Source organism: Ambystoma mexicanum, chromosome 2p, assembly GCF_040938575.1.
Source record: "Ambystoma mexicanum isolate Mex_15411 chromosome 2p, UKY_AmexF1_1, whole genome shotgun sequence".
Classification (NCBI taxonomy): Eukaryota; Metazoa; Chordata; class Amphibia; order Caudata; family Ambystomatidae; genus Ambystoma; species Ambystoma mexicanum.
Genome location: NC_090923.1, coordinates 1177688561 through 1178265276, shown reverse-complemented (window position 1 = coordinate 1178265276; position 576716 = coordinate 1177688561). Strand labels below are relative to the sequence as shown.

The 576716-nt window shown below is 46.3% G+C and overlaps 1 protein-coding gene and 1 long non-coding RNA gene across 3 annotated transcripts; both read left to right on the top strand.

The window, feature by feature from the left end:
* The first annotated feature begins 98744 nt into the window (after positions 1-98744).
* Positions 98745-361248, top strand: HAUS7 (HAUS augmin like complex subunit 7). The gene is made up of 10 exons (XM_069645349.1): positions 98745-98941; positions 121179-121294; positions 131147-131214; positions 206689-206750; positions 259568-259665; positions 287298-287456; positions 316739-316835; positions 352423-352635; positions 357812-357923; positions 359142-361248. Exons 1-10 carry the CDS (start codon positions 98870-98872, stop codon positions 359201-359203), a joined length of 1059 nt encoding a protein of 352 aa, XP_069501450.1. The 5' UTR covers positions 98745-98869; the 3' UTR covers positions 359204-361248.
* An 87785-nt stretch (positions 361249-449033) lies between these two features.
* On the top strand, positions 449034-547514 carry LOC138567293 (uncharacterized). Of its 2 annotated transcripts, XR_011302156.1 has the most exons (6): positions 449034-449186; positions 449656-449782; positions 529409-529558; positions 542315-542409; positions 546250-546538; positions 546815-547514. It is a non-coding gene; the product is annotated as an uncharacterized lncRNA (long non-coding RNA). The 2 variants fall into 2 exon arrangements; XR_011302155.1 differs by having other exon boundaries at positions 546250-547514.
* The last annotated feature ends 29202 nt before the right edge of the window (positions 547515-576716 follow it).

Genomic DNA, 576716 nt, shown 5'->3' with positions numbered 1-576716 from the left:
CCGTCGAATTTCTCATGGTTGTGCAGCTCCTCTAGATGTCAAAAGAAGAAGAAGGCTGATAACGGTAGTTGTAGAAATGTCGGCTCCCACCGGCAAACACTGAAAACACCACTTGTGCACCACTTCCGCTCCGTTTACATGGAGGAAGGTGCCTTTGTTGGTGTTTCAGGACGGCCCACAGCAGGCCACAGCAGCTCCTCCTTCCTGCTGCTTAAGGGGCCAGCAGCTCTTACAGGACGCACAGTGCTTTCTCCAACAGGCAAGTCTGTAACACTGGAAACACCACTTGCGCACCACTTTTGCTTTTGTTGTTGTTTGAGGACGGCCCACAGCAGGCCACAACAGCTCCTCCTTCCCGCTGCTTAAGGGACCAGCAGCTCTTACAGGACGCATGGTGCTTTCTCCAACAGGCAAGTCCGTAACACCGAAAACACCACTTGTGCACCACTTCCACTCCGCTTATGTGGATGAGGTGCTTTTGTTGGTGTTTGAGGACGGCCCACAATAGGCCACAGCAGCTCCTCCTTCCCACTGCTTAAGGGGTCAGCAGGTCTTGCAGGACGCACCGTGCTTTCTCCAATAGGCAAGTCTATAAGAACGAAAACACTGCTTGCGCACCACTTCCGCTTCCGAAAACATTACCCCTAAGAGAAAAAAGAAAGGGGCTTACAATATAATCATAGAATCGGGTTCCTAGAAACTGTATACAAGCTGCTTTAGTTGTCAACGTAAGGTTTCCACAGCTTGATATAGTTCTAGTCACCTGAGTTGATCTTAAACAATGTCCCAAATTAAGGCTCTGGTCACCTCTATCTGTTTTTTTCAATCATTTTCTTCCGATGCAGGTGTCCTCTGGGGTGCCAAGGCTTCAGGCTGTTGCTGGGCTGCTAATGATGTCCTCTGTGGTGATCAGGTCTTGGAAAACCACCACAGGTTGCTGCTGGTGTATTCTGTGGTGTGCAGACCTCTGGACTAGTATTGACTAGCTGCTGTAGGACTTTGTTGTGGTGCGCATGCAGTTGGCTGCAGCAACATATTAAAACATACCATGTTACACTTTTTTAAATTCTTTGTCCTTTCACTATGCAAATACTATAGGGTTCCAATACAATGCTCCCCAACATTACAAAAACATCATCATTGATGCTTTTGAAACGCTTAGCCTTGACAGGGGCAGGAGGTAGAGACCTGCCTCAATTTTCAGGGGGCAGCAGGAAAATGTTGCTATTTTCCTCTTTTTTTCTTACCTTCTTTGACCCCCTTGTTAAATGCCAGATACTGATTTAGCGAGGTAACACCAACAATCTCCCCGAATTACAGTAGAACCTCTGCAACAGTAAGTATTTTTTGAGCAACCCCATGGCTTGTCAGTTCATAGCTAGGGTGCTCAGGCCAGGGTGTCATTGACGTCTGACGGCATGCAAAAGGTTTGGGTCAATGACATGGGCCACAAACTCACACCTGCTGCACGTGGCTCCCAAATTGCTAACCAGTAAATCTTCTGGTGAAATGCATGGGTGAGATGGGTGTGCCTGTGATGCATCATGGGATGGGGAGCCCAGAATGTGCTAGGAACAGTGAAGGATATGCACGTGCCGAAAAGGGTCAGATTGGTGCAGGGGAGTATCCGGCATGACTGGGACAACTTTGAAGAACAGAGCTTTCCATAGTACACTCCCCAAAGTGTCATTAAAGAAGGGGTAGAGACCTATTCATTGGGCTTCTGTGCTCCACTATAAACAGAGTAAAGTCTGAACCTGATGCAAGGACTAAGCTTCACTTTGCATCACAAGGAATGCCATTATGGCAATATAAAAAAAACATGTAATCAACTTGTGACAGTCCTACCAGATTTCAATTGTGTGCCTGGCGCCAGGGTACCATGTTTGCACTCCCCCTAGTCATTGGCTAGTGATAATTGACCCTCGGAGAGTAGTACACAATGTGATGTGCGTATGTTGTGTTAGAATTGAGGTGGCAAGTGACATTTTTATGTCATTTTTTACGTCTATGACCTATTGAAGCCTATGCAGATTTAATGACTGGCTAGTAACGTACAAGTTGAGCTTTCGTACCCTGCCTGCCACGATGTAAGTATACTGCCAGTGGCGCCAATGCAAGTATATATAGCATTGGCGACAGAGGGCAGCCCTGTCTGGTGCTTCTGCATATACTCCAAGCCATCAATATATAGTTGCCTGTTCATAACCTAGACGCAGCTAAATCAACTTTACCCAACTAGAGAACCCAGCCCGAAGCCCTCTAGGGTAGCATATTTACACTGCCAATACACAGAATCAAAGGCCTTGATGGCATCTAAGGAAACCACTGCATAGGGGGCATCGTGTGTCTGGGACCTGTCGATGACCTATTGAAGCCTATGCAGATTTAATGACATGCTCCTATTTGGTACAAAGACTGTCAGGTCGCACTGTATCATGGACCCAATAACGTCTTTAAATCGTCCTACCAATAGTGCTGTTAGGATCTTAGCGTCCTGATGTAGCATTGATACAGGTCTGTATGCATCGCACAGATGGGGCGGTTTCCCAGTTTTAAGGATCGGCACTATCGTAGATTTGCACATACTAGTGGGCAGGGAACCAGTTTCACCTGTGATGGCAGCCCGTCTCTGCCCGGAGTCTTACCAGAAATCAGTGACATTAGGGCACTCTGCAGTTCCTCCTCAGTTATGGGTGCCCCTAGTGCTGCTGCTTGCTCCATTGTAACCCTAGGCAGATTAATGAATGTGTGACAACGCGTAATGAACCTCAGTAATATCCAACCTGCTACTTACACTATAAAGCCCCTGATAGTAGTTACTAAAAAAATCATTAATGGCTGACTGGGATCTCCAAGCATCTCGACATTCATCGCAGAATTTGGTAATTGTGTGTCTAGCGGTCTCGCTTTTGTGTAAACACGCTAGCATTCGACCAGTCTTGTTCCCCTCTCCATGCATCCTGGAGATATATACACCATAATCAAATTTCCGAAGGCGTTCCCAGGATTGCATGCATCTGATGCGCACGGGCAACAGGACCTCTTCGTTCGATCCCTCTGCAGTATCTCTGCCTTCAATGTCTTGTATATTGTCCTCCAGCCAATTTAACTCAGAAGTCAAAGTTTTCCTGATGCCTCCTGTGAGAAACCAAAGGGTGTCTCATTTGCTAGTCCTCGGAGATCTGTCTTAGGTGGCCAGGGCGCGGTCATCGCCTTTGGATCCAGACCCTGGCAGTGGACCAGAGCGGGAAGATCACCTGGGTGAGGGATCTTCAGGGAGTGGGGGTGGGGCAACTGATGGTAAGATGCGGTATCCCCCTTTCCCGTGCCCATACTCCATCCTATTTTATAGGATTCTCTGACGTTCCAACCCCCCTCCCCCATCCTTTCTACATAAACACTGGGCTGAGGAACAGGAAGACTGAGAGTAAAAAGACGAACACTTGCATATCTCATTGGACATTTCCCGTTGATAAGGCCAGCAAAGTCAGGCATTTGACCGTAATCACATAAATCTGATACCCATTAGCTCCCCCAGATGGATAAAAAGCGGTACATTGAGACACACTCTGAGCAAGGTGAGAGACGAGAAGGAGTGGATCTTCTGGGGCGAAGGCGAACCCACTGGAGCAGGACGACCTATCAAGGGACCAGAGAGAAGGGTAGGAAAACCCTGAAGATCCGTGCAGGAGGTTGGTGTCCCTTGGAAACCATGAAGAATATGCAGAGAAAGTCAAATCCCAGGAAGAAGCCTGCATTGTGTTTCAAGAACGCCAGCGACCCTCCCGGGTGAACAACACAGTTGGAGAGGTGAGGCCAAGTCTGTGGTATCAACCTTGACTCGTGAATCAAAGCCTCAGAGACAAGAAAAGAATTCACAACCCTGTGAGTTAGCGAAAGACATGAAAAGTCAGTTTGTGTCAGGGAAAGATTGAATCCGCAATAGTGTACCTCACAATTGAAGGTTGCACGCATGCTGATGAGATGCCAAAGAAAGCGAAACCAGTAGTAAACTTTAAAATTACAGAAAACTGTGATACAGAGTAGCGGAGTGGTCCGGTGAAAGGAAGTAGCCCACTGAAAAGTCTCCGCAAAATGTTTGTTGTCTTGTTATGAATCGGCAAAGGAACAAACTCTAGAATGCGCAATGGTCAAGATTAATCCTGTCAAAAGGGGAAGGTAAAAGGTGATTTCTTTAAGAGAAAGATCTCTTTTACCTTTGCTGATTGTGTTATGGAACTAACAAGAGCAAGAGACACCTGGGCAAATAACATAAGGGAGAGCTGAAGTGAAAGTTGAAGTGCTTCTGCGGAGGTCTATGGAACAAACCTTGCACACTCGAAAGTCTTTGACATCAGTGAAAGGTCCGAGCCTGACTGAGGGAGACCAGAGACATGAAATTAGTTAGGGGAAGGGAACCCCTAACGAATGTGAATGAAGCTTGGGGAAGGGAACCCCTCCTAGTGTTGTGATTGCGAGGTCCGAGCCCGGCTGAGGGAGATCTACATGGAATCAGGTACTTTATGTTGAGAGGTCCGAGTCCGACAGAGGGAGACCTGCGTGAACTGTTCATGCCTTGCGGGGACTGAGCCCAACAGAGGGAGATCTACGTGAACTTTTGTTGAACTGTGAAAGAACATTTGGAAAACTGGAATGAGTGACTTTAACGTGGAAGGCCATGCGGGCCTCAACCTATGTTATGAACTGCTTTTTTTTTATATCCTGAGCCAGAGTGTGTCATCCTGTTTACGGGGGCTGCTTTACTCCGGGCTGTCCAATGTGGGGAGGAGAGCTGACTCAGCCACCTTGATCCTGTATGTTATAGCACGGACTTTCCTTTGCCTACACATTCCCCTTTACACACTTTCTGTATAAGGGATAGAGCAGGTATTAGTATTTGTTAGTATAGGCAATTTTGATTTGACACAGACTGACTAGGACTGTGTTTTCTTTATAATTTTATGGTAGAGACTACTCCCATCATAGCTATAGGGCAAATTCAGAGTTTTTCCAAACCCCAAAAATATAAAAAAAGGTTTTGCAACTTGTAGCTTGTGTCAGTGTCATACTTGTGACACGATGCCTCCCTTACTTATGGTGTCAGCAGTAGGCTACGACTCAATTGAGACAAATTGGGGATCCTATAATTCCAAAAACTTAGCCACAGAGCCTCAGACCCCTGTACCGTCACAAAAGAATCCATAGATATCATATATTTAGCAGCAGAGAGGCCACTATCCCTCATGGGAAAAAAAGGGATGATTCCCACTGGCTTAGTTCTAATACCTCCTGTAGGTTGTTATATAAGACTGCCCCCAAAGTCTGGGTTAACCTGGAAATTTGGTCTGGCTATCCTAGCAGGCGTTATAGATCCAGATTTTCGGGGAGACATAAAAGTTATTTTACAGAACCATGGTGAGACCCCGTTTGAAATATGTCCTGGGGACAACATTGCACAGGCAATTCTTGAGAAAGCTCTATTTCCCTGTTTTGAGGGAGAAACTGAAACAGTGGAAACTGAGAGAGGTAACTTAGGCTTTGGAGAGGCCGATGATACACGTACCACCGGAGCAAAAGGGGAAGATGAACCTACCATCCTTCCCGACTTGGCCTTCGCCCAGCAAAATGATCCAGTACTCGCAGAGGCTTTCTTGCAAGTGAATCCTTCTCTGACAGAGAAGAACAAGAAAAGGGAAGTCCCTTTTTCTTCCTGAAACACGGATTACTGTATAGAAGGAAACCTTCCAGGGAAGGCCTAAGTAATACTCAATTAGTAATACCCAAAACCCATTGTAAAATCGTCTTAGAGATTGCACACTCGCACTTGACAGGGGACACTTGGGACAATCTAAAACCCAAGCTCACATCAGTGGGAAATTTTATTGGCCGGGCATCCATGCTGACATAAAGAACTTCATTCAGACATGTGGGATATGCCAAAAAACAGCTCACATATTCCCCTACATGTCCCTCTAAACCCACTATTGATAATAGAAGTTCCTTTCTCTAGAATCAGGATGGACATTATTGGACCGTTGGAAACTTCTAAACTAGGCAATACATATGCTTTCGTAATCCTTGATTATGCTACCCGGTACCCAGAAGCCTTCTCCATGTGTCACAACACAACCCAGCAAATTTTAAAACACCTGCTACCATTCTTTTCTAGGGTTGGTTTCCCCAAGGAAATTCTAACGGATCAGGGATCCAATTTCATGAGTAAGCTCATGGGTGAAGGTAAGGAATTACTACGCATTACCAGCTTAAGAACCACAGTTTACCACCCCCAAATGGATGGATTGGTGGAGAGAATTAATAAGACCCTCAAAATGATTCTGAGAAAGTTAGTAGACGAGGATGGTAAAGATTGGGATTTTATGATACCTTGGGCCTTGTTTGCAGTGAGAAAGACCCCCCAGGCATCCACCAGTTTCTCCCCTTTTGAGTTACTCTACGGCGGAGAATCAAGAGATGTCTTAGACATGATCAGGGAGACCTGCGAAGAAAGAGAAGAGGCACCAATACCCCTTTCACAGACAGCTACCCGATTGCACGAGCACATGTAACTCGTCCGAAGTCTAGTCCACACTCATATGGAGAAAGCTCAACACCAACCAAAAATTACCTATGACAAGAAGGTAAATCTAAGGTCATTTTCAGTAGGTCATAAAGTGTAACTGTCAGGATTCGGGGCTGGCAAAGACGGGGAGTGTTTAAACATGCCTCTTAAACTGGATAGGACTGGTAACTACAATCCCCAACATCCTCTCGGTCTGCGTGTAGTTCAACACGCGCGCGCTTAGCCAGCTGTCTGGGATTAAGGACAGCATATTAACTGGCAACGGCAGCAGGCAGGTGTGGCTTATTGTGATTCAGCGGTGGAGGCAGGCAGGCCGCGTGCGGAAAGGAGCGATGAAAATCAGAACTTCATGAACTGCAGACGGCCGCATTTCGGAAGGAGCAGGAGAGTGCAGATAAGGATCACAGCTCTACGGTCATTGTCTGGGAAGTCCCGTGGGGCTCCCCAGACCAAAGATAAGTACGGGGAAAGGCACGGTCATTACTTACATTGTTGGGAGTGATTTACAGCAGGTCGCATTTTGTCTGGGACGTCCCAAGGGGCTCCCAGGCTTAAGATAAGTAACGGCGAATGCTCTTGAATGTTGTGCTGGGAAATTCCAGGGTGTATCGAGCAATAGTTAATCTGCATCAATCATGGGTGCCTATGCACAATGAAATAGTCATGGACAAAAGGCTCCATATGATACATGGGAATTACGTTAACCAAGTCAACTAATCTTCACTGGTCTAGTAAACTAGTGGAGGGGGACATCATTATGTTATATGTTGCTTTGCTGCCCGAAGGGCCATGTGTCTTGTCTAATCAGTATGGGAAGTTTTCCAATGTTTGTTTTCATCCTGTTGCTTTTGCTTGCTTATGTGTTTTCTTGTGAACCAGCCAGGGTTAGTACACGTATTAAGGTGTGCTAGTTAGGAAGGAAGTAGGTGTTAGTTGTGGACAGTGTTACATGCTAGACAGCGTAGGGTTCTTTCCTGGTGCTTCCCCTGCCCCATACAAAGTAGGAGTTCCTTACCCTTTTTCCGGTGTTCCTAAACCCCCCATCCTATCCACAACCTCTCCCTAACCCCTCTTCCGCCCATTGGCTGCCACATGGCAACCTGTTTTATATATCAGGCATCTGTGCCAACCACGGTGGGAGGGTCGAGTTCATTCGGCTTCCGTGGTACGGGGGAGAGTGTCGATCTCTCCTCCTTTCCATTCAAGTGTGATTGTGACATAATAAACCACCCCCATATTGGGATACTCACAACCACCCAAGCCAAATGGACACAACACCTCCACCTTTAGCCGACGTTCTAAAGGCATTACAAGATATCCAAATGGAATTAGCACATGCTCGGCAGGAATCTACTACTCTGAAAGCCCAGGTACAAGGCTTGGTAGCACAAGGTACACCGTTAGAGGGTCCTAATACATCCAATACTGGGGGCACCTGCACTAGCAGAAATCCCACTGTCATTGTGCAACATCCTTGTAGCGTACCCCTGGCAGCACCAGAACGTTTTTCAGGGGATCCTAGAAAATATATGATCTTTCTTACCCAATGTAGACTTCATTTTTTGTGCAAGCCTGCGGCATTTGAAACTATCCAAGCCAGAACTGCCTTTGTAATATCATATTTGACAGGCGATGCCGCAGCATGGGCAATGCCTCTGGTAAAGAAAGATGATCTTTTGTTATATAATTGGGATAATTTCTTATCAGAATTTGGCAGACTGTTTGATAGATGGGAAGTCTCACTGGCACAAGACAAAGAGTTGTTAGGTTTAAGACAGGGGTCCCGAGATTTGGTAACATATGTGACACAGTTTAATAGATTAGTGATTGAAACAGAATGTCCAGTGGCAAAACAGACGGTATTGTTTTACCAAGGGTTACGGGAAGAACTGAAAGATGCAATTGCGCAAGTAGAGCCGCAACCAAGTACCTGTACGGCCATGATAGATCTGGCTCTTAGGCTGGATCATCGGATGAATGAGAGAAAAGGAGATAAAAAGAAATCAGAAGCTGTGCCGTTTGTGAGATTAGATAGGAGTAGGGTAGGAAGGAGTAGTGAGGTAGAACCAATGCAAATTGGTAGTGTAAGAGGACCATTATCAGAGGCAGTAAAGGAACAGCGGAAGCTTAACAAGTTGTGTCTGTACTATGGAAAGGCAGGCCATTTTATACGCACTTGTCCTAATACTCCACAGAGGCAGATAGGAGAGAAACGGAGCACAAAGAGGCGGGAAAAGAGTTGGGCCGACCTTAGGGGGAACTCAGGTGACAGGCCCGAAGGAATTAAAGTTCCCCAAATTGGTGGCAAATACAGTTGGGAGTAAGACATCTCACTTGTACATATTAGTGACATTATGTTGGGCAATATCCAAGCAGACAGTACTGGCTATGATAGACTCAGGAGACACAGGTAATTTTGTAGACGTTACATTGGCCAAGCATTTGGGTCTCCCGTTACAAGACAAACAAAGAGTGGAAGGGGTGCAGTCAGTGGATGGATCTCCTTTAGTGTCAGGACCTATAAGACAACAAACACAAAAGTTGCGGATGACATTTTCATCTGGTCATAGTGAAGACATTACTTTTGATTTGATAGCCGCACCACAGTTTGGTTTGATTTTGGGAATGCCTTGGTTAGTGCAACACAATCCAAGGATTGATTGGGAAAAGCAGACAGTAGAGTTTGATGAACAGAGGTGTAAAGAACACATGGTACCAGAAGTGGGACCCACTGCTTGGTTGGTTAAACAGGAAAGCCGGGAGCAATGGGTGGGTGCCGTGGAATCAGGAATCCCCCCGCAATAATGAGAGTTCACCAAGGTATTTGACAAAGGTGGGGCAGAACAACTACCTCCCCATCGACCTTATGATTGTGTCATTGAACTGGAGGCTGGGGCAAAGCTGCCTTGCAGTAGAATCTATGCCCTTACAGAGACGGAAAATAAACATTTAAGAGAGTATCTGGATGAAATGTTAGAGAAGGGGTTCATTAGACATTCCACGTCCCCAGTCTCTTCTCCTTTGTTTTTTGTCCCAAAAAAAGAGGGAACATTATGCACCTGTATTGACTATCACACATTAAATAAGTTAACCATTAAGAATAGGTTTCCATTGCCTCTAATTTCAGTATTACTGGAAGAGGTGCGGGCAGCAAAAATATACACTAAATTGGATTTAAGAGGAGCATACCACTTGATAAGAGTAAAGGAGGGGGGTGAGTGGAAAACGGCATTTCGGACAAAGTTTGGATTATTCAAATACTTGGTTATGCCGTTTGGATTATGCAATGCTCCTGCGGCATTTCAATTCTTTATGCAAGAAGTTTTGAGGGACTTCATTTATGTATTTGTTATAGTGTGCATTGATGATATTTTGATTTATTCAGTTTCACTGGAACAGCATGTTCAACATGTGAGGGAAGTGCTTCAGAGGCTGCAGGAGTAACAGCTTTGTGTCAAACTGGAGAAATGTGCTTTTCACACTAGACAAGTGGAGTTTCTGGGTCTTATACTAACTCCAGAGGGGGTAGTGATGGATGCCAAGAAAGTACAGGCTGTGACAGATTGGCCATCGCCACAATGCATCAATGATATACAATCATTTCTAGGATTTGACAATTTCTATCAGAGTTTTATTAGTAATTTCTCAGCACTAGTAATGCCGATTACTCGACTCCTCAAAAAAGCAACACCATTCATTTGGTGTTCCGAAGCAGAAAGGGCTTTTTGGGAATTAAAGATCGCTTTTACTACTGCATCTGTGTTGAAACACCCATACACAAATGAAGCTTTTCAAGTGGAGACAGATGCTAGTAATCTGGCGATAGGGGCTATTTTGTCACAGAAGAATAAGGAGGGGTATGGCACCCGGTGGCCTTCTATTCTAGAAAACGATCACAGTGTGAACAGAATTAGTCTATAACAGAAAAGGAGTTGCTGGCTATTCGATCAGCCTTTTCAGAATGGAGGCATTACCTATTGGGGGCGAAGCATCAGGTGGTGGTGGTAACGAATCACAAGAACTTGCAATACTTTAAGACTTCTCATAAACTTAGTCCCAGGCAATTACGCTGGTCGCAATACTTTAATGAATTAAATTTTGTGGTAACATTCAGACCAGGAAAGAATAATGGCAAGGCAGACGCATTATCTAGGCAGCAAAATTTGGAGAGTGTGGGGAGTGAAATAAGAGCCATTATTCCTCCAGAAAAAGTTATTGGAACTACTACAAAAAATCTAATTGATGAGGTCAAGAAGGCTCTTCCACCCCGGCAAATCCATAAGTGGCAGGACAGTCATCGGGCAAGGAAGGTGCAGCAGTGGTTGCCGTACCATCAAGATCGATTGTTTTTACCTACTAAGGAAATACAGGGAAAAGCCCTATATTGGTGTCATAATTCTCCATTAGCAGGACACGCTGGTCAAAGGAAAATGCAAACCATGTTGGAAAAATACTTTTGGTAGCCTACTTTGAGGCAGGATGTGGGCAAATATCTATTACAATGTGAGAATTGCATGCGAAACAAAGCAGATCATGTACAAAAGAGAGGGTTACTACAACCGTTACCCACACCTGAAAAAGTATGGACACACATTTCAATGGATTTTATTACAGACCTCCCACCCGATAATCAGTTTGACACCATCTGGGTAGTGGTGGATTTTCTGTCCAAGCAAACTCATTTCATTCCTCGTGAAGGAATACCTGGAGCCGGCAAGTTAGCAGAGTTGTTCCTTCAACATGTGGTTAGACTACATGGGTTGCCCAAGAGTATTGTCTCGGACAGAGGACCACAGTTTACATCAAAGTTTTGGCGCACTTTCTATCGCATGTTGGGAATCAACTGTGCCTTATCTACCAGTTATCAACCTCAAACTGATGGTCAGACAGAAAGAGTAAATCAGACACTCGAACAATACTTGCAGGGATATTTAGGAGATGGTCGAGAGTCTTGGGTGCAGGCATTATGGTTGGCAGAGTTTACCTATAACAACACGCTGCACACTTCCTTGGGTATGTCCCCAAATGAATGTTTGTATGGGCATGAGCAAAACATGATACCAGAATATTTACCTGAAGTAGAGAATGTACCAGTATTACAAGGCCGTAAATAGTTGCTTCTTAAGATCAGACAGAAAGCGCGCACGCATTTGGAACAGGGTAAGGAGATATATAAAAAACACGCTGACAAACACAGACAGGAGAGTCCTAGCTATAAGGCAGGAGACAGAGTTTGGTTATCAACCAGAAATCTATCTATAGTAGGATCTTGTACATTTATGCCTAGATTTATTGGACCTTATGAAATTGTTACATGTTTGTCATCTACAGCTATGAAATTGCGTTTTCCCAAAGGTTCTACCTATACACCTGGTGTTCCATGTGTCTTTGCTTAAACCCGCAGCTCCAGGAACAACAACAAAAAAACCTCCAGCCATAGTGAGAGAAGGGCAAAACGGAATACGAAGTAAAGCGCATTGTGGATTCCAGAAGAAGATCTCAACAATTGTGGTATTTGATCCAGTGGGAAGGTTACGGGCCTGAGGATTGTTCTTGGGAACCAGCACGAGATTACCATGCTCCCAGGTTGGTTAAACAATTTAATTTACGCCATCCGGGTAAACCGGGTCCTGGGAGGAGCCCTGGAAGGGGAGGTAATGTCAGGATTCGGAACTGGCAAAGACGGGAAGTGTTAAAACATGCCTCTTAAGCTGGATAGGACTGGTAACTACAATCCCCAACATCCTCTGGGTCTGCGTGTAGTTCAACACGCGAGCGCTTGGCCAGCTGTCTGGGATTAAGGACAGCATATTAACTGGCCACGGCAGCAGGCAGGTGTGGCTTATTGTGATTCAGCGGTGGAGCCAGGCAGGCCGCGTGTGGAAAGGAGCGATGAAAATCAGAACTTCATGAACTGCAGACGGCTGCATTTCGGAAGGAGCAGGAGAGTGCAGATAAGGATCACAGCTCTACGGTCATTGTCTGGGAAGTCCTGTGGGGCTCCCCAGACCAAAGATAAGTACGGGGAAAGGCACAGTCATTGCTTACATTGTCGGGAGTGATTTACAGCAGGTCGCATTTTGTCTGGGAAGTCCCAAGGGGCTCCCAGACTTAAGATAAGTAACGGCAAATGCTCTTGAATGTTGTGCTGGGAAATTCCAGGGTGTATCGAGCAATAGTTAATCTGCATCAATCATGGGTGCCTATGTACAATGAAATAGTCACGGACAAAAGACTCTATATGATACATGGGAATTACATTAACCAAGTCAACTAATCTTCACTGGTGCAGTAAACTAGTGGAGGGGGACATCATTATGTTATATGTTGCTTTGCTGCCCGAAGGGCCATGTGTCTTGTCTAATCAGTATGGGAAGTTTTCCTAATGTTTGTATTCATCCTGTTGCTTTTGCTTGCTTATGTGTTTTCTTCTGAACCAGCCAGGGTTAGTACACGTATTAAGGTGTGCTAGTTAGGAAGGAAGTAGGTGTTAGTTGTGGACAGTGTTACATGCTAGACAGCGTAGGGTTCTTTCCTGGTGCTTCCCCTGTCCCATCCAAAGTAGGAGTTCCTTACCCTTTTTCCGGTGTTCCTAAACCCCCCATTCTATCCACAACCTCTCCCTAACCCCTCTTCCCCCCATTGGCTGCCACGTGGCGACCTGTTTTATATATCAGGCGTCTGTGCCAACCACGGTGGGAGGGTCGAGTTCATTCGGCTTCCGTGGTTCGGAGGAGAGTGTCGATCTCTCCTCCTTTCCATTCAAGTGTGACTGTGACAGTTAGTCCTTTTACCTACCTCTAAAAATAAACTTGTTTCAAAGTGGCACAGGCCCTATGAGGTACTATAGCAAATAGGAACCTAAACCTACAAAATTGCCCAACCCAAAAGAAGGCAGAAGGCCCACCTTTACCACGTAGAAAGAAAATCCTTCCGCTACTACCTCATCTATACTATCTTGTTTGGTACTCGAGGAGATTGACAACTTAGAATGTATTTCCCAAGAACTACCTAAAGATTAACAAAGGAATTTGAACGGCCTTATTACTGCATACCCAATGTATTTTGTGAGAAACCAGGGAGAGTACATGGTACGCACCGCTATATCAGAACTCCAAAGGGGAAAGTGGTCCATTTGAAGCCATACAGACTCCCAGAAGCACGAAAGCAGGTAGTGACTGACAAGGTAAAACAAATGTTAAAGCAAATATCATTGAGCCCTCCTGTCATAAGTTCGCCCCGGGTTCACCTGTTTGCACTTGGAGTTGATTTCTGGCAAGGGCTGTGTGTTTTCTTCTTCTCTGCCTTTCTTTCTTGGATTCAGAAGTCTATCTGAAGTGTGAGGTCCAATAGAGCCTGGAAGGAACTTGGGCGAGCTACCCTAGCCAGCTCATTTTGACTTCTTCATTTAAGCCTCAGCGAAACAGGGTGAAACAAGCTTCTGTACTCCAATCTGCTTCTTTGGCCAATTGTTTAAATCGAGGAACATAGGTTAGCATGTCCTGGCTACCTTATTAAAATTCCAGGAGTTTTTTCTGGGCTGAATGAACCTAATCTGGGCGATCAAACATTGTTTTAAAGGCAGTGATGAATCCATTATAATCATTCAGGAGTGGATCTTCGGCAGACACCAAAGGTGTGGCCCAAGCAAGGGTGTTTCCTGAGAGGTGAGCAATAACAAAACCTACTTTAGCCCAAGGGGTAGAAAAATAATAGGGCTTGAAGGTAAAATGGACCAAACAGGAATCAAGGAAGGGGCGCAGAGTCTTGGGGTTCCCGTCATACTTCTCAACCACGCCACCTGTAGGAACACTTTCCTGTAGGGCTGAATCTCTGAACAGGACTAACTGTTTTAGGGCTGCGTTCTCTTCCTTGAGGTTTTGAACCTCAGTGGATAATTCCTGCATTCCACGCACGAGATCCTGTATAGTAGCCCCCATTCTGGGATCAATGTCAGTCTGTAGGCGTCTCAAACTGTCATACGTTTGCCCCGGGCTCACCTGTTTCCACTTGGAGTTTTTCTTCTTAGTCGTGGGAGGCTGGTCCTTTTTCTTGGTGCGAGTGTCTCTGAGATAAGGGCGCGTGTCTCCAGATGCCACCCTGCCAGCCAGGGCTGGATTGACAGGCACCGGAGGGTACCATCCATTTAGAAGTCTGAACGGTGTCAGTCCCGGAGGAAATCCTGGAAGGACCAGGGACGAATTACCAGGAAGGAGGAGTCCAAGAAGCGTGCTAACAGTGCGCAAGGAGCCAGGAAGAGAGAAGGGGAAAGGGGCAGCAAGCAGGAAGGGGACAGGAAGGAGAAAGGCTGCCTAAACAAGGGTATGGAATACAAGGAAACAACAAGGCGCTGAGCTTAGAGTTGAGCGTTGGACGCACCGCAGAGTTTGAGTCCGGTGCTTATCTGCCGTAACGAAGGCAGGATCCCGGAAACTCGACCGCTGGTGCGGCTGGAAAGACATGGTTACCATGTTGGAAGGAAAAATGGACGCCGCAAGATGGTGTTGTGTTGACCACTATCTCCAGAAGGGGCAAGCACCATCGAGTCATGACACCTCCTCAAGCCCATGGTCCTCCTCTATTGTGTTGGTGATTAAACCTGATCACTCTTGGACGTTTTGCATAAATTTTAGGCAAGTCAATCCCATCTCCGTCTTCGATGCCTATCCTATGCCATGTATCGATGTTTTGATAGAAAGCCCCATTCTTATCAACCCTAGATTTAACCAAAGGATATTGGCAGGTCCCTGTGCAGAGATCTGATAAGGGAAAAAACAGCTTTCTCATTGGCAATAGGCTATTCCAATTCAAAGTCCTTCCTTTTGGGTTACATGGGGCCCCAGTGACTTTCCAATGACTCATGGACAGGATATTACAGCCTTATTATGATTTCTGTGGGGCCTATATTCACGACATAGTCATTTATAGTAAAACCTGGGAAGACCATCTTTTCCATCTTTCCACTATTATGAAAACCCTCTGAGAAACCGGCTTAACTGCCAACCCAACAAAACGTAAGCTGGCTCAGTGACCAGTGAAATACCTAGGCTTCTTTGTAGGGAATGGTAGTGTACAGCCCCAGCAAGAAAAAGTGAAAGCCGTCCTAGATGCTCCCACACCCAAGACCAAGAGAGATCTTAGGGCATTCCTAGGTTTGATCGGATATTATCACAGGTTTATCCCAAATTCTTCAGAAAGAACAGCCAGACTGACAGATATGCGGAACCCCTGAAAAGGTGCAGAGGTGTCTTGGTTAGGCGCATATGAGTTCACAATACAAATCTCTCTATTCTCCACTAAATCCCGTACAATCATCAATGTGCCCGGATCATCAGCTTCCACCTTGACCAATTTAAACGGTACCGAACCAGCCACCTACACCATAACACCTCTAGCATATTTTGAATACTGTGAGCCATAATTCCCCCCCTGCGCCCCTAATTTGGAAACCATTTTTGTAATATTGTCTCCCGTCAAGTGCGTTTACTGTAGTAGGGCTATAGAAATCCGTTTTCTTCGTAAATAGGAGGCAATCCGGAGTCACATCAAGATGGAGGACATTCCACGGACATTCAAAGACACTATCCTAAGCGTTGTCATCACCCTATGTCAAGAGGGAAACAGAGATCGGTCTTCCAACCTGGCTCCCCCTGCTTCACCGAGATTGACAGCGTCCGGCCTTTACCTTGCCCTGTCAATGCGTCCATACCTATACCTATCTGTCACACTGGGGCCCTCATTCCGAGGTTGGTGGTAGTCATGGCGCTATTTGCGCCATGACTTCCACCAATAACGGTACCGTGTCCAGCTTGGTGAAATGGGGACTTACCAGTCTAGTCAGACCTTTGGCGGGACCGGTAAATCCCCATTCACCAAACCATTCCCCATTTTCATTTGAGCCCCAATAGGGCTCAATGGGAATGGGGAGGGTGCAAATAACGGGCCGGTGTATGCCAAGCCCGTTATTTGCGCCCTGGTCCCTTAACGGGTCCCGTCCATAACACCTGGTCAGACCAGGCGTTAAGGAAGGGACTCGCTAAGGGACCTCGGAGTATGGCGGTAAGGGATTACCGCACCGTTCTCCTTACCGGTGCCCGGTATCCCTTACCGCCCTACTCGGAATGAGGGCCTTTGCCTGGAATCTCACCTGTTTATCTTATGAAGTCTTGGTCTGGGGTTTTTTCTTCTTCCGGACAGCTCGGGTTTTGTAAAGACACGGTCGCGTGTCCTCCGTCGCCAGCGTGCAGGTGAATTCCGACCGTGGTGAGTATGCGTTCAACTCCAGGAAGGATGAGGAAGAATTTGTAGAGACTCGGGAGGAGGGAAGCCAGGAAGGAACCAGGACATGTACTAAAGGCGGTAAAAGAGTAAGTGCTACGGGCGGCAAGGCCCGGGGAGGAGGAGCACTAGTAAATAAGCGAAGGGAGTACCTGGAAGGGAGAAGGTGCTGTTAAGCACAAGGGGAAAGGTACGACCACACTTGCCGAAGTTCGGAAAGTTAGCGTTGAGACGCGCAGCGCTGCGGGGGCGTGTCTCTTTTCAAGGAACTGGAGAACTCCTGGAAACACTAGAGCGGTAGCGGTGCGCTAGCATCGGCCATGTTGGACTCACTTTGGAAGGAATGTAGCAGTGTATTATGGACCACTTAGTCCAAAAGGGACTGAAACGTTGTATCATGACACTATCTTCAACTTCACCCCTCTCTCATCCCTCACCCATATCCACTGCTACTGCCCATATACAGTCATCCTCACCACAACATTGCCCAAAACCAACCAAGGTCAACCCAAACCAAAGCAAACCAGAACAACCATTAGAAACAGGTGGCTCAATGGCATAATTCCGTTCAAGCTGTCCCGGCCCCAGAAACAGCGATGCTACAGGGGTGCACGGGTATAGGGGAGGCTGTCCTAGCAGGTTCCCACAATGGCACATTCGCCCCAGGGTCATGGGCTGCTTGAGTCATATCTGAACGTATCAAGTTAAAAAAATGAGTCCTCATGGACGGCTCCAATACAGCAGCGAACATCCATAATGTGTTAGCATATGATCATGGGTTCGGTTAAAGTGCCAGTTTCAGGTGTGGTCTGTGCCAGTCTGGACAACAACCCCCTGAGTCATTCAACTGCCCTTGGCTCCACTCAGTTCTTCTCCGGCCTATACCCCATGCCACATTCATCCATCCACTGATTGGCCTCATTACGGTGTTCAAGGAATAATGATTTACCATTATATAGCACCTTAAGCTTTGCTGGGTATATTAGCATATATTTGAGCCCCAGCCTCCGGAGCCTCTCTTTAGTTGGGGCAAACAGCTCTTCTTCTGCACCAGTGGGGTATAATCTGGATATATAGCTAAGTGCAACGATCCTCACGTGATTGTGCCTCCATCTCTGGAGAATTTAAGTATAGCCTCTCGGTCCTGGAGGTTAAGCATACGTGCGATGACTGGGCAGGGGGGCACCTGGAGGTGAGTGATGGGCCAGTGATCTGTGTGCTCTCTCAATGGTGGAGCCATGGATATGCTCCTTGTTCATGGTTCCTAGCCAGGGGTCAATGCAGGTGAGTGCAGCGCACTCCACGCAGGACCTCGACTCGGCGTGAGGCTGCACACTCAGTGGTAACAGTATCACAGGCGAGTGTGCCGTTACCAAAGCGGCCGTGAGTCACAGCAATGGGCCAAGGTGTCCGTGCACCTGTAGGTTTAGCCCCCAGCAGGGCTCCGGTGTAGCCGCTCCCGGTATGGAGTCCTCCCAGCAGGACCGTCGAGCACTCATTCCCAGGCAATTTGAGTTTCTGCAGCACGGAGCATCTGTTTTTGACAACCACTGAGGAGAGTGCAACCACAACGGACACCGCCGGGAAGCGAGCGGGTAAAGCAAACCACTAACCCACCAGGGATACATTTTTATGGACCAAAGCCCTAATAAATCCCACGAAACCAACATGGGTTTACAAATAAATAAAGGCCTTTAAAATGGCCTAATGGAAACCTCCAGTAACCCACCACGGAATCTACATTAATTATAAATAAAAGCCTCCATACCAGCAATAATGACGCACTATGCCACCAGGGATATTTGGGGGGATAGGGGTTCCCCAAGGACCAGTACATGGTCCAGGTTGAAATGCTGCAACAATACCTAGAGAAATGGGGCAGGGCTTACAAGCCCTCATCAGCCCTTACCAAGTCTTTCCCCTGACACACCCCCTGGAGCAAGGTAGGTGATTGCGCTAAGTCCGAACTGTTTTCGTTGACAGATATCACTGTTTCACAAATTTACGGCACTCCATTTCAAATATAGAAAACTGGCCGGTTGTCATAGTCATCGGGCCAAGAACGCAAACATTAAAGGGCCACATACACAGGGGCCCCGGATGGACACAGTCCTGGCGCCTTTGGCGCCAGGCTCATGAATAACAATAAGCAAGAACATTTATTTGGGACAAGAATGCTTTTATTTTGGACATAACACCTCATTTGGGTGCAAGGTGCATTTAACATGGTAACTTCCATCACTAAAGCAGCCCCACGTGTACTCTTGGGTGTGGCTGCTGCTGCTATTGGGTTGCCTTGCACATGCTGCCTCTCTAGGAGCGGCAGGGTGTGGCAGGCAAGCCAGGCCTAGTAGCCATGCCCAGGATCGCAGCTATATAAGCTGCTCCGATCCCTGAGGCAGACGCTTTGCGTTATTCTGCACTTCCATGCAGCATAACGCTCACCACCGCCTGGGATTAAACTTACCTTCGGAAATCCTGCTTCCAACTTTCATACTTACCAACTGGGGAACCTGCTCTCACCTGTGCATGTCTTCGTTGATCCTGACATTCTTCTCCAAATCTTCCGGAACACTGACATCTTCTTCTTGATACTGCAGTTCATCTTCAAGCCTTCCGGAACGCTGACATCTTCATCCTAGCACCGCAGCTCATCTTCAAATCTTCTGGGACGCTGAAATCTTCATCTTGGCAATGCAACACGAAGCGCTTCGTCAGTGACAGCAGCACCTGCAAGTTAAAACGAAAGGCAAGGTTAGACACTTAAAAGAAGACATTCAGTTTAAGGTTGCGCTACCACCGAACCTCGCACTTTGCCTTAAACCATCACTCACCTGTTTCAACCATCTTCTTCCTGGTCGCGTTCCACACCCCCACAGCTGCTTTTGAATCGCATTTCCATCTATCGGGAAGAAAACAGAAGAGAAAATGTTATTCAGGAATTAACAGCAATATTGAGAGCAATAATACCAAGACAGAAAACGAGAAGAAGCAAAGAGAAAACGGAAAGGGAAAGCGACAAGAGGAAAAGCATATTCGCAGCTGGACTGGACTATTACTTACCAGGGATCAGTGAAGGAACCAGATCCCATCAACAAGCGCCCCTGCCAGAAGTAGCAGGATGGAGAGCTTACCATCAATAATTAACAGGAGCATTGTCACCAATTGCCGCCGCTCACAGCTTATCTGTAGAGGGAAAGACCGGATGGGAGTGATCTAACTCCTGCGAGGGCTGCAACAGTGCCCCAACACCTCCGCAGAGACCAGGTGAGCGTAACAGAACACAAAACCTCTATGACTCTCTGCCTGGGCATTATGGAAACTTCAGAGACAGACCAGTTGGCCCAATTACTAGGGGAATTACGGGCTGAAGTACATGCTTCAAGGCAGGAAACCAGTGCATTAAGGAGGGATCTTATTGTAACTCGAGAAAGAACCGACGACTTGGCATGACAGGTGCTACAGGCACAAGAAGGGCAGGTTCCCTTGCCGGGGATAGCCCATACTTCTACGCCACAGCAATCAACACCGGTTCAGGTGGTCCTTCCAGGAGCAGTGCCTTTAGCCCGGCCTGAATGCTTCATCAGCGATCCAAACAAGTTTGCCATATTCATGAACCAATGTCGCCTTCATTTCTTATGCAGACCAGGAGCCTTTCCTAACGATCAAGCAAAAGTTGCATTCGTACTCCCATATCTAGGAGGCAACGCGGCGGACTGGTCAATACCATTGGTCATTCAAGATGATCCTTTGCTTCGGAACTTTGGGGATTTTCAGCATGAGATGGAGAAATTGTTTGCTCGACATACTCAAGGACAAGCTCTGGACAACAAATTGTTGTCCCACAGACAGGGGAATCAAGATCTATTAATCTACATTGCAACCTTCAATAATCTCATAGCCCAGACCAACTGGCCAGAAGAAAAGAGAACTACGCTCTTTTATTGTGGGTGACGTGGAGAACTTGAGGATGTGTTGGCTCAAGTTGTGAACCCACCTGAGGGGTGTGCGGACTACATAGACCTGACAGTGCAACTCGATCATAGGTTGCAGAATAGGAAAATGGATCTACCCAGAACAGAGGGAAGGTCAGTTTATGTGCAACCTCGCGAGAACCAGACCAAACACACGAACAGTCGGAACCAATGAAAATCGGTGGTTTACGAAGTCCTCTGACCAAGTTGGAAAAAGAGAAAAGAAGGCTCTGCTTATATTGTGGTAAAGCAGGTCACTTCCTCCGTGAATGCCCGGTAAAACCACCCAAGAACATAGTTGGAGCAAAGGACAAAAACAACGAAGAAGAAGTACAGGACTCGGGAAACTCCAATGCCCGGCAAGCGTAGGGTCCACTTGTCGAGCGAGAAAAAGAAATCCGTGCAGACCTCACATCGAGTCCTTCTGGAACTTTTGGTGAATCACAAGCAACCATCAAAGATACATGCCTTGGAGGCGTACATTGACAGTGGAGCTCTGGGTAACTACATTGACCAAGATCTGGCTATTCAAAAAGGCCTTCCTCTCCAACAAAAGCAGAAATTGGAAAACGTCACTGCAGTGGATGGTTCTCAGCTATCATCCGGCCCGGTGACACAATACACTGAGAAAGTCAAGCTTCTGTTGCAGGACGGGCATCAAGAGGACATTACCTTCGATCTCATCGGTGCTCCTCAGTTCCAGATGATATTGGGAATGCCTTGGCTGGTGACCCATAATCCTAGGATCGACTGGCGAAAATGAGTTCTGATCTTTCCTCAAGATTGTGCCGACACCTGTTACAACAAAGATGTCGTCAACCTGAAACCAAAGAAAGGAATCATGCTGGGCCTCACTGGCTCTTTATCACTTGAGTACCTGGATTACCTGGATGTCTTCAAAAAAGAGCACGCCAACATGTTGCCCCTGCACAGACCCTACGATTGCCAAATAGACCTCGTACCCAGCGCCCAGATTCCCTGCAGCCGGATTTACGCTCTAACAGAGCTGGGAAACCAACATCTTAGAATTTACCTGGACCAGTATCTGGCAAACGGTTTTATCCGTCCATCCAAGTCCCCTGCTTCATCGCCCCTCTTCTTCGTGCCTAAAAAGGAGGGGGACTTATGAACCTGTATTGACTAAAGAGCAATCAATCAGATCACAGTAAAAAACTGATACCCCTTAACACTTATACCATAACTCCTGGATCAGGTGAAACATGCTCAGATTTACACAACGCTGGATTTACGAGGGGTCTACCATCCTGTGACAGTCAAAAAAGGAGACGAGTGGAAGACAGCCTTTCGCACGAAATATGGCCTCTTCGAATACCAGGTCATGCCCTTCGGGTTATGTAACACCCCCGCAGCATTCCAATTCTTTATGAATGACATGCTCTGTGAACTATTGGACGTTTGCGCACTTGTCTACATAGATGACACTCTCTTCTACTCAAATTCCAAGGAAGAACATGTTGGTCATGTCCGGGCAGTTCTAGAGAAGCTTCAACAACACCAGTTGTATGCCAAGCTGGAAAAATGTTTCTTTCATGTGACCGAGGTCGAATTTCTCGATTTCATGCTCACACCACAGAGCGTACATATGGACACGCGAAAGGTGGATGCAATCCTCCAATGGCCTTCACCAACATCCACAAAAGGAGTACAAAGTGAGCTCGGATATGCTCATTTCTATCACCGATTTATACCTGGGTTCTCACAAATCATACACCCAATTACTTCCCTGCTGAGAAAGAACAAGAAATTCCATTCCATTGGTCCACAGAAGCTGAAGAAGCCTTTCGGAAGCTGAAACCAGCATTTACCACAGCACCAGTTCTTTGACAACCGCAAACAGACCTGCCATACGTGGTTGAAACAGATGCTTGAAACTGAGCAAAAGGAGTGGTATTGTCCCAGTGGGACCCGGAAACAGGACACTTACATCCTGTCGCATTCTGGTCCCACAAGTTCTCTGCTCCCGAACTGAACTACGCAATCACGGATAAGGAATTACTGTCGATTAAAGCAGCATTCAAAGCATGGAGACATTGGGCCTCATTCCGAGTATGGCGGTAAGGGATAGCGGCCACCGGTAACGAGACCGGTGGCGGTGATCCCTTACCGCCATACTCCGAGTTCCCTTTGCGCCCTCGCCCTTAACGCCTGCTTTGAGCAGGTGTTAAAGTCGAGGGCGCAAAGGGGCCTCCAAGCCAATAACGGTGACCGTAATGAACGGTCACCGTTATTTGCATCTTCCCCATTCCCATTGAGCCCTATGGGGGCTCATTTGGGAATGGGGAAGAGCCTTGGTGAATGGGGAATTACCGCCCCGCCAACCTTGGAATGGGGCGGTAATTCCGCCATCCACCAAGGCGCTGCCGGTCCGGGTACGGCGTAAACCAAGGCGTTAATAGCGCCATTGGTTAGCGCCGTACTCGGAATGAGGCCCATTATCTTCTTGGGGCAAGACACACGGTCACCGTCATCACGGACCACTGGAACTTACAAAACTTGAAGACCGCCAAAGCACAATGGTTGCGTCAACTTCATTGGGCTCTCTTTTTCGCAGAATACAACGTTATTATCACCTATAGACATGGAGTATGGAATGGAAAGGCAGATGCACTATCAAGCATGAGTGGAGAAAAATGGGCTTTTACAACATCAGATCCTGTGGCCATCTTTCCCGAAGAACGAATCCAAACCAAGATCGCCACCACCACGTGTGTAGATGACTTAAAAATGAGTTTGCAATCCCAGATGAATCAGTCAACACAACAGGAATGGCTTTTAAAGGGAGACCAGTGCACCATCAAAAACAATCTACCATATTTTCAAGGACGCTTATATATCCAGGACAAGAAAGTGCAAAATCAAATCATCACAAACTATCATGATTTATTAGTGGAAGGACATCCAGGAATAGCCAAAACTCAGGCTAAGATAAAGCAAAACTACTAGTGGCCAACTTGGAGAAAAGACATTGCCCATTTTATTGCAACCTGTGGTGTCTGCGCACAACACAAGTCTCAGAAACAAATCCCTGTTGGCTTACTACATCCCTTGATGGTACCACCAGCACCTTGGCATACTCTGTCAATGGACTTTATCACGGATCTTCCTCCCTGCAATGGTTACAACACCATCTTAGTCATTGTGGATTTATTCTCCAAAATGGCCCGTTTCATCCCTCTGAAGGGACTCCCAATTGCATCGACTCTCGCTACTGTGTTTTTAGAACAAATTGTCCGATTGCATGGATTTCCATCAATATTAATATCGGATCGTGGAACTCAATTTGTTTCCGCCTTTTGGAGACGGTGTTGTACAATGGCCAAAACTGACCTCCAGTTGTCCACAAGCCATAACCCCCAAATGGATGGGCAACCCGAACAAACTAATCAGACGGTACAGCAGTATTTTACGGTGTATGTTACAGCACTCTGAGGACACCTGGAAAAACATACTCTGGGTAGCCGAGTATGCATACAACAACTCTGTTCACACGAATACTAGGAAAACTCCATTCTATACTGTGCACAGAAGACATCCGCGGACATCAGTATTTGATCCACCTGATACTTTGGAAATGCCAGCAACTAAAACCTTGCATAAAACCATCACTCAGGTTCTTGAGGAAGCAACAGAATATTTGACTAACGCCAAAGAAAGACAAAAACTGTTTGCTGATCGGCACCGAAAAGAAGCTCCCGATTACCAGATTGGGGATAAAGTCTGGTTAGCATCCAGATACATACCGTTGAAAGGACCAAGGGCCTTCATCCCCAGATATTTGGGCCCCTATACTATCAAAGCATAATCAATCCTGACGCCATGAAATTAGAGTTACCATCGCACATGAAGATTCACCCAGTATTTCATGTCTCTCTCCTCAAATCAATGAAACCAAATAATTGGATTAGCCCTGCACCAGAGCCCGAATTACTCGATGGGGAACCGGAGTATGAAGTTAAATCCATCCTGGATTCCAAGGTGGTTCGGTCCAAATTGTAGTACCTTATAGACTGGAAAGGTTATGGACCTCAAGACTGAACATGGTAACCCAATGAACACGTCCATGCTCCATATTTAATCAGGCAGATCCACTGCAATAATCACACCAAACCAGGACCGGGAGGAGGACCACCCTTGAGAGGGGCCTTGAGGGGGAGTGCTGTGATGGTCATTGGGCCAAGAACGAAAAACATTATAGGGCCAGGCTCATAAATAACAATAAGCAAGAACATTTATTTGGTACAAGAATGCTTTTATTTTGGACGTAACATCACTAAAGCAGCCCCACGTGTACTCTTGGGTGTGGCTGCTGCGGCTATTGGGTTGCCTTCCACGTGCTGACTCTCTAGGAGGGGCAAGGTGTGGCAGGCACGCCAGGCCTAGTGGGCATGCCCACGATCACAGCTATATAAACTGCTCTGATCCCTGAGGCAGACGCTTAGCGTTATTCTGCACTTCCACGCAGAGTAACGCTCACCGCCGCCTGGGATTAAATTTACCTTCGGAAATCCTGCTTCCAGCTTTCATACTTATCAACTGGGGAACCTGCTCTCACCTGTGCGCGTCTTCGTTGATCCTGACATTCTTCTCCAAATCTTCCGGAACGCTGACATCTTCTGCTTGATACCGCAGTTCATCTTCAAGCCTTCCGGAACTCTGACATCTTAATCCTGGCACCGCAGCTCATCTTCATATCTTCTGGGATGCTGAAATCTTCGGGGTTGCTGACACGATCCGCTTTGTCAGCAACAGTAGCACCTGCAAGTTAAAACAAAAGGCAAGGTTAGACACTTAAAAGACATTAAAAGACATTCAGTTTAAGGTCACGCTACCACCGAACCTCGCGCTTTGCCTTATACCATCACTCACCTGTTGTCGAACATTGCGTTTTCAACCATCTTCTTCCTGGCCGCATTCAGCGCCCCCACAGCTGCTTTTGAGCTGCATTTCCATCTATTGGGAAGAAAACAGAAGAGAAAACGTTATTCAGGAATTAACAGCAATATTGAGAGCAATAAGAAATGAGAAGAGACAAAGAGAAAACGGAAAGGGAAAGAGACAAGAGGAGAAGCATAGTCGCAGCTGGACTCGACTATTACTTACCAGGGATCAGTGAAGGAACTAGATCCCATCGACAAGCACCCCTGCCAGACGTTGCAGGATGGAGAGCTTACCATCCATAATTAACAGGAGCATTGTCGCCAATTGCCACCGCTCACAGCTTATCCGCAGAGGGAAAGACCGGATGGGGGCGATCTAATTCCTGGGAGGGCGACAACCATGTCCCAACACCTTCGCAGAGATCAGGTGAGCATAACACTGGGTTATGTATACTACTTGCGGTGTACTGTGTACTGCTGCTGTGGCTACGATCTGCTGGTCCCACTGTTGACCAGTGGCTTCAAGCTATCACTTGGGCCTCAGACACTGAGGAGCATTGGGCCGCCATGCAAACTCTCATGCAAACCTACATGCCTATGGTCCCTCTGCGCTCCTATCTACTAGAGCTGAACGAAGAGACTATTAGCGATGATTAATGCACCTGGCTGTCCAGAATGTAACAAATACCTGTGCAGCCCTAGGGCACCCCATTACTTGCAAACTGCATATGTTGAAATCATACATGCTACCGGTGCAAGCGCACATGTGCCTTCATTACTCAAGAGCAACTTGCTCTGTTCACCTATGTTCCTACTGTAATGTCAAGCAATAACATTTTTTTTAAAAAAGAAGAGAACGTCACAGAAACCAGAGAAGGTGAGACCGAAAGGAGTGTGGAGGCTGTTGGAGAGAGGGGGTCTGTGGAGTGTTTGTGTGTGAAGTGTGACCAATCCAGGGAATTTGTCCCTTTTCTTCGGGGCTATGGAGGTGAGCGCACTCCGCAACACTCTCCCTAGGGGTCAAGCAAAGGGGGATCTCACCAGGAGAGACTCTCCCTTTGGGGACAAGGACTCCTGTTCCTGTGAGCAACTCCCTACACCATTCCTCTTAATGGCATATAGGGAACTGTCAGATACAAAGACTTGGATAAAGACAAAACCACACTATGGGACTACAAGCAAGAAAGAGGATATCTCTCTTTAAGGGGAAATCTTCATTTAACTGAGACGAGCGAGATGGATGGGAGGAATACGCAACAGAGGGGCCGAGCAGAGAGAGAGCGTAATCAGTAGAAGCCCCCTGACAGTGTCACAGCTGCGAGTGGTTTAGTCAAGGGCGAGCCTAGGAGCCATGGCTTTCAGAAGTATTCCAAACGCGAGACAGAAACACTAGAGGCCCAGTGTTTACATGCACAGTAGAACAGAGGAGACGCACAGCCAAATCCTGGTGGTGGGCAGTGTACCTATCCAATGACACCGACACCACCACATTGAAGAAACAGAAAAGTATCTGGTAGCCTGCATCTAAACCAGGTAGCTGAGAAGGAGAAGACTGAGAGCGGGATGCCGGCAGAGTTCAAGAGGAAGCGAACCAGAGACAAGGAGGAGAACTTGAGAGAGCGCTGGTCCTAGGGACATTCCCCTACCAACCCAGAGGTAATGGGGAGGATGGGAGAACCTGGGGGCCACTGGGGAATCATTATACATCAGGACAAACTTGTCCCAGTGAAACTGATGAGATATGAAATAGAAAGGCCACAAAATGGAATTATACAAATGTGAGACAGAGAATCCTGAGTAACACTATAAGAGACAAATAAGCATTGGGTACAAATACCCTGGGAAGAGGGTAAATTATCCCATAAAACAAGTGCAGAGTGGAATAAATCAGAAAGGGAAACATATAAATACAAAGTGAAGGCCACTAGAGCCTATACAAGAGAACGGCCAAGTCAGCTACCTCAGGAGAAGAAGAATATTAATTACCAAGAAACTCTTTCCAATTTAAGAAAGTATATGTCACAGGAGTCCAAAAGGCATAGCTGCCTTGATTAAAGGATAAAAGAGAATAAGGGATCATTTGAACACTGACACAGGGAAAAGAGAGTAAACCAAAAACTCTACTGAAGAAATTACAAAATCAGGTACAGAAGGTGACAAAAGACTATCTAAAAATATCCTATTAAAAGAATTTTAGTGTGAAGAAGAAGCTCTTTGAGAAGAGGCAGTCAGGAGAAAATGAAGTCATTCTCCTGACTTCATTTCCTTTGGCTAGAATAGTGGTAGGGTCAGATAGAATTCGTTTTTTTGGACAGCAGACTTTTTTTTTGTTTAGAGAGTCGCTGATGACGGAGGAGTAGCTTAGGTATTTATATAGGCAGGGAACACCCTGATAGCATTGGGGATAGATGGGCATTATTCTTATTGTTTAATAAAACATTCTCTGGAAATGCCAACATTGTGTCCGCATCGGGGAATAGTTCCACGTGAGAGCACTTTTGGTGGGTAAAACAAGGGGGTAATAGAGGAAAAAGAGGGCTGTTCTTTGAATTAAGGGGTTTTGGTAAGGGTAAAGTAGGCATGCATGTGTGTAGTTAGACGAGGTTAGGTGGATTGAAAGGGTGAGTGTTTTGGAGGAGTGAATGAACTTTTTCATGTTGTAAGACTTTTGTATATATTTGTTACCTAGTTTGTTATTTCAGAGGTGTGAGGTGATATCCCCACCAGCACGTCCATTGTGGGGTTTGCCCCGAAACCCTTCAGTTTGCTTGTCTGGTTGGCTGAAGCCCTCACCTAGGGGGGGAAGTGGCATCTTATAGTAAATCCACCCATAGATACTTTTCTGGAGTATACCCTTGGCACCCTTCATTCTGTATTGACTGTTCGGACAGAGCCCTCACCTCGCTTTTCTTGGTTAGTCGAAGTAGTGAAGGGAATCTTCCAGTAGTCAGACAGCATTGTCAATAATACTGTACTAGTGGTGAAGAGTGAGAAACAGTGGTGTCGAAGAAGTAAGGAGGACTTGGGCCGGCATTGCGTTTTTTTATTATATGCTGTTTTTTATGTAACAGTGAGAAATATAATTAAAGTGAGTAGCTAAGTGAGATGATCATTGTGAAAGCGAGCAAGGTGATTGTGGGGAGATTAAGAAACTGGGAAGGGGAAAAAATGGGTTCCTTGTGTTGAAATTGTGTGCTGCGAGTTCGGCTTCCATGTTTTAAGTCATTGGGGGTCATTCCGAGGTTGGAGGTAAGGAATTACCGGCACCGGTAAGGGTGCCGATGCCGGTAATCCCTTACCTCCGTATTCCGAGGTTCCTTTGCGGGTCCTTCCTTACCTCCTGCTTTTAGCAGAAGTTAAGTACGGGACCCACAAAGGTACTTCGGAGGTAATTACAGTACCGTAATTTACGGTGCCGTAATTACCTCTTTCCCCATTCCCATTGAGCCCTATGGGGCAGAAATGGGAATGGGGAAGGGCAAAAGGTGAATGGGGAATTATCGGTCCCTCCAACCCTGGAATGGACCGGTAATTACTCCATTCACCATGCCGGATTTGGGACGGTTTCGGAGGCAACCATGGAGCTAATTACTCTATGGTTAGCTCCAAACCCGGAATGAGGCCCATTGGTTTTAAAGTGAAATTGTTAAATGTTGGACTAGGATTGGAGTATGGAGACTTCACTGAATCACTACTGGAAGGTGCTTCCTGGCTATGAGGTAAAGATTTTGTAGTACCATTGAGAATGGATGCAGGAAACTAAGGGTAAAATGCTCATGTTTAGGCCTAACTAGGGGACCTATGATATAGGAGTATTGGAAAACATGTATACTTAATCACCAAGCACAAGGTTTCAAAGCTAGAGAATCATTTAAATACCTCTGAGTTATGGAGTATGTTTGAGAAGGTCAGAAAGGTCCATAATGTAAACATCTCAGAGGAAGTGCCAAAAAAGGAGGATGCTGGAATTCCTTCTGCACAACCTCATATGGCTGCTATCCTTTATTGCCTACAGAAGGGCACACGGGCCCTGAGTTCGAACCTCAGTTGTTTCCAGCGGCCACTCCAACGGTTGTCAGATGGACACAGGTAACACCTTCATCAGCTATGATTCCTAACAGATGGAATAGGGAGGAAAGTGGAAGGGTAACTCCTTCAATGGTTAGGGCCGCAGAAAGATCGAGAATGTTAGGCGGAAAGCGAATAATTGCCCTGATTGCTAGGTTAGCAGACGGATTAAGGGTGGAGGAGCGAGAGAGAGTGAGACCGGCAACCGAAAGACTAAATGAAGGGATGAGAATTGGTGGAAAAGGGGACACTGTGTCTTCTACCGCTAGGACAGAAGATGGGCTGCGAATGGCAGGGGAAAGGCAGGAGCAGGAAAAATTGGAAGAAGCATTGAGGCTAGCATAGGAAGAGGTAGTACTGTTATGACATCAGAGGAGTGAAGAGGGGGAAGAAGTAAATAGGCAGGTAAAGGACATAGAGGAAGGACGGTGGAGGCATGGACAAGTTCTTGTTACATTGGATTGGTCAGTTATAATATGTTTATTGTGAGTTAGTTCAAAATTAGAACTTTACAAAAATGTAATCATATAAAATACAGAATACAAAATACTAATATGTAAAAGTTGAATAAGATTAGATAAATGAACATAAGGAAAACACACCCAATGCAGCTCAACATTTCCCATAAACATCAAAGGGAAGGAATCAAATTCACAGCTTTCCAACTTTCCAAAATATTTCGGGGCTGTCTAAATTCATCAGTTCATCAATTCGTCAATCAATTCATATTGGTGTAACCCAGCATAGCCTTGAATCTTAGGTCACCAAAAAGGAATGGCCCCTTAATCAAGCAGCAGAGATTTAACATACAACCACACCCGAAATAAAGCGATTTGCATGGCAATGGTGCCTGTGTTTAAGCAATAAACCCAAAAGGAGTTTGCAATGATTTCCTCATATCTATGTACATGGCTACCCAAATTGCACGTATAAAGTGGCCCCAGGTTGGCACACTGTATGAGTACATGTCTGACCGATTCCAATTTGCCTGTTACGCCGCAGATGCGGCAATGCCCATCTTCAATGGCTAGTTTTAAGCGGAATCCCGTAACTGACAAAACCGGCAGTGTGGCGCTGCCCCGTGACGGGACGCACACGCGGTGGCGTGACGTTGAACGCCGCCGCAGGCGGTATAAATAAACGGGGCGTTCCCAGCCGCGGCAGAGCGACCGGGAAGCCTGAACTGTAAGGACGTGTGTCGTGTGTGGTCCTTACCGGGTGGGGGCTTACGGGACCACATGGGGGCCAGGACACACCCCCAACAGTGGTGACGAGTGGATGCGGATGCCCGGGCCCGGCGGTAAAAGAATTCAGAAAATGTTTCTCCCTGAAACGGAAAGCACAGACATTTCCTTTCATGCCGTGGCTGCGGATCACACACGCGGCTGGCGGCCATTTTGTGTGAAGGGCCGTGGAACTTCACCAAGATCCGGTTTGGATGGTGAAGGTGATCCAGGTCTAATTTTCGGACATATTCCTTGCAGGCAGTCCAACCTGCAAGCCCATGCCCGTTTTTTGGATTTTTCTCCAGATTTGGGCCTCCTACGTCGAGTGAAAGCAAGGAGAAGGGCTAAAATGGCTGGGCCTGTTTAGCCCAGTTCTTTTTCTTCGCTTAATTTTTGGAAATCCTACACCCCTGGGTGTTTGCTGCAGCGAAGGGGCACGGTGCTTCATCCCCTTCATCATCAGGCTGCTGTGGCCTCTTCTTCACCCTCTTCATCATCAGGGTGGATTACTGCAGTGGTGGATCCTCAAGTTGGCAAGTTTTTCTTCTGCTTCTTCAGTTCTGGTGGCAGTTTTAGGAGTGCTGAGGACAAGAGTACACCATCCCCTCCCCAGATTGGACTGTTATTTTGCCTGTGGGGGGTGTCTAGACTTTGTGGTGGTGGTGGGTGATTGAGTTGCGGTCCCCAGATTCTAAGGTGGGGGTGCCTGCGCGCTCAAACCCATGAGTGACTCTGGCGGTCAAGGCGGTGGGACTCCTGCAGCCGCACAGCTTCCCCAGGACGGTGGTCAGGCGGCAGCTCAACAGCACGTCCTTCAGGCTCCGGTGCTTCCAGTGCAACACCCAGTGGCGGCTCCACAGCTACCCGCTCAAGTCCAAGTAGGTGGTCAAGCTCCTGTGCCTCAGGGGCCACCGGTGGTACAGCCAGTTGCTCAGCAAGAACTTCCCATCATGGCCCAAGCACGTGCCCATGCAGCCCTGCAGCCCATCCCCGAATTTGACGCATCGGGCCCACCATCCAGCATGGGGCCCAGGTGGAGGAGGTGGGTTGGGCGCCTCGATATGTACTTCAGGGATGCCCAGGCCGCCCAGGTAACGGATGATGACAGCAGGGTGGCAACTATGCTGTACTCCGCGGGGCCTTCGGTCCAGGAGATTTTTTTATTGCTTCCTGCAGGGGATGGCTCTTACAACGCGGCCAAGGTGGCACTCCTGGCCCATTTTCTGCCCCTTGCCAATGTGGACTATGAAAGATTTGTCATGCTATCGGCCAAGCAAAAGGACGATGAAACACTGGACACCTTCTATGGTCGCCTACGTCGCCTCTCCCTGGGCTGTGCATCGGGAGACGCGGAGGACATGATGCGCACGATGCTGATTCAGGCGTGCTCCTCGGGCAAACTCAGGAGGCAGGTCCTGAGAGAGCCAGGTATCACTCTACCCCGCATCCTGGAACTAGGCCGGTGCCATGAGGTGGCGGAGGCTCGGGCAGCCAAGATGGAGGCGGGGTCCCGCTCAATAAAGTCGGAGGAGATGTGTGCCATGTGGCGTGGTGCCAGAGGAGTGAGAAGGCCTGGTGTGGGACCCCGTGACAGAGCAGGGAGAGCGGGGGAATCGTGCCAGAAGTGCGGGTACGACCTCCCCCACCCGACAGAGTGTCCGGCGGCTGGAAGGACATGTGGTAGGTGCGGCCTGCCTGACCATTTTTCGAGAGTGTGCAAGGCAGCCCTGTCCGTGATGGTGCCGAGAGGCCCAGCTCGGACGTGGGTCCTGCGCCAAAATCGCCCACCAAATGTGGCCCAGGTGGACCAGGGCGGGGAGGATGCCCAGGTGGACGAGGCTGAGGAGGAAGAGGAAGAAAACGTTTTCTTTGTTTCCAGCGTGGAGATCCTGAAGGGGAAGGCCAGGAGGCAACCGAGGTGTGTGGTGGAGGTCAATCACTCGCCGGTCCCGGTGCTGGTGGACACGGGTGCATCGGTCAATGTGATGGCCCGGGGACACTATGATGCCCTCGACTCGCCCCCAAAGCTACTCACGCCGAGAGCCCGCATATTTGCGTTTGGAGGACTGGAACCAATACCGCTGGACGGTGCCTTCGTGGCGAAGGTGGAGTATGAGGGCTCACAGATCAAAGCCCGATTCTATGTGACACCCGTAAGCAATAACACTCTGCTGAGCTGTGCCGCCGCCGAGGCTCTTGGAATTGTCACTTTCGCATACTCAGTATACCTCGAGGACATCAAAGATCTGCTCGACAAGTATGCCACCCTCTTCAATGGCATTGGAAGGATGGCCGGTGACCCGGTGAGGTTGCACATCGACGACTCTGTGCAGCCCATCGCCCTGAAACACCGCAGCGTACCGTTTCATCTGAGGGAGCAGGTTGATAAGGAGCTGGACAACCTAGCGAATCTCGACATCATCGAGAAGGTGGAGGGCCCGACCCCCTGGGTGTCCCCGATTGTTGTGGCTAGGAAGCCCAAACAACCTGACTCTGTCCAGATCTGTGTAGATATGAGACTGCCCAACAAGGCCATCAAGAGGGAGCGGCATCTCACCCCCACCATCGATGACATTATTGCGGAAGTACAAGGGGCTCCAAACTAGACCTCCGAGCGGGCTATCATCAGGTTGTCCTCCATCCCGAGTCCAGGTATATCACCACATTCACCACTCACCGAGGACTATACTGGTATAAGAGACTGAGCTTCGTGGTGTCATCGGCTGCAGAGGTTTTTCAGAACATCATTCGGGGCGCCCTCACAGATCTGGAGGGTGTCCTAAACATCAGCGATGACATTTTAGTATTCGCAAGGACTGAGGTGGACCATCTGAGAAAGCTGGGGAAGACCTTTGAGAGACTGCAAGCGCTAGGCCTCACCCTTCACAGGGACAAATGTGAGTTCCTGCGCCCTTCCATCGAGTTCTTCGGTTTTGTCTTCAAGGAGGAGGGGGTGTCGCCAGTCCCGAGGAAAGTCCAGGATATCAAGAAGGCACAGCCCCCCGAGTCAGTGTCTGACGTGCGGAGCTTCCTCGGCATGGTGACCTACTGTGGGCGTTTCATCCAAAATCTCGCCTCTAGGTCTGAACCACTCCGGGCTCTCATGAAGAAGGAGTCAGCCTGGCACTGGGGCCCGCTCGAGCAAGCGGCCTTTGAGGACATCAAGAGCGCCCTGACAGCTGAGGACACCATGGCGTTCTTCGACCCGGCGCTGACATCAGAGATCATTGTGGACGCCAGTCCATTTGGCCTGGGTGCCGTGCTAACCCAGGTGGATCGGGACGGGATAATCCGGCCTTTGGCCTACGCCAGCAAAGCGCTCTCTGAAACTGAACAAAGATACTCACAGATTGAGCATGAGGTGCTGGCGGTCCTCTGGGGCTGCAGGCATTTTCGGCTCTATGTCTTGGGGCATCCAGTGACGGTGGTGACGGACCACAAGCCCCTGCTTCCCATTCTGGCAGGGTAATCCTCGACACCACTGGTCTGAATCGATAGGTGGATGCTCGCACTCCTCGAGTATGGGGTCACCCTGGTGTATCGGCCGGGGGCCAATAATGCGGCGGACTATCTCTCCAGACATCCGGGAGTGCGTGGGGGAGATGAGTATGACACCTGTGCAGCGGAGGCCGATGATCATGTCCGAATGGTGGTGGAGGCGGCCACGCCGAACGCAATGCCCCTGTCAGAACTGGAGGCGGCAGCTGCCGAGGATGAGTGCTTCCGGATCCTAAAGCACTCCATGCAACAGGGCTCCTGGAAGTCTGTCCTGGAAGCGTTGGCGGGGCGGACCCAGGAGGCCAAGACAGGCCTTGAGCAACTATGGAAGGTCAAGGAGGAATTGTCCTTCTCAGCGTCGGGCCTGCTGCTCCGAGGTGACCGGATAGTGGTCCCCCAGTCCAAGGTGAAGGACGTGATCACCTTGGCCCACCATGGGCACCAGGGCGCTGCAAAGACCAAGGCCAGGCTGTGGCTGAAGGTCTGGTTCCCTGAACTGGAGCGAAGGGTGGATGATTTCGTGGCGGTCTGTGTATGGTGCCAGGCGGCGTCTCCTCTGCAGTGAGAACCGGCCATCGAAGCAATGCCCCGAGACACGCGACCCTGGGAGGTCGTCCATGCAGACTTTGGGTCAACGTCCATAGGCACCCATTTCCTTGTAATCGTCGACGAATATTCACGGTATCCGGAGGTGGAGTTCGTTGAGTCGGTGGCCTCCGAGCACGTGGTCGTGGCCGTGGAGAAAGTGTTTGCGGCCCATGGGTTCCCCCACACCCTGTGCTCAGACAATTGATCACCATTTCCGAGTGAGCGGTTCTCCGAACTCATGGAGAGCTGTGGGGTCCAGCATAGGAAGGTGTCTCCGTTGTGGCCCAGGGCAAATGGAGATGCTGAAAGACTGATGCGGACGCTGAACAAGACATTCAGGATCGTCCAGGGACAAGGACAGCCACTCCAATGAGCCCTATACCAGTTCCTGCGGGTGTACCGCACCACCCCACATGCATCCACAGGGGTGGCTCCAGCTGAGGTCCTGTTCAAGCGCTGCCCCAGGGGTCTGCTACCCGAGGTCGGGGAGAAGGAGCCCGGGGTGATTGACAATAAACAAGTCGAGGTTGACCGGCGGGTGAGGATTGAACAGGAGAACCTGCGAAGGGGTCTCCAGCACCAGCGGCTCGAGCCGGGGGACGAAGTCCTCATCCGTAATCGACACCCCCATGGAAAGCTCTTGCTCCCCTATGAGCGGGAGCCATTGGATGTTGTGGCTGTAAAGGGGTCCATGGTGACGGCCTCTGACCGAAGATCTGCTGTCACCCGGAATGTCAGCTTCTTCAAGAAACTGGGTGATCCAAGAACTGAACCGGCGCGGGAGCCGTATGTAGTGGAAATACCGGAAGATGGAGGAGTTTCCTCCAGCACACCTGGGTCCCCTGTCCGGGGGACGTCGGCCGAAGGACTTCCTGTGCTGGAGGTAAGCAGGAGGTACCCCCAGAGGGGTGGGCGAGGGAAACCCGCTTACCTCAGTGATTACGTGCTGGGAGAGTTGGTTGGTCAACCTGAGTGAGGGGATCCGGGTGGCTGACATTAAAGGGGTGTTAAGCAAGTGGGGTGTGAAATGTGCTAGTTAATTGTTTTAGTGGTTTGCCGTGTATATTAAAAGCATTTGTGTGTCCTCCCAAAAAAGGAGGAGTGTGGCGCTGCCCCGTGACGGGACGCGCACGCGGCGGTGTGACGTTGCACGCAACCGCGTGCTGTATAAATAAACGGGGCATTCCCTGCCGCGGCAGAGCGACCGGGAAGCCCGAACTGTAAGGACGTGTGTCGTGTGTGGTCCTTACAGGGTGGGGGTTTACGGGACCGCATGGGGGCCAGGACACACCCCCAACAGGCAGGGCAGTTGGTTTGTGCGTAATTTCAACAGAAAATGTCTTACATCTGGGGCGGGACATGAAAGCAGGTGTGGTTGAGTTTTTCATACACCTTTAATATTGAGAGATGGATGTAATTCCTGCGTCAATCCCATTTATTAAATTTCTTCTCAAAAGATTTTTTCAAATGGATATATGACCTATTTCTGTTGTGCTCAAAGGTCCAGCCAATCTCTGTGAAGAGCATTTCATTCAGGGACTTATAATTCAAGCCCCTTAATACCCTCACTGTATCGTAATTCTGCCAGAAGCTTGCAGACTGGGTCAGAGCGAGATTTTAGATAAAAGCATCCGCTAACCCGGAGTGGCATGCCCCTAAGCGATGTTAATCCCAGCTCTAGCCGGAGATATTCCAATGAGCTAGAAGGCCCCAAGCCCAATACTGAACGCCAGTAGTGTCCTTCTAGTCTATTTAGCCAGGTTAGATCTTGAATGCCTAATGCCTCAAGACCATACAGGATGGCTGGAACAAAACATTGCTTATACAGCTTGATGATCCCTAGCATGCTGTATCCTGCTTATCCTCTGGCAAACTTGCACACTTGCTGAGAAAGATACTTTGCTGGCTTCATTTTATGGATTATTATCAGACCATAATCAGCCCAGTCATCAAACTCAAGGCCTAGATAGGAATAGGACAAGCAATAGTCTATGGTGCCAATTAAGGTGTCCATCTTAGTCCTATTAACCTTATTTCTGGAGACCAAGATTACGCTTGTTTTCTCCAGGTTGATGACCCAGTTGGGAGGCATACTTGGCCAGCTCATTGAGCATGTTCTTCATGCCAGTGATGGTCTAATCAAATAGGGCTAAATGATCACCATTTAACATGCCCACCACTGGTAGGTCTCCTATCTTCGGAGGGCAGTTAGATTTAGCAGAAAAACAAGGAAGAAGGTCGGCAATATATAGGTTATACAATATAGGGGCAGCCATGCATCCTTGCTTGACACCCATATTTATATGTATGGGATTAGAGACCTCCTCCCCATTGTCCATTCTTACTCTAGCAAAGTTGTTGCTATGCAAGAGAACTAGAATATGTATTAGCCAAGTCGGACACTTCAAATCTCTAAGCTTTGCCCATATTGTTTCCCTATTGACCCGGTCAAAGGCACTTCTGAAATCAACAAAATGAATGTATAACGTAGCATCCCTTCTTCTACGCGTGGTCTGGATAAGTTGATCTAAGACTCTGATGTTATGATAAGTGCCTGAGCCAGGTCGAAAACCAGTCTGCGCAAGGTTAAGGATCTTTTTAGTGGTTACCCAGCATTGTAATTCCCTCAATACTAGTGACGCAAAGATCTTTCCATTTACGTCTGACATGGACAGAAGGCAGTAACATTAGTCCGGTCCCCCTTTTTGTGCACCGGAATAAGAACCGATCGCTGCCATGAAGACGGAATAGCGCATACTCTAAAGACTTGTGAAAAGAGGATCAACAAAACCTGGTACCAATTAGTTGGGTCTTTCTTTAACACTATGTTTGCCAGGCCATTCGGTCCTGGTGCATTAGTTGATTTAAGTTTCAATATCGCTTCCATCAAAATCCTGCAGATCAAAGGTAAAGGCCAAAGCTCATGAAAGTGCTCTACCATAGGAGATGGCTTATTAATATGAAATAGATAATTGTTGGATTTAGTCAATTTTTAGCTCCAATCAATAGGCCACCAGCAGGCTGACCACGCTCACTCTTTTTGGCTTGGGTTTGGAGTATTACATACCCATCTAATTCCAACTCAAAGGTGACCCAGGTCTCCTGGATGGTAAACATTTCATAGGCTGTAAGCGAGTCCCGAGACCCACCCTAGCAAAGCCAATGTTTAAAACCCCTGGTATTCCATTTTAGGGTAAAGTTATTTCACTCTATCAGTCTCTTTTGAGAAATCATTCTCGTCAACCATCCCCATCCTTGGTCATCATTGAACTTTACTGATGCCTGAGAGCTCTTTTTGAGGTTTTGGGGCAGCTCGACAGCAGTTGCACTCAGAGAAACCCATAGGCCTCACCTCTACGGGCAGCAGAACATCCAATAGATAACTCAGATAAACCAGGGAAGACTGGTGTTGACACATGAGTGCCGCTGTCTTGGGAAGGCAACAGCGTATCTGCGTTGTTTTTTGCCGTAGGTTACGCAGGGATTCAATAAAGTCAAAGGGCCTCATTACACGTAGTGCAGTAAGGGTTTACCGGTACCGGTAAGGGCACCGGTACCGGTAAACCCTTACCGCCTTACTACGAGGTCCCTTTGCGGGTTGGTACTTTAATGCCTGCTTTTTAGCAGGCATTAAAAACCAACCCGCAAAGGTACCAAGGTGCTAATCACGGTACCGCAATTTGCGGCACCGTAATTACCGCCTTCTCCATTCCCATAGAGAAGGAATTTTACTGAACAATGCCATGAGCATGGAGCAATTAAATTGGCGGCAGACTTTGGATGTATCCAATGGGGTTATTGTATGTTTTTTCTCATACAAAGGAGCAGTAGGAACTTTCCTGGGGCTTTTGTCTCAGCTCCGATCTAGTGAGCCTGAATGTGATATATTAACTTCCTCATGCCCGTTAGAGTTATTTTAATGGGGGTCGATGTTCACATAATTAGATGAGGTTTGCTCCTCTTGCAAAGTTTGTTCTTTTCCAGGTGCCTCGACTACAAACCAGCTTGTTAAAGTTCCCACAGTCTGTGCAGAACTTCTCTTGCGCCGTGCAACTCTCTTTCGTTGTTTCTTTGAGGTGATGTTGTTGCCAGGGCGCAATGTAGAATTTAGCGGTTGGGTATCCGCCAGTGGGTTCTGTTTGCTAGGTATAAGTATGCGTTTTGACTGTTTAATAGCTTTTGCTTGTAGTTTTTTTGCAAGTCTGGGTTGTTTCCTGGAGGGGTAAAGCATTGAGGAGTTTGCCTCTGTGTCACTGATGTTTGACAGTTCGCTGTCGGGTCTCAAAGCCTCATCAGGGATCACAATCGGGCAGAGGGGCGAGGGTTTAGGGTTTTGCAGATCATCATTTTGAATTGCTTCCTCGCGAGGATCTATAGCAAGTGGCCCTTCAGCAGCTTTATGATCAATTAACAGGTTGTGCTTTGCTGCTATAGTCAGCCGCTGGGCTTTAAGATCTTCGTGCATTGTTCTGCAGAGTTTTAATAGGATCTTTACAGCGAAGTGTAACACTCTGTTGCTCTTCATAGTTCCAGAGGTTTCGTGGGTGCTATAGTCATCATGCTCTGAGGCTGAATGCACTGTTGCAGATTCATAAAGTAAATTAAGACTAGCATATATTCTTTGATTAATTGTGGTGGCTGCCTGCGGCAAGGGAGCAGGTAAAGAAGAAGCTGAAAAGGGGGCCAGGAAAGCTGGACGATTGCAGCTTTCCAGATCGATTTGATGCAATTTCATCCAACTCCAGATTGGTGCCATGACCAATTTCAGCTGTGAAAGGAATAGGCCCCACCAGAGGAACAGAGGGACCGGTTTCACCTATATCCAGGTCAACCGGAATGGTTTCCTGTAGGGCATAACAGAGGTGGAGTAGCGAGCCGTTATCAAAGTCTAGAGCGTGAGAGCTGTTGTTACCCTCTAAGGAGTTGTTTGAAGCCGCTACTGTTGACAAAGCCACCGGGGGACCGGGCAACTTCATGGGGAAATATGCATCCATTGGGCCTTTCTGGGCAGGTTGCGCCCCCGCTCACAATCCCTCCATTAATCTCCTGCATTAATTTCCCTTTGTTTAGAAGACTCTGATGTAGCAGTGCACACTCCAGTGTGTTTTTCTGAACGTAGCCCATAGGGCTTTTTGGTGCGGCATGCCGCAGCCTTAGTGCAATTCTGGACTTTGCCAGGCATAGCTGCACACTCTGAAAAGCATGTCAAAGGTAAAGAGGTAAACAAAAATGAATGAAGAGGCACACTGGGTAGGCACTAGCTATTTCCAGCACAAAGCGCACGTTAGTGCAAGAGGGAGAGAACAGTTCAAAGGATGACTTCCCACAATCACTGTCACTCCCACGAAAGAGAAGATAGGATGGCGCACCAAGCAGTCACTGGCAGATTTGCTGTGAAAAAAGTATGTTGGAGTTAGGGGGCGGACGGTTTAAAGGATGTTTTCCCACAGTCACCATCACTCCCACAAATTGATCTGTACCCCAACAACTGCTGCTGTCTCAGTGATTAACAAGACAGCTCCACAGTAGCCTGCCCCTGTCTAAGCTTCTGCTAAATAAGGTTCGTAAATGAAGAGCTGCTGTTTAGATAGATGTGAAGATTTTCATGCTGGAGCATGTACAAACACCCGCCTCAAACTCAGAAAAGGCGCAGCCAATTTGAACAATTAGAGCGAATACGTCTTTAAGAAGAGATTAAAGAGTCTTTCCCAAATACAGGAGTTCCAGCCATGTGTCAATAGATGTTGGCTCACCCCATGAAGAAACGGATGACAGCCTTTGTTGCGCAAAAACCTCTGTGTACGTACAATGAATCTCGGCTGTTTCCGAAGTCACGGGAGCCACAGGAACACGGAACACTGCAATATTCTCCGCAATACACTCCACTATGGAGCACGTTTTTAAAGGAGGCACTTCCTCTGCACAGTGAAAATAGAGGAAGACTTCCTCTGGTCCATAGAAGCACAGCAGCAATGAGGTGATCCCAGGTACAGCAGAACACTCAGCAATACACTCAGCAATACGCTCTGCTATTGAGCAGGTTTTTAAAGGAGGCACGTCCTCTGCATGGTTATCAAGGCAGTCAATGTGGACCTTGAGGATAGAAGTGTCACTAAAGGTACAGGATTTAAGCAGGAGTGAACAGGAACTGGCACCCTCCAGTAGTGCCCAGTATGTTTTCGTGCCCATAGAAATGGCAGAGGATGTGGTGACAGGAGCAGGAGACGAGGATGAATGGGAATCAGATGTTGTGCAGGGAGAACAGGGTGTAGTAGCCCCACCACCCGCTCTAGCAGAAGTGACAGAGATCACACCATGGGGTGTCAGGACTACAGAGCGGCAGGGGAAAGATATGGAGAGCCCCAATAAAGGCAAGTGTGACTCAATTTCCATTGCTCCAGAAGGGTCAAGGAAAGGCATATTTCCCAGTGGTCACACATGGATCGGAATAATTTGATGAAGACACTGCCTTCGCTCACAGTAGCGGTGGGGAAGTGGATTTATGCATTAGAGAAACACATTGTCAGTGTCATATTGGCCATAAGGGACATGAAAAGCTTATTCATGACTTTGATGGGGGAACGGTCAGATGAGCTTTGGAGGCGAGCTGGGTATCCAGGAGTTCAGTTGAATACAAAAAACCCACGATGAAGTAGAATTTAATAATTATAGGGCACAGCAATGGGGGGCCCTATGCGTCATGTATCCCTATACTCCCAATATAAATTCTATTTTGGCCAAGACAATGAAGTTAGATGACGATCCTGCTGCACATATCCCATTAATTCAGGAGATGTGGAGGGCATAGATGGGAGAAACGTGGGATACGAATGTGGCAATTGTTTTTTTCCTGCATCCTAAAGAAGGGACTTCCCAAAGAACTCCAGTGTTGCCTAAATGAAGTAGTAGGAATGGAGGGCATGGGTTGGCCAGAACTGCAGGCACATATTGTGCATTTCTGTAAAAGGAGGCAAGAGAAGGAAAAAGGAGAGCATGGATCAGACAGAAATGGCAGAGGCCAAGTTTGATCAGAAAAAGCTAGTGAAGATCTGTTTGGAAGGAAAAGTGATTACCAGCCCAACTGAGGGACAGCAGGGACAATTGGGACAACAGGGACATATTCATTTAAGTATGGGGCAAGATTGGATGGACGGGTATGCTCTCATTAAATGCAAATTAGAGTTCTGAGGGGTAGGGGAGGATTTTCACAAGGAGGTGGGCCATTAGATGGGTTCGGAGGAATGGGGCCCCAGTTTAATGGCCAATGGGAAATAACTATGCTAGGCTGTATGGGATCCAGTGTTGGTCATGTGGAAGGATGGTACACGTGGCACGAGATTGTCAGAGCAGGCCACAGTATTTCAACGTAAAAGCACAGCAAATGCAACCCCTGACCATGCCATATGCCCCAGGTTCTGTCCAATCGCAGCAAGTACGGGTTGAACAAAACCCGGTACACGGGGCTGCACAGACCTATGCATTTCAACTGACCATACAAGCACAAGCACTGGTACAAGCATGGGAGAAAAATACTTTACCCCAAGGAACAGTCACTCACTGCACTGGGGCAAGTGTTTTCAGAGAGAATCCTTTCCCACTCCTGTTGCTAATATGTACTTGGATTAGGAAAGCCCACAGGGTTCTCTGATAGGTCCAGTCATGTCTGTTACTGCTGATCTAGAAGAGGAACCCCAGATAGGTATACAGGTAGGCAACCGAACATGTTAATTTATGGTCGATACACAGGCTACAAAATCTTGTATCGAGGAAGGTGAGTTCCCCTTGTCAGGCAAAACAATGGACACACAGGGATTCTATGGGACTATCCTGCCAACTCCTTACACAGAGGACCTATGTATTAAGGTAGGTACACAAAATGTATATTTTTCCTTGTTGTATTGCACAGATACCCCAGCAAAGCTCTTGGGCAGAGAACTCCTCAATCGACTCCATATGTCGATTGCTTTCACGGAGGAAGATATAGTATGTTTGACTCCAGGGTTGTATCCGCTAAGCAAAGCAGTGCGTTTGCATGCATACTGTAGTGATAGCGCAATAAAGTGGGGTACCAGGAAATTTAGCTTTGTTTCTTCATGTAGTAATGGTTGTGTTTAGTTGGGTCCCGGGAATCAGAGCTCAGACATGGCAGATGGCGATTGAATTTTTGTTTCGGCCTGCTGATTCGCAGGAGGTAATACCAGGTACTATTGTCACGGTTCTCTTAGGAGCCATAGCTATCATCAAGAAGGACATGGTGTTTATCCCAGAAACTTATGAGTAAGGTGGAGAGTGGCACACAGTTCTGTGCATCAATCCATTCTTATCGCTAAGGGACGTGTCTGACCAGCAATTGCTCAAAGATGCTGAAGACACAGGCGATATAGAGCAAAGGGAAGTACCACAGACCATGTTCATTGTTTGAAATACATCTCCATATTGGAAGGAGGATTTGGAGAAGGTGCTAGACCATTATGGACCAGCAATCCCCATGATGCGGGGCTGTTAAAGAGTGTTGGAGCAGTGCAGATAAAATTGAAACCTGATGCAATACTACCATGGGTTAAGCCGTACCCCATGTCTTGAGAGGTTAACAAAAGGATTTATGAGACCATTATGGCATTGTTGAAGCAAGGCATAATGCAATCTTCAGTGTCTCCATGCAACACAGCTATCTACCCTGTGAAGAAAGCGAAGGGGTCCATTTGGAGGATGGTCCAGGATTTGCTCCCTCTGAATAACATTGAAGTTCCCGGTGGTACTCAATCCTGATACCATTCTCTGTAATATTCCTACTGGGTCGACCCACTTCACATTGACTGATTCAAAGAATACATTTTTCTTTGTGCCCTTACACTCCTATTCTCAGTACCTCACAGTGTTTATGTATCATGGTCAGAGAGTCGAGCACACAAGGTTGCCCCAGGGGTATTGTGAATCTCTGAGTGGTTTGGTTTTAATAGGGTGGTTCAAATGGATTTGGGGAATTTACAAGTGTACAGTACAGTAATCCAGTATGTGGATGATTTATTAGTCTGCAGCACTTCAGAAGAGCAGTGTCGAGGAGATTCAATAATTTTCCTTACCCTGCTTGCAGAGAAGGGGTACAAAGTGGGCAAAGAAAAATTGCAATACTGCCAGACAGAGGTAGTATATTTGGGGCAAGTGATATCACCCGCAGGAAGGAAGGTAATGCCAGAGAGAGCCATCGCAGTTCATAATAAGCACCAACCATTGACAATGAACCAAATGCAGGGGTTTTTGGGACTCTTAACTATTGTAGATCATGGACCTTTGACTACTTTAGTTACACAAGGCCCTTACTAGAGGGGCTTAAGGGAGCACAGTAAGTGAAGACTAAGATAGAATGGTTTGAAGATCTGGTGACCTGCTTTTGGGAACTCAAGGCTGCGATCAGCAATGCTCCGGTCTTGGCAACCCTGAATTACAAAATAACATTTGATCTATTTTCTCACTCAAATGGACAAGTGATGTCAGCGGTCCTGCCCCAGCAAACATAACTAGGCCATAAACCTTTAGCGTACTATAGCGGACTCCTAGACCCAGTAATGCAAAGACAGTTTCCTTGTGAACAGGCTTTAGGCGCAGCAGTGTTTGCAATTCAAAAGTCTGGTGACATTGTATGTGGAGCATGCAGTCTTTGAGATCTTGGAAAAATCCAAGTTGACTTTGACGGCCCAGAGAGTATCAGGGTATGAGGTTATCTTATCAAATGCTTCCATGCATCCAATATTGTATCACCTAGTCAATCCTGCAACATTTGTAGCTGAGCCAGTGAAACCTAACGACATTGTCCATGATTGTGCGGCTTATGGGGAAGAAGAGGAAGAGAAGACAAATGTTAAGGAGGATGACTTAGAGGGAGGTGAGGTACTCTTTGTTGATGGGTTCTCGACAATTAATCAGGACACTGGTGAGAGGCCTATGGGCGCGGCCATTGTGGGCCTTGTGGATGGGGAATACCAGGTCAGGATGAAGAAACGATTACCTTCGCATTATGCCGTGCAAGCGGCAGAACTAGTGGCACTCATAGAGGCGCAGGAAATGAGTAAGAGGAAGGCAGTCACTCTTTATTCTAACTCTGCATATGTAACCTCCACTGTACATTCAGGTTTGTCAACGTGGCAGAGAAGAGAGTTTAGGAGATCTGACTGGACCCCTGTCTAGCATGCTGCGCTGTTATCCAGACTAATCAAAGCGCTAACACAGTCTGCAGAGGTAGAAATTGTAAAATGCGCCGCACATACTAACCGTACTAACCCAATAGCGCTTGGAAATGATGCCACAGACAGAGCGGCGAAAGAAGTTGCATATTTGCAATTTACAGATTCCCAGAAAATGGAAACAGTGTATTTGCCATTTACAGATTCCCAGAAAATGGAAACCATGTCCCAGAAAGTACAGTTGCCAGTCCCGCACACTGCGGTCCCTTTGCTTCAAATTATGGAAATACAGAAGAGAGCACTGTAATGAATCGGATGCGATTATCACAAGAACCCTGAACCTGGCCGGGACCCTTCTCATGTGGCCAGGGAGCGGCAGAAGCTTCCTGATCCAGACCCTGGGGTGGTGTCCTGCGGGAAGATCACATGAGAGGGGACTCAAGTCAGGATAAATGGGTAAACTCTCTAACTAAACCCTAAACAAAACAGTTTTGATGGCCTGTTGTAAAGTTGAGACATTTGATATAAAAAGAAATAAGAACATTGGGACTTCATGTCCCACAATGCCCTAAGTACTGGGACAAGGAAGAGGGAAGCAGAGGCACCAAACTGCAATGTGCACTCTAGTGGTTCTGATGACCCACACCTGAGTGGGACTTTTAAATATTTAAGGGCCCCTCAGGTGCAGGCCATGAGTTTCCAGCTGCAGTTGCAGCAGCAGAAGCATTGCAATGAAGATGCCAGAGATGCTGCTAGTTCTAAAACGCAGTATGGTCATTAGAGGGTCTTCGGTGCTAGAAACCTGAATTGCAGAGGTCGCACAGTGGGAAGCGGGATCCTGACAGGTTTTCCAGTAAAAGAGGGAAACTCTCTTTATTGTGAGCTTGGTCCCGGTGGCTGGAGAGCACCGGATTGCAGGAGGAGCCAGACAGGTTCCTTTCCCAAGCGGTGTGGGCAGCCGAGACGAGACCGAAGTGGTCAAACATTCAGGAAAGCACAGAAGAAGCGGCGGCAGCAGTTCAAGCAGACTTGTGTGGAGAAACCATTGAGTTGTCCTTTGTTGGGTAACCCCGGTACGCTCTGTTCTTGCACGATGCCCGCTAGAGCATATTCTGAATATCGAACTAATGCAAAGAAGTCACTTGAGCAATATACTCACTTTAAAAGGAAACCACAAAGGGAACGTTACAATTATTATTGCCAATACAATGAGGGGGCAATATTGAAACCAGATAAAGACCCACATTGCCAAGGTAAAGAGGGGGCAATACTGAAGGAATCTCATAACCACCATTGTCAAAGTAAAGAGGGGGCAATACTTCAGGAAACCAATAGCCAGCATTGGCAAAACAAGAGAACAATATTGCAGAGAGTTTTAACCATCACTCCCAGAGTGAGGACGAAGCAGTAGTTAAGCCTTGCACAAGTATTGCCAAAGCCAAAGAATGGAAAATGTTATGTTATGTTAAAGGTTCTTGTAACATGCACAGTTGCCACTTTCTTGGTGCTCTGATGGATCTGTAAAGCAAGAGGTATGGGGTGGGATAAGTTAGTAGGACCGAGCGGGGAAAAAGAGCACGGGAGCTGTGATGTGCTGTTGGCATCTTAAGTTTGGTTTACACCTTTCGCTGAGCATAGGTGTGTTTTTTCGGTTGGTAGCCGCCATGTGCTGTTGGGCGAGGCTATGTGTGGTTGGTTTTGTTGTTGCGGTGTAGCGAAGCGCGTGCAGCGTGTTGTGCTGTAGAGGTATGGTTGTGTTTATTTCAGAATTTGAGAGGTGTATGCATGGGTGATTTAGTAGGGTTGGTTAGTGGCAATATCTTATCTTACCCTCTCTGTTTTAACTGGCTGCAGTACTTATTCCTGTCGTACATTCTGGTGTGCTACATTTACCAATGCTATGTTGTGTGCAGAGGTGTGGGTCCTCAACAAGACTATTCAGTGGCTGCACCCTCTCTACCCGCAGTGTTCAGACCAATTGCTGCACACATCTCTTCCTCCCTAGAACACCCCGGTGTGCAGCAACCAGCATTCCCATTGCCCCATGGTCCATTAGCTCTGAGTTTGACACCTCTCACTCCCCTTTTTCATCTAATGTCTTCTCTCTGTGGTCCAATTAAGTCGGACCCATCCCTCTCCCCTGTTTCTGGTTTGACCCCCTAAGGGGGAGGGTAAATCTGGGTCTCTTCTCATTCACGCACCTCTTTACTTCCCTGTACTTCACTCCGGTCTGGGCTATTCCCCAATCCTTTTCAGTTGTGTATTCATTTCATGGGTCGTGGGTGTTGTTCATTCGTGTTCGTCCCGTTCTGCGTTGAAGAGCCAGGTTTTTAGAAGTGTTAGGAATTTTAGATGGTCCTACATGGTTCGTATTTCTCTGGGGAGAGAGTACAAAGGTTTTATGGCTAAGCAATAGAATGCTGATCAGCCAAATTATTTCCTCGTGTACGGTTTAGGTTCTAGGCAGATGTCATCGCTGGATCTGAGTGTTCTAGTCGGCTGTTAGATGGTGGTTTTCTTTTGTATGAATTCCGCTCCTAGGCCATGGATTAGTCTGTGTGTTATGAATATTCATCTTTAACGCTGGGGTGATGTGGTCCCTTCGTGAGAGTTTGAGGAGAGGTGTGGCAGCTGCGTTCTGTATATGTTGCAGTTACTTCAGTAAATAATCCATCATTGAGAGGTATATGCTGTTGGCGTAGACTATCCTGAACATGATGAGGGAGATGATGGCCAGTGTTTTGTGTGTAAAGGAAAGGAATGGTAGAATCATTTTGATTGTGTGTAGATGGAAGAAGCATTTCTTGAGTATCGCATTAACTTGCAGTTCTAGGGTTAGCTTGTTGTCCATTAGGGTTCCAAGGTTTTTGACAACTTTGGATGGTGTGAGTGCTGTTCCCAGTCCTGTGGGCTATGGCATGTACTGGCTACTTCCCTGGTTGTTGGATGGGAATCATGATTTCCGTCTTGCCCGGGTTGATTTTGAGGTTGTTAGTGCTCATCCATTAGTAGAGTTCTTTGAGACAGTCTATAAGCGTTGTGTTCTCCTCTTGTTCATTGACGATTTTGTAAATGATTTGGGTGTCATCTGCGTTGTTGTAGCAAGTGAAGCCATGTCATTTGATGAGGTTGATAAGTGGTGTCAGATAGATGATGAAGAGGAGCGGGTATAGCGAGGATCCTTGTGGTACTACACAGGTGGTGTTCCGCCGTGAGGATTTGAATGGTTTTAGCCGTACTGTTTCTGTTCTTTCAGACAAGAAAGATAAAGAGACATTGTGATAAAGAGACATTGGGCCTCCTTACACAGAAGGCGGTAACCATGGCGCTATTAGCACCATGGTTGCCGCCGGTAATTTACCGACCCCGCCATGGTGAATGGCGGAATTACCGCCCCATTCCAAGGTTGGCTGGGCCGTAATTCCCCATTCACCATTGGCCCTTCCCCATTCCCATTTGAGCCCCCATAGGGCTCAATGGGAATGGGGAAGGCGGTAATTACGGTACCGCAAATTGCAGTACCGTAATTGCCTCCAAGGTCCCTTTGCACATCCCATCCTTAACGGCTGGTAAATCCAGTCGTTAAGGTAGGGACCAGCAAAGGGACCTCATAGTAGGGCGGTAAGGGATTACCGGCACCGGTGCCCTTACCGGTGCCGGTAATCCCTTACCGCCATCCATGTAATGAGGCCCATTGTCAACAGCTGTTTGATGTGGAGTGGAACAGACCACACCAATGTGTATTGTGTCTTCACAGAAGAAGTTGTGAATCTTAAATGTTGTTGAAAGTCAGGTACTTTTCTACAAGTGTGTAGAAAGCCTTACCACAAAGTACTGGTAGCGGTGTTAGGCATTTTTGTCCTGGCAGGGGAGTATACCAGGGTTGTGATTGATAGGTGCAGGAAGAAGACATTAAAGTACTGTATTGTGATTGAAGGCTGTGAATGAAAGAATGTGGAAAGGCCACTATTATGTCTGATGGACTGTGGTAAAAGTCATCCTGACAAGGATGTTGTTGTGAATCAAGAACAATTGATGAGCTGCTTTTTTTCCAAGAAGGAGAAGTACTACTGGGATACTGGTTACCAGTTTAAAGATAAATGTTTTTCTTTGCATCTTGTGAACTTTGTCAAATACCAAGTGGAAGACATTTGGAGCAAGAAGAACTTGGTAACTTTGCTATACCAAAAAGAGATACTTTCTTATTTTTAACTTTAATAGGAAATCCTGTTTTTGAACCCGAGGAAGAGGTCCGACCCTGAGAACAAAGACACAAAGTTATCAAGTTCCTGTTGAGTATAACTGTTATTTTGTTTTACTTGAATTGCCACATTCTACCTTTATGGGTTTAATGTATGTAGAAGTGTGGAGAAGAGTGTTTTCCTTTAGTCATATTTTGATAGTCAGGGAATTCCTCTTTAGGTTAGGGATAGTGAGGTGCTTGTCACACCCTTTGAGTTAATAAAATGGCTACTTGTGAAAAACCTTTATCAAGTTGTCTGCCTCACATTTCTGACCCCACACAGCACCTAAGGATGAAAAGGAGCTCTGGGAAAAGACGGGATGTGCCCCCTCGCCCACCGATTTGCTGTGGAGACAGGAGTTTGCTGGAAAGGGAGTAATGCCTGTAGAGTTGCTTCTTGTTGCTCTAGAGCAACTACACTATCCGTTGGACATTTCTCGGCAACACATCACACCAGAGGTCCAGAAGGAATGGTTCATACCAAGCTTCCAAGAACAGGTAAGTAGATTTGTAGGCAATTGTATAGTTGGATATGATGTATGATAAGTCATTTATAATGTGCCTGTACACACGTGTTTCTAGGCGCAACAAAACAAGGAAGACAGTGGGGGGACAAGACAAATGATCTTACGAGGCCTTGTGTTATTCAGATCATGCAAGTGTGACAAAGCAAAGTGCAGGGGGAAGGGAGAAGGGGAGGTGTCAGGGGGAGGGAAGGAGGAAGTGCAATCAGGGCAGCAAAGCTCTGAGTAAGTGCAGCCAGGGCAGCACAGCTCTAGGTATGTGCAAGGAGGCAGGGGACTGTAGAGGTTACAGTTACAGCCCCTAAGTGCGTGTAAGGCATACATGCCAACCCTCCCGAATTAGGCGGGAGACTTTCGATTTTTCTGTGAAAAATACTGCTATTTTTTACGTTCTCCCACCTAAAATAATTCTTTCCCCAATGCATTCCTATGGGAAAATTGTTGTCTCCCGATTTCTGTTAAGAAATATCCCTCCCAGTTGCAATGGAATGTTGGCATGTATGGTAAGGCCCGGAGGCAGTGCAGGAGAAACTGGTACCCAGTGAGACTCTCAGGGTGACTAGGCTACACACACCACTATCAACTGAATGCACAGCATCAGATGCTCATAAATCAGCAGAGGTTCTTGGTGAGGAGTTTAGGGAATACCTTAGGGCTCTAACCAAAAAGTGTCACACTTATATCTTCACAGGTTGTGTCTTCTCATCAACAGTCTAAAGGAGAAAGTGGCAAAGAATCTGACGATCTACATCAGCCACAGTTGCTCCCCTTGGACCTGGTATTCATCTGCACCTTTGTTCAAAACTGAAACGAGCAGCATTTCCATGGGCCGCAATATGTGATTTTCGCAACTTCATCTGCTGTGAAGGTGGAGGGTAGCAGGAGCTGCGGCCACATTAGTGACTTGTGGAGGGGTACCGGTACAGGGGCAGGCTCAAAGTTAAGTATGCCATAAGCATTCACAGTTTGTTCCAGTAGAAAAGGGGGTTGCGAACAAAAAACAGTAACTTATTTTTAAGAATAAAGGGAACATTTGGATTTAAAGTGAATATTAGGATGGTTGATTATATGTTTTTCTATTTTTTCTTGTTATTGTGTTCAGGTGTGTGAGACAATATGGGTGTGAATGTTTTCAACTTATCTAGTATTATAGAATCTGATGTGATACTATTGAGGTCACAAAGAAGTGTTGACTCCAACTTTATGAGCAATGATGATGATGTAAATTAAAATTTGATAGTAGATGCACATGGTTTTGCAGCAGATGACGCATGGTACAGCCACATGAGAGTGGGTAGAGAGAGATCTGTAGGATTTTGCTACATCTGCTCTCTTATCCCCTCTGCTTCTGCCATCCTATGATGTTTATCCCAGATTAAATAGAGTTAACAGAGGCACTTTGCCTAGGGCACCTAGCTCTGTGCTAGGTTAGAGAGCAGTTTCAAGAGCAATCAGTCAGAGCATCTATCTTACCTGTTGATGAAGAATGTTCGACCACAGATTGTAACGAGCAGAAGAATGTGCGTTATATGCAAAGAGTCCAGTGGAATTTAAAAGGGTCCATCATAATGAACAACCATTGGAAGCAAGCAGTGAAGAGTTGCAGAGCTGGAGGGATGAGGGGTTTCTCATAAAAAACAATGTGGAAATGTATCAGAGAAGTATCTAAAATATCTGACAAGGATCCAGAGAAACCTGTTAAGATTCAGTTGCTGACACATTTTTCGCTGTGTTTAAGGGTGATGGCACCGACAAATGGGAACGGCAGCGGCACCTTTCGCATCGCTGATCTGGCTGGGGCTACAGCTGCACTTCTTGATGTGTTTTGGTCTTGTGGACAATACATGCAGAGACAATTGCCTCCAACCTGGCGAGGTGTGTGAAGTCTCAGTATGCTACATGTGCCTGTCCTTGTTATCCCTAAGGAACATTTGGTACTCACCCGCCCAATGCTCAAAGCCACATCTGTGCCCCCTTTGTCCCCTGTGCTCTTTGCATCCCCTGGGTCATCGTATATGGACAAACCAATGACTTTGCTTGATTGTGAAGAAGAGGAACCATTGCAATGGACCAAGCAGTCCAATTATTTTTTGGCGGCATCTTCAGAAGGTCTGATGGACATTCCTGAGCAGTATCGACATTTCAGCCAGACTTAGATGTATGTCTCCTTTCTCTTGGCCCTGGGTTTTCAAGCCATCGAAAATGAAAAGTGGCTCCAGGTAACCCGATACAAACTCTTGTTTGTAAATTCCTCTCAATCAGATTTTAGTGCAGTCAGAGAAGAAATATGGGCCCTGGGGCTCATCGCCTTGCAGAATAGGTACATTCTTGACCCCCTAACAACTCTAGTGTGCCAGAAATTTGTGCACACATACTGTACATTTGTGCCTCCTAATGATTCGGAAAACGGAACTCTAACTCAGACAGTTGCTGCTCTCCACAAGCTTAGGGTGGTTATGGAGAATGAAGGAGGAATCAAAAATCACCATTGGTTGGACTCTCTTTTTTCTTGCGTACCATCTTGGATGAGCCTAGCTGTCAATATCTTAATGCCAATTTTTTTCTTTTTTCTTATTATCTTTTTTTCCTGTCAAATGCTCTTAGGGTGCTGTTCTGCCCAGGTACCGAAAGCAGCTGTCATGATGACTGTGACCCTGTCCAAAGCGAGAACCACAACCACTTCATATCACATGGGTACTCAGACTGAAGCTGGTCTGTGTCCTCCACCAAATTGGGATGACTGTGTAGAATAGCGGGTAGATTGCGGAAATGGTGGGGGGGACGAGTTGGGCTTTTTCAGCTGAGGAGTATGCCCATAGTGGGACAGCTGGGAGAGATGGCTGTAGGGCTTTATTTCCCAGAGAAGATGGTTTAAAAGAACAAGAAATGGCGCTAATAGTGTGTCCGTGCAGTCATTAGTCCGTTAATAGAGGACTATTATGACTTTGCGGGCACGAGCTTTGCGCCATGCCGGTAACGGCATTACCGCCATGCCGTTAAGGCACGAAAAATGCCCTTAGTGGCATCATGCACAGCGCAGATAGCACTACCGGCATGAACCAATGCGGCATTAGCGGTGACCGCTATTAGTGGTCACCGCTAATAACGGTCACCGTAATTAAGCAGAACCGGAAATAGCGTCATCACACAGGAATGGGAAGGAGCACGGTGGCCATCTTTAAAAACACAATCCATTGCCACCCTCAGCACACAGGACCTGTGGGACTCTGCTGTTTGTCAGAAAACCTTCTCCAAACACACAACAATGCCCAAGGCCCTTAAGAAGGGAGCTGACCGTCTGCGCAAGGAGAGATTCAACGAGGATGAGTTGGAGATGCTAGCCGGGACACTGCAGGAGCATGCTGGGATTGTCTTTGCCAACATCCTGAAGAGGGAGGCCATCTTAAAAGAAATTGAGATCTGGGCACTAGTTGCACAGAAAGTTAGTGCTGTTGGAAACACCCCACGCACCACCAAAGACTGCCGTAAGCGCTGGGACGACTTGCGACTCAGAGTGAGAAACATACTCTCTGTCAACAGAAGCCAGGCAACGGCAACAGGAGGAGGTCCCAGCTCACCCATAAAGCTGATCCCATGGGAGGACATCTGCGCCAGCATGATCGGAATGGAGGGGTTAGAAGGTGTCAGTGAGATGGAGTGTGGCGCCACAACATCGGCCGATGGAGGTGAGTGTCCTAACAAAACACTGTAATGCAGAGTCTGAAGAAAGTCAACCAATATGTCAGTCCAAAGAGGCAAGCCATGGTCCAACACACACACACTCCCAGCAATGTAGGTGGACGCATTACAGACACATGCAGATGCCTGCAGCAAGGCAATGCCGTACCTGACACATACTGCACAAAGATGTACATGCCATAAGTCACACAGCATACAGGCCCCAACAAATATGCATGTCTGATAGCATAGCTCTTAGCCAACATGAGTGACCCCGATGTATGCCTGCATAACCCACCCATGTATCAAACAACGTGCTCATTCAAACTCAAATGCTGTTACCCTCAATTGTGTGGATGATCAATTGTCCAAATGTATGTATGATGCCTATCAAAACATCACTCATGCCGTCCCTCTCTTCGATCGCCACAGGCTCGGACCATGACAGCGATGGGCAGGACGCTACCCCGCGAAGACCACACTCCAGAAGAGGTCCCGGGATCACGCCAACCGCCCTTCAGCCTCGAAGGGACAACCCAGGGGCCGCCGTGCACCACCAGGCAGGACACCCCAGGTTGCCAGTACACCGGTGCCTCCAAGGGCCATAGGGGCCGAAGCACCAACACCCATTGCCCAGCCTGAGGAATCAGCCGAGGCACCACACTCTGAGGAGTCTAGTTTGGCTGGGGAGGTGGCAGCCACAGCACCCCAGGCTGTGGAGGACCCACAGGAAGGGGTATGTGTGCCCATTGAGGACGATGCATCAGATCCGCTCCACACGCCCAGTCCACCGGCATCCCCCCAAATATCATCCCTTGAAACAGACCACGTCACCACCCCGGAGCAGTCTGGTCAGGAGCAAATGGATGGGCACTTCAGTCCTATAGGGCCGAGTATTGAGGCTGAGCAGGACAGCCAGGAACCATCAACCTCCACATGTGCACCTGCAGGGCCGCAGCATGCAGAACAGCTGACTGCCCTTGTGCGGCAGTTCATTGAGGACAACAAACTGGCTAGGCATGAGTGGCGGGAGAACATTGCCTCTCTGAGCAGGTCCATCTACAAGAACACCACCTCCATGGGCAAAATATTTGCCGAAAACACCAGCCGCCTCTGCAAGGAGGTCTCGGTCCTCCGCCAGGTACTAGGCCGCATAGCCGATGCAATGGAGATAGGGCGTATGGCTACCCAATTCGAGCAGGCGGCCTCATCGTCATCATCTAGCTCGACCCAGATGAGCCCGCTGCGCAGGTCAGCACGCACCCTGCGCCGGCAAGACATGCTGCCACCTGGTCCAGGGAGTGCGAATTGACAGTCTGGGCAGCCTTATGTAGGCATTGGAGTCTTGATGGGACATGTGTGGGGGAGTTGTGAGGGTAGGGGGAGAGGGGTGAGGGTGTGTGGGGAGTTGTGGGGGGAGGGGAGGTGGGTGAGGGTGTGTGAGGGAGTTGTGGGGGGAGGTGGTGAGGGTGTGTGGGGGTGTGGTGGGGGGAGGGGGAGGGGAGAAGGGGAGGGTGGTGGAGGGTTTTTGCACTATCGTTATCATTGTTATATTTAATACACCCGTTGTGTCAAAAGCAAGACCTGAGTGGACATTCATCATTGCGCATGTGTCATTTATTCATATACAGTGCATAGTGTGCATGCACCCACACACCCAGTGGTCTCGGTCAGAATATCATGTCACCTTCTGCAGCCATGTCTGTCAGCAATATTGTGCAATCACTGACTGACGCACAGCACGTCCTTCTTGTGCATCGGCACCGCAATGATGTGCAGCCACTTCTTCTTCATCCCCTTCATCATCACCAGGTGGTAGCGGTTCAATGTCAGGGGGGGCACGTTGCGTTGGATAAACATGTTGGGCAGCATCACACATGCCATGATGGTCTTGGCCATCTTCTCATGCCTGTAGAGGAGTGCCCCACCTGGCGGCCTAAGGCAGCAAAACCATGCCTTGAACAGGCCAAAGGTCTGGTCAATGACCACAAGGGTAAGGGTGTGGGATTGATTGTAGTCCTCCTCATGCCTGTCATGTATGTTTCGGACAGGGGTGATGAGCCACGGCATCAAGGGATAGCCACTGTCACCTGCATGGGAGGCATTAAAAGCTATATGTCAGTCGATTGATGAGGGACAGCTGTACTAGTTACACATGTTGGCAGATTGTCGTTGGTCACATGCATATGTCACTGGTTGTATGGACGCCATTTTTAGGCCCTCAATGTGTCCAGTGCCATGGAATAATGGTGTGGGTTGCATCTTCAAGATGATACACGGTGTGCTCTGCCATATTGTAGCTCATGCATTGTGTACGAATACAGCTGTGTTTGTGTAAATTTAGTGATGTGTTGTGTTCTGTAGGATTTTCTGATGGGGAGCGTTGGCAGTAGGCTCTGCAATGTTAGGCATTCTGCGCTGATTTTTGACATGGTGGCATGCAGCATTCCTGTGGTTGATCCAGGATATCGGGCACAACAGTGTGTGATGATCTTGCTTGCGTCGACTTCCATCTGCATAGTTTGCGATTGCGGTAAACCACCTCCATGGCATGAAGGCCACCTTTTGTTTCAAGAATCTCCTGGGGAGCCCGTGGTAGGGATATGTATTCCGTTGTGTGTTTGAGGAGGGCATCCAGCACTTGATTCAGGATGCAAGGGAATGAGGGTGGTGATATGCCATACATGTACCACACTGTTTGCTGGTAGGTGGCTGTGGAAAGGAAGTGGAGCACTGACACTACCTTCAGTAGAGGGGGGATGTCGGTGCGTGTTTCAATGAGGCTGACAATCGTGTAACATGTCCACAATGGTGTTTTATGGTGTCCCGGTCCAGACGGTGCAGGGTCTGGTTGTGCTGTGGGGTTCAGTTGGAGGGACTGGCTCTGATGTTTGGGATTGGGGGCTGCATGCGTGGTTACGCTGGCTGCACTAGTGGGGCATGCTGGGCCTGTCTCACCCTCCTTCTCCTGCTGCGTCTCCTGTGTGGTGCCTGCTGTTGGTGTTGGGTTGTTGCTGGTGTTGCAATGCATGCATGTCCTCCAGCTGAAGAGTTGATGCTACTATTGGATTGTTCTTGGTGTGGAAAGGGGTGTGGTGTGTGGGTGTGCTCCTTTTGGTCAGGCCCAGACTCCATTGCCTCTACCTGTGCTGATGGTGTGCACCTGTGGCAGTTGGGAATACTGCACATGGCATTTTCCTGTTGGTCAGAGATGCCGGTATTTACGGCATGCCAGAGACCACTTTTTACGCCTTCATGATGCCGGTATTTGCATGTCCGCTTCACTTGTGATCTCCTCCAGTTTACGGCATGCTGCTTTTGCCGGTATGATGGCCCGCGTGCCCGCAGCCATGCTGCTATTAGAGGCACCGTTATTTACGATGCCGCTAATAGCGGCTTAGCTGGTCGGAATAGCCCGGAGCAGTAAGCGATGCCGGTAATCCTTTACCGGCATCGTTTATCCCTTACCTCCAAACTCGGAATGACCCCCTTTGTGTTTAAGTCGATACATTTTAGATTTGCATGCAGCAAGATAAATGTCTAAACTGCAGATGCAAATATAAACAATGTAGGTATGGTAGCACTTAACAATTGTGCAAATGTGCAAATGCTAACACCACCGCCAGTGCCTGCCCCCACACTCCAGGCCATATGGGATCCTCTGGACCAGATGGGACCAGAAATGGCCAAGATAGCTCAGAAAAACTTGGGGCATGCCGATTCCATGCGTGACTGCATCCAGGGGTCCTCAAGGCAGTTGTCGCATTCAATCAACCGTCTATGCAGGAGCAGTCACCTGTAATGCAAGCCTGTGTCTCACCAGTCAGAGGTTCCAGGAGCTGGCTGAACAAATGTCCTCATAAAATGAGACCATGGCCAGAGCCATGCATGTGAGCCTAGAACATCTACGGGGGAGCATGCAGGGGAGCTCATAGTCCGCTACCCCTACTGACGGGTCAACGCAGAGCAACCCACCCAGGCGCTCACAAGGGCGTACCGCAAATGCTGACAGGCCAACTAATGCGAGTGGTAGTTGTAGTTGGGGGTGAGGGATAGGGGGTTTGCTGTTGGAGGTGGAGGGTGGTTGTTTTTTGGTGTGGGGTGGTTGTTGTTGGAGGAGGTCAGGGTGGTTGTAGTAGGGGATGTTGTTGCCTTATTGCCAGTATTAAACACACTTGAATCTTCTTCATGTTGGTAGTATCAATGTAATGCAATTTAGACAGATGCATTCAATGCAAGTATGGGTGTCGTGTCTCTGGTGTCAAAAATAATTTTCTATGAGCTCATGGGGGAACATTCGTCCTTCCCTTTCTTCCCCACGTAGGGCCTGGGGTGCCCGGTCCACTACTCCAGCCTCTTCCTCATCAGAGCTAGGAGGGGTCATTGTCCTCATCTACAGGCATTGCCACATTTATGCGTATACACATGTTGTACAGCATGGCGCAGACCACTATGGTCTTCCCTACTTTTTCGGGGCTGTACATCAGTGCACCACCTGTGTGATGTAGGAACCTGAACCGGGATTTCAGAAGACCAAATTTCCTCTCAATTCAAGATCGTGTTCTCCTCTGTGCATCATTATAGGCCATCTCCTGCGGTGTGGCAGGTTTTTGCACGGGTGTCATTGGCCATGGCAACTGCGGGTATCCAGCATCACCTGAAAGACTTGAATGGACTGTGTGAGACACGGCGGTTTGTTGACCGTGGTACAAGTGCATGTCTTGGTGGATGGGCACATGGCACCTTGTGTGCATAGGGGTTGTTGGGGCATGGTCATTGTGGAAGTTACCAGTCATGTGTAGTCTGTCAATGTTGTGACATTGGCAATGGACTGGTCAGTTATGGTGTGGCACTAGGCCATGTGGGGTACATGGATATGCCTACATGGCTTGTGCGTTGACTTGATTACGTGGTGCTGCCTAGCATGGCTGGATGTCCTGATTCATCACGTGTGTCGAGTCTGTGTCCAAGTGTGGATCAGTCCGGGTGCCTTGCTTATTCTGGGTGTCATTGTTGTTGCATCATGGTACTTGTGGTTCATTCACTTCACTACAACTGATGTGCCCCATGTGCATGTGAGTGCTTTTGCCAGTCAGGTCTGAGTGCTACTTACCCAGAAGCCAGGTGTGCTGTCCTCGTTGCCTCTCCATGTAGGCAGGCAAGGATCTGTTGCGCAGAAAAATTGAATCATGTGCCGCATCAGGATATCGGGCACAACAGTGACTGATGTTGAAATCGGCATCACAGGTCAGCTGCACGTTCATGGAGTGATATTGTTTCCAGGTGTGATATGTCAGTTGCATGGGGTGGTACCAATGCCACATGGGTGCAGTCCAATGCCGCTATTGTGTTGGGCAAATGTGCGATGCTGTAGAACCCTGCTTTTGCTGCATGCACCTGTGCCTGGGTGATGGACATGGAGATGTGCTGGGGTGCGTGCATCATTGGGGCATCCATGACTTAGTCCAGCACCTTAGAAAATGTGGGCTGAGGCATGCCATGCAGTGCCCCTACTGTGTGCTGGAAGGCACCTACGTAGCAGAAATGTAGGACGGACACAAGCTCCAGTTTGTGGGGATGGCTATTCTGATGGAAATGGCACTCTGCAGTTGGGCCTGTGTCAGGGTGAGCAGGTCTGCCGTGGTTGGACGGTCCAGTCTCTATGAGGTGACTAGTTGCCTGTCCGTCAGTATCCATGGGGATGCTCGCACACGTGGGATTGGCAACCTGCGCTGCAGGCGTCTCCTACGACCTGGTTGTGCCTGTCTCATTCCCTGCTGTGGTCCGGCATGCTGCTGTGCTCAATGTAGAGTAGCAGGTTGTGGAGCCCATAATTTACGCCTGCTTGTGGCTGCATGTTGCTAGGATGTGTGTTGGGGTGGGCCTTTTATACTCCACCTGGGTCTTGATTTGTGACATCTGTTTGCATTTACCTCTACCTTTTTGGTGGTGGTAATTGTGATGTGTTTTTTGCGGCATTACCTCTGATTTTCTGGAGGTAATTCCACAGTTTTTTTAAACTTGTAATATGAGGTAATTGGTTTTCGTTATTTTGGAGGTAATTTCTAACACATAATTACCTCAGGCTTGTATTCTGCAAATTATTGTCGGAGTTACTGCTGGAGGTGATTCTGCCCGTGGTAACTCTGCATGTAGTGTTACCGCCAAATATTCTGGAAGTCATAATTTGGCACAATGGTAAAGTTGGCCTGCCAACTCTACCACTTACCACCTAACTCGTAATGAGCCCCATAGATCACTACTTAATAGAATGGATGCGCCATGATAAACATTTGCTTTTTCAACCAATAAACTTTGAATTTAAAATTTAATGCCCACCTGTGCAGCTGGAAGAGATGTTATTTATTATTTTATGACATTCTTATTTAACTTTTCTTTATGTAGCATTCAATAAGTTAACTTCCTAAAATCATAGAAACTGATTCACAAATACGTAGTAACTCAGATTTACTCCTGGATAGACTGACAATGAGGCTGCTAGGAGTGGTGGCTGAGTCAAATGGGCTGCAAGGTAGTGTAAGGAAGGCATTGCATCAAAGTAAGATGCACACATGTGGTCACAGCTTAAGGGTGTTTATTAAACTGTAAAAATGGGTGAGATAAACGCCTATTCTAAACCTAAATCTAAGATGAGATCAAGCTACGACCATCAAATAATAATAATACAGTCCTTGTGGATTCTAGTCAAATAAAAGGGCGTATACTAAAATAAACTATTGCCAAACCTTACCGTTATACTACAAAAAAGTGTGGGATAATGTTCATATGAAATGAAAGAAGTGTTCACAAAATGATTAGTCAGGCTGTTATGGCTGGGGTCTCCCTTCCCCACGTTTTTAGCACAGAACAGGGTGGGACTCTTGAGCACTGCACACTCCTGGGCCTTTCCGGCACAAATGTACAGTTCCTTTTCCAATATCAGGGCCTTCTGTGCTCATGTTTCTTTCATGCAAAGTCTCTTACTTCAGAGGGCCTGATGTATCATACACAACAACAAAAGTTTGTTTGGTTAATCTTTACGGTGGGTGATTACTCCTCTCCCTTGGATCCCTCTCAGCTGGGCTCCGATCGCTCTCTCACAATAGCCTGCCTCAGTCGGGCTCAGACAAACCATTCACTGTGGACATCCCTCAGTCGGGTTCACGCTTGTCGACAAAATGTTCTTGGGCATATCACTATTCACCCCAATTCGTAGGCATCCCTCAGTTGGGTTCATATTTGCCAGTAAATCTAAATATCACCACTTTGTAAAATTTGTGAATCTTAACGTCTTTTTAAACAATTGTGCAGCTTACTCTCTTCCTTTACTATTTCTCAAAAAAAAAAAACACTCGCCGATTGAAACCAAGACTTCCGAAGAGCGATTACATCTTACTGGGTTTTTTGGTTTTTGCCATGATAGATGTTAGTTTTCACAAAATCACATGGCATTCCCCTCTTCCAGGCACAAACGCCTCCTTCCCAGTTCCTTTAGTCTCGCGCACACTTTCACCACACGTCAAAGACTTTCGACTGTATAAGGGGTTTGACTTGACCCTTCTATGACCACTTTGGCACCTTAAGTCAGCCTCCCCTAGGCCTCCTGGTTTTGGAGTTTTGTTAACAAAACAGTTCTTAGTTCATTACTTTCTCTTTCCTTACAAGAGGGGTATCTGTCAGATCCTGGTTCATCCTGGTGCAGAGGCAGCACAAACGCCTCCCTCGCCGTTAGGTCTCGGCTCCCGGGAGAGGATAACACAGGCCACCTTGACCCTTCGGGGAAAGAGGGTTAGGGTCCGAGGAGTAGATAGGTAGAGGAAGTTAGGTACACCGGAAAGAGGTTTAGGGAAGTGTAGTGGATGGGTTTGGGGAGTTTAGGTTCACATGCTCCTTGGCTCCTGCTCCTGGTTCAGCGGTACTCCGCCCTTGTACTCTTCTCATTCACACAATATGCCCCATGGTCTGTAGGGGGCCTTTGTGCTGGAGCCCCTAAACCAGGACACTGTACATCCTCTGCTACAGCTGCTATGTACTATGCACTACCTTACATTGCTTCATGCAAGGTTTCCAAACGTGACCCTTCCTACTGCTTAACAACTCTGCATTGCCTTCATGCAGTAATACAACGAATATCACATTACCCCATGCAATACCCAAGGTGCACAATCCTTAAAACACTTAGCTTCGTTTTCTGTCCCAGCCAACGTCCTTTCACGTCCCTGTGGTACTGACTTCCCTCGGTGGCACCTCCGGTGTCGAGCTCCGCTGAAAGAAGGAACAATAATGTCAATAAAAGAGCACGTTCACTTGCGTGGTTCTGACTTAGGTTAGTTTTTTCTGAACTGTGGATTCATGCAACAAGCACGTTCAAAGAACACACGCGACAGATATCGGTTCCACTCCCATGCGGGTTAACGAGTATGCGCCAAGGTTCCACACACATGCGGGGTTAATTCGGGAGAGCCTAGCTTCCCCCTGTCATGCTTTCCGCGGGTCCGGAATGCAGATGGCTTCCGGGGGTCAGTTTCTAGCACCGGCCCTTCAAGTTATGTCAGCGGGCTGCGCGCGTCACTGTAAGCGGCACTTATCTTGATCTGTACGCGGGGCTGGGGTTTCTACTGCGGCGGGCGGGAGCCCCGTGAAGGCGTGCCACTGGAGCTCTGTTGCCACACGTCCATCCTCCACGCTGGTCGGAATTGCAAGCCCCGTTCCTTGGGCACGGCTCGCGCATGCGCGTTGGTGCGGGTGCGGCTGGGGGCCTGGTATCTTCCTTCCAGCAGGCTCGTGTTGCACACGGCCTGCTGGGAAATGTAGTATCCAGGCTGTTCTCCGTCCCAGGGCTTCAGTCCTGTGAAAGGGATGGAGAACACGCCTGGAATGCCTGGTTGTTGGCTGTCTGCACTCTGCTAGGGCAGCTACTACCCTGGTTGTCCTGCCCACTACCCTCCTTGACCCTGCTCCAACCTGAACCCTGACAGTGTCAGTTTGAGACATTCGAATGGACGCCCACCTGGGGCTGACCACTCTATTTCTGGTACCAAGTTCATTTCACAAAAAAAACGGTGTCTATTATCTTCTTTCTTATGATGTTGCCACTGCAACCTTGAGCCTAACACAGTCCGGTTCAGTATCAGTTTCCTCCAACTCACCGCCTGTGCTGAACTCGTTGGTTCTTCTTCTGCCTCGGGAGTCAAGAACGTCACCACAGCGTCAAGCGATTCTCCCCGCTCTATAAGCGCAGGCGGCCCGCTTGTACCATGGACATCTGTCACACCACTCGCCAGCCGCGATTCTCCATCTTACAATTCCTCTTGCGGAGGCCTCGCGAGTCTGGGTTGAAAAGGGTTAGGGCGATTCCCTCCTGGTCATCCTCTCAGCTCCCACCCCCTTTCTCCTCCGTTTAAACTGCCATCCCGAAATGGCTGCTTCCTCATGCGTTCGGCCGTGCTCCAACTGTGCTCTCATGCTCTGCCTTTTATCCCTGTGTGGAAGGAAAGAGGTAGTCAGGTGTGTATAGTTTTTTTTTTAATTTCTTTTTATTGGTTTTACAACAAGAGGAAAAGTGCAGGTGTGTATAGTTATCGGCAATTGCCTGACTCTGCCTGACCCTTGTGTTCGGACATGTCAGGTAAATGGCTCTGGTGTTAGTCTGTTTTTGCTCACGCAGTGAGAAAGTGTTTGTGTCGGCAAAAGGGTAGCGTTTCTAAATACCATAAGGAAGGGGATACCATGTCTCACGCTTCGATGTCCCACTTCCACTCCCCAAAGACCCTCCATCCAGGTGATCCTCCTCCACTGGGTCCGAAGCTCTCTATGCGATTACATGTGATTACCATGTGATGTAGGGAGGCAGTTGAAGGACAGTACTGTCACACACTTCCACACATCTCCATTCAGATCTACATGCATCTGCAGTCATACTAGCACGTATGCATCAACTTACAGTCCAGCTCGCTCAGTCACGCATGCACACATACCTTCAATAGACCTTACCCGTAGCGCCCATCCTAGAGTCCTTATCCTTGCTGGCATTTGCACCAAGCAAGGCCCTGGAGGTTGGCTGCCCACAAAAAACAGATCCCTCCTGAGCACCGCTATGATCATTTCACTGCGCATGCGCGGTGGCCAGGCTCCCGGGTTCCATGCATGCGCTGTGTATGCCAACCGCAGGGGTCTCCACTGCAACTCTGTGCTGCCGACCTTGTTTTCATTGAGGGAGGGGTATTTAAAGCCCTCTATCCCTTGACTGAGCGCATCTTAATGTGCTCAGCCAGTTCCCTGCCTGCAGTGTCCCGACTTCTCCTTTGTGAATTCAGCCTTACGTTTTGCCCTTTCCCTTTGCCTTGATTAGTCTCCCTTTTGCATCTATTCCTGCCTGGCCTCCTCCTATTTTCTCCTCTCCTGCCACCCTGCTAGCACTTGGATCTTGCCCCTTCCATGTCCTGGATCCTTCCCTGCTTCCTGTTGGTACTAGCTACTTTCCACATCCTCTTTGTTGCATGTCTGCTGCCGCTTAAGTTGGATTCCTGCTACCACCTTTCAGAGCCTCCATCTCCATCATATGGTAAGAACATTCTGCTTCTGCGGTCAGTCGTAGCACTGACCTTGCATCACAGTGATCAAGGGAAGCAACTACGTGGTGTGGGTAGTTGGTCTGGTATCACCAGGTACCCATGTTCTTGGGGCTGCGGTCCTGGCTTCCCGTGTCGCCTGCTCACTTCTGGGACAGCCCCTAAAAACAACACGATGGACTGAAGGAGTGAAACAGGTATGCAGTCAAAGTGATATGCGTTATTGACAAGAACGTCTGCTGGATAGGAGGTTGGCGATGCCAGGTGTAAGGGTGCAGGAGACTGACACAAAGGTGGCATGATTGGGGAAAAAAGACTTGTATTCAAGTAAAAGGAAAGGGAAAACATGACTATCGCTATCCCTAGGAGGGGGGATTTCGATAAGGTGAGCGTCAAATCAAAAGTGTCCACCGTCCCTTGTCAAGAAAAGCTTACTTCTATCCCTTATACTACACACTATAAAATAAAACATCTGTGTTCTTGTGCCAGGAGAATGACTCGCTTCTCCTGGGTTTAGGGTCCATGGCTTGTCAAAACCAGTTTTCAGTCTTGTGTCTTAGACGTTATCAGGGGGAATGACTCACTTCCCCTGATAGTAAAGTTCCCAACACAACTTTTATTCTTCTTCTGGATGATCGAGGAGAATGCCTCCTTTCTCCTGCTATTTGGTTTCACACAGCGCAGGGGAATGTCTCCCTTTGCCAGGGCTGGTAAAGTTCTCAACGCAACCTTTTATACTCCTTCTGGATGGACCAGGGGAACGTCTCCCTTCTCCTGGTGTTCGGTTTCACACAGTTCAGGGGAATGGCTCCCTACCCCAGACTTTCCTACTTGTCCGGTTTACCAAGAGAATGGCTCCATTCTCCTGGCATCTTGGTATCAGTTCTTTACAACTAGGGGGAATGACTCCCTTCTCCTGGTCTTTTTCTTCAACTTCACTCTTAATCTCTAAGCTTTTGGAGGTGTCCACGGCCCTTGTTACTCCTTCTTTGGTCTGCCTTTCTTGGTACACTTCCCATTCAAATGAACTTCAACGAGGAAGAGGACTTGTGTTGCTCTCTTATTTTGGGTTCCAGATCCTGGCTTCTCTTCTTCATTGCACCTGCCGACTTGGTTTACTCCCCAGCCAAGGATCGCCACGAAGAAGATGACTCGTAGTTTGGGGAGGTTGTCTAACCTTCCTTTGTTTGTCAGTGTGTCAGTCTAGAAAAATGGATGCCTCTCACATGTGACGGCAAACGTATTTTGGTGGCCTTGGGCCCACCGTCTCATGCACGATATGACAGACATATAGGTTTTCGAGTTTGCCAATGAACGGCCATTTCGATGTAACAAGGATCGTCATTTTGTTTTCTAACTATTGCTCATTGCTTTCTGTTCTTATTGCTTCACAGTACATTTTCTGCTTACACTGCTCGACTGTAAAACATTGTTGTCTGCACGTGAAAGGACAAGGCCGCAGGGCCGCGAGGATAACAAGAGTTTGTTGAAACACAACGTAGGCAGCGCCAGGAAAGAATGCCCGGTTCCCTCCCGAATGTAGCCTTGAAGCAGAGCTGCAGGGCATTTAATAATTTCGCAGCTGCCAGCCAGTCTCGTTATGTGGTAGAATATGTTTAGAATAAAGCAGCTAAAGGCTTGAATTATGCTCTTTTTACAGCCCCCTTTACTGAGCCCTGTTAGAGCGTGTCGGCTCCCAGGACACGAATAGCACCTCATAGATAGCAAGGTCTGGAATGCAACTCTTCCCCCATATGTAGCTCGCTTCCAAGAACAGAAGCACTGTGTTCTGTTCAACAACTGAAAGATGCCTCCGCACTTGCAAATTGCATATTGTTACTAGAATAGATATTTGAAGGTGTCATAATTGTCTGAAGTGTCCATCATCACACCGAGTTCAAAGAAACCCAATAAAGGGGGGTGTTAAACATGTCATAGCTGATTGTATGATATGCATTTTGTATGTATGTAACTGATGTACGTAATTCACTCTCTTGCATACCTTGAGGTCTAGAGATACACGTCGCGGGGCGTGAGACCGAGTTGGCCAACTGAGACTATTTGCTTTGCAATAAACCCTAGCTTTGGGAATACAAACTCGTGTCTGGCGTATCTATCGTGCAAGGTGACTCGCCTTGTTTCCATAGACGTAAGGGACCCCTAAGGGCCCTTTTCAAGAGGGCTTCTCTCTACCCTTATTGTGAGTGACTCTCCCTCTCAGATTTTCTTTCTCTTGGTGAGGGTATCTGGCCCCCTTTGGTTATCTGTTGGCTCCTCTCTGCCACTATTGTGAGGATTCTCCCTATTTTGGTCTCTTTATTATGATTGGGGTCTTTGACCCTTCCCTGGAGGTCAGCAGGATTTCTTCTGCCACAGTGATGAGGAAAAGGGGATTTATATGGCTCCTGCCATGCCACCCAAGCGTAGTGTTTGCCCAGGGGCTGTGGGACAACTGCTTGCACCCTCTTATTGAGCTGCCCCCTCCAGATCTCCCGTGCCACCCCTTACCCTGTCTGGGGTCTTGGCATGTCACCGGGGGCTCCTGGGCCAGCGGGCATTCCATTCTGTTTCTGCCACGTCTGGCTTCCTCTGCGGCTCTGCAATGGCGTTCCCGGTTGCTGGGCACGTTCCTCCCTACTTCTGGCAGTGCTGAGCAAAGGTCTGCTCCTGCAAACCCTCCGATCATCAGAAATGGCCGACTGCCGCATCCTTGGAGCGCTCTCCCTCTAGATCGGTAACGTGGATTTCAATCTCCTGCGTTCGCTGCTCTGCACACCTGCAACCTTGTGCATCTGCCTTTGAGTTTACCTGTTTAGTCCATTGTCGATCCTTATACAATGTTGACAGCTGTCCCTAGGCTCACTGTACAAGCCCTTTGTTTCTTTCGTGTGCCCTACCTTCATTACTCCGTGGGTCCCACTCGTCCCAGCAATTAATTACACGCACTGCTGTGGTTCTTCTTTGTCCCAATACTTTCAAGGATCTCAAGATATTCAGCCTTACCACAGTACATGGGTCTACTGTCTATAAAGAAGGTAGAAGAAAGAGGAGCTTGAGCATGTGGGGGGGAGAGGTGTTCATAAGGGCTGTACTCTAGATGGTCATCCTTATCCCCAGGGGATCAGGGGTGTGGAGTCCCTCCCCATGAGATCTCTCACATTACACCACCCCCTGGGGGACTATTGCGTAGTGGCCTCACCTATCTGACCTCATGGGAAGGGGCTCCCTTCAGGGACACGTTACGGCACCTAGTGCTTTGCACGCAATGAGAAAGTGCACAATTAAGGGCAGTTTGTGAGTCTTACACATCAGTGTGCCAGCAGGCACGCACGCTGAGTGATGGCAGGCCATCACATGGGGCTTAGACCTAACATCAAAAGTGCAGAAAAGCAAATTGTTTTGCTTGAGAGCCATCCATGGGTGAAGTAGAGGGGGGAGAACTTAGTTGATTACCAACTATTTTTGGTTCCCAACACCTAGAAGCTCTGATCTGTCCCTTTAAACCCTTAGCCCCATCCCTCCAGACAAACTCGCCCTCTGCTCACATGCCCCACCCTTCCATTCACACCTAGATGCCTGCCTCCTTTCCTCCAGACCTACAAGCCACCATGCTTCCATTAACACAGATCCCCCTCCCTCGATTCACATGCAATGCTTCCATCCAGACACAACCAATATGCCCAATCCCCCCTCTATACCCATATCATGATGCACCATCCTCCCTCCACAGAGCAAGATGCCCCATCCTGCACTCAAGACCCACATCAATATGCCCCCATACTGCACTCCAGACACACACTGAGATGCCCCATCCCTCTCCACACAAAGATGTCCCATCCTTCCCCCAGACCCACACCAAGATGACCCATCCCTCTCTCCACACCGACAGCAAGATGCCCCCAACCCTCCCTCAGACCCACACTAATGGGCCTCTGTCCCTAGCTTGAGACCCACACCAAGATGCCCCATTCCTCCGGCAAGGCCCCACCAAGATGCCACCATCCATCCATTCTAGAGCCCACCAAGAAGCCACCAACCCTCTGTAGACCCATACCATGATGCCCCATCCTCCCTCCACATAGCAGGATGCTCCCATCTTGCCCTCCAGACTCAAACCAAGATGTCTGCATCCCTCTTCACACACCAAGATGCCCTATGCCACCCTTCAGACCCAGAGAAACGTGGCCCATCACTCCCTCGACCCAGACTAATAAACCCCATCACTCCCTCCAAACCCACACCAATGTGCCCATCCCTTCCAACCCACACCAAGATGCCCCATCCCTACCTCCAGACCAAATTGCCCCAACCCTCCCTCCTGTTCCACAGCAATGTACCCCATCCCTCGCTCCAGACCCATCGCAATCTCTAGACCCGTATAGATGCCCACTCTCCAGATACAGATGTCCCCATACCACCCACACGAAGATGCCTCACCCCAAACCTAGATGACCCATGCCGCCCTCCAGATGCCCCATACCTGTTCCAGACACCAATGTGCCCCCTTACATTGCAGACCCCCATGATGCCTTCCCTACCTCCACACAGCAAGATGCCCCCATCCTGCCCTCCAGACCCACACCCAGATGACCCATCCCTCCATTCCAGACCCCAATATGCCTCATCCCTTGCTCCAGACCCACACTATGTATACAAGACACCCCCATGGACACCAACTCTGTATCCAGTGCTGACAACCTATTCTCATTCCGCCCAGTCTCCATCACCTCACTCATCAACAACTCCTTCGCACAATGGGGGCGGGGACAGCAGCCGTGTGCAGAGGATGTTAGAAAGAGGTACGTCATTCCATAAATCGGACACAACAAAGAAAAGATGGCAGCATAGAGAAAGGGAACGGCTCATCCGGAGACATTGAGTCGTGGATGGAGCAGTTCCTGAGGTCCCCGGCACCCCATCCCTGCTGGCGAATGAGAAGCAACATTGCACTGGCCTTGGGGACTAGCGGGGGCTCTGCTGAAGACAAAGACGAAAAGCGCAATAGTGTGGAGCCAGGACCCTGTGCCTGCGGACATCGGTCGTGGCTGCGGAGAAGGAGCAACGGTGTTGGTGATGGCCGAAAAGGCTCAGGCGACGCTGGTGAGACAGTCTGGTGAACGGACTGGCTTGCCAGGAGGAGCCCAGCTGAGGCACGAAATAGGACTGCTGAGGCGTAACACTAACGAGCTGAGAGGAGCACGGAGTGCTGAATAACTTTTGCTTGAAGAGGTGTCCATCAGCTGCAGGGACGGACTGTCGGCACAGCAAGAGTGAGCCTACTTGACGACTATGGTAAGCAAAGCACAGCAGCAGCAGATTCTGCCCACAGTCACCCTCCGGGGAGGGGTTCCCCCACAAGATACCACACAGCGGCTTACAGGCAGGGACGTCATTTCACCAAAATGCCAGGGGTAGCGGAAGTGACATCACACGACCCTTGATCCCCTGATGACATCACAGGAAGAGGTGTCATTTGACCCCACCCGAAGTAATAGCGCGGGAAGCGATGGAACATGACCTTTCACCCGTTGACAAAAGAGGAGTGGCATCACATAGCATTGTACACTATGAAAAATATGGTTACGATATCACTATAATGTGATGTACATTTCATACAAGAATGGATCACCATATGTATCATTAAGATCAGTGTGTATAGGCCCATATTACCAAATTACTGTGAATGCAAGCAGACGTCCATGACCAAATGATAATGATGTGTCATTATATAGCACTTACGCTTAAGCGCTTTATATAGAAAAAATATACACCCAATATCACCCAACATGTTTTGGTACTCATTTATCGACCTCACAAGGATGAAAGGCTAAGTTGGGGTATTTAAGAACAGACTAAATCAGTGACTCACCCCCTGAAGTGTGCCTGAAATAAACCTTTAATGAGTCTAGCAATTATTGTATAGAATTCCAGAAAGACACATTATTTGGTATTCCTATTCTTTCTTATTTAGGGTCAGTGCTGAAAGTGTTAGACTTGTGGCACTCCTGTTCTTATTTTTCTTATTTTTTTTAAGAGGCCTGGACAAGAAAGCCAGCAACTCCAGAAGTAAAGTGCCACATAGTGCTGGCCACAGCCCAGGAGCTTACATAACTCAAAAACAAAACAAAACAAATGTCTTTTCGTTTTTTTTTAGAGGTCGCAATGGAGACCTCATCTGGCGACCCCTAAATGACATCCCTGCTTACAGGTTACCCCCTCAAATCTTGGAGCCCATTCGTCCCATCCCATCTCGGCGGATGCAACACCTGAAAGCGCACCATATGCGAGGGCAGTAGCTGGAGGAAGACTGCTGCTACGACGTTGGCTATGAGAAGCATTTAATAAAGACACAATAACTGCATGCCCTGAGCTGCTCAGGTCTGATTCTCAGCAGTTTATACAGTCCTTAGCTGGAGACCCGCCTCACGTTTGATCCGACATAAGAGGCCAACATCATAGACTGAAGTAGAGTGCATGCCGCATGCAGCAGCTGGGGCTGGGGGGTGCGGTTGATGCGCAGATGAGACGCTGAGGCACAACAAAAGGCGCACAAAGGGCGCTGACCAGTGGGCCCCCCCAGTGGAAACTTTTTACCAGGGGCATCCACGTGGGCACTAACTGATGCATAGAAGCCCCAGCAGAGTAGAAGACCTGGGAGTGGGCAGAGCAAGGACATAAGTAGGACATGGCCAATGGCATACATGGGCTGCACGTGCCCTGACAAGTGGGCAAGCACACACGTTGGTGCGTCACAGTAGCTGGAGAGATGAATCTGCCACAAACATAAAGGCCTGGAAGATGAGCCCGCAGCGACCCAAGCAAGACATACTGCAGCACAGTGCATTGAGTGTGGCCCAAGCCCCAGAGGCCATGGTGCTAGTCAGCAATAAGCCGCCTCATTACAGCTGTGTCACAAGCAGGCGTGCCATATGGAAACAACTGAAGCTGCTCTGGACGACGAGATAGCCTGAGTGCAGAGCAAACACACTAAGCCCAAGCAATAAGTAGAAGGTGGCTATGACACAATAGTCTCTGCATTCCAGCACAGTGACAGCTAAGAGCTTGGCCCTGACACCTCCGGTTGCGGGGAGAATAGTAATAAGGTTTGTGTGGCCACGTTAAGGGAGACCAAGCAGAGGAGAAGACCAGTCGTTCGCTGGTGCCTAAAGCATACGGGTGCGGTGCAAAGGCCTGAAATCCTGAACAGACTCCTCAGGGTTAAGGAGCCCCTGCAGTAAAGCCAGATACAGACTGCCAGACCAAGCAGAGAAAAGGTAACAAAGCAAAGAACAAGTAGATGACCATGGAAACTTTCACGAAAGGGCAAGCAAGTAGACACGAACATGACAAAAGCACAGCGGAGAAGGGAAGGACAACGCCCGAGAGGAGGCGTCAGAATCAGTGCATCAACAGATCCTAAAGGCAATAGTGGCATTGCAAGCCACCCTGGAAGGCAAGATCAAGGCGGTGGGTATCGATGTGGCACTATTACGTCAAGACGTCAGGGCATTAGCATTAGCATTAGCACGTCAGGGCATTGCCTCTGTCCATGGTAAGGAGGGCGGCATTGCTGAAGATGGTGGCGCTGCCGAGACTTATGCACTATTTCAGAAATTTCGAGGAGCAAGTCAAAGTAAATCCGGAAGTCAGAGTGCAAACTACAAGAGACAAATTGCTGGAACACAGAGCCGAAGATGCAGAGGGTCGCGCTTGTCGTAACAACATCAGGATAGTCGGATTACACGAGGGGACAGAAGGATTAGACCCCAACACGTATGTGGAGGACTTTTTGATATAGGAAATAGGCACGGGTAACTGTCGCAGGGGTTCACAATTGAAAGAGCGCACAACTCCCTGGTCAGACGGCCTCCGCTTGGTGCACCACCCAGGCCCATAATCACTAAAGTACTAAATTATAAGGATAGAGAGAAAATACTTGCCTTCTCCAGGACATGTTGGACTATCCAAAGAGCTTCTGCCAAGATCTCCATATTCCCGGACTATACCTTCCAATTGCAGAAGAGAAGAGCCCAATACATTGCGACAAAAGCCAGGCTTAGGAGAGCAGGACTGAAGTATATGTTAATATACCCAGCAAAACTGGAGGTACTCCACAACGACAAGGTTCTGTTCTTTGAGACACCCACAGATGCCCAGGACTGGATGGACAGCATGCAGGTCCCAGAGACCTCAGAGCAGGACCAGCGATTATAAGCATGACCAGCGTAGCCCTTGGATTTACCCGATGGCCGGCCGATGCACCGACTCTCATCAGGGGGGAGGTGGTAACTGTATCAGAACAAAATATGCTGCCACCACAACCATTAGAAGAAAGATATGATCCCATGTTGTAGCAGGAGCAATACAGCGTAAACACTAAAACCCGGTAGGGGAGACACCACTGGCTGACCCGCTACAGACACCACTGGCTGACCCGCTACTTCCACTAAGTTAGTTTCAGGGCAATGTTAAGAGCCCGCCCGTTGGGTGCCAGGAGTCTGATCTTGACCACGCTGAATGGGGCAGAGATGGAGGCGTCCTAGCGTGCTTAACACTGCTGGACACGTTATGGTTGAACCTGGTTTGTTGTTTGTTGGGGGATGGGGGACAGATTGGGGCGGGTGGCCTGGCACACGCAGGGTGACACCGCAGACACTGCCCACTATGGGGATCAGCAGAACTCTGGACCCCACAAGACACTGCGACCTGGGAAATAATGGCTGAATTCGTTAAAGAAAATACATGGAATGTCAGGGGCCTAAACAGTTATGTGAAATGCCGGAGAATAAGAAGGTACATTAAGAGGAATAGGGTGGGGATCACACTATTACAGGAAACACACTTAGACGCACAGCAACAAAAGAACCTGGCGGGAGCATGGGGGCGGGGCACACTGGTGGGCTCCACATATTCAACATTCGCAAGGGGGGTTCTGATTTGGATAGACCCGGCCATCCCATTTAGAGTACTTGCTACTAAAACAGATAACAAGGGGAGAATGGCATTAATGTATGGCATGTTGGAAAATTGGGAAATATGTATTGTGAACACGTGTGCTCCTGATCACGACACCACAGTCATTTTCCAGTCGTTATATATAAGGCCCCTATAGAGATGGATTAATAATATGGGGCAGAGATTTTAATTGCACCATGGACCCTACCATGGATATTCCAAACATAAAAGGCCACTGCCCCCCGGTAAAGTGCTAGCCACACTGGTGAAGCATTTGCAGCTGAATGACTTGTGGAGAGAACAGAATGTGGACGATAGAGAATATTCACATTACTCAGCCCCACATGAGGTGCCCACAAGAACTGACTATTTGTTGGCTGGTGATGAACATGTCCTTGATTTCTCGGAGGCGGAATATTTGGCTAGGGTCCTGTCAGACCACTCTCCACACTCAGTGAAATGGAGGGTATTCAACCCTAGACTGCCAGTGCCCAACTGGAGACTGCGAAGGGAAGCACTGCTGGATGTGCCGTTTAATGAACACATCAGGAAAAGTACTGTAGATTTCATTGCAACAAATGAGGGGAGTGTACAAAAAGTGGACACGGAATGGGAAGCATACAAGGTAGTCATTAGGGGGGAAATGATAACGACCTCGGGAAAAGTCCAGAAGTCAATAGTGAACACCCTCACAAACATTGAGGAGCGGTTGAGGGCACTGGAGAAGCAGGCAAAAGCAGACGCTGAACATGTCAGGGAAGAGATCGAGTTGAGGCAGGCGTGCTTGGTAGAGTGGGACAGGCTTGGGAAGTTCAACTACACTAGACATCTAGAAAGGAGCAATGCGCTGGGGATAAACCCGGAAGAATGTTAGCTTGGCTGTACAAACAAAGGGACACCAGAACCCTGATATGCTCCATTCGTGATCCAGATCACGTAGAGGTAAACACACAAGCAGGAATAAATGCGGTGTTTGCGGAGTATTACGAGACACTATATGCCGATCCTCCATCAGAGCATGAGGGCGAAATGCAGGACGCCCTAGACCTCATAGAACTTCTGCGATTGGAGGCACAACAATCACAAATACTAGATGAACCCATAACCCCTGAGGAGGTCCTAGCCACTATTAGAACGCTGCCTTCAGGGAATGCCCCGGGCCTAGATGGGTTGACGGGGGAGTTTTATAAAAACATATGTTGATGTCCTGTCGCCGCTTCTCATAAAGGTGTTTAAGGAAGCTTATGAATTGGGATTTCTCCCCGATAGCATGAGGGAAGCTGGGATAATCCTGCTACTAAAACCTAACAAAGTAAGCACGGACTGAGGGACGTATAGACTGCTATCCTTACTGAATCAGGACAGCAAAATACTAACTGTGATCCTGGCTAATAGACTTAGGAAAGTAACCCCCCTTCTGATCAACCAGGACCAGACGGGGTATGTTCCGGGCAGAAGCACTGCAGTGAATCTGCGCAGACTGCTCCACGTCATCTACAGCACGAAGGACAGAGCCGCGCAATGTGTGGTAGCATTGCTGGACGCGACTAAGGTGTTTGACTCTGTCCATTGGAAATGGTTGTACGCCACGATGGTCAAGATGGGAATGGGCCAAATTACATGAAGTGGGTACGGCTGATATATACGGAACGGGCAGCCAGGGTTAGGACAGGTAATATGTACTCTGAGAGATGGCAATTATACAGGGGCATGAGACAAGGTTGCCCGCTGTCCACCATGTCATACATTATCACCACGGAACCTATAGCTGCCTACCTTAGGCAGGAATATGGGGATGCAGGGATCGAAATACACGGGGTACGACACGTGGTGTCCATCTACGCAGATAACACGCTACTGTCTCTGAGTAACCCAGAGGTAAACTTGCCATATGTGCTGGAGGTACTCTGCAACTTTAGCACATTAATGGGGATCCAGATAGATAAAAATAAGTCTTGCCTACTCCCGTTGGCCAGGATATGGACAATGGAGAAAGAGGACTTGCCGGTCCTCCCGCTTCCATGGAGCATAGATACATTCAGGTACCTTGGAGTGAATATATATCATGACCCCAAACAGAGCATGCCTTCAATACACTACGGGCCAAAGAGAGGCTGGAGAAATCAATGGAGTTCTGGAGTAGGTTGCCTTTGTCCATGGTAAGGAGGGCGGCATTGCTGAAGATGGTGGAGCTGGCGAGATTTATGCACTATTTCAGCAATGTCAGCTGCAACATGTGGTACAATGAATGGCGGACAATACCACATCGGAAATGACGCTGTTGCAACCCAGGGGGGAGCAAAAGAGTCATCCCTTCCTAGTTAAACTGGCCATTCAAATTTGGAAAAGAAGCTGCAATGGCATGGGCATGAAAGACCCGATTTCGCCATAGACCCCCATAGCAGCGTTGATGGTAGACATACTGGGGAGCACCACTATGGCGCGAACCAAATGGGAAACGTGGTATCGCCACGGTGGGGGACTTACGTAACTAAAAAGGATTGCTGACATTTGTCGAATTGCAAGAGCTCTCAGGCACTCAGGGCAATTCCTGCTACACAGTGCGGTATTGAGAGTGATGAGGGGGAGGTGGCCGTGCATCAATGATGAGACAATAGGATATGAGGAAATAGAGGACCTTCTCAGCATATCGGAGGGAGGTCACTCCATTTCAAGGATCTACGAAATATTGATAGAGCGGGATTCAGGGACGGAATTCAAGTGCGGTGGGAGATGGGAAACCGATCTGGCCCAAAGCTTTGAAGATAATGAATGGAGCACCATAATGATATACCATAAAAAGGTGCCCATTAACTCTAGGCTACAATTGATACAACTCTACATCACGCAGAGGGCGTACCTTACACCAGCGGCTATTGCAAAGTTTAAAGGGGCAGGCAAACAGGAATGTCCCAGATGCAGGGAGGAGGAGGCTGGGTTGATTCATATATTCTGGGGGTGCCCAGTGGTGCGGGAATTCTGGGAGGGAGTGGGGCACAAGGCGGCACAGGGGGCGTTGAATTAGAAATACAATCTCCAGAGGCATGTATGCTCGGCAGATATAAGAGGAGCATACAAAATAAACCTCTGAACAAGCTGAAAGCCTTAATGTACATATTAGCCAAACGTTGCATAGCTATGAGGTGGAAGGACGCGAAGGGTCCAAGTGTGGCAAGATGGTGGGAAGACTTTCAATCTGGACAGGGGTGAAACAACATTGCCAAATGCAGCACAAGTGGCAGACTGCAAAGTTATAGATGCAATGGAAGATCAGAATGTTTGCACAGCCGGGGTGGTGGTTGAGAAGTTTATAGTGTATGTTGGTTATGTAATATGGTATTGCGATTGAACACACAATTCAGAGGTTTGTTGTTGTCTACTAAAAAATCCCACATTAGACCTGAGCATCCCTATGAACTACTGCCTCATTACAACCATCCCTTTCCTTTTAAAAATCCTCGATAGAGCAGCCTACCTACAAATACAAGAGCACCTTGAGGCTCTGTTTGAGAATTCTCAGAAATGTGCTAATTCCCTTCTACCTTAAAGACCCCTAGCTCTTTTTGCTGGATTGTAGGGCTTTTAATAACTAACTTGAAGAGAGTGAGACCTTTTTCCCACTATCTCATGTATTTTTCTGCGATTTGGACTCTGGAGTCTGACAACCTCCATAGGCATCATCTTTACATTGTGACACACAGCACCTTCAGTGCAGTGACAAAGGGAAGTCTCTAAAATGTCACAAAGGTTTAAATACCTTCTCTTGGTGAAACTACTGTTTTCAAGAGCAGTGAAGTGAAATTTACTTTACTTACCTTTTGTAACTTTCTAGACCTAGCACATACTATCTTACAATAGGGTGCTGGAGGGGTTAAAGGAATAGTTCACTCTAAAATGTTATTGTCCCAAAAGATGGGCAATAATCGAAAACATACATTAAACATCTTTTTAAAGAAAGTTGCTATGTAATCTTTTCAGCAAACGAGGCTCAAAGCGTTTACATGGGAGCATCCATTTTGTAATTTCAGGCAGCCTCCTCTGTTCATGTTAAGCTCTGCCCTGGTGGCACTAAACAAGCAGCCTACAGCCCCCTTCTGGGAACTTTTGCTTACTGCAGCCAGAGCAGAGATGAACATTGAGGAGGCCGCCTTCACTTTCATTTTACGTTTTCTGTGCTCCCCAAGGCCAGGGAAGCACAGCAAACGTAAAATGAAAGGCAAAAAGCAAAGGCGCTGCAATCATAAATACAACATTGTTGTACTTGTGATTGCCGTGGTTAGAAAACCATGGAAATCATAAATACAACAATGTTGTATTTATGATTGCGGTGGCTTCAGCTTTGAGTCTCCTGGGCTCCCCTGAGTTAGGAGAGCCCAGGAGACTCAAAGCGAAAGCCGCCGCAGTCAGAAATACAACGTTGTTGTATTTGTAAATGCCACCGTTTTCTTTCAGCGTTTCCCGGGCTACCCTGAAACCGCAGCATTTACAAATACAACAACATTGTATTTCTGACTGCGGCAGCTTTTGCTTTGAGTCTCCTGGGCTCCCCCGAGCCGCGGGAGCCCAGGAGACTGAAAGCTCAAGCCACTTCAAACCTAAATACGTTATAAATGCTGTGGTTTTCTTTCTAGCTTCGTTTGCTTGGCCCGTAGGAATATTCTTCTGTAAGTGGAGAAAGGGAATTAACCACCCGTGGAGTTGAGCGTAAATCCTCCCACCCCGCTGTTCTCCCCACTGATCACCTTGGATGTTCCCTCTTATAGTCTCACCTGATGATTTGAAAAGATGAGCTCTCCATCCTGCATTGAGCGCTGGGGCGCTTAGATAACCAGTTGCTTCACTGGCTCGAAGGAATTGGTGAGTTCCAGAACAATATTGACTCCGATATTCCTGGCAAGACGCTGTAAGTATGTAGTTCGTAAGAGTTCAAATGCCTGACTTTCACTCTTGTCCGGTTCCTTGCAGGTTGCAGCTTGACCCTACTGAAGAGTTCTTCGTGGCAACCAGTAATGTTCTGGTAAGGATTTGTATTATCCAACACAGTTCAATAAAATAATGTCCATATGTAACCTGTTGTTTTCTCCCTTATTCAGGCGCTGAGAGAAAGTATGAAGTCTTGGGGAATAATGCCTCCGGCGGTAAAATCAGGTAAGTCTTTTGTGGTGAGGAGGGTTCCCCTTGTTAGTCCCTTGTTTCACCTTGCTGTCCTTTTGTTTTCCCTTAGGGGCCGGGGTTCGGCTAGGATGCAGTGGAAGTTGCACCGACCTGTGAAGAAGAATAATACCCCCGGTGGTAAAATCTGGTAAATCTATGGGGGCTATTCCTCTGTGTATTCCCTTGGCTCACCTTGCTGTTCTTGTCTTCTCCTTAGGTGCCGGAGTGCGGCGGTAACATGCAGGAGGATGCGGTGAAATGTGAAGATGCTGCGAAGGTTGGTGAGTTCAGCGCGGCGCTGCAGCAGGCGAGGCGATGCGCATAAAATAACTTCTTTCTTCCAGCTCGAAGGCGCGATGGATCAGGAATTCAGGTAAGGATCAAAGGTATTGCTCTTGTTCTAACCTTTTCTCCTTCTTTCTCCCTTTTTCTAGGAGCTCCAAACTCGAGGCGGGCATGGCAGATGACTGGATGCAGACCTGCAGGTACGGTGAGCGTTACGCTGCTGGATGCAGAATAACGCGAAGCGTGTGCTGCTCTTCGGGCATGGTTTAAATAGCCTCCAAAGTAGTCCCAGGGAAGTATTCCTCCCCAGCCCCACCCGAGTAAAAAAATAGTCCCTAGGTAAAATAGTCCCTTCCAAGCCTCGTTTGGCTTGGAGCTCTTGCAGCATGGTCTGCATCAGGCAAGTTTGCAGCATGGTCTGCATCAGGTAAGTTTTAATCTATGAGCCTGGCGCCTATGGTGCCAGGACTGACCCTCCATATGAGCCTGGCGCCATAGGTGCCAGGACTGCACCCAAATAGCCCCTAGCGGGGGTTGTTGGGCTTGCTTGGGGTAACTTGATGCCTGCTTCCGGGGTGCTGGACTTGGTCTGGGCCCCCGGGGGTAGGCATCATGACACCCTGCTGCAATGCTGAAGGTCTGAATTCGCCTCGACTAGAGAAGCCCTGCAATGGACGACTTCTCCCCTTGGGTGGTGGGACCCATCAACCCCAAAGTGAACTTGTCTGGACATCCTCTCGGAGCTGGTTGTACTTCCATTGCGGCTGCAGGAACCGATTGCCAAGGAGATGCTCGAGTGCATCGCTTTTAAAGGATAGTTCCGGGACTTTTTTTTTATTGTCCCTATGGTTCGGCCATGTGTTTTTAAGCATAAATCGGTAGATCGTAGAAAACTTTCCTATGGACCTTACCCGACTTTTCGTCCATTAACGCACTCGAAATCAGCCGCCATTTTGTGATAATCCTATCATTTCCCCCCATCGACCTGGCTCACCTGCGTTTGCGGCACTAAATCAAATCCCCCGCCCCTGAGCCTGACATCATCAGACGCGTACCGCCCATTTCCCAACGCCAAAGCACGTTTCGTGTCAACAATCGCTGCGCCTCAGCTAATGAAGTGTCGCCATGGAAATGGCAGGACGCCTCTTTCCTCAATAAGTATAAACACACCGTTTCACAACACACAGCAGCAGATTTTCGATTCTATTCCTCTCTCTGTGTTACTTTGAGTATTCTGTGACTCGTTTCTGTGCTCTGGTCAGCTACCTTCGCCGCTTCTAGGCCTTGTGAACACCTGTACCATCTCTGTAAATTATTTTACTTTCTTTACCACACAATGGCTACAATAATGCCGTATATGTACGAGCCCGAGTACACCGAGGAGGAACTACTGGAAAGGCAAGCACGCGAAAACGATGGGGATTCGGACGGCAGTTTGGAGGACCAGTCAACGGATGAAGAGCCTGGACCATGTCGCATGGACGGCGTCTCCACCTGGTGCACGTGCAATCGATGCGAGCTAATGCCAACTGAGGAGGAGAACTGCTGCTGCCGTGAAAATTCCGGGTGCTTGGCCTACATTTCGGAAGGCGAGCCAAGTCCGCAATGCATCACCGAGCTGCCAGAGTTCAGGGAAGCCTGCCTCTCACGGACCGTGTTGAGGATGATGATGGTGCTTATGCACGAACTTCGCGGCACTGTTCGTCCGCGTAATCCGAGTAACGAGTAAGTATACTCTGGTTGTGATGTCATTGATGCCAATACTATTTCATGGTCGTCTCCCACATATAAAATTACATCTACATATCATTCGAACGCATGTAAATTGGTTCCATATTGTGCATTTTCTAGATAGAATTTTTTTCAAAGCAGAATGACATTTTTTACCTGAATCGACATTGATAAGAAAGTTTTGTCATTTTAATACAGTTTGCATCTTTCATTTTCACAGGTGGTACAGGCTGGTGGCCTATCGTTGCTTTACTTGGTGGCTTCACGGGAGGCTCGGACACCCCGTTCGGAGAGTAATACCTGCCTGTGCGGTACTTGCCATTAGACAACATTTCCCCAGCGACAGTGGACAATACCGCGGATTTTCCCTGGATGTGCTGCAACCGGAACTTTACAATGTCTAATGTTTATTATTTATGTTGAATTGAAATTAAGATCTAAAATAAAATCCAACATATATTTTAACAATGGTTGTTTTGATTTTTTAAATGAATCTAGTGTGTCTCCATTGAATAGTCTTCCTGTGCCTTGTCTTGTCACACCACATGTCTCCGGCCAGCATCCTCCCTCACGCTGGCCGCCCACCTTCAATCCACATAACCGTTGAACCCATATGCAGCAGACATACATATGTTATTTTGCGGGTTGGCATCAAGCCTCCCGGCCTTGCCTCCTCCCACAAAAATACTTACCACACCACTTTGTTCAAGCGTTGGCAATAAAAGGCCGTTGGATTTTATTGATACAAAACATGGTTATAGGTAAATAATCAATATGGTTGATCACGAATACTGCACAAGCTGCACACATACCCGGTGCTCACACGCACCTTTTGACTCTCTCTACCTACCAGCGCCTTCAGACCATACCAATGGTATATAAGGCGCTATATAAATGCAAAATAACATAACATAACATAACATAATAAATCATCCTTTTGGGCACCGGGTACAGAGATGACCCCCTCTGGCCCGTGCCGCCTTGCCACCACAGGCCAGCCTGCTGCTGACTAACTGCCTAGGCATCCAGGGTCTCCAGGGTGAACTGCACCCATATATTCTCCTGGGAGGGTGAGGTATTTATAAACTCACCCCCCTGCCTTCCATGTACTAGATCCTGCAGCCTGCCTCTTACATGCAGTTAGATGGCCTCTCCTTGGTGAGGCCCTGCGGCAAACGAGTCTTGTCTGCACGACCACCGCCCCAATCCACCCCCCCGCCCTATCAAAGGCAGTTCCCACCGGGGTACTTGCGCTGGCAAGTGGAGCTGTCAGGGAGCGATAAAGGCCAAGAGGTGCCAAAGACCATGTACACTTCAAAGTGGTCTATAGAGCATGGGTTGTTGTTCCCATGTCTACCTCCAGACCCCGTGTCTCCTGCCAAGCATCCCCCCTCACGCTGGACGCCCCCCTGCAATCCACATAAGTGTGTCTCCATTCACGAGTCTTCCTGTGTCTTGTCTGCACGACCACCGCCCCAATCCACCCCCCGCCCTATCAGAGGCAGTTCGCACCGGGGTACTTGTGCTGCCAAGTGGAGCTGTCAGGGAGCGATAAAGGCCAAGAGGTGCCAAAGACCATGTACACTTCAAAGTGGTCTATAGAGCATGGGTTGTTGTTCCCATGTCTACCTCCAGACCCTGTGTCTCCTGCCAAGCATCCCCCCTCACGCTGGACGGCCCCCTGCAAACCGCATAATGCCACGACATATACACGTCATTCATTCACAAACACACCCCTGTTTCGAATTCTTTATAACCCACTTCATATTTCTAATGAGAACTTCTTTGCGCTTTGCTAGTCAACCCGTGAAGGTGCTGGTTATCTGCTCTTCGTCTCTGTGAACTTCCGTGACCACTTCGAGGAAACTCGTCAGTTTGCAACCTGTGAACTGCTCCCTGTTCTACGACAAGAAACTACTCTGATCCCTGCATATAACTGTTTGTTCGTCGAGGTAAGGCCATGTACCATAATCATTTTGCGTCCAATTTCTTTTCGTTCAAGACAGTACATGCAAGGAACTAGTCACATGTTCTGAGTTTAGTCAAATTATTTTTCTATTTTTTTAAAGTTATTCAAATACTTATCCGCATGTGAATAACGTGTATAGTTCCAAGAACCAAAACGAACCTTGCATTGAACCTTTTATGTGTCATTTAATTTTTTAACACATTGGTATTCATAGAGAATTGTTGATCTTTACTTTTCAGAACTTTCCACAATGCCTGCCTGTTCCATTGGCGGTTGCCCTTCGAAGACCCATAATAAATCTGAAGGTACTATAATGCATGTTTTCCCTAAGACAATAGATCAGATAAGAGAATGGGTCCGATATTGCGGATATCCACCGTCTGAGCTTGAAAGTAGAGTCCTAGAAGTCTTTGCGGACAAGAGGGGTGATCGATACCGCATCTGCAGCAGGCACTTTAGCTCAGACATGTACTCCACATCATTGCTAATAAAGAAGAACACACCGCGAGCGAGGCGAAAATTGCTCTCAACCGCTATTCCCACTCTATTCGTCCACATCCCTCCACTGGTGAGTCAAGTTTACGTATTTATCTCTCAGCCTTGCGGTAGTGTGTAGTATTAGCTAACAATAATTTCCCCATTTATGTATCCACTCAATATGAAGGCGGAAGATTCTCCATCCGTGTCGTTATTGCAGTCATCAGCCACTTCAAGCGCCTATCGGGTAATCTTACTTGGCTATTCTGCCACTGAATTGTTTTAGGCATGTAAATCAATAGTTTTAATTTATTGTGTAATTATTTTACCTAATGGTACACCCTTGTACTCGTCCTCTAGTCTTTGTTTTCAGTTATAATTAATGTTATCCAAAATAATGCAAGTACTGTCTTTCAGGGAGATGCTGAGGAGTCCAACGTATTGACGACAACCGTTGATGTCACTCAGATGCTCGAGGTACGTTTCCGGACAGTTCCATCGATGGAGATCATCAGATCTTGCATTCTTGTAGCGTGATTGTTACACACAATGTTTCTTTCGTTTTTAGCCATTGATATGTCCTTCTGTCGTCGCCCTCCTATGTGTCTTCTTTTTTCAATATTGTGTTCATTACTAATGAAAGTCCTATGTTTCAGGGAGTCGATGGAGCATTAGTCCAAGAAGAAGGGGGAGCATGCAGTTACGGGTCGGCGCAACAGCTTGCAGAAGTGTGCACCGCAGTTACATCGTCCCTTGATGTTCTTATGCATTTCGAGGTATGGATACTGACAGTTCGATCAAGCGAAATCATATGACAGGATTACATCCGCTATACTTCCTTCTTTATTAACGCAAGTACTATGTTTCAGGGAGATGACGGAGCTTCTTCTACAAGAACATCACCCCTAGTAGTTGATGCAGATCTCTGGGTGGTGACACTTCCAACGATCGAGCAAATCGAATCATATTTACATTTCCATTATTTATTTTAGACAACTGATCTTTTGTGCAGGTCTATTTAGATGAGCCGTTGACGCCTGCACAAAGTTTATGTTCTTTTTAACAAAATAGAAAACCATACTAATGCAATTACTGTGTTTCAGGGAGTTACTGAAGCATCATCTTCAATAATATCATCAATGGAAGTCTATGAGGAGCCCGAGGTATGGATCTTGACAGTTCCATCTAACTAGATCAACTAAGCGTGAAAACTTGTCGTTTGAATGTTCTACACAAAGCGTTCATTCGTGTTTTGCTATTGAGATGTACGTGGGTATTGGTCCCCAAGGCATGAATATTATTATTCATATGAATATGGTGGTGAGGGTAAAAACAGCGGTTATGCTTCAGTCTATTACTACCACTTTACTGAAATATCACCGCACGCTGCACTAGAAGTCTCATCAGTAAGGTGGATGATACATTTTGTGTTTTCGATATTATTATACATACTAATGAAAGTTCTATGTTTCAGGGAGTCGATGGAGCGTCAGTGCGTGATGGATGTGCAAATCATGAAAATATAGTCGTTGCAGCGCAAGAGGAAGTGGAGACATGCACACACGAGTCGGAGCAACAGCGTCCTGATGTTGAAGTTCGAGGCAAGAAAGTTTCAAAGAAAAGAAAGCAAAAGAAGGTTAGTGTCCTGGTCACTATATTATGTTGTTTTTCACTGTTAATAGTTCAATACTGTAAGTTGTGTTTAAACTGAACATCCCTTTTCCAATCTGTCCTCTAGTTGCGAGTGGGTGTACGAACTAGATCTACACAGACAGTGAAGCGAACGAGAGATGTTGCTTGTCAAACCTTTTGGCAGGGACTTGAGACTGGAGATGCATCGTGCCAATGGGAAGAATATGAAGTGATTGACAACGGAGCTATACCACCACCAGCCATTGATAGTGAATGTCCTCCTGGTAGTTCGGATGCAGTCGGAGATCAATTTACAGAATCCACACCCGCAAAAAGTAAGACCGCGAGAAAGTTGAAGAAATTGTTTTATTCACCCATCGCCGGAGAAGGAACAGATGTTGCAATGGAAGAGAATGAAGTGGACGACAATGAAACACCATCAATATCACTGAACATAGCGGAAGACGATATCAGAGATTCTACCTTTCATGTGAGTGACATGTCCTCAACGTTACAGGCCGAACCAGCTGGGATGCAGAGTGACAGTATAAGGAAAGAGGCCAAATTCATTGTATTCGATAGTTGTTTGATTGATATTATTATTCGGATGAAATGTGGGCATTCGGTTGGTGGGGAAGTATGTGGGGAGCCATTGATTAATGTGACTCGTGCAATTCGAGGCACTAACCTTAAAATACATGCCACCTGTACAAAATATCATCCTTTCTCATGGTCTGCACAACCCATGCTGGGGCAACTGCCAGCAGGCAATCTACTTTGTGCAGCGGCTGCACTTTTTAGTGGTTCAAGTTTTAAAAAGTTAGAGTCTTTCTTTCAGTTTGTGGGAATCCATTTCATTGCGAAAACTCAGTTCTACAAATACCAAACCGATTATCTATTTCCAGCCATTAGCGAAGCTTGGAGAATGGAAAAAATGTCTATTGATAGTACATTCGCGGGCAAACGGTTCAGGCTAGCCGGTGATGGACAGTGCGACAGCCCAGGATTTTCAGCCAAGTACTGCACCTACCACTTTCAGGACATGGAAAGTAAGAAAATTGTTAGTTCAGTGGTCGTGCAGGTGTCACAAAGTACATCCTCAGTGGCCATGGAGAAAGTTGGCTTTGTAGCATCATTGCAAGAACTACAATCGCGGGGAATGGTGATCGACCTGATAGCCACGGACAGACACGTTTCAATTGCCAAGACAATGAGAGAAGAGTACAAAAATATAAATCACCAATTTGACGTTTGGCATCTTGCAAAACCAATCAATAAAAAAATGTCGGCTGCAGGTAAAAAAAAAGATATGCAAGGTATTTCACAGTGGTCCAAGTCAATCAGCAACCATCTTTGGTGGAGCTCAAAAACATGTGGAGGGTCGTTGGAAATTCTACTGGAGAAATGGCGGTCAGTAATGCTACACTGTAGCAACGTTCACCGCTGGACCACAAACCAACATTTCCACAATTGTGAACATGGCCATTTGTCCACAGAGGAGGCACGGAAGAAGAAGTGGTTGATTCCTTCATCACCCACTCACAAAGCCATTGAAAAGATTGTATTTGATAAAACTATAACAAGAGATTTGAGGGGACTCACGGAATTCTGCCACACAGGAGATTTGGAGGTGTTCCACAATATGTGCCTAAAGTACAGGCCAAAACGATTGCATTTTGGCATGGAGGGCATGATAAATCGGACTCTTCTAGCGGTCTTGGCACATAACCATAATGTTGGCCGTCAACAAAGTAGGACGACCGGAACTTTAGGGACGCTTCGCTACAATAAGGCCTTCACTAAAAGAAGTAAACAATGGGTGATCAAACCAGTGTTTGAGGATATGCAATATGAGTTTATTGAGAGACTTATTGTTGATGTCCTAGATAGGCACATACATGGAGTTGTGAACGAACCTGTGCAGGGGACAACTGCATTGCCACCCAACATTGCCTCTGTTCCATGTCCACCTAAAGCAGAGCTCATTGAGAAATACACATCACGGTTTAAATGATTGTAATTTGATTGTCTGTTCTCTCGAGTCTCCTTATGTCGCAGGCCCATTGAATATGTGTAGCTATGAATTGTGTAAATAAAAGTGATTGCTCAGTGTACATGCAATGTGTCTCTCCACCCTTGTTCATTTGCGCATTAAATTAAACCAAACAGTAATATATAGAATGTCTCCGTATTTATGGTTCGCTGGGGCTGCAAATGCATGCAGACAAAATGCAAAGATGGAGTGTAAATTTCAAGTCCTGTGAGATGGCCTTACACTGAATGTAGCTAACTAGGAATGTGTGCTCGTTCAAAGTGAAGGTCAGCTGCTTTGATTTTTTGCTTGGGTGCCGGAATGGCCCACGACTCAGTATAAGGTTCTATTGTTATTTGACCTTGACAGGCCGGGACCATCCCGAGAGACTTCTTTTTGTGGATGTGGGGCAATAACGTAAGAAACGATAATGAATATAATTTCAGAAACGAAAGCCATTTAATGTTCGTTCATTAGAAGAAATAACGTCGGCATAGGAGTGGTATTTCGGGGCTGCCCTACGCACAGACACAATGGAAAATGCAAATATAATGTAAGTAACTCTTTAGATGAGTTTATACCGCAATTTAATTACTATACAGTAGCTTTAAAGACGGGTTAAGTTGTACTTGTTCGTTCTATGTGGCATATTGTTTTGTACCGCGCACTATCTTGAGGAGAACCATCTCCTTTTACGGAAGCACCTCAAAACCTTCCTCTTTGCTTCTGCTTTCTCTCTCCCTCTCCCCTGCTACAACTGGTCCACTGTCTGCGACCTCGGTCCTGGGCCCTTCCACTCTCCACCTGCACTGCCTCCCTGTCAACCCCTGCACTGGGGGACTGTCTCAGTATCCTACAGCCCCCCCTTGACGTATAATACCCAGTTGCACTGTCCTAGCTATGATATAATTTCCCGACCTAATATATAAAATGAATAATTTTAATAAAGATCTGATGGTGAGACTAATTTCATTTTTTATGTTTTTAAAACAGGTACATCCTTCATTATTGTATGTGTCACGAGTACCAGACACCGGCGGATGGCTTTTTCAACCGCCAGTTGCTTCTCCGTGTGAACAACGTTACCACCCTGACCATTTTATGGGACGATCGCCAAGTACAAGTATGCCCTTACGCGGTACTAACGGCTAGATGCAACATACAGACCGTTGTGGTGGCCTAGTGCCTCGTTGTTGGAACAGCCATGCGATTATCAGTGCGACCGAAGAGCTTATTTTATCGTAAACCAACACCCTGTGTACTGCACACGAACATCGCTTGCCTCAAGACGAACTATTTTGGATCGAGAGCAAAGAAAAATGCAAATTGCTGAATATTCTCTAAACATTTGATGTCCAATAAATGTACTTTGCCAAATGTACAATCTTGCCGTTTGCTTTTAAACCACAGTTTCATATTCCGAATTGTGGCGCTGTATTGTGAGATGATCTAAGACCCTGTGTACAGCAAAGGAACATTGCGTGCCTCAAAACGAACTTTTTGGAACATGAGCAAATAAAAATGAAAATCGCTGAATATTCTCTAAACATTTGATGTCAAATAAATGTACTTTACCAAATTTACAATCTTGCGGTTTGATTTAAAAGTACAGTTTCATATTCCGAATTGTGGCGCGCTGTGTTGTGAGCTGATCTGTGTTGGTTTCCGGGTTCTGTGTGGAGTCGCGTAGAAGACGCCTGGGCACGTTTGCCTACGCAGCACAGTCACGTCACGGGTAGAGGTGGGGAATATGAATGTTTTGATAAAGTCTGTTTCAGGGGCGGGGGATTTGATTTAGTGCCGCAAAAGCAGGTGAGCCAGGTCGATGGGGGGAAATGATAGGATTATCAGAAAATGGCGGCTGATTTCGAGTGCGTTAATGGACGAAAAGTCGGGTAAGGTCCATAGGAAAGTTTTCTACGATCTACCGATTTATGCTTAAAAACACATGGCCGAACCGTAGGGACAATAAAAAAAAAGTCCCGGAACTATCCTTTAAGTCGGACCCGAGCTTCAGGAAGATCCTCCGGACTCCCATGAAGCAGGATTTACCAAGCCTGAGCCGCCTCAACAGAGTGCTGGACCCCAGATTTAAGGGAAGTCCATTAAGGTATCAGAGAATCGCAGTGGTGCTGTTTGCGAGAGCCGTGAGGAGCTGAAACCGTGAAGTGCGGCTGATCTGAAGTTTGCCCATTGCTGCTGCCAACCTTTCATTCGTAGTGCAGGAGTCCCCAGACGTCCTCCCTCTTGTCCCCACGACTGAAGCCCAGGAACACAGGATCTGCAGACCAACACAGGAACAGAAGCCAGCTGGATCCAGTTTTCTTCAAAACAAAAGGTACTATAAAACTAAGGGGACTTACCTCTTGTGGTGTAGACTTGCTAGTTCTCAGTTGAGACTTTCCTTGGTTGCCCCTGCAAAGTTGCTTGCTTTGCCCCTCCCAGCTTGTGGCCCAACAGTGATTTCATGTTCTACAAAGATTTCTAAAACATGGTGCAAGACTTTTTACCTACCTGCAAGAAGTGCTTCAGCTCACCTAGACTTTTTTTGACTGAAATTGGAGGGTTCAAAAAGTACTTACCTGCTTAAGAATATTTGTTAACCATTGTTTTCTCCCTCTAAAACTTTTCCTTTGATCTCCCACTCAGTATTGCTCCAAATGTGCCAGTGATAAATCAATGTCCAGTGTCCTAGTTATTTAAGTCACCTGAGGGTGTAGGAAGCGTCTGTGTGCCATCCCCAGTGGGTCTCAACTGATTTAGTGAAATTTAGAGTGTGTATTTATTGAAGTATATTTTGTGTTATATGATTGCTCCGTTCTAAAGAAGGCTTATTCAACTGACTTAAATAAATTAATAATTGTTTAATCAAGAAACCTTGTGTGTGTTTATTTGAATAACTGTGATTGTGAAACTCTGTGTCACAACATTGTAGCTCACATTGACCCATCTTGAGATAAGCCTGGCTGCTCAGTCACTCTACCAACTTGTGTAGTACATTTATACCAAAGGTTGGGTTAACTATTACCAAGAATACAAGGCTGGTGCAGTCTCCCACAGGGTACTGCATACAATCTTGCCTAACAGGCTCATAACCTACTGGGCCTTCACCAATCCAGGTTTTGCCACAAACAAGGCACCGAAACTGCACTATTAGATCTCAAAATACAAATGGATGAGATCCTGGACAAGGGAAACTTAGCCATCCTATTACTTCTTGACCTCTCGGCGGCCTTTGACCTGGTGAGACCACAGAATCCTATGTCAACACCTATCATTCGCTGAAAAATTGAAAATCGGGGCAGGCCGCTCGCGCTCTGAGGGGTGTTAAAACATGTAAACAATGTGTAATATGACACAGTTCTGCAATATCTGCAATGTGGTTTATTCCACGACTTAGTGCAAAAAGTACAGCCGACACGTGTTTCGACCTCCTGGTCGTTTTCAAGGCCTTTTCTGAGAAATCCAAACGTTTAATCTTGGCTGGATGACTAGTTACTAAGAGAGACATAAAATAGTTTGTTGCTTGAATTTGTATTTCAGGCTGGAATGCCAGCCACTTTATAATTGTGTTGATGCAGTAAAATGTTAACAGCTGAGTCTAATAATGGGAGGCTGTAGTTAACATACACGATTCAAAATCCATATGCATGGATGCGGTAGCAAGTCAAAGTGCGTCTGTGATAAGTTATAGGCAATCCCGGGTTAAATCCCACAAGTACGTACCCGCACCTGTGATAAATTATAGGCAATCCTGGGTTAATTCCCACACGTACTTATGTGTGGGATTTAACCCAGGATTGCCTATAACTTATCACAGGCGCACTTTGACTTGCTACCGCATCTATGCATATGGATTTTGAATCCTTTTCCATCGATGGAAACCCCATCAAAGTCCAAAAAGAAGTTAAAACCCTGGGAATCTATCAGAACTCATCACTTTCTTTAACCAGACAAGTTAACACAACAGCCTCAGTGGCAGCCTATACAGCGAAACTAATCACTGCCTGCAGACCCTTCCTTACCGCAGCCAACTGCACCAAACTTGTCAGAGCCCTCTTACTCTCACACCTCGACTACTGCAATGCCCTATTCATAGATTCCTCTGCTAGCAACATAAAAAAACTATGACAATCAGAACAAAGCACTGTGCGCTGCTCTGAACATCCCCAAGAAAGAACATATCTCTGCAGCCAGACGCAACGTCCACTTGCTCCCAGTCCAAGAACGTATCAGATTCAAAGCCATCTCCATCACGAACAAATGCCTCCATAACACAGTACCAAAATACCTTGTCACCAAAATCTCCACCTCTCACTCTGACAGACCTACCAGAGCATCAACATCACACCTCCTTACCATACCAAAATTCAAAAGAGCTAAAGCAGGGGGCCAAAGCTTCCCAGTCATGGCGACAACAGTGGAACACCTGGGGCCTCATTACGAGTATGGAGGCAGCCATGCCCTTAATAAGGGCATGGCTGCCTCCATACCGGGTTCCAGGTCCGGGTTCCCTCAATGAGGAATTACCGGGCCATTCCAACCTTGGGCTCAATGGGAACGGAGCGGGAGCTAATAACGGGCCCGTTAATAAAGGGCCAGTTGTTAGCTCCCTGGTCCCCTCGTGCGACCCGCTAAGGACGTCTGGTCTGACCAGACGTTCTGAGCGGGTCCTGCAAGGGGATCTCGTAATAGGGCATCCCGTAATGAACAGTGGCGGTCCCGTACCAGTACCGTGTAATGATTTTGCACTGACCTGTCTCGTGCAGCAATTTACGAGGCAATTGGGGAGTCCCCTGAGGACCCTAACACCTCCCTCCTCCCTAAAAGGGAACCGAAGGGGTGTGCAAGGGATCCCAGGGAAACCCTCCTGGGGGAAAAAACCCTGCTGGAACGGATGAGAAGCTGGATCGGTCGCGTCTCCGCTGGCTGCAGCTCCTCACGAATTGCGGGATCAACCGGGTCTGGTCACTGTGCCTCGGTGAAGTCCTGATTGAAAATAAGTGAAGGAGAGTTGAGAGAAGGAACTAGGTACAAGAGGAATCAATATCTTGATTGGGTAAGTACCTATGTTGTCTGGAAGAGGGGACTATCTGTGGGCGGCGGAACGGGAAGGCTAGGCAGAATGGTAAGGCTGTAGGAAAGAGTAGAAAAGAAAGGTAAGTATAGGTATGAGGTATAGAATAGTAACCCCCTAGTTGCGAACTCACGTAGCGTCTGTAGAGACTAGCGACGCTCTGGGCTTCGGCTCTGCTGGACCATATCCGGAATCCATGAGAGAACGAGATGACGTCAGAGGACATCTGACTTGCGAACGTGAAAACACTGCACCGTAACCCAGAGGATGAGAGGCCATCTTGGAAGAGGGAAAAGCGGCGAGTGCCCGCAATCTCCAGCGTTGCCACAGGGAACGCCGGTGCCAGCTAGCTGTGACAGTATGCCTCCTTCCGAGGGTAACACCTCCTGGTTTGCCCGGATGATACCTGTGAAAACGGCGAACCAGTAAGGGGGCGTGGACTGCTGAAGCTGGTTCCCACGTACGGTCGGCCACCGAGTAACCCTTCCAGTGGATCAAATATTGCAGTCGACCGCGATGATAACGGGAATCACAAATGCCCGAGACTTCGAACTCCGGACCTTCCGTAGTAGCTACTGGAGGCGGGTAGGACCTTATAGATCGGCCAAAACGATCCGATCTGTGAAGTTTGAGTTGCGAAACATGAAAAACTGGGTAAATCCTGGACCAAGAAGGTGGGAGCTGTAACTCGAAAGCCAAAGGACCTTTTGCTCTTAATACTGTAAAAGGTCCAAAATATTTCGGAGACAATTTAGAGGGAACCAGATGTCTGGGCAGAAACTTTGCTGAGAGCCAGACCAAATCCCCCGGGACAATCACTGGAGCCGATGAACGATGCAAGTCAGCATAACGTTTAGAATGCTCTTGAGCTTCTAGTAATGCGGTTCTGGCAAAAAGATGTCCCTGTTGAATGTCGCCCATTAGGGCGTCCACATCTGGAAAGGCCGAAGCTCTGAGAAGAGACGATGAATAGCAAGAAGGATCGTACCCATAGGTACAATGAAAGGGACTGGTTTTGATAGACGCATGAGGAGCATTATTGTAGGCAAACTCTGCCAAGGGTAACAAATCCTTCCAATTGTCCTGTGCCGCTGATACAAAACAGCGCAGCTACGTCTCCAGAGTCTGATTTAAACGTTCAGTTTGCCCATTAGTTTGAGGATGGTATCCCGAACTCAAGGCTCTCTTTATGCCTAAAGCAGAGCAGACTTGTTGCCAATATCGTGAAATATATTGGGAACCTCGATCTGACACTATGCTGTCAGGAAGACCATGCCAGGAAAAGATGGAGTCTATGAACTGTCTTGCCATCTGTGGGGCTGTCGGTACTGAGGGTAGGGCTTGGAAATGAGCCAATTTGGTGAAATAATCCACTGTTACCATAATGGTTGTATGATCTTTAGACACAGGTAAGTCAACTATAAAATCTGTGGAAATCAATTGCCAAGGACGAGTAGGTATTTGGACTAGAGCCAGCTTTCCCAATGGTTTACTGCGAGGAACCTTGACTTGCAAACAGACTACACAGGAAGAGACGTAATCAGTCACGTCCCTTCTTAAGGTTTCCCACCAAAAATGTCTCAGTATGAGTTCTTGGGTACTGGCTATTCCACGATGTCCAGCCACCATAGAACCGTGGCACATGTGCATGACTTCCGTTCGGAGCTGGAGTGAGGGAATGTACACCTGATGACCCCGGTAGAAACATCCGTCTTCGAGACTTAGTCCCCATTTGTCTGCCTGACCTCTAATGGAGTCCATTAAGACTAGAGTTTGGGCTGCTATAGAGTGGAGAAAATCCTGAACCATAGATATGAACGTAGCATGAGGAAACAATCTCTCGGTCTGAAAACCAGATTTGCAATCAGGATCCCTACGAGACAGAGCATCAGCTTGAAGATTGATTTTACCAGGAATGATAGTGAAAGTGATATTGTAGGGAGAGAAAAAATGGGCCCATCTTGCTTGCCGGCTGTTACGAGTCTCCGCGTACTGTAAACTCTTGAGATTCTGATGGTCGGTGCGGACCTCAATGGGATGTTGGGAACCCAACAGGAGATGTCTCCATTCCTGAAAGGCCCGTTTTATAGCCAGCAACTCTTTCTCTAACACTGTGTAATTGATCTCAGAGGGAGAAAATGTCTTGGACAGAAAAGCCACAGGGTGTTCTGGTCCTTGAGTAAAAGCTTGTTTAAGCACCGCACCTAATGCAAAATGGGAGGCATCAGTTTCTACTATAAACGGTAAGTTTTGATCCGGGATTCGTAAGAGAGGAGCAGAAGTAAAGAGTGTCTTTAAAGTATCAAAGGCTGACTGGGCGTCCTCTGTCCAACAAAAGGGCTTTCCTTTCTTGAGTAGTCTTGTAAGGGGCAGAACGATTGATGAGAATCCAGCTATAAATTTCCTATAGAAATTCGAAAACCCCAGAAATCTCTGTAGTTCCTTGACAGAACTAGGAGAGGACCATTCCAGAATAGCGGTCACCTTACGAGGATCGATGGATATTCCAGTAGGGGACAAAACGAACCCCAGGTAAGTGACTGTAGTCTGATGGAATATACACTTTTCAGGCTTGCAATAGAGGTGGTTACTCCGTAACCGGTGTAATACCTGACATACGTGTCGGTGATGTTCTTTTGGATTCCTGGAAAATACCAATATGTCGTCAAGGTACACCACTACCGTATGAAGAAGGAGGTCTGAGAATATATGATCAATGAACCTTTGAAACACTGCCGGGGCATTCGCGAGTCCGAAGGGCATTACTCGGTATTCGAAATGTCCAAAAGGGGTACGAAATGCGGTCTTCCACTCATCCCCTTCCTTAACTCTAATGAGGTGATATGCCCCTCTGAGGTCCAACTTTGTGTAAATAGTTGCCCCTTTTACTGCTTCTAGGATGTCCGGTATCAATGGCATTGGGTATCGATCGGGAATCGTGATCTTATTAAGTCCCCTATAATCAATGCAGGGACGTAATTCATCCGTGTCCTTCTTAGCTATGAAGAATAATGATGCGCCTGCAGGGGAAGTCGATTCCGTAATCAAACCGTTTCTGAGGTGGGTATCCAAATACTGCCGTAGGACTAATTTTTCCTTCTCGGAAAGGATGTACATCTTTCCAAAGGGGAGTGGTTGAGAGGAGTCTAGCCGGATGCAACAATCATCTCTCCGATGAGGCGGAAGTTCAGAAAATTGGGAAGAGGAGAAAATGTCCTGAAACTCTTCGTACTCAGGAGGAACAAGAGTAAGCAAGTCTACAATCCTTTGAGAGGCCACAGGGTTCGATGAAGGAGCACAAAATCCCACTGACCCTTCAGTAAGACAGTGTCGGGTACAATATTCTGATCCCAAAAAAATGGAACCGGCTGCCCAATTTATGTATGGGTTATGTAGTTTTAACCAGGGCAAGCCCAGAATGACAGGGTAGTGAGCTGCTTTTATTATATCAAATACGGCTTCCTCCCTATGTGAACCAAGGAGCATCGTCAAAGTGTGAGTCTGTTCTCGGATAGGTCCCGATATTAGTGGGGTTCCGTCTACGCCCTCAACTGGTATTGCGATAGCTTTGGGAGTACGGGGAATATTCAGTTTCCTTGCCCAAAAATCGTCCATGAACAAACCAGCTGCTCCACAGTCGACCAAGGCTGGGACAGAAACAATGTTTTCATCTGGCAAAGAAAAAGTTACGCGCAAGACTACAATGTCCAGCGAAGGAGACAACTTTGTAGGAGATTGGGAACCGGTATCAGTTACCCCGACCGTAGGTCCCCTTACGGTTGAGGTCTGGCGTTTCCCGAACGAAATGGTTTTCTGAGAGGAGCGACTGGGCACTCATGCACGATATGATCAGAAGAACCACAATACATACATAGTCCTCGGGATCTTCTACGGGCGCGTTCCTCTTGAGTCAGAGGACCCCGTGTGGTGCCTAACTGCATAGGTTCGTCTGCAGTAGCTGTTTTGGAGAAGGATACTAATTCAGGCGCAGAGCGATGACTTCTCCCTTTCCTCTTCTCTGCGTGCCTTTCTTGCAGTCGATAGTCCAGCTGCATAGTCAACGAGACAAGTTCAACTAAGGTGTTTGGTCTCGGAACTCGAGCCAATTCATCCTTCAACTCCTCGTTAACCCCTCTCCTAAATAATGTAATAAGTGCATCATCGGCCCAGGATGTGCCTAAGGCCATTTGTTTAAAGCGGGTAACATATTCTAAGACTCCTAAAGAGCCTTGCTTGAAATCTAGGAGTTTCTCTTGAGAGGAGACATTGTATTCTCTCCGTGAAAACATAGCTTTTAGACTTGCCGTAAAAGCAGGCACCGAATCCAATATGGCATTATTGGAAGTGACAATAGGGGTGGCCCATGCCAGCGCGGGGCCCGTGAGATGAGTAATCATATATCCCACTCTATCTCTGTCTGAGGGAAAGAATGATGTCTTAAAAGCAAATTGCACCGTACAAGCATCCAAAAATTCCCTTAAAGAATGCGGGTTTCCGTCATATTTCCCGCCTGGCAGAGGACCAGGGGGAATTTCTGAACTAGTGGGGGCTTTATTTAGTATTTGCTGTTTAAGGATTGCATTTTCATGCTTTAAGGCTTGTACCTCGTGGGACAATCCTTGTACTGCGGTCGTCAACTGCTGCACTTGATCTAAGGCTGCTTGCAAAGTTGTCATGCTGTGCATCTAAGTATTCCTCTTCAATAAAATTATTTTTTTCTTTTAGGCGTCGCTAGCTGTAATGATTTTGCACTAACCTGTCTCGTGCAGCAATTTACGAGGCAATTGGGGAGTCCCCTGAGGACCCTAACACCTCCCTCCTCCCTAAAAGGGAACCGAAGGGGTGTGCAAGGGATCCCAGGGAAACCCTCCTGGGGGAAAAAACCCTGCTGGAACGGATGAGAAGCTGGATCGGTCGCGTCTCCGCTGGCTGCAGCTCCTCACGAATTGCGGGATCAACCGGGTCTGGTCACTGTGCCTCGGTGAAGTCCTGATTGAAAATAAGTGAAGGAGAGTTGAGAGAAGGAACTAGGTACAAGAGGAATCAATATCTTGATTGGGTAAGTACCTATGTTGTCTGGAAGAGGGGACTATCTGTGGGCGGCGGAACGGGAAGGCTAGGCAGAATGGTAAGGCTGTAGGAAAGAGTAGAAAAGAAAGGTAAGTATAGGTATGAGGTATAGAATAGTAACCCCCTAGTTGCAAACTCACGTAGCGTCTGTAGAGAGTAGCGACGCTCTGGGCTTCGGCTCTGCTGGACCATATCCGGAATCCATGAGAGAACGAGATGACGTCAGAGGACATCTGACTTGCGAACGTGAAAACACTGCACCGTAACCCAGAGGATGAGAGGCCATCTTGGAAGAGGGAAAAGCGGCGAGTGCCCGCAATCTCCAGCGTTGCCACAGGGAACGCCGGTGCCAGCTAGCTGTGACATACCGTTCATTACAGGAGCGTCAGGGTCGTAATGAGGCCCTTTACCTCTCGACATCAAATCTGAACCATCACACTCGGCCTTCCGCAAAAAACTCAAAACCAGGCTATTCAAAGTCTTTGAAATGGTGCTACCTACTCCACCTACTAAAGGCATATCTTCAAACTATCTGTAATGTAAGACGCATTATATGTCTATCTGCTGTAACCAGCGCCCAGGTACCCACGGGTTCGGTGCGCTCTACAAATTAAAAATAAATGTGTCCTCACCCCCCCTTTAGACCCATCAAGATCCCCAACCCTTCGATCCAGACTTCACCAAGATGCCCATCCCTTCCTCCTGACTCATATCAATGTGCCCCCTCCCTCCCTTTATACCCACAACAAGATGACTCCCTCCCTCCATTCCAAACCAAGCCAAGAGGCCCCATCCCTCTCTCCAGACCATGATGCCCCATCCTGCCCTCCACCAAGCTGTCCCCATCCAATCCTGACCCCACCAAAATGTCCCATCCCTCCGTCTAGACCCATACCACAATACCCCATCCTCCCGCCACAGCAAGCCGCCCCATGCACCCCCTTCAAATTCACACCAAGTTGCCCCATCCGTCACCAGACTCACGCCAATGTGCCCCTATCCTCCCTCCAGACCCACACCAGTGTGCCCCTACACCCCCTCAAGACCCACACCAAGATGCCCCATCTCTCCAGACCCACATCAACGTGCCCCATCCATCCAGACTCAAACCAAGATGCCCCATCCCTCGTAGACCGATACCACGATCCCACCCACTATTTACACTCATTTGCCCCCTTTGAGTGCTGGGACTTTGTTCTCCACAATTTGCATGGATAATTCGGAAGGCTGATTAGGCTGCTGTGGAGCAGAGGCGTATGATGTAATATTTGCCTAACTGCCATCGCCTGCAGATTCGTAGTAAAAAGGAGAAAGAAGACCAATATCACTTAAACCCCAAAGAAAATCCTGTTCATCCAATGCACATGCCATGTCCTTGTCTGACACCGGATGTACACATGCTCTTCATCAGAGTCCACTGTAGACCCCATGGCTCCTTGGTGGTTTACGCAATTACTTTCAGGGAGCGGGGAATGCTCACAATTTCCATAATTTCTCTGATGTCGGCTTAAAGTATTCAAGGGTAAATCAGTAATGGGGGAAGCCGGCAGTGGCAGCTCTCTAGCCATCTCATACATTTGTTCAGTGATAGTTTGGTTTTAAGGCTTCCAACTTCTTCACCTTGTCCTTCGTTGGGACTTTTTTGCGCGGGAACAAGCAAGGCTCTGGATGCAAGATGTAAACCGAAATCTGCGTGGTCTAGGGTGGCTGAGATTAAAAAAGGCTTTTTCCTCGGTATTTCGGTCAAAGTTCCTTCTTACATGACACCAGATGGAGCGACCTACTTCATCTTGTCCCTCATCGTGATCGGAAACGGGGAAGGGTATATGGTGACTTTAATCTCAGCCAACCAGCAAATTCCGGTTGGTCTGGCAACCTAAGCCTTCCCCAGACAGGTGCGGTTCCCGCTCACGAAAAACACAGTGAGGGACAAGATGATGACGTCAGACAGACGTTAAGTGAATGGTAGAGAACAAAACGTGTCCAAAGTCACGTGAAGGAGAGTAGGCGTGGCGTTTCTCACGGCTGCAGCTTAGTGAGTGTTAGGGCATTCTAAAGACTGGGACACTGCAGCCAGTTCATTGGATCGGAGGGGCGTGGCTTATTGCTAATGTCACCGGCTACTCCAATCACAAGAACTTTCGGTGAGGTTTAAGCGTAAAGGCGGCGGACTCGAGATGGCTGTCTGTCTGGAGTCAACAGTGGGGCTTGAAGCGGCTTTGGCGAGCAGCTTGTTCTATAAGCTAAAGGTAAACAAGGCATAGGCACGAGGAGAGGAAACACGTTCAGAATGAAGCTCAACATATAGAGCTGAACCACGGGCTGTCATGGAAATAGCGGGAGGACATAGGGACAATCACCGCATTGCATTAGAGACAGAAAGGGGACTAAAGAGCCTGGCAACAGGAAGACGGATTCGATGCTAATGGTATCGTCATGGAGAAAAATGGGGGCGTTGTAGATGTGGAGCGTAAAAAAATCGGATTATTTTTAATATTTTTTTTTTACTATTAACAACTGTAATTTAATGTGAATTTTAGTACTGTTGGGAAATTGGCATTTCCTTTTTGTATTAACTTTAGGATTCAATACAAGAACAGGCACATGTTATACGTGCATAAAAGTAGGTGAATGTTATAAAGTATATTTGGTGGTAATAAAGCTGGGACTCCAGGCTCAAACCTGTTGTGGAGTAATTGGGTGTGTTCCAGGTAGCTTTATTTACATAAGTACAATTGTACATCAATCCAGTTTCTCTTGTAGGTATATACAGTGGCACAGTAGACAGACATACATGCCAACACTCCCGATTTAGGCAGGAGACTTCCGATTTTTTTTAAAAAAAGATTGCTATTATTTTCTTACTCCCGCCTGAAATAATTAAAACCCCAATGCGATCCTATGGGGAAATTCTTTTCTCCCGCTTTAGGGAGCAGAATCTCCCTCCTAGGTGGTCGAGAATGTTGCCATGTATGGACAGAAGACAGGACATAGTTACAGAGCAGACCCACCAGCCATCCTTGCATCTCCAGCTCAGGCCCCCAACTTACACTCACAGAACATTCACTCTCAGACCCACTCAACATTCTCCTGAGCTGCAGCATTCATACATCAACATTTTACAATCATACACTCATGGCCAGTGACATAACATGACAAGACTACATTACAACAGTGAAAACACATACATTGTAAAAACATGGTGTCCAAACTACCTGTTCTTCCCATGCAGGCAATATGCCTTGCATCATAGTTTCTTTGGGGTAGCTTAATCTCTAGATATACTTCAGAAAGAATGGTTAACTTTCCAAACCATTTCGCAGAACACTTTGGAGGAAGTAGTGCTCAGAAGCAGTTTATGGTGCTCGCAGTTCTCCCCAGCAACATTCGTGACCTCACCTTCTTATCCGCTTTTATGGTAACATTAGTGGCAAAAGGTATAAAACACATACACACACACACAGCTCAAAAACATAAAGCACTGACCAGTTACATTTTTCTTCAGGACATGTTCCGATATTTCCAAGGTCTTGTGGGGCAAAAAGACACGCAAACCCCTCATTTGTTTATCAATTGCTATTTTATTAATTTATTTAATACATATAGCCTCTATGGGCTTTGTACATAACATACAACACATCAAATTCATACATCATCATTTTCAGTTCACAGAGCATAGTAAAACAATTTTAAAAATGAAATGATTCATATTGCCACTACATTAAAAACATCCATGATCTCTTTGTATAGACTCATGGCATGATAAATGAGGTTAATATCATTTCCACACATTAAAACAGACCACACTTCTGCTGAGGTTAAAAGATCAGTTGTTCGAATAAGCTCGTAAGGCCTTTGTTCTCAAAACCTCTGAACTCTCACAGATACACAGTATGTTCAACGGTTTCTAAAAGATTGTTACCACAGAGACGATAATTTTGCTCTGTGTTTTAAGTGTTTACGTACTCCTATAGGTTCCAATACTTCTGCTTGATTGAACTTGCATAACAAATAATTCCTCATACTCTAGCTATTTATCTATACATTTATATAGTTACCACCTGTAGTTCTTCTCAGCCAGTAGGTCATGTAAGCACTACTTGCTTGTTCATAAAGATGCTAGATGTACCATATCTTTCTCACCAAAACATTAATTTATCAGTTTTTTTGGAGTAGTGTTTTTTTTTTTTTTGGCCTATGGACATGGTGCTATATATAGACTGATTTTCAATGATCCATTTCTTATGTATGACGCTAAGCAAGCCCAAAGTACCACGCTGTTCAGAAGTTGACCTTTTCTTAAGAGTCCATCATCACATTCATGATTGTCATGCTATTTAAAGAAGATAATTTCTCCTACATCATGGTTAGTTTGCATTAGAAAATTCCAGAGATTTTCATGAGACATTTCTAGTAGTAGAAATTCAATAGGTAAGGCGGGTGACATGCGAAATAGGGACGATCATCTCAATGCATTAGAGACCGAGAGGGGACTAAAGAGCCTGGGCAACAGGAAAGGAGGATTCGATGCTAATGTTATCGTCAAGGAGAAAAATTGGGGCGTTGTAGTTCTTGGACATAAAAAATCGGAGTAATTATTATTATTTCTTTTACTATATTTTTTCTATAAACAACTGTAATTGAATGTGAATTTTAGTACTGTTGGGCAATTGGCACTTTCATTTTAGTATTCCGTTAGGATTCAATACAACAGGCACATAGTATACGTGCTTAAAAGTAGGTGAAAACACATACATTGTAAAAGCACAGTGTCTAAACTCTACCTCTTCTTCTCATGCAGGCAAATATGCCTTTCATCATAGTTTCTTTAGTGTAGCGTAACCTCTAGCTATACTTCAGAGAGAATGGTTAACTTTTCAAAACCGTTTCTCGGAACACTTTGGAGGAAGTAGCGCATCAGAAGCAGTTTATGGTGCTCATAGTTCTCCCCAGCAACATTCATGCCCTCACCTTTCATCTGCTTTTATGGTAACATTAGTGGCACTTTTTAAAGTGGTGAAATTGGGATTTGGCTCCAGCCAGAGATATGAGCGCTGGACCACTTTTCTTCCCAGCTGTAGTTCACGTACGTATTTGTTAAGGTCTGGGTTTAAAGAGATTAATAATACTAATTTGTTTTATAGCAATGCCCTGAATAGTTCACAAAGGAAACTAACCTGATATTATATCCATTGTTATAAAATATGTTGCGCAAAAATATGATTATAGCTTTATTCTCCCCATACTGAATGGAAGCTTAGAAGCCTGCAAAGATCTGCAAGCCTAAACAATTCTCAGTGGATTGTATTCACAGAAATGGCAACACAATCTAAGGTCATCTGCTGGCATCATTAATTCACACTGCATACAGCCTTAATGTGCCCTACCCGTTAATTATCACCCACAATTTGCACTTCTTAAGTATAGTCCTTCCCAGGCACCCCAGTGTCTGGAGTCACACCAACAACCTCTAATCTCTTATTGTAATGTAAGTGTAAATCCTGCAACACGGGAGCAAAGTCAGAACTTTCACCCATCCTAGACAGGCTCTGTGCGGAACGTGGGACACACCCCGCACAGAGGGACAATCTGGCAAAATATGGGACGGTTGGCTGCCCTCACTTCCTACGATGAGCTTTGGACCTCTCCCGGGCCCCCTCTTGAGTTATGTCTTTTCAGAGGGGCTGACCAGGTCTCTTTGAAGAGATTGCTTTTATGGCACTCTTAAAGAGGTGGCACGTGGGTCCTGGTTCCATTCCTCAGTTTTTGGTGGTCTGCAGGATTTCCTCGTTCTCAATATACATTATTTTTGCTTCCATTGATGCCCCGAAAAGACAGTATTTTTGTGGCCACAACAGCTTGTCTAGGGGACGATCCTCTCCTGAAATCAAGGGCGTCAAGTCTAATTCCATCTGCAGCCTCAGCACTTCAATCATCGCTCTGGTCACCGCCTTCCAGAAGTTGCTGATTCTGTAACATTCCCATAACATTTGCTCCAGCTTCTCTGGTCTGTGGTTACACCCCCAGGAGGCACGCGAGTCTCCGATTCTCGGCCAATGCATTCTCTTGGGAGTTCAGTGTACCTTAAATGTATCTTCTGTCTCGCGCTCACCCCAATTCAAAGAGAACACATTTATGTTGTTGCAGATAGCTCACCACTGATCTTCACTCATCTCATTCAATAGCTCCTGTGACCACACGACCAGCAGTATTGTGTTAGCTTCTCTTCGCTCTGCAGAAGATCGTACATCACCAAGGCCATGTTTCCTTGCTTCCTTAGCTGTGGCAAAGCATCCCTCAGTATCTTCTCTGTTCGATCCCTCCCTGGGCTGATTCATACTTCCACCATTATAAATAACCTAGCATATATCATATCATTGCAGTCCTGAGCGAATGGTATGCTCAATATAAAACAGCCTTCCATCTCCATGTCGAAATTTGGCAGTTTCATGCCTCCTATGTCTATATAAGCAGTTACTTCCATAATGACGGTCTTCGTGTTTTAAACAAAAAAAAAAAAAATCTTATTTTGTCCCCGATGGAGCATTGCATTTCTTCATCCTTCTCCTTAAATAAGCACTTCCCTGGAGGTAGTCCGAGCATTGCCTGGATGTAGTTTATTCTGGGAACCGTTTTGTCATTACATCATTCACCTACCCAGCCCCATAGTGACCGGTTCAGTGCCAACCATCTATCTAGATTGGTTCTCATGTTCAACATTGCTTCTCTCATTTTCCCCCTCATTATGTGTCTCGGGTCTGAGGTAAGCCAAATGCTTGGATATTTTATCTTGCATGGGCATAACTGATTCGTAGAGTGTCTCCTTTCTGGCAAGTCACAAAGATTGGCATTGCTTCCAATGTGCCAGTAGATCTTATAGGCTGAAACCCCCTATAAAGACTTCAATCTTCTCGTTGGTGTTGTGGAGGGGTGGAAAATTCCATTTGTTCCTCTGCATCAAATCATCATTATAGAGCCATCGTTTCTGTTTAGATCCTCCATAAATCACCCCATGGATTCGTTCAACCTCCCATAGCTTGATCATTATTGGTTTGATAGTAAGCACAAAAAGCAAGAGCAAGATCGTGCATCCTTGCATTGTCTCATTTCAGAGCAAAGGCCCAGGAAAACGCTCAATTCAGGCCGACGGAAGGTGTCGGCCCGTTGTATACGAGTCTCATCCATGTAAAGAAGCACACTCCGAAACCCATCTTGTTCATAGACTCAAAAGTGGAACTTCCACTCAGTGTGGCTGAAGGCTTTCTCTGCGTTCAGAGAAATAACCACAACTGTACCGTCTCGCTTCCTTCCCTCATTCAGGGACAGTGTCACTCCTCATATTCTCAGTGACATATTGGGCCTCATTACAACCATGGCGGTCCGGGAACTACGGTACCGGTAAGCTTGCCGGTACCATAGTTCCCGGACCGCCATACTACGTGCTCTGCTTGCGGGTGCCGTTTCACCCGCCAGGTTTTTCCTGGCGGGTGTAATGGCACCCGCAAGCAGATCAAGTCGGATGCACCTGCACAACTCTGACTGTGCCGGTGCATCCAACGTCCCCATCCCCATTCAGCCCTATGGGGCAGAATGGGGATCGGGGCGCTCTTGATGTCGGCACCCGCAAATGGGCAATTACCGGGTCTGCCGAGCACGGCATGATCCGGTTCTTGCCCGTTCACGGGTGCCGGTAAAAAATGCAACTCCGGCGGCATGGCTACCGCCAGAGTCGTAATGAGGCCCAATGTCCCTTATCGATGCCCGCTTGGTGCAGATCCACCAACCTCAGTAATATTTCTTCCATCTGTGTTGATCAGGCGTATTGATCTGTGATTGCTGGGTAGATTTGCTGCCCTATCTTCTTAAAATAAAATATTAATTTATTTCAAAAACTCTGGTATTATCCTGAAATACTCAAGTGGTAGACCATCCAGACCCAGGCACTCCCCACTATTGGGTAGCTTTCCCTCATCAATTCTACGACTGGGCTCCTTTTCCAGGACTGCCAGTTCCTGAGGCATCCTCCTTGGCCCTGCTACCCATTCTAAGAATGGGTCCATGGGATTTTTCTCAGAGCCTCAGAACAATATAGATTTCAAAGAAGGTGATGAAGCCCTGGTTGATTTCCTTTAAAAGTAATATACCCCCTACACTTTTCTGGATCACACTCGTTGCTTTTTCACTGCCTTTTGCCAATGTGCCTGGAGATGGCTTTACTTTCCCCCTTTCAGAGTCCTGAATAATGAGTATTTCACTCTATCACATCATCTTGTGGCGGTCGTACTTCTTTTTCATAAGGTCCCTTCTCCTTTTGTTGAGGCAGCAAGCATATGCAGTTTCTACTTGTGGTATTTCTGCCTCAAACTTCTTAGTTGCCTGGAGCTTAGTGCTCTTCTGCTGCTGGATGGCAGAGGTGTTTCTATGTCTGGAAAAGATCTGGGACTATGCTATTGCCTGGACTGTCAGTACTCTGGGCTAGCCAGCCTTTGGTTGTAGCCCCTGAACTTCTATCCGGGGCTATACCCAAAAGTTCTGGGGCTATAGTTCCCTCGGCTCCCCCTCCCAGCCCCCCGCTTCTTAGCAAAGCCTCTGCTGGACGGGCTAGTCAGCAGACTCTACATGCAACATTTTCAAGCCTTCCCGTACCACAGTATCTTCTGCTTCCCTATTTGTTTATTTTCAGGACTTCTCCTGCTGCCTCCTCACAACATGCCCCTTAAACTCCTCCTTTCTACAACAAAGAACTAGGTGTGATCTCTCATGTTGCTGTTGCCCACCTCGCTCTTCAGACAGTTCTGCACGACCCCCACACAGAGGTCAGGATAATGTCTATCCATTACAGTGCTCCAAATAAGATTTTGAGGTGGCAGTATTTTTACGCATTATTTTTTTAAATTAGAGCGTGAATGCAATTTCAAGAGAGTAAAAATGAGTTTTCTCCTCTGCAAGAGAGTAAAACGTATCCAACATACACCCAATGCATAAGTAAAATCAGACCCGTAGCCCAAAAGAGTTGTAGATCAAAGTTGTCTGGCTTGGCTTTAACCATTTTATTACACTTGTGGAAAATATTCTGCCATAAAATAACTTACAAGTACCTGGTACTTACACAGCTTCATTTTCAAAATTCTAGAGCCTAGAACCTCTGTTAAGAACTACTATAGATTGCGACTGATGTATTGCCTGCAAAGGGAGTGGGAGTAAGCAATTGTTGGCATATGATTTACTTACAGGAACTTGCACACATGATCTTAGCAAACGTCACAAACTGCTAATCTACCTTTCCCGCTGTCTGCTGCAGGAAATTAATGTGGATCGCCAGACAATAGTTAGCAATATCACTTCAAATAACCAAAAAGTGCATGCAAGCTGAATTGCATTATGGTAGGCATATTTATAGTTTTACTGGTTTATTGTTTGTGTACAAAGCCAAAAAACATAATTCTGGCAATTACAGTTAGGAAGAAATGCAGGCAAGTGCTTAAGTTGAAGACTGGTCCCAAAGCCCTACTTCAACACCAAAGTGTGTGATCCTGGACAAATACTTTTGCCACTGTGCCTTTTTAGCAAAAATAGAAATTGCTACTACAAGTGATTTATTTCCAACTAGTTACTACTAAAAAGCCTGCCTGACCTCTGTTCCACTGTTCGACCTGTAGCATGAATAGTAGTGACCATTTATATAATGCACATGACAAAGTTTGTCCCTTGGCTTTCTCCTTGCTGCTTGTTTAATATAACTTCACATGAACTCCTCGAGTATTAAAGACTTGTCTGTACCTTCCCCATCTTCTCCTTCCATCCTAGGAGAGCAGTCTTGATTTCCCGATAGGGTTCCTCCTAGATAGCCAAGAATCTGCATCTCAGACATAACACGCATCACAGCGAATTCAGCCCATGACTGCTAGTCACATCCGTGGTGGAAGTGGAAAAAAGGAACTAGTGGTCCTCTGGTTGCATCCAAAAAGGAGGGAGTCGGATGGCCGGACAGATGGGGTGGGAGGCAGGCTGGAGTATGGGGACAGGGGACCAGGATCACAAACCTTGGCTGAACAGTGAAGCAGGGATTTTAATCCACTCTGCAAATTTGACCACATACCTTCCAAGCGTTACTCAGTACAAATAGTTTGGATTTCAAGGCCTACAGTAATGTTGTCTTAAAGAGTTTACTTCCAAAAACACAAATTGCATAATAACACCACATGGCAACATGTAAATCCTTACATCAACATGTTAAGCCTGAATGGTAAACTAGAAGTCCCAAAAATCTAGTTAACCCCACTGTACTTTCAGTGATTTAATAAAAGTTGTGTAATACTCAGATATGGAGATTATTGCCCTCTACTGCCATCTAGTGGAGGAAAGTATGCTTTTTAATGAAAATAAATACAGCGTAAACGGTACGCAGAAGAAAATTAAATGCTCCGTAATGGCTTTAATTATATGCGTATAAAGCCAAGATACGCACCTTATCTGTAGAGCTACCCATCCTGTGCCTCCAAGTAGAAATTGTATTTTCTCATAGCGGTGTGCTTAAGTCTCCACATGCCCAATAAGCAGAACTCCTCAAGTAACCTCTACAGGGCTCTGTGATTTTGTTTTTTTGGTGTCCGGTCCTATTTACCGTTTTATTGCAATCCAGCATTGGGCTGTCGCCCTGACCAGACTAGCATCTTTGGATGTTCTTTTGGTGCTGTGACACTCTGTGAAAGAACACACGGATGTCCACAGTTGGGGCCTATATATTCTCCACCATTGTATCCTGAATTCTCAACAGCATGGACACTAGTTGCCCTGCTGTTTTTTTACATTTTTTAATTTTTTTTAAAAAAATGTCCACCCACGCTAGATTTTGAGCATACCTCAATAAGTGTGTTTGTTGTAACAAGGGTACCCCTGCATCTTGGCTGCAGCTCTCCTTGTGAACTTTATAGTAGGTTATATTCTGGACAACCTAAACGGAGGAGGGGAACCTACTATGGTGGTTTCCCTGAGGTATCATCTTAATCAACCTTATCCTCAATTTGTGTCCTCTATGAATGGGCACGGCTAAGTAGCCTCCTACCTTTTTCGAACTGTGCCCTGCCTCCCCAATCTTCATTGAGCGCATCTAAAATCCTATGCCGCCTGGTGTCTAACATCTTCTACTCATTAAGTTCCATGCATCTCTCGGTTTCCACTACATTTATCTCTCGGGCAAATGAAGCCCATACCTACCATCATCCCATGTCGTCTAATCTATTTGTGTCCTAACAAACCCACTCAGCCCTTTTTATCCTTTTCCCCTTGCTTCAATTATTGGCAGCTCCCTGTCTATTGGTGTCCAGCACTCCTCCTCCCATGCTACCACTCCAGATAGTTACATCCGTCCTACAGTAGGCATGCCACGAGTTGCAATCGGCTGCTGTAGAATAGGGTCAGCTTACTAGTGAGCCCGAATTCCACTCCTTTGTGCCATCCCAGATTGCCTCGGTGCTGCAAATAATCTCCTTCAGCCCCTTTATGGTCCCCAGCATGTTCCATCTTGTTTCTATCAGACAGTTCCCAGTGGACAAGAGATCCTTATATTCTCCCTCCCTCTGTGGTGTTCCATCCAGGCTCCTTGGGAGTTGTGATCATTCTTTGCCTCATTGATTGGCCTATGATTTGTTATTTGTTCTTGTGCCTCTGCTCCTTAATTGTCAATTCAACATCTTTCAACAAATTCTGGCTTCTCAGGTCTACCGCCAGTAAATTGTAATCTCTACCCACCCGTTTCCCCTCATGCTCCCCTGTACCACAGGTCCTTCATCTCCTTCTTTATTATACTCAGAGTCCCCGCCAGTCAGCTTCTTGGCCGATCCACCTTTGCTTGTGAGGTCAGCTCATATTCTGTTTTTACGTGTTGCTTCTCACAGCATTCAAACCGTGCAGGCTCTTTCTTCTGGGTCTGCCTCTGGCAGCCTCATTTGGGACTCCATGTTACTCCTTGTCTGGAGGAAGGTACCCGTATCTGTATATGTCAATTCCAGGCTTTCACTTTCCAGATTTATGGTTCCAGTTCCAAGGAGTTAAGCCCTTAATTGCTACAGACCCGTGGAACAATATTGTGATTGGGGAAAATTGAATAGTTAGCCATAGCCAGTTCATTCACGGGTCTGTGTCCTCGGTATGCTTAACATTGTCTAGCAGGAAGACCTTTATTAGCAGATGTTGTCAGCATGGTTCTTATGTTTGACTCCCTGGCCAATGCCTTGGCTTCTCCAAATGCTTTCTTCCTCTCGATAACCTCCTTGGGGGAAGTCTGTGAAGCTGAGTATCCATGCTCTGTTCAATAACAATGTGTTTCCTCTTTTTCTCTCGCAGACTTCAGGATATTCTAATTCTGTCAAGGACCTCATCATCTAGCAAGGCCTCTCTCAGTGAATCTCCCGAGCTCTATTTGCAAAGTCAAGATTGGGAGGGTTAGTAACTCTGTTCCCGAAAACATCAGACAATGTCTGTATAACAAAGGTGTTTATTTTCCCTTCTCCCTCACCAGACTCCCCGCTCCCCACCCTCCCCTTATGATGCATAGGTTGAAGAATCTTCTTTGTTGCAGACTAGTGTTGCAGCCACATAACTTGTTTCTTCCTTCGTCTCATTGTAGCCACTGGAGCTCGATACCACCTTGCTGATAAGGTCCTCGGCTTTCTTCTCCACTACAGACACTCTTTCAAGATGTGATACTTAACTGTGAGAGGATAATCTCCATGTCCCTCATATTCTGAGCCACCTTGATGAACAGGGTGTAAATGTCTTTGAAATTTGGGACCTCCTTGTCCGCTTCAGAGCCAGGCTTTGTCTGTTTGGCCTTTTTCAGAATGAGATTTTCTGCCAGCTCAATCTTCATCTTTGTGGGGTTCATTATGTCCATAGGAAAATCTGTGACCCGAGCTTCCAGTTCTCTCGGCCTACATTCAAAATATATTTTGTAAAGCTTTGTTTATTCGAATTTTTTAAATGCTACATCAAGCAAATTAAAAAAGCAGTCATTGGGCCATTATAATTTCTTAGAGTATGAGTGACTCGGTTGAAATAGCTTATTCTACTTTCACATTCAAGTAGAAGAGTTTTCCAATAGCTTTTATAAACCACCATATCTTTGATGGTGTTTGTTAAACGTACGTACCTCAATGCTCCAACTTAAAGGATGTCGGACTGTACTGCACCGATCACCTTAATAAGAGTGAAGCACATACGCAGTTGCCTACATAGCTGAGAGCTGTTGGTTTTGGATTGAAAAAGCTATGTATAAAATAGACCTGCCCTCTAAGACAAAGACACACTTCTGGAGCTAAAAGGAGGCATTCCAGCTATTTTGCATACTCCTAATGCATTGCGCATTGGCTCTGAACTGGAATTGAACTTCCAGTGATTGCTCCTGGGTGACGCTGTGGCATGTCGCTTGGATGAAATAGCTCATTCTATTGTCATGTTTCAGGGCGTAGAGTTTTCCCCAGCTTTATAACCACACTATAACTTTGGTGTTTGCTAAACCTACCCCAACTCACCAAACGGAAGCATGTCAGAAAATTCTGCACTGATGCTTCCTAAAAAGTGTGGGATGTATATTAATTTGTCTGCATCCTTGCAAGCTGTCTTCTGTTGAAAAAGGTTCTCATAAAATAGTCTTGCCCTGCAAGCTCGACACTGCAGCTAAAAGCAGGCATTTTAGCAAATGTCTCAGTGGCTCTGAATTGGAGGTGAACTTGTGATGGATAGTAGTTATGACATTTGCGACTTGCATGAAATGGCATTTTCTACTTGGAATATATAGAGCAATTCTGTCCAGTACATGCCTCACCTATGCACAGTTTATCAGTCGGTGCTTTTATCGGGCAACTTTTCAATTGTCATTACTACGCTTGGGTTATGTCTCCTGAGTTTTCTACTTTGACTGAGTTGAAATCTCTTTGGAAGTTCTACTCTACAGCTTTTAGTATAGGAAATTGGAGGAAATGTGGTTGCCCGTCCCCCACATATGTCACAATGAACCATATCCATCATCCTCACAGTATAGGACAATGAGGGCCCTCCATAATATTTTGCTGCAGTTAGCCGTTTCGTCTTTATTGTGGCAACCTCCAATACCCTACATGATCTCGTATTATTAAAATTTGTATGTAACTTTTTAAGTAAAACTTTGATAGAACCAGAATCTATATTGGTCAATATATATTCCCTGCGTAAGCAACTTAATCAATATTAGCTACTCAGTACAGTGCCCTACCCATATTGAAAGTATACTTTACAGCAGCTTATTGAACTCAGTGCGTTTAGACAGCCCACTGTCCGAGCATGGTGCCTGGGTCTACTGTTGGAAGCCCAATGCTATTGCAAACCGCAAGTTACTAAATATGTTAATTGATCTTCTATTTAAGGTATCTTCTAAAGTTTCCCCATATATGTTCGGGTTTAGGAGGATTTCAGCTCACGTGTTCCATTTCCTTAGAAGCTGTATGTTGTCATGCATTATGTGACAAGGGAAGCCCTCTGTACCATGACATATCTAGTTGGCACCTAGCCACGCTTGATGCCACACTAAAATCTACGATGCAGCACCGTTCTTTGGCAAGCATCAGTAGAGGCCACGCATGGTGTTCCATGGACACAGAACCATCCACAATCGTGGACTGTGCTCGGTACTTGCTACCAGAAAGATGTAGGGCAAGACCGTCATAGCTGTAGGAAATCGATTTGTGAAATGGTGCATCAGGCGCATGCTTCACTAACCAAACCAAACTCTCGCTTGTTTGGTATTATTGATGTAGGTATTTATGAGCTAGTCTCTATTTATAATATGATTTTAACGTCTGCTTACAAGCAACTTTCCAGTTGTCATCTGATAGGAGTTGTACCAGTGAGTCTTCACTTCTGTCCCTATCTGCTCTTCTTTGTCGGTTATATTTATATTTATTTTTCATTTAGTTTGTGCTTTTATCAAAAGCGCTTAGACGCAATAATCATTGTAGATACATGTTTGGGTGGCAGGGGATTGGTGACGAATGAACTATTTTGGGAGATGGGTGACTCTACAGATAGTGTGGGTTTGTACATCTTCAGTGTGTGCTTTAACCATGCCCTTATATTTTAGACTATCTCACCTCTGAGTGACAAATGTACCTTCCGCAAACGGGTCACCCATCACCTTGATCCCAATACCTGAAAATAAGATTGTACCAATTTATTGAATGTTATTTCTGTCGGCTGTGTTATAAAGTGGATGTGGGTGATTATAGGGATGGAACAATGGTTAACTTGGTGTTCACCCTGCATGCTTCCATGTGACACGTGTCATTTGAATTTCAGACCTTAAAGCAGCACTGGATCTCCTTTGGATTTCAAGTTTGACAGGCATAGTGGAGATGCTACATGTGGGCACTTGGGTGCATGCTGATTCCACCATAAGGGATACTGAGCCTATACTCACGAATAATATAGCTTCAGATATGGGGCCACCAGACACCCTCCATCCTATGGCAGGACTAATATTACATATACAATTCTAGGTTCTTTAGTCCCTATCCTCCCTCACCCCCCAACACACCCCCCCTCACAAATCAGGGATATCTTAAGGCACCATAATCAATTGAATTAATGGTGTGTTTTGAAAAACATATTAATAATTTGGGAGCAAACGCCATCTAGGCATGTGCAGTCCTCACCATAAGTGATAAACAAATACGTGCCCATCTGCCAACCTTGTGTTCACTCAGCCCTACAGATAAGTAGTGTATCTGCCACTTTTACTCCCCAAAAATAGGCAAATACTCCCCAAAAATCAAAATGGGGAGTAAAAATACTCCCAACAAAAATGGAGAAACCGGCACATCGGAGCAAGTGCCCCTGATTTTTATCAACACAACTTGATGGATATTTTTTCACCAGTAGTAAATGAAGTGCCCGAGGAAGAAGCTCTACTATTATTGCTGCATGATGCCATGAGGTAAAAATTGACCTATTAATGTGCACGAATCACTTGGTGCAAAGAAATGCTTCTTACAGAACATTTCTATGTATTTGCCCACCTGTCACTTTAGTAACCATCGTCGGTGGGACGAATTTAGCTTTTCCTCAGATAAACTTTAAGCCTGCCAGTTTCCCATAATTCCCATCAACTATTGGCTTCAGGTTCTCATCGGGGAGCATGACGCCTAGTAGCATGTTGTCTGCATATAAAGATGACCATGTTTGTGTACAGTTTAATCCCCCTCTGCACGTGGTACTCTTGCAGATGAGAAATTATTGGCTCTGTTGCAAATGTAAGTCTTGGTGAAGACAGGGGGCATCCCTGCCTTGTGCCCTGCATTGGTGTGCGTTTTTCAGCCACCATATTGTTCTCAAGACTGTTCACTGTTGGGCCCTTGTATAGCGTTATTTGATCATTTTTTTTAAATTGCAGCCCCACTATAGATCTAAGCAGTACTTTGAATACAGCGGGCCATTCTACTGAATCAAGCGTCTTCTCTGTCTAGTGTGGCTGCTACCGCAGGAATGTCTGCGTTTATTTCATGCATCATGCAGGGTTTGAAATTCAGATTCGATGATCAGGATCTAAAGCCAGCTCCTGGGTATCTGGCATCAGCCAGTAAGCAGGAGCTACTGCTGGGGAACCTGGAGCAAGTACTTGGCACACTGAAAATCTAACAAGATTCAGACTTGGCCTTTTTGGCCACTATATATTATCCAGTATTTTAAAATGTCTCCTAATTCTTCTTTATTTACACTCTAAAACACTCAAAGTTAAAGTCTTTGTAAGGCACAAGTTTGTCCGGGGAGCCAAAAGTAGCTCCTGGTAACTGTTAGTTTCATGGTAACCAGGCTCTCCTAGGGTAGAATCGGGAGCTAAATAGCTTCAGCAATTTCAAACCATGGTCACGGAGAAAAGATGTCTAAGGCTTTTCAGTGTAGCTCGCTCAGGAATAAAGCCTGCATGACCAGGAAGAATCGTCTGTCATGTGCATAAGTAGATGCTGGTCAAACAGTTTAGCAGGAATCGCACTCTGTGTTGATTAGTGACAAAGGGTGCTATGATGAGCAATGTTGCGGTGGTTTGTTTGGTTTCACTAATACTGTAATATGGCGCTCTACGGGAAGACTCCAGTAAGGATCCTTCATGCCTTGCCATCCCATACACCTGTAGCAGTTGCAGGACCAATGCTTGTGCATACTCTGTATACAACTCTGCACGAGGCCTTCCACACCCAGTGCGTTACCATTTAATGGTATTGATTATTTCCTCTTTTATGGGTTGCTTAGTGCCATGCCCGTTTCTTGATCCAAGAAGCTCAGCACCACCATAGTTAAGGGGGAATTTAATGCTGGAAAGTGGGCCTTCTGACGTGGATGTATAGCATCTTAGTAATGTTCAACCTCAGCACTGAAATTCCCTTTTGAACACCATGGTCTCATCATGTCTTAATATACTAAAGACATCATTGCTACAAGGTTCATTCTTAATAGAGAGCAAAGCTCTTTTTTAAGCCAGGCAATTCACCTTCTCTGCAGCATCTCCGAGCATGCAGACCTTCTATACATTTTATTTCCCATCTAGCTTCCGCCCTGTACTTAACTAGAGTCTCCCTCAGGGTGCTCCATATCGGTGTTCACTTGTCGTTTGCATATTGCATTTCCAGGGTCTTAATTTCTGTCTCTAATCCACGATTGCTGTATGGTTTTCTAAATTCGCATTTCCTTGATGTATGCACACCCCTTCTATAGACCTTAACACCTCTCACAGTACTCTTTAGTTTGTTACCGACCCTTCATTGGTCTTTGTCAGTAGCTAGATCCTGTTTGAGTGTAGGTCTTAATGATTTTGAATTAAAGCAGCGGGACTTGTATTGTCAGTTGTCCGATGCTTGATGCAAGCTCTGGAGTCCTGCTTACTCCTTCTCAGAGGAGGACGGCAGGAACGGTGTCCCTTGTTTTAAAAAAAAAAAAAAAAACAACAAAATATACATATATTTAAATTTATTTTTACTAAGCAAATGGAGCATGGGCCCACCAGTCCCCGTGTGCTTTGCTGTTTCCTTTTAATATCTTCCTAACCGTGCACCTTCACATTTTCCATAATATTCCACTTGGCACATATATGCTCCCACTTTACATTTTAGTCCCTCTAGCTTCACTTCGTACACTTCACACTTAATGATGCCCCGTTTGCTTTAGCGTGCCCTGTAACTTGTATATTCCGTTATGCCCCAGTACCTAAACCTTGAAAATTCCACAATGCTCCTATTGGCACTCTTCTAATCCCAATCCGCCAAAGGTGTTAGGGCGGGCCCAACTGAACATTTCCCATAAATGCTCTGCATGCACGTTTTGGACTATGACGGCAAATGTCCTAGGGGCTCATGTTGCCCAAAATCTAATTCGACGGCGGGGACCCGCTGTAATGTAAGCGGCTCCCCACTGCTATATCTTCGTCATTTGCGATGCAGGTGCATATGTAAAGGGCAAAAGGCAGCGTACAAGTGTGTACGCCGCATTTTGCGCTTCATTCGCACTCCGCAGTGCAAAGTATACCAGGCAGCGTTTGCTTCTGTTGAAATAAAACCCTCCCTCAACTGGGAACACTGCTTACGTGCATGTTTGGTAAGCGGTGTTCCCATGTCGGGGATGGATTAATTGGAATTGTTCACACTCCCTGCTATGCGAGCACGCAGGGAGCATGTACAATGGATCCCTGTGGGGTCTGCCTGCTTTATGTTCCTTCATAAAGCAGACAGTCCTCGTAGTGATCTTCAGCATATGCGCCAGCATGAAAATGCATGCCAGTGCGTATGCTGGAGCATTTGTATGGCAGAGAGGAAGGAGTTGGCGGAAATGCAAGTTGCACCCCCGCCACCCTCCTCCGCCATACAAATGCTTCATAATTGGGCATGACGTAAATAAAGTATTAAAGCCTTACTGAAGAGCATGACTTTACCTCTCGAGAGGGGCCACTTTTTGTTTTTCCTTGATGAGTTACTAACACTTTGCAGAGTCTGAATCCACTGTCTTATTAAGGATGTGATTTGTGATGTTAACCTGAGACCCGTAGCCTCTCGGTGTAAGGGTGTCACAAAGACACTCTCCTTGCACAGAAAGTACAAGGTAGAAAATACTGTCAGAACAGTTGGATTCAGCCTGTGGGATCTGTAGCAGGCATTAAAGGGTGCTCCTGTGCTAAATCCAGAATGAGACACGCAGCTAAACTGTGTATCCTTTATGGTCTGAAAGGAAATGGCTTTGGCTCTACAATTTCAGTGGAGTCCCAGAGAGGAGCTGTGGCGCTGTGGGAGCGCAACCAGCAGCCATCAATTCTGGAGGGAAGGATGGTCTGGGCGGGGGCCTACCCTTATGCTGGCACTTGTCAGGGTTGTTGGTGCTGGGCTCCCTCCCCTAACAGGACCTGAAAGCAGTCCCTGTCCTGTCACATACCTCCACCCTTGCCTTGCAGGTAGTCTCCCAGCTCTCCTGTTCCTGCTTCTCATCTACCTTGCTAAGTTTTGGGGCACTGGACATGTTTTGATTCAGTAAGGCTAGACTCTCTTGCTGCTGAAACGCTGTGACTTTTTGGGCTTTCTTTTCTTCTTCCACTCGGGAAGAGACTCTTCTCGTTGACATGCTTAACCTATTTGTTTGGTATGACCCCACTCCAGGGTTGAATGGGTGTTGCTGATACCCTGAATTTCCTGGGGCAGTGATCCGAAACATGCACACGTCCGCCACAGGCATAACACTCACTGACATGGTTCACTTGGGTTAGTCACACTCTTTGGGTTTGGTTAGGTGATCTTTGCTGGTATAGGCATTGAAGCTCGGGAATGTTTCTCCAATTCTAAGGTCTTCGAGGAGACTGGGATTTACAAAAACCTAGGTTTCCCAAGCAAATTCCCCTAGATGGATGGGAATTTAGTCTATCCTGTAGGACACCCGGTCTCCATGGACGCAACAAGTAGCTTTAGGAGCCCCTTCCAACTAACTTTATGTGGGTAAAAACTGTCAAATACTGTTGTAAGTATTAGCAGAGTCCAGTAAGGCCCAGATAGTCTTCTCCCGTACCTTCACCAGCACGCAGTATCCACCCTCAACAAAGTCATCCTGGGTGTACAACAACTGGGACCTGGAGCATCTTTTGGAGGTTCTTCCTTTCTTCCTCTGTGCTTTTTTCCTTTGCGTTACTGGTTTGAGAGTGTCCCTGGGGCTCGGGTCCTAGTCAGTCGCGGCTGGCTCAATCTCCTCCTTGGTCCCGAACAACATGTCCCCCTGCTGCATAAAGTCTTCCGACCATTGGCCTGCAACTGGGCTATCTTGTCTGGAGAGAGGCCCTCCTCTTCTTTGTCTGAGAAATGGTCGGGTCTCAAGACTTGGGGGCATGGGCCGGTTTTGTTTCTCGTGAATTGAAATTTTCTTGTGGCTCTGGAGTCGCTTGGGTCACATTACCTTTTTTGGGATAAAGTCTCGATATTCTAACAATGTGTCCCATTGGATTCATCATCTGTCCTTGGACATACTTGTAGGCTTCTTCCCTGGTTTTTAGGACTCTCCTTAAGTGAACTCTGACCCTGCTGCTTAGTGGGTACCGAGCTTGAATCCTTCTCATTACCTTGACGTCACTGCTCAATGCTTCCCGTGGTAGGGTAGCCCTGGCTCCAGTTTCATTTGGAATGTACTCTCCCTCTGACCGCGATTGGCTGTCAGTCTTCAGAGCCAGCTGGGATCTCTTTGGTATGAATCCTCAGCGAATGGCCTAGATTTGGCAATGGACCCCTCTTCTTCTCTGGACAGGTTAGCCTTGCTGTCATTCTGGGAGCATGCCTGCCTACCCGCATTTGGGTGTGGCTCACTTAATCCACTGCTATTGTGACAGACTTTGGCTTTTACCTTTGTCGGCTCCCTGTAAGCTTGGTTCGGTCTCCCAGACAGTTTCCAAACATAATTAGCCCAATACCACCCCAGCCCATATGGGTAGCGGTCCTGAAGAGAGATCAGATGTTCGCTGATACTGTGCCTGGCTGAAGACTGTGAATTTCATCCTGGGACATATTTTTGGGCTGAGCAACCAGAGTAAAGCATCATATGCAGTCCCGGGGTAGGTCCACTTGCATGTCTGTCTCGATCAGGGCCTTCTCATGGACGGGAATATAATGATCGTATGCATTCCGTCCTGATGAATGAACGCCGAGCTGTTTCTCTGTGCATCTCCAAGCGGATTCTGCTCCGGCATCCATTCATCAGGAATCTAAGACACCAAGCTGTCCAATATATTGATGCACCAGGAAACTTGAACGCGAGGATTCCAGGAACTATACAAGCTTGGCTGCCCCTGCAGCATACTCGACTTCATAAACGCAGGAAATTTCAAACTTTGAACTACTCACTCATCAATAACCTGATACTCTATGTAATTCGTAGTCCCCCCCCCCCCCCCCCCCCCCCCCCCCCCCTGGGACCATTCTTAAGCAGTTGATTTATCAAGCCACACCATTTTGCCTTGATAAAGACCCTTTTGGTTGAGTGTTGGCTGTTCTGTCACCCAAATATTGCTTCGTTTTTTCTTCTGATGATTGTAACAGCAACCTGTCACAAGGACAGGTCGACCCAGACATAAGATTGCACGTGTGCTATCACATTATTGAGAAATAAAGCACAGGAGAGAACTACTTGACTAAACCATGCTAGTGCAAAGTTGTCTTTGCCCATTTTAATCATTTCCCCTCGTGGCACTTGGGGTGTGTCCCCCTGACAAAAGCACATGCAGCACGCATGTTAACACAATATTACTAGTCTGATACATGCCCAGCTCAGGTAATAACTAGGTTCATCACCTACACCTCCCCCTGCCCCTCTGCTCCAGTCCTATATGGTCTCCTTGCATTCCTTGATCCAAATAGTAACCTTGTACACCGTGGAAGGCAGGAGTGCAAAGCAGTGATTTTATAAATGGTACCACTGATTTAATATCTATCTAAAGTTCTAGTTCTTGGTTAAAAAAGAAACTGCAAGGACCCAAGACAAATAACAAAGTTTAGGTGCGTGCCTTCTAAAGTTGCTTTAATGGATTTGGTAAAATTTCCCTATAGGAGTCGACTGAACAAATCCAATAGGCAAAACACTGGCTTTAGGATAAAGTCAGGTATGTACTTCTTTTACCCTCACGGGTGCAGAAAAAAGAAGCACACCGGGGGAAACAGTAGAGGTGACCCAAGACTAGCCCATTTAAGATCGGACGTGTGGGTAGTGTTGCCCCCTCGCCCCTGCCCTCCCCACCCCATCCCTCACCTTTCTGGACAATGGAGTCTTCCTACCTTGAAGCACTAGGTTCAGAAGGGTAACACAGGAAGATGCAATCCCAGCTTGGGGCATGCGGTCTAGCCTTTGAGGGGGGACCACAAGGAGGGCCCAGGGAAGCCAAAAGAAGAAACCACATCTGTGAAGACAAAGGACACAGAGCGAAGCCTGCATGACCCAATTTGGTCCGAGAGTCGGCATCCCATCTTTGTTGGAAAAAGTCCACCAATTAATGCAAGATGTCTTCGATAAAAGTAACCCACAGGGATTATCCTAGATGTAGACATTCAATAATGAGCTGGCCTAAACTATTCCTCCAATCCCATACCAGATAGACTCAAAGGTTTGGGTGGCCGTCCATCCTGTTGGCACTAAAAAAAGCAAAACAATTGGCCCATCCACACATTTATTGTATTGGGCTGCCTGGGGAAAGGGACCTGTTTAAACCAGACCAAACTACTACATCGGGCTACTTGTCGATCTGCTGTACCCCCAGTGAAGCCAAACATAAATCGCTTATACCAGCCTACTCCACAACACAATCATCGGGGTATATAATCAATATGGGACTATTGTGGGATGCTCAAAAGCACCCTGCCCTAGGAGCTATATGGGCTACCCCATGACAGGAGAAGAAAAAGGGATGCAGTGGCAGGGGACTTCAGAGAGAGTTTTACTGATCACAAAAGTAAGGCCCGAGATTTAGGGGGTGTTGGGAGGCCAGGTAGGAAAACATTTATGGCTCTCATAAAATGGGACAGTAGAACCCCAAACGTGTTATTCTGTCCTAACCGGCCCACTGAACGCACAGTGCTAGGTAGCACCCCAATCCACTAAGAGGGTTGGAGTGGTTGTGGTGGTGGTGGTATTGGATGACCAGGGTTATGAAAACTACACCTACTAGGAAACACTCCGAGATGTCTGTACTTCAAGGCATGAGAAGGCTTCTAAGATGCCTAAGATTGTCAGGGGCTATACCTGAGCTAACACCAAGGTGTTTCTTTCTCTTAAGACTCTCCTGCCCACAGGGAGTCGTACCATACGGAATAAGAACACAGGTCTACAGAGTCTGTGTCCCAGATGTTTTACAAGGGGAAGACCCCACCCCTCCCACCTCATCATGGTGTATAATATTGAATCCATTTACCAGAGCACTAGTTACCGCCACAATCCGGTCTTCTACTCCTTAGAGCTTCCCTCAGAAACTCCACTGTCAACATTTTGTCAATTACTCCATTAATATTGGCTTTTTCGGTGCCATTTACAAATGGTTCATCCTTCTGTTAGATCACAGAATGGTGCAGCTCTTCCCCTTTCTGCAAAAGAATGTCACTGCAGCGTAAAGCAGCTGGCAAATTATGTATGCTGATGTCGCAATTCGACAAGGAAGAAATAATTAAGCGTCTGGCCTTGAGCAGTAATTCCTGGGGTAATTGCATATAAACATAGAACAAACCACAGGCTACTACTGACGCAAATGTAAGGATGGTGTTCGACTCTTCATCCTTATTTTCCTTAGGGGTTTTGGCTGCTTATCTGGAGCCGTGTGCAAAAGTGTCTCACATTCGCCCTTTGTCATAGTGGAGTGCGATATTGGATGTTTGTGAAAACTTCCTGTAGCACTTATGCCCTAAATCTGTATTGATGAAATGACCAAATCTGCATCTTGTGAATAACATATGCATGGGTTAGGCGATGCAAAGGCAACATTTATCACCTGGAAACCATTTGGGAGTCATTCTTGAGAAATGAAACCACTGCTATGCGTGCCAATTAAGACCAAGGCATTTCGGTTATTGCAAGTGGGGAAATGATGTTCAAGAACTTGGGTCAGCAGGCAGTTTATCATCCATTATTACTTTGTGGAATTCTGTAATCTAGATACATTTAGACCGTGAAGCTTGTGATTTACATATCCTTCTGGGTAAATGTTCTGATGTATGAGCCAATGCCTTCAAAACGTTCATTTACTTCCACCAGCTGGGCTGACATGTTGGCAAGTACCCTTCTCCAAGAGATTGGAGGGACCAGTGTTGGACATATTGGGTGGGTGCTTAGATACAGTGAAGACTAGAGCTGATTCCAAACTGTGATGTCCAATGCAGCAGCTGGATGAGCAGAACCAGAGCTGTCAAACATATCGCCACAGAATTCCCTTCCCTAACAGTATGTATGTTTGTTTTGCAGGAGCTGCAGTGTCCACCTGTGGAGGGCCTCTTCCTAACAGAGCCAGAGAGCATGCAAGAACTGCTGTGCACCCCGTCCATCCACCGCCTTGACATCCTCGAGTGGATCTGTGCAAGGTAAGATCTTGGGCAGACTTGAACACGTAAAGAGAATGCCTCCATTCAGTCACATTCCTGCTGGTCTTCCAAATTCACCAATGTACCTTGATTTGGCTGTACTCCCAGTTTCGTGATCGAGGGGCTGAATACTCACATCACTGACTTAGAACCACATCCCCTAGTCCTTAGCTGTGAGATTCATATTAGGCTTTTGCCTTTGCTTAACTGTTTTGTTGTTTTTATTAGGTTTAGCATAAAGCACCATGCCATATTTGTAATAACACATTTGATTGGGTTTAACACCCTTAACCTCACACACCTCATTGCAGAACCAACCCATAAGAAAGGCAAAGCATGTGGCCTGGTTGTCACCACATCTTTGGATCGATCAGATCACACAGCCATAACCATCCTGATACCCTACACGCCACTTCACCTACCAACGCATACCCAAACCTACCAAGACACCCCACTGCTCCTTCTAGAGCTTCTCTAGTGGCGCACTGGAAGAAACCCTCAACACATTTGCCTCCACATCTGATCGCTTAGCTGAGTGCACCACACCCTGAGACCACTGACGCTCATGCACCACTGAAACCTTGAATGAAGAAGCATTAGCCCTCCACACATCGTGCTACACACAGGACTTTTACTGCAGGCACCCTGTCCCCAGACAAGTTCTGGAGAACATCCCACCAACAAGAAGACCTTGTCAACTGAGAACCCTCCCTTCAGCACATAGGGCAATCACTACAGACAAAGTAAACGAATACACGACAACCATCATAGAAGCATCCAAGAAGAGCTAGGTGTATTTTCAGTCTGTCAAGCTCTGTATCAACCACCTGTCAGCCCCTACAGTACTTCGGTGCAATATGTATTACATAGCCCTGCAATCGTAGGAACAAGTGCAATAATAAAAGATCTACAAAAGCTATTCCTAGTAGACATGAAGAGATGTATATTATTATTTTTGTTAATTTTCAAACCAACTTGGAATAACATCTGTACTGTGATATTTTTGGCCTAAGAAGCTACTTATTCAGACCGAGGCAGTCCATGAATTCTGCGAAGTAAGTCGCAGTGGGAAAAATCACTCCGTTCAGGTTTATTCACAAAAACAGATTGATGAGCAAAAATGTAAGTGTGTGTACATTATATTGCTCCAGGTAAGATTTGGGAGTGTTTTACACCCTATTTTTATTAAATTGAGGGAGGACCCTCCCACATAAAAAAAACAAACACAAAAACGGGTTCAATTCATATCGACCAAAAGTGCACGTTTAGAAAGGTATCTACAAATAGATGTAGAAAAATATTATATATATATATATATATATATATATATATATATATATATATATATATATATATATATATATTTTTTTTTTTTTTTTTTTAGGTGAATTAGTGATTGTTTAAAAACAAACACATCTCTTCCTGCTAGATGTGTGATCTGCTCGTCTGACGAATGCCATCATGATTGATAGTCATTTGGGATATCATCACTGTGGGGTAGCATCCACTACGTGCCGGATTTCAGCGGTTTTGTTGCACCTCAACATCGCAGGATGTGGGGCAGGGAAGAGGTTAGGGACTGAGCCGAGGAATAGTATGACTAATAGTATGACTGGGCTGGGGGGGAGAGGATAGGGCATTGGGCAGAGGAAGTGGATGATTGAAGTGGATGAGGAAGACCACCAGGGACTGCAAAGAGCATGAGGGATGAGGAAGAGCATGGTGGATGAGAAACATGAATTTCCCTTTTTACAACATTTTAATGACTTCCATCCTTCTAATAATTTTCTTCCTGACTTTCCCACAAATACTTGTGACATTCCATAGTCCAGATATATAAACTTATCTTCCAGTTAATTCAGATCATCCTGATTACTCATGTAGGTGGAGAATTTGCACTCCCATTGCACAGCTCATTTGTTTGACCTTGGTTAAATAACCAATTTAACTCATTTTTTTGGCTTGTCAAGAATATAGTATCACATGAAGAAACCTCTCACAAAAGTAATTGAAAAAAAAATCCACACATTTGAATCGTTCTCCTTCCATGCTGCGGACTTGGTCCTAAATTAACGTTAACTATTTGTGGATTCTTAGTTATGGTATGAGGAGTTTAAATGTGCTTCATTTTGCTTTGTGGTTCATAAATCCATGTTTTGTTTCCTGTGCTCAATATCACTTGTGTGAATTGTGGCTTATGTTTGCAAATACCTGTTCAGGCACAATAAGAAAAATACATTTCCGGGCAGATTACAAACACTAACCCTTCAAGTGCTACTCTTTTATCATCCCTACATTCTACCTGGTGTTATACATGACCACTCTGCCCCCATCCAATATAATTTTAAGCATTGTCATTATTAAAACTTGTAATACACACGAAAAAGGTGTCAACTTTTCATTTTTGATGGACTCTGTTACTGCAATGCATCATGGGAGATTATAAAAGAATTTGGTTCCGGACACCCTGCTTAATTGAACTAAAACCCCTGGGCGCATTTCTGCCAAACCAAGCTAGGAAATTATTCCAGGTTTAGACTGGGCATGAGCAATATTTTATTTTTCCTATTGGAGACACCAATGCAAAAACGCACTTACTTTTTCTGTTGCGCTGTTATATTTTTTATGTATCTTCACAAATATCAAAACCCGATGCATCACATAGCACTTGGACACGAATCCTAAAATATTAAAACGTTGTCCTGTAGCAGCAAAAACAATACTTCCTTCAGTTTACATAATTACATGTTAACATATTATTTAGTAAATAACAATTGGAGTCACAGGGCCAGCGCACTCTGTCTGAGCCCAAGCATAGTTAACACAAAATAGACAGAGCAAATTTATTGAGTTACAATTTCGAACTATAAAGTCACCTGCATCGGACTACATATCCCTATAAAGAATCTTAATATCCCTCAAGTAGATGTTCTATCCCTAGTAAGCGCTGGTTTAACGCCTATCTAGGTTAGGGGATAGATAAGAGACTCGCCCTACCCTCTCTCAATACTTTGCTATCTTCTAAAAATAGATGCACACTTATGGAAGTCAATTCTCTTCTTTTTTTATTATATTGCTTCCATTCGGTGTGACTTTTCAAACCACAATTTAACATAGTGTTAAAACACAATCCAGTTTGTAGATTGATACATTTGTGTGTGTCAATTTTACACTTTACATAAAATATCCTTTGACCAAAGTTGCTAGTTGTTAAGCATGTCTCGGGGATCAAGTCATCACCCTGAGCCTATTCAATGTCAACCGGTTTCAGCGGAATCGGTATCTCTCTATACTCACCTACCTTTGACAGGGCCATTTTCCACTGAAACCATGCATTTAAAGTGTAAAACATTAAATCTTACTTTGATGATGGTTTCTGACCCTCTGTAAATAGACTGCACCTACCGCCATTGGTGATAACGGCAAGTAAAACCTGAGTTGTGTTTTTGTATGCATTATTTACTTTCTATTAAGGACTATGGGCCTCATTACGAGTCCGGCGGTAACCCTATCGGTGCTTCTGGCAGGTTTCCGCCGTACTCGTAACATTTTACGGGCACCTGGCTTCTCGGTGCCACCAGGACACAAACCCCGGTGGACCGGAAAGCTGGGTGTCGGAAAAGGCTAGTCCCCATTCCCGTGGAGTCCTACGGGAATGGGTTCATGGAAGCATTGGCACCGTTGCCAACAGTGCCGATGCTTCCGTGAGGAGTCTGCCTACCAGGGCTGCTGCACCCGGCAGGCAAACTTGTAGTGTGGAGGTCAGGAAATAAGGGTGCCAGTGAGCTTACCGGCACCCTTGTTTCCGCAGCGCCACACTCCTAATGAGGCCCCATGTTACTAAAAATAGAGGTCTTATGGTCTCTTTGGCTGATCTTCCAGTTTCTCCGGCTGAATATAAAACCAGGCCAATCCCACTTTGTTAAAAGAAACATAATGTGTGCAAACCAGCAACTTGTGTTTACATTTTTGAAGAGCCACCAAGTTCTGGATTATTTACCTGTAGAGTTCACTCTCCTCATTTCTCCACTGTGAGTACCAAACATAATGGGTCTAATGACCACCAGATGAACAGAATAATTTAGATTTGCTTCGAAATTGTAAGGTAAACGGATGATGCAGGAGGAAGTACCAATAGTTTACTAAGGAGTTTTCTGTAATCTGCAACAAAGCAGCATTCCTATAGCCCCAAATAATTCCCCCATATTAACCTATGATGAAAGTCAATTTTTCCCCCCAAGAAATGATTTATTGCTTTGGCAAATCTAAATATTCCCCCTATAGCATGTCAGTCTTGGTTACCTGTTTTTGTTAATGTGATCATTTCAACTCAGGCGATGGTTGAAACAAATACTCAATCATAATCTATGGTTACCTGTTACTGTTAGCAGAAAGGGGAAGCCCATCACACTACACTTCCTTGGATGAACCTTCATTCCTCTAGCTAGCATATATGATGTTTCTTAATCAATAACTATAACAACCTCAGTGTCTTGTCTGGAGGATTACATCATCTGCATAACTCAAAACTGGGGTTCTCCTACTTCCTATTTGTGGTACGCCCGGACTATATCCTTTTCAATGAGAAGCCCAATATTTTATGTGAAGATTGTCATGCCCCCATGCTCCCACCCTCTCATCTCACCAGCAGGACCATAGCAAACTCAAACAAGGTAATCCCCATACCTAGTAGTGGTTTAGGTGTGCCCGTGTCCTGCAAGGTGGTACACAGTATATTCACCTGTCCATATAATCAAAGGCCAAACTAGAGTGCATAAATGCTGTATGGAGCAGCACATTCAGAATTGTACCATACTTTGCAAGGATGATGTATAGATTTAGGCCCTGATGTACTGTGCCCAATCCTACCCTAAAATTCAATTGGACCCCTGATCAAACCCCTTCATCTCTTATACAGTATTCCATCATTTTTTAAAAGTATTCCAGCAACGATCATTGAGGCACCCACCAGCAGCATCACCGGGTTATAGGACAGTGAAAAATGCATGCCACCCTTTTTTATAAATGGGGACCTAGCTCCCAGGAATACACCTAGTGAAAACATTGGGCCTCATTAAGAGTCCGGCGGTAACCGAGCCGGGAATACCAGCAGGTTACCACCGGACCCGTATTACCATTCCGCCTCCAGTGATTCTGGGAATCGCGGGGCATTACGACCCCGGTGACCTGGGAATTCCAGAGGCGGAATTCCAGAGGCGGAATTGTGGAAGTCCCCATTCCCATGGAGCCCCATAGGACTCCATGGGGATGGGGACAATGGAAACATGGGTTCTGTCTATGACGGAGCCAGTGTTTCCATGTCCGCCTGCAGGCGGGTGGTGTTAAACCCGCCAGGTCAGACGTGGCGGGAATGACACCTCCCACCTGCAGGACTCTTAATCAGCCGGTCTGGAAAGAATGGTGGCAGCGGTTTTACCACCGTCGTTCTTTCCGTACCGGCAGGGTCGTAATGAGGCCCATTGAGTTGAATACTGCCATCAGTAAGGTGTCCATCATTTTGGTTGGAATCTAAAAGTATTATTTGGAACCCCATCATGCCCTGGCCGCTTAAACTGCTGCTGCTTAGTCAATGGGTTTGTCATCTTAGTCACCGAGTACCGTGGATCAGCCCACAGCCCCCCCCTTGCAATAGCTAAAGCATACTGTTCAGCCACCCTCTGATTACCAAAGTCCCCTACATATGAGGACGGAAAGTACTTAATCCACCCTGTCTGGAAGAACTGCATTTCGATCTCACAAGATACCCTAAGAGGGCACGATACAGAATACTGCCCTCAAAATGTGCTCTTTCCACTGACATTGGTGAATAATAAATCACTCTTGGCTAGTAAGAAATTGTTTGCTCTATAAATGTGGTGAACTGGCCAAATCCCAACCTAATGTAAATGTGTCTGTTTTGCAGTGAAGGTGCGGATTCAGCGCTGTTAAGTGTGGGGGGGGGATGCCTACCAGCTATGGGAATGATCGCGCAATAGGCGACCCCCCCCTAGACGGGGCAGGATATCATTGACAGCTGTAATAAAGGGTTCTATGGCACACATGCAGCTCGAGCAGTCCGGGGACAAGTTTGGGGTGGGGTTGTTCAAGGGGGAATATCAAGGGGTTTCAGGAGTGTGGGGGTAGAAGCATGACAACAAAATATAACTCAATATGAAGGGAACCACCTAACTGCCATTATGAGGTGAGAACCACAGGAAAGTAAATCACTTGGGTTGAACACTGGCAGGCATTCATAAAATTGCACAAGCGCTCTGAATCAACGGGATGCTGGAAGAACGATGCAAGCTGGCTGTTCCCAGGAGACGGCAGTCACTGCGAAAGGTAACTAGCAGATCCATAAAAGGTTCGCGAGCCAAACTCTTCCGCATTCGCTGGGACCGGGGAACATTAAATTCATATAAACATGTTCGGGGAGGCACAGCCACAGTATGATCAGCAGTTTAAAATTGCCCCTTGGCAGGTGGGAAGAAGGGGACGATCCGGCACGGAGCCAATCGGAAGGTTGAGTTTCGGTGTCCCTGAAAGGCAACAAGTATTTTGTGTTCTTGCTGATGTCCACAAGACACCTCATGGTTGGATGCCGTGTGACTCTCTACCCACATGCTCAGGATGTCTCATGATTTTCTATGTGTGCTGACCAATTGCAGAATAATAAAGTTATCCAGAGATCAGCATGATTATGTATTAATAAAAAGTAATTCTTGAGGCGAAGTGGGAAGGAATAGGGCGAGACAGGAGAGGTGATGAACCGAGGGGTTAAGATTGTTTGCTCTAATCGTCTCTGATTAACATATGTCTAGCTATAGGGGACTTGCATAGTCCCACCAATAATCTTAGTAGGATATCTAATAATTTGCAATATTATTCACAACTGTTTCTGACTGTACAAATAATGCTTTAACCCTATAAAAGATCTGACCACAATGGGTGGGTTTGTCGGCTCTGATCAATCCGTTCTGTTCCATTGTATTGTTTGATTTGTGCTTTCCCAGCTTTAATAAACGGTGTTACCTCTTGCCTGGTGTACGCTCCTTTTTTGGATTACCTCTGATATCTTATTGACAACATGCTCGTGGAGAACCCCCTGATAGCGTTTCATCATTGCTTTCATGCCTAAATAAATTACTGAAAACAAAATTTTGCATAGGGCTTTCCTTAGAGGCTGGAAAATGCATTATATAGTAACCGTTTCAAAAATGGTCTATATCGGTTTATTTATTTGCAAGTACCACAACTTCAGGCTGAAGCAGCGCATGCTGCATAAATGTTCAAATTGGATCAGCCAAACTTGATGAATACGTTTTGGTCTAAAAAAGAGAATATCCATATTCCCAGGCATGCACAGTAGACATAGTGGGACAACGTAATAGAAATTGTACCGCTAAGTACACTCCCACACAAACAAACGCCCACACCCTTCCTTATTCAGTCATGCGCAATATAGCTAAGAGGGATTAAAGTAATTAAAATTACTGTAAAACGCACAAGCTGATCTGCCATACCAAATCTGCAGTGTGGGCCACAGTATATGTGCAATAGGGTGGAAACAAAAAATATACTGTCACCCTATATTTATGGTGAAAGCTGTTCATACAGACATTTCCCTAAATTCTAATGCTTGTATCTTTTGACAGTTCTCGATTGATTTGGATTACATTTTTCTAAAAGTATCTATCATCTGGCCCTCTGCAAACTGGAAACCTTGTTGAAAATTAGCTACGTGGCTCAAGCCTTATTAAGAAAACAAAAAAAACACTGTTTTCGGTCAATTCTCATTAAGATTTTCCTATAAAGAAAAACGTGTTTCCATTTACCACCCATAGTGTGAAAACTTGCACCTAATAAGGTGTTGATCACAAAGCATTGCTGATGTGCCTTTTGTTGATCTGGTGTAAATGCCTCCACAATAGATTAAAAAACATATTTGACAGAAAAGGGGGTGCCACATGCACCAAAAATACTTCATGGTGCTTTGCAGCAGAGAGACTTTTCAGAAATGAAAATCTGCCATATTATTTTGGTTCTCGATGCAAGCGATCACTGTGGTAATCCTGAAAGAAGCTGAAAAAGAAAAGTGCCCAAAAATATATTTCAAGGGTAAAAGAGGTGGCGGATGCATGTCGGACTGCATATGGGGGACGGTGAAAGGAGGCCACCTGGCCAGTTGGGGAGTGAAGGGTGGGCTGGGAAGCCTGTTTAGTCCAGAATGTTTTTGTCTTATTGGGAGTAATCCTACCGGAATCTCGTGAGTTTCCCATTGTAACATCAAATACTGCGCTTGGAAAAGAAAATGCCTCAGACGCACCAGAGATGGAAAGGGGGTAATGGGAGAGGGTCGGGGAGAAAAGTGTGGTTAGTGCCATTGGTGATGGGTTAAGACTTTTACATTTTTGAATGTTTTCCTGTTACTGCTGGAATCTGCTTCCTCTGTGTTACTGTGGGACTGATTGCTGGGAAGGATTTTTGTGGGTTTAGAGGACAGCATCGATTGAGCCATGCATTGTTAGGATGATAAATTATCTGGGGGATAAAAAGTGTGGTGAAAAGTGTTGCGTGTGGGGGGATCACTAGTAGCATTTGGACCACTGGGGTATGGCTATAGTCTTTTTGACCTGCATAGATGTGGGTTCGGATCTCCTAGGTAGGGGGAATGGGTCTCTTTTGATAATTGGTGCAACATGTATAGTTGAAGGTTGTGACCAGTGGATACTGAGGCTGGCAGCTAAGGCAGTCTTCTGTTTTAATAATTGTGGCAGCATCGACAGTGGGCACCAGCAAAGGCTGTGGTCAATGGCCGCAGGCATGGCTAGAGAACCCTGAGGCTGCTGACTATGGACCTAGGCCATGGCTGGTGGGATCTGGTTACATACTAGGGAGTGGGGGAAAGGCCTTGGCTGGTGGCCATCTCTTTTTAAATCATTGGTGGAACATGTGCAGTGGCCACAGCTGAAGGCCATGAACAAAATCTAGCATAACAAAACCCTTGCAATTCAGTGAAAGAAAATGAGTTGCGTTGAGAGAGTTAAGGTGATTTGAATCGCAAGAAAACCCTTGCAATTCATCGGGTGTGGGTAGTGATGACCATCTTAACTCGGCCCCTCTCCTTCCACCCCATTGCAATGCCCCTGAATGATGCCCATGAATGATGTTGCAAAATGGATTCACCATGAGATACAAACTTAAATCATAGGGGAGACACTGAGGTAAAATGGTCATCGCATCCCACAATTTCTGAATTTCAAGGGTTTTGTTGCGATAATCTTCCTTAACTAAAGAAAATATATATACACCACGGGTAAAAATGTTGCAGGCTTCTAGCCAGCCTTATAAAACACATGGCAACTAAATTCTACCACATGAACATGACATTCCTTACTCACCAAGAGTTCATTATTAGTCACTGGCTAGTAGCAAGTGCTTGCACTGTGTGTATATCTGTGTATCTGTATATGTGGCAAGTTTGACGACTGAATTCATCACCTACTTTTTCTCTTAAAATAAGGCATTTCGCCCCTTCTTTAGAGTTCCTACATTTCTATTAGTGCATTGTTTTCTCTCTATCTCTTCTTAATAACATACATTTCTCTAACACAGATCCCTCGGCCATCCTTCCTCTAGTTGCCTTCTTTTTCTCTCGCTCCTGCAACAGTTCTCTTTGCTTATCTCTTAGTACAAATACTGGTATCTCATTCTTTTGCTCTGTCTTTCTTTCTCTCCTACTGCAGATCTTTGCCGCTTTGCTTTTCTTTCGCTTTCCTCAAGATTGCTCCCTTCCAGCTGCCTGTCCCTTGCTCTTGTAACCCTGATCTTTGTGCATTTGTCTTATTGTAGGATTAGTCCTCTGCTCCAGGGACAGTTTTCCACGTTGAAGGAGTCTCAGACCGATGTTAAAATAAAAGGTATGCCTTTTCGTATTTACTGTGTAACACATGGGGACCTTGCTTTTGAGGTGTCTGATTACAGTTTCAAATATTAACAAATGAAAACGCAGTTGCTCTGTATGAGGCCTGCTTTCTGTTTTCAGAGGCAATGTGATGAATCATGTCTTTGTGGGCAGTGGTAGCCACAAGATGTTTGGGCTACTATCGCACAGCTCTCGGTTGTTCTAGACTGCTGCTAGTAAAGGGTCAAATCGTCAGCCTCCTACATTTTGTTAATGTAGGAAGCAGATTGATGGCACATTCCAGTGTGGTATGAAGCCTAATCCCAATCGTCTTTAACTGAAAGCAAGAATTAAGAACTTCCACGCAAATGTTTGGAGCATAACACATTTGTGGCATCATAGGTGACCTTCAGAATACACTCTCTTAGTCGTAGACAGTTTTGCATGGCGTGTGCAAATGGTAGACTGAGATTCTTGCAGAAGTCTTTCACACCTGATGAATGCAATATGTCCAGAATGTGGAGGGATCGGTTTTAAAAGTGGAAAACATGCAGTGTCATAACAAACACCTAACTATGCCTCATTGTATGGTGTTTTCCAGACTTAAAGACAATATGTGTGGTTAACTGTGTTCTGGTAAGGTAATTATGGACCTCTGTAATGTGTTTCAGGGGGTTCTCTAGTCCTTTTGAATGCCATCAGCAATATTTGTATGCTTTGGAGATATACATTTGACAAGCTCTTCGAGTGGAATGCTAATGCTTGCAAAACCTGGACCGAATGCTCTGTAGTAGTTGCAAAATCCTGTAATAATTAAGTGATCTTTTGGAATAGTTGGTCTAGGTTGAATGGGCCTTCCCCATTGCAGGGTAAATGTCTTTGCCTTACGTAGAAACAATGCATGCTAAGTATATAGCACACACCTGTATATCATACCTCGTTGCATCAAATATCTTTGACATAAATGCTGTTGGTCCATTGACCGAATCCGTAATCTTTCAAGAATCTTAGACAAGAATCCGGTCCTGAGATTCATTCTGTCGGAGATTGTAGCTGCGATTGAGATCTAAATTGCATCACCATTTTGCCATACTATTGTGGTCTTCTTTTATTAATGTTCCGTTTGGCTAGGATGATGGAAATATCTCAGCAGATATAGTCCCTCGAGGATCTTTTGCATAATTGACTACTAAAGAGGAGGACATTACTAGTCCATTATTAATGAGCATTGGCAAAGGCAATAGGTCTGGATTTCATACACTGAAAAGCTTCTGTTTACGAAGATCTTTTGTGGCAGTGGGTGCAGAAAGAGATGCCGCATTTGGTGCATGTATGATGGTTTTGGTGATTAGGGATAGTGCTCTTGTATTGTTCGGTGGAAGACCAGTTACAAAGGTAGGCCACACCAAATTAAGTACAACAGGTCCAGTTTATTCCACAGTTGGAATACAAGTAGTAGGCTCACAGGTCCCCAGCTAAACTGCATACTCACTGCTCCAAGCTCCACTGGCAACCTGCCAGACTATCACACTCCACCTTCTCTATTGTAAACTGGAACACTACTCAACCTATTATATATTTACTAAGCATCCAGAAGATGCTGTTTAGAATTATAGGTAAAGAAATTATCTACATGCATTTGAACTATGTACAAACAACTCCCCTGACCCCTTTCAGAAATTCTCACAACCTCTGGGCTGATTGAAGTCCAGGTGTGCAAAGAGAGAATATCAGCAAACACCCTCCTATCTTTCTGTGTACCCCAGTATCTACTATTCCCTTTCTTGGCCAGACCCGGTTTCCACACAAACGCTCTCCCCTAACAATTCTTCATATTTCCTTACTCTAAGCTCATCAACCTCTCCTTCATTTCCTGTGCCTTGACAGCATCTCTCAACTGCCTTTCATCCCACTATACATATCTTGACCTCCCCAGACATGGCGGACACACTGATAGGTGCCCTTTCCGTCACCTAAGTACCTCAAAAGGCACTAAAACTGTTGTGGCATGTGGTGCCCACCTGTATGCACACTCCTCACCAAATCATCCCAACCCCTTCCACTTAGCCGATGACTGTGACATTCTAATCGCCTCCAACGTGCAATTAAACCGGATCGACTGATCCATTGGTCTTGGGATGGTTTAGAGATGGTTTTGTGGTGCATCACTCCTATTCCTTCCAGGTATAATTCCATCATCCTGGACGCATCTGTCAAAATATTCCTCTGATAACCTTCTGTCTGGAATATACTGGCGAACATTGATTACAGCTACTGTATCTGTTTCTAGTACTATCTTGTTCTCCCATTTTGAGTAGAGATCCATTAGCACTAGTACATACTTTTTTCTTTCCTCTTTCACCTTCGATGAGCCAAGAATGTCTAGGGCCACACACTATGAAGGCAAATTTGGTCATTCTAATAGTCTGAGTGTTTGACTATAGTTTCTCAACATATGGTGCATTCCTTAATCAGCTGTTCAACCTGCGCATCTAAGCCTGGCCACCATTCATTGGACCCGAGTTCCCCCTTTTGTTTTATTCATGCCCAGATGACCATATGCTGCCTCAAGTACTTTCCTCACCCCTTGCGGGGGACAATACGTCCAACCTTACACAACAACAACCCTTCATCACTGAGTTCATCTCCCACTCAATGAAAAACCCATAATCCTTGGGCATCCATCCATCCAGTCTCTCCACCCTGTCATAACCTACTCAGAAACTGCTCTCAGTTCCTCATCCTCAGCAACCGCATCCTCCCATTGCTGCTTTCCCACAGTGGCCTTGCATACAGCAAATACTTGATCACGCTCCTGTGAGAAACCTGAAGGTGTCTCACCTGCTAGTCCCCGGAGATCTTTCATCCAGGTGGCCAGGACACGGCCATCACTTTTGGATCCATTTCTTGGGGGTGGATCAGTGCGGGAGGATCACCTGGGTCAGGGTCCTCGGGGGAGTGGAAGTGGGACAACGGATGGCGAGACGCTGTATCCCCTTCCCTGTAACCTCTGTACCCCATCCTACCAGGTAGAATACTTAGGAACTCGACCCCCGCCAATCCCCCTTTCCCAACACAAACACTTTCTCACAGATGGCTCACTGTGAGAGAGAACAGACTAACACTGGAGATGTATACTACATGTCTCAATACAATGGTCAGGCAATTACTGACACACACACACACACACACACACACACACACACACACACACACACACACACACACACACACACACACACACACACACACACACACACACACACACACACACACACACACACACACACACACACACACACACACACACACACACACACACACACACACACACACACACACACACACACACACACACACACACACACACACACACACACACACACACACACACACACACACACACACCACCCCCCCCCCCCCCCCCCCCCCCCCCCCCCCCCCATGGATAAAAAGCGGAGCACGAAAGCACACTCTGAGCAAGGCAAAGGATACGAGGAAGCAGCAGTTCCAAGATGGCAGTTTAATACAAGGCGAAAGACGGCAAAACTCTTTTTTGAAGTTCAATAAACACTCTTGAACTGTGGTTACTTGTGTCTGTCTTGCTGTTGATACCATGCCTTCCTTACACTCCTCACCATACAACTCATCAACCTCCTGACCATCGTCAAGCTGAGACACCCTTGACAAATAATCTGCAGTACTATTGTCCTTCACCCGAAACATGCTCTACAATGAAGTGATGTCACCAATTTAATAATTCTCTGCGCCACGCCATCCAGATTCTTGCTCATGAAGAATCCAACTAATGATTTGTCATCGGTGCGCTACAAATTCCCTTCCCCATAGGAAAGCCTTGATTTCTTTGCTCCAGACCACAATTTTATTTTTGCCTTTTATAGCAGCGCCAACGACCCTCGAGTATCAAAGCACGAGTTGCATTAAGTGCAAAGAGACACATTATAAAGTGCAAGACAACTTATACAGTTGAGTAAAAAGATAAGATAGGTGTGGGTGGCCAATCTGGCAAAGCGGTGCTTCATGGGGCAGGTGCTACTTCAGGTGTGCAGGAAACCATGTTGCAGCCAGTTGAGATTGCAAGTATAGTGTGGGGTTGAGAGTGTCACATCCAGTAGTTACAGGTAGGTTAAATGTGAAACAGCGCAGGGCTGAGAAGTGCCAGTCCAGAGGTTACAGGAATTGAGATGCGATAGGCCTCGCCTCATGGTATGGGGGACTACATCAAAAGTACAAACCAGCATAAGGACAAAATTGGTAGGTGTGCAGTCTAAATAGATTCTCTGGGGCTAATATTGGAGGTACAAGCAAGCAAAAAGACTAGGTCAGGGCTGTACAGTTAGTGAGGCCTCATTATGGAGCTGGGGTTGCAGCAGAAAATCAGGCAAGCAAGGGCAGTGGGTGCAAAACAGACTAACCTCTCACCTCATGGTTCACGTGGCGTTATATGACAAGAGTAGTGAAGGTGTACAATTTGCAGTGGCATGGTTTGTGGATTTTGGTGTTATACATGTGGGCAAGAATAGTGGCAGGGTGGACTCGGCACATAGTATATCAGGGTGTAGTCAGGCAGATGTTTGTAGCAGGCTAGGGGGTGCATAAGGTATCGGGAACAGATGCTGAGTAAAGGCATCAAGTAGGATTTATGGCGACACATATTGGCAGGGTAGTGAGTTATATGATATGGTATTTGTCACGCGCCTGTACACAAGTGTTTATAGTTCTAGGGAATGAACCTGCAGGCTGCAGCTAGATGACTGGTGCTGCTCCAGAGTTGTATGTGAAGGGAGATGAGTCGGTGGGTGGAGAGGGCAGAGGGGCTAGACAATAGTCTGTTGAAGTTGCAGCAAGGAAAATAGGTAGAGAATAGACAGCACATGCAACGTGCACCAAACGAGCCGTGCCAGCGTGCCTGGGTCTGTCAGAAGTACTTGCAAAGCAAGCAGGGTCTGATGGTCAGAGCAATTATAAGAATCTTTGGAGTAACCTATAGCAGAATCCGTGATTGCCTCTTTCTCTAGTACCGAGTACCACAACTCTGTCACTACACGCTCTATTCCATTTTGGGTCAAGACCAGCACCATGCCGTTAATCACTAGCATTATTCATTACCCACGTCTTTGATGACGTGTTGAAACCTGCTAAGGCTGGAGCACTAGCGATGGCCCTTTTTTATACCTTCAAAATCCCTTTGACAGGCCGCCTCGCACCAAATGAAACTGACACCTTTTTTGCAGAGAGACTTCATGGCGCTACACCTATTTGCAAAATGGGGAACAAATGTAGCATGATATTCCACAAGCCCAATACACAACATCCTGTCTGTTATTAGGGGCCTGTCATGCCTCGCTGCAGACCCGGAGCGGCAGCAAAGGTTGCTATGGCGATGCTGGCGCTTCCCTAGCTAGTACCAACATGGCGGATCCGCCCGGCAACAGACCCATGTCGGCGTCATTACGTCACGCACCCGAAAGCTCTGGTTTCTCAGGAGTTTTTGGCAGTGTTGCCAACCTAGCGACTTTCTCGCTATATTTAGCGAGAAAGTACGCCCCCCTAGCGACTTTTTCATAAAAAAGCGGCTAGCGAGAAATCTAGCTACTTTTTTCAATTGGTTTGGAGACTTGCTCATTTATGCAAGTTTCCAAACCAATAGAAAAAAGTGCTGTAATTCGCCCGTTTTCTAACGGGAGTAATGTAAAAACACACAAATAACTTAAAAGGGAGGTGTTAAAAGGGGAGGGGGCCACAGTAAAACACACGGGAAAGAGGAGGTAATTATGCAAATTGGGCAGTGACGTCATCTAGCTACTTCTGGCGACTTCTAGGGGAGCCAATAGCTACTTTCTTCACTGGGGAGTTGGCAACACTGGTTTTTGGTGGCAGCGGCTCCTCGCATTGCAATAGTTTCTTCATTGCGGTACGCTCGTTTTCACTTTGCCTAAGCCTCTCTACGTAATGCCTTCCCCCTCTCTCCTGGCCTCTCTGACCTTCTTCTTGGTTCCTTGCTGGCAGTTGATTCCGCTGTTCTTCCTTGCTGGGATCTTGCTCTTCCTGCCTCCTTATTCTGTCCCGTAACCATTCCTCATATTATCCTGTTTTTGGTGCTAGTTCCCAACAGGATCTCCACCATTTCTTACATGTTTTTCTTCCTTGATTGGGTTTTCCTGACTCGGGCTACACGCCCTCTGGGCAGAGCCAAGAATCCAGTTAAAGTACCTGGGTCACGGTGGCTGTCCAGGGGGTTGGAGGCCACGATCAGCCAAAGAAAGCACATTCAAACAACGTAAGGCGTGATCTTGATGGGGCTCTTACACCCGTTATTGCATTTACCAGCTCAGTCCTTGGCTTCAAACCCTCCTCGCTAAGATTGTGTCCCAAGTATTCAATGGATTGTCTAAACTTACACTTTTCCTTCTGAACAGTCAACCAGCTTCCGGCAATGTTGCCAAAACCAATGCAAGTCTCATATCATGTTGACACATATCCTTCCCTGTCAAAAGAATGTTGTACTGAAAGTACATCACCCGTCCCTTCCCTTTAGCATGGAGATGCATGGTTCTTTGGAAAAACCCTGCTGCCGATACTAACCTGAAAGGCATCCTCTTGCATCGACCGGACAGACCCTTCTTGTGTAACAAAGCTAGTAAGATCATGCCTGTCTGGGGGTGTAACACCACTTGGTGGTATGCTGAAGTCTGGTGTAGCGTGCTAAAAACATTTTAGGAGGGGAAATCTATCCAGTGCTACTTCTTTGTTCAGACCGCCAAGTTCTATGCAGAGACATACTTGATGGCTTGGTTTGCGCTCCACGACAACAGGCTCCATCACCACTGTCTCCTCTAATCTCTTTATATCCAAAGCTACTTCTTTCCTCATTGAGATCAGTACCGTCCTTACCTTTGTCACCATAGGCTTGGCACTAGCCTAAGTTTGTGGTGATGAACCCCTTTCAGGCAGTCCAATTAAACACAAAATACGTCCTTGTATACATCCTCGGGTATAACAGACTGGCCCTCACTCACCAGAGCAATGTGCTCCAGAACGCTGGGGTCAACTACAATTCCCATTACACTTTGTTCATACCAAACTCAAAAGGCTTCCTCCTCTTCTTGAGACATGTTTTGGTTACTGTAGTTTTGCCTTTGCACTCCAACTTGGCTTTAAACTCTCTTATCTCTGTGTGAGCCCCCATATGAGTTTGCCTTCACTAACGGTTGTAGCAATTTCGTACCTCAGAATTTCTCTCCCCTCACTTTACTGTCCACAATGGCGTAATCCAAACTTTTATCTACCAACATGGGGACTTCAACCCTGTTCACAAGAACTGCAACATGGGCTTTTTCACCTACTTGACCTTTGCACCCACCTGGCTCACCAACCAGCTTGCACCTTCGGTCCCCTCCCTCACTCTCGCACTCCCCAATCTCTTGCCTTGGAGACGTTTTTGCAACATCTAGCAAAGTGCCTCTGTTTCCTACACTTAAGATAAAGGACCATGAGGCCGGGACAGGCTGCACTGCTTCCAAAGTGAAAGGTGCTTCCACATCTGAAACACCTTTTTACATCTGGTTCCCTCCGTTTCCGGTTCTCCGTTGCTCTTGTTTTGGTAACATCCTTTTATCCTTTTTCATCATGATTCCCTTTTTGCATGTGATTTTGCTCTGATCGACTTTTCTGGCCACCATGACACCATTCTCCCATTCTTGGTGGTCTTGTCAAGCTCCTTGACGCAGGCTAACACATGTTCAATTTTCTTTGCTAAATCAAGTACTCCAGCAAGAGTAGGGTCACCTTTGATCCAAATTTCCTCACACATGTTATGCTCCGTGACCTTCAAAATTGATCTCATAGGTGCTTGTCGTAGGGTGCCCGAAGTTGGACTAGTTAGCAAGTTCTCGTAGGCCTGTAACACACTTCTCAGTTGACCTGCTATTTGCTTGCTCCCTTATTCCAAAGTAATATCGCTGTAGGATGAAGTTGGATTTCTTCTCAAAATGCAGGTCCAATTTCCTTAAAATTACCTCATTGAAAAGTTTGCTCCCCCTTCAATCACCTTCTGCTAGTGACCTCCCTTGTGCAGACTCTTCAGGATGTGCCTGCGTTCAAACACCAAGTAGTGCATGAGGAGAGTATGCTTGTGGTCCATGCTGTAGAGGACCCATGTATGGCGAGGACATAGTCCAGGAAGTTCTCCTTCCAGACTTCCCAATTAATTGAAGGTGTTCCAGGATTAGCAAGAAAGGAGGGTGGTAAGTTGCTCATTTCTGTTGACCAGTACCTCAGGTAATTGTGAACCAGCAAAAATGCAGTGATTATCAATGTCCTTTTCCTTTGGGTCTTTCCCAAGAGGATTTAGTATGCCTGGCCTCTTCCTATGCTCCTGTTCTACACCGGTGCTGCTATACTCAAATTTGCAAACCAGTCTTATCAAAGTTAGTAAAATCCACAAATGCTTCACAATCTTTACATTCATTTTAAAACTGTGAATCCTTACCACAATCCACACCCTCCTTCACTCACGGCACCAGTGAGAAAGCAGTTTATCCCTTGGTGGCTGTAGGACCTGTTGTGATAAACAATCGGCGCTCATTTATTTGCCTTTGCTGCATGTGCCCCAATGTGGGTGCATAGCAAGGTCCTTTCCTCTGTGTGTGAAGGGCAACGGTAAGGCAACGGCCTTCAGGACTCAACAAGAGGCAACGGATGTGCTGTGCCTGCAATCTGCCGCAAAGGGTCAATCCCCACGGCTGAGAGGGTCCCTCCGCCGCTAGGGGTCAAGCGAAATCCAAAGAGGCAGTCGGCCGTCCTGACGTGGCACCAGAATGGCAAGCAACTCCCTCACTGCACTGGATAGGCGCCCCTCGCAGCTGGGGCTACGTTTATCTGATCCATTGCACAAAGTGAGTGAAATTCCCTGGATTGGTCCCTGGGGGCGAGGCCAGCTCATGGTCAGTGTTACAAGGATAGGCCACACCAAATGAAGTACAACCGGTCCAGTTTATTCCTCCGTTAGTTTACAATTAGTATGTTCTCAGACTTCCAGCTTCACTGCACCTCACTGCTCCAAGCTACACTCTCAACTGACAACCTGCCAGACAATCGCATACAACCTTCTTTATTGGAACCTGGAACACTACTAGACTCGTTACATGTGGTGATGACAAAGAATGAATAGACTGACCAACTTGTGCCATAGTGGTTGCTATAGAATCTTATTAAATTGATTAAACCCATCTAACCCTAACTCTCTAAGGGGATTTCCCTACCTCAACTAAAGAATCTTGAAAAGCCCACCAGGGTGCACAGGCAAGATGGCGGCTTGCTAGGGAAGCTCTGTGAACTGCCCCACCACCCACCAATTCACAATTAATCAGTGAATTTTGCAACCATGGTGGAGTTTTGTTGATGGCAGCGGCCACATTTTGCAACCATGGTGGAGTTTTGTTGATGGCAGCGGCCAGGGGATAAGGCAGGGCACACCTCCTTACTGAATTTGAGGAGGGTGGAGGCTGCTGGGGGGCCGGGAGGAGCTCAGGACGGAAGACCCTTATGGAGCACCCACTACTCGACGCTTGGTGCCGTGTCAACGACACTGTTGTCTGTGCCGGACGGCGTACCAGTGCCTCTGTGGGGTCTGCATGCCCCTTGTGGTACGAGACCGGCTCCTGCCTTGCTGCGGAGTGGGAGTGTGCTGGCGGGTGAAGAGATGCTACTGGCGGACTGCGGAAACCGCCTGAGAGGAGTAGGCAGAGCAGTCGTGTTGCAGAGCCAGCGCTTTTAGGAGAGGCCAGTTACTACCTTGGAGGGATTCCGCAATGTTGGTCTCTCTACTGAGAAGTCAGGATTGTGGGAGGTGAGGTGTGCCGCAACTGTAGTGCAACTCGGAGGTACGTGGAATGTGCTGTTGCCCCACCAAGGTTGAATTGTAGAAAGGTGCATGCTGGTTGGAAGCCTCTACCCCCTCCCACACCGCCCCGTGTGAAGGTGCCCCAAAGAGTAGTATTATATGTTGGTTGGGACCACACTGTTAGAGTGCATGGTGCAGAGCGGCTGATCAGGGCAACCCTCGTGGGAACTGTGGGTGTACCAACAGGTCGGCTCCTGAAGTGGAGACATTCGTTCCTTGAGGACCGGCTGCGGTGGGAGAGTGGAGGACTGTGGATAAAGCAGAGGAGGTGACCCCAGGGACAGATGAGCTGGAACCCTGCTCTGAGGAACTTTCAATACCAGGAGAGTCTGGACATGGTGACGTCTAAGGGCGAGTTGGCTGCCAAGGCCTCGGACATGGAGATTGGGGCCATTAAAAAGGACATCCAAATGACTCTCGAGATTAGGGGTATGAAAATAGACATAGCAACCAAGGTGGCAGAGCTCTCTGGAAAAGTGGAGAACTTGGTGGGGCTTGTATCCAGTCAATTGTCAGTGGAGATTGGAAACACAACTGGACATGTGCCTATTAGAAATGGAACGATGACAAGACGAGTTAAGCCTTAAGGTGGATGACCTTCAAAATCGTGAAAGATGTTGTAACCTATGATTCTTTGGCCTGAAGAAGTCTGGGGGGGGGGGGGACTCCCAACTGCCCTGAATGCGACTATGCAGGCAGTCCTAGCGCTGGTCCTCAAGTCCCAAGAGGCCCCTCGATAGTGATCGACAGGGCTGGCGGGGATGGTAGGGGCCCTTGCTCGGTCCTCGTGAAGTTCCACTGCATCTTGGAAAAGGTTGAGCATGACAGCTCTGGGTTACGAGGGGTCTCGGGTGGCTATTTATCCAGACCTATCTGCATACGTACTGATGAGGCAGAAGAAAAGTTCATCCCTCACCAATTGTTTGCATGAGAAAGGAGTGTGTTATAAATGGGGCTATCCTTTCGCCCTGATCTTTGAGTGGGAGGGGATGAAGTATTGGCTTGTCACGGAGCATGATATACAGAGTGTTTCAGATGAACTGATGGGAGGAGATGGAGCATTTGAAGAACATTCAGGAGTCAGCCAGAAGGTTGTTGATGGGGGAATACAATTACATTGACCGCTGTAAGATCCCAGGGGCAAGGACATTTCAAAGACTTAATACTCCATCGACAAAGAAGAGTGACTTGAGCCGGGACCTTGCTCCCTGAGGCAGCTAATAACGATATATATTTTCTTTTTTAAATCTCCATGAAATCTGTCCGGATGAGATGGGTTGAGAGGGATCGGGATTGTCTTGGTGGTTTGACATGGAGAATATGATGCTTGCAGGGTGAACATTACCTCTATTTGTAAGCTGCTTTGCTTGTTGTTTTGGATGAATGGGATGGGTCCTGGTGGCGGGCTCTCGGTTGTAGACTGGGGTAGGAGCAGTTGGATTTTTTTATGGGCTGGTTTGTGGTTTGTTTTCTTGTGTGGTCTTTTTCCCTTTCCTTGTGTGCTTCTACCCGGTTGTCATGAATCTGAAGACATTACGATTGAAGTAGGTGCTCCTACTATGCAAATTTGTGGTAGAGTGATGGGTTTCATTTCAGTTTCTGGGGGTTCACTGATTTTTGGGGGTGTGAGGTTGAGGGGATCTCATTGATGGTATGGTCATTGAATGTTGGAGGTCTGAATTCGTCCTTCAAGAGCTCACTCCATTTGAGAAGGTGCTGTTGCAGATGAGGGATACGAAGGGGCAGATATCCCAGATATATGGGGAATTGGTAAGGGGTGAACCAGTTGGAATACTAGCAACACAGATAAAATGGGCCATGGACCTGGGGATTGACCTGACCAATTATGGGGCACAATATGCAGGAGGGTAAAGACCATCCATGCTGTCCCGGCAATATCAAATGCAGTCATTCAAATTAATACATAGGTGGCATTATGCAGCGGCAACTCTAGCGAAGATGTACATGGGTGTGGACTCTCGCTGTTGGTGATGCTGACGTGCAAACAGTGATTATCATATGTGGTGGAGCTGGTCCCGTACACAGGAGTACTGGAAGGGTGTTTTGGGATGACTAAATTATGTTTATGGGGTTACCGGGCCAATTGCACCAAGCTTTCTGTTGTTGAGGGAGGAGGACAGTGGGTAGGAAGGACATATGCCCCGAAACATGTTGGTTGCAGCAAGGATCTGTGTAGCGCACGGCACTGGACAAGAGGGAATGTGCCTGATGAGAGGGAATGGGTAGAGAAGGCGAAATCCATTTGATATGGAATACCTGACACATCTTCTGGATGAGGGCTGTGGCTGTCTTCCTTTAACTAATATGGCTGAGGACCTGTTCTGGGGGATATAGAGGGAAGATGGAGAATACCACCAGTTGTGATGGAGGAGCAGTGAGAAATACTGCATTTTTGGAACTAAATGTTGTTTCTCATGGTGAAAAGATTGGTGTTTGAAAAATGTCAATAACATTTAATTTTCTAAAACAAAATGAGCCACCTCTTCCTCCTAGTGGTGTTAAAAGAAAGGCTTAAATGACTTAACAGGTTCAGCTCAGGCTTACTAGCAATGTTATGAACAGACTTAGAAGAACGAATATGACAACGGAATACATTTATTTTATTGAGCATTTGTAAGGCGCTTATACAACAGAATTGTTATCAGCAGGGTTCTTCACAGATCCTATTGGCTTCGGGGGTCTTGAGGGTGAAAGAGCGATTAGTCTGTTATGGCACATGAATTCTTATTCCCCCAGAAGGATCTGGTGTTATTATTGACCTGTGGGGTTGGGGTATTACGAGCCCTCACCCCAGACTTGCGTCTGTGTCCCCAGGATGGGAGTTGCTCTCCAAGAGGTCCTCCCACATGTTAGCAGCCCTAGAGGCACTATCGATTAGCGGCCTCACCATGGTAGCCTCATGGAACGGGGATCCCCACTAGGCAGATGTGACGCCATCTGAAGGATCGTTGCAACGTTTACTAAGCATCCAGAACAAGCTGTTTAGAACTATAAATCAGATTATGCATTTGAGCTATGTACAAACAATATATAACAAGACCTTAGTTTCAATTTGCTTAGTATCCTATTGTTAGCTTATCAGCGCTTTCAACTTGGTGATTCCCCCCAGGGAACTATGAGTTGGTTGAGTGAGAAAGATGGACGATTGTGATTCACCAACATCACACCATTTAATCAAATGACGAAGGCAACAGCTTCACTGGACCACATCTGGTGTGAAGCGGGTAGTGAAGCCCAAAGTAATGTTGGACCTAGGTGTTTTTTTTTTTTTTTTTTTTTTTTTTTAATTCTTCACAACAGTCACTGCTAAAAATAGTAGCCTGCTTCTAAGGGCTGCTAAAACTGTAAGGTGATGGAATAAAGATGTTGTGATATGATTTTCATGTATAACATATTTGCGGAAGCGGTCAGACCGTGATTTGCCAAAGGAGAAACAATTTCAGTGATGGTTTGAGTCATATCCGGTTGTATTTTGGCCCATAAACTTTAGATTAAACCGAAATCCTGCAACAAAAAAAAGGCTTATCTAACTAAATGAAACCCCCAACCCTGTGCACTGCCCTTCACCAAACTGTTTCCCTATTCCCATTCCCTCTCTTATCCCAACGTGAGCAGAATGGTTGCAACATGTGAACAACTCCCATATCCTGCTGGCAGTAGACTGCTTGTGTCTTTTTAAGTCGCTTGTCATGGACAGCACCTCATGGCTAGACTTTACCTTCTCAGGATCCCTTCTACACCTCTTTGTGGTACATGATACCATGAGTCTAGTGTCCCAACAACTTCTCAACAATAAAAACAATCTTTATTTTATACGGATTACATCAATAGCTCTAAACAATGTAGATAAATATGTGACTATTGTGATGAATCTAGAGTATTCGTCCTTTCTCCCAGGGGATGAGGGGGGGGGGGGGCACCTTCTTTGAGGCTAGGGAGGTGATCCCGCTTCGCGAGACCATACCGAGGGGTCTGGGCAAGTGAGACCTCATAGGGAGTGCCTATCCCTTGGGGAGAGTCCTTGTCTGTTCCCACGAGGAACTCCTAGACTAAATGCCCTGTCTGTATATATGGGACTGCCCTCCATGAAGAATAATTGTATCCTCCTTCTATTGGCATTCAGACATTGTTGAATCAAACCAACCATACAAAAGCAAAGAATATATATCTTTAAGAAGAGATTGATTTATAACTGGGCCGAGTAAAGCACGAGTGGAGAGAGTATTGTGTGCAGGAAAGCCCCCGTATGTATATGCGCCTTTGGAGAGCCAGCTCAGAAGAGAGCCGCGGAGGCTGCGGCTTGTCGTGAGGTGAAAAACGGCAAGTCGAGATGCCGGAGGACCGGTGAAACCAATAACTGGAGAGGAGACCCGTCCAAAATGGTGGCGAGACCATTATAGCAGGGAGTGCTGACGGCTCCCAACAGCAATCGTAAATGGCGGCTTCCTACAGTGGGTTCGAGGACAGAATGCCGGCGCCATCCAAGAGGGAGACACCAGGAGGCAAAGTCGAGTACCTGAGTGAGTGCCGAGCCCCAAGATATTCCACCAACCCACTGAAGGTATCAGGGAGAAGTGGGAGGCGCCATGGCAGCATGATGTGATGAGAGAAACTCGTCAAAATGCTAAGGGCGAAATACAAATTATAAACCAATAAAATTGGGGATTTGAGAAACCACTGAACATGACAAATAAGGTTGTTTGGAAAGCTGAAAGAAAGTGGAACAAATACCATCGGACGAAGGGAAAAGGCCCCATGAACTAGGAGTTGAAGAGGAAGAGGGGAGAGGACCCTCCAATAAAGTGTAACAAGTGTTGTAAACTAAGATGTGAAGTGCGTCGAATACGGAGTGAAATAATCCAGTAGAGGGAATCCAGCCGGGGGACGGTGGGGGGGGAGATTTCTAACTTGAAATAAAATCATACAAAACCCAGGAAGAGCTAAAACCCCATAAAGTGAAGGACCTAAAATAAAAGGCAAGAACCGGAGACAGTATCTCAAAGACCACAATAAGCCTTCCATTAAAGAGAGTATATTACCGAGGACTGTTTGGGACGAGCTGCAAGAGCTCATGAATAAAAACCTAAGAATTCCAAAGAGGAGGATAATAAGAAACCTGGTTCTAAACAGAGACATTTGTAAAGTTGCATTGCAAAGAGACCAGAGAAAAACCAATAAAGAAAGCCAGACGATAGGAAGCATGAAAAGAAAACGACTAAGACAAGAAGACATTCTTTTGGCCCATATTTTTTAGTTGTTCTTAGTTGTAGAGTTTGGTTTTAGACTGAGGACATTTGCTTTGGCCTTCCTGACCACCAACAAGCACCTTTACTTAGGCAGGGAAATCCCCCTTTAGCAATAAAGAAAGGTAGGGCTTTTCTTTATAATTTTATTTAAAAAGAAAAACCAACCTGTCGAGTGTGTCTGACTCCTTCTTCCGACCGACCACACTATGTAAAAAAAAAATAAAAAAAAAAAAAATAAGTGTGCATCAACATAGAATCAATAGAGCAGAGTTATAAAAATGGTTCAAACAATAAATCAAAAACCTAAAGTTAACTGATCTGAAACCACAACAACATACACATGTGCATCATAAGGAGAGAATACAAATCCCAAAATGTAAAAAGTGGAAGTTCATCCTAAACGGCCTGGTTCTTAATTCAACATGACCAATTTATGCTTCCATATGATAAAATGTATAGATTAGGATGGAGTTACCAGACGTACCACATCCAATGTATACATTCTGTAAATAGCTGACCCTACATGTTTTTGTTTAGGTTGAACGTGTACTTTTCCAATTTTTGGATTTGTGTTTTCTCCTTATGGTGCACATTTATGTATGTTGGTCTGGTTGTAGATCTCTTAACTTTGTTTTTGATGTATCGTAAATATTTCTATATTGTTTGAACCATTTGTTTAACTGATCAATCTATTCTGTTTTGTTGTATCTATATTTTTGAATGGCGTTAACCTAATCTGTGTAATAAAGATTGTTTTATTTTTTAGGCTAGGTTTCTGTGACACTAGACTGTCATTTATGGTCTCTCCTTTTCCATATGCTGATTGTCTACTTTTCCCAGTTAGGAGTTTTACTGTTTTGCACCTCACAGATACTGGGTCTACCATGAGTGGATTTTATCTAATTTGTGCCAGAATTCATGATCTGCACGTTGGGAATCTGAGTCCCTCCCAAAGGCTTGCCTGGACTCCTAAGTGCTACCGCTAATGAAGAAGGGAAGACAAGGATGGCAGCATCAAATGTGGACCCTATCCAGCACTGGTGTTTTATGGAAGCTAGAACTGTAAGGCAAATTAAGATGTTCAATCTACAAATTACTACTGGTCAGCATTAAGTGTTTGTAAGAAAGGTGAGTGAAACTTGCACATAGAGCAAATGTGGTCTCCAAAAGTAATTGGAGCACTGGTGCAAAACAAGGTATTGGACGTCCCATCTAATTGAACAATAACACTCCTTTCTCTCCATGGCCAGTACACTGCACCATGGTTGAATAATGCTTCAAAGTGCTCGCCATCACCCATCTCTGCCTCTACAACACTGCTCCTACATATCTGTCTCAAAGACTTAAAAATCCACCTCTACCCACCCTACACACTCAGCCGACAGCCATCGTTGAGCGTTCCCAGATTCAAGTGAATCAGAGGCAGAGGCTATAGCTTCCCTGTCACCTCTTCCCTACTATCGATCTCTCTGCCACCGTAACTGTGAGCCGAGCCCACCTACTGGCCCTTCAGAAAGCTGTTAAAAATGTGGCCTTTCAACTAGCATTGATCTTTCGATTTGACCTTCTCTCCCTTTCTCCCCTTCTAAGCCTCACACTTTTACCAGTTTCTATTCTGTAACTAGCTCCTTCATGCCTCACGGTTTAGTGCACTGCTATAAATGTAAAAATAAATATCTGCCACCCTTCTTCGCTGATCTACTTCCCTGCTATTTAACATTGCCAATAACCAGGATTTGAGGCCTGGGTGTTGAGCTGCAGGAGCAGGGATTTCCAACTGAAGGCCTGTTTTATTGGCTGGCTGCCCTTAGAACATATCTGCATGTGCTACGAGTCTGTGCCACTCATTTTGCACATTAATTGCTTGGTCGATCAGCCACCAGGATATGTTACACTCTGATCCACTGTGATCTGAGAACCCCTCCATTGACAACAGGTGGTTGTGATCTTTCTACCTGACTTCATTGCTGGAAGAAAAAGATTGGAATTTTTGTGCCCTGGGTTTGCAGATCCAAATGTGAAACTCAATGTGTCCTATACAGCCAGTGTTCTGGCTAAAATCTGCCACAACATGTGATATTTTATAACCATATTTCTTCAGACTGTATTTTTGCTTAATGATTGCAACAACATACAAAATGTCTAAACATGAATTGCTTATTTTGTATATAACTTAGGTATCACAACATGTTGCCCATTGGAGATTTGCTAAACCAATGAAGGTGGCAAAAGAAAGAAGAGAAAGTTAAATGCCTCAACAAAATATTATTTTAGACATTTTCATGAAGATGGCTGTGTAACATCCTCTTTCCTTTCTGCAGTATACCAGGAATGTTCTGAAGTCAAAGCAGCAAATGTTTGGGTATGGTTGGAGTCGGCTTGCTCACTTGAAGATTAAATTCATACCAACCTCAAATGCTGTCGACCATCAGACCAACAAAGCATGAAGTGCTTCTTATTGGTCCGTTACTTCTCAGTGCTGTTCCTCAATTGGAGACTAGAGTTTGCTCGGTGTGTGCATCTTTAAGCACAAATGATGCCTCTGAGGAGGAAGTCCAAAGGCTTTGATGGGGAATTTAGCACGTTTTCTACTACAGCAGACACGGTTGGGTGTACCTTTGTGAAGCTCGGAGGTGCATCCAAGAAGAGTATGTAAACGGATGCCGAGGGTGGCATCTGTATCTGGGGCTCAGGGTGGATGGAGTGGGCCATGCCTGTCCAGCAAGTGTTCACATGTCCTTCCAAAAAAAGATCCCCGTTAGATCCGACATGCTCTGTAAGGCTGCACGGTTGCCTGTATCAACTCTACCCATGAACCGAAGCGACCTCAGACGGCACACCCAACATCAGGAACTCTGTAAGCATGCTTGATCTTTCACTACTATCTCAAGCGGACCAGAGTGTTGTCTTACTTGACTCTGACTGAACCCAATTGTTTTCTGGTATCTCATTGCTCTGAATCCATCTGCAGAGGCAATACTTGCTGAACGCTGCATAATATTTCTCAAAGTTTGGTTAATCTGTTCCTCTGCATACTGTTGGCTGCTATATCTTGCCCAGAGAAATCCATGCTGAATTTTTGTCCACTATCAACTCCCTCCTGTGCTTGCTTGGATCTCTGAACATTTGGCCCTTGAAAATAACCTCCCCGTGACCAAAACCATCATGACCTATGGCCATGTATCTACTCCTTTTCCTATGAATAGCAGGGAAACCCCTTTCACCAAATCTATTGACCATCCTTGCCAATGTGATGCAATCACATTTTTCAATTCCCCTAGATCAGTACTGACTTGCTATCAAAACCTTTTAACAATGCTCATCCAAATTCCATAAGTTAATAATTTACAATGGACTTTTGTTCCTAGATTTCACAAAATACCAGGACGAAGAAGAGGGATTGTGCAATGTGGACCAAAAGCCTGTAAGCCCAGGCACTCCCTGTGCCCCGGAAATTTAAGCAGTCCAAATGGAGAATGGAGGACAGCTTTTGTGGCGACTGGCAAGAGAGAACTGCACCTCTCTTCGAGGATCCGAGAAGCCAGGACTGGCATAGCGGAGCCAGACTGCTCATCACTGAGGAAGGAGGAACTGCTGAGCAAGAGACCCTGCTGGAACACCAGAAGCCGGTGAAGAACTCCCCGGCGTTCGCAGACAAGTAGTTGGCTTACCAGAGCCAGGAGGACAGCAGGTGGGTCGAGTGGAAGCTGCAGAGGAACAGTGAATGAAGGAAAGGAGGCCGTAAGAAGGAAGCAAACTGGAATGCTTCACCGCGAGAGAAGATGCCAACGCCAACCGGTGAGTCCTCCCAAAAGCAGCAGCGAGACAGGGCATATCGGCGAGCACACCCAGTGCGTAAAAAATGGAAAGTTACTTACCTGAGGGAGAGAAGAGAGATGGACTTATTGATAAAAAGGAACTTCAGTCGCAGACAACCTCTTTTCTAATGTGTAAATGAAAACAGGGCCAATTCGTAAAAACAGAGAGAAGATTATATATCAGGACGATACGTTATCCAATACTACATACAAACAACTTTGGGAGTGGGCAAAAAGCCTGAATGAACAGCAGTCCTGGCAGGGGAGTGTACCAGGCAATTCAAAAGGATTGTGTTCAACAAGAAATAAGTTGAACAGTGTTGCACCTGGTCAAGAGAGGCCCATGGAACTGTTTGGTGTGTAATCCAGAGGAAGGGAACTGCCCTCTGCAACCGGGAACTTTATCCTCGAAGAAACTTTTGTTTGTCATTTATTCTTCCTGTATGAACACTTTTTGAAACCACTTAAGGTAGAGTTAAGTTTATAGTGCGAGGGTCAGTATAGAACGTTGGACACGGAACAGTTTTGTTTTTGACATCCTGACAAAATTGGTTTTCGTTAAGGTAGCAAAATTCCTCTTCGAGTCTGGTCAGAGAGGCCTTTTCCCAACCCCTTTTATTTTCAATAAAAGTCTTTAACCAAAAACATGGCAAACTTGTGTCAGAGTTTTCTTCCTGACTTCTCACACCAGGCAAAGAAATCATGGAGAAGGCATCATTTTTACCCAGGGCCTATGCCATTTACATTAAGTTACCCCATAGCGACATCAAGTCACCCGTATTCAGTCTCCAAATTCCAAAGAGGATACCCTTGTGCACTCTGATATTTGATCTTTTTCAGGCCATATTTGAAATTAAGCCCATCAAAAAGCCTTCTATCGTAAATTGGGGAAACTTTCAAATCCTCTGATTTGTTCCAATTGATGCTCTAGTGGGAAATGGCACTGCATTCCCATTCTGTACCCAGCAGAACATCTAGTAAAGTGGGAACGTTTTCAAGACCATTCTCATTGTCAAGGTCATAGTCATAGAATCAGTATTTGCATAGCCCTGCTGCAGTTTACACCCTCGCTAGGTTCCTTTGCCCTCCTCTTCATTGCTACATGCTCTGACATTACAATCGGGAAGGTTGACAGAGGGCACCCCTGCCTTACCCCTCTTAATAATCCAAATGGTTTATATAGGATGCCATTGCGAATGATGTGGGAGAGGTGTAGCACAGCTTCACCATGTCCCTAAATGTTCCAGCCATTCCAACTCTCCTCGCCATGACCTGAAATATGTGTAATCCCAGTTGTTGTGGTCAAAGTACTTGCTGCATCCAGTGACAGACCAACACCGAATCTGGATAGGCCTTAATCACCATAAGGCGTAACTTCTTTATATTGTCGTACATTTCTGATCCTCACGAATGCACATTGGTCTTGCCCAACCAGCTCTGACAGTAGTCTCTTAAGCCTCTTTGCCAGTATCTTCACAAGGAGCTTGCAATCACTGTTAATAAGGATAATTGGCCTGTTACCTCTGCATGTAAATGCTTTCTTTGCATTTTTAGATGGTCCAAGTTGTAAAAGTACAGGAACACTGGCACATCCACTCCAGCCAGCCTCTAGGATGCAGCATGTTGCCAGGAAATTCAGAATTCCATGCAAACCAAACTGAATAACATTAGGACTGCTGTAATTCATAAAAAAGATGATCTTCTCCTGTCAGCTAGTAAGATTAGGAAAGGCTTGTTTGCCAGATTTCTGCCTATCCCTCATTTTAATTTTTCCACTATTACGGTGAGGGAGTAATCAGTCGTAGTTGAGCAGTTGAAGGCAACTAGATGTAAAGGTGATCCCTTTTCATCTGATAATTAAAGCTTGCCCGCCAATCTTACTGGATGCTATCTGCAAGTTCGTTAACTCCTCTTATGAAGGGCCATGTACCAGCTGACCTTAAAAAGATCTGGGTCACCCCCGTTCTAAAGACAAACCTGGCTTGGCACCTGACGTGCCACTCGATTATAGGCCCATAACGAATACTCAATTCTTGCTGAAAATCCTGGATCGTATCGCCTATGGTGGCCAGATTTCTCAACCTATTCTTAATTGCTGCCAATCGGGCTTTAGATAAGGCTTTGGAACCGAAACCGCACTCCTGTAGTTGAAATCGAGGCTTTTGGAACGTAAAGATTTATCCTCTATGTTAATGTTATTAGACCTGTCGGACACGTTCGACCATTCACTCTTGATAGAGAGACATGAAGAAGAAGCCAATTTTTCCCCAGTAGTGGTTCGCTGGAGAAGCTCATTTCTGGACAAAAGAGAAAGTATTGTTTTTCACGAGGAGGCAGAGGCTAAACCGGTTATGGTCAAGTTCGGTGTACCAAAAGGTGCCTGTTTATCTCCCTGCATATATAACATCTTTATGGCCCCCCTTCTTCGCCATTTTGGAACAGGAGGGGGTGGGATTTACCAACTACACGGACGGCACAGTGTGCCGTCCCCATTGTAGGCTCTCACCCCAGGATGAAGAGGAACTGAATAGAGTCTATACTACGGTTGAGAATTGGATGCTGTGGAACAACTTATTGAATAGGGATAAAACTGAGCTGTTGATTGTGGGCACTCAATCGATGCTGGCCAAGCTTGGCCTGCCTTATAATAGTTTTCAACTCTGAGAGGTAAAGGTAACCCCCCCAAAAGAAAGTCAGAACCTTGTGTGTGGTCTTTGACGAGCAGCTTAATATGAAGGCGCTTGTTGGGAGCCTTGTATCAGCGACTGCCTATTATATTAAGCTCTTGGCACATCTCATCTCACAGGCCAACGCTGAAACAATAGCTAGAGCAATTATCGAATCAAAAATAGATTATTGCCGCAGCCTTTTGGTTGGGCTTAGCAAAGCTGACACTAATAGACTTCAGGTGGTTCTCCGTCTTCTTGTCATCACCTACAATGTAGACTGGGCCTAATGCCCCGTACCTGCAAGACCTCATCTCTAATAAAGTGAACAGCAGATCTCTTGGATCTAGCAATCGGAACTATCGGATGCTTCCCAGATGCAGGACCAAGAAGGGTTGAAAACTTTGTTTTTTTCATTGCAGCTCCAAAAGCTTGGAACAAGCTTCCCTTAGATCTCAGATGTCGGGAATCTATAGTCTTTTATGAAAAAACTGAAAACGTGGATGTTTGCTTGATTTTCTAGGCAGTTATGACTGAGTATTCTCCCTTGCGGTTGGTTTCTTTTTTGTTAGTCTTTATGTTTTGTTTGCGCCCTGATGCCCATGGGTGCATGGTTTGCTCACTACAAATGTTTTAAAGTAAAGTAGTTCCATCTGACACTTTCAACACACTACGCGGTCACTCACCCCAAATGCTTACTTTCTTTTCTTGGGTAGCAGACTGACAGTAGCATTTATGAGGCTTATTGGGAGTACTGCCTTCGAGATTGTATCCTTGAACATCAAGTACATTAAAAATCATCTTGGAACCATCCGAACATGGCGTCTTGCCTGAATTTAGCACCCTAATCGCCCACTTAACCTCTTCCTTGCTTATCCTCTCATCCAGCATGCAGACTTGGGGCCGCATTACAAGTTTGGTGGTATTTGGGCATGAATTTACTAGCGGAATTACTCCCGGATCACAAGTGGTGGTAGCTGGTGTTAGTCCCCACTTATGAGTCCATAGGACTCCATGGGGATAATTCCGCCCATCTGGCTGTTTTTTGGCAATAAGGTGAAGGAATTACCTCCTGCATTCTATTGGAGGTTTTTCCTCCACCTTATCTCCAAACCCATAGTTCGGCGGCACAGTAATGCGCCTGTAATGCAGTGATAATTTGGCCACGCCGCCAAACTCGTAATTAGGCCCTTCGTCTTCCATGAGGTGCGACAGCTCAATGTTCAATGGAAGTCTGCCAGCACGCTTGCAAAGGCAATTTTTCTCATCGAGAGCAGAGTAGAAATTTCCCAACTTACTACTTATTCACTCTTGCATCCTAGTAATTTCGCCAGCCTCCTGTTGAATAGCGGTAATCACCCTGTCGCTCTCCCTAAATTTCAACCTGTGTGAGAAGAGTCTTCCACTCCTCTTGCTTGTCAAAAGGAATCGGTACCCAGCCAAAACAGTTCACTTTCCACTTGCTCAGGCAGCAGCCTGTTTAATTCAAATTGTGTTGCCTCCAGTGACTGCTTTGCCTCAAGCCTTCTCAACCTATTTCTCAAGGCAATCCTTAACTTCCTTCTTCTTCGCTTCTCTTCCTTCCAGGTCCATAAGTTAACCCCATGTTAACCACATGTAGCACTTTGACATCTCCCGCAATATGGAGTCACTTGCCTTACCAGTTATGTGGTGCTTCATGAAATTGTTTCTCCACCCGGACCATGTTGTTGTGCAGATGAGAGGTGGCAGCGCTAGTTGAACAACCAGATCAGTGTTATCGTGTGAAATTCAGACTTACAGGGGTATGATCAGGTAAACAAATGTTACCAGTGCTGTTGTTAGAACAGCCCTGAATAACTCCAGCAGAGACCCGAAAGAAATCCAGTTGACTCAATTGCCCCGTTAAAACTCAGTAAAGAGAAACCTAGAGCACACTTGAACTCCTGGTTTACTCCCAGCTTAAAAGCTTTATTCAACGAGAAAAGACATGCTGAAGCAAGTTGGCAAAATAACCCATCAGAACAGAATAAGATAAATCTTACCGTTCTTGCATACAAGTATAAAAAGGAAATCATTCAAACTAAAAAAAAGACACATTTAACGAAAGAATTAAAAAAGCCAACTCAAGCACAAGAGAACTCTTCTCTATCCTAAGAGAATTGGAATCCCCTACCACTCCCAAACACATGCCTCAAAAATAAAACTTGGTGCACAGATATCCAAAATGCCCTCTGCAACAAAATATCCATGCTCCAAAAGAAAATTGAAGTAAAAAAAGCGACGTTACACAAGAGTGTTCTAGTGACTCAAGAAACCATACTACAACAAGCCACTACCAAACAGACTAAACCAAGTAATCGGTTTAAATTCAAACCTATTTCCATACCAGAGATGGAGAATATCATCACCTCACTTATACCCTCTAGATGTCTTGGTGACACTTGCCCAGCATCTATTATTAAAGAAGTAGCTAGGGACCTAGCACCTTTCATCACCACATTCATTAACTCCTCCTTCAAATCTTGCTCAGTTCCCACTAATATGAAAGACGCCTGGGTACTACCCACTCTAAAAAAAAAAAAAAAAAAAAAGCCCAATCTAGACCCAAGTGTTCCCACCAACTTTAGGCCAATTACAACGGTACTATTTCTACTAATAATTCTTGATGGGGCTGCCTACCTCCGATTCAATCATATCTGGAGGTAAATAACTTACTAGGCACCCATCAATTGGGCTTTAGACCTAGACATGGGACAGAGACTGCCTTTATCGACCTAAAGAACCAAATGGACGACAGAAAGGACAAAGGAGAAGCTGCCATTCTTCTCCTTCTGGACCGATTTGCTGCATTCGACTTGGTCGACCATAAAGGTCTATGCAACTATCTGAAATCAGCCGCCCATTTTTTTAAGGAAGCCACTACTTGGATCAACTCATTCTTCAACAACAGATCCATGAGTGTTTTCACCTACCTTCGCAGCAGACACAGTACCAAGCACATGTGGAGTACCACAGGGATCATGTGTCTCTCCTACCGTGTAGAATTTATTTACAAAGCCTCTCTTCGATATTCTTGATAGTCTGAGTGTCTCAAATACCAACTATGCTGACAACACCCAGCTTCTCATCCCTATCCAAGGAGACTATGACATGGATGTAGCCTTGATCAATACAATCTACCAAATCATACAAACGGGGATGGCCACCCATAGCCTGTGCATCAATGACAAGACTGAGCTCTTACTCATTGGGTCAACTAATAAACTGAACAAAGTCTCTTCCTAATATAACTCCTTCATCATTGACTGAATAAACCTCACCGTCTCCAAGTAGGTAAAAACTTTAGGCTTTTATCTGGACTCTGCACTCAACCTTAATAGACAAGTTAACGCCACAGCCTCCGCCACCAGCTATACGTGCAAACTGGTACACACATGCAAACCATTCCTTTCCACGGAAAGTTGAATTACGATTGCACGTGCCCTCGTTCTGTCAAAGCTGGACTACTGCAACATCTTCTACATGGGTACAAGCAAACATAACATCTACAAATTGCAAATACTCCAAAATAAAGCGTTGAGAGCCGTTTTAGGCATCCTGAAAACTCATCATATTTCACAAGCTAGATGCGCCTCTTAACTGGCTAACATAAAAGACAGAATAAAGTTTAAATCACTAAACCTCACCTTCAAATGTCTAACCAACAAGGCTTCACAATACCTTGTGGACGGATTCACCAAACACACTTCAGAACGACCCATCAGAAAGGCGCAAACCAACAGTCTTAGAATCCAGAAATATGAACTCAAAAGCAGGAGGGACCAGCTTCCCAGTCATGGCTGCCCAATTATGCAACTCTATCCCGGATTCCTTGAGAGCCTTACCATCCCTTCTTACCTTCAAGACTAGGGCTAAACTATGGCTGCAATCCCTTGACCACTGAAACAAGACCTTCTTTTAGAGGGTTTTCATTAAAAACTGTACATGGTACCTTTCACACTTTAGTATGTATCTGTACACCAAGAAACTGTAAATAATGCATACTATGAATATGTACATAATGTATAAATATTTGTAAAATGACTTTGTGCCTAAACTGCCTGTAACTTGTGTAACCTCTAATGCGCCCAGATACCTGAGGGTTGGGAGCGCAATATAAATGAATAAAAACAATACAAAACAATACCTAGAAAGTCATCATTCTATTAAAGACAGAAAGGCGAAGGATAATGCTTTCTCTTATCTTTACTTTCTGGAGCAGCATCAAATGACCATATCAAAATGAAACAATAAAGCAAAAAACTGCAAATCCCAACGTAGTTAGAGTCTTTAAAATAAACATGTGACCTCCTTAAACCAATAGTCCACGACCATGTCCACCCCCACTGTCCACCATCTTAATTATTCCCCTTTTTTCCGCTGGTCTTCCAACTTTTGCATCCCAACCGGTAAACGATTAACTGTTATCGAACTTCAATCTGCAGATCAGGTCCCTGTCTGTTATCTGCCATGGGACCTGAAATATAAACCACATCAGACATCTTGTCCATTTGGGTGGGTAATTGTGCTACATCAAACATTTGCTTAATATAACTGCATCATATATGACATCATAACATTTATCACTGTTCAAGATTATCCGGTTGGGATAATCCTTCGCCTCTGTGTCTTTAATAGAATTTTGACTTTTTATAACGTATGTGTTGAAAATCTGAATTCTTTGTCAAGACCCGGAGGCTTGGATTATGCTTGTTCAAAGCGTACTTGCCACCAACGCTGTCACCTTTTTGACTGTTTTGGAATAAACTGTCTTGAATGTCGATTCATTTGACCAGTCTGCTGCCTTCATGATGTCCTGCAGTCAAGCTCCCACATTAAATGCCTCCGACGCCATTGCGCCTCTCACGGAGTGGGCGCCTTAGCATGTAACCTCAATGTCTGCTTGACTCGTAACCCATCCATTTTGACAAGGTTGCTGCCGATACTGCCCTGAATGGTCTCCTCATCCAGTGAGCAGCTGTGATGCCCCTGGAGGTCGAATGTTTTGTCATGTCTTTTGTATGTCTGTAAACATCGTACCAGGCATAGTTTGGGTTGGCCCGGGAATGAATCATGATCTATTGTTCTCAGATTTGTTTTTGTTCTCTTTGAGATATAAAACGTTATCCCTTTGGGCGTAAAGGATCTTTTATTAACTTTTTTAATGCTCTCACTTCCGATACCCGTTTGCATGACAATAAACCTAATCTCATTGTCAATTTTGCCGCCAACTCTTTCCTGGACGATTCACTGTTGTCCGGCCATGTTGTAAACCTCCTCAACACTCTGTCTACATCCCATAATTGGTCATATTTTACTTTTGGGGTTCTCATCTGTCTTGACACCTTTCAGTAGTCTGCAAATCAACCAGTGTTCCCCGATTGCCCGTCCTTCTACCCGAGTGTGTCCCGCTGATATTGCTGAGCGGGCTGTATTAATGGTCCTATATGCTCTGCCCTGCACTAAGAAATTTGCTACGTTTACTACATCTGTTCTAGCTGGGTGAATGTTTCTCTCCATGCACCAGCTATGGCAGTTTGACCATGCTGATCTGTCAGCCTTCCCGGTCCTTGGAGCCCAGGACTCCTCAAAGATGTGTTCAGCCTCGCTCGATAACCCTGGCCTAGACCAGGATCCCCCGAGATTGCCCACGCAATGAGGCAGAGACTGCCTGACTTCACCAAGGGATGACTGTCCCACAGAGTCCCGAGTGATCAGGTCAAGCCACGGAAGAGCAATCGGTTTGTCGTACGCCATCTCCAGCAGATCTGGGAACCATGCTTGGCCCCTCCATGCAGGCGTTATCAGAATTATCGACACCTGTTGTCTCCTCACTTGAGCCAGCATTCTCACTATCCTTGAGAATGGCAGTAATATATACTCCAATAACAGGCCCCAAGTCTGCAGAAATGCGTGGTCGCTTCTGCCTCGGGATCCGGCCTCCATGTGAAAAAGATGGGTATCTGCCTGTTCAACCTGGATGCAAATAGTTCTCCCTGAAATGGACTTAACAATTTTTGCAACACTTATTCGTCTAGCTTCGAATCGCTGGCATCTCTGAGGAACCTGGACTTCCAGTCAGCTACTTCATTCTGGCGTCCCGGTAGGTATTCTGCCGTCAGACACTGACCTCTGTAGGCATAAGTGCAAGAAAGTCTTTAGCCATTTCTGCCAACATCCTGGATTTCATGCCACCTAGTCTATGTATTTTACTGCGGACACTTTGTCCATCTTGAGGAGAATGCAACATTGCGCCCTCTCCTGTCCAGCATTTCACTGCGAACAAGCCCCCCAGTAGTTCTAGGCAGTTGATGTGTAGGTCTAACTCCTTCTCTGACCATCTTCCTCCTGCAATCAGATCTCCACATTGGGCTCCCAAGCCCAATCTACTAGCATCAGTCTCTATTGCCAGGTCCGGGGATGAGCCAAATAGTGCTCTTCCGTTTCATTCCTCCAAGTGATGTAGTCCAGCTCCAGCTCTTCTCTCGCCTCCTGCGATGGAGGCACCTTTTACTCCTAAAATTCGCCCCTCCTGAGATGTTGAATCTATAATCCCTGCAGGGCCCTGTAGTGGAGTGGTCCTGAGAATATCGCTTGGATTGAAGACACCAAGCGTCCCACCAGTCTGGCTATCTACCGAAGTGACATCTCTCTCATTTGTGTGTTCCTGATTTTCTTTTTTGATGTACATCACCTTGGGTAAAGGTAGGCTCAGTGTCCACCAACTCTGGAAACTTTATGGTGTGCTCGGGTTGCAGGAGGGATTTTTCCCAGTTCACCAAGAAACTCAACCGGCATAGCAGATCCATTGTGGAGTCTACCTGTTTCCTGATTATCACTTTGTCCTGACACGTTATGCATATGTTGTTTAGGTAGATGATCATGTGTATCCCCTACTCCCTTAAATACGTTGCTACTGGTTTCATCAACTTAGTAAAGCACCATGGGGCTGACGCTAGACCGAAAGGCAAACCTGTGCATTCCCATATCTGTTCCTTCCGTTGGAATCTTAGAAATGTCCTCTGTTCTACTGCAACTGGCACCATCGGGTATGCATTCCTGACAAGCCAGTACTGTCACTGTAGTATGTCTCTTAAGAGGTGAATTCCCTCCATCTTGAAATTTCTGAGTACAAAGCTATTCAATTCTTAGATTATAACTGGCCTCAATTTGTGTTTCCATCTTACTAGAAACCTATTGCTTACGCAGCTTCTTTCAGATCCGACACTCGCACTATGGTGGCCTTCTGCACTAACGCCTCTAATCCTGCATCTAGTAGATATGTCTGCTGTGCTCTGTATCAACTCGTTTGGCCATGTTTCGTGTATTGGACTGAAATGAAAGTCTATCTGAAAACCTTGCACTGTGTTTATAACCCAAGCATCTGATGGAATATCATACCAGTGTTATACGCATTGCGCTAGCCTCATGCCTACTGCGGGCACTGTCTCTCATCTTGTGCACCTGAGCTTCTGCTCTCACCCGAGTTATGCTGTTGGCGATTTGTCTGTCTCCATCACTTTCCTCTTGATGGGAAGAATGGGTTGGGTTTTCGCTCGTCTTGCCTCCACTGACTTCTGTCGTTAAAGGACCTGTTGAACGTATAACGACTGGCTGAGTGGCCACTTTCTCTGCCAGCCCATCCAAAAATGTGTTTCCCAAACACCGTTTTCAGGGACACTTGAGCCTTATTGATGGCGGCATAGGAATTGGCAAACATTTGTTATTTATGAAAGAGTCACCAAATAGCTTTCCTTTAGTCTCCGCTGCTGCCGCAGATGTGGCAAACTCGCTGAGTTTAAGGTCTATCTTTACGAGGACAGATCTTTGTCTCTGTCATTAACGTATTGTTGGCGTTGCCGAATAGGCTGATCGCCCTCTGTTCCCAGCATGCAAGTATTGTTGGGTCTATAGTCTCGTTCTTATCTTTAGCCTCATCAGCCATTTAAAGCCTCTTGGTAAGAGGCACGACCACATCTAGCATCTTGTCATGGCAGGAACGCCAGACCTATCCAGACCTTTTGCTCGTACATGTTATCATTTTGTCATCCATCTCATGTGTCTCTGCTATTCCCTCCAGAAGATGGGGCTGCTGTCATGCTGCCCTAAGCTTGTTCCTGGCCTCATTCGTTAGCAGTGTCTTAAGACGCTTCTTTAAATATGAGGCTATTTTAGCTGGTGGTTCCCACTCCGTAGACATCCGGGTCAAAATCATCCCTCGCATCTTCCTGTGTCTGTGGCTTTCTTTTTCATAGGAGCTCTTTTCTTCCTCTCTTCACAGGAGGATATCACTTCTACCTCCTCTTCCGAAGTGATCCTGCCAATCGTCATTCTCCTCTGAACTCTCAGAGGATGTGTCCTGCCTCCTGCTCTTTTCTCCTGGATCTCACTGCCTTTCTTTCATTCACTTTTCTGTGGCATGCCCAGGAGGCACAGGTGGGTCTTGGCATCTCGTGATTTGTGGGCCCTTTTTCTTCCCCCTTTGTCTCCCATGTCCACCTGCCCCTCTGAAGTCTTTCATACGTTGCGAGAACTTCAGTCAGTCCTCCATAATGGATAATTGATGGGATCCCCGCCAAACTGTCCCCTAGAGCTTTCTGAATGACCTGCCCCATATTAGGATGGATCCTCTTCTGGCTCACTTGAGCCCTACTGTCCTCATCGGAACTGGGCATTCTCTGTACCTTCTCTATGGGAGTTGCACACAGTCGAGTGAGGGACAGAGAAGGAATCCAGGTTAGGGTGAGCTTAGACTCGACCTCTGGCAAAAATATTTCAGAGCATCACCAAAATGGACAGGAAAGGTTTAAGGATGGTTCAAGAAGGGCCTGTTCTGATGACCACAATTAAGATCCTCTGCGATGATTGCCTCACCAGTGGTCCGCTCAATGTTGAGGCCTTTATTGATGTTGACCTCTGGGCCAATGTCGAGAGCCTTGATTTCGTTAACATTTATAAGGGACAAATACAGGAAGCGGCCCAATACAGTCGTAATGCTACCGAATAATGAAGTTACGGGCCCGGAACCTAAAAAAAAGCCTTAATTGGCCTCACCAAGACCCTTTGTTTTATAGGGAACGTCACCCCCCAGTAGGGGTGTCGCAGTATTGGTTTTATGGCGGTATGATAACTTTCTTGCCAACTGACGGTATATCATGGTTATCGCTGTATAGCAGGTGGAGTTATCTAATCTTAACAAATATTTCTTAAAGGTCATAAATTGTCAGCGTTCTAAAACTTGTGTCTGCACATTTTTAGCTGATCCTCCAGGAATCTAAGGCGGCTGCAGATTTGGTCTTTCATGGCGCTCACTCGTTGATCGCCTTGAATGAAAGAGTGACTAGTGAAGTGTTAAAACTTCACATGTTGAGCAATGAGCTTGCTGCTCAGTCACAGGTCATCGCTTTGAAAATTGGCCTCGACTTGCATTATTTGGAACCACATGGCATGGGCATCATGACCCCTCGCTGCGATCAGTCAGAAAAGTTTGTTTTGATAACACTTTATCCCATTAAAGAGAGTAGTCACTCGTGTGAGGTCTGAAAGCCCATGTCATTGTGTTTCTTTTGTTAAAATGTCATAGCCAACACGCCGAATGGTTGCATATTGATCAAATCACTATAGCTTGTTTACCATCTGCCTGGTGTATTATAAAGGTCTGATGTTGGAGTCACCACTGACCATGTAATCCTAACAGGACCGCGTTCAGTGGGCGCTGTCGATTTTCTTTTTTTGATTCTTGCAATACATGTTCATTTACCTCTTAAAGATAGTGGCACAATACTTTTTGAAAATAACAGAGTTAAAATACATATCAGCACAAATGTAGCCTAGACCACCACAGCCCCATCAATACCATTTTCCCCAGGTCTGAGCGCATTAGGACCCTTGTCACGTGAGTTGAGACGGAGGAATGCTTTCATTGGTTGTGTCACAAATCGAGGATAGACCTCAGAAATATCTCACCCCCATTGCTCTGGATACTTCAAATTGAATGTAGAATCTGTCCTGCCTGCTTGAGTCCATTGCCATATTCAGAAGGCAGGTGAAGGATCAAGCGAAGCAAGAACTCTAGTGCCAAGGTGTAAATCTACATAGAGGACAGTGGGGCAGTTTATATACTAGCACAAAGCACTGATAGACCCAGTGTTCAGACAGTCTACAGAGCTAACGTCTTTTGTGGACATGCATCAAAAGGGCATCCAGTTCATTTCCCCCCTTTGAATTTTGGGATGTGTAGTTCATCATCTTTCAAATTGGTGGGAAAACTACAAATCGGCTGATCTTTAACCCAACTCTACTGATCACAGAAAGAGCGGTCACAGCATCAAAGCTGCATTTACTAATGTGGCCTCATTTCCCTATGCTCTTGTCTGCCAAACGCCACATCCCACAGTGCAAGATCCAGAATGCGCAGCACTTGCTTACTGCAGCTTTTCCAAATCAAATTGAAAAGCTCACTTAATAGCTGCAGGCCCTAAAACGATATACCGGTATAAACAGCGTCACGGATATTATAGTTCAATTAAGCTGTTCACGGTATCTATAACCGCATACCGTTGCACCCCTACCCCCGAGTTACTGACACTTCCTCGTGGGATTGGTCTCACTGCTCCCAAGCCTTGTCATCTCCACCTCTGGCCAATATTTTGCCAACATGCAACATTCTAACTTTCACAGAAGATCAAAAAAGGGCAACAACAAACATTCCAGCGTCAACACACCCAGTAGAGACTTTGATAGTCTTTGTGCCTTTACAGCCCACAGAACCGCAAAGGCCTTTAATCCCACTAATTCCTGGTCTGCTGAAGCTGATCATGGACACTTTCCTGGCACCCACAAGTGTCTCTAACAAGCAGACGTGGGACAAGAAATGAGAAGTTTAATATTTTAATTAGGAGAGTTTTCTCTCCAGTGATTACGTGTTCTCGAATACCTGTGTATGTGAAGAGATATTCAGTATGCTGTTCATCCCCAGTTCCAGGGACTGGAAACGGGGATAACGGCTTGGCAGTCCAAGTTATTGGCCCGAGGGCGGATAACAAGGGCTCTGGGACGTTATCCCCCTTTCCAGCACCTGCAACAGGGGATGAAGGCCATTGGCACCCTGGGTTATCAAAGCCATATCCTAGGGTGCTAAAAAAAAAAATGATTTTTCTTCCTACAACAGGCCACGCGTGGCATCCTGCTTTAGGGAGGATCCTCTTTTTCCAAGGCGGCTGGTGGGAGGCAAGGGGAAGGAGCAGATGCAGCAGTGGCAACCGCTGCCACTAAAATGTTAGTCGGGGGGGATAAAAAAAAAAACAAATGGGATGGAAGGTGGGTGGAAAATTGCGGAAGGGGGAGCCGGCCATCACGCGGCTTGGAATACGGGCTTGTAACAGCGTTGAAGCCCGGGTTTCTAACCATCTGATTGGCTGGCTTCCCCCCCTGCCTGGGTGCTAATGTGTATTAATTCAGTGAAGATACTCAGGATGAGGTACTAGATTTACAAGTACGTTTTTCTTGTTTGAATCTCTTTATGGCAATTCAGCAAGGAAAGAACCCACCTATCCTATTTGAGTCGTCCATACGATTAGGGACTTCATGGCTGTTTTACTCAACCTCTCCTTCCCAGAGTCACAAGCCGGTGTCTGTGCTGGCTTTGGCCCCAATCCGCAGCTGCCATCTTGTGCATGTGCGCTGGCACCACTATGCCAAGACGTTGTGCTGATGTGCCCCAACAAAGCTGGAAGCATCTTTTGTGCCTAACCACGGCGCAACCTTCACAACTTGCTTGGTAAGAATACAGGTTCCACTGGTGGTTAAACTGCATTAGTTATGGGGATCATTAGAAATTAAAAAAATAACACTTGAGGGGATTGGTTCACCCACACTAAAATGCCTAATACCAATGTGTGGCACCTTCTAAAACCCGCATGCCATCACCTGGGGCACATCTGTGCAAGAGTGGCAGGGAAGGGGCCCACTTGCATGCTTCTAATCTACCCGGCTGTAGAGGTCAGCAATCAACTCCAGGGACTAACCTCTCAAATACATTTTTAACTTAATTTCTGACATCACTTAGTTGTGGAGGTTCCACTGTCTCTTGCCATGTCCTCAACTAAGCCATTGACTGAGCAAGGTCTACAGTCCTCCTTGTCCCTTCAGGAAAGAACATCTACATGATTGCAGGTTTAGTTACTGCACTTTTATCTTTTATGTTCAGTATTCAGCTATAGGTCACAGGTTGCGATACCGGCAAGATAGCTTGACATGACTGCTGCAGGAATCAGTTTTATCTACTCAAGCTCCCACTTTGGCAAATCAGTTTCTGCGCTTACCCTGTGCCCAAATTGTGTGAACAGGGCAAATCACTCTTCCTCAACACCTTTAGTCTTAGTCTCCAACCTTTCATAATTTAGTGGAGCTCTTTGGCAGAAAACATGATCAAAGCAGTGAATAAGAACCCTAAGCCAATGGGCATTACCTTATGAATGCCCAGGCTCACACCCCAGTTGACTAAACTGTGTGATCTTGAACAAATCTCTAACTGCTTTCCCTTTTAAGGACAATGTATTCTCCTGGTTAAATCGCATTAAATTGGAAGCACCCAAAAACAAGGGATGCCCTATAATTAAAGTGAATGCACAGTTACTTTGCGTGACACTTTCAGATTCAAATACAAACTGATATGCTTCAAATCCATCTATACACAGACGGTGACTAACTCCAGTCCAACTTCCAATTTACCCCATCTGGCAGCAGTTTGAAATTCCAATGCATTTAAATGACCTGGCAGGTATTCCTCTTGAAGGGAGATATTCCCTGCTAGCCTCAAATGCCAAAATCTTTGGCTATCTCTGGATGCTTTTTTCTTCTTCCTGCAAACGAGTGATGTATCTTACCGTTGCAATGTAGTCCATCTAAAGAAGGGTTTTCCAGCTGCAGGCCTCGAAACATGTCTGATTTTTAGGATGCCCCTCATTAATATTCATGAGATGAATTTGCTTACATGATTCTAAATGTATGCATATTTTCTCTCATGCCTTAATGAGGGATATCTTGAAAACCTGTCAGGTTTGTGACCCTCAAGGCTTTGAGTTGGATAACCCTGGTCTAAAGGAACGCACAACCATGCACTTCATCCTTCACTATGCTCTTTCAACAAAATTATCCTGCTAATGTGAGAAACCAGACTGTGTCTCCCTAGCTAGTCCCTGGGGATTGGTCATCCAGTTGGCCAGGACACGGCCATCGCTATTGGATCCAGTTCCTGGGGATGGACCAGTGAGGGAGGATCACCTGGTGGGGGGCAGGAGGGGTCCTGTGGGAGTGGGACACAAACGGGTGTGTTGCGGTATCTCAAACACCTTTTCCCCATCCTACCATGTAGGATATTCCCCCATCCCTGTTTTCCGACACAAACCCTTTTGCAAAACACGAAAGACAACGGACTAACACCAGAGCCGTTTACCTGGCATATCCCAATACAAGGGTCAGGCAATTGACCAGAATCGCACACACCTGACGGCCCTTTCCCTTCCCCCACGGGGATAAAAGGTGAAAGACAACCTCACACTAAGAGCAAGGCAGACCACACGATGTGAGAGCTCAGCATGGCAGTTCAAGAGGAGGCGAAAGGCGGCGCAAATCGAGAGGATACCAAGGGGAGAATTGACTGTGCCCGTATCGACGGAGACCCTGTGATTCCTCAAAAGAAGGAATCATAAGATTGCAAACAATAGCCAGCGTGTGTTGCAGCAGATGACAAAGGTACCCGAGCGCCTCCTCCGCTGACAGCCAAGATGTGGAGAGACGCATGGCTCAATGGTACCAGCCTTGACTCAACAGACAAAGTAAAGCAGGTCATCACAGGCAGTGAGTCGAGGGGAGAGCCGATAAAGAAACCGAACTGTGTTGAACGAAAGTGGCAAGCTTCTACTTGAACTTTGAAGAAATCAAGAATAGTTGATAAAAGAATTGGGGGAGGAGGGGAAGCCAGCATAGCAGAACCGAACACCACGTGATTGTTCACTCGAGAAACGCTAGGTGATTACCCCGCTATTGAACTACAGTTACCAGAAGGCCCTGGGAGAAGGGCGAGAAGAGGGGTCAAAGTGGTCATACAGGGGTCTTGTAAAACCTCTGTACTGTCGAAAGTCTTTGACCGACAGATGATTGTGAAGGAAAGGGAGATGAATCCTGCATGGTGAAGTTAGCGAATGAACTGTTTTGCGAAAGTTGGCAAGAGTGAACCCGGCGGAGGGATGCTAAAAAGAAGGGATGAAGTCTGAAGTCCCATGAGCATTGTGTTGACGGGAGTGAACTTGGCGAAGGGATGGCCACTGTGAATTGTTTGAAAGGACATTGACTCGTGAAAGTAAGGAAAGCCATAGTGAACCCGAAGGAGGGAAGCTAACATATGAAAGGGGTCCAAACCCGAATGAGGGAGATCCAGGGGTGGAAAGTCATCCCCCAAAGTTCATTGCGAAAGGAACTTTATTTTGATTCATGTAATAAGATTTGTGAGGGGTCGTCGCCCAGAAGAGGGGGGAACCAGGGGTAAACCCATCACCTAAAGTTTTCGTGGAACAGAACTTTGTATGCATTTGTTGAATATCATACCCTTCAAGGCAAGAGACTTTTATTGAAAAGAGACATGACCATCGGAGAACCTGATAGCTGCAACAAAACTCGCGACTCGTGCTGGGAAAACTTGAGTGTGCTGTGCTCAGGAGACCCACCTTGTCCTGTGCTGAAAACATGGGGAAGGGAGACCCCTGGCAATCGCATCTTGACTTATTTGTGAACACCTTTTCCTTTATTGAAACCCTGTCCCACACTTTCTGTAATTTGCTGTAAGGAATTGACAATAGTTTTATATTTTAGTATAGGCCTTTTTATTTTGACACAGCGTCACAAGGACTGCCTTATTTTCATTTGATGGTCGACGCTTGCTCTCATCTTAGATTTGGGTTTAGCTTGGGCGTTTTTCCACCCTGCATTACAGTTTTAATAAACACCCTTGAACTGTGATACTTGTATATGTCTTTACTGTTGCCACCATGAGTTCCTTACACTAAGCATTGCAGACAAAAGTGGTGGGGAATCCTTTCCAATCCTTTCCACTCCTAACAGTTACCTTCCTGTATCCTTATTCTTGATCCATGTTCTAAATTGCAATTGTCCTTAGGCTGATGTCTGGAGAATAAGGTAAAATACCTGTTCCAGGCTTCCATATGCTTCAGCCACCAGAAAAGCTCTTCTCCCTTGTTTGGGGTTAATTAAATCCACTTGCTGTGGGAGACATGCGTGAGAAGATGGCTCACTTTTTTTTTACATTTTATTTTTTTATAGACCTTTGTATTCGCAAGAGGCTGTGACTAGTGCTTGGGTTGAACAAATGGCACCCCACCACTCTGGCAAAACTCCCAGGGGGATAACAACATATTTTTTAAAATCTTAAATATCTGCTGTAGTAGTTTCTGTGTTTTGTCTTCTTTTTAATGCAGTGTTAGAACAAACATAAGAAATTGGTTGGATTGTTAAGGTATGCCAAATGTGCACCTGCCCCTAGCCATTGCCAAGTTAAAGTACACTGTTGGCTAGTAAGAAACTGTCTCCTGTGAGCATGTGGCATTGGCAAATACGGGTGGGTGACTTTTATGTCTACGTAGTTGCTTTCAACTGAAGTGTTTGAAATTTTGCCCCTGGATAGAAGGCATAATACACTTTGCTGTGTTTATTTCAAACGTCAGATTTTGAAAAAGGAACGGGAGATGCAGACGTTTTGTTAGTATGTTCCTGTCTTGTCCTATGAATAACGTGTCGTCCAACATAAAAACAAAAAAAAAAAAAAATATATATATATATATATTACATATTACCCAGGAACCTCTGATTTCCCCTGACTGTGGGATTGATCTTTGTGGTGCACAAAAGGGCTGACTATCAAAATAATTGCCAATGTTTCTCTGTCCTACCAATTGGAGGTATAATTGGTGGTATAATTGGTGGTTGCGGGAAGAATATGGTGACAAATGGCTAGGTCTCATATTACCATCCAATCTACAGGAAGGAGCACATCCCAAAGGAGATGCATGTCTTCCAATCTGAAAGATCTGTAAACCACAACTTTATTAAATTCTTAAATCCTTTAAGATCCATTACTTGATGACAACCATTTTTGGAACCGGGAGAATGTTACAGGGAAAAGGAAAGGCTAAATTGGTAATGGAACCACTCTTCCCTATCTCAAACAGACTTTGAATCTCCCTTATCACCAGGAATGTTTTTCCTGATTGGAAAAGCAGGCCTAATTTGTAACCTTTTATCCATCGGTCTGAAGATTTCTTTCCATTCGGAATAGAATGGGCAAGCCTCTCATTCAATATTATTCTGGAAAATGTTGTTTAATTGAGGTAATCTTACTTGTGAGTGCTTTGGAACACCTTCAACCCGTCTAGACTCCACGTGTACACTGACCAAGCCCTCTGGGGCCTAAACCCATGGAAATGTGACTCTCATGGCAGTTACGATATGTATAGAAACGTCTATAGGTCGTCTATAGGTAAAACAGAAACATTATTTTCAGAAGTGTATATATACAATACCGAAGAGCAGTCAAGGGTTATGTTTCAATAGAAAGGGTTGTGTTCATAATTTTGACTAGTAAAATGTATCCTCTGTAAGTATGGACATATCCAGGAGTTTGTTTTCTCTCACTAAAGTCTTAGCTCCGATATCTGTGCTAGCAGACCTATTACATCAAACAGATTGCCATAAAATGCCCAATATATCCCTTTCATGGGATTCTTGTCGTTATTATATGTATAAACTAAATGCTGATCAAGCATGGTTGTCTGCAAAAACCTTCTGCTGCATGCTCAGCCTTGGACATTCTACTCTTAATTTGTTTAAATGTCCACTCTTGCGTTATCTAAGGAATTGTGCACTGCATGAGGGTTTAGCACACTACTTTGGGTCCTGAGATTAATTTAAATCTGTGGAAAGTGCATCTGATATTTACACATACAAAGGAGAATCGTGATATGAAGAATCCTCTTGTTTTTGGAGTGAATGGCCCCTTCTGATTAATCCCCATTCTGCCTACTTTATTATAATAATAATAATTTCACATTTATATAGCGCTACAAACCCTCGGGTATCTGAGCGCTGCTTATTACCCACGCAGTGTGGTGCTCATTTATCGACCTCGGAAGGATGAAAGGCTGAGTTTGGCCCTGCCGGGATTCGAACCTGCATTAGAAAGCTCTGTACGGATGTCAAAGCGAGCGCTCTACTCGCTGTGCCACTTAACCGGCTTATCTAAATGTTTGTTTAATAAGAGTGATTGTGGGGTGGGGGGAGACCAATGGCATCTGAAATTTCCTCCGACCAAGGTCCTCAAAGCCACTAGACCACGTGGAGGGGTGATATTATGAAATGTTGTTTATCTATCTGTCAAAAGCTGATCAAAGGGATGAGCAAAATGTGTGCAGCCCCCCCACCCCCCAATGCCAAATGGACAGTAAGTACAAATGGCTATGAACTATCGCGTGCCGTCACTGCACCCCACTCCCAGTATAGTCCCTGGACTCCCAATCCTGCTCCCATCACAGTCTCTGGGCTCCTTCATCCCACTCGTACCCAGTTTCTGGGCTCTCTCCACCCCACCAGAGTCCCGGGGCTCCACCACCCTGCTCCCACCACAGTCCCAGGGCTAGTGGCTGCTGGTGAATTCTTTAAGTGAGGGGGCATACATATTTACCCCAGATATGGCATAGCGACTGAGAGTAGTGCTGGAGCCCGAACCAATCAAGGGGGGGGGTTGGGCCCCCCTCCCCCAAGTAATGGGTTAAAATGTTGCATTTACAGCATACTTTTAAAAGAAATTGGGTAAAAAGCCACGGTTTGCAGTTGGCGCTGGGGGACCCAGAGGTCAGTCCTGATTATTTGGTACTGGACATCTGATAGTTGGCAGTAGAAAGATACTGTCCCTGTCCCCTGGGCCCAACAGCGCCTAACACAATCAACATGATTATTTGTGTATGCAAGGCACTGAGGGCACAGAGGGAAAGCATGGTATTTTTGACTTGTCATCTTTGTCAAGTACAAAAATACCATCCCTGTCCCCTGTGCTCCACAGCGCCTCAGTAGGAGAGCTGATTTTGGCAGGTGGTTGGGGGGATTGTGCACCTTTGTTGTACAACCTCCTGCCCCACCCTCGCTAAAATCAGCTCCACGGAACAACACAAACCCACACACATTCACTCAGCAAGCACTTAATCATTCACACAAGCACCCATCATCATGCACTCACTTGTAACAAAGCACACACGCATCCATGCACCTATTCTGCTGAATCAAATCCCAGTAAAGAAGTGATTTTTGTTTTTTTCTTTAACTATCTATGCGGATATGGAATCAAGGAAGTCTTCCTTAGCAAACGGAAGCTTTCTTTCTTACCTCGTGTTATGTTAGCCTAAATTCTATTCATGTGTGAAGAGTCGGGAACGAAACTCTGGCACAAGTTGGCTATGTTTTTGGTTAAAGACTTGTACTGAAAATAAAAGGGTTTGCGAAAATGCTTCTCTGCTCTAGAACATCCCTACTTAAACCAGAAAACAAAGGATTTGTCAATGTCTGATGTCCAAAATGAAAACTATCCTGTGTCCAAAGTTCTATTCTGACCCACGCACTAAAACTAAACTCTTAACGTGAAACAGGAAATGTCTTTCACCTTGGAAGGTTTGGATAAGTGTTCACAAAAAGAAGAAAAACTGGCTTTCAACATACAGGTTCTGCAAGGATATGGATCTTTGCTTCAGATGAGTGCTCCCTCCCACTCGATTCCTCTGCAGAATTACTTTCAACAGTTCCTTGTGCCTTTCTTGGCGTAAAACAATGTTGGGGTAAAAAACGTGTCTTGGCTTTGTAATTGTATCTCTCTTGAACATCTGGTTCATAGAATCCTTTCCTAGTCCCGATGTTCCTGCTCAGGTCCTCTTTGTCAAAACAGTTCTTTACTCTTATTAAACTGTTTTGATTGCCTGGACGTCTTAGGTTCACACGCTTGTGATGGTTTCCTGGTGTACTCTCCTGCCATCTATTGACCTGGGCTTCCTGCCCTTTTCCATAGTCACGCACACACACTTTGTTTGCAAATCTATCTTCTGGATATATGTTCCGGTCTTGGGTTTTCCTTAGTTCGCACACTTTGTATTTATCTTCTTCTAGGGGCTTTATTTGCATTGTTTCCTCTTTTCATATCAAATATATTCTTTCATTGGTTTGTGATTTCATTCTCTTGCTGTCGGCATACCTGCCGACGCGCCCCAGCGTCCGCACAGCCTCTGGGAAGACTCGCCAGCATTCTTTGGTGGTGTTGTATTCACCCGCAGTGAACTGCAGAAGCGCTTTCATCCACTTCAGTCTTGTGACTGCCTCTGCCTGGTTTCTTCGGTTCGCGCGGCTTCTACTTCCAACGTTTGTTTCTCTGCAGGCACCGGTAAGGAAAGCACTGCTTTTGATCATCTGCAAAGCCCAGGAGTCCCTCGCTAACTCCTGGCATTCTCGCAGCTTGTCTTCATCCTTCCACTTCTTCGCTGGTGAGCCCCCTGGCTCCACCACACTGGTCTTCACCCTGAAATCCCCACTGCCTCATGGAGAGACGCTGTTCTCTCCCGCCAGCAGCAGACAATCATTTTCTGCTTCACTTGCCTTTTTAAACTTCCCGGGTGCAGGTGAATGAGTAAACCCTAGAGTGCTCACTGCACTTGGGGGATTTTCTCATTCTGCGTTGCTCGATTCTTCTTCATCCCAGTACTTTGGTCATTCTGGGACGTGAAGTCCGGGTTTTGAAATTGGTTTGGAAGTCTTGAATGGACATTTACAGTAGTAAATGGAAAATGATTCTTAGATAAATGGTAGATGGAACTGGAAAGAGTGATTGCCCTATTCTTCATGGGAGAAAGAGTAAGCATATAACAATAGGCTATGAGGGTGTTAGAAATGGTAGGGCTAATTTCATAAGAAAATGGGGGAATGACATAGCTCACCTGATAAAGCCATGATATCTCCCCGGACGGTGTCCCCCCATGCGATCTCCCTCATCGCCACCCCCAGGGTCAGGATCAGGTAGCGGCTTCTGGCCACATGGGAGGTCACTGCCGGGAAATCGGTGATGACTAAATGTGGTTCATCGCAATTGCCTAAAATACAAAATAACTTGTTAGATCTTACTGGCCACGCCATCGTTTTTGTGTGGGTCCGTTTTGGACATGCCATAGTTGGAATCAGTAGGAAAATACACGGCACAGATTTTTTTTTTTATTATAATTTTGTAATTTTTATTACAGCTACTGGCAACCACCACTAGGGATTCCATAAAAGATGCCAGAGAGGCATTAGCTATAATTGAAGACTGCTGGTTTGATACAGTCAATAATATTCTTGTCACATTGGACATCACAGCTCTCTATACTAATATTCCCCAAGCGAAAGCATTTCAGGTACCTAATTTATACTAGCCATGTACCTAACTCCAGACCAAGTACCCATGGACGTTATCCTCAAATTATTGAAAATCACTTTACGAAAAAAATTGTTTGGCAATAAAATCTACCTACAGATCAATGGCACTGCTATGGGTGCAGACTTTCCCTTAGCATTACTAACTTTTTCATGACTTGCTTTGAAGAGAAATCATTTTTTTCTGAATACCGTTCTCTTTTTAAATTGGCTTCTGGAAGCAATTATATTGATATTTTTCTGATATACAATTGGAATGTGACACTGTTACAGTTTGAAATTAGACTCAATAGCCTAAACTCACATTTGAACTTCACAATGTTCTACAATACAAATGACATAGCTCTTTTGGACATATTGGTTAAACACTGAGGGAAGGCCATATGCTACACTTTACAGAAACGTTAAAGACCGTAATACAATGTTACATTACACCAGTAAACATCCTAAGTTGTTAAGGGACAATCTTCCCCATAGTCAGTTTTTATGCCTGTGGCGTAACTACAGAGCAGATTTTTCTGCTCATGCCCATATACTCCTTGAGAAGTTGCTGTAACACGGATATTCTTCACACCTTCTATAAAGACTACAAACATCTTGGTATACTGATGGAGCATGGAGCAGCTCTACTTTCCTATGAAGCATCTGAAGTCCGAGAGGATTTATTTGCATGTTTGACACATTTTTCTAGATACAGTGATAAGCGTAAACCCCTTATCAGACCATATTGAAAAATATCACTTGCTCCAAACTGATTTTCGCCCGCAAAAGAGGCAAGGGTATAAGTTGATGCATGCTTGTGCAGACAATTACGACCAAGTAACACCAGGACCCATATATTGGTTCTACATTACCCCCAGTTAGATGCTAATATCCTTGTGGCGACTAAGCAGGTTGCAAGGTTGCAAGTTTACCATAAAGAATTTACAATTTGCTTGTGGTAATGTCACATAGTGTTTTAAGCACTTTACTAACTGTAAATCTAAAAATGTAATTGTTTCTTGTGGTGCATAGACATGATAAGATGCTCCAGTACCACCCGTATTTCTGAAAATGATCCAAAATCTGCACCCAAACTATGTAGGTTCCACTTGAGTCATTTTGCAGAAACATCCCATTCGAAGGACGATTTTGAGTGGTTTTCATTGATACCTGAGACAGTCTCAAAACATGTTAATTTTCAAACCTTTATTTATTAAGGTTCCTGGGTTGGTGTAATGCCTAACAGGCCCCAACTCGAAAGGTATTGTTCCCTTAACAGAAGTTTCTAAAGGCAGTCGACGTCTGATAGTCTGAAATAAGTCTGTCGGTGTCTAAACCTATGAAATGTAACAGGAAGTCTTTAAAAGGGAGAAACAGTGGTTCAACAGAACATAGGAAACCCAGGTTGGTTTCAGGTGGTCTTCTCATCAGGTATAGTTTGGTCAATGTCACAAAAATTAGTTCAATCAAAAACGGCTGTTCGTAAGACCTTCTCCACAGAGCCCTTGAAATATTCTCAGATACCTTCGGCGTCTTTGGTTCCTTGGTTTCCTTCCCCAAGCTTCAATCCTTTCAACGCTACAAAACAATACGTTTCCAACTTGGTTAGGCCTCTCAGGGTTCCCCTCCCCAAGCCCAGGACCCTTCCAGTTTCCAACACAAATTCAGTTTTGTCACTTTGCTTTTCCTTTAGTATCATAAACGAATAGGCATTCCACTAGGCCTCTCGGGGGTTCCCTTACCCAAGCTTAGGTCCCATTTGGTTTCAAACACAGGATGTACCTTTCCGTTCAGATACAGTTCTTTCACACACCCTTCACTTGTGGGTTACAAGTGGAGAGTTTCGAAATCACCTGGTTCTTTGCTCTTCCTAGGCATTACCACTCTGATCTGTAAACCCTCTTTATTCCTTGCTCTTCCTTTTATACTTTGCTTCTTCCTCGTGCATACTTGCACCTTCCCTTTGCTGTTCCTTTTTTCCACTGTGCACTCTTGCACCTTCCTTTGCTTTCTTATTGTGCCATACTTTCTTTTCCCTTAACAAGCACCCTTGCACTTTTCCGTTTCTTTGTTGTGCTTCATGTACACTTGACACACTGTCCTCTTTTTAGCGTGCACACTTTGCACTAAGTCTTTATTCCACTTTTCCTTCTTTGCACTGTTCAAATGTCTTTCACTTTACTTTTCTTCTGCGCCGCTAGCGCAGCTTCCTTTCTATTTATCTTATTCTGCTCAACTCTTAAACTTTTCTGTCCTCCATACACTTTCTCACTTTCTGCTCTCTGAGGCTTTAAAACAGTGTCTTTCTCCTGCTCTGCTTCAGTCAAACGCACGCTCCCGAGTTGCTCTCACTCACTGGGCAACCTTGCGTTGAAAAGTGGTCCCTCTGGATACACAGGGTTGAGGTCAGGGTCTCATCATGTGCCCGAGGTACCCTTCGGACCGGCATACGACCCAAGGAAACAAGCATTTTACCGAACGCCACCAGCAGGATACGGGCTGCCTTTACTCTGGCTCGCTAGCCACGCTACAGCCCTTCACAAACACCGGCCAAGCGTCTCGGCGCGCCGTTCTCCTCCAGGCTTCCCCTCCTGCGGCTCTCTGCTCCTTGGCTTCGTGGGACCGAACAGCATCCCCAGCTTGCTCTCCTTGTGAAAATCCTCATCTTTCATAGTTGAAAAAACAGTCCAGTGAAGTCTGGTGGGTGGCACAACTTGAGTGCTTATTCTAGTAGGGTTCCCTTACTTTACCCATGTTTCTCTTGGTACTCTTTAGTGCTCTTAGTTGCCTCCTCCTCGTCTCAGTATTTGTTGGAATTGGGGAGGGGGAGATGGGGTGAGATTGAAAATACCTCATGAAGGCGGAGGGAGAGTGGGTTAGGGTATTATTGGAAATGGGGGGGGGGGGTGAGGAATACCATGTTTCACCCTTGGGTATCTTCCTCCTAATCCCTCTTGTCCCTCCACTCAAGTGATCCTCCCTCGCTTGTCCGCCCACAGGGTCTGGATCCAAAAGCGATGGCCCTTCCCTCGCCACCTGAATGGAAGATCCAGAGGGAGAAGGTGGGAGAAGGCCGTTGGGTTACTCGCATACCTTTTTTTTAAAAAACTGGATCAAAATAAACATTCTACTGCTAATCAACTTATCAAATTATACCAACATCACAGCCTCTTATGTTTCTTGGAGAAATATTATTTTGGCGTTCATCTAATTTAGTCTGCATGTGATAAGATTTCCGCTTGAGAGGGGCATTGAGATCCTGGACATTTCGGATCACAATTTCAATTTCATCCATCTAAACACTCCTACATAGCACTTGTTACTTATGACAACGTTAGGTGCACTGACTGCTCCAGGAATTGGCTCTTCCTTCCACCCTCTTGTTTGGTCCAACAAATCATAAACAAAAAGAACCTAGCATAAAGAACATAGAACATCATTTAAATGAGGTAAATGGCATAGACTTTGTAATCCAGTGGGGCTAGAATTCAAGTGGTAAGCTAACAGCTAGCCATACAAGTCAATTGCCACCTCCTATTCTATACATACACACAGCAAACCACTTCTTACTCGTCAAGAGTCCTATATCACTAGCCATGGCTAGCAGGCAGTACATATTTTGCGCCCTGTTGTAATCTGAGTTAAATGTTAAATATTTTATCTTCAAAAGCCAGTCTAATTGTGGAATTAAATCCCAGCATCCTGGCACCCCCCTCTCCACCACCCCAGCCTGTTCCCACACCTGCAACTCCAAAGACACTATACAGCCTGTGCCAAAACATTTCGTAAACTGAGTTCATCGCTTAACATAGCTCACTGAACGATGCAACTGCATGTCTAATCTTATTTTTGCCAAACCCCAAAGCAGAAATCTGCTAGAAACATTATTAGTGGAGCCTAAAGAGTGAGTTCAGGAAGCTCCAGAATCCTTCTAGTGGTTCTTCTTTTGACTTTGAGAGCGTACCTTCGCCTCCCACCTGCCGCACCAAAGCCTGTTAGATCCTCATGTCTATCTTAAACTCTCTGCTTCTTGGTAGTAGCAGATTGTACTTCTTCTTGAGCTTCCATCCCATCCCCATCAGTGCAGTAGCTTCCTTTTCCTCGTGTGTACGGTTAACCCTTGTAAGTAAACAGAAGTTTGCAAGGGTGGCCCCATTTATGCTTGATATTGTCTTTGAGCCTGCCTGTGTCATGATGCCTACGCCCGGAGCACCAGGCCAGGCCCAGCACCCCCGGGAGCAGGCATCATGCCCCCGGGTAAAAGCCCAGCAGCCCCTTATAGGGGCTCTTTGGACTCTGTCCTGGCGCCTTTGGCGCCAGGCTCATGTTGGACATCAGTCCTGGCGCCATAGGCACCAGGCTCATAAGGGAAAGTGTTTGGTGCACTTACCTGATGCAGACCATGCTGCATACTCACCTGATGCAGACGATGCTGCATGAAGACCCAAGCCAAATGAGGCTTAGGAGGGACTATTTTTCTGAAGGGACTATTTTGTTACTTGGGTGGGGCTGTGGAAGAATACTTACCTGGGACTTCTTCCAAGGCTATTTAAGCCACGCCCGGACAGCCACACGTGCTTCGCGTTGTTCTGCATCCCAGCAGCTGAACGCTCACCGTGTCTGCTCCTGCTCCTGGACTCCAGCCACGCCCGTCTCGAACCTGGAACACCTGTAAGGAAAGAAGAGAAGAGAAAGGTGAAAACCAAGAACTTATTCAAACTTCTTACCTGCATCCGGAATCTTCACGCCAGCATTCTTGAAGAGAGACTACCATTTAAAAGCATTGCGTTGTTCGCTGCAGCGCCGCGCTTCACTCACCTGTCCTCGAGACATCTCCCGGCTCCATCGCGGCTGTCAGCACTGGTCGCCACATCTCTGCACCTAGGGGAGAGAAGAAGAGACAAAAGGTGAGCAGAGGGAACACAGGAGGAAAGCCGAATTTTCAGCCATAATACTTACCGGCTTTTCGTGGTGAACCATTCCACATTTCGGGTCGGCGCCGCATCTTTGGCAGGTACCGCACCCCGGCCCCTATGGGGAAAGGACAAAAGGCATTACTGGGGAATTATAAAGACATTGAGAGGGGTCACCCTCATCACTAACTCACCTGATTTTACCGTCAGCAATTTAACCCCTCAACGCATCGCCTTCGTTCTGCACCTGAAATAAAGGACAGATCACAGGTTAGGAAGACAACATTAAAAGAGGCTCACACTTGAACTTTTGAATCTTCATACTTACGGCGTATCGCTCCGAAAAGTCAAGTGGATTTTGCCACTCTGAAAACCAGTGAAGTAACTGGACGAACGTGCGCCCCTGCACCAGAAGCAGGATGGAGAGTTCATCTTTCCAAACCATAAGGTGAGCTTAAACCGGGGGTTTTGGAGGAAGTCAGAGAAGAACGAAGGGGGCGAAAAGGGGAAGCAAGCACACTATTCTGCAGAAAGTTAATTCCCCTTTCTCATCTACAGAAGGATATTCCTACGGGCCAGACGAGCAAGATTTGGGGGTCCTCTTCAATCGGTGGTCCGAGTTCTGCGCTTCACGCTTGAAGAGGCCACAGCAACCCAGACTAGACCAGCGCCTCCGTGGGAGCCAGGTGAGCATTACAGAACGCGAAGCCTTCCTACAAATTCCCACCCAGGCGCTATGGAAACTTCTGAGACTGACCAGTTGTCCCATCTACTGGGGGAATTACTGTAACACTCACCTGACTCCCACGGAGGCGCTGGCCTGGTTCGCGCTGCTGTCACCTCTTCTAAGGTGATGCGCAGGGTTCGGAAGACGGACTTTACCGGGCCCCCAAATCTGGCTTGTCTGGCTCGCAGAAGTATCCTTCTGTAGGCGAAAATAGGGAATTAACTGTCTGCGGGGTAATGCAATCAGCCTCCCACTTTCCCCTCTCACCCTCCTCGAAACCCTTCTGTGATTCCTCGTAGCGTCTCACCTTAGGGTCTGGAAGGACGAGCTCTCCATCCTGCTTCTGATGCAGGGGCGCGTTGGTATCCAGTTACTTCACTGGATTTTCGGATTGGTGAGAACCAAACTTGCTGGGCTTCCAGGTAAGTTTTTTGATAAGAGGTTCCCCTTGTGTCCATGCATTAATGTACTAATGCTAGTGTCTTTTTCCCCATAGGGGCCGGGGTACGGAATGCCGGGGAACAGGCACCGACCCGAGATGAGAGGTGAAATCCTTGTAGAAATCAGGTAAGTCTTTAATGAGCGTTTTTTGGTAATGTCTTTTCATTCGCTCATTAATGCTGATGTCTCTTTTTTTCCCCTTAGAGGCCGGGGTCTGGAAATGCCAGGATGCGGCGCGGACCCGAAATGAAGAGGGAATGAATCAACAGGTAAGTCTTAACATGGAGATTTAGCTTTCCTTATTCCCTTCTCTCTCTCACCTTTTGTTCTGGTCTTTTTTTCCCTAGGCGCTGGGGCGTGACTGCGAATCCGGATGATCGCTGCTGAACATGGAGGCGCCCAGTAAAGGTGAGTGGAATGCGGAGCTGCAGCGATCGACACGATGAGCTTTTAAATAAGTCTTCCTTTTCAGGATTGTCGGCGAGATGTCTCCGGGATGCGGATTTAGCAGGTAAGGACTTTTCCTTCTTCTGTTCTCTTCTTCTCTTCCTTTGCAGGTGATCCAGGATGCTTGCAGGCGTGGCAGAAGTCAGGATGCAGGAGCAGACACGGTGAGCGTCCAGCTGCTAGATGCAGAACAACGCGAAGCACGTGTGGCTGTTCGGGTGGGGTTTAAATAGCCTTGGAAGAAGTTCCAGGTATGTATCCTTCCTCCAATCAGGTATGTATCCTTCCCCCGACCACGCCCGGATGGTAAATAAGTCCCACAGGTAAAGTAGTTCCTTTCAGGCCTCAAGGAGGCCGGGATCCTGCAGCATGGTCTGCATCAGGTACGTGCACCCAAGCACTTCCATAATGAGCCTGGCGCCTATGGCCTATGGCGCCAGGACTGATGTCTTTTATGAGCCAGGACACTGTCCAAAGGGCCCCTATATGGGGTTGCTGGGTCCTTCCTTGGGGACTGGATGTCCGCTTTCGGGGACGCAGGGCGCTTGAACCGGCTCCCCGGGAGCGGGCATCATGACAATTACGGGCCGAAGTACACGCCGCTCGTCAAGAGACTAATGCTCTCAGGAGGGAAGTAATTGTAACAAAGGAAAGAGCTGATGACCTGGCTAGACAGCTTTTGCAAGGTCAAGCAGGACAAACTCCTTTACCCGGTTCCGGGGGGAACCCCGCTCCTGTGCTTTCCAGTAACCCGGTGCAGATTAATCTACCTGGAAACATGCCGCTGGCCCCACCCGAACGCTTTGCTGGGGACCCCAAACGATTTGCCGTGTTCATGAATCAGTGTCGTTTGCATTTCCTATGCAGACCTGGGGCCTTCCCTGTTAAGAAAGGAAGAAGGCATTGACTATGGCAAGGGGAAAAGTGCACAGAATTGCACAGTGAACAACTTTGGATCTAACAACGTGCATATAATACCCAAGACTTGTGTATATATAAAACCCAGGAGTGCAAATAAAGTAATTACCAATATATGAAAAGGGATGTGGGGTAAGCACTTAGGACCTCCTTATGACTGAAAGGAAAGTCAGCAAACTCTTTACCCACTATGCTCTTACAGATACTGACAGCGCTAAACCCACGTAGCGGGCAAGCAAGGACAGATTCTGTGAACTGACACTCTGTAAAATACTGAATAAGGAACTTTCAAACAGTACTCACGAGGACCGGAAAGACCACTTGAATGTCAGTAATTTCACGAACCCTGTAGATCAAACAGGGACCCAGAAGGCTGTAAAAGCAAAGGGTTAAAGATAACAAAATACATAAAACCCTAGTCAAGGGCAAGTATGAATTGTGATAATAAATTGTGAGGAAAACAAAAAGGGGATACACACTGGAACCAGTTACAACAACACCCACACCTAATAATCAATGGAAAATAAATGCAGACGTGCAATGGAAAACATGGAATGGAATCTCAAAGTAGGATCAGGAGCAGGGAAAATGATATCACAAAGGAAACCTTTCCCACCCATCCAAGGAGAAAAGGGAGTAAACTAATACTACAAAAGTAAGGTTAATGCATCAAGCTTTTCAGTAACCAGGACAGCATAAAGAGACAGAACGCACCGGCAAACTGGGCTGCATCAAAGAGTAAAGCACAGAGAAAGGCTGTCTGCAGACAGAGGAAGATAGAAAGGGAAATTCAGAAAGCATAAATCAATTAAGCACATTAATCCGAAATCCAGGACAGAGGAACAAGATACAGGAACTAAAAACTGGGCACAAAAGCTAGGAACTGGAACTAGGTACTTGGCACAACAACTAGGAACTGGAACTAGGTACTAGGCACAGAAACTAGGAACAAGGAAGTGGAACTAGGTACAAGGCACAGAAACTAGGAACAAGGAACTGGAACTAGGTACAAGGCACAGAAACTAGGAACAAGGAACAGAGACTAGTCACAACAGGAACACTGCTACAATGACCAGCGCCGGACTGAAGCAAACTGAGGCTTTTAAAGCTGCTTAACGAGCACACCCCTCAGGCGTGCCGCCTGCTGCACCTGCAGCCACAGGTGTTGCCTATCCTCCACCCAGCCTTGTCCTGCAAGGGAGGAGATGAAGCAGTGAGCCAGGCATTCTGGGAAGCAGGAGGTGAAGCAGTGAGCCAAGGCATTCTGGGAAGCAGTCATTTGATTTAAGTAGCATGCTGGCTGCCAAAAACCTGGAATGGATCCGGAAGGGAAGAAACTTGGAAAATAAGGTTTTAACGCTCCCAATTCATCAGAACACTGTAGCATAAGGTTCGAAGGAAATGTCCAGTAGGGAATAAACCCCAAAACATGCCCCAAGTGGCGGGGACGGGAACGAAGGGAGCGAGAACGGGAGCGAAGGGAGCGAGCCGTGACACTATACCCCCTCCCACGGCCGACTCCAGGCGGCCGCTACTCGCACAAAACATCTTCCTTCCATGACAGGAGCGCTTTGTCTTTGGAGGTGGCACTGATGAAAACGATGATCCACGGGCAGAAGCAGAAGGACTGGAATGAATAGAATCAGGCTGCAGTCTATAAGAGCCATAGGCAGGTTTTCGGTGAGGAAGAGACTCATGGGTTGAAGAAAAGCATGAAGGACTTGCAGGACCCGAAGCAGAGTTGGAAGGTCCAGGAAGCTCAGTCTCTGGGAGCGAACACTCATACATCATTGAGGAGGAAGGCTGGCTGGTGCAACATGCTTTGGCTAATGATAGATGCTCTGGTAGCTCCCCTGCTGAGGGCTTACACACAGGAGGTGAGAAAACTGCAGGTTTCAGGAAATGTTCATGTTCAGACAAAGAAGGTGGCGGCCGAGATAGAGGTTCGGATCTTCTCTCATCCATCTGGTTCAAGACCTGTGGTTGAGGGTGACCAAGATTCGATTGTATCTGTTCAACACCTTGGGGGCCTGGAAGTCCAATGGGTTGTACAAGGCTGGCATTCCTGGTGTCAGTCATATAGCCACCTTTTTGCACGTGGGATGCAACCGCAGGGACGTTTGGCATACCGATAGGAGTGATAGACGCAGTACTTGGTACATCAGGCACACTCGCAGCTGGAGCAATAACAGGCACATCTTGAACTGCAGCAGTCATATCCTCCCTTTGACTACTAGCACCCGAATGGTGCAGCAGTTGGGGGGCCGTGTCCTTCCCTTCCTTCACGCTCATGTGGGATCAGGCAACAAAAGAGCTGTCAAGCGGCTGATCCAAACCGGCCCCCAAATGTGAACCTTCCAGCCCGTTATCCTGGTTGGCTACTTGTTCGATGTCTAGGCCATGGCGGATGGTATCCGTCTCCCTCTTGTAAAACTCCAGGCAAGTCCAACGGCCTTGCATGTAAGGCCCTCCCGAGTTGTGAACCAGCTTGATGTTTTTGGCAGAAGTCTCAGACTCAGATGTAGCATATGCGGGAGGTGCTAATTCTACAGTCAAGCAGTTGGGAGAATTAGCTTGTGTAAAAGGCAGGCCTTCTGGTGATCCTCCTGAAGCATAAGATGGGCAGATTGGACGTTCATCCGTAATAAATGGTTGAGATTTAGGAGGTAGCTCTGAAGTAGATGAATCTGCAACATGATCAAACAGAGCAGACAGGTGCACCTCCGATATTGGCAGCGAGGCTGAGCAGGATACAGGTCTTTCATGAACTGAAGCCAAGCTAGCAGTAGGTTCTGAGACCGAAGACAGACACTCAGGATGTGCTACCGGAGGCTCCATGGCAGAAGGAGAATTCACTGGATGAGTCACTGTAGCTGAAAACTGGCATGTTAAAGGATAGTCTGAGGCTGAGGACATGCAAACTGAAGCCGTCTCCTTAGCTGAAGACAAACTTGTCGAAGTCTTTGGCTCTGACCACGTACATGGTGAAGGCTCTTGAGTAACTGGCTGGCATAGCAATTGTTCATTGATTGAAAACACGTGTGTCAACGATGACTGTAGAGCCGTGGACTGGGTAATTGAGGAGTCCAAGGTTGTAGGAGGACAGACCGGAGTTCCAGAAGTTGACAGACATATTTGTGGCTCAGGAATGGAAAGCACCTTTAGGGCGGTTGACTCCATGACACCATTAACCAAAGACTGAGCTGGACCCATGCTGTACCTCTCCTTAGTGGATGACACAGAGTCATTTCCAAAGTCTCTGTTAATCAGGATTTCGTCAAGTGTCCATTCCTTTGTCTTAACTTCTGAAGGTGGCAGATTATCAATCAACAGTTCAGGAATCGCCTGCTGGGTCTTTGTTTTAGTATACTGTGGAATGAGTCCATCAAAACAAGAATTATGTACTGTCTTTGATTGTTCATTGTGACAAAAATTGGCAGAAGAAGGAGTGAACACAGAGGTAGCATCGTTTTCCACATCAGCTTGAATGTTTACTTCAGTCTCAGCAGCTAGATCAAGGGCAGAACCTAAGCCTACGGTAGTGACTGATTCTGTGTATGCCACCATTGTGGATAATGTTTGGGAATCAGAAGCATGTATGTGTTCAAACTCTGAATTATGACTGACTGCTACAGAGGAAATCTTAGGTAAAGGAGTGACTTGTAAATCCTCAACTAACAGCAATTCCTGACAAACGGTAGAACAATTGTCAGAATCTGTGCTCTGAATAAGTGCTGTGCAAGAAAGAGGACTTTCACTCCCAATAGATTTTTCATATTGACAAGTATCATGACCTACTAAAACCTCCTCACTCAGAGATTGAACAGTCTTCACTTCATCAACGGATAAAGTTTCAGGTGTAGTCAGAAAAAATCGTAAAGTTTTATTCTCCTCTAGTAAACTGATGTATTCTCGTTTTAACTCCTCAAATTCAGCTTTTAGCATGCCCAGGCTTAACTGTACATCCCTATCAGTAGGCACAAGGGAAGGCATGGTGGCATCAGACTGGATCCTACCCTAGTCATCCGGACGTTTACTGATTGTACATTGTCATTTACTGCTTGCAAGTCTTGTGATCTATACTCTCTCTTACCGACTTGGTCTGTGTTACCCTTAAGTAAACTACTGACATCAGACCTCTTGACATTAGGGACTACAGTAAGTACTTGTGCAGAGGAGTAAGCAGTTGACTGAGGGCTGAAAACAGAAGTTATGTAATGAACCCCTTCATTCTTTATGTTTGAATCATGAAACTGTTCAATCTGAGGTAAAGCACAACCGGAATCATGGGGTTCAACAACAGATGTACTCGTATTTAGTAAATCTAACAGTGTTTTATTTTCCGCTGCTAAGGCTTGTGCGGACATATCTGGATCAAAATTAAAGACAGAACTAGGATCAGGCAATGTATGATGGGCCAGGCTGTGGGAAAAATATTTTGCACGTAAATACCCATTCGTGTCAAGGAGTTCATTTAAGTCAGGATCAGTGATTTGATTATCACAGGCAAACGTAATCAAAGCTTTCTGTACAAATTGTTTAGTAGCCTTGCTGCCTTTTTTTCTTAATCTGGCCATATTCAAACGGGAATAGTGGCTGGTCATTCTGTTAAGAAAGGAAGAAGGCATTGACTATGGCAAGGGGAAAAGTGCACAGAATTGCACAGTGAACAACTTTGGATCTAACCACGTGCATATAATACTCAAGACTTGTGTATATATAAAACCCAGGAGTGCAAATAAAGTAATTACCAATATATGAAAAGGGATGTGGGGTAAGCACTTAGGACCTCCTTATGACTGAAAGGAAAGTCAGCAAACTCTTTACCCACTATGCTCTTACAGATACTGACGGCGCTAAACCCACGTAGCGGGCAAGCAAGGACAGATTCTGTGAACTGACACTCTGTAAAATACTGAATAAGGAACATTCAAACAGTACTCACGAGGACCGGAAAGACCACTTGAATGTCAGTAATTTCACGAACCCTGTAGATCAAACAGGGACCAAGAAGGCTGTAAAAGCAAAGGGTTAAAGATAACAAAATACATAAAACCCTAGTCAAGGGCAAGTATGAATTGTGATAATAAATTGTGAGGAAAACAAAAAGGGGATACACACTGGAACTAGTTACAACAACACCCACACCTAATAATCAATGGAAAATAAATGCAGAAGTGCAATGGAAAACATGGAATGGAATCTCAAAGTAGGATCAGGAGCAGGGAAAATGATATCACAAAAGGAAACCTTTCCCACCCATCCAAGGAGAAAAGGCAGTAAACTAATACTACAAAAGTAAGGTTAATGCATCAAGCTTTTCAGTAACCAGGACAGCATAAAGAGACAGAGCGCACCGGCAAACTGGGCTGCATCAAAGAGTAAAGCACAGAGAAAGGCTGTCTGCAGACAGAGGAAGATAGAAAGGGAAATTCAGAAAGCATAAATCAATTAAGCACATTAATCCGAAATCCAGGACAGAGGAACAAGATACAGGAACTAAGAACTGGGCACAAAAGCTAGGAACTGGAACTAGGTACTTGGCACAATAACTAGGAACAAGGAACTGGAACTAGGTACAAGGCACAGAAACTAGGAACAAGGAACTGGAACTAGGTACAAGGCACAGAAACTAGGAACAAGGAACTGGAACTAGGTACAAGGCACAGAAACTAGGAACAAGGAACAGAGACTAGTCACAACAGGAACACTGCTACAATGACCAGCGCCGGACTGAAGCAAACTGAGGCTTTTAAAGCTGCTTAACGAGCACACCCCTCAGGCGTGCCGCCTGCTGCACCTGCAGCCACAGGTGTTGCCTATCCTCCACCCAGCCCTGTCCTGCAAGGGAGGAGATGAAGCAGTGAGCCAGGCATTCTGGGAAGCAGGAGGTGAAGCAGTGAGCCAAGGCATTCTGAGAAGCATAGTCATTTGATTTAAGTAGCATGCTGGCTGCCAAAAACCTGGAATGGATCCGGAAGGGAAGAAACTTGGAAAATAAGGTTTTAACGCTCCCAATTCATCAGAACACTGTAGCATAAGGTTCGAAGGAAATGTCCAGTAGGGAATAAACCCCAAAACATGCCCCCAAGTGGCGGGGACGGGAACAAAGGGAGCGAGAACGGGAGCGAAGGGAGCGAGCCGTGACATTCCCTAATGATCAGACCAAGGTAGCCTTTCTATTGTCATATCTCAGCGGCAGTGCTGCCAATTGGTCAGTTCCACTGGTAACTCAAGATGACCCGATTCTTCGTGATTTTCAAGGATTTCAAGCAAGCAAGGAAAGGTCATTTGCTCGTCACTCCCAGGGGCAGGCTCTGGATGACGAACTTCTATCTCTGCGACAGGGCAATCAAGACCTCCTATCCTACATTGCAACCTTTTAATAGACTAATTGTGGAAACTGGGTGGCCAGAGGATAAAAGAATCACGTTATTTTATCGAGGTCTACGCAGAGAACTTAAAGATGTCCTGGACCAAGTTGTAAATCCTCCCCAAGAATGTTCAGAATATATAGACTTAGTGGTCCAATTGGATCACAGACTGCAAAACAGAAAAGCAGATCGGTCCAAGGTTGAGAACCGGGTGTTGGTCAAGACCCACGCTAACCTCAAGGGGGCTGAAGCCTCTGAGCCAATGCAAATCGGAGGGGTTAAAGGACCTCTAACTCAAAAGGAACGTGAAAGAAGACGGCAGATGCACTTATGTCTTTATTGTGGGTCCTCTGGACACTTTCTACGAGATTGCCCGGCAAAGCCGCCCAAGAAGGTGGTAGGAGCCGCTGATAAAATCCATGAAAACTCTGTATCGGGAAACGACCACGCCTGACAAGCGTAGGGGTCCGCTTGCCGAGCTTGAAAACGAACTCTCAGACCTCGCATTTCATTGTTCCAATGGTCCTCGTAGATCCGGAACAGCTTAAGCGGTTGCATGCAATAAAGGCATACAACGATAGTGGGGCTATAGGAAACTATGTGGATCGTGAATTGGTCTCCAGGATTAACCTCCCTCTGCGTCCTAAAACCAGCAAAGATGTCATCACCACAGTTGATGGAACCGAAATTGCCTCTGGACCGGTAACGCATTCCACAGCTGAGGTGACACTTGTAGGTCCGGACGGCCATCGGGAGGCAGTTGTGTTTGATGTAATCAAGGCTCCACAGTTTCAGGTTATTCTCGGAATCCCTTGGTTAGAGACACATAATCCTCGAATTGATTGGCGAGCGAAGAGAATAACCTTCCCGGAGTGTGCACAAACCTGCTACCCAGAAAATCTGAAGATCAGTCTAGCATCAGTAACCTCAGTCTCCATGCAACTACCTCCGGAATACCAAGACTTTCAGGACGTCTTCCAAAAGGAACAGGCCAATACGTTACCTCCTCACAGATCGTACGATTGCCAAATCGATCTGGTGCCCGGTGCACAACCCCCTTGTAGCAGGATTTATGCCCTTACTGAACCGGAGAATCTGCATTTGAGACAATATTTAGATCAATACCTAGCCAATGGTTTCATTCGCCCGTCAAAGTCTCCGGCATCCTCGGCTTTGTTCTTCGTGCCAAAAAAAGAAGGCGACCTTAGAACTTTTATCGTTTACCGCGCATTGAACCAGATAACTGTTAAAAATCGTTACCCTCTGCCTTTGATCCCTGAACTCCTTGACCAGGTGAAGGGCGCGTGCGTATACACCAAGTTAGATCTCCGGGGGGCTTATCTGGTACGAGTAAAAGAAGGCGACGAATGGAAAACGGCCTTCCGTACAAAATATGGACTATTCGAATACCAGGTGATGCCTTTCGGGTTGTGCAACGTGCCTGCTGCCTTCCAATTCTTCATGAACGATGTCCTTCGGGAACTCATCGATGTCTGTGTTGTCGTGTATATCGATGACATTCTGGTGTACTCCTCTTCGGAATCAGATCACAGAAAACATGTCAGGGCCGTCCTAGAGAAAAAGCGCCAGCACAAACTGTTTGCAAAGCTGGAAAAATGCGTTTTCCATACCACCGAGGTTGAGTTTCTTGGATTCATCCTGACACCTAACGGGGTCCGAATGGACTCATGGAAAGTGGATGCCATCCTCAAATGGCCATCACCTAGTTCGGTGAAAGGTGTCCAAAGCATGCTTGGTTTTGCCATTTTTTTATCGCAGGTTTATCCCGGAATTTTCACGGGTGGTGCAACCCATCACTGCACTCTTGCGGAAAAATGAATGTTTTGAATGGACCGAGGAGGCTGAACAGGCCTTTCAGGAATTGAAAGCTAAATTTACGTCCGCACCTATTCTGAAACACCCGCGTCCCGATCTCCCATATATAGTCGAAACCGACGCATCCAGCTTAGCCATGGGAGCTGTCCTGTCTCAGAGAGACCCCGAAACCAACCAACTGCACCCCGTAGCATTTTGGTCCAGAAAGTTCTCGCCACCGGAGATAAATTATGCAATCACCGATAAGGCATTATTAGCCATTAAGTCCGCCTTTAAGGCTTGGCGGCATTATCTTCTTGGCGCCAGGCATACCATCACCGTGATCACTGATCACCGAAATTTACAATATTTAAAAACTGCCAAGGCTCAGTTTTCACGACAGCTCCGATGGGCTTTGTTCTTTGCTGAGTTCGATTTTGTAATCACTTACCGTCCCGGCTGTAAGAATGGCAAAGCGGACGCGCTATCTCGAATTGGAATGGGAGAAATGGACACAAACTCAGAACCCATGCCGATAATTCCCGACCAAATAATTTTGGGGATAACCACTTTACAAACCCTTGAAGACATTCAAGCACGGGTAAAACAATTCCTGGACTCTTCAGCCTTGCAGGATTGGATCAAAAGGGGGTCTTACTTTTCAGGAAACGATGGCTTACCTTACTTCCAAGGACGCTTATTTTTGCCAGAAAAGGAATTGCAAGAACTGGTTATTTCCCGTCATCATGATACTCTGATGGAAGGACATCCTGGCATTGCCAAAACAGAGGAAAAAATTAAACGACAATTCTGGTGGCCTTCCTGGCGAAAGGATATTAAATCTTTCGTGATGTCCTGTGGAGTTTGCGCCCAAAACAAAGGTAAAAAAACAAGACCCGCCGGTCTTCTTCAACCCTTAGACATTCCACCAGCACCTTGGCACACCTTGTCACTAGATTTTATCACGGACCTGCCCTCTTGTAATGGATACAATACTATTCTGTTTGTGGTGGATTTATTTTCCAAGATGGCCCATTTTATTCCGTTGAAAGGATTACCTTCAGCTTTTGTTCTTGCCAAGGAATTCCTCAAATATCATCCGTTTGCATGGATTCCCGTCCATACTAATCTCTATCGGGGAAGCTAGTTTATTTCTCATTTTTGGAAAAAGTCTTGTCAACTGGCACAAATCGACGTAAGACTTTCAACCACCCACCACCCACAGACCGATGGTCAGACGGAGAGAACGAACCAGACCCTTGAACAATATCTACGATGTATGTTGCACCAATCGGAGGGTAATTGGAAGGATATTTTATGGGTGGCAGAATATGCATAAAATAACTCGATACACTCTGGAACTGGTCATAGCCCCTTTTATACCCTATATGGACATCTCGTACTTCAGACTTGGACTCACCTTTGAGCCTTGAAATGCCCGCAGTGGACCATTTGCATTCTACGATTACTCAAGCCTTCAAGGATGCAGCCGCACACTTACAACATGCGAAAGGGAAATACAAAAAGAATGCGGATCTGCATCGAAGAGAGGCGCCTCCATACCAAATAGGGGATCAAGTATGGTTGACTACCAAACACTTATCGCTCAAGGGACCTCGGACTTTTAATCCAAGATATTTAGGCCCTTACTCGATCAAAGCTATAATTAACCCAGTGGCAGTCAAGCTAGATCTACCAGCTAACATGCGGATTCACCCCGTTTTTCATGTGTCACTTTTGAAACCAGTGCAACCAGGAACCAGATTAATAAAGCCACCAGAACCAATCCAGATAGATGGGGATCCCGAATTCGAGGTGAAGAACATTTTGGATTCTAAGATCTCAAAATCAAAACTTTTCTATCTAATTGATTGGAAGGGGTATGGGCCTCAGGAAAGGTCTTGGGAACCCAGCGACCACGTACATGCACCTCGGCTAGTTAAAAGGTTCCATCGGAATTTCCCAAACAAACCGAAACCTCCAGAGGGAACGACCTTGGGAGGGGCCTTGGGGGGTGGGGGGCGGGCTGTCATGATGCCCCCGGGCGACCGTGCGCTCTACAAGTTCAGGTAATAATAATAATGATGCCTACCCCCGGAGCACCAGGCCAGGCCCAGCACCCCCGGGAGCCATAGGCGCCAGGCTCATAAAGGAAAGTGTTTGGTGCACTTACCTGATGCAGACCATGCTGCATACTCACCTGATGCAGACCATGCTGCATGAAGACCCAAGCCAAATGAGGCTTAGGAGGGACTATTTTTCTGAAGGGACTATTTTGTTACTTGGGTGGGGCTGTGGAAGAATACTTATCTGGGACTTCTTCCAAGGCTATTTAAGCCACGCCCGGACAGCCACACGTGCTTCGCGTTGTTCTGCATCCCAGCAGCTGAATGCTCACTGTGTCTGCTCCTGCTCCTGGACTCCAGCCATGCCCGCCTCGAACCTGGAACACCTGTAAGGAAAGAAGAGAAGAGAAAGGTGAAAACCAAGAACTTATTCAAACTTCTTACCTGCATCCGGAATCTTCACGCCAGCATTCTTGAAGAGAGACTACCATTTAAAAGCATCGCGTTGCTCGCTGCAGCGCCGCGCTTCACTCACCTGTCCTCGAGACATCTCCCGGCTCCATCGCGGCTGTCAGCACTGGTCGCCACATCTCTGCACCTAGGGGAGAGAAGAAGAGACAAAAGCTGAGCAGAGGGAACACAGGAGGAAAGCCGAATTTTCAGCCATAATACTTACCGGCTTTTCGTGGTGAACCATTCCACATTTCGGGTCGGCGCCGCATCTTTGGCAGGTACCGCACCCCGGCCCCTATGGGGAAAGGACAAAAGACATTACTGGGGAATTATAAAGACATTGAGAGGGGTCACCCTCATCACTAACTCACCTGATTTTACCGTCAGCAATTTAACCCCTCAACGCATCGCCTTCGTTCTGCACCTGAAATAAAGGACAGATCACAGGTTAGGAAGACAACGTTAAAAGAGGCTCACACTTGAACTTTTGAATCTTCATACTTACGGCGTATCGCTCCGAAAAGTCAAGTGGATTTTGCCACTCTGAAAACCAGTGAAGTAACTGGACGAACACGCGCCCCTGCACCAGAAGCAGGATGGAGAGTTCATCCTTCGAAACCATAAGGTGAGCTTAAACCGGGGGTTTTGGAGGAAGTCAGAGAAGAACGAAGGGGGGGAAAGGGGAAGCAAGCACACTATTCTGCAGACAGTTAATTCCCCTTTCTCATCTGCAGAAGGATATTCCTACGGGCCAGACAAGCAAGATTTGGGGGTCATGTTCAATCGGTGGTCCGAGTTCTGCGCTTCACGCTTGAAGAGGCCACAGCAACCCAGACTAGACCAGCGTCTCCGTGGGAGCCAGGTGAGCATTACAGCCTGTCACCATAGCCAGACTTTTCCTTTTTTTAAGGGTGGTTATTGGAGGGTCTTGGTATAGGGAGAGAGAAGTGTCTCCAAACAGGATAGTTCCTAATTTTCTCTCGGCTGCCATAAAGTGCTCCTTTGGTTGATAAGTGTCCACCAGTCAGCACATCTGGAAGGAGATCCTTTCTTTGTTGGCGGGACAAGTAGTCCATATGTGTGCGATTCACTAACATATTGGATTCATCAGAAATATGTAAAATGATTGGTAAAAGGCCCTGTATGTACTCTTCCAAGTCTTGATCACGGATATGTTTTGTCATCCCTCTAATCTGAACGTTCCTTTGGTGCAAATGATTGTCCTCTTGCTTTGCCAAAACCAAATCCTGATGAGCCTTCATGGAGGTCTTTCACTACGAGAACAGCTTGTTCATGCGCACGTTCACACTTATTGGTCTCTTCCTCGTCCAATTCCTTTCCCGCTGCTAAGACATGCTTATCTAAATCAGTAATAGACTTACAGAGGTTGTCTGCCCTGCTTTTGATTTCCTGTTTTCATTACAACAGCATTTGTTGTAGATTAATTTTTGTAGCCAAGCGTCCACTGGACACCAATTTCAGATACAACATGCACCTGCATTATCACTTGTTGGGATTGCTTCTTAGCAGACTCCTGTGCCAGCATTAGCCTCTTGATGTCTGCTGTGACTTGTTGCCTGGAGACTTGGTCTGGAATCTTCACAACTATCAGTGAGTGCAAGAACGTGCCAGGCGAGTATGCAATGCTTCACACACTTTTGCGCTAATCCATATATTTACTTAAAACTCATACCTTTTTTTTATATAGAAATTTCAGATCTCCCATGACTGGTCTGCACCTTGGTCTTTTAGATGCACCGTCTCCATGCATCCAGATCTCCGCCTGTGTCGGCACTTCTCCACTCCCGGACCAATAGGATGACGGAATTGTGAAGAAGCAGAGCTAATGCCCAGCCCATCCGCTCCGTTCCAACACCCGAACCACTGCCTCTGTGGCAGTCGCCACCCCAGGTACAGACCTCCCGAGCCAGGTGCTGCTGCAACCACCCACCTCGGCCAAGTGTTTTGAATGCAGTTAACTTTTTAGTGCCTGCACAGATACATGTTTCATAATTGGGGCTGTTCCAGAGCCTCACCCCCAACCCTCTTAGATTTCTTTGCACAGTGCAGACTGCCGTTCCGAAGGCCGAGTGACTCTGCGTGGAGAAGGAAGAGGAAAAGAAGCTGCATTGGAAGAGGTCCCACTCCGCGAATGAGTACTTGCACCGACACTCCTTCTGTAGAGCCACAGCCCCATGGATTCTTCTTAGCGGCCGCGTAGGTACCTTTTCCTACCCAATCCTCCACCTCAGAGGACTTCCGTAAGAAGATGCTAAACATTGTTGCCAAGGCAACTCCTCTCTCTGGGGCCTTCAGCTCGGGCAATGCTGCTGTCTGCTCCTCCCAGCTAAAGACTCGGGCCTGGACCAGAAGACGGCCGAGGTTACTCTGCACAAACTGGCCCCACCTTCATGTGTCGAGGCCTCGGCGCCAGTTCAGATGTTGTCAGGGCCGCTCTCCTTTGAAACTGTCGATCCACGGAAATAAGCTACACTGCTTATGGACACTTTCATATCTAGGATGTATGAAATCTATGACAAGGAGAGTGACCAAGATGTACTGGCTGAAGACCTGCATATCGCCAGTGGCCTCGCTACCTCCCCAAAGATGGACATTCTGCCAGCTCCCACCCCAGAAAAGCCTTAGTCGCTTTTCTGCCGCCTTTTAGCTATGTCCAGCTCCAAGGTTCAGTACAAACTGTGCAATATTTTGGAAGATTCCCCCAAGAAGGAGACACTCCTGCCCTTCAATGTGGCAGTAGAGGCCCCATGCTGGAAGTGTGGGAGAAGCCTCTGTTCCCTGCAGTGGACGGAGAACTGGCAAAGAAGCACTGAACAGCCCCATTGGACCCAGTGTTTCTCTCCTTTCATGCCTCACCAGAGAGTTTGGTGATTCAGCTCGCGGTAGTCTGAGAACCTCCACCTTCCCTTCCACTGAATGGGGAAAGTAAGCGACTTGAATGCCTCTTGCGCAATGTGACAAAGTTCTTAATCAGTTGTTGGATGGTTGAAGCCAATGTGACTGAACATGTCCCTGAAGGACAGAAGAGGGACGGTTTTCTGTCTTTGGATGGCAAGGAGACTGCCTGCCAGATGTTGCAATCAGGACTCGGCACTGCAGATTGTTTGGGCAGATCCATAACCTCGAGCACTGTGGTCAGATGCCACTTAGTTGAGGGCATCCAGAGTTACGGCCGATGTTCAGGTCGAGCTGTTGGACATGCCTTTCAATGGCCAAAATATTTTTGGAGCTACGGTGGATGACTCCATCCAGAAGGTAAAGTCATCAGAGGCAAAGGGTAAGTCCTTGGGGCGGGTGGAGGTTGTTGGTGGGCTTGCTGCACAGTCTTCATCTCAGGCTAGGGTGTTTTGTCCCTCCCCCTCCTGTGCCCCAAGAGGCTGTGGTCCGTCTGCCCCAGGAAGGATGCAGGGCAGGTGCTTCCTGAGATGTAGAGGTGCCCAGAGTGTTGGCATGGCTACCGTCCTGCCGTACCCCAGGACGCAAAACCTTAGTAACGGGCTATGCCACTCAACACCAGTTGGGTGTGGGGGTGATCTTTGCTTGTTCAGCCCAGAGTGTTCAAGGACCACAATCGAGCTGGTAGCTTGCTCTGAACGAGGCTGTTGTTGGTACTCCACCTATTTTCTGGTGCTGAAGGACAGAGGCTTGACCCCTATTCTGGATCTGCAACTGCTGAACTTGTTCCTGCGCAAGCTCAAGATGGTTACAATGGCTCAGATCCTGCAAGCCATTGATCTGCAGGAGTGGTTGGTATCACTGGCCCTTCAGGATGCCTACTTCCATCAAAAGCACGGCAAGTGCTGGAAGTTCATGGTGGGCCAACATCGCTACCGGTTCAAAGTTCTCCTGTTCGGTCTTTCTTCGGCTGCCAGAGTTTTCACCAAGATGCTAGCAGTGGTGGCGGCTCGCCTCAGGAGTCGGGGCATTCCGGTCTTTCCCTACCCGAATGACTGGCTCATCCGAACTCACTCGCCGGATCTAGTGTCAGAACATTTACTCCGCACATATACTCTATTGCACAGCCTGGGCTTTTCCTTGAGCTTCAAATAGTCTCATGTTTTGCCCATCCCAGTCCCTCCGAATTACAGAGTGGTCTTGGAATCTTGCCAGGGCAGGGCTTTCCCACCAGAGAACTGAGTGGTGAAAATCGTTAGGACAGTCTATAGCATCCAATCCCAGGAAAAAAAGTCCTGGCCTCGGCTTTCCTGCGCCTTCTGGGCCCCATGTACTCCTGCTTCCTAATGATGCCGGAGGCGAGGCTGCGCATGATATTGCTTCAGTGGTTTCTCCGTTGCCAATGGTCACAATTTCAAAGCACACAAGTCAGACATTTTACAGGTCGTGGACCAGGTGGCTAAGAATCTTTTGTAGTTCGCCATATGGGGCACCTTACTGAAAGGCTTGTTGTTTTTTGTCAACAATGGGCCCCAGGCGACAGTGACAGTGCTGGATCTGAGGGCAATCGGGCTGGCCCTGGTCGTGTTCCTCCCCACTGTGAAATGGAAGACTGTGTTGGTTCAGACAGACAACACGTTGGCCGTGCACTAACTCAACTAATGTGGTGGTGTTGGATCCTTGTCTCTGTGCAGAGAACAATGTGACTGTGGTTCTGGGCTCCGGAGAACAGCGTCTCTCTGACAGCTGCCCATCTGGCTGAATTAGAGTGTATGATGCCTTGAGCAGATAGGCTTCGACCTCCCATAAATGGGTGCTCTGCCAGGAGGTTCTGGAGATCTGCATGTGGGGGACTCCTCAAGTGTACCTCTTTGCTTCTAGTGCGAGTTGTTCTGCTCCAGGGAATTTCCTCTTCAGGATCCTCTTTGGGGGTGGGGGGGGGGCTCCACACACTGTCGAGTGGACATTCAAACTCCTTCATGCCTTCCTGCCAATTCCTGTAATTCCACTGGTTGTCAAGAGATTGTGCCTATTAGGAACCACGTTGCTCCTGATCGCTATGGACTGGGGCCCGGAGAATGTAAAGTAGAGTGGCTCTCCCAGTCCCAGGGGCGGGTCCTGCACCGAACCTCAGCAGCCTGAAACTTCATGCTTGGTTACTATGCCAGGAGTAAAACTTGTCGGACAACATCCTCGATCTGCTCCTTCCGCTACAAGGCCCACTACGAAATCCATGTATTCCTACAGATGGTGTACATTTTCCATTTGGTGCCGGGAGAGGGATCTGGATCCTTGATCTTGTCCGGTATTTCCGTGTGTTGGATTTTCTGCTATCCTTGGCCCAAACTGTCCTGCAGATTGTCACTGTAAAAGGTTAAGTTGCTGCTATTTCGGTTTTCAAGTGGTTCTCAGAACACGGCTTGATCTTCACAATCCTCACTCTTATGCAGTTCGTGCAGGGTTTATTTAACCAGTTTCCTCCCTCCCTGCCTGTTTCTTCCAGCGTGGGATTTGAATTTAGTTTTGACATTCCTCATTGGTGCACCGTTTGAGCCCCTTAATTACTGTTCTTTTAGATAACTCCCCCTTGAGGTGATATTCCTGGTTGACATCCCTTCTGCAATGCGGGTGAGTGAGCTCCAGGTGTTGTCCGTTTTACCTCCTCTTTTGTTTTATTCCAACGAGAAGGTGACTTTTAGAGTGAGGCCTTCCTTTTTGCCTTAAGTGATCTAGGAATTCCCATCACTCACAGAAGATCCACCTTCCTGTGTGTGTTTTTATTTATTTTTTTATTTTTATTTTTTTTCCCCTCCACATTGTCCTTCCAAGGCAGAATGATGTTTCCATTGGTTGGACCCAGTGCTGGCCGTAAGATTTGCATCTCCCATACGAGAGAGGCTAGGAAAGATGACTAGCTTTTCGTGGGTTATTCTAGGGCTCATGCTGGCAGGGCTGTCACCAAACAGACCCTGTCCAGTTGGATAATTCTTTGCATCTCGTAATGCTATGATCTGGCTGGTGAGAATGCCCCTGAGTCGCTGGGCACATTCTACAAGAGGAGTGGCTGCCAGCTAAGCCTGCAGAGAGGAGCCCCTGTCCTGGACATCTGGTAAGCGGCGACATGGGCATCTCTGCCCGCCCACGTTCGCCTAGCATTCCTGCTGGGATTCCATTCCGGGACACGGTGCCTGTTTTGGTAGGGCAGCACTTAGTTTTTGGTCTTTTTGGCTCTTCCTCTCTCCTCCAGATTTACCTACTGCTTTGGGAGTCTATCATAGATGAGGAATCTGTGGGAGGAACCTCCGTCAGAAAGAACATTACTCGGAGGTAAGTAATTTTGTTCTTTAGCAGTTACCCTTGAGACACTTTCCGCTTCTTGCATAGCATTATGCCCTCCTGTCATGGCTCCTAGTGATACACTCCCACATGCTACTTAATTTTCAAAATGTGTTTGCTCTGCTCTATTCCAGAACACCATGTTATCTTTTGGCATCAACTACTTTGTAAGTTCCTGAGAGACTGCTATAATTAAGACGCTGCTTAAGTTTGGTATATCTGTTGGCTTCCGTGCTATCCCCATTTCCAGAGAATCAACTTTTGATTGGTCTCCACTCTCCATCTGACTTCTTTTGAGACCTTCTGTTGGAGTATGTCCCACTATTTGTTTTATTATAGCACATCCATATATAATATTGAACCTCCCTCGTATCTGTCCTACATCTTGGGCAACGGTGGTTATGTTTATTATCTTATGTTTATTAGGTTTATATAGCGCTTTAATCCAAAGCATTTTACAATATAACAAGTTACAATAATCAAGCATATTTACAATCATGAAACAAACTAGTTAGACAATATTAAGAACAATGTACATAGATGGAGGAGGAGAGGGAAGGGTGAGGAGGAAAGGAGAGGAGGTAGTAAAGGGAGGGAGGAACAATTTGAAATATCTGATACAAATTCAGGTGGAGTGGGAAGGAAGGGGAGAGGAGAGTAGAAAGGAGATAGGAGAGGGACACCGAAGCTGGAGAGGAGAGATTGTAGGGAAGGAAGTCGGGGGGGGGGGGTTGGGGGGGTTGGGAGTGGAGAAGGGCTTTCAAGGAGGTGCGGAAGGAGGTGGAGGTGGAGCGGATTTGGAGAGGTAAGGAATTCCAATGGAGGGGGGGCAAGAGCTGAAAGGAACGAAAGCGTGAGGAGCACATGGGGAAGGGGGTACAGTGAGTAAGAGGTCAGCTGAGCGGAGAGAACGGGCAGGGAGTGCAAAATGAGAGGAGAGACGAGAGGTATGAGGGAGCGAGGTCATGGAGAGATTTGAAAACCAGACCGAGGAATTGAAATTTAAGTTGGGAGAGGAATGGAAGCCAGCCAAGGTGGGAGAGTGAGGAGGGGAATAGTCACGAGGACCGAGGAGACACAGTGTAAGGATAGAGTAGTGGCAGATGGATTTGAGGGGGAGGGACAGGGCATCCAAAGAGGAGAAGAGCAGTAAAAGAGACGAGAGAAAATGAGGGTGGAGATTAATAGTTTAGAAGCATGGAAGGTGAGGAAGGAGCAGATCTTGCGAATGTCGGAGATGGTGACGACAGGCACGAGAGGCGAGGGAGATATGGTGGGAGAAGGAGAGGAAGGAGTCGAGGTAGAGGCCAAGATTGCAAGCATGGAAAGAGATGGGGAGCTAGGAAGGGGAAAGTGGATGAAAGGAGGGGGGGTAGAGGAAAGTGAGTTGGAAGGAAAAGTGAGTTGTCTCTTCTTCTTCCCCCTGTGGCATGAGTTATATACCCTATGAGGGTACTTCTATTGAATGAGCGCCAAACTTTATTTAACTTGCTGCTTGCCAGTTTTAATCTTTAGCAGGGTTGCTGCGAGAGCTGCCAGTGCCTTTGCTAAAGGGTTAAAATTGGCTTAATTTTCTTTTTCTGCCCCCAAATACATTAACTCAATTTGAGCTTTTGTGTAGGCCCACGTTATGCCCCCAACTGTGCTGTTGCAGCATGTCAAGTGTTATCTTCTTTGCAAAGTTGAAATTATTACCTCTCCCCAATGCTTTGATTGTTTTCAACCTCCCCCCGTCCCCCACCTGTGCTATGTCATGTAACTTTTTAATTCCTTTGTATTTTGACTTCATAAACTTTGCAAGTCCCATTCTGCAAAGCCTTACCACCCAGGAGTTGTTTATGCAGGGACTGTTCACCTTCCCACTCCAATTTACCGTCACCGGTTTCCATGCTCCTAGTTGCTTAAGTTACCTGGAGGGTAATCCGTCTTACTCTCCAATTTCCAGTTATTAACAACTTTGCAGGACAAATTGTTGTAGACTGTGATGTACTGCATTTGTTCTTGCCAGGTCGGCTTCTTAATGTCCCTTCGATTCTTTGGAAATCCTATTGCCCTGTGGATATGGAGAATTTCAGAAAATATACGAAAGCTTTGGGAAGCATAAAATCTTGTATATCGCTACGCTACTTTGCCAATTAAAGTCAGTAGGAACTTTTTCTAGCTTTTCACATCGGACACAAATCAGTTGATTACAATAAATAGATTGGCCTCTCAGATGGTATTTATTGATCACTACCTTAAAGGTATGTTGCACCATTGTAAGAGAATCATTTAGTACATTGGATTGGGTAATAGAGCACTTGCTATAAAAAAAACATGATCTAATCATGTAAAATGATGCTCCTTACAATTAAAGGTACACTGACAAATCCTAGGAGTCATTTCAACTTGTGCTTTATATGGGCTGCTACCACCCAGCTCTCAGTACCTGCAACCCAGCTCTCAGTACCTGCAACCCCGCTTTTTCTGATGCCGAGTACTGGCCCTTCTTCAGGCTCAAAGAGGTTAATGTTAGTCACTTATATGATAATGAGAAATATGTAAGCATTTCACTACAATGTACCCGGATGCAACGTCAAAGGTGCCATGCAGTTATTGACGATCCTTGATTTGGCTCTTTGACAAAATCAAGATTTTGCAAGCAGCTCACGCTCGCCAAAGATGCATTGCCCTTTGCCTGGAACTCCTTTACATGGCCTGTCCAAGCCTGTAACCGCATAATTCTGCCAAATTATCCTAAAAACGTGGCTGTTCTTCCAACCGAATGAGGTGTAGCCTTTTACCATCTTGTAAAATTTGGATTTCTTTTACTTTACTTTGTAGGTCTACCAAATGCAATTAACCATGGGGGAGCTACTTCATGAAGGGCGAAGTAAGACCATGATTATGTGGTTAGTTTATTATCTACTGCACTGTGGCACTGAATTATTTTCCAACCTTTGTTTACTCATTATCAAGCTGAACATTTTCTGGTTCGTTTTATGCAGTGAGGGTCTGTTTCCAGCCACCCACCAAATGTGACTGTACATTTTCACATAGACCTCGTAAATCACTTTACCACACTAGCTGTGGGGCCCTATTTTCAATGTTTATGTTGGAAATCTGATACGCAAGCAGAAAAGTAATGCATGTTGTGAAGTTTCCAGTTGTGCTTGCTGCTCAAATAACTTCCTTCCCTTGCCTGAATGGTCCCATGCCAATTAGTCATTTTGGAGCACATGATATGATATGGCATTTGTAAGGCGCCTATAAACAAGTGTTTCACGGTGCGATGAGGCAGGGGTGGGAGGGGCTGGGGACGAGGGGAGACAGACAACGATCCTACTAGGCCAGGTGTTATTCAGATCGCGCAAGTGCATGGGGGGGGAAAGGGAGAGGGGAAAGTGCAGTACAGATTAGCATACAGGATAAATAACAAGGGCCAGTTGGTGGCAAGTGCGACGGAAGTGCAGACAAGTGCTGGGAAGGGGGGGCTGTAGGGATACAGACACAGTCCCGCAGTGCAGGGGTTGCCGGGGAGGAAGTGCAGGGGAGAGTGGCTGGGCCAAGGACCAAGAACGGTGAGTGGCCCAGTTGCAGATTCAGTACAGTTTCAGTAGTATTAGCAGGGGAGAGGGGGAGAGAAGGCGGAGGCAAAGAGGAAGGTTTTGAGGTGCTTCCGGAACCGGACATGGTTCTCCTTAAGTTTCAGGGAGGCAGGAAGGCTGTTCCAGAGGGAGGCCTCTGCAGCAGAGAGAGATCTGCCCCCAACTCGTTGTTTGGAGAAGCGGCTGACCCTGAGGGAGTTGGAGGCGGATGAGCGAAGAGCTCGAGAAGGAAGATATTTAGGAAGAGAGAGTTGAAGGTATTTTGGCCCAAGGCCCCAGGCGGCCTTGTGGACAATGCAGAGGGTTTTGAACTTTATCTTCGCAGTCACTGGGAGCCAGTGTAGTGATTTCAGTCATGGAGAGATCCGGTCCCTGGGCTTGAGGCCAAGGACAAGTCCCGCAGTGCTGTTCTGGATGAGTTGCAAAGGGCGGAGAGTAGAGGCGGGCAGATTTAGATAGAGGCTGTTACAGTAGTCCAGCTTCGAGAGAACCAGGGCTCTAGAGACAGTGAGCTTCTGGGGGAAGGAGAGGAAAGGAAGGATACCTCTGAGGAGGTGTAGCTGGTAGTGTGACTTCTTAGGGGACGTCGGATATGAGAGGAGAGTGTGGAGTCGAAGATGACCCCAAGGTTTTTTGCCTTGCAGGTAGGAGCAGGAAGAGGGCCCAGAGAGGCCGGCCAGAGAGCAGCAGGGAAGGAGGGAGTGGGAGTGCCGATGAGTAGAATCTCAGTCTTACTGGCATTAAGGCAGAGGTCGTTGGCGGCACACCATTCCTGAATAGCAGAAAGACAGTCAGAGATGAGGGAAGGAGAAGAGGAGGCCGAGGGTAGCCTGAAAATGAGCTGGGTGTCATCCGCATAGCACTGAAAGTAGGGGCAGAGAGCGGCGATGCGGTGGGTGAGAAGTGCCAGATACTGGTTGAACAGCCAGGGAGAGAGGTTAGATCCCTGAGGGACACCACAGGTAGAGAAAAAGATGTCAGAGAGGAAAGACCCCAGTTGGACCTGGGAGGGTCGATTTGAGAGGAAAGAAGTCAGCCACGCCAGAGCCTGACCAGTGATACCCAGGTTATCACAGAGACGGTTGAGCAGGATGGTATAGTTGACAGTATCAAAGGCAGAAGAGAGATCAAGCAAAATGAGAACACATGGAATGTTAGAGTGAAGGTTCGAGAGCAGGTCCTCACGGATGTTCAGGAGAGCAGTTTCCGTGCTTCTGGCAGCTCTGAAGCCAGACTGATGGTCATGAAGACTACCAACAGATTCAGCATGGAGATTAAGCTGGGAGATGGCCAGTTTCTCCAGGAGCTTGCCGAGGAAGGGAGTGATAGAGATTGGGCGATAGTTAGCTGGGCAGGAAGGGTCGGAAGAGGGTTTCTTAAGAAGGGGGTGCAGAAGGGAGTGCTTGAGAGGGGATGGGGAAGACTCCAGAGGCGAAGGAGTGATTGCAGAAGTCAGCAAGGGCAGGAGCCAAGGAGTCGATGTTGGTCCTTGATAGTTTTGGAGGAACAGGGGTGGACCTGTTTTGACAAGACTTTCATAGATCGGACTTGTCTTGAAACCTCGTCAGCAGAAATAAGGGGAAAGGCAGGGAAGGAGAGAGGAGGGGTGGCTGCAGAAGAGCCAGAGGAAGGGCAGGTAATAGAGGGGGGGGTGATGGGAGGAGAGTGAGGACAGGATGTCCTGAGTTTTTGAAATGAAGTGAGAGGCCAGTGCCGTGCAGAGGGCCTGGGAGGGGACAGGAGAGGTAGAGACTGCTGCAGGGTTGGCCAGCTCCTTGCAGATTTTAAAGATTTGGCTTTGGGCTTCAGGCAGATTCTCATGACGGGGCAAGGATATCAAGGGTATCGGATATAGCAGAGTGGAGGGGGCTGTGTCAGGGTGGGAGTCAGCCGAAGGGGGAGGAGGGGGCAAGAAGGTGGCAGCGAAAGCCTTAACTGACACGCGCTTCACGGGTCGGATGACCGAGAAGGAAGGTGGCAGTGATGGGGGTGGCCTTGCCTGTGGGGTAGGGAGGGTGAGGTGGGAGGAGAGGAGAAAGTGATCACTCTAGGAGAGAGGAGTGGAGAGAGGGACAGAGAGGGGAAGGTCAGAGGAGATCAGGGCATCAAGAGTGTGCCCTGCAGAATGAGTCGGCCCAGACGGGAGAATAGAGAGGGAGAGGGAGTCGCAGAGATCGCGAAAGAGTCCAGAGGGGGGGGACAGGAGGCATCCAGGTGGATGTTGAAGTCTCCAAGAAAGAGGAGTTGAGTGGTTGTGGACAGGAGTGAGTAGGAGATGTCCGCCCACTCGGAGAGGAAGGAGGAAATTTGACCAGGTGGCCGATAGATAGATAGCCACGGTAAGGGAATGGCCAGGAGAGAGAGCGAGAGAGAGTGAGTCAGCAGACAAGACATTCAAGAGGAGTAGGTCTGCGTGGGAGTAACAGTGGCAGGAATCCACTCGGGGAAGATAAGGGCCACACCCCCTCCCAGCACGGTTGGGCCTGGGCACGGAGAGGATCTTGTAACCGTTGGGGAGGAGTGTGTCAAAGCTGGTGACAGAGCTGGCCGTGAACCATGTCTCAGTGAGACCGAGTACGTCAAGATCAAGTTCCTCAAGAAGGCGGCAGATATCAGAGGAATGTTTGACGGCAGAGCGAGAATTGAGAGTGGCAATGTGGAGAAGGTTGCCATCTTTGAAGGACTTCCGGGGAGGGGTACAGATCAGAGGTACACCCTGCGGAGGTGAAGGAGCACGAGAGGAGGTGGGGAGGGAGGGTAGAGGCAAGGTAGTCGAGGACAGGAGGGGGCACAGCAGGAGAGGAAAGGAAGTTGATGAGGCGTGGGAAGCGTCTATCGAAGAGGTGAAGGTTGGCCTGAGGGCCTTGGACCAAGACGGTGCCATTAGCGTAGACATTAATGATGGCCTTAGAGGAGTGGAAGGAGGCCAAGAGGACATCCCAACGGGTGCCACCATTAATGGGAGAAGAGGAGAAAGGAGAGAGCACAGAGACCATATGAAGGGGTCCATAGGTCAGGTGAAGGCACGAAAAAGAGGATGTCAGTGAGAGTTTCCTTGGAGGAGGCACTAGTGTAGGTGTCAGCGATAGGGAGGCCTGGGTTGGAGACCAGGATGTCCTTTTTAAACTTTTTCCTACCAGCTTTAGTGAGGAGAGCAGGATAGTCAATGGAGAAGCAGTTAGAAAAGATCGGTGAGATAGAGAGCACCATAGAATAGGAGGGAGTGGTGGGGGGGAGGAGACGGGACAAGCGCAAGCAGACAGGAAGAGAGCGGCAGGCACGTTTACCACAAATTCGGAACACAGTAAGCGTATCAGGTATACAGTGGAGAGGCCACCTAAGTTTGAAAATCCTGCGGGGGGGAGAAAAACCCTAGTTTACCACAAATTCAGAACACAAAGAAGTGTAGCCACACTGCGAGGAAGTGAACAGGTAGGGGTGGGGTGGGCCGAGGAAGCAGGTGGAGCTCACAAGATGGAGCGGTGGAATGGCGCCTGGCGCCCCCTGCAGACACACCGGGGGCCGCACAGGAGGGAGCCGCCCTTTGCCTAAGGGGGCTTTTAGCCGTTGGGGCTGACGGGCAGGGGCTGCCCTGGTAGCACCAATAAGAGGAGGAGACACGGGGCTCCAGCCAATCAGGGGGGAGCTGGGAGGCTTGGAGGCAGGAGGGAGGGAGGGAGGGGAACAAGGAGAAACACGGAAGGGGAGAGAGGGGGGCTGGGGAGAACACAGAGGGGAAAAAACAATGGTGGCAGCCCAAGAATGGGCAGAAAACACACGCCCACGCAGGGCTCAAATACCTGAATCTGGGGGCCTGCGGTCACCGGCTCTGCCTGATGGAAGTGGCGAGCGCGGTGGACTGCAGGCAGGCTAGCCTGGAGGAGACACAGGGCTCCAGCCAATCAGGGGGGAGCTGGGAGGCTTGGAGGCGGGAAGGAGGGAGGGCAACAAGGAGAAACACGGAAGGGGAGAGAGGTGGCTGGGGAGAACACACAAGGGGGAAAAACAATGATGGCAGCCCAAGAATGGGCAGAAAACACACGGCCCACGGAGGGTTCAAATACCTGAATCTGGGGGCCTGCAGTCACCGGCTCTGCCTGATGGAAGTGTATGATGCATGTATTTGTTTTGATCCTATCACCCAGTAGTCGCCTCCTGTCAACAAATGTGGTATACTGTACCACTTTCATGGACCATCCTATTTCTTGACTGGGCCTAAGTGTGTTGGTGCGCAGATTTTGACTTCCCTCCTTCCCCTCACCTTCCCACACTATCCTTTCTACTAATCACAGGGTTGGATTTGGAGGCGAAACCTGTTCCCGTACTCAGACTTCATGGTTCAAGGCAGTGCTGGAGCACATCCCAAGCCCATCTGTTAACTTACTCTATCTTTGAGTACCAATATTCTGCCACCCAACACCACTCACTTCTATCATTTTGCTCCGTACGATTGGATTACTTCTCAGTCTTCACACATCCAAGTTTACATCCAGCCTATAATATGCCTTATCATTAATACATGTTCAGTTTCTCTGAATATGCTTCCACTTTGCCCACCCACTACAAGCACTGCCCTGGATACTAAGCTGCACATAATAGAAGACCACTAAGATTACGTTACAAATATGTTCGCTCCCCTTATCCCAGAGCCTGGAAAGAATTTGGGGCACCTTCAGTTTATGCTGTCTGTGTTTGAAATATATTGAGGATTTCCTTGAGAGCTGTATGTCTTGGGTTGCTATGGCTAAAATGGCGCTGCTCTATATGACCAAGGTCATTTTCTGGAGCAAAAATCATGCTTTTGAGCTAATTTGCATAGCCAAAATGCAGTTTCCCCATTCACTCCAAACAGGATGTGGGACCTCTTCTGGGTGGCTCCATGCCATATGTTTCTGAGCAGAAATTGCCTAGTCTAATAATGTTATTTGGAAACCTTTGCCATGGATAATGTGAGTAGAAAAAAAGGTGTCAAGTTTTCATATATTCACCTTGCTCCAGCAAGGAGTGAAATTACATAAGTAATGCAGGCACTGTGCTGGTCTTATGTGGGGAGGCTATGTGGTGAATTCTGGAATCCTGTTCTACCTGTATAGTGTGAAGGGATCAATTTAACGAAATACCACAGCTTTGGGTATGTTGGACACCGTGAGAAACAAAACTGCTATAGAGTTTGGTGTAGAGCCAAACCATTTCTGTAAGCACCTAGCGGGAATGCTTTGAGTGCTTTGCATAGAAGGCGTACATTCAGTGCCGCAGGCTTTGTGATCCTGTGAATAACTGCTGTTTCTCTTGCTCTTTCTTCAGAGATGGCCCGTCTGGGCTTCCAATTAATGATATGCCAGGCCGAGGATCTGGATCTGATCAAGGTAAGATGCATGCTTTGGAGCATACTCTCCTGCTGTCCCATGGGGACACTGTTCCAGTGCCACGTGGAGTTGTTGGCTCCATTTCATGTGGAGATCACTGTTCTAGGGATGGCATGTCTCTGGAAGAATGTTATGCTACTGTCCTGGTGTTCAGTAATAGATTTTGTCCCACATATTTGGAGGTCATTCGCCTTCTGCCACATGGATGGCATCCTACCACCATCACATGATCACATGGCAGAACGGTCCTTTAGCCACAAGTAGGCTGTGGTCTTACTGTTCTGTAGAGTGCACTACCACAGCAGATCTTGGGACATGTTGATGCCACAGACAAGGAAATCACAAATATGTATTCATAGGACCAGGCATTTCAGAAAGAACTTTTAGCCGTTTAGGCAGAGAAATAATTGTCTTATCCCATTAAAGTCAGGTCCCTCCACTATGTTCAGTAATTCTTATTTCTTATTGAGGTAGAGCACCCTGCTACGCACAAGAAAGTGATCTACCTCTCATGCTGTATGGATATTTCATGTTCCATGATCAAAAAGGCCGCGTTTGCCCACTGTCTAAAGCGAGATTCTACTATACACTTATCCTACACCCTCTTCTTTATTACCATGAAGTTTTACATTATTTTTAGAAGCTCCATCAAATAGCATGAATTGCTAATAAAGGTAAAAAGTACCTACTTTTTCTTGAAACATCCCTACCTCCTCAAATCTCCTTGTGTCAATGTCTGCACTTTCCACTTCTTACTAAAGGAATCTGTTTTAGTTAGGCTTTTTTCTTGCTTTATCAATTGCAGCAGGCTGATTGGCAGCTCTGCACACACAAACTTTACAAGGTTATGTCTCCAACCTTCACACGGCCACAGCATCCTCGCCTATTTGAAATCCCACTTTATTCTCATCGAAAGTGTTCTCCATCTCATCACTAGTGTTCTGCAGTGCATCACTCTCACTCAAGTGGAAAATCATCAAAAACCAAAGAATTGGTACATAATGGCACTTGATGCATTGTGAACTTAACCAAAAGTGTTCATCCATTATTTTTCCACAGGACAAAAAACAGCTTTAAATATTGTACTAGGTATATATCACATTTATGCACTAGAAAGTCAGAGTTCTACTAACCTATATTAGCTTCATGTTATACAGAAGACCGCTTCTAGCCATTTCCAGCCACCATCCAAATATATCTGCATGATTTGTCTACCTTTACACTTGTTACCTATCATTAATTTGGGTTTCCAAATCTTATTTTTCCAAGCCGTTCTAATGGATTGCATCCTCTCCAGTAATTTCTCATCCAGATGGATAACCTCCAGCACCAACTGTTCACACAGACTTCACCAGAGGGTGTAGTGCAGCTTGACAAACACCATCTCTGATGTTCGGCTGCCATTGCCAACCCACACAGTTATTTGTGTGTAATGTCTCCGGTGGGCCATGGTATGGATCATTCTTGCAGGTCCTGCCAATCAATGTACAAATGAAGGCTTTGGAGGTGGAAACGGCAAAGCCTACTTAGAAGAGGGAGAGATAAGGCAGGAGACTTAAGGCAAATGAACACTTGTACTCCTGCAGCGAGTCACAGCCTTCTTCATCCTCCTACCATAAAAAGATGAGATCAAAAATTAGTCATGGGCGCCCCTCTGAGGCATAGATCAAGGAGGGTGAGGATGCTTCCAACAGGGCAAGGCCTCTTTTCTTCTAAGCATGCGTCTAGAGAGGAGTGGGAACATATTAAAAATAAATTATTAACTATCTTTTTTTTAAGGCCTTGACTGGTACGGCTTTGGCCTCAACATCGACAGGCACTGCTGTCAGCGGGTATAGAGCTTCAACAGCCCAGCTCAATGCACTCTAGCTCGCTCCTGGGTGCAGAGCGCGTTTCGGTATGTTACTGAAGCTTCGGTCTCTGATGTGGTCAGCGTGTCAGCAACTTTGTTTGGCTATGGAAACATGGTAATAATTGACAGAACAGACTACGTACAAGCAGTAGAGATGCACAAACACTCCAGGATGCTAATTTAACATCAAATAGCAACTGACCTCACATTGAAAGTCAAGCCAGAAGCCTTGGAACTAACATTCAAATGATATGGCCTTGGACTTCTTAGAAAAGAAGCAAAAGGCAGGGGCCAAAATTGTGTCTTGAACAATACAATTATTGGGGAATAATAGTAATCTGTGATAATGCATGTTTTTCAGAACCATAAGATTTAATCTGATACTGTCATTTATTATTGAACTGACACAACCATAGTGATACACCTTTTGAGACTATACACAGTATCAGGAGTTCAATTAAGTTTTTGAATGGTTGCAAGTTTTCCGGTGAAATGTCGGACACCCTCTGGGTTCAGATATGCAATCTTCAGTGGCTGTCTCGCCCCAAAGAACTTGGCTGTGGAGTAGCCTTTCCAGCCGATGGGGCTGGAGGTTCGGATTGTGCGACGGTCGGGGACATGACCCTTTGTGGAGAGAGCCTTCGTAGAAGTGGAAAGAGGGTGTTGGGAAGGGGTAGGAGCCCGGGGGGTGGCGGGGAGGGAACAGGTGGGAGTCCCGCTTATCTCCTCACATGCCATGCATGGTTTCAAGGGTACCACTTTTTGTCGCATGATGTTTCCCAATACTGTTTCCGGCAACTTTCCGTTTCAGGACTCAAACTCCCCAACTGCTCCTGGGAGCAACCAATAAACTCCAGACCGGGCATGGGTAAAAGAGAAATCAAGAATTGTCAGGGAATTAAGTGGTAAATGAGTTACCAAACACCCGACCTACCAACCCCAGGTAAATGGTGGGACATTGGAAAACAGATGGGTAGTGAGGAGCATATGAAGGAGAACACACAGGCGAACACACCGCCTGAGCTCCTGCTCTACGACACCAGAGACTGCAAAAAAACATGCTGGAAAAGGGTAAGGGGCTTAAAGGGGATTGCAAAGATGTGCAACGCAGCCCTCAGGAAAGGACATGTACAGATTTGCCCATAGTCGCGTGAGCGTTCCAACCAAGGGGAAGTGGAGGGTGAAACAGAACCAGCAGGAGCACAGTTTCAAAGGGGAGTTAATGAGAAAGAGAGGGTTGCAGGCGTGAGGTTGGGTCGACCGAGAGACCAGGCGAAGGACTGTCAAAGAACAGAGTGCTGAAGTCTTAGCAGAGTTGGGGCAGAGTGCAGGTGAAGTATTCTGTGTGAGAACGATTCGTACCCGAGGTATGGAATGCGATGAGGGTGGGTGTGTAAAAGGTGAAGAGTGTAGGGGGAATTGGAGAGTGAGTGTATGGTGGGAGGGTGTGGAGGGAGTGGAAGGCAATAGTGGTGAAAGCAGAGTGAAGCATGATCGGCTGAGTGTAAAGGTAAGGGATGGGTAGAGAGAGTGTAATAAGGCATAAATGGAGAACAGGGATGTAGTGAGGGGAATGAAGAGGGATATAGTGCTACGTGGGGTGATGGGTGTAGGTAGCGGTGAGGTGAGGGGGAAGAGCATGCACATTAAGACGAGAGGTAGAGGCGGGGGGGCTGAATGAGGGAGAAAGACTCTGGACAAAGGGGGAAGAGAGGGAAGGAAAAGGAGTGAGTGGAGGGGAGAGATTAAGGAAAAGTGAGTTTTTCACACTTTTTTTTACAACTTTATTATGGTTACAGCATTTACTGTGCATTGCATTTATTATTGACTCCCTTTACAGTTAATATGCATGCAGCTTGACCAGTACCCCCTCCCAGTGATCCCTCCCCTGTTGCCCCTTTAGTCTGTGATGCTCTGATGGGTTGGAGACCCATCAGGGCTTTGGGGGGCCCAGAAAGTTGGATACCAGGTGGGATTGAAAAGTTAACGCCGGGAATCGGGAGTGATAGTTCAGTACTGGGGCCCAGCAGTCGGTGAAGCGGTGGAGGGACCCCTCCTTAGCCGCTTTGACCTTCTCTGCCACCAAGATCTCCCAAACATTTATCCACCAGAGGGCCAAAAGAGGACCTTCCTGCGCTTTCCACTTCTGTGCCACTGTGATCTTAGCTGCTAGCAGTAGGTGTGTAAGCAGTTTGGCAGATTGCCCTGTTTTGGGATAGCAGTCTGGGCTTACCACCCCGAGAAGGATCACCTCCGGCTCCATCGGTAGTTTGTGCTGGGTGATGTCCTCAATGATCCTCAGGACCTCCCTCCAGAAGGATTGCACTGTCTGGCATCCCCACCACATGTGGAAAAAGGATCCCCGCTCACCACAGCATCTCCAGCAGCTCGGGTCTATGTCAGCGTTGATGGTTCAGGCGAACTGGGGAGTAGTACCAGCGGCGAAGGAGCTTTAGGGCGCATTCCTTGTTTGTAATGCATCTGGATGTTGAATTGATCCTGGACCATATCTCCACCCATGTCTGGTCTTCTATGGGTAGTCCCAGGTCCGCCTCCCATCCGGGCATGTATGGAAGTCTAACTTTTAGCATGTCCTGGAGGAGGTAATACATTTTAGTGATCCGACCCCGGCCTGTGCCTTCCCCCATCGCCTGTCCAAGTGGGTGGAGGTCCCGGGAGGCTCCCAGACGGACCATGGGCTGCGGGATCTAGTGGCGAAGTTGGGACGTATGTGAACCTCTCTCTTTCCGTCAGCTGAAAGCAATCTTTGCATTCTTCGAAGCTGAGCGGATTGTTGCCCTCGTAGAGTTGTGAGAGGGATTGGAGGCCCCCAGGTGTCCATCGGCTGGAGCGAGCTGCTTCCATTCCTGGCCTGAAGTCAGGGTTCCAGATGACTGGGGAGTGCGGGCTCAGGCCCCTGGGCACCTTCCTCCTCCGTCTGGCCCACGCCCATGCCTCGAGTGTCACCTTAGTGGACGATAACATCTGTGGTTTGTGGCTCCGGTGGGGCCCTGGGATATGTAGTAGGGCCGATATCTAGTTTGCTCGATGGGGGACCATTTTGGGGGGGCCTCCAGGCTCGCCCAGGCCGCAGCGCTCGCTAGTTGGGCAGACAGGAAATAGTTAATCAGGTTGGGCATCCCGAAGCTGCCCCATTTCGCGGCCCCAGTCATGACCCTCATAGGTATTCTGGCTCTGCGTCCCCTGCACACAAATTTTGCCAGCTTCCTCTGTAGTTGTTCAAAGGCCTGTTTTGGAGGGGGGAACGGGAGAGCGGAGCACAGGTACAGCAGTCTAGGGAGGAGGTTCATTTTGCATGCTGTGACCCATCCCAGTAGGGAAATTTCTTGACTGTCCCATCGTTGGAGGTCCTGCTCCAGTTTCTTGAATAACGGGGAGAAATTAGCAGTGTATAGCTATTTCGGGTCTGCTGTGAGGTGTATTCCCAGGTAGGCCGTGGAGGAGGTGCTCCATTTTAGCGGGCAGAGTGCCTGGAGGGTGGCTAGAAGGGGAGCGCCCAGGTTGATGCCCAATGCCTCTGATTCAGAGTACTTCACCTGGAATCCAGCCACTCTTTCGAACGCCTCCAGCTCAGTTAGGATAGCGGGCAAGGAAGATTGACAGTTGGTGATGGAGATCATCACGTCGTCGGCGTACCGGGAGCTCTTGAATTGTTCGCCGTTTATTTCTAGCCCGGTGATGTGATTGTTGGCTCGTGTCCTTTGGGCAAATGGTTCCATGACCAGAGCAAAGATCAGCGGGGCGAGCGGACTGCCTTGTCTCGACCCGCACGAGAGCTGGATTGGGTACGAGGTTTTCTGATTCAGCCGGAGTGATGTTTTCGGGGCTTTGTAGTTTGCTAACACCATTTTCTGGAATATCTGGCCAAACTGGAATGCCTCCAGTGTGAGGCATGAAGTTCCAGTCCACCCTGTCAAAAGCTTTGGTGGCATCCAGGGTTAAGACCGCCAGGCCCTGTCGTTCTTGGGTCGTGACTTCGATTATATTGAGCGCTCGACGGATGTTGTCCATGGTGCTTCTCCCTCTGATAAACCCTGCCTGGTCCTGATCTATGATGGGATGGATGGATGGATGGATGGATGGATGGATGGATGGATGGATGGATGGATTTGCGCCAACCTGTTTGCCAGAACCTTTGAGTTTGAGTATGATATCAGTATATATGACGAGCACTCCTTTGGGCCCTTGCTGGGTTTCAGTAGCATGATTGTGGTAGACTCTTGCATAGAGGGCGCTATAGTGCCCGTGTCCCGAAAATAAAGAGCTCTGTCATTGGGCGCAGCAGCAGGGGGTGCAAGAGTTTGTAAAATTTTGGTGGAAAGCCGTCTGGGCCCAGGGCCCTGGGTTTCAGAGTTTTGAGTATTTCTTCCACCTCTTCGGTCGTAATTGGGGCTTCCAGGGCGGATCTGTCCATTTCTGAGAGGTGTGGTAGCTGGGCGTCTGCTATAAATTGTTCCTGGAGGGCCTGCGGGCGGGGCGCTGAGGTCAGGGTGTCCGCCAGATGGGCTGCCGCCACTTGTAGTTTCGCCCCCTTCTCCGTACAAGGTTCTACCTTTTGGGTCTTGCAGTGCAGTAATGTGGTTTCGTCAGTGGGTTTTGGCTAGTTTGCCTACCAGAAATTTATTGGCTTTACTGCCATTCACGTAGTAGCTCTGCTTGGTCCAGAGCAGGGTCTGGGCTGTGTCCTCGGCATAGTGAGCTTCCAGTTTCGTGCAAGCTAGCTTCACCATTTTGGCCGCTTTGGGTGACAACTTCTTTTTTATGGTCGCATCTGCCTCCGCCATTTCCTTGTCTAGCTGGTTTCTGTTTATGGTTTGCCTCCTCGTATATGCGGCAGCCTGAGCTATCAGTTCCCCCCTGATTATGGCCTTCTTGGCTTCCCATCTTGTTTCTGTAGAGGTGAGGTTGGGGGGGGGGGGGTTCCTTAAAGTAATTGCTGATCGCCATGGCTATGGCATCGCGCACCACCATCATATAGAGACCATCTGCGTCTTGCTGGGGGGGGGTCTGGGTCGAAGATCCTTGCAGTGAGGAAAATTGGGGCATAGTCCGACAGCACTCTTGCACCGATTGCCACATCATCCCTGAACTGCAGGAGCTGCCGGCTGGCTAGGATCAGGTCTATTTGGGGTGAGGAGTGGTGGACGTGGGAGAAGAATGAGTAGTCCGCTGTGTCTGGGTGGAGGACCCTCCAGGTGTCCACCACGGCCAGTGTTTTGAACAAGTGGCAGAGGCCCAAAGCTAACCTGAAGTCCCTGGTGGATGGAACGCCTGTTCTGTCCAGTCCAGAGAGGGGTTGGGCACCCCATTGAAATCCCTCAGAGGAAGGAGAGGAGAGTGGATTTCAGGGTTCTCTAGAAGGCCTCCTGACCATCGTTTGGAGCGTAGACCGCGATCAGTGTGTGGAGTTGCCCATAGAGATTCCCCCTTAATCGCTACGAATCTGCCATCTGGGCTACGTAGAGTCTCCTTCTCCTTAAAGGGGATCCCTTTCGCTAGCAGGATCGCTGTGCCTCCTTTCTTGCTGGGGCCAGAGGCCAGGTATTGTATTGGGAACGCTCGGCATCGCAGTCTAGCGAAGTCCTTGGCTAAGAGGTGGGTCTCTTGTAGGAACCCCACCGAGGCCTGAAGGTCCTGCAGGCGTCGAAGGATGGACTTGGGTTTCATGGGAGAGTTCAGTCCCCCGTTATTCAATGAGACGTAGCGTAGCTTAGTGTGCGCTGGAGGGGAGGTCTGCGGGGTGCCATTAGTAATCAGGTGGGTGGCGGAAGAGGGTCAATCCTGTGCTCGGGTAAGTCCACCGGGAAACCGGTGTCGACATGACTCAGCTGTAACCGGGTTTTAACTTTGTCCAAATCAGGGCCAACCGGGGCCCAGTAACCAGGGGGGTTGAGGAAGATCCCAGCCTGACAAGAAGAAAGGAAAGAACAAAAGTTAACCAAACTGGCCCCAAGGGGCCTCGGGCCGGAGTGACTGTCCATCCACTCAGCTGGGGCATTGCATGGGACACAAGGGTGCCAAGAGTGCAGGTTCCGGCATGGAGCGCTGATGGTCGGTTACTAATCATGTGCGGCGGTAGGTTTTCCTCCTTTTGGAACTTTCATCCAGCGGCTGTGCTGGTGCTTTCGGAGTTGAGCTGCATGATTTATCTGCCGGGGAGGTAATTGTATCTTCCTCGGGTGTTGAGGCCTCACCCCCCCATGATACTGCATGTTTTCTCCAGTGAATTACCCTTGTTGTAGAGCCAGCAATATTTGATTTTCCGATCCTGCAGAAAGGTTGTTGGAGGCCAAAGGGCTCTCCGCCGTTGGACTGTGGAGGCGGCTAATGTGAGCGGCTCGCTGTCATAATCTCCTGTTTCATAGAGGAAACGCGTACTCTGGTGATCACTTCAGGGTTAGCCGCCGATGGGGTATTCCTGCGGCCTCGCAGTCTAGGAGTGTGATCCAGCAGCAGTAGTGACTTCTCGCAGTCCGGGAGGAGAGTCTGGAAGAGATCACCGATGTAGGCAGGGAGGGCTTGGTCTGGGATTGAGGCGGGGACTCCTTTGATACGGATGTTGTTTCTACGGGCCCTGTTTTCCAGGTCCTCCTGTCATGATCTCTGCTTCCAAAAGGTCAGGGTTTTCCCAACTCCCTTGGAAGCAGATACATAACCCAGGTTCCGAGTGCCAACCAGTCCCAATTGGGACCTTTTGGACCCAGTCCTGGCACCAGGCTCATAAATATGCCCAGTCCCAGCGCTGGAAGCGCCGGGCTCATAATGCTTGGGTGGACTTACCTGCAGCAGACCATGCTGCTTACTTGCCTGCCAGTTGAGCCTCTGATCCTCTTCTGTTTGGAACTACTTTTCCTGTTGAGTGGGGCAGGAGCCACTCCCTAGATTCAGAACACTGGAACTCTTCTGGAAAGCAGGAACTCTTTTCTTACCTAGGCGTGGCTGTGGAAGGAGACACCTAAGCACTACAGGAGGCTATTTAAACCACACCCGATGGATGAATCTTGCTTTGCGTTATTCTGCATCCTCTGCAGCAGAACGCTCATCGTGTCTTCTGCATCTGATCCTGGGCCTAAGGAAAAAGGCTTACCATCCTGAATCCAGTCTTCAGCAACACCTATAAAGACAGAAAGAACAGGTTAGGATTACGGTCTTCAGTGACAGCTCTTCACTTACCTGGTCCATCGGCTGTCACCAACGCCTCGTGCTGCATTCCGGCATCTGAAAGACAAAGGCTTACCTACTCTTCGTGCGCTCCGGAGGTCTTCACACTGCATTCCGGCATCTGAAAGACAAAAGCTTACCAACTCTTCGCACGCTCCGGAGGCCTTCGGCGCTGCATCCCGCATCTGAAAGACAAAACAAGGTGCGTTTAAAGACATTGGGGAACTTTAATACTCACGTGCCATTACTCCTTTCCACATCTAACCCAGTGGGTATTCCGGCACCCTGCAGCCGCTCTGAACTTGTACCTGCAAAATAAAAAGACAGTTAGAGCGCATCGTGAAGCAGGCAACAAGCGCTTACTTACGTGCTTCCAGGCGCTTCTATTCATCACACGGGCTCCATCTTCAACTCACTTCAGCCCGTCATCCGCCATCGCCGGAACCCTGCAAAACAAGAAACATCATTACTAAAGACTTTAAAGACATTAGAATTACTCGAAACTTACCGTTCGTGCAGTAAACGACGGACAGCAGTCCTCTGAAGTAAAGAGGCCTGCTCCCCTTATCCAGTGAAGAAACTGGTTACAGCACCCTGCCCCGAGGCAGATGGAGAGCACGGCATTCACTTACCTAAGGTGAGAGCGTTAACCTTTGGGGTTCTACAGGAGAAGAGAAAGGGAAGAAGAGAGAGACATTCAATAACCCAGTTCCTTAATCCCATATTTTGTATCTGCAGACATCTTACCCTTCGAGTCAGGCATACAGTGCACAGAGGTCCAGCCCAAAGAGCCAGCCGTGTGTTACACATCACCTTTGAAGATACGGTATACGCCCAGTCAAGTCCGGCGCCTCTACGGGAATCAGGTGAGCGTTACAGAACGCAAAGCCTACCACGAAACTCCCGTCCAGGCGCTATGGAAACCTCGGATACCGACCAGCTAGCCCAGTTACTTGGGGAACTAAGGGCAGAAGTGCATGCAGCCCGTCAGGAAACAAACGCTCTAAGAAGGGAACTGATTATTTCCAAGGAGCGAACAGATGATCTCGCTAGACAATTGCTACAGTCACAAGCCGGACAGACCCCGTTACCCGCATCTGGGGGAAATCTTCCTTCTACATCCTCTATGAATCCAGTGCAGATCAACCTACCTGGGAATGTACCTCTGGCTCCGCCCGAACGATTTTCTGGTGACCCAAAGAGTTTTGCAGTATTTATCAATCAGTGCCGGTTGCATTTCTTATGCCGGCCAGCAGCCTTTCCAACTGATCAAGCTAAAGTAGCTTTCGTGCTTTCGTACCTTAGTGGCAATGCGGCAGACTGGTCGATCCCTCTAGTAAATCAAGATGATCCGGTCCTCCATGATTTTCAAGCTTTTCAGCTCAGTATGGAAAAACTGTTCGCAAGACATTCACAGGGGCAGGCCTTGGACAATGAGCTTCTTTCGTTGCGACAAGGTAATGAAGACCTTTTGGCTTATATTGCGTCTTTCAACAGATTGATAGTGGAAACTCAATGGCCTGAGGACAAAAGGATTACGCTGTTTTATAGAGGTCTACGTGGAGAGCTCAAAGATGTGTTAGCCCAAGTAGTGAATCCCCCACAAGATTGTTCGGACTATATAGACTTAGTCGTTCAAATAGATCACAGACTGCAGAACAGGAAGGCCGATCGTTCCAAGTTTGATGCTCGAGTATTTTCCAAACCGCCAACTCCTTCCAAAGGAGTAGACTCCGGGGAACCCATGCAAATAGGGGGCCTGAAAGGTCCTCTAACACAAAAGGAGCGGGAAAGGAGAAAACAGTTGCAATTATGCCTCTATTGCGGAAACTCAGGGCACTTTCTTCGAGACTGTCCGGTGAAACCTGCCAAGAAGGCAGGAGGAGCTGCAGTTACCAAAGTTACAAACTCTGAGCAGGGAAACAACCTCGCCCGACAAGAATAGAGGTCCTCTTGCCGAGCGTGAAAACCAGTTCCGTGACCTCGCATTTCGTGATACCTATGGTCCTCATTAGCCCTGATAATCCGGATCGATTACATGCAATTGAAGCTTACGTCGACAGCGGTGCCATCGGCAATTATGTGGATCATGAAATGGTTTTGAGGATGAATCTAACTCTTTGTCCCAAGGCTGTAAAGGACGTCATTACTACGGTGGATGGTACGGAGATAGCCTCCGGGCCAGTAACGCATACCACTCAAGAGGTGACGCTAGTAAGTCAAGATGGACACCATGAGAAGATCGTGTTCGATGTGATCAAGGCTCCTCAGTTTCAGATTATTCTAGGAATACCTTGGTTAGAGAAACACAATCCTCTGATCGATTGGCGAGCAAGAACGGTCCAGTTTCCAGAATGTGTCTCTACTTGTCACCCTCCACCTGGTGTTGCACTGGCAGCAATTTCTTCAGAGACTTCCCAGTTACCTCCCGAATACCAAGATGTTTTCCGGAAGGATCAGGCTAACTCTCTACCTCCTCATAGGTCTTATGACTGCCAGATAGACCTGATACCTGGATCTACTCCTCCTTGTAGTAGAATTTATGCCCTCACCGAGCCTGAGAACCTTCACCTTCGACAATACCTGGATCAATACCTGGCAAATGGGTTTATTCGTCCTTCCAAGTCCCCTGCTTCTTCAGCTTTGTTCTTCGTTCCAAAAAAGGAAGGAGACCTTAGAACTTGTATAGATTATCGCTCCCTGAACCAGATCACCGTTAAGAATAGATATCCGTTACCTTTGATCCCTGAACTCCTGGACCAAGTCAGAAAAGCATGCATATATACAAAGCTGGATCTTAGAGGAGCTTACCACTTGGTACGAGTAAAAGAGGGCGATGAATGGAAGACGGCCTTCCGCACCAAGTATGGGCTATTTGAATATCAGGTCATGCCCTTCGGACTTTGCAATGCCCCGGCCGCCTTTCAATATTTTATGAACGATGTCCTCAGAGAGCTCATAGATGTGTGTGTTGTTGTTTACATTGACGACATCCGCGTTTATTCTTCATCGGAATCTGAACATCGGAAACACGTGAAAATGGTCCTCGAAAGATTGCGTCAACACAAACTTTTCGCTAAGTTGGAAAAATGTGTTTTCAACGTGACTGAAGTTGAATTCTTGGGATTCATATTATCACCTGGCGGAGTGCGTATGGATTCAAAGAAGGTCGATGCAGTTCTCAAAAGGCCATCACCATCCTCCGTAAAAGGTGTGCAAAGCATGTTAGGCTTCGCTAACTTTTACCGCAGGTTTATCCCCGAATTCTCTCGAATAGTCCAGCCCATCACTGCCTTGTTAAAGAAAAACAAACGTTTTGAATGGTCTACCGAGGCGGAACAAGCTTTCCAGGATTTGAAGACTAAATTTATCTCTGCACCAATCTTAAAACACCCTCGCCCCGAACTCCCCTACATCGTGGAAACTGATGCTTCAAGCCTTGCCATGGGGGCAGTTCTATCACAAAAGGACCCGGTAACCAATCAGTTGCATCCCGTGGCATTTTGGTCCCGCAAATTCTCGCCTCCTGAAATCAATTACACGATTACTGACAAGGAACTTCTGGCTATCAAGTCTGCCTTTAAGGCTTGGCGGCATTATCTGCTGGGGGCCCGACACACCGTTACTGTGATTACGGATCACCGAAACCTGCAATATTTGAAAACCGCAAAAGCCCAATCCTCTGGACAACTCCGTTGGGCATTATTCTTTGCTGAGTTTGACTTCATAATTACCTATCGACCTGGTACAAAGAACGGTAAAGCTGATGCCCTTTCTCGCACGGGAGTGGAAGAACACTTGATCAACCCTAAACCTGTACCAATCATTCCCGAACAAAGAATTCTGGGTGTAATCGCCACAGAATCCATAGAGGAAGTTAAGGATAAAGCCAGGCAACTTGTAACTCCAGCAGACATACAGAATTGGCATCTGCAGGGAAAGGACTTTGCAGTAAAGGACAACTTATTGTATTTCCAAGAACGATTATACCTACCCAGCACAGATTTACAGAAAAAAGTAATCTCTTGTTATCACGATTCTTTAATGGAAGGACATGCCGGTATGGCCAAGACCTCAGAAAAGATCAAGCGCTACTTCTGGTGGCCGTCTTGGAAAAAAGATATCAGAGACTTTATAATGTCCTGTGGAGTATGCGCCCAAAACAAGAGTCAAAAGGAAAGACCAGCAGACCTCTTACGCCCTATTGACATCCCACCTCGCCCTTGGCATATGCTTTCTATGGACTTCATCACCGATCTACCTCCATGCTCCGGATACAATACGATTCTAGTAATCGTGGACTTATTCTCCAAGATGGCGCATTTCATTCCGCTCAAAGACTTGCCAACAGCAGCAACTCTGGCCCGAGAATTTCTCGAAAACATCGTCTGACTGCACGGTTTTCCTTCGGTTCTAATTTCGGATCGAGGTAGTCAATTTATTTCTCATTTTTGGCGAAGTTGCTGTCGGTCGGCTCAAATTGATGTGAGACTATCGACCAGTCACCACCCTCAGACCGACGGACAAACCGAGAGGACCAATCAAACTCTGGAACAGTATTTATGCTGCATGCTGCAACAAACTGAAAAAACTTGGAAAGACATCCTTTGGATAGCCGAATATGCCTACAATAACTCTGTCCATTCGGGAACTGGGAAAACCCCGTTTTTTCTTTTGTACGGCAGTCACCCTCGAACCTCGGAGTTGGATCCCCTCCAAGATCTTGAAACACCAGCAGTAGACTACCTGCATTCTACAATCACCCAAGCCTTTAAGGAAGCTGTTTCTCACCTTCAAAGGGCTAAAGAACAATACAAGAAAGGAGCAGATCAACATCGGAAGGAAGCCCCTCAATATCAAGTAGGGGTTCAAGTCTGGTTATCCACCAAATATCTACCTCTAAAAGGGCCACGCACATTCAACCCAAGATACCTTGGTCCCTATTCCATCACTACCATAGTAAACCCAGTAGCGGTCAAGTTGGACTTGCCCCCGCACATGAAGATACATCCGGTCTTCCACGTCTCTCTATTAAAACCCGTGTAACCTCAAACCCGACTAAATCTCCAAAACCTATCCTAGTTGATGGAGAACTCGAGTTTGAAGTCAAAAGCATTCTGGACTCCAAGATCTCCAAATCTAAACGATTTTACCTAATTGACTGGAAAGGCTACGGCCCCCAAGAGAGATCCTGGGAACCTGCTGAATATGTCCACGCTCCTCGCCTAATCAAAAGATTTCACCGAACATTTCCTGACAAGCCAAAACCCCCGGAGAAGCCCGGTTTGGGAGGGGCCTTGAGGGGGGGTACTGTCATGATCTCTGCTTCCAAAAGGTCAGGGTTTTCCCAACTCCCTTGGAAGCAGATCCATAACCCAGGTTCCGAGTGCCAACCAGTCCCAATTGGGACCTTTTGGACCCAGTCCTGGCGCCAGTGGCACCAGGCTCATAAATATGCCCAGTCCCAGCGCTGGAAGCGCCGGGCTCATAATGCTTGGGTGGACTTACCTGCAGCAGACCATGCTGCTTACTTGCCTGCCAGTTGAGCCTCTGATCCTCTTCTGTTTGGAACTACTTTTCCTGTTGGGTGGGGCAGGAGCCACTCCCTAGATTCAGAACACTGGAACTCTTCTGGAAAGCAGGAACTCTTTTCTTACCTAGGCGTGGCTGTGGAAGGAGACACCTAAGCACTACAGGAGGCTATTTAAACCACACCCGATTTATGAATCTTGCTTTACGTTATTCTGCATCCTCTGCAGCAGAACGCTCATCGTGTCTTCTGCATCTGATCCTGGGCCTAAGGAAAAAGGCTTACCATCCTGAATCCAGTCTTCAGCAACACCTATAAAGACAAGAAAGAACAGGTTAGCATTACGGTGTTCAGTGACAGCTCTTCACTTACCTGGTCCATCGGCTGTCACCAACGCCTCGCGCTGCATTCCGGCATCTGAAAGACAAAGGCTTACCTACTCTTCGTGCGCTCCGGAGATCTTCACACTGCATTCCGGCATCTGAAAGACAAAAGCTTACCAACTCTTTGCACGCTCCGGAGGCCTTCGGCGCTGCATCCCGCATCTGAAAGAAAACCAGGTGCGTTTAAAGACATTGGGGAACTTTAATACTCACGTGCCATTACTCCTTTCCACATCTAACCCAGTGGGTATTCCGGCACCCTGCAGCCGCTCCGAACTTGTACCTGCAAAATAAAAAGACAGTTAGAGCGCATCGTGAAGCAGGCAACAAGCGCTTACTTAAGTGCTTCCAGGCGCTTCTATTCATCACACGGGCTCCATCTTCAACTCACTTCAGCCCGTCATCCGCCATCGCCGGAACCCTGCAAAACAAGAAACATCATTACTAAAGACTTTAAAGACATTAGAATTACTCGAAACTTACCGTTCGTGCAGTAAACGACGGACAGCAGTCCTCTGAAGTCCAGAGGCCTGCTCCCCTTATCCAGTGAAGAAACTGGTTACAGCACCCTGCCCCGAGGCAGATGGAGAGCACGGCATTCACTTACCTAAGGTGAGAGCGTTAACCTTTGGGGTTCTACAGGAGAAGAGAAAGGGAAGAAGAGAGAGACCTTCAATAACCCAGTTCCTTAATCCCATATTTTCTATCTGCAGACATCTTACCCTTCGAGTCAGGCATACAGTGCACAGAGGTCCAGCCCAAAGAGCCAGCCGTGTGTTACACATCACCTTTGAAGATACGGTATACGCCCAGTCATACCGCCTCTACGGGAATCAGGTGAGCGTTACACTCCTGTTTGCGATGCATATTTCCAAGTTGTCCTCCAGAGTCTGGATATTCTGTCGTAGCTATGCAATCTGTGCCGTATGTTCCAGGACTTGGTCTTCTGTGTCCCCGACCCTATGTTCCACCTCCTCAACGCGGTTGTCCAGGCCATCTATCTTGGTTGTAACCTCTGCCATGCAGTTGCGGAATTCCATTTTGATGTCGGCTAGGAGGCCCTGGATATCGTCTTTTGTAACCCATTGTGCTTGGGCCCTTGTGGGTGAGGAAGGCTGGGTCGGGGAGGGGGAGGTTCTGGCTGTTTGGGTTGCTCCCTCAAGTGGAGTAAATTGCCTATATCCGCTGACTTCAGGCCCTTCTGCTTGGACGTCTTGGTGTCTGAGTCGCCGTTTGCACGGGTGCGTGTTCTCTGCAGGCTGTTGTTGAGGGGGGGGTTTCTGGTGTGACCCCCCCCCTCCTCGTCCCAGCTGGGTCTGCAGATCTTCGTAGGGTGTCTTGGGGGGAGGCTCTACCTTGACAATGCTGCCTGTCAGGTCACCGCTGGTGGATTGCGCCGCGTCTCTAGGGATTCCTGGGGCTGACTGCAGTGTGTCCACGGTTTCCCTCCGCCAGGTTGCCAGGTGGGTGATAGGGTCTGGATTCACATCAGGGTAAGACTGGTTCAGGCTGGTGCGACGGGATAGAGCTGGGGCCACGCCACTGCCCCCTTCTGCCGGTATCCGCCAGGGGAGCGGAGCGCCCGATGCAGGGTAGCCGAAGAAGGGGTTATTGGCGCGAAGAGTTAGGTCCCAGGCCAATTCCCTCAGTTCCGCAGATCTCTCCGGAGGGTGTGTGGTTGGGGCCCTTCTGCCAGGCAGCTGGCTGCGGTGAGGGAGGGCTGGCGCCATGCCACTGTAGCCGTCTGATGGTGTGTAGAGGGGGGATGCCCCCAAAGTAGCCTGTTGGGTCCACATGGACCGAGGTGGATGGGTCCCGGGGGGCTGTTACATGGGGCAGGAGGTGACCAAGGAGGGGTGCTCGGGGCCTCCCCAGGCCGATGTCCGGGTCTGCGGGGCTGTTGCAAGCCAAGAGGTGTAGTGCTGGTCCGGTGACGGGACGGCTTCAACTGATGCTGGGCCTCTGCTGGGGGGCACGCGGGCTGCGGGCCTCCTGTCACTCCTCAAGGTCCCAGGGCTAGCATGAAGGGTACACGGGGGACCGTGTTGGCGGGGGGGGGCTGACCCTGCAGGCGCGATGGGCTCCGTGGCCGGGCCGACCCCGGGCCCAAAGTCAGAGCGGAGTGTGGGCCAGGGGTTAATGAAGCTGATGTAGGTGGTGGGTGGGCCGGGGGACCCCTCCGCAGCTCCCTGCCGCTCTGGATCTCTGGTGCAGTGGGGGCGCGAGCTGTTGTGCCTTGACGGCGATGTGGCCGGGTTTCCCCCCCCCACAAGTATGGCTCCTCGCCAAAGTCATCTGCCCCGGGAGGGAGCAGGTGCTGGGGCTGCCCCTCCGCTGATGCTGTGGCCGTGTGAGGGAGCTGTGCCACCGCGGACCGCCTATGCTGGTCAGTCGGAGGGTCCACGTGAAGCGGGCCCTCGATGTAAGGCAGGCAGGCCCGGGGGACCCCTTGCAGCGCCCCACAGCCCAAGTCCACGGGTGGGGGAGGGTGTCCACTATCCCACTGGTCGGGCCTCGGGGTGCTGAGACCCGGTGCCCTTCTCCTCCAGGCGCCGATCTCCCCCCTCTGTCACTGGTCGCGGGATGCAGGGGCGGAACGGGTGCAGTGCGCACCTCAACTCCTAGTCCAGATGTCTGGGGACCCCGACCGCCGAGGTCCGTGCTGGTTTGGTCGGCTGGGCGGGGGGGGGGGGGATTCAGTGCAAGCCTGCAGGCACCACCATCTTGGGAGGCGAGTTCAGGCCCCGTGCTGGGCTTCTTGAACCAGTGAACGGGGGGCTTCCCCTTTCCGATTTCCCTTCAAATTCGGGCCGCGGACTCCCGAGGTGCTCCGCCACACTTCACGCTTTCTCCATGCCGGGGATGTTATAGTTAAACTGGCATTTATGGCAGCAAATACCGGGCGTCCCACGGAGCTCAGTGAGGCATCCGCATCGTCGGCGCCTCAAGCCACGCCCCTTGTCTTTCACAATCTTAACATCATGTGATATCTGGGGAAAGGTTAGGGTTCCCTTAGAAAGTTCCAAAGGGAGAAAGATATATCAGACGCTGTCCTTTAGGCCTCCATAGCGTATAAGCTTGAGCTTTTAGATAGTAGGGCTACCAATCTACAATGACATCATATTTGGGATTAGGGAAGTCTGGAAGCGCACGTTTTCTATTCGCGGGAGCTTCCTCCGAAGGTGGCATTTGGAGACCCGTTCTTGGTGGAGTGCACTCCCGCTAGTTCCGGTCATCCCTTTTGGTTCTCGGGAGGTTGTGGAGCTTCATGTCTTGCACGATTCTGATCACACCCTCCCAACCGCCCCCGCCCCACCGGGATTGGACTTCGTGCATGGTATCTGTATATTCTCGAGATGGCCAGAGGGCATACAGCAACATTTTTACTCAACAGGGGAATGCGGGGGAGAGGGGAGGCTTAGCAACAACATTTTCACATACAAAAGTTTCAGTACCACTGCTATCCAGAATCGATTTGTGCTTACTACTGTGAAGTTGGATTTTTAGACTCTGGCCTGTTGGACAGATTTTAGGAGGTCAGCCTAGGCTTAGTGAACAGGGTAACCCTGGGGGGTTAGTCCAAACCCAATCAAGGTAAGTGTGGAGAGTAGTCAAGGCTATTCTCGGAGTGTAAGTGGGGTCAGGGGTCCACAATGAGTCAACAGTGAAGCACACAATAATTAAATTTAGACGGGTAAGTACAAAAAAAACAATTTATTCTAGGCCCAAAAACTAACACTAGGAAATGAAACAAGTAGGTGATATTACTCAATTATAAAACATATACACAGTCACCTTTTAGATTCTTAGGAATGCATTCAATAACTTATTCAGCAAATAGAAGGTAATTAGTGATGCAGTAGAATGGACCCAAGCCACAAGAAATGTACCCTAACTTTGCAGTTCAGTCCCTATGATGAGTGAGGCCTTGTGCTCAAAAGTCACAAAGCTTCTTCTTAGGAAAAGGGCCTGAGGTAGGAAGAGTTCTAAATGGTTAATGAAATGTTCCAGGAGCTATTCAACAAAGTTACTGGTAAGTAAAATGATATTCTTTTCTTTCAGATCCAGCTACTGTTGGACGTGATGATCAAAAAGCAAAGGAATGGAATAAGAAAAAGTGTATTCTAAGGAGTACTGCGGGAGACAAATTTGTTGATATTACTTACCCTTGACTCTTATTTTCTCAGATGATTAGATGGGTCGACTGGGAGACGCTGGTGGTAGGTTTTCCTGCTGTTGGTTCCAGTGAGAGGTGCCCAGGAGCTGCGGGTGCAAGGAATCTTCCGGTTGGTTCCAAGAGCAGTGTGCAACCCTTTGCTAAAAAGTAATGCAGAAGGCACTGATGCAGACCTCTGCAGAACACTTCACCAGACAGGAAAAGGCAAGTTCCGGCAAAGACTACCGTGCACAGGCGACAGCAGGCATCTTTCCAGTTGCGGTTGAAGAAAACCTTCCAGAGCAGGATCCCTTGAAGCTGGGAGGCTGAAATTCGGCAGGAAGGTGACTTACTCCACAAGCGGGCGGCTACCAAAGTTCCAGCTCCAGCGGAAAACACAGAACTGCGATGTTCTAGTGAGGTGTGGAGAGCTGGTCAAGTCCACGGGGGTGCTCCAGGGACACTTCTGAAGACTCAGGATAGCTGGATCCTTGTGAACACGTAGAGACTGGTTGACCCACCAGTCCAGAAGCACCGCTCGGGGCCTTCGTAGATCAGGTAGTCCAGCAGGGCTTCAGCGGGCTAAACGCAGGTAGGGATGGTGGGCCTCTTTGGCAATCATCCACAGATCTTCAGTCGGCTGCTTGTCTAAATAGGATACTTGGCTCCAATGCTAATCTCCAGAAATGGCTGCAGGAGGAGTTTCCTTATCCGAAATCCTGGTTGGAAGCAAGTCCAAGCCCACAAATGGTAACCCACCCCCTTCTTAGTCCAAGCACACACACGGGCATCACTAGCCCGTGAAAGCAGTGGCTTTCCCAGGCAAGTGTATGACCTTATGAGATTTTCTGACCTGAGATGGCAGGAAGAAGGCCCAACAACAATATGCCAAAGAACAAGCAGAAATGTCTTTGCACAGTCATTTTAGGGCGCTAGCTGCGTTTAGTAGCCATATGTGCACACTACAAATAATGCAAAACTGGTAAAGATAGGTTTGCTGAAACCAGCTTATCTTTTGGCATATATATGTATATATAAAAGTCACCAAAAATCCCAAGTGTAAGACTAAGATGATACAATGCGCTTTAGTGGGATAATTTTGAAAGATTCTCTGTGCGCTGTTAAGAAGTTACCTGTAAAAGGTAAAAAGACAAAAGGGGAAACATCGTTTCCCAGTACTGGTAGTCTGAAGGCCTAAACAGTTAGCCCATAATGCATGAGCAAAAGGCCAGGGGAGTGAAGCTGAAGGTTCAATTTTCCTGTACAAATACAGGACAGGTCCAAAAGCAAAACGTTTGGGGGTACATAGAATTATGGAGGGAAAGTTTCCAAAAGAGAGATCTTTCCTAACTACAATTTTAGATGTGTGTGGGCATCAAGTATGTTTCCCTCCCCTTTCTCATAGCATTTACGCAACCATGATCTCCGAACCTGATATTTTACTTGCGGGTGCAGCAAACCTTCTGTGTACTCTTTGATGTATCCTGAAGCACAGAGAGAAATGGAGCCAGATAACAAATGAAGCAATGCTTCCGATGAGCTATCCCAAAAATGCAAGTAATGTTATGTTCCAGATAAAAGAATCGCTAACATTCATGTACAATAAAGTGTTTTATTTGCATAAATCGTCACAAAGTCCTTCATTTATGATCTCGCTAATCAGCATGACTTTCATCAAAAACCAAAATTACAATAACCACTGCTCACATCTTTAGGAGTCTCAAATCACTTCACTTTCTAAAACCTTTGGTATCATCAATTCACCACCTGAATACTAGAGCCCTCTTCCCATCTGTTTTATAAAGAAAGGTATACAATTTCTATTACTTCTAAAACAAACCAAGAAGCATAATTCAATGAATGCATAATTCAATTAATCAACTTGTGCATCTTCAATTTATGAAGCAAAGCACAATGCCAATGGGCCAGAAATGCACACAGTTCAGTCAGGCAAATTCAACATCCGAAATGCAGAGAATAAAAGTATTCATGACATATAGGTGAGGCTTGGAGCTCACACTCCATCTTTGCAGGGCATCAGCAGTCTGGCTTTGTGGACTGCCAGGATATTTATAGGGTAGCCAAACTTGGAAACCCCTTTACCTAAAAGAATTCACTGTCAGCTGACTACCTGCAAGGCAGAATGGGTATTATGCCTTGGCAGACCCTGCAGCAAGATTCATCCTTTACCATTCCTCTGGTTGCCCCATTTTTGAAGGGCTTAACTAAAATGTTTCCTCCAACACAATATGTGGTTCTGTGTTGGGAACTCCATTTGGCGCTTTCATTCCCTTCGCGGCTTTGTGCTCATGTTCCCTTTGTTCCTAAACTGCTTTGGGTAGCAATCACTCCTGCTCTACCTGTTAATGAGATGCAAGCTCTTACAGGCAAACCCCCTTTACTTCACATTTCGAAGGCGAATGTGGTTATTTGGGTCAGTCCTTATTTCTGCTAAAAGCTATATCTTCATATTAATCAAAAGATCTAATTGCCATTATTTTTTCCCCTCCCCATCCTTCCAAGCCGGAGGAGAGATTGCACAGGCTGATCTCAAAGAGAGCGTGGAGCTTTTATGTGGCGAAGACTGCTCTATTTTGGAAGGACAAATCAGCTTTTTATCTTTCTCCTAGCACTAGATGGCACAGACTTTGGATAGTGTCCCATGGTCGAGTGTTGTGAAATAAAGCAGGCAGGGAAGTGCGTTCAAGGCTCACGGCCTCCTCCACCAAAGGAGTGCCACTGATCGAGATCCACCCGGCCGCATCTTGCATACATTTTGGATTTGTTGGCGAAGAGATGTCTATTTTGGCTGAGCAGTCCTGCATAATTTTCTGCAGTGGATCTTTCCCCATCAGCCCTCCACCCATCTTTCAATACTTCCTTGGGAGTTTATCTAGATGAGGAATCTGCGGGAGCATGCAATACTTTAGGAGGGAAAATGACTTACTGGTAATGTTCATTCTTTGAATGATCGTAATATTAGTGGTAAATTCATCTTTCTATGGATTCCCCTTGCACAGATTGCTCACCACCCCCTCTCTTGAATGCTAAAACAATGATGGAAAAGAACATTTAGACCTCTTAGTATAGAACCTGTGCTTTGGCATCTTTTTGTTTTTTAATTGAAATTTTCAGAAGGCTGTTGCTACTCTGAATTCTCCCAATGCAAGGGATCGTATAGCTGCTCAATTTGAGGGAGAGTGGGAGGGGGGTGGAGGGATAGGAAGAACTGATGTAATGGGAAGTTGTGTGCTCCATTGGCAATGTCATGTCAGGAGTCGAGGAAGCTGAACATCGTCGATGGTTGTTGTCGAGTTGCAATACAACCCTGGTAAAGTGTTCTGAGAAAAGCTGTTGCTGGTAGTTATCTCTTTTTATATGAGGAATCTAGGAGGAGTATCCATAAAAAGATCATTACTACTAAGCCATTTTCCCGCCCTCCTTTACAATTCAGAAAGTATATAAACATCCCCCCCTTAAACTGCTTCCAGTAAAACTGTAGATGTGTTTTGCTTGACTTTCTATTCCTCTCTGTATATGTTTGCCTCCTTGTCTGTATGTGATTTCAAAACCGGTTTGAGGCAAAAGGGTCTTCCCCATATCCAATTCGCACACTGTTTCGTTCATTCACCATCACTGGGATTAATTTATTCCCTAGTCAGCTAATGCTAGGATAACGTTCTCTAATCTTAGTAGAAGGATATCTAGGGCTAATTAAATAAACTTTCCACCGTTATACGGGCAATGAAGCGTTGCATTAGCATTATTACAGAAATGGCCTTAGCGCACAAAGCATATTCTTTCAATGTAGTTTTCACCATGGAAGTGCTTGTTCTTGTCATCTTTAACATCCCAGTGGAATTCCCCGCCAAAACCAACATCACGATATACCAGTACACAGATGACCTACAGCTTTACCTGACGTTCAGTTGCATCAGCAACATCCATCAACTCAAGCGATGCCCGTCCAAGCCTGGATGTTAAGTGCCTACCTAAAGCTCAACCCGATAAAGACCAAAGGTTTCATAGGAAACCCCACCAAGCATGCCCAAAGTCAGAGTTGCCTGAATGACATGAATCTCGATGGATTTGTGCCTCAACTCTCTTGCAGTGCAATTTCTTTAAGCGTTGCTATTGACTGTGACCTCGCGTTTAAAGCGCACATAGTCAAGAAGACACAAACAGCAATGTACCAGCTTGTGCTGCTTCACAAAGTCAAGCCTTTCATCCCTGCCCGAGTTTCAGAACAGTTGTTAAAGCCCTGGTCATCTTCCTCCTGGAGGGTGTAAACTCCCTACTTGCTGTCGGGACTCCTACCTGGGTCGCTGGGTGATCTGCCTTGTCGGGCGTTGTCTCTATTCAAGGGTTCCTGTCCTCTATTCCTGTCAGGACTTCACCTTCTAGAGATGGGGCCTGTTTCGGTGAGAGGCCAGTCTGGGGCTGAATTAGACCAAACCCCAGACGGGCCTACCCAGAAGGGAGTCTGAAAGGAAAGAGGGAAACCCTTTCTGGGAAGAACACCCCCGAGATGTTTTGCCTCTCTACAATTGTAGAGTAGTTCAAATCCAGTGTATATCCAAGGGGAGAATGCAGAAGGAAATCCAAAAGGTAAGACCGGATATAAAGAGGACTGCACAACAAGTAATCTGGTTGTTCGAGAGGAATTTGAAGAAGAAAAAAGGATGCCGAGTATGGGAGTGGAAGTTGGATGAAATGAATAAGGACGGACATCGGAAGGCAAAGGAATAGGACAACAAAAAGGAGTTCAGAAGAGTTTCAGCGGAAGAATAGCAGGAGGAGGTGAGGACCCAGGAAGGGGGAAATCCAGAGTGCGAGTATGGACTGCAAGGGCGCTGAGAGTTCAAGGCAAGAAGGACCAGGAGAGCGAGGTACACAAGCGTACCTGCAACAGGGGGGAGGTTTGCTATGTGGAACAACAGCAACGGTCCACTCTGATAAGCTTCCGGGAGGAAGCGCAATGATGCAGAAAAAATCAGACCATAATAAGGCACCATTTGTCCACAGAAGACGGCGAAACAACTAGAACTCCAACGCGAGTTCTACGTTGTAGAAAAGCATAGCATGAACCTGCAGGTCAGCGACAGCGGAAACTCAAACACTTGCAGGAGTCGCAGATGCCATGTTGTCCGAGCAGAAAGATGCACAGCACGCTTCAGTATGCCTCATCGCAGGACTAGGAACATTTGACCATGTCACCCACATCATCAAGGTGGTGCATTGGCTACACCTTCAAGCATGCATCATGTTCAGGACTGCCTGCATCACCTACACTGCAGAATTAACCTAACAGCCTCTTTACCTGTCCAAGATACTCTGAATCTCTGGAGGCCAGTGTAACACAAGAATCCACAACATTGCAAGGCTAGACACAAAGAACTGCAAGAGGGCAACATCCATGAAACTGGCCTTTTCCTGCTATGCACCCTGTCTCTGTAACAAGATACCAATGCAGAGAAGACTGGCCTCCTCCATCGTACATTTTAGGATACTCTTCCTCTTCAAAGAACATCTCCCCAATTGCTGATTGCTCCACTCTGCCCTATTCTCCCCTTCTTTAGTTTATGCCCTCTCCCTTATTCTCCCTACCCATCCTGGCTCCACTGCTACCTCTGTGCACCCCTGCGTTTGTTCCCTTTCTCCAACTCTATTGCTTCCCAGGTACGTTTGCACATTATGCATCCCATACATACATGGTATTGGGCCCAACAGCCCACCTGCAAGTTTCGTCTACATTCACACCGTGATGTTCATGCTCCATAATCATGACAGTGACCATATTATGTAATGTTGTCCATGTCTTTTATTATACTCGGATTGCTGTTATTTCTATTTTGCTGGCCAGCAAATGTGTAGAAGGTTGCCTTGCATCAAAGGTGTTATGATGCCATGCTGGTTGTTCGTTGGTTGGGTGGCTCTGCACTGCGGTGGGAGGGGTTTGTAGTAGGTGGCAGCATGGTGTCTCTGTAGAGGCTAGAAGGGTGTAGTGAATGCATTTATTTATTCGCATTTATTTAGCGCACAGGCAGCCCGGAGGGCATCGTGGCGCTTGTTACAGAAATGACAATGACTTGTTGTACATACAGTCAAGTCTTTACTTAGTTGCAAGAGAAGAGTAGTAGCTACAGGAGAGGAGGAGAAGAGAGTAAACGACACGAAGGAAGAAGAATTAGTTAAACAAGGTGGTTTTCAGTTTTTTCCGGAAGGCAGTGAGGGAGGTTTCTGCTCTGAGCGTGCTAGGTAGTGCGTTCCAAAGCTGAGGGGCAATGTAGGGGAAACTTATTCCACCTGCTCTAGCTCGTTTCATGCGTGGGATCCTAAGTTGGTTGGTGTGGCATTGCTGGTGGAGTGAGATCTGGCTAGCGTATCAGACAGGTATGAGGGATCAGACAGGTTGATACATTTGTGTGCGGTGGTAAGTATTTTGAATGTAATGCGCTCTTTGACAGGTAGCCAGTGTGCTGCCTTTCTGGCTTGCGCGATGTGGTCCCTTTTTGGTATATTGAGAGCTGCTCTTAGTGCATTATTCTGTGTTGTTTGGAGTTTATTGAGATTGGAGTAGGAGGTGCCAGCCAATAGCGCATTACAATAATCTAGTTTGGCTCCAATGGTGGCTCTGGCAATAGAAAGGCAGTTATCTTTGGTTAGGAAAGGTTTGATGGCATTAATGAGCTTAGTGCTCAGGGCGGAGGCAGAAACAATGGAGTTGACTTGCTTGTCCATGGAGAGTGAGGCGTCAATGTGGACTCCTAGTGTTTTAACAGAAGGTAGAACTGGTATAACACAATTGTCTATGCAGAAGTAGGAGTAGAGTGGGTCGAGGTTCGTGAGAGTGGATTTTTGACCAAGGATGAGAATTTTGGTTTTATCTCCGTTAAGACATAGGCCGTTCGTGGCCATCCATGGAGGGTGGCTGCGTCCTGATGGTAGAGTCCTGTGAGCGGGAGGAGCACTTGGGTATCGTCAGCGTAGTTGGTGTATGTGATCCCAAGTGCGTCCAGTTTATCAAAGAGAGGTTTGGTAAAAAGATTATAGAGGGTAGGAGCCGTGCATGAGCCCTGAGGGACTCCATACCTGATGGTGGTAGGCTCTGCGTTAGCTATATTGGAAAACACTTTCATCACTCTTCCTTCGAGGAAGGAGGTGATCCAGTTTGTGGCTTGTTTGGAGAAATGTGCGGCCTGAGTGAGATGGTTCGTGAGGATGGCATGATCGACTAAATCAAATGCCGCCAAGAGGTCTAGGAGGAGCAGAAGGCCGGCTTGCCTTTATCTAGAATTAGGGTAATTTGGTTCTTCAGATCTAGTAAAGCGGTTTCAGTGCCATGACCTTTGTGGAATCCAGACTGCCTTTTACCTAGGACAGAGTTGTTTTCCAGGTAGGACTTTATCTGCATGGGTGCAGCTTTATCTAAGATTTTTAGAAGAAATGGAACCGTTGTAATGGGCCGGTAGTTGTTAGGTTGGGCAGGGTCCAGGGTTGGTTTCTTTAAGAGCGGGCGCACCCACGCCTCTTTAAGGCTGTCAGGGACTTTGCCCGTCTTGAATGAGGCGTTCATGAATGCTGTGATGATCGGTGTGAGGGGTGCCGCGCACTCTTTAATGATGTTGGGGGAATGGGGCATATATCGCCTTTGCATTGAGATGGTTTGAGCTGTTTGAGGATGTGGAGAGCATCTGATTCGGTGATTGGTGAAAAATTAAATTTGGAGGTGTGCTTCTCTTTAGAGGTATTGATGGAGAGGGTCTGTTGGTTGAAATTGGGATTATCTGAGATAAAAAGGCCCAAATAAATAAATTCATAAACTAATTCTAGGTTCTTTATCAAGCGACCGTTCTAAACCCCATGGTTTGAGTCTTCTTACTAGGCTGCAGAATCATGACCTTGGATTTCTTAATATTCACTATTGGGTCCTTTTGATTATCATATTGCTGTAAGGCCGTTATCTGCCGCTGCAGACCAATGGGCGCCTGATCTATTAAAAAAAGTTGTCTGCATACATCAACCTATTAATAGTAAAATAATCTAATCTAGGCGAAAAGAATGAGCTTTTCTGAGTGAACAACCAATATCTGCAATAAATCTATTAAAAAGAATGGGGGTGAGCACCTAGCCCTGCTTAAAGCCGGTGTTTTGCAATGGGTGCTGATTTAAAAGGCCTTCTGCATTTAGTCTGATGTCGAGACCAGAGGCGAGCATTATGCTTAACTTCTTGAATTCCACTCTTCCAGTTTATTTATTTTTAAACATGAAAACTAAAAAATTTACTTTTGAACTTCACATCCCATGATCCTCCGTGTCTCTGGCAGTCTCATGTCTGTCCTGTCTCTGGGTTCCATACATCACTTCCTGCCCAGGTCCCTTCCTCTTCTTTTTCTGGTCTTACATGAGATAAGTGGCAGACTCTTTAGCTCACTTCTACTTGTGCAAAATGTGTAGTTAAAATGCTTTATTACACTTACAGTAGCGATCTAGACTTAAGGATTGTTTTTGTTGGTACTATGGATATTGAGTGCAGTTTCCATGCGTGCATAATGCCTCAAGTTTATACTTTGGGAATAGAACTCGAAAGAGAGGTTTGCGCACTGCTTTCCTCATAGCATGCTTGCTACACGCGCGCATTGAATGCCATCATAGATTGCAGGCGCACTTCTGAAGTACCGCGGCCGGAGGAAGCTGTTCGCTTGCTCAGTGCCGGCCGCAGTGACGTAGGACATGCCGACGCGCATGTGCACAAGCCGGAAGGCTCAAGCACTCACCGGTGTGCTTTCCTCTAAACGGCACCACTCCTAACGGATGCAAACCGGGCTGCCGCCGGCAGTGAATTTCGCAGTTCGCACACGCGCAAGCAAGATCTGAGCACTAGAGATGATTTTCGTTACAGATATTAAGCAACAGGCTCCCGTTACACGCAAGAAATAGCAACCTACAAGATGCCTCAGCCACAATCAGGCATCCAGTGCTAGCCTGCACAACCTTGTACAGTACAAAGACCCTGCCACTACCACCCAATCCCAGGGCAGTAACCCCCCAACTGCCTCCTCACTCCCAATCCCCACCCTCTCACTCCCACCTCACTCCCAGAGGGCGTGCCATTCAGCCTGCACTGTCCAGGCACAAGAAAAGTAAGGCAAACATGCAATGGAATGGGATGAAAGGAGTATGAGAAGCCAGGAAGAATTTTCCAAAGAGGATTCTGAGCTGACGCTTAGTTTCAAGAGTCCTAGGAGACTTTCTAGTGAACGCTGTGTCAGAAGGGGTGTGCTCACTCCAGGAAAGGCTTGATGCACTGGAATCATTAATAGGGGAAGGTATCATTGGAAAAAAGGTCCTGGTGGATCCTAGCATGCCCTCCATACCACCAGCCCAAAGGCAAATATGGGCAGAAAACGGACCCGCAAAAGAAAACCTTCTCCAACTCCCCCTGGTCTTATCAAGGAGGGAAACACAAAGCCTCCTGAGGCTGTCGATGCTTTCGAGAAGTTGAAGGATGCTTTCACCAAGCGGTCGACTGTGCCGAACCTCCTACCCCCTTCCCCAGGGGTGCAAAATACAGGGGAGGACGACTCCTCAAACTCAAATCTTCCAAACAAATCCAAAGGTGGGAAGAAAAGATGCAAAATAAAACATCTAGTGGAGTCCAAAGAAGAGATGATGAGACATGTTTGACCCTGAGTCTATAATGCATCCGAGGTCAAACGCCTGGCTACCCTCACTGGGAGTGACATTATACATGGCACAAAGGCTACGCAAGCCCATCGAGAAAGAGGTGAGGCTGCGGATGCGCTCGAGTGCCCCAGTCCAGAATTGCCGGGGAAAGTGGCAGAGACTCCAGAACTGGACTCGAAGATGATCGCCTTCATATCTAAAGCCTCCAGAGACCTCAGGAAAGGCATGGGCCCAAGCCTGGAAAGGCTGCCAAGAGAAGGTGTTGGACATAGCGGATCCCATCGTGACGATCATGGTTGATCCCGAGATATTGGCCAACTGGGCCCAGAGGACAGTAAATTGAGACCCATCTTCAGAAAGGGGAAGGAGCCTCCTACTGGATATGGACTCTAAATTGTGATATCTAGTATCCTACGAGGCAGGCAAAACTTGGCAGGGTTTTCTCTTCGGTGACACCTTCGCGAAAGAGATGGGAAGATTTGTGGGCACATATACAGCACTAGAATAAGCACAGCGTCCATCAAGAAAATCTTCCCGCCTAGAGTTTTTGCCAGGACCGGTCGTGGAAGAGGCGGCGTGTCCTGTCACCCATATTCACAGAGAAGGCCTCGGAACACAATGTATCAATACTGCGAAACATGCCAGCAAGACCCCTTCTTTCCAGCTCGGGACACAACAATCGCGGATGCAGATGTGGAGGCTACTATCGTGCCATCCAGGAGCTCAAACGGGTGAGAGCGAATGCCTACCCCCCGCAGTGGGCGGCAGGACATTTTATTCTCACTTTTTTTTTTCCTGCAAGGCTTGGCTTCTGCAAACGAAAGCAGGCTTTCAGTTACAGTTCATGGCGACCCCGGTGCAACCGGTGAAGCCAAAGAAGTTTACGCAGGTGTGCACAGCACTAGAGACGGAGTTACTGCAGCTAGCGAGCAAAGGTGCAATAGAAGGAGGCGATGGAGCGCCAGCCTTCTTGAGGAATATGTTCCTGGTGCACAGGAAAGACCAAGTGAGACCAGTCCTCAATTTGAAGGAACTCCATGGATGCTGGTTTACAGGCACTTCAAGATGAAGGGTGTGCACATTCTCCGAAAAGGGGACTGGCTCGTGAGGATGAGCCTCGGAGACAACTATCTGACGATCCCGATCGCAGAGGAGCACCGCAAGTACCTCGGCTTCCGATGGAATGGACAGATTTGGCAGTTCAGGTGTCTACTATTCGGCCTTGCCTCAGCTCCCTGGGCTTTCACAAAAGTAATGAGACCAGTAGCTGCGGCCATGAGAGGGAGGAATATGCATGATCATTTACCTAGACGATCTCCTTTGTTAGTCGACGACAAACAGGTACTCGCCGAGGAGATGCGATGGGCCATACACTTGCTGTCGTCCCTAGGAATTTTGATAAATTGGGAGAAATCAGAACTAGTACCCAAGCAACGAGTAGAGTTCCTGGAGTTTGTAGTAGACCGGACAAGGGCCACTCTAGGGTTGCCAACTACTAAAATTAGAGTGATAAAGAAGGAACTGAGAGCCGCTCTAGCAAAGCCAATTGTATCCCCCCGTGCACTTGAAAGGATTGTAGGGCTATTGGCAGCGTCTGTTCAAGCCATGTTTCCGGGGACCCTAAATTACACGGTCTTACAGAGACTGAATATGCATCCGCTGCGAGAGGTATCACCAGTTACTACCCCTAGAGCAGGAGGCAACACTAGGAACTAGAGTGATAGCTTCAGAACATGGACGCCTGGAACGGATGAGCAATTACGGGTACGTCCCAGAGCTAGTCAGTCTAAAGCCAGCAGAGCAGGCTGGGGAGCCAGGTGCGGTCACCTGTAGACGGGCGGCAGATGGTCACAAGAGGAACTGTCACTCCACATCAACTGCTTGGAATTACTCGCAGGCTCTTTTGCGATAAAAGCTTTTACCAAAGACAGAGCAGAGGGTTGAATCCTACTCAGGTTGGGCAACATCTCAGCGGTCTGCTATGTCAGCCACCTGGGGGGAGGGCACACAGTCGTGAATGCTGTCGGAAATAAACTAAAGATTTTTGGCACTTTTGCCTTGCCATAAGATATCCGTCCTAGCAGAGTACCTTCCAGTCCACTACCACGTTCTGCACTCCTTGAAATCCCGCTATTGGCATGACTCCAGTGATTGGATGCTGTGTAAGGAGTTGTTCATGCAGATAGCGAACCTCTGGGGTACCTTAGATACCGACTTTTTCGCGTCCACGTTGAACAAACCGTTACCAACATTTTTCAGCTGGAGGCTGGACCCAGAAGCACGAGGGCAGATGCTTGTCTGCAGACGTGGTCAGGAACCGTGCACTGCGCCTTTACCCCCATTCATGATGTTAGCCATAGTGATCATAGCGGCCTGCACTGGAAGTGGCAAGCGTGGTTTCCAGTTCTGATGGAACTTTCATCGAATTTCCAGCGAGTACTCCCTCTCAGAGAGGATCTCCTGTCGGATCCGATCAGGAATCTTCACCCTCTAGTGAAGTCGGGGAATCTACCTCTACTAGCGTGCAGAGTATCGGGAGCAGATGGAGCTTGCCAGGCATTCCAGGATCAGCTGCAAAATTAATTAAGCAGTCCTGGGCACCCTCTACACTCAAAAGCTATGAGGCAGCTTGGGGCAGTTGGAGCCTATGGTGCAGGCTGTGCGGCTTTCATCCTGTTTCAGCCCCTTTTTAGTACAAGTTCTCAACTTCCTTGCTTCCCTCGCCAGAAACGGAAAAGCGTTTTGGACGTAGGGGTGTACAGGTCAGCTATCTCAGTAGGGAACAACCCCTTAAAAGGAGTGCTAACTGGGGAACACCCAGCAGTAGCTAGATTAATGCGCAGGATTAAAGTTGACGCACCTTTCGTTCCGAAATACGTGCAGTTATGGGACGTGGACACGGTACTGCAGTTCTTTATTAGTTGGCCACGAAACTGTGATTTATCAATCCAGCAGCTTTCGGGAAAATTGGGGATGCTCTTGTGCTTAGTGTCCTGTCAAGGGCTTCTGCCGTAAAGGCACTGGAAATTGATAGGAAGTCCTTTGCACCAGAGGGAGTGACTTTCTCCATAGCTAGACGGACGAAGAGCTACTCTGCAGTTATTTTGTATCCCTATTTTCAGGATCAACCTAAGTTGTGCGTAGGTAACTGCATCAAAGAATATGAAGCGAGAACGGCTGAGATGAGGTCAGCAGGGGTATTGCATTTGCTCATCATGCACATGAAGCCATATAGAGTGGTAGCTGCAGCAACCATAGCCCGATGGGTGCGTGGCCGAGTCTACAAGATATCTTAAAGGCAGCAGATTGTGCCAGTGACTCACCTTTTACTTTAAGCCGATAGAGAATGCAGCAGCGACAGTAGTGCATAGCTTTGAATAAGCATAATGCTCGCCTCTGGTCTTGACATAGAATGAAGATTACCCCTGCTGCAGCGCATTATCCCACCCAGCAACATGAGGGTATGGGATCTGTACTATATGAATGTCTAACAGTTATTAATGTAGTGTTGCGTTGTGACCCTCCCTAATATGTTTTCTCTGACAGGGGGTGACCAGAAGACGAACTGAGGAGGCGAATGTTGGTGGAACTCCTTTTGGGTAGGATTTGGTGGCGTGGGCTGTGAATTGTTCACTGGAAGGTAGGCCGATTGCCGGCAGCATTCATTTGGTTCGTTGGAAGTGTTTTCTTTTTCCTCGCAATGTCAGTTGGAAGGCATCAAAGAGGAAGGGACCTGCGCGGGAAGTGATATATGGAGCCCAGAGTCAGAACATAGTTATGAGACTGCCAGAGACACTGAGGATCATGGGATGTGAAGTTCTAGTATAAAATGTTCAGTTTTCTTGTTTTAAAACAAATTAAAATAAATAGATTCAAATTTGCTGGAAGAGTGGAATTCAAGAAGTTGAGCATAATGCTTGCCGCCGTGTCATTAATAGAATCAAAACTCCCTGGACTCCAGCAGGGGTAATCTTCTTTTTAATAGTGGTATCCTCGTAAAGTTCTTGCAAAATAGCAACTAAGTCCATTGGACAACCCCACCCGAGTTTAGACAAAAAGAGCAAAGGGTTTACACGATTGAAAGCCATTGGAAAATCGATAAACCAAATATATAAACTTACTTTTATCGAGGTATCTGGCCTTCAGTAAGTTCAATAAAACCCATTCAAAGCCGTACCAGACACTTTAATAAAACTAGTTTCATATAGGTCCATGAATCAGCTGTGGAAACCCAGCCACTTAAATGTTGCTCAATCACGGAACAAAAAATCTTTCCCGGAACATCCAGTTAAGCAATTGGTCTGTAATTACCTTGGTTACACCTATCGCCCTTCTTAAAAACCAGAAGAATAATAGATGTTTTCCACGAGGCGAGATTTTTCCTGGAACTATCATAAAGAGGATAAACTGGATATGTGACTATTGCCTTTAAGGGGAATGTTAGATAGCCTGTCATGGCCTGGTGCTCTAGAATAAGCAAATTGCATCCTTCTCAACTGATATGTTCCATTTCACACTATCCGAAGCATCCCTAGATCACATAAATGCAGATTTTAAGCCATACATAGTTGAATAGAAACAAACCCAGTTACTTTCTGGGATGGAAATCCACTGAAAAGCACCTGTGGTTTATGACGATTATTGATAATTCTCCAAAAGGTGCCAACATTAGAGTCCTTTTGGCTTTTTAACATCACTGCCGCAACATTTTGTACTATGTATTTCTATATTGGTGTCCAGTATTTGTATCTGTTTAATAGCACACAGAGCAGAAGCCAACTGATCAAGCAGGATAAATCTGAGGAATCGATCTTTTCTCGGTTTCCTTTTCTGCATCTGGATTTTATTGTCGAAACAGTGGGAGTGAGTTCTCAGCTGGATCAAGGAGTTGGATGATGACGACAGAGCGAAACATCCACTTTTGATCTTGTTTGGCTTGGTTGAAACGGACGAAATGATCATGAAAGCGCCCAAAATGATACCAGGTCTACTGTTGGCCGCTAGAGCTTGTCTCACCATGGTATGGAAGAGAGCCAGGCTCCCTAATAAAACCGAATGGCTGGGTGTTGCCCTGAATATATATATAGAATGGACAACCTCACTGCAGTCTTCCATGGGGATCGCACCTCAGTTGAGAATGCATGGTCGGAATTTCGAGCTAAATATGTGACATAAAAAGAATGTGTGCAAAGCGTTTTTACATTTCAGAGACCATCTAAGTAGTGTGGCTGACAATGTCTGCTATATCAAACCCGCAGGATCTAATGTGCACATGTGATCGACGTCATAGAGTCAAAATTGGTTCGGATGTATATATTGGTCTCTTCAGCCCTTCAGATGGTATTATGTGGTAAGGGGAGAGGGGGGAGGGAAAGGGTACTTTGGTTTGATGACACTATTGTAAAGTTAAATGACGTGCAATAGATGCTACGCGTTTTATATACTGTTTTTCCTTATGTGATATTTCTCATATTTGACCGGTTGGTCGTAAATGCCTATATATGATTGTCAAACTTTTGCCTTGGAAACCAATAAAATTCAAATTAAAAAAAAATTAAAAAGAACAGTGGGAGTGATGGGCTCTCTTAATTGTGGGGTTGTGTAGACATTTAAGTCGTCAACCAGATCAACATGCGGGTGATCTGGGGTTGAATCCCCTAGAGTATAAAAAAAAATTAAAAAAATGAATTTTAAAGATCTAAAGAGAAAAATACCTTTTACAGTGCTGTTTTACAATTAAAAGAAAAACGGGCATTGTAAATCGGTCCTTTTCTTTTGAGACCTTTAAAATGAGGCATAGAACTAATGCAGCCATAGACACAAATGATCACTGGCTGACATCACCAGCAAAGTCACACAATTAAGAAACAATTCCTCTGAAACAAAAATGCGTCCCTTTTAGAAGAACCTTCACCCCTCTAAGTAGATTTAGAGGGTATGTCCCCTGAAGGTCCCCATTGACAAGACCCCTAACATTCAACATATTCAACAATTGAGCCCCCTATGTAAGATTTTTGGTATACTGAGGAGGTTGCAGTGGGGCCCGCCTCAGTCATGCAACAGCCATTGAAGTCTCCACCTATGATTACTTCGAAATCTTCATGTTGAGAATAGTTGGTATCCCCACTCGATCATTACCCTTAAGGATTATGACTGCTGGGTTCTAATAAATATTTACAAGGAAAGTAAAATTCTTGTTCAAATAGAGTTTTATACCAGTCCAGCATGATCATTTGTCTACATGAATTGGGAGACTTCAACTCCGTTTCATGGATACCCCTTCCACTGTGAACTCTGCTAGCAGTCCACTGGATGGCTGCCCCTTCGATGTGTTATGTGCTGGTTTAAGAACAATATTAGAATTATCCATTAAAGGCTTTTGCAACTGCCAAGGTTCTTGTAAAACAAAAAAAAACGCTTGTGTTAAATTAACATTGCCAGCCGGAAATAAATTAGCATGGTCTCTGGTATGCCAAACAAGACCACAAATTGGATTCAGAAGACTACCAGTAAAAAAGCATTTTTTTAGAATTAAGCTTGTTGCATAAAGGTTTTGCCAGCCATAATCAATTGTCTTGTTGCTCACTGCTTAACAATTTAGCGTCATCAAACATTACTCTCCTTAAGCTAGTGGGCGCTCTTGAGCAAATATTCTTTAAAGAGCCGTCGCTGGCGGGTAGTTTTGAGCAGGTTTCTAGTTTCATAATTGTGGCCTTGGCATTCTCATTCCCCTCCTGAGGCTTGTAAAAAGTAAGTTGTAACCCTGAGGGTGTAGTTGCTCTGTCGCTCCAAGAAGCATCTTCACCACAACAATAGATTTGATGTGCAAAATTACCCTTTTCATATGAATAATCATCCCAGAAATTGACCCACTCAATGTCATTAGAGGCAAGATCCCCCTAACCTGGCACTGAGCGCAATAAAGCTAAAACCTAGCCTCTATTTAAAATGACACGGTCTCTACCAATTGGAAATGTTTCAATCAGCAAGAAATCTATTTGGTTAATGGAGGAAGAAATTTGTGTCGGTATAGCCGAGTTCTGGGTGGCGGATTTAGAGACTAAAGCAAGACGAAGCTGTTCCATAGTAATAAAAGCCTCCTCCACAGCTTCAGCATCGGACTCTTTAGACACGCACCATTTGCTGGGGTGCAAAATATTGAAGGGCCCATCGTTGGCTCTTCCTTGCCTATTTCCTGTTTAGCAAAAACAAATTCTCCAAAGAGTTGGAAGTAACACGTTTGCTGCACTCTTTTTGTAATTCAGTATGAACATCATCTCCAAAGAGGTAGCTCTGAAGTATCCGTAATAGGGTTCTTCCATTTTTTGTTTAGCCGTATTTCTTTTTTTTTTTTCAAAAACAATTTATTAATTTTCACAAAAACATAAATATCAACAACGTCTCTCCAATAATCCGAAAGAATGAAATGTACAGAATAACAAAAGCATCACAAATAGTTCAGACCAATAAATGACCAACCCTAGTGAAACACAGTCAACAAAGTAACAGGAATACATAAAAGACAACACAAACACAAAAGACTCCACAAAAGACACCACAAATGGGAAGAAGAGAGAAAGAAAAAAGCACCATAGCTATCAAAGCAACCCAATCTTCACATCAATCGTAAAGCGCCATAAATTGGACCCCATAGCTTCTTGCAATCCTCTTCCTTATTATGAAATGAAACCTTATCATATTGTGCCAAAATATTCAATTCCGTCAACCATTCATCAGCATTAGGTTTTTTCCTCGATTTCCAAATCCTGAGTATTAACTTAATCGCCATCATAATGGCCCTATCAATCCAGCAAGAATGTCTCCTAGCTCTTCCACCCCTATCTTTATGGGCAAGTAAAATTATATTAACTGCCGATTTCCGCAAAACAATACCAAAAATCAAATCTATCCTATCAATGACCGCCGTCCAAAACGCCTGCACTCTCGGGCAATCCCACAGTAAATGCAACAAAGTACCTCTATTAACATCACAACATCAACACAGATCGTTAGGCCGTAGCCCCAATTTAAACATCTTAACTGGTGTCCAATACAACTTCCCAACAACTTTTTGACGAATTAAACGTAAACCCATATCGGGTCCCAAATCCAAATTAACTTTCAGAATACGTTTCCAGTCTACTTCAGAGATTACCTCCTGAACATCATCTGACCAAATTTCTCTCAATCTAGACCATGCAACTTGGAATTTCTCATCAATAGGCATGAATTGCATATAAGTACGTACACTGTATTCCGGACCCTCTAACAACTTACTAATCTCCGTTTTTTTGCCAATAGAACCATCAGTCATTTCCATCCTACTATTTACCATAGTCACTAAAGTCAAGTATCTATTCCTTTCACTCTGCCTCAAACTGTACCTCTGCTTTAATTCCACAAAACTCAACAACCGGTCCCCATCCATCACATCCGCCAGTCTCAGAATACCTTTATTTATCCAACTAATCCAATTCAAACATTTATTATCAATCTGCAATGCTTTGTTATGTCATAAAGAAGCATCAGAACGGAAACCATAACTTATTCCATTATCTCTAAACCAGGCCCCGATCACCTGTCTAGTTGCCACTATCGGAATTAACTTCAGTCTCTTACTGGGTAATTTATCCATACTGTATAAGTTCAATAGGTCAAATGGAGCACAAATTTCCCTTTCCATGCGCAACCACATTGGTTCATTTGCATTCTATTCTCTAAAGTAATATGAACTATTTTTAAGTAAAAAATCTTTGTAGTATTTTATTAAATCGGGGAATCCAAATCCCCCATCCTCAACTTTGTGCACCAGCATGTACTTTGGAACACGAGGTCTTTTTCCAGGACCACACAAAAAAGAAGAAAAAAGTTTCTCAATGTTTAATAACTGTTTTTTATATAATATTAACGGGATGGACTGGAGAACATATAAGATCTTCGGTAAGAGGATCATTTTAATCGCCTTAATCTTTGCCCACAGATTCAATGTCAATCTCTCCCATCTCTTAATCAATAATGACATATTCGTGGCTACCAAGTCCAAATGAAATTGCAGCAACTTTCTCAAATCACCAATAATATGAATCCCTAAATATGTAACCCCCCAGGTGACCACTTACAATTCCACAAACGCAAAACATTACAAACACATTGGCTAGACAATGGAAAGACCTCAGTTTTATCCCAATTCACTTTATGCCCTGATAATTCACCCACTTCCTGAAACATCGATTTTATTACATCACCACACACTTCAGGATTTGACAACATAAGAAGCATATCGTCGGCATACGATAAAACTTTAACCTCAACTTTCCCAACCATTATTCCTTTAATAATCTCACATTGTCTAATGTAAGTAGCAAGTGGTTCTAACGCCAAATCAAACAAAAAAGGTGAGAACGGACAGCCTTGTTGCGTGCCCCTCAATAGCTGAAATGAATTCGAAATCTCCCCATTAACCAATGCTTGGGCCCTAACATCCCTATGAATACATTCTACCATTTTCATGAAAATTGGGCCAAATCCCATTTTCATTAAAGTGCATTCCAGAAACTTCCAGTTAACCCTATCAAAGGCCTTTTCAGCATCAAAAAACGTATAACTTCATTTGAGTCTTCTCACCAACCACATTCAACACAGTCCTGATATTGTCATAACCATACCGCCTTGGAATGAAACCCACCTGAGACCCATCAATCAGATCACCCACACATAACCTTAACCTATTGGCCCAAATTTTAGTAAAAATGTTAAGATCTACATTCAACATTGAAATAGGTCTGTAATTTCCACACTTAGTATGATCCTTATTAGGTTTTGGGATCACAACTATCAAAGCTTCTCTTATAGAATCACACATCATTCCCGATGCTATAAAATCGTTATAAAGGTCACACAAAATAGGTGCCAATTGAACATCAAATTATTTATAAAATTCCGAGACTATACCATCTGGACCCGGCGATTTTCCGTCTTTCATTTGTGATATGGCCGTACTAACTTCTGCAACCTCAATTGCAGAGTCAAGCAAAGTGTGCTTCTCTAGAGCCAATTTAGAGAGTGAGATTTTCTCAAAAAACGCTTCCAATCTATCAACTGTAGGATCACTGTCCTCCCTATACAGTTTTTCATAACAATCCTTGAAACAGTCACAGATGTCCCTATTTCTATGTAAAGTGATACCACCATCAGTTTGAATAGAAGAAACACAGGTATCGGTCACCAACCCCCTAAGCTTATAAGCCAATAGTTTACCATTCCGGTCACCAGATTCCCAAAACTTCTGTTTCGAATAAAACCTACTTTTACCAGCCAGGTTTTGAATGAGTCCTCAATTCCGCTTCTAATTTATGCAATTTCAGCTTATTACGACCTGAATCATCATTAGCACAAATCCTCTAAGTCTTTAATCTCTGCCTCCAGATTATTAATCACTGCCTGATTATTCTTCTTTGCATGGGCAAACCTACTTATCAGTTCACCCCTTAAAACTGCCTTAAAACAATCCCAGACAGACCTAATACCAGCCGAATCTATATTTTCCTCAAAGTAATGTCCAATAAATGCATCCAAGCCCTCTGTAACCAAATTATCCTTTAGTGTGTTAGCTTGCATTCTCCATCTCCTTGATTTAGCACCCACATTGTCCAATATTAACTAACTGCAGATCCAATAAAGCATGATCAGAGATACCCCTTTCTAGTATATTCGTGGACACAGTCTGACTACTGAAGGTATCACTAATAAAGAAATAATCAGTCCTGGAGTATGAGTCATGGACAGGTGAATAAAAGGAGAATTCTTCCTCATCGCGATGAAGTTCCCTCCATATATCAATAAGTTTGTATTTAAACACAAACGCCTTCAACTCCTCACTAATCTTCTCATTGTAATACCTACATTCAGATTTACGATCTGTCAAGGGTTTTGACCCATGTTGAATTATTAGACGGGGTAGATGTGAGGATGAGCTGTCGCTGCCCATCATTCTATCCCAGAACAAAACTAAATCAATAGACTGGGTGGATGTGGGGATGAGCTGTCGCCGCCCATCATTCCATCCCAGAACCAGGAAAACAGCGCGGTTGTGCGCACACCAAAATGGTTGTCTAACCTGCCACCCACCAGTGCCAGCATGATGGCCCGGAAGCGCCAGGGGTGAAAGGTGGTGTCAAAGGAAAAATAACAGTGTTGTTAGACCAAAAGCGCCTTAAAATCACCTTTGTTTTCCTGAATGCAAGCTCAAAGTGCCTATTTCGAACATTGCAGGATATTCAAAAATCTTACTGAACACCAGCAGACATCTGGCAGAATGAAGTGTTGTGTGCATACACAATCTGGGAAGATGAAGAGCCCAAAACAATGTTTATAACACAACTGGCTGAGCTGTGGATGTCAGCAGCTTAATTGAAATTGGATTTAAAACCACTAAAATCGAAATGTTTAAATTAAATGAGTGACATACTTTTGAGTGTCACATAGCTGCAACTGTTAAATGTCATGGTTTTGAACTTAGAATCAGCATTCTAGCTGCATGTGTAAAAATTGTAAGTTTGATTTAAACTGGGAACTAAAGTGACATTTAGCTGAATTCTGCCTGACAACTACCCCCGACAGGAGAAACCTGCTCAGCCACTCTTCCCAGGCCTAGCTGCATCCTGCTGCCCCTGCCAAAAGTAGATGACACCTCTCTGATTGGGTTAGGGGAGGAGCACCTGGGGACTGCAGGAAGTTGAACAAAGCCCTGTCCTGGACTCAGGCAAATATTATATTGGGGGGGCCGTAAAGTGGCTTCCTCTTGAGAGAAACTGGGAGGGGCAGTGCCTGTGAGAGCAAACTGAGCTTGGGGGAAGTGGATAAACCAGTTATTCCACCATGTGACGTGGGAAGCCCCACCCCTTTTTGACCAGGGCATAATTTTAAAAAGATAGATAACTCATAGTGCGGACTGGTCAAAATTATATAAGTAATATCATTATTCTTGTGATTTTTCTGTGCACGTTTTAAGAGGTGTTAGGACCTGTGGTGTATTCTGGGGGGTTGCTAGCAGAAAATAGGGTCTTACTCCAAATGTCTGCATGTTAAAAATCTGATACTTCATCAATTAATGTCCATACTCCTTGCGCACATTTGTGTAATTTTTGGTAAATGTCCGATATTGGTAAATAGACCAAAAAGCGCAAAATGTTGTCATTTCTGAATCCCAGCTCGCAGGAACATGGGGCTTGAACAGAGACCTGTCTTAATTCATCTGTAATATGTACATGTAATGTCAACCACTTGTGTATCTGGGAAATATGTATTTGAATCAAAAATAGATTTGTGGGCAAATTGACCAGGGGAGGATCATCTGACCCATAAACAGACTTCATCATGATGACAATCCATTTCCTTCCCCCAATCATGGGAGAGGGGAGAATTGGGCCAATGACAAGAGAGGGGCAGGCTCAGTTATGCCACGCACACACCCACTTTCTAAACACATAAAAGCAGACCGTGCAGGAGGACAGGTGGGAACATTCACTTTCCACTTTCTTGCGGGACGCTTTGCCGGGAGACTCCAGACTTCAAATCCATCAACCTCCAGAGATCCAGAGAGACCAGAGATCCAGAGAGACCAGAACTGTGCAGTGCTGAGAGCAGAACCAGAGACCAGACCGCTGTGAAGAACCGCTAGCAGAAATCCAGCCAATCCTGACCCGATCGGTGACGAAGCCATTCCTGTCCAAAGGATAGTGTGAGTACTCTAGGACTGTGCCAGACTAATCTCTTAGTTTAAAATAATCTAATTAAAACTATCTTAACCTATTTAGAACTACCTCATAGGAATCGTGTGTGTCATTCTGTCCTTTTTAAAGCTGAAAACTGTCACCTGTCATTTTGCTACTCCTTATAGGGCCTCTGTAATTGCGCTCGACGCACGCGATTAAATTTGCCGCGATTTGACATTTTGCACAATTTCAGCCACTTGTAAAAATCAGCAGCTCCTGGCTTTCCTTTGCTAAAATTCGTTTTAACCTGCTAGTTACTCATAGAGCCTTGCTAAAGTGAGCCTGAACTAATATAAACTAGATATCGCCCACCCTGAACCTCTAGAGGGAATTAAAATCAATTTTAGCATCATTTCACTTCATTGCCACCACATTCAAAGCATTTTGGGCCTGTGTTTTAAAATCATACCTGTTTTTCTCTAAGCTTGCTAGGGGGGGACTGAATTTCGTATTGTATTTGATTGCATTCCTGAGAACTGTGTGCTCTCCTTTCCAACTCCTTATATTGCATAAAGGGGGGGGGAGGGTGAATTGTCAAGGAAAAGTGATTACATTGTCTTTTGTTGAAGCCATATCCAGTTATTTTCTGTACTGCATTTCATTCATCATTGCATTGTCCTTGAAGCCATAAGGGCATTCTCTACCACCTTATTTTTCTTTTCCTATTCATAAGTAACCAAGAACTGTGCTACTGTAGGATTACCACTTGCTGATTACTGCTCATATTCACAAGTGTACTATCCATTATCAATTTATTTATAGAAGTGTGATATATATATATATATATATGTATATATATATATATAGTTTAATTTTTCAAATAAACCTTTTAAATTTGCAAAACAAGCCTACTTCTTGGCTCAGTGGGGTCAAGGGGGATTCTAAGAGAGGGGTGTGATACAAGGGTTCATCATGCAGATTATAACTTGCCATAAAAATACATAAATAAGGGCTTCCCTTGGGCATCCCAGACTAGGCACTGACTTAGTGGGATTGCTTGATTGGAGTCACCTACAGATCCAACCTACTATTCATCACTAAATTAAAGTCACCTCCTAACACAAATGATTCACCCTCCATACCATCCAGCAAAAGGCCCAGTTGACCGAAAAAAGATACAGCTGGCGAGCACAGTGCATATACAGTACCAATCGTCAATTTTATTCCATCATAGAGTAGGTCAAGCAATAGGATACTACCTTCCTCATCCGCAACTGTCTTTTCAATCTTAATCAGTAGGCCTTTCCTAAACAATATACTCGCCCCTCTAGATCTAGAATCATAGCAATTCGAGACAACCCTAGAGTATTTGGAATTGGTCAAGTATTTTTCAGTTTGTTCATCTAAATGAGTTTCTTGAAGGAAAATCGCATCAGCTCTACTCCTCCATAATCTTGCCAATACCTTACGTCTCTTCACAGCATTGCCAATTCCCTTAACATTCCACGAAACAAAAGTCAATGCAACCATAACTCTCTATTCAGGTTAGTACAATGCATGCAGTATTTATCAAGGTCAAAGGCCGGGCTGCAAAAAATGAAAAGTAACACGTAAGGAGAGACACAATAACAAAAGACAAAGACACGTATACAAACAAACAACAAAAAATGTTCACCATTTTCCCAGTCCGATAAACATCAGACGTAAAATAGGCATAAATATATACAACAGATACAACATTCTGAACCATACCCACCAGAAACTAAACTCTATGCCCAAACATTTTAAGTATAACAAATAATATCGCCTCTATCATATTAAACTGTAAAATGTATTCATGTTAACCCTCTCACCTCTATTAACTCTCTATGGCAATGCCAGAGAAATGTATACTAATGGAGCAAACTCAAATTGCAATGTTTCACACCAAACTCAATCGTACAACTCGCATCACAACTATCTAAAAGTAACTAATATATATAGAAGTTCTATTGTTCTATTGCGCAACCGCAATCCCTCACCTTCCTGAACGTGAACAATATATACCACCCCTTAACCCACTAACCCCAAGGCCCTCGCCATTCATATGCAATACTCCATTGAAATATGATCTCACAAATCCATCCTTCCTCCAATACGTAACCAAGGAGGTCACGTCCTATAACAATGAAAACTATCAATGCATAAAGATAGAAAGACCGGTTCCCCCAAATAGGTCCGCAGTACGTATAAAGCATCCAACACAACATTCACGAATAGGGCTAACTACGCACTACCCCATCCCCCTTGCAAGGCTTCCAAAAAAAACAGCAATCCAAGTCCACAGCAGCGCCAGGTTTAAAAAAACAGAACTTCAAATTACCCCATACAACTGCCATTTGAACCTTAATGTGGAAAGTTTATAAAGGCGAAGGATAGGGGGATAGAAGAAAAACAGCAGATGGTACCACAAAGCCATCCCCAAGACAGCATGGAAAATAGGCCAAGATCCTCCTGCAATCATTAGAAGCAGTATTCTACATGTTTTTGGTTTCCCTTAAATGAACCTTGATCCCCTGGACCAATTAAACTTCAATCACTTTCAAGATCTTTTTTGCATAGACCCCCCCCCCCCACACCACTAGACCATGGACATGCATGAGGTGTATTTCTGCTGTATAGAGATGACATCGACAGGGGCATCCTCTTCCTCTAGTAATGTGAGCTGACGGAGAAATTTACAGAAGCTGCTTTTATTATTCAGGTTAGCTTTTTATTGGTTTTTAGATTTCTTCTGCAAACTGTCCTTTGTAGATCGGCCCCACGCCTTTTCCTACTTTTATAAAATGTTGAATAGTTCTACTGGAGCTCAGCAGGATCCTCTATACTGTCATTTTGAGGCAAGAGAGTAACTAAGGGTGCGGGAGAATTAAACATCTCATCCCTTGCAAAGTCTTCCATAAGGGGGACAACCTTAGGTTGGCCCATGGATAAGTGGCTGGGCACGGTAACGGGGTGGGCACGGGACAACAAACATTGAGGGTTCATTCACCTGCTTCCCACCCCCATTGTTCCCCCAAGATGTTGACTTTTGATTAGGCCACCCTTTTGTGTCAGGCTTTTGCAACTATGTAATCATATAGATTGCTGTAATGTGACTGTTATCTACTGTAACTGATGAATTACACAAGTCACTGGAGGTGAAGGATTTGTTCACAAATAGCACTTCATACCATTGAGTTCGAGGGGATTGGGTCCTCCGACGTATTCCATACCTATGACAGGTAATCACCACAGCTGTGCTGCTTTGGAAAATCTTTCGGCGTCTGCGTCCTGCGTCAATGTCGATACTTTGTCCTCGAGGACCTCAGTCGAGACAACGTCACCGGATGTTATAAGTAGGACGCCCGACGCCCGTAGCCTCAGTTCCGTTTTTTCCACGAACGTGTTAGCTTCGGAGATCTCGGCGTGCCTCGGTTCTTCTGAGTTCTGTTCTTTCGGTTCTTCGAACCTGTTCGTTGTGAAGATTATCCATGATGTCTACGGCTTCTTCCACCCCGCGGCCGGGTTTCAAGAAGTGTTGGGACTGCGGGTCCAAGATGTCGTTGACGGACTCGCACAACGCCTGCCTCTGGTGCCTGGGTGAGGGCCACGATACGGATGATTGTGTTGACTGCCATTCGCTTACGTCGAAAGCCTTGCGGCAGCGTAAGAAGAAGCTTTCTGTCGGTAAGGTGGCCAAGCCTCGGAAGCCGAGATCCACGGAGCTTTCAACTGACGATTCGAGGGGCGACTCTCTGCATCGTCGTCGTCGGTCTGGGGGGAGTCTCGGTCCCGGAGTAGGTCCCGCCATTCCTCTGCCTCTTCGAGGCACTCACGGAAGCGCTGTCATCAGTCGCCTTCCCCGTCCTCGTCCGAGGGCTCCACCCGTCGCCGGGTTGCTTGTCCCAACAAGCATTCCACTCCTGCGGAATGGGATTCATTTCGCCAGGAGATGATGGCGATTTTTCAGTCGCAGGGCTCCGTTCCGTCTGCGCTGTCGTAAGACGCCGGCCGTGACTGTGCTAGAGCTGCCACTCGCATGCCTTCAGGCTTGGGTGGTCGGCGCGATCATCGAGCACTTTCGAGGTCGCGATCGGACAAGGTGGATTGCTCTAGACATGCCCGCTCCAGGTCCCGGTCCTCGACAACCTCGAGACCGTTGGAGCCTGTGAGGTCTTCGAAAAAGACATCGGCGTCGAGGGACTCTCTGGAGACTTTGCCTCCGAGGAAGCCATTGGCGCCCAGGCGGTCGAAGGACACGCTCGGGGCTCCGCCCTCGGACTGTGTCGAAGCCGTCGGCACCACGCTCGACGTCAATGCCGATTCCATCGACGCCTTTCGAGGCTGCTTTGTCGGAGGTACCCCGTGGGACGGTAGAACCCCCTAGAAAGGCTCTGGCCAAGTCTAACCATTTCTTTGTCCCTTTTTCTGGGCCCCCATTCCAGCCTCTGGATTATATTACTGAGATGGAAGAAGGGTCTGAGCAAGAAGGTTTGGTTCCTGTTGAGGTACCTGACGAGATTTTGTCTGGTCATAACCAGCTTGAAGACTTGCGTCAGTCGTTGCACGACGCCAGTGGTTTGGACACCTCTCCGGAGGTGGAGTTCAGTAGGTCTGAGCCTGGCACCCACGCCGAGTCCTCGTACCGGCGCCTTATGTCGAGGGTAACGGAATACTTGGGGTGGTCTACGCCACCAGTGGATTTTCTGCAGGATGACCTGACGGATATCCTTGACCAAGGTCCACCAACTGACCCGGTACTGCCATTCCATATGGCCTTGCAGAGAAGGGTGGCAGCGGCTTGGACTGCTCCGGAGAGTCTCCCGGCAGTGAGCAAGTCTTTGCCGAAGAAATATCGTCCAGCCAGTAGCGACCCCAGCTACTTGACTACGCACCCACTCCGGAGAGTTTGGTGGTGCAGGCGGCTACGTCCCCAGAAAAACAGGTGTCGTACCCTACCATCCCTCCTGATAGGGACGACCAATGTTTTGATGGCTGGGCGAAGAAAGTGTTTTCTTCAGGGGGTATGGCTTTACAGGCAGCCAACTCCGTGTGTGCCTTAGCACGTTTCACTCTGTGGAATTGTCTCGTTGGCGGCTGAACACATTCCCGAGGGGGAGGAATGGGATGGCTTTCTTGCTCTTGTTCAGGATGGCAAGGATGCCATGTGTGGATCCGTTCGGTCGGGTCTGGACGTGGCAGATTGCGTCAGCCGGTCCATTGCGGCGAGCACCGTAATGCACAGATTTGTGTGGTTGCGTAAGTCGGGGTTTGCTCCTGATGTACAAGCCCGTCTCCTCAACATGCCCTTTGATGGTGAACCTCTTTTTGGCAGCAAGGCTGACGAGAGCCTTGAGAGGTTGCAGACCTCCAAAGCTGCAGCAAAGTCGTTGAGCGCTGCAGTTCGCCAACTTCTGCCTTTTTTCGTCCTAGGGGACAACAACGGAGGGGAGGTTCCTTTCGATATTACTCATCTTTTGGTAGATCGAGGGGAGCTGCAAGTCAAAGGGGCAACCGTCGGGGTACCAGAGGTGGAAAACAAGGTGCCAAGGCCGCTCAGGCAGTTGCCTCTTTACCCTCGGGCAATGCCGCAGCCGCTTCAGCTCAGTCATGAGGCCATGTCCCATGGTTCGCCGGTTGGGGGGGGAAGGCTGGCGCAGCATCTTGCAGAATGGCGTGCCATTACTTCAGATGTGTGGGTTCTAGAAATCATAGCCCACGGCTACTGTCTTCCTTTCCGGCAGAGGCCTCATGACAATCCACCAGGGAATCTCTCTTTGAAGTGTCCGGATCCGCTCCTTGCGCAGGAAGTACAATCCCTGCTGGGGAAAGGCGCCATAGAACTGGTGCCTGTAGGGGAGAGGAACAAGGGATGGTATTCCCCTTATTTTTTGATTTCCAAGAAGGATTGGGACCCATCATGGACTTGTGCGGTTTGAACAATCTCCTCAGGAAGGACAAGTTCAAGATGGTTACTCTTTCTCAGATCCTCCAGGCCCTTCAACAGCAGGACTGGTTGGTGTCTCTCGACCTCAAGGACGCTTACTTTCATGTGCTGATCCATCCCAAGCACAAGAAGTACCTTGTGCGAGTCGCGGTTGGCGACTCGCACTTTCAGTTTCAGGTCCTGCTGTTCGGATTGACCTCCGCCCCGAGGGTTTTCACCAAGCTCATGGTGGTGGTGGCAGCGTATCTCGGGAAAGGGTGGATTCACGTCTACCCCTACCTGGACGATTGGTTGATCAGGGCGCGCTCTCCCGAGCAAGTCCTGGATCATCTGTCCGTCACCTGCCACTCCCTTCACAAGCTGGGCTTCTCCCTCAACTTAAAGAAGTCCCACTTGACGCCAACTCAGCGGCTCCAGTACATCGGAGCAGTGCTTGATAGGTCCTTGGGGCAGTGTTTCCCTCCCCAGGTGAGGGCTCATCACATTCAGCAGATGGTGCACAAGTTTCAACATGCCCACAGTCTCCCGGAGTTCGAGTTCTTGAGGTTGCTCGGCCTCATGGCATCCTGCATTCTTCTGGTGCCGGAGGCCAGGTTGCGGATGAGATCTCTGCAATGGGCTCTCAAGATGCAGTGGTCACAGTCCTCCGGCAGGATGTCGGACCCTGTTCAGGTGCCGCCCTCGGTCGCCCAGGACCTTCTGTGGTGGGCCGTCGAAGGCAATCTGATGCAGGGGCCCCATTTTGGCTTCCCTGGCCGGAGGTGACGATCGTGACGGACACATCCCTCATAGGATGGGGAGCTCATGCCAACGAGTTGACAGTCAGCGGTTGTTGGTCTCCGTCTGAGTCCAGACTCCATAGGGTCACTTTCTCCGTGCAGGGAGGCGATGCAGCTCTGGTTCTGGGCCATCCAGCAGGAAGTTTCAATCTCGGCAGTTCATCTGGCCGGAGACGAAAACGAGACAGCGGATGCTCTGAGCAGGCAGAGCGCGATCTCTCATGAGTGGGAGCTGGCTCCGGAGATTCTCCTGGAGATCTTTGCCCTTTGGGGGACCCCACAAGTGGATCTCTTCGCCTCCAGTGTCAACCGGAAGTACGAAAGGTTCTGCTCGTGGGAATTTCCTCCAAGAGGAGCCTTAGAAGACACGTTTGTGGTGGAGTGGTCCTTCCCACTGCTGTATGTTTTTCCTCCAGTCCCCGTCATCCCGCAAGTGCTGCGGAGGTTACGGAAGTTCGGTTCCCGGATGATCCTCATTGCTCCGGCATGGGCCCGGAGAACGTGGTACCCGGACCTTCTCGACTTGTCCATCTGCCCTCCACGCCGTCTTCCGTACCGAGACGATTCTCTCTCACGGGAGGGGGGGGTCAGGTTCTTCCTCCAGAGGTCAGATCCCTCAACCTTCACGCTTGGCTTCTGAAAGGCTGAGGTATATGGATTGGGACCTCCCTGAAGACGTGATGGAGGTGTTGCTTTTGGCCAGACGGCCTGCAACAAAGTCCCTGTATCGTTGCCGTTGGAGAAAGTTCTGCAACTGGTGCAGGGTTAAGAATGTGGATCCTTTTTTCATATGACATTACTGTGGTTCTGTCTTTTTTGCTTTCTTTAGCCCACAAGGGCCTGCAAGTGGGTACCATTCAAGATTACCTGGTGGCGCTGTCCATATTTAAGCGCTCGTCTGAGGAGTGTTCTTATTTCAAAATTTCCTTTGATTTCTCAGTTTCTGAAAGGGCTCACTGTGTTCCCACCGTCACCTTTCCAGGTGCCCGGTTGGGATTTGAACCTTGTTCTAAAATTCCTAATGGGTGCTCCATTTGAGCCTTTACATTCTTGTCCTTTGAGACTGTTAACCCTTAAAACTGTTTTTAGTTGCAGTCACTTCCGCTCGCAGAGTGAGTGAGTTGCAGGCACTTTTGTTAAGCCACCCTTCACGGTGTTTCATAAGACAGGGTTGTCCTTAGAGTTCGTCCTTCCTTTCTTCCGAAAGTTGTCTCAGAATTTCATTTAAGCCAGAAGGTCATTCCGGCATTTTTTCCTCCTCTGCATCCTGGTAAGGAAGAGGAGAGGCTCCATAGGTTGGATCCTAGGAGAGCTTTAAGTTTCTAGATTTCACGCATGTCCCGGGTCAGAGTGGACGATCAGCTCTTTATAGGTTACGCTGGAAGGCGTTTGGGTTAAGCTGTTACTAAGCAGACTGTCTAGATGGATTATCTTGGCAATTTCTGAATGTTACCGCTTGGCGGGTAAGGGCCCTCCGGTATGCCTATGGGCCCATTCTACTAGGGGTATGGCTGCCTCTACTGCCCTGCAGAGAGGTGTTCCTATTCGTAACATCTGTGAAGCTACCACTTGGGCTTCGGTCCATACTTTTGTACGCCACTACTCCCTAGACTCTATCCATGGGCAGGATCTGGCCTTTGGCAAGGCGGTCCTTTACTCTGCAATTTGATTGGGCATTCTACATTTCTATATTCTAAATTCTTTTCCCTCCTCCATACGTTGGTACTGCTTTGGGAGTCTGCCATAGATACGGAATACGTCGGAGGACCCAATCCCCTCGAACAACAAGTTACTCTCTTACCTGGTAACGTTCTTTCGATGGGATGGTCCGACGACGTATTCCATATTGCTCCCTCCCTACCTGCCCCGCTACAGAATTTCTTAAGCGATTGCAGCTTACATTTCCGCAAGGCTTTCTGTAGTCATTCTGGCAGAAGATTGGTGCCACACGTTCTGAGGAAAAAAACCAACTGAGGCTACGGGCGTCGGGCGTCCTACATATAACCTCTGGTGACGTCGGATCAACTGAGGCCCTCGAGGACAGCGTATCGACGTCATCGACGCAGGAAGCAGACGCCGAAAGATTTTCCGAAGCAGCACAGCTGTGGTGATTACCTGTCATAGATATGGAATATGTCATCGGACCATCCCATCGAAAGAACGTTACCAGGTAAGAGAGTAACTTGTTCTTCTTGCTGCTTATATCACCAAAATACTTTAGTTTAAGATTATAAACAGAATAAGACCACCAATAAATACTGGTCAATTTGATAAAAACCTGTGTATTCTATTGTTTAGTATGGCTGAAAATAATGTGTATGGTACACTTAAATCACCTTATGTGCACCCCTCATGACAAAGACATAAGTCTGTTTTACCAAATTGATAGCAGCAAAACACTGAGTGAAGGACACCCCCCGCCCCCCTGTATCTATACCCCCAAGATGTTTGGCCTTTGACCCACCAAGATACCTACCAGAGAGGTAATTTTGCAATCCATTTGAATCAATACATTCTTTTTGATCCGCGATATTCCCATTTAAAGTCTTGTTTTATCGAAATTAAAGATCGTAGCACGAAGTCAAGCCCAGATAGCATCGTAGCACCCACCAGGGGTGAAAAAGTAGCTGCATCAGCTTCCGGTAAAAATAGTGGTGGTAGGGAAATGACCAAGTTACATGAATTTGATTTATTGGATTCCGACACAAAGTTTGCGACTTATCCAATATTTGTCTATGCAGCACTGCTATTCCTGGTTCGTTGCGCTCTGCTTCAGTAAATATAGGGGTACCTACTTCTTCCAGGCAGATATTCAGCAAAGGAGTATCCGAAACCTAATTTCCTTTCTCCCCGCAAGTGGAGATTGAGGAAATGTATATAACACTTCACCGGGAGCATAGAGGAATCAACACTGGGCGTCTTCCCCACTCTGCTTTTAAACTACAATTATCCCATGATTGTGCAGATACAAGTTTACTATGTAAATGGGTTGCTTGTATCACGTGTAATTTGTGTATATTCTGTGAAACATCATGAATCAACAATGAAGTAAACGTACACATGTCTTTGAGTCCTTGAGTTGTACATAGTGTTTTCATTGTTTGAATAAAAGCTTGGGGTCCTATTACCTATCAGTCAATTGGTGTAAACACTGAAATATATCTCTGTGGCGGAGGCACAGCTCTGAACATTGGCAGCTGGGAGGGGGAACTGCATTGTAGATTCCACCGTAATGCGTAACGTTACTCTACTGTAGTGGCAGGTAGCACCAGAGAGAGGGTCCAGAAAGCTGTTGGACATATACACACATACACACACACACAATTTATTCAGCATTAAAACATGGTTGTTGTACTAATTTCAAGATAAATCACCTTATTGTAGAACTGATTGCCAATGGCCTTGTATTCCTCGCCCTATCTGCACTTGGACACTCAAAGCCGACATGGGTGTTCTGCTTCAGTGCAGGTCGGCTGCATAGGTGTTCTGGCTCGACAACATCCGCAGCTTCAAGCAGAGTCTCCAAGAATGCGGAAGAGGGGCTACTATTTTTAACATGGAATAAATAGTGCACATGGTGTCATCTTTCAGGAATCTTCAGCAAGACTGAGCTTCGAGAAGCATCACTAAGAACTCCTGGCTTTGCCTTTTCAAATATATTCGGCTCACAAGCTTCCCTTTCCATTGACGTGTGTTCAACATCCTTTAGTTTCCCCTTCCACATCAGTTTTCTCCTGTCTGCTATAGCCCTAGTGGGAGGGTGTGAGGAAAGGGTGTAGAATGTCTTTGGGGAGAGGTTGAGGGGAGGTGGGGGCTTGGGTAGGCAAGGTAGAGGCTCTCTCTTGTCTCACCACAATAAATGTGGTGCCAACGGGTGAAGGGCCTTGGGTTGCTGGAAAAAGCAGGTGGTACACAGTCCGTTCTCTCATGCTTTTCCAGCCACCTGATTGGCTGAGTGTCCTTGCCAGGGTGCAAATCTATTTTTACTGTCGATCATCAAAGACAAGAATGGCTGTTCAGTCAGTGGTTTCAATTTTTTTTTTTTTTAAAACTTTGTTTATTGGCAGAAAGTTAAGACAGGCATACAACAGGGTACATTACAGTCATCAGGTACGAACGCACACATCGAGCAACACAGAGGTAGGGTACCCCCTCCTTAGGAAAGTTAAGTGGTTTCAATTTTAGATGTATCGGATACAAAATTGCATTTTCTCAACTCTGATCATGGGGGAATGTGAAGGCATGAGAGGTGGTAGAATTTCTGGTATTGAGGTTGTGAGGAGAGACTCTTCATATTCCTTTTCCTTGAGCTTTTTTTGGGCTGTTGCTGTACTGTCATCAACAATGTTAAGGACTAATGTCGATAAGATGTTTATTGAAATGTTCTCACTATTACTCTGAAGTAGTATCATCGGGATCCAGGTTGGTGTTGAAAACCTACTCATACTGGGTTTGGTGCAGAGGGGTACAGAGAGGTTTTCAGTGTACTGAGATTTGGTTTCATGATCGGAAGATGCTTCAATCAAACATAATGTAGGATTATTCATCTTCTCTCTGCTTCCTGTAGGGTCTAGCTACTCCTCAAAGACAACTGTCCTTCATGAATGAGTTGGTGGATGTGATCAGGTGCCCCGACTGTGCCACCGGGGAGGCCCCTTCTTGCAGGTGAGTTGTGTGTTGTATCATGAGTAGAACCAGCTGTTGGAATGTATGTCCCTGTTCTTTTTAGGGTAGAGGAGGAACAAAGGGAACTCCCCCGCTCAACCCACCACTGCCCTGCCTAGCAAAGGGGGGGATGTCAGAATGATTTCCAGCCTAGAGGTCTTCCTTCACCTCAACCACTGGCAATTCAGCCTAGAGGAACATCCTCTTCTCAGAAACCTTCTTCTCAGTCTAGCAGACATTGTTTCCATTTCCCATTCTAGGTGTACTTACCCAATGTATTGCTCTCCTCCATCCTAGCATAGATCCATATCCCATGCTGCCTCGCCTAGTGCAGCGTTTTCAATCGTGGGGATATTAATACGTATTCACAAGCCTGTAATATCATTGCTTATGCGCAGGATCTTTTTTTGTTGAAACCAAAATAATTTTTCTTCTAGCAGTTTAAATGAATTGCCTGTATTGATATTGATTGATATTTTATTTATATCCCGCTCGTACACAAGTGTTTCAGAGCGCGGCAAGGCAAGAGAGGGGAACAGGGGAGAACAAAACAACGATCTTACTAGGCCCAGTGACATTGAGAACGCGCAAGTGCATAGGAAAGGGGGGGGGGAAGGAGAAAAGTGCATGGAAGGGGGGAGAAGTGGTTATTTGTTTTATTTGAAATCTGATTAAACCTCTAGTATATTTTTTTAAAGATACCTTAATTTTAAAATGGCTACATTGCTCCTGTATCCCATCATGCAGCTTTGTGACGAGTCAGTTTTTCTGCTTTATGGAGCAAGAATTTCTAGAAAACATCCAACACATTCTGAGGCTTTTTGGAGGAATGTTTTCACTTTTCAAGTGTTTTACTTTTAGTTCCGTTCATGGATTTTCTTTAGCCCCTAGCCAGTGAAAGCAATGTTTTAAGGTAAAGGGGAAATTGGGGGTAGTGTTGCTCTGCACAGTTTGACAATATGTGTTCTACGGTGCAAAAACAGCCCCAAAAGGTACAATATGTAGTTTCCTAAGAGTGCCCTTTTCCCATACCATGAGTGTAGAAAAGGCCTCAAATGGGGCTGAAAGCTAGTGAGGGATTCTAACCAAGGGTCAAACTTCAGCTTGACCCCCAAGCAATGCACCTTTCAGGGTTTTCAACTTGGATTTCATCCTTATGAAAGAGCCAGGTGAGCTGACTTCACAACCGGGGCACCTTCTGTGGCCAGCTCCAGCATACCTGAAGGCCATTCAGCATGCCACTAACAGCACCACCACCACCAGCCGATCTCCAAGATTTAGATGCGTTACACCAGTTTTGTGCAAATGTAACAGGCAAAAGGTCTTTCCCCCACCCCTCTTCCCCCCCCCCCTTTCAGGTCCCCTCTCTCCACCCCCCGCCTGCCCATGTTTGTCCCCACCCCCTTCACCTACCCCCTAGTATTTCCTCTCTCCCTTCTCCTCCCACCCCAGTAAGTGTATGTAGTTTCCCGCCATTACATGAGATTTGCTCTAGGCTAGTGCCCGTTGATTTAAACCTATGAAATAGTATGCACTTGCCACAGTCCAATAAGGGACTGGCCCCATGCTAGTCTATGTATGAAACCAACCACGCACCTATCTGTAGCTTCTCTCCTATATCTGTGCCGGTCACCACGCACTTGCCCATTGAACATGACCACGCATTCATGAGATGCTGCCGCCTTTCAACCCTTAGGTAGCACTAATGTATGCATTCTATTCTTGACCCCGCAACTGTTTGTAGCTGCCACCATGCAACATGTGGCTGGCACTATGCTCTTGTCCACCTAAGCTGACCTTGCTACTTTATGTAGCTGCCGCCATGTAAGATGTGGCTGGCACCATATACTTGCCCACCAATCTATGTAATCACTGATCACTGTTATGCTCTTTCTGTAATTGTCTGAAGCCATCATCTATGTATGTATGTTGATGACTTCACTGATGTAACTAAGCAAGCATTCTTAACAGCGCCACAATGCTCGAGGGCAGTGGGCGCTTTACAAATTCAAATAAATAAATAAATAAGGTTCCTGGTCTTCTAGAACCTATGGTGGAGCCTTTCCTAACACCAACGGTGACCAGACTTTGACATAAGCAGGACAAACACTTTAGATCTTGTGAATCTGACTTTCTTGCTAAAAAAGGATCTACCACTGGTTATGTGCTGTCCGAAGGAGTTGTCTTTCATGCTTGTAGTTGCAACCTCTGCCACAATTCCTCTGGATTAGGCGAGCAGATAAATGGACACATGAAAGAACGAATGCCTGCACTATATTCTGCACTAAGGGGGTAATTCATAGATTTCAGCGCAGAAGCGGCGCACGCGGGCAGCGCAGAGAGGGTGCGTGCGCCAGCTGCGTATTCATGGATTTCCCAAGCCATTTTGAGCCGTGGCACAGTGAACATCCCGCAGCGCCAGTTACGCCCCTTGCGCAAGGAAAAGCCATTAAAATCCCCAATATGGCGCAAAGGGCTGCGCTAACCCTGGACCAACTTACAGTGAAATCGCACAAAAAACTATGCGTACCCCGCTAGCGGCAGACAAAATGCGTGAAAATGTACTTGTACACCCCCTTCGATACGCGTACCCCGCTCTTGGCAGCCAAAACTCATGAAAATGTACTTGCGTACCCCCTTCGGTACGCGTACCCCGCTCGTGTCAACCAAAAGATGTGCAAATCAACTTGCGCACCCCTTGAATACGCATGCTCTGCCTGCGCCAGGCAAATTGCGTGGAAAATGTCCCCACTGTGGTGTGGGCTGCCTGCGGTTCATGGTCAGGGGTGAAGGTCTGCCTGCGGGGCATCCCCAGAGGTGTAGGGCGGTCCTCTGTGGTGTGGGCTGCCTGAGGGTTATGGTCAGGGGTGATGTGCTGGCTGTGAGTCATGGTCAGGGGTTATGGGTTGCCTGCGCGTATTCCAGGGGGGCGCAGGGAGTTCTACACGCGATCGGCCTGGCATGAGCTGGGTACGCATATTCCGGGGGTGTGCAGCGAATTTGACACGTGATTTGGCAGTGTGGGCCCTCCTGGGTGTGCCCCCCATACCCTGCAGCCAGCCCACACCACAGGGGACACACCTACAACCCCTCCCCATGCCCTGGAGGTAGTCCATCACCCCAGACCATGCCCCGCAGGCAGCCGATCCACTCTCACCATGCCCCGCAGACAGGCCACATGGCACCATGCACTTGGGAGCCCACCCCCACCCCCAGTGATGTCAACCTGCCAGCAGGCCCTAACAATTGAGCAACAAAAATGAAGGCTGTAATCCATAAAATCCAAAGTAAAATGGCTCCAAAGCACCAGTCCATAAAACAAAATCCAAAGTTCCAAAAAGACCAAAGCTTTTCTATATGGGTCATGGGTCAAAAAAATAAAGTAAATCTAGGTCCATAACTATATACAAATGAATATTCAAGGGTCCATGCGCCCAACAATCTAAATGAAACCTAACCAAAAACCTACCTAATAAATAACTATTTACAAAAAGGCGGGGTATAGTCCATGCGCCCCAAAGAAAAATAAAAAAAAGGAAACCTACACCTACATAACTATTTACAAAGGCGGCGGGCTAGTCCAACGGCTCACTCATTGATGTCCCGGGCCAGGGCATCATCGAACTCCACTTCAATGTCCCTGAGGCGGGCCTCTTCCCTGGCCCCGAGGTCTCGCAGGGATGCAGCCATGGCCTCCTCCAACTCCCTGCGAGTTGCCTCGAGGCACTCAGCCCGCCTCAACGCCCGGTGCATGGAGTTCTCCGCTCTGACCATTGTGAGCCATGTCCTCTCCGCCCGCCGCCGCTCCGCATCTATTTGCCGGCCCAACCGCTGCCACATGGAAAACACTGCCAATCCTGGGTCCTCCTGCCCGCCGGCCGATGCCTGCACCTGGGATGTTGATGGCCCGAGCCATGATCACTCCCACCCTGAACCTGCTGCTGCTGTGCACGTGCCCTGCCTGTTGATGCCTGCATGTCCTCCTCTTGCTGGTGTCCACCCCTGCTGGACCTCCGACTCCTGACTGTGGCAGGGATGGGTCCTCTACCACCCTGGCTGCTGGCTCAGGGGCAGCTCCACAGGGGGCCCAGGTGATACTTGGGCGGGAAGATGGCTCAGAGGACGACTGGTGCATAGGGGGTTCAGTTGAGGAAGGGGTCGCAAGAAGATCCAGCACACGGATGAACCCAGTGCCGACGACCTGACCTAGTAGGTCGACGCGGCCAAAGAGGTATTTGAAATCACGTGCATTGTCCAGACGAGAACCCTGCATGCCATCCCGAATACCAAGTTGGCGCAAGGCCACCCTAGCTAGGACAGGCTCAATCGGTCACGGATAGCAACGTCTGCAGGGAGAGGAAGGCCAGTTGTTGTATGCGCATCCCCTCCCTGAAAACGGGTCTGGACGGAGGCATCCCTGCTGGTGCCGGATGATGCAGTCACAGGATCGGGGACAGGATTACACACAGGCACCTCCGCGGTGGCCTGTGCTTCCTCCTGTCCCTGTCTCTGGACTGCACCACTAGCACCAGAGGAATCCCCCCTACCAGGCCCCATGCGTGGGGCTTCCATGGCCTCCTCCTCAACCAAACCCCCCACCAACCTGGATGACTCCGTGCCATCTTTCTCCGTAGGCCCCTGTGTGGGCTCCACTGCCCCTAAAGCTGCCGAGGAGTCCACCTCCACACTCTGCCTCTTGGACTTTCCCTCAGCAGCTGCGGCCATGGACGCGGCACCAGACTCCTCACTCCCGGAAGAGATCACTACCTGGGAAGGGAGCTGGGCCTTGCGTCTCCGGCTGGCGGTGGGATCCCTGCCGCTGTGCTCCACAGCACTGTCTCTGCCCTCTTCATCAGTCGACGCTGCAGACAGGGAGAGACACAGGCATCAGGGCACTCTACAATGGTCTGATACACACATAGTTGCACATGAGTGGAAGTGTCAAACTTCACAGATGGCATCACACTCCCCAACACTCATCATTTGAACCCACACACACATGCACACATTAACAGGAATCGTGCAGCAGGCAGCAGCATCCATACATACACACACAATAGCATGAACATCCGAAGGTTGGCATGACGTCACAAGCAACATGGGGAGTGCGAAACACATGCACACATGCCACCAGACAGACCTGCATCTGTACATCTCCACCACCTGTCACAGTGCAATCATCGGCAACTGTCACATCTGCCAATCGGGTTCCTACATGTCTGTGTCACATGCTTCCATTGCGTATCACAGTCGCACACATGTCAAACACACACACTTACACCATGCACGTACATGAAGGTGGAACCAGCATCCATGTGTCGCACCCCAACCATGGCATAGTACATACACAGAAATGCTAACGTGTGCGTCTCCACATACACCATTGATGTGCATCCCACATACACCATTGATGTGCATCCCACATAACTGGACTCACATGCAGCACGATCATGTCCCTGCACATACACATCCATACATGGGCCTTTCCAGACATATGTCCAAGCTGCACACTCCTGGCACACCTCAACATGCACTGCGTCCAATCAGTACGTATGGACACTTACCGCTCGACTCCGGACGGGTCTGCCTCTCGAGGACCTGGTGGTGAAGCGCTGGGCGAATGCGTTCCAGGACCCTCATCTGGTCGGTGGTAAGGCAGACCCTGCACCCCACTGCATCCGCTGCGTCCAAGAGGCGCCGGGCCTTACTGAGGGTCCTGGACCTGAAGTCCTCCCAGCGCTTATGGACGTGTGGTATGTCGGGTGTTGCCACCCCCTCCGCGTTGATGGCAACCAGGATGTCGATCCAGATCCTCTTCCGTCCATCCTTGTCGGCGCGTGTTCTTCCGAAGGGGGCATCATAATGCACCAGGACTTGCTCCACCAGGATGCCAACTTCTCCTGCACTGAAGCTGGCAGCCCTCTGCCTCTCTGCTGGTCCCAGATGGATTTTGGCCCGACATGGCAACCCCCGAGGCAGGTGTGGGTGGGCAACTGGGTCCTGGTGCTGGGCTGTGGAGCGATGGAACTGCAGTCGGGAGTCTTCTGTTCCAGCAGGGGTGGTCACAGCAACTGGACACCTGCAGATGGCTGACGTGGGAAGTGGCTCAGGGCTCTTGGGGGCAGGAAAATGGCCTTCTGGGCAGGAGCGTGGTCTTCCGTGTGTTGTCACGTGGCCAGCTTGATACTGAGTGATTTGGCATGTGAAAAAACAGCATGTCAGCATGTAATTCGAGGAAAGGCCCTTAGCGCGTAAGTGACGTGCGCAGGCGTTTCCCTCGGCACGGGTGCATAGTGAATCCGCACGTGCAAAAACAGCACGTCAGCGTGTTAATGCGTATATTTCAAGGAAAGGCCGTTAGCGCGTAAGTGACGTGGCACGCATGGGCGTTTCTGTGGGCAGGGGTTAAAGGTCTGTGTAGGACACCATTTCCTTGTACGTGCTTTTTGTGGAGAGAGAGCGGGTGATTCCTGTACTTCTTGTCAGTTCACAAGTGGTTACTTCACAACGGTTGCAGTGCGTACTCCTTGTTTACTGAGACAGAGTTCAATTCTTCTTTTGGCAGGGTGTTACCTACGCGCCCACGCGCCTCTTTTTCACGTTATGTTTCCAGGCAGACGGTGAATCGCGCACTTATTTTTCCATGGTGGTTGCCCCGTGTGTTGCGTATCCATTCAAAGGTCATTGTAGCCTGTGTATACCATGTGTATGCTTATTTTTGTGTTTCTGGGTGCCACACCGTACTGCGGGTCCTTCATTCCACGCATGTGGGCTACCGAGGGGTCGCGCGCACGTGAATTTCCTTTTTTGGGGTGCTTGAGCGTTGCGTGACCCGTCATCTTCCCCCAGGGGTCACAGATAGCGTTGCTAGAGCACAGGGGTACGTATTCATCTAGTACCCTGCCCCCTTCACCCCAATTGCCCAGGACAATTGTTTACTGCACCTCCCACTCGCACAAGAACATCAGTGTCATGGTTGGGAGGTGACCAAGTGCTAAGGGAGGCAAAGGTGGCCGACCTCCAAGAGGTGTCCATGGTAGGGGACGTGGCCAGGATGAGCAGGGTGGCCAAGGTGGCAGTCGTGGGCAATGTGGGCAGGGTGGCACAAGAGGCCAGTGTGTCGAGGACCAATCAGGGGACACCTATACCCCCCCATGGGTCAGGGAGATGCAGCTGACACCATCCCAGCTCAGGCCCTGTTAACCCAGCCCAGATTGGTCACGGAACTGGCATGGGATGACTCGCAGGCCGACTTCCGTATCACAAAGTCAAAGCCACGTGTGGCGGTGAAAGTTGCTGTCACCAGGCCACGTGGATCTGGGGCAGCAATGTCATCTGCTGCCCCAAGTAGCCAGGGTGAGGAGGCTGCAGGGGCAGCTGCACCTGATACCACCCCCGGCTCTGAGTCACCCACCCGGGACAGTGTTGGTCCCAGACCATCACACCAAGGCAGTTGTGCCGCTCGGTCCTGGCAACAGCACCCAGCAGTCAATGCCTGCAGTGAGACCTTTGGTCATCGTGCCATTGCCTGCTTCCAGTGGCCAGTCCACCTGCACTTCAGCCCCTACCTCCTACTGACTACGGCAGGAGCCGCAGCTTCTGGTACACCGGTCCCGTCTTCACTCTTGCTGGACTGCTGCCCCTTTGACTGTACCTCTGCCCTCTTCCTATCCATTGCGGGCCCTCGTCGGCTGCTCCCGGCTTTGCCCTCCGGTGCGGCCTCTGCAAGCTCTGCTGCCTGCGCAGGCTCTCCAGACTACCGATTCGTCTGGCCCTCCTCTGCAGCTCACAGCGTCCTTCTTGCAACGACCAGAGCCACTGCTTCTCATGCCCAATGCCTGTCTTGGCCTCTGCCTGCAGCTCCATTGGCGGACCTCCTCTGGCTCCCTTCTCGGCCACCCAATGTGCCCTCTTCCAGTGTGGTCTCCTAGGCGGGCTCTCCGAACCGCAATGAGTCTTCCCGCCCTCCTTCAAAGACAGGGTTGTCTTTTGGTCAACGCCACCATCCTGGTCCCTGGTTAGGACAGCTGCTGGACCTCCACCCGCTTCCTCTGCGCAGGAGTGCTGCAGCCACATCAGCGGACCTCCTTTGGCTCCCTTCTTTGCCCCCCAGTGCGGCCTCTTCCTGTTTGGTCGCCTGGGCAGGCTCACTGGACCGCGGTGAGTCTTCCCGCCCTCCTCCAAGGACAAGGGCATCTTTTAACCATCTGCTGGGTCTCCACCCGCTTCCTCCGCACGGAGAGGAGCCAGGATCTCTCTCAAATCACCTTTCGAGCCCTGTCTGGCTCCCTGCCTGCCTCCCACCTCACAGACCCTGCTGTTGGGCCTCCTCCCCCCTCCTATTCACGAGGGTTCAGTCAGGTACACACCTTCTTCCACCCGCCTCACAGTCCCTGCTGCGGGGCCTCCTCCCACCTCCAAATCGCGCAGGTTCAACCAGATCCCTCCCCTACCTGCCACCTGCCACACAGACCCTGCTGCTGGGCCTCTCCCCGCTTACTCATCATCGCGGGATCAGCCTGGAACATACTCTAGGATCCTATTTGTGCCCTGCCTGGCTCCTCTATTGAGATACTACTACCACCTGCTGCACAGTCGCTGCTGCCGAACCTCCACCCGCTCCTACATCTGAGCGGGTTCACCCAGGAACATTCAGACTACTCCAGTTCTTGCCTTTCCTGGCTCCTTACCTGCCACCTACCACTGAGCCTCCCCTGCTTCCAGTCCTGCGTGGGATCTGCCAACCTCTCACTGTCTGCTCCTGATCTTGCCCCCTGTCTCTCTGCTTACTTCCTACCAAACAGCCCCTACTGAGCCTGCTCCCACTCCAGCGTGGGCTCAGCTAGTACCCTCTAACTGTTCCTGATCTGCCAAATTCTTGCTGTCTGCACCGGATCTTGCCCCTGTCTCTTTTCCTACTTCCTGCCAAACAGCCTCTGCTGCAGAACCTACACCCGCTCCCTCACCAGCACAGGCTCCTCCAGGTCCTGCTTAGTGCCCCTCATCGCTCCTGCTAGGCTCCTTGCTTACCTCCTGCCGATTAGTCTGTAATAGTTTCTTCCCCCCTCCTGTTGGACTTCTCCTCTTTACTCCTCTCTCTCTCTTCCTTTCGTCATCCTTTCAACCTCAGCTTTCAACCTTTGTCTCCAATCTCTCTCTCCTTTCCCCCTCTCAATTTGGTTTCCGCCCTAAACACTCTCCTGAAACGGCCCTCACCTACATCCTTAACTCCCTCCTCTCCGCTCGACACTCTAAGCAATCCTCTGTCCTTATTCTTCTTGACCTCTCTGCTGCCTTTGACAGTGTCGATCACTCCCTTCTTCTCAACACTCTTTCTTCCTTTGGATTCAAAGGCTCTGTTCTTAACTGGCTATCTTCCTACTTCTCCCCCGCTCTTTTACTGTTTCCTGGGGAGGCCGGTCCTCTCCTACCCAGCCTCTGGAATACGGCGTACCCCAAGACTCGGTGCTTGGCCCTTTCCTTTTCTCACTCTACACCTCCCTCCTTGCCCCTGTTATCTCCTCGTTCGGCATTTCCCACCACTTCTATGCTGACAATACTCAGCTCTTCCTTTCCTTCTCTTCCTTCTCGCCCGACCTCAACCTTAAACTCTCTTCCTGTCTTTCCGCCATACAAAACTGGATGTCTTCCCGCTTTCTCTCTCTCAACACTGACAAGACTGAAGTCTTATTCTTCCCCTCCAACTCTCTTCCCCCTCCCTCTCCTCCACCTTTCATTCACTTTCCTCCTTCTAATCTCCCTATCTCTGCCCACGCTCACAACTTAGAAATTCACTTTGACTCCTCTCTCTCTTTTTCCCACCATATCTCTCTCATCTCTCGTGCCTGTCGCTACCACCTCTTTAACATTTGCAAAGTCCGCCCCTCTCTCACCTTCCATGCTACTAAACTTCTAATCTCCTCCCTTATCTTCTCTCACCTCTTCTACTGCTCCTCCTTACTCTTTGGACTACCTAATTCTCATCTCGTCCTCCTCAAATCTTTCTACCATTCTGCCGTCCGTACCCTCTGTCTCCTTACCTCCCGTGACTCCATCTCTGCTCCCCCCCCCCCCCTTGGCTGGCTCCCCTTTCACTCCCAACTTAAATTTAATTTCCTCTGTTTAGTCTTTAAATCTCTCCATGGTCTTGCTCCCCCTTATCTCTCCTCCCTCCTCTTTCTACACTCCCTCCCGCTCCCTTCGTTCTGCAGACCACTTCCTTCTCACTGTTCCTCCATCCCCTTGTGCCCCCTCCTGCTTCCGCTCCTTCCAGCTCCTGGAAGTCTTTACCTCTCTATCCGCTCTATTCCTTCCTTCTCCTCATTCCGCACATCCCTTAAATCTCTCCTTCTCCATTCCCCGCATGAAACCCCTTCCCTCTCCTGCTCCCCCTCCTTCCTTCCTATTTCCCCTTGATCATCTCCCTCCTCCCCACTCTCACCCCCTTTCCCCTACCCTCCTCCCCCTTCTCCTCCCTCTCAGTTCTACTGCTCTGCTCTCCCTCTCCCCATCCAGTTTAATTGCTCTTCTTACTGTTTTTTTGGACTGATTCATTATTGTAATTTGCTTCTACTGTTATAATATTTGATGTATCAAGTTGTTAAAATGTTCAGCGCTTTGGTATAAGGTGCTATATGAACAATATAAATACAAGGTGTGGGAGACCTACCAGATCTTGAGGCAATGCCCGGTGAGTGGCCATGCGTGTGTGTCCAGACCATGTGTATGTTGCTAAGGTGATGTGTTCTGATTGAGTGCTAGGTCAGGCTGTGTAGTCATGACTGCTATGTGACCCATGTGGTGTCTCCAAACCATCCCCCGCCCTTGGGTTTGGGTTTCACAGTATCCCTACTGACCGCTGAAAACACTTTGCACATAATGACTGCACTTGCCCTTCAACTGGCATCATGCCACAATATTCTTAATACTGTTTTTCTTTTCATTCTGCCTGATTGATGGAATCATTTGCATGATAAACACACATTTTTTTGTGCCGTTCTTCCCCAAATTTTCATGCTTCAGATATAGATTTAACCCCACAATGCCCCACATTTATTAACTTGTTACGGAAATGATTTCATCAATCAGGCTGATTGACTTTTGTGCAACTACACATGCACTGCATCCAATCTCTTCGGAGCCCCGTTTGATTGTTCAACATGACAATTGACTTGTGTCATGTCCAAGTGACCTACCATTGATGTATCCACGTGCCTCCCATCACTGTATTAGTAAACACTGGTGTTGTTGCAGCGTGTGACAAATGTGTGTTTTTTCACTCTTTTACATGTTTTATTTCATGATGTGCATCTCACATGGATGGGGGACAGTACTGACTTACTACCATTTGGGTGTCCTTGGCAATTCTGCCATCTGTGTGCTGGCATGTGTCATGTTTGTGGATTGTCCATGCCACTCACAGGCTAATGTGTGATGCAGGTGCTATGCACCATGCAGCACATGTGTTGCTTTTCCATTTTGGAGTCCTCAGTGTCTGCTTTTAGAGTCCCCTTCCACTCATTTCCACTGCATGCATGCCAGAGTTAGTGTTATGTGTGACATGTCTCATTAATGTATTCGATGTGTAGATTGTGATGCCTTTGTGTGTCGGCTATGCTGTTCATGCCTGTCTTCGTTACTTTTGTTTTATTTTTGTGCAGGTGATGAAGCACTAGATTCTGTTGAGGAGGAGGAGATGGTGCAGGGGCAGGAGTACTCAGAGCCCCAACCAGGCACCAGTGGAGGACGTGGGGTGGTGGTGCAGGAAAATCCATTAGTCCTACAGACCATCCTGTCCATGGGTGTCTCTGGGTACACCTCCGATGACCTCTATGGCTCAGGTGCTGAATCGGACATTGAGACAAATGTCCCGTCGCATGTGAGTGTTTCTGGCAGGGATGCTGTTCTGTCCAACGCACCTGCACTGGAGGATAGACCACTCAATGGGCCATTCAGTGTTGGAATGTCCGCCTGTGGCGGTTACGGATGCAGGGTCACACTCCACTATATTTGCTCCTGTTCCTGGGCCAGCAGATCAAAGGAGGAATGCAGTCCTGCAGCCTCAGGCAGTGCCAGCACAGCGCACATCACTTTGGGCCAAACAGGTGTGGTGTCCGCCAACGCAGTGGCCGTGTGCCACCGGGGAATACTGTGTGGGAGAACTCCATGTATACTATTGCAGCACAACAAGGGGCATCTTGTGAGATGATTGCTCAGGCCATGGATAGGGTGGCCACTTCCATTCTCCCCCCCCAGAAAGGCAGCTCAAGCTCCAGCAGCAGGAAACGGAGTCCACGTGCCGCTCACACAGGGAGGACATGTCTGCATCCAACAGGGACAGGCGGGCTGAACTGGAGACTCTGCGCACAGCCATATCTGCAGAGTCACAGGCCCAAAGGGATACCCTGAGGGTAGAACACAGGTCCCTCAGAGATACTCTGGGTGCACTTGGGGTGTTCCAGAGTACAAGGTCAGAACAGCAGCTGGAGCAGCTAACACGCACAATCTCAGCTGAGCTCCAGGCAGCCCGTGAGGAGATCAGGCATCACGTGAGGCCTTGCAGGCAGAAGTCCATGCTACCCGTGAGGTGCTGCATGGGGATCTCCGGACCATCATCCTGCAGAACCAAACCTTTCAGACCCGCATGCTTGCTGCCATGGAGGAGCATGCCAGGGCTTTGCCTGGTCTGCCTCCCATACCACGCACACCTTCTAATGTACCACCAGAGGGTGACGGCGACGGCAATTTTCCCACTATCGGTATCGGGTAGCCGTGCAGGCCATGAGCCCATGGAGGTTTTTTGTTTTTTTTTTCCTTCAACATCCACACATGTGGGTGTTGGGGTACACCCTGTAACTCCTCCCTCCTGGGTGGTCCCCCCCCCCCACCTCCCTGGTCGACCCATGGCCATTTTTGATTTTTCTTCTTTTTTCTTTGTTCTTTCTTTTTTCTTTTTCCATTTTCATTTGTCATTTTCAATAGTAATTTGTACATTTTTCATTTTTTGTTTCTTTTTAATTTTTATCTTCATTTTCTTTTTTCATTTGTACTTGGAATTTTCATTTTTCAGTTTTATTTTTCACTTTTTTTTAGTTTTTCCTTTTTTTGTGGAAAATTCTTTTGCTTCTATTGTGCATTCATGTTAGTGTGTTGTTTTGTGTGGCAACCGTAGGCATCCACTGTGTGTTCCGGCTGGGCCCATGCAGGCTTGTCCTGTGTTTGTTAGCAGCTTGGGGTCCTGACACATATGCCACTCCTGCTTCCCCTTTCCATGGGCTTGCTAGGGTGTCACCGTGTGACCGTAACGTACACAGAGGCATTGGCTTCCATCAGTTGTGTGGGCAGTCTGTAGTCCAAACTGTGTATACACCCCTAGTGGGGATTGCTGATGGTTTCTCCACTGCATGGTTGATTTGTATATTGTATAACATACTGGCCATTTGCATATTTGCATGTAGCTTCTTCATGTGCTAACTTGCCTGTGTCCATTGCAGATGCAGTTCGTGTTGTATGCAGTAACCTGACACATTTACCTACCAACAACACACTGGAGATTGAAGGGGTCGATGTGCTGCCTTTGTCAGGTTCTAACACTTGCACTATTGTCATTGGTTACTGTCATAAATTGCCACTGTTGGGTCCTGTATTCATGTTTTCTCTTGCTGGTAAGTATTTGTTCATGTGTGCTGTTTATTTTTCATAGGTGAGAGGGAATTGTCTCTGCCCTGTTTCAATTTGTGGTGGTGCACTTTGTGAGACTTGTGTGACATGCTGTGCATTCGTTTGGTTGCTTTGACATTGCATGCCATGCCATGGTGTAATGTTCAGCTCAGATGGGGTTTGGGAGGGGGTTGGGTGACATACCAGTATTTGGGTGTGCTATTTTGCATGGGGGTAGTCCTTCATGCAGCATGAATGTGTGCCTTTTACGGACACATAATTGTTTTTTTTAAGTAGCTAGGGATGCACACAATGTAGCACTTCCAGGTAAACTATCTCAGGGTGGTATGGTTGCGTCAGTTCACTGTCCCTTTTGTCATCAATTGTCATCTGGTATGTGCCAGGCCTGTGTGCACTCTGCACGGGTGGGATTTTATGCGAAAAAATTTGCCACAAGCTGGGAACGGGCTGCCTCACCATGTGCCATTTCCCCTCCCATGCGCAAGGGCCGTGCATGTGGTTGGGGATGTGGGGGCACCACCATGTCCACCGGTACGCCCCGCCGCGTTGCAACGTTGTGCAGGACACGTGCTGCCACTATGATCCTGCACACTACTGGGGGCGCATATAGCAGCTGGCCACCAGAGCGGTCAAGGGAGCGGAAACGTTGCATCTTAACTCGGGTGGTGTGGTGGGGTTCCGTATTGATGTCATCATGTAGGTGCTCAGAGGGTAGGCACTGTCCGCTGGGGAGGTGATAATGGTTGTCATTAGTTGGGTTTTGTCAGTGTGTGACATGCATGCATGTGCGGAGGCGTTTCTACTCGCCTATGAGCCATGTGTCGCCATGCCTCCCAGCTTCCAGGTCCCTGTTTAGGGGTGACATCCTGAATATGAAACTATCATGACTGGACCCCGGATAGTTGGCATATACAGAGGTGATGATTCCCTTGCCATCGCGTACAACCTGCATGTTGATGGAATGCCAGTGCTTGCAGATTCGATAGATGTGCTCAGTGGCCCTAGGAGGACGTAGAGCCACATGGGTGCAATCAATGGCACCTAGCACTTTGGGGAAGTGTGCCACCCCGTAAATGTCCTCGACCACGGCCTGCCTTTCTGCAGGTGTTCTGTGCATGTATATGTGCCTGCGGACTGAGGGGCGTGCAGTCATGATCGCCAACACCTGGTGTAGGCAGCGTGACTGTGTGGCCTGTGAGACGCCCCCAACTATGGCACTTGTCCGCTGAAATGACCCAGTAGCCAAGAAATGGAGTACATTGAGCACCTTTTCCAAGGGGCTCAGTGCTTGGGAGCACAGGGTGGGTGATGTGAGATCATCCTCCCACTCAGCAACCAGTTCTAGGATGATATGGGGTGGAAACCTGTACCTGCCATAGACCTGGTCATCGGGCATCCCAAAAAGGCTGGTCCTAGGTAAAAAAATGCAGGGCCTGGCTATCCTCCTCCTCCTCCTCCTCCTCCTCCTGCGGTGTCCCACGAACACTGCTGCGAGGAACGGTATATTCATCGTAGCGTTTCAGCTTGTTTGTTGTTTGCGCGCACTTTTATGCTGCACGGGGACGCATACGCCTGCTTCCGCCTGGCGTACGTGTTTCCGGATTCGCGTGTCTTTTGTGGCGTGCAGATTTCCCCTGTTCGATTCAATGAATACGTGTTAGCACGCGTGTGGACGTTGTGAGGATTTGGCAGTGGTACTCACCCCGTAACGCTCACATTTTCACCTGTTCCCCATTCTGCGTGTTCCACCCCCTTTTTAGGTGTGTGCGCGCCTTCACTGGCTGTCTCGCGCATAGCCTTCGTGATGTCTCAATGACGTGTGCCACGCGTGGATTCAGCGCACATCTCAGGTAAGCCATGCGCAGCGCATTCCATGAATCGACTAACTGCTGCTTGCACGGCTTTCGCACGCGTGTGCTGCTATTTTCACGCTTGTGCTCCCCTTTTTAGCGCACATTAATTCCATGAATTATCTTGTTAATGTTTTCAGTTTTACAAGCGTTTTTCTTTTAGTTCCATCAATGATTTTCTTTAGCCCCTAGTCTGTGAGTTACCAGCATGACTACTGGCTCAACAACCCATGCGAGAACAATACAATACAATACAATACAATACATTATATTATATGATATATGATATGATGGACCACTTTGGGGCCCTGCAGAAGAGTTAGCAACATACTTTTCAGGAAGTTAAGCAGCTTGCTTTAACTAAGTTAAACATGTTTTATTGGCAGTCACAAAAGAAGATTAATGTTTTTTTCTGCCTAGTTATCAGCACCTCTAGAGCGATTACGAGCCTCTCGTTAAATAGTTTTTGCCATAGGCTATTGTGAGAAACTCATGGTGACTACAAGTAAGACAGACCCAAGTGATTGCAATTCAAGGATGTTTTTTGAACAATGAATTCTGTATGCGGGTTGGAAAAACGCCTATTCTAAACGTAAATCTAGGATGAAGGCAAGCATCAAATAAAAAATAAGGCACTCCTAGTGGCGTCATGTCAAATAAAAGGGCCTTTATTAAGAAACCGATTGCCACACCTTACAACTAATACATAAAAGGGTGTGGAATGATTCTCAAGAAAAAGAGTGTTCTCAAATGATATGTCGGGATGTGGTAGCCTAGGTCGCCCTTCCCCACGTTTTATACACTGTGTAAGATGGGAGCTTGAAGCACAGTATAGTCTGACTTTTCCAGCGTGAGACGACAGTTTCCTGTGAAAGTCTCTTGCCTTCAAGGCCTGATGAGATTGATTAACAAACAAAAGTTCCTCTAACAAATGAACGTTCGTTCCCAATGTTTGCTGGGTGATGGGTTCACCCCTTGGTTCCCCCTCGTCTGTGTGCTGACCCTTCTCAATTGTTGGACAGTTTATTACGTAGGGTGATGATTTCGCCCCTGGGTGCCCCTCTTCTGGGTGCTGACCCTGATCAATCGTATTCCAAAATATATCGGTTTCTTTATCTGTCAATTTCGGGTGATGGCTTCACCCCTGGGTCTCCCTCGGTCGGCTCGGACTAATCTTCTACTTTCGATGGTTTCCTCTTTACACAGTTCAATGCTTTCGGGGATTCACTTCCCTTTTCCCCACAGCGATAAAAGGTGGAAGAGCAGTCAGGTGTGTGTGATTTGAGTCAATTGCCTGACTTTGCCTGACCCTCGGGTTGGGACATATCCGGTGAACTGGTTTTACATCAGTCCATTGTCTTGGGTATGAAAAAGATTTTGTATCGGAAAAGGGGCGGGGGGTGTTGGAGTGTCAGAGTAACCTACAGCACAGGACAAGGAAGGTTTGTGTTAGGGACGATAATGACCGGGATGCAGACCAGAACATAGGGGATGGTAAGAACAGTTCTGTCATAGTAGATTGGGAATTTGGGAAATGAAAATCAGAGGGACAAGATTGGTAGGGTTTGCAGGGAAAACGGGAATAGCTGGGATTGTGACATTAACAAAGGGGATTGTGTGAATCTTAGTGTTTTGTCGAATCAGGTTGGGAATGCAGAAAATGATAATCCGAGGAACGGAAAGAAGGATGTGGAGTATTCGAATGAAGACCGGTGACACAAGGATTCTGGGAGTTCTGCTTTTTGGTTGTAACCGGGTTTGGGACCTTATAGGATTGATTACGTACAGAGGGTTTGGTGGATATGGGCTGTAGAGATCGAACAGGAGAAAGAGAGGCAGATGCAATACAGCTCATGAAAGCCTCAGATATCTCGCCCTTCTCTGGCACAATACCATGTCTGACCTGGGGTTTCCGTGAGCATAACCACAGGTTCCCCTATCCAGGTGATCCTCCCCCCACTGGTCCACCCCCAGGAACTGGATCCAAAAGCAATGGCTGTGTCCTGGCCACCTGAATAAGGGATTTGTGAGGCTTTACTAGGAGAACACCCTCCGGTTTCTCACACTATCCATGCAGAGTACATCATAAATAAGGTTAACAGGTCTGCACTCAGCACAATCTTTTGGATCTTGCTTTCTCCAGCTCATAACTCTTCAAAGCGTAGCTGGATGAAGAGATGAGGATGAAAACGGACGCAGACACCCGCACTTGGTCTAGATCAATGGAGGAAGGACTTTAGAAAATACTTGTCCCATGGCCCTTTGAAGAGCAGTTTGTCCACCGCTCCTTTGAGTAATACCAAGAGGGGTATTGCCTAGCAAAAATGTGACATGAGAGCAGATATATCGGAGAAAGACTAGGAAAACATTCGCTAAGAACAGCTCCATCACTTCCTCCACAGAGTAACCCTTGACCCAAACGGTATCTCTAATCTTAGCTTCCCAATTCTTAGAGCTGCAAGATGGGTAGAACCATTTCACACCATTGTCCAGCCTGACAAAACATCACCTGGCAAATAGGTGCTGAGTGCATAGCCATTATGTGCTATGTGAAATGCACCTCATCTGACCAGATGGTCCAGGAGGTCGGCCTAACTCAAAGAAAGCCCAGAAAAAAAGAACACGTCAGTTCAAGCCAATTGTGGACTTATAAGTTGCAAAAAAGTGAGCGAAAAAACATGAAAGATCTTTCCCTCTTCCCCATTTTGCAAGAGGCAACTAGATGTGCAAGTGTTATCTGCAAGGTGTATATTTCCCAGTTCTGATCCCTAAAAAAACACTGGCATACTCATATTTGAGTTCAAATGAGTTTAGGGTCCACTTTCATTCTGAAGGAACCCCAGAGTATTTTTGTCTACCCATATTCAGTCAGCTAATCAAAGTGAATTTCTATCAGAAGGTGCATAATTTAGAACAAGAAAGCAATGTCCTTCAACACATACTTGCAAGTAAACCTGGACAAATCGGATTTGGGTTGTTTGACCGAAGTGTAATAATTTGTGGCGGAATTGACGGTAGTCAATTTCGCTGCAAATCGCTTTGCACGTCTGCCAAACAAACCCAAATGTGTTTTACACTACCCTCAGCCCCTCCCCTACTTACCTGCTTGCTCGCTGCCGCTTCCCCTCTAGCGTCAGATCCGTCCCTCTAACGCGTATCAGATCCAACGCTGCATGGTCCCTTTTTTTTATTTTTATTTTTATTTATTTTTTTGGGTCCCCCGCCTCCAATGTTGAGGAACCCGGGACACACCCGCGAAATCCCCCCGCACCCCAAGCCAAAAATACTGAGCATGGGGAGCAGGGAACACCCCACCAACTCCCGTTCCACATGTTTGGCATTTATCGATCGAATGGTACTGACTGAAATCGGTCAGTTGTACCTTCGATCGATTTTTAATGATCAAATTGGGTAATTCCGACAACCACTTTGATTTGAGTATCCTTTTATTAGGAGTGGTCCTGGACACAAGCAGTACAACAAGGTTGCTTTTGTAGCAAATACAGTTCTATCCACCATAGGTACTCCCTCCCCTGCACCTATCAACAAACTATCGACAGCCCCACAGTTATCCTTACTGTTAGGCTTGATTGCATCCTGCGTTTCATCTGTGCCCCATGATCGGCTGGACATGAGGCATCTACCAGTGCCTAGACCAACCCTGAATGCAAAATACAAACTCTAGAGAAGAACTGACGATGACTGTAGTAGCATCGTGCAAGGAGGCGGCACCGTTCCACAAACCACTTCTCAGTCAATTCATGGGGACGCATGCTTAACTGGAAGGAAAACAACTCATATGGACCATCTTTCAAGTCCAGGTACCTGGTCAGACTAGGAAATCGCATCTCGCATAAACATCCTGGACAGTCCATTTGTATCAATCCCTGCTTATTGAGAGTGGTAAGAGATCCTAGACGGTGACCAAAGAGGTTCAGGTGGCCTGACATTGGTTGAACACTTCAAATCTATCAATCACACAAGTGCACATCACAGAGTCAGAAAAGGGATCATTTTTGATAAGCTATTGAGGTTCAAAGAGACTGTGGGATACTCCAAATATGCATTGTTTTGCAAGGGCAGAAAATAAAAAATGCTGAGACAAGGAGTTCAGTTTGTGTGGGGAAAATGTTGAGCTGAAACGGCATAAAGGAATGGTGATTCTAATATATGTGACGTGGCCAGTCATTGCAAGTAGTTATCCAGATCTTCTCCACTTACTCCTGTATCAAAATTGGAAGCTTCTGTGTAGGCTGAATCGCTTATCTAAAATGGTCTACTGTATCTACCACTGCAGCCCAGCATTGCAGAACTCAAGATTCCTGAATACTGAGTGCTGTCATCTTAATATAGAGCAATAGAGTTTGAACATTCAAAAATAGTCTAAAATGTTCCTTTAAAAAGTGTTTATATACATGTTCAAATGGAAAGGATTCTTTCTGTAGATTATGGCTAAGGGTAGTGACCCTACTTCCGTCAAGAAAAAACAGTATTGCCTTATATGTCCTGCTTGGTCATGCCTGGCTTGCAGTTTTCTTACATACGTTAATTTAGCCCGTTAGTAATTCTTACAGGCACTAACCTTTTAAAGTATATTGCTTTACAATACCCAAGATCAAAAACTTCTTGGGAAGTTTAAAATAAATGTACCCTCAAGTGAGAACCTCTCCATTGTGGGATCTTAATACAGTGTTTGCACACTTCACTGTCCACTGCGCCCCCACCTTTTTGAACCTATGCGTAAGCCTGACCTCGGAAATTTGACTGTGAAGGCTCCCTCAGTACCTCTCTGGTAGCCATTGCATCAGCCAGGAGGTTGCGAACGATGCATGCCATGTGCTTAAAAGGGCTCTATGCGGTTTTCTATAATGAGTTTGCCATTAGTTTATGCCCATCCTTTCCTTTTCCTTCCAAAAAGTATTTCAGATTTCCAGAGTAATCAGAATAGATTACTTGGAGGGGATTGGGTCCTCCGACGTATTCCATATCTATGACATGTAATCACCACAGCTGTGCTGCTTCGGAAACTTTTTCGGCGTCTGCGTCCTGCGTCGATGACGTCGATGCGCCGCCGTCGAGGACCTCCTCCGACGTCCGACGTCATCCGATGTGATAAGTAGGACGCACGACGCCAGTAGCCTCAGTTCCGTTTTTTCCGCGAACGTGTTGCTTCGTGTTTCTCGGTTCTAGCCTCGACTCATTGGAGTTCTGTTCTTTCCGGTTCTTCGAACCTGTTCGTTATATATTCCTTCGACGATGTCTTCCACTTCGTCTTCAACCCCGCGTCCGGGCTTCAAGAAGTGCGGGGAGTGTGGGTCCAAGATGTCGGTGACTGACTCGCACGATGCCTGCCTCTGGTGCCTCGGGGAGGCCCACGACACGGATGACTGTGTCGACTGCCTGTCGCTCACGTCCAAGGCCTTACGCGAACGTAAGAAGAAATTGTCGGTAGGTCGGGTGTCCAAGCCCCGGAAGTCGAAGTCGGCGGGGCTTTCGACGGATGATTCGAGGGGTGACTCTCCGCGTCATCGTCGGAAGTCTCGTCGGTCTTCGTCTAGGAGTCGGTCTCACCACTCCTCAGCCTCTTCGAGGCATTCTCGGAAGCGCCGACACCGGTCGCCTTCCAGGTCCTCTTCAGAGGACTCTGCCCGGCACGTCGGTTACCCCACCAGCCGTGCGACGCCGGAGGAATGGGCTTCCTTCGGGAAGAAGATGTTGGCGATTCTTGAGTCGCAGGGTACTCAACCGTCCGCGCCCCCGAGTGGGGTCGGCCGTGAGAGGTCGAGAGCCACCGCTCGCAAGAGTGGTCGGCGCGAGTCACGGGAGAGGTCTCGTTCGGACAAGGGGGCTCGTTCTCGCCGTACCCGTTCCAGGTCCCGGTCCTCGACGCGATCGAGACCGTGTGCACCTGTGATGTCTTCGAGGAAGACATCGACGTCTGAGGCGTCGAGGGCGTCGACAGGCTTTCTCGAGGCTCCGGCTCCGAGGAAGTCGTCGAAGCCGTCGACGGTCAGGTCGTCGAGGGACACGCTCGGAGCTCCGGCATCGAGGGCTGTGTCGACGCCGCCGATACTGGAGGCGCTGCATCTGACGTCGACGCCGATTTCCTCGACGTCGACGCCGATCCTCTCGGCGCCGTTGCCGGTTTTCTCGACGTCGGCGCCGATTCGCTCGACGCCATCGACGCCTTTCGTGTCGGAGGTGCCCCGTGTCTCGGGTGTTCCCCCTAGGAAGGCTCTGGTTAAGAGCAGGCACTCTCGGGTGCCTTTCCACCACTTGGATTATATTTCAGAGGCGGATGAGGATTCGGATGGCCTGGTTCCTAGTCAGGTGCCGGATGACATTGTCTCGGGCCATAGTCAATTTGACGATTTGAGGCAGTCGCTGCATGATGCCAGTGGACTGGACACCTCTCCGGAGGTGGAATTTGGTCGGCCTGAGCCTGGCTCCCATGCCGATTCCTCATACCGGCGCCTTATGGCTAGGGTGTCTGAGTATCTGGGATGGTCTGCTCCCCCAGGGGAGTTTGTGCAGGATGATCTGACGGACATCCTTGATGTTGGTCCCCCAACTGACCCGGTACTGCCGTTCCATATGGCTTTACAGCGTAGGGTGGCGGCGGCTTGGACTGCTCCGGAGAGTCTCCCGGCAGTGGGCAGATCCTTGTCGCGAAAATACCGTCCAGCCAGTGGCGACCCCTGCTACTTGACCAGGCACCCCACTCCGGAAAGTTTGGTGGTGCAGGCGGCCACGGCCCCGGCAAAGCAGGCGTCGTACCCTACCATCCCTCCTGATAGGGACGACAAACGTTTTGATGGCTGGGCGAAGAAGGTGTTTTCTTCTGGTGGTATGGCGCTTCAGGCGGCCAACTCCGTTTGTGCCTTGTCGCGTTTCACGCACACTCTGTGGAACTGTGTTGCGTTAGCGGCTGAACATATTCCCGAAGGGGTCGAACGGGATGGTTTCCTTGCTATGGTCCAGGATGGTAAGGATGCCATGTGTGAGTCCGTTCAGTCGGGTTTGGACTTGGCTGAATGCGTCAGTAGGTCCATGGCGGCGAGCACCGTGATACGCAGGTTTGCGTGGTTGCGGAAGTCGGGGTTTGCTCCTGATGTGCAGTCCCGGCTCCTCAACATGCCCTTTGATGGTGAACATCTTTTTGGCAGCAAGGCTGACGAGAGCCTTGAGAGGTTGCAGACCTCAAAAGCTGCAGCGAAGTCGTTGGGCGCTGCAGTTCGCCAACCTCCGCTTTTTCGTCCTAGGGGACAGCAGTGGAGGGTTGGCTCCTTTCGCTATTACTCGTCCTTTGGTAGAGCGAGAGGAGCTGGCAGTCAAAGGGGCCAACGCAGGGGTACCAGAGGTGGACGACAAGGTACCCGTGGTGCCAAGGCCGCTCGGGCAGTTGCCTCTTTGCCCTCAGGTAACGCCGCAGCCGCTCCTACTCAGTCATGAGGCCATGTACCATGGTTCGCCGGTTGGGGGAAGGCTGGCGCAGCATCTTGTAGAGTGGCGTGCCATTACTTCAGATGTGTGGGTTCTGGAGATCATAACCCACGGCTACTGTCTTCCCTTTCGGCACAGGCCTCGCGACAATCCAATGGGGAACCTCTCTTTGAAGTGTCCGGATCCGCTCCTTGCGCAGGAAATTCAAGCCCTGCTGGAGAAAGGCGCCATAGAACTGGTGCCTGTAGCGGAGAGGAACAAGGGATGGTATTCCCCTTATTTTTTGATTTCGAAGAAAGACGGGGGTTTGAGACCCATCATGGACTTGCGCGGTTTGAACAAACTCCTCAGGAAGGACAAGTTCAAGATGGTTACTCTCTCTCAAGTCCTCCAGGCCCTTCAGCTTCAGGACTGGTTGGTGTCACTCGACCTCAAGGATGCTTACTTCCATGTGCCGATCCATCCCAAGCACAAGAAGTACCTGAGGTTCGCGGTTGGCGACTCGCACTTTCAGTTTCGGGTCCTGCCGTTCGGTTTGACCTCCGCCCCGAGGGTTTTCACCAAGCTCATGGTGGTGGTGGCAGCGCATCTCAGGCAAGGGGGGATTCACGTCTACCCCTACCTGGACGATTGGTTGATCAGGGGGAGCTCTCCCGAGCAAGTCCTGGATCATCTGTCCGTCGCCTGCCACTCCCTTCACAGGCTGGGCTTCTCCCTCAATTTAAAGAAGTCCCATTTGACGCCAACACAGAGGCTCCAGTACATCGGAGCAGTGCTCGACACTTCCCTGGGGCAGTGTTTTCCTCCCCAGGTGAGGGCTCTTCACATTCAGCAGATGGTGCACAAGTTTCAGCATGCCCAGACGCTCCCGGCGTTCGAGTTCTTGAGGTTGCTCGGCCTCATGGCATCCTGCATTCTTCTGGTGCCAGAGGCTCGCCTGCGGATGAGATCTTTGCAGTGGGCACTCAAGACGCAATGGTCGCAGTCCTCCGGCAGGATGTCGGACCCGGTTCAGGTGCCGCCCTCGGTCGCCCGGGACCTTCTGTGGTGGGCTGTCGAAGGCAACTTGATGAAGGGGGCTCCGTTTTGGCTACCCTGGCCGGAGGTGACGATCGTGACGGATGCATCCCTCACGGGATGGGGAGCTCATGCCAACGGGCTGACAGTCAGCGGTCGTTGGTCTCCGTCGGAGTCCAGACTCCATATCAATCTGTTGGAGCTGAGGGCCGTCAGGCTAGCCCTGAAGGCTTTTCTGCCGACTGTGCGAGGAAAGGCTGTCCTGATCATGACGGACAACACTGTGGCCATGCACTACCTCAACAAAAAGGGGGGGGCAGGGTCACTTCCTCTGTGCAGGGAGGCGATGCAGCTCGAGTTCTGGGCCATCCGGCAGGAAGTTTCGATCTCGGCAGTTCATCTGGCCGGAGACGAAAACGTGACGGCGGACGCTCTGAGCAGGCAGAGCGCGATCTCTCACGAGTGGGAGTTGGCTCAGGAGATTCTCCTGGAGATCTTCGCCCTTTGGGGGACCCCTCAAGTGGATCTCTTCGCCTCCAGTGTCAACCGGAAGTGCGAGAGGTTTTGCTCGCGGGAATTTCCTCCGAAAGGAGCCTTAGGCGACGCGTTTGTGGTGGAGTGGTCATTCCCGCTGCTGTACGCGTTTCCTCCAGTCCCCGTCATCCCGCAAGTGCTGCGGAGGTTGCGGAAGTTCGGTTCCCGGATGATCCTCATTGCTCCGGCGTGGGCTCGGAGGACGTGGTACCCGGACCTTCTCGACTTGTCCATCTGCCCTCCACGTCGTCTTCCCTACCGAGACGATCTGCTCTCACGGGAGGGGGGTCAGGTTCTCCATCCAGAGGTCGGATCCCTCAACCTTCACGCTTGGCTTCTGAACGGTTGAGGTATAAGGATTGGGACCTCCCTGAAGACGTGATGGAGGTGTTGCTTTCGGCCCGAAGGCCCGCAACTAAGTCTCTGTACCGTTGCCGTTGGCGTAAGTTCTGCGACTGGTGCAGAGTTCAGAATGTGGATCCTTTTGCATGTGACATCCCCATGGTTCTGTCCTTTTTGCTTTCTTTGGCCCACAGGGGCTTGCAAGTGGGTACCATTAAAGGTTACCTGGCGGCGCTGTCCATCTTTAAGCGCTCATCTGAAGAATGTTCTTACTTTAAAATCCCTTTAATTTCACAGTTTCTGAAAGGGCTCGCTAATGTGTTCCCTCCGTCGCCTTTCCTGGTGCCCGGTTGGGATTTAAACCTTGTTCTTAGGTTTCTTATGGGTGCTCCGTTTGAGCCTTTACATTCTTGCCCTTTGAGGCTGTTGACTTTGAAAACTGCGTTTCTAGTTGCGGTTACTTCCGCTCGCAGAGTGAGTGAGTTACAGGCACTTTCTGTTAAGCCACCCTTCACTGTATTTCACAAGGACAGGGTTGTCCTTCGAGTTCGTCCTTCTTTTCTTCCAAAGGTAGTGACGGAATTTCATTTGGCCCAGAAGATTGTTCTTCCGGCTTTCTATCCTCCTCCGCATCCTGGTAAGGAAGAGGAGAGGCTCCATAGGCTTGATCCTAGGAGAGCTTTGAGCTTTTATGTTTCTCGCATGTCCCGGGTCAGAGTGGACGATCAACTCTTTATTGGTTACGCTGGTAAGCGCTTGGGGCAAGCTGTGACGAAACAGACTTTGTCACGCTGGATTATTTTGGCCATCTCGGAGTGTTACCGCTTGGCGGGTAAGGACCCACCGGCTGGCTTGCGGGCCCATTCTGCCAGGGGCGTGGCTGCATCTACTGCCCTGCAGAGGGGTGTTCCTATTCGCAACATCTGTGATGCTGCCACCTGGGCTTCAGTACATACATTTGTACGGCATTATTCCCTCGATTCCATCAGAGGGCAGGATCTGGCCTTTGGCAAGGCGGTCCTTTGCTCTGCTATTTGATTGGCTATTCTAAATTTTGTTTCTAAATTCTTTCCCTCCTCCTTGATTTGGTACTGCTTTGGGAGTCTGTCATAGATATGGAATACGTCGGAGGACCCAATCCCCTCGAAGAACAAGTTACTTTCTTACCTGGTAACGTTCTTTCGATGGGATGGTCCGACGACGTATTCCATATCGCTCCCACCCTGCCTTCCCCGCTGCAGAATTTCTGTTGCGATTGCAGCTTACGTTCTGCAAGGCTTTGTGTCGGACTGGCAGTTGACTAATGTCACACGTTCTGGGGGAAAAAACTACAACTGAGGCTACTGGCGTCGTGCGTCCTACTTATCACATCGGATGACGTCGGACGTCGGAGGAGGTCCTCGACGGCGGCGCATCGACGTCATCGACGCAGGACGCAGACGCCGAAAAAGTTTCCGAAGCAGCACAGCTGTGGTGATTACATGTCATAGATATGGAATACGTCGTCGGACCATCCCATCGAAAGAACGTTACCAGGTAAGAAAGTAACTTGTTCTTCTATGCCTTCATTCTTCCCGAAGTTCTTCGCATACTTTGAATGTAAAGAGTGCACTTTGTATCTATTACCTATAGAAGACAAACTGTATTCAGAAATCAAAATCCTTTTTTCTGTAAACTACAAAAGTACTAGCTCGTGTCCCATTCAGTAAACAATATTTTAGTGAGTTGAATTGTATCCATTATTTTGACATCACCAGAAAGCTTAAAGATATAATTCCAAAAGAAGACCAATATTACACAGGTTTGGAGACTGCTTCATATGCCCTTAGAAATCATGTTATACTTGTAAAGCAGCTACCAGCAAGTCGGTACACACAATGCCATGCATTTCTGCCTTTAACTGATGCAAAATAGTCCAGGCTTCCGTAGGAAGCCTGTTTAAATTGTGAGAATGTTCTTTACTACTGCCACCTCCTCTGCTTTTGGAGATGGGCTGATTAATGCATTCTGAATTTATAGATATGATAAAGGTCCCTTGGTGGATCAGGACGTTTATTTCTTGTATCCCCTGTAGCCTCCCACCCCTCGAGAAGCCCGAATGGGAATGGCTATATTTCTTTTGTTTATAAGGAAAGGAGATATGCATCTATTCATTGAGATTTTAACTGATGTGTAATGGTTTTATGAATATTTAAATGTAATATATGTTTGTTGTATTGTCTTGTGAAACGTCAATATTATTTGACCATACCACAATAAATACATTTAAAAAAAAAAAATAAGAGTAGGTATTCCTCACACTATACTGTACTGAAAAATAAATTGATCCATCCGTTCACTGTATGCTGGGATACTGGAGCAGCCTAAATGCCTCAAGATAACGGTAACTTTTTCCTTACTTTTTTCATGCCTTCCAGTGTTTTCTTTTTTTAGGGATAGGTTGGGTGTAAGATTAGAACAGCACAAAGTGCTTTTTTCAATTTCAATTGGATTTCAGTTGTTTTTTACATTTGAAAAAGCCAAACAGGAATTTCATCTAAGTGTTTCAATGTTTTCTATATTGTTGGAGTTCTGAAATCCCATGCACAGGTGGAGATTATCAGTGTTATGAATTTAATGAAGGTACCCATGTGGAACTGGTATTCTACGTCATTGCAGTCTTTTACACTATCGTAGCCAGCCTTGGTTTATAATTAAGTCAGTGTTGGGATAGCTTAACTGATCAATATCACTTTTTGTTCCTCTTTTCTACATTCCTTATGCCAGTTTTGAGGAGACCTGCATGAGCCGCGTCCAGAGCACTGAAGAACTGCTAAAGGAAATGTTCTCCAGCCCTCACTTCCAGTCTGTGCGGAATCCAGAGTGCAATCCATGGCCATCAGACATCAAGCCACTGCTGCTTGGAGGAGAACCACTGCAAAAGAGGTATGTAAAACCACAGTGCTGGTGACATGGAGAGAGTTGGCAAAGCAGGGAATAACATGTGATGGGAAACGCAAAGGGAGACAATAAGACTTAGCGAAGAGCTAGAATATGCCATGGTGTTTGTAGCCGAAATATAGAGTTCGCAAGTGTATGTTTGGGCAACACCAGAGTAGGGAAAACTACATCAGCCCTACAAATCATTGCGAGCTAGCCCTATTATAGTGTGGTGGTGTGTAGCCTGTCTAAGAGTCCCTGATGTTATATTAGCTTTTATACAGGGTAAGTACATTCTGTGCTATACCCTTGTTGGGTATCTCGGCATGACATCCCCACTTCTCCCTGGTAGGCAGTGGCAACCTACTTGGGCATGTCGGTACCAAACAACCTGTACAAATACATATCCCTACAAACATTTACCCTTGCCAAGGTGTCCGGCACTACTTACCATGCCAAGTTCAGTTTATTTATATAATGCCTTCTCAAGATGGCAGAAAGGCAAGACCTCATCTAGCAAAGCATGGGAAATTTCCCAAACCAAGATGGCCACCAGATGCCGCAGGACACAAGCGTACGCAACCAGTTGGCAAAGTACATCTCTCAACTGCTCTGAGGACTATGTCTGTTATTTGTGTTCCTCAGTTCCCAGTGTTAGGTAATTAGCAAAGGTAGGCTTATGGGTTTGCCTTTGCGTTTTCATTTTATCTTTAAGTCATGAACCATCTTGAGTATTCCCAGAAATAACCACCTTATTGTCCTAGAATTCAAAGGGTGCTTGGGCAATTCCCATGGTGGATCTGTGAAACCCAGAGCACTGGGACAGTTTACGTATTAGGTGATCTGTGATCCCTTCTCAAGATATCCTAGTTCTTTCCTTGGTGCAGTAACGGGGAAATCTGCTGTCCAGGTGGTTAGAACAAGGCTACCAAGGATCACCGGTATGACATTTCTTTGTAACTCCTTACACTGGTAAGTGTGTTGTGTGATTAAGGGCTAAAACCTACCTCTTTCTCATCCTAGTAGCTTCTGAGCCGGTTACCTGACATAGCTATTACTAGGGGCGCAAATGATAAATCGCACCTGCCTGGGGGAACGTTTCCTCTTCCCTCTGTGAAGAGTCTCGAATCAGACACCAAGAGTTTGAGTGGGGTCATAAAATTTATTAAATAAAAAAAAGGGGTTGGAGAATGCCTCACTAATCCTCATCTAGGAGGTATTTTCCTAACCCAACCAAAACAAAGGGGTTCTGTCCTTTGTCAAGATGTCCAAAGCAAAAATATGTCCTGTGTCTGAAATCCTATCCTGTCCTTCACACTTTAAAACTTACTCTAAGGTGCAAGGGAAATTGTCTCTGGTTTTCAAAGTGCACAAATGTTCAAATCCAACACAAAGGTATACATCCAACCAACAAGTTCCACATGGACAATGTTCACAGTTCAGGGAATGGCTCCCTTCCTCTGATTCCTTTTGACCAATACGACAAGTTCAAACAAAGAATAACCACATTTCTTGTAACCCAAGAGGAAAACTCCCACCTCCTGCTGTGTTCACAGTTCTCTGGGAAATGGCTCCCTTCCCAGGTTTCACTTCACATTCAACACAGTTCAAAATCCTAAGGGCATGTGTCCTCCTTGGGATTCTCTTTTCACTGTTACAATTTGGGTGCGGGTTCCAGGCTCGCAGGTTACCTGGTATACTCCCTTGCCAGGTACTTTTCCACGTTTACAACAATTCAAACTCTCAAGGGCATGAATCTTCCTTGAGATTCTCCTCTTACTGTAATTTATTGCACATACTTGATTTTAGCTGGTATACTCTCCTGCCAGGACTTCTATGCAGTCTTTCAAACACTTGTCTTGTGGTTTCGTTTGAACACTTGGTTTTGCCTGGTATACTCTTCTCCCAGGACTTCTATGCAATTACTTTCAAGCACTTTGCTTTGACTGGTGTTCTCTCCTGCCTGGACTTGTATGCAGTTACTTTTCCTTTTATCCATGAAATGATGTGTGAGAGATTAAGCAAATATTGAAATTAACTGACTTTTCGCGTTTCTCCACTTCCCTTTCTGCCGTCTGGATTTGCCCCAACACTGCTTCGCACAGCATGCTTTCTCTCAGCATTCTGACCATGTCCGCACAGGTTGCGGCACATCTCTGCCTCTGCAGCTCTCCCTCCTGTTTGTCGGCTATGGCAGATAAAAATTTCCCAGCATGATTAACAACTTCCAAAGACTAGACCGCTCTGTTGGTTTACCAGTCTTAGTAATCTTCATTGCTCCATCCCTCTTTCCTGTCTCAGTTGTTACCATGTTGTTCCTTGTGTAATTTTGAGGAAGCTGATGTTGGAACTCATTGGGTCATTGGGAGTGATCATCATCACTACTCCTTGCCTCTTCCTCATCTCAGTTGTTGACACACTGTTCATTGTGTGATATTGTGAAATACCTGAAGTAGACATAGCAAGTGGTTGAGGGAGTGTTACAACATGCCATGAGGGCATGAGGAATGGAGAGAACATCCCTAAAAGGTAAGGGTGGGGCGGGCAGTATGTGGCTTTCTCAAACAATGTTGTGTTATATCCTATTACCCCCCCCCCCCGTGGTCCTGTTTCATATAGCCGCCCTTTGGTCGGGTACAGGTAGTGCCTGCCGTCTCCTGGCCACATAGGGAGAAGCTACCTCCGGGAAAGGAATTATGACCTCATCAGATTCCTCACATCTCTCATAATAGAGACCGCAAGGTGATTATATGCTCTGTGGATTTGGTGGTCTCCTGGGACTCCTTGCAGGACCTTCATCACCTGACAGACCTGACAACCCTCTGGGGCAGATGGTGAATGCTATATTTCTTTTGTCCCAGAAACAGGGGAGTCTGTAGGATTGATTAACAGCACTTTTATAGTGCGCCATACCTCGTTAGGTCTCTGTGTGCTGGTCATTCTACTGATAGTAAAAAGAGAGATTTTAGTTGGGCCCTGAAAGCTGTGAATGACTGAATGGTTTGCGAAGTATGGGTAGTGCATGCCAGGTTTTAGCGCCCTGCAAAGCATCAACCACTCTCTCTTCAAAGGAAGCTTGAACAAGGGGACACCTAGAACTTCTTAAGGGCGCGGATGAGCTATAGCAATTAAGTCTTGTTCTAGGAGAATGAGGTGCAAATTGACACACTTAAAAGGTAGGCAGCCAATTTAGTGAAGAGACATAACATAGCCTCCGACACATGCTTTTTTAAAACAGTTTGTAAATGCATTTTATGGGTAGACTAGCATATAAAGCATTGGCATAATCTAAATAAGAATTTGCCATTGCCTCCACAATCCTGGGGCTGTTGTGAGGGGCATGCAGTGGCATGACCTTTTTTTAAAAGTCAAGTTTTGGCAAAAGCAACTGCCATCTTCTGAATTCACTTTGGGCATTTAAGACCTGACAGAGTTAAAAATGACAGATCTTTTACAACTTTTTCTACTCCAGGTTAACCAGAAGAGGTAAATATTCTGCAGAAGTTACCAGCACCAAATAAAATCCCCTCAGTTTTGTTGCCATTAAACTGCAGGTGGTGTGGTCTAGGCCAGGCCTAAATGATATTTATCCAGTCGAATAAAGGGTGGGAGTCTTACTAGTCACCCTGCAATCCAACATGCACCTTTGTATCATCTGCAATAGGCTGCTCCATCGCTTCTGTTTTTTAAAAAGCGGTGTTTGGTGTAGGTTGAAGAGAACGGGGGACGGTAAGGAGCTCCTGCAGAACCCCACAGTGCACATCCAACATGGAGAAACAAAAGATCCATCTAAACCTTATTGTTTCTATACAATAGAAAATGTCTGGACCAGTCCTAGGTGTTCCTGGAAGGATGGAAAGTAGTAGATAAGCCCTGAAGCAGGAAGGTGTGACTCCCCGTATGACAGGTGGATGATAAATATGACGCTACAAGACGTACCGCAGAATCTAGCGCTTATCAATCGATCAGACGGTGTTACTGGCGGTCTGTCGGGGAAATAGCACAAATGCGTGAATTGCAGCGGGACCAGGAAACAGCTCTGGTGCGTCGGTGAGGTAAGGAGAGGGACGGGAACTGAGGTTCAGAGCTGAGGGAATAATGGGGATCACTGACAGGGTGTGGGGTGGAGAGGTGTATCTGGGGTAGTTAGGGTGTCTCCCACTCTGTAATGGGTGCTGGGTGCCTGAGGATAACCTGCTTTCTAATGGGGGCTGGGTAAGGTGGGTGCAGATGTCTTCTGTTGAAGACTGGATGACTGGTGGCACCGCAGGGGATTGTTATTTCATTAATTGGTTGATTCTATATTATTCCTTGTATGGATAAAAGTTGTTGCCATTTTAATAAACACTGTGACGAATATCATTTTTGGGGTGTTTCATACCTGGATATAAATATAGGCGGGAAACGTGCCTTAAAGCCTGCCCATAGCAAATAAGGTCTATATAAAGAAAATAAATAATTTCCGGTGGTAGATCATTATGTTTTGGTACCACAGGGGTATTCCTGCAAGGCAAACGTCAGGCCTGAAAAACTGAGTGGCTGCAAATGTGATCTGCAGGAATACACCATGGAGGCAGTTCACAACATTCCTCCAGAATAAGACACACTTGGTGGTGCGGTTTACCTTACTCTGACCCACTTGGGGTTTATCTGCCATTTGTTTCCATTAGTAATGCAAAAAATGGCTTGGTATTACTGTAATTCCTGCTTACTGTTACTTACATTGAAGCTAACCCATTAGCTGCCAGTGGAGGAATAAATGGGGAGGCTCCTGCTTTGTTCCTTCCCCCACATGGTCGCTTGAACACAAATCTGTTACTCCAAGGTAATAGACACAGCAATACTACACGCAGAGCTTGGTGCCATGTGAGAATCCGTAAGCACAGCACTCACACAAACTATAAAATCTTTACTTGAAGTCTCCTCCAAATGCTACTGCTCATGCTCGGGAAACAGTCAACCACTTGCGAAAGAAAATGGAACTCTGAGCTCACATCCCCAAGATCGAACAGATGATAGGCCTGATATTAAACAAATGGGTGGATTTTGGTGGTGTTCTACAAGGAAAATCGATATGTTGGAAATAGTAAACGCAGTCCACATCTGGACCTATCCCAGTACATGTGAGCTTTGTAAAATGTGAGTAAATGGACCCATGATGCTTCCTGATATTAAATATACAATAAGATGATGCTCCTATGCGGATCTCTTCACTTTATTAGACCTACTGTACATACATTCTTTTGCTGCACATTTTGCCACATAAACTCCTTCCAAGCCCCATGTTGTGTTGCAGATTTTGGTGGATGTGTACCAATAGGTCACTACCATGATTAAACTATTGCAAACCGTGATACATCAGTCATACGGGATGCTTTGATCCCTTTTGATTGTTTTTTTAATATGCTAAAATAAAGTTGCAGAGGGTTTCATGCCTCCACTTGCCCATGAGAAATATTTTGCAGTGCTTCAGCCTAGCAGTGCCCACCTGTTGAGTGTTGATTGCACACTCCCTTTTTAAGTTGTTCTATACCAATAATCTATTAAGGAATGGAAAGGCTATTGTGGCCCTCCCAGACATCTGTGGTAGTAAAAGTAATATTACGCCATTGTTTGTATTATATATGGGACAAGTGGCATTTACACATGTGCTATTGCTCAGACTGTACGTTTTACATGAATTATGCAAGTTGGGTTGCCCTGCTGGCTGGGCAGCACGGAGAACCACCAAGTGTGCCGTAATCCTGAGGAATGCTGTAAATTGTGGTGCAGTAGAAACCAGTTGACTGTTTTAGGGACTTTAGCACCAGTTATGGATTTGATGCAATTTCAACTAAATGTTTTTTACACTATTGTAACACAGGCCACTGCAGCGTTATATTGGCTAAACCTTTTGTTGCACCAGAGTGGTTCCTGTTCTTAATTATTGGAGCACAGAAGGCGCCACTTTAGGGCACCATGTTTATTCTAGGGTTTCTACAGATGTCCTGTTTTTGGGAGAAAATAAGTCCAGTGTTGACCAATTGCCCTGTAGGTACAGCAAAAGTGTTTACTTAACTTGTATAGATACTGACACTACATCAGCGACTTTTAGAGCGGCAGCACACCATCACACTATGCTTGGGCTAGCTATCTCCTAATGATCTGTAGAGTCAGAGGCAGTTTTGCCTGCACATGAGTTGCCCAACAACGCTTCTATTTGCATGCCATGAAACGTTATGAAAAGTTATCTTCTCAAGTGGTGCAAACCCTTTAGGGGTTTTCTTTCTACTACACGTTCAATACTAAGACCCAGATGAGCCCCTGGGAAAGAAGTGTCGGGACATGTTAGGCTGGGGACAGGCAGAGGCAGGAATCTGTGAGGCAGCGGACTCTGATAGAGGCCAGTGCCTTCTTGCATCAAGGCTAGTTGGTGGCACAGGAGAAAGTGGGTTGGCACCCAGTTTCTAAAGCAAATTCTTTATTGTAGACGACGGGGGCATTTGAAATGAGGGACCTACATTGCTTAAAGATCCACTGAGACAATCGTGTGATCTCTGCCAAGTAACTGCAGATGCAGTTGCTGAAAAATTAGTCAATGCCCTTCACTATTTCCTCTGCCCAAAGGGGTTTCAAGGGTGGTACATCCAAAAAGAAGAGAATCAGCCTTCTACACAGTCTATTACAGGCCTTTTTCGGTAGACTGGAAAGGACTAGAGGCAGAGTAGCGACACATTTAGAACTGTGATACCTGTTCAAATTCACCAAACAAGGGAGAAAATAACCTTTTATTCATATCTCACAAGTATGCTAAAGCAAAACTACGGATCATCTAAAGACCTGAAACTAGAAAAGCTGTAATTGTTCTCAAGATAAAAGAAACATGTTTGCTATGATAATCTGCTTTCGTAATGCGCCAATCACCACTGTAGTAGTATCAGAGTGTCTAGCTTTTGAACATGGAGGGGCTTACGCTGCCCCCGGCAGTCTATACGCTGCAAGGATAGCGGGGAGTTGCGCACACACAGAATTGTGCCGCCGTAAAGGTAAGTGGGGGCAGGAGCGGGAAGGGCAATGCGGACGGCGGGTGCAGGCAAAGTGATCTACTTGATCAATGCGCCACACCAGACATTTTCCTCTGTTGCATTATGGGCGGAGCAGTGATCACATAGATCCATCGGATCCTGTACTGTTTTGGCCATTTTGCCCCCACAATAACATAATTTCTGCACAAATCAGAACATGTGCAGCAAGCAGTGGCAGTCTCTTACCCACTTGCATAACTTCTATAGACTCACATTCGTTGGGCGCGATCCACTGATGAGAGGCTGGATCCGTGGAAAGGAATTGAAGCTGCAGTCGAGTGGTCTACGAGCACTCCTTCCTCTCTGCGTAGAGATGCTGGCAAAGTGAAAAAGCGGCCCGTATCTTGATAGGGCAAAATGTCCACCTAGTTGCCTGCAGGGGTGAAACATGGGAGTTCGAAAGCCCCTTAATGAATCAGACATGCTCCCAATGAGGCATACACAGTGTGAACTGATCCAGCCCCAATTATCGGATTGGCCAACAGAAAATTGGAACTGGCTCCTACAAGTAGTGTGGGCCTCTGGAGAAGGAGAGAGGAGGAAAGTTAAGAAGAGAGCGAGGAAGCTGTGGTTAAGAACAGATAGGAGGGGGTGGTTAACAGCGAGAAGGAGGTGACAAATAATATGGAAAACATCAGGTAGATGTGTTGGGCGAAAGGAGGAGATGAAGGGGAGCATCAGGAGGAGAAAGTTAAGTATTGGAGGGAGAATGGAGGAGTGAAGAAAAATTAGGTAAAGGCCAGTAGGTGACCATTTAGGAGGTGGTGACTGCAGACAGGGGAAATGGAAGGGAGAAGACCACCAGAGAATGGGGACAGAGGAGTGGGGGCAAACCTATGGGGGATAGAGGAATAAACCCATGGTGAAAAGTCAAAGAGGTGTCTGAGAAACCATCCTCTAAATAGGATGCAAGAGAACACCACCTGCCCTCGGGTACAAGCAGATGTCCGTGATCTCTGTGTAGGTATGCACTCTAAGGAGTGTAGATTCAGAAAAAGAAAAGACCTAAAATGTTCTGTTTAGCATCACATTTAGGCTTGATTAGTTTAGCCCACAAGGAAAGTCTACTTGAAGACCATGGCAGTAGCTATTGGCAGATTCCTACAAAGTAAAAGACTTTTTGTTCAAATTACTTGATTTGCTATTGTTTTTCAAGAAATCCTAATGCCTGGCTTCATCAAGAAATCCTATCAAATGTTACTGGACTTCCACAAAATGCTAGAATACTGATCTGTAAGGTATTCTGGGCTGGCTGCCCTCTATATGTTGTGGCAGCTATGTTATATGCCTTCTTTGCAAGAGAGTCCTATTGCCTACTCTTTGTTCAAAACGGCTCTATATGTTGATGAGGCTCGTGAAGATGAAGTGTACTTTCCCCACTGCTGAAACCATCAGTGAGTTTGGAGGTGATTCTTCCTGGGAGTTGGCGAATCAATGTCCTTCATCACATGCCTCTGACCTTTAATGGCCCATGCTGGATGAATTGAATTAATAGGTGAGGAAGTTTCTGCAGCTTTAAAGATTCAAATATCAGACGTCTTCTGTTGGGACACAGAAGAAGCAATGTTCAGCTTCATAGATTCTCTTAACACTTAAGTGAATGTCCGGGTTTCAACAATTTGAACGCTGTGGCAGGGTTACCACTGATGGTGGAGTAGTTGGTTTTACAGGTGTTTGGGATGTGTAGAACTGGGAATGAGTGGTTGTCTGAACGCTGTGGCTTTAATTCATGGTTCCTCTTGTCTTCCAGGGTCTTCATATGTTAGAATTCTGAAGCTGAGCCCCTTTAGTATATTCAAGCGGTTGAAGGAGGCCATTGTGAGGCTTCTGATGAGTGGGTCTTTTGATCCAATTGTGTAAATGGTGTAAGTTGTAGTCTCTCTGTAGTTGAATATAGTGTTCTAAGAATACATAAAAGGTAGCAAGCGCCCCTCTCTCGAATGAACACGGCATGGTAACCTGTTCAGTGGTTATTAATCACTTTGAGAGTTTGCAGCCATCTGCTTTTTGCTCACTGTACCTTTCACAGATGGGAAATATCCATTTGCATATCAGTCTTTGTCCTGCCCACATGGGCAGTCCAGCACCGAAATGTTATGGCAATTCCTTTCTGAACAAGAGTACCAACAACTGTGAACTCTCAAAGGGGTTAAAAACCACTGAACAGGTTATCATGCCGTGTTCTTTCGAGAGAGGGGTGCCTGCTACCTTTTTTGTATAGTGTTCTAAGCATTGAAATGGATGGTGCTGAATTGGCAGGTGAGTGATGTTTTGCAGTCAGAGTTCTCAACGTCGGTTGTGACCACGTCAAAAAGTGTTTTGATGGCAAACATGTCACCGGATTGATTTACAACATCAAAGTTCTTAATGTGAACTGAGGGCAGAAGAACTAAAAGTGCCAAAAAGATACCTCAATAATTTGATACTTTGCTTTTGAAACAGAAACAGGCTTACAAATCTCCAGCTAGTGTCAAGACAACCTTGCTCTGTAGAGCACAAACAAATATTTAACCATGGTTGTGCTGCATGGTGGCACACTGGTTCCTTTCTGTAGGCATAAGGGATTGCCTGTTATCTTGTTTCTTTTTAGGACAGACATTCGCAGAACTTGAGAAAAGCAAAATTTACTTTACTGGAGGAATAAATGCCTGGGGAGAAGCTAAAGCAAGACACAAACCAGTTTCTTTTGAACCTATTTGTTTTTTATTAATATCAAGGTAGAACTCCTGCCATCCTCGTTGAAGTGCTGTTGTTGGAGAGCCCCTTCAAGACTGATATGCTTCTGCACAGAAAGAGTTTGCAAGCTTATCTTTCAGAGCACCTACCCTTAAAACTGTTCATCTGTTGTCTCTCAGAGGAGACCTTCCCTCAAGATCCACACAATTTAGACGCTGTCATTGTGGTGCAAAAAGCACTGTTGTCTGGTGTTGCAAAGTGGCCATCCATTCAAAAAGGACACTCTGTTCTTAATATTCCAACATAGGAATATATTGTTTCCTCAAACATTAAAATACCTTTTGGTTTTATATCTCATGACATATAACCAAACATGACTTCCCCCTTCCTCTCCACCACTGCCTTGGATCATGGCAGTTTAGGGTATTTGGTTAAGTAAATGTTTCTGGTACTAAGAAAGGATTCAACAAGTTCTCCCAGTTCTCAAGACCCGGTCTAGCTCCTTCCTGGTCAACACTTGCCGCAGTAGCAAAGTAATGGCCCTAAATCAAAACAAATACCAGGACAGTGTCTCGTTTATTTCCACCTTTAGAGACATCACAGGATCTTTCCCCATCCCCATTTCAAGATGACTCTCGGAAGCTTGAGTACGCTGTCCTTCTGTGGTCTCTGGTTCAGGGTACTGGTTGTCCAGTGAGTTGTACAAGGCATTGAATCCAGGCCCTCTTTCACAGTAATGCCCTGGAGGTTGAGCAGAAGAGAGGTTAACAAATGGCTTCTTGAGCTATACTTTAGACCTATAACCACCAACAGAGATGAGGGTCCTCCGACGCACTTTCCTCCCAGATGCCTTGCCATGTGCTCATACCTGGGGCAGGAGGAGGTAGTGGGCCCATATGAAAATTAGGCTGATTTTTTAAAAAATCTGTAGGTATCATGAGGACGCAGACAACAGATTACATTTTCTAAAGACAATTATTTATTTATTATCTTGAATGTCAGGATGGAGTAGGTCTAACTTGCCCTATGCTAAGGTGGGATTTCCCTACCTAAAGAAACTAAGAATGGTCCATATCGGTAGGTTTGACCCAAGTCTCTGTGTTCAAAACCTACACTTGCCCTCCCAACTAAAGATAAACAATGTATGTCAGCAAAAACAAAAAATAGTGTTCCAAATAAGTTCTGTGCTTCCATCTCCTGGCTCACTTTTCAGCTTCTCCTTCTCCAAGTTCAAAATAGCTTCACAAAAGGTCTTTGGGTTCTTTCCCCAACAGGTTAACACAGTTCACATAGTCTCGGTTCTCTTCCCCAAGAGGTCAGCTCTTCCAGCTTCAAAATCTACAGTCAGTTCAAATTTCTTGTCTTTCAAAACAGTTCCAGTTCAACTTTGTAATCCTTCAAGCTTTTCAATAGTTTATGCAGATTGCTTTATTTCTCATTCACTTCAGCAATCCTGTGCTCAAATACAGTTTCGTTGTTACCTTCTTTGCCTCTTTCCAGGCATGGGTCATTCTGTCTAGGCGCAGTTGTCGGAACAAACTGTTCCCCCCCCGCCCTTTACCCCCCATTACAGATGACACAACCGATCAGTTGGCACTCTTTTATCCTTCTGTATTCTTTGGCTTTTCTTCCCAACACCGGTTTTCTCTCTCTGTACCTGTCATAAGTTTACATTCATTTCTGATTCTCCTTGGTAGTCTCTTGGCTTTAAAACAATGTGTATTCCACACAACTCACTCCGTGGGGTTCACCCTCTTCACCTTACTTTCACAGTATTCATAAGTGCTCGAAACTTGCTTTTAACGTGGTTCATAAATGCTCATTACTTGTTTTCCACTGAGTTCACATGTTCATCATGCACATGTTCATCCTAACTTTGTTTTAGTTTGGTATTTAATATCACTTGTTTCATGTTTTAAATGCGTTCACAAAAACTTGCAGCTTGCTCAGCATTTAAAAACGCTACATATGGGTTCCACGACCAAATGTCCCAGGTTTCAGTTTGTTCTGCATTACCGTATGCCCTTTTGCAGCCTCAGGAACGCCCCGGTATGAGTGTTCCCTTAATTCCTCTCACTGGTATGCGGCTGCTCCTCCGGGCGTCTTCTCTCTTCATTCCGGCTTCCTTTTGCTCGCTGTATACTTTTCAGAGCCCAGCGAGCAAAAGGAAGCGCTTTTTCAAACCTTGCTGCTTGTTGTAGGTATCTCCGCTCTTCCCTTGTGGGCGCTACCGGCAGCCTGTAATGCTTGGGAGCCTTCTGTGTCCCACAACTCCGGCTGTAGGCACAAGGCAACGGAGACTGCAGGTATCTCAACCCTCTCAGGGCTGTTCGGGCCCCAGCGTCACGTTTACTCCCCTGCAGCGCCCTGCGTCCTTCCCACCAGCCTGTTTCAGTCATCCACGTGCTGTTCTCCAGGCAGGTTCCTCTCCTTTCTTCTTCTCTGCTGGCAGTCCCTCTTTTTTATGGACCTATGGCCTGTTAACTGGTTGCAGGTGCAAGTCCTTGGTTTGTTGCCTGACCATGATTAATCCTATTTGCTGGACATTCCTGACTCTTGCAGTGGTATTCCTCTGCAGTCCTCTTCCTCGTTTCAGTACCAAAGTAGTGTGAATGAGTGTAAGAAATGGGAAATGACTGACGACCTATAAAGGCAGGGGGAGGGTAGGGTTATTCTGACAAGGGAAGGGGTTATACCATGTCTCACCCAAAGACCTCCTCTCCCCACGGTCCCTTCACCCAGGTGCATCTCCACCCACAGGTTTGGGATCCAAGAGCGGTGGCCTTTCCCTGGCCACGTGAGAAGAGGATCGAGGCGGAGTAGATGCGAGAATGCCCTCAGGTTCCTCACAGCTGTAGAAACGAATGACAGACAGAAGAGAATTTGACAAATAAAATTCTAGCTACTCTGCAGGGTTTTCTGCAGAGCCGTCCACCACCCTCCAGTCCGTATTACCCATCACACTTACCCAAGAAATACTGAAGCGGCGGAGTGGGGCAACCATCCGCAGTAGGAGGGGATTCTTCCTTGCACCAAAGCTGTGAATACCCTCGCTGCTTTCCTTGCAGTGAGCACCCACTTGGACGAAAGCATCTCATACCATCTCCCAGCCTGGTTAAACATTACTGAAGACAAATGTGTTCTCTGTGTCGGGTCACAAAATGTGCATTCGCCAATGCCTAGTGATAGTTGACTCTTGGCGAGTATAAAATGCTGTGCTGTGTGTATGTATAGAATGAAAGTGGCGAGTGACTTTTTATGGCGGGCCAGTTACTTGCCCCTGTTCAGTGTTGTCAAAATTGGCTACAAGAGCAGATTTTACACTTACCTATCCATCATACCACTGCCACATTCTCAATCCTTTAAATATCGACTGGCTGGTCCAAGAGGCCACCACTCGGGTAGAGAAAAATGCCGTTGTGAATGTGCACCCATCATTACTTAGCAAATCTAGATCTGCAGGCAACAAAGAAGTGGGTTAAGAAAGAAACAAAAGGATACCGAGTCTACATCAGATTTATTTCTCACATAGCAAAAGAAGACTGGCTGTGTGCCCTGGGACTCCAAGACATGTACATTTGTATTCACTTTAGTGACAAGCTCTTTGTTTCCTTGAGGTTCATGGTTAAAAACCATCACTACCAAATATAGAATCCAACCATTTCATCTCGAGTCTACAACAGTGTAGCACATGTATTGTACCAGTCGATGCATGCCTTTTGAACATTTTTGTCGCCTTGCGTGGACAATTGATGAAAGCACCCTACAAGATTTTGAAACAATTTATGACTGTATTGCCCACCTACCTCTTTATGTACATCTGGCAATGTCTCTGCAAGTCCTGATGCAAAGGAGTCTATGCCTAAAGGCAGTCATATATCGTAACATTGCACAAGTGTTTCCTTTGGAGGGTAGGCTTTTTTTTGTATCTGCAGGAATGCATGGATGATAGTGGTCAAAGAAACTGGACACCAGGGTGGGTGGGAAGGAAAGATGACACTATCCATAATCCTCACACTGAAAGGAAAAACGTAATGCAAGAAAGATCTACCAAGTCATCATTAGTAACAAATGCAACTATCGAAGTATGAGCAGCTCGCGTGGGTGAGCTGCTGATTCAGAGAATCTCCTTGATCAAAACTAAAGTCCCTCCATAGCAACTTGCTAGAGCTGAGTGAGGGCAGTACATCTAGCCCTCAGACTATTGGTCCTATCACCACGTATGCGTTATCTGAACAGGCAGGCTGGGGTAACGGGTTTGGTCTCTTATCTATAAAAACGTAGGTAATCTGGCACTGGCTGCGCTCACAAATATCTGTCCATAATTGCAGTGCATGTACTCTGTAGACCTAATGTTCAAGCAGACATTCTGAGCTTGATGTTGCTGAAAGGTCATGATTGAGTGCTTAACACCAACTTTCTCGATGTGTACTCCTGCTGGGCAACAACAGTTTGAATATTTTCACTACAGCAAAAAGCAGGAAAGGCAGATACTTTGCACCCAGGAGAAGAAACGAGTTGTCAGTAAATGGTTTACAAATTTTCTCTGTTTTTTCTCCCCCCTATGCCGCCTAAAGGAATCGTTAAGCTGAAATCAAGAGCAACAATGATGCTCATTGTGCCGGCGTGACCCTGCCAGTGGTGGTACTTGGGCCTCCCCCACAAAAAACTTGCGCCCAGTCACAACCTTCTTATCAAATTGAATCATAGTGTTCACTTCATAGCCTTCCATTACTGAATTTTACCCTGCTGAGTACCTCCAATGTGTCCTTTTGGAACCCGACTGAGGACTCTATTAAGTTTTCAAAGATGCAAAAAGACCATCTTTGCGTAGGTCTGTGGTGTCTCAAGAAATTCTAGTAAGGGAAGATATTTCTATACCCTCTTTATTGGGTTTGCTGTTTCCCTGCATCAACATACATCAAGCAGCAGTGTATGCTTACTGAAAGTATGCTTCTTGGCTTTACTTCATGATCCTGATGATAAATGATCTTTCAGAGGGCCTCAGGAAGTTATACATCAGTAAATAAACCTCTCCATGGGATTTGAACATTGTTTTAATCCAGTTAATATGTCCCCCTTTTTGTCATTATGGATGAGGGTGCAACATCTTTCCAGAAATGTAGGTTTCCTAGTGGCTATTGTGTTGGTGGGTAGAGGATGGAGGTTTCAGGGTCTTTCTCTCTCAAACCATGCACAATTTGCCATAACTGTAGGCTTGTCCTTACTACACATTCAAAATTCCTACCTTGGGTTATTTAGGTTTTTCGCATCAAACAAACCACATCTCCTGGTTTTCCTAACCAATCATTGACAACGGAAATATATCAACATGCGTTCGATGTTAGACAAGCTCTTTGTTAATGCTTGGAAAGAATTAAGGAGAATAGGGAAACAAAACAGCTTTTCATAAACTATGGCGTTGTCAGATCTGGCATCACAGCTTCTACAGTCGGTATCCAGTGTTTTTATTGAATATTTTTCATGCAGTATTTTTTTTAAACACACTTTATTTGCCAATTCTTTTTGCTGAGAAATGCACGGGGTGTTTGTGTGATGCAATAAGGTGTGGGTGGAGGGTGGGCAGTGGGGAAGTGGGAGACTGTGGTCTCCCTTGCATTGATTTTTGTTTTGTTTGTTTTGTTGTTTTGTTTTATTATTTATAATGCGCTATTGTACCCGAGGGTATCAGGGCGCAACATTTACAAGAATATGCAAAGCTTAGTTACAAAGTATACAAGTTCAAATAGCATAGAGAATGTACAGAGCAGTAGATGAGAACACACAATATATACAGTATATACATTTTGCAAACAAATCAGTAAAAATTCTGCAGAGAAAAATCATAGCTTGAAAACCCCTAGAACCCTGCAGTCCTCAGCAAGAGCAATTTGCACCAGAGGAACAGCAACTACTGATGCCCTTCACAGAAATACTCCTATCTCTAAAATTTGTAAGACAGCAGCTTATGTTTGCTCAGCATTACTGTGCGGATTTTGATGCTAGAATAGGAGCCTTAGTTGGCAAGTCATCAGTGAGCAATATATTCAAGTGGGGACTTGAGTTTTTTTTGTTCTACAGTTGGGATGTAAACTCATACATGCTGTTTTGCATTAGCCCGAAATGGTCTTTTCTATGAAGTGCTCTGTCAAATAACTTGGTTCTGTATACATTGCTCTCTTGCTCCCCAGGTCTAGGTTGCACCGTAAAAATACCATTAAGAAAATAAAGAAAGCTGCTGTTATGGGTCGAACACTACCGTTGGGATGTAAACTCATACATGCTGTTTTGCATTAGCCCGAAATGGTCTTTTCTATGAAGTGCTCTGTCAAATAACTTGGTTCTGTATACATTGCTCTCTTGCTCCCCAGGTCTAGGTTGCACCGTAAAAATACCATTAAGAAAATAAAGAAAGCTGCTGTTATGGGTCGAACACTACCGTTGGGATGTAAACTCATACATGCTGTTTTGCATTAGCCCGAAATGGTCTTTTCTATGAAGTGCTCTGTCAAATAACTTGGTTCTGTATACATTGCTCTCTTGCTGCCCAGGTCTAGGTTGCACCGTAAAAATACCATTAAGAAAATAAAGAAAGCTGCTGTTATGGGTCGAACACTACCCACTTTATTTTTGGAACAATTTTAATTTTCCTTTAACATACAACACATGCAACTGATGTCCTAACAGTTCCTCTTCATTCTCAATGACTATCTCAGCTACTCCCACCACAGATATTTTGGACAACAAGAACTGAAGACATCTAAAGAAAAAACAACAATAAGCCCTGCTTGAACCAAGACGGTGCCACACCTCCCTTATCCATGTCTGGTGAGATGACTCGGCACTCTGGACAGACATGTGGGTGTTGCACCAAATTCAATGCATTATGAGTTGCTTGTGGGGGCATATCATCCGAAGGGACAAACAGTTCCTGCGTCAGGGCGTTCCATGCAGTCACGTTTTCACTCGCCTCTCTCACAACAATATACACTGCCCTGTGCCAGACCAGAGTTTCCGTAATCGCCCATCTGTAGAAATCTCTCCACCAAGCGTTAAAGCTGGGTCCGTCCCTTGACTGCCAAGCCATTACTATCATGCGTTTAGAAAGCAGACAATCTTGGGAAGGTGGACAGTGTGTTTCTTCCCCCGTGGAAACATACCAGGCAGGCATGCCTCTGGAGGCCAGTTCAGCATCTTGCTTCCACCTTTTGCTACCCTGTTTTACCACAGCCACTGAGAACTCCTGAACCACGGGCAAGTCCAGAACATGTGCATTAAGTCTACCTTGTCATTCGCACATCTAGAGCAGCTCCTCTGTCCCGCTCCCTGGAACTGTTATTTTGTGTGGGGTCATATATGCTCTGTGTGTTGCATTCAACTGTAGCTGCTTAAACTGGGGCTTTCTGGAGACCTGTTTAGTATAATGCAGGGTCTGGGCCAATTCCGTGTCTGTAAGAGTTCTCCCCAGACCAACGTCCCATTGCATAGGCACCTTCAAAATGGGATTATTCTGTTTTTTGTAGAGCGAATCATATATTCTCGAGACCACATGGCTATCCTTTGACATGTCATACATGGCGTCCAGTAGCGGTTCGCTTTCCATGCCTGCCTTAAAGGCTGGCCATCTAAGTGCAATCTCTGTAAGCAGCACCGCGTACATTAGAAGTTGTCCCCCATGTATGCCGGTGGTCTGCACCAGGGACTCAAAATCAATCATGTCTTGTTCCTGCAACAGGTCTCCCACAGTCGCCACCCCACAGGACTCCCAATCACTTTTACTGCGGCGTGCCTGCTGTCCAATAACCCTATTAGGCGAATATTAGAAGTATATTGATCAGGAACTCCCATCATTTGACAGGTCCTGCACCACAGCCTCTTGCCCAGTGCTACCAGGTGGGGCAGATGCTTGAACCAAGACTCATGTATACACAGCACTTCTTCAAGAAATAATGTCCAATCGGGGTGCTGCAATAAGGGAAGCTCAATCGGCCAGCCAACTGAAGACGAACTGCAGCTGTCCCGCTAGATAGTACAACTCGAAGTGGGGCAGCCTTATCCCTCCTTTACTCAAAATCCCTCTGCAGTGTACTCAGAGCTATCCTATTTCTTTTCCCTCCCCAAATAAAGTCCTTCATGGTAGTATTGAGTTTGCAAAAAAAAAAACGCCTTGGGGATGTAAATGGTCTATTAACGAAGGTACAGTAAACGTGAGATTACCACCATCTTTAAGGGCACCACCTGCCCCATCATTGACAGGGGGAGCTTCCGCCAAAATCCCATAGTTGACCACTCCATCCAAAACCTTCCGTGTGTTGTGCTCATGTGAAGCGCGAGCATCCCGCCAAACATTTACACCAAGGTACCTGAAAGAATTGGTTTCCCATTTTAAATCCAAGTTGGGCAATTGGCTATGATGGAGATCAGCAAGCCCCGCCAGAGGGAACTAGGAGGATTTGTGATGGTTGATGTGTATGCCTGAGAAGTCTGCAAACCTGTCAAGTATGAGATGGAGATTCTCTTCAGGATATTTGAAATGCAGAAGCATCTCTGCAAATAGAGAAATTAAGTGCCTCACCCCAACAACAGAAATGCCAGCCTCAGCATATTGCATACACAGGAACACCACGGCTCCAAGGCAAGAATGAATAGCATAGGGGACAGTGGGAATCCTTGCCTGGTGCCTTTTCTTCAATTCCCACTTGTTAGAAATCTGTTTGCCTTTGTGCACCCTCGCCACTGGCTAAGTGTTCACCGACCGTACCCATCTTGGAAAACTCTCACCCACACCAAACTGTCGAAGGGCCTCATATAGCCACTCCCAGGTGAGTCAAATGCTTTGACAGCTTCTAGGGATGCAACTGCACAATCCAGCTCCAGATGCCTGGTGCTGTCAATTATGTGGTACAGCCTCCTCAAGGTCCACAAGGTATTCCTGACCGGGCCATAACCAGTGTGATCTGCATATATCGGGGTACCGATCGACCTCTTCATTCTGTCTGCCAGTACAGCTGTGAGGATCTTACAATCTTGATTCACCATAGAGAGGGGTCTGTAACGGTGACTTGTGAGGCTTCAGTATTGGGACTATGATTGACTCCCTCAGGCTTTGTGGGAGCATCCCCAACTCATATGCTTCCTGCAACACCTCAAGGAGTCTAGGGGCATGTACTTCAGTGCATTCCTTATAGAATTCCCCAGGTATGCTCTCAGCCCCAGGAGTCTCCCCGTCAACGGTGCACAGATAGTGACCAGGTGCTCCTCCACAGTGAGAGGGGCATCCAGCACATCTCTGTGCAGCGTTGAGGCGGGGCAAATTAATAGTGGATAGTGCTTCTCTAACTTCAGAACCGGCAGTTTCCGCCACTGACGTATATAAGGTTTCATTATGATAAAATACCTTGTTAATCTCACATCTCTGGTGTAGTTTCCCTGTTACACAGCCATGCCAGTAGCCTCCCTGGTTTATCCCCCTCTGCATGTATCTAGCGAAGTCAAACTTTCCCAGTCCGAAAGGCACTTCTGCTGCAGCTGGATCAGGTCTTCCGACTCTGCCCCTCTCACCGCGTCCCTACACCTTGCGACCTTGATCTCAGCTTCTGTGCTGGCTAGGGAGTGTAACAGATCCCTCTGAAGGCCCTCTTACCCATTGCCTCTCCCCGTATCACTGTCTTGAAAGCTTTCCACATAGTGCCCACACTATCCACGCTACCCACATTGTGTTCGAAGTAAGTATCTATCATGTCGCCCAGATGCGCTCTAAATGAAACATCTTGCAATGCTTCTGCCTGCAACCTCCAGGTCGGGATCAGAGTCCTATCCAGTTTCATCCTCCACGTGGCCAGCAACTGGGCATGGTCAGAGAGGACCCTGGTCTTATAAACAGCCTCTGTGAATTCTATCAGCACCTCGTGCCCTGTAAAGTAGTCATGGCGGGTATGCACCCTGTGTGGCATGGAATATTGCAAATATGCGCGGTCATTCCCATGCAACATCCTCCACTTCTCTACCAGGTCAAGGTTCCGCAGGATCTCATTTAAAGCTCTGGCTAGGGACGCAGGCCTACGGTATTTGTTGTCAGATCTGTCAACCAATGGGTCCAAGTGCAATTTAAGTCCCTCCCCATAAGGCATTCCTGTAAAATGCCAACCTGGAGTAAAGTGACATGTAAGAAACGTGTCATGGTTGGGAGCATATGTATTTATAATGCACACCTCCTTATCCACAAAGAACCCATCCACTAATTCCATTCTTCCTTCATTGTCTTTTTTTCATGTCTAAATGTTTAAAGGGGATGGTTGGCGCCACCCACACAAGAACGCCCCTTGCATACGCGGAGAATGGGGAACCATACAGCTGCCCGCCCCACTTCTTGGCGCTCACATTCTGCCTGTCCTTGGTGAGGTGCGTCTCCTGTAATAAAGCAAATCCTACCCCTAGCTTCCGCAGGTATGCATGCACTCTAATCAGTTTAATGTAACCCATTGATCCCCACGAACATTCAAAGTTGCAACTTGCCCATCATGCGCCATATCTCCCGTGTTCCGGGTCTCGTGCTTCCCCAGACTCTCCTCATCCTCCCCAGCACCAACTTTCCAGCTCCCACACAATAATGGCCCGCCCTCAATCATCAGCCAAAGTGAATGTGATGCCTCGGAGGGTGGGGGAATCAACCACACAGACAGAGAACAGCTGCAGTGCAAACCCAAATATCAAATTAGCAGGAGGGTTTGCACCGCCCCACAAGCAGGACCAAATAGACAAGCAATCTAAACAATCTAAACATTGCAAAAAAATAAAAACAGAAAAAACGCCCAATGGGCAAAAACACTGTCAAACTGTGTAAAACTGGCCAAGTAGCATTTAGCTACTGGCGGGGCCGTTTAGCCATGCGTCTTGGTGCCTTGGACAACTTCTCTTAATAGCATTATTCCTCTGCCTTCGACATCTTCATCCCTGCGTTCCAGAGCCTGCACTGTCAGTCAATGCACTGATCTCCTATTGGCGCCTGTTGATGTTGGTGCTATTCTCCTGTGTCAATGCTTTGGTTGTGCCCAGCCTGTCATTCAGCGAGCGCGCATCCTGCCTAAGGAGGTCAAACATCTACGATAAGTTAGTCGATGTTATGTTCAAGTAACAATGTAATGTTGTGCCGCAATGGCTGCAAGGATCTGGCCCTGCTCCTGCTGGCTCAGAGGCACTGGGGAAGAACCCGCTTCAGGTGTTGGAGACAGGGGGTGGATGGGAGCGTTCATGTCATCCTTCTGGGCGAAGGTCTCCATGACTGTTTGTCTGCCTTTGCTTCTTTTATGCTTGTCGGGTATTTGCAAGGGTCACCAGCTGGGTCCAGTACGCCCTATGCAACAGCACCTCCAGGTCCAGGCCTTCGCAGGCACCCTTGCAGGCGTCCCACCGACAGCAGCAGGCGGTAGCCCACTCAAACCTTATATATATGTATATGTATATGTATATATATATAATATGTGAATGACTAGGGGTGTCTGGCCCAAGTGCCCCCTTGCACAGGAGGCCCCGCTCCCGCTATGAACTGTGCCTGGCCAGGTGGTATGAATTTGGAGTGGTGCACCACAGCCTGTAGTCGGTGGCCCATCCCCGCAGTGTCATCCACAGGCTCGTCCATGTTTGCTCACCTCAGAGTTTGCAGGCTGTGCGCCACCCGCCTGAGGATCCACAGCCCAGGGCAAGGCACACCCGTTTGTGTGAGCACCCACTTATGGCACGCCTGTCTGGGTTAGTAATGCTCAGATCCCAGCTATCCCAGGGGCTGTGCTGCACTCCTGGTTCTCCACCTCACCCCCCTTCTCTGCACTTCAACTCCTGCGTCCTGGCGGGAGCACACATCACTAACCTTCCCCCTGCAGTCAACTGCAGCGTTTCAGCAGGGGGAATCACTCTACCACGAGTTCCTCTGAAGTAAGTTGCCCTTGAAAGATCTTCCAAGAGAAGGGTTTACTCCGCAGAAGGGTGATGTGAAGCCAAGTAGTGTAAATCATGCTGAATGCAGAACTCAATAGGGAAAAAGTGCAGCTCAAGTTCACCTGATCTCCCTTGCCGCCTCCTCGCCACAGGGAGCGCTCCAGTTGGTGTTCCATGCAATGAGCTAACTGTGCCCCAGGTGTCCTCACCAGTCCCTCTGGCCCACACTGGCTAGCCTCAGCTGCGCTTCCACTGCCTGCCTCTACTGGAACCAACATCGCGTCACACTCTATGCCTTTCTCCTAGCATGGTGTTCACTGCAGCAACTGTGCAAGGGCTCCGGGGGACAGTCATCAGTCCCTCCCGGTGCTGTCTGCCAGGGCACTTTGCTCCTACTGCAGCACCTAAACGTCACCACTTGCCCAAGACACTGGTGCGCCGGCAAGGTAGACCATACTGTGGGTAACAAAATATTTGCCAATGTCTTTGCACACCGGCTTCTCCCATTGACGCTGTTTAGTTTGGCAGATCAATTGTCCTATGGGGTCATTGCTGCCTCAGACCGTTGTCTGCAGACAGTGGCTGTGCTGCTGGATACTGAGCAAGCATTTGATTCTGTTGAGTGCCCCTTTCTTTTTGCAGTGTGGGAGAAACCTGGACTTTGGGAATGAGTATATTAAACTGGTGCAACTCCTTTTATACTTCTCGTTCCGCCTGAGTCTCAGCGGATGGTCACCTGTCGGATCAAGTCATAATGGGAAGGGAGACTAGGCAGGGCTGCACCCATTTCCACTTCTTTGTGTTGGCAATGGAGTCTTTTGTGGCTTACCTTTGTGGGGTACATTTGCATAGAAGTATGCAACTAGGGCCCCACAGGCTGCTATATTCACTCTATGCTGATGATGTGATTTTATATTTAAGCAACCCCAATACCTACCTGACACCAGTGCTGAGACAAATCATTAAATGCGGGGGTTTCTTAGGTCTACATAGTAAATCTGTGGGATTTCCCTTTACGAGCGCCACTGATGATTTTGGTCTCCGTTGGTAATGGGAGAATACTAAATAAATGGGCATAGGGCATAGAGGTCTCCCGGGACCCAGATATCTTACTTCGAGAAAATGCCAAAGGCTTGTGGACTCACTTAAAGACCAAATGCAAAGGTGGGTGGACCTTGCACTCCCCTTGATGGAGCGGATCTCTGTGATAAAATGAATTTCGGTAGTATGACCATATCATTTTTTTTTTTTTATTATTATTTTTTTTTAATGTCCCTATGTATTTGCCAGTGGTATTTTTCACAAATTTGAGGGAGATCGTTGCAGGATTCTTTTGGGCGTACTCCGGGGAAAGTTTGGCTTTACCTGCTTTTGAAGGATACTACTGGGCAGCACAAGCTCATTATCCATCATACTGATGTGCCACCAAATTCCTTAGATCCCATGTACAAGTAGCAAATACGTAGTGGCTACAGATGTATTTGGGACTGCAGTATTGCATAAATGTACACTGGATCCTGGAATAGGTTACATTGTACACAATATATGTGCCATCTGGCACAGGATTGCTGACATACTAGTATTGGGATCCTTTTCTACCCTTGATAGCAGCCAGACATTTTGTGTGGATGGGGATCACGCAGGAACGGGTGTACATACAATTGGTCACAAAGATTGGGGTGGCTCGGTTCAGGGACCTTTACCCTGATGAGGAAAATCATGGCAATTGACCAACTCAGGGAGAGGGGAGGTTCGACCTCTTTAGACAATTCCATGTATTTTCGGGTATGGAATATATTGAAGGGGAGATGCCCTTCTTTCCTGTATCCACTGCCCAATTGTCTTGTACTTGACAGCATCATTCTGGCTAATGGCGAAGGTTGCCTAATCTCCTTCATGTGGACATCCCATGGGAGGTAAGGGGTCCCAAGCACAAATTGGAAATTAGTTTAGGCTGGGAGATAGTGATGCAGATTGGCAATGCAGATCATCTCGAACCCGAAGGATCTCACTGAACACCACATTTAAACAAATCCACTTTCATTTTGTACACCAAACGTAATATACCTCAGCCAGACTGCACAGGTACTATGCAGACACCTCGAGTGAATGTACTCGCTGCCTGACCATCCCACTGACTTTATGCAGATAGCCGGAAATTGTACAACCATCGCAAGGTTCTGGGCAGATGTCCACTATAAAATGTGTCGCAATCGGAGAATGGGTGGGGGATCCATTCTTGAGTCTGTTGGGCTACACTAGATCATTGCCAGGGCATAGGCGATGGCTGGCCGGACTTCTTCTGGCACTGGCTCGCAGGAGGGTAGCCATGTCTTGGTGGAAGAGGCCCCTTCAAGGGTCTCAGCTTGGCTGGAGGATGTGGCTTACTGCTATGTCCTCGAATTGGCCTTTATATGCAACTCTGCGCGCCGGGCCACTGGATGCATGGGCACCGTATGTCCAATACTTGCTGCCAAAGCCGGACTCTGCTCCCGATGAGACAAATGATTGATTTGTCCAGTTACACCATCTGTTGAGATGATCATATCTGCTGAGCTTTGTTTCCACAAGAATGCATTGTGCTGTAGGTGCTCCACTGTTGTGTTGGTTGTATTATGTTTTATGAAAACAAAAAAAATTGAACACAGCATCTTGCAATGCAGTGCACTGGGGATACTTTTGCACACTTGGGATTGTTGGTTACTTTTTATATGTGCCTGAAAACAAGCTGGTTGCAGCAATTAAATCTTTTTTTCATTTTTGCGCACATTCGCATTTACCATGTATGGCTTCTAAACGTGCTAGTGCCCTAAAATGGCAATGCCACGAGATTTGCGCTTGTTTTTTGGCCATATTATTGGTTGGCCACCTTCTTGCCTTCCCAGGTCACAAAATCCCATAGGGTCATGCACTTGCCCTGGAAAGCCCAGCTTTCGCATGCTAGCGATGCTTTTGTGTGTGTTGCTCAGGGAGGGGGTGAAACTGTCTGGTTCCACTTCACATCTGTGGTGCCTGAAAGTCTGGGTGCGCACTAGAGTGAAATCAGCAGTTGTCCCTGATTGGACAAATCTATTTGATCACTGTGCCACCTGTAACTGTGCCGACGAACATGTCGATGCCAATTATGGTACGGCGCAGTTATCTGATATATCACTTTGCCCACATCCCCCTACCCAACCCCACTTACCTTTACGACTTCTGTGTGCACCGCCGACTCCCTGCTATCCCTGTGGGTTGGAGCTGACGCAGCAGGGTACTTTTTAAAATGTATTTATTTCTTTATTTATTTTACTTTCTTGACTCCCGCATAACACAATGGTAAGCAGGGGACACCCCTGCAACCCCTGCTCTGCTTGGGGCCAGTAATGGGGGGTGGGATTTTTGTACCGCGCTCCGATGCAGTTTTAGTAATGTCACCACAATAGTGGCGGCATTATGGTACGAATTTGATTGGACCACTGCTAGCTGTTTGAATGGTGCAGATCCTTACCATTGGTGGGTGTGTACTTGCTTCCAGCCAGGATTTTGGATAAGAAGAGCCATTTCTTCAGATCTGCATTGGAGCCAAGAATCATGTGTAGAAGAACAGCAGACTGAAGGACCGAAGAAGACTCCTGAAGAGGCCCAGCATCCCTTCCTGTATTTGGGCTGGCAAAGCCCTGTTTGACTACCTGATCTGCGAAGGCCCTGCACAGTGCATCGAACACTGGACTGGTGGGACAAACCGTTCTTCATGTGTTCTCGGAGATCCAGCCGGCCTGATCCTTTGGAAGTGTCCCTGAACCACCCAGTAGACTGATCAGCTCTCCGCTGGGCTACCTTGCTAGAACAGCTGCCGTTATGTGTTTATTTTGTCCATTACTATTTTAGTAATCCTTAATGTGATAAATTCTTTTTATGAATCGGATAAACCTATATGGCCTACCAACCTTCAGGCCTACTGATTAAGGACAGAACATTTTCTCTTTTATTTATTTTCAAGCGATCTTGGGGTCTGGTAATGCATATTAGGAAGGCCGACATGAGAGGGCATAATAAAAGGGGACGCACACGTAGGTCCCGCCTAACTGGTCTTGGCCTGCAATTATTCTTACTAATTCCTATGGTTTTAGTGGTATAATGATATGCTATGGCATTTATAACGTGCCTATACACAAGTGTTTCAAGCCGCGACGAGGCAAGGGAGGGGGAACCAAGGGAAGAAAGACAACAATCATACTAGGCCAGGTGTCATTCAGATCGCGCAAGTGCATGGGAAGCGGGAAATGGGAGAGTGCAGGGGGGAAGCAGGGAAGGGACAGTGCAGTACATGGGGATAATAGAATGAATAAGCAATAAAATAAAAAAATACGGCCAGCAGGTGGAAAGTGCAAGGGAAAGTGCAGACATCGGGTGTCAAGTGTTGGTAATGGGACTGTAGAGTTACAGAAACAGTCCCCAAGTGCGGGGTTACCAGGAAGGCAGTGCAGGTGTGCGACTGGCGTGGGAGGGGACCTGGGCCCAAGATCGGAAGGTCGCCAGGTAACCAATGCAGTTTCAGCCAGGAAGTCAGGAGGAGAAAAGGCAGAAGCAAAGAGAAGGGTTTTGAGGTGCTTCTGGAACCGGAGATGATTCTCCTCAAGTTTCAGGGAGGCAGGGAGGCTGTTCCAGAGGGAGGCCCCAGCCGAAGAAAGAGAATTATCACTAACTCGTAGCTTGGAGAAGCGACTGACCCTGAGGGAGTTGGAGGCGGATGAGCGAAGAGCTCGAGAAGGCAGGTATTTAGGAAGAGAGAGTTGAAGGTATTGAGGCCTCAGGCCCCAGAAGGCCTTGTGGACAATGCAGAGGGTTTTGAACTTAATCCTCGCAGCCACTGGGAGCCAATGGAGAGATTTCAGTCCTGGAGAGATATGGTCCCTGGGCCTGAGGCCAAGGACAAGTCTTGCAGTCCTGTTCTGGATGAGTTGCAGAGGGCGGAGAGTAGAAGCAGGCAGATTTAGAAAGAGGCTGTTGCAGTAGTCCAGCCTAGAGAGAACCAGAGCTCTGGAGACAGTGAGCTTCAGGGGGAAGGATAGGAAGAATACCTCTGAGGAGGTGCAGCTGGTAGTGTGACTTCTTAGAGACGTCAGAGATGTGAGGAGAGTGTGGAGTCGAAGATGACCCCGAGGCTTTTAGCCTCATGTGGGAGCATGGAGAGGACCAAGGGAGGCCGGCCAGAGAGTGAAGGGAAAGGAGGGGGCGTGTGTGATGAGGAGAATCTCGGTCTTACTGGCATTAAGACAGATCATTGGCGGCACACCACTCCTGGATGGCGGACAGACAGAGATGAGAGGGAAAAGAAGAGGTGGTTGAGGGTAGCCTGAAAATGAGCTGAGTGTTGTCCGCATAGCACTGGAAGTTGGGGCAGAGCGTGGCAATGCGGTGGGCAAGAAGTGCCAGGTATTGGTTGAACAGCCAGGGAGAGGGGTTAGACCGCTGGGGACCACCACATGTAGAGATAGAGGAGAGGAAGGACCCAAGTTCAACCTGGGAGGGTCGATCAGAGAGGAAAGAAGTCAGCCACGCCAGGGCCTGACAGCATGGTTCACCGTGTCACAGGCAGACGAGAGGTCAAGTAAGATGAGGACACAAGGGGTGTTGGAGTCAAGGTTGGAGAGCAGATCTTCACGGATGTTCAGGAGAGCAGTTTCTGTGCTTCTGGCAGCTCTGAAGCCAGACTGGTGATCATGGAGATGACCAACGGATTCAGTGTGGAGATTGAGCTTGGGGATGGCCAGCTTTTCCAATAGTTTGCCCAGGAAAGGAGTGATGGAGATTGGGCAATACAGACAGGACGGGTCGGCAGAGGGTTTCTTAAGAAGAGGGTGTACAAGGGAGTGTTCAGAGGGGAAGGGAAGACTCCAGTGGAGAAGGAGTGGTTGCAGATGTCAGCCAGAGCAGGAGCCAGGGAGTCAATGTGGTCCTTGATGGTTTTGGAGGAACAGGGATGAACCTGTTTTGAAAAGACTTTCATAGATTGGACTTGTCTAGAAACCTTGTCAGGGGAGAACAGGGGAAAGGCAGAGAAGGAGGGAGTAGAGGTGGCCGAAGAAGGGCCATAGGAGGAGTAGGGTGTAGAGGGAGGAAGGGGAGAGGAGAGAAGAAGAGAAAGGACAGGATGTCCTGAGTTTTAAAGATGAAATGAGAAGCCAGTGCCGTGCATAGGTGAGTAATCAAAAGGTTGAGTGATTTGAATATGACCAGTTAATATACTAAGAAGTGGAGTTAGTAGTTTTATGCATTGGATAATGCTCTGATACAACTGCTACGATAGGTTTCTTTGTGAGCTACCAGAACATTGTGACCAGGAGTGTGGCACGGGGGAATTCTTTGATTAATTTAAAGTTGGTAAGCAAAAATGAATTTTCATGTTGCTATTTGGCATGGTAATTCCCTCACTATATATACAAGCATTGACAAGCTAGTGTGGGAATGGCATTGAAATTTGCCGGACACTGCCATAGGGGATGGCAACCGCTGGAAAATGAGTTTGCGGGAAAATGATAGCAGAGGCCTGGCATATGCCTATCTAATACCGATAAAAGCCAAAACTGTTGGCTTTGCCAGTGCTTGCTTTTAACAGGAATTACAACTAACTGATGCAAGGGCAGAATATGGATTATAAATCAATTGGATGAAGGTGCACTTGCTTAAGGCACTAACTATGCCAGGAGCTGATTTGCAGCTGCACACTTTTTAGATACAACAGCTGCCCCATAAAAAGCTGACATATTACTGCACAATAGAGCAAGTTCAAAGAGATCCCATAGTACGGGTGTTTTGATAAGGAAGGGGTACATAGTGGGTAGGGATGGCCAAAGAGATTACCATGGCCGTGGAAGGTCAATAGGTGGGTAAAAGAAAACCAACATCCACAAGCCATGTCCTTCCCCACATCCCATCTCCCTCCTATCTGTACTTCTATGACATAGTTTTGGCTTATATGTGGCATGAAGACCCCTATAACTGATAAACGAGTGGGGGGGGGGCACTTTTTTACAATTGTAGGCTACACACTTCCCTGCTAAATGATTTTGACTTGGCTTTCCATGCAGCATTTATTAGCACATTTGTGATCCTGCACTTTGCTTATAGGTCCGCCATGTTGTGGTGATACATTTCGTGCAACATACAACAAACACTGGGATATACATTTTGTCTGGCACTGCTGCTGTTTCTGTGGCACCAAAGACACTTTTTAGAGATGCATGTTCTTGTGACTGTTGTAATCAACTGCAATGTAAAAGTTGATAGCATCATTTATACCTCTAGTGAATAACTCTAACATCCCTGGTGCCCGTTAGTTATTGTTTAAAATAATCAAATTGCATTGGCATACTTTTTCACCACCATGTTATACACTTGTTATTGTCCCTTCATTTCAATTTAAGCTGGCATAAATCTCACAAATCTTTTGTTCCTTGATCTAAATCTAGCCCATTACATTTCATGATTCCCTTGCTACATTCGCTCTGGAGCAATCCTTTGAAAGTTAGGCCTCCAGAATGCTAACCTGGGGATTGATGGCAAAAGTCTTGCGTGCTTATGTCTTCAATTATTGGGTGCCAACATTTTCTTTTTCTGTGTTACTCTCAGGAATACCCTGGCAGCAAAAACAAAAGATGCTCATTTGGAAGAATACCAGAAGATGCTGAGGGAAACCTCTGAAACCCTGGACGAACTGAAGGAAGAGGTAAGTGGCCTAGGGAAGCACTGTGAATTCAAAGGAAAAGGAAAGGGATGAAAGAGAAACTCGAGGAGGTGGTTGAGCGGCATAAGAAACAACTAATGGGGTAATGAAGAGGATTTGTCAGGAACTGGAAGAGCAAGTAAGTGTCCTACGGAGGTACAGATGTTGGTGATGGAACTAGGAAGGTATTGATGGAGAAGTTGATGGGATGAAAAAGGTAAAAATGGAAGATGGGACGTGCCAGAACAAGAACTGTAGGAGGTAATTGGTTTATTGGTTTATTGGTTCTGGAATTTCCATAAAAGCGAATACATACACACTCAAAACATCATTTCACCAATTAAAGAGACAGAACAATCAAATTGCCAGGTTTTAATCAGTCCTTTATAAACCAGCTAAAAATGTGCTTGTAATAAAGTGCTGCATTTACAAAGTTGTCCATGATTATACAAGTAGTTCCATCTGGAATTGTAATAAGTGCTTGCTGACATTGAAGGGAAGTATTTTTCTCCAAGAAAAGGCTTACACTGTTCGCTCTGAGTTTATCGTACAGGGGACAAAAGAAGTGACCATGAGATTCTTCTTTCATGGAAGGGCTGATGCAAGTGGTTCCACGTGCCAGGATAGTGATAGGAAAGAGGCCGTCCTCATACTCAAGTCGTGCCTGGATATGGCAGACTGTGGTTTGAGCCATGGATTCCAGCTCTGTCATTTGCAGACATTAATTGATGCAGACATCTGGGTTTGCCTCTATCACCCAGGCAAAACTCCTGAATATGCCCTTTGACCGTGACAAATCAATTCGTACAGAAGGCGGATGAATCCCTGGAGATGCTTTAGATCTCCAAAGCTACCGCAAAATCCCTAGGATTGGCTGTTTCACAATAGCCCACTTCCACTCTCTTCAGGGGGTCATTCCTTTCTGCTTTTCCTCCTACACCCACCATGGCAGGATTGAGACACCCCCATTTGCGAGGTCTGCTGCATTTTCCCTGCCCAGGTTAGGGCAGAGGAGAACAAAGAAGCTGTGTTGCCTCGGCCTCCCTCCCTTCTGGGATCCCATTGTCCAAAGCCCCTCTGAATCAGACCTCATCCATCCTTCTCGATTGAGGCAAGGGGTTGTGCCTGTGCCTTAGTCAGTGAAAGCTCACCACTTCAACGCATGGGTCCTAGAGTTCATCTCGCAGGGATATTACCTCCCTTTCATTTAGCACACTCTGAATGTCGTCCTCGTCTTTTACCCCTGCTGGCAGAAGTTAATCAACTTCTTGAAAAGTGCTCCATAGAGCTTGTGCCTTTTGGAAATGGGATGTATCTGGCTTTACTTTCTGGTACTCGAGGAATGGGGGTCTGCGCCTCATCTTGGATCTGAGGCTTTGTTCCTGGTCAAGGACCAGTTTAGGATGGCCACTGTGGCCTGGATCTTCCAGTCCTTCAAGTTACAGGTGTGGCTGCTGTCACTGGACTTTAGGATGCCTACTTCCACGTGCCAATCCATCTCAAGTAAGTACCTGAGGTTCTTGGTTGGAAACACCCATTTCCAGTTCAAGGTCCTGCCCTTTGGATGGTCCTGTACTCAGTGGGTCGTCGCCAAGCTCTTAGCTGTCATGTGTTTTAGAAGGGACAAAGTTTGGGTCTGTCCCTATCTGAACGATTGGACCAGTTAAGCCTGCACTCCAGATCAGATGTTGACCCACCTACACCACACCTGCCACCTGCTACAGTTTGTGCGTCTCCCTGAAATTCAAGAAGTCTCGGATGACCCCCACTGCAGTTGCTGTTTTATCGGGACAGTTCTGGTCACCTGGAAATCTGTGGGAGGAAGGACTAATCCATCAGACAAAACATTGCTGGGGATGTAAGTAATTTGTTCTTGGTCAAAGGTGAAGACAAGAAAGCCATTGCCTTGTATTTGATCAGAACGATAATTTTGGACTAGCCCCTGACCATTAAATATATTTGTTGTCAGCCTTATGATCCACTTACAGTGAGAATTGTCATTAGTAAGAATTGCTATACTCCCAGTCTTACTCCCAGTCTGATACTCAAGTCGTTCTGATCTTGCCTCAGTAGTGGGTAACTTGCAGCACCCTCCCTGTAGTATGTCTTCTCTTGCGCTATTATGGCACTCTTAACTGGCCATGAGACCTGGGAGCTCTTTTCTCTCCAAGCTTTCTGTAAGATTGCCCATCAGACCATTTATATTTATATCCGTATCAAGAAGAGAACTGATTCACCCCTGCAAGTATTCATGCTTAGCAAACACCATATATGGCTTCTGCAACTTTACCTTAATTGTATAGGAAAATTAGGATACCTTTGCTTTGCCCACCCATTGCATAAAAGGGGACTCCTCCCCCTATGCATTTCAACTCAACATCCTCTTATTCCACAATCTCCAAGTTTGTGCACGTTTGAGCTTTCAGATTAGTTTTTCTTTCAGGACCTGCTGCCTCGCTTCCTTTGTTCCATGTCCTGTATTGGCTTCTCCCTTAAGTGGCCCCTCTCCCCATCATTATATGCCATGACCACTCCACTGAGATGGCCCACTGTCTTTCTTCCACCATCTTTCTGCATCACTGAATGTGTTGCAAGAAATGTGACTGCGTAAAAAAAAAGGCTCAATTGAAACTGAATCCCCTCTTCGTTCACCTTCTCAGTGCTTTGATACTTGATACTCCCTCTTTAGAGTGTTACTGATTAGAGATCCTGAAACACGCAATAGATAATGCCAGTATAGCTGATCATGCAAAGCTTCATGACTTTCCTTAAAATTGATATCTTCTTTATGAATGTGTGGGCTTTCTCCTCACTTCTTCCACACAGGGCCCTCTCTGTGGGTACTGTCTATTTTTATGGAGGCTGGTCATGGTTCTTCAATCGGCTCAATGCAGCACTTTGGGCAGACTGGGAGCTTGTCCTCACTGTCTGGAGCTTCATTCAGGTCCTCCATACTTATGTTTTTCTTAATAGTTTCTGCAAATCTTCACGTTCATCTATATATTGTAAGGGTGTTGAAGAAGAAAGCTGACACAAGGGTGGCATGTTGGTTGCTATAAACCTTTATTTATAGTAAAAGTTACCGTAACCTTCACTATCCCTATCTCCTAAGAGGGGTTTACCTGCCTCAAAGAATCTGTGAGAATGTCTGTCAAAATAAAACTTTGTCCTGTGTCCCAACCTACTTCTATCCCTTACACTACAACTAAAAGAGTAATATAATCCAACAGTTTCTTTTCTAGGAGAATCTGGTATTCAGCGTTTGTTCCCAAAATGTTTTCTTGCAAAAGGATTCCAAGGGGAATGACTCCCTTCACCCTGGCTTGTAGTTCCAACAAACCTTGTAACATTTTTCGTTCTATACCAGGAGAATGTCTCCTTTCTCCTGGTATTCGGGTGTCATTCCCAAAATGTTCTCTTGTAAAAGGGTGTGGGGGGAGAGAGAATGACTCCCTTCCCCTGGCTTGTGGTTCCAATAAAATCTTGTACAACTCAAGTTACTGGACCAGTGGAATGACTCAATGTTCCTGGTATTGGTCCACACCTCAAGAACAAGGCCAGAGGGAATGACTCCCTTCCCCTGGCGTTTCTCAGGTATATTTAAAAGACTTTAGTTTCCTCAACAGGAGAATGACTCCCATTTCCTGGTGTTGGAGAATTCTTTTCTGTAGCCTTAAAACTTGGATTTTATCTTGCCACTTTCTCCCAGGTCTGCGCCCTAAAGCCTATGGGTCTGTGTGCACATTATAAATTTAATGAAGTAAAATTTAGTAAAGTAAGTCCTCCTCTTGTCGTCAGTCGGCTATTCTCTGCCACTGCTGTGAGGACGACTTCCTCAAATATTTAGTTCACTTGTTTTGGGGTCCCATACCCTTCTCTGGTGGTCAGTGGGCTTATCTCTGCTACTGCTGCGAGGAAGATTCGTTTGGTTGCACAACTGACCCTTCTCTGGCCCGACAGCCGTGTTACTGCTTCTCAGCCGAGGGAGTCTCACCTTAGCCTGCCCCGCTTGCACACCTGTGTCTCCTCCCATTCTTCCGTACCACCCGTTACCTTCACTAGGCCCTTGGTACGTCACTGGGGCTTCTTGGGACTGAGGTTCATCTCTCCGGCTCTTTGGGCTTCTTTCCACTGCTCTCGCTGCTCCACAGCGTCTCTGCATGCCGCTCGGCTCGGCTCTGCTTCTCCTTAGCCTCATGATTAGGTCCATTCCAGCGAGACCCCAGGAAGACTTTCTCAGCTGCTCGCTGATGTCCTCAGTTCTTCTCTTCCTCTGGTCTGTTGTGCAGGGTTGAAACTACCCTCGTGCACGACAGCCTCCACCTCTGCTGCATCTCCTAGGTGGGCTTTAATAAGTTCTTTAGTTCATTGCCTCTTCTTATACATTGTTGCCAGTCCCTCCCTGGCGGCTTGTCAAAGTCCTTTTTGTTTCTTTTGACACCTTGATCTTTAAGCCTCCTCGGTGGATAGCTCGTACCAGCAGTCAGTAATCTTCATGTCTTCTGTGCTCCTCGTCCTGGTAGTTTCTGTCTTGGTTGTATCCCAAGTAATACAGTAATACATTGGTCTACTCTCAAGGAAGTGGCTTGCAATGGAGCGGGTGGAGGGAGTTGGGGAAGGTTTGGGTGCGACGTTCCGCAGGCTGTACCCTAGGTGATCATCCTTGCCCACATAAGGGGGGTACCTCTCCATGAGATTCTCCTGCATTAAACCACCCTTAGGGGGGGACTGTTTGGTAGCGGCCGCACCTCCCTAGTCTCATGGGAATGGGTGCCCCCTTGGGGAGAAGTGCCCATACCTGGCGAATCGTCACAATATGTGCTTGGCTTGGAGACTGAGATAAAGTATTTTAATTTTTTTTATTTTATTTGAATTTATAAAGCGCTTTACTCCAACGCACTTAACAATATGGTAAAACGGTACAAGTGAAATGGTAAACTGACACAAGGACCAAATATTACAGGTATAACAGATTAGCCTTAAGGCCAGAATGGAAGAGAAGATAAGCGAAAGAGAGCAGAGGGAGAGAGAGTGGATTCCAGTGAAGAGGGGCCAAGAAAGAGAAGGAACAAATGTGGGATTGGGCACAGGGACAGAAGGCAACAGACAGAAGGAATTGAGACTGGAAACAAACCGATCGAGCTGGAAAATAAAATGAGAGCAAGGAAGAAAGGTAAGGACGGGCAAGGTTATGTATGGACGTAAAGACAAGACCTAGGAAACTGAACTTAAGCAGAGAGTGGAAAGGTAGCCATTGAAGCGAAGAAAGAGCTGGAGAGATGGAATCCCATGGGGAAAGTGAATAGAATTCTAGATAGAATTTAGGGGCCGTAGGCAGGGGATAGGAAATCCAAAGCAGAAGACAGGAGCAATAGAAGAGGCAAGAGAAAATAAGGGAGAATATGAGGCATAAAAAGTGAGAAAAGGCCAGGCTTTGTGAATGTTAAACAAATGAACCCTGCAAGAAAGAGATGAGATGTGGTTGGAGAAATGAAGGGAGGAATCGAAGTAGACGGCTAGATTCCAGGCAGAGAGAGAGATGGGAAGCAAAGGGGGAGGAAAGGAGATTGTAACAGGGGGCAGTGGAGGTGGGATGGTTGAGGCAGGAAAGAAAAGGACTTCGGCCTTGGAGGAATTGTAATGGTCTGACATCCAAGACTGGATGGCCAGATGGCAGAGGTCAGGGTAGCATGAATAGAGAATGCAGAAAAGAATAGAAAAAGCTAGGTGTCATCAGCGTAGAGCTGGTGAGACAGACCAAAGGATGAAATTATAGAAGCAATGGGACAGGTGTAGCGGTTAAAAGAAGCAGCCCCAAGACAGGCCCTTGAGTTACACCATGATGGATCGGGGGAGTGGGGAGGACTTGCCGGACTAGGGGGCAGAGTAGGTACAATCGGAGTGGTAGGACTGGAGCCAGCGCCGGACAGCCTCAGAAAACCCATAGAGAGGAGAGAGAAGAAAAGAAGAGTGGTCTACAGTGTCGAAGGCAGCTGACAAGTCGAGAAGGATCAGGGGGAGTGTTTCTCATAGCGTACGGAGGAGAGTGAGTCGCAGCTAGGGCCGAGAGCAGTCTCGGTGGAATGACTGGGACGAAAACCAGATTTCTTTCCTCCTCCTGCACTAATTTTCCAATCAATCCTAATACTGAGTTTCTGTTCATGCTAACCCTTTCTGCAACTTCTGAGGTCTCAAGATAAGTATTGCTTTAAAGTCCTGCTTAAGTGATTGTATTTCCTGTATGGCCGCTCTTCGTAACTTATTGTGCTTTCTTGCTTAAATCGGTGGTTGGGATGGTTATCCATACTTCTGGCTCCCCTTGTGTCCTGCTTCCTCCATCTCCATTAGCTTCCTAGTTGTTCTCTTTAGGCCAATAAAAGAAAGTCCTAATATTATTTTCTTAAGTTTGTTGGACATCACAAAGCTAGTTACTTCTAAGCTATACCTATATACCTCATAGAGACCGGCTACCTGACATGCCTCCACTTCGAAGACCTATCCTTCTGCCTGCTTCAGTGTTTTATATTGCGTTTACAGCTATTCACAAGGTGCAGCCATAAAGACTTAGTGCCTCATTACAAGTACAGTGGTGCAGTCAAAAACGGTGGTAATATGGTGCTAATTCTGTTACTGCTGCATTACTGCACCGTCGTACTACAGGTTTGGTGGTGAAGTGGAGGATTTTCCTCCAGCAAAAAGATGAAGGGAAATTTGCCACCTGACAAAAATCAGCAAAATCGCTGCAATTACCACTGGCAGTAATTTAGCCAAAAATCCTGATGGAGTGCTATGGACTCCAAAAAATTGGAGTAGGGTCTCACTCCAATGGCTGGTTGGTGAGACCCTACACATGGGCTACCTGCTCCATGAGGGATGCCAGGCCATTGGTCCCAGTCTCTTCTGTCCATCTTCTTCCACGTGGGTTCCTCCTTGCGCATCATCGGACATGAAGCTACAATTAATTGGTCATTATGCAAAGAAAAACGATACATGCCCTATTTCTAACCTAATATGCACCTTGTACTGCAGACTAGGGCTAAGAAGATACTTCGAGCTTATCGTATCTAACAGACTACAGCTAAATTCCAGACACGTCGGCGCCCGTCCAAAGCGCCCCACCCTCCATTTTAGAGTTGTTGTTTTGCCCCTCCCGGCACCGCACAGGCACAAATCATGTGACCTATGGTGAAGGCAACTAGTCCCTGCTTTCTGATCTTTTCTCATCGATTTGGGGTCTAACAATTTTATGGTTGTTGGTCTGGGGTTGGCTGGTACCTGAATGCTGGGGTTCTTGGGACGGGGCATCTGGGTGCTATTTCTTAGAGCTAGTAGGTGGAAGGTCAGAGGTTCCTGCCTTCCTTCTCGTGGGATCGCGTTTTGCAGCGTTCTCAACCCCCTCGTACCCTTCTGGGATACCAATGCTGGTAACATGGGACAATGAAGGGTCTATGAATCTCTGCAGCTCTGGCCTTTCTCACTGGTGCCCAAGCTACAACGTATTCCTGCATGCATACACTTATTAACATGTGTGTGGCTCCGGCCTGTGGCCCTGGCTGCAGTGCAAAGCTAGGCCTTGATTTCAACATGGCTGCTACTATCTAAGATGGCGTTTTGATTCCCAATGTACTCTGAAGCCGAAGCGTGCACCATCCTCCCTGCACTAAAGCCCCTGTCGACAAACCCTGCCCCTGTAACTTCCCCGAAACACTATTGTATGCTACCAGATCTCTGCTTCATTCGAAAGTGCTTCGGTGGGTGCGGGTCTGGGGGGTTTGTGTCTGGGACGATCGTCTCTTCTTCCCAACAAGTGCAGATCAGAGTTTAAAATAAAATCTGATGTTCACGAGTGGTGAAGAGCGACTGACCTGTGTGCGCAGCATGAAGATATTGTCACTAAAAGAGTGCATGTAGCTACAGTGCTATGAGATGGCGAGTGGCTTGGCTATGTCACTGTTTAATCGTCCTGATTCAAAGATGTAAACGCTCTTCTGATACCCTAGTGACCTGGTTTCTAACTGGCTATTATAGAGGTAGGTGAGCACAAAGAAGCTGATACTGAAACGAAATTCTGGAGGGCAACTCCTGACCAATTACCACCGTTGTTGAGGCAATTAGACACACAGTATAAAAGGAGACCTAGGTAAGCCAGTGGTACAGGATTTACAACGATGTTTCAGAGTTGATGTTGATAGCAAGAACAAATGTACGGGAACAAGAGGTCGCTAAGCCAAATGGTGCAGAGTTTGATGGACCTTGGAATAAGAGGAGCACATACCTGACCTGGTTGATAAGCAGGCAAAAGCTGAAGACTTCTGAGAATTATCTTGACTAGCCTGTTGGATCCTATGGGCCAAATCCTGGTGGAAGAACCAAAGCCAACTGGAGTTGAAATTAAGTCTGAGGGAAATCTGATATCCAGCTGAGTCTGGAGCTTGGAAAGGACTGGGAATTCCTGAAAGCTGTGGGAGAGCCACAGTGGGCAGCAGGATGGGGAGTGACCCTCGGCTGGCGGTTAAAATAACACTGCTCTGTTTCTTTGGCCTTTCCTGTTGATTCACAACCACAACATGACCTGGCACACTGGGGTCAACCTTGATTCCCGTCTCACTTTGCTCATACCATCCTAGAAGAGTTTCTCCTCTCTCTGGCACATCCGCCATAGTTTTCTTTCCCATCACTCTAGCCCATCTCTGAAGACTCAGAATTTCATTGTGGACACCACAATAGGCATTCGCTTTCACTCTCGTTGAATCCAGTGGTAAACCTTTAAACTTCTCCCACACATCCCTTTCAATGATGGTATAATCGGACCCTGTATCCACTAGCATGGAGATTTCAGCCCCATTACTTTCACCATAGCATATGGCTCTGCACCTTTTTTTGGTCTAGAACCAACTTGGCTGTCAAACAATACTAGTCTGTGGAGGGAGTTAGTTGGTTGATCATCCCTTTCGTCCTCACCATGAAACTCTCCAATTTCCCGTACGGTCCCATGAGAAAAATGTTCACAGTACCGGGAAAAGTGTCCCTTCTTCACACATTTGACAATCCGTTTTCAGCACCTGACACTTCTCTAAATTCGAAAAAATGAAAGGTGCTACCACACCTATAACAGCCTTTTTATTTTTGTTTTTTTCTTCTACAAAACCACTATCTTTTTTGGAACGTCACTCTTTTGCTGAATAGGCATTTTCTTTATCGCAGCCTTCTTTGCTTTCTGCTACCGTGCACACCTTTTCTGAACTGAGATTACCCTTCTTCTCTAACTCCTTAACTCACAACATCATATGTTCCATCTTCTTGGAAACATCCAGCACCTCAACCAAGCTTGGATCAACCTTTGTCCAGATTTCATCCCAAATCTTATTTCCCAAATCTTATTTCCCTCACCTTGAGCATAAATTGATCATATGTTGCTCCAAAGTTGCATTTGTTAGCTAGTTCCCGCAGACCAGTAATAAAGTCTTCATTGGTCTCCCCTTCAGCCTGTTCATGAATATCAAAGTTGTACCGCTCCAGAATGATGCTGGACTTTTTCTCAAAGTGAATGTCTAGTTTACGCAGAATTACTTCATAAAGGTTTAGATCTTCCACCCCAGATTGACCCTCGCCATCTCTGCCAGGGGAAAGCCCCTCCACATCCTGGAAGACCTTTTTAAAATTGTGACCCTCGAAACCAACACAGTGCATCAGGAGCTCATGCCTACAATCTTTGTTAAATGATGACTCATGTATTGCAAATACAGAAAGTTGGAAGTCCTCTTTCCAAGTCTCCCATCTCACCACATGCTCTCTGGGATTTGAGGAGGTAAATGTGCCATATTGAAAGAAATATAGTTTTCCAAGGCCCCTTGTTTCTCTTAACAAAAAATTACAGGTTTCTGGAGGTGCCTGACCTTCTAATGGGCACCTCATGCAATGTTGCTGTGCTGTACCTTGACAACAGCCTGCATTTGATAATGGCAGCCGGGGGACTGCCTCTAAAATGGCCCCAATTGCAGTCTGTAGCAATGTCTCAGTGCCACTGCTTGATTCAAACATGGGTGCCACCGCACCTGCCTCCAATATAGCCACCCCACTGCCAGGGATTTGATTGCCACAGCGCTTGCCTGACTTTAAGATTGCCCATACCCTCTCTGGAGCACCCAGTTGCGATCATGGGTCCTCTAACCACTGCCTCAGATGAAAGCTCGAAGGCAGGATGATGCTGTGGGGGTGGGGGGCCTCCAGACTTGCAGATCCTCATCGCCACTATTCTGAAGTAAGACGTCTGGTGTAAGATTTATTCACATCTTTATTAGCATACGCTTGTAGTGCAGTACGTCGGTAAATGGGGACTCCCAGCCTCCTTTACCTCCTTGTTCACCACTTCAACTGACTTCTCTTCTAGAACCTCCCAAGCCCCTCAGCACCCAATGATTCCACATTGTAATGTAGAACATGTAAGATAGAACTATATAGAAGTACAGTAATATACAATATAACACACCTTCAAGAAAGGCTGCTTGTTTCAGTAACCGTTTTCTTAAGATGACCGGCACTGCTTGTATATGCAGTACCTCAGGACGGAGTATCCACGCCCCTCAGTGTCGGTCTGTTTTTGGTTAAGATGCTCCAGGGACCCGGTAGGTGTTCGTGTGGGAGCCTAGATGCCCTTCTAGGCATCCGATAAATGTACAACTGTTATTATGCTCAACCGTACCCTTTTAACTGCTGTTTACGTAGCCTGTTCTTTCCAGAGAGTTTGTCCCAACAATCTATGGTATAGCAAACAAAACATGTGGAACACAGGTGTGTTTTTGAAGACTTCAAGACTAGCTATAGGGTTTAGGGGTACATCTAAAAGCGATAGTATTCTCAGAACAATGGGTCAGGATGGGTTAACTACAAGCATAAAGTTCCTAGCCACGGGGGTCGCTGTTGCACAACAAGCCAAGATGGCCGACCGTGCCTAAGCTCTATATCGAGGGGGGGATTCACTCATATCCTTGTGCAGTATGCGTGGACTATCAAAGCTGTAAAGTTACTCTCCAATAAACAAGCGGTGGGTGCACACTCTGTGCCATTTTTTAAGAAAAACGCTCTGCCGGTGCCGAGATTGACGCTGTCAACTAGACTAGAACTGCCAGAGTACCTGAGAAGGGAAGCAAGGCCTCAAATGAAGCCCCCACCCTGCCATAACACGGGACGCCGGAAAGGAGCAAAGCCGTGCGTTCACTAAAGGCGACTGAAGCTGAGGCGCATCGGAGGACAACTACTGTTACGATGTGGCTCAATGAAACTGCGGATAGTTTCCTCAAGTAATACTGACAACGGCGCGAAGTATGTGCTACATACCAGGGGTGGAGAGTGCCCAACATAAAGTTTGAAAACCTCTCCTGAGGCATGTGGCCCTTCCCGGTCACCGGCCGCTATTCTCCTGACATGAAAGTATTCCCACGGGCCCAATCACACAGGAAGTGGATCGCATTAATACGGGTGAGAGAATACACTCTGCCTCTGGCCGGGGCGCAATTCAACCAGGCAGCATCTTGTTGTGTGGACCCGGGGTGCAACAGTGGCATTGTCAATTGGCCTATTCAGACCCTGAGGGTGGTTAAGCACAGCACTGGCCCAACATAGATTAAGAACTATTCTTGTTCAAGCAAGCTGCCCGGCCCAAATGGTAAATCTAAGTCTACACTGGACCAGAGAAGTGCTCCCTTCGTCTGTCAAATGCATAATTTGTGAGTGCGCCACACAATACATACGGTCTATAAAGTCATAATCGCAAATAAGAGGCACCATGACAAAGAGTGCGGTGCACAAGAAAGGCGGCACAATCGACTGGTTTTTCCGACCCCCAACCCTACAGAAATGGTAGGGGAAGCATCATGTGGACATGAGCTAGTGGAGGCAGCCCAAGCCCCAGCTCCTATCGATCTGCAGGGCGTGATGGACTCAATGCAGCAAAGCTTCAATGCTATAAATCAGCTGGACAGCATAACGACCAACGTCACGTCAAACCGTGCCCAACTGGAAACAGCGACACAACGCATCATGGAAACCGAGACCTGCATTAGTTGTACCAAGGACGCAGAAACATCACTACAGGACACTGTGAGGGCCCCATCTAAAGACAAGAGCCACGTGAAAGGCAAGTGTGAATACCTAGAATCAAGGTCATGGAGGAACAACGTGCGTTTTATTGGGCTGCCGGAAGGTGCACTCACAGGTAACATGGAGAACATCCTGGGTGTTCCCCACTCTTCGTGATAGAACGAGCGCACCGGGCCTAACTATGAAACCCAAGCCGGGAAGCTACTCGAGACCAATAATAACCCGCCTGAGGAATTACCGCGACAGGGACCTTGCATTACGAGCTGCCTGTGAGAAGAGTTGAAGATGGGATCCAACACAAGAGTTGAAGATGGGATCCAACACAAAGCACATTTTCCCGGACTATACTGTAGCTGCAACAAGAGAGGCGCACCTTGGCCGGAGTCCAAAAACGCCTCCGGGAACGCGATACCGCCTAGGCCATGCTTTTTCGCGCTAGGCTATGCATAGAATACAATAACCTACTTCTTTACAATTCCAGAGGAGGCCGCTGCGTTCATAGAGACTTCGATCCCATTACCTTCAGGACGAGGGTCTGTAAGAAACAGATAATGTATTGGGCAACACCCACCCGACTTGATTCAGCAATGATGTGTTAATTGCATTGACCCTGCAATCACCCTCACGCACCACTTATGTAACGCCCGCGCATGGGCATCTGTACGGTCACCACTCGTAGCAGCGACTGTTGCCCCCTGATGCGAGTGCAGGCACTAGTTGGGTTAGGTTGGTTGGATGGAGGTGGGAGGGGTGTATGTGGTCAAAGTTCAGAGTACTATGAGGGAGGAGGAGGGAGGGTTCAGGGCAAAGTTGGGGAGAAAATGTTATAAAATGCACGTGGTGAAGAGGTCAAAATCAGAGGTTACATGGAGCGACACGCTGACAAGGATAGACAAAGTAATAGATACGGGATGACATCGATTGGGAAAAGAGGCTCCACTATTAAGATTCTAAGCTGTAATGTGTGTGGCCTGGGGTCACCAATAAAGACTTGGAAGTTCATTTCATATGCTAATAGGCTTGGTGTAAAGATGTTGTACCTCCAGGAAACCCATATGCTTAATTATCAGGGCCATCATGCGGCACTGGGATGGGGAGGGGGTCAAAAGTACTATACATCATACTCTACTAGAGCGTGCGGGGTGATGATACTCATACATCGCGCCCTCTCTTTTATGCACCACAAAACTAAGTGATGAACAGGGAAGGTTTGTTTTTGTGCACAGGAACATGCATAACCACGAGGTTCTTACTTAATGTTTATGGCCCCAATATAGACGATCCAGACTTTTACAGGGATATATTTTGGGAATGTGCCAAATACCCAACAGCACTGGTTATCTGTGGGGGTGACTTTAACACCATAATGGACCCACCACTAGATCGCAATTCTACAACGTTTAAGTCCCAGACTAATGCAGCTTGTACCATTCTGGCACAAATCGAGGACCTGGGACTCATAGATGTGTGGCGAGCATTAAATGCCACTGGGCGTGGATACACATTCTACTCTTCAGTACATGACATGCATTCGCGCATTGATCCATGGCTATCACACAGCTTACTAAACTGGACTTTGGACTGTCGATACTCCCTAGAACACTGTCAGACCACGCCCCGATCCTGTTAACCATACACGTGCCCGGACAGGCATAAATGAGAACACAATGGCATTTTAAACCAGTTGCTATAGAGGACAGAATGTTTAGGTTAAATATAAAGGAACATATCACAAGCTACTTTGAGAATAATGAAGGCTCAGTCGCTACACACGCTGTGTTGTGGCAGGCATTCAAGGCTTATATTGGGGGCATAGCCATCTCTACAGAACATGGGGTGTTGAGAGATCTATTAGAAGGGAACTGAAGAGATGTGAGTCTGCACTAACACAGATGAACCAAAAATACGTGACTGACCCATCACCGGTTACTAGAATGGACATAAAGATATCACTGGATAAACACTGCGATATTGCAAACAGGGAATTGCCCTATTTTGACGGACCAGCAGCTGCGCGCCGCTATGGGGAGGCGGATAGACCAGGCAAATTACTAGCGTGCACAGTCCGTACTGATCAGGGTAGTCCACATATTCCTTGTATAATTCGACCTGATGGTTCAGTGGCGAATCTAGATACCAACGTAAATGCAATGTTCTATGACTTTTATGCTGCACTATATACCCTGAAAGGGGTGGCAACTGCTACAGAAATCGATGATTACTTAGCAGGGATTCCCACAACTCATCTATCGGCCAAGGCGCAAAGATCACTGGAAGAACCCATTGGTATAACCAAGGTCAGAAAAGCCATTCAAGAGCTCCCGAAGGGAAAAGCACTGGGTTTCGACGGCTGTGTGTCGAATTCTATAAATAATTCATGGACAAGCCCGCCTAATGCCGGTGGTCGGAAGCCCAGGAAACTGCGGCCCTACCGGAGTCGATGCGCCAAGGTATAATTATTTCATTACTCAAACCAGGCAAGGCTGCAAATGAATGTGGCTCCTACAGGCCATTGTCATTAGTAAGCATTGACGCTAAAATATTTGCAAAAATCCTAACTATGTGATTAACCCCACTGATGCCTCACATGGTTCATGAAGACCAGGCAGACTTTATACCAGGGAGGTCGAAGGCATTAAAACTACACCGGATGTATAATATTATCTCGCAAACACCACAGGACAACCAGGGAGTTGCAGTCGCACTGGACATGCAGAAGGCATTCGACGCACTGTCCTGGTCTTTCCTATTTAGGGTGCTGAACAATTGTGGATTTGGGCCAAACTTTATAAAACGGGTGAAAGTGTTATATTCGCAACCATGTGCAAAAGTATATACCCATGGTATCCTCTCACCCATACTGCAGCTGGAAAGGGGCAACAAACAGAGGTGCCCACTGTCACCCCTACTGTTTGTCTTAATCCGTACTCTTTTTAGCAACGCTGGTAATCATGTAAACGACCGACCTAAACTATCACACTATGTGCCGATGATATACTACTGTATGTGAGGGATCAGGAGTGCTATCTGCAAAGAATACTGACAACGGTGCAGGATTTTGGCAGATATTATGGCCTTCACCTGAATAGTGGTAAATCTGAAATTTCCATTAACGGAAGGCACACAGGAACCCACTAATGCCTTCGGCCTTCGTTGGGCACTCTTGAGCATTAGATACCTGGGGATAGAAATAGCATGCACCCCCGCTCGGATCGGGACCCTCAATTATGATAGTCCAATGACAAAGATAACTACCAAATTGAAAAGGCGGAAGCACCTTCCCATATCACTGGCACTGCGGGTGGCGCTGGTAAAAATGATTATTCTACTGTGTAATCCTATTGTCAGCATGAGCCATGTTGGTTTGGAGGCCCTATACTGGAGCCCACATAAGCATATAAATAACCGGTAGATTAGTGTGCATTCTTAATGCACAGCGCAAGGATTGCCCTGATCTGAAACTGTTGTTTTTGTAAATACAGCGAAGTCTATGATATTTGGGAAGAAAAAAACATATTTATGTATACACGTGGTATGAATATATACCAGATGGCATGTATACACAGGATATGACTTCCTGTTATTTGAGCATTGTGAAAGTCCTTGAATCCAGTCATAAAGACATCCACAGTGCCTTACATAGATGTATATGCCTACTCCTCCAAGTTCATCTAAACATTGTGATTACTTCATTTAGGCCCTTTTCAAAGGCATTGAGGCGATGTATGCAACGGGCCTCTTTATTCAATAACACTCTGTGGATTTGATGTACACTGTTCAATGTCCAGGACCCACCACTTCAGCTCTTACTCTGTATGTTGGTATTCTAGGAAGTGGTAAACTAGAGGCGCTGTCAGGTTTTTGCAGCAGATCCTCGATCGATGCTCTGATCCGAATGTGGCCTGCTCTCATTGTTCAACATATCTTAGCTTGCATGGGCACTCTATACAATGGATCACATTCGAGGTTTTAGAGCTCGACATGAATCTGAGCTCACATTTCTTTTCATCCATTTTTTTTTTTAAATGATAGCGTCTTTTTGGTATATTTGCATGCTTTGCACATTCAAAGTGGGAAATTACCTTTTTGATGGACCGAGATCCCAATTTCACATGCTGGCTCTTGTCTTCTTAGTTTTCGAATGGACAACTTTGTCCTTCAAGTTTTGAGACCGTTTGAAAATTAAGAGAGGAAGTGGTGTATTTTGCATAAATGCATTCACCGTGGACCAGTATTTCCGTGTCATTTTTTTGATCTGAAAGGAGTTTGTGTTGTATGTAGTAACATGCGTGAGTCTGTCTTCAGTTGCTTGTGTCCCCTTAGGTTCTAATAGGGTATATCTTGGTACAAATCTAGCCCTCTTCAGTGCATGAGAAAAGTTTCTTCGGATATCCCCTCTCCCTCAGATTGGTACTCAGCCTATCAGCATGTTCATAGTAATCATCTAAGGATGTGCAATTACGTCTCGAGCGTAGAAACTGGCCAAAGGGTAAGTTCTCCTTAAGTGTCCTGGGATGGAAAGGCTCAAAATGGAGCATTGTATTCCGGTCTATAGTTTTTCTATAGAGAGAACATTCCAATTGACCTTACTCTGCCTTAATAGTCTGGTCTAGGAAATGTATTTGACTTTTGTCCGATTCCATGGTAAATTTGATCGTATGATGACATCCATTAAGGCAGTTGAGAAAATCCACCAGGGACTTTGACTACCTGAACATAAGATGTCATCTATATACCAATAGGAATTCTGTGATCTATACTGGTTCCTATCTGTGAGAACAAACCCATCTTCGAATGCTGCCATGTAGAGTATTGCTAGACTTGGAGCGAATTGCACTCCCATAGCTGTTCCTTGAACTTGTAGATAGTATTGGTTGGCATATAGAAAGTTATTTTTTAGAGCTATGCTCATCAAGACTCTACAGGGGCTCTGCTGAGTTGCCCCATGGGTCAGAAATGTCTGGATTTTGTCAATCGCTTCTTCTTGTGGAATACTCGTATAAAGAGATTTATTATCCATTGTGAACAAAATATTGTCATCAGGATCAAAAGTAAGCCCCTCAAATATAATGGTGGCGATGATGTCTCTTATGTATGTCACAGTATCCCTACTGATTGGTTGTAAGAAGACATCCACAAACTTGCAGAATAGAGCCACAGCCTGACACTATGGTTCTGCTTGGAGGTGTCAGGGGGTCCTTGTGTATCGTTGGTAAGGAATAGAGGGTGGGAGTTCTTTGGTTTGAATTGTTAAGATATTCAAATTCATCTTTAGTTATCCACCCCCTACCCACTCCAAATTGTGTACTTTCCATTATCTCCTGTTTCATTTCCGTTGACGGGTCCCTCGCCGATAACTTTCCTCATGTAGTACTTCTAATACAATATGATTTATATTGGTCATTATTGAAGATGACTTTGCCACCTCCCTTATCTGCAGGCTTAATTATCAGTCTTTGGTCTGACATGAGACTTTGAAGTGCTTCCCCCTCTACAGTGGACAAATTATGGCTAGTGTTTTTGCTTCTGGCTACTTGGTCTTAGTTTCAGGTCTCCTGTGACACAAGCTTCAAACAGTAATAACTCCTTTGATACTTGATTGTCTTGTGAGGTAAAGCAGGATGGTATACAGAGCCCTGTATCTTTCCCATCATCCCTTGAATTCTGATCTCTGAAGAAAGATTTGAGCCGTTGTTTTCTAAAGAAGCCCTTTAATTCCATTTCCGAAATAAACCGATCTGTCTTATTGGTCAGAACAAATGAACAAATGAAAGTCTTTTAGTCAGTACCTGCATCTAAGCTGGCGTAAGAGCCACCACCAAAGGTAGAATATTTGGAATCTCCCCATTTTACTCATTCTCATCTTCCATTTGTATTCCTTACTGGTTGAACGTCCTCTTGTGGGGCCTGTGTCGTCTCCTTCCTACCCATGGTTGAAACTCTGGATTGTAAAAGTCTCCTGCATGGCCTCGTGAGTAGCCTCTGCCTAAAAAAGGCCTCTGACTCCTTGCCCACTGGAAGTCCTCAAATCTATAATTATATGGGTCCTCCCGGCTGAATCCCTACTTGTGTCCGCGAAAGTTACCCACCTCCGGGGGCCCCTCCTGTTGTTAATTGTATTCTGAGTTTTCTCTGTATTGTGTAACTCTAAAAGGTTTGCTGCTAGGTAAGGGTAGATTTGTTTTTTTCCACCTTCAATTCCTGAATGTCCCTCTTGAGTTTCTTTGTCTTTTTGGTATGCATTATTGATTTGAAGTCTTCAAACCGATTTACCAGTTACCTGAGTTTCTCCTCTGCGTTTGTGATTGCTGTGTTGCTACAGAACTTGAGTTCCTCTGCTTCTAACTCCTTCTGTGGGACTGCCCCAATTCTGTGCTGTGGAGATAGTCAAGACCATTAGATCACGGCTGCACTTTGTAGCTACATAGCTGAAGTTTGTTTTATAGGTCTCATCGTCCAGAAAGAGATCTGGTTTGTTGTGGACCACTAACCCTGCAGGAATAATATTTGATTTTAAACATTCGCAAAGGAAGTGACCGTGTAGTTCCATACAGAATGCTTTCTTTTTCAATTTGAGCAGTTCTTCTGTGCTCGTGATGTTTTGATTTACATGTCCAGTGCATGCCTGGTCCAACAGGGAATGCCCTCTAATAATGTCCGAAATCTCCTCTTCACTATAACTAAGGGTGGCATTCTCTGCCATGGCCCCAGAGATGTGGATATACAAGAAAACGAAAAAAAAGATAAAATGAAGAAGACTGGATAGAAAATTGTCAGTGTTTACCCTTGCTGTGTACTCCACCGAAAAGTGCTTGTGAAAAGGTTATATCAATACTTCCCTGAGTTTGAAGGGAGTATGTCTGCAAGAAGGTCCCTAAACCCAGCCTAGGCTGAAAATATACATTTTACACAAGGGCCATACCCTACTCTGTCAAAGACTGGGGAATTTAGAACAGTCGACACAAAAGATTGTCCTGACAGGAAAGTGAATCCAAGTAGGAAATTATTTCCTATAACTTATATGGTGTAGAGTATTTGAGGCGAGCACAGAAGTGGACACCTATAGCTATTAAAGGAAAGATCAAGAATCTTTATCTTTGTGCGACATGAATCGCTTCTAAAGGCATATGCATTTTCTTTGCACCATGCAGCATTATTTATTCTGTATTTGTTTTGCCAAAGCATAGCCGTATGTAAAAAAAAAACACATAATAGTTTCTTTTTCACACATTGGTTCATTGTAGTGTGTAAGATTCCACTCAAATGTACTGAAAAGAAATGTTCATTATTAACATTAGATACATAAAATGAAATGGCACAAAAAGGATTGTGTGTACAACTAGTTTCTTTACATATTTGAAAAGATTGACGGAAGCGAATTACAATTACAAAAAGGGGAATAGAGAACATCATAAGTACAAATTGATGAATACCTAATGAGTAAGAGCTGCAGAACCAAGGAACACTACAGTCCTACAACATAAATTGGTTTTGAGATTGTATTTCAGCAATAGGTATGTCTTAGGATGTACAGATTTATGTAGATATGGGTTTAATAAAAACATTTGTTTTATTTAAAAATAAATCTACTGTATTGGTGTGAACAAGAAATACAGAAACATTAATTCTTTTCACATTTATTTAAAAATAATCAAGTGATAAACATTGCTAAAGTAATTTGTTGGAAAAAAATAATGTATACATTATACAAAGACAAATAGACATGGACAAAGGACAAAAGGCACACCATGAATTGCTTATATCGCACACAAAAAATGACAATTAAAAAAATCAATTAAAATGTATTTTTGAATTCAATTTTTCTTAAACTATGGGCATGTACATTTATTGATAAAAAAAAAATAGCAGAAAGAAAAAACAATTTATTAAACATTTATACAAAAAGACACAACTCTTTATAGACCACACCACTACACTTAAATCATTTTGTCAATTTTGCCACAATTTCAGACTTTGGTCGACAAACCACATTAGCAATGTTCTTCGACATAGACTGTCCTCTGGCAACATATTCTATAGTCAGTCCATGCATTTGCATTGCCAGCACAGTCAGTCAGATCTTGCACAAAGTCAAATTGTATCTGCTGTAATACTGGCGTGGCCATCCATTGTTTTTTTCTTTTGGTAAACGCCATGGTGTAATGCAGCATACCAAAAGCAGCAGCCGTTCTCTTGTTTCCTACGAACATTTTCATTGTGAGCATGTACACCCTGCCTTGTTCTGGACTCCATACCGTCTATGCCGAAATGCAACCTTTTAGACCTGTACTTTAAGCACACATTATGGAAAACCTCCAAATCCCCAGTGTGGCAAAATTCACTGAGGCCCTTCAAAACTTTGGTAAGCACCTTGTTGCCCACTATCATTTTGAAGTGCTCTGTGAGCAGGGGAGCCGTGCACCAGCCACTTTTTCCTGTGCTCCTGCTAGTCTCTCAAAGGTCCATGTTCATACACGTGATGCTGCTCATTGTCCTGCTATGAGTGTTTGAAGAAAGAGGGACCAATGAATGCCATTTCTTTTAACCATAATCTGAATTGAACCCTCACAGGTTTTTGAACACCACCAGATCTGGTGGCAGATGGACTGTGACCATTTCAGAATTCCTCCGACCCCTTTTTTTCCACCAGCAGCAGTAACTTTTTTGACTATTGATTTGGTGACCTGCTATACATCAAACTGATGCTTTATGTCAGGGAACTGCTTTTGCATGACCTTTCTTACGCATTCATACCTGCCGGCGGCGATCCATTCTATTTGCAATCCCCTTGACTGCAGAGGTCCAATTGATTTAATTAAACCATATTTCTCTGACAGCAGAGACTTTACATTTTGACACTTGCACAATGACAGTGCTTACTATTTGTTTGGATGTCCATGTCCTGGAAGTGGTAAGCATAGTTCTTTCAAGAAAGATCAGGACTTGCACTGTCCATCACCAAGCCTGAGCCTTTTGCCTGTGAGAGCATAGTCATTCACCATCTGTTCTAAATTCTAAACCTAACTTGTATCGGGGTACAAGTACTGTCTGATATTTGTAGTATCAAAATTTAGCAATGAACTCCACTGCAAAAAATTTACAGACAGTTGAGATCTTACTAAACGTTGATTCACTGAATAATGGAGCACAAGGACTAATTACATTTCCTGCTGGTACCTTTTTCAAGAATAGGTTGACGGACCTCAAAAATTTTGACAGGACCTGCACACAGCTCCCCTAGATCTTCTGGTTTGTGCCTTTGACTTCTCGAGAAAACTTCACCAATGGCTCCCCACAATTCCTCTCACATTTCCAAAAATGCATTTAATAATTTTTAAAGTCTGAAACTGGAAGCTGTCAAAAACAATGAATAAAGTTTCCCTCAATAGCCAATCGTCCCGCAATATAGTGCATTCAGAGTCTATGGTTCTGGTTAATTCCCTCTGCACTACCCATGGTGTACGGAGGGTCTTGCACTTCCTCGCCAAGCAATTTGGATGATGCAATCTGTGTTTTCTAGATTTTCAGACTGTATTGGGGAAATGGGGATGTTTATATCTTTATTTGACAGCAATACTTTAGACGGTGTAGATAGTGCGAGAGGATCGAGAACTAATGAATTATCTTCTGTGGTGTCTATCAGTTCCATTGGACATTGTGTACTGTAACAATGATCCATTGTTACTCTCCCTGGCTCGCTGGTGATATTCAGTTCAAATTCAGGCCATTGCACATCAGCATCTCGGTTCTGAACCTTGGATGACCATTAACAACCTCACACAATAGTCGCTCCCAAGTGACATCGGTTCGACAAGAGACATCAATTGTTAGTGGCGTGGTCTGACTTTTGAACTCGCCCCTCTGCAGTTGCTCCTCGACGTGGGATAGTCCTGCTGCTTGTCCTGAGCCATTTATCCTAACCTGAGCCACCTCGGATGTGCCTTATAGGGATAACCCTCTGCCTCCTTTCGCTGCTGCCATGCTATCCTCATCTTGGGTCTCAAAGTTCCTCCTGGTACTCTTAATGCCAAACCAGAATCATGAAGTGGTGTCTAACCAGACCCAATCCTGACCTCTGAGGTGACTTCTGCGACCTTGCACCCTGTGCCTTCCTTTTAGCAATCTTCATGCTCTGAACCCCATCCTGTTGCTTAACCTCCTTCGGGTATCTTGAATAAGTGTATACATACCTCTACCCCCCAACCACAACTGTTTTCTTCGGTGTGATGTGGTCCACTCTGCAACTACCAACTCCTGGCCTCTGTCGGACCTGGGTCCAGATCTCTTTTGGTAAGTTTCCTAGCCTCTTCACAATGGGATGGCTGGTGCCTCCTTATCGATAAATTTATCCTTTTTAGTTGGGTTTGATTGGTGAAATGGTGTCATGTCGATAGTGGAATGCTGAGGAGATTGGCTGGACATAACCCTGCATACCACGTATTCTGTGTGCTCTATGCTGCTACATGAAAGTAGGTGCTAAGAGTCATTTTGGGTGTAGGATAGGGATAGTGCTAGTCTGACCGTAACACCCCAGTCAACGCCTACATTTTATTTTAGGCATAAACACCTTGTAATACTCTAGGCCAGATGCTAGATGGTAGGATATGCATATCATAGGACTCTAAACAAATACAAGCACCAGAAAGACTATTACAGGGTTAGGTAATGTTTATATTAACCCAGCATGTTCCCACAGGCAGAGGGAGAGCACAGTGTGTCATTATGAAATGTTCTACCTCTGTGAAGGCTGGTTTCACTTTCCAAGCTTCTCAAAAACCTGCTAATTTCATGATATGATATATGATATGATATGATATGGTATTTGTAACGCGCCTATACACAAGTGTTTCAAGGCGCGACGAGGCAGGGAGGGAGGGAAACAAGGGGAAGACAGACAAACGATCCTACTAGGCCAGGTGTCATTCAGATCGGGCAAGTGCAGAGGTAAGGGGAAAAGGAGAAAGTGCAGGGGGGGAGGAGGGGGGAAAGTGCAGTACACGCTAAGTAGCGTAATAAAATAATAAATAATAAATAAAAGGGCCAGCTGGTGGCAAGTGCGAGGTAAGTGCAGAGCAAGTGCTAGGAAGGGGGCTGTAGGGATACAGTGACAGTCCCACAGTGCAGGGGGAGCCAGGGAGGCAGTGCAAGTGGAGAGTGGCTGGGCCCTGGACCGAGGTCGCTGAGAGTGGCCAAGATGCAGGTTTAGTGCAGAATTTCAGTGGGGAGTTAAGCAGGTTTAGCAGGGGAGAGGGAGAGAGAAGGCAGAAGCGAAGAAGAAGGTTTTGAGCTGCTTCCGGAACCGGAGATGGTTCTCCTCAAGTTTCAGGGAGGCAGGAAGGCTGTTCCAGAGGGAGGCCCCTGCTGCGGAGAGAGATCTACCCCCAGCTCGTTGCTTCGAGAAGCGGCTGACCATGAGGGAGTTGGAGACGGATGAGCGAAGGGCTCGTGAAGGAAGATATTTAGGAAGAGAGAGTTGAAGGTATTTAGGCCCCAGGCCCCAGAAGGCCTTGTGGACAATGCAGAGGGTTTTGAACTTAATCCTCGCAGCCACTGGGAGCCAGTGAAGAGATTTCAGTCCTGGAGAGATACGGTCCCTGGGCTTGAGGCCAAGGACAAGTCTCGCAGCTCTGTTCTGGATAAGTTGCAGAGGGCGGAGAGTGGAGGCAGGCAGATTAAGATAGAGGCTGTTACAGTAATCCAGCCTTGAGAGAACCAGGGCTCGGGAGACAGTGAGCTTCTGGGGGAAGGAGAGGAAGGGAAGAATACCTCTGAGGAGGTGCAGCTGGTAGTGTGACTTCTTAGAGACGTCAGATATATGAGGAGAGAAGGAGAGTGTGGAGTCGAAGATGACCCCAAGGTTTTTAGCCTTGCAGGTAGGGGCAGGAAGGGGGCCAAGGGAGGCCGGCCAGAGAGCTGCAGGGAAGGAGGGAGTGGGTGTGCCGATGAGTAGAATCTCAGTCTTACTGGTGTTAAGGCAGAGGTCATTGGCGGCACACCATATCTATGTATTTGATGGGGGAACCAATGTGATAGTGTGAGGACATTGTCCTGCTTCATGCACATTGTCAACCTACATGGGTATCCTGCCACAAAGAGAGTGTTCACTTCCCATTTATTCAGTGGAATATGCCAAACCTCTCTAAGGGATTAGCCACTTTTTCTACGGTTCCAGAGCAGGTTTGTTATCCCTGCCACTTCCCCGTACTTCCTCTCTCGCCTTACAGAGGTTTTGTTGGTTCGGTTCAGTACTGTACGTAAGGGTTGTTTGACAAAACTGTGATTCTCTCCCAAAGTCAGCTGAGGTTATTTGTCATCCCTTGCAGAATGAATGTGACCAGCTTTTCCAGCTGGACTCTCTTTGGAGTAGGACTGAGCCTGATTTGCATACAGTTTTTTTCCCTTTAGTAATGGAATGGCAGGCTGAAAAACGGATCTGGGGGTTGCCAAGAGCAATGCCAGAGGTTAAGATTAATTCAAATCCTTCCAGTCGTCTATCTTCAGATTTGCTAATTTCACCTATTGTCACCGGTTAGCCTACCTAACAAATGCATCTCAGGGAAGTCGTTGGAAAGGGGTGGTGTCTGTAAGTGCAAATTATTACCAGAGGAGCCCAACAATTGCTTAATTGGGCCCAATCTCCACAACATCCCTGGAATCCCCATAGCTTTGCTAACTGGGCCCAATGACTGCTCTGGCAGCAGCCGCAGAGCTGCATTCTCAGCGGGAAACCTGCATACTGAAGGCCACACTAACAGGAAAATGTCTTCAGGGACATCCATGTAGTTATACAACACAACTACTCTTTGGGGCTGAAGACCCTTCACTGCAGGCCTTTGGGCACATTGGTGGTTACATTGTAGGCCCGCAGTCTCAAAGATTATCTCCTCAATCTCTGTATTGTATTGTGTGGTGACCTTACTGTGCCCCAAAGCACGATGTAAGCAATAAGTGTGTCTTCACCTTATGTGGTGAAGAACCCCCAAGTTGTGCGGGGACTGAACTGACAGTATATCGCAATTTCTGATGCATCTGAATCTGCTTAGAATCGCATGCATATAGTCCGACATCTAGTGGTAATTGCGGAGTATTGCATCTTTCTTTTGAACATCGAAAAGGGACGTCAACCTGAGTGTGACTGTAACACTATCCCTAACGTGACGTGTAGTGTACCCAAAATCATTTGTGCTTTGTGGTTTTTTCTGCCTTCTGGTCGGTCGCTTAATGCAGAGCTCGTCTACCCAGTTTGTTTGTTAGGACAATTTTTCTGAAGTCCAACTAAGGGTTTAGTAAAACCATTCAACTGAGGCAGTACAAGACTCCACTTTTAGTATAAGGCTGTACCACCTGAGTCCATGGTAGTGTAGGCAGAGCAGCCAGGCTTATCTTCGGAGGGACAGAGGGCTGTAGAATCAGTACAAATTAAATTGTAATACAAATTAAATTGTAATACAAATGATCCAAAGAAACACTTTGTATTGTAAAAACAAATAATTTATTTAAATACAAGCAGGCCGAGATAAATCTAGGGGTAAGTAAGTACTAACACATTATATGAAATCACAATTATAAAAACACAACACTATACAAAGGTACACAGACCAAAATATAGACCTTATTTGGAACACCTAAAAGTAAACCTTTATACACATCCAGTATAGGTCACACCTATTCTTGGGGAGTAAAATCCAATGGTTACTTCACAATTACATTCAGTATTGCAAGGGCAGTAGACCCTACCAGTTGTACTAGGACTCTCAGTAACAAATCACATAATCATTCAACTGGACAATGTACTTTTTGTGAATAGTGGAACACCTATTCTAGGTGCAGTAAAAACCTATAACTACTTTTTGTGATAACACAGTTATACTAGGTGTGTAAAACCTAAGGATGTAATATTCAATTAGAGGTGCTTTTGAGATCAGTGGAACACAGATGGAGATGAGCAGTAACTCTAGTAACTTATTTTTCGATGTCCGACAGCTAACTCAAGGTAAGTAAAACCATCTACTTTTTCCATCTCTCAAGGAAGTCCAGGTTAGATAGCACAGGGAAAGTAACCCCTAATGTTACACTTTACTGAATGACTCAAACGTTATTCTAGGTAGGCAACAACCTAATACAGACTTGTTCAGGACAGGTTAGCAGAAAGTCGGGCGAAGCAAGGCCCAGTTAGGGAACACTCATACAATTATCCTAACAGGACTAATCTGGTGATACCAACAGTTGGAGGAAACTCCTACAATTACCCTATAGGAATAATATAGTGAAACCAACACATTACTTTTGGGAAGATTCACAACCTAATCACAGGAGAGTAAAATACCTTCACATCTCCTTTATATTAGAATGGCAAAACAGTTTCTAAGGAAGAAAATCTGTTAACCATACTTTTGAGAATAGTGCATCACACATTCAAGATAAGAACTTTTGTAACTGTTCACTCTTAGTTACCAACCAACTCTTTTACAAGTAAGTAACTTGTAAACATTACTTTTCTTTTCTAGGCAGAAGTCCCAATCCCTTCAAAAGTCTTTCCTTGGTTCTTGGAGCATAAGTGTTCTCAGTGGCAGAAAGGGGTGGGTCCCTAGGACTAGTGACCAACGGACTGTGTCAGAATAGGTTCTCTAGTAGCAAAAGTCATAGTTTCCTAGGAAAACTGGGCAAATGGGTGAGTACTTTACTTCTAGGGTTAGAAGATGGTCCAAAGGGCTTTGCAGAAGGGACCCTAGCAGGATTCTAGCAGTGGGACTGGGTGCACTGGAAGAGGCCTCCCCATCACAGAAAACAACCCACAGCTACACAGATTTCCTAACGGACTTAAGGTAAGTACATACCCAAGCCAACACAGTACCTCAGCATTGAAGAGGATTTTGCAGCAGGACAACTTCAGGATCTGCAGCCAAATACCCTGTCAGTGGATGCCTTGTCGTGGTGACTGAAAACAAGACCGCAGAAGGAACTTTGCAGCAGGGACCGATGTAGAAGGCTCTAGGCAAGGTTTCCCTCACGGCTGAATGCGGTTTTGCGAATTTGGCGCCTTTTCAAGCAGCGCAGGAGAAGACAAAAAATCGTGGCTTATTTCTTGTCGTTACAAAGGTCCAGCACTCTGTTGGGACTTTTCAGACTCGATTTTTGTTCTGGAGAGCCACCAGGATGCCTGTGAATTTTCTGCGAGATTCGGAATTCGGAAAGACTGTGCACTGCACAGTGGCTCGAGGTCCCAGGGTATTGGGGTATTGCAGCAACGCAAGGTCGCAGTAATGCGTGGGATGGCTCAAAATGCAGGTCTTCTTGAGTCTATTGGGTCTCACCAGGCTCTGCGTCGTCGTTTTTTTGAGTCCCCAGGTCGATTGGAAGGCAGGGCTGCAGCAGGCTCAGGTTACACCGCAGGCTCTCAGGTCGCTGGAAATCGTCTCCACCGCCTTTCCTTCATCATCCTCTTCGGTTTAAGTTCCAGTGGTCGACTACTCTTCAGCTTCCAGTTTTGCAGTATTTATCAGGCATTACAACACAACTTCTGCATTCTCTCCCTGCATTTTACAAGAAGGGGCGATCTGGTTGTCCAATCTGTACGGCCAGCTCCCCACTGGGATGTGTCCCCATTCAGGCAAGGCGTAAGACAAAGGGCTGTGGAGTTTTGGACTCCTCCCTCGCTTCCTACCCTCACAGACAGACTGGAGCCTGGGCAGGGAGTCCAGGGGACTCCCGCCAAAGATAAAAATCGCATAAAGGAATTTCCCACCCTGGATGTCAAAAAACGACACACTAAAATGGCGAAAAAACAGACAGGGGGCATTTTGGTAAAATAAGCACCCTTGGGTGCCTTTACTGCAGCTGTGAACACAGCCCCCGCGGTAATGGTGCACCAAATCAATACAAGGTATCACTGCCACCAGCCATTGAAGGTAAGCTTGTCACTAACATAATTGTTAGTTTTAAAGTGAAAGGGGATACATTGTATTCACTTAACAAAATGTAAAAGGGATCCAAAGAACCTTTCTACCCTTCGGAACTATAGTTCTCTCAAGTTTAGCAAAAGAAAGTTAAAAGGGGAGACCCTAGGGCAACCCAACAACAACAAGCCCTTATTGCCAATACATTTTTAAAGAGGATAACTTTAAAGACACTATGGAGAGCCTTTAAAAATGACACCCATAAAAAGACTTAAAGATTATCTGAGTGTGGAAAAACGTTCCCACTCACTGAGGTCTTAAGAAAAATATCCCACTAGTAAAGCAACAAGTTCTGGGGTTGACCCAGATCAGGAAGATTGACCAGTTCTGTGAAAATTTTAGCTAACAATGTTGCTACGAACACATCTTGGTTGCGTTAACTGCCAGGCATCTTTGATGGCTGTTGAACAACTGCTTGACATCTTCTTGACTGCTGCTCCCGTTTTGCAGATTCTACACCTCTGGCAACTCAACGGCTTTTTCTTCTTGGCCCTCACAGTAGGGAGGGTGGGGACGTGATCTACTGACTGTTCTCTTGAATATCTTTTCTTTGCCCTTTTCTCATTCCGTCTGGCTGCCTTCCCCCCCCCCCCCGATATGGAGCAAACACCTTTTAAAAGTTGCCTGTCGTGTAACAACAAATTCCCTTGGAAGGACACTCACAAAGAGTGCAATCGGTTCCTCGCTCATGACCACAACGAGCGGCGTTGCAAAGCCTGTAAACTCTTTTGTCCCTCGAAGACCGGTAGAATAAGCGATGGGCGGCTTACGCCATGCAGGCTGAGAGTCATTCTTGTGCCGGCACCTCGGGCGAGTAGTCTATTGGCAGCTGTGGCTCTGACTCTGAAGCTGTAGATGCACCTTTGGAGTCCGATTCCCCTGTATCCATCCCCAGCCCTGCTGAGCATGCCACCGGCAGTGCAATGGGGAGTCTAGACCTCCAGTTACAAGGACACTCCCCATACCCCTGAACTAAACACACAACCCCTATGCCTCACTCGACGGATTTGTCGCAGAGCAGAAGCCATCGACGCCCCACAGTCCTGGCAAAGTTTGAGCCCGCTGCACACCTGCCATTGCTGCCTGTACAGGGCCTTAAGACGGTGACCTTGCCGGGCGCCTTCCTTAAATCTTCGGGCCTCGGTATAGTAGCGTGAAGAAACGCCCAAAAGGGCCCCCCTTTCCAAAACACTTCCAAAGCTTTGGCAGAAGCTTCCCAAGGCCCATTCTCAGAGCTCTGGCCCTAGGAAGGCCTCCCCTTTGCCTGAGTGGTATTCACCAGCCTCTCCCCATGTCTCACACCCTGCAGTAGGATCCTGTTCCTTGTGCTCCTCCCCTGATGAATCATTTTCCTCTGTATGGACTAGGGAGAAAGTTGTGGCCTGTATGGAGAGGATGTCTGAATTTATCAACTTTTCAGACAAATTTGATGACTTTCTTAAGAGACATCGTCCTAGGGATACTTGCCCTGTACCTTCTAAATCCCCCAAGGCACCACTCTCCAGGTACACTGTTTTCCTCTGCGCCTAGACAACGTCTACCCAGGACTGCTGTGACTATCTTCCAGGGAGACCAGGATGACCCAGATGATGACATCTATTATGTCATAGATCCAAATAAAGTCTCACAGGATCCATCTCTCAAGATCCTGATAACTGGGCCTGTGCTGATGAGCAAGTTACTTGGCCCACTTCCCCAGCCTAAGAACCTGACTCAGACACTTCTCCCACCACTAAACCTGGGATTCTTTTCCTATTAACGATCAAATGTTACTCCACACCCTCCTCAGGAAGGTTGCTGACCATTTCAAGATCTTAACCCAGGAAGCACCACCCAACACAGATTTCGTTGAGGATATCCTCAAGGAAAAAGTCCCCATCGTCAGCCAGTTCCTTTTCTGACCTCGGTTAGCACCCTCCTTACTTACACCCTCACTCGGGCCAACAACCCTAGAGTTGAGAAGATGTCTTGTCCAGCGCCCTTGGATCCTTGATCTGTTATCTGTGGACATGATGTTCCGGACTCCCTGGTTGTAACAATCACCAGGAAACATGCAGGGGTACCACTCTCTTTGTCCGAGTCACCTCCAGACAAGGACTTTAAAAAAGCTTTATGCTCTTGGTAAACGTATCACCACCATGGCTGCATTCAGCACTCGTATCGTTAATAATACCACGCTCCTGGCACGTTATAGCGATGTTCAGTGGGTGCTTGTGCAGGAGGTCATACAAAACATCCCAGAGCCTACTCTAACATAGCTGTTAGCACTGGTGACTGAAGGGCGTCCAGTGACGCAGAACATTCTGACGACTCTGGATTCAACCGAGACGGGAGGACGGGTACTGGCAGAAGGGACCCTGTTAAAGCACCATGCATGGCTTGAAAACTCTGGCTTTAAACTGGAAACGCAGGTTTCTCTTATTAAGCCTGTTAAAGACTGTGCCCTCTTAGGTAAGGATGTCAACAAGGCTCTTAAAACTGCTATTTAAAAAAAAGCACCAAACGTGGAAGTCACTGAACCAAATCTCACCCAAGCCTTTTGTCCAACAGGGAGTCTTTAACACCCGCTGATCCTTTCGTGGTCCATCCTTTTCCCGCTCCTCCCAAGGGAACTACGGAACTGAGTGTCTCCTTGGTTTTTCGGACAGGGCCCTTCCAATAGTTTCCAGACCCCTCAACAGCTGGGATTTCGGTACGGAAAGGGTAGGGGAGAAACTCTGCGGCCACAGATTTTTCAGCCCCAGCCAACAAATGATTCAGCTGCACATGTCGCCTCGTATATCTCCCCGGGAAGGGGGCAGGAGGTGATGAACTTATTTTACCCACGCATGGGAGGGCATCACCTCGGATCAGTTGGTACTCAAAACCTTTAGCGTTTACACATCCTGCTAGACGTCCAGATCCTACTGCAGAAGGGAGTGATGAAGGTCGCCCCAGATCTTGAGGTAAACGAGGGTTTTTACTCAATATACGTCCTTGTACACAAAAAAATCTAACCATGCACCCTGTTTTAGATCTGTGTTCTGCAAACAAGTATGTCAAACCTCAAAAGTTCAGGATGACAACTCTACAGGAAGTAATCCCACTGCTACAACAGGGGGATCACATGGCCACCTTGGGTATGAAAGATTCATACTTTCATATTTCAATGTTGCCAGCACACAGAAGAACCTCGGGTTCAAGATAGCAGACACTCGCTTTCATTTCAAGGTACTTCCCTTTCGGCATTGCCTCAGTGTACCCTTATCTCGACGACTGGCTCATAACTGGAGACTCGTACAAAACGTGTCGGAACACTCAAAAGACAGTAGATCTCCTTTTCAACCTGGGATTCTCAACCAACGAGAGTCATGTCTGGTCCACAGTCAAGTTAAAAAGTTTCTAGGAACACTCATTTCGACAGAAGACTGGTCCGTCGTCCCCTCCGAGAGAGTCCAAAACGCGTTGTTCCAGATTCCTCAGTACGTAGCAAGTCGACGGGTAATCGTACGAAAAGCCATGTGGCTACTGGTGATGGCATCCTGCATCTTCCTGGTGCCAAATGCACGTCTGTATTCGCAATGCGCCCCATGTACGAGTGGCTTGCGAGTCAATGGTGTCAGGCAAGTGGTCGATGGGACGATCAAGGGGTAGTCTCGCCAGCTCTCGTTCAGTCTCTGGACTGGTGGTCAAAGTAAAGCCTTCTGAAGGGGAAATCCTTCACCACCCCTGCAGTAGAAGCCACTCTCACAATGGATGCATCCCTTTTGGGATGGGGAGCACACCTCTTGCAACAGACAGCACACTGCATGTGGTCTCCATTAGTAGCATCCAAACATATCAATCTGTTGGAACTACTTGCAGTGTTCAAAGCCCTAAAAGCATTCCAAACACACCTACAGGGGATGACCATTCTTGTCCTTACAGACAGCATCACTCTCCAGGGCTGTCCAAACTGTCACAGAACATTTGGAAATGGTCACTCAAACATATGTTCCAGGGGAACACAATCTTCTGCCACACATAATCACCAGAGACTTGGCCCAAAGGGAACGGTCTCTGGATAACCTAGTCGAGGAGATTTGGCCACCACCCCCCCCCCCCGATTTCCCATCTCAGCAGGATAGTACATAAGATGCACCAGGACCAAGTCACGCTGATCCTGGTAGCACCAATGTGGGCTCGACAGCGATGATTCTCTCATCTCATGAGAATGACAGTCTGCCCTCCCAGGAAACTGCCTTTCGCATACGAAGACCTAGGGAAAACACTGCACCGTGCCTCCACTCAGCAGCTTGTCTCCTGAAGTCATAGAGGTTGGGCATCTACAACTACCTCAAGGATGTATGGACATTCTTAGAGAAGCACGGAAACCTAACACCAGACATTGTTACTCCAATAGTGGAACCGCTTTGTCATTTGGTGGAATACAAAAAACATCAACCCAGATGACTGTTCACCTAAAGATGTAGTCCTTTATCTAACACACCTCTTGGATTCAGGACTTGTTTTCAATTCAGTCAAAGTCCACCTTGCTGCCGTCTCTGCGTACACCAAGTCTTAGAGCAAAATTTCCTTGTGGAAAATCCCAGTGATTTGAATGAAGGCAAGGGATTTGTTAATCTCCCTGATTACCAGCAAGAGGAACTGGGCTGAGGAAATCCCCCTGCACCCAAAAAACAGAATGGTCCAGCTATGTGACGAGTTTACTGTTCATTCAAAATCATCAACAGTGATTAAGATGTGGACAATGCAGCATTCTCCAAAACTCTCTCAGCGATCTCGGGCCTGTCGTCCTGTTTTGAGTCTGGTGACATCACAAAATAATGATACATCATAAAAACCTAAGTTAGAATGGGATTGTTTACTAAGGTAGACTACAAATGCATTATATAGGGGATTAGTACATTGATTGGGTGAAACCTATCTGGTGGTTCCTCCTGTGACCACCTCCTAATGTTGCAACTGCAAATATTTCAGGTTGGTGTGCTGGGATTGGGGGATGCAACAAAGTGTAAGCTTAGCGTGGAAGGTGAATAGGGATTGGTGAGAGGGTCTTCCCAGCCTTGGGGCTTTGGACAGTTACCAGCTCAAGTGCAAATATTCAAGGTGGTGAGAACGGTCCGAGAATTCTGGATGTTCACAACAAGTTACCATCTCCGATCCTCTAGGCTTTGTTACAGAACATTCAGCGTTGAACCTGGTATTACTTTTGTATCATCCTGCTGGATGGGAACAACAGATTCAGCCTGGTTTGAATGAATAGGCCTTGTCTCGGAGGTTCAGATCACAGGCGCTGGGACCACAAACTTGACTTCTCCTGCTTGCATTTATGAGGATGTTCAACTTTTACACACAGGTGTCCTATCTCATATGCTAACATGAAACGTTTCCACTGCTGCATCCTTGGCAACAGTGTGCCCAGTGGCTGCACTGGACGCCTGGTCTACATGTCTCTCTGAAATCAGCGTGTCAGCCTCTCTCTGTGTTCTCAAGTCCTTATAGTGCCTTCCATTCACTTCAATGCACTCCTGGCTTCCATCTTGATTTACATGGCCGCCCATGTTAGTTGCGTTTAGCATCAGCAAGCAGTTCATATGTATTCTTGTGCAACTTGCGATTACTGCATAACAAGTGTCTGTCCTCTATCTGAATCATAAGCATGTTCTTGATGTCTGCAAGCAATTAAGCTTAATGTCTGCATAGCTTCGGGCAGGGATGCATATGTGCTTCATGTCTAACGCATCTATGTCATAATTTCAGTCATGATGTTATCAGCTTCTGCAGGTCTCAGTCTACCTGATCCAGTGACTGCAGGCTTAGATCATCAGTGATGTCGTCAGGACACAGTCTAAATGGATGTCTGTGTGAATAGCGTTTCTCACACCTGCGATACATATACGATGGGGATGAGGAACGCAGGAATGATGTACACCTTTCATTTCTCTGCCGCCGGGATGAGCGTGGGATAGGTGCAACGAGGGCCACATTTAAGTCTCTCTTCAGATTAAAGCTTTCATGGAAGGGGTAAAAAGACTTCACCCTTCCAGCTGGGTCTTGAGTGTTGCTCTTACAAGACTAATGGGACCTCCATGCACAAGGCCATTATAAAGCCTTAAAGAGGACCTAGACGGCACGAAACACGTGTTGTCTAGGGCTAGGACTTGGTTTACAATAGTCAATTCAATAATTAATGCATTATTAAAAACCATTGTCAAAACAAGTACAGGACACACATGTAATCATTGGTGTGTGTATTAATTCGATCTCAAGTTACAGTAAAAAAATAAACCATCCTCCATGTTTAAAGGGTACTCTTGAGCACATTTCAAGCCCATAACACAACCACCTAAAGGCTAAATTCAGTACTTCCCTGTAATGACTAGGAACTACCCACACTGGTATATGCTCTCTCGCAGGAGTATATTAAGCATTTCCTTTTTTCTGATCAGTGCTATGTTTTGCTAATTCTACATTGACTATACAGGCATTGAATTATCAGAAATGCATCTATACCCTTCATTCCATATCAAATCTTTCATGTGTGTTTTACCTTTTTCTCCCTTTGCCCTTTTCCCTCTTCTGCTGCCCTTGTCTTTACTTTCATACACTAAGTATGAATAATACAGATGAGGGCACAATACAGCACTCTAGGGACTAGCCTTGGCACTGTTGGTCCACTACAGTGGTGACGAACGCAGTAGATAAACAATTGAGACCAGCACCACTAATGGCAATAGCTTATTTTCGATAAAATTACCTACCATATGTTATGTTAATAAACATTTATAAGACACCCTTCACTACTGTAGCACCAAGGCTTGTCTGTATATTGGCATATTGTGCCCCTCTGCCGAGAAGGTGCAAGGGGTTTGAGGGATTGTGGGGGAGGGTGTGTTTATCATTGGTAGTGGATCAAACAAATGTTGATCTGGGACTAAAACCTGCATGTAATGCCACACATTTTTCTCTAATTGCTGTTTCTAGTACATTGATTGCATGGTACTTGAATTAGTCAGTGCATGGTTGTGATGGATGTATTTTCCCAACTGGGCGGGCCCTTGAAGTGTTAAGGCTTCTTCACTGGTTAGCATTTTCCATTGTCCCTCCTGGTAAACCAAATAAATTATCTGGGGATGCCGGGCCAACTGACAGAAGAGCCAGAGCCAAGAGCTGGCCATGGGAAGGCGAATGAAATGATCATGGAAGAGAGAAGAAGCTATTTTCAGTCCTCCAAGGGCCAGACCGGCTTGACCATTTGATGACCAATGAAATTGAATGATCTATCTTGCGTTACGTGAGTAAAGTGAAATGCAATACTTTTAAGTAAGATAGACATATCTTGTAATATGTACCCATCTGCAGTGGGTGAATCGACCCTGAAATCCCTATCCAGTGCGTGATCCTCGGCTTGGGCGAAACCAATCCTATGACGCCAGTACCAGAGCAAATGTTATTTCACATATGATTGCTACAGCTGGTAAATTGCCATAAAATGTCTGAACACAATCCCAAACTATTAGTTCTGTCAATGCTTGTTTTGTCTATTCTTGCAGTGCTCGTTCCTTGGCAGTGATGCCCTACCTGACAGCAGTACTGTGGTGCAGGCCTTGAAACTCGCAGTGTCTGACTTCCTGCTTCTGACAAGCACCTTTTCGCAGATCTACGAGGATGAATTCAAGGCACACTGCAGCCGACCTGCCCCACAAATCAGTGACTGTGGGCCCCTCTTCCAATCGGTACATGTGTCTCTGGGGATCTGCAGCAAGGTAAGGCTAATTACCTTAAGAGATTTCTCGATGAGAGACACTATTCTTTTTACTCCGGTGCACACAATTCCATGTCCTGACTGGACTACCTGTTAGTTCCGTACACACTGGTGGGGAGGTGATTGAGGTGTGATATTTGGCTAGGGGGCTCTCTGACCACACACCACTGTACATAGACATCATAGGGAAAGGTAGGAAGGGCCAAGGAGAATCGTTGACATACATAAAGAACTAGTAGACGGTACAGACCTATATTTCGAACTCAATGGGGGCATAGTTGATAGTAACTCTACCATTCGAGGGAAGTATAATGAATCAGGAGTAAGACTCTGACACAAAGACATTGTAATGGTTGTTATAAACTTTTATTAAATTAAAAGAAGGGTTGGAGAAAGACCTATCTTGCCTTAACACTGAGGGATTTCCCTGCCTCAGCAAAACTAATGGATGTCTGTGTCAGAATGTCCAAAAATATTAACTCTATGCTGAGTCCAAAATTCTATCCTGTCCCTTACAAGCTAGACCTAATAAAGTGTAAAGGAGAACAAGTATTTAAACTGGCCATCTTTAGTCGTCTTTTATGTTCCAACATAAAGTTCCAAAAGGTGCACAAATTAACAAATGGTTAAAGTTCCTCAAGGTTTCACAGCTCTCAAAACGATGGGGAAGGTCTTCCCTTCCCTCGAGTTTTCAGCTTCTCCTCAACTCTTTGCCACTGTTGTTTTCCTTTGCAAAAGATAACTTTCCAATCAAGAGGAGGGCATAATCCTGTTCCCCTAGCAGCACACACTCGGGGGATCTTCCTCACTCCTTGACTTACTCCACAGTTCTTTATAGTTCACAGTTCTTTAACAATTATTCCACTTTGGAGAGGGGGTTTCCCTTCCCCTAGATTTTAGACTCTTGAAATGCTTCCCTCCAGACTCGCATTCACTTTGGCCTCGTTTATTCTCCTGCCAGGACTTTACAAGTTACTTTTCCTTTCAGGTGCAGGTCTTCAGACTCTCCTTCGCAATACTCCACACATATATTTGGGTGCAGGCACCCAACTCGTACATGGCCTGGTCTACTTTGCTGCCAGGACTTTTCACACTGTCTTTCACAGCGTAGAAGGGTTTCAGACTTGCACACTTTACCTGGCAACGGCCTTGTCCATACCCTTTTTATCAATTGGGTCAGTGACCCTTCCACTTCTCATTCATTACTTTCACTCTTTGTCACAGGGCTTTCTGCCTGTTTTAGCAGACTCCTTAACTCTCGCCATGATACGCGGCATTCACCTTGAAGCGCCCCAGTGTCCTGCTTTTCCCTCTTGGGCTCACCGGTTTGTTTTGGCTGCTCCAACATTCTTTGCATTCTCTCACAGTTGCGGCTACTTGCCGGTGGCTTGGTACAGCGTTCCACCCCTTCTCCGCTTCTTGCCTGGTCTCCTGCGTCTCCGGACAGCCTCATGCTGTCCTCGGCCTTACCACAGCAGACCCCTGGCTTCTCAGCTTTTTCTGGAGATCGTTTCCAGCAGCCACCCAGCACTCCATTTTCTTTATAACTTCCGACTGCCTTTGCGTGCATTGAGGTTCTCTCTGCAGCGTTTCTCTCTCTCCGCAGCTGCTGTTATTCACACAGCTGACAGGTATTTAAATGCCCCACTTCTATTTAGCTCCCGCCAAGAACTAGAACACAGCGTAGGCTGGTTCTAGTAATCTTCACTCTGGTCTTCTTTCTTGTCTGTGCTTTGGTATAATTTGTCAGAAGGAACCCTAATGTCATAATAGGCTGTGAATTTAGGGGTGGTTTATACCCAGAATACAAAGATGGATGCCTTGTTTCTTGCGACCAGTCTCTCACCCTTCATGAAGGTCCTTCACCACTCCCCCCCCCCCCACCATATGATCCTTCCCTGGGCAGCCACCCTCAGGGTCGGGATCAGGTAGCGGTTGTCCTTTCCTCGCCACATGGGAAGAGAATTACCCAAGAGAGGGAGTGATATCCTCACTGGATTCATAACGGGAGATCCCGGCTGCGATTGGGGTTCGTGGAAGAGAAAGGAGGGAAGAAGTAAGGGTACTTGAAGTAGTGGCGGAAACAGAATGGAGTTATATGGAATCTAATTCAATTGAATCGAAGGGGTCCTGGATGAAGGCACTGGAGAAGTGCAAAGTGGCCATGACGAATGAGGCTAGACCGGCATATTTGACCAAAAGAGCCAGAGTGTATGAATTGGGACAAAAGGGGATGCATGTTGGCCTGGCTAGAAAAACGAGAGGAAGGACTGCTATGGTTGAGAAATATACATAATGGTAGAGGAGATGTATGCTCGAATGTGAAGCAGATAGCTCAGGTATTTGTGGAGTATTACAAAGCTTTGTACACAGGAACAGCACGGCTCACAACATTGGAGATAGAGAGGTATCTAGAGCTACTCTCGCTTCCTACACTGGATGCACAATCAAGGCAGGAATTAGAGGAAGACCTAACTCAGGAAGAAATACAGGAGGCAGTTAATAGTTTGCAATCGGGAAAGACTCCCGTACCGAACTGGATACCGGTGGAGTTCTGGAAATGTATGGGAGACAAGGTAAGCAAGCCCATGTTGGATGTTTCTAGATGGTCGAGAGAGATTCAAGGATGGCTACAATAATGGTCATCCATAAAAAGGGCAAGCCCCCTGATAAGTGCTCCTCCTACCAGCCTATCTCCTTGTTGACTGTGGAGGTGGAGGTGAAGGTATTGGCCAAAGTTCTGTCTAATGGATTGTTGAGTCATTGGTAAACTGATACACTCGGACCAATGTGGCTTTGTGCCTGGACGGGCAACAAGGATGAACTTACGGAGGTTCCACAAGGTATTAACAATGGCAAATCTATTGGCGGGTCATCACGCAGTCATGACTTTGGACTGGGAGAAGGCCCTCGACTCATTGGGTTGGAGCTTTCTCTGGGCAGCGATGAAAAGGGCGGGCCTGGGACCTATCTTACTGGAATGGGTTCAACTTTATGTACAACCACTGGCTGTAGTTGGAACCAACAGGCATGTGTCCCACACCTTTCAACTACAAATGGGCACTTGGCAGGGCTTCCCTTTGCCGCCCCTTTTCTTCCTCATGGCAATTGAACTGCTAGCAGAATCAGAACGTGCATGTTGATCTGGGGATTTGGGCGCCAAATAACTTGGAAGATTCATTATACTCAGACGATCTCCTCATATTTGTGGGGGACCGTAATAGATCTAGCCCAAGAATAATAGGACCGCTAAGTGCATTTGGGTGGTACTGCAGACTTAAAATTAACTGGGACAAATCGGCATTAATGCCCGTACAAGGGGGTGATGATGCAGTACCAGCATGATGTCCCGAAAGAGAACGGTTTAAGTACCTTGAAATTCTGATTAACCGGAAGGAGACTAGGTTAATCGAAAGCAATTTGGTCCCACTACTTAATAGGCTGCATGAAGACGGCAAGCATTGGACGAACCTGCTGGTAACACTATTAGCGAGAGCCAACCTGCTCAAGATAATGACCTTGCCCAGACTATTAAACATCTTGCAGAACACACCAGTGAGGGTACCCAGAAATCAGTTTGATGCGATCGATGCACTTATCAGTGGAATAGTATGCGTTAGTCGGTGTGGGAAGGTGGATTAGGTTTACTGGACATTAGGAAGTATAATTGGGCGGCACATTTGATAGTCACAATCAAATGGTTGTCTTGGGGGAGAGATCTCCCATACTAGACGGGAACTATCTTGTGTGACCTTGTGTGATCCGATACAAGTGTTATACCGGGGACCCAGTGGGTGGGTGGGGAGTGAGCCTTCCCCCAGCGGGACAGAGACTGGTGTAGTTGGACTGAAGAAACCAAAAGTAAGTGGTGGGATAGGAATATCAGAATGCAGTACCGCTTATGGGATAACCCTCGGAAACTGGGGAGCAACCGCAGTGGATAAAAGGCAATTTTTACAGTAGGAGATGTGGTGGAGGACAGGGGATTAATGACGTTCCAAGCCTTAATGAATAAATATGGTTTGGCACCGACGGAGGAGTATACACACATACGGCTGACAAACTCCATGATGGCCCAATTTAGGGGGAACCTGGGTCTACCGGATCACTTTCCCTGGAGATTAACCTCCTTTCTCAGAGGTGGACAAAGAAAGGCTTATTTTAGCTATTCCAAGCCATTAATAATTTCACGTTCTCCCCTCTGACAAAGTTGAGGGACAGTTGGGAAAGAGACGTAGGGGTCCTGGAGAGTGAAGCATGGATGGAAGCATTGGTGGCTGCTAGGAAAGCTAACATATCTTCTAGAATGTGACTGATGCAATACATATTTTACATAGAATATATTATGCAAGGATATTTTGAATGGGGAGAATAGACACTGACGGATGCCTCAAATGCTAAGGGGAGGCTGGCACCTTTTTCCACCTGATTTGGGAATGCCTGAAAGTTTTGAACCTCTGGGACAAAGTTACATGGGTACTTACGAGGATATTAGGCCACACAGTGCCCATACATGCCAATCTATTGCTGCTGCGTATTAGGGGGGGGAACGGTGGAGGGGAGAGTATGAAGGAAGCACGGGGGAGTGGAGACTCATCCACATTGCAGCAATGGTGCTTAAAAGAGACTTGTTACCAGGAAACGTCCACTATGGACATTTGGAAGATGGGCATGGAGCATCACTGCTTTTTTGAAGGAATAACATACAGTAACGGGGTTGGGGGTGTCAGGAAATATCAGAAGATATGGGGAAAGTGGAAAGAGCCCAAGGAATTGAAGGGATGTCTCAGCCAACCACACTGAGAATTCCATGGACTGGGAAGAAGGGATGTGGACTGTGGGAATATGAAAGACATGGTTTTGTGTTACTGGGAGGGAAAAACCATGTGAAGATTCTGTTTATGATAATGATGTTGTGATATTGTTATTACTCTACTGAAAAGCAATAAACATGTTTTTAACCCAATTTAACTGAGGTCCCATCTCTTCACCTGCTTTCTCCCAATGAGATGTCAAACTAATGAGTAATATACTCCTCAAACAATGAAATGCATCCTCTTTGGAATCACATCCCTTGAGCTCCCACTCTGATCTGCATGCTTGGTGGGACAGCTGTGCATGTGATGTGCAAAACTGGAATGGCTGGTTTATTTCTGCATTTTTTTTCAATTTCCTAGGAGCTGCAGGCTATTGCCCAGTTTTCCGAAACCTCTGACCGAATTGTGAGTGCAGTGCACAGCAGACAGGTTGAGAAGGAGGCCTGGGGCGGCAGCAGCATGATGACCCTTTGTAAGTACTCACCCTCACCATGCACCCACAAGCCCCCTTGCAGTTGCCCATATCCAGAACATTCTTGAGGTTCTTGAATGAGCACCCTGTGATTTTTAGGTCGGCTATGTTGGGAACAGATTCTTATATCCAGGAAAGTCAACCAACAGGATCCACAAAGGGGTAGTGTTTCCTCCCTAACTAGTCCGTGACTACCAGACTAGTGTCTGAAGAGAACAGTGACTTTTCTGTGAAATGTTGGCTATTAAGTGTAAGAAGCTTTTTACAGCAACAAATGGATAACTGAACTCTTGAATAACATTATGGTCATTGGAGAGAGGATGAGTATGAGTATGGTAGCTAAGGTTTGAGGGAGTGATTTAACAGAAAATGCCCACAGAGCGACATCCAGGGTAGTGCTGGCTTCTTTGCTGATGTTTACCAACTCTACAATGCCTTTTGTCAGTGTCTGAAAAGTATTCCAGAGTTGGTCCATAGCTTGGAGTTTGCCACTTAGTGAGATCTACTGTACCATGGATTAGACTGGTTGGGACGGTGGCCTCTGCATTGTCCTTTATTCCATGTTCTGGAGGAGAAAGAGGATGCATTGTTGCTATGCAAAGCAGTGGTCATTACTGATGAGCCAATGTTGAAATGCCTACTCCTTTCAGGCTGGCCGATCCAGACTTTACAGAACTCTGTTCCCCTGCAGGCACTCTTTTCCATTATGTGGTATTCCATAGAATTACATGATTTTAAGAAACGTACAACTTCCTGCAAGGACCCCAGAACCCTTTAGTTAGTAGTAGCATGATTTTATGCAGAGCTTTTGGAGTATGCGGTGTACTGTGTTCTTTCACACCTAATAGAATGTCATGTTGCATAGTTCCATAATGGGCTGTACACACTACTTTGATATTACTGCTCCTCAATGTTAGTTTATGTATTAAAGTATCAGGCCCATACAGTGCCATTGCTTTTTTGTTTGATAATCCATGTAATGAAATTACACACATCTTAATGGTGTGTAAATACTTGAGGGTAGGAAGTTGTCTGCCCCTAAATTCCATCAGAATTTAGTGACGCACAACTAAGCATCAGAATGTGCCTTCCTCCTTCCCTGCTCCGTGTCCTCTGCTACTTGCTTTTGATACTCGGGCGAGTGATGTCTTTATGCTGATAACACACATGCGTTGCGAAAGAGACCTGTAGTTCACTGCATGTTTTCCTTTATTACAGCCTCAAAAATTGAACAATTGAGAAAGAAGTATGAGCACTTCCACACCGCTCTCCATGGGTGAGGGGGGACCTGAGTGTACGCTGCCTGGACTTGAGGTGAAGAGCATAGAGCGAAGATCTGAGAGGGTAACACAAGTGGGCCATTGCTCTTCACAAGCCCTGCCCCTTTGTTTTGCAGACCCCTTGTCCCTCATCCGTTGAAGACCTTGTTTGATGGAGGAATATACTCAGCTGTCCCCTGCATAGCTCCCCTATATTTATATTGACACAACCTTATACCTAAAGTCCTAGTGCAGTGTCTTGTTCTATGCAAACACGACGAGCGGGTCAATGCAAAGAAACTTTGAAATGTGAGTTGCTGAGCCAAATGCCAGGATCCATCCTTTGGAACGGATTCCATCCCTGCTTTTAAATTGTTTTGGGGGTCAACAAAAAGATGCATCTGAAGGCCAAGCAATTTTGTGGACCAGCAAAGAGCTATTGGGACCCGAGGTGTGCTGGTGAGCATTTGCATTTCTTGCTTGGCTCCATGCATATGTTGGAAGCAGCTTTTCCTGAAACCCTATTGCTGAATGGTATGAAACATTCCAATACTTGTGTCACTGATGGACAGTTTTTGTCCTAAAACAGCACTGGTTAATGACGACGTTGCTACAATGGAATATTTTTTTGACAGGCTGTACTGTGGCAGGCATTCTGTATGGGCCCCCGCCTCAGTTTTCTTTGACGCTTCTTTTGTTTGGCTGTTAAATGGGCGGGAATGAGCAGTGTGAATATGAGCATTGGGTACGAAGTGAAATTCCAGATGATCTTTTTCCGCCCACAATTATGATCGATGTAGAAAGACTGATTACATTTGGTTATTCAGTCTTTCTAAATCGATCATACAAAACCCATTCACCCACCTCCCGAGCCCATAACCAACCCCCCCTCACCTTATTCTCTGTGATGCTCCTTTCCTCTCGATGCGCCCGCCATCTTTGGATGCCAGCTGCTACCTGTGATGCACACAAATGCGCGCAGGAACTGCCAGGCGAGGGAAGTCACGGGAGTTTGGTAAGTATGTTTTTTTTGGCGTGTGTGTTCATGCATGTGTGTGAGAGAGTGTCTTTGACGGAGAGTTGGGAGAATGAGTGTGGTGGGGAAGGGAGGGTGCAGGGTGTGGGTAAGTGTTTGCATGAGTGGTGGAGAATGTGTTGTGAATCCCCTAACTCCCCATTTACTAGAAATCCCGCCAGCGCTGTAGAAGGTGGGGGTCGGGTTCCGTAGGCGATATTTCAGCATTTTGGAGGCCACACAAAACCATCTGAAATAAATTGGTCTTTTTTTTATTTGGCCATCAAAATGTGGAATATCGCATACCGAGCATTGTGACTGAAAGGACACTTCTTCTGCATGTACACATGGGCCTCTGCCAGTGACATGGTGCTTCCCTGTACAACACATTCTGAAGTTGCAACATAATTGGGCGTAAGACATCTTTTGGTTAAAGTCTGTGTATGTTTAAAAGTGTACAGATTATCTGCCTTCATTGACATTTTTAATGAGTGATCATTTATGGTTTTTAGCCCAGATAGACCACTGATCAATGATTTGCTCCATCTCTGTGTAGCAAAGATGGCTTTTAGCACCACCAAGCTCGCAGAATTTGGTAGCGCTTGCTATTCTGCTTCATATTGTGCTAACGAGCTGTGTCATAACTCAACTAATCTTCATGGCGGGTAGGATGGTGCTGGATTGGCATTGGCAACCTCTGCCGCTTGAGATAAGAATGGATGGCCAGCAATGGTCCTGATGATCTTGGCAGATGGGGTGGGGTCTGGATTACCTGTTGGTTCACAGCACTCTGTGCTATGGTCCTGCCTGGCAGCCTTTCAACTGAGGTTTTCAGCTCCACAATGGCCAGCATCCTGTACTAAACCACCTCCTTGGCGCTCCTTAAATACTCTTGAAAAAATATTTGAATTCTTTTTTGTTTTCATTAATGCTATTCTAGGAGAGTGAGTCACGCCTGTATCTGGATTCAATTTTTAACATGAGTTGTACAAAATCAAATGGTTTTTATTGTGTGATCTTTTGAAATAAAATATTCACTTTTACATAACAAGTGCTTAGCGTCCGTTTCTTTGTATCTCGGTGTTCAGCAACATGCTCTGGGTTGAGTGGTGGGTGGGGTGTATAGGACCATCTTGTTTTTTCTTCACTTTTTCTGTGACTGCTTGAGGGTCTGGAAAGGTGTGCAGCTATGTACTGGTCGCTCAGGAAAATTGGAAATATGTCACACATGCACTAATTATACGCCAGTATTAATGTTTTTTTGTTTTTTAAATATTTGGAATGTGTACTAAGGAAGTGTAAACTGAACATGCAACACAGATGATTTACTTCTTTACAGGTGGAATCATCGCGCATTACTATAAAACTCCAAAATTAGCTATGCCCGATACATTTACTATTGCCAATTAAAACCTTCTAATAGGACATCTTTCTATTTGACATACTGGCTTAGCACATTAGGGGTAACTATTATAAAGACCGGGATACACCGATTACAACAGAACATATATAGGATCAACAATTCTTTGTGAGTGAGGCAACTTTCCCAACCTCATCTTCTCTTCAAACCATCCCTCCCATGACCTTCCCGGCCAACCCCTCTTCCTGTAACCACTGAGAGAAACCTGAAGGTGTCTCACCTGCTAGTACCCAGGGATATATCATCCAGGTGGCCAGGACATGGCCACCGCTTTTGCATCCAGTTCCTGGGGGTGGGCCAGTGCGGGAGGATCACCTGGGTGAGGGCTCTTGGGGGAGTGGGACACCGGATGGCGAAACGCTGTATCCCTTTCCCTGTAACACCTTTATCCCATCCTACCAAGAAGGATACTTAAGAAACTCGACCTCCCCCTCCCCCCTTTACAACACACTTTATCACAGACAGCTTGATATGAGAGAAACAGACTAACGCCCGAGCTGTATACCTGACATGTCCCAAAACGATAGTCGGGCAATTACTGACCATCACACACACCTGACTTCCATTACATTTCCTCACACGGATAAAAGGCAGAGCACACTCTGAGCGAGGCAAAGCACACGAGGAAGCAGCAGTTCCAAGAAGACAGTTTAAAATTAGGTGAAAGACAGCAAAACAGAAGGGGATTGCAAGGAGGGAGAAGTGCCCTTGACCTTTTCGACAAGGAACCATTACTTTCACAAAACCTCAAATAGAAAGCGTAAGACCAAGAAAACGGGCTGAAGAAATCTTCATTGTGTGTTTGGCGATATACGGGACTCTCCTGCATCGATAATCAAGGCTGGGAGAACCGCTTGCTGCTGTGGTACTGTCTTTGGCTCCTACAACAAAGCAGCGCCAGTGGAATCAACACAGCCGGTGAGTTGGGGAGGCAGATACCAGACCAGTCTATGTTGAAACCAAGGTTGCAAGCAGCAACATTGTATGGCGAATGCTGAAGCGAACAGTGTATGAACCGCATGTAATAACCAACATGAGTAAAATTGGACAACAGATGAGTTGATTGAACTTTGAAACCAAGATACGATACCTTAGAGTGGTCTGGCTCTGTGTGCATGCTCATTCGAAGGTCTCTGTAAGGTATTCAACTGAGAGGTGGCGGAAGTGACAAAGGATTGTGAATAGAAGTGGTCCTGCAACTGGCCAAGCAAAATCCTGTGCACAATCGAAAGTCTTTGATGTTAAATAGACTACTGAATGTTGATGACAAAGAAGATGGTCCGAGCCCAAATGAGGGAGATCAGCTGAGAAAGCAAGCTTGTGTTAAAGTAAATTAAAATTGGTCCGAGCCTGGCGGTGGGAGACTGATTGAACATTGTGTTGAAACGGATCTGAGCCCGACAGAGGGGGATCTGAGGTGAATAGTGAATCACCTGAGAAATCGAGTGTGTGTGAAATACAAGGAGGAAAATAACTTATTGTTTGTTGCATCAGGCCCTCCTGAAAGAAGAGATTTTGAAAGGCAAAGAGACTTGGGCACGGAAGGGCCTGATGCTAATGTTTGAACTGCACCCTTGTGCTAGAGAAACTAAAGACTGTGCTAAGCTCGAGTGTGCCACCTTGTCCTGTGCTGAAAACGTGAGGAAGGGAGGTCAACGGTCTGTGTATCCTGACTTCTAATTTCTTGGACACTGCTTTCTTTTGCATAACCCGGTTTCCCACACTATTTGTATGTAGAGGTAAGGATTGCCAATAGGTTTATTAGTATAGGCTCTTTCATTTTGACAGGACACCACTAGGACTGCGTTATTTGATGGTCGTAACTTGCTCCCATCTTTAGATTTAGGATTAGATGGGCATTTTTAAACCCCTTTTGAAGTTCAATAAACACCCTTGAACTGTGGTCACTTGTGTCTGTCATACTGTTGATACCACTATGTCCTCCTTACACTACTATGTCCTCTACTTCACTGTCACCATTTCTCCTTGCATATTCCTTCACCCCTCCCCATCCCTGAATGTGAATTTAAACCTGGCTTCCCAGCTTCCTAAATAGCTTCTGTCTCCTCTCGCCACTTCTGGCCTCCTGTTTCAAATTTCAGTACAGCCCTGACCGTGCTCTTTGCTCACCACTAGCCAACTCAGATGTTCACTCCCGGCCTCTGCCCTAAATTTCCCCACTCGATTAGGCAGTGGAAGACACCCATGCATGTACTACTCTGCCGATGATGTAAGTCTGTCTTTGCAAATCTTTGCGCCGCCTAAAAGGATTTGTCCTTCCCTTAGCCTGTGACTAGCCCAGATCCTCTACTATATCAAGCACATCTCCTACCTATGCTTAAACCCAGACAAGCTCTCTTCTACTCTTCAGGACATGCCGACTTCTCATTTTCCATGCTCCATTTTCGTCCCTCCCTCTTTCTTGCTATCTCGCATTCTGCCTCTCTTCCCACAAATATGCTGTTAACTATTTTCCCCCCAAAATCCAGGGCTCTCACTACTCTTAAACCTCCCTACTCACTTGTGTCCCTTGTGCTTCTCTACACCCTTTCCTAATTCAACAAAATGTGCTCTCCTGTCTCACTATGACCTTTCATGCTAAGCTGGCTCCCGTTCCGAGTAGTGTCAGATCATCTCAAGAATACACCTATTCCCAGTTGAGGTTCAAGGCTTTTTATTGTCCGTTTTACAACGGGCCTAGTGGCCGTTCATCTTTCTCTAACCTAGGGATGGGCAATCCCACCCTAACCCAAGCATCCCATGCCCCTGCACTGGTACTTGTCAGTATGTGTTATCTAGTTATGATTAAATATTGGTGAAGTCATATAGATGTCATGTACACATTTATGAATTAAATTCCTTTTTAAACAATTTAGTAATTGTTATTGTTTGCCCAATAAACATGTCAAAGTCACTATTTCCCAACTGTAATATACAAACATGTTTGGAGTCACTTGAAATAAACAGGAGTTGTGCCAACTGAAGGACATAAGCATGTTTGTAAGCAGTTGAATGACCTCCAAAACATATTATGCAAGTTGCCATTGTCATGCATGCTTAAAACTACAAGATGGTCAATACAAAACAAACGTATTCTGGAGTTTCTAGGGCAACCTAGAACTCCCAAACATTCCAATGATGTGTATATATATTTGAGGCTTATGGATCTGCTTATATCACATGCTCTGCATAGTCCGACATCTAGTGGTAGTTGCAGAGTATTACAAGATTTGTTTTCGAAATGACCGGGCGTGTTAGTAATACCATCCCTAGTGGGATGTGTTCTGTTACCCATGGTCCTTCACGCGTAGAGGTCCGTCAGATTGTTTCTTTCCGCCATAATGGTCGGTCACAAGTTGCAGAGTTCCTTTCCAGGCTGATGCCTTTTGACTAGTTTATAGACTTCTCTTTCTTTATTGTCCGCTTTTGCTGCAGTGGCATCCAACTGCCTGACGGCCTTTGATGGACAACTCCATCATCAACGACTTGACTGAATCGACAATCAGACGCGGCCTTGACTGGCCTCTTCGGGCTTTGGCCCTTACAGTAAGAGAGCGGGGAGGTCTTCATACTGCCTTCTTTTAGAGAATGCATATTCTGACACCCCCTTTCCCTTTTCCTCCCCTAACTGCCCTTTTCAAACACCTTTAAATTTTGCCCTACTTGCCATCGGAAATTACTGTGGAAAGACACGCATCGAGTGTGCAATTACTTTATCTCTAGGGATCAACCCGTAAAGCTTTGCAAGTTCTGCAAACTTTTCCACCCAAAAACTCTCAAAGATCGACGCACCAAGTGCTTGGCCGTCCACGCAATGCAGCCCGAAAGCCTCCAACGTGATGGAGGACTCCAGCAAGGTCAGTATCGGTGTCCTTAGTGACGTGGAAGGCAAGCAGTGTTTGTCGGAACCCATGTGCAGGCCCCCGACTCCAATAAGCAGGCCGGCGGCTCTGTGACGGAGACGACACTCTGCGGCCATAGCACACACAAGCCCGAGAACATTAAGCACATACCACACGGCTGCCATTTGACTAAATCGTCGAGCCCCACGCGATGTCTGCAGAAAAAGCCTCTAGATCTTCACTGTCCTCTGGGCCATCGCTTACGCTTTCGTCTCATGACAGGCCTCAGTAATCAGACCCCAAGGTCGGTTCGGCGTCCCCTAAACATATGCTGAAAATGCAAGAATTATTTAAAAAAAAACACATCCCTGCTATCCTGTTTAAAACAAAGTCACTGAAAAAGTTGAAATCCTCGACGCCTTTGTCCTCCAAGAGCACGCGGGTTATAGATTCTTCCTCCCCTGTAGACAAACTCTCATAGGCTATGCATCACAAGGACCAGGCACCCTGCCAAGCCACTGCAACCATGTCAGACTTCCCATCTTCATATGAGTATAGTCCTGAACAATTTTATAGGATTGTAAAGAGGATGTCCTGTTTTGTTGACGTCATAGACTAACGTCCCTTAGAGATGCCTCACAACCAGAAGTTTCAAAACATCAACCCCCTGCCAAAAAACCTTGGCTTGAGCCACAGCCCAGCACCTCTGGCCTAGGCCTCCCAACCTACCAAGACCCCTCTCAGGACATGTATGATGTGGATCTCTCAGGGTCACAAGACCTCTGCTCTCAAGGGGACCTATATAGTCAATGACATCTATGTCATCCAGTCGCCTGACCACCAAGACCAGCCTGTAGCATATTCACCCGTGGACCACTAACTACAATACAATTAACTGCTGTTGAAGGCTGCCCAAAACTTTAGTATTGACACCCAAGAGGCACAAGTAGACCAGGACTCTGGGGGAGGGCATTCTGGGAGACAGGAAGTCTGCCACTCAGTTTATCACACTGCTACAGTCTGTACAAAGACGTATATGGCCCTCCCTATTTAGGCCTAACCTCACAAGGGCGGTTAACCCCAGAATCAAGAATTTATTCAGGCCAGCGCCCACAGACCCTCTGTATATCGGGGGTCAGCTAAACCTGATTTGCTAGTCGTTACCACTACCAGAAAGAGGACGGGCACTCCTCTGGCATTGGCTGAAGCTCCGCCAGACAAAGCAAGGAAATCTATACTAAGGATGGTTGCCTTCTCAGCGGCATATCAAGCTAGAATAGCAAACAACACTACACTTGTAGCTAGTTATGGCTTCCACAAGTGGGATGACTCGGAACACCAGGTTGAATTGCAGAGGTCAAGCAGGTATCAAATTGCATCCTCAAAAAATAATCTTGATGCAGTGGGCAATGCAGACCGCATCATCTCAGACGTCATGCTCATCAAGCGCCACGCCTGGCTCAGTCTGGTTTTAAGCTAGAGACACAGGCCACCCTACTTAATATGCCAGTGGAGCCTAATGTACTTTACAGTAAGGCTGTCGAAGACGCCCTCAAAAACACAAAGGAGCAATATGACCCTCTTAAATCCTTTGGCCAGTTAACAAACAAGCCCTACGTACACCGGTGATCCACAAACTCCAGAAGGTTTTGGGGTCCGGGGTCACAACGCTCTTCAGCATACACTCAGGGCGGACAGTTTAACTTGGGGCCAATCGCAAGGACAATCTTCCTCTTCTGGTTTTCAAAGAGGAAATAAAGATCTATAGGAAGAGGCAGACCCTCACCTGGAAGACTCCACCCCTCCCAAACAATGACACCGCTGCAGGTCCCCCTCCCATGCCACTCCAGTAGGAGGCTGAATTTCACACTTCACCCATGCATGGGAGGGGATAAAGTCAGACAAGTGGGTGTTGTCCACCATGTTACAGAAACCACCCAACCGCCCGCCAAAACAGGAAAATGACGCCAGAAGAGGGGGACATACTATTAGGAGAAGTAAAGGCACTGATAAGAAGGATGCTATAGAGATTTTCCCAGCAAATCAGGAAAACAAAGGTATTTATTCAACATACTTCCTTGTGCCAAAGAAAGACCTTTCCATGCACCCAGTACTAGATCTGCGCCATGCAAACAAATATGTCAAACCCCCAAAGTTTTGCATGACCATGCTTCAAGAAGTAATCCCCCCTCTTAAAACGGGGCGACTACATGGCAGCATTGGATATGAAAGATGCATAATTTCATATTTCAATGCTCTGCGCACAGGAAATATCTGCATTTCAAGATGGCGGGAGTTTACTACCAGTTCAAGGTACTCCCCTTCGGCAGTGCCAAGAGTATTCACAAAGGTGCTCACAGTAGTGGCAACACACCTGTGCAGAGATTCAAACCCTGTATACCCTTATCTGGACGACTGGCTAATTAATGGGGAATCTCCTCAAATTTGCAGACAAAATACACAACAGACAATAGACCTTCTTTTCAATCTGGGCTTCTCCATCAACGAAAAAAAATCAAGTCTAGTGCCCAGCCAAATAAAACCATTTCGGGGAGCTATTCTAAAGACAAAAGAGGAGCTGGCATTCTCGTCAAACCAATGAGTAAAAAACATGCTGTTACAGGTACCACACCACAAGACCGGTCGCCAGATAATCATGCATTCACTTGGTTCCACATGTGCGCCTGAGCCCAATGCAGGAATGGTTAGCAAAACAATGGTCTCAGGCAGCTGGTCAGTGGGACGATCTAGTGGTTGTGTCGCTAAGCCTGGTCCAGGCTCATTGTTGATGGTCCATGGGCAACCTGCTAAAAGGAAAACCCTTCCGCGTTCCACCAGCACAAGCGATCCTACTACAGACGCCTCACTTGCTGGATGGGGGGGGGGGCTCACTTCCTTCATCACACACCCCACGGCCAGTGGACATATGCTACAACCAAAAGACACATCAACTTCCTGGAACTTTTGGCAGTCCTCAAGGCTGTTCAAGCCTTTCTGCAACATCTTACAGGTCAAACAGTGCAAGTCCTTGCACCACTGCCATGTTCTACATAAACACGCAGGGAGGCACGTCTGTCCAAGCTATCCTAAAAAATATGGAAGTGGGCACTCTGTGAAATCAGAAAATACAATATTAAGGCTTTTACACCATGCAAAGAGAAATGCACCAACACAGGCTTGTAAAGATTCCCAGAATGTTTATTGCAACACTGAACAGTTTACAAAAACAAAGTACACAAATAGCTATTTGGCTGTCAGTACTTCACAGAGACCACCAGCAGGTTCAATGCGAGCAGTGAACAGGAATTGCTAGCTGGACATCAGCATATTTATACAGTTTCTTCGTAACGATATCCAGCCTCCTACAAGTTAATCATGTACTGGGCTAGGGTTGGCGCCAGGTTCATTCCTAATTTACATATCTCGTGCATGTGGTTTACTTCTTAATACATTTACTAAAAAGTACTATTATTCTCTGGATGTGACTTTACACTCTTTAAACATTTGCTTCAATGCAGGTCAAACAGATGTTTTGCATGTCATGTTTAAATAGCATTATTTTTCAAGTATACTTGTAGGTTAACATCGCCGATTCAAGTAATCCCCTGATCCCTAGGTCAAGAAAGGACAAGGTCTGCATGACCCTATCATATAGCCTGCAGGCAGGTTGGACATGAACTCGCCTACAGAGGTTGAAGAGGTTAAAGTGAAAACAAGAGGACACAGGTCGGCCATTTTAGGCCACAGGGTGACTTTGCACGATAAACCAAAATGGCGGTCTAACCTAAAATGGAGGCTTGATTAACTTAAGGTCACGACCTTGCAATACGGATTTCCTCGCAAAGCGACTGGGCATAGGCCAACATATACAATGAAGACGAAACAATATATCAGTTTTTCGACAAACCCTCCTTTTGGCCTTTGCCAAGCGCTAAACTACCTTCGATCACTTTACGACTAACTCCACATTTCAATGTCTATACACCCCGAATCATTATCAGACATATCTATTGCCATTAGATCAGACACTAGAGTTTCTTTCAACACGTAGTCCTTGGAAACCTTATCTGGGGCGTATATTTTATGCCCTAATACACTTGCTGCTTGCGCGCAACATCCCCCTAATATCGAACATATACCAGGGAGACACTGCATACAACAACAAAGGAACAGTAAACTACCCAAGATAATCAGCAGGGCCGAAAGCAACTTCCATCCCCACGACCGTAGGAGATCCCAAAACCATGCACTAAGTTCCCAGTTTCCCTCAGAAATATGCACTTCCGAAATAAGAAAATGTAGATTTTGGATTGCCCTAAAGATCGTTGGAGAGGAGTCTGGTATGTAAACGCAGCAAGCGGACCCCACTAATTTACATACTCCTCCACGCTCAGCCAGAATGACATCTAATGCCATCCGGTTCTGCAGAGCTACTAATCTTATCGCTTTCTGTTCTAACGTCATATTATAGAGTATGTCAGTGGTCCGGTTGATGGTTCTCTCCAGTACTCAAGCTAGTCCCCTGATATCTTCTGAATTCATAATTTGCCCAAGAAATGGCACAAAGGATTTCATTATGTCCCCTAAGGTTTGTGCTGGAGGATCCCCCTTCACATCTCGCTGTGGACGAGTCTTCGAGATTTCTGCAGTACTGGCAATAAATACCCCAGGTAATAGGATCCCTAGATAGCAAGTTCCTTGCCACTCCCTAGGCAACCATGGAAATGCCACATTACCGCAAACAAAATAGACAGGTTCACCTACATACAGCGGTCTGTTCTCACTAGTCAAGTTCGCAACGTTCGCACAATTTCTTAAATCGCCCATTGACCGTGTTCCATTCCTCTGTATGCAGAAGGACACTGAGTCGGGGCTATGATTAACAGAATTAGATCGAGGCGTGACATCCTTATTGCCTATAGGAGCCATTTTGAAAGAGATCAAAGACTGAAAGGGACGAGACAATCTATCAGAGGGCCTAACGGAAGCAACGTTTGGCTTACTCCTATTTGCAAAAAGCGAGCATCCCAGGGGCATCAAAACACGTTTTTCAAAACTATTCAAATTTGTACCATCAAAGTTCCCTGAGATGCTGTCATTCCAACGGCCAAAGAATAGTGCTCTAAGAGAAGCTTAACAAGCAGTTGTCAAAGGTAAAGGATGAATGTACCAACCTAGCCCCTTATCCCCATGTTGCGGCAAATGCGAGCAGATCCAGCAGTTGGTCTTATTGAAAATTGCATGAGTGGCATTCATTATTAACAAAAGAGTATTATTCTGATAGTTCCGTCTATGCAAAGAATCTCCATGCGACAAGGTATGCAATTGCACGGAAGGAGTGGGTATAACAGATACATTTTCAACAGGTAAAAAGTCCTCTAGCGGATAGGCTTCCTCCAGGTACCACAACCCAAAACCAGTAGTTACTAAAAACCCAGTTATTATTACAAAAAGGCAACAATACGTTTTTGTGGTCCCCTTCGACGTTTGCTCATTGTCTCTGCTAGTCACATATTTATCTAAAAGTTCGGTACGAGCGGTAGCGGGTGCAGGCATCGTAGTCTTCAATCGAAAAAACGCCAATTGTTCATTTGCTGGCGACTCCAGTCGCGCGTCTTCTTAATGTCTTTCCCACAACCCTTAGCCAACAGAATCCTTTTGTACAGTCGGGACAAAAGGCAAGCCCTCAAATGATTTCTCCAATCGCACAGTCAAACCGTGCCGTACGTCTATTTTCTTGGACGTAAATTATATTTCACATTTTCTGGTGCTGAAGGATCAGAAAGCAAGATGTCGTCACTTCCCACTGGAGGTGGCGAGTAAACGGAAATGGGATCAGAAAATGGATGATCCGGAAGTACCACTGTTGGAGAGTGCGGAGACAAGATGGCCGTTTTGTCTGGCCTTACGAACTCTGGAACAGTCTCTGATACTCTCTTGTCGGTTGTTGCTGTTTCAGGCACGTTGGTTACAGCATTGGAAAGTGATTCTGTGTCTTCTGTATCGTATGGCACAGGCTGCGGGATCTGTTTGGTTTGCGTTGCATGTATCCAATTCTTCCACCCAGCTACCCGCACCGCAGTCTGGGTGACTGGCAGGACCTGGTAGGGACCCCTGCACCGAGGTGCAAGGCAGGACGACCTTTCAAAAACTTTCGTAAGGATCCAGTCTCCTGGTCGTAGACTGTGACCGGGACCCTTGTATCGTACAGGTAATGCCTCTCGCACCTAGTGATAAATTGAAAATAGATTTTTAGTCAACTGGTTACAGTAATCTGAAAGAAGCACATTGTCTACATCCCGCAATGAGCGACTCTTTGGCATACCCCAAATATTAGCAGGCCTCCCCATCACCACCTCAAAGGGAGAAAGCCCAGTCTTAGTTTGAGGGGTTGTTCTCATCGACAGCAACACGGTCGGTAAGGCGTCCGGTCATTTTAACTTGGTGCCAGCACACGCCTTAGTGAGCTTGTTCTTTATAATGCCGTTATGTCTTTCCACTAATCCGGCACTTTGGGCATGTCTGGCCGAATGGAACCGTTTATCAATCTGCAATCCTTCACATATTTGTAGGATTACAGCAGCGATTAAGTGTGGCCCATTATTCGACCAGATGACTCTCAGCAGCACGAACCTAGGAAAGAACTCTTTCAACATAGTCTTTGCCATGGTTATGGCAGTTGCATCTCTAACAGGGAAGGCCTCAACCCACTTGCTAAATGCACAAATGACAACCAACACGTATTTAAGATTGTTGCAATGTTCCATCTCAATAAAATCCAAGTGGATGACCTCAAATGGAACAGAAGGTGGAGCGAAACTTCCTCTAGGAGTCGAGGTACCTTTTCCTACATTGTGCTGCAAGCAGACCATGCACCCTTGGACAAAGCGCTCCGCAATTTTGAAAATGTTATCATTGGCCCATACACTGCGTAACATTTTTGTTAATTTACGCACACAGACATGGGTCGGACCATGAGCCATAATGACCATCATTGTAATATAGGCGTCAGGGAGTAACCATTTTCCTTCAACATTGTCCACCAAACACCATCCGATCTCCCTGCACCCGCGACCCATTTCTTGGTCTCCTCTACAGTAGCATCTGTTTGAATGTCTTTTACAGAATCAATACTTTCGCCAAAATTGCAAACATTTACAGTTTCCCTTACGGCATACATTTCTGAACTAAAGTCAGTGGCAGTTTGTTTAGCTATCTGATCAGCGAAAGCATTCCCTTTTCCTATATCATCTGTAACCTTCTGATGTGCTGTACATTTTACAATGGCTAATTGAACAGGGAGTGCGAGCGCTGAAAGTAATCGCACTATTAAAGTGCTGTGCTGTAACCTCGTTCTTTCCAGAGTCAACCGAAGTTGTGAACCACCCCAAAGGCATACTGGCTGTCAGTATATATATTTACTGTAAGCCCTTCAGAAAGTTCACAGGCTCGAGTTAATGCTATAATTTCTGCGGCCTGCGCGGAATGATGCATGATTAGTTTGGTTTCCACAATCGTGCTCAAGGTAGTGACGGCATAAGCAGCTGTGGATGTACCATTCGGAAGTTTGAAACAAGAGCCATCACAAAATAGCTCTCCTTGTGGGCTATTCAAAGGTGTACCTTTCAAATCGATTCTACCTTTAGTCTCTTGTTCTGTAGTGTAAAGGCAATCGTGTGACGTTTCGTCACTATCAACCGTATCTTGCGGGACAGGTAAAAGTTCAGCCGGATTTAATACACAACACCTCTGAATTTGAATGTGGGGAGCAAACAAGATCAATTCGTATCTTGTCAATCGTGCGGAAGTGAGGTGTTGCGTTTGAGTTCTATTCAATAAAATATCTACAGAGTGAGGTACCATTAGGGTTAACACATGACCCAGGACCATTCCCTCGCTCTGTTTTACAGACACAGCAGCAGCAGCGACAGCTCTCAAACATCTTGGCAAAGCGCATGCAACAGGATCAAGGACGGATGAGAAATAGCCCCACGGCCTATTCTTCCCTCCATGTTCCTGCGTTAACACAGCCACAGCACATCCATCACGTTCATGCACATACAACACAAAGGCCTTTTCATAATTTGGAGTTCCTAAAACCGGTGCCGAACACAGCGCGGTTTTGAGTAAATCAAATGCTGTCTGGTGTTCCAAAGTCCATGGCAAAGAAAGGCCCTTCTTTGTCAAAGCCAGCATTGGTTTAATCGTTAACAAAAAATTAGGGATCCACAATCTACAGTAAGAAGCCATATCTATCAGGGCTCGAACTTCCTTCTGCGTATTTGGGACAGACATGCCAGAAATAATTTTTATTCGTTCAGGTGTCAACCTTCGTCCCTGCTTTGACAGGAGATGGCCTAAATAGGCGACCTCCTGGCAACAATATTGGAATTTTTTGAGTGAAGCTTTATGGCCATGTTTTGCTAGATGGCAAAGCAACAACATGGTGCCTTCTTTACAGGCACTCTCAGAATCAGCAGCCAAGAGGAGATCATCTACATACTGTAGTAACGAGCAAGTAGTAGGCAACTCGAGAGTATCGAGTTGCTCTTTCAATGCTCTACTATAAATACTTGGACTCTCAGTGTACTCTTGTGGTGAACGAGTGAATGTGAACGAGCGTCCACCTAGGGTAATCGCGAACAAATACCTACTATCCTTGTGTATAGGAATACTGAAAAAATGCATTTTTGAGGTCCACAACGCTAAAGTGAGTGGCAGAAGCCGGAATCATAGTATCGTTGTTACATCAGGTACAATGGGAAACTGAGGAGCCACAATTTTGTTAATAGCACGCAAATCAATTATAAACCGAAAAAGGAATCGCATTATCACCTTTTTTGTACACCGGCAAAATCGGGCTGTTACACAAACTACCTGTAATTTCCTCAATTACTCCACGATGTACAAAATCAGAAACTATACATTTCAAAGCCTGTTCGCCTTCAACAGAGATCTTATATTGTGGAATATGAGGCAGTTTTACTCCATGTTTCAGAATAATTTTAACAGGTTCAATTTGAAGAATGCCCACATCATTATCATCAATTGCCCATCAGCATTCCAGAATGTTACTGAATTCTGGCGGTAAAGGTCGAGTCAAAAACTGAGAGGCGAGTGATTGCTGAGGTGAAATTGTTAACCAAACTCCGCCCAAGGAGCAATGTATTACTGCATTCAATTCCTTCAACAAATTTAACCCCAGCAAATTCTTTCCACAGTTTGTAGTAAGTAGAAATGGACACTGCTCCGTGAAGGGACCCACTATTATCGGTACCGGCAAAGAGACTGGACAAATTACAGGTGTGCCTGAAAACCCTACAGAAATGTTGGATTGCCCTGACAGGGGAATGTTTGGAACCCGTGAATGGTCAATGGAACACTTTTGTGCTCCCGTATCTACTAAAAATAGATGCTTCCTATTTCCCACCACCATCTCAATGTAGGGACCTTTCTGATGAACGGGGATAGGCGTTGGTTCCAAATCCTGCTTCGGGCAATGCTAATGAAACAGAATTTCATCAAAAGGAAGTTCCTCAGAGAGGTATGCAGCAGAAGGATGATCAAAATGTTTCTATTCTCCAGCATGGGGTCTGGCATGGATTCACATGCTCCTGAATATTCCCCGTCGTCAGGCTGGGAATCCTCGGTAAAGAAAAAACCAGTATCAGTTTCGTTTCTGATCTGTCTTTCGTAGTAATAACCAATCACTGGTCTCTGCGTCATACTGACCACAGCCAATGACTGCCCTCTACCTAAGCACCGCCTCTGGCAGCCATCTTCAGATTTTTACCGCACGTTCATGTGTTGGGATCCTCGTGCTATTGCTCTCGAGCGTTAGTGCTATTTTTTCACGTTTTTTCTCAAAAACTTCGTTTTTTCCGGTCAAAAGAGCCTCAAGCTCCACCGACTCTCCATCCGATCAACGGGGACCCGTGTCGGATTCGTCTGCGCCCCTCAAGGGTGAAGATTTCGTCGTGCTACGTTTTGGAGGACTCCAGAAGCTTCTCAGGCCCAGACATGGCCCAGGAGAAGGGAAGCTCGACGCCCGGAAAGCTGTTCAGGGTCTGCCCTGGATGCCAGCTGCAGAACGTCTTTAAGGAGGACGAACACTCCTTTTGTCTCTACTGCCTGCATGAGGACAAGACGCACGTGGAGAAGGACTGTGCGTTTTGCGGCAATATGTCGGAGCGGACCATGAAGGACCGCCATCAACGCCTCGCCGTCAGGCGAGAAGAAGAGGAAGAAATCCGAGCGGTCTTCTAAGACCTTTGAGGACGCCCCGGCGACGGGGGTCCAACACAAGGCCAAGCACCGCGAGTCCGCTGGCACCGGGAGCGCCGAACGGTCGGGCTCTACGGGCGCCAGGCAGGGCGCACCCTCCCCGGCACCTTCAGCCACCAGTCAACGCTCAGGGTCGGGTAAGAGGAAGGGCGAGCACCCGGCGAAGCTCCTGGAGAGGCCCCGGTCGAGCTCGAAGGCCCCATCGGAGGGGGAGCGAGGCAGTGTTCCCCCCCCTCAAGGATAAGGCGGTGAGCGCACCTAAGGTGGTGAAGGCCTTAATCCATTCAGCCAAGCCCTCTATCGATACTGTTGCGGCGGCCCTGGCTCAGCCTGTGGAGGCTACACCAGTGGTGGCGACCTCGGGGCTCAGAGTCTCCCTGCCACCTCGGAGGGAGTCCTCTTTTGTGCCCATCGATAGGACCCCCGTGAAATCCCCGGTGGGGAAGAAAAAGGGGGGGCAGGGCGTCGTCGTAGATTCGGCTTCAACCTCGGAGGAAGAGCTGATCGAGGTCTTAAGCCACGGCCTTGGCGTGGATGAAGACCGGCCCGTCGGGATGGATACCGACGCAGGTGACGACATCGTCGAGGGTGCCGACGGGGCCCCTGATCGCCCGTCGGATTCCCCGCTGCCAGCGCCGCAAGACAACTCGGCGGCCATTTTGTTGGCTATACAGTCCTTATGCTCAGAGATAAGGACGAGACTACCGTTGCCGACGGAGGAACCTCTCCCGTCAGGGGATCCTGAACCGGGACCTTCTGGTGTTCCCCCGCCCAAGAAAAGGAGGATTCACCCTCCACCTCCTTTTCAGCCGTCGCGACCCGTCCAGCCCTCCTCCCCGTCCACCCGAGGGGATGATACGGGGACTGACACGGCAGCAACGGGTACGGACGACGAGGTATACGACGAGGATCTACCGTCGTCACCTCCCACCAGGGCTTCTCCGCCCGACGAGATTGGATCGTTCCACTCCATGATCGCCAGGGCATCCGAGCTTTTCCAACTCTGCCCTGAGGAGAAGAAAAAGGAAGGATTCCTTTATCAACGGCGCGAGGCCAAGAGGAAGACGGCCCTCGCGGTGCCTCTACTGAACGACATTTGGGATGAGGGCCTCGCCCTCCTCAAGAACCCTTCCACGACGCCAGCTAGAAGAGACCGGTACGAGAAGAAGTACCGGGTCCCGGACGCGGCCCACCCTGTGCCTCCGGGCGCAGCCTACCCCGGACTCCGTCGTCTCCGCGGCGGCCAGGAAGAAAGCGGGGGGGGTGCGGCCTCCACATCGACTTCCCCATCAGACGGCGAGGGAAAGAAATTGGACGCTATGGGACGCAGGGTCATCTCGTCTGCAGCGACGATGATTAAAGCGGCCAACGCCTTGGCTATCGTGGCCCGCTACGACAGGCTCCCCTGCTGGACTTCCTACCGGACGACAAGAGGGCGGATGCCCTGGAGATCCTACAGGAAGGTGAGGTGGCGTCGGACCACGCCATCACTATTGCGACGGACATCGCCGACACTGGGTTTCGCCAGTTGGGCAACGGCGTGTGCCTTAGGCGGCGTGGATGGCTCAAGGCTACGGACTTCCGTCAAGACGTACAGACCAGAGTCCTGGACATGCCGTTCGATGGGAACAACCTGTTTGGGAAAACAGTGGACGATTCCCTTCAGGCCATTAAAGCGGACACTGAGACGGCCCGGGCCCTTGGGGTTCTACAGCAACGACGGCCGGCCTTTCGGAGCGGCGGAGGCAAGGGCGCCTCCAAAGGATCCGGCGGCGGTTTCTCCACCTACCGTCAAGCGGCCCGCTCGTCGTCTCAGGAGGCCTACAGAGGACGAGGCAAGTCTGGCGGACCCCGCCGTCGTCGCCAAGGAGGTCAAGGCGGCAAAGCCTCGTCGAAACAGGATTGAACCGGCCATGGGGTCGGGCCCCCACCGAAGCACCCCGGTGGGAGGCCGGCTGGCGAGCTTCGTCAGCGTGTGGGAGTCCATCTCCACCGACCGTTGGGTGCTGGACGCCTTAGCCCGGGGCCACGCGCTCGAGTTTCAAAGAAGGTGCCCGCGGTCCCCCCCCGTGGCCAGGAAAGAGCTTCACGTCCCTCAGCTTCTCCAGGAGGTAAAGGCGATGCTCAGGAAGGGCGCCATCGAACTCGTCCCAAAGAGGCTTCGGGGCTCCGGAGTTTACTCGAGATACTTCCTCGTGAAGGAGAACACGGGAGGATGGCGCCCCATCCTAGACCTGCGACGTCTGAACAAGTTCATCAAGGCGCAGAAGTTCCGGATGGTCACCTTCCAGCACGTCCTGGGTCAGCTGGAGGAAGGAGACTTCCTGTCGTCGTTGGATTTGGAGGATGCCTACTTCCATATTCCCATCCTAAAGGGGCACCGAGTCAGGTTTGTGGTCCAAGGGCGTCACTACCAGTTCAAAGCCCTCCCCTTCGGACTACGGTCGGCACCCAGGGTATTTACCAAGTGCCTTGCACCGGTGGCGCCGCAAGGGGATCCACGTCTACCCCTACCTGGACGACTGGCTCATCCGAGCCAAGACGAGGGAGCTCGCCGTGGAGCACACGACAAGGACCGTCCAACTTCTCACAGACCTGGGATTCTCCGTGAACTACGCCAAGTCCCACCTGGTACCCGCGCAAGACGCACTGTTTCTGGGAGCGAAGCTCGACACAGTGTCCCTTCTGGCCTCCCCGTCAGAGGAAAGGACCAGGTCCATCCTGGGCAAGGTACAGCGGATGTTGGTTTCCGACGCGGCCAAGGTGAGGTCCATCAAGTCCCTCCTCGGAATGATGTCTTCTTGCATCTACCTCATTCCCATGTGCAGGCTCCGGATGCGCCCGTTACAGGAGTTCCTGGACGCGCGCTGGGTCCAAACGACGGGCGGCTTCGAAGAGAGGATCACACTCGACGAGAGTTTCCGCCGAGCAGTCCGGTGGTGGGGCACCCGCGCGCATCTGACGGCGGGCATGGACTTCCAGACCCCAGACCACCAGGAGACAGTGACCACGGATGCCTCCCTGGAAGGGTGGGGAGCGCACTCCGAAGGTCTGCACGCGAGAGGCCTTTGGCTCCCGACGGAGAAGTCCCTCCATATCAACGTCCTGGAGCTCTGTGCAGTGTTCTGGGCCCTCAGGTCCTTCCTTCCGTCCCTCAAGGGCAAGGTGGTGAGGATCTTCACCGACAACACCACCACCATGTTTTACATCAGGAAACAGGGCGGAACCAGGTCCCCAGCACTGTCCAAGGAGGCGCAGGACCTGTGGCATTGGGCCGTCGCCCAAAGGATGTTTCTGGTGCCGTTTCATCTGGCAGGGATAAAAAACACCATCGCCGACTCACTCAGCAGGGAGCTGCGCTCGTGCCACGAGTGGGAACTACGGCAGGATCTAGTGGATCGCCTCTTCCGACGGTGGGGCACACCCCAGATCGACCTGTTTGCGACGGCGACGAACTCCAAGTGCCGGAGGTTCGCCAGCAGGTTTCCCCAGGCGAGGAGCATGGGCGATGCTTTCTCGTTCCCCTGGGAGGGCCTGTTCCTCTACGCGTTCCCTCCTTTGCCACTGCTAATCCGGCTCGTCAACCAGCTCAAGAGGTCACGGTGCAGGATGATCCTCGTCGCACCTGCGTGGCCGAGGCAGATATTTTTCCCGGACCTTCTGGACTTATCAGCGTCCCCGCCAATCAAGCTGCCGGTGGACGCGGATCTACTCTCCAGGGAAGGAGGCGCCATCCTCCACCACGACCCGAAATCGCTGAACTTGCAGGCCTGGCTCCTGCAGCGCTAGAGTTTGGAGGATACGACATACCGGCCGACTGCAGAGAGGTTCTTGCAAAGGCCAGGGCGTCCTCGACTCTTAAATGCTACGGACACAAATGGAAGAGGTTCTCTGTCTGGTGCCACGCACAGAAGATTAACCCTCTACGGATTACGGCTCCCCGGGTACTGCCGTACCTGCTGACGCTGGCCAAAGCTGGACTGGCACACGCGTCCATCAAGATTCATCTTGCTGCGATCTCCTGATACACCAGAACCACGGGCCGGACGTCCTTGTGGTCTCGTCTGGTGAAAGAGTTCATGAAGGGACTGTTCAGATCGTTCCCGCCGGTGAAGGCTCCGGCCCCGGCGTGGGAGCTCAACGTGGTGCTGACCAAGCTCATGGGACCTCCGTTCGAGCCTCTGCACTCGGCCCCGTTGAAGTTTCTGTCGTGGAAAACAGCTTTTCTTGTGGCCATCACCTCCGCACGACGGGTGGGAGAGATCCAGGCCCTTTCCTGCAAGGCCCCGTACTTGACTTTTCACGACACGAGGGTAGTGCTCAGGACGCACCCCTCCTTCATGCCCAAGGTACCGTCGGACTTCCATCTCAACGAACCCTTGGTGTTGCCTGTGTTCTTCCCGTCGCCTTCGTCGCCGGCTGAGAGGACTTTGCACTCGCTGGATGTGGCTAGAGCGCTGAAGTTCTACGTGGACCGCACAAAGTGTTTTCGGAAGACGTCACAACTCTTTGTGAATTTTGGACCAGTCAATCAGGGGAAGGCTCTCTCGAAGGCTTCCATTTCCAGATGGCTCTCCGGCTGTATCATGTACTGTCATCGGTTGGCAAACCGACCGCTGCCTGGCCGTCCGAGAGCCCATTCCACCAGAGCGATCGCAGCCACCACGGCGTTCCTTTCTGGTGTGCCCCTGCTGGACATATGCAGGGCTGCTACGTGGAGGTCGACGCACACCTTCACGAAATTCTACTGCGTCGATCGGGATTCCAGGGAGGAGTCCAGGGTCGGCCAAGCAGTGCTGCGCAACCTGTTCGCCTGAGGTGAGCCTGGTGAGGAGGTAAGGTGCTTAATGTTGGGTTTGATGTAATGCTTAATGTTGAGCCTTTGCCACCTCCCGTGGTTGTGCATGTGTGTACTGCTATGTATTCTTTATTCATGAGCATGTGAATCCATGCCAGACCCCATGCTGGAGAAGGAACAAGTTACTTACCTGTAACTGTTGTTCTCCAGCATGGGTCTGGCATGGATTCACATGCGAACCCTCCCGCCTACCCCTCTGCGGCTCTTCACTTGGTCATACTGCCACTTCACGTGCTTCCAAATCTGAAGATGGCTGCCAGAGGCGGTGCTTAGGTAGAGGGCAGTCATTTGCTGAGACCAGTGATTGGTTATTACTACGAAAGACAGATCAGAAACGAAACTGATACTGGTTTTTTCTTTATCGAGGATTCCCAGCCTGACGACGGGGAATATTCATGAGCATGTGAATCCATGCCAGACCCATGCTGGAGAACAACAGTTACAGGTAAGTAACTTGTTCCTTATCCACACTCAATACTTGTTTATCCTGTGAAAAAGGTTGCTGTGATTCTGGCGTAAACTGACCTCTACCAGGGCCCCCTACACCTGGACGACCTCTGGTTCGTCTACCCATGTTCCCAAATGACCTTTGCTGGAAGGTCGGACATTGTGCACGCCAGTGACCTTCCTGTCGACAATAGGCACACTGTTTAATGGTTACTGGAGCCAGGGGCATACTTCCCTGTGGAACATATTGACCTCTAAATTGCGTACTACCCCCTCTGGGGCTTCTAACAATCTGTTGTAATAGTACTTTTGTTTTCAGGTCACCCTTTTCTTTTTTCAAGTTTTTCCTTTTCATTATTCACACGATTTTCATAGTACTGAGCCATGTGCAGGACTTCTGAAAGAGACTTCGCCTGCCAAGCGCTTTCGGAGGACATAATCTGCAACTGGATGTCAGGCAGCAATCCACGTACAAATTTGTCGACAAACAGCCTTTTCCCTGACTCTGTACATAAGTCTTGTCCACTGAAATCCGAAAACACTTGTTCGAACCGATTAAAGAACTCGGTAGCACCTTCGGACTTTCCTTGGAAAAAGGCCGTAAGCTTGTCCCAAATGATTCTTTTTTCAGGAATTATGGTTTTTAATTTTACAAATCCTATCAGGCAAAGTTAATATCACTTGAGGCGGTCTCTCGCCAGCTGGTCTTTCTCTGTTGAGCCTAACCATGTTATCCCATGTATCTCCTAACCCAGGTACATCATCTACAGTCCTAATCTGTTTCCACAAATCAACTGGCAGGAGTACGGGAAATAAAAAATCAATATCAGTTAAGGTGAATACCGATGATTGTAGGACTGACTCTTTTTCTTTATAGAACCCCGTCGGATTCTTTCTTATATCAGGAATAGATTGCTTTATGGTGTTCACTTCCTGTCTCGAGAACGGGACGTGAACAAACTGCAATACATAATGTGCAGAAATGTCCACAGCGAGTATACCTCGTGCAGCATCGGCCGCAATCTCAACCTTTGGGACAAATGTCGGAGGGACCTTTCTCATAGGCAACTGAGAAGTAGGTAGCTCCGAACGCTTACTAAGCAACAGAGCCAAATCAAGCGCTAAGGCAGTGGAAGAGGTATCAATCGACAAGGCTCTCTTATAAACACCCAACAATTCTGCGGGACAACAAATCTTTCTTTTTACACACTCATCCTGCAGGTATTCTATCATAACCTGTATCACTTTCTTTTGCATTTCTAACGTATACTGACTATACTTGTCATATACTTCGGCTGGAGTTATCAACATATCCGAAATCCATCTTATCGCATCCTTTGCACAAATTCGCACTTCCTCACCTATCAATTCGCGGCGAGGACAAAAACGTTTCTGTAAGAATACAGTGCCTAAACTATCACCATCTGCTTCTTCATTCTGTAACTCTTCCAACTCCTTCCTATACACAAAAATCCTCTTGACATGCTCATATACTTTCTCCGCAGTATCTCTAGACAACGCTAAGGTGTTCAAATCCGTAACCCTTGTGGGAGATCTACATCGTTTAATCTATTCCACATTATGCTCAAATGAATTCCTAGTCCTTCAATAAAAACATTTTTCTCAGGGATACTTTTTAGATTTTCGAGTGTGGAAAAAACATCAGCGTGTTCACCCCTCTCCATACAATGTTTAGCCCAAGCAATCAATTCATTCTTTTTATCTGGGGACACAGTATTACGAGTCACAACCCTTGATCCCGTTCCCTGGTCTACTACAAGCGATACGGAATCACTTGGAAGAGGGAGAGTAGGCACATTCTAAATATCAATAAGTGGAGGCAAGGGAGCAGGCAAAGGAGCGACGGCTGGAGGAACAACAGGAAGAACAATAGGAAGGACCGGGGGAACTATAGGAGGAGGAGGAATAGCGACAGGAAGGGGCAAAGCATTAGGAGGAGCAATGTTCGGGGTGGTGCAGAGGCATCAGGCCTTCGTTCATGCAAAAGTTTGTTAATCAATTCATTGGACGTATGAAAATCTTTCGAAGGGTACATTTTCTGAATGCCTAATTGAAACGCTCTGTCCGTGTTCCTAACTGATTCCAATTGTTTATTTTGATCATATAACAGTGCCTTTTCGGCATTCGTCATATGTCGACGCATATGTTTTTCTCTACTCTTTTGTTGCTGCAAAGCTTCTGTTTTCCAACTGTGCAATACATCAAAAGCTGCAGGTCTAGCCTGTTTCTTTATCAATACAGACTCTAAATATTCTAACCGAGGGATTTCGAAGCTACCATTGGTTGGCCACCAAAGATTAGAGTTATGTCTGGTCTGTCTGTGCCAAATATCATTAAATGCTATACTACCAAAGCCTTTCTTACAGTACATAGTAAATGCAGGCGACCCCTCCTGTGGTGCGGGACGGCTAACTTCCAAAGATTGTCTGTCACCGCGGAATAATGCCCTGAAGCGGGCAGACAATTTCTCAGGCATATCAGAATTCTGGTGTTACCTGGTCAAATAATTGTGCTCGCGAGTACAATGCGCCAAATTGTCAGGGTTAAATTAAGAATCGGGTCACGATTCACCTGACCAAAGGACTGGGAGGCCCGATCGGGTTACTAAGGACAATCTAAGGACCCACGTGTCTGATGATTTCGGCAAATTTACCCACCTTGATATATGGACCCTCGTCAAGATGACGTCTCGGGCTACAGCTCACCGTTCAGGGATCGGATCGTGCTGTTCTGTCGAGGAATTCGCTTCTCGTCCAGAGGGGCCGTTTTGTTGACACCGTCCGATCCCGGTCCGATAGCTGTGCCAACCTTCAACGAGACAAAGTCAATCTTGAGGGTCCCTATTCGGGCGCCATCTGTGAAATCAGAAAATACAATATTAAGGCGTTTACACCATGCAAAGAGAAATACACCAACACAAGCTTGTAAAGATTCCCAGAATCTTTATTGCAACACTGAACAGTTTACAAAAACAAAGTACACAAATAGCTATTTGGCCGTCAGTACTTCACAGAGACCACCAGAAGGTTCAATGTGAGCAGTGAACAGGAATTGCTAGCTGGACATCAGCATATTTATACAGTTTCTTCGTAACGATATCCAGCCTCCTACAAGTTAATCATGTACTGGGCTAGGGTTCGCGCCAGGTTCATTCATAATTTACATATCACGTGCATGTGGTTTACTTCTTAATATATTTACTAACAAGTACTATTATTCTCTGGATGTGACTTTACACTCTTTACACATTTGCTTCAATGCAGGTCAAACAGATGTTTCGCATGTCATGTTTAAATAGCATTATTGTTCTTGTATACTTGTAGGTTAACATCGCCGATTCAAATAATCCCCTGAACCCTAGGTCAAGAAAGGACAAGGTCTACATGACCCTAACATATAGCCTGCAGGCAGGTTGGACATTAACTCGCCTACAGAGGTTGAAGAGGTTCAAGTGAAAACAAGAGGACACAGGTCGACCATTTTAGGCCACAGGGTGACTTTGCACGATAAACCAAAATGGCGGTCTAACCTAAAATGGAGGCTTGATTAACTTAAGGTCACGACCTTGCAATACGGATTTCCTCGCAAAGCGACTGGGCATAGGCCAACATATACAATGAAGACGAAACAATATATCAGTTTCGACAACTCAAGCGGAACATGTTCCCAACTTCTCAACATTTCCAGGGGCACTCAGTTCTCTGGCAGACACTCTAAGCAGATATACCCTTCACCAGAAGAACACGAATGGCAACTCGACAAAGATATCCTTGACGGAATATTCTCACAATGGGGTCACCCCACATTAGAGTTGTTCGCCACAAACCTAAACGCTCAATGCCCAAACTTTGTGTCCAGGTTTCCCCAACCAGGGTCCAAGGGGAATGCTCTGTGGAGGAACTGGTCAGGGAAATTTGCTTACGCTTTTCCCCTGACACCACTCCTGCGCAAAGTAGTGCACAAGATGCACCAGGAACAAGTGACAATAATCCTGGTTGCTCCTTTGTGGGCCTTGGTTTCCACATCTGCTCAAACTGGCGGTGTGCGACCCAATCAAGCTCCTGTGCCCATACAGCATGCTAACACAGCACAAGGGAGCATCACTTCATCCTCGCCCCCAATCCATGAACTTGGCAGCTTGGCTCCAGAAGTCATAGAATTTGGCCACTTAAATCTTCCACAAAGGTATATGGATATCCTAAAGGAGGCACGGAAACACAACACCAGACACTGCTATTTCAATAAGTGGAAGAGATTTGTGATATGGTGCAGGTCACAAACCCTAAACCCAACAGAATGTTCCCCAGCTAGCATTCTACATTACATGCTTTACCTACTATACTCCGGCCTAGTATTCAACTACATCAAAGTACACCCGGTGGCCCTGTCGGCTTACATCACTTCACAAAAGGTGGTGTCCTGGTGGAAAGTTCCTGTCATTTAAGCATTAATGAAGGGGGTAAAGAGGCTATACCCTCGCATTTATAACCCTCCGCTGGGTTGGGATCTTAATGTAGTACTGTCCAGGTTCATGGGCCCACCCTTTGAGCCTATGCAGAAGGCCAGCCTAAAACATCTGACTTACAAAACTGCATTCCTAGTAGCCATCACCTCTATAAGATGAGTCAGTGAGCTACAGGCTTTGCCCGTAAAAGACCCTTTCTTCATAATCCACAAAGAAAAGGATGTCCTCAGAACACATCCTAGGTTTTCATTAAAATGTTCCATGTTAATCAATTCATAGAACTTCCTACCTTCTTTCAAAATCCTTCCAACTCGGCTGAGAGAAGCCTCCATACACTTAATGTATGGAGGGCGGTCTTGTACCATGTGAACAAAACAAAACCTCTAAGGTAAACAGACCAGCTCTTTGTTTCCATATCACCTGGGAGAGAAGGCGATCACATATAAAAAAATAATGGCATCTCCAAATTGATAGTCGTGCATACAGCTCTGCTATTCCCTATCCAAAAGAGTTTTACCTTTCACTCCCAGGGTTCCCTCTACCAGAGGTACCGAGCTACCTTAGCCTTCATTGCAAACGTCACACTAGACGCCATTTGCAAAGCTGCTGCATAGAGTTCCATTCATACTTTCACACCGCATTATTGCATTGACACTCAGTCTAAATCAGATTCACAACTGGGTCAAGCGGTTCTAAAACATCTATTTCCCACTGTACCTTCTCACATTCCACCTCCTTCTCCAGATACTGCTTGCTAATCTATGCAGAGCATGTGATCAAAGCAAATCCACAAGCCTCAGAATGGATAAAATACTCCCCGTAATCATATTTCTGATGACTGTATCTGCTTAGATTCACATGCTCCCGCCCTTCCTCCCCTACTGGCGTAGAAGGCACTTAGATGTGTTCTGGTTTATCACTGTTTCTGCTTTATCAGATCTGTTCTCACGCTACACTTCATGCAACCTCATGTCGGAAACAAACAATCTGAGGTACCTCAAAGCGTGAAGGACCATGGGTACAATACACATCACACTAGGAATAGTGTTACTAACACGGCCTGTCTATGTCTATTTTCAAGTTTGTGAGTACTCCGCGACTACCAGTATATGTCGGACTATGCAGAGCATATGAATCTAAGCAGATGCAAGCATCAGAAATACGACTACAGTGAGTAATGTATACCATAAATGTTAACCTGCTCCGAAGAGAGATTCATCTTGGACAGAAATACCTTTTTATTTCAAATAAAGGAACTCTAAAAACGTACCTGCCGACCTCCTCACTTCAGAATGGTGAGGCGTTAACCTGAACCCTCTGAGGCCCTCCTGCTGCCTGCCTCCAGTTGACATGTCTCTGAATTGGACCGCTTCCCCCTGCCTGTATCCTGTTTCTTTGCTTGGTTTCTGTGGTGAACTCCTGCTTTCCCCACAAGATTTCCTGAAGGCGTTTCAACCATCAGAAATCCACTTGAGGACATCCTGCTGTCTAATCGGCCCTGGCAGCACCCGTTCCCATGAAAAATCGTTGTTGGGAAATCTTCCAGTTCCGGCATTTAGGACAACCCACAGCCTGATTAGATCCGGTGGAGCCCTCCCCACACCCACAAACCCTCACCCCCCCCTCTTTATTCTCTGCTAAGAGATGCCGCTGCTGGGGATGTCGTTGAGCCTGGCATTAATACACTTCCTTCTTTTCTGTGCAGCCTGCCTACCCCCCCAATGGCCGCTGCTGTGGTTACTACACCCGCTTTCTCCCGCAGGCACAGCATGCACCTTCTTCATTGTCATTTCTGGTATGCTGCTAGCGTAGCCCTCTGTCTAACTACCACAGAGCTCGCATCTCAACGGAGCACAGCCACAATGTTCCCACCGCCGCAACAACCTTCTTGGTGACCTCCTGCGGCTGACCCGACCTGCCTCCTGTCCACGGACGACTCCCATTCTACTGGAAATCAAGGACATCTCTTACTGTCTCCCTTGCCGAGAGTTGCAACCACTCTTCAATTTGTCCTTCCTGGCATCTGCATTTATTAACAGGTGAACACGCACATAATATCTGTGACTTAGGTCAGACACCTCTAATCATTTGGGGCCCTTGTTTTCATACGTTGTTGTTTTCTGTTGTGCAATATGAGTATTACAGTGTTAGTTGCTTTTTTGTCACAGGTCTTCACTACATTTAATGTACTGCTTTTTGCTCTGTCAGCTCCTGCTTCACTACCTTAGATCCTTTATTAATCATTTGCCCCCCAACATGGCTAACTTACCTCCTCAAATCCCCGGCGGAGCCCAGTGTCCCATGGGATATGTTGAGGGAAGATTTAATTGATTATACGACGGCCATTCATGGGCCGAATTTAGAGGCACATGGCGCTTTTAATGCACTGCTTTGGGTATGAGGGTAGACTCATACTAAAAAGTCTTCCCAAACCTCCCACAACCTCCCATTTTTCTGGTTAACAGGTGGATCCTCTTTCTTCATATGTAGAAATTAGTATCGTATTACAGCAATATAATTTCAGCACCAGGAAACACACAAAGGATGGTTCTGTTGAATGTTTTATTACTGCCCTGCAAGAACTTTCCAACAAGTGTTTTTTTGGTTCTACTTATGATGAGCACTTGCATGAGTTCATGTGAGACCAAAATCGGAGAGGAAATCTGGGCAAGGTCTGACCCTACTCTGGATGATGCATTAGAAATTGCTAAAAGAGTGGAACACATGTTGACTTGTGTAAAATAATTAGATACAAAAGGAATGAATTAAGAAATTTACAAAGGTAATGCCCAAGAATGCCTAAAAATAAAAAGGATGTATTCACCAAGTCGGATAAGAAGGGGTCCACAGGCAAGACCAACCCCTGCTCGGCTCACAGAAAATGTTGTAGGTGTGGAAGCTCTTCACATTTGGCTAACAACCCTGCATGTCCTGGTCATAACTCAATGTAAAAATTGTGGTAGGAAAGGACGTTTGATCAAATATTGTCAGTCCTTGTTTCAAAAAGGGGCTAAAGAAATTCATGAGGAGTCGGATTATGAATGCTCAGAAGAGGTTTTATATGACCATGAAGCCTCAGGGATATCTTGGTCTGTGTGTGAGATTGAGCGCTCTAGAAGAAAGGATGAGAAACCACACGCAGTGGTACTTATTGATGGCATTGGTGTGAAAATGCTTATTGATTCTGACTATACTATCCTCCACAGAGATGCTTGGCAACATTGTTTTTCCAAAACAAGCCTTCGACCCTCACGTATAAATGCAAGTGATTATGGTAGTTCAAGAATCTCAATGTTGGGGTGTTTTCAAGCCACCCTGGTTTGCAAGAATAAGACCATGAAAGCTTGAGTTTGTTGCAGACAAAGTTGGATGTGTCCTAGTGTGGTATGGGTTTCACAATCAATGCCAGAATTCTCGGGCAATGTAGCCACCATCACATCCTCCCCAGAAAGCAACCCCTCTGGTGTATTTTGTGAAAAACGAGGGTGTCTAATAGGGAGGTATCACAAAATCAAACTAAAAAAGGGTTGCCATTCCTGTGAATGCTAAATTACGATGCGTCCCACTTGCCTTGAGGGATTAAGTATCTAGGGAAGTTAAGAGGCTGATTGCTAATGATTACATTGAGACGGTTGAAGCTTCTGAATGGCGCTCCCCACTGGTGGTGGTCCGGAAAGCCAACGAAAGTGTTCATCTCTGTGTGGACCTCAGAGCATTAAACAGGCGTGTTGTGGTGGATAGGTTTCCCTTGCCTAACATAGAGGAATTATCAGTCTTGCATGTGGGGCCAAAGTCTTTTCCACACTTGACCTAATATCAGCTTACCACCAAATAAAACTTCACCCTGAGTCCAGAGATCTCACCACGTTTATCACACAAGAAGGCACTTTTGGATTCAAAAGAATGCATTGCCGCCTTTCAGAGAGTGATGAACGATATTCTTGGTGACCCTGAGGGCATTTTCTGTTGTAAGGATGATGATCTGGTAATTGGATCCTCTGTAGAAGACCATGATTGTACATTACAAAAAATGTTGAGCCGAATAAATAAGGCCAGACTAACTTTACAAAAATCCAAATGTTGCTTAACTGAGATTGATTGATTACTTGGGTCACCGCTTGTCTGCTGAAGGTCTATCACCCAGGGAGGGTGGCAATTATTCAAGCCAAACCCACCAAAGATAAACATGACATAATGACATTTTTAGGAGTGGTAGAATACTATTCAAAGTTCATCAAAAACTTTGCTGACAAATGTGTCAACATAAGGTCACTATGCAAGAAAGGCTCTGCGTTTGAGTGGACAGAAGAGTGTAAAATGAATTTCTAGTATACGCAGGCAATTTGCAAGACCCCAATCTTAGTGCCCTTTGACACTTTGACAGATGCCATTGGTACTGGATTGGGGGCAGTACTCGTGCAAAGAGATTCTACAGGAAAGCCCATTACATTTGCCCCAAGATCTCTCAAACCCACAGAAAGCAGATACTCTGTGATTGAGAAGGAGGTGCTGTCTGTGATTCTCGGGGGCAGAACATTTGCAGTGTTAACGGATCATATACCACTAGTGCAAGGTTTCACTTCCAAAGGATTGGATATGTCCAGTCGTATCATCAATTGGGCTACCTTGATACAGGGTCACCACTTTGAAATTAATCATATTGCAGGTATAGAGAATATTATTGCTGACTATCTGTCTAGGGATTTGGTGCGTTCCAATGATGAGGACATTGATTGGCCTGTTCAGGAAGTATTTATGGTGTGTGAAGAAACCATATCACAATATTAATGGAACAGAGCTCTCAATGAAGACTGAGGGCCCCATTACACAGTAGGCGGTGAACCATGGCGCTATTAGTGCCATGGTTCATGCCGGTAAAATACTGGCACCGCCTTGGTGGAAAGGGGAATTACTGCCCTATTCCAAGGTTGGCGGGGCGGTAATTCCCCCTTCCACCATTGCCCTTCCCCATTCCCATTTTTGCCCCAAAGGGCATAATTGGAATGGGGAAGGTGCTAATTACGGTGCCGTAATTAGCACCGAGGTCCCTTTGCGGGTTGGTTTTTAACGCCTGCAAAAAGCAGGCGTTAAAGTACCAACCCGCAAAGGGACCTCGTAATAAGGCGGTAAGGGTTAATGGTCACCGGTACCATTACCGGTGACCGTTAACCCTTACCGCCTTCCGTGTGGAATTACTTAAGGTTAAAGAATTCATATTAAATAAGTGGGCAGGTTGGTCAACAAATTCAGGATTGGGGTCATTTCACAAAGTGAGAGATGATCTTGGCATAGAAGGTTTGCCAGATTGTGAGAGCAGGCTGCATTATTCCACCCACGTGTGAGACAGTCTATTAGAGCTTGCTCACAACAGTCACTTAGGAATTTCCAAAACAAAGGGCATACGCCGTGCTAATTATTGGGGGCCACGTCTGGATACAGATGTGGAGAATATGATCAAACTGCGTACTGCATTTGCAGCGTCTGATCAAGGATGTGTGTTTGTTTGTTTGTTTTTTGGACAACCTGTTTCAGAGGGAGGGCAACCCAAAAAAGATATTGACAGATAATGGAGTACAATTGATGTCAAGATTAATGAAGAATTCATTTTTAAATCTGGAGGTGGAACATCGCAAAACATCTCTTTTCCATCCCTGCACCAATGGAATTGTAGAAAGATTTAACTGCACTCTGCAGAATATTCCCATATCCATACGAAGGTAAAGAATGGGAAGATTGTATCACAAAAATGGTTTTAGCAAACAGATTAACTCCACATTCAACCACAGGTCTCATTCCATTCAAGGTACTTACGAACGAAGACTGCCACTTTAGTGTGTACACCATGGCTAGGGAGGATGCAACATGTAGAATAGGATGAGATGAAATAGAGAGGAAGATTAAGAATGAAGAAGCAAACAGATTGCGTGACAAAAAGTTCAACGCCAGACTCACTAAGGTTGATGTTGGTGATGATATGCTTGACCTATTACCACTGATGCCAGTTTTTGTTATCTTATGTTATGAAACTAATAAAATATATTTTAAAAAAAAAGGTTAATGTTGGTGATAAGGGATGTATGTGATCTTACCGAATGAAATGTCAGAGAATACTTTTTTACCGAACCTTAAATACCAAATAAATATAAAGGGCCTCATCATGAGTCTGGCGGTAACCCTTAAATGCAGCGAAAGCGCTATTACTACCGCATTTAAAGGAATGGTTCGGTAAAACATTTTTATTGCCCCTACGGGTCGGCCGTGTATTTTTAAGCCTAAGTCGCTCGATTTTAGAAAAATTTCCTATGGACCTTACCCGAGTTTTCGTCCATTAAACACACGCGAAAACAGGCAGTAGGGCGCCGTCATTTTGTGATAATCTTATCACTTGCCGCATCGCCCTGGCTGACCTGCTTTTGTGGCACTAAATCATATCCCACGCCCCTGAGCCTGACATTATCAAAACATTCATATTCTCCGCCTCTCTCCGTGACGTTTCTGTGCTGCGTAGGCAAACGTGCCCAATCGTCTTCTACGCGACTTCACACAGAACCCGGAAACCAACACAGATCAACTCACAACACAGCGCGCCACAATTCGGAATATGAAACTGTACTTTAAAATCAAACAGCAACACGGTACATTTGGTAAAGTACATTTATTTGACATTAAATGTTTATAGAATATTCAGCAATTGCCATATGAACTCGGAATGCCATTTATTTTCTTTTATCTCTATCCGCAAATCCGTAAAAGTTTATCGTGAGTCACGCGCTGTTCCTTTATGGTACACAGGTTGTTGGTTTTCGTTAAAAGAAGCACTTTTGTCGCACGTTGAACCGCAAGGCTGTTCCATCAAGTAGGCACTAGGCCAGCGTAAAGGTTGATATGTTGCTTCTAGCCGCTAGTACCGCTAAGGGCATATGGGCCCTTGGCGATCATCCCATAAAATCATCAAAGTGGTGCAGTTGTTTACAAGAAGCTGCAGCTGGCGGTTGAAAAAACCATCTGCCGGGGTCTGAAACTGGTGGCAGTAGCAGTAGGGAAGGATATACCTGTTTTGAAAACATAAAATTTATAATTAGTCTCGCCAGCCGATCTTTATTAATATTATTCATTTTATTTATTACGGCCGAGCTGAAACTATTTGCTTTCAAGGATAGTCCAATGGAGTTTGTTCGGTTCTAAAATCAATGCGAAAAGTAACGAAATAAATCGAGGTTAGTTTGTCTACAAGCGTGTGGAATGTGGACCTGCATGCCCATGTGCCCGCTACAAGGACGATCCCACAAACGTTTTCCTAGCTCTTCATTCATTCATTTATTCATGCATCCATTCATTAATTCTTCATTCCAGTATAAAAGCGTCTAAAGAGTTACTTACATTATATTTGCAATTTCCATTGTGTCTCTGCGTAATGCAGTCCGTAAATCCCACTGTGCTCTTGCAACGATTTTTCGTATACTGAACTAATATGAAACTCGGTCTAGTTTCAGAATTTTCTGCCTTATCGTCTCTTACGTTATTGCACCCCCCCCCCACCCTTCAAATGAAGTTCTTTCGGCATGGTCCCTGTCTCTCAAGGTCAAAAAACAATACAACCTTATACTGCCAGTGCGAGTTGTGGGCCTCTTCAGGGCGCGAGCTGAAGATCAAAGCCGCTGACCTTCACTAGAAATGAGCATACATTCTTTCTTTGCAACATCCCGTAGTAAAGCCATCTGTGAGAACTTGAAGTTTCGAATCCATCTATGTAGTGCGCCTCAGTGTGCAAATGCGATCTGGCTTCTCTCCCATCTGCAACAGCTCGCTTGGCGCGTTCTAAGGCCCCCAATTTTGTTCTTGTTGTCTGCGAGCTTCGAAGCCCCAAAGAACCATAACTATTGAGACTTTTAATTTTTTGGGGTAGGTCAGGGAAAGTATAAAGTACCCGAGGAGTTGAGTTGAAAGTGAGATTTATTGTTTTATTTGTTTTATTATTTGCAATACGCAAGCCTCCCCTCGGTTAACAGTGCGCAGCATTTACATGAGATTGCGAAAATTAGTTACATCAACAAAAATATATACATACACATATAGACAAGGTCAGCAATATGTGGTGAATAGAGAGAGAATTCAAAGATGACACCCAGGTTGTTCGCCACCCAGAATGGTGAAGGTAGGGGTTAGGGTTAGCGTACTTTGTATGTACACTGTACAATAACATTTATTTACAAAAAGACAATTGTATTACAATTATTTAAACCGGGATTTGTACTTCACAACCAGCTCTCCTTTGGGTGGACATGGCACAGTGGCAATGTTGGGTGGCAATGGATCAGTGCTCTGCACAGAAACGTTCAAAATTCCATATCTGTGCTTCTCGAATACAGCAACAATAAGGCTTTTGACAAAGTCGAACTCCATTTCCTCATAGACTGGTTTGATCACCCAATGCTTACTTCTTTTTGAAAAGGCCTTAGTGTAGCGAGGCATTCTTACATTACCCGTAGTCCTAGATTTTTCACGGCTGAGATTCTCGTTATGGGCCAAGATGGCAAGTAGAGTCCTATGTCTCATGCCCTGTATGCTGAAATGCAAGCGTTTTGGCCTGTACTTTAGGCACATATTGTGGAACACCTCCAAACCTCCTGTGTGGTGTGACAGAATTCTGTCAGTCCCCTCAAGTTTTATCGAAAACAATCTTCTCAATGGCTTTGAGTGTCGGTGAAGATGGATTCAACCACTTCTTCTTGCGTGTCTCCACTGGGGACAAAGGGCCATGTTCACATTGGTGGAAATGTAGGTTTTCTGACCAGCGGTGCACGTTGGTACAGTGGTGCATCAGTGACCGCCATTTTTCAAGTAGTATTTCCACTGACCCTTCACAAGTTTTGGAGCTCCACCAAAGTTGGTTGCTGATAGACTGGGACCACTCTGAAATACTTTCCAAACTTTTTTTTTTCCCCTGCAGCCGAGATTTTCTTATCGATTTAGCAAGATGCCATACGTCAAATTGATGTTTAATATGTGGGAACTGCTCTCTCATTGTCTTGGCAATTGAAACGTGTCTGTCCGTGGCTATGAGGTCGATGTGCATTCCCATCAATTGTAGATATTCCACTGATTTTATAAATCCTAGTTTCTCCATGGCCACTGAGGATGTACATTGTGTTACATGCACGACCACCGCACTCACAATTTTCTTACTATCCATGTCCTGAAAGTGGTAGGTGCAGTACTTGGCAGAAAATCCAGGGCTGTCGCACTGTCCATCGCCGGCTAGCCTGAATCGTTTGCCTTCGAATGTACTTGCTAGAGACAATTGTTCAATTTTCCAAGCATCACTAATGGCTGGAAACAGATATTCATGTTGGTATTTGTAGTACTGCGTTTTTTAAATGAAATGGAGTCCCACAAACTGAAAGAAAGACTCTAACTTTCTAAAACTGGCGCCACTAAAAGGTGATGCAGCTGCACACAGTAAATTGCCTGCTGGCAGTTTCCCCAGCATCGGTTGTGCAGACCATGAGAACGTATGATTTAATCTACAGGCGGTTGTATTGTGACGTTGCTGCCTTGTTTTTGACGAGTCACATGAATCAATGGCTTCCCACGTACTTTCCCTCTGACGGAATGCCCACATTTCAGCATACTTATAATATCCATCAAACAACTGTCGAATACTATGCATTTGCCCTCTTTCATTAGACTGTTATCCTGCGCCAAAGTTGTTTCGGCCTGTGACGTTGAGGACATATCACCACATTTGAAAGAAATATCGCTGCTATCAAGTTCTGATGCGTTGGTGAATACTGCTGCTGGTTCATTCTCTGTCATTTCAACATCTGCTACTTCAACATTGATGGTAGAACACAACAATGTCGACAGCTTTTTTGGTGGCAATTTTTTGGCGGGTGTAGATTGTGTGAATTGATCTGCGACTACTTCAGAGCTATCTTCAATGCATCCAGTATCATGTTGTTGTGGTGGTGCGGTCGCACTGTAGCAATGGTCCTTTACAACTTTACTGGATTCTCCGGACAAATTCATTTCATGTTCTGGACATTGGACATGAGCATCTCTAGTCTCAACACGCGGCGTCTGAATTAATAGTTCCTCCATAGTGTAAATGGTCTGGCAAGCAACATCTCTCATTCGCTTCACTGTCTGTGTATGTATAGTTTGGACACCCACGGGTAACTAGAGGACAGATTTGAAAAGGGATTTTCCGTTTAAACACAAGATAAAGTATAGTACAATTGACTGGCAAAAAACATAAAATAGTCCCCAGCACAAAAAAATTTCTAAAGTTATGAACTGTTTGTAACTAACCTTATTTTTGTTTCTTTTCTTTGCAACTTTTTTGACTCGCCCTTCAACATTTGCACGCTGTTGCTCTGATTCGTATCCGCATGTCTCCCCTTCCTCTTGCGCTGCAACGACTATATTTTCTGTATCCGCATAGACAGTACGGAATGAGACTCCATCGACTCCCTGAAGCATAGTATTTTCATTACTGTGTATCAAAATATTGTTAGCATAAAACACACGTGAGGACGAACACTCAGGTACATCTCAATAGCCAAACACGATTTAAACATTGTGTGGAACAATGAAACGACAAGTATTCGAGCTCTGATGACCTAGTTCGATGGAGCTGTCCGTATCCATACCTCTGGCTCTGCATGGACTGCCACGAATGATTGTATTGAAGAGGAGGCATCAGCAACTCCCTGAGACACTGTACTTGCGTTAGTATGGTTTTCAATATTGTAAACATAACACACACTTGGGGTCGACGGCACAAGAACATATAAAGAGATAACCACAAATGTTGCATTGTCTAAAAGAATCAAGGAATATTTAAATATGATCAGATTTAATCGACTTATTTCTCCGATTTCTTTACATCTGCATCATCTTAATGGGATCTTGTGATTGTAGTGGAAGCTCCATCGTCTCCCTGAAACACAGTACTTGCGTTAATAGGGAAGAAAGTATAGCAAATGGAATCGCGTTATATGATCACGCTCGATGGAGCTGTCAGTATCCATACCTCGTGCTGCTGAAGAATATCTATGGATGTTGTAAATGTGGTGCGCACTTCCAAAAGCTGTTGCGCCGATTCGTATCCGCATGGTCCCGCTTCCCCTGGAATTACTTGAATGTCAAGCTCTGCATCAAGTGCGTGGGTTGACGCTTCAACAACTGCCTCAAACATAGTATTTGCATTAGTAAGGATTACAATATTGAAAACACAACACACACTTGGAGTCGACCGCACAGGTACAAATCAATGGCTAACCACGAATGAAACATGGTGTAGAACAATCAAACGACAAGTGTTCCAGTCCTGATGATCACGGTCGATGGAGCTGTCAGTATCCATACCTCGTGCTGCTGAAGAACATCTAGGGCTGTTGTCAATGTGGTGGACGCTTCAGCATCTCCCTGAAAGACAGTACTTGCATTAGTATGGATAACACTAATTATAACTGAAAACGAACACCAGGGGACAACAACTAAGGTGTTTATCAATTGGCAAGCACTAACCAAACAAATGGTAAAATAATCACACGATACATAAAAACTATTACTTGACATGCATAAAACAAGTCTGTAGCGGAATAGCCAAGTATGATTACCTGATACCCGCTAGAAGTGGTTGATAACTGCGGGCACGTCACGGATGTAGAATGTTCTTGCTTCAGATTCAGTGGATAGTCAAGCAGTTGTAAAGGTAAATTATTGTTTGATGATGAAATGCAAATATTAAAAAATTGCCATGTAAACCGACAGAATACTTGAGAATAATGCTATTCAAAATGCGCAATATAGTACAGTTCCCTGTGCCCATAAATAGATTTCCTTTGGGGGTTATAAAATCGAAACATAATTTATTGATAAATGTCATTATTCGCTGTTCAGGAGACCGAAAGGGTTCGTCACTTGGATCCTGAATGCAACATTAGCTAAATTCTACTCTCAACTACTGCTGGGAGACCGAAAGGAACACATCCTTGGATCCCAACATACTCTGATCCTACCTTTGCTCAGAGGACCGAAAGAGCTCACCCCCTGAAATCTGAATTCCACATCAATAAAACCTTACCTGCAAAAACTTTTGGGAGACCAAAGGACAAGCACCTTGGATCCCAACTGAACACATAGTGATCCAACGACGATGACAACAATTCGACCCATCAAGCAACATCCCGGCCAACAAGACAAACAACCAAACTAGCGACTGCTAGTACTACGGAGCAAGATCTATCACAGCTAACAATGGAACAATCCTTTAACAAAGCAGCAATCCATAAAGGAAATCTAAAAGCCCTCTTACTGAATCCTCAACAGAAAAAGGAATCCCAGTCTATCATAGAAGACAAGTCAAAAAACGACAACCTTACCCAGGAAAGTTCCCAACCCGCACTTGAGACACAAATTATTGTAGACAATCACCAACTTTATTCACCCGAGCTGCTACATCTGGAAACCAAAGCACAAGTTCACAATCCGTGTTCTGAAACCCAACAAGATACTTTATCCGCCGCACTCTTGTGCACTCCGCGACCCCGACCTGAAAGTCAAGAAAACGATCTTCTTGCCAGCCCTAATAGAAAAGAGCGACCTACAAACCACAATTGCCCTGGTAACATGCCACATGATGATCCACTAAAATCGCCAACCAACAATAACGAGCCTACAAAAACGACACCCCAACATATACAAGCGAGTGCAATAAATGAACAAACTCCTGAAACTAGTGTCAAACCACGTGATCAGTAAACAAAAAGTAAAAGATATATCCAACCACACCGTTGGTTAAGACTCCCCACAACACCAACCAACAGAACTGAGAGAAGACACAAATACCCAAACATCAGTATCGACAACATCCCAACAGACGAAGAAAGAAAAAGCAAGACTTGCAAGACTCGCGTGGCTACATACCCACAACTCCATCAAATCCACCCTTCCAGTGGACCCTACAATCCCTAAACCAAGAACCAGAGTGGCAAGATTATCAATGGACATTACCGAAATTGAGTCAATAATGACAACTATAGAAAAAAGAAAAGAAATATTTGGAAATATAACGGAAACAAACCAAATTCAACTAACATCGACACCGTGCATTTTACACGGCACTCAAAACAAACCAGTGAAAAGAGAACCGCAATCTGATCTTCCTGAGGGAAAAACTGCTCCAACCCACTTCAATTATGACTCAGATGACTCTTACTACACCCCAGATCCCATAATTAAGAACTCAAAACTGAGCAACTTCCAACAAAAAAAGTCAACGCCACGCAAATTCATGATCATTCTGAAGAAAACATAAACCCGAGGATTCCTACAACAATGTTCGATTTACAAAATATGCTCATCGCAACACTCTCCCAAGCAATGATTCCTTTCTTGAAATTACACAAAGATATGAAAGACACCATGAAGGATCAAGCAACCCTCCTAGCTTTAATGCACTTGAAACAGATTTACATGGAACACTTTGTCTCGACAGTTGAATCCTGTCTATCACTCGAATCAGACAAAACACATCGATGGCAACAAAGACTGGCTGAAATAGCGAGAGGCGACCGGCAAGAGAAATCAAAGCTCACAGCAGAATTACTACAGATGCTTAAAGCACATCACCAGCAACAATCGAACACACCAAACAACCAAGGAACTTCGAGCCTTCTTCACCCAAATCTAGCTCAACATCTAACGGAGTTAAGCTCGATTGACAAACAGACGCCAAAAGAACCTGGTCAAATTACCATCATTCAAAAGCCAGAGGCAACCAACTTAAATACAACAACTAAGAAACTAACAGAAGCCCACCAGATCTTCACAAAGGAAAAAACAACAAATGATACAAAACCCACACAGCAGAAAAACATCAAAAAACGACAAACGGGATCGCGAGCATTTCTAAGAACTGTGAATCAGAACACTCAATCTCCTCAACCACCAAAGCCAAAAACTACAACCCTTACAATATTACCATCAACCAGTACACAGAGAGACCAAGAGCCTACAATTCAGACACATTCGCAAGTATCTCAACTGATCCCACCGCAATCACCAATTGACGAAGAATTGCTAAACCTATCCACTCGCGAAGAACAAGCGTCAGAAAATAATTTACCAATAAACCAGGCGGGCTTCATAGTAATTGACGAATACTCCTCAGCTTACGAGCAACAGCCAAATAAAAATCAAGACAAAACTACAGACCTCTCTTTAGAAGAAATCTCAGAGATATCAATGGAAAACGAGACAATAGATGAAACGAGAGATGAAACCTATGATCAAATCTCATCGGGCTCGCTAATAAGAACTCTACAAGATTCTACTGAACATAGTCGGATCCTCCCAATATTTGTCAATCCCTTACGACAGAATGAAATATGTGAAATTGTGAGGTGGGACCCGGAGTGGAAGGGGTAGTGGGGGGTAGCGGGACTCCGCTGGGTCGCGGCAGCGGGCCACGATGCGGAGAGCGCAGCCCCATCCCACCTGTCCTTCCCGGGACTCCACAGGATCGCGGCAGCGGGCCGCGAGACGTAAAGCGCGGCCCCCTCCCGCCCAGCCTTACCTGAACCCGCCAAGGGTGACGTCGAGGCTTACAGCCCGGGGTCCGGGCTGGTGGCGGCTAACCCACGGGAAACGCGGGTAGTCGCAAAGAGCCGACCCACACAGCCCGCCAAGCATCTCTCACCGCCGGGAAGGGAACAGAGGGAGAGACGGCTTGCTCGGCGAGGCGGTCCGCTCTGGAACAGCCGGATGCACGAACCCACATGGCAGGAGGGAGAGTCTTCTAAAGGGGGGGGGGCTCACGGGACGGAGTTGCCTGGGAACAGGTCTCTCCTGACAGGCAGGGGAATCAGGCGCTTTGGAAGGAAACGGCAGCCTTTAAAGGAGGCGGGACATGGCAATACCAGCCAATGGGAAGCCAGATTGACAGGGGAGGTTTCCATTGGGGGGGGGAAGTAAGTCACTCACATCACATAAAAGCCCGGGAACTAATCCACCGTTTGTTGTTGATTTTCCTAGTCATACGGAGAGGATGAGGAGAGAAGGAACAACTGGTGGGCATATCCGGACACCAAGGAGGCTTAGGAGGGTTAAGTCACGTCCCTGGAAGGCTGCCTAAGAGTGAAGTAACTCTCAAGGAGGTCATGGACTATACTTTCTTTGGTTAAAGTCACAAGAATAAAGTATAATTTCAGCAACCCCAACCTGGTCCGGGTCTTGATTTCTACATTGGCGACGAAGGAGGGATATCCGACAACGCGATGGAGACCCTAATTAAAACCCCGACGGATGGCCAACAGCAGTTGCAGCAATTAATACAGCTGCAAACGCAACAGGCAGTGGCTGACCGCCAGGCATTCCAGCAAGCCATCCAATTACAGGGCACCCTACAGACCACGGCCCAGGACAAACAACACGAGAATATTACCAGGCTCACAGATGCAGTGGCCAGCATGAGGAACCAACCCAGGGTGCCGTCCACCCTGCTCCAGAAGTATAAGGAGGGGGAGGATCCAGCCTTTTTCTTCACAAGTTTCGAGAGGATTGCGAGGAATGCGCAATGGCTGCCTGAGCACTGGGGACAGTATGTTGCTCCCCTGTTATCTGTAGTAATGCAGGGTGCATATCAGGCTGTGAACCCAAATGGTAACACTCCGTATGGGGAAATCAAAGCAGCCGTACTGGACCGTCTAGGCCTGGATGAGGAGGCCTATCGCATTCAGCTAAGGGACACCAAGTTAAGAAGCGGACAGAGTCCCAGGCAGTTATATTACCGCATAAAGATCTGACGGAGAAATGGATGCAGTCCCCCACACCAGCCAACCAACCCCTCCTGGATAAGATAATACTGGAACAGTTCATAGAAGCCTTGCCTGGCCCAATGCAAAGATGGGTTAGGCAACACCACAGGCCTACATTGGCGGAAGCCGTGGACATTGCGTCGGCTTACCAAAAGGCCAGGTATAGTCGCTTCCCCTCAACTAGTGTACCAGGAAGGATGATCTCGCCAAGCATTGAACATCAGGTACAAAAAGGCCCAAAAGTGGCACACACCAGATGGAGGCAACCGGAGGAGGTTTTCAGGAAACCAGAAGATAGGAAGACTGGATACGAGGAGAAACAGTCACCCATAATCCCGGGATTTCGACAGCCCCAGTGCTTTGAGTGCAGTGAATGGGGCCACATTGCCCGATTCTGCCCCAGAAGGAAGACCACAGAGCCTATGGAAATTGGCTACATGAAGCCACATCCGGAAGTACGTAGCCCGGGTCCATACATCGTGGATATAAGGGTGGATGGACGACCGACTCGGGCGCTGCTGGATAGCGGGAGTAGACAAACAGCCATATCTCCCACCGTGAGTAATACCCCTAATTTACCTAACATTTCTATACCGATAAGGTGTATACATGGGGACGTAAAAACATACCCGATGAGGGAGATACAATTAGAGGTGAATCATGAAACCACTCGGTTAAAGGCTGCCATCCTTCCTGCCCTACCCACCCCAGTGGTCCTGGGAACAGACCTGCCTCACTTTGATAAAGCACTAGATGAAGAAAGAGCGAGGAGTATCAGAACCACGAACGTAGGTGACTCTAGAAACCCTCCCGGACATAAAAGACGGAATAGACTAGAGTGGTGCCCAGCCAGTTACATGACCCGACCCATTAACTGGAAACCCGAGGATCATGAGGACTCCCTGAGGGGGGAAACCCTAACTGATCCCACCCTTCGGGTAGCCCGTGAGAGAGCGGCCAATGAGAAAGATCCAGACGTAACGAAAGGACCTGGCTTTCTGTTCCGTCACGGACTATTGTACCGAAAATATAAGGCAAACGATGGGAATGTAAAAGAACTGGTATTACCAAAACCTCATAGAATGGTCATAATGCAGCTGGCACACAACCACCCCTGTGGCGGATATATGGCCTCCCTGAAAACGCAGCAGAACATCCTGAGACGGTTCTACTGGCCAGGCATATACGGTGAAGTAGCTCAGTTCTGTAAAGCGTGCCCCATTTGCCAGCTAACAAGTGGCGTCTTACCAGCAAAAGCCCCTTTGCAGAAGATGCCCCTTATTAACGTTCCTTTTCAGCAGATAGGCATGGACATCGTTGGACCAATAGAACCCGCGTCCCGGTGATACAAGTATCTACTAGTCATTGTTGACTATGCTACGCGGTATCCGGAGGCATTTCCCTTGAAGGGAACATCAGCCCGACAACTATGCGATCAGCTCATTCCCTTCTTCGCAAGAGTGGGGTTACCCTCGGAAGTTATCACCGACCAAGGGACCAATTTTATGTCCACCTTACTTCGGCAGGTATGCGAAAGACTGCAGATTCATCAGTTACGCACCTCGATATATCATCCCCAGACTGATGGCCTTGTCGAAAGGTACAACAAGACGATCAAGAAAATGATACGGAGAGTGACCGGGCCAGATGGGAAGAACTGGGACCGCATATTGCCCTTGGTCTTGATGGTATTATGCGACACCCCACAGTCGTCTACCGGCTTTTCTCCATTTGAGCTCCTTTTCAGAAGACAACCCCGAACCATCTTGGATCTTGTAAAAGAAGAATGGGAGACTTCGGATGAGATCTCTTTAACAGAGTACACCGAAGAGTTGAAGGAACATCTGACAGCACTCCGCTCGATGGCCGAGACGAATCTGGGACACGCACAGACAAACCAGGAGAAAAACTATAACAAAGGAAGTCGGATGAGAACCTTCCGAATAGGAGACCAAGTACTAATCCTACTACCCACCAGTACTAACAAACTATTGGCCAGATGGAGAGGTCCTTATGAAGTTAAGGAGGTACTCAGCCCTGTGACGTATCGGATCCACCAACCCGATCGAGCCCCACCAGACAAGGTATAACATGTGAAACTGCTAAAGGCATGGACCGCGCCTGTATTAGCAGCCACAATGGATACCGGTGAGGATACCTCAGAACAGAACGTGAATCGTGAACAGGGCAAGCTGGAAGACGTGCAATGGGGAACCATCTTGACTCCTTCCATGAAGTCAGAACTTTTGACCAGACTGTCACCCTTTGGAGACGCGTTCTCGGCCTTACCAGGGAGAACAGATTTAATCGAACATGAGATCAAAACCGATCCCGGACGGATTGTTAGGCTAAGGCCCTATCGTATTCCAGAAGCAAGAAGGCTGGTTATCCGAAACGAAGTGGAAGATATGCTCCGCATGGATATAATCAAACCATCAGTCAGTCCATGGTCCTCCCCGATAGTGTTGGTACCAAAGCCCGACGGTACAATTAGGTTTTGTATGTATTACCGACAACTAAATTCGATTTCCAGTTACGAAGCATATCCTATGCCACGAATGGACGAGCTGTTGGAAAGGCTCGGATCCGCCAAATTCCTAAGTACGCTAGACCTAACCAAAGGCTACTGGCAGATCCCCTTGAAATCCACGGACCGGGAAAAGACTGCCTTTACAACTCCCCAAGGTCTATATCAATTCAAGGTTTTGCCATTCGGTCTACACGGTGCACCAGCTACCTTCCAGAGACTGATGGATGTCGTACTACGTCCCCATGAGAATTATGCTGCAGCTTACTTAGACGACATCGTCGTGTATAGCACGACCTGGATGGACCATTTACACCACTTGGAACAGGTGGTGTCTGAGTTATTTAAGGCAGGCCTACACATTAATCCGAAGAAAACGGTGATAGGGGCACACGAGACAAAATATCTGGGACACCTGGTAGGCGGAGGCACGTTACGACCCCAATCCTCGAAGATCAGGGCCATTCACGAGATTCCTACTCCATCCATGAAGAAACAGATCCGTGCCTTTTTGGGTTTCATAGGCTACTACTGTAGATTTATCCCAGATTTCTCCTCGGTGGCAGCTCCACTAACTGACGCTTTGAGGAACAAAGGGTCTCCCGATTTGACCAAGAACACCGCTGCTTTGGAAGCTATCTATGTCCTGAAGCAGAGGATCACTTCGTACCCAGTACTTCGGTGCCCCGACTTCCATAGCCAATTTTTTCTTAAGACGGACGCGTCGAATCAGGGACTGGGATCAGTGCTTTCGCAGGAACAGGACGGCGAACTTCAACCCATCTGTTTCGTGAGCAGGAAGCTCGTACCACACGAGGAGGCCTATTCCACTATTGAGAAGGAGTGTTTGGCCATCAAGTGGGCGGTGGAGACCCTCAGATATTCTCTTGGGTCGCTGCTTTACGTTATATACCGACCATGTCCCCTTACAGTGGCTCGCAAGACATAAGGATACCAACCAGCGGGTGCTTAGATGGTTTCTGTCTCTGCAACCGTTTGATTTCCTTACCTTACACAAACCTGCGGGTTTCCAGTTGGTGGCTGACTATCTGTCCAGGAATGTTCCCTTGCCCAATCGGCCAGGGTTTGTGATGGGGAGATGTGAGGTGGGACCCAGAGTGGAAGGGGTAGTGGGGGGGTAGCGGGACTCCGCTGGGTCGCGGCAGCGGGCCACGATGCGGAGAGCGCAGCCCCATCCCACCTGTCCTTCCCGGGACTCCACAGGATCGCGGCAGCGGGCCGCGAGTCGTAAAGCGCGGCCCCCTCCCGCCCAGCCTTACCTGAACCCGCCAAGGGTGACGTCGAGGCTTACAGCCCTGGGTCCGGGCTGGTGGCGGCGAACCCACGGGAAACGCGGGTAGTCGCAAAGAGCCGACCCACACAGCCCGCCAAGCATCTCTCACCGCCGGGAAGGGAACAGAGGGAGAGACGGCTTGCTCGGCGAGGCGGTCCGCTCTGGAACAGCCGGATGCACGAACCCACATGGCAGGAGGGAGAGTCTTCCAAAAGGGGGGGGCTCACGGGACGGAGTTGCCTGGGAACAGGTCTCTCCTGACAGGCAGGGGAATCGGGCGCTTTGGAAGGAAACGGCAGCCTTTAAAGGAGGCGGGACATGGCAATACCAGCCAATGGGAAGCTAGATTGACAGGGGAGGTTTCCATTGGGGGGGAAGTAAGTCACTCACATCACATAAAAGCCCGGGAACTAATCCACCGTTTGTTGTTGATTTTCCTAGTCATACGGAGAAGACGAGGAGAGAAGGAACAACTGGTGGGCCTATCCGGACACCAAGGAGGCTTAGGAGGGTTAAGTCGCGTCCCTGGAAGGCTGCCTAAGAGTGAAGTAACTCTCAAGGAGTTCATGGACTATACTTTCTTTGGTTAAAGTCACAAGAATAAAGTATAATTTCAGCAACCCCAACCTGGTCCGGGTCTTGATTTCTACAGAAATCCACATCGAAAATGAAATCAAAAGACTGGAACCCATAATCCTAAACAGAACTAACCTATTACGTCTCTTTGGTGTAATACCTCACTTGAATAAACTAACAACAAAAGACATTGATCTCATAACTTTCAAAGACGACTTAAACTTAGATATGATTGTTATAGAGATACCCGATCCTAACAATCAAAAACTCATTATATCAATGCGAGCCCAACTACATAAACTTGGTTTTAAATGCTGGGCTTCAACATTCACAAGATTACCCAATAAACCGGAATATAAAGAAATTACAAGGAGCGAGAAAAAGAACCACTATCAAATAAAATCATATACGGAAAATCAGATACCCGAACACATCAGAGTTGACAGATGTCTAAGTCACTCGCCACAAACACGTCAGTCACGCAGAAATGAGCAACCGACTAGAAGAAACTACGACTCTGACAACTCTTTTACAGACAGTGTATTTATGGAAGACTCAATACGAGCACGTCAACTTCACAGAGATGAACAAGCAATCAGAAGAATTTATGTCTCTGAAACCTCTTTCACAGAAACCGCATCTACAAAAGACTCAACGATGACCAACTCATAACCAATTAATCACGGATTCACGTGGTCACGCTGCTCGTGGAACACTAGAGGGAACATACACCTTTTTACGAATCCATCCACTGATTTACATCATTACCAAATCATATGTCTCCAGGAAACCTGGCTCAGTGACCCACCAGCATGTGACGGTTTTATCACATTTCTAAACCCGGCTATTGTGCAAAAAACAAGGAAGACCCGCATCTGGGCTCCTCACCCTAATTAAGATAAACCCCTACAGTACAGTAATGAGCTCGGAGAACATAAATCCTTGGACTCAACTCACTATACTAACCTGCACAAAGACTGACCAAAACGGAGAAAGTAAAAACAACTCAATACTTTTAATTCTAAACCTCTATTGGAACCCAGCATCAATAACAACAGATGCTTTCCTAGATGGAGTGTTCCTGTCAATTGACAAAGCGACAACAAAACATCCACTACTGGAAATAATAATCTGTGGCGATCTGAACATTAAGCTGCACAACAAGAATGGCTGCCTGCAAACCCTCTCAGAACTTTCTGCAAAGTCAAGGAGATGGATAAAAGAAATCACAACACGAAATCTGATTCTCTTGAACCATGCAAATACCTCTGCACCCTACACCCCAACATGGACTAGAGGATCATCCCAGGCAATCATCGACTATATATTTCTATCTGACAGCCTACATCAATCAGTCACAAAAGTACAAACGGTACCCACCGACAAGAGCGATCATAATCAACTCACTGTTCACTCTCAATCATCGGCTCAACTAAGTGAACCAGCAATATCATCTGTGCTGGAACTAAATGGTACAACATCAAGACTAAGGATTCCACAATCAACCCTAGCCACCCTACCGAAAAAATTCCAAGATGCCAATTTGACAGACTCTGTAAACTCGACTATGAATGGATTTTACTTCCATTCCGACAAACCATCAAAAACCGTCTCCACAAAGACCACCGTCACACATACAACCAAGAAATTGCTGAAAGGAAAAAATATCTAACTAAACCGAGCAATACGACATTTAAAGAAAACCTCACCTGCAGAGAGCAGGAAGCAGATCAAATCTCTGAAACAAAAGCACTCCAATTGGATCAAATCCCAAAAAATCGTCATTCAACAGGCAGACGCAGAAAACATACTGAAACCTCACAAGACTCACAATACCAGGGAGCTCTGGAACTTGCTCAACGACAATCATCAAAAACAACATAAACTCACAGCCAACGTAACACAAGAAACTTGGATAACCCACTTTGCGACCATCTATGCATCACGAAGAACAGATCCTCAGAACACACTGCCCGCAATAGAACCAACATGAAAAGTACAAATGCGGAATTCGAAGACTTCATGCAGCTGATTAAAAATCTGAACACCTCCCAGAGCATCTGGCCCTCACGGTCTATCTAATGCTGTCATAAAACAAGACCCAACTGCCTGGGTGAATTTCTTGTGCCACATCACAACTTTGATCAACACACTCCACCGAATACCAAACTCTTGGAGGTCGGCAATAATTGTACCAATTCACAAGCAAGGACCAAGAGAAGATCCTCAAAACATCCGTCCGATTGCCCTCCTCGATCCGTTAGGAAAACTATTTGCAGCAGTATTTCTAAAACAACTAACCACGTGGGCCACAAAAAACAACACATTTTCAACTAGGCAAACGGGCTTCACAGCCAACGTTGGAACAAATCTCAATTTGATATTATTACAACTAATCAAACATGAAGCCATCAATTCCAACACCAAAATATACGCAGCATTCATTGACCTAAAGATGGCCTTCGATGCAATTTCACGCGAAAAACTATGGTCGAAACTTAGAGAATGGAACTGTCCTCCGAATATCCTCGAACCGATCATATTACTTTACTCAGAAACCACCATAAAAGTAAGACTATCGAAACAAGGAGCCACAACTTCTGCCATACCAACAGTAAACGGACTAAAACAAGGATGTCCTCTGGCAGCAACACTTTACAACCTGTACACTGCTGACATTGAAGAACATCTAACATCCAACAAAACCAACCCTCCAAAAATCAACTTGATACCAGTTCCGGCCATGGCATATGCAGACGATATCGTTCTCCTAGATAAAACACCAACTGGACTACAAGCCTCTCTGACAGCTTTGAGTCAATACATGGGAAAAAACGAATTAACGATCAACACTCGAAAAACCAAGACAATGACTCTGACCAAACCACCCACAAAAAAACCATACCAACCGATCTTTACCATCAACGATTCCAAAATTGAAAACGTGACAACCTTCAAATACCTCGGCATTCGAATAAATCAATCGAAATCAGAAGACCAATGGATAGACAAAATTGACCAAACAGCCCAAACCCTATCAAGACAAGGATGTATACTTCACAGAAAATATGGCAAGTTCTCTTTCAATCCCATCATCGCCTATTACAGACAGAAGTACATCCCAATGTTAACATATGGAACAGAAGCAATGCTGAATGCCCACACAATCAACTGGACGAAATAAGAATCAATATTTTGGCGCAAAATCCTTTGGCTGCCACAAACATACCCAATGCCAAGAATACGCTATGAAATGGCAAACCAGTCAATCGGCTCCTTTTTACAATGGAAAAGATTAGACATCTTCCGTAAAATACTGACAGATGAAAAAACACCAGCTATCCAAATCCTACGAGCTAAAGAAAACACCTTTAACACCACAATATTACAAAAATGGAAATCCTCGATGAGAAATGAAATGGAAAACGAAGATATTACAGAAGAACTCCTCGCGCTTCGCCCACAACATGCAAAAATAAAACTTCTGCATAACGACTGGATAAAGACCATTCAAAAAAAGAATACCTACAAACAGAATTTACAATGCACAAAAGACAATAGAAAAATCCATGAACTACCAGCCTACTTGCAAATCTTCCCAGACCAAATAATTCGAACAACGTTCTTAAAAGTACGTCTGAATATTCTTCCCACAAAATCATATCTATCTATAACAAGACAGATTGATGCTGCAAACAACTACTGCCGGTTCTGCAAAGACCAAGAAATCGCTGAAACCATCTTCCACTTGGTCATGGAATGCAAAGAACTTTCCCTTCAACGCAAACAATTTGGAACGTTCTTTCAACTTTCAGCCAATCAAATTACCACGCAAGAAAGGTGGGCCGCTCTCCTCAGCGGCCATAACAACAAATACACCTACACAATTGCCCTTTTTTTAAGCTTTATATTGGAACTAAACAAAAAAAAAAAAAACATCGGGAACTGTACTTTAAATCATTAAGCCTAAACACTAACGAAATTCCTGGAAATGATGAAAAAGTTTACAAATAAACTATACCATCAAAAAAAAAAAAAAATGATTCAAAAAGCTATACACTCATATCAATATCGAAAGTATTACAAGGGACTATTACAAGGGACACAACACCTAAAATATCAATTAATCCATTAATCCATTCGGCTACCTACACACTACCGCAAGGCCTAAAACGAAATCCCGACACTTGACTCACCAGTGGCGGAATGTGGTCGAATAGAGTTGGAATAGCGTTTGCGAGCAATTTTCGTGTCGTTTGCCGTTTATTCTTCTTTGTTACCCAAGATGTGGCGTACATGTTCGAGGAAAAGTGCCGGCTGCTGATGCGGTATCGATCACCCCTCTTGTCCTCTAAGACTTGTTGGACTCTACTTTCCAGCTCATCCAGTAGATATCCGCAATGTCTGACCCATTCTCTTATTCGATCAACAGTTTTCGGGAATACATGCATTGTAGTGCCTTCAGATTTAGCATGGGTCTTCGAAGGGCAACCGCTAATCGAACAGGCAGGCATTGTTGAAAATACTGAAAAGTAAATATCAAGATTATTATAAAACCTTGATGAATAAAAATGTCATAAAAAAGTAAATGAACCATACCATGCTCAATGCAAGGTTTGTTTTGGTTGCCGGAACTATACCAGTTCATCATGTGCGGCTTAGTATTTGCAAAAATTACAGAAATGTTTTAAATTATGTGACTAAACTCTGAACATGTGACTCGTCCCTTGGATGTTCTGTCTTGCACGAAAAGGACCTGGACCCCCGAAGGATGCAATTCGATGACAATTGACACAGATGAAAATAAATAGATCTATTGATAGCATAACAATTGAAACTCAAGTCAATAGCAATGAGACCAATGACCATAGCTCTATTGGGTACTGTAATCGCAAATAGATAGAAATGTAAAAATGACCGAAATATGACTAGGATACATGGCCTTACCTTGACCAACAAACAGTTGGATTCAGCAGGCCGAGCAGTATGTTGCAGGAGAACAGGTAGATGGCCACAGGTAGCACACTGACGAGTTTGCTTGAAGCGGTCACAGATAGCACGACGAAGAGCAGATTAGCATAGATCTCAGTGCTTCTCCGGTAGAAGGTTCAGGAGTTGACTTGCAAAGCACAAAGATGTTCTCATGAGACATATCAAGTGGTTTATAAAGTATTAGAAACAGGGGTGTGTTTGTGAATGAATGATGTGTGTATGTCATGGTATTATGTGGATTGCAGGGGGGCGGCCTGCGTCAGGAGAACCCTGCCTGGAGACACGGGGTCTGAGGAGGCCATGTGAGTGATGGCCCTTGGGCGTGGGATACCTTTTGAAGTGTACATGCTGTTTGGCACCTTGGCCGTTTGTGCCCGTGACAGCCCCACATGCTAGTGCTCATCCTCGGGTGCGAACCGCCTTTGATAGAGGGGGGGGGATGGATGGGCCGGTGGGCATGCAGGCAAGTGTGTGGGAGCGAGGGGCCATCAGGCCCCCCTCATCCTTTACTTCTCAGTAGAAACTCGGACCAAGTGCCTCCAGTAGTGGGTTCGCCCCTTACCCTTATGTGATGTTAACTTTGGTTGACATTCGCATAGATGGGACCACTGAGCAGGACACGGGGCATCCATTTTTGTACCCCCTTTCCAATCCATCTTGGTGACCAGGCCTCACTGCGCACAGCACATGGCCCCCACCCTCGTTCCCACTCTGACTGGAAAACTCCAGAGGTATTTGCAACAGCTAATAAATGTAACACATCACTCTTCCTTTTCGATCACTGTCCTGCATGTGAACCAGCCTGAACTAAGCACATAGCTTGTTCATCTCCACAACGTGTCCTCAATACCTGCATGCATTATTGAGAATATATTATGTTAGCTTAGATAGTGACCACCCTGCTTCACAGCGACCTGACCTTCACCCATTCGGAGCACAGATGTCTGACGTCCATCCTTGAATGGAGACACACTTGATTCATTTAAAAAATTGAAACAACCGTTGTTAAAATATATGTGATGTTTTATTTTGTATCTTATTTTGATGAAACAAAAATACAAGACTTAACACATTGTACAGGTCAGTTTGCAGCACAGTGAGAGAAAATCCCCTGTACTGACCGCTGTCACTCGGGAACGTTTATGTTCTGGCACGAACGGCACAGGCGGGTATTACTCTTCGAACGCGGTGTCCATGTAACGGAACGATAGGCCACCAGCCTGTACCACCTGTGAAAAGGAATGAAACAAACTGTTTTTAAATGACCAAGATAAGTTTAATAAACGTTTGTTGTCAATGACAATTCTTGTAACTAATGCATTCTGCTCGGACAAATGCTATCTAGACACTGCACACTATTGAACGACTTTCATGCGTTACAATGATATGTATATGTAATTTTTGATATAGTAGAAGACCATGTAATAGGAGTGGCATGACAAGCAGAGTATACTTACTCGTTACTCAGATTACGAGGACGAACAGTTGCGCGAAATTCGTGCATAAGCACCATCATTATCCTCAACACGGACCGTGTGAGGCAGGCTGCCCTGAAGTCTGGCAGCTCGGTCATGCATTGCGGTCGTGGCTCGCCTTCCGAAATGTAGGCCACCCATCCCGAGTTTTCACAGCAGCAGCAGTTCTCGTCCTTGGTTGACATTAGCTCGCACCGATTGCATGTGCACCAGGTGGAAACACCGTCCATGCGACTAGGTCCAGGCTCTTCAGCTGTTGAATCGTCCTCCGAACTGCCGTCCAAAGACCCATCGTTTTCGCGTGTTTCCCTTTCCAGTAGTTCCTCCTCGGTATACTCGGGCTTGTACATGTAGGGCATTATTGTAGCCATTGTGTGTTAAACAAACTAAAATAATTTATAGCGGTGGCACTGGTATCTGTTCACACGGGATACAAGCAACGAAGGTAGCTGACCAGAGCACAGAAACGAGTCACAGAATACTCGAAGTAACACAGAGAGGAATGGGATCGAAAATCTGCTGCTGTGTGTTGTGAAACGGTCTGTTTATACTTATTGAGGAAAGAGGCGTCCTGCCATTTCCATGGCGACACGTCATTAGCTGAAGCGCAGCGAATGTTGACACGAGACGTGCTTTGGCATTGTGAAATGGGCGGAACGCGTCTGCTGATGACAGGCTCAGGGGCGGGGGATATGATTTAGTGCTGCAAAAGCAGGTCAGCCCGGGCGATGGGGGAAATGATAGGATTATCACAAAATGGCAGCTCCCTGATGCCTATTTTCGCGTGCGTTTAATGGACGAAAACTCGGGTAAGGTCCATAGGAAACTTTTCTAAAATCGAGCGACTTAGGCTTAAAAACACATGGCCGACACTTAGGGACAATTACATTTTTTGACCGAACCATTCCTTTAAGGGTCTGCCAGATCATGGCTTTGGCGGATTTCCCCCGAGCTCTGAGCTGGGGGGAAATCCGCGGCAAAATTGCCATTTTCTGCGTGATAACCGCCGGCGAATTTCCCGCCGGCGGTAATAGCGTGATTTTTCCCCATTGGGCCCAATGGGGAATGATGAATTCCTGAATGGGCCCAATGGGGAATGGGCAATAACCCTTCCGCCAAACCCGTGATCCAGCGCTAATAGCGCCGGGGGTTTGGCTGTAGGGCTATTAGCGCAGGCGCTAATAGCACCAGCGTTACCGCCCAACTCGTGATGAGGCCCAAAATATCTTTTACAATATTAAATTAATGTGGGGGGGGGTCCTCCAACCCTCCTTTTGCATGTGCGTCTAAACCCTCCCAACCCCTTTTACTCCACCCTTCATATACATTAAAATTAAAAATTCTAAATGTTTTTGTATTTTTTGCCTTTTCGGTAAAAAGGTTATTCTCTATTTTTTATTCCGTAACATCACTGCATACCGGTGATAAGGTCTGGGTATGCAAACAAACAAGTTTTGAAGGGTGAGTGCAAATTTGTTTTGATAATTCTGTCTAAGTGGCGGCCGCACGTGGAACAAGGGTAGATCAGCAATAAGACCAGTGGTATGTCAGCAATAACTGGCCTCCCAGGTAAAGGGGGCAGGGTGATATAGTTATGCTTAAATATTGGTGAAGTCATAGAGATGACATGTACACATTTGTGAATTAAATTACTTTGTAAACAATTTAGTAATTGTTATTGTTTGCCTAATCAACATGTCAAAGTCACTGTTGCCCAACTGTAGCACACAAACATGTTTGGAGTCAACTGAAATAAACAAATACGTTGTGCCACGATGAGGACCAGTATGAGGCGGAGGAAGACGAGGCAGAGGCCTATAGTCTTGACTCCCCTATTCCCAAGGACTCACCGGTGATTGACTCACCTGTGGATAATCAGCCATTACTTAATGAGGTCTTAGCTAAAACTGCACAGCACTTTCAGATAGACACTCAAGGGGCTCAAGAAGAGAGGGACTTTGCAGAGATTATGGGGGATAGGAAATCCGTTGCCCAAGCCATACCAATTCTGAAATCCATTCAATGCAGAATTGATCACTCCATCCTCACCCCTAACCTTACCCAGGCAGTCAACCCAAGAATAGAGAAATTATTCAGGGCCGCCCCCTCTGAACCACTTTTATATAAGGGCTCAGCTTAAACCCGACTCATTGGTGGTCACAACCACCAGAAAAAGGGCGGTTACACCTCTAGCATCCTCGGAAGCTCCCCCAGACAAGGAGAGCAAAAGGATATATGGGCTAGGAAGGAAAGTGGCTTCAACCTCCCCTTACCAGGCAAGAATTACTAATACCACCACTCTGCTGGCATGTTACTTTTGGCACCAATGAGAGCAGGTAGCTGCCCTCATTGCCTCCGCACCTGAACCTCTAAAGGGCTAGTTGGTCCAGATTGCGTCAGAAGGGAGATCGGTGTCCGGATGCATTCTCAGGGCGACTTTTGATGCAGTAGACAATGCAGGCCGGCTCATCGCAGAGAGCACAGTCCTCAAGAAGCACCCTTGGTTAAGGCAGACTGGGTTCAAACCCGAGACACAAGCCACTCTAATCGACATGCCGGTGGAACCATATGTCTTGTTTGGGAAAGCGGTGGAAGAGGCACTCAAAACAGCAAAAGACGAATATGAGACCCTTAAGTCCCTTGGACAACTAACCAATAAACCCAGCCAAAATTCCTCGAGAGGGTCCAATTACTCCCAAGGGCAAGGTACATTGTGGGGAAACAACCAACAGGCTACCCAGAACTTCGCCAGAGGTCAGAAAAGGGTCTGTGGTAGAGGGAGAGGCAGCCCAGGTAGAGGCGGTATGCCTCCCAACAAACACTGACGCTCCGCTCAGGGTCCCTTCCCATGCATCCCCAGTAGGGGGGTGCATTTCCAGCTTCACCCACGCATGGGAAGAGATCACATCGGACAGGTGGGTGCTGTCCACAGTGTCGGTGGGATACTGCATCGAACTGTTGGAGCGCCCCAGTGACCATCCTCCAAGACAAAAAATACACCCCTTGGAGCACCAAAGAATACTCCTCGAGGAGATAGTCATTCTTCTTGCAAAGGACGCGATAGAACTCGTCCAGGGCAACCAGGTAAACAAGGGTATTTATTCAACTTACTTCCTTGTGCCAAAAAAAGATCTAACAATGTGCCCAGTATTAGACTTGCGCCCTGCAAACAAGTATGTCAAGCCTCAAACATTTCGCATGACTACCCTCCAAGAGGTAATCCCCCTAGTAAAAAAGGGGGATTACATGGCAACATTGGACATGAAACATGCCTATTTTCATATTTCCATGTTCCCAGCGCACAGAGGATTCTTGCGCTTCAAGGTGGACAGTCAGCACTAGCAGTTCAAGGTACTGCCCTTCGGTATAGCCTCGGCTCCAAGGGTATTTACCAAGGTACTGGCGGTGGTGGCGGCGCACCTACGCAGGGAGGCAATCACAGTGTACCCTTACCTGGATGACTGGCTCATCACGGGGGAGACCCCAGTAATTTGCAGAACCAACATCCAAAGAACGATCGACCTCCTCTTCGAATTGGGCTTCTCAATCAACGAGAAAAAATCAAGCCTGGTGCCAAGCACCTCCAAACAGTTCCTAGGAGCTGTACTAAACACTCAAGAGGGGTTGGCCTTTCCATCAGAGGAAAGAATTCGGAATCTATTACTGCAAATTCCTCTATCAGTCCGGTCGTCAGATAAGGGTTCGCAAAGCGATGTGTTTGCTAGGCATGATGGTGTCATGTATTTACCTGGTTCCCCACATGCGACCCATGCAGGAATGGTTGGCGAAACAGTGGTCTCAGGCAAGTGGTCAGTGGGACGATCTAGTGGTCATTTCGCCAACACTAGTACAGAGTCTTTGCTGGTGGACAAGAGAACCTTTCAAAGGGGAAACCCTTTACGATCCAGAAATACACGCTGTAGTCAATACAGACGCATCCCTCTCAGGATGGGGAGCACACCTCCTTCACCACTCTTCACCACACAGCGCAGGGCCTGTGGTCTCACACAGCGTCCAAGAATCACATCAACCTGCTAGAGCTTCTGGCAGTCTTCAGAGCGTTCGAACCCCACCTATCGAACCTGTCAGTGCAGATCCTAACGGACAGCACGACAGCAATGTTTTACATAAACAAACGGGGGGCACTTGTTCGCCAAATCTATCCAAGCTTGCCCAGAAAATTTGGATATTGGCACTCAGACGGAACATTTACCTGTCATCTCAACATGTTCCCGGGGATCTCAATTCACTAGCAGACGCTTTGAGCAGAGACCCCCTCCCGGAAGAACACGAATGGTGTCTCCACGAAGAAGTCGTAGGGGACCTCTTCTCACAGTGGGGTTTCCTCACTATAGACCTATTCGCCACAAGCGAAAACAGACAATGCCCAGGATTCGCATCCAGGTTCCCCCAGCCAGGCTCCATGGGGAACACTATATGGATGAACTGGTTGGGGATGTTTGCCTATGCTTTTCCACCAACCCACCTGATGAGGAAGGTGGTCAACAAGATGCACAGAGAATCGATGACGCTCATCCTAGTTGCTCCCTTGTGGGCGAGACAACCGTGGTTCCCGCACCTGCTCAAACTGGCAGTGTGCGAACCCATCAGACTCCCGTGCTGGCAGAACCTACTCTCCCAGCACGAAGGACAAACAGTGCACCCTCAACCCAGCTCGATGAACTTGGCAGCATGGCTCCTGAAGTCATAGAGTTTGGCCATCTCAATCTACGACAGAGCTGCATGGACATCCTAAAAGAATCAAGGAAACCAAACCCAAGACACTGTTACTTGGATAAATGGAAAAGATTTGTTATTTGGTGCCAGAATAAACAAATCAACCTGATTAATGGCACTCCTTCCAATATTGTCACCTACATGCTCCACCTGCTGGACGCAGGGTTGGTATTTAATTCACTCAAGGTACACCTGGCTGCTCTGTCAGCCTACACCACCTCCCATAACAAGGTGTCATGGTGGAAAGTGCCAGTGGTTAAAGCCTTTATGGAAGGGGTAAAGAGACTCCACCCCCCAATTTCGAACCCACCCCCAGGATGGGACCTTAATGTGGTTCTTGCTAAACTCATGGCCCCCCCCCTTTGAACCCATGCACAAAGCTAGTCTCAAACACCTGATTTACAAGACTGCCTTCTTAGTAGCCATTGCATCCATAAGAAGGGTCAGTGAAATTCAGGCTCTGTCAGTGCAGGATCCTTTCTTTACTGTTCATAAGGATAAACTAGTTCTACGAACTCACCCTAGGTTCTCACCTAAGTTAATTTCAAACTTCCATGTTAACCAGTCCATTGAGCTTCCGGCCTTCTTCCAAGAACCCAAAAGCTCTGCTGAGGTGAAACTACACACACTAGATGTGCGAAGAGCGGTCCTCTACTATGTAGACAAGACCAGACTGCTAAGAAAGACAAATCAACTGTTCGTCTTCGCAGCTACATGCAGAGAAGGAGATTGCGTCTCTAAAGGTGCCATCTCTAAATGGATAGTCAAATGTATCCAGCTGTGTTACTCCCTTTCAGAAAAAACACTGCCTTTTATGCCAAGGGCCCACTCTGGCTTTCATTGAAAATGTACCACATGAAAAGCACTTAGCACTTTATGCTGAAACACTTTATCAATTTATTTACCTTGCACCATGCAATTGTTTGACTTTGTGTTTTATGTGATTGTGCGACTAATTCATTACTATATATTGTTTTGATTGCTGCTATTAAGATATTCATGCTTGTCCTTTTTTTTCTTGTGCCGTTTAGATATTTACCTTAAGGTTCATCATTAAGGTGTGCTCTGTAATGATTGCGTAAGTCTATATGCACTAAGCACTTAAACCGTACTTGCCTCAAGCCTCTGGTTAATCCCTCTGATGTACTTTTTTTCAATTTGGGTCCTATTTTGTTATGTCTTGGTTGTAAATGCACTATGCATGTTCTTTTTCATTGATGCATACTGTTTTTATGCACATGGGAATTATTGGCATTCTTATTATTTAATTTGCGCATTTGCTATTCTAACTTTTCTTTTCTGATGCATATTGTTAGATCAGTTAAACTTCTCTACATTGACTGTCCCAGTTCAATTAAAAAATGGCCGATCTATTCACTATGGGTGCTGCCTGAGTCTTGCAGACCATAGTCTGCTGGTATGTTTTCAATCTATCACGTGTCTGGGGTCTGTTTTATCGTAAACAAGTGTCTGGGTGGACCCGAAACGTGTTGCTGCCTGCCTCTAAGACTGGAAAACGTTTTCCTTTAATATTAATGAACAGAATATTTTTGACAATCATTGTTCTGTGCTTGTTTGTTTTGTGCTGCCTATCCTGTGTGACTCAGATGCTGTTGGTGTCATATATAATAACACGGCCCGCAGTAGCGGCCGTGTAGTTATGGTTAAGTTGCTAAACTCATAGGAAGAACACTTTTTCGGTGGTTTATAACTTTGCTCCCCCTGGACGAATCCTCACCAAACTTTGCAAAAAAAGTATATGGGCGGCTGTGAATTTCTTTGCCAAGTTGGGAGAGATTTCGTGCGGGGGTGGGGGTGGGGGCGGGGGGGATTATAGAGGTGGTTCAAAACATTTTTTTTTCCCATAGACCGAATGGGGCAAAACTTTGCGCACAGCTACAGGCTGGATGAATTTTCACCAAATTTGTGCCAGGAGCAAAGGCTTGGGCCAGAAAGCGTGCTTTTGTGTGTTTGGTGCATATCCAAGCAGTACTTTTGTTGTATAGAACTGAAATGTACGTCCCAAAAAATGTGTGATATCTAGGTCTGCTCCGCGAGCCCATTTCCCTGATCGCTCCGTGGACCGAAGTGTAATTGGTGCGCGGTACGGTGTGATGTCGCCAAAGAGTGGGCACGGCCGGTGGTTGGCTGGAGGGTAGCGTGTTGTGCGTCAACGTTTTTGGGAAACGCTGCCATGGTGTGTCAGAGGGTAGTGTTATTCTGTGTGTGGCAAGGTTGTAAGAGATAGTGTGCGCGACTGGCACTTTTGTATGTAGGATTGTGTGCACTGAAAGTAGTAGTTATATAAGGCTGAGGTCTGTTGTCCCATTTTGCTGGTCGCTGTGCGGGCGAAATTATGATTGTACTGCAGTGGCCGGTGACGGCATGTGTAAGAAAAGATAGCTATGACTGCGCCATGTTGTGTGGGAGGACAACGAGGCAGTGAAAGGGGCTGAAGAACACAGTGCATGGCATGAGGTGGGTGCAAGAAGGGAAGGAAAGGGGGCGCGAGTGAGCAGCGCTTTGTGTGTGAAATGTTAGAAGAGGAGAGTGGTGTGCTAGCAGCATTGATGCACGGTATGGAAATGGTTGGTTACCTGAGTAGCCAGGAGACTTGTGTGGAGATTGCAGGAAGCCTTGCTTATGCCATGGGAGCGGCAGGGGCTGTGTTTTTATGTGACGTGGTCGAAGGCAAAATTGGCAAAAAAGGGGAGTGCATGCACAAGACAGTACAACTTAAGGACAGGGTGTCCTATGCTGTGAGAGGTAAGTCAGTAGTGCCGTTTATGGGTGCAGCCATACATAGGAGAGGAAAGTATGTCTAGTGTTTGAAAAGTTGTGTAGTGGTTCAAAGTAGGTGGCGCATTGTTGCTTTGTGTGTGGGTGTTTGGTTGTGGTGATTGGTGGAACAACGTTCAGTTGCAGATGTGTGTGGGTGGAGAAGTTTCACTGAGCAGTCCTGCAGTATGTGAAGTGGTTGAAAGAAGGTGGCGCATTGTTGGTTTGTGTGTGGTTGTCTGGGTGTGTTGAATGGTGGAAAAATGTAAAGTTGTACATATGTGTGGGTGGATATGTTCCAGTGACCACTCCCCCAATGTGTGTAGTGCATACTGCAATGGGATACTGTACATATGGATGCTGTTATTATTGCGGAACGCAGCATTGCTTTTGTGCACGTAGTACAGTGTTCAGAGCAGGCTGAATGTTGTGCGGAATGTGTTGCTAAGGTGCCATACTTGAAATGCTTTGTGATTGCAAGTGGGTAGCGGGGCAAATCAGAGCCATATGTGTGTGTGTGCTACAGTAAGGGGAATATGTGTCCTTGTATCCCTGCATTGTGGTGCGGTGGTAGGTTAGAAGTGCTGGAGGCTATGTTGCTTTTGTTATTTCGGTGCATGCGTACATGGTGGGATGCATGACTCTGTAAAAGTGTGGTAGGTATGGGTAAGGCCTAGACTGGTGGGTGCATGGCGAAGGCCCTAGACCTTAGGCCATGCATTCAGCAGGCTAGGCCTTTGAATTGCAGCAGAGCAAAATGTAGCCATGCAATTGTAAGTCAGCATGCATTTGAAGTTAGTAAGGTGCAGAGAATGGCTGCAGGGGACATAGTACACTTGGGTGAGCGGCATAAGTGAGGTGGTATGCGTATATTTTCATATGGTGCTTAGCATAGCCCCCGTTGAAGACTAGGGCAGCAAATTGCTGCAATTGCGTTTGCTATGATTAGGCCCTTGTAACAGGCTTGCTTGACGAAGTGTTTGAAGACATTGGGCCTCATTACAAATCAGGCGGTCTGGAAATAACAGTGGCGGTAAACCCGCCGCCACTGTTCTTTCCGGACTACCTGATCCCGACTCCTGCAGGCAGGAGGTGATGTTCCCGCCAGGTTTGACCTGGCGGGTTTAACACCGCCCGCCTGCAGGCGGATGAGGAAACACCGGCAGCATTACGAGATGCTGCCGGTGTTTCCATGATCCCCATTCCCATTGAGTTCCATAGGACTGAATGGGAATGGGGATTAACACCATTCTGCCTTCGTGATTTCCGGAAAACCGGGGTTGTAATGCCCCGGTAATTCCCGGAATCATGGAGGCAGAATGGTAATACGAGTCTGGCGGTAACCAGGCGGTTTTACCGCCTCGGTTACCGCCAGACTCGTAATGAGGCCCATTGTCCCTTGAAAAGAAGTTCTCAGCATGAGAAAGTTGCAATGTGGAAGTGATCAGCAGCAGAAAGGTGCAACATGGACAATGTACATAGCTACTCATGTACCGTTTCGCACAGGCAGTACAACCTCCTGGAGCGATGCATGTGCAAATGGGGTCAGGGTGAAAGTTGCAAGCAATGATTGCACATGGGGAGTGGATTACACATGATAGGAGTCCAACATGCGTTGCGCTAGGATGTGCTGTGTGTGGTGCTGGGCTAGCGGGCTGGGGGGTGCAGTAATGGCAGAAGGGGCCTAGTAGGCACTCAGATCTATGTACGATATTTTAGTGTTGGAGACCTAGTATGGGAAGTCGTGCTGCATTGTTGTAGATCCATGACAGAGCGAGGAGAGTAGAAGATGGTAGATGTGAAAAGAGTGTTTAATAGTGCAGCCTACACAAAACAGTAGTTGTGTAGATAATGATCTTTTGTGTAGTTGCAGTTGCGTGGAACCATAAATTGCATGGTGGTGTTGCTGGGATACTTTGGACAATGTGTGTGGGCGATGGGGTAGTGGGGAAACATTTAGTCGAATATGAATAAAAAAGGTTCAACGCATATGGCACTTAAGTGCGACATGAGGGTAGGGGATGGACAACAAAGAGGCATGATTGTAGAGAACGGAACGGCGGGTGTGTGTCACATACTGTAGCACATTAGTAAGCATACTGTAGAGAAGGTGTTGGTACCGCAATCTGGTGGCGGTGGGTGCTCATGTGTACGAAACTGGATGCAGTAAGCGTGCAATTTTGCAGCAACTTTTTTTTACTGAAGATGGTGTGCACTGACAACACAGTAGCAGGCTGATTTTGAAACGATTCCTACGAAGTGTTGTGCACAGCAAACCTTGTACAATGCTAACGTCTTGGATGCCATTTGTGAAATTGTGTGTCTATTAACGTGCATACAATGAGGTAGCGGCGGAGAAGATGTAGTGGAAAGGGAAGATGGACTGGTTGTACTTTACTGGGGTGCAGCCCTTGAGGTGTTTGGAGCACCGCACGTGCCACTATCTGCCCTTCTCACCATGATGGCCAATGGCCATGATACTGTTGAGATTATCCAATCAGGTACAGTGAGTGAACTTAACAGGAAGGGGCGGTGATAATGTTGTACATTACACAGTGCATAGTGAGGATACCTGACATGGCGACAGGCATTGTGTGGAGTTTTGGTGATCCCTATGTGATAGATGAGCGGAAGTATGCCCTGCAAAGAAACGTTGCTGCCAATTTCCCATTGCAAGGATTGGACGCATTGTGGAACGTAGGAGTACAGTTGTGCCGATATGAACGCACTTTGGAAAGACTTGCCCACTTTTCTTACAGTGGATGTTGGTGGCACACAGTACGGCGGCATACATATCCTTGGTATGCAGTAATAAAATTGCGGCAAAAATGCTATGGTTTGCCCCGGTAAAGGTGTACCCCATTATACCATTTAAGGGGAGCGGGGCTTGCGGGGGTGTCCCCCGTATCCTTTACATCGATTGCGACGGCAAAAACCACTGACTTTTTGCTGCAATTTTTTGTGTAAACGGACATATTTGCTGTGATTTTAACACATGGAACCATAACGGTTACGTGAGTTACGAAAGTTTGTTTCGTCGACTGAGGAGCGTTGTAAATCCCACTGCAAAGCTGCTTTTCACATCGATGAAACTATGAATAGTATGGGACACTGGTTCTGGATGTTGGTAGGAGCTCGAGGCAGGAAGGTGTCTTATTAACAGAAGCATGTACACTTTTGCGTGAGGTGCAGCAATGTTGTTCTGGAATGATGACCTCATTAGTTGTGGAAAACCGCAGAAAATGCATTTCTATGTCGTCCATTGGTAATGCGGTGTCGTTTGTCCGTCTACAAGATACAGTATAGAAAGTACAGTACGAATGTACGCACAAGGAAAGAAACAAGCAAATAGTATCCAAAAGGGAAGGTGTTTCTGTACAGGCATTTTAAAAAAAATAAAAAATAAAGGGAAAGCTTTCTTCAGAGGTGCCTTCTAGAACGGGATTCCCTTACCCTGCTTGCAAGGTATTTCGTCACAGCGTCATGCAGTTGGAAAGCAACATCCAGGGACTTTGAGGATGGCGCCAATGCAATTGGAACTGTGGAGGCACAGGGATTGCGCAAAAGCGTTTGTGGCCATGGTGTGTACGCAGAGGCCTGTTGTAGAAAAGTAATACTGTTACATGCACAGCTGTTCATTGTATTTATTGAGTTTTATGTAGCGCCTTTAACCAAAGCGCTTTACAGCTGACATGCCAGCTGTGGTAGCTGGGGGTACGAACACACACTAAGAAGAGTCGGTCCTTGCAGGGCTCTGAAACCTTTGTCTCTCCAGATGCCTTGACGACGCCTTCCATGATTCTTCATCATTGACTACGTTGACTGGGACCAGTGGCGTTGCTAGGGGGTGGACTAGTGTGTACAAGTTTATACTAGTACGTAATGATGCCATGCTGTTAAGAATACACTGGAAAGGGAAGAAGGAATGTGTGTGTTTATTCGGACGAGGCGTCGCCGTCCTTGGGTACACACACGTCTACTTCCTTTCTGTGCAATCGACAAATGAAATTGGGACAAAGGGGACTGCCGTGGGTGTTATCAAGGGCCGTTTATAAATTTCTCCACTAGTGTGCATAGCCAGGCAATGTGATATGGTTGTAGTGAATATAATGCACAAAAAGGTTTTGAACCTTCTTTTTGTGGTGGTGGGTGCTCATGTGGATGAATGTGGATGCACTCCTGTTGAAATGTTTTACTAACATTTACAGTGCACATGTTGTGCACTGACAGCATAGTAGCAGGTTAGTCTTCGAACGGTATCTGACAAGTGTTGTGTACAACAAACTATGTTACATGCTATCGTCTTCCTTAGCATTGGTGGAATTCTGTGTGTCCATTTGCAGGTATGGCATGTGGTAGCGGGAAGAAAGGGTAGTGGAAAGGGAAGATGGAGTGCTCCTGGGTAATTGGGGTGTGGCTTTCGCTGTGTTCTGAGCAGCGCATGTGCCACAATGTGCCCTTCTTACCGTGCTGGCCAATGGCATGGGACTGTGAGTATGATGCAGTGAGGTGCTGTGGGTGTGGTTCATAGGAAGGGGCGGTGAAAATGTTGTACATAGCACAGTGCGTAGTGAGCTGACATGGCGAAACACATAGTGTGGACTTTAGGTGATCCCTGCGTGATACGTCTGCACAAGTATGCCCTGGAAAGAATGTGTAATGCCAATTTCTGCTTGGAAGGAGTGGAAGCATTGTCGAACGCTGTGTACGAGCGCACTTTTTCTGACATGCATGCACTTCGAGACTTGGCCACTTTTGGTACAGTAGATGTTGTGGTCATCCACCACGGGGGCATGCATATGGGTTACGTGCATAGCGAAGGTTTATTTTGTAGACTGAGGAGGTTGCTTTTCTCTTCTATAACTCCATGAAGAGTATGGGGCACTGCTTCTGGATGTTGTTTGGAGGCAGAGGCAGGAAGGTGTCTGACTAACCGAAGCATGCACACTTTTGCGTCTGGTGCTGGAATGTTCTTCTCCAACTATGATGTCATTAATTGTGGAAATGCAATTTTTTTTTTTTAAGACAATAGCATTTTTTTGTTGCTAACTGGTAATGCGATGTTGTTTGCCGTCTACAAGAAGCAGCGAAGAAGGTACTATAAGACTGTCCGCACAATAAAATAGAAAAGCAAATAGTATCCAAAGGAGAAGGTGTTTTGCTGCAAGCTTGCAAAAAAAGAAAATAAATGGTTTCTTTAGAGCCACCTCCTACAACGAATTTCCCGTACACTGGTTTGAGGTTTTTCCCCCACGGTCGCACGGAGGTGGAAAGCAACATCCGGGTCTTTGAGGATGGCAGCCATGGAAATGGAACTGTACAGCCACAGGGATTCCGCAACAGCATTTGTGGTAGTCGTATGTACGCAGAGGCCTTTTGTACACAACTAATACTGTTAACTGGAGAGCTTTTAATTGTCTTTGGTGGAAGTGAGTGCAACTTTTCACCAGTGCGCAATGACGCAGTGCTTTAAAGAACACAATGGAAAAGGAAAAAGGAATGTTTGTACTTCATTTGGACGAGGCCTTGCTGTCCTTGGGACATGCATGTCAGTATACTCCCTTTTTCTGGAAGTTACCAACGACAATGTGACAATGGGAACTATGGCTGCTGCGGGTGTGGGTGCCACCAAGACCCATCCATAATTTTCCACACTAGTGTGTGTACCTAGGCACAGTAACATGCTTGGTATTACTTGCAGATTTATTTATTTTACATTTATAAAGCGCTCACACAGCCCGCAGGAATCGAGGCGCTGTTACAGGAATTGTTTGTTTTTCTTAGTTGCGTAATTGTGTTTTTTTTGTCTTAGTTACGTATTTATAACGTGCTTAAACACCTAGAGGTTTCTAAGCGCGGACCCGGGGATCGAACCTGTTGTTGCTTCGTGTCATCTTGCTTCCAAGACACGCACGCTGCCGCTGAGCTATCCTCCCGGGACAGATGCCCTGTAGGTGAGCGGATGTGGTGCAGCATTATTTGCAGGGCAAACATATGTGCCGTACTCCGCTGCTGAAAAAAGACGTAAACACATTACACAGCACTTCAACGGTGTGCCTTTTGGCCGGATTGTTGTAGACATTTTTCACCATGTAAGGAGCTGCACATCGTTTGTAAACATGCATGCCTGTGCAATGGCAGGTAGCAATGTGTTTGTAAGGCAGACCTCTTCAAAAAATATTGTGTACATTGCTGTAGCCTATGCTTTGCCACTTTCGTAGAGTCCGGCTCATGTCTCTGAAATGAGGGTCAACGCGCATTGTAGGTGTGGTTGGCTTATCACGTTGGCACTGCTGTAGTCCCGCAGCTCAAAAGCCACACCTGGGAAATTTCAGGATAGCGGCTACGGAAATGGGATTGTACAGGCAGAGAGATTCCGCAACTACGTTTGTGGCTGCGGTGTGTACGCAGAGGCCTCTTGTAAAGAACTGATACTGTGATATGGAGAACTCTTCAATGTTATTGGTGGAAGCGTGTGCAACTTTGTACAAGTAGGCAATGTCGCTGTACTGTAAAGAAGATACTGCAAAGGGAATAAGTACTGTGTCAACCTTCATGCGGACAAGGCTGTGCCCATCCTTGGGTAAACGCCTGTGCATACACTCCCTTTTTCTGCAAGCTACCTATGACATTAGGATAATGGGGCGTGTCGCTGATGTGGGTGAGAGGAAGGGAGGTTCATGATTTTCTCCTCTTCTGCGCGTACTCGCCTAGAGTGAAATGGTTGCTGGTAGTTGCAGACGCACTGTACGATACCATTTTTAGCTATTCTAGCATTGCCACAAGTGACATGCACCCTATTTCTTTTACAAATGGTTTCAAGAGACACTCTGTTACCCCTGCCTAGCCAGTCCTGTAACATGTATTTGTCACACACTACTGATGAAAATTGAGAGACCTTCCGCAGTGTTTGTGTACCGTGTGTAGTTTGACAGATTGTGTAGGACACCGAGAGATGTTTTATGAAAGTCGCCAATGCACTTTGCACATACCAGTGTATGTATATCTTGTGATGTCTGAGTGAGTGTGTAGGGAAGTTAGTGCTGTGTTATTTGAGCCTGTATGCATCTTTGACACACCCCTAATACTGCATCTGTTCCTTGTGAGATGACATTGCCTGTGTAGGAAACTGAGCAGTATAATATGTATTTGGATATGTAAAGTGCCTTACCAGCCCAAGAACATCGAGGCACTCTTGCATGACATTGTGTTAGTGACATGCACTTGTCTTAGTTACATAGGGATCCTTGGGTAATGGTTACAGTGATATAATCTTATAAAGACGTTATACACAATCCAATCCTTTAACCACTCGGAACACACAAGAATACAATCAATGTAAAAAAGAAAAGTAAATTTACAGCATAACATGTCCTCACAAAGAAACTCCTGCTCATGGCCACCAACAAAAGTATCTCCTTATTCCTCTCCATGAAAGAAAGATTATGTTATGAAACACATTTGATTCAACCTGTAGAAAAAGCTTTGCTATAATGTATGATTATAAAACACACTTCCACATCATAAATGGGATAATTCAACATTAGAGGACTTTTGACCTCCTGAAGCTCCACACTTTGTGGTAAAACACGTGTTAAGGACTATAGGTTGACTAACTAAGCAATGTTTTGTGGAATGATTTTGATGCAGATGTCTTTTACTGTTCAATTAGAGATTTTTCCAAATTGAAATTGTTGTGCTTGTTTGCCAGTGGTTGGTGTGGGCTTCTAATGTCGCTCCTGCTAACTGTTGGGTGATAAGGTAGGGAGGCCCTTATTTGCTACAAGCAGCATGTACACTGCTGCCAGCTGCTCTCAATTCGGAACCCTGTATTGTATGTTGGCGTATACTTTGGGCATATTTTTGTGATGCTTACTTAACAAAATGTAACATTACCGTTTCTAACACTAAGTATACATGTTTTTCTTTATGTAGGCTTTTTTAGGTCTTTACATAACAAAATGTATTTCACCTGAAGGTACACTTTCTTATTTTAAAAAGTTACTACCTTTACCTACTGTGTACGCTATTATAACTTTGTTTACTTGCTCATTTTTACTCACTGATCTTTGTTTTAGCAACACCTATTGTCATGGTTCATTTGTCCACAAGTAGTACATGTGTCGTCCTCTCATACATTGCTCAGTAGGTTTCATCCAGTTCTAAAAATCCAACGTCACTGGTGAATTACATACTTGTTCTTGATACGCTTGATTAGGGAATTGTATTGTGTTGATGAAGAAAGTGGTGGCAGTATGTACACATCACTCATTAGCTACAGGTTTTCATTATGATGGGTGACAGTATATGGGGATGCAGTACATCAGGCAGTACGCTCTTGTGATGTTTTGAAGGCCATATGCCAACTGGGATCATTTCCTGTGATGTGTTCAGGTGAGACTTCATGTGACATAATGTCCTGTGATACGATGTCCTGTTGTTTCATTGGGTGCAGTTGATGTGGCTTCATTTTCCATTACCAACACGGTAGAAATGATTTTTGAAACTTTATGATTGCTACACCTTTTCAGGCACACAATGTTGCCATGTGTGCTATTGGACCACTGGTGTAACAGGGGACCCCACAGCCCCCAGGGTGCAGGGGCCCCCGCTAGCACATGTCCTGGGAGGGGGGGTACCACTTGGGAAAAAAATGAAAAAAAATATTTTTTCAAAATATATTTTTTTTTATTTCTTTTTGAAATCACTTTGCCTTCATAAAGAAATTATTTCTGTAACAGAAATAATTTCTTTATGAAGACAGAGTGACTACAGGTCCAAGGGCCCCCCGTACCCCATGACATGGAAGACGCCAGGCTGGAGGCCTCCATGTCATGGGGTGGGCGAGCCCTATGACTTCAAAAAGAAATAGTTCATTTTTGAAGTCACTCTGCCTTCATAAAGAAATGATTTCCGTTATGGAGCAGTCCTTAACAGAAATAATTTTTTTATGAAGTCAGAGTGATTAGTAAAACCGGCAGGCTGCCGCCAAACTTGTGCTTTTTTTCGGCCCCCGCGAATGGGCAATTACCAGGTCATTACGGCCGGCCAGACCCTGTAATTGCCCATTTGCGGGCACTGGAAAAAAATGCTTCCCATTTGATCCCCATTGGGTTCAATGGGAATGGGGAGCTCGGATGCACCGGCACCATTCAGAATGGTGCCGGTGCATCAGACATGCTCTGCTCGCGGGTGCCGGTATGCTCGCAAGGTCAGACCTGGTGGGCGGGAAGGCACCCAGGAGCAGAACTCGTAGTTTGCCGGTCTGGTAACAACGGTACCGGCAAGCTTACTGGTACCGTTGTTACAAGACCAGCAAACTTTGTGTGGGCGGTGGGATTGTGTTATAAATGATAATGGTTGTCCATGTCCAAGCCAAGCAGGCATGATAAGTGGTATTAGTGGCTAGAGAGGCATTTTGGTGCAGCCAGTCTAGTTATTCCTCAGTTTTGTATGACTTTATTTTAGCTGCACATGTCTGATAAAGCAGTCCTGCTAAGTGTAATTACCTGGCTAGATTGGCATTTGGGTGCTGCCAGCCTAGCCATTTTTTTACTGCAGCATTGTATATTTTTTTGAGCATCTGTGATAAAATGATATGATATAAGTCTATTATAACGGCTGTACACAAGTATTTCTTTGCGCGACAAGCAATGGAGTGAAGATGGAGGGTGGACAAGACAAATGATCTTACTAGGCCTTGTGTCATTCAAATTGTGCAAGTGCGAGAATGAGAAATGCAAGGGGAAAGGGAGAGGGGAAGTGCAAGGAAGAAGGGAGGGGAAAACAGAGCTGTAATGCTCTGATTAAGTGCAGCCAGGACAGTGCAGCTCTGGGTAGTGCAAGGAGAACAAGGGACTGTAGGGTTACAATTACAGTCTCTAAGTGTATGGTAGGCCAGAGGCAGTGCAAGGGTGACTGATCAGGAAAGAGCCTGAACTCAGTGAGACTCTGAGGGTAGGCAAGCAACTAGTCGGTACAGCAGACAGGTAGGTCAACAGGGGGGTGAGAGAGCGAAAGCAGTGAAGAGGAAAGTTTGGAGCTGCTTCCGGCACATCAGGTGGTCCGCTAAAGTTTGAGAGGAGCAGGGAGGCCATTCCAGAGGGAGGCATCTGCAGAGGAGAGAGATCTACCCCCTACTCGCTGCCTGAAGAAGCGTCTAGCCCTTAGAAAGTTGGAGGGGGCCAGGGAAGGCCTCGACAAAAAAGGTATTTTGGATGAGAGCGTTGGATGTACTGTGGGCCCGTCCCCAGAAAGCCTTGTGGACAATGCAAAGGGTCTTGAACTTGATTCTTGCAACCACCGGAAGCCAGTGGAGAGATGATCCCTGGGCTTGTGGCCAAGGATAAGTCTTGTTCTGGATTAGTTGCAGAGGGTGGAAAGTAGAGAAAGGCACCTTGAGAAAGAGGCTGTTGCAGTAGTCCAGCCTAGAGAGAAATGGAGATCTGGAGACAGTGAGCTTCTGGGGGAAAGTGAGAAAGGGAAGAGTCCCTTTGAGGAAGAGCAGCTGGTAGGTAGTGGGACTTCTTGGTGACGTCCGAGATGCGAGGAGAGAAAAAGAGAGTGCAGTCGAAGATTACACAAAAGGTTTTTTACCTCGCAGGAAGGTGAAGGAAGAGGGCCCAAGGTGTGCGGCCAGATGAGAGAGAGGGAAAGCAGGGGCCGGGGTCCCAATGAGAAGGATCTCCATCTTAATGGCACTAAGGTAGATATCATTGGAGGTGCATCAATCCTGAATCTCGGATAGACAGCCAGGAATTCGTGAGAGACGAGAGGAGGCTGAGGGGAGCCCACATAACATTGAAAGTTAGAGGAGAAGGTAGAGATCAAGTGGGCCAAGTAAGGGTTGAAAAATCAGGGTGAGAGCCTAGAGCCCTGGGGAATGAAACATGTAGAGAGAGCGGTGGCGGAGAGAAACGGACCAAGTTGGACCTGGGAGAGGCAGTCCAAGAGGAAGGAGGCCAGCCACTCCAAGGCCTGATCCGTGATGCCACACAAGGCCTGATCCGGTTCTCACATAGTCGATTGATCAGGATGGCGTGGTTGACTGTGTCGAAAGTAGAGGAAAGATCAAAGAGGATTAGGACAGAAGGAATGCTGGAATCAGGGTTAGCGAGCAGATCTTCACGGGTGTTCAGGAAAGAAGTTTCCATGCCTCTGGCAGCTCTGAAGCCAGACTGATGGTCATGGAGACAACCAACAGATTCAATGTTGAGAGTAAACTGGGAGATGGCCAGCTTTTTTCCAAGAGTTTGCCCAGGAAAGGGGTGATGGAGATTGAGAGATAGTTTGCCGGACAGGTAGGATCGGCAGACGGCTTCTTGAGGAGTGGGTGCAGAGGGGAACGTTCCAGTGGTGAAAGAGTGAATACAGCAATCGGCCAAGGTGCAGCAAGGGTGTCAATATGGTCCTTTATTTGTTCAGGAGGAGCAGGGGAGCCCCTGTTTGGACAACACTTTCATGAATCGGACTTGTCTAGAAACCTTGTCAGGTGTTGTCAGAGAGAAAGAGGAGAAAGGAGGATGAGAGGTAGAGATGGACAAAGGGCGGCCGAGAGAGGAAGAGGAGATAGTGGACAGGATGTCCTGAGTTTTAGCGGTGAAGTGAGAGACAGAGCCATACAGAGGGCCAGGGAGGGAACAGGAGAGGTGGAGACCACAACAGGATTGACCAGTTCTGTGCAGATTTTAAAGAATCTGGCCGTGTTGTTAGAGGCAGCAGAGACCCCGGCTTCAATGTGTGCTCTCTTCTTGATGAGTGTTATTGCTTCGACTGGCATTTTTGTGCAACCAGTCTAGGTATGTCTAAATGTGGCCTGACATGCTTTACTGTAATGTTATAATGTGTCTACACTGGTCTACATTGTGCAGCCCGTGGGACATGTTTTCAATGTGGCATGGCATTTTTAATAGCAAAGCATTAATGTTCCTGTGCACTGTTGGTGACTTGCATGTATTGGATTGGTGTTAGCCTACAAACAATTGTAAACACTCTGGCCTTTTAGCCAATTATTCTCAGAAAGTGTGCTGTATATTGCATTAAAACACATATTTATATCTTTCTCCTAGTACAGTGTGCGGCATACCCCTTCAGCAGCACGTTTATGCGTATTGTGCAAGCGTGATAATCTAGGCCTACCCAGAGTGTAGCATGACCCGTGATTTGTTGCCGAGTTGAGGGGGGCTCCCACATTTTGTGTTACGCCACTGTATTGGACGACTATCCGCTGGACGCTTTTTGTCCGGACAGCAATGTGCGCATGTGAATGGGTGTACTACGCTCACTGTTGCAATTTTCTATGGAGTAATAGTGCACCACACTGTGAAAACAAAGAGAAAATATCGAGGCTGAGTACCCCCAAAAGGAAATACACGAACACGGGTTACAAAGGAACATACAAAGATCTTTATTTTATACTGAACAGTTTCAAAGGACAAAACAACAGATAGCTATCACCCCTCGGTACAACACAGCAAACTCCATCGTGGTTTGGTGTGCTCAGTGAGTGGGACTGTACATTAGAATAGTTGTACCTTATATACCTTTGAAAACATGATGTCCAACCCCACTGTGGGTTAATATTTGTTAATACATTATGGATCTAGGGTTCGTGCCGAGTTCACACATCTATACGTTTAGGGTTTACTTTTAATGTATTCACCAACAAGCTTTAATAGTAACAGTGTATTTTAGGATCTCGTGTTGAGCCTTCTTAAACATCTATACAATGTAGTCAAACAAGTGTTCACATTTCAGTATTTGAATACATTGTTCGTAGCGTATGCTCGCGGATTAGCTTCATTGACACAAGTAATCCTTTACACACAGGTCAACGAAGGACAAGGTCTCAGTTCATGACCCTAACAAGTGGCCTGCAGGCAAGTTACACATTAGTTTATACATAAAGGGCAAGACAGCCATGTTACATTTTCGGAATGATACTGTCCACCATTTTAGCTCACAGGGTGACTTTGCAGAGAGAACCTAAAATGGCGGTTTGACCTAAAATCGCGGCTTGCTTTGATTCTAAGGTCGGGACCTTGTAACACGGATTTCTTTGCAAGTGGCTTACAAGCAGCTTGGCGTAGGCCAATATACATATATTCATTACAATAGGAGGCACAATATAATTTCCCGTTTGACAAACCCTCCTTTTGGCCTATGCCAAGTGCTAAACTACTTCTGATCTTCTTGCAAACAACTCCATGTATCATCGTCCATGCACCCTGAATCACTGTCGGAAATATCTATTGCCATTAAATCAGTTGCTAAGATTTCTTTTAACAGATATTCTTTGGAGTTTTTATCTGGTGCATGTACCTTATGTCCTATTGTACCTATCACATGTGCGCAACATCCCCCTAGCATCGAAAATATACTAGGTAAACACTGGATACAACAGCAAAGAAACAACACAATTCCCAAAATGATCAGTAAGACTGACAGCACCTTCCAACCCCAACAACGCAAGAAGTCCCAGAACCAAGTGCTAAGATCCCAGTTTCCCTCGGGAACATGCACTTCTGAACTAAGGACGTGCAGATTCTGTATTGCCTTGAAGATAGTTGGGGAGGAATCTGGCACGAAAACACAGCAAGCAGACCCCACTAATTTACACACTCCACCACGTTCAGCCAGAATGAAATCTAATGCCATCCTTTTCTGAAGTGCTACTAATCTTATTGCCTTCTGTTCTAATGTCATATTGTAGAGTATGTCTGTGGTCCGGTTGATAGTTCTCTCCAGTACTCTCGCTAGTCTTCTGATGTCCTCGGAATTCACTATCTGCCCCCAAAATGGCACGAATGATTTTGCTACTTCTCCCAAGACTTGTTCTGGAGTGTCACCATTCTCGTCCCGCCGAGGACGAGCCTTTGAAACCTCTACAGTACTAGCTATGAACACCCCGGGTAACAAGATCCCTAAATAAGTTCCCTGCCAATCCCTAGGTAACCATGGAAATGCTACATTACCGCAAACAAAGTAAACAGGTTCGCCTACATACAAAGGTCTGTCTTCCCCAGTCAGATTCGCAACATTGGAACAACCTTTAAAATTTCCCATTGACTGAGTACAATTCCTCTGTATGCAGAAAGAAACTGAATCGGGGCTATGGTTAACAGTGTACGAAGGAGGCATGGCATCCTTATTGCCTATCGGAGCCATCTTGAAGGAAATCAAAGACTGAAAGGGACAAGACAGTCTATCAGAGGGCCTAATAGAAGCAACGTTAAGCTTGCTCATATTTGCGAAAAGCGAGCATCCCAGGGGAGTCAGAACACGTTTCTCAAATCTATTCAAATTAGTACCATCAAAATTCCCCCGAGATGCTATCGTTCCATCGGCCAAAGAACAGTGCTCTAAGAGAAGCATAACAAGCAGTTGTCAAAGGTAAAGGATGAATATACCAACCTAGCCCCTTATTCCCATGTTGCGGTAAATGCGAGCAGACCCAACAGTTGGACCTATTAAAAATGGCATGTGTGGCATTCATGATAAGTAACAATGTATTGTTGTGATATCTTTGTCTATGCTGAGAGTCTCTAGTAGACAAAGTACGCAAATGCACAAAAGGAGTAGGGACAGTGGGTACATTTTCAGTTGGTAACAAGGTTTCGAATGGATGCACTTCTTCCAGGTACAAGAGACTTAGCACAGTTACTATTATAAAACCAATCGACATTATAAAAAGACAGCAATACGTTTTTGGGGCCCAAGAGATTTGTCAATTTTCCCGGCCGGTCACACGATCATTTATCAGTTCAGTACGAGCGGTAGCGGTTGCAGGCATTGCAGTCTTCAAACGAAAAACTCCAGTGTTATTAGCTGGCGACCTCCCGGCCGCGCGACTTCTTAGTCCTTCCACAACCCTAGCCAACAGAATCCCCTTTTTCAAACAATTATTTGGGCAAAAAAGCAAGCCCTTGATGATTCTTCTCCTTCTCCAAATGCAGAGCCGAACCGTGCGATAGGTCTATTTCCTTGGACGTAAATTGTACCTTGCTGTTCCCGGTACTGATTGATCTGAAAACAATGTGTCGTCACTTCCTGTTGGAAGCAGCGTATCAAGAGCAAGTGAGGATGCAGGATCCGGAACGACAGTTTCCGGAAGCGAAACTTTTGGAGAGTGTGGAGACGAAATGACGGGTTCCCCAAGCCTCACGGGCTCAGAGAGATTCTCCGATGCACTCTCGATGCTATTTACTGCTTCGGGATCATTGGTTGCAGCGTTAGCAAGGGGATCTGTTTCTTCTGTATCGTGTGGCACTGGGTGAGGAATTTTCTTGAGATGCATCGCATGGATCCAGTTTTTTCGGCCTGCGACACGCACCGCCGTCTGTGTGACCAGCAGGACCTGGAATGGGACCCGCCAATGAGGTGCAAGGCAAGAAGAACGCTCAAATGCCTTGGTGAGCACCCAATCTCCGGGCCGAATACTGTGGCCCAAGCCCTTGTATCGCACAGGTAAAGCCTCTCGCACCTGGTGATAAATCAAATACAGGTTTTTAGTCAACTGGCTACAGTAATCTGAAAGAAGTACATTTTCGACATTCTTTAAAGATTGACATTTCGGAAGGTTCCAGATATTGGCAGGTCTCCCCATTACCACCTCAAATGGAGAGAGCCCAGCCTTAGTTTGACGGGTTGTACGCATGGCTAGTAACACGATCGGTAAGGAGTCTGGCCATTTTAGTTTGGTGCCGGCACACGTCTTAGTGAGCTTGTTCTTGATGATGCCATTGTGTCTTTCTACTAGTCCGGCACTTTGAGCATGTCTGGCCAAATGGAACCGTTTGTCGATTTGTAATGCCGCATATATCTGCAGAATTACAGCAGAGACAAAATGTGGACCATTGTCCTACCAGATGACTCTTGGTAGCCCGAACCTAGGAAAATATTCCTTCAACATAGTTTTTGCAGTAGTCATGGCTGTAGCGTCCTTAACAGGGAAAGCCTCGACCCATTTGCTGAAAGCACAGATGACAACTAAAACATATTTCAAATTATTACAATGTTCCATTTCAATAAAATCAAAGTGGATGACCTCAAAGGGGACAGAAGGTGGCCCGAAACTTCCCCTTGGAGTTGATGTTCCCTTTCCCACATTGTGCTGTAAGCAGATCATACAGTCTTAGACATAGCGCTGAGCTATTTTCGAAATTATGTCATTCGCCCAAACTTTTTCTAGCATTTTCGTAACCTTCAGGACACATATATGTGCAGGGCCATGAGCCATGACGACCATCATCATTACATATGCGTCAGGCAGTAGCCATTTTCCTTCAACCACATCCACCCAACACCCATCATCAAGTTTCCCCAAGCCTTCTGCCCATCTCTTGGATTCTTCTAACGTGGCATCGGCTTGGATATCCCTTACGGACCCAACACCCTCGTCCATTGCATAAGCATTTACAGTCTCCCTTGAAACATACATCTCCGTAAAGAGATTGGTGGCAGTCTGTTTAGCTATCTGATCAGCGAAAGCATTCCCTTTTCCTATATCATCTCTAACCTTTCGATGTGCTGCACATTTCACGACAGCTTACTGAGTAGGGAGCGCAAGCGCTGAGAGCAGTTGTACTATTAGGAAGCCATGCTGGATCTTTGTACCATGTGAAGTTAAGAACCCTCTCTCTGACCAAAGTCTCCCAAAGTTGTGAACCAACCCAAAGGCATACTATCAGTAAATATGTTTACTGTAAGCGCTTCGGAAAGTTCACAAGCTCGGGTCACTGCTATAATCTCTGCGGCCTGCGCAGAGTTATGCGTGATTCTCTTGGTTTCCACGACCGTGCTCAATGTAGTGATTGCATAAGGAGCTGTGGATGTACCATCCGGAAGTTTGAAGCAGGAGCCGTCACAAAACAGCTCCCCTTGTGGATTGTTCAAAGGAGTGTCTTTCAGATCAATTCTACCCTTTGTCTCTTGTTCGGTAGTATACAGACAGTCATGTGACTCTTCGTCACTGCAAGCAGTACCTTGCGAGAAAGGTAAGAGTTCAGCCGGATTAAGAACACAACACCTCTTAATTTGTATGTGAGGAGCAAACAAGATCAATTCATATCTCGTCAACCGTGCGGAAGTGAGGTGTTGCGTTTGGGTTCTGTTCAGTAGAACATCTACAGAGTGAGGCACCATCAGGGTTAGATCATGGCCTAGGACCATTCCCTCACTCTGTTTTACAGACGCAGCAGCAGCAGCGACAGCTCGCAAACATCTTGGCAAAGCATATGCTACAGGATTAAGGGCGGAAGAAAAGTAACCGCATGGCCTTTATTCCATCAACAGATTCAACCCCAGCAAATTCTCTCCACAATTCGAAGTCAAAAGGAATGGACAGTGGTCCGTAAAGGGACCCATAGAAATAGGTACCGGCGAAGAAACTGGACAAACAACTGGTGTGCCAGAAAACCCTACAGAAACATTGGTTTGCCCTGACAGTGGAATGTTTGGAACCCGAGAATGATTAATGGAACACTTCTGTGCCCCAGTATCTACCAAGAATAGATTTTTCCTATTTCCCACTACCATTTCAACGTAGGGACCTTTCTGATTGACGGGAATAGGCGTAGGTTCCAAACCCTGCTTCGGGCCATCCTAACGAAACAGAATATCGTCAAAAGGGAGCTCTTCAGAGAGGTAAGCAGCAGAAGGATGATCAAATATGTTTCTAGTATCCACACTTGGTACCTGATTATCCTGCGAAAAAAGGTTGCTGTGGATCTTGTGTAAACGGACCTCTACCAGGGCCCCCTACACCCGGGTGACCTCTGGATCGTCTACCCATATTTCCGAATGTGTTATTCGACCTTTGTCGAAGAACGGGGCATTATGCACGCCAATGACCCTCTTGCCGAAGTAGGCCCACTGGTTAATGTTCACAGGACCCAAGGGCACATTCCCTTGTGGAACAAACTGACCTCTAATCTGCGAACTACCGCCTCTAGGGCCTCTAACAATTTGTTGTAACAATACTTTAGTCTTCAAATCTCCTTTTCTCTTCTCTACTCTTTCCTTTTAATTATTGACACGATTCTCGTAGTTCTGAGCCATGTGCAGTACTTCTGATTGGGACTTCGCCTGCCAAGCGCTCTCAGAAGACATAATTTGTGACTGGATGTCAGGCAGCAATCCACGCACAAATTTGTCCACAAATAATCTTTTCCCAGACTCTGTGCCTAAATCTTGTCCACTGAAATCCGAGAATACCTGTTCGAACCAATTAAAGAACTCGGTAGCACCCTCAGACTTTCCTTGGACACAGGCCGTAAGCTTGTCCCAAATAATTCTCTTTTCGGGAATTATGGTTTTCGATTTTGCAATGATTCCATCAGGCAAGGTTAGTATCACCTGGGGCGGTTTCTCACCAGCTGGCCTTTCTCCATCAAGTCTAATTATGTTAGCTCATGTATCTCCCAACCCTGGTACGTCATCTATAGTCCTAACCTGTTTCCACAAATCTACGGGCAGGAGTACAGAAAATAACAGATCAATATCACTCAGGGTGAATACTGAGGACTGTAAGACAGACTCTATTTCTTTATAGAACCCTGTCGTATTTTTTCCTAATGTCAGGAATAGATTGTCTAATAGTATTCACTTCCTGTCTCGAGAACGGGATGTGAACAAACTGTGATACATAATGTGCAGGAATGGTCACAGCAACCGCATTCGTTGCAGGATCGGCCGCAATCTCAACCTTTGGGACAAATATCAGAGGAACCTCTCTCATAGGCAACTGAGAAGTAGGCAACTCCGAACGCTTACTAAGCAACAGAGCCAAGTCGAGCGCTATAGCAGTCGAAGAAGTGTCAGGTGAAAAAGCTCTCTTATAAATACTCAATAACTCTGTGGGACAACTAATCTTTCTTTTTAAACAATCATCCTGCAGGTACTCTATCATTACCTGTATCGCTTTCCTCAGCATTTCTGGCGTATACTGACTATATATGTCATATACCTCAACTGGAGTTATCGACATATCTGAGATCCATCTAATCGCATCTTTCGTACAAATTCGTGCTTCCTCAGATATCGATTTATGACAAGGAAGGAACCGTTTCTGTACATACATACTATCCTCATCATCATCCTCATTCTGTAACCTTTCCAACTCCTTTCTATACTCAAATATCCTCTCGACATGCTCATGTACCTTCTCCACGGTGTCTCTTGAAAACGCTAAAGTGTTCAGATCCCTCAACCCTTGTGGGCGATCTGCATTATTTAATTTGCCCCACATTATATATACTGAATCCCTAAACCTTCAATAAAACATTTTTCTCAGGAAAATTATCCATATTAGAAAGTGTGGCAAGAACATTGGCTGGATCATCCCTCTCTATACAATGCTTAGCCCATGAAATCAAATCTTGTTTCTTCTCTGGAGGTACAGTATTGCGAGTAACAACCCTTGACCCCGCACCCTGATCGACTACAAGCGGTACAGGACCACTTGGAAGTGGGGGAGCAGGCAAATTCAATGGAGGTACTTTTACTAGTGCAATAGGAGGAGGTGGAGGAACAACAACTGGAGGAAGAGGAATGTTAGGAGGAGCAGGAACAACAGCAGGAAGAGCAGGAATAACAGCAGGAAGAGGCAAAGCGGCAGGAAGAGGAACATACGGAGGTGGCGCAGAGGCACCAGGCCTTCGTTCATTTAACAATTTATCAATAAATTCATCGAAACATGGAAGTCTTCTTTAGAAGGATAGATTTTCTGAATGCCAAGTGAGAAAGCCCTACCCATATTCCTAGCTGACTCAGACTGTTTATCTTGGTCATACAACAACGCTTTTTCGGCGTTCGTTTTATGACGGCGCGCATGTTTTTCCCTACTCTTAAGCTGCTGTAATGCTTCTTTTTTCCAATTCTGCAAACATCAAATGCTGCAGGTCTAGCCTTTTTCTTTAACAAAATTGACTCTAAATACTCAATCGGAGGGATTTCAAAACTACCATTGATTGGCCACTGAAGTTCGGAGGCATGTTTGGTTTGTCTGGCCCAATATCATTAAACACTATACTTCCAATGCCATGCTCACAGTACATATTACAAGCCGGCTACCCCTCCTGTGGTGCCGGACGGCTAAATTCCAAAGATTGCCTATCACTGCGGAATAACTCCCTGAAGCAGGTAGACAATTTCCCAGGCATATCAAATTATTGGTGTTACCTGGTCAATAATTGTATTTGCAGATACAATGCGCCAAAACAAATGATCAGGATACTTAAGAATCGGGTCACGACTCACCAGATCAATCCTAAGGAGGTCCGATCGTATTTCAAAATTCTTACCTAACTAATCTTACCTCGTGTTTGATGATTTCGGCAAATCTGCCCACCACGATAAGTGGACCCTGCCCATCAAGATGCCGTCTCGGACCACAATCTAATCGTCCAGGGATCGGGTCGTGCAGCGCTGCTGAGGTGTCACGTCTCTTTCAGAAGGGGCCCCTTATTTTGTCGCACCGTCCGATCCCGTTCCGATAACGTGTGTCAACCTTCGACAATCCGGCATCAATCTTGAGGGTCCCTATTCGGGCGCCAACTGTGAAAACAAAGAGAAAATATCGAGGCTGATTACCCCCAAAAGGAAATACACGAACACGGGTTACAAAGGAACATACAAAGATCTTTATTTTATACTGAACAGTTTCAAAGGACAAAACAACAGATAGCTATCGGCCCTCAGTACAACACAGCGAACTCCAGCATGGTTCGGTGTGCTCAGTGAGTAGGACTGTACATTAGAATGGTCGTACCTTATATACCTTTGAAAACATGATGTCCAACCCCACTGTGGGTTAATATTTGTTAATACATTACGGATCTAGGGTTCGTGCCGAGTTCACACATCTATTCATTTAGCGTTTACTTTTAATGTATTCACCAACAAGCTTTAATAGTAACAGTGTATCTTAGGATCTCGTGTTGAGCCGTCTTCAACATCTATACAATGTAGTCAAACAAGTGTTCACATTTCAGTATTTGAATACATTTTTCATAACGTATGCTCACGGATTAGCTTCATTGACATGAGTAATCATTTACACATAGGTCAACGAAGGACAAGGTCTCAGTTCATGACCCTAACAACTGGCCTGCAGGCAAGTTACACATTAGTTTATACATAGAGGTCAAGATGGCCATGTTACATTTTCGGAATTACACTGTCCACCATTTTAGCTCACAGGGTGACTTTGCAGAGAGAACCTAAAATGGCAGTTTGACCTAAAATGGCGGCTTACATTGAGTCTAAGGTCGGGACCTTGTAACACGGATTTCTTCGCAAATGGTTTATAAGCAGCTTGGCGTAGGCCAATAAACATATATTCATTACAATAGGAGGCACGATATAATTTCCCGTTTGACAACAAATGCCCCAACCATTTTCAGAAAATGATTGCTACTTGTAGGGTTTACCAGGTGGGATGCTTTTATGCATAGCTATATCTAGGACATGGGTGGACGCTACGCCCACATTAATTATTGCTCATGTTACGAGGACACAGAAGAACATATACATATGCTTGTAATTGCACTAAGCACACATGTCAATTCTCGCACGTATTGGTAGGTGGTGGACAAAATGCCGACATGTGGAGCCTGCTGTGGTTGTATGGATGCGTCCGTTGTAATTGTGGGTAGTGTGTAGGACACCTATCTTTTGGTTACTTGCAAGCATTGCAAGGACGACTGTGTGCCGCAGAGTGAATGAAATTTGATGAAAACAAGCATACCACCCAAACACTTAGCTCCATTATCATTATTAATGTTCTCTTTTCCACATTCCAACAACCCAATAGGGAAGGGAAGGCGTACCACAAGTGCATACTTACTGTGGGGAAATGCAGATTTGCAGACCTTGGTTGTTAGGGCAGGAAGACATTGATGTGTCACCATCACGTCTCCCATGACACGATTTTTCAGGGGATGGTGGATTGCGACATGGTGAAGGAGTATACGTGCAGGTGTGCCACTGCTATTTTATTGTGCCCTAAACATTTTTGTATGCAACTTGTAATGATCCACAGTTGTTGCCTATTGTTTTCATTTTGTGTTCCAGCCTCTCCATTTTCATACTTGCACACTTCATTTCTTTTGCTATGCGCACATCTTGATCTGCGCTTTCTACTGCTTTGCTTTCCTTTCCAATATGTTTTCTTACCCAAAACAGAATCTGTTTGCTGTAAATGCAGGAATATATAGTCCATAATGTATGTTTCAGACTACAGTGTGTAGCAATGGGGTTACTGTAGAACGTCATTCTGTTATGAGGGACTTTTGTTTCTTGCTACTGGAAGGTGCTTGCCATTGCCGCCTTACAAAAAGACACCTTATATATATGTACTGTTGCATAATGCAACATTACTGCAATGATTAGAGAAAGTTCTGCTTTATTACTATGTTGTACTGAGGTGCTCCTCTTAAGTCTTGTCATTCGTGACTCTGCCTGTTACTTCTTTGCTTCCATGTACAGTAGCAGTGCGGTACGATTGGCCAAGGCCGACTTTAATTATGCTCTTGATGCATTACCTTAAGGTGTCCTCTGAATGACTTCCTCCTTTTTGCTTTGTACGTACAGAATTTGTAAACCTACTCTTTTTTCCTTGCCATTGTCCGCCACGGTGCTCTTTGCATATATTTGTTGTGTTTGGTGCTTACTACTATTATGTAAGAGAGTAGGTGCCTTCCTTACCAAGTTGGATGCTACCCAACGTTCCCAAACAGACATATAGCCCGCGAGTGCTGTCTGCATTAACATTTTGTCAGCATTTCCACTATGTTGCACAGTTGTTTTTTAGAAACTAAGGGTATGCTGATAAAAACCAATTAAATTCACTAACAAAAAACATTGTTAAAGGGATGTTATGGTTAAGTTGCACTACTAAAAACCTTTTCTGTTTACTGAAAAATGTACTCTAAAGGAACGTTAAAGTGCCCTACTAAAAACCTATGAAATTCACTAACAAAAAACGTTGTTAAAGGGACGTTATGGTTACGTTGCACTACTAGTCCTTTGCAAACAAGTATACTGCCCTCTCAGATTTATTTTGCAAAGTTTGGTGCAGTTTCGTCTGGGTGAGGGGGGCTGGCAAAGTTATAGGGGAGGTCCCACAATTTGTCTAAATACTCATAGACTCAATGGAAAAAGATTCGTGCTCACGCCTACAGACCAAACCGCTGGACGGATTTTCACCAAATGTGCACCCGCAGTGGCGGCTTGGTCCCAAAAGCGTGCTTTTGTAAATTTGGTGTAAATCCATCCAGTTGTTTTTTTTTTAAATGGCCAAAAAGTAGGTAAAAGAGATTTGTGGTATCTGGTTCCGGTCCGCAGACTCACTACCTGATGCAGGGTCCGCAGATGCCTCTGGACCAAACCGAGAGCAGCATGACGTTCGTGGGCATCGTATGCGCCCGCTGATTGCTCGGTTAAAAACGTGAGATGCTTCAAAACCTTTGAAACTAACACCATGTTGGATTCGCAGACAGTGGCCGTTGTCTGCGGATAGCGCAGTAAAAACATATTAAAAAACACAAAACAAACTGAGGATGGGATATGGCCATAAAAAGCAAAAATCAAGGGGAAGGGGGAGGTTCGACAAAGTCTGTGAACATCTCAGATGTTCGGGGACATCATGCATATTTCTGCACTACAGGGTTGATGAAAAGCTAGAACTTTGGTGCCCCTCAACGAAACTGCATGAAATTCTGCAATATCTTTGTAGACCTGACCCTGACTGGTTTTGCAAGGTTTGGTGCTGTTTCGCCAGGAGGGGGCACAATTAGAGGGGGGTGCTAAAATATTTGAAAGGCATATAAATTTGGTGCCGTTTGACTAATCTGCACAAAGGTTTGCAAAAAGATTTTATACCCAGATTTGAATGGTTTTGCAAAGTTTGTTGGGATTTTGTGGAGGGGGCAAAATTAGAGGGGCGGTCTGAACATTTTTAGATTGCTTATAACTTTGTAGACGTTTGACAAATCTGCACAAATGTTTTGAGAAAGATAATGGGCCCAGTGATAAAACTAGTATAAACTATAAACTGGTGATATAATTTTGGTACATGGACAGTGGGCCTGGCCCTCGGCAAGGATGAATGCCTACTATGATATGGAATTCATTCTCTTACTTATTGGGGTATGCAGCATGGCCGAGCCCTAGGTTTAAATGGGGGAAAATAATTCTGCTTGCTGCTGCAGCCGGAAGTGCTGGACAGGATTGCAGCAAACTTGCGTGAGGAGCATCAGCAAGGACCTGAAAGCATGCTTTTGCAAATCTGTTTACTTTTTTTGTTTGTTGAAAGTGTCAAAAAGTAAGTACAAAAAATAGTGATATAACTTTGCTGCCTGGACAGTGGGCCTGGCCCTCGGCAAGGACAAATATCTACTCTGGTTTGCCTATTGGGGAACGCAGCATGGGCGAAGCCCATGCCCCATGGATTGTGGAGACTGGCCATGGCTGTAAGCCATGAGCACTGGCCATTGGTCACATTATGCTGGTATAGTGGACACTGAACTAGGATGCAGGGTAGGTGAAGTGAATAACGGGGTGGTTTGGTAGCGCTGGGTTAATGATCGAGCCTCATGCCCTAGGCAATGGAACCATGACTTGCATGCCCAGCAGGCACTGCTGATAATGACAGACATCAGTATGCGTTGTAAAATACATTTTTTAAAGGAGGTTTACAGTTCTTTGATATGCTTAGAGGAATTATTAAGAATTTATATACCGTGATGTAACATACATTCATAAAAACCTATGAAATTCACTGAAAAAACGTTGTTAAACGGACGTTATGGTTAAGTTGCACAGTGCCAACCCACGACGCACCAGTACCCCTTGTTGTTTTGTGATCAGATATTTTTGCCCTTGACTGGTGCGTCTCCCAACGGGCAGACCATTGCCACTGGATAGTGGCTCCTCTGTTTGCATATATGTTTGGACAACTACGGTTGTTGTTTGGTTGGGAACCCTGTACATAGGGGATCTACTGATATAATAATAATAGCCAAACTGAGGTTTATTTGAAAAGGATTTCTTTGTTCTTCTTTCCTTTTCTCTTTATTTCTAGTGACATCTCCTTCCCCTTACTGCATACACTCCTACATGGATCCCATTGTCCATAATCCCCAATGTGGGAGAGACAGAAATGGCTGACAGTGCGACTCTAAGCTATACCGAGGAGGAAACCATTCAGTTAACTCGTGGCCCCTCCCTTGTTGACCTCCCAGACCCTAGTCAGCCAACAATTTCATCTGGGTCTGCTGAGAACTTACTAAAGTTAAAGAGAAGACATTTTGTACAGAACTCCATGGCCATTTCCTTCGGGAATATTTAAAAGCTAGTATCATACCGAGTGGACTAATAGTTCGCAACAAACCACGGCTATTCTTGGAGGACAAAGAGTATACAATTAATTTCAGCTTCATTGCTACAAAGAGCAGCAGAGATCTAATGGTCCTAACCATTACTTCTGCCCAACAATTAGTACGGAACTACAGAAAACAGTAGAGGCAGAAGAATCCAAATTCAAAACAAATACTTTACTTACCAATATACAAGAGCGGCTTACCGACATAAATAAACAATTCAAACTGTTTAAGGCTAATACACTCACCAAGAAGACGAACAAGCTTAACAAAGACATCAAAGATTTCAAAACCAAAGTCATTTACCCATATACCGCTGAAGGTTACATCGATTCCCTCAAAAAACAAGGAGGGACATCTCAACCCTCCCCAGGAGGCAGACGTAGAAGGGTAACCTTCTCAGGATCAAGTAGCTCAGGTTCATCTGGGGATAGTTCAAATTACAATTTTCAACCATACCATCCATATCAATTTGGACAACCACAATTCCAGGGCCCTCCACCTCCATCATTCCCTTTTTTAGGCAGAGGAGGACGGGGGCCTCCAATTTGGAACGTACCATACCAGGGACAACAGAGACGCCCCAGACAACAGAGACGTTAGAATCTATATCTTATACTAACCAACTGCCGATTTTCAACTTGGTGAACTTGAATCTTTCACCATGCCAAATCTCTTTCCTAACCAAAGGACTTTCCTTTGTGCCTACCAGTAACATCGATTGGTATGAGGTAGAATCGGAGATGCGCTGATTTTTCCGGAATATAAGAGACTGAGTATTTTTTCAAGAACACAATGAACAGATAACTGATTTAGACACCGGTTTACATCCGCAGTCATCGTTTACACCCATGGACAATCAGGTTACGGGTGATCTACTGACTTTTGAGAAATGTGTACTCAGAGACATTAGGCAATTGAAGAAAAACAAGAGCAAATTACATCAAAACTTAACCAATGGCGAAAGACAAGTCTTGAAAGATCTTTCCAGTAACCGAGACCTGGTGATTAAACCGGCCGATAAAGGGGGTGGCATTGTCTTAATGATGAGTGATCAGTATACCAAGATGATCATGGCCTTGCTCAATGACGATGTCAGCTACCGAGCCTTAAGGAAGGATCCAACTAAGGAATTAAAAATAGAAATCTCGAAAATGGTCACCTATGCTTAGGAAAGGAATTGGATAATGGAAAAGGAAGCTGCTTTCTTGACAACATCACAGAACGCACACCTTGCCTATATGCTCTCCCCAAGATCCATAAAGACATACAGGATCCACCAGGGAGACCGATTGTATCTGGATGTGGATCAATCTTAGAATCCATAGGTCAAACCTTTGAGCATTAAAACAAAATCATATCTCGGGGATACGATGCATACTATTCAGATTTTCTAGGATCTACCTTTTGATTGTAAACAACAACTTTTAGTAACTATGGACATTAAGTCATTATATACATCAATCCCACAGGATGCAGTGATAGATTGTATATACGAACATCTGACTCGAGAATATGCCCAGCCCGGATCATACCTGGTACCACCAGAGTTCATTATGGAATTAGCCACCTTTGCCTTATGCCAATTTTTTTTTACATTTAACAATCAGTTCTATTTGCAAGTAAAGGGGACGGCAATGGGGGCGACATTCTCAACCCGTCTGGCGATTCTATTCATGGCAACATTTGAGGAACAATATGTCGACAATCAAATTAACCAGTGGCACTCTAAAATCCATTATTGGCATCGATACATCAATGACATTATTTTTATCTGGACAGGTGATGAGTCTTCTCTTAAACACTTCTTGGATTGGCTCATCACATGTAATGACAATATTCAATTCACAATGGAATACAGTAATACACAAATTCATTTCTTGGACCTTGAGATTTCATGTCGACAAAACAATCTATCGTGTAATCTGTTCAGGAAAATTACTGATCGCAATACAATCCTGCATTATCAGAGCGACCATCCCCAGTATATCAAACAAAACCTTCCATATGGCCAGCTGTTGAGAATTAGGAGGAACTGTACCACCCTGGAAGATTCTACGAGAATGCAAATGCATTAAGCACACGATTACGGGCATGTGGATACCCAAAGAAACTGGTAACCAATGCAACCAAGAGGGCCAGATTCACCGATAGGGATTCACTTCTGACACCCCGGAAAGACTCCAACCAGCATAAAGAAGAAAGATTAACCTGTGTTATCACACATGGGGCCTCATTACACGGTAGGCGGTGAGCCATGGCGCTATTAGCGCCATGGCTCATGCCGGTAAAATACCGGCACCGCCTTGGTGGAAAGGGGATTTACCGCCCCATTTCAAGGTTGGAGGGGCGGTAAATCCCCCTTCCACCATTGCCCTTCCCCATTCCCATTTCTGCCCCATAGGGCTCTATGGGAATGGGGAAGGCGCGAATTACGGCACCGCAATTTTGCGGTGCCGTAATTAGCTCCGAGGTCCCTTTGCGGGTTGGATTTTAACGCCTGCAAAAAGCAGGCGTTAAATCCCCCAACCCGCAAAGGGACCTCGTAGTAAGGCGGTAAGGATTTACCGGTACCGGTATTTTATTGGTACCGGTAAATCCTTACCGCCATCCGTGTAATGAGGCCCATGGTCCCGACACTTTCAATCTTAAAAAAGTAATTCGCAAATACTGGCCCATCATCAGATTACAACTCACAGACGAACCCATACCGAGGTTCGCCTTTAAGAGAGCGAGGAATGTCAGAGAACATTTGGTCCATTTTTCATGCACTCGGGAACCACCCCGCACAGGACTATGGAATTTACGGAAAGTTACCGGGCACCACCTGTGTGGCTCATGCTCGGTGTGCAAATTCACCAAGAAAATACAAACATTCACTATTGGGGACAAAGAATGGTCTTTGAAAAACCAGTCTAACTGCAAAAGCAGCCAAGTCATATACTGCATTGAGTGCCCTTGCGGCCTCCGCTGCGTGGGTCAAACAATGCGCAAAGTGGGCATACGTATCTCAGAGCACCGGTCCAGGATCCAATGTAAAAACATCACTGCACCTCTAGTAACACATTTCCTGACTAATCACCATACACCAGACGACATCCTCTGGTGGGTTTTGGAAAGAATCCAAATAGGCCAAAATATAGAGAATAGACTCCTATTTGGAAAAGAGGTGGATCTACAGACTGGACTCTTGGGTAAATGGACTCCGTGAACAGTCTCCCCCCTAATCCAACTGGAAAGGATTATTTTGTCCGGCTTGGCGAAACTTGAGATATACTAAAGCGCACCCCTGTGGCTCATGGACCAGGTATACACACTATCTCCAGCGGAACGAAGGATACTCCTGCCTTTGGACCTAATCCTCTGGCAAAATCACTTATTGGTACCCTCCGTAGTTCGGGCTGTGGTTGATTTTTTTTCATTTTTTCATTTTCTGGCATTTTTTCTTTTCTCATTATTCATTTACCATCGTCCATTCGATTTATTTTTTATTTGGATGTATTTATGTAAATTTCTATGTACAAATGCCATCCCTACGCGGCAATCAGGACAGCCACAACACGGTGGCTAAATTCTCATTTGCACCATTTTCTGCATGTTTTCACTTTCCCATTCATTACATTGTGCAATGACAGACATTGGATCCGCTTTCGATAGGTGATCGCATGGCAGCATTTGCAGATCAGCATCCCCTAAACACACACACCCGCCGTGGCAACGAGGGGACGTTGGTGCGATTTCGAAGTCTCTGCACTTTAGAACACTGCTTCATCAGCAATGGCTGTAATTTTACCTCTCGGCCGATGCAGCGTCTCCAAATGTTTCCAGAGATACGTCACCACGCAGCTCTTTCCCACGCACCTCCCACTGGCTCAGAGAACCAATCGGTGAACACGCCACATAACAGGCCCCCATATGTTACGTGGTTTCCATAGCCACGGATATAGCCCTTCGGCATTCCGAATTAGTTTTTTGCAAGCTGTTACACTTGGGACTCAGCACTGCGTATCCATGGCTAACTTGGACTCCTGTACATCACAAGGAGTTTTGCATTCCCCGTGGCCCACTAGGTACGTGATTTTCCTCAATACACGCACTCATATTACTAATGGTAGAGCCTCTGCTCTCCAGCTCCTCATTAGGAAGGTCTGAAGCAGACCCACAAACACTCATATACATACCGTTCAGGGAGCCGTACTGAGCGTGTCTCACCCGCCCATAATCCCTTTTTTCTTTTCTGTCTGTTCTCTATCTCCGATTCAGACAACCCACGCAGCTATTTGTGAGCATTTGGTGGATGCTGTATTGGAGGACTCTGCAGGCTGTATATTGTTCTGACCCGCCCGATTTGGGGTGATGGACATAAGCTGTTTTTCTACACCACATATGTTAGCAGAAAACAGACAGCTAAAATAATTCTGGTACTTTGTTTGTTTTTCTTTATCTCTTCTTACATGTCGCTCGTTGGACTGCAGAGACATGGCCAGAAATTAATGCAAAGACATTCATCAAAACATTCCTATACATTTGTCCGCACAGGTGCCTCAGATCTGGCGGTCAATTCCCATACGTCTGACTACTGCGACCCCACATACGTGTGGCAGTTCTGGCAAGCACGTACTTACAAGGACCTTGATGTCTACACGCGGGTCCTCACTGAGCATAGGTGAGTTCGGCTCTCGTAGGTTGGACGGCACCTAGTTTTCCATCCAGCTTCCTCATCTTTGACTCTCCTTCTCCTCTGTCTCCCTTTCCACGTGGGGATGTTGGCTCTGGTCGCTGTTTGGCCGTGGGATCCATACTGGGGGTTTTGGCAGCGGGGGCACGTATACCATGATTTTTTTTCCCCTGGGGATTTTCTTATAAATTATTGGATTATCCCCAGGATTGGGACTTAAAACTTGGTTTGAAGTTTTCGTGCAAGTGTCATTATGCTAATTATGGCACTTTCAACCAATTAGGTCACTGCATATTCTTTACATACAGACCTTGCCCCCTTGCTTGATACTATCTCCCCTTCCACTTTGCTGTCCTTTTCCGCAGCAATTCTTTACTGATTTCTTCTGTCCTCTCCTTGAATCACAGGGTCTTGTCACCTATTGCCCTGATGATGGCGGACTACTTCCTTCTACTTTGAAAGAAAGATTTCATAACCGCCGAAAAGCACATTGTGAAGAGGGGAACCTTCCACTTTGTACTTTGGACCACTGGAAGTCCACCAGTCTGAGGAAAATCCCTCTAGTCTCTTTTCAAAGTTCCCCCTTTCTGCATTGGCAGACCCAAACATCAGATTAGAACAATCTAAATTATGTTTTTTTTTTGTAAATTTTCTAAAATAATAAGCCTTATTTCTGACTGAACCGTTTTTCCTCTGTAATTGTTTCATTAATTTGATTTTGACTTTTTGTCTTTAGTTTTTGTTCCCCATTGTATGTATTGCATGTTTATGTCTAAGAATGGTTATCTATTGTTGCTAATGTTGTTTCAATGCACCTTTTTTATTTATCACATTTTTTACAAATATAATATGTCAAATGATATTTATTCATTTTTCTTGTTCTGTTGATTTGATTGTTATTTTCTACATCATTAATGTGTTCATTGTAAAGACTGGGTGTTGTCAAGGTGTCCTTTGTTCTGCATGATTGAATAGAGCTAGAATGACATTTATGGTTAAAGAGGATTGGACCAGGTAATTGTATTGCAAGAATTTAAACCTGATAGTGCCAACCCACGACGCACCAGTACCCCTTGTTGTTTTGTGATCAGATATTTTTGCCCTTGACTGGTGCGTCTCCCAACGGGCAGACCATTGCCACTGGATAGTGGGCCCTCTGTTTGCATATAGCACTAATAAAATTAATCAAATATGAAATTATTTTTGATAAAGTCCCTACAAGGGATTGTTGGTAACAAGATGTCAGGGGTTATCGGGAGACCTATCCTGAACTACTTGGTGTATTAAAGAATGTACTCATCTAAACAAAACAATATATTGGAGTGTTGTTGTTAATACAGGAACCTAATCATACATACAGATAGGCAATGGCTGCAATATGTGCCATAGCAGTACAATATTTTTTAAAGTGGTTATTTTGGATAGTAAAATAATGAATGCTACCTTATCAGAGTTTTGAATAAATAGCTAATAATGCAAGGCTTACTACATATTTGTGCTAGTTCAAACCATACATATGAAGACTCACTATGCATACCAATCAGAGGCACATACAGGGCAACTAAACTAAGGAAAAAGGAAACAACATCACCAGAAAATGTCAATAACATTATTGTTCATAATCATGTATACAAAAGAATTGTGTGTTTGAAGCCTGCTTATTGCCCTATATATGTGCACCATGAGCTGAGACCAAACCATAAGCAAAGTACTTTAAGAACATACAAGAAGGTTAACGTCTAGATATATAGCAACTTTTCAAGTTTCATATGTTGACTGTCGGTGAACCAAACTGCCTTTCTTAGATATGTCAGTGAATAAAAACAAGTGACCCAGATATGTGATGACATCAGTGATGTCCTGGGTGTTAGTCTTAGCTGTGCACAGTGGTGATGCGAGTTATGGTTGCTTAGCTTACCATAACTGGTGGATTTCTGGGGGGTTTCGATGTTACTTGTAACCATACATCCCTTTAACAGTTTTTTTCACTGAAAAGGAGTATAAATATATAATGTTACCCAGCTCAGATGAGAGATTGATGTTGGACAGGAGGGCCTTTTTTTTCTTCAAATAAAGAAACTCTTAAAACGTACCTGCAGTCCTCCTTACTTCAGAAACCCTTACTATCTAAAAGCTATCTGCCTATAGGTAATGGCCTGAAGGCAAACACCTTCGCTCTCCAGATCTGGGAGCAATCTAGGTGACACCCATCAGGGACCCTGGTTGGATAGTGCCTTCCAATCACTCTGGGCACTCACCTGATCTACCACTCCATTCCACTCCTTTCCTTGTATTGTACTATCTTTCTCCCTTCCTCTTTCTACACTCCCCCCCTCTTCTAGTCCACCCGCCATCTTCCTTCTCTCCCTACCACTTTGTCTCCTGTACCTCCAATGGTCCTCGTACTACTCTCCTTCACCCTCCAATCTTACTCCCTGCTACTCTTGTTTTCCTTTCCTGCCTCTTTTCCGTACATCCCACTACTAGTCTCTCTGCCCTTCTCAACTAGCACCACCTTTACGCAGCCACTCCTTCCACCTGTGCCACCAAAGCTCCTCCCCACCTTCTCAGTCATTTTCCTTTCACTCCCTCTGTCACCCATCACTTGTGTCCTACTCTCCTACTACCAGTTTCACTCACACATTACAGTACCACTTTCTCTCACCAGCAAATGCCTCACCTTCTCTGTAAGCCACCTCCATGCTCCTTTCCACCATCCTTACTCCTGCTCTCCTGGTTTTCCACCTCCTCCCCTAACATCACCCGAACAACCATCACCGACCTGTTTGCTGTTGTCCCTTATATCCTCTCCCTCCTGCCTCCATTGGCTCTGCCCTTCTCATATCCCTGGCCAATCTTTCCCTGCCTTCTCTACACGGGAGGTGTTACAGACATCGGAACACATATAAGTGGGTCTAAGCCACACCCCTTTCCTTTGTGCAGGACAGCCACTGATCATCAATGGAAGCCCTCTGTGGTCAAAGTTAAAGCTCGTGTGAGGTTGCAAGTCCTTGTCATGATAGTCTTTAAGTCTAGCTCTGGCTCCGGTATCGTAAGTGGTTACTCTTTCTCAAGCATTAGATAGTCCATATTACATTCTCAGCCCACTGCTTTGTGGCCTGGAGGTGTGCTTATTGTACGTAGCGAATGGCTGCCTTTTGAACATGCATAGACTACTTGGTCTGGTCTGTTCTTTAGTGACGCACAATGGTTTCATGGTGTAGGGTCACGGTTTGTGCTTCTTGACAGTGGATATCCCTGGAGAGGTTCTTCTGGGTTGTGTAGTGTTCATCAAAGTTACCAATAACCTGGACACCACTTACTTATGCAGCCTCCTCTAATCTGGCTTTCAAAACCGAGGCTGAACTGACGCACGTCTCCAACTGCTTCACGTTACCTACTACTCATTCTTCATTCGAATCCTCTGTGGCCCTTCAGCAAGCAGCCTTTTATGTGGCTGACCACTCCCTTCCCACCCTCCCCGGCTTCTGGATCCCAAGACCTAAGGCCTAATTTGATTGGCTCTGATCTATTGTACCAATCTCATGGGGCATTGACCCCTCCACCCAACCCACTTGTTGGTGGAAGGCTCCCAAGTGCCTGTACTGGCAGCTTCCTTTTTGCTTTATACCATCTCACTTAGCAATCTTACTGTCTCCTTTGACTTTGTGTATGGTTTATTTGCCTATAACAACCAATCCAGCGACCTCTTCCCCCGTTCACCTCTGAACTGTCTTCCATCATATCTGTCTCTTTGCCACTGTAGAGACCATTCTTCCAAAACCAAAGTGATCTCTGATCTTTAGCAAATAAAAACAATACAAATTAAAGGAGGCCTTAATTTGATAATACATTCCTTTCATTTGTCCATCCTTTAAGGTCCACTCCAGGACTCATTCTGCCTACCTTCAACCTTCTGTTTTTCTTCCAATGCCAGATAAACCCACACTAACTGCGATGATGAGCATGTGTCTGAGTGATAATTCAGAGATTTAGAAACAAGGGATCTAAACAATTGAGAACACAATACCATTTATTTTTATTTTTTATTGATTCGGCTAAATTTATCAACCTTTCAGCATAATCAACACAAGAAAATTAATTCAAATAAAAAAACAATCATCCATGAAATCAATGAAAAACAAGTAATATCAAAAAACACAAAAAGAGAGCTAATAAATACTACCTAAAAATCTACACACTCCTTCTCTAATCTATTTCATGTATCAATTTTTCCTAAAAATCTAATTTTTGATATGACCAATAGTACCCCATTGGTCATAGCAACAATTATCCAATGTAAATCATCCCCGGTACCTTCCCTTCAGTCACAAATTTCAAATGCTGAAAATACTTGTCCAAAAATGCTTTTCTTCTTGAAGTCAACTCTGGGCAGGTTATGATCAAGTGTATTAATGTCTCTACTCCCTTTTGTACAGAACCAACACAATCTTCATTCCCTTGAGCCCTTACCTCTTATACCCATTATTTCCCTTGTCAGACATCAATTGAGTCTCAATTTTAGAAAATCTATTCTCATTCTCGGTGATGGAAAACAAAATACATATTTTGGTAGAGCATGGAGGACTGTGCATTCCTGCGTATAGTTCTGAAAGATCTTAAACCTATGACATTCTTGAGTTGTCATGCACCAATCCGCTCTCCATAGTTTCAGCTTGCCCGTGGTCCGTCTCCCTATAAGCATTTCAAGTGATAGGTTTGCCCCATTTAACCAGGTCAGGAAATTTTCCTTCCAGAAAGATATCAACCCCCTTGAGTGATCCCTTAATAGAGATCTCAAAACAGGAAGCATGGAGTCATCTTGGGCCATAATAATTTTCCTAAAGAATGACAAACTTCCATTGTACCCTTGCTGATAAGGAAAGTAGCCCAAACTCATGGCGTATGATCTGTATCTGGATACCTCGAGGAAGGCCTAAAACCCTACTGCAGAATCGGCCCGCCAATTTGTTCCAGTCCCAAGTTGACAAAAACATGTTCCTTTCTACTCCATACGTCATGGTTGGAACCACCTTTTGTGTGTAGAAGAGTAATTGTGGCTCGTAAAAGTAGCCGCCAAACATTTTATGCAATAGAAGACCTTGAGCGGCCAATGTAGCCATTTTCAATTTTAACTTGTTCTTATAAGGGGTCTCTCTCCACCAGTCATTAACGGAAATGCCCAAGTATTGATAATCATATACCCTTTCCAAGGGGGTGTTTTCAACCTTCATCCTCATTTTTATTTTCTTAGTTTGTTTAGGGGCGAGGCACATTTCCTTTTGCTTTATTAGAATTTATTTTAAACCAGTGTTCTTGGCAGTACGTTTCCAAACCCTGTAGGTGTTTTTGCAAACCACCAGTGTCTGGTCTATCAGGACCAGGTCATCCGCATAAATGATCCATTGGAATACATGGCCTCCTATCATTGGTGGGAACGACCTGGTCCTTCTCAAGTAAGCACCAATATCGGCCAAGTAAAGGTTAAACAAAGCAGGGGCTAAAATACACCCCTTCTTTAAACCTCTTGCCGTGGGTATCGATTTGGACATATGCCCTTGCCGATTAAGCCTCACCTGCATAGAGGTTTTGAAGCACAAACCGTTGATTAAGACAAGTAAATGGGGAGGGCACGCCCATCTTTCCAATTTGGCCCAAAGTTTAGCACAATCAACTGAATGAAATGCTGATTTAAACTCCACAAATCCCAAAAATATAGGTTGACCAGTGTGCCTTATTTGTTTTAATAAATCAAGGGTAGCCAAGTTAACAGAAGTGCCTAGACCCGCCACAAATCCTGACTGGAAGACATAAAATATCCCCTTAGCCCTTCTAGCAGATGACTCAAAATCAGTCTGCCATGCTCTTTGCATTTCTATTCCATACAATACCTAATTGCAAAAGTGTTCTTATCCTATTGCAACTCCAAAAAGCATTGGCAAATGGACGTGGGATAGGCATTTGACAAGGTACTGCCATAATGGGTACTACCTGGCCATAGGATGGTAACAGCCACAAAAAGGTGTGGGTACCTGTGCATTTGATAGCAGTGCATTGCAAATGCATAGTAATCATACACAAGCCGAAACTGCTTTCATTGCCAATTCCTCTTTTTTTAGCAGGACTTCAGTGCAAGGACATGTATGCTATTCTTAAATCAGGTGGCTGAAGGCCAATTTGGTTAAGACAATTTTATTAAACCGGTAATGCATTTATAGATGCAATTAAGCCATTCGTTGTCAAAAGACTGCTTTGAAATAAGTGGTAGGCAATTATGGCTCAAAGTTTGATGTCACTGCTAAATAAAGCTACCTCCAAGAAATCCCAGGTGAATGTGTTCTAGGGCGTGGAGAGGCATGTAGTGGGTGGGAATGGTAATAGACTTTAGCATGGCCATGGGAAGTCAATGCGTGGGTAAATAACCAAACACCCACAAACTGTGTCTCCCTCCTGACATCGCCCCCTCCTCCCTGTACTCCAATGCCATAGTTTTGGTGTATAGGTAGGTCTCACAATATAATAACCAAAACTAAAAATGGATTATAAGATACCAAGGGCACTGCAACATGCAACAGGAGTGTTATCTTGACAAACTTTGCTAACACAGCACCATCAATATTGTGCTGGGTTTAAAAAATGCAAGGAAAAAAAAACTTCTACCTCTAATGTGAGAGTAGAATGGGATTGTCTATCAACAAATCACACACGTAAAATGGCCACTTAGTAACCACACTCGAAGTTTACCTCCAAATAAGAGTCACAAATCGGTGCATTCTGGGAATGCAAATTAGCTGAAGAGCTTGCATTTTAGCTCCATCTTCTTTATATATGAAGTGGAATGTATGTATGTTTGTCTGGCTATACAAATCCACACTGTTGAACCCACGTCTACCAAATTTTGCATGGATTCCTCTTTTGTCTGGGGCAAGATCGTAGTCTATGTTTGGAAGCAAAAATCGTGTATGCAAAGCATTTTTGGGATGTGTGGCTGTATGTTAGTCCGGCTTTACAAATCCCCACCGTTTAACCCACTGCTACCAAATTTTGCATGGATTCCTCATTTGTCAGTGGAAAGATTTTAGTCTGTTTCGATGCAAAGAATTCCCTCCCTAGACATCCTCATTTACTGATGCTCACCCCGATTCACTACAGTAGGTACTAGAGGGAGGCAACATTTTGAAAAGTGTCTGAAGCTAAATGCTGGTTATTCCTTTGAAATGTATTGTTACTGTATACAGTTCAAAAGTGTTAAGGCATTTTTAAAGGGAATTAAAAAAAAAATACATTTTGTTTTTATCACATCAATCCAAATATGGGAAATGGCAAGGTTACAGTTTACTTAATTTCATTCACGAGAAGAGAGCACAATCACTCAATCAATCTTTTGTGGACGTTTTCTCAAATGTTCTGAAGCCACTGAGTGACTGAAACATGCTGCACAAAAAACAAACATCACTTGGAAAAGCTCCATCTGATGCAAAGCGAAAATCAATATCAAGAGCTTCTGAAACACAACAACAAACAGCAGCGAAACTTGCTGACCAGAGGACAAGAGCAACTTCCTCCTTGGCACATGAGACACCAGAGCAAACTGAAGCAAGACTTGCTGGCATGTGGACAAGAGCAACATCCTCCAGGGCACATGAGACACCACTCGATTAGGACACGGGCAATGCCGGGTAGCCCAGCTAGTTATAGATATTTGTCATTGCCTTAAAGGCCAGTGCTGTTTTATACATAGCTTTATTATCCCAAGGTTGACATTTCTCAAGGATGCCGCAACAATCACATACGCGATTACACCCTAGACATGCTTGCTTTTCGTGTATTGGGGCATGTTTATCAAACACCATCAATATTATGGTGGATTTAAAAATGCGAGAAAATCCATTCTACTGTTATGTGAAAGTACTGGGACATAAAATTGTCTCGCACCAATGGAACAGTTGCAAATGGCAATTAATTCCTTTTGTGACACTGCTTGATTAGTACCCAAGGGGGAGGTTTTTGATGAAGATGTGATGCAAATTGTGCAATTTAAGGAATATTTATTCAGTAACACAGGTCATAAATATTAGCCACATGTTGAAGTAACTTATGAAACTGGGTCAAACAAGTGCCCCAATTTGACCAAAAAACTTGCCCCCACAATAGCATTTTGCGTTTTTGGTTCGGTTATTGCCCTATAGCCAAGTCTGAGCTTGCTGATAAAGCTATGTATAAAATAGTGCTTCCCTTTAAGAGAATGACAATTATTTCACATGAAGAACTTTCTCCCATGTAGACGTTTGAGTGCATGTCGTTCTATTCCTTAGAGGCACAGGACAGACCCTCTTTTCTGAAAATGGTAGATTGGACGCTGCTATCTTCGGCCAGACATCACCCATCTTTTCACACACTCCTGTACTTGGAGCTGTGGCAGTCTACCACTGGAACAGCTGCAATTCTTCCAACTTCACTGCATGGAACCAGTAGGTTCTCCTTCTCTGCCACATGCTTCTTGGGACGATCGGTTCTTTGCCAAATTCCTGCGCCTGATAACATCAGCCACGGCGGCTGTATTTGGGACCTCACTTCAGCTCCTGCTCATCCTTACAAGGCGACAGTGGGGACTTTGCTGCAGCCAGTGGCCCAACCATCAGTACCCTACCTCGAAAAAGTGCCACTAGTAACTTGGACTTGTAGATTACACCAGTGCCATAGATGTCTTCTTGCCCTGGTATTCATGAGACCCTTCAAAGAACAACTCCATTGCATGGGATGGCCCTGAGAAGGAAGCTCTCATGAATGGATGCAATGGATTATGGCAGGGCTCTGCAACCTGTGGTTCTCTGGCTGTTTCTTGGCTTGAACTATGACTCCATTATTCCTCACCATTGACTCTGCTGGCTAGGGCAAGTGGGTGTTGCAGTACAAAATACCTGGAGAGCCAAAGGTTGCAGACCCCTCAATTATGGAATTCCTGGGCTCTCCATTACTGAAAGTCCAGTGACAGAAAAGGGGGTTCTTACATCAGTGTTGGCTAGTAGGGACAAGATTTGGTCAGTCTTTCCTAAGCATAGTGTCCCGCAAAAGGATCATAAGATATTGAAGAAGTCCCACTCTGTGCAACCTATCAATAAAAGAATATTACATATAGACTAATTGCCATCGAGAAAGTGTTCTTGGCAACTCACCCCAAAGCTCAATCATCAATCGTGGCTGTTGCAATGCTGTGTAGTCAGCAGCTCCCAGTAAGGCAGAAAATATGTTTCATAATTTGAGACATAGGGCCTCATTACGAGTAACCCGGTATGGAAATAACGGTGGCATTAAACCCGCCACCACCGTTGTTTCCATACCAGGTGATCTCGAGTCCTGCAGGCGGAGGTGTCATCCCCGCCAGGTCTGACCTCGCGGGTTTAACACCGCCCGCCTGCAGGCGGACGTGGAAACACCGGCACCATCATGAGATGGTGCCGGTGTTTCCATGGTCCCCATTCCCATTGAGTCATGTCGGACTCAATGGGATTGGGGATTTATCGAATTATGCCTCTGGAATTCCCGGGTCACTGGGGTGTAATGCCCCGGTAATTCTGCGAATCACGGAGGCGGAATGGTAATACGAGTCTGGCAGTAACTGAGCCGGAAAAAACGGCAGGTTACCGCCGGACTCGTAATGAGGCCCATAGTCTATTCCAAATCTGCTTTACACTTGCATTCGGATAATGTGGCTGTACTACTGGCTGGTCTGAAGATAGGCAGATTACCCAACACAGTTGTCCCTTTACTATATTGATAGTGCAGCTACATTGGTGCCGATATGCTCAGACCATCATTAGTTACAGCAGCTACATTTAATGTTGATAGTACAGGAAACAAACCAAGGCCACAGAAGGCAAGATGCAAGATTTAATTCATCCAATAACAGACATGGGCCCTCATTCTGACTCGGGCGTTAAGGGGTTTACGGCGCCGTAAACGGCGCCAACCCTTAACGCCTGATTACAAGGTTCCCTTTGCGGGATGGCTTTTAACGGCTGCTTTTTTGCAGCCGTTAAAATCCATGCCGCAAAGGGACCTTGGCGATAATTACGGCACCGTAATTTACGGTGCCGTAATTATCGCCTTTCCCCATTCCCATTATGCCCTATGGGGCGAAAATGGGAATGGGGAAGGGTAAAATGGGAAATGGGGATTTACCGCCCCACTCACCTTGGAATGGGGCAGTAAATCCGCCAACCACCATGGCGTAAACGTAGTTTACGCCATGGTGGTAAGGGTACGACCCAGGCGGTAACTTACCGCCTGGGTCGTAATGAGGGCCATGGAGCTGACAAAAAAGAAAAGTCGACTCAGAGAGCCACCTATTTTGTTTCTTTAACTAAGCCACATTCCAAATCATTTAGATTGACTTCTCAAGAGACAAATACTTCTCTGTAACTAAAGGTATTTCGATGCGTTCGGTATCGTAAAATGAATGATCACCAATGATCCCCCACCGCATATATGTTACAATTGACCTTCACAATTCGGTCAATTGTGAAAAGGTAAATTGTAATTCGAACAGTTGTAATACGAACAATTCGTATACAACCGTCAAATCCATTCATCTTTGATGCTGAGATACTATGTGTGGCAGGGCTGAATGATTCCTCTCTCGTGTTCCAATGTGGCCTCCACATCAGTGTTTTCTGCGCTTTTCCTTAAGAAACAATGGGCCTCATTACGACCCAGGCGGAAAACCATGGTGCTAATAGCACCATGGTCCATGCCGGTAACTTACCGACTCCGCCATGGAGAAAGCGGCAATTACCACCCCATTACAAGGTTGGCGGGGCGGTAATTCCCCCTTCCTCCATGGCCCTTCCCCATTCCCATTTTTGCCCCATAGGGCTCAATGGGAATGGGGAAGGCGCTAAGTACGGTACTGCAAATTGCGGTACCGTACTTAGCACCAAGGTCCCTTTGCGGGTCCCTACTTTAACGGCTGGTGTAGACCAGCCGTTAAGGTCGGGTCCCGCAAAGGGACCTCGTAATCAGCCGCTAATGGGTTAACGGCGCCGCAGCCTTTTACGGCGCCGTTAACCGATTAGCGCCAGGCTCGTAATGAGGCCCAATATGTTTCAGTACTGTGTTCTACTTTTTGGGCTCGCAAAGATCACTCAAACCTTTACCATGCTTAAAACCGCTGCCCTATCACATTTAAGACTTCAGGAACTCCATTTTCACACCTCTTTGAAAAACTGGTTCGTTCAAGCTACCAGCTCTTGTTGTATCTGCTTTTTTCTGTAGACTTCAGTCAAATAGACGTGCATTTTCTCTCTTTCTGTAAAGCTGCCTCAGAGACTAAAGTACAGTTCTAATGTGGGGTACAAGAGTACCCTGAAACTTCCCTATCCCAGAAAGGATCAGGATATGAAATGGAAATGTCATTCTTTCCTGTCCAGATGTTGCACCACTAGCTTCGTGGATTCAGTGATTACTAGGCCTCCTGATATCCTGCATGCTGGCAGTATCATTTGGCAGGTTGATGTGTTGTCATGTTCTTCCTTATCTAGCTCCCATTGGGGATTGTACCACAAATGACCAGTCTGAGCACATCTGTATCACGAGTATCAAAGGGAGACTCATGGTGGTCAGAGGAGGCGCGCATATCAGCAGGATCTCCATTTTAAGGTTTGTTTCCAACTGGATCGATCACCACAGATGTATCTATGTTCCGAAGGGGAGCGGCAATTGAAGGATTGCATTGAGCACATTGATTTGTTAGAGCTAAATTGCATTGTTTTGCTTCTTAAAGTATTCCTTTCATTACTTTCGGGGTCGAGAGTTTAATGACAACGCTACCTCACTATGTGAAAAAGCAGCGGGCATATCATCTCTCTCATTGTGTCCCCAGGCCATACAACTATGGGGCATGGGCCATGCGGCAGAATACCTTCAGCCTTGAGTCTCCTTTAGCAGGGATTTCAACTCGGGAGTGGATTTGCTTAGCAATCTCAACAAAATCACAAGTGGGAACTTCACCATGAGATGGTGACGGACATTTTTCAGAGGTGGGACTTGCCACAGCTGTATCTCTTTGCGACCCATTCGAGTTCAATGTGCCAGATGTGTGCCTCTAGGATGGGATTTAGTCCCTAGTCTTAGGGGATACACTGAGCCTGAGCTGCAACGATGCAACATCTTAAAAGTTTAGGGGAAGCTGCGATTGTTCTCAGATTCTGATCACAACCACCAGGCCATAAAAGTTTGCTCTTCGGATCTCTTCGTTTGTATGTTCAATATCATCAGCCAGGTTTCCTGAGCCAATGAGAGGGGCAGATTCTTTATTGCTCTGCTCATTCAGTGAACTTCACAGCTTGCTAGTGTATCTGAACTGCTTACTTTGGGACATCTGGGGTCGTCGCAAGTTAACATCACTATTTTTCAAGCAGACAGAAAAACTTTTACTGGACCCCGATACTGTAGTAAATGGCTAAAGTTCTGCCATTGGTTCTTTGAGTCTCATGAATGCACTCCTTTATTTGTTGAACAACGTGCTATCCTTTATTTCAGTTGTGGCTGAATCATGAATTAAATTTGTCACTTGCATACCAAATTTGTAAGCCACTCGGGCAGTTGTTCCTTTTCTCGATCCAATCCAATGGTAGAGTGGGCAATGGAGGGTGTGTTGCACCTTTTCCTAAACGTGGTTCTTAATGTGTTGGCTCACAAATAACTTGAGCCTATGGCATCTACTGGTATTAGGATGGTCACATGGAAAACTGCTTTATGGTAGCACTAGTTTCGGAGAAGATCAATGATTTTCATATAACAAAGAAATGTACTTGGAGATGTTTCTAAATCATTCCTAAGTCTGAGACTATTAACTTTATGGACATTTATAGAGCACCAACATTTTCCCTTTCATTCACTTGCTTTTATTCAGCACTGGGCCATAAAAGTCACAAACCAAATTACAGAACAACAATAACAAAAATACAATGACCTACATAATATGTCAAATTAATGGAAAAGTTTCAAAAAGAGCATACATTTAATTACTACTTCATTCAAATGATCTAAAAGCATAACATGATCACATGTTTATGGGAGGAGAAAATACTCACAGCTCCCCATCTCATCAATTACAAATAAACATGTATCTCTTCTATAGACGTGAGCAAGCAGGGATCACCCAATTAATCTCTCCCTATCCCTGTGATCTTAAAAGCCAGGCTCAGTGAAGACATGTGGCTACCCGATAAACAATGTTTATATCATCCGTTCGTTTGCATAGTATTAATGCATCTGCAATAGTATTAATGCCTGCTGATGTTAGCTATGGTTTTAAGGAGAGTCCCCTCAGTGCCCTAAAATGAGGGCAAAAAGAAAGAACGTAGGATGATCTCCTCCTCCAATTCACAGAGAGGACCAATACCCAAATCCATAACACCACAAGATTTTTTTTAACTTTCGACCCTCAGAATACCTAGTCTTAGATTAAGAAATAAAGAGCGGGCAAAGGGGGATTAGCAAAGTCGAGGTAATGTTCATATCCAAAATCCTGTTTGCTCCTTCGGTAGTTTGGACCCAGCTTTAGCCTAAACAGACTTGCTCCATGTCCTTCCTGGAATTTGCTAAGAACAGTCTCTTTCCCATAGCCTGCTCTCACACAGCTCTACCAAAGAGTTCTTAACGTGTGTACAACCCATGGTAGGATCCTACCTCCTTCCAGGCTCAACAGGTTAACCAGCACATCACCAAACCTGGGGTACATGCTCTTCCCTGCAGATGGATGCCCACAGGCCCTTTAAGTCTGACGATTTGCCTGAAAGTACTCCAGGCCCTCCCAGACTACTCATGGCCTTAACAATAAAGACATTGCTATCGGTTCTGGGAGGGGTTGCATATGAACACTAGTGACGAACTAAGGTAGATGAACGTTTTGAAATGGTGCTGAAGGGCAAGAACAATCTGTGGTCATTGAGAGTTGTTTTTTTTTTTAGCTACTGGCTATGATTACTAAGAACTGGTTACTAAAGGGACTACTGTACTCCTAGTCTGTAAGAGTTCTAATCCTCTGTGGCAATGGGATCGGAGCATGGAGCATAGCATAGTTGATTAAACAAAGAAATGAGTCCCCGCCCCACCTTCCACCCTTGTTCAGGCTCCTGGGCCCATCCTCTGGTTATAATATGCAAGGGCACTTATTAAAAGGAGTCTGGAAGGAGGGCTGCCTCATCTAAGACTGTAAGAAGGTGAAAGACGCATCCCGTCTCGATATATCTAAACTCTATCATTCAGGTTTTCCAGACTAGTGTACAGGAAAGTCCTCATTCTATTAAAGACACAGTTGCAAAGTATTAAGCTCTCTTTAATCACTGCTCTAGCAGAAACCAAAAAGTTTAAACATTATAGTAAAGAACTGCCTGTAAGGACAGTCTTTACTTAATCAAAACTCGAATGTTCCCACATGAATACACCCTCCAATCAGGGCATGCCTTCTCACATAACTGTCGGTGTATGTCTTTCTTCTTCCTCTCTCTGCCGCAGCCTCGAGCTCCGAAACAGACTCTTGTCAAGTCAAAACAATATATACTGCTGGTGTCCAACCTACCAACACTTCTCCAACTGGATTACCCTCTGAGCCCGATCCTGCTCATCCCATGAAGAGCCTGCTGGCTTGTTGTCCGTCTGTAAACAAAAGTACATATGTTATAGACACTGATATCCGTCATAGGAATGGGCAATTACATGTATTCTCGCTATCTCCTCCTCCATTCATTGGCCTTGTTGAGGGCGCCTTTTGCGCGCATCTCTCGGCATGCACCTCAATAGCCGCTCAGCAATTGCATGGGTGGGATAATACTTTAATAGAATTATGACTTTCCTGTACGCTAGTCTGGAAAATCTGAATTCTACATCAAGACACAGAGGCTCATATTATGCTTGTTCAAAGCTTACTTACCACCAGCAAGACCACCCATTCCACGGGCTTGAAATAAAAGGTCTTGAAAGTCTATTCATTTGACCAATAGGCGGCTTTCATTATGTCTTGGAGCCGGGCTCTGTTCACAAAAGCTTTTGCAGCCATTGCACCTCGTGCTGAATGAGCCTTGAATCATTCTGTGTCGATCCCTGCCTAGTGCATAATCTATTTGACCCAACGGGCCAAAGTACCCACCAAGACTGCCTTGATAGGCTTCTGCAGTGCGATAAACAAGCTGATCTCTCCAGCGAGTCTGAGCACATTAGTCCTCATCTCATACTCTCAGACTTATAACTGAGCACAATTTAGGCTGTACCGGGACGCTTTGGAACAATACTGAAGTGATAGTCTTTGTCCTGTTCCTCACGTGAAACATCACTCCTTCTGGGGAGAAGGACTTGCTATCCACCTCTAATGCCCTTATTTCCGACACTCTCCTGCATGCTACTAAACACAGAAGCACGGCCTAATTGGCGGAAAGCTCTTTCCTGGTCAGCTCTTGATTATCTGGCCATCTCAGCAAAAATATCAACACTACACCCAAGTCCCACAAACATGTATACTCCGGCTTCGGAGCCCGAATTACTTTTACCCCTTTGAGCAGCCTTGCGACCAGGGCACCTGCCACATGTTAGTGTTCGCCAGAGATGGCTGACCTGAAGGTAATTACGGTCCTGAACGACTTCCCTTGCATTGCTAGCACTGCAAAACAATTTGTGTGAGTCACATCTGCAGAAGACAGACACTAATTGCGCCATTTTGGCCAGGCTGCTCTGTAGCACTGGGTCGTTTTGGGCACCCATGATTCTAAGATGAGACGGTCAGCCTCTCCCCATAGGCCTGGCTTTCTCCAGGTACCCCTGAAATCCCCCAGGACACCAATTGGAGGGTCCTTGTGAGCACCAATGGGTGGGGGAGTCCTTTTGGAGCCCAAAGAATCCCTGGCCAACTGGGTAACAATACTGGATCGTTGCATTTCCTATCCAGAAGGTCAGGGAACCAGGCTTGACTCCTTCAAGCCGGCGTGACGAGAACCAGTCTCGGGCGCTGCCTCCTCGCCTGTGATAGGGACGTTGCTATCATTGCGGCCAGTGGGAAGCCATAAACTGACTTCGGCCCCCATTCGTGAAGGAATGCATCAGTGGCGGCTGCTTCCGGGTCTGGCGTCCAACTGAAAAAATGTGTCAGTTGTTCATTGAGCCTAGATGCAAACAGGTCTGTCTCGCAGGGTCCTCCAAACTCATCAGACTGCGAAAAAACCATCCTGTTCAGTTGCCAGTCACAGGAATCCCTCAGATACCAGGAATTCCAGTCCGCCACCTATTTTTGCCAATCCAGACAGGTACTCTGCCGTCCTGCTGACTTTCCTGGCTGGACAGAGTTGTCTGAATTACTTGGCTATCTCTGCTAACATCATGGACTTTGTGCTACCCAGCCGATTGATGTATTTCACTGCTGAGACGTTGTCCATCTTCAACAAAATACAGCATTGCATCCAGTCCTACATCAGGCGTTCTGGAAGGGTCCTGCCAACTGCTCCAGGCAATTGAAGTATGGCCTGGTTTCCGAGGATGGCCAGCACCTCCCGGTTGCGATTGCACCACAGCGGGCTCCCCAGCCCCTGCGGCTGGCATCCGATTCTATAACTAGGTTCGTCAGGGAACCAAAAATGGCCTTCCCGTTCCAGGCCTCCATATGTTGCATCCGCCAATGATGTTCTGTCATCGCTTCCTGGTTCAGCAGGACCTTGTGCTCATACGAGAGGCCCTGTTGCAGGTGCTGTACCTTCAGCCTTTGCAGCTTCCAGTAGTGAAGGGGACCGGGAAAGATTGCCTGATGAAGGACGCAAGCCTCCCTATTATCCTGGCTAATTCCCCTCAAAGACACCTGGCCTTTGGTAAGAATTACCTTGATTTCTTTCCTGATGTTGTTGATCTTCTGCAACGGCAAGCTCAGCGTTCCCTGTACTGAGTCTATGACGAACCCCAGAAATTCTTCTGGGTGGGGGTTACTTGGGATTTTTCCCAGTTCACAACAAACCTCAGCCGCTCCAGCAGTTGCGTTGTATCTGCCACCTGCATCCGCAGCAGTTCGGCGTCTTGCGCTTTTATGAAGATAGCGTCTAAATAGACTTTCTGCCTCACTCCGCGCTGGCGCAACTGTCACCACAGGTTTTAATACCTTGGTAAAACACAAAGGTGCTTAGGACAGTCCAAACAGGAGGCATGTAAACTGCCATCTCTGTACCGCTCACAGGAATTGGAGGAAATGCTGGTGCGGCTTGTATATAGAAATTGCTAGGTACGCGTCCCTGAGACCTATGCACGCTAGCCAAACCCTACTTGCAGAATGTCTCATAGCAGATGGGTGCCCTGCATCTTGAAATGCCGATAGACAAGGAAAGAATTGAGATCCTCGAGATTTATGACAGGCTTTATCGTCTCTCTTCTCTGTACCTGGAAGAGATTGCTCACGAAGCTATGCGGTCCATCGCTGACTTGCCTAATGGCCCTTTTTAACAAAACAATGTTTAAGATGCTTTGAGACTTCCTCTGTCATAAGGGCTGGTTCCTGTTTGGAGAAAGCCAATGGTCTGGGGGAGCTTTGCCTGTTCGGGCTCTGGGTAAAACTCTAGCTGGAAGCCCTGAACTGTATTTAGCACCCAGGTGACCCTGGTGATTTCCTGCCATGCTCGCAAGCGTGTGGGCAACGTCCTGCCTATTGCCGGAAGTGTGCCGCACTCTGCTGGAGCCTGCGCTCTCGCCTGCATTATTCACTTACCCTCTGTTGGTGCCTCTCCAGCCCCGACCCCTGCCTCTTTCTCTGCTGGGATAGAAGGGGTACAGTCTCCTTGCTTCTGCCAAGATCCCCTGCATGAGGCCGCCTGTGTGGCCTCATCCTCTTTGCGGCCGACGGAGCGTCTGCTCCCTCTGCCGGTCTAGTCAAAAACCTTCAATGGGAAAATCTTCCTCAAGGACACTGCGCTTTGTCCAACGCTGCAAAGGTTTGCACACATTTTGTGACATCTTTAATAAAGGCATCTCTGAAGAGACATCCCATCGCCGACAGAACCACCCCTGAAGATGCCAATTCCCCTAACCTAGGGTAGAATTTACCAAGATGGTGCGTGGTCTCTCAGCCGCCGGAGCACAGTTTGCGTTCCCTATCAAGCAGGCTTCTCTCTGCACTCATCCTTCCAACACTTGGGAGTCAATCTTACTCTTGAGCTGCTGGACCTCTTCAGCCATCTCCATGATCTTAGTGAGCGGCCCCAAAACGTCCAGCAATTTATCCTGGCACGAAGACCAGGACCTGTTGATGCCTTTTCTAATATCCTTTGCATATTTAGCCACAACAGTCTGCATCTTGGGGTCGATCACAGGCATATCTGCCCGCCCCTGTCTGGAAGCAGGGGCCTGGGACACTCAGCCTGGAGCTTGCTGTATGCTTCGTCTGACAGCAGCGTCTTCAGCCGCTTGCTCAAGTAGGCTGACACTCTTTTGGAAGGCTCCCATTCTGCTGACGTTGGGTGTACTAGGAGGTCAGGATCAAACTCCCCTCCGGAGTCCTCCAAGGGCTATTGCCCCTCTTGTGCTTGCCAGTTTCCTTCTTTGGCTCTTTTTCGGACTCTGATGAAAAATCCGAAATGTCTGACTCCTCATCTCCGGAATAGCCAGGAGTGCTGCTGACATCCTCATCCTTTTGCTCTCTCGGTCAGAGGGTACGTCCCCACGCAGAAAGTGGTCATAGGCAGTCTTTTCTTGCCGTGGTGCTTGGGTGGAGAACGGGGGGAGGGTTAAGGCTTTCTTTGCCACACTGCTCTTGAGTTTCTTGGCGCGGTCTTCACCCTGCTCAGATTTGTCCTTAATTGTCTTTTGTGACGGCCGGAAAGCCCTGGGGCCTTTACGAGGACGAGAGCCAATCCTGCAAAAGGTCCGCTTTACCAGATCTAGGCCCCAATCCTGATCAACGCCCTGTTTGCATCATTTGCTTGTGATCTGCAGACAGCCAGTGCATGTCTGATGGCCCTGCACTTGGTGAATCTGAGCCAGAGGAGGAGTCTCATTTTGTCTGTCTGAAGGTGCTCTCTTAGCATTTGTACGGCTGCTGCCAATGCTTGCACAAGCCATGTTCATTGGACCTGCCCCATCTGCTGGCTGCCTTTATTCTATGCCTGCCGTGTCGTTAAACGTGGCTGTAATAGTTTGGATGCTCAATGGGTGAGCAGCAGTACTGGCAGTCACGGTTGGGCAGAGATTTTCTTTCACACTGTTTCTATCCTCTTGCGCCGAACGCTCGGAGTGAGGATGCCGTTCCGACGCTGCCCGCTCCGCCCTGTCTCGTTTTGATACAAGAATTGCAACTGCTTGTACGAGGTATTAATTGTTGTGCCAGAGATTGTGCAGTTAAAGTATTAGACTTTTCTTTTGCCAATTCCCCGTGGGCGAGGAATGGCAGAATGTGTTGCCTACACGTAACTGCAGCTCTCCAGCACTGGTATCTTTCAAAGATTCAGATGCTTGAAATATTCCCTATCAGTCTGGAAACACCCAAAACATACCAGGAAAAAAACACTGCAATACAGTGCGTACATAGAGCGATGACGGGGAACTACAGTTACAGGTAAGCAACTAATGATTTTAGCATTGTACCTAACATATACAAAGCTGAATGTATGTATGTTTGTCCGGCTATAAAAATCCACACTGTTGAACCCACTGGTACCACATTCTGCATGGATTCCTCATTTGTCTGGGGCAAGATTGTAGTCTGTGTAGGGAGGGAAAATTCCCTCCCTAAACCCCCTCATTTACTGATGCTCGCCCTGATTAACTACAGTAGGTACTAGAAGGAGGCAAAATTTGGAAAAGTGTCTGAAGCAAAATGTTCGATGTGTTGGTTATTCCTTTGAAATGTATTACTACTGTATACAGTTTGAAAATGTTAATTAAAGCATTCTTAAAGGGAATTAGAATATTTCCTTTTTTTTATCACACCACTCCAAATATGAGAAAGGGCAAGGTTACAGTTTACTCAAGTTCATTCACGAGAAGAGAGCACAATCAATCAATCTTTCTTACACATTTTCTCAAATGTGCTGAGGCCAGTGAGTGACTGAAACATGCCGCACAAAAAATGAACATCACTTGGAAAAGCTCCATCTGATGCAAAGCGAAAATCAATATCAAGAGCTTCTGAAACACAACAACAAACAGCAGCGCAACTTGCTGACCAGAGGACAAGAGCAACTTCCTCCTTGGCACATGAGACACCAGAGCAAACTGAAGCAAGACTTGCTGGCATGTGGACAAGAGCAACTTCCTCCTTGGCACATGAGACACCAGAGCAAACTGAAGCAAGACTTGCTGGCATGTGGACAAGAGCAACATCCTCCGGGGGAAATGAGACACCACTCGATCAGGACACGGGCAACGCCAGGTACCCCAGCTAGTCTTTCATAAATTCACATACTTGAATAGAATACCAAGCCGTAATAGAATGCATCTGAATAAAGACCCTCCAAAGTTCTGATACCCAAATCTTTACAGTATATTGAGTTTTAAAAAACATGAGTATAAGTTTCTCTACCCTTCACGGTCATAAAATATACCCCACTGCCCTACAGAGTCTGTGCAGGCATCTTTAGGACAGTGGGATTCTACCCTCCACCGTGCGAAAATCTTATTTTATTCCCATTTCTAGCAAGAGGAGGGGTTAGCAGTAGACATATTTTTAACACAAGGCCTGTATGCGCAGCAGTTCGGAAAAACAATGCTACCAGATTTTCTATTTCTAGATTGAGGACCCCCCTGTGTTAGAAATATTTTTCTTTTTTCCGCACAGATGGGCCTAGCACTGGAATTAGAAAGCAAATGCTACATGTTGTGCCGGATGGCTGGTGAATGCTTGGCATGCAGTCACGGGGGCACACCATTGGTGCTCAACAGTAGTGGTGCAAATAAATCAACAGAAAGGGGCTCTCAGAGTTCTGGAGACCATACGTGATCCACAAATATTCACACAACACTTAAAGCTTAGAGGGGGACACAACGTTATTAACTTGTCACTTCTTTTAATGTTCAAATGTTTCATGCAAAACATATCGATATATGTCGATGAAGGTGAGAGCATTTTTAGCATTTAAGCATTGTGATAAAGTCCCCTGTCTGATCTTGGAGTCTGCAATAGGGCTGTATGCCACCACAAGCGACATGGTGCTAGGCCCCAGGGTGAAATGGGGAGGATGCGGGCCTGCCAGCCCCATGCCACATGCAGAAGGCAGGGGTCCGTCACAGTGTAACTGTGGCTACTAATGCCTCCTTTTGGGGAATCAAGGAGAAAAGCATCTGTGGAAGCAGCGGCTCTATGCCAAGCTTCCTTCACGTGGGCGCTAAAGCCGCTCCTAAATCTACCCAAAGAAAGACAGAGACCTGTGCTCGGCCAGGGTGCCCCTGTGCCAGTGTAAAAAAGAGAACGAGGTAGTTAGAAGTTCGTTATGGCAGAAAGGGTTCCTGAAGCTGCACTCCAGCAGACGCTAGAGGCCCGCTCGGGCCCAGAAAATGATGACGCCCCTGTGCCCTATACCAAATCAGCACAGCCGAGTTCACTTAATCCAGAGGGAGGCTGGAAGGAAGGACCCGTGTTTGGAAGGTAGAGAGGGGGCCCACCAAGGGGGGGGGGCGGCCCAATCCAAAGACCCCATCAGGGCTGTAAACCATCCCCAGAGGCAGAGCATAGCAGCCAATCCCCAGTCTATCATAGCACACCTTTGCCCCATTACACCAAAGGGAGGGACCACATACCTGTAAAAACTCTGGGGTTCAGCCACTAGTCGGTGGATCCAGGAGGAGGAGCTCATTCGGGGCTCTTTGGGGAGGTGAATAGAAGGAGCTGGAGAAGAAGTTAAAGGGGGGAGTCTTGAGCAGAGCCTCGGGAGAACAGGAGGCAGGGGTAACCAGTGATTACATTGCAGTAAAACATAGAGACAATAAATCAAGGGGTAAAAATAATGCAATACAAAAATAAAGAAGGTAAAAAAATAGTGGCAGAATGAAAAAAACGAAATATAGGCAATTATATGCAGGTTTGAGTTTAAGTGTGGAAAAACAGTCCAATTAGACTTCAGTTAAAAATAGTATAAAGTGGAGGATGAAAAAGAGTAATGACAGGTATAAGTGGTCAGGGGGTTACAGGGGTGTCCCCCAGTAAATGGTATTGGCAAGGCAAAAGTGGGTATAAAGCAATATGGTCAGAGGTAAAGGTTACTGAAAAGACATTTAAAAGCAACAAAACCATGATTCTGAATTATTAAAAGGGCCACTAGATGGCAGTCACAGACTATAGAAACAGTCTGCATGTACATAATATGCGCGATGTGAAAAGCATGTTGATATTTATTTAAAAGTTATTAATGTTGCTTTATAAATGTGTTTAAATGCTTTGGGAGTGATATAGTCACATTTAACCAAGGCAGGTAGCGATACCCAGAAAGCTATTGTATGGTGGAGCTATGAGTCTGCAGGGAGGAGGGCCCAGGAGGCTGGATGAAGACAGACCATGAATGTGGGGAATTGAGCGACTCAGTGGGATGGGGAGAGAAAGGTCAAGGAGATGGGGAGAAGATAGATGTGGAGGGCCAGGAAGGGGAGGAGGAGGAAAAGGAGGAGGACGAGGAGGAGGAGGAGGAGGGCAGGGAGAAGTGGAGGGAAAAAGGTGCTAAAAGGTGCAAGAGTTTGAACTGGATTGTGGAACCTTACTTGTTATGAGAGAATTACCCAGAGTGGTGACAGAGGTACTCAAAGCGGGTTGGGAAGATGCCCAAAGGCGCAAAAGGGGTGCCCAAAGAGGTGACGGAGAATAGATACTTGGTGCGAGAAGATAAGGAAGTAAGATGAAAAGGAGCTCGAGGAAAGTGAAGCAGGAGGTAGTAACGCCGATGGTGAGATGGCACAGTATATAAACCTAACAATAAAGGAAGAGGTGAAATTGAGGACTCTTGAGGCACTAGAAAAGGAGGGAGTAGAAAGAACAGAAGAGGTGAAGTTGAGGATTAGGCGAGGTGCTGGCAGAGAGATGTGTGGAGTAGAATTTTGTTAAAGAGAAGGTAGCAGCCCCTGAGACTAAAACGGACACATGCAGGAATACAGGTACCACAGTGCAAAGCTTGGGGGGAACAAAACATGAAGCAAGAGGCTGAGGAAGAGAGAGAGATTGGGGGGTGGCTGGAGGAGCAGAGCCCTGAGAGGGAGGGGGGTCGTGAAGGATGAACATACTGAGAGCCCTGAAGCAGCTTTAGGACAGCCTCCGGTCATCCTTTTGCTCCAGTCCATGGTGGAAGGCCTGCAGTTCCGACCCTACCTACAGACTCCACCCATCGGCTCCAGGTATGGAGCAAACCACCTGGCACAGAGAAACAGGGAGAAAGTTCCCTGAGAAGTGTGTCGAAAAGGGGGCTCCCACCCAGCGCTAGTTCCGGAGACCCAAAGAGAAGAGACGTCAAGAACTGTGGGAAATAGGGTACAGGAGCCCCTTAAAGCATGGGACTGCAAGTCCATCAGTTAATTAGTGGGTTTGCCAGGAAATATCAATCCCCAGACTTGCGGAGTACTGGGAGAACTGTGTTGGAACATTTTACTTCCCTACGGGACATTTTGTCCGGTGGTCCTGCGCAATACCCCATCACATGGAAAAATAACCATCCTAACAACATTTGGTTTAATTCAGACCCAAGCAATTCGTTACTTTGATCCAACTTGTACACATTTGTTAGGATAGGAAAAACCATTGTTAACACTCATTGGTCGGATGTGTTGACCAACGTTGGACATGTGCCCTCATTAACTGCTGGGAGTAGCCAAAGCTATGTCAACTTTACTGCTGGGAATGAAGATGCACGCCTTTGCACAGTCTATAATCCCTAATTACAAAAACCAGATCACACTCACACACTGCTTCAATCTGTTGTGGGTTATCCTCCTGCAACATGAAGCATTACGCATATTTGTCATACAGTAAAAGGGTAGCAATTAAAAAGGGCCTTGCATTAATAAGGTCCGACAGGCCTGTTGGTCTGTGATACATTAACAATGTTTTGTATCAGTTGTCTCACGTCCAACTAGCTCAGTCATACTTCAGGAAACCAAAGCATACCACTGAATTACCTTTTCAGACATCCTTGGCATACTAAATACCCACAGATATCCATGATCTACAAATCAGTATTGTTTAAATACATAATGTAATGCACATCACAAGATGTGTTGCTAGTGTCACTTGTGAGTCCCAATAAGCCCCCCCCCCCAGTATAGATGATCAGTCTATACTAGGGGGATTCACAGTCACTGACATAACTGGGGGTTTTAAGTGTCCTTCACGCTGCTTTCTTATTTCCTTGGAGATGTACTCTGGCTTTCTGCTCCTTGTCCTCAGTCCCAAGAAGACCCTGTGTCACTGGACCCAGGTGGCCACCGCATACTAAACCTGCACGCGGTTGTGGGGCTGCGGTTGAATAGTCTTTCATTGAACACATCACTTTCTCCTTAATTTCAAGTGCCCATTTTTTGTTGGACACACATACTCTCGAAACAACACCTTTTGAAAATACAATATTTACTGAATTTAAAACAAGTAAAAATATACAATTTTCACAGACCTATTCTTTCCCAAACTTCCCATGGCCATACTGGATAAGACTGTGTAATTCATCAGTCGCTAGCCCTGTTTTCACAGACATTTAGACCTATAATGTGTATCCCAGAGGCTTTATCCTTGACACTTCCAATTAATACCATTTCTCATATTTGCTGTTGGTTCTGCATCCTACACGCTGCTATTTGTTAATTTCCTACAATCATAATTACACCCCGGTCCAGAAGTCATTCATTTTCTGACATGTTTCTCTCTTGACGGCCAGTGCAGGAGATTCTTCAAGAGACATTAGGGCACAGAGCTAAATACATCTAAAAGCAGAAAAAGATATATTACCAAAAAATGTAACTATCTGGTTTAAATAATTTACGTAGAAGCACTTAACCTATAACAGTCTATTCCTTTTTGCACTCATAGTATTAAAAGTTCATTATTTGTAACTCCTGCCTCACATTTTGTTTTTAATGGGGTGCCTCAGATTTTATTGGTTTTCTAAACATCACTTCTAAATGTTTCAAGCCCCAATAGTGCAGAACCCTTCTCTTGTATAACCTTTTCCAGCGTGTGTGTCAGTTTACAATATTAACACAATATAATTACCATTTAAATGGTATTGCATATTGTATATAGATTGATTTGTTACGCAGCTGACCTTAAGAATATTTTACTCTTTTAAATGGGGTCTGTCCTTTTTCAAGCATATATCGTCCCTTTCACAACAAGACCACTTTGGGGGAGATGTGCGCAACCCCTTCCTTTCCGCTGGTTATAAAGAGTCCAAGCCAAGGATATGACTAAAGTCATAGCTGTAGATAAATAATCATTTGCATCTATTGTATAATAGTTGTATACATAGTATGATAATAGCAGCCTGTGCTGACCTTATTTAACATCAAGTCAAATTGTTCTATCATCTGGGCATTGAAACAGTGCTCCTCTATTCACACGCTGGTGCAAGGCCAACTTGTTTATACCGCGTTATCACATGATCTACGAGAAGATATATCTGACGTCTTTTCTTTTCGATGCCCAACCTGGCCATGCAACATAGACATGATCAGCTGCCTCAACACTTCAGCAGTGTTTTCAAGCTGGACCTAGTAAAAGGAGCTGGACCCTGACTCCAGGTACATTACCACGTTCACAACTCACAGAAGATTACACCAGCACAAACACTTGACATTTGGCGTCTCTTTCACTGTGGAAATCTTTCAGGAAGAAATAAGAAAATCATGTCACACAGCCCTGATTGCCCGAGTAGCGCGTTTTCGGGACATCACAAACACTCTACGACAAGGAGTGCATGCACATGGAGCAGCTCACCTGGCGCTAAACAAATCAAACTATCAATTCAACAATAGATTATTTAAATAGCACCTATACACAATGTGTTTCAAAGCGCTTCAAGGCAAGGGAGGGAACAAGGGAAAATACAATGACATTCTTACAGGCCATGAACAGTAAGGATGTGAAATTAACTATCGTACTCGGCCTGATGACATTTCAGATAGTGCATGAGCTAAGACATAGATAAGGAAGGGAGGGGGAGAGTGGGAAGGAAGTGGAAACAGACAGGCGACTACCCTACTAGGCCTGACGACATTTCTGGTAGAGCCGGAGAAAAACAAAAGGTGAGGGAGAGGGGTGCAGAATGCACAGGTTTTATGGACACATCTTCTCTAAAGATACACAAGACTTTGTCCGTGTCAGCGAACGTATTCAACATCTTGCTCGCAAGGGGAAACACTACGATTGGACTCTAGACTGTCAAGCAGCGTAACAAGACATCAAATCCAGAATTTCTAATTGTTGCATGGCTTATTTCAACTCAGAAATGTGCACTAAACTGGCGGTCGATAAAAGCCCTGTTGGTTTGGTAGCAATTTTGTTTATACTTTATAACAAAAGGAGTGTGCCCTGATAGACTAATTCCTTTTGCACCAGGTGTGCATCTGTTTTTAAAGAAGCCGGTCAGTGGCTTTTAGTTTACAATTCAGCAGAATAAAAGTATACTCACTTCAGCTTTCACCAGACACAATGTTCAGAAGGGTTTCTTTTATTTTCCCTCCTTTGTATCATTGTCTTTATTCAATCTTTTGTAATTTCTTTTTCTTTATTACTGTTGAGGGACATCATTTTTGTCCTCAGTTTTTTCTTTACATAAAATGACAAGAAACATCAAAACTCCACAGACATAATGAAAGAAAACTTACGGGAATCTCTCGATTCTTACATATACACAGTCCTAAAAGACAAGTCGGAGCAAAATAAGATTCCTAATCTGTATACCGCAATTTTGGCCTAACATGAGCCAGGGATGACATACCTCAAAGGATTGTCTCTTACGCCAGCTACGGCCTCACCGACTGTGACCGAGCCTATTCCCAGGGTGGGAAGGAGAAGCCTAGGGGTGGCATGGGCTTGCGAACACCACCATCTGTTCCTGCATGGCAAATCATTTACTGTTGTGCCCACCATCAAGCTCTTCTTATCCTTTATGGGAATGTTTGAGCCTAGATGCCACCTTGTATTCCGAGATCAGGGTTGCGCCTTCAGGACTATCGCTGCAAAATAATACAGATGGGAAAGATCACAATCCTTCTGATTGCTTGTCCGGGAATCTAGTACCCAACTGTGTCACTAGTAATTCCTTTTCTGATGAATAAATGTGTTCTATAATCCACACTGCTTGCCCTCTGTCCTCTGCATTTGAGGAAATTGTTGTCTCAACTAGCTCCAAACCCACCAGCCAGCGGGCCATGCAGCTAGTTGACGGACAGATATGACAACTCGGTCTAGGTACTGGTGGAAAAATGAGGTGCCAGCACTGAAGACTGATGCACTTTGAAATTGGCACAAGCGGAGCTGCCCTTTACCCCTGAAGGTCTTCTTCTCAGAAACAGCTGTTCTTTTCATACCCTTGTGTCTCTGCCAGAAACTGGTAGCTGTCGATCATGAAGGGCACAGAGCAGCTTAGTTTGTGGCAGGCAGTGGGGATACTACAACGTTTGGTCCAACACCAAACCTCTGCGGTGTCTTTTAAGTTATTTTCACAACCATCAGATACCATATTTCCATTCTGGAACCCAGCTGCAGCCCTCAAGATGGAATGAGTCCGAAATACGTAATTCTTTGCTTCATATGGATGATTGCCTATTAAACATTTGACTGTACACATGTTTTCTGTATCTAACATTTTAATGACGACATGTGCACAGGTCTAATGATACAGTAGCCCCATTTGGGCACAAGTTGTGTGAGCACGTTGGACCCTGGAAATTATTCTATGGTCTGTTGTAGCAGGTTGTTGATCGCCCCCTGTGTCAGGGGCATTAGTTACGTTGCTCTGCGAAATTACAAAAATGGCACCCCATTTTATACAATTTTGGTGGTGCCCATCCTTCCTCCAATTATCACAGAGCGGTTGTGGCTATGAAGCATCTCACTAGGCAGAAGGTATAGTTTGCCACACTTGACGCAATGATTAAGACCACCCTTAAGTAGTGCCACATCTGCTAAAGCATAAACTCAAGGAAAAGTCCTGTACTTCTTCCCATGTCCCCCCTGTGGGTTTCTACAGTCCACTGGAGAGCAAAGACTATGCTCTGGTAATCACTGACAAATACTCCAGGTATCTGGAGCTACGCATAGTTCCTTCTGCTGTCATGCTAAAGCATGAACACAAAGAAAAGTCCTGTGCCTCTTCACATCTCACCTTTCCCTTCCGGCATCTTGAAGGAAGTTGCAGTGGGTTACTATAGTCCTTTAGACATATCAGGCTATGCTCTGGTAATCACTGACAAATACTCCAGGTATCTGGAGCTACGCATAGTTCCTTCTGCTGTCATGCTAAAGCATGAACACAAAGAAAAGTCCTGTGCCTCTTCACATCTCACCTTTCCCTTCCGGCATCTTGAAGGAAGTTGCAGTGGGTTACTATAGTCCTTTAGACATATCAGGCTATGCTCTGGTAATCACTGACAAATACTCCAGGTATCTGGAGCTACGCATAGTTCCTTCTGCTGTCATGCTAAAGCATGAACACAAAGAAAAGTCCTGTGCCTCTTCACATCTCACCTTTCCCTTCCGGCATCTTGAAGGAAGTTGCAGTGGGTTACTATAGTCCTTTAGACATATCAGGCTATGCTCTGGTAATCCTTGACAAATACTCCAGGTATCTGGAGATACACATAGTTCCTTCTGCTGTCATGCTAAAGCATGAACACAAAAAAAAGTCCTGTGCTTCTTCACATCTCACCTCTCCCTTCCGGCATCTTGAAGGAAGTTGCAGTGGGTTACTGTAGTCCTTTAGACATATCAGCCTATGCTCTGGTAATCCTTGACAAATACTCCGGGTATCTGCAGATACACATAGTTCCTTCTGATGTCATATCCTTGGTCATCCCTGCCATGGACAAAGTGTTTTCACCTTATGGGACTCCAAATGTAGTGCATTGTGACAAATGTACACCTTTCAACGTTGCCGAATTCAGGATGTTTGCAAAATACCTGAGTTTTCACCATCCAAACATAACCCCATTGTGGCCTCTGCACAAATGGCCTAATAGAATGACTCCCGGGGAACCTCTGGAAAGTAATGCAGGCAAGGTGCCGGTCTGAACTGGGATTCAGACCTACTCTCTGAACATGTCTTCTGCATGTGGATTCTTGAGCACAGATTGCATGGGATGCTGCAACTTTTAAGTCCAAACATGTTGACCAAAAAGGGAAGATGAAATCCTATGCATATTTTCCCAGCATGTCAGACACACGGAATTCAATGTTGGAGATATTTGTCCTGGTGTGTCAAGCGCCTTTATGCAAGGACATGCCACCCTATTATATGAAACCATTGATCATCTCACATGGGATGGGAACAATGGTCGCTGCATGCATGAAGAACGGACACAACAATAACGGGAGACTCCTCACATTTCAAGCAATCTACTGAAGATGACGTGGATGCTGTCGAATCACCTCCAGTGTTTCCAAGGCATCTATAGTGTGAAGGTAGGGTTTTATTCCACACCAACCACTGTGGGACATTCCTGTGGAGCCGCCAATCGCGTCTTGAAGGTCTTTGCATGTAGTTCCTCGACCCGCTCATCTTAATGAGGAAATGGACCAGAGATGTATTTCACATTTAAGTTCACAGGCAATATCATGTCCTGCATTTGTCACAGACTCTCCCCATGTGTCTTCATCAGGCAACTGACACTGGGACATGAGGAGCGGTCGGGTAATGCAGACACTGGAGAACATAGAGAAAGGAAGTACACTTATTTGCCGTCACAAGGTGAGGAATGTTGTGTGTTTAACTGCGCTCTAACAAATCATTTTTGTTTCTTAACCTACCTGCCAGCCTCATTCCTAGTTCACCTTGAGTAAACATGACACTGGCTTCATTCCTCAAAGATCTGTCCTCAATTTCCTCCTCATTGGGAAGCAATGATCCTGTGCCTAAGGGAACCTCTTCTAGACCTCCTGCTCTTGCCTCTCCTCTCCAATCTTTCCGATCTCCTCTACCTCTGCAAAGATCACCATATCCTTCCACGTCCACTCTCAGCAGGCTCACCCTTGTCAGGTATTGGGGCTGCCTCCTCCTGCCTCTCTGCCTATTCTCTCCAAGTTGCTCTTCTCTTATCCGAGCCACCCCATTCCATCTCCTTTCCAGATGACTCTTGAATGTGATCCAGAATGCTAGTATTCCCCCAGCCTCCTCCCTGTTCTTCTGTCAGCCTTTCACCTTCACACCTCTCCACACAGCCTCTGTCTGCCTCCTTCCACCTTCTTCTTGGATCTGATCCCTCTCTCTCTGTAGTACCCCTGCCAGCCTCCTTCCTGTGTCTGCCCAACATCTTTGTCTTTCATTTTAGCCTTCTCCTTGGATCTCCTTACCTCCTCCTTGATTTTCATTATTTTCATTCTCCTCTTCCTCCTGCATATCTCCTCCAACATCTTATCTCTCTCTCTTTCTAACTCTCTGTCTATCTCTCTCATCTAATATCTCCTTCAACCTCCTCCTTGTGTCCATTTCCAACCTCCTCCGTCCTGATGTTTCCCAGGAGTGTGATTAGTGTGGCTTGAATGGGATTAGAGCAGAGGTTTCCAGGTAGTGAATTCACATGATGGTAATGCGACTCTACTGCAGTGTGCATTGCCCAAGATGATTGCAGGTTTGGATGCCATCTTAGACTTCGATTGGACCATCTATCATTATGATCATTCAGCATGTCACCAAGAGGTTTGCCAGTGTCAGTAGGACTTTCAAATGTTTCCCCCGACTTAGGCTGCCCCAAAAGAGGATGTGAACCTACAGAGTCAGTGTATCTGCTCAGACTCGACATATAAGGACTGCCTAAAGGGGTAGAGGTATTGAAAGTGATCTGCCTGACAAAGTCATCTGCCTGTGTTAATTTGGGGTGTTTTGGGGGATCATCGCAGACCGGGTGGCAGTCGCCAACCCCCACGGTCACCCCGATCCTACCCTCTACCCTCAGGCATTTGTCATAAGGTTTGAATGCTTTCTAAACCTGTTCCCTGGGGGGTCCTGTTTGTTCTCGGGAAATCCTATAGGTGGTGGATGCTACCTGGTACTTTAATGCTGTCCAAGGACCCTCCCCACCCCCCATGTCCTAAAAGGACACTGATTCTGCCTGGTCGCTCTTATGTTAACTGAAAGAAGTGTCTGGACTCTGACACTGCATGAGTCTTCTGTGTAAGAGTTCATTCCACCAACACTTGGCAAACAGGAAATCGTGCCTTTATTATGCTCACTCGTATGATGACGCAGTGCCTGCTGTCCTTGACTGGAAGGGTGTAGTCCTTTTCGAGATATTTGTGTTGTTAATTATCAGTGTCATTATACTATTTCCTGGATGATCGCCCTATTGTTGAAGCTTGTTTTACCTGTTGGGCAGGTTCATGTGCACCCAGTTGCAATTTAATATGCACCTTCTCACAGACCTTAAACAAGGCTGAGGGTGTTGCGGCGGGAGTCGGCCATTTCACTGCAGAACACGTGACTCTTACCGTACCGTTGAGTGAGACGCGGCAGGCGCAACTGAGAGCTGCTGTACACTGCTTTGGCTTCACAGTGGTGTAAAATGACATCTACCGTTTGCCCCCTAGTGGAAGGAAATGAACATGTGAAGGAATACCAAAAGACTCAGGTAACTGAAGGACCTCTTTATTGGGATCCACAAAGCACCACCAACCAGTGCTCCAGTACCAGCTGACACCTTTACAATTTCCCTCAGCACAATGTCTAATATGACGTCACATGGAATCAACGAGGAGGTTCCAAGTCACATCACATCACACCAAACTCCCATAAAGAATACAACAGCTTTCGCCATTCTAGCAGAGGCAGGCCGACTCCATGGCGGCTAAAAAGTAAGCTTCCTTGCTCCCTTATGGAGGGTCCACCGTGGCTGTGCCAGAGAAAAATGCCATACCGGGCTCCTGGCCCCCACCATTGGCCTGGTTCTCCTGCTTCAGACGACTCACCATATACCAGGCATTTTCCCTTTCTACGACAACCACATTTTTCCTCACAGCACATATTTTGTTCAGGCCCCATAAATTGGCTCATTGGCATTTAGGAACTTGTTTTGGTTTGAAAAAAAGGACAGGATCTCCAACATTCCAATGATGTACTTTGACCTTGCGATCCAGGCCAAACCTGTTGCTTGTAAGCCTCTTGAGGTCTGGCAATGACTTCCAGGATGAGCCAGCAATCCCCACCAACACTCCAGGCATTACCTACCCAACTGGGATTGAACAGCCTACGTGGCTCACTAGCCTTCAGCGAACCAAACAGAGTAACTTTAGTCCTAGAGTGTGGAGGGGTATAAGTAACCCACTCTGGGTGTTCAAGAACCTTCCTCCAGGCAAGGGCTCCACTTAAGGCCAACTGCATTACATTGTTGACCATCCCATTGGCTACTTCGACCAAACCAAATAACCTGGTGTGGTATAATGCTGTGCTGGTGTGGGTTATGTCAACTCTATGTTGAAAGGTTCACATTGCCTCCAAGGTGAACTGCATCTTATCTGTCAAGATTAATTTTGGGGAAACCCTCAAAAAACGTGATCATCTCGATCTCAGTTGTGCCCCACACACAGCCCTCCATTCAACCAACTTAGAGTGGTACTCAACTAAAACTTAAATAATCTAAGGCTATGACAGACCCCATTCTATCATTGCTACCTTGACCCGGGATTCTGGCAGACCAGCGATGGTACTACGGGGAGCCCCTCTTTTGGGTTTGGACGTGTCTATCCAACTATGTTCAGAACAACCAGGCTCTCCACGACACTATTATTGCCTGGTTACCAGAATGTTTGTCATACACCACTCTTGTTCAAATTGCTATCTAGGTACCCCTAATTTGCTAACTTAAAAATTGACTCTTGGGGGTGCTTCTGCCCGATCGCAAGATCGCCGCAGCCTGAGAGACCTCCAGCGAGGGCTCTGATATCCTGATGAATATCCTGATCTTCCTGGTACATCCGAGCAACATATTGTGTCAGAGCTCTTGTAGACTCTTAGCGGCGGCTGTTTACCCCGTTGGTTGCTCTGCCTGGGTTGGCAGAGTGGCCACGGCATCGAGGCCTTGAGATGCGGCCTGTGAGAGGAGGTGACAACCGCAGTAACAAGATTTGCGGAACCGGCGCCTGCCGATGCGTACTACACGTGGTGAACTGTGTGGCCCGGTGCCCGCTGACAGAGGGGCTCCATAGCTGCGACTGGACAGTGACGCCGCCACCGGTGTGCGGCCCGTGCCGTGGTGCCGGTATCCTTCCTGCTTGCCCTGGCAGTGCTGCCTACATCCTTTCCCATCCCAGAGCTGGTGTAATGTCATTATGAGCTATCCGTCAGAAAATCCTATCGGTAGGAGAATCTGACAGCAATTGTAATGTCATTTTTTGCTACCCGTCAAAACTTACACCGGCCGCCATGAGGGTGGGTCTGGGCTCTGCGATGCAGTGCAGCGGGGACTTGATGCACATAAGGTGAGGAGCGGCGACAGGAGTACATAACGCTGGATGTTGACTGCTGAAGGGGGGATCTGATCATCAGGAGTTGCTCCCCACAAGATTGACTGCAACATCAGCTTGCACGTTATCTGTATCTCCTGGCTCCCTTGGGCACACAAGGCAGAGGAGAGTAGATCTACTCTGTGCAGTGGGGGGTCCATATTTTGTACAGGCCCGTTTGCCACAAGTACTGTTGTCTTCATAGCTGAAGGAGATCTGCTGCTCCAATCTCGCTTGGCGCGTGCTGCTGTGTGGCCCAGACAGTGAGGCCTAATTTGGGTACCACGCAGAGGTGATTGCTGCAGTCCCTCGCTGCCATTGGCACCCCCAAGCTTTGGCGAACTCTACCCTTGTTGGTCCCTTATGGAGGCATTTATTTGAAAGGGCATCCCGCGGTTCGTGCCTGCCGGGGGGCAGTTTGGGTACCCTGTGGAGGAAGACTGTAGTGTTTCTTTGCTCCCAGTGTGCATGATGCTTGGGCGTGCACGCCCTTATTTGATACCTGTGTGCACTATGAGCACTATGGGCACTATTTTCCTCCCCCCTGGGGCCCTTAGTTCTCAAAACAGGTGGGGGACGGACCGCTGGCATAATGGGCTTAGTGCTCATGGTTGAAAGTTCCCTGGCAATCAATGGAGGTGGCAACTGCCCAGCCTGAGGCTGGCTCAACAGTGTGGGAGCATTCATTGCACAGGGGACAGTATTCAAAAGTTGACCTGGGGGACGTGGCCCCTTAATAACAAAGGAAATGCATGCAGGCTCCCCCCGCGGGCCCTGGCCTCCCTCCCCTTCTCTGGTCCTCAATCAGGACTAATAGCAGTTTTTTATGGGTTCCAATTCGACAAGCACCCGACCACCAGAACAGCCCCCGGTAGCGTGAGCCTCCCTGCATGATGGGACAGGGGCAGATTGGCTACCATGGGTGATGGGCTTGAGGGCCCTAAAAGGGGTTAAGCAGTGGAAGGAATTGGCCCCTGACAGAGTTAACATGTTCTCGCTCCGGGTGCAGCAGCTGGGGCTGTGCGAAAGCTTGTCCTCGATTGCTTCATCGGGCTCCATGGCCATTTGATCCAAAACAGGGGGAGCGGGGACTGGTATAGGATGGACGAGAATGGGGCCCAATGCGGGCAGGAAAGCAGGGGCCAGAGGCCAAGCATAAACCTGCAAAAGGTGGGCTGGGTAAAGGGCAAGCGCCCACAGCAGGCGGTTTTCAGGCACCCTCAGTTCCAAAACCAGGCTGAATGGCAGAGGTCAAACTGTCTGAAATCCTGGCAGAGGCTTGACCTCCTTGGTTCTTACAAAAGAGACTACCCTCCAAGACCCCTGCAAGAGGGCTGTCAGAGTGACTGGGAAGTTCAACCCCATGACGCACTCCTGTAGGCGATGTTCTCTCACTTAGTTCAGCGGGGGTAGACCCCAGGAATTGGCGCATCTCATTTGATGGGGGGTGTGCCACGCCCATAAAGTTGAAAGAGTAGCTTGATTTCTCACAGGTTGCCTCCATGCCCCCCGGGAACAAAGTTGGTGTCGCTGAGGGTGACCGGAACCCTGTCGGTTCCTGGGGCAGTGTCAGTAGTGTCAATAGCACAAACGGAGCTGTGGCTTGAAAAATGCCCCCCCTCCCTTTTCTTCGCACTGCTAAGGTTTTTGCGTTTGGATTTGGGCTCTGGGTATGATTGCAGGTCGGATAGGAGCTAGAGATACAATGGGGGCAAAGCAGAGGGGGGTGGGGGCATCATTGTAAGTCTTCCAGTGGTGCGGGCGATCAGAGTCTCTCACGTGGTCAGGCAACCTCCCCAGTTCAATTATGGGCCACAAACCACACCCCCGCTAAGCGCCATTTTACATGCTCTCACCTCGCTTCTTCTCGCTTAGATTAAGTGGTGGGTTGGTCTACCAAACCAGCCCCGCCGGTCCGCCAACACCCCAGCGGGACACCAACACCCCACGCCTTTGTCCCTGCAGGCTTAGACCCTAACAGGGCTGTGCTGCAGTCCTTAAAGAAAAGGGATCGTGGCCTGGCAAAAATCCAATGGAGGCCCTCCTAGGCCAGGAACAGGAGAGAGAAGCAGGAGTGGGACCCCAACATCCCCCGTGCCCTTGTACCCACGGGCTTACACCCTGGCAGGGCTGTGCTGCAGTCCTTAAAGAAAAGGGGGCGTGACCTGGCAAAAATCCAACAGAGACCCTCCTGGGCCAGGAACAGGAGAAAGAAGCAGGAGTGGGACATCAACACCCCGCCCCCTTGTCCCCACGTGCATGTTTGTGTTTCTGGCTTGGGTGGGTTGTGGGTGTATGGGGGTGTTTTGAGGGCAGAATTAGAGTTCAAGACAGTTTTTAGTCCAGCAACGTGCATACCTTTGGCTGGGCACGTACTAGGTCCAACTGCCTGGTGCATGGAGCCAATTGTAGCTATCAATCTCTTATTGCAACTGTTGGTGTAACGGGGGACATAATATTTCACTACTGACGTGGAATATACGGTGATTTACGAACCAGAAAAAAGTCTGTCTGATTGCTAACTATACCAGGAATCCTGAAATAAATAGTATGTGCCTACAAGAGACGGATTTAGCACGGGAAAATAAGATACCTAGTATGTCAGCGTGGGGTGTACACAGATATGGCTCCTCCTTCACATCCCACTTGCATGGAGTTGCCACTTACATACATCGCTCATTAGAATTTAAGCTCCATGAACACATTGGAGATGCATTAGGGCGCTGCTTGCTTGTTGCGGGGAGGCCTCGGGGGCTACGGATCCTTATTATAAATAGATATGCTCCAAACACTGATTGCCCCGAGTTCTTCCAGAGGTGTGCTAAATATTTACATACATTTAAAAAATATGAGACTCTATTGGCTGGTGATTTCAATGTAGCATTGTCCCTAACCATGGACAGATCCTCGACAAACCAGTCCTCTCTACCTAGGGTAGCCCTAGACTTAGCAGAATACCACGGGTTTCATGGCACATGGCGTGTGGTACACCCTATGTAGGGAATACTGCGTTTACTCCGGGGTGCATGGGAGCTCCTCAAGGATAGTCTATGTCATGATATCATCAGAGCTTGTGCATAGAAATAATGAAGATACAATCCTTGCCCATACTCCTTTGGAATACTCCCCGGTTTGGATCCAGCTTACCTGCCCTCCTCAACCTCCTAGAGCACTACGATGGCGTTTTAGAGCCCCGGGATTGGAGGAGGCTGTCTTCTGTGAGAACATTGCACAGGACATTCAAATCTTTTTCCAAACGAATGTTGGGTCTGTCCATGACAAAAGATAAAGCCCCAGGCTTGGATGGAATCACGGTGGAGTTATGCAAAGAGTATGAAGACCTGATAGTCCCACAACTCCGCTGCATGTATGAGAACGCTATTGCATTGGGTGTCTTACCCAAGTCTACCAGAACAGGCCTCGTGACGATATTATTGAAACCCAATAAAGACCCCCTAAAGTGCTCCTCCTATAGACCCCTGTCTTTAATTTCTACTGATAACAAAATCTTGGCCAAAATATTAGCTGACCGCCTCCTCCAATACATGACAGCATTGGTTCTCGCGGACCTGGCCGGCTTCATTCCCGGCAGATTTACACAGAATAACTTGAGACGGCTATTCACATTAATGCGTACTGTTAACCCTGCAATTCCCATAGTGGTAGCCCCTCTAGATGCAGAAAAGTCCTTTGACTCTGTGGAGTGGCCCTTCCTTTTTGAAGTCCTCAGGCACTCGGGGATAGGGTTTACTTATCTTTGGTGGGTCTGCTTATTATACACCGCACCAAGAGCTGTGATATACACAAATCGGACAATGTCTGAGTGCATTACTCCAACTCGGGGCACAAGAAAAGGCTGTCCCTTGTCACCTATTCTCTTTGCTCTCGCAATCGAGCCCTTGGCATGTTATCTCATGGACTGCCATGCCCATCAGGGAGTGCATATCTATTCCCATGTCTCTATAGTCTCTCTATATGCTGACGATATGTTTTTATATATGAAACATCCCAGAGAAAACGTATTATTAGTGGTGCAATCGATTTGTCACTTTGGGGACCTATCAGGGTTGAGGATCAACTGGGATAAATCAAAGGTGCTCCCGTTGACCCCTGTGGTGCGACAGGAAGATATAGGAACTGAATTTAGATGGTGCCCCCATGGCATGAGATATTTAGGTATTCAGGTTACAACCTCTCCGATCCACCTATACAATAAAAACTACTTAAAGGCACTTGAGACCTTGGAACATAGAGTAGAGGCCTGGATTCTTTTACCCTTGTCGCAAGCTGGCCGTTTATCCTGGCCAAGATGTTTGTCCTCCCGAAAATGTTGTATATCTTTAATAACGCTCCGACCTGGCCTCTGGCAACCTTTTGGTGCTGCCTATGTAAATTTATGGTTCGGCTTGTTTGGACCGGCAAGCAGGCCTGGATATCTTATGATATCCTGATGTTACCCTACGATGAAGGTGGTCTGGAATGGCCGGACCTATAAACGTATTTTCTAGCTGCTCAACTACAATACTTAGTTTGGTGGTGGTCATCCTCCTTGGAGCTCCTGCATGTTGCGTCAAAAAAGGTGATCGCTATTGTGGAGGTTCCCTACTGAGGGAGGGGCGCGCTGAGATCCAGCCACTGGAACTCACTTGTAAGGCATGGAAGCGTGCAGCAGGCATTATTGGTGTGGGTGGCCTTTATTCTCCTGAGTTTGTCATATTTGGGGTTCGTGGTATACCAATCACCCATAAAAAGATATTTCGTATCCATTTTGAAAGGCTTGGGATTCATTCGCTGGGATATCTCATAGAGGATGGAGAGTTGATCTCCTGGGAGGCCCTGAAGAGTAGGGGAGAGCGGAACACAGTGACAATGTTTTTGTATTTCCAGCTAAGAGAGGTATTTAAATCTAAATGGGCACATTTCCCTATGGCGCCGGTCGCCTCCCCTTTGCTACAATACATCACCATGTCCATATCCCCTAGGATAGTGGTCTCCACTATCGTTCAGAGTATTAGGACACAGCGAACACCTCAGTTTGGTAATTTTAAGTCAGATGGGAATCAACATTAGATGCGACAATATCCGACACACACTGGAATGTAATCTGCATGCAGACGCGTTTTATATCCTTATACTCGCCTACGTGTGACCCATTATACGTTTCTCCACCAAGCATACTTTTCACCAGCAAAACTACATCGATTCTACCCTGATAGGTCATCCAGCTGTACCAGATGCTCCCAAGATATGGCCGACTTTCTTCACATTGTCTGGTCCTGTCCACTGATCCGTCTGTTCTGGGCAGCTATAGAAACTGCAATGTCTACCATGTTACACTCCCCATGGCAATACTCACTTGAACTTTGGCTGCAAGCATTGATATAAGGCGGGTTGAGGTGTGAGAGGAAACTACTCGGAATGGTTGAATTACATGAGTATGTGTGAAAAGAAGGAAACACTATATACGGCAACGTTGCCAGTGTGCAGCAGACCACTAGACTACTGGGTCTCCTTTAGGTCAAACATGTCCGCCAATTCGGACGACCTGTCCCTCTCCCAGCAACCAGAGACTCAAGATGACCCATGGTCTTGATAAACCCTTGGCATAGTCTGAGGAAACGAGATGCTCCTTATAGGACTGCTACAACACGGCACAATCCAGAAAATTGTGTATTTATTAGTATCCTGTGGCGATCGTATGTCTCCCGGTATATATTTGTTATTGTTCTGTGTTGCCTTGTATTTCTTTGTTTTTGTGCTGGGCTTCAGTGGGAGGTGTTCTTGAATGTATTTGTAGTTATTGTTAATTGTTTAAAAAAAAGAAATAATAATAATGGTCTCTCATACTTTCCTGGGATACGATCTTAATAATCAGCCAGAATTTCCACCCTCGAAATACAAAGCTCCTCGTTGACCTATTTCCATGGCCACCAGTCTCTAGCTGGGTTTTCTTGCTCAGCCAGTCACTCACATCTCACTCCCTGAAACATTTGAATGTAGAGTCATCCGCCTCTTCCTCATCCAACATTCCCTCCAAAATGGTTGCCACTCCTACACTAGGAATCATCTGTTCAATCAGCTACACAACATCAGGAGCCTCAATGGGAAGAGGAAAGAGACAGTCAGCCATAGCCTTTTTTTGCTGCTGTAAAGGTACAGAACATTCCAATTAAAACTGTAAACCACTAAGCCACCATGAAGTGCACAGAGTGGCATTTTTCCCACTAGAAAATATCTGAACTAGGGATTTATAATCCGAACAAACTGTAAACTTCTCACCTGACAAAAAGAACTTAAAGTTCTGCACTCCCCGGGCTACAGCCAACGCTTCCCTTTGTACAACTTAGTAGTTTCCCCTAGGGCCTTAAAGTGCCTTTAAAGCAAAAGCAATTGTGGTCTCACCATCATTCCCTACTTAGGTAAGGGTAGCACCCAGGCCTCTGGCATCCACTGTGAGAATCATCTTGTCCAATGCTGAAAACCTGCCAGGAGTGGGGGCATTGCTGGTGAGACTAAGCTAAAGATCATGCAACAAAACCTAAAAGCCCCAAGGGTGTGATAAGGGAGGCCAGGTGTTGTGAATCTTCTGATATCTTCACTTGCTGATAGGCCGATGACAGGTCTACAACACTATACTTGTCGGCTTGACCCACTATGGCCTACACTTCAGAAATGTTTGGTAGGGCATTCCTGTCCATTCAAATTTCGCAATGTAGGTCCCTTGGTCCTCTAAAGGCATACATTCTCCAATGGGGGTCAGCGATTCAGAACTCTCAACCTCCTGTATCACCTCCCACACCCACCAGGGCTTCTAGTTCTTGCCTCTGTCTATCCCACATGCTGTGCGTACAAAACCCCTTAGTTACCCTAACTTATAGTTAAGCAAGTCAGCAAACACTTTACTCCAAGAATCTGTAACTTCAGTCACACTAACAGGATTCTCAGCATCAGGGTCAATGTGTATATGTAGTTCCCGTTGCTCCTCCCTCCCACCTCAGCAAAGAGGAACCTCTTTCATGGATCTGAATGTAAGCATGTTTTACCCTGGAAGGAACCTGGAACTAAATATCTGTAGAGATCCTTCAAACAAAAAAGATATTCGCCTCTCCATATGCCTCAGGATCAGTGTTGGGTGCCAGCAGATTCTCCAGGGCCCCATTAAGGTGGCGCGCGTGTCCTTTGAAATGGTTGTCTACAGAGACCCGGAGTCGACCTTCAGAACCGTGTCAGTGCCTCCCTACCCTGAACATTTCCACGAGCCTTTTGAGTCTTTTGCCCATGGTTCTCCATGCAATTCTCCTCCACTGACGTGATAGTTTTATCACCGAGCCTATCTGGGGCATGCTCCTTACACAGCCGTGCAATGTCCATGCTTCTTGCATTGGTAGCAAAACGCACTCTTCACAGGGCAAATCCTGCTGTTCATTAAGTGTTGTTTCTACAACATAGAAGTCTAGTCTCCTTGAAGGCGCTATTACCCTTCATAGGTTGCTTTCCTTCTGCTTTTACACTCCAGCCCCTTCCTCCTTGTCCATCCACTTTTGACAGACATAAATCAGCGTCTGTGCGATACTTTGGGCATTTGTTACTGTATCATCCAGCAAGGCATGCTACCCCAAAAGGTGCTGTTGGATCTTGGGGTTGTTGGGGCACCTTATGAGCTGATCTCTAATCCAGCACCACCAACTAGTGTTCATGGGCCAACTGCCACCTTTAGAATCCCTCTTAGTGCACCTCTTGCTGTCACTTGGAATCTTTGGGAGGGTTTCAAGTCACATAACAACAACACGCAATCGCCACCTTGTAGCTGTCTTTCCCCGGTCACCTGAATTTTGATTTTCAGATGTATGGAAGGAAAATCACACAAATGTTCCTTTTAACAGAAATAGAGAATCTGCGTTATTTCTTTTTCAAAATCAAAGTTCATTGTCACTTTATCAATCACAAAACAAACATTAAACATGTTACGACAAATAACGTGGCAACAGTGCACGGTATAAGAACCTTTAACATAACATAATATAACCTATGAACCACATGACCCTCTTTCACCCTCCTCACCTCCCCCGCATGCATCATGCTTTGGTCACAATATATTTATCTATGAAAAAACAGTCTTAGTCCATCATATAGTCTGGTTCTTCCCATCAAGTGGGCTATTTGCCATATTTCACAAAAAAGGGGGATCCAACTATCCTCGATACTCGTCTTTGATTCATCTAAGATATATGTTAAATATTCCATATCATGCATTTCATGACTTTCAGGAGCCATTCCTTGGCTGTGGGGGTTCTTTTTCATGCCCACCTCTGTGCAATGCAGCACCTGGCTGCCATTAGTAGGATACGTAGCATGTGCCCCTCTGCTTCTTCCACCTCATCCTTTTCATGCACCCCAAACAGCGTCCACCATGGCGAGAGCCGCCAAGAGATCCTGTCAATCCCCTTGATCCATGAGAGAACCCCCCCCCAGTATGTCTGTATATGGGCACACCCCACCACATGTGAAGATAGTCTGCGCTCGGATTTGCGCACCTCCAGCATCGAGACTCCACCCAGGGGTACATTTTGGCTAGAGTGGCTGGGGGTACTGCCAATGATGTATACTTTTTATCGCCTTCATCCTGTACTGTAGGGATACAATGGAGTGTGAGACCCTCCTACACATTCTAGACCATAATTCTTCCCATTATATCCCTCTGCAAGCCTGTTGCCCATTTCTCCCAGGCTGTCAAGTGGTCCATAGGTTCTGCCTGCAACAGTGTCTTAACAATATTTACTATTTGGCCTTTAGACACTGTGATCGGCAGGAGAATCTGCTCGAAGGTGGTTAGACCCCTCCGTAAATTGTCCCCCTCACACTGGGTCAGTAAGGGCCTCCTTAAGTTGCAAGGATCGGAAGGGAGAAAGTTTGCCAATGTGAAGGCATTCCTCTAGTTTGCCGATGGACATTAATTTCCTGTCCTCCCACAACTGCCTAGCTCTACTGAGGCCAGCATCATACCCAGATTGGAACTACAGGGGTTCAGCTATTAGGTTTCTCAAAGGAGGGGCCCTGATACAGCTCAGGGGCGAGGACCATCTCAAGAGCCAAAGCGTTGCTCTACGTTCTTTCTATACTGTTCAAAATCCCTATAACACAGGATGCTTCACCACTCTATTAGGGATCTCCCTCTGGGGAACCCAAAGCCACTCCTCCGGTGTGAATGAGGCCAATATCGTGTTATCCATTGTCACCCATTATTTCTCAGAGTACGGGACCAGATTGTCTATCATTATACAAAGTTGGGCCACCCGATAATCTGCGTCGAACTCTGGGAATCTCACCCCTTCTTCCTCCCATGGCAGTGTGAGGGTCATGTATGCTATCCTATGTCTCACCTGGCCCATAAAAATGTCAAGAGCCGCCTCCTGACCAATTCCAAAAAGGAAGGTGGAACGTTAATTGGAAGCATATGGACGAGGAATAGACATTTGGGAAGGACCCATCTTGATACAATTCAACCTTGCCGTCCAAGAGAGGTTCAGCCTCGCGCAATGCTCCATCTCCGCTTGCACCTTATCCCAAAGGTATAAAAAATAAATTATTAAGAGCCCTAGGTATCTCTACCCTTAGGTATCTGATGCCATCTGGTTGCATACGAAAGCCTATGTCCTCCAAACATTCCCTGTCTATGGGGCCACATGGTGCCACCTAGAAGGCCACTGACTTTTCAAAATGTATTTTGAAGCCCGATAATTCTCCATATCTGGACAATCCCTGCAATGAGCTTGGTTCGGAGATCCATGGCTGTGTTAAATACAGAAGAGCATTGTCCGCAAATAGGCTTAATTTATATTCCTCCTGCCCCACCTTGACCCCCTTAATGCTGTTATTCGTGCTGATGTCTTCAGCCCATGGTTCAATTGCTGGAGTTTTTCAGGAGAGGCGATAGGGGGCATGCCTGTCTGGTGCCCCTTCTCAGTGGGAACGCTCTGGATTCCTCCCCATCAACAACCACCCTTGCGCTAGGCATTGAATAAAGGGTAGAGACCCAGCCCATCCACTTTGAGCCCATCCCAATCGATGACATGGCCCCTTTCAAGATGCTCCAACTCACTTGGTCAAATGCCTTTTTGGCGTTGAAGGACAATACCAGGACTCCCTCTTTCTGTACTGTTGGGGAATGTAGTACATGAAGGGTCTTGCACAGATTATCTGATCCCTGTATATTTAAAATAAAAGCTGTCTGGTTGGAATGGATCCATGTGGTGAGGTGGAGTTCTATTCTGGAGGCCAATACTCTGGTAAATAGCGTTGGCATTCAATAGGGAGATGGGTCTATATGCCTGCCATTGCGTGGGGTCTTTCCTGGGCTTTGGGATAACCACAACCCGTGCTTCCAGAAGTGTAGGTGCGATTACCCCTGTATCGCTGATAGCTGTGAGAAACCAGAGGGTGTCTCACAGGCTAGGCACTGGGGATTTGTCACCCAAGTGGCCAGGACACAGCCAGCGCTTTTGGATCCAATTCCAAATGTGGACCAATACGGGATGATCACCATAATGGGGCATACTTGGGGAGTGGGTGTGGGACACCTAATGGTGAGATGCAGTATCCCCCCTTTAAAACATTTACTCCCTCTTTCCTGATTAAGTGCAAGAGTTCTGTAACCCCCCTTCCCTGCACAAACACATATACATTCCCTTTCTGCACTGGGGAAAGACAAATTCGAACATGTTGCCGTGCCGTGGTCAGTCACAGGCAGGAAATTGCCTGGAAAAACTAATACCTGAATCCCTTTTGCCTTCCCCACCTGGATAAAAGGCAGAGCACGGGAACACACTTAAAGCAAGGCAAGGAACGGGAAAGAGCACATGAAGGAGCAGCCTATCGGAGACCACAGCTGAATCAAGAAAGCCAGATGGAAAGTCACAGAATGAAAGCAAAGAGTGTGATGCCCTTGGGCCGTTTGACAAGAAATCACTTGGCTATTGAAAACTCGGAAGCAGCACGTGTGAGGTAGAGAAGTGAGGCCAGAGAATCCTGTAATGCGTGTCCGAGATACCAGGGGCCCTCCTGCCTGACTAGTCAAGTCGGGGGAAAAGTGTAGCTGCCGTGTTATCGCCCTTGACTCCATGATCAAAGCCACAAGCGGAACCTTGCATACAGCCGGTGAGTTGAAGGCAATTGTGTGAAACTGGGCTGCATATGAACAAAGGTTACGGGTGGCAACAAAGTGTCCTGTGAAGTCGAATGGAAAAGGCGTTTGAGAAAAGACGCAAATGAAAAAGAAAGCCGATAATTGTTTTCTGAATTTTGAGATGTGAACACACGATACCAAGTAGCAGAGTGATGCGGCACCACGTGTGTATCCAATCAAAAGGTCTCTGCCTGAATGTATCCCGCTAACACAACTTATGAAATGTGTATATGATTCATGAGAAAGAGAATCAAAGTGGTCCTTTGAGGGTTTCAGTCAAATCCTTTGCACATTCGAAAGTCTTCGGTTTGCAGTGAACTGTGAAAGTGAAATAGGAGTCTGAGTCTGACAGAGGGGGACTCGAAGTGAAAGCTGTAAGTGGTGTGCCATATAGAGGTCAGAGTCAGGAGGAGAAAGGCCTATGATAAATTGTAAAGTGAAAAGGGAGTCTGAACACAGTCAAGGGGGATTCGAAGTGAAAGTAAAAGACTTTTCGTTTTTAACAAGTAGACTCCTGAGGACAGGAACTTTGAACAATCTTTGTTGAACTTTCTTCTGGTAAGGGAGAAGCCTTCCTTGATTGAGCAAGATAATTTTGGTTACGGAAAGCTGATATATTAACTGGAACTGTGCCGTTGTGCTTAGCCGAGCTGAAGTGTGTTCCAAGCCCAAGTGTGCCGCCTTGTCCCCTGGTAAAAACGTGGGGAAGAGGAACCAACTATCCAGTCATCCTGACATATTGTTTCATGACACATTTTTTGTTATCTAAATTATTTCCCAAACTATTTATTATTTAGAAGTAGGGATTGGCAATCGTTTCTTTTAGTATAGGGCCTTTTGTTTTGATGAAGACACTACTAGGACTGCATTATCTTTATTTTGAGGGTCGTAGCGTGCTCCCATCCTTAGATTTAGGTTTAGACAGCCATTTTTCCAACCCCCCTTGAAGTTCAATAAACACCTTGAACTGTGATCACTTGTGTCTGTCTTACTGGTTGATACCATGCCTTCCTTACATAGCGTTAAAGACCTTTGCTAGTGGTCTGGCCAAGATGTCTTGGAACTGTTTGTAAAAGCCGGCCGTATAGCCATCCTCCACCGGGGCCTTTCACACTTTCAATTGACCTATGGCCAAAGACACTTCTTCAGCTGTGATTTCAGCATCCAGCAGGGTCACCTCAGAGGCCGCCAACTTAGGCATCATAAGACTATCTGAATATGTATTAATGGTTTGGTCTCCTGGTTCTAAAGCCTGTTTATACAGCGCCAATGTAATAATCTGTAAAACACCATGGGATCCCATCTCGCCCACTGACTAGCGTCCCATCAGTCTTCATAATTCCTTACACTCTCTTCTCCCCCTGTTGCCTTGGGTCCTGATAGCCGGTAACGCCCCCACCCAGTCCCCTTTTTTGTAGTACTTTTGCTTGGTTTATCGCATCTTCTTGACCACCTCACCTATTAGGGTGGAGTGTAGGGTGTGTCGCTTGTCCCGCATATCATTTAACAGCCTCTCTATATCACACCCAGTCCTATTCAACTGGGGTCTCATCCCCTGTACCTCGGAATGCAGCCTAGGCTCAATTAGTCCCCTCTCCCATTTTTTTCTCACCCCCTCTGCTATAAGGAGTCCCCTCACTGTGGCTTTGGCTGCCTCCCACACCATATTCGGGTGATTCTCCCCGGTGTCATAGGTTCAAAAACCTGTGGATCTCCTTCCTGAGAAATTCTCTAAATGTAGGTCTCTAAGTAGAACATCGTTACAGCGCCACCCAGGGTTACCTCGTCTTGCCCTGTCAACCAACCAAACCACTGTGACTATCTCGTGATCAGACCATGTTACAGTCTCTACTCTGGGAGAAGTTATTCTGCCCTCATGTTCCTGTGGCACTAATAGGCAATCTATTCTGGTGTATGTATGCTGGGGGCGAGAAAAAGGAATAACCACCCGGCTGGGGGAACTTTGACCTCCAAATATCTACCCAACAGTGATCCTCCAATAAGTGTGCTAAGTCCCTATTATCCTTCCCATTTATCCTATCCCCCCTCCTTTAGATGACCACCAATCAACCTTGGGATCTGCAACCGTGTTGAAATCATCTCCCACTAGTTTGAATCCCTCTCCCCATTCCTCAAGCACTTTGAACACTCCTCAAAAATAAAATCTGACCTGTATTTGGGGCATATAGTGTGACCAGCGTAAATGTTACCCTCTCCAGCCGTCCTTTAATTGCGAGAAATCTCCCCCAAAACCTCTCCCCACTTGCACGTCCTTCATTTCAAAAGACTTTTCAAGGATAATACCAACTCCCTCTTTTTTTATGGTCTTTGTGAGAGGCCCAGAACATTTGTCCTACTGCCCCCTTCCTCAATGGGTACTGGGAAGGCATCATGAAGCAAGTCACAGACAACAGACTTAAAGTTCAACCAAAAGATATTTATTAACTTAAATGTCAGGATAGTTGAAGGCCTAACTTTCCCTATGCGAAGGTGGGATTTCCCTACCTGAACAAAACAAAGGAAAGACTAAATCAAAGAGTTCAACTTAATAGTCTGTCTGTGTCCAAGGCCTATTCATGCCCTCACAACTAGAAAAAACAAATGTGTAGGGATGTCAAAGTCAAAATAAACAGTGTCCAACTTGAAGTTCTGAGCTTCTTTCAGCTCACAGCTTCCTCTCAGCTCCCCTTCCCCATGCACAAAAAAGTTACATGAAAAAAAGTTCTTGAAGTTTACCTTTCTTCAGTTCAAAAGCAATATAATTCAAAGTTACTTCTGGGGTTCCCTTCCCCAAGTTTCAAACACAACAATCCAAACAAAAGTGGGGGTCTTGAGATCCCAATTCCAAAACACTAGCAAAGCCTCAGGGTTCCCTTCCACAAGACTTCAATGGGCCTCATTATGAGGCTGGTGGCGGCGGTAAGAATGGTGCAGGTAAGCCACCGGCCCGGTTCATTCACAGGCCGCCGCATTACGAGTTCTGCTTGCGGCTTCCTGACAGCCCGCCAGGTCTTACCTGGTGGGCTTTGCGGCACCCGTGAGCAGAACTCGTAATGCTGCCGGCACCATTATTAATGGTGCTGGCGCATCTATGCTCCCCACCCCCATTCTGCCCTATAGGGCAGAATGGGGATCGGGAGCCCAGCATTACCGCCTCCCGCGAATGGGCAATTACTGGCCCACTCATCTCGTAATAGTCCGGTTATTGCCCAATTGTGGGAGGTGGTGCCGGATGCGAGCATGGCGGTAGCCGTGCCTGCCATACAGGCACGGCTACCGCCATGCTCGTAATGAGGCCCAATGTCTTTAATTCAAAGTCAGTCCTGGGGTTCCCTTCCTCAAGTTGCAAACACAACAATCCAAACAACAGAGGGGGTCTTGAGATCCCAATCCCAAGACACTTACCAAGCCTCAGGTTCCCTTCGCCAAAACTTCAAGATCTCACACAGGCTTCTTGGAACTTGCTCCTGTGCATCGTTACTTTCACTTGCTTCCTTTTCTTCTTCTTTGGGCTCCTTTGGTTTCTCCTTGGCTGCACAGCAGCCTTGTCATACTTCATTCACATCTTGTGATAAATTGTTTAGACTTTCTTTATGGTGCAACAATCATTCAATGATGTTTAATTGTAGCTCATGGTTTAATACAGTATTATGAAGCTTGATTGTATTCAGCTTCAAGGTTTGAGTTCGTTTGTTGTGCTACATACAGGTAGTATTCAACGTTTTACGGGTTTGCTTCAATGTTAAAATACCCTTCTAGTTCAAAATTCAAAATACACTCTTTTCTGAGGTAATTTGGTATGCAGCATGCATTCAGCATTCAATTGTTTTAATGTCAAACTTTCCTCTGAGTTCGTTATTCATTGTGCACTTACTTCCTTTACACTTCTTTTTGATTTGGCATTCAATGTGCACTAATTCGGTATTCAATATGCGTTGCTTTAAGTACTTTCATTCTGTTGTTGAAGACATTCGAAAACGTTCCTGTCAGGTACGCGACCACTTCAGCAATCTTAATTAGTTCATAAAGGAAGGATTTGTAATATTCAGAGGCTTTTGAAAACGTGCTTGTTTCTTTATCAAGATACAAAACCACTCCACTAGATTATATCAGTCTCGGGCCTCTTGACAATAGCAATTCCCTTCACGAAACTCGCGGTTACAGTAACACATGGTATCTTGCTTTGAAAAACTCAACGGCTCACTTGGAACTCTTCTTCTGAATCACACAGGCCTCAAACTTGATGACTTCCATCCAGGGGAATTCACTCTGCCCCTCAGACACTCCCACGCTCGTGCAGCTCCACGGGAGAACAAGCAGTTCCTTAATTGGAATGAAGGATGACCTCGGATTTGGTCTCCTTCCCGTTCCTCGCCACTTCACACTCGCCCGGACACTCCGCTGCTCCGTCCTCGGTGTGCTTCTACGACTGCAGTATGGCTCCCATCTGCTCCTATCAGCGTCTCCCTCTCCTCTCCTGCACACCCCCCTTTTATACACCTGAGCTGTGAAAAGGGTTTGCAAGTGTGTGCCCTTTCGATTAATTGGTTGACCATAGCTAGGCTTGTTAGCGAGACATGCCTGATCTTTACAATGGTAATCTTCTGAGGCCCTCTTCCTCGTCTCAGTACCAAAGTGGTGCATGTTGGTGTGCATTACTCCTAGTCGCCTCTTCCTCGTCCCAGTACTGTGAAAAGTCATGTGTGGAAAACTGAGGGGGACTGAATTGGAACAACCCATAAAGGTCAGGGGAGGGTTAGGTTTCTCATCAATGGGGAAAGGGGGATACCATGTCTCCCCACTCCTTTCCCAGGCCACCTGCGCAGAGGCTGAAATGGGAGTAGGAGTGATATGATATGGTATGGCATTTACAATGCGCCTATACACAAGTGTTTCAAGGCGTGTCAGGGCAAGGGAGGGGAAACAGAGGGAGGACAAATATAACGATCTTACTAGGCCTAGTGACATTTAGATTGCGCAAGTGCAAGGGAACAGGGAGGGGAGAAGTGCTGGGGCGGCGTGTAAGATGGAAAAGTGCAGGACAAAAGTAAAAGTACTCTTGGGTTTCTCACAGTACACTCTCCCCTGTTTAAAATTATTTTCCTGCAGAAACAGCACTGACAAACTGAGTTTTCGGAAACATGTTGCACGTTAACAATATTAACAAAATCTTATCGGGGAATTGAGCCCCTTTACATTTAAGGTAGCTATTTCAGTTCGTCCACACCCTTGTCTTGCGAAAAGCATTTTCCTTACCACCCACAACAGCTTAAGAACCAGTACTTCAGGAGCAATGCGTTTACTTGAAGAATCTCCACCTCTACCCTGTCCCTCCCACCATTTCCCCCTCAACAATGAAACAGTTAACAAACTATAACCAATGAGGGTATAAAACCCTGTCAAATTGAGACACCTGGAAATCTCCAGGTCACTAGGCACTGTGGAGTCCAGCGTCCAGCCGTTTCTTTCAGTTCTGGATGCTAAGAACATCAAACTTCATTCCATTCAGACGTGAAAATCCACCCCATCTTCTAGAATTTCCTTCCTGCCTCCAGACCTTTGGTTGAGCAAACACTCCTCTAAAATGCTCTTGTAGCTTACACTGAAGTAATTTGGTCTACATTTCCTTCTTTCATCGAGAGTGATTTTAACGGAGGCACACTTCCACTCCCCCGTGCCTACTTCCCGAGCCTTTTGGAATATTTCTTCTTTGGCACTGTAGTAGTGCCACTTTGCCACCACGGAGCAAGGTCCTTCTCCCGACTCAGCTCCTCTATGAACCCTGTTAAACCGTATTTCTCTCTAATGCGTCTGGCCCAAATGTTTGTGCAACATTCTTCTCAGAAGATGTTCCAAATCCTGAGGCGTTACTGTGTACTTGCTAGGGAGCCCTCATATTCTCACGTTGTTTCTCCGCTCCCTATTTTCAATACCGTCCATCTTGCTCCTGGCTTCCCTTCCTTGTGTTCTAACTCATTGAGCCCCACCTCTACTCTGGCGTCTGCAATGATTTCTGCTGAGTATTGACCGTGCTCCAGTACTTCCACCCTATCTTCCACTTTTGTGACATGGTCCGTGAGGGCAGGCATCAACACCTAGACCTCTGTTCAAAACACCTTCAACTACATTAATACTGCATGAATATCTTCTTGTATGCCTCCCAGGACCCCTAAGGCCTGTGTGCCATCCTTGGCTGTCTTTATCCCTCGTTCCTGTAGGTTGCGTGTCTCGGGATCTCCTGTCTCCTCCCTGTCTAGGAATATCCTGCACACCCAGTGCCGATACTCCCACTGGACCCCCTGTCACTGCGAATCCCTTTGTATTTAGAGTCCTCTTCTCCAAATTTTTCCTCTGGCCGGTGCTCAGCCTCAAATCCTGCTATTGGATGCCCACTCTGGGCTATGTGATCCTCGAAATGGGCTTGCAGATTACAGCACTGGGGTGGCGGTCTGCTGTGTCTCCCTTTCTAGCAGGGTCCCCTGGCTCACCCAATGGTGCTGGCCCCCACAGTGTGCACTTTTCCAACTGTCGCACTAGCTTAGGGGTTGCTTGTTTTCTCGACGTGTCTCAGCGCGATGGTGGGATCCATCCCTCTCCACTCCTGGAGTATCAGGGATGGAAACCTTTCTCCCTGGAGCTTCCAATTGCAAACATCAGGTGCCAGCGCCACCCTGTGGGTCCTGGTGTGTCAGGCCAGGCCCCCCACCACAGCAGCACAATTTCCAAAGGGCACTCTTGCGGCCTCTCACTGTGTGTTGCAACAGCAGATGCTGCCTGCTGGGCCCAGGCCTACCCATCTGCTGATTTCACCAGCGCACTCCAGTGATGCCTCCTTTTCTTGCAGCGCTATGGCCACCGGCGCTCAGACAGCCGGGCTCACGCTGCGCCGCTTTACTGATTCCTTAGCTAGCAGGCTGATGGTGGAATTCACTGGGCACCTCCCAATGCCCACCTAACACCATGCCTCGGCCTCCATGAGCGCATTCACTTCTCGGGTCCCAATCTATGCGGTGCCGCACTATGCCCACCTCCGCAGATCGGCCCACAAGCACACAACCTGAATTGATCAGCGCTGTCATCCCTCAACCACTAGTCCATGCAAAGGCACTGGTCTTTCCGTCTCTTTGAGCCGCTCACGGTGTATTCTTAGAGCTCGCCTGGGGTGGATAACCTCTTGCAACTGCTGGTGGACGCAGAGCTTCATGCTCAAGCGGCCATTCTGCTCTGTGCCCCCTAGCGGTCTCCGAATGTACATTATTTTAAGGGCCGTATACACTTTTTTTTCAAAGACCAAATATGCTTTTCCTTACTATTTTTCTTCTTCTGTAATTTTCCCAACTACAAGTTCTTCCCAGTTATATTACTTTTTACATTTTGGTAAGTGGTTCTTTTATGAGCTTAAATGGGCTAGCAGGCTCCATTTTCTTTTATCTTGCAAGACGAATTTTGCATACCTCATAATCCTGCCCCTTGTGAAAAACCAGAGGGTGTTTCACTGCCTAAACCCCCAGGGATCCCTTACTCAGATAGCCAGGGCACGGCCATCTCCTTACGATCCAGACCCTGGGGGTGGACAAGTGCTTGAGGATTACCTGGGTGAGGGGTGCTTAGGGGGTGGGGGAGTAAAGCCAGATGGCGAAACATGATATCCGCCCTTTCGTAATACCACTTTCCCATCCTCTTTTATAGGATATTCCCAAATTTCCCCCCTTTTCTACACAAACACAAGGAAGATTTGACATACCCCACTAATAAGATCAGGCAGGGTCAGGCTCTTGACCTTAATTACAAACACCTGGTACCTTTTAGCTCTCCCCACATGTTTAAAAGGTGGAACACTGAGACACACCCTAAGCAAGACAATGCACGGGAAGGAGCAAGGCGATGCATGAGAAGGAGCAATTCTCCCAGGTCAACAGCGGACTGGGCGGAGCAGAGCGACATGACAAGGGATGGAACTGAGATACGGAATAACCTTGGACACCCCAGCGAGAAATCAATACCACCGGAGGGCCTTGAAGGTTGTGCAAGGAACCCCAGCCAAAGAGAAGAGACAAACCTCTTTTATGTTTCAAGGATACCAGCCACCCTCCCGGGTGAATTGCATAGCTATGGAGGTCAAGCAGCAGTTGTGGTATCAGCCTTCACTTCAGGATAAAAGCTGCGAAAGATGAAAAATAATTAACCCAGCCGCTGAGATGATGAAAGCAATGAATGTCCAGTCTGTGTTAAATGAAACTCGATGGCAACAATATCCGATGAATGAAGATTGCACGTGTGCCGATAAGACGCGAGAGAAAGCAAAGCATTGGAAAGAACTGTAAATTAAAGATGCAAAGTAGCAGAGTGGTCCGGCGAAAGAAAATTGTCCAATCGAAAGTCTCTGTGAAATGTCTGTTGCTGTAGAGGGGGCGGGAAGAGAAAGAAACTGAGATACAAGATTTAATTGTTGTTAGGTTTGATCCCAGCAGAGGGAAACCTGGATGTGAGAGATGTCTTTGAACTTTGAAATAAGTTCTGTGCTCGAAACTACATTGTCCAAGAGGCCTTGCTTTAGGAGAGAAAAAGTGACGTTTGAGGAAAGAAGGTCAAAGTGGTCATGCCTAGGTAAGAGCAAAAGCCTTACAGTTTTGAAAGTCTTGGACAGCAGAAAGAAAGTGAAAGGAGGCTTGAGCCCGATGGGGGGAAGCATATGAAGGTGTGATTGAAGCTTGGGGAAGGGAATCCACACACATTGTGATTGAAAGGTTTGACCCTGGCAGAGGGATACCTGTACTGAATTGTGGTAACCAGAAGTAAACAAACTTTTGTCGAACTGTATTACAAGCTAAAAGGTGACCAGGGCTGCAGTGAGAGAAACCCAGGGGTCCAGCGGATAAACTAGTGACTTTTCGTGGAAGGCCAAATGGGCTCTGGTCCACGAAACAAACTGCATCCTTGTGTCCAATGTTAGAGAGTTTTGCAAGGTCCAAGTGTGCTGCCACCTTACCCCGTGCTACAAAACGTGGGGAAGGGAGTTTACTAAGCCATACTGCCATTTCTTTTGAACACCGATTTTCCTTTTTGCATTACACATCCCTTTACTCATTTATTGAATCAGAAACAGGGCAGGCATTAGGTTTATTAGGCCATTTTATTTTGACTAAGGACTGACTAGGACTGTATTTTCCTTTTGTTTGATGGTTGGGAATACTCCCATCTTAGTTTTAGAGCAAGATAGGAGTTTTCCCACCCCTTTTAAACCATCAATGTTTTGAAACGTGCAACTCCTGTGTCAGTGTCTACTTGTGATACAATGCCTCCCTCACACCCTGTAGAAGTAGTACCAGTACTACCAATAATAGTCATATTACCAATGGTAGTGGTGGTACTTCCACCAGCAATGGCAGTAGTCATTTTAGTAGAATTACAGCGACCAAGAGTATTTCTTGCAGTACCAGCAATAGAAGAACTATCAGAGACTGTAGTGTTAGTGATGGGTTATGCAGAAGGTAGTGTACTTCCCGTAGTAGTATTATCAGTAACAGCAAAAGTATGACTAGAAGCCATAGTAATAATACATTTAGTAACAGGATTAAATCGAGCACAGCTTAGTAGTAGAAGAAATATTTCTAATTCTATTAGTAGTATTACTAGTGTTAGTAGCAGGTGTGGCACCACCACTATGAGTGGCAGCACTTCTATCAGAAGTAGTACTATTAGTAGTAATATGACTCCCAGAAGTAGTATTAGCATAAATGCTACTACTGGTAGTACTACTACTAATAGATGTAGTATTGATACTAACAGTGGTTGGATTAGTAGTGGTAGTGCTAGGAGTACCAATAAGGCTAGCAGTGATTGTGAAAGTTATAGCTGTGGTGGTACTACAATAGTAGTATCTGGATGAGGAGGAATCTCTAGTCAGGTATGTACCTCTGTGATAGATGGGGGCAGGATCTCAAGTGTATCTTTTTGAGGGTGGGGTGGCAACATTGCTATGTATACTCCTCTGGACGTGGCAGTCAGGGTTGCTAAACAGAAAGTAATCAGGTAAGGTGCAAGACCACCACGTGTGGGAGTGGGCTGGATTTCCAGAAATGCAACTGGGAAATTAACATAAATGTCTTATTTTTGCACCCTTCTGCTCTAATGGGTCCCTAGACTGCACTTCTTCTCTTCTGGTGTCCACCCAGGGTGTTTGTTGAATCACAGGTGGCACCAGGAGCTCCAACTTTTCACAGCCACATTACGCATTCCTCTTTGTCTGTAAACAGAACTTCAAACCGGCATTAGCAGGGACATCTGCAAGAAAATGGGTCACCACGCCCTATGGGGTGGGGAGCTGTGACTCTGACAGTAGGAATGCTTAACAGCGATTACTAAGTGATCATTTACAGTTTATGCTACCCTGCTGGATGACTTTCTTTATTCTGCTGAGCAGAGGACAATTAACATCCCCATGATAATTACAGATATACAAATATGGAGATTAATGAAGGTCAAGGTGTAGCACATGTTATGGAACCCCAATGATAAAACCAGGGACATCACCCATTTCAATTTGCATTAGGAAACATATATTATCCATTCTAATGAATGCATCACCCAGCTATGACATCCCTGAAATATTTTACTGATAAATGTTCCCCAGATTCAAGGCACTAACACAGAGATCACAAGCTGCAAATTGACAGATATCACTCTCAGTCTTAATATCTTTGTATTCTGGTATTTGTAGTGTGACAGTTACAAAAAAAGGTGAAAGACCACAAGAATAAATACAACTCTGTATGAAATATTATCACCTGAAATGAGCTTACTTAATCTGTGTGTACAGAAGATGTAGGTTCGTATACATTTAACAAGGATGGCTGTTTCCTTAGCATTAAAGATGTAAGCAAAAAACTGAGAATGATTTTCCTAATCCAGAATTAGTGTAAGTTAAAACACGACTTTCTTTTAGGCTGTCAGAAGTTTAGAACAAAACCAATCATTTTAAGATATATTGATTTAGTGATTAGTTTTGCACTCCAGGGATACAAACATGTACCAACTGAACTGCTTGTGCACTGTGGCAAGCCTGAAGAAGAGTCAGACACTTTAAGGACATTTTAGTGGTTTTATTGAAATTATATGTATAAAGCCTAACTTTCCCTATCGCTAACGGGTTCTCCCTTCCTATCTGAAAGAACTAAGTTTGCCCGTCAGTCGTCAGGAAGTCGAGCCACACTTAACTCTGCCTGACCCTACCACTAAGATAAACAACTTAAACTCATCCAAGAGAATATCCTTAAAGCTCTTTTCATTCTTGGACAACACTCCTGGGTTGTGTGCTTTCTTTGAGGATATTTTTTGCCAATGAGTATTTAGATACTTTGGCTCACTCATGACTCCTGTTTTATAGTCTCTCAATTCAACCTTGATTAGATTACGTGGGACTTGATCCCCTTGTATAATGTCTCTCTCCTCTGATCTTTCTTTAGTACTTTTTCTTCTATTCTTCTACTGTCTGTGCTTACGAGACCGTATCCCCTCCTCCCAGGATATTTGACTCCAGCCTCTCTCTAGTACTCTTCTGGGTTTAATTAGTATTCGCACTACGATCTTTCCACATTGGCAGTTAAACAACTTTAGTCCTTGTGCCTCTTCTTTGGGACTAGGATGAGTTACACTCTTCATGCACATTATTCCCCTCACAGAATTGCTGGTTATTGGCTCTAGACACCTTTCACATTGGTAATTGAACAACTGCGTTCCACTTGACTGGTCTTTATGACAGGGACAAGTTGTACTCTTCATGTGTTCCTTCCCCTGGTACTTCCCACTTTTCCTGTGTTCCCCGGTACCTTCAGGTGAGTATGGGAACCTTGCAGGGCTCAGCACTGGCTCGGGTATTCTTCTCGGCACTCAGTTTCCTGTCACTCTGGTTTTGTCAGCGTCCCATCCTCGGCTTCACCTCAGGTTGCTGCCTTCTTCAGACACAGACTACAGTAAGTTCCACACACTCCCAGCAGTGATGGCCTTGGTGTAGTTGTGCGGGCGCTTTGCCCACCATGATTCGTTTGTGGCCACTCCACAACCAGGTCATGGACACCTCTTCCCTCTCGGGCAGGGTTTCTCTGGTGCCTTGCTCATCTGCCACCTGGCATCTCGCTTTGGCTTTCTTCACCTGTTCGAAAGTCGAGGGTTCCGCATCTAGTCGCAACTCCACCAGTTCTTGGGGCGATCACGTCAGAGGCCTTCTTTTGCATCCAATACTCTCTCTTCTCCTCTCCTCATCGCAATTAAATGCAAGAGTCTTAAAGGCACATCATCTTTTCCATTCTCTGGTTTTGCTTCTGCATTGCCTACAGCCACATATAAGGATGTTGCATTCTTCTTCCCAGTAGGCAGTCCCACATATGATGATAGTGTAGCTGACCCAGGGAATTCCTCACATGAACTTTGTCCCCTAAGGGGAAGTCACTCCCAGTAAGGTCCTACTTGCCCAGACCCCCAGGGAGAATCTTGCAGAGCAGGCTCTGCTCCCTAGCCTCAGGGGGGTTCTCCCCCTTGGGGAGAAGGGACAAATACCACTGACCGAAAAATGTATTTATCTGTTATCCCATGCCCTATTGTATTTGCATATCTTAAAGTACACAGATTCAATGGATTCTTCTGATTGACAAAGCAAGGAGATTTCCCAGCTGCAGGCAAAGGGGGCACCAGATATGATTTTTAAATGGATGCCCTTGTAGCTTCAGCCTGCCTTATCTACACTGTCTTACCTATCTGCCTTCTCAATCTTGGCCCCAATTCTGTGGAGCTCACTCCCCCCCCATATTTGACACATCCAAGACTACATGACCTTCCGCAAAGCTCTAAAAACCTATCTCTTTCCATAAAACCAACTAAGACCATCTAAAACGACTGAGACCTTGCAACCCGATGACAAATGTTGAATGAGATCCCGAGAAATGATGCCACCGAATGCGCCTATTAAGTCACTAATATATTTTCTCTGAACGCAGCAATCGAAAACGCGCACTTGAAATCCGGAATACCGAGCTTGTTGATCAAAACTCCACCCAGACACTCACCTCTCCTATCACTATGCACACACTCTACACCATCACACAATTAGAGCGCAGCTACACCCATCGATCAATTTGGCCTAGCTGCTCACACACGAACAATACTCAATGAACACCTCAACAATATGATAAAACGCAGCAAGGGCGTTCAACCTACCAGTGCTTTGAGGTCATACCAATGATATAGAGCGCTACATAAATGCCAAATAACATAACATAACTCTGCTTCTTAGTCCAAACTTTCCAGCTTGTCTGGGCTGCCACTGCCATGCAGCCTGGAGCTACTCCAAAGGAAGCAACTGTCCCATTTTGTGTGGGGGATGGAGGGTTGTTTTCAAGTTTTTGCTTTGGGAGTAAAAATCAATGCAAATAAAATGTAACTACACCATATGTTGAGATGATACAGGAATCTCTGCCAATTTGCCTCGTGTCATATGGGATGCATTTAGCCAGGCTTGGCTTTTTAGCAAATAGTAACTGCATTCTGGCTCTTATAGTTTCCGGCTGTGTAATTTGAATATGAGTGTACAAGTCCGGCATGTAACTAAATGTCAGCTGAATCACTTGGACTGAATAAAGGTGCAAGAAGTAACATGGGCGCAATCTGCAGCTGTGCCATATTTGCCATCTTAAAAATGTGTTTTGTGCTCTGTGGAAACCGGATTTCCTGTAAATAAATGAATGAAATAGCAGCACATTCCAGGAGCATGACAAGCCTGTTTTAATTTACCCTGCATTTTGGAGTAATACAATGTCAGCATTTCATACCTTGGCAGACAACACATATAAAATAGAAATGGTTCTCTGTATACCAACCCATAAATATATCTGTTAATATGTTTGAAAAAAAAAAGGAATGATTTGGCCTACTAACCCAATTAACCCTCCTCCTCTTCCCCCCTTTCCTTCTCCTCCAGCATAACCAACGCTGCTATAAATGACTAGGTGCTAGCCACACTACACACAGACACACCAAGAACTAATCTAATGCTCACACCCATCCAACTCTCTGAGACTCTGGAAACAACATTAGAGTGAACACCCTTGCCATAGTTCATAATCCATCGACACTACACAAATGCAGACCAACACAATACACTCAAACACCTAACAGTAATCCGTGATTTTGGATTCCTCATGGATACAACTAACCAGTGTGCACAACCGCAAACACCACCTCAACCTCACACGACAGACACCTAACACAAACACTAGCACAAATCCCAGGCACTGAGTCCTGCCCATATGGTTAACAACACACAGGGCCTCCCGAACCAACTCCCACTTACAAGAAAACGCTCACAGGCACCAGTCCCTCCTGGTTCTGAACGTTATCCTATCGTCCTGCCTACTAACACACCCAGCCCTCATCTCTTGCAGAGCCACATGAGTGCCTGGACACTGCCCTTGGGTGGTAGTGGTGCACGGTACAAATCAACATAACTTAACATATATAGTTGAAAAGATAAAAAAAAGTTTCATCAAGTGGCAAAAACATCCTAATGGCATTTAACATGTTGCTACCTTTAGTTTCTAGAGTAAGACTACACATAGCTACTATGATTACAAAGGAGATACTGTGATTTAAAAAAATATGTAAATTTGTGGCTTTGTAAAGCTATGGTACACCTTCTCAAAAGCTCTTCAATACTGTAATAAGTCTCTGTAACTAAATGCTAGATTTTAGTTCTTTATTTATGAATTTCTGTTCATTTGGTTTGTTTACATGTTTGCAGACAATATTTTAGCCTCTCTAAACAATCGGGCTCTCTCTGACAATGGGGAAGGTGACCCCTTGCCCACGCTTAGTTGCCAGGTAATGGGAAAAATACAAGGTTTCACTGCCTTCCTGTAGCAAAGGGTCACTATAAAATAACAGTATTTATATATGGACTGCCCTGTGATCACCCCCAACAGAAAAAACTGAAAACTGAGAGGGTCCTGGCCTAAAGTGGAAAGAAAAACATAAAACAGCATCTATAAAGGCAACAGTCATGCTTTTACATGGCATTTGTCAAACATTCTCCATGAACCATTATTACAGCCACACAGTATTCAGAGGCATTACAATAATTTGATGTAGCACTGGCATCGCATGACAAGCATTGCTATCATTTAATCATATACCATCTTTTGGGATCAAAAGTCAAGGAAATCATACCATTGCCAGGGGTTGTCAGGAAATGGCCACACACTCCCTCAACTACCATATTTTGGGAAAAAACACTGAGATCGCAACCATTTACCAAAATTGTGAAACGGGGGATGAGTATTGTAATACAATCTTCAGAGTGGTATTTCTCCCCCACCTATTATACAGTGATGGCACATCCTGATCTCCCAAGAGACAACATTCCATGTTGTTTGTGTCCTTTTGCATTGCTCCACTTTGCATTATGAATGGTACAGACAAAGCACGCAATGTTTGGAGGTGTATTTGGAGGCCATCTGTGAGGGTGTGCAAGCCTGAACTTTTTGATTTTTACTACTGCAAAATGATGCTGCATTTCTCTCTCAGAAAATGAGGTCTGTTAAACAGTGTACTGGAATATTAAAGAAACATGCAATAATGTGAGACAGAGGCCTGTGCTTCAAAGGAAATTCCCTTTTATTGCATATTGGCCGGGAGGATTTTCCCACAAACATTAACCTGATCCGCCACACAAAATGGATGTCAGCATTAGTACAGACGCTTGACAAAATAAAAATGGCACCCATTTAACCAAGATGGCTGCTAAGATGCATTGTCACAAACAGAATAGTCGCCTTATTTTACATTTCTCTCTTTTTTCCCCCTTTTGGTGATACCTATCACCACAGCCTTAATTGCCATTCATCATATCAGCACAAGGACAAAAAGGTAAATGCGGAAGTGGAGGCAGAACAGGAGCCAATGGTATAGACTCAGGTACTTGGATAAAAAAACATTGGCCTCAATATGACATCGGCAGTAGGTCAATTACTGGGTCATTACGGCCCTGCCGGACCTGGTAATTGCATATTTGCAGGTGCCAGAAAAAAGATGCTCCCCATTCCTATTCGGCCCCTTAGGGCATAATGGGAATGGGGAGGTCAGATCCACCGGCACTGTTTATAACGGTGCTGGTGCATCCAACATGCTGTGCTCGCGGGTGCCTTCCTGCCCACCAGGTCCGACCAGACAGGCACCCGTGAGCACAACTCGTATTTTGCCGGTCTGGGAACTCTGGTATCGGCATGCTTACCGGTACCATAGTTCTCGGACCGGCAAACTTATAATAAGGCCCATTGAAACTGCAGAGGAGCATTTCCTAATACACATCATTAATATATGTAAAAAAATATATAAAAGAAAAAACCTAATGATAAATGGCAAAAGTATCTTCAGTAGTGAAAAAGCCCATTCAGGCAAGTTCAGAGTTCATCTAGCAAACCAGTCTCTGGTGATACCTTCTACTAAAGATGGATTTTTCTGTAGATTATGAAGAACTGTAATAGTTTGAGTAAGTGAGCAATTCTCAGCATCATTTTGAGGGGTGAAAGTACAACCGGTGCTGCAGATGATTTGACAAACACCGCCTGATAATGAGGCAAGCAAATCCAACACATACCGGTTCTGAAGAACGGTAAAACTAATGCCCCTGAGCTCCTCTCTAATTGCATTTAGACCATTTTCAGTAGCCTTAATGAACTGCATCATTGCATAACATGTCTTTTGAAGCCATTTAGCATTTGCTACAATCTGAACACTTGGAGCTAAAATGGCTGCGAAGAAGAATTCAGTCTTGCTAAAAATTCAATGAGCATCAGGAACCTCCGGCTCAGAAGAAAAGTAATTACTTCTTGTATGCCGATGCAGCAGCGTAACAGGCACCACTTCTTTCAAAGACAGTATGAAGAACTTGGAGCTGGCCCAATGAAAACAGGAGCATCTAAAGCAATCAAAGAACACAAGCCTGACCAGGAGGATGGTAACTGGTCATATGCCAAACCCCCACAAAGCCAGAAAATGACCATGATGACTGTGGTGCCTAGCTGCAAGTCTGCAAAGTCCAGGATAGTTGCAAATCCCAATACCTATACCTATTGCCACTGTTCCAGTACCCCTGTAACACAGCTGGGGTGTATGAAGCTTCAAAGAAAGTATGAAAGGTGTATTGGGAGCCATCCAAGTAAATGAAAAAGTGTATTAAGTCCAAACAGTAACACAGGTTTCAAAGACAGTAATAGAAATATCGACATCATTTACCCACATTCTCATTCATCTGCAATAAAATGGGAACGTTACCTTTACCCAGGCTGCTGAACCCGACCACAAGCTCGCATCAGGGAACAAGAAAGGCTGAAATTGACAGTCAGGAAGTGAAGCATTATTACATCTCAAATTTTGGCCCCTAATCCCATGAATAAGTACAGTAGAATTTACTACACCCAAAATTCCATCGAGTAACATTTACTAAGAAACTGAAAACCCTGAAATCTGAAAGCTGCACAAGTCCATCTAAATAACATCATTGTGCTAAGTGTAAAAGACATCTAGATTCATTGAGTGATAGTTCTTTATGAATCAATAAGGGATTGGGACCTGTCGCATGGGGTACTGCAGCACAAATAAAACATGACTCATTTGTATTTTTCATAACTATGCTGGAATACTGCTGATCTTACAAATAGAAAAATTTGACTTCCAGCAAAAGTGACTTCATTGCATAAACACCACATCCAAAACAGAATCAAAAAGAGTAGAAAACATAAGGTCAAACATAATAAAACACTTGTCACCAGGAAACAAAGTCTCTTTCTTTGGAGCTGAAGTAGTCAGTCTCTCTTTTGATCTTGCAATTCTGCAATCGCCAATATAGTACCACAGCTTTCTTTCTTTGATTTATACTGGTGTGGGGTGCTGTAGAGGACCTCGAAGAGTCCCCTTTTGTGAGGCTCTCTCCATATCCTTATATAATTCTTGATGTAGCTGAAATCTCCAGGGCTCACTTGCAGAATCTTTTGTTGGTTGCGACTTTCCTGGTACACATAGGGAAGTACCTGTGTAGAGACAAACATACCTGCATGTGTTAATGCCCTCAAATACCCACTCATCTCTTCTCCCTAGACTTTGGCTCCTGAATCAGCATCATAATTATAAAGAAAAAGTGAATTGGCAAGGGGGGACTGGCGAGGTTCAGCGCAAGGACCTAAGAAGCTTGGGAGTAGTGAAAAAAAAGCTGCAGGTGAATGCAGGGGGCGGGATTTGCCAAGTCTACCGCCAGGTAGGTAGAATTAGATGCAATTTTAGCAAACACACTGCGCATAGACACTAAATAACCTAGTTGGTAAAGTGATTTTTAATTGACACTGAGGTAGCCTTGACACGTGTTTCGGGCACTTGCCCTTCCTCTGAGGCTGTAGTAAGGAAGCGTTTCCGCGTGTCAGCGTTTCCGCTGAGAAATGGCTCCAGATCCATTTCTCAGCGGAAACGCTGACACGCGGAAACGCTTCCTTACTTCTTTGTTGCAACTGCAAATGACAGTGGAGCCCATGAGAAATTCATCTTTAATCGCTTAGCTTTAATTAGGTTCATATTTGAACTACATCTGACTACAGCCTCAGAGGAAGGGCAAGTGCCCGAAACACGTGTCAAGGCTACCTCAGTGTCAATTAAAAATCACTTTACCAACTAGGATATTTAGTGGCTATGCGCAGTGTGTTTGCTAAAATTGCATCATAATTATAAAGCCTTGTAGCCAAAGGAGTGACCAAAGGTCTACCAGTCACCAGTTTGTGGGGGGTGAGATGGTGGTCAGATCATTCTGCATTTCTTAGTGAAAATAGCCCCATGATCAAACCAAAAAGCCAGTCTTTCTTTAGAGTGGCACACAACTTACTCAATTTGCTCTTTAATAGCCCACTTAGTCTTTCCACCATTCCATTTGCTTGCAGATGATAAACGGATACTAATCAGTGCTTGATTGCTAGCATTTCACAGACATTGTTGAACAACTCATTTCCAAAATGCAACCCATTATCTGACTTTAATTGCAGACAGATACCAAAACTTGTAAATACTTCTCTCACCAGAAACTTGGCCGTACTTGTAGCATATGGGTGAATGCAAGGGCAGGCTTCTACCCACCTGGAAAAGGGGCACACTCTCACACGAAGATACCTGTACTTTTGACATCGCTCCACCATGTCAATGAAATCAATATGCAGATGTTGAAAGGGACCAATTGGCTTTGAGATGGTGGCCCTAACTGTCTTACAGGTGTGCCCAGTGGAATAGTGTTGACATATTGAACATTCTCTAAGATACATGAAAACCATTTCTGCCAAATTAGGGACATACCAGGGTTAGGGTGGTCGATAGAGGTCCCAATGAGAAAGAGGCGTTCATGTTGCGCGCACCATATTGGTGACTGGGGGAATGGTGATGTTGCAATTTAGCATGTATCTAGTGTAGTTAATGGAAAGGGGACAAGTGTTACTTTTAGTGTTACTTTGGGCCTCATTACGAGGTGAGCGTTAAGGGATTACCGGCACCGGTGCCGGTAATCCCTTACCGCCCTACTACGAGTCCCCTTTGCGGGTCCTCCCTTAACGCCTGGTTTTACCAGGCATTAAGGACAGGACCCGCAAAGGGACTTTAGAGCTAATAACGGTACCGCAACTTGCGGTACCGTTATTATCGCCTTCCCCATTCCCATTGAGCCCTATGGGGGCTCAAATGGGAATGGGTATGGGCCCTGGTGAATTGGGAATTACCAGCCCCACCAACCTTGGAATGGGGCGGTAATAGCTCCATTCACCAGGGCGGAGTCTGTAAGGTTTTGGAGGCAGCCATGGGGCTAATAGCGCCATGGTTACCTCCAACCTCGTAATGAGGCCCTTTATGTTTAAGTTGATACATTTTACATTTGCACGCACGTAGCAAGATACTGGCAAAACTGCTGATGCAGATATAAACAATGTAGGTGTCGGGTGCCAAGTAAAACCAAGAAGATGAACAGCGAGGAGCTTCAGATGCACATGCGAGAAAGAAGATTTGCCATGAAAAAACACTGTGAGTGGACGCAGTAGTCTTGAACATGCATGCACAGGCATACATACATGGGGGTCTTTAAGCACATATGTTTGGGACCATTAGGGTAGATAGTGAATACACAAATCTGTATGCCACTCTCATAGTTTGTGCAGGCCCTGCAACTTGAGTTAGCAAGATGAACTCTGTGTGACTGAGAAAACTGGTTTATCAAGGTTGAAGGCTGCGAATATTTCAGATAGTCTGCTACGGGCACACTCAGGTTTCCATGACTTGGTACTATTGTGGAAAGGAGATGCAATCATTTTAAGTACATGGGAGCCTGTTCTTCATTGTCCAGGGAAGTCCCGTATCTGTTTGTGACTGAGTAATAAACATGGTGCAACGGCTGCTTAAGGGCAGGATTCACAAATGGTTTATGGGTTTCGATTAGTTTCTCAAGATGTGCCCAGAGGCCATCTGTCATGAATTGGTAGTCATTTAGATTAGTGTGGAACAAGGATGCCAGTAAGTCTAGGAGGATGAGATAGTTATCGCTAATTCAAAGGGAACCTGTTTATTTCTCCCCACTTCATATCGTTCAAAAGTCCTTGCAGGACCATGTGCATCATGAACAGGTTAGAGGTCCCGGCCAGTTGAAACTTGTAATATATTATGTTTGTGTGTGAATGTGTAACTATGTGATGACGTCATGACCTAACACAGAAAGATCCCAAAACGGGGTGTGCTACGAATATGAGCTGATGATGGTAGTTAAATAAATGTGACCAATGGGAGCATGGGAATTAAAGAAGATTGGATTTCTTCTGTATAGGTTTGATCAATCATATGTGGGGAGAAGATTTTTTATACAATATGTGAGAGTGTTTTAACTGTTGCAAAATGAATCAAATTTGTAAACTTGTGTGGTTTGAGGAGACTCGGGTTAGTTTGACTCTGATCCTCCTTCTGCTGTGGAGCCTGATCCTGTATCTTCATTATTGCAGCTAGAGACAACTGATTGTACAGGATTTCAGAATCAAAATTAGTACTTACATGTAACGCTCTTTCAAATGGTGATGAGATTTCTGAATTCATAGTAGCTGCTTTTTTGGCTGATCTGCTAGCACATTTCCTACAGAAATAAGGTTGCTTTCTTTAGTTTGCGCCAGTGCTCCAGGTAAGATTTTGAAGTGAGAGTATTTTACTCCCTATTATAGTTGGGAGTAAAATGATATTTTAGGGAGTAAAAAGTAAGTCCCTTTCCCAATGGGAGTATTTTATAAGCGGGTAAAAATATGTTTGAACTATACATGAGAAATGTGTTATAATAAATATTACCTTGCACATAGTTCCTCATGTACATTAAAAGATAAAAGGTTTACCTCTTCAATTCAGGCATGAACAATAGTTTCTTCCTGTGGCAGTACTAGTCCAAGCAGATCAATGAAGCCATGTGTATAAAAGCAGGGGGCAAGCTTCTGGTCGGTTTCATATTTTTTGTTGGGAGCATTTTTACTCCCCATTATTCTTTTTTGAGAGTATTTGCCAATTTTTAGGGAGTAACAATGGTTGATATGCCCTTTAACTGTAGGGCTGGTAGGGGCTATACAATTGACCACCACAACTTCAGCAGGTACCTCAAGTGACTCAATAAGTAAGTGAAGAAGCTTTGCAAGTATTATCGGAAAACTGTCCACCATGACAAAGCCCCTCCTTTCCCATCTCTGAATTCCTAAATGTACTTTTGACAAAACACAAGGTGAATCAGAATAAATCAATCATAACCTGCTGTCCACATGCATGAGCAAGCACAAGAATTGTTTCTGATAATACTCCTACATCCCGTCCCCTTTCCTCCATACTTTTGGGACATTCTGTCCTGTGGGACGGGACCGGAGCACTTTTGTAAAAGAGCATCAGATTGAAAAATGTGTCCTTCTTCTCTTTTTACGCAGGGTACCACACACGGCCGTAACCCCGCCCTCCTTAGCTCTGCCCGCACATTGCCCTTCAGTCCTTTTCTCTGTGCGGTCGGGGCTGGACTCACTTGCATCACCGGGAAGACATTTTTTTCTCCTGGTTGTCCTTCTCTCATGCTCAGGTTCTGCGGTTGCGTAGTCCTCCATCCATGCTGGATCGTTTGGGATTTGCTACTTTTCCTCTTGCGAACATCGCTTTGCTAGGGCGGATCCGCATTCTCTCTGCTTGGAGTGTCTGGGACCGGATCACCGTTGGGACTCGTGTTTCTTCTGTGACTCCCTTTCAGTCCGGGCACTTCAGCGTCATCTTCGTCAGTGGGAGGAGATCTTCCAGAAGGTTCCTCCATCGCATTTCCAACTCTTCATCGACGGAAAGAAGAGACGCCCGGTAAGTTCCTTACTTTTCAGGGCACCCCGGTCAGGGGACTCCGTCCCGCGGTCCTCCATGCCCGGGAGGGGGTTCAAAATCTCTGCTACCACGGTTTTCGCTGAGGTGCCTCACAGGCCTAATAGGCGTACCAGGGTTTTCTTTGAGGGTTTCTGCGAGGGGCCTGCATATACCAGATCACGATCTGAGGTTGACGGATCAGGTGCTAACAGCCAGCAGAGTCGTGGTGAGACGTTGGGTACCACAGTTCGCTCTGAGGTCTCCTTGTCAGGAGCTTCCTGCACAGACACCGTGGTGCGCCCTGAGGCCTCTGTTGAGGCTTTCTGTACCGATCCAAGGTTTGAGACCCCTCTCGGGGGATCTATTAAGACCGGACTCTGTTCTGAGGTTCCTCTTAACGAGGCTAAAGTGTGTACCAACAGAACTGAGAGGCCTGTTAAGACCTTGTCTGTGAGGTGGGTTACTCAACTTTCCCGCGCTTGCGGAGTCACCAGTTCTGTTGAGGGGGCACAGGGAGAGGTCGTCGACCGTAACTCCTCTGTTACCGGCATTGCCGAGGTTCCTCCTTTGGAAGCTAATTCAATTGACAGGATGTCCAGTAAACATCCAAGGCCCCATAGTACCGGCTCTGCCGAGGATCCTTGTGTCAAGGCTAAAATTTCAGTCAAGTCCCCTGACCAGTCTGTGGAGTCAACTGCCTCATCTACACATGTGACGCAGTTCTCTTCAGATGTTCACAAAACGGCGGGCCTTCCCCATGGTCTACGGTGGCCATTTTGGATTCTTCCCTCACACCCACGCTATCGATGGCGGGTGCTGGCAATCTTCTTTTCGGTGGACAACCTTTTCCAGGTGACAGTGTAAATCCATTCCACCCTTCCTATGACTGGCGTGCTCGTATGCCACAGCCGCATACAGTATCGCTTCCTGGAAGCCTCTTTGCCAGAGGATGCCTTTTTTCGGGATGTTTCAGAGACTTATGCACTCTGACACCATGAGGGTGTACTTTAAGAGCCTTTCTGTAGCTTTGTCTCCAGGATTTCCCCAGAGGTTCCCCAAGGGCCTAACAGGCGTACCGGAGATTCCTCAGAGGGTTCTGATGGACCTGCCAGTTCGGCTGCATGCTGGGATACCAGGGTTCACCCTGGAGTTTGCGTTTCTGGAGCTTTCCCCCGCTGTAACCAGGTTTAAACCTGAGGTTCCTCTTGTGGAGACTAAAGTCTGTACTGAGTCCCGACTCAAGGCCCCTTTTAAGGGAGCTTTACGTACCAGGTTGAAACCTGAGGTTCCGCTTGTGGAGGCTAAAGTCTATATTGACAGATCTGAGAGGCCTTCTCTGAGGGTCTTGTTGGTGGGGTATTTTCCTCAACCGTCCCATGCTCAGGGTCATGGTGGTACCAGTTCTGTCGAGGGGGCAAAGAGGGGGGTCATGTACTGCAATCCCTCTGGTACCGGCTTGTCCGAGGTTCCTCCGTTGGAGGCTAATTTTAAGACTGGTTCGATGATGTCGACTAAACACTCAAGACCACCCAGTACCGGCTCTGCCGAGGTTCCTTGTTAGGCTAAAGTGTTACTAAAGCCCATGACTCTCCTGAGAAGGCAATTGCCTCAGCTATGCATGAGACGCAGTTCTCTTCAGGTGGCGACAAAATGGAAGGCCCAACCTGCGTGGCCTATGATGGCCATTTTGGAAACCTCCCTTACACCTACGTTCGCAATGTCTGGTGCTGGGAGCATAACTTTTGGCAATAGTAACCCATTCCGCAATGTCTGGTGCTGGGAGCATAACTTTTGGCAATAGTAACCCATTCCGCCTTTCTTTGACTGGTGTGTGTGGGCTCTGCTGCCTCATACTGTCTCACACCTTCCTGCTTTTGCTCCTCTGATCTATGTGGACCCGGCCTGGGGTGGTCCCTCCTGGCAACCATCCTCCTAAACCCTCGGCTGAGGATGAGTTTTTTGGGAAGTTTCAGATGCTCGTGCACTCTGACACTATGAGGACATATTTCAAGCGTCTTTACAGTCCTGTTCCACCCCGTCCCCGGCGGCTCCGATTCGGTTTTTCTTTTAAAACCTGATGCGGAAGGTCGTGGAGGACCAGTCTTCTGTTTCCGCCTTGTTTGGATGAGCCTTAAGAGGATGAGGACGGAGATGAGCAGCTCCGCTCGGTGAGTGTATTCCATGACCGGGAGGGGCTTGTGTAGCTCTGTTAGCAGGGATTCCCCTGAGGTGCCTCAAGGGTCTAATAGGCGCATCAGAGTGTTCTCTGAGGGTCCATCAGAGGACCTGCCAAAACCGGACGTGGTTCCGAGGTTCACCATTTGGGTGCTAAATTCATCTTTGGCTCTGGATACCGGGGTTCGCCCTGAGGTCTCAATTCCTGGAGCTTTCCACACTGAGACCGGGGTGCGCCCTGAGGTATCCGTTTCTGGTGCTTGTCACGCCGAGGGAGTTTATGAGGATTGAATGTTTGGTAGAATGAGTGACAGTGGTATGAAAGATAAGGAGGAATGAGAATTATTGTATTCTTCCGTCAATAGTAGACTGGGTTTGACAATAGATTCCTAGTGAAAACTGGTGCTATTGATTAATTAATGTCTAAAGGTTTAATGTACTTGAAAACAGATTGTGACTGATACGAGCTTGTCAAGAGAAAGAACGTTTCTTAGAAAAGTGTTAAACAAATGAAACATAATGAATGTATTTTATTGATGTATTTTTATGAAATAGAAATAAATTGATATTTTGATACATAAATTGGTAGTAGTATGTTATAATACAATAAAGAATAACATACAGCACTGGATGAACCTGGGTGGGGATTGAAAAGCAAGGGACCCTTTAAGCAATTTGCATGATTTGGTGCAGTATAAAGAGGGCTGTTTAAAGTGGACCTGATAAAGGGGGCAAAGAAAGTGATCAGCAACAGGCCTTCCAGTACCGGCTCTGCCGAGGTTCCTCCATTGGAGGCTAATTCTGGGTCAGTTCCTAGGATGTCCACTGAACATCCTAGATCTGCTAGCACCGGCTCGGCCGAGGATCCTTGTTTCAAGGCTAAGTGTTTCTTAAGTCCCCTGACTCCCCTGAGGGGACAGTTGCCTCATCTTCTCCTATGACGCAGTTCTCTTCAGGTGTTGACTAAATGGCGGCCCAACCTCCTTTGTCCTGGGCAGCCTTTTTGGATACCTCCCTTACACCAACTTTCATGACAATTAAGGCTGGGAGCGTTCCTTTTGGGACTGAACAGTTTTTCCACGCTATGTGGCCAACAAAGACCCGTTTTGTCATCCCGGGCGATAGCTTCAGCTAAGGCCCCTTGTACACAGAGGTCAGGGTCCCAGACTCGGTCCTTCTCTGGGATCAGGGGGTTTCAGGGTCGTTGTGTGCGCCGATCTGAAACTCCTGTTGGTAGTCCCGCATTAAGTGGCAGCGGCAAGGTGGTTGGTTTTCCTCTCGGTCATCGGCCTCCTCTACAGGGACAGGTAATCTCCCTGCCGACAAATCACCAATTGATATATTTTGTCGGTCACACTACACTTCGGTGGGAGGACGAATCTCGTCTCATCTGGAGGTGTGGCAAACCATCACCGAGACTGGTGGGGTTTTCCATCATGTAGGCGGGTTTTTCGCTTGCCCTTTCCTCCAACCCCACCCTTCAAACCTCTCTTCCGACAGACTGTTCCCCTCATGGAGCAAGGGAGGGGCTAGTACTGCTGTCCTTTCACAATGCTCAACCAGGCTGCCCTGCACACTATCTTCGATCTTTCCGAGAGAAATTCACGTTGATCACGCCGTTGCCAAATAAAGTCCTCCCTTTGGAAGGGCGATTGACTCAGTGTGGTGGTCTTCCAGGATGCTTTCACCTCATTGCCTCCTACCTATTGGTCGCTCTGTAAACGCATCGAACCATTGCCAAAGCAGCTACGTGGGCTGTCCCACCAGCTTTTGTGAAACATTACTGCTTAGACCTGAGCTCCAGGGCTGATGCTCAGTTTGGGCAAGCTGTTCTCAAAACCTCTTTCAGTAAAGGAGTTCCATCCACCCATTATTCTGTAAGGAGTGCTTGGTAATCTCCCAAAAGTATGGAGGAAAGGGGACGGGACGTAGGAGTATAGCAAAGTTAGTCACCGTAGTGACTACCTTACTCCTAGTCCATAGTCCCCTTTCCTCCATACGCCCGCCCACCATCCCCTCTAATAAGAATCCTCTATTATTGCTTAAATGGTCTCAGACCTGGTGATAGAAAAGGACTGAAGGGCGATGCACGGGGCGGAACCAAGGAGGGTGAGGTTAAGGCCGCGTGCGGTAGACCGCGTTAAAAGAGAAGAAGGATACATTTGTCAATTTGATGCTTTTTTACAAAAGTGCTCTGGTCCCGTCCCACAGGACGGAATGTCCCAAAAGTATGGAGGAAAGGGGACTATGGACTAGGAGTAAGGTAGTCACTATGGTCAGTAGGTTTGTTATTCTGCTGCTTGGGCAAACACATGTGATTGAAGCACAAACTGCAGCACTACAAAATATTGTGAATCTTTTTCTTCAGTTACCGCAGCTCCAGTGTACCTGATCCCTGTCTTTTGATTGATATAAGAAGACCTATCAATAAACAACACTCTACCTTCAGGCAAGGAATCGTCACACACATGTGACTGCTATGTAAGCAGAGGCATGTATGAACCACAATCGTGCACCTGTTCTCCACTTTCCACTGGCTGGGCCAAAAAGAGAGCTGGATTTTACTGTGTGACATCCTAATATAATCACATTTGGTGCAGACAAAATCACTTCATATCCGGAAGCCCTTTGTACAGTAAGCTTAGACTTAGCTTTTTCAAAGTTTGCATGAAACACATGTTCCACAAAAAGCGTAAATGGCTGACCTATCACCACCAAAGCTGATTTCTCTAACACAAATGCTGCTGCCGCTAGAGATTGTTCACATTAGAATGACCCCTGCAAAATCTGATCCAATGTACTGCTGTAAAATGCCAGGCTTATGGCCTACAGTAGGTTTCTGAGTCAATACTGCTGTCATCGCCTGTCCAGTCGAATGGGAAAACAAGTATAAAATGTTGTATAATCAGGATAACCTAATACTGGGGCTGACACAATAGCCTGTGTCAGCACACAAAATGCCTTAATTCCTTTCTCTGACTAGACCGAAGGCTGACCCATCTGAGCTTCCTTCAAAATACTTAACTAAGGCTTGATGAATGTAGCATAGTCAAAAACCCAGAGCCTCCAATAATTGCAAAGCCCCATGAATTACTGCATCTCCTTTATCATAATATGTTTTAGGAGTTTTCTGAACAGTCTCTATTCTGCCTGATGTTAAAGCTCTCCCTTTTGCAGAAATATGACTTTATGACCCTTTTGTGTCAGGGCACATAAAACAGTGACTGTGTCATTAATGTAAGTCTCTTCATAAACGCTGCACAATAATAAATCATCCACATATTGCAACAGAACACTCAATATGGGGGATACTTGCTAAATCCATATGAATTGCCCATTTAAACATACTTGGTGACTCACAGTACCCCTGGGGCAAACGAGTAGTGAATTGCTCTCTTTTAAGTGTAAATGCAAATCCACGTGCAACAGAATGCTGTAAAATGCTGCACTGAGATCAATAGCCGAAAAGTACTTTGTATCTTATGGAACCACAGGAAATTGTCCTTCCACAATCAAATTAATAGGCCTGAGATCTTGTAACATCCTCCCAGAAGACCCCTGTGCCTTTTTTACTGGGAATATCAGAGTATTGCACGGAGAGGAAGTCTGATAGATCACTACCGGCTTTTGTAAATTAATTATGGTATCTGCCGTTCCCTCTTCCACTTCCCTGGACATTGGATATTGTCTAACACTGGGCAACTGAGCCCCTTCTTTCAAAGTAATCGTCACTGGTCATTTTCCCTTCAACAGACCCACTTCATCTGGATGTGTAGTCCACAGATTTTGCAAAAATATGCAAATGAATGTCTGTTTCTTATAACAATTCATCTGACTTCCTGTGCTTTATCTAACAATCATCTAAAGTGTAACTAGACAAGGCACTTGCAGCGCTACACTCCATTGCTCATCTTCTACTGTCACATATTGTTCGAAATGAGGAGTTAAAGACACATCAGGTTGTAATATCTGTGATACTAAAAGTTTCTCCATCTGACATGAGGCTGCATTTGAAGAACTGCAACCCACAACATATTATTTTCATCTGTACCTTGCACCGACACCCAAAATGAAGGAACACACAACTACGAATCACCATTCTACTTGTACCGTTCTCATGTTCTTCGATAGAAATCAGAGGAACAAAAATAACTTGTGCAGGTACCCAAGTCATCGTCTCTACAATACATCCTGCTTTCTAAAACAGCATATGCAAAAGATTTCTAACTGATTGAGGAAGACCAACTACCTGAGTCTCTACAAATTGCATCCTTACCTGCAAACAATATATCCCTGGGGTTTCACAAATCACCCTTCTTCTGTGCAAGTAATTGTCATGTTCAATTTCCCCTGGAAATCTCTTCCCAATAGATTCACTGGTGACTGACGAGCATACAATAAAGTAGCTGTGACAGACTTATCACCCACAGTAACTCCTACTGGTTGTGTGATAGGAATTGAATGTATAACCCCGGAGAAACGTTGTGTATCCATTACATTGGAAGACAGTGGAAACCCACCATCCCTCACACAGGAGCGAGTGGCCCCGTGTCTGCTAGAAATGAAAACATTTGTCAATTTTCCAAAAGATGACCTATGGGCTCTTTCTTCCGATCCAGGGTAACTGCCACTACTGGACACTGAAGGTCTCCCCGTGGGCTGTCCTATGGCATCTATGCAAAGAGATTGCCCCCTTCCCATGGAAGGCCTTCGTTGATCTCGCTGAGGCGGGTGATCCTGGAATCTCTCATTCTGTGGGGCTCCATAGGGAACCTGATCCCCATTGTCTCATACGCGTCAGTCAGGAATGACACTCCCTAGCAAAATGACCCAGCTTGTAGCAATACCAACATTCTGAAGGGGGCCTAGACATACCCCTCCCCCATTGACCCACCTGTGGTTGCTGTGATTGTATGCCTGGATCAGGAAAGTAACTCCTGTGTGTTTTTGTATCGCTACCTGGTTCCAACCTCCCTGTCTTCCAGACTCAGCCTGAAATTGGGGTGTTGGCCCAAACTGAGACTGGGGCATCATACTTCTATTCCCTTGTACCGCACTGGTAATTAACGCACCTAATAAAGTTGCCTTTTCAAAAAAATGTCTGAATTCGTTTTGTTTATCCCGCTCAACTTCTGATCCTGCATATTCTGTTCCTTTGTGTGCATTAGTCTAAAGAAATGCACTATATGTGCTTGGATCTCAGCCCAAGATTTCATTTCCAATTGAATCACTCTCGCCAAGTCTGACTGGACTGGTTGCGGTAGTCCCTTTTTTATAGTGTGGAAAAACAGGGCTGGTGGTCCTCCTGTCTGATCCCACGCTTGTCCAACTTCTACTCTCCTCTCTCTTGCACATGAGTTATAAAATCAACTGGATCTTCACCTGGCTTCACACTGCTATTGAGCAATGCCCCGAAATCTGGCTTTTCCGGTTACATAGCTCTGAGTGCTGCCCTGATCCAAGAGCGTAACTGGTTACATTTTGTCCCATCATATGTGCCATCTGTAATTGTAACTATATATAATCCCACTTCTTCCATTAGCTGATTGTCTCCTCAACTAGTACTGATAATGTCACCCAATGCTAGGGATACACCAGCTGTTTGTTTCTAGAATTGATAGATCCATTTACCTGCCCCACTGATAATGGCGGTAAACCTTTCCTCAACTTCTCCCTGTCCTCTGTCATGTTTCTCATACTACCAAGGCTGCTCTCATGTACTCATAATCTCATGCAATATCACATTGACCTTCCTGAATACATAATCTAGCCGTGTCCATGTATCTTTTTTTAAATGACCCCTCTGTGGGCCTTGATATAAGTGTATGTTTTAGTTCCTCTGTCCATTGTGCTTGTATACAGAAAAATGCTTGTCCATAGAATCCCATTGAATCTTTTTCTAACCGCTGTATAGGTGTAAGATTCTCTGCAGAGGAAAATCGTCCCTTCTCACTTCCTCTTCGTTCTCTTGCTTCCTCCTGTATAAATTGTGATGCCATCCCGTCTCCCTTCTTCGCTCAGCCCTTTCTATTTACTTATAGTCTGTTCAGCAATGGCCGCATCTTCCTTGTCTATTTCCCCCTCTCTACTTCCCTTATCTCTTTCTCTATCAAAAAATAAGTACCCTCAACTTGATTTTCTGCAACTTCCATATTTGTCATCTGGGCAATTTTCTGTAAGGCTAAGGCCTCTACCAACTCTTTAAATGTTTTCCGAAAATCATGCCCATTCAGACACTCCTTTTTTATCCTCCTACATGCTCAACATCCATCCTACTGGACTTCCTCTACTTGTTGCATACAAACACAATTCTCCTCCCTGTGATTCAGCAGCTGTCTGTTGCATTCTGAACAATTCTCTGCCTACTCTGCCCCAAGGCTCTAAAGCAGCCTTCTTTTTTCCACTACCCACTCCATTAATGAAGAATCTTATCCTGCTTCCATTTGTCACCATTTATCCCTTGTTTAATCCTTGTTTTAGAGTTTTAGACTTTGCCCCTTTTCCCTCTGATTCTGAATCTGTGTCTGTACTTGAATCTACATTTTTAGATACAGTTTGTATAGTTTGTGATCCAACCTTTTTTGCCTCTTTTGTTTCCCGTATTAGTGGTATTTTATATCCTGTAGCTACTTTTTCAGTAGCATGATACATCAAGCCTAAAGATATATCTTCCCCAATGTCATATGGAGGCGGGGCAGTGGGTTCTATGATACTATGAATTTAAACTTTTGGGCATGACATTGTGTATCATTCCCATGTTTCTTCCATAATTTTAAAATGCACAATCGTTTTTTTTCCTTTTATTCCCCTTTGTGGTTGCCTGTACTATTGTGTGCATGTGTTCCAGTACCTTGGGACAGAAAGACCCCCCCCTTTTGGCGATGACACAGTGAACTTTTCAGTCGCTTGCACCCATACTGCACAATATTTTCATATTTTACTTTTATTTGTCACGTGAATTTCACACATCATTTCTAATGGTACCATTTTGAATTCCTGGACTCATACTTTCCAGGAGAAAATGTTCCTGCAGCTCCATTATACTTGACCTAAGCAAAAAGCGCTTGGCGGCTCCCTTATCTTCACCTAAGCGCAGGAGTGGGTGGGTCCCGTATTTCACAATGTCATCATTCATGCAATACTTGCAGAGCGGATCCCTTTCATTCCCTTTTAAACAGGTTCTCTGTCTCTCTGACTATATAGAAAGCCAGGTTCCCACCTCCATCCATGCTCCACACACACCCCTTCCCCCCCCCGGTCACCCACCACTTGAGTTCTCAGACTTTTAGCAAAAGCTTGATGCCTGGCTTACCTTTAATTTCATGCACACCAGAACTCCGACGGTAGAACACCGGTGTGGGGTATCCGGGAAGCTAAGGTTTTGTGAGAAGCATCTGAAAAAGAGACTTTGAATAGCAGCGAGACTTTGGCACAGAAGGCCAAGATGTTGAAGTTTTGAACTGCACCCTCATGCTAGAGCAGCCAGAGACTGTGCTAAGCTCGAGTGTGCCGCCTTGTACCGTTCTGAAAACGTGGGGAAAGGAAGCCAGCAGCTTGAATATCCTGACATATCATTTCTCAACATTGTTTCCCACACTATTTATATTTAGAAGTAAGGATTGGCAATAGGTTTATTAGTATAGGCCCTTTTATTTTGACAAGACACCACTAGGACTGGGTTATTATTATTTGATAGTCGTAGCTTGCTCCCATCTTTGAATTTAGGATTAGATAGGCATTTTTCAAACCCAGTTGAAGTTCAATAAACACACTTGAACTGTGATCACTTGTGACTGTCTTACTGTTTTATACCATGCCTTTCTTGCAGTTGCCACGGGAAGATGCAGGACTCCTGGGCTCCTATCTGGCTCACCAAATTTGTACTGGAATATTAAAGAAAAACAGAATAATGTGAGACAGAGGCCCGTGCTTCAAAGGTTGTTCAATTTTTATTGGATATCGGCCGGGAGGATTTGCTTAACTGTGTGGTTAACGCAAATGACTCAAGGTGGTCAAAGGCAGCAGCGCTTATATAAAAGAGGGATGGTTAGTAATTCATTAAATAGGAGTGCACATAGACAGAACATACTTTACAATGGTTTATGATCAGTAAAGACTAACAGAACAATCGTAGGTACACTTTTCCGTTTACATGTCCTTGTCAGGAAGTACTTCCCTTAAATAACTAACTAAACCAAACACAGGTGAGCACACGAAACCTAGATCTTATGTCCCGCTTCCCCAAACCACAAACATTAACCTGATCCTCTATATAAAAAGGATGTCAGCATTAGTACAGATAATAGACAAAATCAAAATGGCACCCATTTAATCAAGAGGGGCCAAAAAAGACAAGATGGTGCTAAGATACATTGTCGGAAACAGAAACTTAGTCGCCTTATTTTGAATTTCTCCCTTCAACAGCTCCATGCTGAGAAATATAGAACATATGTGCTCTCTTGCCTGATACACCTGCAGCTACCATGTGGTTTGGAACCATTACAAACATACAGCAACATGTGCATTCCTGAAAGCAGCCTGCTGAAATCCAAATTCATTCCAACAGCCATAGACTGCCTTTAACGGAAGGCACCATGATATAAATTATATTTAACTGTCTATCACCAAGGCCTGGTGGAAGTGTGGGTATATATATATATATATATATATATATATAATCTGGTTTCAAATAATGTCATATGAGGGGATACAGTTATAATTGCCTAAATCCATCTGATGTTATTTTATTACCAATTGGTTTCCTGTAACTTATTTAGCTGTCGGAGCGTTTGGGCATTTTTTGTCTGGGGCTGGGGATTTCACTACCAACAAACCTTGGGCCCAGCACTGGCTGATCACTTTGTTCTCTGCTGGAAAGTCTGACACCTTTCCAGGAGGACAGGACATACCCCCAAGGGTAGGCTGGGAACTGGTGCTTCAAATGGAAGCTCTACCATTACAACAGGGAAGCCACGCCAGCGGTATCATTCCTGGAGTCTTTTTGATCATGGACAGAGAGGAGAAGGGGGATATATAGAGTAGCCGAGGAGAGGATCTGGGCCCAGAAGAAGGGTCCGGCCATCTTGAAATGCCCAGTCTACCCTTCGTGACCTCTCCTAACTTCCTGCAGACAAGGCACTCTCAGAGCTGATATCTAAAGGCTAACCCCTTATTAAAGCATCAAGGGTTGGTCCTTTAGAGAAGGCTTGTAATGGACCAATCCGCTGTATTGTATGAGAGGTGCTAGACCCTTCTCCCCCTCAAACTGAATACAGATAGCATGATAGGCTGATCAATGGTTCCAGTATTGCAGAAATCAAAATTATAGTGCTTTTTTATATATTTTTTGGTATCAGAATGACTCAGGAAGTGAAGGGTGTCTCAGGTATTATACGCACATCATGAATATGTAAATATATAGTCCGGAAGCTGGATAGAAAATTTGTTATGCTCAAAAGTAAATTGGTTTGCTGTTTGGTAAGCAAGGCTGAACATCCAGGCTGGACAGACTGAGATAGATTCTAAGATGGATGCCAAATACAAAATGGTGTCTTACAAGCAGGTGTCAAAAGGGCTGACTCATTGTGATGTGGAATTGTGGAATATTCTTTGATTTGGCAGCATTTCAATGTGAGATCAGCTCATTTGGTATGGTCTATTTATAAATTCTGGCAAGGAAAAAGAGACAGGGATTCATAGTATATCAGATAAATGTATGGGAAAGATACCAATTAGACAGAACAGCTGCTTACTTAGCAACAAATAAGATGAACTCATGAAGGTTTTCACAGTATTAGCTTCCATGTAAATTTGGCAGGACCTCGAGAAGCTGATAAGAACAGTTTCTTGGCAGGATTTGAAGGATAATTAATTATATTTAGCTGAGAATGGAATGAGCTTATCAGTATATGTGTCAGTCAGACGGAGCGTGCCAAGATGAGCTAATGTGGGCTTTGTGAGTGGCAGTTAAGCCAACCAATCCCAGACAAGAAGGGGTTTATTTGTGGCTGAAGGGACCAATCAGATATGAATCCTGAATTTGCATGAAATGTTGCATCAGTCTCAAAAGGCCTATAAAATGCAAGATGATTGTAGGAGCTCAGTGTGCTGCTTACAGTGTCTTTTGAATCTGATTTAAAGATTACTTTGAACCCGCATTCAGGCATCCGTTCCTGCTTTGTCTTGTCTCCAGTGCCAGAGTCCACAGATGCCAGGGCTGATGAAGTAGAGGGTCCCCCTTTACATATGGCAACCACTTTGAAGGGACCCTGAAGATCTTCCATGGACAAGAACCCAGACCTATGCTGACAGAGATGGGGAGATGCCCAGGAGAGGTGACAGGGTAAGTGGATCTGCAGTGTGCTCTCATTTGTCGGGGGAAGTCCCCCTGTGGCTGTCAGCATAGTGTGACACACTTTGACATCTGTGGATTATGGTATGCATTGAAAGGGGACAAAGGCAAAGAAGGAAGAAAATAGCATGTTATGCATATACATAAGTAATCAATAAGTAGTCAATAAGAAATCAATAAGTAGCCGTAATCAATAAGTAATCAATAAGCAATCAGAAAGTTATCCATAATTAAAAAATAATAATAATCAGTAAATAATCAGTAGGTCAGAAAAGCAACTGGGTAGTTTAAATAAGTGATGGGGGGTTGTAGTATATAACAAGGAGCATTAAAAGAGCCCAGCTTCCTAGCTCAAGGAGCTTTAGAAGGAGTTATTTCAAAACCCAAGTGGGTAAATTAGGCAGCACATAGACAGGTCTATCAGAGGGAATGACTCAATCTCCTATCGGTATATTTAAGGGCAGAGCTAGAGCAAAGAGCGCTGAGGATTAATGTGGAAATGTCGACTAGTCTGTCTGTCTGTCTATATGTCTGTTTTAAAATTAAGGTGTCAAAGAGAGACAATGAATTGTACAAAGAGAGATGAAGTCAAGAAATTATATTTTTTATTTAGGGGAGGTGATTTACACCAACCCAGAAATAGGCAGAAAATAGTCCAAAATTGGCAGAGGTGTGAGCAAACCATTGATGAGCACGCTCATATGTGCTGTCTGAAATATTATAAAGAGAAAACCAGGGAAAATAATGAAATGCAGTCAAAATTGACAATTTTGTGTACTCCTTGAGGCAGGCAAGGGAAGGTAGCTAGAGGGTTAACTTTTATATATCTATATACTAGACATCTTCAGGAAACCAAAAAGTCAAAAAATCTTCAAAGAGCATCATGAAAACGAAGGTGCAAGAACATCTTTTGCTGATCACAACATAAGAAAAAGCCATTAAAAATAAGTCTTTAAGGCAAAAACCGACATGAGATCCCCTTTCTCCAGCAAGAAATAAAGGTAAAGTGATATATAGCATCTTGAAAAAATGTATTAAGGCAGAGAGACAAACTATTTGGTACGCGATGTGCGCAGTTGTCAGAAAGCCAGTGCTGACATATACGAGTGAAATATGTTCAAAACTGCGCTGCTGGAAGCAGCCAGAATGTCTGTTCAAGGCTGAGAGATAACAGTTGGCAGAATCAGGAGAATAATTAATGATTGCAGGAAGAAACAGGGCTGCTTTTTAGTTAGAAACAGGGATAGGCCAGTGAGTTAATTTAGTTAAAACAGCTTGCACAGAAGAAGCAGCAATATGACATTGACACATATTTTTAGTGAAGCTGTGGGTGAATTAAGAAAACATTGATATGTGCAATGAGGAGGTGATTGAAACAAGTAACAATCAGCAAGGATGGAACTAATATGTGTAATAAGTGTGCAAGATTTTTTCATGGCATTAGTTTATAACTGATTGAAACCGGGTGCTGAGAAAAGCGCTGGGTTGGATTAAAATATTATGGGGTAAATTAAACCCTTGGTTGTTTAAGTCAAGCGAGGGTGTATATTTTGTAGAATTGCTCATTTTGCCAGAACCATATGTGGTTGAACTGTATTCTGAATATATTATTTTGCACTAGGAAGACGCTCCCAGTTGTATATGTGTGAGCTGGGGAGGCCCCATTGAGTTACTGTTTAGAGTCACACAAGTCACTTTCATTGTAAAGGGTGTTGTTGGTTATTTCTAGGATTGGTGGTGGATGCTTCTTTGTTGGTATCGAACTCAGCAGCCTTAGAAGGAGTATCAGTAATATCCACAACCTCCTCCCCTTCCTCCTCACCTGAATCCTCAGAAGACGTTAAATGGCGGATAGACTTCTTCCTGGTCTTCTTCTTTTTTGAGAAGAGGTAGGGCCATCCGCGGTGGGAAGCCACCCTGGTTCCCTGCCAGGCAGGGAAGCAGGAGGCTTCCTTCCCGCAGGGACCGAATAGAAGAGAGAAAAAAGCAGATGCTCAAAAAAACCCTCTGTGAGTAGGAAGGCAGTTCAACAGGTCCGGGAGGTGAAGCGATGAAATCCTGCAGACCCAGTGACAGATGGAGGATGCCTGATGGAGCTTTTCTGGACTGAAGACCGAAGGTGAAGCAAGTCCTTCAAAAGGTTCCGGGAGAGACGGATAATGGAAACAATCCGAACGTTGGAACAGGAGCGTCCACAGGTACAAGCAGGAAGGGAATAGAAAAAAAAGGGAGCAAGCGGGAAGACAGGAGGACCAGGACGGCCAAGAAACGCCGCGGAAAAAAGGTAAGGAAGACGGAGCGGCGAGGGGATGCCGCGAGGTAGAAACAGGAGAGAAGAGACAGCTAAGGGACGCCGTCAGAGGGCCAAGGGGCAGAGCGAGAAGCACGGAGGAAAAAACACACAGAGCAAGAAACGAAGTAGAAAAACAAAGTTGCAACGCGCCGAACCCGGAAGTGGGCGGGGCTTAAGTAGAGAAAGCCAGGAAGACAGAGCAAAGACTAGAGCGGGAAACCCGGAAGTGGACAGAGAACCCGGAACATTCTAATGGCGCCGCCAGCGCCAGGCGTTCCATAGCCCCCACCGGCGACCAGAAACCGGCGGCATGACAGCATGCCCCCTCCGCATGGAGACCCCCCCCCCAGGCTTGCCCGGAAAGAGACGGTGAAACCTCTGAACCAAAGATGGGGCATGGACATGAGAGACCGGTTCCCAGGAGTCCTCAGAATGGGGGTACCCCTTCCAATGGATGAGATATTCAAGGCGACCTCCCCGAAAGCGGGAGTCCAACACAGAGACCACCTCATACTCCTCCGGGGGTAAAGCAACAGGGATTGGCACAGCCGGTATGGAGTGATGATAGGAGTCCGGCCTATACTCCCTTAAGAGAGAGGAATGAAAGACAGGGTGAAGGCGGTGCATATGTTTGGGTAATGAAAGCCGATAGGCAACAGGCTTGATCCTGCGCAGTATGGGGAAAGGTCCCAAGAACCTGGGAGACAATTTAGAGGGATGCAGCCAACGCGGGAGGTATTTGGTGGATAACCATACCTTAGTCCCCTTTTGCCAAGCGGGGGAGGGCAAGCGCTTGGGGTTACTCTGATCGCAATAGCGCTGGCTACTAGCCCGTAGACTATTGACAGCAGTTTTATGGGCCCCTGTCAAAGTAGTGAGAAGAGAATCCACAGAAGGAACAGTAGAAGGAGCAAGAGACAGGGAAGGAGTAAAGCTGGGATGATACCCATAGGAACAGTAGAAAGGACTATGACCAGTGGCACTGTGTACAGAGTTATTGTAGGCAAACTCAGCAGTAGGGAGAAGGCTAACCCAATTGTCCTGCTGGTTGTTGGTGAAACAGTGTAGATATCGTTCTTTCCGTCTGTCCATTGGTTTGGGGATGGAAGCCAGACGATAAAGCACGGTCGATGCCCAGCCTCTCACATAGTTCCCTCCAGAAGCGTGATGTATACTGCGAACCCCTGTCCGATATTATCTTGTCCGGAGTGCCATGCAGGCGGAAAATCTCTCTGCGAACACGGACGCCATCTCAGCAGCGGTGGGTAACCCAGCCAGAGGTGTGAAATGGGCCATTTTAGAAAAACAGTCAACTGTAACCATGATGCAGGAACATCCTTCGGAAGCTGGCAGATCCACGATGAAATCTGTCGAGATAATACTCCAGGGTCTTTTCGGTACCTCACCTTGCTGTAGGAACCCAATAGATTGATGAGTTGAATACTTAGATCTACAGCATATCGGACAGGAGCGAACATACGAGACCACCTCTTTAGATATGTTAGGCCACCAAAAGCTTCGTCGAAGCAGTTCCAGGGTGTTCTTTACCACCCTGTGCCCGGCCACAAGATTGTCATGACACCATTTTAGCGCAGCCGAGTCTGTGAATCGGGTAGGTAAAGACATTGTTGTTTGAATCCCAAACCATCCTGGATTGTTATGTCTTCCGAGCGTAGAGTGGTAAGAGGAAGACCATCAGACTGAGTGACTTGACGTACCTTCTCCAAGAAAGCATCGATGGTACATATGAATTTGACGTCAGAAAGCAACAAACTGGGAAGTTCCCTGGCAGGACAACCGGGACATGGTCTCCTGGAAAGGGCATCTGCTAGAATATTCTTGGATCCCGGCAGGTAGGTCAGAAGAAAGTCATATTGTGAAAAGGAATGGGCCCATTGGCCTGGCGTGAGTTGACGCACTCCATATTCTGCAGGACTTTGAGATTTTTGTGGTCTGTTCTGATCTCGAATGGATGAATAGCCCCCTGCAGAAGGTGTCGCCATTCTTCACAAGCAATCTTCATGGCCAGTATTTCCTTCTCGATGACGGAGTAATGAGTCTGACTGACATTCAAGGTCTTGGAAAGGTAGGCTACAGGGTATTCGAGACCAGCATGTTCCTGTAAGAGAACTGCCCCCAAGGCAGCTGAAGAGGCATCGGTTTCCACTATGAACCTTAACCCCTGGTCCGGTTGCCGGAGGATGGGAGCAGAGCAAAACTTCTCCTTTAACAGTAAGAAGGCTTGGTCAGCTTCTTGAGTCCAGGAAAAAGGGTTGGAAGTTTTCTTAAGTAGTCTAGTAATGGGAAGAACCGTTTCCGAGAATCCCTGAATAAATTTGCGATAAAAGTTTGCAAGACCAAGGAACTTTTGAATTTCCTTCACTGATCCCAGAGGAGGCCAACGCAATATAGCTTCGGTCTTGGCTGGATCCATGCGAATGCCTTACGAGGACAGTATGAAACCAAGGTAAGATACTTGAGGGACTCCAAAGACACACTTTTCTGCATTGGCTTTGAGGTGGTTGTCTTGTAGCCTTTTTAGAACTTGGAGGAGATGAGTATTATGGATCTGGGCGGTCTTCAAGTATATCAGAATATCATCGAGGTAGACAATAACACAATGAAAGATAAGATCCGAGAAGGTTCGATCCATAAAGCGCTGGAAAATTGATGGCGCATTGACCAAACCGAAAGGCATGACACAGTATTCATAATGTCCAAATGGAGTGCGGAACGCAGTCTTCCATTCGTCTCCTGAATGGATGCGCAGAAGATGGTAGGCTCTTCGGAGATCGATTTTGGAAAAGATCTGCGCTCCCTGGACCGCCTCCAGAATATCCCTTATGAGAGGCATGGGTTAACGGTCTCTTATCGTCACTTGATTGAGGCCCCGGTAGTCGATGCAAGGTCGTAATTCATCAGAGCCTTTCTTCGGAACAAAAAACAGGGATGCCCCTGCAGGAGAGTGGGAGTGTTGTATGAGACCGTGTTGTAGGTTGGAGTCAAGGTAGTCCTTAAGTACTTTCTTCTCCTTGAGGGAAAGAGAGAACATACGTCCAAATGGTACCACCGCATTGGGTACCAGGGTGATATGGCAATCCTCAGGCCGATGCGGAGGTAGTTCTTGAGGACCCTCATCATGAAAAACTTCCTGATAGAGAAGACACTCCTTGGGAATGTTTTTCACAGATAACACATCTGTCAGGGTATGGGGATCAGGAAGTGTGTGGACTGTAGCAGCCAAGGGTTGTACTGAGCAGGATCTTTTACAAAAACTTGAAGAGAAAGACAATTGGTTCATGGTCCAATCAATTGTAGGATTATGTTTCCGGAGCCAGGAAACCCCCAGAATGACGGGGAAATGAGCTGCTCGGATCCAGTCAAATTGGATGGTCTCGGTATGATGGAGCACCTTCATTATCATGGGAGAGGTGGCGTGAGTGATGAGACCGGAGCTTAAAGGCGTACCATCAACACCCTCAACCTTTTGGTCTTCTTCCTTCTCCAGGCGGCTAATACCTGTCTTGTCTGCCCAGACGACGTCCATGAAGCATTCTGCCGCCCCGCAGTCCAGTAGCGCTAGGACTTCGAATGTCTGATGTGAGTGGTTCAACTGGACTGCGATAACCATGAGACGGTTGTCATCGGTGGCGCTGACTGTTGGTGTGATAGATAAAGAGATGTAGGGACCGGAATATCCCCTTCCATAACTGGTCCCCACTAGTTCCGAGGTATGGCGTTTCCCTACCTGCGGGGTGGTACATCTGGGCAATCCCTTAAGACATGGGTTTTGGATCCACAGTACATGCAGAGATTGAGGTCTCTGTGCCGCCTTTGTTCTTCGGCCGTAAGTGGTCCTCTAGTGGTTCCAATCTGCATTGTCTCGTCTTTCGTTGAACCCGTAGGAGTGGGGCAAGACGGAGCTGGGTCAGCAAAAATTGGAGACCCACGTTGCCTCCGACGCTCAGATAGTCTTTCAGAAAGCCAGAAGTCGAGCTGGATGACAGTAGCCCAGAGTTCCGAGAGTGTGGAAGGACGATTAACCCTGGCTAGTTCATCCTTAAGGTCTTCTCTCAGACCTCGATGAAAGATAGTATACTGAGCATTCTCCTGCCAACCTGCATCAGCGGCCACCCTCTTAAAGCGGGATATGTAGGACAAAAGGTCCATGTTCCCCTGACAAATGTCTAGTAGCTGTTCACTGGCTACTAGAGTAGTCTCTTGTCGTTCAAACGCCAGTTTGAACTGGGCTGTGAACCCAGCATAATCCTGAAGGAGAGGACTGGCACTAGTTACTAAAGGGGCTGCCCATGACAGGGCATTCCCGGTTAGATTAGAAATCAGAAACCCTATGCGGGCTTGGTCTGCAATGTAAGTATGGGGTCTGAATGTGTAATAGATCACACAAGCCTCCATGAATTCCTTGAATTTGTTGGGTGATCCGTTGTATTTACCGCAGGATAAAGGCATGGGAGGAAGGTCACTGCGAGACTGCTCGAAACGGTCTAACCTCTGTCTGAGGGTAGTATTTTCCATTTTGACTGCCTGTAAATCCTGTGTGAGAGTATGCACAGCTGTGAGCAGTTCTTGCACCTGCTCGGGAGAGGCCATAGCTCTTAACTGTTGGCGTTGCAAACTATCAAACTCAGCAGCCTTAGAAGGAGTATCAGTAATATCCACAACCTCCTCCCCTTCCTCCTCACCTGAATCCTCAGAAGAAGTTAAATGCCGGATAGACTTCTTCCTGGTCTTCTTCTTTTTTGAGAAGAGGTAGGGCCGTCCGCGGTGGGAGGCCACCCTGGTTCCCTGCCAGGCAGGGAAGCAGGAGGCTTCCTTCCAGCAGGGACCGAATAGAAGAGGGAAAAAAGCAGACGCTCAAAAAAACCCTCTGTGAGTAGGAATGCAGTTCAACAGGTCCGGGAGGGGAAACGATGAAATCCTGCAGACCCAGTGACGGATGGAGGATGCCTGATGGAGCTTTTCTGGACTGAAGACCGAAGGTGAAGCAAGTCCTTCAAAAGGTTCTGGGAGAGATGGATAATGGAAACAATCCGAACGTTGGAACAGGAGCATCCACAGGTACAAGCAGGAAGGGAAGAGAAAAAAAGGGAGCAAGCGGGAAGACAGGAGGACCAGGACGGCGAAGAAACGCCGTGGGAAAAAGGTAAGGAAGACCAGGCGGCGAGGGGATGCCGCGAGGTAGAAACCGGAGAGAAGAGATGACTAAGGGACGCCGTCAGAGGGCCAAGGGGCAGAGCGAGAAGCACGGAGGGAAAAACACACGGAGCAAGCAACGAAGTAGAAAAACAAAGTTGCAACGTGCCGAACCCGGAAGTGGGTGGAGCTTAAGTAGAGAAAGCCAGGAAGACAGAGCAAAGACTAGAGCGGGAAACCCGGAAGTGGACAGAGAACCCAGAACATTCTAATGGCGCCACCAGAAACAGGCGTTCCATAGCCCCCACCGGTGACTAGAAACCGGCAGCATGACAGTTGGGCACACAGTGGATCCCCCCTGATTTGTTGATTTTATTTTGGGCAAGTAGCCATTCTTTGTTGGTGATTGATGGTACAATAGTTTTGACAGAGTATAGATCATTAGGAAAGCATGGGCTAATTGTATTGACGAGGGAGAAAGGGGAAATGTTTTTGTTAAAAATGTTTTCAGTGCATTTTGAAAAGAAAGCCAGATTGTAAAATGAAAGCACAAGGGGGTGCTGCAGGTGACCATAATGGTGAGACTATTGATAGTTGGGGACAGAGAGAAGGTATGGTATATGCACTATAATGTAGAGTCATGGGGTGTCATACATGAAGGTTTAAGCATGTACACCAAGGCCAGAGCAGATTGGATAGGTGCCAAGAAGGGGAACAGTGTTTCCCTCACCATAAGGTATGACTGCAATATAGGGGCATTTGAAAAAAGAAAGAAAAATGATGAATGTGTCCATGATCACACAAATTAAGAAGCATGGCACCAAGAGTAAAAATGCAATTATGAGTGCAAATTACATTAAAACGTAGGCTGATCTAATAGTGGATGACATTAGACTAAGCACAGTGAATATGTATAGGGAATAGCAAGAATAAATAAGATAAAAACACCTTTTTTGGGAAAATATTGGGAAGGCATGTATTGATGCAAATGTTTGTATTTAAAATGAAGAAGCAGTGGGTAATGAGAAGTGCTCGCAAAGCGCACTGGGACTAAGGTTACAAACAATAGGGATGAGAGGATTGATACATTTAAATAGTTGTATTGAGGAGAGACCTCAGTTAATAAATAGGAGATAATGTGTACTAGTTCAGGGATCAAGATATGAAGAACATGCAAGAAAGTACACTCATATTTTTAAAAGGGTCTAAGCATATAAAGGAGTCTTTTTTTATAGAAGCACGCACCCTGATTGGCCTGGCTTCTAAGAATAAGGAGGGCATTATTTAGGGGTTGTGCAGGGGTTGTTTATTTAGGGGTTGTGCAGGGGTTGTTTAAATTAAAATATATTTATGGATACGTACAAGCAGGCTGAGCACTGATGAAGAAGAATGAGGGAGGCTTGACACAATTATTGAAGCACAACATGGATTTTTATTATATGTGATGAATTGATTTATTGGGGAAAGGAAATAGAAAGGATTAAGGTTAGAATCTCTGTCATGATATGTTTATGAGGAGAGGGGAAGTGACACGCTCACACACACACATGTACACACACACACAAGCACGCACACACACATGCATACACACACACATGCACACACACGTGCACACACACACACACACACACATGTGCATACACACATGTGCATGCACACACATGCATGGCCATACACATGCATGCACACACACACAAACATGCATGCACACACATGCATGCACACACGTATACATGATCTTATGGAAGCACAGGCAATCAATGAATTATAGGCAATGCACATAAAACACACATAGGTAGTCAGAATAAGGAATTCAATATTGCAATGAGAAACACACACACACACACAGGATGCTTTTGTTTTACATTTAGAGTAATAGAGGGGAATGAAGCAAAATATAAGAGTAGCTGTTTTTTAAGAATATATATATAAAAAAGGATGGGGATCTGCTTGCTTACATTCAGGAGCACTGAACTCTTGAAACGCGTGAGCAGAGGTGAAAACAGTGGCAGTATTATACCACATTTTATGTCAAGTATTGCCTGGGCAGGTACAGAGGCATTTGGGAAGAAGTGAGAATGGAAGCAAAATCGTGGCTTAAGATACAGTTGACTATAGTGCATCACTGTCACCTGTTGCAGGAGAAAAACAGGAAAAAAGCAGATGCTAGAAAAACATTTGAAGCCAAGTTAGTTCAGAAGAAATTATCAAAGTATGCCTTAAAAGGAGCGGTAGTGACAAAGCAGAGAAGGACTGGGAATACTGCAAGCAGTGGGTACATCATAGGTGAATCAGTGCAAAATGGATCAAGGAGGGAATGGGTTTATGCCACAAGGCAGAGGAATGGGAAATAGAGAAATAGGTGGTTATCTGCTCAACTGCTATGGAAAATGTGCAACTTCTTTCATAAATGTCTATTAGGCCTCTGAACAAAGAACATCTTGTGTGCTCTTGCTTATCATTTAATCAACTCAGACCATGTCTTTCCTGTTCAGTGGCGAAACCATGTATTAAACGCACGGTCCGACACATGCATATCAATTGAGCTAATGTTCACGAATCCAAATTGTGCGAAAACAAAACTGTTTCAGCACGACTGGATTTGTAACAGAACTAAATGTTGCACTTACAAGGATTTCAACGGCCAACTGTTTGGTTCAAAAAAATTCTGAGTCATGGCCGATTATTTGTTAACATTTTCTTCCTCTTATATTAGACAACAGTACATGTGATTTAGATTGAATTTATTCCCAATGGCAGAAATATTGGTAAGAAGGGGTCACCTTCCAAAATACTCGAGTCATTGTCGATTTTGCCTTAATGAGACACGTCTGGAAACACTACAGCATCTGGTTGTCATCTGTCCAGAACTAACCTCAATAAGAAAAACCTACTTTCAAGCTCTATTATCTGCATATATTCCATTGACTGAAGACGAAGTTTGGTTTGCAATCTTTACTAGCAGGAAACTAGCAATTAGAATTGCTGTAGTACAATATTTAGAAAACATAATCTGCCTGATTCATGGAATTATTTGCGTGAAAAATGCAGATTTGCGCGCCTTTCTGACCGAAAATCCCCATACTTCAAACAGGGATTTTTGGGCAGAAAGACGCGCAAATCTGCATTTTTCACACAAATAATTCCATGAATCAGGCTGATTATCGTTGGTCAATATTGAAACTAATCAGTAATTAGGCTACTGACCACAATGAAAAGTATAGTACAGAACATTCGTTATTTGTTTTGTGTGATAAATCTTGATGAATTTTTAGGTTAGTGGAGCCTTGACAAAAATTACCTAAGGCTTACTTTGTATTTAATATGTATTTTGATTCTTTATTTTGCTTTTAATTGTTAATATTTTTTTGTGAACAATGTATGCATTATATATATTATGTGATTGTATTTTTTTTCTTTTCCATGAATTATTTGAAAGGTTGTTTTACAGCCAACCAAATTAAAAAAAAGAGGTGGTTCGCAGAATAACCAAGGCAGAATCATAATCAGAATGCGAAAGGAACATTTAACCAAGGGGGACTAGTCAGAAGAGCTCTTCCTGTATGTTAGACATGTGGGATGACAGGGCACAGTGCGCACACATGTGTGGAAGCCAAGGTTATGTACAGAATGGGCAATTCTCAAGAGGGGGGACAGCTTATCCTCCAGCATATAACTCAGAAGCTAGGGAAGGGTTTGCCCAGGATCAGACATCAACAAGCACTGAGAGTGCAACAGGTAAAGAAGCTAGAGCAAGTGCAAATTAATTTACTACAGGGGTAATTGCAACAAGCCCCCATAGAGACTTAGCAATATGCAAACACAGGAAAGGCATTGACACCCAGAATAGGAGGTGCCACTGTGGTAGGAGGACATCTTTTCACAGGAACAGGGGTATGCATGCACCCACAATAGGACAGCTGACAGGACGACTTGCTGTGTTCAGAATTATCAATAATGCTAGGCCTCAAGAGGAGCCAAGGGTTAATATGGCGGTAGGAGATGAAAGCTTTGCTTTGTTAGAAGACATGGGAGCTATACATTTATGTACAGGGGAGGGAAAGTATCCAATGGTGGGAACTGCCATACGTGTTTAAGGGTTCTATGGAGCTACACGTTGAGCTCCTTTTTATTAATGAATTACCAGTCTCTGTTGGAGAGTGTGGCATGACTGATCCTTGTTATATTTTCATCAGACACCAGTAAATATTTTGGGGAAGGGATTGGATGATAAAACCTAACAATATGATTTTATTTATTGAACAAGGGTTGGCGTTTTCACTCTTGGAATACACCATTTGAACGCAGGTGAATTTATAGTGGCATGCACAGTGCAAGTGGCTCTGCAAGGTGTTTCAGTAGAACCAGAGGTTTCTCTTAGCATGTGGTGAGCATGCTATTAGCATGGCTACCTGACTTAGTGGGGAGAACTGTAAGGATATTTGACGAGTTTTTGCTCAGATGATAGATTCCTATGGACAAAGAGGGGGGACAGATAATCCCTCTAGAATTAGAAGCAGCCATGGTACGAAAGAAAACAGCAATGCTCAAAGGAATGGACAATAAGAGTAGACCATGGAGGACAGTGATAGCTCTCAAGGAAGGTTCTAGGTTGATTGACAACACTGATGATGACATATTTAGAAAGGACTCAGCAAATGATAAAGTGGTGGTTCTTTAGGAGCACCACATACTGGATAACAATAGAGAGAAGGGGAAATCCTACAGCAAATGATAAAAATGCAGCAGCACTCAGTATATTTTCAGGACGACTGGAGAGAGTGCCTTGTGTCCTGTGGACCAAGGGCCCTTATGACATGGGTCTAGGGAAACACATATGGGAACAAAATAAAAATACATACATGAAAGGGATTATAATATGACAAATATGAGGGTTTGTGTTATGATTAGACTAATTAGTGTAAGATAATAATAAACAGTTGACCTTAACCGCACAGGAGTAAGAAGCTCAAAACTAAGAGATTGATGACAGTTCAGGGTGTGAAATAAATAAATGAATAAATGAATGAATGAATATTAAAGCAGCGAAAAGCACAAATGGATAAGATACCCAGATTTGAAAACAAAGAGCACAATGGATGATGCTGGCTATAATTGAATAGTGTAGTGCATTTGAATAAAAATGAAATATGATTAATGAAAGGCCAAAGGAGTGTGGATGACCAAGATTGATCTAACAAATATGAGAAAAGCCTTTAGTAGAACTGCACGAAAGAACATATGAGAGTAACAAAAACATTGTTTGTATCTATATGATGATGTCAATTTATTTTTTACAGATGAAAATTGTCATTTCTGAGCACGAGAGGAATGTCTATATGGCCTTAGCAGAGTATAGCAATATAATGTGAAGAAACATTATAGTGTGACAGAGGTAAGTGTTAAGTGGACAAGTAGAGAAAGAAGAGGTAAGTATCAGTTGACACAATAAGTGTGTGAACAAGCTATTGATCCGTATTAGGAGTAAGAGGACCCAGGTGATTACAGAACAAAAAAGGCAGTAAGGATCCTTTTAATAAAGCACAATTTTCCCAAGAAAGGTGCAAACAGGTGTGAGCACAGAAATAGCATATATATATATATATATATATATATATATATATATATATATATATATATATTGAAAAAAGAGGAGAGGGGCGCACTCCAGTTCCCTGCACAGTAAACCTTCTCAGCCACAGGTGTTCTCCTCCGACCGGTTTCTGTGCCAATACACGTCATCAGGGAGGCTGTCTTAACTTGCAGCTCACAGCAAGTGCAGGTGTTAACACTTAGTGATAATTCTGCTGCAAGGACTTCTGGTAGCTGTAGTCATCAGGTTTGCAAGGAACAGACTCACACCCAATCCCATAAATGGGGAAAGGGGGGGGATTAGCCTACAGTGAGGCACTCCAAAGTTGGGCATATATTACCCCGGTGCAGCACCCTATAAGATTTCTGAAGATTCCACCCTTCAGAAAACTTGCAAATGTGTTGAAAAAAGAGGAGAGGGGCGCACTCCAGTTCCCTGCACAGTAAACCTTCTCAGCCACAGGTGTTCTCCTCCGACCGGTTTCTGTGCCAATACACGTCATCAGGGAGGCTGTCTTAACTTGCAGCTCACAGCAAGTGCAGGTGTTAACACTTAGTGATAATTCTGCTGCAAGGACTTCTGGTAGCTGTAGTCATCAGGTTTGCAAGGAACAGACTCACACCCAATCCCATAAATGGGGAAAGGGGGGGAGTAGCCTACAGTGAGGCACTCCAAAGTTGGGCATATATTACCCCGGTGCAGCACCCTATAAGATTTCTGAAGATTCCACCCTTCAGAAAACTTGCAAATGTGTTGAAAAAAGAGGAGAGGGGCGCACTCCAGTTCCCTGCACAGTAAACCTTCTCAGCCACAGGTGTTCTCCTCCGACCGGTTTCTGTGCCAATACACGTCATCAGGGAGGCTGTCTTAACTTGCAGCTCACAGCAAGTGCAGGTGTTAACACTTAGTGATAATTCTGCTGCAAGGACTTCTGGTAGCTGTAGTCATCAGGTTTGCAAGGAACAGACTCACACCCAATCCCATAAATGGGGAAAGGGGGGGAGTAGCCTACAGTGAGGCACTCCAAAGTTGGGCATATATTACCCCGGTGCAGCACCCTATAAGATTTCTGAAGATTCCACCCTTCAGAAAACTTGCAAATGTGTTGAAAAAAGAGGAGAGGGGCGCACTCCAGTTCCCTGCACAGTAAACCTTCTCAGCCACAGGTGTTCTCCTCCGACCGGTTTCTGTGCCAATACACGTCATCAGGGAGGCTGTCTTAACTTGCAGCTCACAGCAAGTGCAGGTGTTAACACTTAGTGATAATTCTGCTGCAAGGACTTCTGGTAGCTGTAGTCATCAGGTTTGCAAGGAACAGACTCACACCCAATCCCATAAATGGGGAAAGGGGGGGAGTAGCCTACAGTGAGGCACTCCAAAGTTGGGCATATATTACCCCGGTGCAGCAGCCTATAAGATTTCTGAAGATTCCACCCTGAGTCTGTTCCTTGCAAACCTGATGACTACAGCTACCAGAAGTCCTTGCAGCAGAATTGGCACAGAAACCGGTCGGAGGAGAACACCTGTGGCTGAGAAGGTTTACTGTGCAGGGAACTGGAGTGCGCCCCTCTCCTCTTTTTTCAACACATTTGCAAGTTTTCTGAAGGGTGGAATCTTCAGAAATCTTATAGGGTGCTGCACCGGGGTAATATATGCCCAACTTTGGAGTGCCTCACTGTAGGCTACTCCCCCCCTTTCCCCATTTATGGGATTGGGTGTGAGTCTGTTCCTTGCAAACCTGATGACTACAGCTACCAGAAGTCCTTGCAGCAGAATTATCACTAAGTGTTAACACCTGCACTTGCTGTGAGCTGCAAGTTAAGACAGCCTCCCTGATGACGTGTATTGGCACAGAAACCGGTCGGAGGAGAACACCTGTGGCTGAGAAGGTTTACTGTGCAGGGAACTGGAGTGCGCCCCTCTCCTCTTTTTTAAACACATTTGCAAGTTTTCTGAAGGGTGGAATCTTCAGAAATCTTATAGGGTGCTGCACCGGGGTAATATATGCCCAACTTTGGAGTGCCTCACTGTAGGCTACTCCCCCCCTTTCCCCATTTATGGGATTGGGTGTGAGTCTGTTCCTTGCAAACCTGATGACTACAGCTACCAGAAGTCCTTGCAGCAGAATTATCACTAAGTGTTAACACCTGCACTTGCTGTGAGCTGCAAGTTAAGACAGCCTCCCTGATGACGTGTATTGGCACAGAAACCGGTCGGAGGAGAACACCTGTGGCTGAGAAGGTTTACTGTGCAGGGAACTGGAGTGCGCCCCTCTCCTCTTTTTTCAACACATTTGCAAGTTTTCTGAAGGGTGGAATCTTCAGAAATCTTATAGGGTGCTGCACCGGGGTAATATATGCCCAACTTTGGAGTGCCTCACTGTAGGCTACTCCCCCCCTTTCCCCATTTATGGGATTGGGTGTGAGTCTGTTCCTTGCAAACCTGATGACTACAGCTACCAGAAGTCCTTGCAGCAGAATTATCACTAAGTGTTAACACCTGCACTTGCTGTGAGCTGCAAGTTAAGACAGCCTCCCTGATGACGTGTATTGGCACAGAAACCGGTCGGAGGAGAACACCTGTGGCTGAGAAGGTTTACTGTGCAGGGAACTGGAGTGCGCCCCTCTCCTCTTTTTTCAACACATTTGCAAGTTTTCTGAAGGGTGGAATCTTCAGAAATCTTATAGGGTGCTGCACCGGGGTAATATATGCCCAACTTTGGAGTGCCTCACTGTAGGCTACTCCCCCCCTTTCCCCATTCATGGGATTGGGTGTGAGTCTGTTCCTTGCAAACCTGATGACTACAGCTACCAGAAGTCCTTGCAGCAGAATTATCACTAAGTGTTAACACCTGCACTTGCTGTGAGCTGCAAGTTAAGACAGCCTCCCTGATGACGTGTATTGGCACAGAAACCGGTCGGAGGAGAACACCTGTGGCTGAGAAGGTTTACTGTGCAGGGAACTGGAGTGCGCCCCTCTCCTCTTTTTTCAACATATATATATATATATATATATATATATATATATATATATATATATATATATATATATATATATATGCGTATGGCAATATCAAAATGACAAGAATGAAGAAGACTTTGGATAGAAAGTGGAGTAACCTTTTTGTAATTCTGGTAATGGTGAAATGCCAAATGGGTACATTTGACAAAATGCATGAAATATTTAGGGTAGGGAAAACAATGTATTTCTTATATGTCACACTTGCATGCATTTAATAGGAACAGTGCTAGGTTCCAAATAACAGGGGTAGGCAAGATTAGTGTAGGTAGGACAATGGAAAATATCAATTATGTCTCAACGGAATAAACACAGTAAAGAACAAAGAGATTGCAGTCCCACGCTAGCAGGAGGAGGACTTCAAAAGTACAGAGAAAATGATCAGCATGGTAGAAAAAACAAAAGAAAGACAGGCCCGATTGCTACATTAATGATAAATCATTTGAATGTGCACCAACAATTCTTTTTAACTTTGCAGAAGAGCAGCTTATAGTTCAGTGGGCTGAGAGTGTCAAGAAATGACCGCAGTAAACATGTATTGATTGAAAGGAAGGAGCAAGGGTCTATGCTAGGAAAATATCTGACCACTTTGCCAGTCCCAATATGACTTTGCCTCTATTTCAGTTTCTACAGGTAGCAAGAATCCAAAGAAGCATCTTCGTCTTCTTCAGCTACTGATGCACCAAGAAGAAAGAAGGGGAGCGATAGAAGAAAACACATCCTTTTTTGAAAAAGTGTTTGAGTTTGTTATGTTGTCTATGTGTAGTTTATTATTTTTATTATAAAAAAGAAAACCGCATGACTCTTTGGTTTGAGAGTGTCGACCACATGGAAAAATGTTTCCTTTAAGTATATTATGCAGTTTCTGAAAAAATAAGAAGGCCATGAAAAAGAGGGCAATGCCAGGAAAAAGGTAAAGATGCATGTTATATGGTCTCAGGGCACAGCCAAGCCCCGGTATCAGTCAGTATGTATGAAGTATAAAGTGATACAAGATGTGTGAAAAGAGAGAAAGGAGTAACCATCCTAATATTTTAGAAAAAGAGAAAATGCAGCAGAGATTGTTTAGGAGGCAGGAGTGTTTAAAAAAAACACAAAAGCATTTTTAAGGGTTGAGTTTGAGGAGGCAGTACTGACAATAAAGACATACTTATTTTTCAAAAGAGACTCATTCAGTTTTACATTACAGATGGATGAGAGATACCTACACACCAGGTGAATGACAGCAACCGATCCTGCGAGCAAAGAGAAAAGATTGAGGGACCCATCCAGGTGCCCAGTTACAGTTGCCTTGTGTTTCAAAGCTGTTCCTACGAGACTCCCCAATCCTTGTGTTCCCCATAAACAATCGAATGCCCCCCTTATCTGACTTTGAATAAAAAAACTAAGAGTTTGAGTACTTTTTGATGACATGAACTATGAACTCAAAAGGACTGGCCTATGTGCAAATAGCCCAAGAATTTCCTCAAAGCAGCCCAAAGGAAAAATAAAATGGACTGAGCTTAAAGAAGATCTGTGGATTCAGAACAAGCTCAAAACAAGATGAAGCGGGTGGATGATGTACTGATGGAAGAAAATATGTATGGAGAGAGGAGGGCAGGAAACAAGGAAGTGTTGCATTTGTATTTATTGTTTTACATACAGCCTTAATCCAAGGCGCTTTACAATGAACAACAAAATATACATTAAACATGGAACAGTAGAAGCTATAACGGTAAACATGAATCAAACCAGAAAATCAGCATGTAGAACAATTTACATATGAGAAAGAAGAGGAGAGGAGGGGGGTGGAGAAAGAAGGGGGAGAGAGAGTAGTGAGTAAGGTGAATAGTAGGAAGAAGGGAGATTTAGAATAGAAGGGGAAGATAAAGAACAAAGAGAAGGGTAGAAGAAAGAGGGAAAGAAGGGGAGAAGGGGGAAGGGGATCAGGAAGGGGAATGAAAAAGAAGAGATTTCAATGAGGAGTGGAAGGAAGAATAGGAAGGGGAGGAATGGATAGAGAAAGGTAGGGAGTTCCAGTGTAAGGGGGCAAGGAGCTGAAAGGAATGGAAACGAGAAGAGGCACAAGGGGCTGGGGAAACTGAGAGTAAGAATAGATTGGCAGAATGAAGGGAGCGAGAGGGGGTGTAAAATGAGAGAAGAGAGGAGAGGTAAGGAGGAGCAAGGTTGTGAAGAGATTCAAAGACCAGACAAAGGAAGTGATATTTAAGATGGGAATGGAAAGGAAGCCATCCTAGCTGAGAAAGTGAGTTGGAAATGGAGTCATGAGGAGAGAGAAGACAGAGGGTGCGGATGGCAGAGTGATGAAAGGATTTGAGGGGAGCAAGGTGGGAAGCGGGAAGACCAAAGAAGAGGGATGGAAGTTGTGGCGTGTTATGAGATGTGAGATGGGAGTTGTGGGGTGGGAGGCAGGAAAAAGTGTACAGTAAAAGGTGCACATGGACAAATAAAGAGGTAAATTGGCTGGTGGGTTCCCTCAAGGAATTATTCCTCTTGATTCTTGTGGTGGCAGAAGGGAAATCACCTGATGTGTATGTTATGTCTACATTTAAATGAGTAATGGGGATGGGATCCAGACAGGAGCAAAATAAAGTTACCTTTTGAGGATACATGCATAAAAGTTCAAAGAGAGCGAAACGTTGCAAATAATCTTTTGACAAAGGGAGACACTGTTGGTTCTGTAGAAATGTTTTTATGATACCTTCTTAGTTGAGATAAGCCACCACACTGAGGGGGGTGACTAGGACAGGGATGCATAGGTACACTGAATTTGGGGGAGGGAGGACACTGGGTGTAGTGGTCATGTATTGAATAGGTGTCTAAATACAGACCAGAAGGGGGAGTGTATGAGAGGTGCTAGAACCGTCCCCCTCTCAAACTGAATACAGATAGCATGATAGGCTGACCAATAGTTCCAGTATTGCAAAAATCAGAATTGTAGTGCTTTTTGAAGGGAAACAGTGCATATAGGGTGACATATATGTTTTGGGGTCAAAATGACTCAGGAAGGGAAGGGTGTCTCAGGTATTACACAACATGACATAACATAATATAACAATATGTAAAAATATAGTCCGGAAGCTTGATAGAAAATGAGTTATGCTCAAAAGTAAATTGGTTTGCCGTTGGCTGAACATCTAGACTGGACATACCGAGATAGATTCTAAGATGGATGCCAAATAAGAAATGGTGTCTTGCAAGCAGGTATCAAAAGGGCTGACTCATTCTGATGCGGAATATTCTTTGGCAGCATTTCAATGTGCGATAAGCACGTTTGGTATGGTATATTTAGAAATTCTGGCAAGGAAAGCAGACAGTGATTGATAGTAGAACAGATGAAGGCATGGGAAAGCAACCAATTAGACAGAACAGCTGCTTACTTAGCAGCAAATAAGATGAACTCATGAAGGTTTTCACAGTTTGAGCTTCCATGTAAATTTGGCAGGACCTTGAGAAGCTGATAAGAACTGTTTCTTGGCAGGATTTGACGGATAATTAATTATATTTAGCTGAGAATGGAATGAGCTTATCAGTATATGTGTCAGTCAGATGGAGCATGCCAAGATGAGCTAATGTGTGCTTGGTGAGTGGCAGTTAAGCCAACCAATCAGAGACAAGAAGGGGTTTGTTTTTGGCTGAAGGGACCAATCAGATAGGTATCCTGAATTTGCATGAAATGTTGCATCAGTCTCAAAATGCCTATAGAAGGCAAGCTGATTGTAGGAGCTCAGTGTGCTGCTTCCAGTGTCTTTTGAATCTGTATTAAAGATGACTTTGAACCCGCATCCGGGCATTCGTTCCTGTGTTGTCTTGTCTCCAGTGCAAGAGTCCACAGATGCCAGGGCTGATGAAGTAGATGTCCCCCTTTAGAGTGACAAATTGACTATATAAGGGGTTATGACAGCTTCCCTTTAATAGAATCACCTCTGGAATTATCCAGAAGAAGGATTTTGCATTAAATATGTTTGGATATCAGTCTGCATGCTGCTTGAAAACTGGTACCAGGGACTCTGCCTACCGGAAGTGGCACATCTGAAAGTGTTCTCTTGCAAACATTTTGGCTGGTAACGGCAGAAGAAGGATTTACCTTTCCTCTAAAACCCGGGACATGGGATGCATAGCACGCCAGGATGAAAGGGTGCAGCCTTGTGCTCTTTCTACTGTTTCAAACTGGTTTCAAGTCGAATCAACTGCACTATAGCCATTTGAGCTACTTCAATACTCAAGGGAGCTGCCTTGATGTTCTACATTTTCAAACTGCTTCGAGCCACCGACTCAACATAGCCTGCCTGTTTCCTAATCCTTTGAACTGATTCCTGCTACAGAACCACATCCGTCATTGGACCCAAATTGAGCCATCAAACTGCAAGGATTTGCACATCCCAAGCTTCTTTAAAGCCTTGTGCAGATTGCTGCTTGTTGAAGGGAGACCGTGCTGCATATGAACAAAGGTTACAGGTGGCAACACAGTGTCCTGTGAAGTCGAATAGAAAAGGCGTTTGATGAAAGACGCAAATTAAAAGAAAAGTTGATCATTGTTTTCTGAACTTTGAGAAGTGAACGCATGATACTAAGTAGCAGAGTGGTCCAGCACCGTGTGTGTGCCCAATCGAAAAGTCTCTGCCTGAATGTATCCCAGAAACAGAATTTATGAAATGGGAATATGATTTATGAGGAAGAGAATTCAAGTGGTCCTGAGAGTGTTTAAAACAAATCCTTTGCACAATTGAAAGTCTTTGCAGGGTTTGCAGTGAACTGTGAAAGTGAAATAGGAGGCTGATCCAGACGGAGGGGCTCTCAAAGTGAAAGCTGAAAGCGGTGTGCCATACAGAGGCCTATGGTAAATTGTAAAGTGAAAAGGGAGTCTGAGCCCGGTCGAGGGGGACTCAAAGTGGAAGTAAAAGACTTTTATTGTTTAAAAAATAAACTCCTGAGGAAAGGAACTTTGAACAATCTTTGTTGAATTTTCGACTGGCAAGGGAAAAGCCTTCCTTGATTGAGCAAGCGACTTTTGGTTGCGGAGAGCTGATATATGAACTGGAACTGTGCCCTTGTGCTTAGCCGAGCTGAAATGTGTTGCAAGCCCAATTGTGCCGCCTTGTCCCAGGGTACAAATGAGGCAAAGAGGAACCAACTATCCAGTCATCCTGACATATTATTTCATGACACCCTTTTTGTTATCTAAATTATTTCCCACACTGTTTATTATTTAGAAGTAGGGATTGGCAATAGTTTATTTTAGTATAGGCCCTTTTATTTTGATGGAGATACTACCAGGACTGCATTATCTTTATTTTGATGGTCGTAGCTTGCTCCCATCCTTAGATATAGGTTTAGACAGGCGTTTTTCCAACCCCCCTGAAGTGCAATAAACACCCTTGAACTGTGATCACTTGTGTCTGTCTTACTGGTTGATACCATGCCTTCCTTACAGTACACAGCTGCTTCAAAAGAGAAATGTGTAACAGTGCTGGACCAAAATCAGCACACCTCAGGTATTAAAAGTGATTCCCACTGCAGTGCAAATACGCACCTCTTCAGGACCTTACCGCTACGAGGCTGGAAGGTAAGTGATACAAGTGCACCTCGCACAAGACAGGAGACCACCAGTGCAAAACTGAAATAGCACCATAACTGCAGGATCAAAATAAGTGTACATCAGACAGGACACTACCACTGCTCATTGCAAGTTACCCTCCATGATACTGTGCATCCTAATACTAGCAATGAAACCACTATGGTAGGAATAGTGGCCAATATCTACTGCCTCTTATGTTTCTTGAGATGTGCCTTTCTGATCCCCCTTGATCTTTTCACTGTTTTTAACAGTACCATCAAATCCTACTACATCAGCTCAAGTTAGTGGCTGGTGTCTTCCCACATATTCCCTTCATTGGTTTAATTCATTCTTGTCAAACAGATTTACCAAATTCTCCTAAGAACTATTCTGTGCTGCTTCAGTGCTATCAACCTGCCGCATGCCTAAGGGTTCCATTCTTGCTTCAGTCCCACTCCCCATTTTTTACATGGTCCAATTAGGTCACCTCCTTAGATCCATATCCACAGCATGATATATATGCATATGACACTAAAGTTTTCCAGCAATAGCTCTGTTCCCCTTGATCGGATCTCAAGATCTCTTTCAACTCAATCGAGCCCTTGATGTCTTCTTTCCTTCAATATTGTCAAAACGGAGATCTTAATATTTGGCTTTCCCAAAGCACTCTGAACCATGACCTTCAGTTGTTTCAACCATAGTTTTCGTGACCATGAATATCTTTTCAGCAAAAAAGCTACACAGTGGGTATCACCTTTCACTCCTCCATCTCCTTTTAATAAGACATTTATTCTAAAAAACTAAGAAACTAGTACCGTCCCATATTTGTCCTGCATTTCATCACTCAAACTTTGATTGTCACTAAGCTGGTCTACTGGAACGCCTTGCCCTGCTGGAAAGTAGCAATGCCTGCTTCCTACCAAAGCCCCAAATTCCTCAAAACTCTTTAACCAGACTGATCACAAGCTCAGACCGCTGATGCCACATCCACTCTATTCTACAATCCCTCAACTGACTACCACTCGAAAAAAGAGCGATGCCAATTCAACATTCTTCTTTCAGTCCACACATTCTTTTATGGCAAAGTTCCTATTTATCTGGCCAACCCCATCTCTTGGCACAATATGTTAAGACTTCACCTTTCAGACTCATAAACGTGTTCAAAGCCATCCATGGGAGGAAGAAGAGGGTGCCACCTTTTGAAATGCTCTACCTCTTTCTCTTTGTTGTACCTTTATTATTACAAAATGTGCTGATTTTTTGTGTTTTTGCCCAATCTTTCCACTCTTTTTCTTTCTAGCTGAGCCATCTTGCCAGGTGTCATCACGCTGCCTGCGAGATGTTGCACCATTCAAATACCCCAAATATAAAACAATGCCATTAAAGGACTGAAACAAGTGTACGTCACACATGTCATGATACATTTACTGCAATACTAAAAGGTGATCCACATGATGGGATTAAGGCATGTGTATCTCACACGGCATAGGTCACAAATGATGGAATACTGACATGTGATTGTCAATACAGGACTCAAGCACATGCACATTGCAGAGGACAGACACCGCAAATACACCACCGAATAGAGACACTGACTGTGCTAATGAGACACGTGCACTGTACACAGAACAGGATATTCCCACAGCAACAATGAAATTTGTCCCCCACTGCAGGAGTGAAACACGTGCCTCATGGAGATCGAGCTGACAGGCCTAGAGTAGCAGCCAGGGGAAACTCTTCCATAATGGGGGAGAGGGTGCGCAAGCCTACCACAACCATTGTGAAGGAGCTGTGGGTTAAACTATGAATGGGAAACGTGATTTCCCTTTGACAGTTTACATTCCCGCACGTTTAGAAATCGAGCATTCGGTGCTGGGAGCATTTTGCTTCCCCAGTCTTCCAATGCCCATTGGATTTGCTGACTGGAGAACTGCACATCTGAATGTTTGTGAGGGTGCTCTGATGCCTCCCGGAACATCCATACTCAACCAAGCTCTGGCAAAGTGGCACTCTAGCTCCTGTGTACATGTGCAGGAAACAGGAAGCTCTCAGCGTTTCCTGGTTCCTGGTCTTGTGCACTAGAGAAGAAGGTCCCTTGTTACTGGAGGTTGTGTTGCGGACGCGACAGGCGCAACATCCTGACCAGGGCTGAACCCTGCACACAATGAATATATTGTGTGTGTTGTTTTGTATGTGTGTGTGTGTGAATGAACAAGTGTATGGGTACGCGTGTGAGTGAATGAACGCTGTGTGAATGAGCAATTGAATGCTGCGTAAATGTGTGCTTGAATGTGCTCGAAGGAGCGAGTGAATGCTGCTTAAATGCATGTGTGAATGAGCAGGTGAATGTGCTGGTGTTGGATGCTGGCTAGGACTAATTTGGGGGTGCAGGGGAGGGACGGAAGGAGGGGAGAGGCGGGGAAATTTTATGCTGGGTATCAATGATAAAGCAAACATGTTAAGTGTTATTACGGTGCTAAACTGGCATTTGGTGCAGCCTGTCTAGCCCTTTTTCACCATGGCATGACATTTTTTCTGTCAGACATGTTTTATTATTCTGGTATGGCATTTTCTATGACTGAGCCAACAGGAGTATGTTTTTACATGCCGGTACTTGCATATATTGGCAGAGCCAGGTTGGACATGTTTTCTTATATTATCATTACTGACATTATACGCAAAGCAAAACTGAGTATGTTCTTATATGGCAATAATGGCAAAAACAGGTATTTTTTATGCTGCCGTATATTGGGGGGAAAGGCTCCTGTGAACTGTTGGTGACTTGCTATTGGATTTTTATTAATCCTACAACACTGATTGCAAACTGTCTGGCTTTTTACCCAATTTTTCACAGAAAGTGTGTTTCACAATCCACCATGTTAACCCATTATGCAAAGACCTTTCTCAGGGTGGAATTCCCCACGCCCAACCCTCTTTTGTAAGTTCGGACTCTTTCACTATGCTCGGTCGCTCACACTTATTTGTGGCAAATATTTACAACACCCCAATTAAAAGATTCACCAGACACCACTGACAGTATCTGATCCTGTGCCTTTGTCAAACTCAAGCTACAATAGGACAATTTCAATAATGCAAAGTTATACATGGAGTGCACTTTGTATACGTAACAATTACACTAATGTGTACATTTGATTTTGTGTGTGTGTGTGTGACATTTTATCATTCACTGTTTTGAAGAAAGGTTTCACAGTCCACATCAAATTTTCAATGAATACACATTTAAAACACCAGAGAACAGAACATTTTAGACGCAATAACAAATATGACAAGAATGACATAATATCACACTCGTGTGATCCCAAACCAATACTCGCCATCACATTCTAATCCGGCTGAAAAAAGAATGAACGTGCACTTTGATATACAGGAAGAAGATACACAAGTACTGGGCAGTACACTACACATTCAAACGGGCATACACAGACAACTGTGACATCAAAATGTATCCATGTATACAGTTCCACCTGCAAAATATAAGTTCAATACACCTGCTATACATGTTCTCCTCCGGGTGCGCCATTTGCTGCTGGCAGCAGAAAGACAGACTCATTTGGAGCTAGAAAAGATAAGAGAAGGGAAAAAAGAACACTAATGTAATTGGCAAAAGGCAAGTTGATATGCATTGTAATTAAGGCTCAAGGTCTAATATTGTTCAACCTTTCCATGTGTATTTATCCATATTTATTTTTTGTCATTTTATTTGTATTTAGCCACATTTATATTCGCTCTTCAAAACAAATTATTTGCAACTAGTGCTTTTCTGCATTTATGCGAAATAAAAATGCAGCGCATGAGGGTTCTTGCAAATCAAGCCAAGACTCATCTTCACCTTAAAAACAAAAAGCTGTTCCTTCTGTTGACATGTGAAACATCACTGTAGCTCTTTAAACACTTCAAAGGGAAATTCATGTTTTAGCTTCTACGTTGTGATACTTTGTACAGCCACTAGCCTGTAAGTCTTAACCTGAAGAGCTCATCAAAATACACCAATTTCTGATTTTTTTAAACACATAAATACTGAAAGGAATACGTTTGTATTTATGTGTAAAAATAAGTAAAAACGAAATATTGTGACCTTAATTGTAATTTGCAAATGGAGGGTGTAATCACTTTCAGGTGATATAGTTGATTTTAACAAGCCTACGAATCCTACTCGTGGACACGAGCAAAGCAAACACTAGCCACATACATGTTCTCGGGTGTTGTCGTACATTCCATAAAGAAGACTGCCCACCACATTTCCCTCCTTCGGGACAAGAATAAATAGATAAATGAACAAAAGCTGAATTTAAAAGTATGTGCATTTGCTTGATGCTATACATTCAAATCAAAGTATGGAGAGAAAATGCATGTAACATATGGATAGAGTTGGTCGCACTTATCAATGTTTAGACCTTTCAACATCAAAGCAATAATTAAAATGTTATACATGCTTCCCTTCAGTGGTGTCATATGGACCTCTCATAAAAGTATGCTCAACGTATTTATTTATTTTATTTATTTAATGACAATTATAGGGAAAACAATGCATTTTTGGCACAAAAATGCTTACAAAACTTTTTAACATTGGTTTACAGAGTTGAGGACCAGTGTCCTTAACAATGGGTGAGAGGATGTGTATATAAGGCCTGGTGATTTTATTTATTTATTTTTGTATTTATAGCAGTGCATAAAACCCTGAGGCATCTAGGCGCTAGTTACAGTGGATATGAAGTTACAGACAAATACATGTGTAGTACGAGGCTAGAAGTCATAAACAGGTTGTTGCAGTCATGTTACAATTGTAGCAGGATGCTAAAAAGTAACATGCAGGTAGGTTGTGGACAAATCAGGTAGGTTGCAGGCAAGTTGTAATGATAGCACGAGGCGAAAAAGTTGCGTTCAGGTAGGTTTTGGACAAATCAGGTATGTGGTGGGCAAGTTGCAATAGTGGCACGTGGCTAAACGTCACATTCAGGTAGGTAAAAGTCAATATCAGATGGCTATTTAGGCAAATCAGGTACATTGCGGGCAAGTTACAGTAGTAGCACGTGGCTAAAAGTAAGTTACAATAGTAGCACGCGGCTAAAAAGTCGCATTCAGGAAGGTAAAAGTCATAATCAGGTAGCTCTTTAGGCAAATCAGGTACTTTGCGCGCAAGTTACAGGCACGGTACAGTAGTAGCACGTGGCTAAAGGGCACATTGTGGTAGGTAAAAGTCATAGGGCCTCATTCCGACTTTGGAGGTAGCCATGGCACTATTAGCGCCATGGCTGCCTCCAAAATGAGATCCGGGCCCGGGTTCCCTGAATGGGGAATTACCGGGCCATTCCAAGTTCGGAGGGCCTGGTAATTTCTCCTACTGGGAACTCGGGCCTGGACCTTCCCCATTCCCATTTGAGCCCCTATAGGGCTCAATGGGAATGGGAGCGGGAGCTAACAACGGGCCGATTCCGACCGGCCCGTTGTTAGCTCCCTGGTCCCCTCGCGGGACCCGGTATGGACGCCTGGTTTTACCAGGCGTCCTTACCGGGTCCCGCGAGGGGACCTCGTAATTTTGCGGAATGGGTTTAACTGGTCCGCCTCCATTAGGGGAGCCTGTTAACCCATTCCGCAAAAGTCATAACGAGGCCCATAATCCGGTAGCTATTAGACAAATCGGGTACTTTTGCGGGCAAGTTGCAAATGTACACAACGAAAAGTTGTATTCAGGTAGGTTGAAATCAAGTTGCGAATGAAGCACGAGGCTAAAACGTCATAGTGTGTGGTTTGTAGGCAGTTTACAGTTGTAGAAGAAGGCACAAAACAGATTCCGGTAGGTTGCGGACCAAATGCAAGTGTAGCAAGCGGCTCTGCAGGTCACCAATGCAGTACAAATTTGCTCGAGGGAGCAGGGCCAGGTGGGCATGAAGGTGGTATGCATCGAGTGGGTAAAAGGTAGGGATCGTTTTGGGTGGTGTAACTTAGTGGAGCAGTGGTAGCGTACAGGGTACTCAAAGATGTAAGGGAGTAGGGGGGTAGGGCTTGGGAGGCACACGCCGAAGGTGTTGGATGAAGAGCCGGTGCTGTTGAGATGAGTAATAAGGGCAGCGCAGGAGAAGAACTACCTGTGAGGAGTGATAGGTAGGCTTGGAAAGACCATGCAAGTGGTGATGCAGGCAAACAGGGGAGCCTTGTGAATATTTCCACTTATAAGGTGGGGACGGGCCGGTTCGGCCAGATAACGGAGATGGCAGGGGTACAGTGGTACATAGTAGCAGAGCGTGCATAGAGAGAATAGGTAGAGGGAGGGAAGATAGAAACCTAGATTAGTGACAAGAACAGTAGAGCATGATATAAGAACGGATGGTGAAGGAAGTGCTACATTTTAGGATGAAGGGCTGAGGGATAAATAATGTGGTGATGTCGTAGAGATTAGGGGGAGAGGAGAACAGGGAATATGTGGTGGCATTAAATGCTATTCAAGTGGATCTTCAGCAAAGAGGAGAGATAGGAGGTTGAATTTAAATACAGACAGCGTGGGAATAATGCAGAGCGGGAGAGTAAGAATCCAGAGTAAGGGAGCAAGGAGAGGAAGAGAGCAGAAATGATAGGGGGGTAAGGGGCAAGAGAGGTGACAAGGAGATGAGCCAACTATGAATGTAGGGAGTGGGGGCGGGAGCAGGGAGTGAGATGGGCTGATCCGTAGGGTGGGGCAAGTCAGTGTAGAGTTTTAAAGATGAGAATGAGTTTATACTTTGCCCTTAGTTTCATAGATAACTAGTAACAGATGATGGGCTAGTAACTGATGGCGGGCTGGGGAGGTGGAGGTAAAGCAGGGATGGTTGTAAGAGTGTATGGACAGCAAAGTTGAGGACTTTGTCAGGAGGTAAAAAAGCATACTTGGGGAGGCCATAGGGTAGACTGGCACAGTAGTCAGATCTAGAGAGTACTAAAGAGGAGATTAGGTGCTTAGCAGTGTTGAAGGGAAGAAGATATATTATTTTTGTGACTTTGAGGATTTTTCTGGCCGCAATGGCAGATTTGGAGATGAAGGGCGAGAAACTGTGAGATGGGTTGAAGACGACACCAGAGTTGCGAGCAGAAGCAGAGTAGGAAAGGAAGGCAAGTTAGAAGAATAGAAAAGGGGGAGAGGATGAGATATCCTATTTGGATAGGAAGTAGAGAACATCAGTCTTAGCAGAGTTGAGCATGAGCGAGTGAGATGCCATCCGGTAGGAGGGGATTCTCCACTTTTATATGTCTCGAAGTTCTCTCGTCAGAGTCTTCAGGTTGGCAAAATCTTGAAGAAGAATTGGAGTATCCTAGATCATGATCCTCAACTGCTAAAATAATTTCCAAAAGCACCCATGATGACATACAAACGGGGCACTAATCTAAGAGATAAATTGGTTCGTGCAGTGATACCTCCTAAGAACAGACAAGGAGCATTAAGCACTCGGAAGAAGGGAACTAGGGATGTAGTAACTGTAACAATGTCACAAAAGGTCAGACCATCAGACACCCACGTACAGGTAAAGAGATCCATCTATGTGGTTATTCCATAGGCCAATCACAGCAACCGGGAGGCGGGAGCCGGTCCTGATGACTAAGGCCCACGACGAAGGCCCCTGTCTGCTCTGTGTCCCCTACCGAAATGCTACCCTTTTCCCTTGCCTCCCCATGATTGCCTCTGGTATTGTCTGCCGATCCCCTGCCCCACATGGTTGCGTGTGGTGTTGTCTGCCTTTACCCTACCCCCCATGGTTGCCTCTGGTGTTGTCTTCCGTTCCCCTGCACCCCTCCATGTGCCTTTGGTGTTGTCTGCCGTTCCCTTGCCCCCCATGGTTGCCTGTGGTGTTGGCTGCCGTTCCCTTGCCCCCTCCATGGTTGCCTGTGGTGTTGTCTGCCATTCCCTTGCCCACCCCCCATGTTTGCCTGTGGTGTTGCCTGCCGTTCCCTTGCCCCCCATGGTTGGCTGTGGTGTTGCATGTCCTTACCTTGCCACCCCCTCTTGTATGCATGTGTTTCCTGCCTTGCTTATTCCTGTCTATCCAACCTCCCATTCCCCTTAGCCTTCTCCCTCTGCTCCCTTCATCATTCCACTCCAGGAGTTGTCTTGATACAATATTGCTCTACCCTTACTGTGTTGTTGCAAATGCTTGACTTGGACTTTATGGACTTGTTTGACTCTTGGTGCTTCTCCCGTCTCTATTCTCATGCTGGACTTCCTCTGCATCACGTACTCATGGGGATCCTGTATCATGCTGTGCCCATCTTCTTCCTGAATCCTGTCTTGCATCTGGTGTTTCTCTGCAAAACTATGTGTATTACCGAATCCTGCAACTGTATTGTCTCTCCCCTTGTGCTTCTCCACTCTTTTCACTGCTTACTCTTGCTCTCTCCTTTCTCCCTGCTTCCTTCTCCCTCTCTCTTCTCCCCTCTCCCTTTCTTACTCTATGCACTTACTCTATCAGAATTGTCCTCGGACATAGTATGATAGCTACATTGTTTGTCTCCTCCCCTCCCTCTCGTTTATCTTCCTCCCCCTCCCTCTCCAGCACTATCTGAAATATTGCCAGGCCTAGTACGATAGTCGCTTGTTTTGTCCCTCTCCTTCCTTCTCCTCCCCCTTCCCCTCTCCTATTGTAATCTTCCGGCTCTATCAGAAATATCATCAGTCCTAGTACGTTAGTTGCATGTCTGTTGCCATTCCCTTCCCGCCCACCTCCTCCCTTCCTTTTTGTGTCTGTCTTGCACTATCTGAAATGTCGCCCAGGCCAAGTACAATAGTTAATTTCACATTCTTATTGTTCAAGGCCATGTAAGAATGTTCTCTGTTTGTATTTTTCCCTTGCTCCCTCCCTTGCTTTGAAGCGCTTTGAAACACATTGTGTATAGGCGTTATACAAATAAACTATCATATCTTGTATGACCTCTGGAGTTATCTACACCATAAAATGTCCATGTGGCCTGCTCTACGTGAGCCAAACAACATGGACGGCGAGAGAGAGATGGACGGAACACAAGTCTAATGTCCGTACAGGCAACATGAAATCACCAGTTTCCCGCCATTTCGGGGACAAACGCCACATTGTTGTACAAATGCAATTTACAATAGTTGAAGTGGTTAAACCTTTAACTAGAGGAGTTGATTACAATACATGGTTACTCGAGAGGGAAATGTATTGGATACACCTATTGGACACGGTACAACCAAAAGGTACGAATGAGGACGTTTGCCTAAATTGTTTCATTTGAATTTCTGTTTATATGGTTGTATTTACTTAGATATCTGCTAAGGAACATTTAGTGGTCAACCCGGAAAGATACAATACAGCACTATAGGAATGTCCTCGATCATCATGGGAGGTATCTAAAACTAGCCAGCTATCTACATTTGGGACACTATGTAACTTTGTTAGTTGGTTCAAAAAGAATGTGGGGGAGATATTTGGAATCAGCATGCCTTGTGGGCAGGTGCTTGTAATGTTTAGGAATCCTTGGCAGGCGTCACTGTTAAAACAGTAATTTCCCATTTTTGCATTGGGATGTTATAGGGATTAAGGTCCGCAAGAACAGGTTTATCATGCATAGGTTCAGGATATCTGATCGTAATTAAGTCTTCTTTACTCTTCTGCAACAACATCAGGACAACTAGTCATTTAAGATTTATTTCACTTTTGGGGGACTGGTGCACTTATCTGGTGTTTCTCTTCATTTATCTTTTTTCTTTCTATTTGACAGGTTTATTTAAAAATAATTGGCCTTAAGACTCACTGGTTAGTTATTATCTTAATGTTGAGGTTTTCAGTTATTCATTTTGAATAGCTAATGGGGTATTATGACAATGAATTATATGATTTATTCATATAGGCAACAGGGAGTCTAGGATGGCTGGCAAGATGTCTCTCTGAACACTCCGAGAGCTCCGATCATGTGAGTAACCTTGCGTGATTGCCCTCATACAATGCACTCAATTTCTATTTGAGTTGCTTTGAGTATGTATGCGGCACCGCCAGCTAGTATCTGGGTCCTTCCAAAGGTGCGGGGCCACTTTGTAGAGTCGGACGTGGAAGTTCTGTAAATTAGTGAAGGTATATTTTACTGATGGCGTTCGCCACATTTTCTTAGGGGGCGGGACACTTTTGAATACGGAGCTGGTGATGCTCACAGCGGTCACATTTAATTCCTTCACAGACTGCTTGAAGAAGTGGACCTTTATAATTGACAGAGGGTTGCAATCGATGGATCCTTAGTTCTAGACTTATAGTGGGTTACCATCTCACCGAGGAAAGGTATGTACATGTCTTTGAATACTATATATAAATTCCATCCATGTGTTCCACGTCTCATTGGGATGCTATCTCTTTTCAGCAGCAGCGGAGTGTAATTGAAAGAAGATGATCTGCATGATTGCGACTATTAGTATCACTGGGGATTTTCCTATCCCATTGGACATAGGTATGAATTACTAGAACCTGACTACCTTACTCCCTGGGAGAGGGAGGATGTATCACTCAGAAATTAAATGTTTTTGTGGATGCGGGCATGTTTGTTTTACTTGTTCACTATCTCTTCACTTTTCACATTAGGTTTTCTTTCATCTACACACACACACACGAGGTGTCAAAGAGTTAAACATTTTCTTGGCGTGTCTTATTGGTGTTGGGCACAACCAAAGGTGTGGTGAGCGTCAGATAAATCTTGGGCGATTCCTGGTTCATCTGGAGAGTTGGGACAACCCACTGGGCATGATACTAGTCTGTGAACCCAATGCATGTTGGGAATGCTTTATGCTCGCTATTGTGGTGTTGTGATATATATTGAGTCTGATGTGCCAAGAATTACTGATTAGGTATATTTTGCTCTTTCAGTGTTTGAAGTTCAGCTTCTGAAGAAGAGGAGTGGTTCCCAGAAACGCATCGAGCTCACTTCATAATTTCAATATTGTACATTTGTTTTGCATAAATTGATGAAATACATTGAAGATGTACCAATAAATTGCTTGTTTGTTACATAAATGATGTACTTGTCTGTGATGCTGGAAATGCATCGGAGGGACAGGGCCTCCATATCCTTGTCCTTTAGTTCTTTTTATTGTGTGTTCTGTCGTGTTTTCCGTGCAGGAATTCATGTGGGACTCCTGGCGGTGCAGCTCTCTCTTTTGGTTTGGTGAACAGACCCATGGGATACCCTTGTGGCACCCATGGGTGTGGGTACAACCCTGTGCCCCTAGTGTATGTTTTTGGGTACCTGTGTGTTGCCCACAGAGCAGGGTATGGGCTGGTGGCAGCTCCATGCTGAATTTGACAGGTTCCCTGAGTATCCTCCATTTTGGGATACCCAGGCCCTGCCATTAGAATCAGTTGATTCCTGATAGGAAACAAGATGGCCCATGTGGCCTCTTGCTTCCTATTGCCTGTTACCTTGTTTTTCCCAAAGTCCTGGGAAGCCCTGACTCTGTCCCTTCCCCCTGACCAGCTGTTGGGTGGAAGTTCCATATATGGTATTGTTGTGAAGTCCAGGCCAGACTGGCTGGAGCCTTCCCAGTGATTGTATGTTGTGGGTACACCCTTTGGGTGGGACCTGGGTAAATGGAGTGTGTGACGAATATGCATTCTGTGTTGTGGGTGTCTAGTATCTGGTGTTTGACACAATGGCTGAGACAGCCCTGCCCGAAACTGGTATGAATGCAGTGTGGAGTGTTGACTGGCTCGATACTTGTCCCAATACACATAACTTGTTGTGAGTGTCTGGAGAGAAGTGAATGGCCTGAATGCACTACGCACCTGACTGGCTGCCTGCCTGCATGACTGCCCTTCTGACCGATTGGTTGCCTGAGCGTGACCCAGCAGAATGAATGGGAGATCAACTAGAAGCTGAAGAGAAACTGGAGTTGAAACTGAAGCTTAACCTTGAAGCCCCGCTGGAAGAGAAGTCTTGCTGCTGCTCTACTTCGTCGATCTGAAAGCTGCTGTGCCTCCAAGGACCTGGTAAGGTGCCCTCTTCTCGAGTTACAAGGGACCATCGTGCATCAGCTGATGTTTTTCTAAAGCTCCCTGGTAGACAGACCTACGACAGGCTGCCGACCGGAGACAGGACTGCCGCAGAATAACAAAGAGAAGCGCCGGACTGTTGTTGCCACTGTCGCCGACTGCCGTCGCCGACTGGAGCCGCTGTGCTCCCGTTTGCCTAAGAACTCCATTTGATCTGAGGACACTCTCGTCTGCATCGCCGACCGCTTTATCCCGCTGGAGAAGGCCCGACCGTCGACGTGCCGAGGAGCATCTGCCGGTGGGTTTCCCGCCACCAAAAGACCACAGAGACGCCGACGACTTGACGCCCTTGCCGGGCCACAGTTCTTCATCATCTCTTTGCGGTCCAGAACTATCGTCACTGAGGTGCCCCGCACGCCTCTTCCTTGCAGGACGCCAATGCTCTGTCGTCGACGAGCACTGCTAGGAACGAAGCTGTTACTTCACCACCGTAGTTCACCCTGTTCTCTGTCGGACGTTCGATGACCCGTGACTCCTGTCTTAAAGGGAGGGCACTCAAGAAGGGCCGTCGATTCCCCGACGACAGACGCTACAATTCCAGGTACATTGGGGCTGTAGAACTATTGTAGAGGGAAAAAAGACTCATAGAACAATATATGGACTGGGCTTGTGATACATCTTTGCTTTACAGGTTGCCCAGGTGGGGGGATCTCCACACAGAATTGTGCCTAGTTGGTAAAGGCCAGTATTCTGCCAATTGTTCAACCATCTTCCTTTTCTTCCCCTCCATACTGCTGGTTTCCTCTTTATTGATCTGTGTGACATTTGGACAGTATAGTTGATGCACTTCAATGGGATCTGATAATATTTGTGGTACCACTTTAGAACTGTATATATTTACCATTGTTGATTTTCGGAGCACAAAGTGAGTTATTGTGATAGTGTACATAACCTTGAATATTAATTATATAAAGACTGTGTTTTAACTTATACAGTGTGAGGATGGACATTCCTTTGTGGGGGCTTGGTGACTACACTGTACTTAGGAATCAGTCCGCATCACCTCCTGAAAAGCTAGGCCTTGATTGCTCGTCCATTGCTACCACAATAGATAATCTTGGCTACCATATAGAGAGCGGAAGTACAGACCCACCTCCAGTCTTTACACTGCCTCTTATAATATAGCAGATATCGATTTAGCCTTCTTTAGGCTTGAATGGTGTGCAAGGGACGGAAGGGCCCACAGATTGGGCTCTTTTTGTTGTTCATTTTTTGACGGCTCTGTGTCTGGGGAGTTGTTCCTTCCCTGCACCCAAATTTTTCTTAATTGTTGTATGAAACTGTTCTTTTAGTACTAATTTTTGATTCCTTGGAGTGCACTGTGACATACTGCTTTGTAACTATCTTACCGGCTAGCCAGCAAGGACATGTTTTTTTACTGTGGCATTGCATTGTATTACTGGTACTAAGGTAAAAGACAACTTAAATGTTTTACATTGGGATGGGGGATTTTGAGCAGCCTGCAAGGCAATGCTTTTTACTGTGGCATGACATTTTTTACTGCTGTTAGGAGCAAATACAATGTGGTGAGAGTTCTTACATGACCCTCAAAAAACTCAGCCCCGAATACTCAGCATTCACCATAGACAATAATATTATTACTGTCGCCAAGGAGGTCAAAACACTGGGTTTCTATCTGGACTCCACTCTCTCCCTCAGCAAGCAGGTCAATGCCTTGGCCTCGGCCACGGCATACACATGCAAGTTGATCAGAGCAGGCAAGGCCTTCCTGTCTCAGGACAGTTGCATCACCCTAGCCAGAGCCCTCATCTTATCCAGGCTGGACTACTGCAACGCGCTATACATAGGAGCCAATAAACAAACCATCAAAAAAATCCAACTCCTACAAAATAATGCGCTAAGAGCAGCCCTAGGAATCCCCAAGAGAGAACATATCTCTAACACCAGAAGAGCCAACAACTGGCTCTCCACTCACGACAAAATAAAACTAAAAACTGCCTCCCTCACGCACAAATGCTTGAACAATGCAGCACCTCGCTACCTATCCGACAGATTCACTTTGAAGCCTACCACAAGAATCACCAGACTCGCCAACACCAACTACCTCTGGATCCCCAGATACAAACATGTCAAAATAGGAGGCAGCAGCTTCCAGGTCAAGGCAGCACTCCTATGGAACTCTCTACCTTCCCCTCTAAGAATCAATCAATCCTATCACAAGTTCCGTCAAAGCATCACTAGTTGGCTCAAAGATGCAGACATCTAGGCATATACCTTGCTGACTTTGCCCGGCACCTCTCTCTACACCGCATGCACCAACCACTGTCTAAAACTATGCATGCCATCAATGTACCCACCTGTGTATATCGTAACTTCATTGTGCCAACATGTAACCAAGCGGCACTTGCACATAATTGTATTTTACATGTTGTAACCAAGCTTTGAATATCCTTATGCCTTGCGCCTGAATACCCTCGGGTCTAGAGCGCAATACAAATAATAAACTAAACTAAACTAAACTAAACTAAACATGGAGGGAGGGTGGTGGATTTGTGTAGTCAGCAAGGATATGTTTTCTTACTTTGGTCTGGATTTTCTTAATGGCAGTAAGGCAAAGCCAACAGGAGTATGTTTTCACACGGGGATACAGGCACATATTGACAGAGCCAGCATAAACATTTTATAGTATCATTACTGTATTTTCTTATATCGGAATAGTGGCATATACAGGTGCACCAGAATGGACTTGTGTGGGCACAATCGATTTGAAAATGTTTTTTACACTTGCAGACTAATGGCATATAATGTGCGAAGGCATTATGAAAATGCGCTTGAAAAATGCTCCTGTTCATTGTTGATGATTTAGCATCTCATGGATTTCATTTCATACCTTACCCTTCAAAACCAACTGTAAACTGTGTGGCTTTTTACCTAATTTATCAGAGACAGTGTCCTGTAAAAGGCTCTATTTAACCCATTATTTAAAATGATACTCAGAGTGAGCATGGCAGAAATGGCCTACGAATGTGGTGAATAGAAGAGCGTTCTGAGTGAAGGACTGGGCGGGTCCAGTGTGGAAGCTTCAAGCTACCATAACATTTCAATCTCATGAAGTGCTTTGTGACTGAGGATTTAAGGCACTTAACTCGTATTCCAGAGTAGGGTTCATCCCACCTGAATAACGTTCCTTTCTCCTCTGCTGCTGGAGCAGCGTAATACCCTGTTAAGCGACATGTGTGACGTTGTGCACCTGATTCGTCTGCGCCTGTTCTTCTGCTAGGCCGCCTGGTGAGTTCATTGTGCATTGTACTGTTTCTCTGTCTCTCTCTCTCTCTCCCCCTCCATCTCGCTGCCTTCTCCCTCCATGGTGGTCTCCATCGCCAATATTTATTCTAACTGCTATTCTATCACCTACCCTGCCTTTCTTTTAAAGCCTGGAAGGAAAAAGTTCAAGAAAGATCTCTTGGTCTCCAACCCAGGCCTGTCCATCACTGACACCTACGTCAACGCTTCTTCCAGGCAGACTGTCACTGACATCCTCTTTGTCCCTCCCTCTCCAGGCCTTTTGACTACCCATATGGTCTCAGTCCTCTCCCCTTTCTCTTCTTCGCCCGTTAATGTTGGAACCAGATGGGTAGTATTAACTTCCCATCCTCTAGGCACATCATTAATGTCCACCAGAATGGCACTATCATGGCCTAGGGCTCTCATCCCAACCTCCTCCTTCTTGATAGGCGTCTTCCACCCCTCATCAGCTTCCTCCCTTCTCCTGCCACTCCTCCTTCTTCCACCCCCCTGACCGCCTTGCCACCACCAATGGGTGTAACGCAACCCTGTACTCCTCCTTGGAAGACCTTCAAAGGTAGCAACCAGCTTCACTTAGCTACCCTCAACTCTCGTTCTGCCTTTAAACACTCCTCTGACATCTGTCACCTCCTTGAAGACTGTGACCTTGACGTCCACGCTCTCACTGAGACCTGGTTCACTGCCAGCTCTCACTGTTTTTGACACACTCCTCCTTAAAGACTAGAAGATCCTCTCTAAGCCCAGGCCTAACCGGTCTGGAGGTGGAGTGGCCCTGATCTTCCCTGAATGTAGCCCTTCTACCATCATACCTGCTCAGTCTTATACTTCTTTCGATTGCCTCGTCTGCAGGCTTGGTGTCTCTCCTATCCTCTCGCTGACTCTCGTAACCATCTACCGGACCCCTGGTCCAGTCCCCCTCTTCCTTTCGGAGTGGTCTGACCTCACCTCTTCCCACCTGGCCTCTACCTCCAAGCTTCTCCTTCTCAGAGGCTTCAATATTGACCTTGACTCTCCTGATGCGGCCTCTGCATCCTTCTGTGGCCTCTGTGACTCTCTCCCCCTCACCATTCTTCTCTCCGGTCCAACCCACTCAGCCAGACACACCTTAGATGCTCTCATCTCAGCAGACATCCCCATCTCCAACCCTCTTACAACATCTCTCTCCTGGCCTGACCATGTTCTCCTGTCCTCTCACCTGGATCTTTCTTTTGGGTCTCCCGGCCAAGCCTTTGCCTGCATTGCCAGTCTCCTCTGTCATTCGACCGATGAAGCGAGTGTCAGTTTCTGCTTTTGCTGCCACTTTCATTCCCCCTCCCACTCCAGCCACTGACTCTCACACTGACACAGCCGTTGCTAACCTTCACCTCGCCCTCTCCAACACCTTGGACACCCTTGTCCCTGTCATGAGGATTTGCATGAAGTCTGCCTCCAAGCGCAACTCCTGGTATGGCTCCTACCTAGACTCCCTGAAACGCAAGTGCAGAGTTGCCGAACGTAAGTGGCTGGCTTCAAGCACATCCACTGACAGACTGGCCTGCCACCTGCTCCAGAGACAATACAGACTCTCCATCCTCTTGAAAAAGAGAGCCCACATTCAAGCCTTCATCTCTGGGGCCACCAACAATGTGTCTGAACTGTTCAAAATCTGCAAGGAACTTGCCAATCCTATTGCAGTATCCAGTTCTCCTCTGCCATTCCAGGCCCTCTGTACTGCACTGGCCTCCCACTTCACAACAAAAACTCAGGACATTCTGTCCTCACTCCCCTCTACTCCCCTCCCTCCTCCCTCACCCGCTCTCAGACCTCCCTTGGCCCCCCTCTCAACACCATTCCTCCTCTCCTCCTTCTCGCCCATAGCACCGGATGAGATCTCTAAAGAGGTCCTCTCTATGAAAATCTCCTCCAAACAGGTACTCGCCTGCTCCTTCAGAACTATCAAGGACAACATTGCCTTCCTTGCTACGGCCTTGACTGATTTCTGCAGTCACTACTTTACCACTGACTCCTTCTCACTACCCCTCAAGCACTCCCTTGTGCACCCTCTCCTTAAAAAGCCTTCTGCTGATCCTTTCTGCCTGGCTAACTACCTGCCTTCTGCCTGGCTAACTACTGCCCTATCTCCATTACCCCCTTCCTGGGCAAACTCTTGGAGAAGCTGGTCATCTCCCGACTGATCCACCACACTGAATCTGTTGGTTGTCTTCACGACCACCAGTCTGGCTTCAGATGAGCCAGAGACACGGAAACTGCTATCCTGAACACCCGTGAATACCTGCTCTCAAATCTCGATTCCAACTCTCGTTCTGTTCTCATCCTTCTTGATACGGTTCTCTTCCTTTGATACGGTCAATCATACCACCCTTATAAATCAACTCTGTGATACCCTTGGCATGACGGACCTGGCACTGGACTGATTGACCTCCTTCCTATCTGACTGACCTTCCCAGGTTCAACTGGGCCCTTTTCGCTCCTCCACCACACTCTCCGCCTGCGGCGTCCCTTAGGGCTCTTTCCTCTCGCTGTGGCTCTTCAACATCTACCTTGCCCCTGTGGCCCACTTGATCTCCACCTTCTCTTCTCACTTCCAGTGTTAAGCAGACAACACACAGCTCTCCTTCAAGCTTCCCTCCACTACCTCCTCTTCTTCCTCTCTCATTCCTGACTGACTGCGATTCAGGCATGGTGCGCTGCTAACGACATCTGCCTTAATGCCAATAAGACTGAGATCCTTCTCATTGAGGCCCATGCTCCCTCCTTCCCTCCTACTCTCTGCCCTCCATCCTTGGGCCCCCTCACCATCTTGTGGGGCTAAAAACATTGGCATTATCTTCAACTCCTCTCTCCTTCTTTCCTCACATTGTGGACCTTGCCAAGAAGGCCCATTTTCAGCTACAACTCCTCAGAGGCAGTCTCCCTTTCCTGACCTTCCCCCAGAAACTCAATGGGGGTCATTACGAGGTTGGAGGTAGCCATGGTGCTATTAGCACCATGGCTACCCCCTTACTGCATTCCGGATTCCCGAAATAGGGACTTACCGGGACATTCCAACCTTGGAGGACCCAGTAAGTCCCCATTCCGGAACCATTCCCCATTCCCATTCGAGCCCCCATAGGGCTCAATGGGAATGGGGATGGAGCTAATAACGGTACCGCAATTTGCAGTACCGTTATTAGCTCTGAAGTCCCATAACGGGTCCCTTCCATAACGCCTGGTAAAACCAGGTGTTAAGGGAGGGACCCACTAAGGGACCTCGGAATAGGGTGGTAAGGGATTACCGGCACTGGTGTCTTTACCGGTGCCGGTAATCCCTTACCACATACCTCGTAATGACCCCCAATGTCTCCAGAACTCTGGTTCTCTCTAGGCTGGACTACTGCAATAGCCTCTTCCTCAATCTGCCTTTATCCTCTCTCCAGCCCTACATTCTCTCCACTGGCTCCCGGTGGCTGCGAGGATCAAGTTCAAGACCCTCTGCGTCATCCACAAGGCTTTCTGGGGCCCGCTATATCCAACTCTCTCTCCCTAAATACTTCCCTGCTGGAGCCCTTAGGTCCTCTAGCTCCAACTCTCCACAGATCAGACGCTTTTCCAAGCAGAGAGTGGGGATAGATCCCTCTCTTGAGTAGGAGCATCCCTCGGGAATGGGCTTCCTACCCTTCGCAGGCTTGAGCCGGATCTCCTTAAGTTCCAGAAGATTCTCAAGACCCTCCTTTTCTCTTCTTCCTTCCCTTTCCTCCACACCTGCTAATGCCCCTCTCTGCCCCATTGAGTGGCTGCCTGTCCCTTCTGAGTCCTATAGGGCACCAGGCTGTCCTCGCTGAGTCTAGCCCAGCACCCCTGTATACCTGACTCCCCCTCCCCAAACCTGCTCTTGAGCTTCTGGGCCCTTTTTCCCTGACTAGCATGGCGGGGTATGCATCCCTAGCGAGCCCGGTCCACACCCTTCATCGCACTTAGCATGTGGTCCTCACCTCCTGCATCCCTGTGCACTTGCCCGCCTTGACTCGCCTTAGCACTTGCCTAGCCCCAGGGGCCCTATTTCCCCCCTGCACTTGTATACCTCCACTCTGCCACGCACTACCCTCCCACCCTAGCTTTATCCGTTCTGCCGTGACCGGCACTCCCTCCCCCCTGCACTTCTTGTTACTGCACTTGCTCGATCCGAATGACACAAGGCCTAGTTGGACCATTATTCGCTGTTCCTCCTCCCCTTTTTTGTCTTGCAGCCCCTTGAAACACCATTTGTTGCATAGGCGCTGAAGTGGGAAAATGGAAAAACAGGCTCCCATCTTCCCCCTCTCGCGCCTGGCCTAAAGGTACACGGCCCAAGCACCCGCCACGAGAAGAGTTTGCCCATCTACCAGACGACCAGATACCCTGGTACAGGAACATAAGGATGTGTCCATCTGCCTGCCCAGCAGCCCGCCCTGCCCATGCCGATGCCTGCGGCATGGATCAACTGGACTAAAGCTATACGTCGTTAGAGATGCCATGACGACCTAGCCAACGGATAGTACACCTGTGCCAACATACACACTGGATACTCCCGCACCAATCTACACGAAGAATATACTCAGTGCTATGACGTAGGCGACAGACATACTCACGGACGTGCATCTTTATTATTTTCCACATAGGCTCTCAAAATGCAGAAACGCAAGACGCACCATGAACTCCTCTAAAGAGCTTGTTTACGCTTCCTCTAAACCTAGGTGCCATAATGAGAATTATAACGAACACACGATACTGGTCATAAGACAGTATGAGACTATAACCTAAAGCGCCTGTGCACCAAACGGTTCCACCTATACACCAGGCCTAAGTAGGCCGCAAGCAAAAGCTCCCGTGGACGTTAACAAAACAAGAGTCAGGTTGCTGATCCTGCAGAATGAGCCTGGCGAAAGCAGACAGCCAAGGTCGTAATGTTGCAAACCCACATTCCAAAAGCAGACCATCAAGGGCACGATGTTGCAACCTCGCACGCCGTGCACCAACATCAAAGTCGCACCTGCAATTAAATTAGGCACACAGTGGAAAAAACAATATTAATTGTGCAGAATTCTGCCTCAAACACGGTCCCACCTCACGTGACCAAGCCGAACCTGACGAGATGCCAAGCCCAGGAGGAAAGAGGCGTCTGGATCCCTTGTTACGAGACACAGGCAGATACACTTGAAAGGATCAATGGACATCTGTGACAGTAGGAGTAGTCGGCCATCCAGCTCATGAATAAGTCTTCACATTGTCTGCATGTACCCATAGTGAAACATTGTTGCAAATTGCAGGTACACCGCGAGCTGGGAACAGCGATGGTCCCAGGCTGGGGAGCTCACGGGCGCACCAATCAGAACATGGGGCTCTTATCACTGACGCCAGTAACATTAACCAATCATTAGGAGTCTTCATGTAACAATTCTCATGTATCTAATTGTAGGGACAACTCAGATATATCACCTGACTAACCCTCGTCCACTCATATTATTCTCTATACGTATGCTATACTAACCCTACCACTCGAGCAACCAATTAAGAGTGGCGATAGGTTTTTTGTTAACTTTCTAAAGTGACGCAAGTAGCGCGTCATACTACAGTAAAAAGGGCCTGCGAGCCCCACGATTGTGTGTGTGTCAGGTCAGACGCGTATGATCCTTGACCCATCCCTGCCGTTTGTGTTTAATAAACAGCAGAGTCACCTTGCTTCTTGTGTGTGTCTCATACTCTATCTCTTTTGGGATATACGGGAGGAGTTGGGGCCTCCCTGCCCGGAGGTCTGCGGACGGCCCGGCCGACCCCGGCAGAATTTCCCCCCGACAAGTTGGAGGCACTGCTGAGATCTGTTTAAGATCGGCATTTTTATTTTTTTACTTCTTCCAAGCACTCCAGTTGCGTGGAGGCCCGGCGGCGCGGCCCCCTCTGCCGTCGCCCCCTTCTGAGGACTACAGGACCGTCGCAGAACTGCGAGAAGACCGGACAGCGCAATCCGGATATTGGCCCTCGGAGCCGGTTGAGAAGTATCCCGCCCGCGGTTGGCGAGTGTCCAGACGTGGTCCAGATGAGGGGAGGTGACGAGCCGCTCGGAGGGGTGCACGCAGTCGAGCGGCCCCGCATCAAGAGAACTTGGTGAGCATGCCACGCACAACAAACAATGTGAAATTGTGAGGGAGGGGGGAGGAATTAAATACGGGAGGCAGGAGGTGTTGCACAGGTGAACGGCGAAGGTTTGACAGTTTAGTGTTAGAAATAGAATGAATGATAGTTGAACAAGCGCGAGAGCAGTTGGCTCCGTAACGCGAGAGAAGGGGGCGGAGCGCGAAAACATCACGTGCGGCCGCTCGTAGACACTGATTGGCCTAGACCGCGACTACGTGTAAGGGTGTGTGTGTGTGTGGTTTCCTACGATTTGGCATTTATTGATCAATGAGTAGATGAGGATCCCTATTGTTCGAGCAAGACACTCGATAGGTAGATGACGTTTCTCTGTTGGCGGTAGCTAGTTAGTTGCCCAATACGGAAGATAATTGGCTGGTTAAGCCCTCCTGTCGAAGGGCGTATCACACGCGAGGCGACGCAGCGTGCGCAGTCCGATTATATTGTTGATTTGATTACCTTGTTCCAGGAGTGACAGGAAGACAGCTGTGGGGTTAACGGGGATAGATTGCAGGTGTATTTCGGATTTAAAGAGTATATGAAGAATTTACCAGTAGCTCTACGTGATCGGTGACGTCACCAGTAGGGTTTTCATAGGATATCGCAAGCGACAGGCATCTTCGTTTTTGAGAGTGGTGGGGAAGAGAACTGTGGTAAGGGAGTGGAAACGGAGATAAACGGTAAACGAGTTGATCGAGGAAAGGCGAAACGGGGAACGTGGCTGCGCACGGAGAACGCCGGCCACGGCAAGTGTAGAAGGGGGAGGAGCACGTGAAAACAGGACGACTGTATAAGAACGTCACAAGGGGTACGCAGCCGCAGGGGGCTACGTACGCTTCGGCCGCAGGGGGCCGTAAGGGTGTTGTATAAAGGAAGAAAGGCAGAGGAAAATCTACAAATGTAACATACTATATTTTTATAATTTTCCTTAAGCGGACTATCGTAAGTCCCCAAACTTACGGGGCCAGGTAACGATATAAGGCTGTGTATTGTAAACTATTAGTGGGATAAACTGATAGCAGATTAGGGAAGGGTAGCAAGTGGAGCGCTACTATGTCATACGGAACAGGATCGGGAGGGTGGGGGAACACCCTCACTACGCCACTACAATACATATGCACAACACTGCCACCCCATAGGGAGAAACTGATTAAGTATAGCATAGAATGGACCCAGGGGACGGATAACAAAATGCTAACACCGTGGCCGCCTAACGGTAGCTTCGATCCATATGCCCAACACTCACTATTAAATCATCTGCACAATACATATAAAGGGAAGAAGTTGGCAAACCACGTGGAGGTGTTTAACTTATGGAGGAAGTTCCAGGGGTCCCGACCAGGACCAAATGGAATATTCACTATGGGGGAAATACCAGAAGAAACAGAGATTAAGGAGGAAGGAGAGGATGGGAAACAGGGGTATGAGGACCCAAAGACCACGGGAACCAGAGGTGAGGGAAGAGAAAAGAATAATAAAGCAGATGAAATAAAAAAGGAACCGAGCAATGATATACCCCTAGTAACGGGAGTAAAAACAGAGGGAGGGGGGTTGTACCCTTTAAGAGAATTGGGAGAAATAGAAAGAGGACAGTTAAGGGCGGCTGAGGGATACTCGAACCCGGCATACAGCCCTCCACCATATGTGGCTCATAGGAAAATGCCAGCAGGGGAGGGGAGGACTGGAGAAGACCAGACTGTGGAAATAGGAAATGATGAATGGGTAGCTGCACAGATATTATTAAAATTACGAGGTTCATTAACAGGAGAAGAGAAGGGGGTAGTAAAGAAAACAGACGAGGATAATGCCAGGGAGAGTGAATTGAGGGGGGGGGAGCTGTTAAGACAAAAAGAAGAGATTTTGGAGGAACGATTAGCAAAATTAAGGGATGAACAGAATGAATTGATCAAGCAGCTTGAGAGGGAGGAGAGAGAGAGAGCGTGGAAAAGGAAAGAAGGTAAGAACGAATTGGAAAAAATAAGGGAACGAACTGAGGAGCAAAGGAGAGAAGCTGACAGGGTAAAAGCAGCAGCAGAAAGGGTATCAAGAGTAATACTGCAGGAAAAGAAAAGGGAAGAAGAAGAAAAAGAAAAAGAAATGGCAATATGGAGGAGGAGGTTACTATCAGAATCAACTAAGAAATACGAAGAAGGGAGGGTGATGGAGAGTATAGTAGAAAAAGAAAGGGCGAAATGGGAAAGGAAGAAAGAGGATGAAAGAATATTAGAACAGATGAGAAGTGAAGTGATGGAGGAATTGAAAAGGAAAAGGGGGAAAATAGTAAGGAGATGGAGGAAAGGTATGAAGGAGAAAGAGGAGATAAGGGAAGGGAGAGTGGAATATGGGGGAATGTATATGATGACACAGAAGTAGCAACAACATCAGCACAAAGGGGAGCGGTTGATAAAGGAGAAAGAGGAGAACTGAACCTAATAGATTTACATACAGTAACGATCAAGGGGAAAAAGACCGAGTGGGGGGTGCCATTTATGAATAGCTTTTGTAGTGAGGAAGAGGGAGTGGAAAATGAAGGAAGAAACAGTGAAAGGGAAAGCTTAGATAAACTATACATCACCCGGACCAACATAGACTCACCATGGATCAGTAGGAGAAAGGATGAGATGGAGAGAAGTGAGGAGGGAAAGCAAGGAATGGAGGAAAGACAGGCACATGAGGCCGCAACATCCCCATCCCCATCACGCCCTCCCCTATCGCACCCTACATGCTCAACCACCTCACGTTCGTTACGCAAAATAAAACTAGCGCCCTTCACCGACGAACGGACACCCTATACATGGCGGCTTAGAGACCTCCCTAGTCGCAGGCAGGAAAGAGGTATACACATGCCCACATTAAATACAGAGGAAGATGGAAGAAGGGGAAAAGATGGAGAAGAAAGAGGTATGAGCAGGGGAAATACCAACGAAAGTGAAAATGTGGAAGAAAGGGAAGAGGAGGAAGGGTGTGAGGACTCAATATTATGGAACACAAAGGGTGAAACAAGACATAACTTAATGCCACTTTTGGAGAGAGGTGGGGTTAGACCACAGTATGTTCCCTGGAAGCATACCGATAAAGAAAATATAAAATGTAGGCTCCCATCATTAAGTGGAGGTGCGGGTAAATGGATATATGAAATGGAAAAACACACCGCAGGACAGAAGCTGGCAGTAGGAGATGTAAAGGGCCTTTTAATATCAATATTAGGGGATAGAGCGGATGACATATGGAAGAGAGCGGGATTTCATGGGGTAACAATAACAAATACATCGCACGATGGGGCACCGTTCGCAAACTGCAGACATGCACTATGGCAGGCATTGAGGGTACAGTACCCAGACACATCAGATATAGGAGCAATTACATCCCGCAAGATGCATGAGAACGAAGATCCTGTTGATTATATCCAGGGAATCCAAGAGAAGTGGCGCATGAAAACTAGAGAACAATGGGATAAAACACCAGCAATATTTTACCATATACTGGTACAAGGGCTCCCAGAAGGAGTTCAGAAACAACTAAAGAAAGTAGTGGGAATGGAAGCAAAACCATGGCCCGAAATACAACTGACTATAGTGCATCATTGTAGGACATGGCAAGGAAAAATGAAACAAAAGGAAGAGGACAGGAAAACGGAAGAGGCTAAATTAGTACAGAAAAAGCTTACTAAATACACAATGGAAGGGGCACTAATAACTACACCTACAACAATGACCCAAAGCCCCACAAAAGTAGTGGCTGCACAAGATTCCTCCCAACACAGACTACAACACAACAGGTGCCGCCACTCCAACCATACACGCCCAACATGGGAGGAGGATACCCAATGCAAGGAGCTGGATATTATAATTATAACACGGGGAGAGGAGGAATTATGAGGGGGAGAGGGTACGGGTATGGTACCCAACCGCAGATGGGAGGATTTAGAAATTCCTACCCCACAGGGCAACCAGTATACCAGGACAACACAGGGAGCTTTCCATGGCAGAATAGGGAACCACCGGTGTGTTGGAGCTGTGGACTATTGGGGCACATGTCACGCACGTGTAGAGTTAGAGCAGGAACACCATCATGGAGTGATC

Excerpts from the sequence above, each read along its gene's own strand:
- HAUS7 (XM_069645349.1), top strand. The coding sequence starts at position 98,870 with ATGGCTGTCTGTCTGGAGTCAACAGTGGGGCTTGAAGCGGCTTTGGCG. Across the intron at positions 121,295-131,146 it reads CTCGAGTGGATCTGTGCAAG|GATTAGTCCTCTGCTCCAGG; the intron begins GTAAGATCTTGG and ends GTCTTATTGTAG. Across the intron at positions 287,457-316,738 it reads GGAGAACCACTGCAAAAGAG|GAATACCCTGGCAGCAAAAA; the intron begins GTATGTAAAACC and ends TGTTACTCTCAG.